The following is a 576716-nucleotide window of genomic DNA, read 5'->3' as shown; positions in this document are numbered from 1 at the left end:
AGGCAGACAGAGGTTAAATGACTTGCTCAGAGTCATACAGCCATTAAGTATCTGATATCAGATTTGAATTCAGGTCTTCCTGACTCCAGGCCCATGGTACTATCTCACTGTTTTACCTGGTTGCCCTAGGTACAATATCAAAGGCCAATTGTAATTTGGCAGATGATCTTGCCACCATAGAAATGACAGATCTGTGTATATGTAGACACAACTTGATTTCATGGAAAGAGAATTTAGATTGAAAGGACCCAAATTCAAGTCCCATTCTACCTATGTGATTTTGAGCAAGCCGTTTAACATCTCTTGGCCTCAGTTTTCTCATTCGTAAAATTATGGGAGGGGACTATAGTCTTCATAGTTTTAAGATCTATGACCTTGTATGTAACTATGGATGGGTGGGTGTTGGGGACAAGGGAGGAGGGGTCAACTAATCTAGAAGAAAGATAATATTCTTTTGAGGGACCAGATTGTTGGCAACAAAGCCACCATGAACCTTCTCAAAAATGTGTTAAAGGTAGGAATTGATCCCAAATCAAATGGAATGCTTAGGACTTGAGCATTAAGATTTGTTGGAACTAACTAAGACAGTACATGGATTTTTAAATGAAGTTAGTTCGTCTTGATTCATACATAATTCTAGACTTGGGGAAAAAAAAGCCTAGGATCATGTGGTCAGACTAGGAAAAAAAATTAGTCAGGGAATCGCAGTTTGACTAGACTCTTTAGGCTTAGGAGAGGTGTGTCATGTATCTATACAGATAAATGTGTGTTTTATTAGATCCAAACTAGATATTGAAAGAACTGAATCTGCTCACTCTAGACTGGATCACAACCTCCCTTTGTCTACCTAGTATAATACTGTTAAGGGTTAAAATTCTAGCTAAACTGTTTAAAATATCTAATGAGTGGTCGCCAATAAATTATAAGCTTTAGCAAGAGTTAGGCTTTTAAGCATTTATTAAGGAGAATAAGAATTTGGTAAAGAGAGAGAGAAAGGCCTAGATTCCTATCTATTAAAGGGAGAGCACATTTCTAGCTCCGCTCTCCACCAGAGTCCAAAGGAAAGAGCGTGAGACTGAGCGCCAGTCTCTTCCTTCCTCCTCCCACTAGCCCGCGTCAGGAAGTGACGCCAAAGAAAAGACTCCTGGTCTTGCCCTCAAAGACCTTCGCTTCATGGGCAGAATTCTTCTACAGTTAGTATCCAGCAGGTGGCGTTATTCCAATCGTTACAGTCCCCCCTGTTGTTCCTCAAGAAACAAAATGTTTCCTTGACGGAACAGTAAAAAGAATATAATAACTATTGCTAACTAATAATATGTGAACAACAATATAGAAAAGGAAGAGAGGAAAGTTTTGTCCAGAGGGGCGATTTTTTTTGTCCTCATGAACCGACGCTTTGACATTAGTCTTGCAAAGGGAGGGCCTCTGCAGAGAATACATGTTACAGATGGTGTATATTATAACAGAAAGAGAAAAAAAACAACAAAAACAACAAATCAAAACTGTTCATTTAAAGTCTCTGAAAATCTTTTCTCAGATGTCCTCTAGGTGTAGTCGTGGAATGGAAGTCTTTTCAGGGGTTGATGTGTGGATGCTGGTAATCAGCCAGGAAATTTCCTACAAAATTGAGCTTAACACAACTTTAAAATAGCTTTGTCAGTAATCAAATCAAACAATGAAAGTTCTCAGAAACATATATAAGGGAATTCAGAATCTTGGTTGTTACACATGAAACATATAATAAAACAAAAATTGAAACATTCTTTAAAATTATAATATTACTATAGTCCCCCCTTATGGAGGGTAATTGAGAAGACAATTGCTGCAATATTAATTAATAAAAATAATTTTTATCTTTGTTTCATCACTTTTTGCATCATCTGCCTAATTATCCTCATGCCATTATGAGAAATTAGAAAATCTAATATAATTGGTAACAGGTGTCAAGGCCAAATTCAACACTGTATTATGAAATCAAAACCATCTTGCAATTTTTTCAAAATTAGATAAATGAATAGAAGAAAATACACATGGAACAATAAAAGACAGTGAAATTCAAACTAAGGAAATCTAAGTGAACATGAACTTAAAGAGTATTATAAAATATAAACTTGATCACATGACTAAAAAGCTTTTACAAATATTCTCCTTGTTTTAAAAACTAAGTATAAGACACAATCTCAAAAGCATGAAAATCTCTATGAAAATAAACCCATACCATTAATTTCAAAATGTATATATAATAGCATAGAAATCCTATGTAACCTCTGAACTGATACTATTACTCTGAGCGAATTCAGAACACTTTTGATTCCGGTATCTAAAATCCCCAATACTCATATCAATACCTTGCTGCTTACTTCTACATTTCTGTAAAATATGTACCCTTCCATGGCAAAAGAAGCGGAGTCTTGAACTATGGTGATGATTGTCATTCTTATTCAGCTTAAGTTTTTCTTCTTTAACCCCTCTATATTGTCTGTCAGTCTTTTCACCATACAAATGCTTTATAAGATTACTAATTAAAGACAAAAGCAGGTTAGCAAAATTATGAACAAAACAAGCATATCTGGAATTTAAAGGGCTTTCTAAGGTTGTCTCAGAAGCACAGCCAGGCTGGGAAAGGGCTGAGCCTGAAGCTGCAAATGTAGTTAGAGAAAGTTGAGCATGCGCATCAGTTCTCTGGACTTCCCAGGCCTGGGAAGCAATGGGCTTGGCCATGGGAGGAGTAGAGGGTGGGGTCTGGGGAGGAGGGGAGGGACCAGCACAATTTGAATCCGACTTGATTTTGAACTCAGGCCTGGATTCCTCTTCCCCCACTTTGCCTCCAGGTGCTAGGGGATTAAAAGCTTCTAGAGGGTGGGTCATTGCCTCCAGGCATGCAAAATTAAAGCAACAATTACTGTTAGAACAGGGAAAAGCTGTGGGAATCTCTTCAGGTTTCTCTGAAAAAGCATGGTTGGGAGAGGGAGAGATATTTCTTTGTGTGAGTAAGTTGCTGGCTCTTTTAACAAAAATAAAAAGAAAAATAGAAAATCCACAAAAACAAAGCATTAACATGATCTTATCTCCCATTTGTCTGGTTAAACAGACTAAAATCAAAAATAGGGTAATTAGGGAGTTTAAAAGGTCCATTTGAAAAAATTTAAAGGAAAACACAGCCAGTGCACCAGTACTTAGCAGTTTAAAGGGTAGGGGAAATTTCTTACCCAACCAGAAGATCAGAAGACTGAGGTTTAGCTTTCCTCTTCGTGGTCAGCCATCTGTTAAGGCTAAAATTCTAGCTAAACTGTTTAAAATATCTAATGAGTGGTCGCCAATAAATTATAAGCTTTAGCAAGAGTTAGGCTTTTAAGCATTTATTAAGGAGAATAAGAATTTGGTAAAGAGAGAGAGAAAGGCCTAGATTCCTATCTATTAAAGGGAGAGCACATTTCTAGCTCCGCTCTCCACCAGAGTCCAAAGGAAAGAGCGTGAGACTGAGCGCCAGTCTCTTCCTTCCTCCTCCCACTAGCCCGCGTCAGGAAGTGACGCCAAAGAAAAGACTCCTGGTCTTGCCCTCAAAGACCTTCGCTTCATGGGCAGAATTCTTCTACAGTTAGTATCCAGCAGGTGGCGTTATTCCAATCGTTACAATACTCATAGCCCACCAATGTCTATGGGACATCTAGAATTTGTAAGATGCATGGATTGAGCTGGTTTCCTCAAATTCATCTCCTTATATATGTGACTTCACTTCCCTGCCCAAGAACAAATCAAAGAACAGGGGATGGGTGTGCGTTGGAGAACATACACATATGGTACCCTTTTTGTATGATCAAGTGTTTGGTTAATGCCTTAGATGCCATTACTTAATAAAAGTTGTAGTCAATTTAAAGTGAATGCATCTGTGTCTCTGTTCCTTAAAATTAGCTTAAGGTCAAGTCCAAAATGATCAGGTGGTAGATCTCATGAAAAGTATTTGTCTTTGGTGACTTTTATGTGATTGGATTTTCAGGGCATTAGTGGACTTGTGGAAGGCTCAGTGAACACAATCACATCAATTGTACTCCTTCGATTTTAATTTTTTTTTATTTACTGAAATTTTATCCCACTCATGTCCTACCACAACAGAGCATTAATGTTAATAGCTAGCAAGCTCGAGTATGGCTAACTAGGCTAGAAAGGGTTTCGCTCTAAGATTGGCAATATATCTGTTGTTCAAGAATCTGTCAATTTGAAGAAGCCCATCACCAGAAGTATTGCATTTTTATGGCCACAGCAGCTCACAAAGACAGACTAAAGTGTCATTGTTGATGGTGGGAGTATCAATTCCAAAGAAATCATAGACCTTTGAAGTATTTTACTGTAATATAGTGTATAGGTTCAGGGTGTTTATTATGGGGAAGAGATCTCAGATCTCTTAACTTGGGGACTTGGGGAACAATCTGAGAACTGTTACTGACATACCCTTAAAGCATAATGACCCAAGAGAATAAGGGGTGAAGTGTATGCAAGCAACCCAACATCTGGAAGAAAAGTGAAAAATGTCATCAATCATCTGGATGTTTTCAAACATCTGGAGGCTTGGCTTCAATGTAGATACAGCTTGAATAAAGTTAGTGTAGGATTTAAAAAAGGAGGGAAGAAAACCAAACCCTGTCTATTGGATAATTTCCTACATTCCACTCTCACTTCCAACAAGGTCACCATGTTTTGGTACCTGCATATTTATTAAAATAAAGTCTTTGGAGTAGCTCAAAAATTTGGCTGGGGATAATTCTTAGCATAGCAAATAATGAGAATCAAGAGAACTAGGGATTCAAGGGTTCATTGATAAAACAGAAAGCAGCCTTACAAAAAATCCTTTGGCTAACAAATTCTAATTGGCCCTGCAATTTACATGAACTCTAGCTGTAGTCACCAATGCTTCCTTGTGAGAGAATGGGAAAGTTGAACACTCACAGCTTACTCAGGGTCTAGATTCTCTAGTTTCTCATACTGTCTTTGCTCTATCTTTATTTTTATCTTTTTCTGGCTTTCAAATTATTTGGATATTGATTTCATAATTTTATCCAGCCTTTGGGAATGCAGTGGTTCTCCTTGCTATTTTGCGGAAGTATGGGATATCCCTTTTCCTCTGACTTCACTAGTGTTGGTTATTATTATTATTATTATTATTATTATTATTATTATTATTATTATTTTGGTGAGGCAGTGAGGGTTAAGTGACTTGCCCAGGGTCACACAGCTAGTAAGTGTCAAGTGTCTGAGGCTGGATTTGAACTCAGGTTCTCCTGAATCCAGGGCTGGTACTCTATCCACCATGCCACCTAGCTGCCCCCTGGTTATTTTTTAAGGACTCTAAGGGAAAACAGGTCAAGTGCAGAGTTATAGAAATAAAGAACACAGAATTCTTAGGTCTGTTGGCAGACCATAGGGTGATATCTAGGCATTGAAGTCTTTACCCATCAGGCAGAGTTAGGGACATTTCATACTGATGGATCTGCCTGCTTCATGCTGGCCATTAAAGTAGGAGGAATGATCTTTCAGAGTTTTTGTTTCCCAATACAGGAAGCAATAATCTACTTAACATTGGAACACACTATCCCTGGCTGATGACCATAAAGTCAGCAACTCAGTCACACTCGACCTTCCTATAACCAGCCAGGTCCCAGCATTTGCCCATTTAGCTGCCAGCCTCTGCCTTTGACCATCATGCAGCATTATGAACTTTCCATGTCCTATCATTTCCATCTCTTACTCAAGGAATCATAATAAAAAAAACTATACCACTGCTCCTTCAAGGCATGACAACATGCTACCTTATTTATCTCTCCACTCAGAAACTGTCATTAGAATAGCTGACCACTCTTCTGTCTGAAGCTTCCTTTCCTGGTCATTATTCCTCAGTCTACCATATCTGTCCAAATCAGTCTTATCTGTCTCATGTCCCTGTTCTAGTCTACCTGACCACTGTATACTGTGGAACCACTATTCTACTATTAACAAACTACTCTTAATATTAGAAATCTTCTTGTGCTCTTTCTATTTTATTATAATCATTGGCTTCCCTGAGTTTCATAACAACTCTTGAAAATACTGTATCATTCATCCCCACTTCTCCTTCTCCTCCGTCTCCTTCTCCTTCTCCTTCTCCTTCTCCTTCTCCTTCTCCTTCTCCTTCTCCTCCGTCTCCGTCTCCTTCTCCTTCTCCTTCTCCTTCTCCTTCTCCTCCTCCTTCTCCTTCTCCTTCTCCTTCTCCTCCTCCTTCTCCTTCTCCTTCTCCTTCTCCTTCTCCTTCTCCTTCTCCTTCTCCTTCTCCTTCTCCTTCTCCTTCTCCTTCTCCTTCTCCTTCTCCTTCTCCTTCTCCTTCTCCTTCTCCTTCTCCTTCTCCTTCTCCTTCTCCTTCTCCTTCTCCTTCTCCTTCTCCTTCTCCTTCTCCTTCTCCTTCTCCTTCTCCTTCTCCTTCTCCTTCTCCTTCTCCTTCTCCTTCTCCTTCTCCTTCTCCTTCTCCTTCTCCTTCTCCTTCTCCTTCTCCTTCTCCTTCTCCTTCTTCTTCTTCTTCTTCTTCTTCTTCTTCTCCTCCTCCTCCTCCTCCTTCTTCCTCTCTCTCTCTCTCTCTCTCTCTCTCTCTCTCTCTCTCTCTCTCTCTCTCTCTCACACACACACACACACACACACACACACACACACACACAGCCAGAAGGGGGACTAGTGTATGTTTCTTGTTCCTCACTAATGTTTCCTGACTTTGCCCCTATCACTATCACTCAGCAACTTCTCCTGTGAGGCTCACTCCATTCAAATATGTCAATCTATTCATATCTTTTCTGAAGGAGTATCTGGAGTCTTCTCCACTCCAACCTCCCACCCCCATTCTTGGAAACTTGTATTTTCATGATGATGCCCCTTCAGATATGTTCCCTTCTCAGTTCAAATTTCTCAGTCTTCATTACTCATACCTTCACACCACTCCAGCCCCACACAGAAATGGCCATAAACCATTGATCTCATCATTACCCACAAGTGTTCACTTCCACGATCAAGAACTCTGAAATTCCTCTGATCATAAAGTCTTTTCCTTCTATCTCTCCCTGTGTCTAACCTCTTGTAAATCGATTCTCCATCTTCTCTGTAACCTTTAGTCACTCAACAAGCCATCACCTCTGTCCTTGCCTTATTCATTTAAAATCTTGACCCTACTGGTAATAGTTAAACTTTTTTTTTTTTTGCCATCCTCTGCCCTTTAATCACTAGCCACCTTTATCACCATGCATACATTTCTAAACCTGGAGTGGGGATTATATCCACTATCTGCCTTCTTTTCTCCTACTTCCATGCTACTGAACACCTGAAAAAGAAGTCACACAGTTGTGGGACCACTATTTGTTTATTTTGTATTTTTTCAGCTGGGCCCTCACTCCTGCAAGGCAAGCCTTTTAGTCTGATGATCTAGTCTATGATCTGCAGCATCTACTACAAAACCTTTCTCTTCAAGTCACCTGGATCTTTCCTTTTTCTCATAAGATATGTAGTCTTACATCTACAGCAAGCTCCTTCTTTTCTTCAGTTCTACACTTCAGATACCTTATCATCATTCCCTACTCTACTCTTCAAAACTTTGATGAAAGTGATTTTTCTTCTTGTTAGTGCTAACCAATATACTTGTGCCCTTGATCTCATCCCTTCTTGCCTCCTCTGAAAGCTTCCCTCTTTAACTACCTCCCTCTCCCCTTTATTTTTCTTCCTTCCTTCCTCCCTCCCTCCCTCTCTCTCCTTCCTTCCTTCCTTCCTTCCTTCCTTCCTTCCTTCCTTCCTTCCTTCCTTCCTTCCTTTCTTTCTTTCTTTCTTTCTTTCTTTCTTTCTTTCTTTCTTTCTTTCTTTCTTTCTTTCTTTCGCGGCAATGACAGTTAAGTGGCTTGCCCAGGGTCACAGAGCTAGTAAGTGTCAAGTGTCTGAGACCGGATTTGAACTCAAGTCCTCCTGAATCCAGGGCCAGTGCTTTATCCACTGCACCATCTAGCTGCCTCCCCACCTTTACTTTTCAATCTCTCCTTTATCTACTTGCTCCTTCACTACTGCTTATAAATATGCCCAAATTTCTACCAATCTTAAAAAATTAAATTGATCCAACCATTCTCTAAAGCTATCATGCTATATAGCTCTCCTTCACACTATCAAACATACAAAAAACAATCTACTTTCATCACCTCTATTTTCCTCTCACACTTCTTAACCCTTTGTGAACTGGTTACAGAGCTCATCATTTAACTGTTTAACTGAAATTGTCCTTCCAAAGTCATTAGTGGTCTCTTAATTCCCAAATCCAATAAATACTTCTTCTTCTTCATCTGTTTGGAGCTCTCAATAGTATTTAACATTGTTGATTATGCCCTTCTTCTAGACACCTTATCCTGATTTCTCTTGGTTCTCTTTCTGCCTGTCTGGAAGCTTTTTCTCAGTCTTCTTTGCTGTACCATTACTATATCTCAGTTCTTGTGCTTTCCTAAGGCTTTGCCTCAAGTTCCTTTTTGTTCTCTCGGATATCATCAGCTACTTTATGGCTCCTTCAACTATCATCTCTATGCAGATTATAAACTCAACATGTTTAAAAGAGGACTCCTTTTCTTTACCCTCTTCTACATATTCCCATCTTCCAAATTTCTCTATTTATTTCGAGAGAAAGGCCATTCTTTTAGTCATTCATGTTTGCAATCTTGCAATCAGTCTTAACATTTTACTTGCCTATATCCCTGATATCTAGAAAGTTGCCAAGTCTTATTGTTTCTATTTCAACATTAACTCTCACATTCACCTTCTTCTCTCTGTTCACAGGGCTACCACATTAGTTCAAGTTATTATCACCTCTCACCCAGACTATTAATTCTTCAATGGTCTCCCTACCTCCAGTCTGTCTCATCTTTAGTCCTTCACAGTTGCCAAAATGTTATTCTTAAAGCAAAGGTTTGACTTTTTACTCTTCTTTTCAGAAAGCCCCAGAGGTTCCCACCTACTTCTTGTATAAAATACACATACCTTTGACTATTAAAGCCTTTGACAATCTTCCTTCAGTCTAACTTTCTGAGATGATTATTATTCTCTTTCAAACATTCTTTAACCTAGTCATGCTAGTCTACTTGCTGTTGCATGTACACAACATTCCATTTCATGTCTTTGTCCCTTTGTACAAACTCTCTGTAAGCCCTGTAATTAACTCCTTCTTCAACTTTACCTCATAGGATCCCTAGCTTCTTTCAAAGCTCAGCCCAAGCATCCCTTCTTCCAGAAAACTTATCTGGATCCCCTCAGGTTTAAATGTCTTCCCACTGGAAATTACTTTTTATCTACCTTGTCTACATTTTATATTTACTTTTTCTGTATATGTTTTATTTCTGTGTACATGTTTTCCAATAGAATGTAAGCTTATTGAGTGCAGACTTTTTATTGTTTTTGTATCTCAGCACTAATGCCTGACATATAGTTAGCACTACATGCTTGTTGAGTGAATGAGTGAGGCAAGGGAAGTCAAAATGAGAGAGATGGACTGAGAAAACTGAGGAATTGTCAAAGGTCCACAGGTCAAAGTGAGAAAAGAGTAGGTTTGGTGTATGAGACAGTGGTAGGGGTGGAATGACAGGAGGTCACCATCAGAGATAAATATACATTTAAGGTAAATATTAAGAGTCTTTGAATATATGCTGATAGCTTTGTAGATTCTAAGATTACAATTCTAATATGATATATAATGATATAATATAATAGCATGATATAATGGATATAAACACAGGAAGCCTGGATTCAAATCAAGCTTCTACACTTGAGATCTTGAATAATAAATTAAATTCACCGATGCTCAATTTCCTCATCTAAGAAAAGGGGGTGAAAATAAATGATTTCTAAAGTCCCCTTTGACTCAAAAACCTATGATCCTATAAACTAAAACCTAGACAGATTGGGTTGGATAGATTTAACTTTTTATTTCCTTACCATATCCCTATCTGGTGATAAAAGAGAGTGGCCATTAGGTCAAGCTACTCAAATGAATATTGGTCTAAGATAGATTTGGGTTTTTATAACTTTCAGGTCATTTATATTCTCCAGTTGTCGTAGTCCTCATGGCTTCAGGAGTAAGGAAGACACTTCCTTATATGTTTTTACAGATTCCTCCCCTGGATGTCTGGCTATTCTTTCCCCTTCCTCTGTCCTCCCTCATGGAGATTTCTATGGCTCTGAATCTTTGAAAGTACTTTTTTGCTCCTGGCTCATTGCTTTTTCAATAGCTCATTGTTAGAGTTGTTTCTATACTTTGGGGGAAGGTATATTTATATTTAGCAATTTGGCCTGGTGTTCATAGCAGTCATTAGGACTTGATGATGGCTTTCTCTGAAGACTGCCATTACATTAGCTCTCAGGTGTAGAGTCTCTGTCACTTGCTACTTTAATTCTATTTTGGGGTTACTCAGTAAGTTTTTTATTTCTGTTTGAGCTCTTGTTCTGCCCTTTCTTCCAGCTTCTTAACTCTTTTGTAGAGCAGAAATGGCTGATAGGTCCTGAACCCAGTGAATGAATGAGCCTTTTCTATCTCCAGTTGATGATTCTACCTGCTTACTCAGATTTCTTTTGATGACTCATCTTTCTGGTGCCCCTTAACTTCTGGAAGAATCACTTTTTTCATTACACATATGAAGCAGCAAAATTTCCTTTTACTTCAATACTTCAGCCAGATTCACACATTACACAATAAAAACAGATGTAGTTTCAAAGTAATGGCAGAGCTGTTTACTTACAATCTCTTGAACACACTCATAGCCTTTCTCACTTCCCTTTACTTACTATTTAGCATATCAAGAGCCTTGAGCAAATACTATTAGATTCAAGACATAGATTCCCAAGAAAATAAAAGGCAGATGTCATCTAGTTTCTTTTAGATTCATTGTCTATTTCTCAAAAGGCCAATGGACTAATACATTGGTTCTCAAAGTGTGGTCTAGGGACCCTCCTACCCAGTCCTTTTTAGGGGACAGTGAGGTTAAAACTTTTTCCCATAATAATACTAAGGCTAAGAGTATTTCTAGCATGGCAAAAATTTGACAGATAAGATGTACATACCAAAAGCTCTTTGAGAAGTCCTCAGTGGGATTTCAGAGCTTAAAGGGTCTTGAGACTAAAAGGTTTGGGAACTGCTGGTCTAAAGTTCATGTTATGATCAGTGCCCTTTCCTGTGGGGAGGAGAAGTATCTGGTCTTGGTTAATAGGTACAATTACATTGCCAGAGGCAAAGGCAGTTGGGTGATGCAGTGGATAGACCTGGAGTCAGGAAGACTCATCTTCCTGAGTTCAAATCTGGCCTCAGATACTTACTAGGTGTGTGACCCTGGGGGAGTAACTATATCCTGTTTGCCTCAGTTTCCTCATCTGTAAAATGAGCTGGAGAAGGAAATGGCAAACCACTCCATGATCGTTGCAACAAAAACCACAAAATGGGGTCCTGAACATTTGGATATGACTGAACAACAACAACAACAAAAGTCAAAGGCAAGGTTGGGGTTGCAGAGTTGCAGAAGGAGGAGGAGGAGATACACGTGGGTGTGGGTCTGTGTAGACTTGCTCCTCACTGCTCATTTGCCCTAATGAGAAGCAGTTTAAATGAGAGCCTATTGCTATACAGACACATTGTGTTAGTGTTTCCTAGGGGCAGCTTGGTGGTACAGTGTATAGAGTACTGGTGCTGATGTCAGGAAGACTTATCTCCCTGAGTTCAAATCTGGCCTCAGATACTTACTACCTGTGTGGCCTTGGCCAAGTCACCTAACCCTATTTGCCTCAGTTTCTTCATCTGTAAAATTAGCTGGAGAAGGAAATGGTGAACCACTTTAGTATCTCTGCCAAGAAAACCCCAAGTGGGGTCATAAAAAGTTGGATATGACTGAAAAGACTGAACAACAACAACAAAGTGTTTCTCAACTCCTTGAACCTCTAATATCTGTATTTTTGCCTAGAAAGGACTGTTGGAGGGCTGCATCACCATGAGTTAGGCAAGCTAGCTGCTGTAATAGCATGCTGGATTTGGAGTCAGGAATGACTAAGTTCAAATCTGGCCTCAGACACTTAGTAGCTGTGTAATCCTGGGTAAGTCATTTAACTTTTCTCTGCCTTATTTTCCTCATTTATAAAACAGGGCTATCATATTTAATTCACAGGGCTATATAATAGAGATGAAAGTGATTTCTAAACTTGAGTTATTAGATGTAAAGCAATGTTATTAAGTCAGTAGACATTTCAGGGAGAAGGATACAACTTGCTTCATTAGTCCAGTGATTATTTGCTTTGTTTCAATGGAAGATTTTCCTTTGAAAACTGATTTTCCTCATTGACCTAGCCTTTTCATTGTAAACTCACGAGCAGACTCTTAGACACATACACGTTCATACACGTATACACACTCAAACGTAATTAAATGGCAGAGGACTTTTGTCTGATCCTTTAGCTACTTTGGACAAAATCATAACTTCATCATTGCTGAAAATGAACAACTTTGTCCTTACCAGGAAACATCAGTTTTATTCTATAAATTCTCTTAAACATCATAACCAGTCAAAATAGATTACACTTGAGAAGGTCATACATGTTCCCCCAGGATAGACTATCAAATTCCATGATATTTAAGATATATTGCTTTATAGAAGGTGGGCCATACCTATTCCAGCTCTAGAAGGTAAAGTATGATTAATATTTTGAGATGTCTTTCCTGGCCATTTAAAACAAGGAGGACTTGAATTTGGCTTCTTTGTGAGTTCACTGCACTTTTTGTATGATTTGGGTTTGGCAAAAACCAAAGCATTTTTTTGTGAATTGCTTTTCCTATTAAGTGTTCAAAAATCCCTTTATTTTTGAAGGAAAATTTAATCCATATGTTTGGAATTTGTTTACATTAAAATCATCTTTAAAAAGATTTCATGGCCCGGAAGGTTTTTTTGTTCTGTTTTATAAATCTATTTCATAAAATCGGGGAAGTTGGGTATTGCCAAAAAATGAAAACAAATTTATGAATGTTCAAAATGATGTCTTGGTTTCTCATGGGCTTGACCTTAGAAAAGTATGGTCATCCTTTAAAGTACTTTCTTTCTTTCATTAAATAGTCTTTCCTTTTTGCCGAAGACTGATCCCTACAGGTTTGTCTATACCTACAAACCAGTTTGACTCAATTAAGTTTTTTAAAATTGTTGTTTGTTTAAAAAAAGATATTAATCCTATGTGATGCAAAATAATAGTATATTTGCTTTTTAGCTTTGGGGTTTTGGAAACACACACAGTTATTTAATGGTCTAGGAGGACCTGAAAGAGTTGAAAGACCTCCCTAGATACCACAGGGTAATGTTGAACACAGGGATAATTAGAGCCCTTCTGTGATAATCAATAGTTATGATGGTGATGTATTTATCTTTCACTAACCTTGTGAAATGGTCATTTAAAAGTATCTTGGCTTACAGTTATTCAATCCAAGTACACAGCTCTATTTGGTCTTCTTTACTGAGGGATTATGAAAAATAGTTTGGAGAAATTTGGCTTGGAAACCTGAAATACAGGGACTTGCTTTCCATATTCTTTACTACTTCTCTCTGTATCTCTCCTCTTCTTGGGGTTCTTGGTTTGAGTGCCAGACGATTATCTCAAAGAGAAGCCAAATATTCTGGAATTTGAACTCCCCAACATTAATCAGATTCACAAAAAATAGGATATAAGTCTTATGAAAATGAAAGATTTCCAATAGAGCACACACTTTCAGACCTTGAGCCATTGGTAGTGTATATATATATATATATATGTGTGTGTGTGTATATATGCATACATGTATGTATATATACGTATATATGCATACATGTATGTATATATAAAATAAACAAATATATGTATATATCATATACATAAAAATATATATTTGTCATATATATATATAAATAAAATACATGCAGGTTACATTGCTATGGCACATGGTTCAAATGGATTCTTTTTACTATGGGCCACTGGGATGGGTGTTTTTGTCTCAATGTGTCTTTAATTCTTCTTTCCTTAAATTAAAATACTGTGGCAATTTGCGGTCACTTGTTGCTGTTCCTCACCTCAAGAGGCAGTTTTTACTGTGGCCCACAATGAGTTTGAAGGGTTGAGCCATACTGGAAAATGTGGTTGGAAACTCTAAGCAAGGAGCCACAAGGATTATCATGGAGAACATCTATAGACAATATTATTACAGTTGATGTTTATAGAGCACTTTAAGGTTTGCAAAGAGTGTGTGTGTGTGTGTGTGTGTGTGTGTGTGTGTGTGTGTGTGTGTGTGTGTAAAATCATCATAACCTTAAGAAACAGGTGTGATTACTATCCTTATTTTAAAAGAGAAAACAGAAGCTCAGAAACATTAAGCAACTTGCCCAAGGCCACACAGTTAAACTAATGTAGGTTCAAGCTACAGTGTTACTGACACCAAGTCCAACACACTCTTCAAATTTTAATATCCTGTTACTATGATTGGCTCCGTTTATGCCTGAGTGGCAATATAATAACCTCTAAGGTATATGGGGTTCCTTCCTTTCAACTTTAGAGAGTTTACTTCAGGTGAAAAGTGGTAAGTTCATTCACAATGGTGCCGAACCCCCAATTAGGAAAATACGAGGCAGCTAAATGGCACTGTGGGTAGAGAACTGGACTACAGGTCATGAAGACTTGAGTTCAAATTCTGCCTCAGACACTTAGTAGCTATGTGAACCTGGTTAAGTCACTTAACCTCTTTCACCTTCAATTCGTAAAATACAGATAATAATAAATACCTACCTCCTATAGAGTGCTGGGGCTGACATCAGGAACACTCATCTTCCTGAGTCCAATTATGGCATCAGACACTAGTTGTGTGAACCTGGCCAAGTCACTTAATCCCCTTTGCCTCGGTTTCCTCATCTATAAGATGAGCAAGAGAAGGAAATGGCAAACAACTCTAGTATCTTTGCCAAGAAAATCCCAAATGGGTTCATGAAGAGTTGTACATGACTGAAAATGATTGAACTTCCTAGAGTTGTTTTGAGGATCAAATGATGTGATATATGAAAATCCTTTAAGTGCTATGTACATGCTATCATTATTATTATGTCATGTTTCCTTCCCATAATACCACATGTCCTAATCTCCAATTCCTAAAAAAATTAATGCTTCCCCTTTCCCATTTCTTGTTAATTAGTCATTTTTCAGTTACATGTGACTCTTCATGACTCTTTGGGGGTTTTCTTGGCAGAGATACTGAAGTGGTTTGCCAATTCCTTCTCTAGTTCATTTTACAGATGAGAAAACTGAGGTAAACGGGGTTTAAGTGACTTGCCCAGGGTCACACAGCTATTGTCTGAGGTTGGATTTGGACTCAGGAAGATGAGTCTTCCTGACTTCAGGCCTGGCATTTGTATCAACTGTGGCACCTAGTGGCCTGTCACATAGTAGGTGTTTAATCAATGTTTATTGACTGCCCTTTCCAATCCTTGCTTTTTTATAATAAGAGTCCATCATTTTGTGAAACTTTTCAAAATACTTTGCTTATAACAATGGTGTATGTATAGTCTAGCTAATTTTTGCAAAGCTTTTGATATTTCTTACCATTTTTGTGAAAAAGAGATATTGATTAGACAATAATACAATAAAACAGATTCCAAACTGACTGGATGACTGGATTTAAAGAATAGTTAATGGTTCAATGTAAACATGGCAAGAGGCCTCCAGTAGAGAACCTATTGTTTGTACTTGGCTCTGTGTTGTTTAAGATTTTTATTAATGCCTTGGATAAAGGTAGAAATAGTAGGCTCATCAAATTTGTAGATGACACAAAGTGGGGACAGGTTGCTAACACATGGAGCTAGGATCCAAAGGATTCTTGTTGGGCTAGAACATTAGATAGAATCTAGTAATTCAAAAGGGATAGATGCCAAGTCTTGTGCTTGAGTACAAAAAAATTTGACTCTACAAGTACAACATGTGAGATCTATGGATAGATAGCAGTTGTTTTGAAAAAGATCTAGGGATCTTAGTGAGCTTCTGGTTCAATACAAATCATCAGTATCATATGACAGTGAAAAAATCTTGAGCAGTATTAAGCATGGCAGAGTTTCCAGGAATAGGGAAGTGATATTACCACTATCCCCTGCCCTCATCATTTCTCTGCTACATTCAGTTCTGGGAACCATGGTTCAAGAAGGGCATTTATAAGCTAGAGTGTCTCTAGCTGGTTTTCTAAAGGGCAACCAGGATGCTAAAGGGTCTAGAGTTTATATCATGAGGATTAATTGAAGGAACTGTGCTTATTTGTCCCAAGGAGGGAAAAACACTAGGGGAGGAGATGGGGATGTGATAGCTGTCTTTGAATGTTTGAAGGGCTATCATGTCAAGGAGGGATTAAACTTGTTCTCTTTGGCCTTAGAGGGCAAAACCAGGAATAACAAAGAATCTGCAAAGAAGTAAAATTAGGCTTGATGCCAGGCAGTATTTCCTAATCGTTGTTCAAGTATGGCTGACTTTTCATGACCCTATTTGGGGTCTTCTTGGCCATGATATTGGAGTGGTTTGCCATTTCTTTCTCCTGCTCATTTTACAGATGAGGAAATTGAGACAAACAGGGTGAAGTGACTTGTCCAGGGTCACACATCTTGTAAGTTTCTGAGGTTAGATTTGAATTCAGGTCTTTCTGACTCCAGACCCTGTGTTCTATCCACTACCTCACCTAGCTATCCATTCCTAACCATTAGAACAATCCAAAAGTGATTTCACTTGCCTTGAAAGCGGTGGGTTCCCCTTTTGAATGGAGGTTTTCAGGCAAAGGGTAGGTAACAACTTATAGTGGAAATTCCTTTCCTATACTATTTGGACAAGGTGGCCACTGATGTATCTTTCAACTTTCAAATCGTGCTTGTATATACCCTGTGGGCAACTAGGTGGCACAGTGGATAGAGTGACAGGTCAGGAGTCAGGAAGAGCTGAGTTCAAATACAGCCTCAGACACTTCTTAGCTATGTGACTCAGGGCAAATCATTTAATCCTGTTTTCTTCAGTTTCCTCATTGATAAAATGAGCTGGAGAAAGAAATGGCAAACCACTCCACTATCTTTGCCAAGAAAATCCCAGAAGGGTTCACAAAGAGGCAGACATGACTGAAAGTGGCTGAACAACAATGTACCCTGTAAGGTAGCCAGTGTAAATATCCTTGTACCCAACTAACAAATGAAGAATAAAGACTCAGAGAGGTTGTGACTTGCTGATAATTGAAAGAGCCAGGTCTTAAGGGAAGGTCTTTTGAATCCTATAAAAGCCCTCCAGATAATGCTGCCTCATATTTACTTCCTCCTGCCTTCAGACATTCGAAGTGTTTCTGCCTAGCCTCTAATGATCTTTGCATAAATGAAATATAATAACACCAGTGTTTTAAGATTTGCAAAGCACTTTACAAATAGCTTATTTTATGGGAGGTAGCTATTATTATTATTATCCTTACTTTACATATAAGAATACTGAGGCAAATAGAAGTTAAATGACTTGACCAGGGTTATAAAAATACTAAGTGACTGAAGCAGAATTTGAACTTGGGGCTTCCTGAATCTAGATCCTAACATCTATTCACTGTTAGAAGCCATCAAGCTTCCTTCCACCTAGTATGTAATAATTACTGCTAATAACAATAGCAAACATTTATACAGTATTTACTATGTATTAGACACTGAGCCAAGTGCTTTACAATTATTGTTTCATTTGATTGTCACAACCACCCTGGGAGATAGGTGCTATTATGACCCCCAATTTACATTTGGGGAAATTGAGGCTGAGAGTTTAAGTGACTTGTCCAGGGTCATACAGCTACTAAGTATCTGAAGCTGAATTTGAATTCAGGTCTTCCTGACTCCAGTGGAAGGAGATATATCTGTATATGTATATACAGATATATACATACACACCTATATAATAAGTATGTATGCATATGCAATTGTTAAATATGTTATATTAAATACATATGTGTATATACACATATTTATATACAACATTTTATGTATACGTGTGTTGTATACACACACATATACATGAAATCTACACAGATATGTATGTGTATATAATTGTTCCCATCAGTGGGAAGGTACCAGGCCAGAAGATGGGAGAAATTAGCTCTGGGTCTACCTTAGCCAGTAACTAGTTGTGTGATTTAGTAAAAAGTCAATTTCTAGCCTCAGCTTCTCTCAGTTTTTTCATCTGTCTAATTAGAAGGCAGGAGCAGATGCTCCTTCCAGTGCAAAAATTTAATATATCTATATCCCTTCATTATTTTTCCAACTCATTCATGCATTATGAAACCTCTTTTTCCATCTCCTTATAAAATGGAATGGAAAGTCCTGTCCAAAACTAAATTCAGATTTGCCCTCTGAAAATTAACAGGGTTAGATGAGATGCTTCCTAACATCTCTTCCAACCCCCTCCAGTTAATGATTCTATTTCCCTCATTTGTTTTTCCTACTCACTCAAACATTATTGCTGCCCTTTTGAGATGCGATGAAATGCTGGGGCCAAAATTGGATACATTCTTGGCTGCCAACCTACAGCAGAAATCTCTTTCATTCTTCCTCTACACTGTTTGTTATTCTTTGATGCAAAGTGTTTAGAAAAGCTAATATTAGCCTACCCAGTCTATCAGGAGGCTTTGCTTTCCTGGAGTGACAGGCTAATTTCCTCCTTTTCTCTCCTTACCCTTGCACCCTGCTAACTACCGTGGGAACAACAGGATAGACATCAAGCATCCTGAAAGGATTTTCCTATTTCTTCCTTAAAGTAAAAAACAGCCCTATAAGCTGACTAATACAGAAGAAATCAAACTATTTAAATTTGGAGGACAGTTTCCTCCCAGGGAATACAAGCCATAGGAAGAAAGTCAAAGATTTACTTAAGAATCTTGGATAAAGTTCTGATACCTAAGATAAATATGTATACAAATTTTATTTATTGTCTTATATATAAAACAATATGAAAAATAATTTTCAAAAGAAATTTAAACCATCAATAACCATAAGGAAGAATCTTCCAAAGTACTACTAATAATAGAAGCACAAATTACTTCATACCCATCAACTGTCAAAGATGACAGTAAATGCTGGAGTGTCGGTGGAAAGGTAGGCATGTTAATTTACTGGTGATAGAGCCACAAAATGGTCTGATCATTGTATCAAATTATTTGGAATTATATATTTTTTTAAAAAAACTCACTAAAAGCAGCATACCCTTTGACACAGCAAAACCCCCACTAGATATTTATCCCAAGGAAAGGGGAAGAGAAGGGAACAAGTATTAAGTACTTACTACATTCCAGGCACTGTGCTAAGTGCTTTTCAAATATTATCTCATTTGATCCTCACGTCAAGCTTTGGAGGTAGGTGCTATCATTATCACCATTTTACACTTAAGGAATTTGAGGCAGACAAAAGTTAAATGACTTTCCCAGGGTCACATAGGTAGTAAGCTGGATTTGAACTCAGGTCTTTCTGACCTTAGTTCTATTGCTCTATCCAGTGTGCTACAGTGTATCAAAGGTGGTAAAAAGACAGGGAAAAGTCCCATTAACTCAAAAAATATTTATAGCAACTCTTTTTGTAGTGTCAAAAAACTAGGAGGAGATTACATTTTTCCCATAAGGGAAAGGCAATAAATATGATTGTGTCATAAAAATAATGACAAATATGAAGAACAGAGTAACTGGGGAAGACATTGATGAACCACTGCAAGGCAAAGTACACAGAACCAGGAGAACAATTTGACTGATGATCACAGTAATGTGAAGTGGAATAATATTAGACCTCTGATCCATGTGTGTTTTTTAAAATAATTACTATTGCTATATCAGTTTTGCATAAGCATATTTTAATTTATTAATATTGTATACCAGTAAAGAATTGACTATGTGTCTCCTTAACTTCTCATGATCTCAGGTTGTGTAGTAGAGAAAGCAGGGAGCTTCAGCATGGCAAGTTAGCACAAGTAGGAGGAAAACCCCAAAAGACCTAGGCTGTCTCACAGAGAGACAGCACTGTGGTCTCAAGTAGACCCAAGAAAGTTCAGAAGACCCAACAAGCCAGAGAGCCAGGAGCCAAGAAAACTCCAGGACTCTTCCCAGGATTTTTATCCTCTTTAGATAGAGGTGGGCAATTATACACTGATCAAAGCTAATTGGTTACCATCATTCAATTCCATTGGTTGACATGATTTGAAGGCGGTCCACATTAAAATGAACTCTACAACTGACATGGGGGTGGGGGGTGGAGGGGAACTCAAGTTGCTTAAAGCAAAGTCCTTTATTTAGGTATGGTTTGATTCCATCAGTCCTTCTCTAAGCTAGACAAAAGAGTCTATCTCCATTTCTTTTGTTCCCTTGGGTTTCTCTGGGAAGATATCAGAAGTCTCTGAAAAGAGAAAACTTCTGAAAGAACTGAACATTTTGGAGTAGGGGAGGGATGGGGGGGGAGGTGGGGGGCACTGAGAAACTGATCCCTAGATCCCCCAAGAAATCCATTATTAGCAATTATTTTGTAATCATGCCTTTCAATAACTTTATAGTAAAATCTTGTTCTCTCGTTCTCTCGCTCTCCCCCCACTTCCTCCCCTCTCTAGAGAATGGATAGACTATAAATGTTGACAAAAGAACTTCAAGAATTACTCTGTCTTCTACTCCTCCTCTTCTTCTTCCTCCTCATTATTATACTTCTAAGACACCCCTTCTCTGGTAAGAGGAAGTCTAAAGGTCTTGCCATCTGTCCCCTGGAGTCATGATAGCAAATCTTTTCCAACCTGGCTAATTTGTTGATTTGTTTCACTTTATATATTATAAGGGAGGGTTCCAATTACGAACATGTTGAGAAGGCTAGTGATACAAAACGGGAACATAACAAAATATTTTTAAAACGTTTGCTTCTTATAGTTTTAACTTTTCTTTTCTTTTCTTTAACTTTTAAAAGATACTGACATAAGTACCTTTTTAGAGTTTTTTCTTTGGTAGAGATTTTAGATTTTAGGAGGTTGGTTTTTTATTTTTTTGGACGTTTTTGTGATTTGCTTAATTTGGGGGGGATTTTTGGAGTTTATCATCTTTTTTCATTTAAATCATGAAAAAAAGTATTTTCTAACAAGTAGGTTTGTAATCTTTGTCATTGACATATATGTGTTCATGCAAAGAATGAAAAACAAAACAAAACCCCCCAAACATCGAAACTCTTAAGGTTGCCAGAAAGTTGCTAGAGGAGCATGATGGGGGAATTATCACTGTCAAAGTTCTGGCTTTGGGTGTCACGGGATCCAGGGCTCCTTGGTTTCATTATGAATTTCCCTAGACTAACATTTGGAAATGCCAGCTCTGCATTATGGCTGACTCAGACATTTTCTTGAGCATTTTTCAACACCAAGCTGATGAGGAAATATCTTCTGAGCTACATAAACACTTCCCCTTGGTCAGGAAGAATGAGACAGGCAAAATCATCCACTCTACACAACCCTGTTATTTGTGAGCAGAGAACCAAGATGGTGTTTCACATTCCGGATGACAAAGTGATGGGGGAGGAGTGGGGATGGAGAATAATTACTTAAGTGGAATCATATCTGGGATGCTCCCTCATCACTGAGGTCCACATACTTATGCAACATGTTTGCAAAATGTCCCGAGAGATACCACATCTTCTAAAATAGCTTGATTGTTAAAGAAAACATCCTGGTAAGGAAATGTCTTCTACTGATGCAGGTTGGCACCTTCTCTGAAACTGCTAGTTTTAAAGAGTAGCCAAGAGCATTGAGAGATCAAGTGGCTTGTACTGAGTCACATGGCCAATATTTATCATAGGTGGGACTTGAACCCAGATAATCCTGCTTTCCTGACTAACTTTCCATCTGTTGTGTCATGTTACCGCTATTGAAATGCAGTTATTTGGGGGCAGCTAGGTGGTGCAGTAGATAAAGCACCAGCCCTGGATTCAGGAGGACCTGAGTTCAAATTCGGTCTCAGACACTTGACACTAGCTGTGTGACCCTGGGCAAGTCACTTAACCCTCATTGCCACCCCCCACCCCCCAAAGTTGAGAATAGACAAGACCCTAGGTGAGTCACAACCCTCATTGCCCCGCAATAAAAGGCTGTTATCCTCCTTCCCCTCTCCCTACCTCTCTCCCTTTGCCTTTGCCCTTTTCCCCCTCCTTTTTCTCCCATTTCTCCTCTTCTTCCTCCTCCTTCCCATCCTCCTCCTGCCCCTCCTTGTCTTCCTCATCCTCTCCCTTCCTTTCCTCCGTCTCCCATCCTCCTCTTCTAAAACTGAATGAGTGCTTAATATACCTATTATTTGGGAGAAGGGGAAGGTCTTTTCATTAGCAAAAAACCCTAGTCTATTAGATGCCTTAGCAGACATTCTAGAAGGAATAGTGAACCTGCTGTATATGGGAATAATCTCTATGTGGCAGCAAAGTTTCCAGAGTGGGAGAGGAATGAAAGGAGGTAAAGGAGGAATAGAGCTATTCTCAAAGGAGGTCAAATAGAGGAAGGATGGGACCTATTCTACTTGGCCCCATAAACTAGAACTAGAAGCAATAAGTGAAGTTTCTTCAAAGGTAGATTCATTATCTGTTTAAGCTAAAACACATAATAATTACAATTGCTCCAAAGTGGAATGGGCTGGCCTGGCAGAGAGTGTGTTTCTCATCATGGGCATCTTCAGCTGGACTTTGGATGATCACTTGTCATTTATTATGTACATAGAGGGAATTCATTTTTTAAAAAATATTTTATTTTCCTCCAATTATATGTTGAAACAATTTAAAACATTTTTTTCCCTAAAGTTTTGAGTTAAAATTTTCTATCCCTCCCACCGTCTTTCCACCTCCTTCCAGGGAGGTAAGCAATCCAATTTGGTTATACATGGAATTCTTTTTTTTTTTTTTTTTGCATGGGGCAATGAGGTTTAAGTGACTTGTCCAGGGTCACACAGCTAGTAAGTGTCAAGTGTCTGAGGCTGGATTTGAACTCAGGTCCTCCTGAATCCAGGGCTGGTGCTTTATCCACTGTGCCACCTGGCTGCTCCTTGGAATTCTTTTTTGAAAAGAGAATGGACTAGGTGACCCCTGCACATCTCTAATTATATTTTGACTGGAGATGGCCTGCTTGTCTATGTAATCCACTAGCTATAGAATTCTTAGGGGCCTTCTAGATCATACCCCATTTAAAAAATTTGAGGAAACTAAGGTAGAAATAAGGTGAAGTTGGTTGCCCATGTTCAAATGGGGAGCAAGAATCAGAGTCAGGTTTTGAACCCAGGACCTCTGACTCTGCATCCAGAATTCTTCTTATTAAACCTTCAGCAACTTTTACTTTGGTTTTCCAAGGTAGAAAAAAGTTAGTACCCTGTCTCCTCTTGTCTGTGCCAACATATTGAGCTGAGTATACTGGTTTTCTTCCCTCTTTGCTCTTTTTACTCTTTATGGTTGTGGTTGAGCTGTTTCAGTTATGTCAGACTCTTTGTGACCCCATCTGGGGTTGTTTTGGCAAAGATAATGGAGTGGTTTGCCATTTCCTCCTCTAACTCATTTGGCAAATGAGGAAACTGTGGGAAACAAGGTTGTGATTTGCCCAGGATCACACAGCTAGTAAGTGTCTGAGGCTGGATTTGAACTCAGGTCTTCCTGACTCCAGGCCTAGAGTTCTATTCACCGCACCACCTAGCTGCCCCCTTTCCACTGCTTCTTTTATTCAAAGTCCATTTCTTTCTTTCATTCAATAGGTGGGAATCTTGATTTGAATGAATTTTCACTATAACCTGCTGTTACTCATATTTGAGTGTTAATGCAATCTAGATCACCATATTAGAGCTATAACCAGCAATTTTTGCACCCAGTGCAAATGGCATTGAATAAATTCCAAAATCACCTTTTAGATAAAAATTCAGTGATGGCAGGGAAGGCGGGACTGATAGGAAGAATTCACATGGACTGTATCTGCAGCAGAGTCTCTCTATCCAGGAGCTTTCTCTGTAGACTAATTATTGCTGATAACTAGGTGCTAGGCTCAGTTGTTCCTATAGTATCGAAGGAAGTGTTTTCATCACTCTTTACATTTCAGTGTTCTGGGGCAAAGCACTTGTCACTCTTGGTGTGTTTCTGCTCTATGAAAATATCCACTCACATGTGCTGGTCATTAGGTTGGAGAACCTGGAAGGACTTTGGTAACAATTCCCAGATTCATATTATTTTTATTTTAACAACAGGATCATATCATCTATACCAAGATGCAATAAATTGCTTAGGCAAAGGGATATTTAAATCAAGGCCTCATGATTATAGATATCAACTCATCAACTAAAAATTAATTAATTAATTAATAAGTTTCCCAATCTGGCCAGGTGAACAATATATGTATATGTGAATACATGTATGTATATATAAACATAAATACATGTATGTGAATGAAATTAAGCACTCATTAAGCACTTACTATATGCCAAACACTGTGCTAAATGCTAGAGATACAAACTGACAGATAAAACAGTCTTTGCTCTCAAGAAGCCCATATCCTAATGGGGTAAGACAACACATGTAGAACTTTTCACTACAAGATGGAAGGAGCTCATAGATATTAATGCCTCTTTAGTGTCATTTCCACTGTCAAAATCATATTTCCTGATGTTGAACCATTTGACAATGCCAAAGTCTTTGATGATGAGAGATTTCGCTTTTGGGTCCACAGGAACAGTGGCCAGGCTATATCTTTTTTTTTTTTTTTTTTAAAGGCAATTGGGATTAAGTGACTTGTCCAGGGTCACACAGCTAGTAAGTGTTAAGTGTCTGAGGCCGCATTTGAACTCAGGTCCTCCTGACTCCAGGGTCGGTTCTCTAACCATTGCGCCACCTAGCTGCCCTGGCCAGGCTATATCTTGACAGGGATTATTTCCCAGAATTATGGTTGCAGGTCTTGGGCTGGAAGCATTGCTATTCTTTTTTTGTTGTTTTGTTTTTGTTGTTTTGTTTTGTGGGGCAATGGGGGTTAAGTGACTTGCCCAAGGTCACACAGCTAGTAAGTGTCAAGTGTCTGAGGCTGGATTTGAACTCAGGTACTCTTGAATCCAGGGCTGGTGCTTTATCCACTGCGCCACCTAGCTGCCCCAGCATTGCTATTCTTAAGGAATGGTAGAGAAAAAATGAGAGGTGAGATGTGGGCAAGTTTGTGGAGAGGCTGATATCCTATTAGGTGTTTCACTGGTCTTCTTCACCCTATCATTGTAAAGGCTCCCTGTGCAGTCATTGCATATTTTCATTGCCTTTAAAACTCAAGTTTTGAGTTGCACTTATGCCCCCAAAGCGTAATGCAATTCCTCTCGCCTGTTAGAGCAAGCCTGCAAGTCAGTGAAGTGGTTTAGAGAGAAAAAAAAGGTGTTAGATAAACTTTGTGCTGGAATGTCTGTAGCTTCTTTGGGCCTTATGAATCTCCTATCCACAAAAAGGAGGAAAGTATTTGTAAAAGTGTTTGTGAATCTACTCCAGGAAGGGCTAAAATAACCTGTCAATGCAAGATGAAGGAATTGGAAAAATGGAAAAACAGCTAAGTTTGTGGGTTTGATGGCAGGCACCCCTGCCCTCTCCCCTGCCAAATGAGCATCCCAACCTCTCCTGCCAGCACAGCTGGCCAGCCTGGGGGCCAGCGCCAACCTAGAGTGGGGACTTACCCTGAGGCGTGTGCTTTTCATCCAGGATCAGTTCAACCACTGAGTCGAAGGGGAGATGAGAGATGGCAGGATTCCCTTTTCACTTTTTTACCTCAGAGTTCTTCTGACGTGGCAGCCCCTGCTCCTCATTGTCCCTTCAGCATGGCCAGTCCTCTCACCTGCATTTTATAGCTTATTTCATGGTTATTGTGTTAGGAAAAGTGCACATTATCAGAATTCATATTTTGTTATGAAGGATTATATGCAGAAAAGTATATTTTTAGTCATCTCCAGTGAAAGATTGCAATTTCATGGGAGCCTAACTTCCCATTCACCATGGGTTCATTGAATCAGTGTTCCCATTGTGCTGTTTTCTAGAGATGTTATAGTCATGAAAGCTGAGGATTGGGGCAGCTAGGTGGTGCAGTGGATAGAGCACTGGCCCTGGATTCAAATCCGGCTTTAGACACTTGATACTTACTAGCTGTGTGACCCTGGGCAAGTCACTTAACCCCAACTGCCTCACCAAAAAAAAAAAAAAAGAAAAAGAAAAAGAAAAGAAACAAAGAAAGAAAGTTGAGGATTGACTGTATGACAGAAATGTTTATTCAGTGAAGAATGACAAACCAGGAAATGGTTAGCACATTGTTTTCAGTCAGCTGACCAAGTGGCTGTGTAGGGATTGATCATTAGGTTATTTTTTTTAGTTGGATCAAAAACAGCTTTGAACCAATAAAAAATGCAGCCCAAGAGAGATTTAAGACACATTTCAGATCTATTAGTGGAGGTGGATTTGACTGGTAAGTAAATTAGGTAATACAAACAAAAGATTGCAGATCTAAAGAAGAGTAAAAGAATTGTTCCAAGTCTTATAACTTTGGCCTTTAAATTATGCATTTGAAGAAGGGGGGAAATATTGATCTTTGGGCTCAGGCCCAATGTCAAACTAATGAGAAACTGTCATGCATTATGCTTTTGAAATTTAATTTAGTAGGGAAGAGAAAATGTTAAATCATTTGTTAAGGTTTAAAGATGGCAAAAATATACATTACCGAGACACATCCTTCCTGTCAACTAGAATCTGGGAAAACACAGGGACAAAAAGCCAAAGCATCAGGAAATTGGGAGCAGAATTGGATCAGATGTGAAAACCACTCCATGTAAAGAAGAAGAAACAATATAAATAAGAAGTGGTTTTCAGAGAATGGATGAAAGTGGGGAAAGGATGAGTGAAAAGAGAAAACGAAGGAGAAAAGGAAGGGAAAAAGGAAGAACCGAGGAAAAGAGAATGAAGAAGCAAAAGAGAGAGGAAAAAGAGGGGGAAAAGGAAGAGAGGAAAAAGACAGAAAGAAAAAGACAAGAGAAAGATCATGGAAATGATAGAAAAATGCCATAATAACCAAAGAGTCTATGATTCATTGGCATAGGAAACTCTTTGACCAGTGAAGATCATAACGTATTTACAATCTAATAGATGAATCTTATAGAGTTATCTGAGACAGAGGTATAACAACTGAAACAACCACCACCATAACAAACCACCACCACCACCAAACTACAACAGCAACAACAACAACAGACCACCACAACCAAACAAAAAACAAGACCACCACCACCACCACCAAACAACAACAGACCACCACCACCAAACAAAAAACAACAGACCACCACCACACAAACAACAACAGACCACCACCACCAAACAAACAACAGACCACCACTACCCCCAAACAACAACAGACCACCACCACCACCACCATCAAACAAACAACAGACCACCACCACCATCACCACCAAACAAACAACAACAGACCACCACCACCACCACCACCACCAAACAACAACAGACCACCACCACCACCAAACAAACAACAGACCACCACCACCACCAAACAACAGACCACCACCACCACCACCAAACAACAACAGACCATCACTACCACCAATCAAACAACAACAGACCACCACCACCACCACCACCAAACAGCAACAACAACAGACCACCACCACCACCACCGAACAAACAGCAACAACAGACCACCACCACCACCAAACAAACAGCAACAACAACAGACCACCACCACCACCACCACCAAACAACAACAGACCACCACCACCACCAAACAAACAACAGACCACCACCACCAAACAACAACAGACCACCACCACCACCACCAAACAACAACAGACCATCACTACCACCAATCAAACAACAACAGACCACCACCACCACCACCAAACAGCAACAACAACAGACCACCACCACCACCACCAAACAAACAGCAACAACAACAGACCACCACCACCACCAAACAAACAGCAACAACAACAGACCACCACCACCACCAAACAAACAGCAACAACAACAGACCACCACCACCACCACCACCACCACCAAACAACAACAGACCATCACCACCACCAAACAACAACAGACCATCACCACCACCAAACAACAACAGACCACCACCACCACCACCAAACAAACAGCAACAACAGACCACCACCACCACCACCAAACAGCAACAACAGACCACCACCACCACCAACAAACAAACAGCAACAACAATAGACCACCACCACCACCAACAAACAAACAGCAACAACAGACCACCACCACCACCAACAAACAAACAAACAGCAACAACAATAGACCACCACCACCACCACCACCAAACAAACAAACAGCAACAACAGACCACCACCACCACCACCACCAAACAAACAAACAGCAACAACAACAGACCACCACCCACCAGCTAACATTTAACACAACACCTTAAAGTTAACAAGGTTCTTTACATGTTAGCCAAAAATTTATTAAGTAGTTGCTATTTGCCAGGCACTGTGTTCAGACTTGGGGATGCAAAAAAAGCCTCTCTCCCCATCCAGCCTCTGATCTTAAGGAGCTCACAGTCTAATGAGGGAGACAACATGAAAATAACCAGGTGGAACCAAGTCATATACAGAATAATTTGGAGATAATCAACAGAGAGAAAGTACTTATATTAAGGAAGACTATGTTATCTCATTTGATCATAATAACAACTCTAGATGGGGCTTATTATTGTCCCTATCTCACAGATGAAGAAACTGAACATGGGAGAGATCAAATGACTTTCCCTGGGTTACACAGCTAGTATTTGTCATTCCAGGTTGTTTTGATTCTAATCCAGGGTTAAAAGGAAAATAAGGGGAAGGAACATGAATGAGCCCTATGGACTTTCCCCTTCTAGGATTATAAGGTACGAAAGTATTTTATTTTAACATTTAAATTGGACCTTGAAGTCCTTTGTTGGAAAAAAAAATCTAATGTAGGCAGGGATTCCATGTGCATTGTTAAAACTCTCAGATGTGACCTTCAAGGATACAATTACATCAGGAAAATGCTTCTTGACTTAGGCTTCTCAAAAATCAAGTGCATTGGTGCCTCTCAAAGTACGCTCATAATATTGGTAACTGTAAGATCGAGTGTGATTTATATGCTCTGAGTTGATTTTATTTCTTATTCATTTTTATGTTTTTTATTGATATTTTCTGTTTGTTGTATAGGATGGATCTTGGGGAGGGGAAAATAGAGGGATACGTAAAATGTAACAAAGTATTTTGTTAATAGAGGGGAACAAAAGTCAGCACAACTAATCTATACATAGAAAACATCTGAAAAATGTGAAATGTGTAACACCTGTGGAGCCCTGTCTCCACAGAGGGTTAGGTTGAGAGTATCTTCTCATATGTCTTCATTTGCCTGCCACTTGATCTTTATCAATTTGTTTCATTAACTTCTGATTTTTTAGTGTAGTGTTCTTTCCATTTACATGTTGATAGTTACTGTATACTGTATTTTATTTTCTTAGCTTTGCTTACTTCACTCTGCATCAATTCATATAGATATTTTCATACTTTGCATTCATCACAAACATCATTTCTCACAACATAGTAGTAGTCAATCACATTAATGTACCACAATTTGTTTAGCCATTCTCCAGTGATGGGCATCTACTTTGTTTCCAATTTTTAGCTTTGAAAAAAAAAGTGCTACTATAAATATTTTGTAGTATATGGGGATTTTTTTCTTATTGATGTTTTTCTTAAAATAAGCTCACTAATAGACTTGAACTCTGGTTCAAAGAGTATAGAAATGTTAGTCACTTTATTTGCATTATTTAAATTGCTTTCCAGATAGTTGTAAAACTGCATAGCTTCACTAAGTGTGTCAGTGTGCTTATTTTCCCACAGCCCCTGCAACATTGCCTGAGTATTTTTTTGGTCATTTTTGACAGTTTTTGAGATGGAACCTCAGAGTTGTTTTGATTTGCATTTCTATTATTAGTGATCTGGAGCATTTTTTCATGTGATTGTACTTTGCCATTCTTTTGAAAAGTTTGTTTTGGGGCAGTTAGGTGGTACAGTGGATAAAGCACTGGCCCTGGATTCAGGAGGACCTGAGTTCAAATTCGACCTCAGACATTTGACGCTTACTAGCTGTGTGACCCTGAGCAAGTTACTTAACCCCAATTGCCTCACAAAATAAAACGAAATGAAACAACATATGATGGTTGAGAAGTTTGTTCATATCCTTTGACCATTTATCTATAGTGGAATGGCTATTAATTTATATATGCCTATATGTATATACATATTATATAAATAACACCTAAACAATGAGTAAGACAAACAGATAATTAATATATAAATATATGAATATTATATGAATTGTTTGTGTATATTGGTTACTAAACCGTTATCAGAGAAATTTGATAGAAAGAGTCCCCCCTGACCCCAATTTGACCACTTTCCTTATCCTGGGTGCATTAATATTGTTTGTGTAGAAGCTTTTAAATTTCTTTCTTTTTTTTTTTCAGTAAATACTCCTTTATTTAAAGTTTTGAGTTCCAAATTGTATCCCTCCTTTTCTCTCTCCCCTCCCCACTCCCTGAGGTGGTAAGCAATCAGATATAGATTATATATGCGCCATTATATAAAACATTGCCATAGTAGTCATTTTGTATAAGAAAACTCGAATAAAAGAAAACAAAGAATGAAAGAAAGTGAAAAGTAGCATGCTTCAGTCAATATCAGTTCTTTCTTTGGAGGTGGATAGTAGGCTTCATCATTAGTCCTTTGGGATTATCTTGGATCATTGTATTGCTGAGGTTAAGTCACTCACGATTCTTCATCAAACTATTGCTGTCACTGTGCACAGCATTCTCCCGGTTCTGCTCATTTAGCTATACATCAGTTCATACAAGTCTTTCCAGGCCTTTCTGAAATCATCCTGCTTGTCATTTCTTATAGCACATTAATCACCATCATATGCCACATCTTGTTTAGCCATTCCCTTATTGATGGACGTTCCTTTGATTTCCAATTCTTAGCCATTACAAAAAGAGTTGCTATAAATCTATTTGTGCAAATATGTCTTTCTTTCTTTTTTGGAATGTCTTTGGGATATAAACCTAGCAGTGGTATTGTTGCATCAAAGGGCACGTACAGTTCTACAGCCCTTTGGGCATAGCTCCAAATTGCTCTCCAGAATGGTTGGATCTTTTCACAACTCCACCAACAGTAGATTAGCATTAGTGTTCCAATTTTTCCCACATCTCCTTCAACATCCAATATTATCCTTTTTTGTTATATTTGCCACTCTGATAGGTGTGAGGTGAAACCTCACAGTTGTTTTAATTTGCATTTCTCTGATCAGTAGTTATCTAGAACATTTTTATATGATTTTAGATGAAGCTTTTAAGTTTCAAATACTCATATAGCTATTAATCTTTTTTAATTGCCTCTATCTAATATTTGGTTAAGAATACATCTCTTGGGGGGGGGCAGCTAGGTGGCACAGTGGATAGAGCACCGGCCCTGGATTCAGGAGGAGCTGAGTTCAAATCCAGCCTCAGACACTTGACACTTACTAGCTGTGTGACCCTGGGCAAGTCACTTAACCCCAATTGCCTCACCAAAAGAAAAAAAAAGAATACATCTCTTGCGGCAGCTAGGTGGTGCAGTGGATAAAACACTGGCCTTGGATTCAGGAGGACCTGAGTTCAAATCCAGCCTCAGACACACTTGACACTTACTAGCTATGTGATCCTGGGAAAGTCACTTACCCCTCATTGCCCTGCAAAAAGCAAACAAAAAAAGATAAAAAAAAAAAGAATACATCTCTTACCTATACCTGTGACAGATATATGATCTATTTCTCTTCTAATATTTTTGAAGTATGATTTTTAATCATGGATAGATTTAAGAATATATTGTGGAGTGTGGTGTAAGGTGTTGGTCTAAGCCTAATTTCTACCAGATTGTTTTCCAGTTTTCTCAGCAGTTTTTAATCAAAAAGGGTTTCCCCCACCTAGGTAATTTATGCTTTCTACTTTATCAAATTCTGTGTTATTGAGTTCTATTGTTTCTGCATCTCCCTTGTCTGGTCTTTTCCATTGATCTGTCTCTCTGTTCTTTAACTAATACCAGGTGGTTTTGAGGACTGCTGCTTTATAATATAGTTTGAGGTCTGCAAGTGCTGTCCCCTTTTAGTCCTTAGCCTTTTCATTATTTCTCTTGATATTCTAGATATTTTCCCCCAAAATGAATTTTGTTATTATTTTATAAAGCTCTGTAAAGTATTTCCTTGGTAATTTGATTGGTATAGCATTAAAAGTATAAATTAATCCTTTGTTAATTTTAAATTCAAAGTTCCATCCAAGCAACACTGATTCCATTAAAATTCTTTTGTATTTTTAGCTCCCATTGAAATGGATCTAAATAGTAAGCTGTTCACTGAGTAACTGTTCCTGAAATGCTTTATTAACTAGACCATTACTCTCGAAATAAAAAATGGCAATTCAAGGAATATATTTGTACTTCCACCATCATTACTCAAATTATCTTGTGTTGTTCAAATGATCATAAACAGAACACCACATGAGCCTAGAGTCAGCAGAGAGAAAGTAAAGCAAGCAACCTGACTGAGAAAGTATATTCTCAAATAGGGAGGTAATCAAGGAGAATGGGAACTGGTCAGTTCTTAGGAAGATATTGATAAGGGATTTACTTCTGGAACTTTTAAAGCACAGGGTTTTTGTTTTGTTTTTGCTTTTTATAAGGTTCTTATCTGGGTCCTGTGGGACCAGAAATTGGGAAGAATGGGCCAGGAGCTTAGAACTGATGTACAGGTGAAGGTTTGGGGACAGAAGCCAATTCATGGTATGTGTGGGTATGTGTGTGTGCATGTGCACACACACACACACACACACACACACGCACAAATTGGGGAATTGGTTTTGAGTTTGCCTTCTTTTTTTAAACAGGTAAATATGTTTAAACAGATATCAAACAGAAACCAGAGAAATCATAAAGATTAGAATATACCAGAAAATACACAAAGTGAACAAACTCTTAGATGGGAGTAGATGAAATATCAGCCAAGGGGGGATTTCCCAAAGTGTCTGGGGAGGTGATCTGGAAATCACGGACATAAGGAGCCAATTTTTCCTATGGGATTTCAGCTTCTATACGCTGAGTCTCTTTAGGAATTTACATTCTAATAGGGGAATATAACATATAAGGGCAAGGGTAGAAAGGGAAACATGACTTCCTAAAGGGCAAATGATTGACATGCCTTTTCCAGGAATGATGATGTTGATTTGATTAAGAACAAGATGGGAAGGAGGAAGCTGGAACTAAGAGTATTTTTGCAAATGTCCTGGACATGGGGTGGGGTCTGGGTCTGGTCAACAAAAGGTGAATGCCCCCAAATCAGAAGTCCAGTGTGGCAGTTTGAGGTCAAAGGTGGAGCCTAGAACTCAGAAGTCTAGCAGCTTGAATATGACATGGGAAGTCGAATTCTTTATTTGATATTTAGGTCCAGGATTAAACTATGAGAAACTTTTCAACCTATAAAATATTCATTCCCTTTTACCTGTTATATTGTCCTCCCTTCCCCACTACTTAGCTCATATATTTCCCCTTTAGTGTTTTATAGTACATCATTTTACAAAATGTTTACAGGGTGATATGGTCTTTGCCTACTACTCTTAGCTTTCTAGGTCAGCTGCCTTACCCGCTACCTGGTCTTGGCTTTCATATCAATTATTTTTTAGTTCCTCTGTCATGTATTTGGCTCGTTAGAAAATATCCAACAGGGTGACGTGCATTTGTGAGAAGCAAGAAGGAAAGTCAGGGGACAGAGGAAACTCTTCAGCATTCTCTCTAGAGGGGGGCTAGGGATTAGGTTGTGGAAGAACAGGACAGCTAGACAAAGTAGTGATGAAAGTCAAGTACGTGATGCTAACCTTCCTAGTTGAGAGTTGGGGAACAGGGTAGGACAAGAAAGTGGTGATGGGGGGAAGGAAAGGGAACAAGCATTTATTAAGTTCTTACTACATACTAGGCCTAGTATGTGCTAAGTGCTTTACAATTGTTATATCACAACAAACCAGTAAGGTGGGTGCTATTATTATCCCCTTTTTACAGGTGAGGGAACAGGTTAAGCGACTTGCCCAGGAACACACAGTAAGTATCTGAGGACAGAATTTTTTTTTTTTTTTTTTAGTGAGGCAATTGGGGTTAAGTGACTTGCCCAGGGTCACACAGCTAGTAAGTGTTAAGTGTCTGAGGCCAGACTTGAACTCAGCTCCTCCTGAATCCAGGGCCGGTGCTCTATCCACTGTACCACCTAGCTGCCCCTTGAGGACAGATTTGAACTTGGGTCTTGCTAACATTGTACCCAGTGCTCTATCCACTGTGCCACTTTGCTGCCTAGTAATGGTTCCCTCACTCCTCTCAGGCCCAGACCATGTGAAACCACAAGTTCTTTAAAAAATTCATCCTAATTCTATTTTGAGTTAGGATATGGAAAATACTCCCTTTATTTTAAATGTTTCTTGTAGGGAAATGGAAACACTAATGCAGTGGGTAGAGTATACTCCCTCAACAGCATGCTTAACTCATCCACATCTTTTCCTGTGCACTTCTTGTCTATGTTCTCTGATGTAAGGCAGTATACTGGTGGAATTGGGGAGACTTGAATAAGCCTCCATCCACACCAGTCTTCTATAACACCAACTTGAATGGTTGCAAGCAAAGATGTTATAGAGATACCTAGAATAGTTTGAATTAACTTATTGCCAAGTGAATTGATCCAGAGTTGCCACTACTAGGCCTATACACCAGAGAGATAAAAAAAAATGAGGCAAAGGAACTATACGTATAACCGTTGACAGGGATTTTTTTTTTTTTTTATAATGGTAAAGACCTAGGGGAAGAAAGGTTCCTATTAGTTGAGAAAGGGCTGAACATAATATGGTGTATGAATATAATGGAATGTTAATGTGCCATAAGAAATGACAAAAGGGATAATTTTGCAGAAACCTTTGAAGACTTGTATGAACTGATGTGCAGTGAAGTGAGAAGAACCAGGAAGATAATTTTATGATAACAACAGTATTATGAACACAACTCTGAAAGACAACCCTTAGTAATGTAATGACCAACTATGATTATGGAAGCAAATAATGAAGCATGAGACCTACCTTCTGACAAAGGGGTGATAGACTCAAGATGCAGAATAAGATGTATTTTGAAACATAAGCAATGGAGATGTTTGTTTTTCTTGACAATACATATGTTATGAGACAGTTTTTTTTTCTATTTTTTTCAGCGATGGCAAGGGATATAGTGGGGATGAGGGAAAGTAGGGGGTATATTGGTATAAGAAAAGATAGAAAAGGAGGTCATCAAAGCATTTTTAAAGGCATAGGAGAGAACAGAAAGAGGGCCAGAAGAAAACAGAAAAGCAGGACAGCTTTGAAGGTTACATGTTGAATTTATTATATACTTAAAAGGAAAAGTAAGCTGCACCTAATAAGACATTCATAGTTCTATTTACAATCCTCTTTTTCTCTTCTGTTTTGTAAGTGGAAATAGTTATTTTACTTAATATTTATTAGGTTCAGAATTTTAGAAAAAATGTAAAGAATTAGATATTTGTATTATTTCCCATCCCCCTCACAAGGTGAGAATGTCCTTTTCCAAAGTATCAGGTTATACTAAGAAACAGGGGGAAAAAATTACAAAAACATTCATTAAGAATTAATTAACTCGGGGCAGCTACGTGGCGCAGTGGATAAAGCACCGGCCCTGGATTCGGGAGTTCCTGAGTTCAAATCCAGCCTCAGACACTTGACACTTACTAGCTGTGTGACCCTGGGCAAGTCACTTAACCCCCATTGCCCTGCAAAAAAAAAAAAAAAGAATTAATTAACTCAGGGCAGCTAGGTGGAGCAGTAGATAGAGCACCAGCCCTGGAGTCAGGAGTACCTGAGTTCAAATCTGGCCTCAGACACTTAACACTTACTAGCTGTGTGATCCTGGGCAAGTCACTTAACCCCAAATGCCTCACCAAAACAAAACAAAATAAAAAAAGAATTAATGAGCTCATTCTGTGTAAGAGCTTGACTTCCCTGAGTTTTTGTTCATTCAGAAATTAGGTTTATCTAGAGTACCATTAAAACATGAACATGGAAGCTACCCAAAATGCCTTATGTGTAAAATGGGGAAATTATTCTTTTTTCTTTCTTTTATTTAAATAAAAATAACATATACTTTTTTTTTCCCAGGGCACTGATGGCTAAGTGACTTGCCCAGTGTCACACAGCTAGTAAGTGTCAAGTGTTTGAGGCTAGATTTGAACTCAGGTCCTCCTGAATCCAGGGCTAGTGCTTTATTCACTGCACCACTTAGCTGCCCCCTAACATATACTTTTTATTTAGTTCACTTATAGAACACTTGATCGAGAGCTTTGTTCAATGGGAAAGATTTCTCTCAGAAGCTAGGTTCCTTCAATATTGAGAAACTACCAAGGGTTCACCAGCACAGGCATTTTTTTTTTTTTTTTGCAGGGCAATGGGGGTTAAGTGACTTGCCCAGGGTCACACAGCTAGTGAGTGTCAAGTGTCTGAGGCTGGATTTGAACTCAGGTACTCCTGAATCCAGGGCCGGTGCTTTATCCACTATACCATCTAGCTGCCCCCAGCACAGGCATTTTTTAAACAAGTCTTGGGGTGGAGACAGTTCTCATGGGAGTAGCAGTTGTACTAGATTATTTTTTAAAATATAGAACATAAAATTTATTTTCATTGTTTTACTTCTCTCATCAGTAGCTGTCCCCCTCATCTCTTACTGAACAAATGGTTGATTTCACAGTACACTAATGTACTTTGTATTCTATAATATTCAGTATTACAGTTATCGGTGTTTATGTATTAGCCCCATCCTATGGTATAATCTTTATGAGGGCAAGGATTATGTCATCTAAATTTCTTTTTTTTAGTAATAAGCATTTTTATTTATAGTTTTGAGTTCTAATTTTTATCGCCCATTCCTCCCTCCCCTCTCCCCTACCTGAGGTAAGCAATCAGAACTAGATTATACATGTATGATTATGCAAGACTTTACCATATTAGTCATTTTGTATAAGAAAACCTGAGTAAAAGAAAAAAATGAAAGAAAGTGAAAAATAGCATGCTTCAGTCTGTGTTCCATCAATATCAGTTTTTTCTTTGGAGGTGGATCGTATATTTCATCAATAGTCCTTTGGGATTGTTTTGGATCATTGTATTTTTGAGAATAGTTGTCATTCACAGTTCTTCATCAAATAATATTGTTGTCTCTGTGTAAAACGTTCTCTTGGTTCTGCTCACTTCACTATATATGAGTTCATGCAAGTCTTTCCAGGCCTTTCTGAAATCATCCTGCTTGTCATTTCTTATAGCACAATAATATTCCATCACCCTCATATACTACAGTTTGTTTAGCCATTCCCCAGTGGATGGGCATTCCTTTGATTTCCAATTCTTAGTCACTACAAAAAGAGGTGCTAGTAATATTTTTTGTACAAATAGGTCTTTTTCTCTTTTGGGGGATGTTTTTGGGATATAAACCTAGCAGTGGTATTGCTGCATCAAAGGGTATGCACAGTTCCATAGCCCTTTCGGCATAGTTCCAAATTGCTCTCCAGAATGGTTGGATCGTTTTTTTTTTTTTTTCAGAATGGTTGGATCTTTTCACAACTCCACCAACAGTGGATTAGTGTCCCAGTTTTCCCACATCCCCTCCAACATCCAATATTTTCCGTTTTTGTTATATTTGCCACTCTGATAGGTGTGAGGTGATACCTCAGAGTTGTTTTAATTTGCATTTCTCTGATCGGTAGTGATCCAGAGCATTTTTTCATATGGTTATAGATAGCTTTGATTTCTTTGTCTGAAAACTGCCTGTTCATGTCCTTTGACCATTTATCAATTGGGGAATGACTTGTATTTTTATAAATTTGACTCAGTTCTCTATATATTTGAGAAATGAGACCTTTATCAGAGATATTTGTTTCAAAAATTGTTTCCCTGTTTTCTGCTTCCCTTGTAATTTTGGTTAAATTAGTTTTTGTTGGTGCAAAGCCTTTTTAATTTTATATTACTGTGTAATTTAAAATTCTAAATGTGGGTTCTAATCTATTCCCCCCAGTTTTGGGGGGAAACTGAGTAAAATCACTGATAAACAAGTTTAGGTTTTTAAGGGTTTATTGAAAGATAGTAAAAGAAAGAGAAAAATTGAGAACAGATTTCTTATAGCCTGGAAATCCTCGCCTTCCTAAACCTCTCACTTCTGAAGTCCTCGGCCACCACACTGAAGTCTCACACCAAAAGAGAAAGAACTCTCTCCCCAGCATCCACTTCTGCCTTCCTGTTCCCCTCTCAGAAATGGGAGGTTCTTCAAGCTGATTGGCTAGTGTCATTCAAATTCATTGGTTCACTGGACCCAAAGGTGGTCTCAATGTAAAGTTCAAAGTTTTTAGCTTTTGAGAACAATACCTTCTTAAGTACCCTCTTAAGTACCAGCCAGACATGCTTATAATCTAGTTAACTGGAAGTAAGCCAGTAAGCCAGTCAGCAGTCAGTCACCTTATCCAATTCAATCAGTTTAAATCAGTCTCCAGGTGGGCTCCTGAGTATCTGTTAAATCTCATCTATCACATTCTATTATCTTGACACATAACCAAAATTATCTACTTTATATATATATATATATATATATATATTTTTTTTTTTAGGCAATGGGGGTTAAGTGACTTGCCCACAGTCACACAGCTAGTAAGTGTCAAGTGTCTGAGGCCGGATTTGAACTCAGGTACTCCTGAATCCAGGGCCGGTGCTTTAACCACTGCGCCATCTAGCTGCCCCTATATTTTGTTTTAATCTCTGTGTCGTCTTTGGTCCTAAATTCTTTCTTTGCCCATAAATCTGACAGATAAATTATTCCATGCTCCCTTAATTTGCTTATGGTATCATCCTTTATGTATAAAACATGTACCCATTTTGACCTTATTTTAGTATACAGTGTGAGATATTGGTCTATATCTGGTTTCTACCATACTGTTTTCCATTTTTTTCCAGCAGTTTTTGTCAAATAATGACTTTTTGTTTCAAAAGCTTTGATCTTTGGGTTTATCATATGCTAGATTACTATAGTCTGTTACTATAGTGCAATTTGTACCTATTCTACTGATCCACCTCTCTATTTCTTAGCCAGTACCAGATTGTTGTGATAATTACCAGTTTATAATACAGTTTGAGATCTGGTACAGCTAGACCACCTTCCTTTGTATTTTTTTCATTGGAGTTTTTGTTTTTCCAGATGAATTTCATTATTATTTTTTCTAGACCTATAAAATATTTTTTTGAAGTGGTGCACTGCTTTATTCTGTCCTAACATTCTTTTTTTTTTTTTTTACATATAAGGTATTTTATTTTTTCCATTACATGTAAAGATAGTCCTCAACTTTTGTTTATACCAGCTTTACAATTTCAGATTTTTCTCCCTCCCTCCCCTCCCTCCCTCCTCCCCTAAACAGCAGGTAATCTGATATGGGTTATATCTATATACATATCTATATATCTAGATATATAGATATAGATATATCTATACACACATATACACATAATAACATTAATCCTATTTCTGCATTAGTCCTGTTATAAGAGAAAAAATCAGAGCAATGATGAAAAACCTCAAAATAGAAAAAAAAAACAGCACCCAAAACAAAAGAAATAGTATGGTTCATTCAGCATCTATACTCCACAGTTCTTTTTTTTTTTTTATAAAATATTTTTGATAGTATGATTGGTACAGCACTAACTAAATAAATCAACTTAGGTAGGATTGCCATTTTTATTATACTGGCTCAGCCTACCCATGAGCAATTAATATTTTTCCAATTGTTTAGATTTGACTTTTGTGTGAAAGACATTTGTGTGAAAAGTGTTTTGTAGTTTTGATCATATAGTTCCTGGGTTTGTCTTGGCAGGTAGACTCTCAAGTATTTTATACTGGTCACAGTTAATTTAAATGGAATTTCTCTTTCTATCTGTTGTTGCTGGACTTTGTTGGTAATAAATAGAAATTCTGATGATTTTTGTGGGCTTATTTTGTGTCCTGCAACTTTGTTAAAATTATTAATAATTTCAAGTAGCTTTTTAGTTGATTCTCTAGGATTTTCTAAGTATAACATCCTATCATCTGCAAAGAGTGATAGTTTTGTTTCCTCATTAGGTATCCTAATTCCTTTAATTTCTTTTTCTTTTCTTATTGCTATAGCTAACATTTCTAGTACAATATTAAATAATAAAGGTGATAATAGGCAACCTTGCTTTACCCCTGATTGTACTGGGAAAGCTTCTAGCTTGTCCTCATTACAGATAATACTTGATGTTTTAGATAAATAGTACTTATCATTTTAAGATAAACTCCTTTTATTCCTATGCCCTTTAGTGTTTTTTAATAGAAATGGGTGCTGGTGGCAGCTAGGTGGCAAAGTAGATAAAGCACAGACCCTGGATTCAGGAGGACCTGAGTTCAAATCTGGCCTTAGATATTTGATACTTACTAGCTGTGTGACCCTGAGCAAGGCACTTAACCCTCATTGCCCTGCAAAAATAAATGGATAAATACATAAATAAAGGAATGGGTGCTGTATTTTTTTTTTGCAGGGCAATGGGGGTTAAGTGACTTGCCCAGGGTCACACAGCTAGTTAAGTGTCAAGTGTCTGAGGCTGGATTTGAACTCAGGTACTCCTGAATCCAAGGCCAGTGCTTTATCCACTGCGCCACCTAGCTGCCCCCTGGTGCTGCATTTTTTTTTAAAAGTCTTTTCTGTATCTATTGAGATAATCATATGATTTCTGTTGGTTTTGTTATCAATATGGTCAATTATGCTGATAGTTTTCCTAATATTGAACTAGCCCTGCATTCCTGGTATAAATCCCACCTGGTTATAGTCTATGATCCTTGTAATGTATTGCTGTAATCTTTTTGTTAGTATTTTATTTAAAAATTTTGCATTCATATTCATTAGGATGATTGGTTTATAATTTTTTTTCTCTGTTTTGGTTCTTTCTGGTTTGGGTATCAGCACCATATTTATCTCATAAAAGGAATTTGGTGGGACCCTTTCACTTATTTTCTCAAATAATTTATGTAGTATTGTGATTAATTGTTCTTTAAATGTTTGGTAGAATTCAATTGTGAATCCATCTGGTCCTGGGGATTTTTTTCTTAGGAAGTTCATTGATGGCTTGTTCAATTTCTTTCTACAATTGGGTTAATTATTTTATTTCTTCTTATGTTAATCTGGGTAATTTATATTTTTGTAGATATTCATCCATTTCATTTAGATTGTCGAATTTATTGACATATAACTGGGCAAAATAATTAGACTAGAAGGTCTCTTTCAAATCTATATCTATGCTCTTAAATCAGAGGAGGTAGGATCTGAACTCAGGTCCTCTTTACCTTCATTCCTTCATTTGAATTCTCTTGGAGACCAAATGGCAATTTTTTCTCTAAATACCCTTTGTCAGTCAATATGGAGGTTGGCTCTCTCAAAACCACCTATACTTTACAGGAGAAGATGTAAAACATTGACTAGAATGCAGTGTTTGTTCTTTTCTTAGGTAGACCACATTCCTAAATTATAGAATTTTAGAACTACAGCTCAGATTTGGCCCAATCCCCTCATTTTATAGGAGAGCAAACTGTCACAGTGGGGAGAAATGACTTGTTCAAGTTCACAAGACTAATTAGTGTAACTATCAGGATTCAAATTCATGTCTTCTGATTCCTAGACCATTGTCATTGCCACCACTTTAGCCTATTATTTATAGTTTTTCTTGGAAATACTCAGCTACAAAATACCATTTCATCATGGGATTGTTTTTTTTTTTTTTCCACCAGTTTTCTTGTGGTGAGGACTTCTGGTCACTAATGCTGAGAGCTAGATTGGAGAAGGTGATCCAATAATAAGTAGTTCAACATTAGTCCAGTCTGTTTTGTAGAACCCTGTAATTTTTTTTAAAGTTACAGAATAGCTGACTTTTTAGTACTATTGTCTGAAAGAATCATAGGCTCTATAAGTGGCTAAATTTTTTCATTTTGTTGAAGCATAGAGTTAAAACTGTAGATTTTAAAAGATGAAAAAATTGAAAATTAAAAAAAAGTCATTTTCTTCAGAGGAGGCATTAAAATGAAGGGATCATGGTTAGTTATAGAGGGATGTTATAGAAGGAATTCCTGTAGGGATTGGACTAGATAATTTCTAAAGTTTCTTCCAGCTATGAGATTCTATGATTCCATATAAAAGTAAATAGCAGAGTGGGATTTGAGCCCAGGACACTTCCTACAAGTCTGATTTGGGGAAAACCATTCTAATAATTATAATTATCCAAAACTATAATGAATTGACTTAAGGAATAAAGTGTTTCCCTTCACTGGAAACCTTCACACAGCAGTTGGAGGACCACTTGTCAGAGATTTTGTGATTAGGATTCATGTTTACATACTTGTTGGACCTCTGAAACCCTTTCTAACTTTGATAGGCCTCTGAAGCCTTTTCTAACTTTGATAATCTACATTTTTGAGTGTCTTTGCTTCCTTCTAAATAACCTCTGAATAACAATATACAAAACCCTGACCCAGGAGAAGGGATATGTGAGTTCCTAGGGGAAGGTGGCACCCAGATTAGTGGGGTGGGGCAGCAGAGATGGACCCAGAGATGAGATAGCATTGCTAGGGTGAAGGAGACTTATCATGGTAAGGGTAATGGTTTGGGCTGGGTTGAATGCATTGGGACATAAAGTAGTTTCAACCACCCAGAACTTCTTCATTGCTTCCCTCAGGAAATAATACTTCTAGAAGTTTGGAAAAGCTGAAAAAAAGAGATGATGGGGCAAGGTATATAAAAACTCAGTGACATGGAAGTTGGTTAGAAGAGTCAGCACAAGCCTGAGACTTCAAAAGTTTTAAACCCATGAAGAACACTGAGAGTAAATAAGGGTATAAAGAAATAACAGGAAAATAAAATTCCAGAATAAATGGGAAGGAAAGAGAAATAATAAAGAGAACAAAATAAATGAAAACTTAGAAAAGTCACAAATAAAACAAGTTGGAGGGCAGGAAAAATGGGTAGGCGTTTTAACATGTAAATTAAGAAGGGAAAGAGAAGAAACAGAGAAGAAATAACTAATTAACCAAAAGAAAGAGGAATCAATAATTTAAATGGAAAGAGTAAGCAAAAAGAATGGATAGAAGTGGGAGAAAGGCTGTGAGACTAGATTAACAGAGAAATTTAGACAAAACTAATCTCTGAGACTTATTTAAAAGGGAAAAGGGATTTTTAAAAAGCAATGTGAAAGAAACAAATGAAGGAAAAGCAAGACTAACATTTATAACTTTAAATGTGAATGGATTAAAGAAAACAAAAACAAAAAATGGCAGCACAGTTAAGAAAACAAAGCCCTACAATTTCTTGCATTCAAGAAATACATCTAAAATGCAGAAGACACAGAGAATCAAACTGAGAGACTGTAATAAAATTTCAAGTGAATCCCAGAAGTAGAAGATCCAAATCATGGTACCAGACAAATATAATAAACCTATAATAACCAATAACAATGATAAACAAAATCGATAAACCTATTGCCAATCTGATGACAAATAAGAGAGAAGAAATTCAGATTAATTAAATAAAAAGAGAACAAGTTGAAATCACAACAGAAAGAAAAGTAATTATAAAATTTTTCTATCCACAGTTACATACCAGCAAAACTGAGAATTCCAAGGAAATAAATGCTCAAATTAATAAGAATACCAAATAGAGATCTTGAACATTCAAATTTAAGAAAATCAAACTAGCTATAAAGTAATTACCAAAGGAAAATGCCTTGGTCCCAACATCATTAATGAATAATCAGAATTTTAAAATAAAGTCCTCTAAAAAGACTAGAATAAAACATTACTATAGCAATATGAATAGCACTTACATCCCAGGGTAATTGTGAAATGAAATAATAATTGGAAAAGTGAATAGCACAATGTGTAGCATATAGTAACTATTAAATAAATGTTAGCTATTATCATTATAAAAATCATTTGCTGTCATCAAGTTTAATTTATACCAAGATGCAAAGATGGTAAAACATTAGGAAAACTATACACTTTTATATATAGATCTTGATATATGATTCATTATATTTATATATATATATATACACGCACATATTTGTTATGGGGAAAATCGATGGTGGTGGGGATCCTTAGGTATTCCTCTGTAAAGAATTATGCCCTCTCAAATCAAAGGAATGCCCATCAATTGGGGAATGGCTAAACAAACTGGTATACGAGGGTGATGGAATATTATTGTGCTATAAGAAATGACAAGCAGGATGACTTCAGAAAGGCTGGAAAGACATGTATGAAATGATGTATAGTGAAGTGAGCAGAACCAAGAAAACATTGTGCACAGAGACAGCAATATTGTTTGATGAACTATGAATGACTTGACTATTCTCTACAATACAGTGATCTAAGACAATCCCAAAGGACTATTGATGAAACATAGTATCCACCTCTAAAGAAAGAACTGATATTGATGAAACAGATTGAAACATGCTTTTTAAAACTTTCTTTCATTTTTTTCTTTTAATCAAAATTTCTTGTACAAAATGACAAATATGGTAATGTTTTACATAATCATACGTGTATAATCTAGTTCTGATTGCTTACCTCAGGGAGGGGAAATGGGAGGGAGGAAAGGAGGGATAAAAATTGGAACCCAAAACTATAAAAAAAAAATTTATTACATTCTTAAAAATAAAAAGAAAGAAAGAAAGAATTACAGCCTCTCACACACAAATCCAATTAGAATAAAATAATCTTTTATTTAGGTGCTAGAGAAAGGAACCAAGAGAGAAGTCAAGGTCTTCTCTCAAGGAGAGATGGTTCGGAGACATGATTCTCTGAGACGACTATCTCCCAAACAGAAGAAAGGCAAAAGCTTTTATGGATGTTAGATGGGGTGATCACCACCTGACAATGGAAAGTTCCCTTTGGGGGTGGCAGAAAGCTTCAGTGAGGTGATGGTCCTGAGCTCTGGTGTTATCTCTGTCCCCTGTCTCTGATCAGGCAGCAGCCATGTCTAATGGGTTTATCTCTCTTACTTCTCAAGGTGTGCCTGTCCTTTGGCTAGTAGGCCAGTTTAAACTTTAATAGCCCCAAATTCCTTTATATGTCCCACCCCCATAACAATATTTATATTATAACAGAAGGACCCCAAACCAAATGATATGTAAAGAGATGCAGAAAAACTCTTTATGTACCTTTCACGCCTAGGACAAGAAAATTTAAATCATAATCAAAGAAAGGATAGAAGTAATCACAAGAAGTAAAATTATTCCTCTTACATGAAAATTTAAAAGGTTTTGTATAAACAAAATTAATGAAACTAGGACATGAAAGAAGCAGTTGACTGAGAAAAATAATTTTTGTATCAAATGTCTCTGATAAGGGTCAAGGTATATATTCAAGTTTTATAATCAGCTTAATGGATAAGACCAGAAGCCATTCCCCAACAGATAAGTGGTTAAAGAACATGAACAAAGTTGCAAAATACACATTGCAGACTATCAATTAAGAACCATATGAAAGAAAGCTCCTATTCACCAATTGTAAGAGAAATGCAAATTAAAATAACCTTGGGGTTTTTCCCCTCAAACACAGCAAATTGACAAAAGAGACAAAAGACTGGAATGATTGTGTTGGAATGATTATAGATAGTCAATGAATGCACTATTGGTGTAGTTGTAAATTGGTCCAACTAGTCTATAAAGCAATTTGGAATTACTCAAAGAAAGTGACTAAAATATTGCTACTCTTTGATCCAGACTATACTGATAGACATATATCCCAAGGAGGTCAATAATAGAAAGGAAGGCTCCAAATACTCCAAAATATTTTTAGTAATACTAAAGAACTAGAAACAAAGTAGATTTCCATCAGTTGGATGGAATGGAATATTACTATCCTGTAAGAAATTATGAATATGAAATGACAATGAGGCATGGAAAGACTTCACCAACTTGTTGTTCAGTCATTTCAGTTGCATATGACTCTTTGTGACTTGATTTGGGGTTTTCTTGGCAAAGATAATGGAATGGTTTGCTATCTCCTTCTCTAGCCCATTTTATAGGTGAGGAAACTGAGGCAAGTACATTAAGTGACTTGCTCAGGGTCACCCTGCTAGTAAGAGTCTGAGGTCAGATTTGAACTCAGGAAGAGGAATCTTCCTGACTCCAGGCCCAGTACTCTATCCACTGTATCCCCTAACTGCCCCAAGATAGGCAGACCAGTCTGAAAACAAAAAGAAAAGGGGGGGGGGAATTGAATTGAAACACAAAACCATCTTTGAGTATTGATATGAAAACCACAAATTTGGTTCACAAATTTTAAGCACCCCTAGGGCAAGGACCCAGTGTCATTTAAGCTTTCTTCTCTCTCAGCTCTAAGCATAATAGTCATTTAAAGTTTGTTGAATGAATGAATGAATAAATAAAAATGGTTCATTGAATCCCTTCAGACATCAATCAAATTTATCACACTGGACCTGAGTTGGGCTAAATCCTGGGACCACGAAAGGAGACTTTTTTAGACTTTCCTCCTCAATCTGAATGTTATGAGTCATTTGGAGTTTTTAGAAAACATTCCTCTCATAATTATAACTTTTGAAGTGAAGCAAACGTTCAAGCGTGACTATTAATGGCGCTCCTGTAAAAAGACAAAAACGACCAGGCCATTTTAGAAAAAAGCTTTTGAATTCTATGCCTCTTTATTTCCAGTGGCAATGCAAAAAATCCACTTGGTAACCACTGCAGAATAAACTCAAAACAAATTATAATCAGACAAGAAAAAGGAAAACTTGAAACAACAGTGGTATTTTTGCAGTTGATGTAGCATAATCATATACATATGGATGCTTTGGATGGAGACTGACGTGTATTTGTATTTGGAGGCAGGAATGAATGGTGACTGTGGAAATTTGGATCTCACTGCTGGTTCCTTCCCCAGCCCTATTGTTGGTTTTTGCTATTCTCTATTTCTGATCCCAGCTCTTAAGAGTGCATCAAGAATTCTCAAATCTCTGTTTCAACTCCAGGCTTGTTTTGGGATTAGATCAAGGCTAGGAATAGTTAAGAAAAAAGAACAGGATTTTGTCAGTTACAATATGCTGGGGCACATGGGAGGGAGAAATCTTGGGATAGGTGAGGTTTTATGACTTCTAAGGTATTTTCTAGCTCTAAATCTATGATCCTAATATCTTATGATTTGTTAGTATGGATGGGGTGATGATAATGGATGAAGGAAGGAAGACAGAGTTAATCAGCACCGTAGTGTTTCAGTTTTCTCTGTCAAGATAAATGATTTTTAGACTGGAGAGAACAGAAGAAAAATAGCTAACAGGGAGTAGATACCCAAGGTAAATATGATAATGTACTACAGCAGAGTTGTCAAACATGGGACCTTTTGGCCTGACCAACAACACTCCTAAGTGGACCTGAACCAGGTTAAAAAGTAATCAGGAGGGGGCAGCTAGGTGGCACAGTGGATAGAGCACCAGACCTGGAGTCAGGAGGACCTGAGTTCAAATCTGACCTCAGACACTTAACACTTACTAGCTGTATGACCCTGGGCAAATCACTTAACCCCAATTGCCTCACTTAAAAAAAAGAAAGTAATCAGGAAACATTTAACAACAACAACAAAATAGAAAAATATGCTAAAACATAGATAATATTTCTCTTTTTTTTAGTGGCTCCTGTTTCCATTAGAGTTTCCATTAGAGCCATAGGACTGGAGATCTCGCTGGAGCAAATATTTTGAATAACATAAGGGTATTTTGGGAATTGTAGCCTATTCCTCAAGCCCTTATTCCCGCTCCTTAGAATGGATATAAGATGGAGCAATTAACATTTGGGTCTTGGGATTGGGGGGATGAGATCTAGGGGTCACCCAACGATTGAGCAAAAGATGGGCTCAGCTGTGAGGCAGCTTGGCCTGAAGAGAAGCAGAAGCCATGACTGGGGAGACAGGATTTTTGTTTTGTTTTGTTTTGGGTTTTTTTGGGTTTTTGGTTTTTTTGCAGGGCAATTGGGGTTAAGTGACATGCCCAAGGTCACACAGCTAGTAAGTGTCAAGTGTCTGAGGCTGGATTTGAACTCAGGAACTCCTGAATCCAGGGCCAGTGCTTTATCCACTGCGCCACCTAGCCGCCCCAAGACACAGGATTTTAAAAGGACAAAGATGGGCAGCTAGGTGGCACAGTGGATAAAGCACCGGCCCTGGATTCAGGAGGACCTGAGTTCAAAACTGGCCTCAGACACTTGACACACTTACTGGCTGTGTGATCCTGGGCAAGTCACTTAACCCTCATTGCCCTGCAAAAAAACAAAAAAACAAAACAAAAAACAAAACCCTCCCAAACCCAAAAAGGACAAAGACTATTCAGTGGAGTGGAAAGCAGCTAAGTTCCCTAGGATAATAGTAAGAGAGTACTTAGGTACTACCGAGGAATTTAAGTCACCAGACACAAATTACCTCCATCTTAGTCATGGAAATAACTGAGAGTTGTTATTTAATACTGAGCAACAGAGAGCTTTGAAAGATCATGAGGAATAGAAGGGATACCACAGGATTAGAGGACAAAAGTGCCAATTTTTAAAAAAAGAAAGACATAGAGTCTGAAAATTATAGGCCCTTGAAATGAGAAACTCTTGGAAAAATCCTTTAATGTATTATTAAAAGGGCCTTACCACCCTCCCAGTCACCCAAACTTGCAACCTAGATATCATCTGCAATGCTTCAGTCTCATCCCCTATATCCAATCTGTTGTCAACTCCTGTTAATTCTGCCTTCAAAATATCTTTCATATGTGTCCTCTTCTCTCCCCAGACACTGCCACTACCCTGGAGCAAACCTTGATCATCCCATGCCTGGAATGTTGTAATAGCCTTGCCTCAAATGTCTCTCTCTACCAGTCCAACTTCTACTTAACTATCAGAATGATCTTCCTAAAGTGCAAATCTTCCCCCTCTCTTCTTTATTCAGTAAACTTCAATGACTCCCTATCACCTCTCAGATCAAATGCAACTCAATAACAAGTCCCCTTCCTACCTTTCCAGTTATTTTACATATTACTCTTTGTACAATTACTTGGAGATGCCATGATATTGGCTTCCTTGCTGTTCTTTCTATAAGACACTCCGTATGAACTGTTCATGTTCTTTGAAAGCTTATCTACTGAGGAATGACTTTTGGTGACAACACTTTTATGTATGTATATGCAAATATATACACAAAAATCTATACACATATATTTGTTCATTGTTTCCATATCTTGTTATGTCAATACAGTTCTTGACTTTTTCCAGGCATATCTTGTCAAGAGACCCTTCAATGTTGTAAAGATTGTATCACCAGGGCAGCTAGGTGGCACAGTGGATACTCCTGGAGTCAGGAATACCTGAGTTCAAATCCGGCCTCAGACACTTAACACTTACTAGCTGTGTGACCCTGGGCAAGTCACTTAACCCCAATTGCCTCACCAAAAAAAAAAAAAGATTGTATCACCTATAGCACAGATTTCCTCAGTGTGTCCTTGGGTTGGTCCGTTAACTTTTCCTGACTTGGTCTTTCTAAGTGCCATTTTTTCTTTGTTTTTCTTTTTTACCCTATAAATAAATCTATTATTTATTTTTAACATTCATTTAAATTTTTTTTAGTTCCTAATTCATTCCCTACCTCCTGCACATATGCCACTCATTGAGAAGGCAAGTAATGTGATATCAATTATACATGTGAAATCACACAAAACATTTCCATATTAGCCATGCTGCAAAAAGAAAAGCAAGAAAAATAAAGAAAGTAAAAAAATTATGATTCAATCTGCACTCAGACTTTATTAGTTCTGGAGGTAGATAGCATATTTCATCATGAGTCCTTTGAGATTGTTTTGAATCATTGTATTGAACAGAGTAGTTAAGTCTTTCACAGTTCATCATCATTACAATTTTGCTGTTACTATGTTCTCCTGGTTCTGCTCACTTCACTTTGTATCAGTTCATATAAATCTTCCCAGGTTTTTCTGAAACCATCCCGCTTGTTATTTCTTATAGCACAGTAGTATTGCATCACAATCACATACAGGGCATCCCCTCAATTTCCAATTCTTTTCCACCACAAAAAGAGCTGCTATAATTTTTTTGGGGGGATATATAGGTCTTTCTCTTTTTTCTTTGATCTTGTTAGGAGGCAGACCTAGTAGTGATATTTTGGGTCAAAGAGTATTAACAGTTTGATATAGCCCTTTAAGCATAATTGCAAATTCTTCTTCGGAATGGTTGATTACAACTCCACCAATTTCAGTGCATTAGTGTCCTAATTTTTCCAAATCCCCTCTAGCATTTGTCTGTTTTTATTGTGTTAGCCAATCTGATTGGTGTAAAGTGGTACCTCAGAGTTACTTTAATTTGCATTTCTCTAATGATTTAGAACACTTTTTTTCATATGGCTATAAGTCATTTTTATTTCTTTTTCTGAAAACTGACTGTTTATATCCTTTGACCACTTATCAACTGGAGAATTGTTTTAATTTTTATAAATTTGACTTAATTTCCTATATATTTGAGAAATGATGCCTTCACCAGAGAAACTTGCTGTTAAAGATTTTTTTCCAGTTTCTTACTTTCTTCTAATCTTGGCTTCATTGGTTTTGTTTGTACAAAACTTTTTAAATTTAATGTAATCAAAATTATCCATTTTACTTCTCATGCTCCTATCTCCTGTTTGGTCGTAAATTCTCCTCTTATTCAAAGATCTGATAGGTAAAAATTTCCTAATTTGCTTACAATATCATCCTTTATGTCTAAATCATGTACCCATTTTGACTATATCTTGGTATAGGTGTGAGACATTAATCTATGCCTAGTTTCTTCCAAACTGCTTTCCAGTTTTCCAGAAATTTTTGTCAAATAGTGAGTTCTTACCCCCAAATCTTAGATCTTTGGGTTTATCAAACATTAGATTACTATGGTCATCTACTCCTGTGTATTGTGTACCTAATCTATTCCAGCGATCCATAACTCTATTTCTTAGTCAGTACCAAAATGATTACTACTTTGCAATATAGTTTAAAATCTGGTACTGCCATTTATTCTTTGTATAACACTTTGGGAATTGAGATGTAAAAGTATAAATGTGGCAATTCCTCTGTCACTGATGATGAAAATAGGTCATTAATAAAAATGTTGGCAAATCTGTTAAATTTTATGCCTGTTTATTTTTCTCTGGAAAGTGTCATCTCTGAATGAATGGAATGGGATTGCCCATTTAGATCTTATGCTGAGCTTTCTTTAGACTTGTTCTCTCATCCTTTACAGTTGCCATTTCCATTTACACACCTTTTTTTTTTTTTTTTTTTTGCATCTGTACCTATCTCTCCACTCATAGCCACTTCCTTCTTTCCTGGACTAAAGCAATAACCTATGAAGAAGAAAAGATCTTCCAAACAAAAGTTACCATTACTTAATCAACAAATATGTATTAAATGACTACTGTGTGTCAGGCTGCATTAGGTACTGATAATACAAATATAAAAGTGAGACAGCCTTTGCTCTTAATTCTTTATAACAGATGCTGGAAAATAAGCTGTAATCTTGTTCAGGAGTCCTTTGCCTATTTATATATATTAAATTTCAGGGACTTCAGGGTCCATCTAGTCAAATTTATAAAAAAAAGAGAAACTAGAATGATGAAGTGCCTTGATTCCATGATATTTAGGGATCAGTAGAAGAAATTGGAAATATTTGAACTGAAGGAGAAGACTGGGGATGAGGGAGGGAGGTGTAAAAGGGGAACACCACCATCCTCAAGTATATGAAGGATTTTCATGTGAGAGAGGGATAGTCTATTAAACTCCAGAAATCAGAACCAAGATCAGTGGGTGGACATCACAAAAAGAAAATTCTAGGCTTGATAACAGGAAGAACAGTTAGAGGTTTCCAAATGAAGAATGGGCTTCCTTGGGACATAGTGACTCTTCCCCCAAACCCAATACAAGATGTCTTTTAAAAAAGGCCAGAAGACCATTTTTCAAACGTTGCAATTGAAGTTCTTCTTCTACTGATCCCTAAATATCATGGAATCAAGGCACTTGGACAGTGCCCAGTTTATCAGTGACTTTCCTAAATTTTTTGTTTGTTTGTTTTGGCTGGGAAATGAGGGTTAAGTGACTTGCCCAGAGTCACACAGCTGGTAAGTGGCAAGTGTCTGAGGCTGGATTTGAACTCAGGTCTTCCTGAATCCAGGGCTGGTGCTTTATCCACTGTGCCACCTAACTGCCACCTATCTAAGTCATTGTTAAAATTTTTTCATAGCACAAAGGCAAGTACAGATTCCTGAGGAACTCTGCTAGGAAACTCCTAAGCAATCGACCAAGGAATATTTAATGATTATTTTTTTAATCCAGTCATTCAATAAATTCCAAATCCATTTAATTGTATTATCATTTAGTCCACATATCTTTCTATCTTTTGGGGCAAGAGTTATGTGATGCTTTGTCAAATGTTTTGCTAAATTATAAGTAAACCATACAACATTCCCCTGATTTATCAGTTTTTATTATGCCAATAATTGAGAGATCTTGCTTTCTCAATTATTCAATTCAATTAAGTAAACATTTATTAAGAGCCTATTATGTGCCACACTAGGCAATTGGGATTACAATAAGTCACTCCCTTGCCCCCTAATATCTTCATTCTCTTTCTGTACAAGATGCTTTATCTTTTTTTCCACCACATATGCAGATTTACCTTCATCTGGCAAAAAACTTCTATTGTCCCCTTAGCTACTCTCCATCTTATTTTTCTCCTTCCTATTACAGTGATGCTTGTAGAATTCCATGATGCATATACCTACCACCTCTATTCCTGAAAACTCAACACATCCCTGTCTTGACTCAACATAATCCTCAATCTGGCTTTTGATTCTTTGTTGCTAAGAGAATGGCTCTTTCAAAAGCCACCAATGACTTTCTTTGGCTCCATGAACACACAAATCATCTAGCCTCCATGTGTCTCCTGGGATGGAAGAGAAGACAAAGAACTCTTTTCTTTCCACCAGCAAGTTTCAAAACTTGCCTGCTGCTGATGCCTATTAATTACTGCCAACCCCTTTCCTCCCCAGATTGGATTCTCTGTTACTCAATTTAGCTATTGATAGAGAAAACAGGTCTCTCCTCCTTTGCCTATCCATTCTTCCTGAAATTAGCATGTTTAATATTGCCACATCCTTTTTGCATTCTTCCATTCCCCCTTAATTCTCTATAGCTTTTGACACTGTTGACTGCCCCCTCCTTAACCTTTCTCTTATTTTCTGGTTTTCTTTTTTAATTTGCTGACCACTTTTTCTGTCTTCTTAGTTGCCCCTTCTTCCTACCTCTCAGTGTTCCCCATGGTTCTTTTCTTCTTTTTCCTTTATCAATTTTATCTAATCATAGCAATTCAGCTACAATCTCTGTCTCAATGACTACCCAATTTATGTATCCAGTTCTTTCTTCTGAGCTCATCTTCAATTATCTGCTGGGCATCCTCATTTAGCTGTCCCAGTGTGTTCAAATTGAGCACAACTAACATTTTTCTTTCTCTCCAAACTGGCTCCCTCTTTTGGTTTCACTATTTTTGCTAATGATTCCATTATTTTTTTGGTCACCTTAAATCTCCAGACTTATCTTATGGTGATTTTTCCTTTTGGCCAAGTTTTATTCATTAAAAATGTTTCATCTCGGGGCAGCTAGATGGCACAGTGGATAGAGCACCGGCCCTGGAGTCAGGAGTACCTGAGTTCAAATCCAGCCTCAGACACTTAATACTTACTAAGTGTGTCACCCTGGGCAAGTCATTTAACCCCAATTGCCTCACTAAAAAAAAAAGTCTCATCTCTAAAACAAAAACAAAATAAAACAAAAGAGGGCAGCTAGGTGGCACAGTGGATAAAGAACTGACCCTGGATTCAGGAGGACCTGAGTTCAAATTCGGCCTCAGACACTTGACACTAGCTGTGTGACCCTGGGCAAGTGACTTAACCCTTATTGCCCCACAAAAAAACCAAAACAAAACAACCTCCCAGCAAAAAACCCCCAAAATATATCATTTCTTTCTTCCTTTTTATTGTGGCTGTTGTACCCCTAGCTCTGGCTCATCATTTCATGCCTTAATTGTGATAATATCTTCCCAAATTTCTAACTTGTGGGTTCCAACTTTTCCTCCTTTGAATACACTGTTTAAAACACCATTCTCATCACTCCCTTCAAACATACACACACACACACACACACACACACACACACACACACCCCACAAACCCCCCCAACAACAATGACAGCAAAATTTAACTCTCGTGGACTTCAGACTTCTAATTCTTGTATTAATAGTCCTTCACGGTATGACCCCAACCTTTCTTTTCCACCTTATTGACCACCAAATGGCAGCTAGGTGGTGCAGTGGATAGAGCACTGGCCCTGAAGTTGGGAGGAACTGAGTTCAAATCTTACCTCAGATACTTACTAGCTGTGTGACCCTAGGCAAGTCACTTAACTCCAATTTCCTTAAACATTTGGGGCCATCTTCATTTGACCCAGTATATAACTTGCCACTGGACCCAGATGGCTCTGGAGGAGAGTGAGTCTGGTAACTTTGCACAACCCTCCCTCACTTAAATCCAGTTCATTGCCAGTCATGACATCACTCCAATGTCATGGTCCTCTTTGAGAATGAAGGACAAACAACAAAACAAAATTGTCTGTCATATTCACTGTCCCCTACATTCTTTGAATTTAACCACCTTGATGCTGGAAGGTGAGAGGGAGGTAGGAGGGAGAGAAAATATATTTTTGTTAATTGAAAAAATAAAATGGTATTTTAAAAAGAGTTGTCGGGGCAGCTAGGTGATGTAGTGGATAAAGCACCGGTCCTGGATTCAGGAGTACCTGAGTTCAAATCCGGCCTCAGACACTTAACACTTACTAGCTGTGTGACCCTGGGCAAGTCATTTAACCCCAATTGCCTTACCGAAAAAAAAAAAAAGAGTTGTCTGTTTATAACTATAATGGGGCTGGGTCAATGAGCGTACTCCTTATCAGCCTGCACCAAGTGCTCAGCAAATGCAAAGCCCACGCTGGACTTTGGATAATATACTTGCATTCTTTACCTGGATCCTATCCCCTACCCATGGGGTGAAGAGAAGTCTTTTTGATTGATTATGGAGTACAACCTGAAGAACATTCAAAGGGTATTAGTTAGGCAGGACTTTGCCCTTGCTTAGTCTTTTCCCTGGCTGGATAATGATATAAGAGGAGTGGGACTGGGCCTTTCCCATCTAAAGCAGATGTGTGGCCCATGAATACAGGTTTCTAATCCTTGCTTCCTTGCCTTCCTTTTTTCCTATTTTAGGTTAAGGAGATTGGGGATAGCTATGATGTTGTGAGCTTCCAAAGGTCAGAATGGCAAGCCATTAGAAGTCCAGGAGTGGAATTTATTGTGAATTTTTGCAGAAGCAGGGAAACAAGGGGCAAATTTCTGAGTACCCTGACTGGCTCAGTCCAGAAATAGCAGAGATGAAGATTCATCAATTTATAGGCCAGACCACATTTGGTATTGAACTCGGTGGGGCAAATGCTGGGTAGAAACTGCATTCAGTTGGAGCTCACTCTCTCCAGGCCTGAGATGGTATAGGAAAGATTATGCCCTCAGATGTTAGGGAGAAATGTTTGTAATTTCTATTCTTGCTCTACATAGTAAATAGCTCTTTATATTTAATTTATATAATTAGAATGACCCCCCCAGTGTAGGGTATATATACATATACATACATACATGCATACATATATATATATATTAAGCGGTCAAATGGAACTGGGACAATAAATGCTGACACCTAACACTGGCTGGTGGTGTCAGAGAGAATAGGGAACATGCCAGAATGGAGGCTCAAGTTGAGAGTTTTAAGGAAAGACACCCCAATTCCATAGAGGAACCCCTAGAATCCTAAAAGGGAGATAGAACTAATCTTGCTTTGAGAGACCAAGTCTAGCATTTCATTTCATGGTAATAAAGTTTCATCAAAGTGCATAGTCTTTATTTTAAAAGCAAAATGTTTTTCACATGTCTAGTCTTCCCCCCACCCCAAGCTTTATAATTGCAGTAAACTTCTTTCAACTAAAAAAAAAAAAGCCAGAAATTTTGAGTTTCACCCATACAATAATATTTGATGTTTCTAATGATGACCCTGAGGCACTAAACAATCCAGACATGCTTTCTGAATCATCAAAGAAAGATGAAATTATTTTCCACATAGTTTTAGTATTAAGTATATTTTATAACATCCTAATTCTTAATGATGGCACATATGGTAACTCTCAGATCAATCTGATATTTGCCTAACCACAGCACCCCACTGTCTGACTCTATGGATAATAGCTTACTGGGCAAACTAAGTCCTTCCCAGGTCCTTTGTAAGGTAGTCTATTATCCCAGTAATTAACACTGTTTGTTGATTACAAACCGAGACAGGGAAATTAGGTGGTTTAACCAAGGTAACAGTGGAAGTCAGTGACAGAGCTGGGAACAGCACCAGAAATGTCCCAGGTTATTCCTTTGATACAATGCCTCATCCAGCCATATAATCATTTTGCACACCGGGAGTGCTTGGAAAACGAGATTGACCAAGGTTGACCCACTAGCACAGCTCCAGATCTCTGAAAGTGGCTGCTGTGATTAATTGTCATGGTAATTGAATGGAAATGACCATATCCACTTCAAATCATAGGCTACAAGGGACATGCCTAAATTATAGTTATAAGGAGGACGATGGTCTTTCAAAATGGTGAATTGAACATTTCTCATTATCATATAATCATATGCAACAACATATGGTTTGCCTTCTTGAAGTAGTGCCATGAAGCCAATAGACATAAGTGATTACACTGCTCATTTTGTCACTAACCTTCCATCCTTCCCTTCCTTTCATTTTTTTTATTTGAAGTGTTACAGTTTTGGTCTGGGTGTGCAGCATATGAAGGCATGTTCTGCATATCCCTGAAAATCATGGCCAAAAAGCCTATTTAAATTTCATTCCAATTGTGTTTTCTTGGGAGAAATTCATTATGAATTTGGATACTTGTTCCTCTCCTTGAGTATCACTGAAAGAGAACCATCGCTAATCTTTGCTATGGGAGATCGCATAGCACAACTTGAGTTTCCGTTACCATGTTTTATAATGGTAGTATTGCAAGAATTTACTGTTGACTTTATACATAGGGACAAAAGCATGCCACTTTATGAAGCTATTAAACACCATGCATTTTCCCACATGGGGGATCAAGCTTATTATATTTCCAAAGACTCCATAGCACAATCATTCATGGTGTGATTCCATTGTGTGAACTCATATGGTTTGTCCATACATTTTATAACCTGAGTCTGTAAGTGTCTTTGCTGCAACTCAGTAATATTGCAAGGGCATTACTGTCAAAGATGACACGCTACTCTATCACCATGGCTTGTTAGGAGAGAATACCTGGTGTAGAAGCAGGGAAGGTTATTATATTTCTTCTTCACAATGGAAGCTTTTAAGGGCTATCAATACCTTTTTTTTTTAATAGCAGAGATTAAAGTTGAAAATGTGACAAGCAAAGAGAAGCCCTATTTTCATTCATAGATTCCCAGGCATTTTGAGCTAAAGAGTAAGTAATAAGCCACTGGATCAAATACCATGGGGGAATTTTTCAGAAATCTTTAATTAGATTCTTATCTCTTCTTTGAGGGGTGAAGCTTCATTTAAAACAAAATTCCTAATGGGAAAATGTGTTTTCACTAAAAAGTAAATACATTTGTTATGGAAATGACAGATTACTGAAGCTTAAGGAGCATTATTTACATTAAAATGATTAAATAATATATATAGATATTCATAAGGCTCTGAAGTATAGGGCTATGCCAATTGGGAGGAGCTGTGGTATTCATTAAGACATCTATTTTGGATAATTCTGTTATTAAAATCAATTGGGTTTTATGATAATGACCAAAACATATTTAGATTTGAAGGTTTATGCTTACAAAAAAAAAGTTCTGTGAGTCTGGATGCATTTATAGTGTGGTTTATTCACTGATATAACTTTAGAAATATGTGCAGCCAACTGTGAGCTATAAATCATTAGGTTCCCAAAGTCCCTTATTTCTTCTTCAGTTTGAATTATTTTCTTGAAGCCTTCCAAGAGGTGGGTGGGTGGGTGGGTGGGTGGGTAGGTATGCCTGCCCTCAGCCCTGGCTGACATAGTTCATTTGGAAACCCAGAATGCCAGAAAGCTTATTTTTGGGAGACTCTGTCAGCCTTTAAATAAATATACAAAACTGGAATATGGGAGCTTGCTCCTAGCTGATAACTGGTTAAGTAAGAATTGAGGAAGACCTCCTGGCCAATGTTGTGGGCAGCTAACCAAGTACTGGAAGATTTCTCTCCCAACTCAAGATAGTTTGCAAAAGAAAAAGTTATTTACCAAACAGTCTCTGAGTCATCATATGTTTCACATTTTGCTTAACAGTTCTCCTGAGAATTAGGCCCACCCCACTTATGGCCTGTAGAAAGAATAGTCACATTTCAGGTCTACTCAACAATTTTGGTCTGGTAATCCTCATGTGCATAAATTTTCCTTGGGAATAGATGTTCACAAATTCCAATGGGAATTCATGGGAGCAGAGGGAATATAAACTGAGGTTATGTTGGCCTTGGGATGGGGAAGGATTGATAGCACATGATAGGTGGATATGACCTTTGTTTGCTCATGTATTCTGACAGGGCACTGACAATCACAAGCTCTGCTGCTGGAAGAAATGGGTTTGGTACTTAGGAAATACAAGAAGTTTTAAGACCAAACTCATGAAGACATAGAACTTTAAAAAGCAAACTGAGTGAGACCTTGACAGATTATCTAAGAGTAATATTATGGCATGACATATTTCCAGCATCTGCCATAAAGGCTAATAGTACTATATAGGGACCCAGGGCTTAATGTAGATTCATATTTTTAACATTTGAGTTTACAGCAGCCCCTAAATGTGAGAAGGCAATATTTTACTTTTGGTTTTCAGTGTGCAGACAGTAAAATTCAAAGCATAAAACTGTGGGAGTTAAGTATTCACAGCAGCTCCACTCAGTACACAAGAATCATTTTGTTAGGTCCAACTGATTGCTTGGCTTACTGTTTTCTGCAAGTCCAGGACCTTCATATTATCCTTGGCTAACTCCAAGTCCACCATATTGTTACTCTACTCACTCACAGTGTCCCACGCTCTTTTGCCTTCCTTCCCCTTCCTTCCTTCCTAATCCTTCCTTTCTGCTTGTTGACCCAGTGTGGCGCTCACATCTAGGTGTTAGTAATAAGTCATTCCGACTGCTTCAGGTTATGAATTGACAGTCAAATTGGGTAATCAGGTATATTTCTGGGTGCCCTAATGGGAGGGAAATAAACCACCTTAAAAAACAAAACAAAACATTTTGGGGGCGAGGAAGGAGTAAGACACAGAAAGGAGGAGGGAGGTGAGGTAAGAGTTCAATCATGGATATGCCTTGTTTTGGTTAATGTTTCCTTTTGAGTTTCTACACTTATTCTGGTTTACTGGAGAAGCAGTATGATATAGTGAATAGGATTTACTTCAAAGACAGACCTGGGTTCAAGACACATCCCTCATACATGTTACTTGTGGATAAATCACTTACATAGCTCCTAGCACAGAGCCTGGCACATAGTAAGTGCTTACTAAATGCTTCTTGGCTTAACTTAATGTCTTAGTGCTATAGGAAACTCTCTAAAGACTATAATTCAGAGGAGATGCTGACCTGCATTGGCAGAGGGAGCTTCCTCATCCAGTACTTCCAAATACCAGTGGAACCACAAGTCCAATCCATACCCCAGCCCTACTTTTTGTATAGGATCTTCACTGTGGTATTATCTCACTGTTGCTGATGGCACCATATATTATTGCTCATTCATTTCCAGCTTGGGTGAGTGCTCAGGTCACATCTTGGTCAAATCTCTAATAGGTCACTTACCCAATCTTCCTTTTTCTGTAGATGACTTAGAACATGGTGTGAGATAACACAATTTTGCCATGTGGGATCTCAGTTAAGTCTTCAAAATGATTTGGAATTGGTTGATATAATAAAAGGAAACACTGCTTTTTCAGATAATTGTTTGAAGTACTATTGAAAGAGTGTTTATTTTAATATTTTACTTAAAAACAAGTTTTTCTTTTATTCTGGTATGGAAGTGACCCTGTGTTTTCTCATGTCAGAGCATAAGTTCTAAGTCCTATCAAGTGGGGAAGTTTTGGAGTCTCTTCCCCAATTAAATTCAGAAAAGCTTATCACCAAAACCTGTTCTCTGCATCTGGGTATACCACTCTTGGAAATGACAAACAAACAAAATGGCCCTCTGTCTTATATGAGTCTTTTTTTTTCTTCTACAACTAAAGTGGTGGCCGTAGAATGGTGAAACAGCATATGGAGAACACTAAGAAATGTGTAGGTCTTAAGATTTTTGTTGGAGGAGCTGAGCCACAGCTGTTCTGACATTTTTTGTGATAAAATAATCTAGAAGCTAGGGGAATTCTTTGGAGAAATGAGTAAAGGAATTGATGGAGCTTGTTTTATCATGCTCCCAATGCAACAAAAAGTATCATTTTATGGAATGGTTAGTCATTGTGACTAGCAATGTACACAATGAATCAGTCAGTAAATAAACATTTATTATGCCCCTACTATGTGACAGGCCCTGTATTAAGCACTGGGAATACAAATGCAGCCCCCCCCAAAAAAAAAAACCACAGTTCCTGCCCTCAAGGAGCTTACAATCTAACAGGAAAAACAATACCCAAAAGGAAGTTGACAAGCAGAGAAGGTAACCAAAAAGAAGGGCATGATGGAAAAATGAGACAAGTCTCACTGTCACAAGGTAAGAAAGGAGATGTTCTAAGTTGAGCTCCCTCCTTAAATGGAGATTTTGGAGTTCATGGCTCTACCCTTGAATTGAAGAGACAGAAGGTGGTGGTGAGGTAGAATACCAAGGCTGATGGAATCTTGCAAAATGAATAGAAGCAAACATATAGTTTTGATCAATTTAATTAATATGCTAACATTAATCATATAAAATGAACAATTAGGGAAATTAGATGAACTTGACAAGATCTTCTCTGAACTAAGCCATAAGGTCAACTATTTAAGTATACAAATGAAGAAACTGAGGCCAAAAGAAGTCGAGTGATTTGCTTTTGACCATACAGGTAATAATGAATAAAGTCAGAATTTGAACTCAGGTCTTTTGACTCCAAATCAGGACTCTATCCTCTACATCTGGCTTATTTGGATGCTCTATTTTAGGAAGGATGTTAACAGTCTGGCACATGTCTAAGAAAGGGTGACCAAGATGAGGAGGGGATTTGAAATCATTCCAGAAGACTGAAGAAAAGAACTGAGGCTGTTTTTCAGAAAGAGGATTTAGGGGGAAACATGATATCTGTTTCCAAGTATTGGAAAGGTAGTCATGCTAAAGATAGAAGAGACTTAAGGTTTTTTGGCCCAGAGGGAAGAACCAAGATTAGTAAGAGAAAGTTGCAAAGAAGTAGAATTCCATTTGTTATAAAGGAAAAAAAAAAACTTTAACATTGGAATTCTTTAAACAGAGGCTGTTTGATCACTTGTTGGGGGATATAAGAGACATAATAGAGAATTAGTTCAGGTATAGTTTGTATGAAATGACAGCTGAGGTCTCTTTCAATTTTCAGATTATTTGATTCTGTATATCTTGGTATTTGGAAACTTTAGTGAGAATGTGGATTCAGAGGAGGATGGAAAAAAAAACTGCTCTGGAAAATATAGTTCAGGATCAAGAAATGATCAAGGAAGACCAAATACTTGTAGACTAATTCAAAAGCCTCATATCTATACATCATTAATACTTTCTTCACTCACTGGGCATCTTACCAATAGCCATCTTGTCCAGAACAGAAAATAAGACCTGGAGCATCTAATCTTTTTATTCTCAGAACTCTCATCCTGGGAAATGATTGCCGATTGCTCAAGTCACCCAGTACATCTCAGACCAACTCCTGCCATGACTCACCTAACACTCTGGCCATCACACTAGCGGTTCTGTTTCCATGAACTTCAGTCTCATATCAAAAATGGCATATTGGTCAATTTAAACTAGACATCCCAGAGAAATGTTCAATTCAGTGTTGTTGTTGTTCATCCTTGATTCTCTAAGAGGACCAATGACATTATAAGGGTGATGTCTTGACTTGGCATGAATTGGATTTAAGTGAAGAAGTGCTGTGCAAAGTTGTTAGCCTCCAAAAATGGAGTTCATTATTATCCCCCTAAGCCCTGTTCTCTTTCAAACTTCCCTATTTCTGCTGAAGGTGAACCATGCTTCTATTTTTCCTGGTTTCTACTCTCAGCATTATCCTGGACTCTTTGCTCAGGCACCCATGCCCTTCCCTTCACTCATATAGTTACCACCTGAGTTCAGGCTTCCACCCTCTCACAACCTCCTCCTAACTGATTTCCCTGTCTTAACTCTCTCATCACTCAAGTCTATCCTACATATTCCTTAAGTAAGGATCTCTCCTATTCAATGGATTTGAGTGGCTTCCTTTTGCCTTGAGGACAAAAGATAAACTCCTCTGTTTAGATTTTAAAATCCTACACAATTTAGCTACAACTTATCTTTTCAGCCTCACTGGATATTATTTCCCCAATACAGCAAAATTGGTCTTGCTCTGTTCCTCACCTGTGGCATTCCATTTATATTTCCCAGTCTTTGAAATGGTCACCTCCTTATTCTGAGAATGAACTCTCATACTATCTCTCTCTTCCTTTAAGATGAAACTTAGGCCCAATCTTTCACATGAAGCCTTTCTTCATGCCAACTGCTAGCATTTTTCCTCACAAATTACTTTGTATATATTTTTTATTAACTTTATGTTTATGCTACATATTTTCATATAGAAAACAGAAAATGCAAGTCCATTGTGAATATTTATTGTTTCATTCTTTATATTTGTATCTCCAGTGATTAGCACAGGGCCTGATGAATAGCCGGCATATAATAAAACTTGTTATTCTCGAGTCATTTTCAGTCCTGTCTGATTCTTCATCACTCCATTTTGGGTTTTCTTTGGCAAAGATACTTGGAATAATTTGCCATTTCCTTCTCTGGTTCATTTTCCATATGAGGAAACTGAGGCAAACAGGGTTAAATGATTGGCTCAGGGCCACACAGCTAAAGGTCTCTGAGGCCAGATTTGAACTCAGGAAGATGAGTCTTCCTGAGTCCAGGCCTAGCATTCTATTCACTGTGCCACCTAGTTGCCCCACTATAAATGCTTAATGATTGATTATTGTTTGGTTGGAATGGACAGGGATCTCAATAGAAAGACAAACATGGGTAGATTTTGATCTCCTTAAAGAGAAGAGCCAGATTGATGAGATCACATGTCCATTTGAGTATTTAAATATGTTGACTTTCAATGATATTTTCGGTGTTCTCAAATCATCCCTTTAAAGGGTCCCAGAATCTTCTCATTCTCTCTTTTCTCTCATTCGTTATGGTATTTCAAAGATCATCGAATCATAATTTAGAGCTAGAGAGGCCCCATACATATAACTGACAATAGCTCAACAATCACATCAACAAATTTTCAGTTCCCTAAGATTAATTTTTCCAGGCTTAGTAATTTGAACTCATTGAAAATGGCAAACTGGGCAGCTAGGTGGCGCAGTGGATAGAGCATCGGCCCTGGATTCAGGAGTTCCTGAGTTCAAATCCTGCCTCGGACACTTGACACTTATTGGCTGTGTGACCCTGGGCAAGTCACTTAACCCCCCATTGCCCTGCAAAAAAAAAAAAAAGAAAAAGAAAATGGCAAACTAATCTCTCATCATCTCTTCAATTTATCAGGGGTGTTCTGGTAAATATTTAACAACTAACTCTCTGGGTGGAAAATGTATGCATAACGTCCTAAGTTTAATTTGTCATTAAAATTTTCTCTACCATTTAAGTCTAGAATTCAACAAAAGAATAAATCACAGCCTATTATGTAATTTATGCTGATTTCTTTTTTTAAGTTGATTTCTTAGGTGAAAATGTTCACACAGAAAATTTGACAATTAAACTCTAGTGAGCCTGTACAACTGCCTAGCACACCCCTGATTTAAATTTCCTGTTAATTATTTTTATTTTCTGCTAAGTTCAGAGGATGGTCTCCTTTGGCAAGGATAACAAACCACAATAGAAACATACTAAGATTTCAAAAGTTCTGCTTTCTATTGTTGTTGTATGTTGTCCCAATTGTGTCTGACTTTTTGTGACCCCCATTTGGGGTTTTCTTAGTAAATATACTGGACTGGTTTGCCGCTTCCTTCTCCAGATCATTTTATAGGTAAGGAAACTGAGGCAAACAGGATTAAGTGACTTGCCCAGGGTTACACAGCTAGTAAGCATCTGAGACCAGATTTGAACTCATGAAGAGGAGTCTTCCTGACTTCAGTTCTGGCAATCTATCCAATGTGCCACCTACCTGCCCTAAATATTGTTGTTCAGTCATGTCTGATTCTTCATGACCCTACAGACTATTTGTTGTCTAGCCTATTTGCCCTGTGTGCCCTAAACTGCATTTCTAACCTTTAAAAAAAATCATCTTCCTGTTCCTAATAACAAAATCTCTTTTGTTGTCCCTACAATTCATCTTCAGTTTTACTTTATTCTAGGTTCTTAATAGGATCAGGCTATTCTTTGGTATTCATCTTCAGTTTGTGATTCATCCTTGCTCCTACATAAGGATCTACTTCTTTACTTAAAAATAGGGATTGAGACTGAACTGGTAATTTCATTTATATAGAGAACTCTCAGGTGAGGAAACCCCATATCATTGTAGGTCAACACCATCTCTGCATCTTAGGACCTTGGAGAGTTGCCTAAAGCATTGAGAGAATGAGAGACTTAACCATAGTTACTTGCCACCATGTGTCAGTGACAAAACTTGAACTCAGGTCTTCTTGCCTCCAAGACCTGCTCTCCATCTGACTCCAGGCCCAGTGCTCTATCCACTGAGCCATCTAGCTGCCCAGATGCCTGGGTGCCCATCCCCTACAACATCCTGATTATTGGTTAATATTGTTGTTCTGTGCCAGGCCTGATTTAGGCTGGTTAGGTTTAAGACTGAAAAAAATAAATAAAGCATTTGTAGACCATCTAACAACATACAAAAGCAAATTTACCTAGCAATAAAATCATGGACAGGATATTCAGTAAGGCTATAGCACTGAGACATTTGATGTGGCTTCTCTGTCCCTGCATCTGCCTTGATGGCCTGCTTTGTTAGAAACATGCACCAAGTATTACCAAGAGCACTTCCTATCTCCTTGTACACTGGTTTTTGTATTTAGGGTACCATAAAGTTATTCCAGTAGTTCAAGCCTTCCATCACTTGGAAGAATTAGGTCTTGAATATGGTTTCCAAAACTTTTAAAGAAATACTACGCTAGCCCACATGGGGATAGATAGGGCTCCTAGTACAATTTTGAAAACTAAATGAATAGACAGAATTATTTCATTTTCTACTGAGATTTTTTAAGAATACATTTATTTTATGTGTATTTGTAATGTCTCTCACCCCAGTTGAATAACAACAACCTTCCCACCCCCAATCACAACAAAACCTTCATCATAAACATCACAGTTCAAGAAAATTAATTTCTACTTTTGCCATTGCAAAAAATATATGATTCTCACTGAATTTTCTATTGTTTTGTGTTAGGATCCTAGCCTCCAGTATAGGTAGCAGAGGCAAATGGCTTAACATGGTAGTTAGAATATGGCCTCTATTGTTGGCATGTTCACATTTATTCAAGTCACTTAACTTCTTTGTATCTATAGAAGGGACTCATAGGATCTGAACTGGAAGTGTGGAGCCTAGAGAACAGATAAAATCTGTTAGAAGAAAAAATATATACATATATGTATATATAATATTATATAAAAAGAAGGAACAGAATCATCATTTTAAATTAAAAGTAAGGAAAGGACCTCTGAAAAACATTATGGCAGTCATCACAACTTACTCTCTAGGTTCAATAGTGGTCTCTATATACTTAATTAAGAAATAGGATCTGGGAAATATTCAATACTACTGAAAACTAGGGAGATTTTTCATGGGGATAAAAATTTAAATTTTACTGAAAATATATGGGCATTCTTTTTGCAAGTCACCTGGAGAAATTGTTATCCATAATTAACCATATGAATGGACATATTTGCTCATATGCTCATCAAAGAGGTCAGTAGAAATAAGGGAAGGCAATGGAGTGTGTAGTAATTAGGGGAAAACAAACCTGGAAACTATTCAATAATGGGCCAAACATGAGAAATCTATGATTTCCTAAGCAAGGGGAACCTTTGTATGCCATAATTATTGATGACTTAATAGAGAAATCCTAGAGGGTAACCTGAGGCACACAGATTGTGACTTATCTGTAGTCATCCAGCTGTGTTAGTGGTAACATACAAATCCAAGTCTTTCTGAGTTAAAGCCCAGCACTCTGTCTGCTATACTACATAGCATCAATGGGCAAAATACATTTAAAAATGGGCAGAATTATTCATAGAAATAATACAAAACTTCTTAAATAATGTATATGTATAGCTTCATATATGCATGTGCATATATATGTCACTACAAGCATGCAAAAATATGGATGCATATATAAACACATGCAGATTTGTGCTCTATAAGTAGAATTCTTGATCCTAGACCTATGTGGCAATGAAAAGAAACATTTGGGAATAGAACAAACTAATACACAAAGGGGGCTTAATAGTCACTTTAAAATCTATTTTTATTGTAATCGCTTATTCTGATATCACATTCATTTTCAAATATATCTCTTTGTTTCTCTAGACTCTGAGGTATTAATAGTAACAAACATTTTTAAGAAGTGGAAAAAATGAAGTTTAATAAAACTGTTTCTGAGGATATATGTGATGATTTTACACACAGAGTCACCAACTTCTGGGAGAGATCAAGAGATGGAGAGATCAAGAGATTGAGAGATCGAGATTGAGATCTTCAACTTTTGGTCTAAGGCAAACTTGTTCATTATAATGATAGAGCATTCACTCAGATTTTTTTGTTATTATTTATTTATATTTATTATTTTTTATTTATATTGTTACAGTTATAGATATAGATATATAGTTTTCCTCATTTTCTTTACTCTGTATCAATTCATGTCTTCCCAAGCTTCTACCTCACATTGGTTGTTTTTATAAGATTCAGTAGTACTTTTTATTTATTTGTTGGGCATTTAAGTGGTACAGTGAATAGAGTGTTGGATCTGGAGTCATCTTTGTGAATTCAAATCTGGCCTCAGACCCTAACTATCTATATGACCCTAGATAAGTCACTTAACCCTTTCTGACTCAGTTTCCTCATCTGTAAAACAAGCTGGAGAAGGAAATGGCAAAGCACACCAGGATCTTCACCAAGAAAACCCCAAACAGGGTCATAATAACTTGGAAGTGGCTGAACAATAATAATATTTCATTACAATCATGGACCAAAATTTATTCAGCCTTTCCCCATTTGATGGACACCTGCTTTGTTCCTAGTTCTTTGTTACCACAAAAAGTGATACTATGAATAGTGTGGTACATATGAGGCTTTTCTTTTTGGGACGTCCTTAAGGGTATAAGATTAGCAGTGGCATTCATGAGCCCAAGGCTGTGGCCATTTTAGTTACTTCTTTAGACCAATTCAATTGCTTCCCAGAATGGTTGGACCAAATCCCAACAGCACTGACAATGACAGAAATCTTTTGCCCTATGCCCAGCAGCCATTCAATCAATTTTTACTGTTGTTGAGGAGGATAATGATGATGGAAAACCTAATGTTGAGGCCTGTTCTTAGGACCTGGGGAGCAGAGACTGGGTGTGGAAGGATTAGGACCACAGTAGTCCTCGACTTGTCACATTACTCATCTTTCACATGCTGACAGTTGACAGGAATTTTATTCACCATTATGGAAAATTCGTTGAAAGCTTGAGACTTGTCAGTCAGGAGGTGTAAAAATCTAGGATATCAAACTGCTCCTGACTAGTTGAATGAGGTTTTCATGCTTTCCTTGGGTTTACAAACAGTTTAGGCTCAGAAACCTGCCTAGACAATGTTTTCTCATTCTTCTTGCCTCTTGTTAAGACTTTCTTTCCTATTCCCACTGTGCTCACAAATAGTTTAGGCTTAAAACCTTGCTCTAGGCAATGTGGCAGACAAAACAGAAGTAAAATATTGTAAATATGTCTTCCTAAGGTCCCTCTTGTTGTTGTTCAGTCATTTCAGTCATGTTTGATTCTAGGGACCCCTTTCTGTGGGGTTTTCTTGACAAAGATGCTGGAGTGGTTGGCCATTTCCTTCTCCAGCTCATTTGGCATATGAGGAAACTGAGGCAAACAAGGTTAAGTGACTTGTGCAGGGTCACACAGCTAGTAAGTGTCTGAGACTGAATTTGGACTCAGGTCCTCCTGAATCCAGGGCCAGTGCTTTACCCACCATGCCACCTAACTTCCTGGACTAATCTCTTAATCGTCAGACCTAATGGACTTTTCTTAATCTTCATCCTTGACCTCTCTACAGCATTTGAGACTATCGACAAGCCTTTCCTAGACTCTCTTTCCTCTCCGGGCTTTTGTGACATTGATCTCTTGGGTTCCCTTCTTACCTATCAGACAACTCCTTTCCCTGCTTAAAGTGTTTCCCTATGCCAATCCATCCTCCACACAAAGTGATTTTCCTAAAGCATCTGCTAAATAAATTCTGGTAGCCCTGTGTCCCTTTAGTATTAAATGTAAATCCTGCTGTTTGGAATTTTAAATTGTTCACAACCACATCCTATCCTTTCTGTACAGTCTTATTGTGCAGCATCCCCCTCCTTGCCCTTCCTCATATGCAACCCTCCCTCCCTGCCCCTATGTTTTGGCTTCCCTAGGCCCTTTAAAGGCTTGGTTCAGGTGCCACTTTCTCCATCAAACAGGCAGTTAGGTGGTGGAGTGAATTTAGTGCCAGGTCTGCAGTCAGGAAGACCTGAGTTCAAATTGAGCCTCAGACACTTATTAGCTGTGTGACCCTGGGCAAGTCACTTAACACTATGAGCACAATGGGAATGGGAAAGAAAATTTTATCCAAAGGAAAGAATGAGAGAACACTGCATAAGCAGATTTCTGAGCTTTGAACTCTTTGTAAGTCCAAAGAACTCTAAAGCTTTATTCAGTTAGGAACAATTCAGAATCCTAGGTTTTTACTCCCCTTGACCTGCATTTGCCTCAGTTTCCTCAATTTTAATATGAGGATAATAATAGCACCTACCTTGAAAGGTTTCTGTAAGGATCCAATGAGATGATATTTGTAAAGTGCTTCATTTGGTGTATAGTAGATGCTGTATTAATACTTATTCCCTTTCCTTTTCCCTCTCCTCAGACCTTCCCTAGTCCTCCTAGCTTCCTGTGCCCCTATTCAAAGTTATCTGATTTCTCCATTCTTTTTGTGTATTATGTTGGCATGTTTATAAATATTGAAAAGAATCTCCTTGAAGCCAAGATCTATTTTGATTTTTGCATCCCCATGATATGGTACATTGTTTGTTCCAATGCAGAACTTTCATAAAGGCTTATTGATTGACTAATTGATCTCATCAGTTAAGTGATTTCTAAAAGATCATTTCTTTGTTTTTTTTTTCAAGTGAGGCAATTGGGGTTAAGTGACTTGCCTAAGGTCACACAGCTAGTAAGTCTTAAGTGTCTAAGGCCAAATTTGAACTCAGGTCCTCCTGACTGCAGGGCCGGTGCTCTATCCACTGCACCACCTAGCTGCCCCTGAAAGATAATTTCTTTTTTTTTTTTTAAGTGAGGCAATTGGGGTTAAGTGACTTGCCCAGGGTCACACAGGTAGTAAGTGTTAAGTGTCTAAGGCAGGATTTGAACTCAGGTACTCCTGACTCCAGGGCTGGTGCTCTATCCACTGTGGAAAGATAATTTCTTAATGATGAAGTTGAATCATCTCAGTTTGGCAATATTTTGGTCTGTTCCCCAGGGCAGGGCCTTGAGCCTAAACCATTTATGAGCACAGTAGGAACAGGGAAGAAAAAGTCTTATCAGAAGGCAAGAAGAATGAGAAAACATTGTCTAAGTGGGTTTCCGAGCCTAAACTATTTGTAAGCCCAAAGAGCTCTAAAGTCTTGTTCAACTTGTCAGAAACAATTGGGAATCTTGGGTTCCTCTTGACTGACAAGTCTCAAGCTCTCAGTGAGACTGTCAACTGTCAACATATGAACGATGAGCAAGGTGATAGTCTGAGGACCAAAGTCCTTGATTCGTGGTCTTAACCCTTCCACACCCAGTCTCTGCTCCCCAGGCCCTAAGGGCAGGCCTCAGCATTAGGCTTTCCATCATCATTATCCCCATCAACAATAATAAAAAAGTGCTGAGCGGCTCCTGGGCACAGAACAAAAGATTTATATAAGATGAAGGAAATGGGAGTCTACAGAGTCATCTTCAGGGTCCTAACCTTGAACTGGAATTCTTGAAGGCTTTGCCAGAGGAGTTTAAGCAAGCTAGAAAGACTTGGGGAGGGGGTGTATTTCTGTCATTAGCAGACTAGCTTACTAATTTCACCTACTTAGTTATAGGTGATTTTTTTAGCCATGACTAATAATAATAATAACAATAATAAGTACACACATAGATACAGAAATATATACAAAGCATTACGAAAATGCTAGTAGCTCTCCATATAAAAATTATATATATAAATTTTACACACACACACACACACACACACACACACACACACACACACTGCTCAAAAGTCCAAGAACTCTAAAGCCTCATTCAACTAGTCAGAAACAGTTTGGAATCCTAAGTTTTTACTCATCTTAACCTATATTTGCCTCAGTTTCCTCAATTGTTATATATATGTGTGTGTGTGTGTGTGTGTGTGTGTATAGATATAGATATAGATAGATAGTGAGAGAGAGAGAGAGGCTAGCATTTACATAGTGTTCTCTCTATGTGTATATTATATACACATACATACATTTTTTTCCCCTCAAAGCACTTAAATTGTGATGGGTGAGTCTGACCCAAGCTAATACACTACCACCCCACCCCACCCAGTTTGGCAAGGTTTGATGCTGGAATAAAACAAGGCACTTGTAAGTCATTCAAGTTAATAAAAGGAGATTTATTTCCACATAATATAGAAAGGACATTCAATGAGGATACTCCCAACACTTATCTTAGGTAGCCCTGACATTTCCCCCACTCCCAAATGAAAATGACTAGTCATCAGGCCAGGGTGTGGTGACTCACTCGGTTTTGGGACATCCACCAAGTCTGAATAATTAATAATTCTCCTTCTCCTCCTCCTCCCCCTCCTCCTCCTCCTTCTCCTCATCTAGTATTTGTACATTTATATAGTGTCTACTATGTACCAGGCACTGTGCAAGGCACTTTACAATTATCATCTCATTTAATTGTCACAAGAACACTAGTGAGGTAGTACTATTGTTATTCCCATTTTACAGATGAGAAAACTGAGGCAAACAGAGGCTTTTAAGTGACTTGTTCAAGGTCACACAGTCTGTACCTGAGGATGGATTTGAATTCTGGTCTTCCTGATTCAGGCTCAGCTACACCACCTAGCAGCCCCAGACTCCACCTCTTTAATTCTTTTAAGTGACTGGTGAGTAACATCAATGAAGCCAGAAGCTATCAGGAAGCTTCTTCAAAAAAAGTGCAGTTTGAGCCCTGGGGAGAGCTTTGTTACTTTCAGGGGAAAATAACCCACAAATAAAACCAAAATCAAAACTAGGTCAATGACAATAAATATTCTCTTATTTTATCTCATTTGAGTAGCTACACTGAGGAAATCCTAGAGTTCTAAAATATTTAGGGATGTGTGTATGTAGGATGATGTGCTTAAGAAAGGATAAAAATGAGAATTTAGAAAATAAAGAGGCAATAAAGAGGTGAAAGGAGCTATTTAGCTGGCACAGTCCACAGAGGGCTGTACTTGTCAGGAAGAAACTGAGTTCAAATGGGACTTTAGTTACTTACTAGCTGTGTGACCTTGGGTAAGTAACTTAACCTCTCGGCCTCTGATTCCTGATTTGTAAAACAGAAATAATAATAGCACCTACTTCCCAAGGTTGCAAGATTCAAATGAGATAATCTACATAAAGTGCTTTGCAAACCTTAAGAGCTATATAGGTATTAATTGTTACTGTTGTTATAATTCTTTCAAAACCCCATGGGTAAGATTTGAAGTTAGAGTGTGTAAAACTTGTGCTAGGGATATCCTTGGTATAAAAGTCCCATTTGAAAGGGATATTCACACTGCTTTTGGCTCAAGCTTCCACAAAGAAAAGGCAGCTAGGTGGCACAATGGGTAGAGTGCTGAGTCTGAAGTCAGGAAGACTCATTTTCCTGAGTTCAATTCTGGCTTCAGACACTTACTAGCTGTGTGACCCTGGACAAGTCACTCCTGTTTGCCTAAGGTTCCTTATCTACAAAATGAGCTGGAGAAGGAAATGGTAAATTATTCCAGCAACTTTGCCAAGAAAACTCCAAATAGGGTCAAGAAGAGTCAGACATGACTGTAACAACTCAATAAAAAAATCCACCAAGGAAATGTGGGAAAATCTCTGTATGGCACCAGGTACCCTGCTTGCCAGAGCAGTAACTATAAGGAAAAGAATGCTTTATTAAGATGGAAGGTATAGGGGCAGCTAGGTGGCATAGTGGATAGAACACCAGCCCTGGAGTCAGGAGGACCTGAGTTCAAATCTGACCTCAGACACTTAACACTTACTAGCTGTGTGACCCTGGGCAAGTCACTTAACCCCAATTGCCTCACCAAAAAAAATTTTAAAAAAAGATGGAAGGTATAATGAAAGAATATAGCACACTCAAGTCAGAAAACACATATTTCCTCAAGTCCATCTCACTTAGTGGTACTCTAAGGCCCAATATCATCTCTTTACTGCTCTCTGTGGCTTTTCGTAAAGATGTGGCATCTTCCTACTCTTTCTCTGCTATCCCTTATCAGGATGGAACCACTTACTAATGAGTGAAGCATGGAGCCCCTGATCCTTGCTTTCATATTGATTCCTTCTTAGAAAAATTCTGAACTGCCTTCCATGTTCACCCAAATAGGTCAGGTTTGGCCCCATCCCCATCATTGCCACTGAGCAACTCAGGATCCAGAATAAACAATGGGGTGGACGGGGGGATGAGAAAGAGAGAGAGAGGAGACAGAGAGAGACAAACACAGAGACAGAGATTGAGATTGATTATGGAGGTAGACTGGAAAAAACCTGGAAACTGATTTAGGGGATGAGGGAAAGTAAAAAAATAAATGAAGGATAAACCCAAGGTTGCAAACCTGGGTGCCTGGAAGGATAATGATATATTTGATGGAAATAGAAAGTTAGGAAGAGTGGTACATATTTTGATGAGGTGGGGGTGGGGGGAGACAGAATAATGAATTCAACTTTGTACATGTTGAGTTTTAGATGAGATGTGGGAGCTCCAGGTGGAAATGTCTACCAGGCAATCATTGAAGTAAGTGGGACTGGAATTCAGAAGAGGTGTGAGTTAGGTAAATTTGAGAGTCATCTCCTTGGAAGTGATCATTGAACCTATAAACCAAGAGAGAGAGGGTAGAGAGAAGGAAGAGGACCCAGAATAGAGCCTGAGGGCACATCCACACATGGGGGAAGGACATGGATAATGATCTGAAGTGGTCTTATACCCAGAAGGACAATCAGGAGAGAGCAGTGTCAATAAAACGCATTGTAGTATGGTAAATATCAACGCTATAACCCACATAAAAATTCTTTGGAGGATCCTTAATAATTGCTAGATGGAGAGTGGATAGAATGCTGAGCCTGTCGTCTGAATATAGAAAGAGATTATATAAAAAGGGTGTGTGTGGGAGGGGTGATCCACAGCATCAAAAGCTTCAGAGAGGTTAAGAGGCTTGATGATTGCAGGCGGAAAATACACCATTATATCTGACATCTAAGAGATCATTCACAACACTGGAGAGAAGTTTTAGGGGAAATCAGAAACCAGACTAAAAGAGAGTTGAGAAATTAGCATGCCAAGAAGTTGACAGAATGAGTGTTGACAGGTTTTTCTAGTAGTTTGACTGTGAAAGAGAAGTGAGAAATAAGATAATTATTTCAAGGGATAGTACAGTTAAATGAATTAATAATAATGATAATAACTATTATTATTTTATGGATGGGGGTATCTGAGCATATTTGTAGGTAGCGGACAAGGAGCTACTGAATAATGAGAGTTTGAAGATGAGAGAAGAAGGTTGATCTTGTCAGCTACTTACCATGCTGGTCTTCCTTTCTCCCTTTGGTTCCCTGACATTGGGAGGTGAACTTTTGCCTTGTCTTGCTGAGAATCAGGCTTCCAGGCCACTTTCTGACTATCTCTACATTATACCACCATCCTGCTCCTCAAAACTCCGCTTTCCAGCTCCTCTTTACATTTAAACTCCTTTCAGGGGCAACAACTGTTTTTCTTGGTTATTTTCTTATTTTCAGTGCTTAGCAGAATGTTGTACAATTAGAACACTCTCTCTCTCTCTCTCTCTCTCTCTCTCTCTCTCTCTCTGCCATCCTTCTTTCTCTTTCACCCTCCCATTCCCTCTTTATCTAACAATCTATCTATATAATATATTAAGGGCGGAGCAGTGGATAGAATGCTGGTCCTGAATTCAGGAAGACCCATCTTACTGAGTTCAAATCTGACCTCAGACATTTACTAGATGTGTGACCTTGGGAAAATCACTTAACTCTGTTTGCCTCAGTTCCTCATCTGTAAAAAATGAGCTGGAGAAGGAAATGACACCCTCCTCCTATATCTTTGTCAAATAAACCCCAAAATGGGGTCATGAAGAGTTGGATACCACCGAAACAACTGAACAAGAAGAATATGATATATGAAAAAACCCTCCTTTTTAGATTAATCAAAAATATTAAGAAAAAATATTTCTCTGATCTATAATTCTTTCCAGACTTTCCTCCTTTTCTTTGAGTTCTATCTTTGTTTAGGAACTATATAAAGGGTCAAGGAAGGTAATCAAGGGCTGGGGAAAAATGAATTAAGGGTCATAGCCAACTCGAGAATAAGAAATACTTACTAGTGTCTTCTCCCATCTGCTAAAGGGATTAGAGTAATGACTTTTCTAAGGGCAGTACCCTCAATCTCTATCTCTTGATTTGTTACCAGCTGAGGGGAGGGGTTAAAGAAGGATGAAATTGTTTTAGGAGACAGATTCTTCCGGCATTAGGGAAAGATGAAGTGACTTGCGCTAATAGAGTAGAATATTAACTCAAAATTATGTTTTATCCTCTTGTGACATTTTCCTTAATCATGAGCCCTTTGTTACTTTTAAAATGCCTTGTGTCTTGTGTTAAGAGATAAGGTCAAAATATTGAGGGCACTCTATTGGTTTCTTTCAAGTTGATCTCTCTATTGACATCTCTCAAGTCGATCAATGCTTGAATATGGATTATGATAATAATGATATTATTATTGATGATAATAAAAATTAGTTTCTGGAAGAGGACCTATGTCTAAAACACATCTAAAACACTTTTTCTTTCCCTCCCTCTCCCCTCTCTCTCCCTCCTTCTCTAACTTCTATCTGTATAATATATGAAGGGAAGCTATGTGGGGCAGTAGATAGAGCACCATCCCTGTAGTCAGGAGGACCTGAGATCAAATCCAGCCTCAGACACTTGACACTTACTAGCTGTGTGACTCTGGGCAAGTCACCTAGCCCCAATTGCCTTCCCCCTGAACACAAAACCAAACTCAGAATATTTAGGACCTGGGCCTAAAATCCAGAGTATAATATTAATATTTTATTTTCAATATTATGTAAGGGGCAAGTTTCTAGGAGAGATTGATGAAGATGGGATCAAGGGTACAATTAGTAGGACCTAGTGAGAATCCGGCTCATCTCTTTTTTCTGATTCTGGAGCAAAGCATAAGAGAATGGGTTCAATTGTTGAGGGGACCTGAGAAGTTGTTGACGTTCACATCAAGTCCTGGCATTTCTAGCAAGTGGCTGCTGTATATACCTAATCTTGAACCCTAGGTCATATGGGTACCTTTAAATCTAACCCTTGCATTAAAAAAAATGCTAAAATGATGTTAAAGTGAGTATTAGGTGTCTTTTCTGCCCATGTCTTTGTTATATACCAGGTAATTCCCTAGTTTAAACATCCTACATATATATACCCATATTTTTAGCATCCTGTCTGAAAATCTAGACACCCATACCTAAGGAAGCAAGAGCAGTTCTGTGTTCATTCAGTAGGAACCTAATCCCAGGTCCTTTCATGGAATTATATTCATGAATCCTAGACCATTTCATGCTGGAAGGGACCTTAGAGATTGCACAATCTTACCCTCTGTTTTACAGATGGGGAAATTAAGTCTTCGAGAGATTAAGTGCATTGCCTAAAACCACACAACACTCCTGTGGTTTCATTGTAGATCATGCATGTAAACAATAGAGAAAGCAAAAAATGAAAATGAAAAAATGTGAGTCCAACAATGCAGCATGGTGGAGAACCCTTGTCTTATGTAGACATGATCAAAGTCTATTTTTGCAAACACCACACTGATCTTCCTCCCCTCCCCCCATTTTCAGAAGTTGAATTAAGCACAAAAGGCCCCTTGTTTTTGATGAAAGGAGCAGTGAACATTTTGTTTAACCAATAGAAAAGCATTATGCTTTGCTTGACCTGCAATAAACATGATCTGACTAAAAATTCCTAATTTCTAAAAATAAATCATCACATAGCCCTTTTCTGAGGTTTGTTCTCACTGATATTTAAAACTGAGGCCCTAAAAATAATCAAGCAGCACAAAAGACCATCTCTTTGCCCAATGACTTCTCTACCAACAAAATTCCATAGCATGAACTCACTAATGAAGGAACATTTGTATTACGCTATTGGAGCATGAATCTCACACAATAAAAACTCAAATGAGTTTTAAAAAAAGTTTTACTGGTGTATTATTTTTACATTACAAAGATTTCTAGATTACTCCTGCTTTGTGAGAGGTCTCTTGTAACAGAATAAACAATTAAGTAAAGCTAAGAATACAGTAACCTTAGGAGCATGTGACATTATACATCTGTAGTTATGCCCCCTCACCTCTCTATTAAAAAAAAAGTAATATGTTTATTTTTTCTCCCTCCCAGCTCCTATCACATTGAATTTAAAAAAGAGAAAAGAAAAATCAAATTCCTTGTAATAGATTTTCATTGTTGTTGTTCAGTCATTTCAGTTGTGTCTGACTCTTTATGACCCCATTTGGGCTTTTCTTGGCAAAGATACTGAAGGGGTTTGCCATTTCCTTCTCTAGCTCATTTTGCAGGTGAGGAAACCAATGTAAACAGGGTTAAGTGACTTGCCTAAGTCATACAGCTAGTAAGTTTCTGAGGTCAGATTTGAACTGCGGTCTTTCTTGTCTTTCTGACTCTAGACGACTGTGCTACCTAGCTGTCCCCTTGTAACAGATATGTATGGTCAAACAAAACATGTCTGTATGTATATATATATATATGTGTGTGTGTGTGTGTGTGTGTGTATGTATATATATACACATATGTGCAGATGTATGCATGCATGCATGCATGTGTGTGTGTGTGCATGTCTCATTTTGCCCTATAAATCTATCCCCTCTTTGTCAGGAGATGGATAGGATCCACTTCCTCTATAGGTCCTTTGGAATAATGGGTGGGCCTCGTATTGATCACAGTTCTTAAGGTTTTCCAAGTTGTTTCTCTTAGCCGTGTTGCTGATAATGTATGTTTTCCTGGTTGTGATTATTTTCATTCTTCATCAGTCTTCAAAATTGTTTCCTTTTTATAATATTGTTATGGTATAAATTGTTCTTTCCGTCTGCTTGCTTCACTCTATATCAGTTCCTATGAATCTTTTCATGTCTCTTTAAAATAATCTATTTCTTCATTTCTTATAGTTCAATAGTATTTCCCAGTAGAATGTAAACTTTTTGAGAGTAGGGAATGTTCCATTTTTTTTTGTATACTCACTGCCTAGCACAGTGCTGTGCACATCCTAGACTTGGTGGTAAGAGACTAATTGTGGGGTTCAAATCCTGACTGTTGCTTACTATCTGTTTGAGGTTGAGTAAGTCTTTTAATCTCTCTGAGCATCAAGTTGCTCATTTATTAAATGAGAGGTCTTGACTGGATGATCTTCTTAGGTCCTTGTTGAGTTGTTTCAGTCATGTCTGACTCTTCCTGACCCCTTGGGGGCGTATTCTTGGCAAAGACACTGGAGTGGTTTGCCATTTCCTTCACCAGCTCATTTTATAGATGAAAAAACTAAGGCTAACAGGATTCAGTGACTTGCCCAGAGTCACACAGCTAGTGCCTGAGGCTGGATTTTTTTTCCATAAAAGTATTTTATTATTTTCCAGTTACATGAAGAGATAGTTTGCAACATTTGTTTTTTATAAGATTTCTAGTTTCAAATTTTTCTCCCTTCCTCCCCTCCCTCCCCCCTCCCCAAAACAGCAAGCAATTCGATATAGGTTATATATGTACATTCACATTAAACATATTTCTGCATTAGTCATGCTGCGCAAGAAGAATCAGAGCAAAAAGGAAAAACAAAAAAAAAATAGAGATAGTATGGTTCAATCTGCATCTAGAGTCCATAGTTCTTTTTCTTTCTTTTTCTGGATTTGGAGAGCATTTTCTATCACGGGTCCTTTGAAACTACCTTGGACCATTGTATTGCTGAGAAGAGTCAAGTCTATTACAGTTGATCAACACACAATGTTGTTGATACTGTGTACAGTGTTTTCCTGGTTCTACTCATCTCACTCAGCATCAGTTAATGTAAGTACTTCCAGGTTTCTGAGACTGGATTTTAATTCAGGTATTCCTGACTCCAAGCCCAATGCTCTATTCCTCTGAGCCACTTAACTATCCCTCTAAGGTCCTTACCAGGTCTAAATCTAGCCTGAAGCCAAACCAAAATATCGATTTGCTGAACTGCAATGCTGAAAGTGAAGTAGAATGTAAAAATGTATTGAATTTGGCAACTAAAGACCTGGGTTCAAGTTCTCTTTCTCCTACTCACTGTCCAATACATGATACTAGACAACTCATAACATCTCTCAACTTTAGTTAACTCATCTATAAAACAGGGACAACAATATTTACACTAAATACTTCAGAGAATTGTAGGAAGGGGAGCAATTCCCAAACTTTAAAGTAAGTGTGAGTTATTAATATTATTCTGCCCCAAGGACATAAAATGAAAGAAAGTCTTACAAACTAAAAATACAACTGATCTGGAGATCAGTTCTTTTATCCAGTCTTCTCAAGAAATATTGCTTTGTGTCCATGGGGAAATCCCAAAGAATTGAGGGATGAAAGAGAAATGAATGAGCAGGGTGTACTGGGATGTCTCTCTTCTTGAGGATTCCTGGGGTATGACTAAGACAGTATTTAATTTTTTCACTTGGCATCCTGACAGATTTCTGCCACCTTTGTCGACAATGTCTTGACAAATGCTTTATGCTAAGTTCTTGCAACCCAGTTAGCAAGCCCAGAGCAGACTCATAACACTCACCTTGTTATCCTCTGTTGCTTTAAAATGATATTTGTCACAGTGGATAGAGCACTGGCCCTGGAGTAAGGAGTACCTGAGTTCAAATCCAGCCTCAGACACTTAACACTTACTAGCTGTGTGATCCTGGGCAAGTCACTTAACCCCAATTGCCTCAATAAAAAAAAACCAAAAAAACAAAACAAAACAAAACAAAATTATATTTGTTAAGTGTTTGGTGCTGTGTAATTTAAGATTCTCCACAATGCCTCTGAGGCATTTTCCTCATGGTGGAGCTTTCCCGCAGCAAGTCTCCAGTAGGTGGCATCATTCCAATCATTACAGTGCCAAAGACAGTAATGGGCATGAGGAGAAGAGTATCATTTTCTGTTATACTATATTGCATAGCCTGTGATGTTATTTATTTTTTTGTACTCCATAAAACAGAAGGTCATGGTATAATTAAGTATTAATTATTATCCACATGCTTTATCTTTAGACCAGTTCCCTATTATTGATCCCTTGGGTGGTATTTTGAATAGAGTGCTAGACTTGGAATCAAGAAGACCTGAGATCACATGCTGCATCAATCACTTAGTAGCTATGTAACCAGGTACAAATCACTTAACCTTTCTCAGTCTCAGTTTCTTTTTCTGTAAAATGCAACTGCTAATGGTACCTACATCACAGGGTAGTTTGAGGATCAAATAAAATAATTTATATAAAATGTTCTGCAAACCCTAAACTTGAGAAGATTAAAGTGATTTGGTAACATTTTTTTTTATTGATCCTATGTACAATTATTTGGTTTTTGTTCTGTAACTGCCTAAGTCATGGTTCTTTGTCTCTGAACTTAGTTTAGAAATTTAGCTGACTTGTAGTGAGTTAAGTTTAGAAATCCAGTTCTCCTGCTAATCACTATTCTATTCATGCCTCAAGGAAATCTGCTATCCTCGGGAAATGCTGGTGGACAACAGGGACTCTGGTATAGTATTTTTCTTTTTTGGGGGGGTGGAGTGGGGAAATGAGGGTTAAGTGACTTTCCCAGGGTCACACAGCTAGTATGTGTCAAGTGTCTGAGGTCGGATTTGAACTCAGATCCTCCTGAATCCAGGGCCAGTGGGTGCTTTATCCACTGCGCCATCTAGCTGCCCCCTGGTCTAGTTTTTTTATACCACTAAGCTACCTTTCAAAGATGTCTGGTTTGCTAGCCAAAGAAGTATAGTCTACTATCTCTAACCTTGCAAAGTGGACTCAAGCAATGAATATTTCTTAGTCACAGGAGGAAAGAAGGAAGTTTTTGCTAGCCCCTCATTCCCAACTTCCAACCAATCATATTATTCCCCATGCCTCAAGCTATGTAACCAATCATTTTGTCCTACCCCCATATTTCCCCCAAAGATGCTACCAACCCTATGACTAATTCTATTCTTTCCTCACCTATCCTGCTCTGGTTTTTATTCTAATCTTATAAAAAGGGACTTTGTCTCCTCTTGAGGTATTTGGCTAAACTGAGGCAGCTATCAACCTGTTTAATTGACAGGTTCTCACCCTGATAATAAACTATTATCTGGTTCAGAGAGAATGTGCCTTGGTCTAACTTTTGTTGAATTTTACCACAAACTGATATATAAAGGCTATAATTACTATTACTTTTATTATTGATTATATAAGACAAAAGGCAGGTGAAAGAAAAATTAATTTTACAGCTAGACTTTGTGTTTACCTTTATAAGATGATTAGTAATCAATATGACTTTTTTCTCCAACTGAAAGTTTGGGGGGGGGTTTTGAGTTGAGGAGCAGCAGAGATGTACTCTTTTAAAATATATAACCTGGACTTTTTTTTTCCTGTTTACTTGACCTTTTCCTGTTAGTTTGAATTAGTGAGTTATTTTCATATTTGATTGGAATTTTTGATGAACATTCTCTAAGAAGTAAATTAGATTACATTGAAGAAAAATTTCCTATTTGAGACAAAAAAGACAAAAAAGCTAAAAAAATAGAAAAAGTTTTTTTTGAAAGATAGACCTTAATAATTGATTGACAACTATTCTATGATATTAGAAAAATGTTATATGAAGCCAACTTGTTTTTTATCAAAAAATTATTTTATTATTTTCTAGTTACATGTAGAGTTAGTTTTCAACATTTGTTTTTATAAGATTTCTAGTTTCGGGGGCAACTAGGTGGCACAGTGGATAAAGCACCCATCCTGGATTCAGGAGGACCTGAGTTCAAATCTGGCCTCAGACACTTGACACTTACTAGCTGTGTGGCCTTGGGCAAGTCACTTAACCCTCATTGCCCTAAAAAAAAAAGATTTCTAGTTTCAAATTTTTCTCCCTCCCTGTCCTCCCCCCTCCCCAAGACAGCAAGCAATCTGATATAAGTTATATGAGTACAATCACATTAAACATATTTCTGCATTAGTCATGCTTTGAAAGAAGAATCAGAACAAAAATGAAAAACCTCAGACAAGAAAAACAACAACAAAAAAATACAAACAGTATGGTTCAATCTGCATCTAGATTCCACAGTTCTTTTTTTCTGGATGTGGAGAGCATTTTCCATCATGAGTCCTTTAGAATTATCTTGTACTATTGTATTGCTGAGAAGAGTCAAGTCTATCACAGTTGATCAACACATAATGTTGATACTGTGTACGATATTTTCCTGGTTCTACTCATCTCAGTCAGCATCAGTTCATGTAAGTCCTTCCAGGTTTCTCTGAAATCCACCTGTTCATCATTTCTTACAGCACAACAGTATTCCATTACATTCATATACCACAACTTGTTCAGACATTCCCTCAATTTCCTTCTGACTGCCCCCTTCCCCACCCTTCTTTCACTTCTTCCTCCTTATCCCCTTTCCCTCTTACTTTCCTGCAGGGTTAGATAGATTATTCCACCAATTTGAGTGTGTATGTTATTCCCTCCTTGAGTCAACTCTGATGAGATTAAGGTCTTTGAGCCAATTCTGATGAGTGTAAGGCTCATGCACTGCCTCTCTCCTCTCCCATCTCTCCCCCCACTCCATAAGCCCTTTCCTGTTTCTTTCATAGGGGATTTCACCCCATTCTACCTCTCCCCTTTCCCTTCCCCCAGTGCATTCCTCTCACCCCTTAATTTTACCCTAAAGATGTCATCATGGGGCAGCTAGTTGACACAGTGGACAAAGCACCCACCCTGGACCCAGAAGGACCCCAGCACAAATCTGGCCTCAGACACAAGACACTCACCCACTGCACAGCCCTAAGCATGTCACCCAACTCCAGTCACCCCACAATAAAAGATAAACAAAAAATAATGTTTTACAGATATCATCCCTTCATAATAAATTCCCACCTGTGTCCTCTGTCAAGATTTATTCCTATCATCTGACCTAATACTGAGAAAGTTCTTATGAGTTAGATATATCGTCTTCCCATGAAGGAATGTAAACAGTTTAACCTTTTAACATCCCTCTTAATTTCTTTTTCCTGTTTACCTTTTTATGCTTCTCCAGGGTCTCAAATTTTAAAGTCAAATTTTCTATTCAGGTCTTTTCATCATGAATACCTGAAAGTCCTCTTTTTCAATGGTCTCATTTTCCCCCTGAAAAATTATACTCAGTTTTGCTAGATAGGTGATTCTTGGTTGTATTCCCAAATCGTTTGCCCTCTGGAATATCATATTCCATGCCCTCTGATCCTTTAACAGAGAAGCTGCTAGATCTTGTGCTATCCTGACTATGGCTCCATAATACTTGAATTGTTTCTTTTTGGCTGCTTGCAATATTTTCTCCTTGACCTGGGAGCTATGGTATTTGGCTATAATATTCCTGGAAGTTTTCCTTTTGGTATCTCTTTCAGGAGGTGATTAGTGGATTCTTTCAATTTCTATTTTATCTTCTGCTTCTAGAATATCAGGGCAATTTCCCCTGACTATCTCTTGGAAGATGATTTCTAAGCTCTTATTTTGATCATGGCTTTCAGGTAGTCCAATAACTTTCAAATTAACTCTCCTGGACCTATTTTCCAGGTCAGCAGTTTTTCCAAGGAGAAATTTTACATTGCCCTCTGTTTTTTTATTCATTTGGATTTCCTTTATTGTGTCTTGATTTCTCATAAAGTCATTAGCTTCTATTTGCTCAATTCTAATTTTTAAGCAATGATTTTTTAAAGAGAGATTTTGTATCTCCTTTTCCATTTGGCCAATTTGGCTTTTCAAGCTGTTGACTTTTTTTTCTTTACCCTCCTGCATAACTCTCATTTCTCTTTCCATTTTTCCTCTACCTCTTCCTTTATATTCAAAGTCTTTTTTGAGTGCCTCTATGGTCTGACACCAATTCATATTTTTCTTGGAAGCTTTGGAAGTAGGGGCCCTGACATTGCTATCCTCTTCTGAGGGTTCTCATCTTTCTCTGTCTGCTCATCTTGCCTGTCTTTTACTTGACTTTTAACTTCTTCTTAATGTGGGGCACTGTTTCCAGGCTGCACTGTCCCAAGTTTCAGGGGGTACCAGGTGGTACAATTTAAGGATGGGCAGATACTCACCTGGTCTTTGCCCTGGTCTGTAAATAACCCCAGGCCAACTTGCTAATTAACCAGGTAGCAAAACTGTGTTCTGTGGTTGTTAGTTCTGATGAGCCTGTGTCCCTCTCCCACCTGGGCCACCACTACTCAAGCCTACTTCCTGGTTTCCAGCAGGGGTGAAACACCCAAATTCTCCCTCAGCACCAGCAGAGACCCCTGTAATATCACCCCTGCCAAGGGCTTGGCCTCCTCACCAGACTGTGAGCTTAGTTCCAGAAGATGCTGGTGCTGCAGTTGATTCAGAGGCTCCAGGGAGTCTCTTTCTCTGGTGAGGACTGCCTGGGACTGGATCTGTGTCAGCATGGCCACGGGATTGGGCTCCACTCCCTCCCTGGCACAGTGGTCCCCTCCTGCCACCCTTCTAAGCTATCTTTGGCTGGCAAATGATCTCAGCCCATTCTTTTGTGGGTTCTGCTGCTCTAGGAATTATCTTATGGCATTATTTGGAGATTTTTTGGAGCGATTGTATTGTGAGTTCCAAGAGCTTACTGACTTTCCTCTGCCATCCCCAACTTGTTTTTTTTTAAAGTATTTTACTATATATATTTTTGCTACTATTTATATAAAAACACTAAATACTTTAATATGGTATCATAGAGGGACAGGGGGAGAGAGAGAGAGAGAGAGAGAGTGTGTGTGTGTGTGTGTGTGTGTGTGTGTGTGTGTGTGTGTGCGCTGGTTCAAATCAGGGTCATACCTAGTGTGTGGGCCTCTAGACAAATATTTTTTTGTGGGGCTTGATTAAAATGTATTCATGAGGGGCAGCTAGGTGGCGAAGTGGATAGAGCACTGGCCCTGGATTCAGGAGGACCTGAGTTCAAATCTGGCCTCAGACCCATGACAGTTACTAGCTGTGTGACCCTGGGCAAGTCACTTAACCCCAATTGCCTCACCAAAAAAAACCAAAAACAAACAAACAAACAAAAAAATGTATTCATGGACCCTGGTGATGTATGCATTTATCAATGAACATTTGGAGTAATTAACTTAAAATATTCACTTTTTTATAAGAAGTATTGTGATTTAAAACACTGGACTGTACAGAATCAAAATGGCTGTCAAAATTTGAATGACTATTGTAGATCATGTGACTGCTTGAATACCAATTCTGAATACTGAATCAATCCTCCCACCCATCTTCCTGGCTATTCACAACCTTATTACTCAGATATTCCAGGAAAACTGTTTATATTGTGATGACTTAGCTATGACTTCATTTAAAAAAAATTTAACTCAATGAGTATCAGATGCCAGGAAGTTAGAATACATCTATCAGTCCACTATAACTCTCCAATAATGCACATTCCAAGAAAAATGGAAAGTATTTCCCTTTTTGCAATGGTATATTTCAAAGAATAGATCACAGTGAATAAAAATTTTATTGTAAATTGGAACCTTCTTTCAGTACATTTTGTATAGGGGGAAAAAAAAAGTCCTTTCAAGAAAGGCCCTGATAATGATATTCTTTTTTTAATAATAATTTTTGTTGCATTTCACATGAAAGCTTAAGATATTTTAAATATTATTTGTCGTTTAAGCAATTCAAATAAACCAGAACATGGAATATTGGTATTGTCTTTACATTTCATAGTACTCTGCTTTCAAAACCTCAGATACAATTAATATCATAGTGCATCCTTCTCAAAGGATGATGGAAGGACTGGAGGAAGGTAGAGAATTTGGAACTCAAAATTGTTTTAAAAAGTTATAAATAAATTTATTTTAAAAATAAAGAAATTTCAAAAGAAACCTCAGATACAATAACGCTCCTCTTTGTATAAAACATGGATGAAAATTAAAATTTAACATAATGAACTAAATTGGAACTAACTTTGAGTGATTTTTTTTAATATTAAAATTACACAACATTTTTTGAACTGTTGTTTAAGACAAATATAAACACTACAAAATGAAAATATTTGGGTCTCTACCAAACTCTCCATCCTCAAATATAGCATTACATAATAGGAGATACCATACTACACAATATAAGCTAGCCAGTGTTCTCACTTTGAGAACCATCATCCCCCTTCTTAAATAACAATTAAAAATTTTAAGTTTATTATAGTTATAGTAATAACATTAATGATTATATGATTTTAAAAAAACAAATTTGAATAAATTGTAGCTTAATTTGCAAACTATTAAGAAGTTAGGTAAAGGGCAGTTAGGTGGTACAGTGGAGAGGGCTGGACCTGAAATTAGGGTGATTTGAGTTCAAATTCAGATTTAGATAATAGCTGTGTGACCCTGGACAAGTCACTTAGTCTTTGCTTCTGTTTCCTCAGTTTTAAAACTCAGATCATGACAGCACCTATCTCTTAGGGTTGTTGTGCAGATCCAATGAGAAAATATTTGTAAAGCAATTAGCATAGTGCCTTTTACATAGAAGCCACTTAATAAATGACTATTCCCTTCCCTCCCCACAAAGCACCCAAGGTTTTTAGGCAGTTATTGTAGGACATATTAGAAATTCTAAGAAACAAATACAGGGCATCAGAAACAGCTAACTGCTCAGAATATAGAAATTATGCTACTAATATCAATATTTAAAGATAAAAATAGTGCAACCAAAAGGATTTTTGTACCATTAATAAATAAAATTTTCAAATATGACATTATTTACTTCTCTTTTATCATGGTTTTTGGTGTCTATTTTTGAGTGTTTCATAATGTAAGACAGTAGTTCAGTAGTACATGAATATATTTAAGTAAACTCCTATTTTAAAAATCTATTTAAAATGTTTATTTTTATTTGTATTTGCTTTTTTGTGTGGGGGGGCAGGGCAATGAGGGTTAAGTGACTTGCCCAGGGTCACACAGCTAGTAAGTGTCAAGTGTCTGACGCCGGATTTGAATTCAGGTCCTCTGAATCGAGGGCCGGTGCTTTATCCACTGTGCCACATAGCTGCCCCCTGTATTTGTATTTGTATTTTTTTTTTTTACTGATAGAAAAACATTGGCAAACACTGGCCTAAGGCACTGAGATTTCAAGTGACTTTTTTATGGTCTTGCAGCTACTATGTGTCAGGGATTGGCCTGCCCTAAACCAAATTACTTTTTTGTGGCTCCTTACAATGAGTTGAAATCTGCCTCCTTGCAGAATATCCCTACTACTTCTAGTTTTCCCATTGCCCCCCAACCTCAAAGTAACAGAGAGTGAAAAAGTCCTGACTCCAAATTTCAGAGGATGAGTGATTTCTAAAGCTTCTAAAGTGCTCTGTAAATGCTTGCTATTTCTATTATTCTTTTGCCCTTACTATATACTTATTCCCATTCTATGGTGTTTGGGCGTGGGAGATAGTTGTAGCAGAAGCATGAGATTGATAGGCTACTTCTGCCCTTACACACCTCACCTTGCTGTTGGAGAGATCCATAGAGATTTTTTGGCTGAGATGGTTTTCTCCAACATGCAGAGGGCTTTGAGAATCCAGAAGAAGGTTACTTTCCATAGCATCCTGGACCAGGGAATGAGGACTCTGGAGATAGCAGGACAAATGATGCTGAGGCAGTCAGTGGACCCTGTCCCCAGTGCTTGGTTCCTTGTCTAGCTGGATGCTAAGGTCTGGTCCAACTTAAGGTTACAGGGCAGCATGAAAGATTCATCTCTCTCCTTCCCATTCCTTCTTCAAGTTCGGTGGCTGCAAAAGGTGGCAAATTAAACTTAGACATTCCCCAAAGGCTCATCACGATGGAATTTAGAGTGGAGACCCACCATTGCAGAGCCGAGTTTGCTTCGTGTATAGACTTGGCAACCAGCAGCCTCACATCCAAATCCTGAACATTTCTGTGTCCCCACCCTTGGAGATCCTGTGTACCACATAATCCAGGATAAATGGTGGACTTAATTTCGGTATATTCAGATGTTTCCATGTCCCATACAAATAAGGAAAGTTTTATTTTGTTGTGCAGGTCATTCATAATTATTTTGTTTTATTCTGCATAATTTATTCTCATCTTAATTCTTTGTGCCTATGATGCATTGTTGTTATTCAGTCATATCTGACTCTTCATGACTCCATTTGGAGTTTTCTTTTTTGTGTGTGTGTGAGAGACAATTGGGGTTAAGTGACTTGCCCAGGGTCACACAGCTAGTAATTGTTAAGTGTCTGAGGCTGGATTTGAACTCAGGTCCTCCTGAATCCAGGGCCAGTGCTCTATCCACTGTGCCACCTAGCTGCCCCTGGAGTTTTCTTGACAAAGATACTGGAGTGGTTTGCCATTTCCTTCTCCATCTTATTTTACCAGTGAGAAAACTGAGGCAAACAGAGTTAAGGGACTTGCCCAGGGTCGCACAGCTAGTATGTGCCTGAGGCTACATTTGAACTCAGATCTTACTAACTACAGGCCTGGTGCTCTATGCACTGTGCCACTATCCATCCCCTGTGATGCATGGAGTGCTCCAAGGGATAAGGCCCATTGGAGTACAGGGCCCAGGGCAAGGGTTCTGCTTGCCTAGGTTTGAGGAAAGTATTGGTTCAATTCCTTCTTCTCACATTTACTATGACCCAGTATAAGTCAGTGCCCTAGACAATTCCAGGTATTTATCTGCATTGGTAGAGAGAATTTCCTTACTGGGAGTCCCCTACACCAATGAAATCATAGGTACAGTCAGAGAAATCATCTTATATGCTAAAATATTTAATAAAATGAAAACACATGAAAAAAACAGATAATGAAAATTATCCAAATAATTGTGTAAAATGTAATTCAGATGAAATAATTCAGATGATGTTGCTAATCTAGCTATTTCTCATAGACAAGCTAGAATAACCTAATTTCAGCACAATGCCAGAACTCATGTTATTACTAGTTTAGACATATGCCCCCCCACGCCCATGGCTCTTTTGCAGAAGAAAACTACTTTGTTCTACTTGGTCCCACAAGACAGGACTAGAAGAAAGGGCAGGATACTTCTGAGAGGAAAATTTAACCTCTGTGATAGAAAAACAAAGTTTTCCAGTAGTGAAATAGGCTACTCTGAGAAGCAGCAAATTCGATTTTATTGGAAGTCTTCTAGTGTAGGCTGGATGACTGCATGTCAGGGATATTTTAGTGTAGAGGGTATCCTGTTTGGGTACTGGTTGGACTACTTTTGAGCTTCCTTCCAACTCTGCGGTTCTGTGAAATATTGTCTAAATACAGTTTATATTTCAAGGAGTCATAAAATTCTAAAGCTAGACTGAACCTTGGGGATTATTTAGTTTAAGTCTCTCATTTTAGGGAGCTCAGAGAGGTAAAATGTGACCGCAGTCACACAGCTAGTAATGGCAGAAGTGGGGCTGAAACTTGTGTATTCTGAATCTTAGCCCATGATCCTTTGTTCTCATGTCCCTTGGTGTTCTTGAAATATTCAGGGAAAGTTGTGCTTTATTCTCTCTACCATTCGCTTGAAGTCATACCTCCTTCAGCACTGGGATAACTTAATATAGAGAGAAGAGAAGAGGGCCCAAGATAGGTTCTTAAAGAATATCAGCATGTAGAGAGGAGAGGGAAAATAATTCCTTTTCTTTCCTTTGAGCAATTCACAAACCACAAACTGCAAATTTTGAATTTATAATTTGTATGTTTTGTCCAGATCTCACTTTTCCCATGGACAGAAGTTAAAACCATGTTCCTTTTGTGAATAGTGAACCCTATGTTTCCTTCCCCTCTTATTTCCTACTTAAATTCAAAGTAAATAGTATGAAATCAATATTTCAAAGCCATAAGTAGTGTAGATGTTCAACAGTGTTTGCTAAACTTCATTAAATTGATATCTTTAAGAAGATCAGAGTTGAATCATTATCTAAATACAAATGAAAAACACAGTTATTGTGACATATTAACAGAGTACCTGGTAGAAATAAAAGAATGGGCAAGATTTCAATAGGTAGAAATTGAGTGGGGGAGGAATTTGAAACCTAGAGAATAGGAAGACCCCCCCACACACACACACACACAAATTCACAAAGGTGAGAAGGTTTGGAAAATCAGGAGGAGAAAAAAGTTTGAAGAGCAATATGAATTTAGCTTCAAGTACAATAGGTATGGAATTTGAGATCAGGGCAGTATATTCTGATCCCAATACCTGGCAGGAAGGTATTTAAAAATGTATGTCTCACACTCAAGGGAGAGGTATACTGTTTGTCCTTTGTTTTCAAAGAGGACCAATGACATCATATTGTGATGTCTTCACTTAAAGCAAATTGAATTTACGTGAGGCAGAGTCAGCCTCATTCTCAGAGTCATCCAAGTTCAGTGGCAAAACCAAAGTCTGGATGACCGGCAATGGCCTGGGATGCACTGGATCACCTTGGCACCTTCTATGTCTGAATAAGCTCTAAGCACTTGAGCTGCCTTCATGGCTGTTAGGACAGATTGTTCTTATCAGTCCATTCTGCCAGGGAAAGTCTTCAATGTGCTTAGAGTAGCCATACCCCTAATTCATCAACAGGTCTGAGGCCTGTTGGTTACCTCCAATCTGTTTTAGTTCATCCGCTGAGACGGTTTTACTTAGGTGTAGCTGCAGCACATGCTATAGTTTCTTGGAATCACAGGTAAAAGCTGGGAGACTGGTTAGGCACCAAAGGTGGATGAGCAGCATTGTAAAGGGCTCAGCAAGCCCTCACATCTGTGGTAAATCATCCAGGCAGATCATGTAGAAAGAAGAGGAAAAAGATTGACAAAATAAGCAGTATGTAAATATAGAATAGCGCAGCTAACTGGTGCAATGGATAGAGCACCTTGGAGTCTGGAGGACCTGAGTTCAAAGTTGGCCTCAGACACTAGCTGTGTGACCCTGCACAAGTCACTTAACCCTGTTTGTCTCACTTTACTCACCTGTAAAATGAACTGGAGAAAGATATGGCAAACCACTCCAGTATCTTTGCCAAGAAAACCCTAAATGGGGTCATGAAGAGTTAGATTTGACAAATGGACAAAAAACATATAGAATATTAGTGAAGACAGTGAAGAGTCATAACCAGCAATTTATACAATTGTGGTAGCAAAAAGTTTGATAAGGGAAGATTGCCTGAACCTCAGACCCTCAAACCAGTGTTTGTTTTTGTTTAGGAAACAGTAAAGCACTTAGGGAAGCATCATTGATTCAGGCCAAGCAAATACCCTTTCCTTCTGCAAACCACTCCTCATAGGTGATGGGAGGGAGATCAGCTGGGCTCAAGGTGGCTCTTTCTGCCATCTGTTGTGCTGTGTGTGTTGGGAACCATTGGTATCCTTCACTTGGGAGAATCTATTCACATGAGTTGACACTGTTATTTTCAGTACCCACTCCTGATTCCTTTGATTTTTCTTTTTGCAAGAAAGGGTGTGCCCCTTACCTTTTTCACAAGGTACACCCACCCACTGTCAGTGAGAAGAAGGAGAAATGGGTACCTTTAGTCATAAATACATACATCAAGAGGTTTCTAAAGGAAAAGACCAGTGGGTTAAGAGGGATATTCAACCTTCTCTCCATTGCCACACCTTGAGTTTTCCTTTCTTTCCAACCCTTTCCCACACAAACAGTAATATAGAACCCCAGATCTCAGCCTCACCAACTTCCCCTCGTAGACACAATGAAAGTAAATGAATGAATGAATGAATGAATGAAAAAGCATTTATTAATTGCTTGCTATTTGCCAAACACTGTACTAAAAGCTAGAGATTAAGGATGATGATGGTTAATAGCATTTATGTAGTGTTGTAAAATTTGTAAAGCAATTTACATATATTATCTCTTTTGGTCCTTACAACAACTCTCCAAGTTAGTTGTCATTATTGTCATTTTACAGATATGGAAACTGAGATAAAAGTCAAATGATTTGTCCAGGGTCATAGCTAATGTCTGAAGAAGGATTAAAACCCAAGTCCTGCTGATTTCAAGTCTAGCTTTGTATCTACTATGTTCCCTTTCTTGCTCAAATACAGGTACATGTGAAGAAGAGTCCCTGCCTTCAAGGAGCTTACATTCTTTAAAAAAAAGAGAGAGACAATACAGCAGCACATATAGAGAAATAATGTACTGGGAAAGGTGTTTTGGTTTGGGTGTCAGTTCCTTGACCCTTGTTTCTGTCTGATACAGATCTCATGACAATGTCTGCTGTGGGCAGGGTTCCGTGATGGTTGGATGGGGAAGTATTTGGATCAGTTACTCAGTCAATGAGTAGTTATTAAGTTTATACCAAGTACTAGGGGCTTTAAGAGGTGCTCAGGGACTGTTCATCCAGCTTTGGCTCCATGCACATTGGCCCCATCCCAGTAAAACCCCTCTTTAGCAGGCTAAACCAGGTTGAGGGTAACCTACAGGCCTCAAAACTGTTGATGAATTGAAGGGATATCTACCCCAAACATATGAAGACTTCCCTCAGCAGAATGAGCAGATGAAAACAGTTTGTTTTGAAGGCCATAAATTTGGTTGCAGTGGAGTTCTTAGAACTTGGTGAGACCTCAAAAACACCAAGGCCATCCACTGCATTCCAGCCATCACCAGTTGTCTTTACTTTTGTCCTGGCACTGGACTTTGGTGAATTGGAAAAGAATTGTGCAACTCTGACTCACTTAAACTCAATTGACCCATGTGTCAATACCTGACCAGTGAGGTCATTGGTCCTCTTGGGAGGACAACTACCACCACCACCACCACAAACAACAACAACAACATGCTAGATACTATACTAAATGCTGAGGATGGGTGATCAAAGACTAAGAAAGGCCTCAAAAAAAAAAGACCTCCTGGGGCAGCTAGGTGATACAGTAGATAAAGCACTGGCCTTGGATTCAGGAGGAACTGAGTTCAAATCCATCCTCAGACACTTGACACTTACTAGCTGTGTGATCCTGCGCAAGTCACTTAACCCTCATTGCCCCCAAAAGAAAAAAGAAAAAAAAGGCCTCCTATAGAAGATGGGATTTGATATGAGTCTTGAGGGAAGCTGGGAAATGTAGGAGGTAGAGGTGAGGATGCCTGTTAAGCTTTGTTGTTTCTATTCCTTTGAGATAAAGAACAAGTATGATACCAATGGGACACTTCCCTGTTATCCAGTAAAGTGAGAGTATTTTCTAAATTACCTAATAAGAAGTGAGGAATGAGGAACTGGAATATAGGGAACTTAACCCTAATGGTACCATTCCAGCAAGAGGGAGAACAGGGTTAATGTCTCTGAATTTATTACCTTTGGCATACTTGCATCCTGAGAGCTGGGACTGTACTGATCAAACTAGTTTTCACAAGTAGACATACAGAGTAAGATTTGCAAAATGCTTTATTTACATCATATCATCTGACCCTCACAAAAATCCTGGGATTACAATAATGATTATCATGTCCATTTTACAGATGAGCCTATAGCAATACAGAGAGAGAGAGAGAGAGAGAGAGAGAGAGAGAGAGAGAGAGAGAGAGAGAGAGAGAGAGAGAGAGAGGAGAGAGAGAGATCTCAATCCATCCTTCCCAAAAGGAGAGGTACCTCTAATCTTAGAGGAGGGAGGGGAGAAAGAAGCTTTGTGGTGTTTTGGTCAGCCCACATCTGGTATCCCACCCACATCCATGGGCACACTTCTTCACTAAACATCCAGTATGTTGGGTAGCATTGGTCTGTGACACTCATGATCTCCAGGAGGCAACAATAATAATCGAGTGGATCAATCTAGTGTGATATCATTTAGTTATATCCAAAATCTGGGAGATGACCTAGTGCCTCCCAGAAAGCTTCTAATTAAAATACCCAAAAGAAAGATATTATCATAGTTTTAGGACTAAGCTATCAACTTGGTGGTGATAATTAATTGGAATCTCTTTTGTTTTTCCTCTCGTATCTTTTATCATTTCTCCAATGATAACATTTTACAAAATATTTCCATGTCATCTTTGAATCTAAGATGTTATGAGAGCTGAAGGGGAAAACTAGGCTATTGGCATGAAACAGTTAATTTTCATATTGCACCATAAATTATTCCTTGCTCCAGATTGCCTGTGGTATCTATGTAGAATGATTAACGTCAAGATGATAAAATGATGCAGTCACATGAATTTGATTCCAGCTGTTCCAGCCTTTGATATGATTTGTGAATGACACTTGTATTTTTCACTGGTGATTAGTTAATTCTGGGAAGGATGACCAGGTGATAGCTGGCTGAGATTCTAAAGAAAGACAGGACCAGAAAATGGTTCAAGAAAATATCATTTCAACATTGGCCGCAAATTCACTAAGCATTTGTCAGTAAAATGGTCCTGGAGTTCAGGGTTGTGACCTATAGCTTGAACACTCTCATAGGCTAGCTGATTATAAGGCAATTACAGAATCACTGGCTCTGGCATTCTAGGTTTTTGTTTATGAAATGCATTTCTCTTTGACTGAACTCAGATGATTGCTAAAAAAAAAAAGTACCATTCTTCAGAGGAATTTTCAGAATAGCCTATTTTGATCTAGTACGTTATAGAGATACCTACAAACTTCCAGGCATTGGAGATGACTAGATTTATCTATCAGAATGGTTTAGGTTGGCACACTCTCTCTTAAGGAAGCTTTATGAATAGTCTGTCCTTTCCTCTGTAGCTTATATAAGTGGGGCCTCCTTTAAATATAGGTAGTCTTTGTAGAGTAGGCGTTGTTTTAGTCGTGTCTGACTCTTCATGACCGCACTTGGGAGTTTTCTTGGCAAAGATATCAAAGTGGTCTGTCACTTTCTTCTCCAGCTCATTTTACAGACAAGGAAACTAAGACAAACAGGCTTAAGTGACTTGCCCAGGGTCACACAGTTAGTAAGTGTCTGAGGCCAGATTTGAACTCAGGAAGATGAGTCTTCCTGACTCCAGGCCTGGGAGTCTATCCACTGTGTCACCTAGCTGCCCTTAGAGGAGTGATTAGGTCAGTTTATAATCTCTATTTAGCACTCTGTGTAGTACTGGTCAGAGCTAGAAACAGCAGACAGATCATCTGGGTTCAAATCTACCTATATGACCTTGAGAGAAGTCATCTCTCTGGGACTGTTTCTTCATCTGTAAAATGAGAGTGTTGTATATATCCTAAGACCTCTTTGACGTCCTAATACTTGATCCTGTGATCTTCAAGTTCCTTTCAAAATTAAAACCAGGTGATTTCCATTTTTTGTTTTTTTTGGTGGTGGGTGGTAGTACCTCTTTTGTCAGTTGGGTGAAGCCTATGAACCCCTTCTCATAATACAGCATTTAAATGCATAAAACAAAATGCAGAAGGTCACAAATGAAACCAATTACACTAAAATATAATTATCTAAATACATATTTTTTTAAAAGTCAGTTTACAGATCCCAGGTTGGGGAGTCTTTCCTCACACCCTCTTATTCCTATGTACAAGTCACTCTCTGACACCATGGCACTGAACTCAAGGGTCCATTTTTTGAACTACCTTGTAGTTGAGAAAAAGTCCTTTCATGATATCACATGAATAAAAATACTCTTCAGAAAGTCTCCAAGGTGATTTACCGGAGACTCCAATGTCCTGTGAGGATAATGATGACGGTGATGATGGGAATCCAAGTGTAATAAGCCAATCTAACAAAAAGTTCAATTATTTTTAAAAATTGGATTTCTAGTTTGGGTGAAGTTTTCCTCTGATAAAGTGGAATATGCCAAATTAAGTTTCTTTGGAAAAACTTGATTAGAGTGTCAAAGTAAACAATGCATGATATTTAAATCACAAAAGGGGAATTACAGTAAATTCTTATTCATCTGAAATGCAGGGGACCATAAAAAAAAGTCTTGGAATCAACCAGGATCAAATTATTTGATATTTTTTTTATTAAAGAACAATAGCACCAGGGAAATAGCAGTTGCTTTGAATTACATGCTATTTTGAATAAAGCAATATTGGATTAACAAGGCTTTACCATATTTCAGATGTTTTTCTATGACTTGTTTTGGACATTTATATCTCCATGTGCTTACCAGGTTCTCCGGACATAAGGTCTTGGAGATAGGAATTTGTTTTATACAAGGTCAGACCACATTGTGGAGCAAAAATGACAATAGTAATGACACAGCCCAGCGTCCCAAGGCCAAGGTGGAAATAGCCCAGGAACAATGAAGCAGAAGAAAGCACTTTTTGAGCTCAAAAGCTCAGTGATCAGCAAAGGCACTTGGCTTCAGTGCTTCATTCCCCCCTTTGTCCCACAAAATAGGAAGCCCTGAAGTCTCTGCTTGTGTGATGGGGCAAAGGGAGGATGTTGGCTTCGGACTGGTTACTGGGATGTCTCACAATCGTGAAGCTGAGCAGTTCAGCTCCAGGGCAAGAGTTCTGAATGCCGTATTTCCCCTTAATTGCCAAGCACAGAACATTCATAAAACACCTGGAATGGAAAAACAAATCCATTTTATAGGAATTGAAATGAACAATTCCCTTTCCGTACATGAAAGGAAATGGAAGAGTTTGTGGTTTTTTGATGAATCCTTCTGAATTAGGGCTATAGGTTTTATTTTGTAGCAGACTGGTGCCATGAAGCCTACATTATTCAGAATGACAAGGTTATGAATATTCACCCAAACTGTCACTCTAATTGGCTGAAAGCTCGTTAGGGCTTTATAAGCAATCAATATAGATTTAACCTGGTGCTTAATTCCTATATAGATCTGGCTTCCTTGATGAACTCAAGCAATTGGAGTACTTAGCCTGAATTAATTTTTTGAGTCCCACCTTACCCATTATACCCGGGGGAGAGGGAAAGGGAGGGGGTATAAAACTTTCTCTAGAAATTTTAATTTTGATTAAATAAGGATAAACTGGACTTGAAAGAATTGGTAGGAAAGAATTAAAACCGGTAATTCTAGTTTCAGGTCAGTTTCTTTTCCCAGAGGAAATATTGATATAAAGTTTATGTAGCAGGTTAATGTGTGGGATAACCTTGCCTTGTTGGCACACTTCCTAAAATAAGATTGTTAAGTATACTTCAAAAAATGTGTAGCACTCCTCATTAACAGAGGTTAAATCTTTAGATCTTAAATCAGAAGGTACAGTCAGGATGATTCATGCAGAAACATATTACAGAAATGAAATATTTTAGTGGCTGAATGATTCATAGAGTCCATGGTGAAAATATTCACTAGACATATGGCTACCTTGAAGAACAGAGAATGGACTTGTGAAGAGGGATTGAAGATTTCAATGAAAGGAACTTCCTAAAATTAGAAACATGCTTTCCCCAAAGTCTGGAATATAGGAAAGGTACTCCTTTGACTAAGAGCATGTTGATCTGAAGGGGAAAAAAGATCCTCTTACCTTGAAGTTGCTCTCATCCCTCCAATTTCAAGAACCTATTGGTATCTTGGGTAGAACATTGGAATAGGTGTCAAAAGACTTAGAATCTGGGGACAGCTAGGTGGCACAGTGGATGAAGCACTGGCCTTGGATTCAGGAGTACCTGAGTTCAAATCTGGCCTCAGGCACTTGATACTTACTAGCTGTATGACCCTGGGCAAGTCACTTAATCCCCATTGCCCTGCAAAAAATAACTAAATAAATAAAATAGAAGACTTAGAAGCTTGACTCTCAGCTCTTCCATTTAGTACCTGTGTAACTCAATTTAGTCATGTTATCTCTTGAAACTCATTTTACACATCTGTAAAATGAAGAAATGTGACAAGATCTAATTGGTTCCTTCCCGTTCTATTGTTTATGATCATATGATACTTTGCTGTTTGAAATTCTTTGTTTATTTTTTCTATGTAGTCTCTTTGAATGTTGAACTGATGGGAAGATGTGTTGTCTGAAATTAAGATATTCTATAACTGGCTGTGATTTCCTTTCCTTTTGGGGACCCTATCCTCTAGACCATCTAAAGAGATATTTTATTCCTGATTCCATCCTGCTACCAGTTAGAGCTATTATAGAGTCCAAATGGATGCCTAAATTCTAGCCTGTAGGGGGGCAGAATGGGGACCAACTGGGAGCACTTAACTAAATGTACAAACTTAATGAGCCCTTCTTATAAATCTGAGAGACTAGAGGGCATATACGTGGGCCAACAATGGTGCTAGATATGGAAAGTCACTTTGTGCTTTACTGAAAAGATGAATAAAATGGAATGATCAGCATTGCAGTTTTTACCACCAGGCTACCCAACAAAATATACAGAATGATCACCTTTACCCTTTGTTAATTACAATCTAAACAGTAGTCAAGTGGCTAGAAGGACTCATTTCCTGAGATGATGGTCCTGTTTAGGAAGTCATGATGCCTGGACATCATGGAATAGTGGAAATGAGTTCAAAACAAACAAATTGGCTTTGAGAGTCAGCTTTGTCACAAACAATCTGTGTGACCCTGGACAAGTCACTTAGCCCTTCTGAGTATCAATTTCCTCATTTGTAAGTTGAGGATTACTATCTATATATATAAACTATGTTTCTCACAGATTTTTTTTGTGAGAATCAAATGATGTAATATATATATATGTGTATGTATTATATATGTATATATTTTATAGAGATATGACATCCATATATAATATATATCATCTATGATGTATGTGTGTCATGTATTTTATATGTCTATATAAATATAAATATGAATCTATCCATATTATAAAAGTGCTTTGTATAGAGATGTATAATCTCCCCAGGCTTCAATTTCTTCACTAGACATATGTCTACTTGAGGACAAATTGATTTCCTCTTTTATGAAAGGGCATAATAATACTTGTAATTTCTCACCAGGATGTTGTGGGCCAAAAGTTTTGTAAACCTCAAAGTGCTGTAGAAATATGTTATGTTTATTCTAAATGCCAAGTACTCATTGGTTGCTATCATTAAATCCTAGAGTTGGAAGGGATCTCAGATATCATTTAGATCAGGGGTTCTTAACCTAGGGTCCACAAACCTGTTTTAAAAAAAATATTTTGAGAACTGTATTTCACTGTAATTAGTTTCCTTTTTAATGCTATGCATTTATTTTATTCATTTAAAATATTATTCTGAGGATCGTAGGCTTTGCTAGGCTGCCAAAGGGGGGGCATGCCATCAAAAGGTTAAGCACCCCTAATCTAAACCAATCCTTTCATTCTACAAATGAGGAAATTGACACTCAGGCAAAATGACTTGTCCAGGGTCACATGGCACATGAATGATAGAGCTGGGGCTCAAGGCAAATTTGTTTGTTTTTGTTTTTGTTTTTTTTAGTGAGGCAGTTGGGGTTAAGTGACTTGCCCAGGGTCACACAGCTAGTAAGTGTTAAGTGTCTGAGGCCGGATTTGAACTCAGGTACTCCTGACTCCAGGGCCGGTGCTCTATCCACTGTGCCACCTAGCTGCCCCAAATTTGTTTGTTTTTAATTCTTTTTCTGCTCTTCCATGCTGTCTGTTCATCATGCCTTCCTAAATTCTTGCAGGTGATAAGTATTAGAGATGGTATTTGAATTCAGGTCTTCTGACTTGAGAGCCAGTGTTCTTACTGCTGTATTGCTGTATTTATCATAACATTTTCAAGGTTGGGTTAGGGATGTGGCCATTAATTCTCTGATTCCAGAGAAGTAACATGATAGAAAGTGCAATGACTGGATACAGTGTCCCAGCTTCAAGATCCCATTTACAAGATGTGAGTACAAATATTTACTGTGCTGAAAGACTTCCCACAGATGATCTGTACTCCAAAAATATTGCTAGAATCCAAGAAAGCTCTGTTAACTTTCCCTCAAAGAACAGCATTGTAAATCCAATCTATTTTTGAAGTAAAATTTAAACCGTCCAAAAAAATCTGTACCAAAAAGAACCCCTTTATCTGCACGTAATATATTCATGGACTCATACATAGCTCTTCAATATTTGCTTATTTGCAGTTTCCAGGACCAGTGAGAATATGGAGGAGTTTTTTCTTCATGCATTCATTCCTCAAGCTTTCCAGATCTTCTTGATAACAACCTCCCATGTAGAAACAGAAATTCCCAGAACACTGACCTCTGTAAGTAGGACAGTCTCGGTATTGTATACTTGGAGAACCCCACTGGTGGCTCCGTATCTGGGAGCAGAATTCAGAAAAGGGAATGAGTTTCTGAAGGTCCCAGCATAAACTTATAGAGCAGACAGAACAATATTGTATAAAATGCTCAGAGGGATTGAAGGTGGGTAGATAGGTGTTCAATTCACAGAAGCAATAACTAATATTAATTCTGAGCTTGAGGCATTTCAGGAGATGTAGAAAGAGAAAAGGGGTTGTTTTCCAAGGAAAAATATGAAATAAGGGAAAAGGTAGCACTTAGACCTGCCCGCTGAGGAGATTCAATTTAATAAGCTCTCATTAAGCATCTACAATATGTAAGATACTTTCTTGTTCTCTAAAGAATGGATTTCCTTTGGGGTTTCACTTCACAGGAGCAATTTTCCATAAATGAAAAAAGATGGAAATAGTCAATGTGAAAGGGCTATGGAAAGACAGGCAGTGAGTGATACATTGTTGGAAATGTAAATTATCTGATGATGCTGGAAAGCAATTTTGAGTTATTCAAAGAATGTGAATAAAATGTCAATAGCCTTTGACCACTGATGCTATTTTTAGCTACATACCTTAAAGAGGACAATGATAAGAAAAAAGAAAAGTTGTATAAACATCACAATATTTTGGGGTTACACTTTTTCTAGTGGCAAGGAACTAGAACAGAGTTGATGCTCATCAATTTTTGAATGGCTAAATAAATTGTGGTACTTGAATGTAATACATATTACTAAGTAATGTTGAATATGAGAAATATAGAGAACTATGGGAGAACATATGAAATGATGCAAAGTGAGATAAACATAGGAAAACAACATATGCAGACATTACATTAATGTAAATGCAAAGAACAAGAACAAAGAAATGGAAACTGGATGCTATTAAGTGACAATAACCTAGCTTGGCTCCAAAGAAGAAATATGAGACCACCTCCCTCTCTCCATTGGTGAGGGGCACAGAGGTGGGAACCATGGGTGTGGAATACTGGACATAATGTTTGGCTTGGTTGATGCATTGGATGCATTTACTTAACTCTGCCCCCCCCTAAAATTCTTGGTTATAAGGGAGCAGAAAGGAGAAGGATATACACAAAGGTGGTATAAAAACAAAAAATCGATAAAAATACAAAAATATAGAGTGGAATTGCTGGCTCTTAACTTGGCCCCAAAACAAAATATCAAACTATATTTGGTATGGAAATTCCTCTAAAAATCTTGTCATTTCATCTGATAAGGGAAACGAAGCCCAACTATGAGTTAGTAAATAAGTCCTGAAGAACATTGTATACTTTTGGGGACATCATCAGGCACATGAGATACATTAGGGCAACCATGTAGTGCAGTGGATAGAGTGCTAGACCTGGAGTCAGGAAGACTCATCTTCCTGAGTTCAAATCCGGCCTCATCTGTAAAATAAACTGGAGAAGAAAGTGGCAAACCACTCCAGTATCTTTGCCAAGAAAACCCCAAATGGTGTTACAAAGAGTCAGACATGACTGAAAAATAACTGAACAAACATCAGGATTAAGCCACTTAATCAGGGCCATAAATCCAGTAAGGGACAGAAGTGGGTTTTTAACTCAGCTCTACCTGACTCCAAGCCCAGTGTTCTAATCTACTAGACCAAACTGCCTCTGTATATTTGCTGCAACATACCAAAGTCAATTTGAAGATGAAACTCTTCCCTCCCATAAAAATTAGTCAACAAAGTGAATAATGACTTCCTTGATTTGACCCAAATCACCAAGGCACGATAATATACAGTTACTTAATTTCCTTCCCAAGCCTTAAGGTGTCATGTTTTCCAACTCTCTGACCCAAGCACCTCATTAAAGAGCAATGTCTTTGGTAAAGGTTTCTGCAAACAAGAATGTGGCTGTTAGTCTTTTCCATGGATGCTTTTCAGTAGGTACCCAGAAACAGAATGGATGGGAATTGTTCACATTTGTGTTCCGGATGTTGTAGTAAGTTGTGCTGATTTGATTCTAGCCTATGGTGTCCCCAAGGATTTCCTGATTTCAATGGGAAAAAACCTCAGGAAGAATAAAATCTCTTTGAAAGGCTGCCTCTCGGGGCATCTGCAGCAGCTCTGGGAAGCTTTTCAGATGAACAATTGGAGTGACTCTGACGTTTGCCCATAAAGGTTTCACTTAGTCCAAATTCCTCCCTGAGAAGAACATCAAACCAATAGAACCACTCTGTCTTTTCCACTGGGGTTTTCGTGTCTGCATGAATGGCCTTACGCCATCTGCTAAGACAATCGTCCTCCTTGAATCCACTCAGGAAATGCTAGTGTGGTCCAAACAAGTCAGCCAAGAAGAGTCCTTTTAAAAGATAAATTTTTTAAACACCTGTGACTGGACTGAAATCTAGCTCCCGAGTAAATATACAGACTTAAAAAAATTTTTTTGGCAGTGAGTCCAGATTCATGACTTAATATGATTTGCCTGTCTGGAAGCATCAAGGGTTCAGGCTCTGTGGGCTGGTTGACCCCATTGAACCCTGAGGTTGGGAGTTCACCTCCTAGTACTCCTGGTTTCAGTCAATCAGTTTAAGATTTCAAACATATCCAAAACAGCGAACTTCTCTGTTTCAGGATGTCTTGAATGTGGATGCTGGAATGTGGCAAAGTATCAAGTGGGAACCAGCAACAGATGCAGTTATTTGGACAACCTCTTCTCCTCTCCTTGCTCTTATCTTTCCCCAAGGGATCCAGAAGGGTCAGAAGTCTCTTATTGGCCTCATCATTCCAAGCTGTCGGCTCAACGTTTGTTCTTTGTCTCTCTCCTGTGGTCTCTGTCCTCTGGCCCGAACCTTGGGGAGATTCCAGAATATGTCTCATAATTCACCCAAGAATCTTCATCACCATCATCATCACCATTAACTCATATACCACATGCCTTCTGAAACTTTATCAGAGGTGTGACCCTGTCACTGCCCTGCTCTAAAATGTTCAGTGGCTCCATATTTCCTGAAAGATAAAATACAATAGGGCTCTAATTTGTCTTTCCAACCTCCTTTCATACTCCTCCTCTTTACTTGTCTTATAATCGGGCCATAGTTCTTCACTCTCCCTACCACCTCTGTGTATTTGTTTAGGACAACTCCCATGTCTGGAATCCATTCTATCTAGATCTTAACCTATTTAAATCTTTTCCCTCCTTCATTGTTAATTTCAGACATCATGTCTTCCATGAAAATTTCTCTGATCTTTCCAGATAGAAGTAATGTTTTCCTCCTTGATATATGTATGTGTATGTGTACATGCATATACACATAAATGTATGTATATGAACTCTCTATAAATATACACACATACTTTATGTGTGCATACATATACACACATGTGCATACTTTATCTGAATGATTATTTGTCCCTGTCACATTGTACTTTGTATCACCTTTAATTTTATACATTTCTCTTTTTTTTTTTCTGGAGGGCAATGAGGGTTAAGTGACTTGCCCAGGGTCACACAGCTAGTAACTGTCAAGTGTCTGAGGCTAGATTTGAACTCAGGTACTCCTGAATCCAAGGCCAGTGCTTTATCCACTGTGCCACCTAGCTGCCCCCAATTTTATACATTTCTCATTGGCCCTATTCCACTGGAAGCTCTCTGGGGATAGAGACTGAGTTGTTTTTTATGTTTGCTTTCCTAACACCCAGCAGAGTATACAGACATAATTAGAGGTAGAATAGAAGTCATCAGATATTTAATGGATTCTATAAAAAAAATTCAGCACAGTTGACACCATCTGAATTGACCTTGCCAGCTCATAGGAGCCAATTTAAAATTTTCCATTGTGAGCTAAGTGGCTCAGGGGATGAGTGTTGGGCCTGGAGTCAGGAAAACTCATCTTTGTGAGTTTAAATCTGGCCTCAGACACTTCATAGCCGTGTGACCCTGGGCAAGTCACTTAACCCTGTTTGCCTCAGTTTTCTCATCTGTAAAAGAAGCTGGTGAAGGAAATGGCAAACCACTCCAGTATCTTTGCCAAGAAAACCCCAAATGGGGTAACTAAGAGCCAGACACAAATAAAACGACTGAATGACAACACAATCTGAGAGTTTAGCAGAGTGCCTAGCATTTTAGCAAATGTCTGATAAATTCCTTTAAATTCATTTTTTAGCTGTACAAGAGTTAAAAGTTAAGTTTAGCTTAACAAGAGTTAAGTAACAGAGGTGGTATTTGAATTCAAGTCCACTGACAGAGAGAGAAGGAGAGAGGGGGGAAGGGAGAGATAGGGGGAGAGGGAAAGAGTGGCTCTTGCAGCTTGGGAAGCATGCACATGTTCCATCTACACATGTTCCTTGGCTTCATGTATTCTCTGTGTATGTGTCCTTCCATATGTGTATGCTGATCACATGTCCTATGTATGTTTACCATTTTCATTGATATTTTACATATTTGTGGGAGAGTGTTCTCCAGGTTTATGAATGGGGTCTGTAGAATGTTCTACTGCTTTTTCTTTCTATGGTATTAAATTAATTTGCTTTGTACTAATTCCCCCTGGCAATCTCTCTATCTTCTGTCCTTTTCCTGAAAGGAGAGAAATACCATCTCATTAGCTCCATCTCGACTCCAGTCTTCTAAGATATCCAATGCCCCAAGAGGACTCCACCCTGAGGCCAAACTCCTATGGATGTTTATAGGCTACCTGAATTCGTTTCTCACCAATTAACGGATTCTTGTCTCTCCTCAACTACCATCATTCAATAATTCTTCTACTTTAGGTAAACTCAGTCCATATCTACCAGTCAATCAAAATCTCTAGCTATTATCTACTGACTTCTAGATATTTCCCTAGTTCCTTCAATGAATTCATTGCCTGAGTCACAATCTTTCTCTCCTTTCCCCAGTACTAGGGGGCTTCATCATGTATAGTGACATTCTCTCAAATACTCTAACCTTCCCAGTTGCTCAGTCTACTCATTTCTCATGATCTACCCTTTACCCAACTTCCGTTACACAGAGATGGGCACACCCTTGTTCTTGTCATCACTCATAATTGTCCCATGTTTAGAAACACTGGAATCCCATTATTTAATCACAGTCTTTTGTCACAGACTTACAACTCCATTGTGACCTCCAGTCCCTCCATCCCTTAGCTCTTTCCCAGGCCATCACCACCACATTAGCTACATATTCTTTTCTCTTCCCTATCTTTTCCCCTGGTGAACCTCAGCTTTACACTTTCCCTTTCTCTTGAGTCTCTTTGCTGCCTTATCCTATAGCTGAACTTGCCTTGCAAAGTCTCAGTCTTGGATCACTCTTATCACCCATTGCTTTTGCTTCGGTTTACATGCTAATGAATGAAATTGTAGAAATTCATGAAACTGCTAATTGGGTCCATTACAAATTTAAGTTACATGATCTTAACTGGTCCCTCATTGGGACAATGCAATCCTTTGACACCTCCCCAATTAACTCATTATCCCTCATGCCATAGTGGCTTTTCCAACCTTTTCATCCTTCCTCAAACCTCCCATAGCTCTCCCTCCTCTCACTGTCTTAGCTAAGAGCCTTGCCTCATATTTCATTGAAAAGATTGAAGCCATTCTCAGAGAGCTACCTTCTCTCCCGTCCTCCTCATCTCACATTGTTCAGATGTCTTCTGCCACTCTCTTCTACTTCACTCAATTTCACATGAAGAGTTGACCCTTATCCTTGCTAAGGCAAACCTACATTTATAAGAGATCCTGTTCTGTCTTGTCTTCTCCAGCAGATTGCCTGCTCCTCCCTACTCTCAGTAATTTTCAGTCTTTCCCTCTCTATCAGCTGCTTTCCTCTTGTCTACAATTATACCTATGCATCCCTCAGACTCGAAAACATTTCACTTGATCCATCTATTCCTGCTAGTTATTGTCCCCTATCTTTCCTCCCTTTTGTAACTATATTCTTTGAAAAAAGCCCTCCACAATCAGTGCCTCCAATTCTATTCCTCTTATGTTCATCTCTCTCCTGTTTTGTCTGGCTCTTGGTCTCATCTTTCAACTGAAAATGTTCTCTCCAAAGTTGTCAGTGATCTTTAAAAGGTAGATAGGTAGGGGCAGCTAGGTGGCTCAGTGGATAAAGCACCAGCCTTGGATTCAGGAGTACCTGAGTTCAAATCTGGCCTCAGACACTTGACACTTACTAGCTGTGTGACCCATAGCCCTGCAAAAAAAAAAAAAGAGGTAGATGGGTGGCACAGTGGATAAAATGCTGGGCCCAGAATCAGGAAGACTTGAATTCAAATCCAAACTGATACTTACTGGTTGTGTGACCCTGGGCAAGTCACTTAACCCCTGTCTACCTCAGCTTCCTCAATTGCAAAATTGAAATGATAAAAGCACCTACCTCCAAGGGTTATTGTGAAGATAAAATGATATAATAATATATCAAGTGCTTAGCATAGTGCCTGGTACATAGTAGGTTCTTTTTTTTTTTTTGTGAGGCAATTGGGTTTAAGTGACTTGCCCAGGATTACACAGCTAGTAAGTGTTAAGTGTCTGAGGCAGGATTTGAACTCAGGTCTTCCTGACTCCAGGGCTGGTGCTCTATCCACTGCGCCACCTAGCTGCCCCCATAGGTTCTTAATAAACGCCGATTGTCTGATTTCTGAACACATTGTTAGGGGTTTTGTAAATTATGGCTTTGAATGTATGAAGAACCACAGAGTATTTTGAACCTGGGCATTTGAGGGTTAAAATCCTGGGGGTTTGAGTCCTTTAAAAAATGCCTCTTAAAAAGATGCACACTGGGGGCAGCTAGGTGGTGTAGTGAATAGAGCACCTGTCCTGGAGTCAGGAGTACCTGAGTTCAAATCCAGCCTCAGACACTTAATGCTTACCAGCTGTGTGACCCTGGGCAAGTCACTTAACCCCAATTGCCTCACTAAAATATATATATATATATATATATATATATATATATATATATATATATATATATATATATGCACACTGCATGGATATCCCAATCAGGGCCTAAGTGGATGTAGGTTGGATCAAATGGAGCAAGTCTAAAAATAGGAATCTAAGCTGACCTTCAGGGTTGGGTGAATTTCAGGGGTCTGAATGTAGGAACGAGCAGTTGGTTATACTAGATCTGAGCACTGGAAGGACATGAACCCACAGCAGAAAGACTGACATGACACAAAGTACATTGGTTAAGGTTCAAACCTAGTCCAAGATCCATGCGTCTAAAAGAGAGTAGGTGTTTGTCAGAAATTTAAATATCAGGCACTGAATAGGGGGACCAGGCATTGAGGCAGCTGGCATCATTTAAGAACTTATCTGGAAAGTAGATATTTGGTATTCCAGTCAAAGAGAGATCAGGAATCAGAACAGAAAATCTGATCAGTTAGAAACTGGGCTATAGAGCACAGACATAGCAGAGAAAGGGGGTACTGGAGTCAGAGTGAGAATTCATGGAGCCCATGAGAAATGGACATAGGGATCTTTATGCTCTCCCCCAAACCCAGCTCCCATATCAGTCTAAGACAAGGCTGAACCTGCAATTGGGAATTTCTCACCCTATAAGCCACCTGAGGGTAGGAACTGTTTCATCTTTTATGTTTATATCCCCTAGCACTTAGTATAATGTCTAGCACATAGTAATAAGTGACACTTGATTGACTGAATGAATGAATGGCAAAGACCCAGTTTTGGCAATAGGAGGAATTCAGGGTTGGCCAGATAGGTAAGCCATTATATCAGATACTTGACAGAACATGTAAATATTACGGTGCAATTGTCACCTTTGTTGTATTATCTGAAGCGAATAAAAATATTGGATATGAAGGAAATTGATTAATTGCAAGATATAAGATGAGATGAGAAGGTCTGTGCGTGGAGCAATGGGTTTAAGCTTCAATTCTAACAGTAGAGTTGTATCCTTTAATATTAGGAGTCATTTTGGGTTTGTAAGTCTTACAAAGTAATCCATTAAGTTAAGTCAGTGAATAAATGGTAGTTATTGGTAGCTAAGTGGCTCAGAAAATGGAGTGCTGGGCCTGGAATCAGTAATACCTGAATTCAAATCCAACTTCAGACACATGCTAGCTGTATGACCTTGGGCAAGTCACTTAACTTCTGTTTCCTAATCCACTGGAGAAGGAAATGGAAAGCCACTCTAGTATCTATGCCAAGAAAACTCCATATGAGGTAGTGAAGATACAACTAAACAGATGAATAAACCATTTCTTTAAGGATCCTGCCTAGATGCTCTTCTTGGTGAAATAGATCTCAGCTGATCATTATGAGCTGTAACAAAGCATTCCTCACTTGGTGACCAAGCCTCTGATGGTGAGCTTCCCTGATCTGGTTCCCTGGATTGGTTCTTATAAAGCAGACTAGGCTACCAGACCCATGCTTGTACCCTATTGTTGTCATAGCCTCTGAGATTTCATCCTGCTCTCAGAGCCTTCAGGAACCTAGCTCTGCCTTCACAATGGGTGAGGTGGAGCTTCAGAGCAAGACTCAAGTGGAGAGATGGGAATTTGTGATTTTATTTCCTGCCTTTGAGAAAGATAAAGAGAGAAACAGAGACAGAGAGACAGACAGAGACAGAAGCACACAAAGAGGAGGAAGAAAGAGATGGAGAGAGAGAAGGCACATAAGCAGCTGGAAGTTCAGTGGAAAAGGGAGCCAGACTTAGAGTCAGGAGGATCTGAGTTTGAAATGTGCCTCAAGACAGTAGCTGTGCAAACTTGGGAAATCCATTTAACCTCTCTCAGCCTCAGTTTCTTCATCTGTAAAACAGGGATAATATTAGTACCTACCTCACAGGGTTGTTTTGAAGACAAAACAAGATAACATATATAAAGCACTTTGGAGAAAAAAAAACCCTTAAAATGCTAGATAAATGCTATCTATCTATTTTGTTATTGCATATTGTAAAGACAGGGAGGAGCAAGAGAGAAGAATGAGAGACTGGCAGAAGAGGGAGAGAGAAGGGGAAAGGGGGAGAGACAGAGAGACAGACAAGAGAGAGAAACAGAAACAGTGACAAAGCAAGAAAGAGAAAGACAGACACAGACACACATAGAATTCCCAACTATATAAAAGTCAGAAATAGATGTAGAAAATAAAAATAGATATGGCAGTCTTCACTGCCATCTGATTCTCATTGGGTTGGCCAACATAACCTGCTGTTATTTGCTCACAGGAACCAATCTGTATTATACTGGCTGGGTCTAAGTCGAAGCATTGTTGGGGGCACCATGGGGTTCTTTCTTAAAGATTTTACAGTCATTCAGGAAGCACTAAGAGTCTTTGCTTGCCTGAGAGGAATGTGGTATCTTTTTTTGGGGAAAAAAAGCAAAAATAAAACAAGATCAGAAAGTACAAAATATAACAAAAAGTAGCTTGCCCCGTTGAAAGGTGTTGGTATTACAAAAATGAAAATCTAACAAATGGAAAAATAAATCACAAGGTCATGAACTTGGGTGCTCTAGCACACATATGGGAACCCTAGGTACATTTCACAGCAAGGAAGAATAAGTAGTAGATTTATTGACTCTGCATTGGTGTGTATTTCTAATCTCGAACTAATAATTTTTTGCTTTCTTGCTTGCTTTAATGGGGATGTTAGTACATGTGTAATATGATTATCCTGGCCCTGGTGCCTCAGGGCTGAGCCTGTAACATTTTCTTTCTTTCTTTCTTTTTTTTTGCGGTGCAATGAGGGTTAAGTGATTTGCCCAGGGTCACACAGCTAGTGTCAAGTGTCTGAGACTGGATTTTAATTCAGGTCCTCCTGAATCCAAGGCCAGTGCATTATACACTGTGCCACCTAGCTGCCCCTTGAGCCTGTAACATTTTGAACCCCCAGAGTTCTCTGGTACTTCAAAGAGTTCGGAGTCTCTTCTCTGCTGATAGCTGGAGCTCCCACTGATTACTGTCCCCCTTTGTCCTTTCATCATCACAATTTTGAGGGATCTGTGACTGTCATCTCAGTTCCATTTAACCATTTAATAAGTCAAGTCAATAAGCATTTATTCGATTTTCATCTGTGCTTTTCCAGTGTGGTTGAAGGGAGGGGAGCTTTCAATCTTGCCCAGGAACAAGGACAATTGATATCATCAAATTAGCTTTTACAAAGGGATGTTTATGTCAAAGATAAGACAAGGAGAAACACAAACATTTTCTGCAAAACCTAGGGGATAGGATTTCCCCTCTGCTGCTTCTGTGAGGGGGAATGTGGGAATTAGGCTCAGTTCCTACATAGCATTATTCTGAGCAAGTTCATGTCCAAAGAGTGGGCTTCTGTGCTTTTCAGTGTACATCTTCTGGACTAGCTGCAACTAGCCTAAATTCCTGGATCGTCCAATTCCAATTGCTCACTTCCTAGGCTAGAACAGAGGGCCCACTCCTTGTAACTATAATAGGCAAGGACAAAGTAAAAGGCCCAAGCCCCAGGCCTATTTCTTGGGACCACATGGCAGAAGGGAAGGCAGGGACAGAAGGAGGCAATCCTTGTGGTCCTTCCCTCTTATCACAGGGTCTCACTGGCCATGGTTGAAGGAATCTCTTGTTCTTAGACTTGCATGAAGGAAAAAACTCCAAAGGTGCTCAGACAACTCTGGCTACACAGCCAATGGAAAAAGACTGCACCCAACCATGTATCTGGTAGACCTGTGTAGAATGTCTATTCATTCACCAGTTTTCCAGTCTCCCAGAGGCAGGTTCCCTTAGCATCTTTCACATGGTTCATACCTTTTTGGGTGGTCTATGTATGCACCACAACCTAATTACAGATGAAAATTTTTCATGAGCTTGATTACCTGGAATGAGATGCAGCACTTAGCCCAGTTCCTTGTACACAGTAAGCATTTAATAAATGGATGTAAACTGACTGTCTTACATCTACTTCCCTTGCCCTTTTCAGGTAATTTGCCCATGTATTAACTTTCTGATCCTATCTCTGTCTTTGTCTCCCTCTCTACAATCTCTTTTTTTTCTCACCTGACTCATTCCTACTGCCTATATACATGTTTAACAAATCTTCACTTAGCCCTGCCATCCCTTCAAGGAATCTATCCCTTCTGTATCTCTTCTCTGTTTTATGGTCAGACTTCTAGAAAAGGGCTTGTACACCCCTCACCTCCTTACAATTTGACTGGGACATCAAATGCTAAATTCAGTGGTCTTTTCTCAGTTAATATTCCCTTTGAGAGCTCAGCAGATTTAAACACTGGTGGCTCTCTTTCTCCTGGATGCCCTTTCTTCCTTGTCTGGGTTATTTCTCCCAGGGCAGGAATGGTTTCATTTTTGTCTTTTTATTTCCAGCACCTAACACAATGCTTGGCAAATAGTTGACACTTAATAAATAAACTTGGTGGTTGGTTGATAGGGTGATACTGTTCTTGTCTAGTTCTCTTCCAGTATGACTATATTCTTGTTTCTTTTGCTGGATCATAATTCATCTCCTGGACCTGAAACTCAGGTGTTCCTAAAAGGTGGGTCCTTGGCTCTCTGCTCCTTCTTTTTCTGTGTCATTGGTCTCATAGGTTCCCATGGGTTTAATCATGAAGATGACTATCCTATTTATTCATCCAAATCCAATTTCTTGAATTCCAGTCTAGTGTCACTGACTACTAACCTCAAAACCAGTTTGTCTAAAACAGACATATTCCTTCCATAAATCCTTGCCTCCTCCTCACTTCCCTCCCAATCACCCATATTCTCATTCTTGGAGGAATCCTTCACTCTTCCCTTTCCACATACCTTAGCCCATTAATTGACAATCTTTCTTTCTTTCTTTCTTTCTTTCTTTCTTCCTTTCTTCCTTTCTTCCTTTCTTCCTTCCTTTCTTCCTTCCTTTCTTCCTTTCTTCCTTTCTTCCTTTCTTCCCTTTCTTCCCTTTCTTCCCTTTCTTCCCTTTCTTCCCTTTCTTCCCTTTCTTCCCTTTCTTCCCTTTCTTCCCTTTCTTCCCTTTCTTTCTTTCCACAGGACAGTGAGGGTTAAGTGACTCACCCAGGGTCACACAGCTAGTGTCAAGTGTCTGAGGCCGGATTTGAACTCAGGTTCTCCTGAATCCAGGGCCGGTGCTTTATCCACTGTGCTACCTAGCCGCCCCCTTGACAATCACTTCCAATTTTATTACACATCTCTCACATCTACTTCTATTTTATTTATTTATTCACTTATCTATATGTCTGTCTATCTGTTTGCTTGCTTGTTTTTGCAGAGCATTAAGGGTTAAGTGACTTGCCCAGGGTCACACAGCTAGTAAGTGTCAAGTGTCTGAGGTCAGATTTGAACACGGGTCCTACTGAATCCAGGGCTGGTGCTTTATCCACTGTGCCACCTAGTTGCCCTCTACCTCCATTCTTTTAAAAAAGTTTTGAGGGGGCGGCTAGGTGGCACAGTGGATAAAGCACCGGCCCTGGATTCAGGAGTACCCGAGTTCAAATCCGGCTTCAGACACTTGACACTTAACTAGCTGTGTGACCCTGGGCAAGTCACTTAACCCCCATTGCCCCGCGCAAAAAAAAAAAAAAAGTTTTGACTGTTTTTTACATCACCATAGTTACCCCCAGTATCCTTCCCCTTCCAAGAGAGTCATCTACATAACAAAAAGTGTTTTAAGACGAAAGAAAAAGAGGAAAATGAGCAAAACTGGTCAATAAATTCAAAAAGTCTAAAGATGTATGCAATGTGCAATACTTGGTGACATCTCACCTTACGGAAGGAGTGGGTTTGGAGTATCTTTGGAGTATATTTCTTCTTTCAAGCCATGCCTGTTCTTTATAATTATGAAACATCTACTTTTATATATCTTTAGATCTCTAGATATAGGAATATAGATATATTCATATGTAGCCATAAATATGTATATCATTTACATATCCATCTATCCATAGATCTCTGTCTGTGTCTGTCTTCTCTCTCATGCCAAACCTGTATTACAGGAATTTGATACAAATATTCCGCCCCCCCCGCCCCATTCAACCAAATTTCCTTATTTTTATCCTAGGTGCATTAATGTTGTCTATGCAGAAGCTTTTCTGTTTCAAGTAATAAATTTTTATCTTTTGTAATTACTTCAATGTCTTATTTGGTCAAGAACATATTGATTGCCCATATCTATGAGAGGCATGTGATCTATTTCTCTTTCATTCTTAATAGTAAAGTCATGTTTCCATTTAGAATATATTTTGGAATATAGTGTAAGATATTGGTCTAAGCCTCATTTCTGCTAGACTGCTTTCCAGTTTTCCCAGCAGTTTTTTTTTCAAATAGGAAGTTTTCCCCTAGATAACTTATGTTTTCCACTTTATCAAGCAGTGAACTATTGAGTTCTATTGTTTCTGAATCTCCTTTGTCTGATATAGTCTATTGATCTAACTTTCTATTCTTTAAAAAAATGCCAAATAATTTTTGGTAACTTCTGCTTTATAATATAGTTTGAGGTCTGGAAGTACTACTCTTCCCCCTTTGTCCTTATTTCTTTTCATAATTTCTTTTGTTATTCTAGATCTTTTGAATTACAATTGAATTTTGTTATTTTCTCAAGCTCTGTAAAGTATCCCATTGGGAATTTTGATTGGTACAAACATTAAAACTGTAAGTTAATTTTTATAGTATTGTTATTTTTATCATACTGGTATAGTCTAACTGTAAGCACTAAATATTCCTTCAGCTATTTTGGTTGTATTTTTATTCTTTAAGGAGTGTTTTGTAATTGAATCAATACAAGTCTTCTGTTCACTTTAAAATATCTCTAGATATTTTATTCATTTTGAAGTTAACTGAAATTTCGCTTTCTATTACTGCTTCTTGTGTTTTCTTATTATATAGAAATGCTAATTTTTTTATTTTTATTTTTATTTTTTTAGTGAGGCAATTGGGGTTAAGTGACTTGCCCAGGGTCATATAGCTAGTAAGTAAGTGTTAAGTGTGAGGTCGGATTTGAACTCAGTTACTCCTGACTCCAGGGCCGGTGCTCTATCCACTGCGCCACCTAGCTGCCCAATGCTGTTAATTTTTGAAATTTTTGTTTTCGTTTTTGTTTGTTTGTAGCTTATAACTTTGCTGAAGCTATTGTCTCCAATTAGTTTCTTTGCTGATTCCCTGGGTTTTTTTCAAGTAAACTACCATATAATCAGCAATCAGGGATAGCTTTATATCTTACTCTTTTGTGTGTGTGTGTGTATATATTTGCTGTCCCATATAGAAGACACCATAAATCTTTGAACTTTAGTTTCTCCAGAAAATTGTTGAATTCCATATATTCTCCTTTATTTATCTTTCTGTTAGGCTTATCCAAAAACTGTTAGAGCCTCCTGAAGTCTCCTGCCACTATTGCCACACTTGTAGCTCAGATAATGTTTCTTTTATGAATTTAGATGCTAATGCATTTGGAGTGTATAAGTATTACTGATGTTGGTTTGTTGTTCATGGTTCCTTTTAGCAGAATATAGTTTTCTTGTTTATACATTTTTACTTTTTGAATGTTTTTGCTTTGTCTGATAGCATGATGGATATTCCTTTTCTTATTCATTTGATGCATAGTAATTTTTTGCATATTCTTAATTTTATTTTTGTGTATGTCTTTCTTTTTAAAAAAAATAAGTTTCTGGTAAGTAACAGATTGTGATGTTTTGTCATCTTATTGAATCTATTACTCCTTTTCATTTTATTGAATTGTTTAATCCATTCACATTAACATTATGGGTTAGGTTTATATATTACTGCATTTGTTACTAATTTTTTAATCCAAATTGGTATTTTCTCCTTCCATTAGAACCTATTCCCACTGGCTCACTTACTACTCTCAGTTCCAACTCTTTGTTACCCCTTTACCTGACTTTGAAGTTTGTTTCTTTGTATTTCTTACTATTATCTAGTTATTTAATTCTTCTCTCAGTAAAGTAGTAAGTAGTCTTTCTTCTCTTCAACTTGTTTTTTATTTCATTTTTACTCCTTTTTTTCTTAAAATAATTCCTTTCTTTCATTCTCTTCATTGTTTATTTTTCTTCTCTATCCTAGACTTTTATTCTTTGATTCATGATTATTATACTTATTTACTCCTTCTTTATTCCTTGTATTCCTCATGGCATTAAAACTTTTGAGGTACCTACTTGGGATTCTCCCTTCTAAATATTTTGTTATTGTTTCATAGATCTAGTCACTTTTTTCCCTCTGCTGTGCCTCGCTCTTAAAAATACCAGTTCCTGCAAGTGATAAGGAAGATATAGCCCCATGATGGGAATTTTCCTATGTCCCTAATTATGCAGTTCATTACTGACCTTTACCCTCTCTTTATTTGTTTATTTTCCATTTGTCTCAAAATCTCTTCCTGACTCCAAGTCCTCTTGTTCTTTTGGGTGTCAGTTGGCTCTAGGAACTTGGATTCCCTTTCTCCTCAGGCAGGATGAGTGATCTCTCTAAACACAAATGTCCATTATAGGATCTACCATCTTCCTTTATGGAACATCTCTATTCTCCATTAGGAACATATATCAATGGTACTCCTTTTCCCTATGAAGCAAGATTTTCCCTTTTCTTTCCTCCTTTTCCAACCCTTCCTTTTGCCTCTTTGCCCATTCTCCTATAGGCTTTCCTTTCCTAAGAGACTATAGGAGTTATTTTCCCTTTGATGTTAGCCTTTGATTTCATTAGAGTACCTCATATATTACCTTCTTTTTCCCCCTCCCCTCCTTCTTTTAATTGTGCTTTTTCTGTAATTTAGTTAAAACAAACAAAACAAAATACTGATTCATATTTAGATAAGGTATTGTGAGCATTGTACAGTTCAGGTCTGTTTCACCACCATCACTTCAATTTGGGTTATACTTTCACCCTTGCCTCCTTGTGAACATTTAGAAAGAAATCTCTTAATCATTTCTCTCTTCTTATTTTTTATTCTTGTTGTCCTTGGTTGCTCAATTTGCTTACATTTCTTATTTCTATTGTCTGGGATGTTTCAGAAATAATCTCTTCTATTTAAGTCTTCTTAGGAATGTTTTGAACACCTTTCTAACTTTATGTCCTTTTCCCATTTATGATTAGGCTCGGATTTGCGGAGTAGGACACCCTGAGCTGCATATTGAGTTCTATTTAAATACTCTTCGGAATACATTCTCACCTACATTTTCTAGTGAGTACAGAATAGTCTTGTATTCAAATTTCCTTTCCTTTATATTTGAAGGTCTTTATCTTTCTTGCTTTCAGAATTTCTTGTTTCTCAGTAGAACTGTTAAACTACTATCTGTCTTAGAGTTAGAAGGCTAGGGTTTATTCTGTAGATGATCTATAAATTTTTACATTTGGAACTTTGTTTTCTGTGTTCCAATGTTCTGGGCAGTTTTCTTGCATTATTTCTTGCATTGTACAATACAGACTTTTCAACTTGTCTTGTTCTTCTGAGAGACTCTAAACCCTAAGTTGTCTCTATGTAGCCTGTTTTCAGTATCAATATTTTTCTTTTATACCATTCAGGAACATCATAGTGTGATATAATGATCACCCCAGTATGATCATAGGGTCCTCTGCCTTATCAGGTGTTGATTAATTTTTCTTTCATTGCTTATGTATAAAAGTCTCAACATTTTTATGTGATCTGGAAGCCATGTTTTCTCCTGCTAGTAATATCTTCCCTGCTTGTACTCGAGATCTTTAAGTTTTCTTCCCACTGAGATCTCTGGTAATTCTAGTCTTTATTCATTCCCCATACTATAGTTCACTTTATGACTCTCTCCCCTTTGATGGCAATTTCCCTGGGAGCTTAGTCTCAAAGCATCTCAGCCTCCTGCCTCTTTGGACAATTCATGGTCTCTGTCCAAGGGACTCCTAGGGGATAGAACTGGCCCTAGCTGGTTGATAGGTACCTTCCCTCAGACATAGTGGAGTATTACTCAGACTCACTTTTCCCCCTATCCTGCTCATTTCCCATCATGGGTCCTACTTTCATTCCCTCTGTTCTTCCGTTCTTTGGCCTAGCAGCAAAGAGTGTTTCCATGCTGCTATCTGAGATTGATCAAATTTCTGGAATTTGAAGTTTTAATCTTTGAAGGACTGGGAGGAAGGGGTGGAGGTGGTGGACCAGTTCAGGTGTAGAGTTGATTTCTTTTGTGAAGATGTGGATTGGCTTCTGCAGTCTTGCTGCCAGAAGCATGGTAGCAGTAGAGGAAGGGGGGCCAAATGATGCATTCACCTTCTTTTCTGTTAATTAATCCAGTTTTCATCATATTTTTGTTCTTGGTGTCCTAGATTATATAGAAAGCTGAAATTGTATTATCTCTGGCACATAATTTCTATTTTTGAAGAGGTTTAATAGTCATGAGGATCAAAGAAAACATCTAATCCTCCATCTTGTTGCTCACATAATCCAAAAAACCCACTCTCTTTCTAAATATACTACTACTGTTCTAGCTCATGCACCCATTAGATTTTGTCTATACTATTAGGGTAGCTGCCTCATTTGTCTCCCTGCTTCCAATCTCTCCCCTTTACCATTTGTCTTCCATACAGGTGCCAGAATAGTCTTTCGATTACCATACCATTTTCTTCTCAGAAAAACTTCAGTCACTTCCTATTGCTTGCAGAACAAAATAATAACTCTTCAAGCCTGGCATCGAAGACCTTCCATCATCTGGTTTCACCTTATTTTTCTAGTCTTATTTCACATTAGTTCCTTTTATGCATTCTACGTTCTTACTAAAAATTAGACTATTAACAGCCCTCAGAACTCTTGAAGATCTGCAATCCACCTTCATGCATTCTTATGTTTGTCTCCATGACTACACTTCATTCCCTTTTCAGCTCTGCCTCAGTGTCAAATCTTTACTTACCTTTAGTGCTAAGCGCAAGAGCTCTGAAGCCTCTCCTTATGCTTCCTTCCAGTGAGCTCTCTCTCTCTCTCTCTCTCTCTCTCTCTCTCTCTCTCTCTCTCTCTCTTTTCTATATACCTCCTATTAGTTGTACATACGTTATATTTTCCCAGTAGAATTAAGCTTCTTGAGGACTTAGAATATTGGGGGGGGGGAGGTGTGCAAGTGTATGTGTGTATGTTTGTCTAGCACTTAGTGTTGTACCTTGGACAAAATAGGCAAATTAACATTAATGACAAACATCAATACATATTTGTTGAACTGAAGGTTCATAATAAAGTAGGAAGGAAATGTCATCTCATGAAAAATAGGTTGATGAGACAATGCTGAAAGTTTGAGGGGAAAGTTTGGAATAGCTGCTACGGGAACTGATGGAAGTAGAAGAGGGTTACCTTCAATGGAGGGTCTAGAAATATCGTGAATTTGTAGTGGACCTAAACTCCATAAGCAGGTTACCCCCTTCAATGACATTCAGCAGTAAATGATAAGGCACAAAGAAAATGGATGCTGGTGGTGACTCAATGCTGAGGATTAGCAGTATTTTAATAGCAGAAGGACAAGGAGGGGAGAAATTTGAAAGTATATGACCAGAGAAAAGTGAGTCCACAAAAGGGGTGATTGGGAGAACAAAAAGAGATGAAAGAATGTGAGGATGACAGTTATATTTAGCAAGGGTAGAGCAGATAGAGAGATGGAAGGATGGAAGAGATTATGATTATAGAAAAGAATTTAAGAGTTCAAGATTATATGATCTCTGAGGAATGATCACCCTTGTGGGTGGCTGAGGTAGAATGAAGTTTGGGTATATGATGAGAAAGAAATATTTCTGAATATTGAAGTCTGCAAATATGAGAGTATATATTGAAGTAGATAGAAAGTCCATTTTATGGCACTGAAATAAAAAAAATAGCACCGATGAAACATTTTTAAAAAATCCACAGAGGATGGGCAGCTAGGTGGCACAGTGGATAGAGTACCAGCCCTGGATTCAGGAGGACCTGAGTTCAAATCTGACCTTGGACACTTAAGAATTACTAGCTGTATGACCCTGGGCAAGTCACTTGACCCCAAATGCCTCACCAAAAAAAAAAATCCATAGAGGAAAACAAAAGTGTTCATAAGGAGACAAGTTTTGTTGCTATCTTGTTAAATTATACATACATCCTGCACACTGTGTCTGTATGTAACAGATTTTCCCTAGCTCCATTCTTGGTATATGTCTGTCCGTTGTCCTTTCTTATATATATGCATACTCACATATTTTTACTTCTTAAAAAATCAAATTGTACATAATAGTTCACAATTTCTTATTCAAGCTTCCTATTCTTTGTTGTATATTTAAATGTTAGTGTTTGGTTGATGAAAATAAGTTCAGAAAAAATAATTCCAAGAAAGAAGTGAAATGGGTGCATGATGACAAAAAGAATTTGGAAAGAGTAGTTCTACAATAATAGATTTGTTTGTTTTTTCTTTGTTTTTGTAGGGCAATGAGGGTTAAGTCACTTGCCCAGGGTCACACAGCTAGTTAAGTGTCAAGTGTCTGAGGCTGGATTTGAACTCAGGTCCTCCTGAATCCAAGGCCAGTGCTTTATCCACTGTGCCACCTAGCTACCCCCTATAACAATAGATTTAGATCTAGAAGGGGTTTTGGCAGCCTCAAAGGGAAAGTGAAACTCACAGAGGTTTTGATTTATCTAAGGTCATACTACAAAGGTAAGTAAGCATTAGAGGTGAGATTTAAATCCAGGACCTCTGTCTCCAAAATCAGTGTCCTTTCCACTATACCTGCTTCATAACTCAGGGAGTCATAAATTTTTAGTTGCTTAAAATAACCAAAAAAATTAACTTGGTCCATTAGATAACTATAAATAGAAATAGTTTGAAATAATAATTTTCATACCCTTCAGACAACCTATAGAGCTAGCAGGAGAGAATGTCTGATGACTAATCAAAATTAACATTTAGGGGCAGCTAGGTGGCTAAGTGGATAGAGCACCGGCCCTGGAGTCAGGAGGACCTGAGTTCAAATCTGACCTCAGACACTTAATACTTACTAACTGTGTGACCCTGGGCAAGTCACTTAACCCCAATTGCCTCACAAAAAAAGAGAAAAAAAATTTAACATTTATAATATTAAACTTTAGTGAACTGAACCCTTCTATTAACAGAAAAAGTTATGGGATATATTGAAAACAAAAATCTATCATTTATGTTGCTTATGTGAAATAGATTTATTCCCCAAAGATAGAGATAGACTAAAGGTGATGTTGGTTTAAAATACATTACGCATTGGCAAGTTTACAAAAAACAGGAGGGGGGGGGCAGCTAGGTGACTCAGTGGATAAAGCACTGGCTTTGGAGTCAGGAGGACCTGAGTTCAAATCCAGCCTCAGACACTTGACACTAGCTGTGTGACCTTGGGCAAGTCACTTAACCCTCATTGCCCCACAAAAATTTTAAAAATTAAAAACAAACAAACAAAAAAACCCAGGAGGGGCCATAGGAATATCAGATAATGATGAATTCAAGTTAGAAATCATCAAAAGGGCATGCCCTTTGATGGGTTGGGATATATAAAAAGACTGTGGTGTGTGTGGTACTAAAGTTAAAAAGAACATCAATAAAAATATTTGTGTGGCAAGGATAATTTATGTGTCTGATCTCCTGGGATTGTTCCTCCTTTTCTTTCTCAGCGTATATCAAAGAAGGAGAGTCTTCTGGGAAATAGTAACAGAGGGAAGGTCTGGAGAGGGTATGCATTATGCAAATAGGGCCCACATTCTTGTGATCTTAGTTTGAGATCTGCTTCAGTCACTGGCAGAAGGCAGGAAGTCAAGGATACCTTTAAATTTAATCCCTAGGCGGGGGTCTGATACACTGGGAGTAGACTTTTATACTAAGGTACCTTCCATCTCAAAATCCTTTGGTACCTCACTTTGGATGGCTAATTCAGTCCTTTGACTTCAAAGTGAGTCCATTAATGCTCATCATGATTAAGTCACACTGGTCTTCAGTTCTGGTGATTTGTGAAAAACATTTGGTCCAAAGTACTTCTCAGACAATCAGCAGGTCCTATCGGTGTGGGTGGAACATATTTGGAGAGGTAGTTAGGTGGTCCTGGAACGGGAATCAGGAACACCTGAGTCCAAATTCTGCCTTAGACACTAGCTTTGTAACCCCCTGGGCAAGTCACTTAACCATTACCTGCCTCAGTTTTCTCATCTATAAAATGGTGATAAGAAAAGTACCTACCTCCCATTGTTGTGGAGATAAAATGAGATTTTTTTAAAGCTCTTTGCAAACCTTAAGGTGTTATATACATATATATTTATTTTTATTATTGTTATCACCATTGTTATTATTTTACTGGTCAAGCAATGATTGGATCCAACATTACCAGAACAAGTTACTTGTTCAAACCTAAACAGTGCTGGAAAACTATAGCTCTCTGTGTTATTATTATCCTCCAGAGATGTCACTTGTGATTTTTTGCTCCTGGGGCAAGTGGTAAAGGAGGCTGTTCTGGACTGTGGCACCAGAAGGAAGAATAACTCTGGACACCTTGGGGTGTCTGCCCTCCTAATAGAAGCCACGTCTGGGCAAAGGGTGATGGTGGTGTGTGGTGTGCAGACTGCCCCAGAGAAGGCTGTTACATTCACCGTGGAGAATAAGGAGGGAAGCTCAAGATGGTATTGATTGTACCCTCTAAATTTCCTAGCCACCATAGGTAAGGAGGTGAGGTCCAGGTCAAGGTTGCAGCTACAGGAGAGCCATAGACAATGGAAAAGCCTGAATGTAGGAGTGATAACTTCCTCCTGTCCCACCCCTCCCCAGATGTTACCATTAGCAAGCTCTAAATTTTAAGCCCTGGTGTTCTATTTAAAGCTCTTCTGTTCTTCAGATAAATAATAATTAATATAAATAATAATAAACAATAACTAACATTTATATAGTGCTTCCTATGTGACAGGCACTGTGATAAGCACTTTACAATTATCTTAGTTGATCCTCAGCACTGGGCCTGGATTTAGGAAGACTCATCTTCATGAGTTCAAATCTGGCCTCAGTCACTTACTAGCTTTGTGACCCTGGGGAAGTCACTTAATCCTGTTTGCCTCAGTTTCCTCATCTGTAAAATGAGTTGGAGAAAGAAATGGCAAACCATATCAGTGTCTTTGCTAAGAAAACCCCAAATAGGGTCACAAAGAGTCAGACCCAACTGGAAAAACAACTGAACAACAATACTGGTTAAGGTCTTAAAGCTAAGAAAAAGTAGTTGATATTTGAAGAAATTAATTTTCTCCCCACTTTTATGTGAAAGGTATGACATAACAAAGTTCTCATTTCCAAAAGCAGAGAGAACTTATTTCAATCCTCTCTCATAACTACAGGATCATAGAATCTAGAGCAGGCAGGGACTTGAAGAAATTACTTAGTCAATCATTTTAGAGATGAGCCCAGGGAAGGGAAATGACTTGCCCAAGATCGTGTAGCTGGGGTTTGTATTTGATCCCCCTAATTCCACATTCAATGTTCCCATCATGTTGTATTCACACAGGTTTTGTTTTCTATGGTTGAGTTTTATTCTTTAAAGTAGTTTTAAAATAAATAGGAGCCACAGGAACAGAGTTTTTTAAGTGATGCTTTTATTGCATTGAATGAAGTCTTGTAAAATAAACCGACCTTGGTTTAAAAAAAAAAAAGACCATGTAAAATAACAACTTTTCTCTTCTGTCATTGCCCTCATATCTAATTGGTACAATAACAAATTGTAAGGGAAAGGCCAAATACTGAAATTTCCAACAACAAATTCATACTCATGTGCACACATATGCATTGTGTGTTTATACATGCACACATGTAGACACGTACATATATACACCAAAAACTTATTGGATTAAATGCTCATTTAAGCAATGTGTCTTATTGACTATGAAGTTCAAATAGCAACACCATGATGAGACTTTTGTAGATACCTTGTCTTTTTCTCTTTTCCAGCAGAACTCATTGTCAATACTTGTAGTTGATGTCTCTCTTTGAGGTGACATGACTTTTGTTTTTTTCTAAAGGGGCCAAAATAAAATAGAAATCACCATCAGGTTTTCATTTGAAACCAACTGGATTCCTTTGTATTGTACCGCCAGCCTCTTTCACCTGTCCTAGTTTCATTTCCCTATACATCCAACCAGGTAGAAGATTACCATGGGGTAAAAAGCATGTTGCAGTCCTTCCCTCTGCTTCATTCATGGTATACTTGGTCCTGGACCTGCTTTCCTTTATCCCACATCTCTTCACTTGCATTATTTCCCTGTGATTCAAAGACTATTCCAGCTGTGGTTCAACAAAAATAGAATGTCTCTGATCCAGTCATCTCAACAAAGCACACTGGTCTATACTGCAGCATCTGTTTATATGATATACTTTCTTTTGACCTTCTAAAAAAAATTCATATGGAATTTTTTCTATATTATTAGAGTCATTAAAAGAAACACTGTAGCAATAGAGTATAGACATATTTTTTTCTTTAAATATGTCAACTCTGGAATCATTGCTGACTGGTATTTATTGGCCACAAGGTTGCCATGATGGAAACATTGGTGTTTCAACAACCAGCTTATATTCAACCTCTCTTGCCCATTAAAAAATAGCCAGAATGTACTTAAAACTGCTTAAGTGGAGATTTGTACAGGATTTTTTTAATGTCGTAAAAACAACTATATGTGTGGAAGCATCATTATTCTTTAGAATTGGCATTATAAGGCAAACCGGAAAGCTTATCAGTACCAGTATACTGAGTATTAAAAAACCCAGAAGCTGAGCTGGAGGCCCATTTATTTTGAGCCTTTTGGTGAACAAAGTGCATTAAAATATCCTTTAATATTGAATTCCCAAAGCAACATTAAAATTACTGAGGCAACCTTTCAATTTATTCAGTGAAAGAAAATTCACATTGTTTATTATGGGAAAAAAAACCCTTATCTTTAATTTCTTCAGAAAACAGTCCTCTAAAAGTATTTTTTCCATTATCTAGTAAAATAATCCTTTAGGTATAAATCTCATAGTAAATATATAGAACCTTATTTGTTAAGAAAAGGAGGGGAGAGTGTGTACCAGTAACAGAAACAGAACATGATGAGATGACAAAGTCCTGTGTGCCTGATTCAAAAACAAACATTCAAATGGGCTTCTTGTCTACATGAAGCAAATACAGCTAGCTGGTTTTGGTTCAGGAAAATAACTGGTTGATTCAGTGGGGAAAAAAAGAAACTGTTCAAACCTGAATTTCTTCGTCATGTCTGGAGAAATGATTACCCTGGTATCTGGGGTAGACACAACATGCATCTTAGGGACAGAAGCAATTTAAAGATGTCAACTCCCTTTTCTTTCCCCAGAGCAGGACTGAATCTAAATGGTGCTAGAGTGTTGGATCTCTCTCCTATTGTAAAGGAACTTAAGAGAAGATTCAGTGACTCATTGCAGAGTGTCAAGAACAAACAATAATGATGGGTTGGTCATTTCACACAATGTATATGAGGAACAAGCTTAATTTCTTTCTTTCCAAACTACATAACAGCTCCATAGCATAATGAGAGCCTTTAGTTTTTATTTTAGTTTTAAGGGAGGGGTGGTCATAAAGCCCACTTCCAACATATCTTGGGGTATGTGTTAGAATGGATAGTACCTTATATAACCATCATCATCATCATTGTCATTTCCTAATGTATCCTTTGGGTATACTTCACTGTACATGATGCTTCCAGTCTGCATTATGTACTCATGTATTGCAAAAGTAAAAAGCTGTCCAAATTGCTATTTCCATTTGCTACAGAATGTGTTCATTTTCTTTTCCCCAGAGACTAAGAAAGCACTATAGGTGGGAGACTATAAAACGTGAGGAAAATGTTTTATGAGCCCATGGTAAGCCATTAAAACTCAAGATGAGATAGATTTCATTGCAATATTTATAGAAAATGAAAATCCAATTCTTGATCTAACTCAAATTACTCCTGATTTTAAGTAACTGGTATGATTTAGAGACTGCTTTTCTAGGCCTAATACAATCTGTTTAGCCAGAATTCCCAAGAAAGAAAAAAAAAGTCAACGGTGAAATTCCTTTTGGGAGAAATTATAGGTGGGAAGGTGATGGCAAGTTTGAGGAGTTTCAAAAACTATTGCTTCCACCTGGATGCAAATCGTTTGACAGTTAAACACGACAAATTGAGACACTAAGAATTAGCCATATAATTCCATCATCACCACTGCTCTGGCCTTCTAGTAACTATTTTTTTTTTTACTTCACAGTAATAATATTGCAATTCCCCCCCCCTTAGAAATGGAAATGTGCTGCCCATTTAAAAACTATAGCAAGAAGGACCTCCATCTTCTTTCTTCTTCTTACCTTGGCTCTAGAGTATTTTTATTTTTATTCACACATTCTTATAGGCAGTATTGAGATGACAGGACCTTGCATGGGGTGAGTATGTATTTTTATAGAGCAAGAAGGTGGATAAAAACTTACAAAATATTTTTTGAGCCCATACACTGTGATGAAATAAGTGTAAAAAGCTGGTAAATGGGCCTCTTAATGTGCAAAACCAAATAATTCCTAAGAGTTGTAATCCAGATCATGTTTCTTTTATAAATAATCTATAAATCTTCCCGTAAATACAAAAAATGTTCCAAGAAATTATTAAAGCCATTTCCTGCACTTTAATACAAAACACACAGTTAAAGGAGAGGGAGACTCTCATTTCCAGCCCCGTCTCAGCCAATTTATGGACGCTTTTTACGGCACACAGTTGAAGAGTCTTAGTCAAGTTCTTATGGACTGCACGTTGGCCGTTAGTCCTCTGAATGTTCTGCATCATTTCTGGTCCATCCAAGTTTCAAAAATCAAGGCAGCTGCTCAAGGCAGTCCAAGTGATCTGGGATGGGAAGGCCTGTTATAATTGTCAAACATTTATTCCACACAGTGAAGGTAGGACACACCGGCTGTGCAAATGTAATGTCAAATGTATAAAGGTGAAGGGAGTTCAAAGCATCATAAAAGGCGATGGAACCATTATCATAGTCTAGCAAAATGCCCACACGCCGGAGGTGGGGTGCTGGTTCAATGGGAATTTCCTTGCTATTGTGTCTCACCACCCAATTATTGTTACAGCGGCAGAGCACCCAAGAAGCAGAATTCTTTCCAATCCACTCATGCTTTGGAGCCGACTTGTAAGCAAGACCAATTGCATACCTGCAGAAACAAAAATGTAAGTTAAGGGTACACTCTGGGTCTTGGGAACAAAGGCTAACCTATAATCTGCCCAGTTCAGAGACTTGTAGAAGTGACTTGTTCATAAGCTTAAATTAAATTAAAATCTATCAAGGTATTTATTTAGCTGATAATTTCATATTTTCATCTATTTCCAACCATCTGATAAGAAACAGATCATCGGAACATTCAGAATCTTGTTTTCAAGTCACATATCACATCAGGTTAAAAAAAAATTGGGTGTGCTGTTATTATCCTTTATTCCTCCCCTCCCCACCAAAAAGAAGTGGTAAGAATCAAGCCTTTTCTTTATTAAAGAAAGTATCAAAGCACAGCCTAGACAATAATCATACTTCCTAATTGCTTTAAAAACATTCTTGATTTTTTCATGATTTTTTCCCTCCCACTCCTTTCTTAAATATCCTGAATCCTTAATTTATTTTTTTCCTCTGGGATATATGTCCATAATTCTTATGACCTTCTGTAGAACTGAGACGAAGAGAAACCCATTACTTTGATTCAGAGCTTCTAGTGAATATACTAGATGATGATCATGGCAGAAGCAAGGTCATTTGCAAAATGGCTGCTGGGACCTTCTCAAGCAGAGGTAAGCTTGATTGAGAGGATAACAAAAAGGGTTTCCAAGATGTGACTATTTCTAAAGTTTAAATTAAAAAAAAAACTATGGAAAACCCAGCACTTTTAATTAATAGCTATTTATAATTTACTAATTGCTCATAAAATTAACAAAACACTAAAATTCTAACAAAAACAATGTTCACTAAGGAAAGAGATATGAAAAAAATCTCTGATAAATTATCTCTGCACTGGTTGTATTTCCAGTTTGAAGGTAGTTCATCATTTACAAATAATGAAGACACTACATTTGGTTTTTAACATACCCAATTACACATACATACATATGTGCACAGATAGATGCAGTATGACAGAGTTATGGAAAGACACAGACAAAAACTGCACAGGATGAGAAGGGTTACAGCTTGCATTGGTGGTAGAAGTATGCACAGACATATCTATCTTACCTAGAATGTATACATATATTTGCTTAATCAATAAACATTTTCTAAGTGCTCCTGAATATCTGAATGAACGTTTGCTACACTTTAATGTTTTATTAAAAATACATTCACCCTTAAGATTTCACTGAATCCTCAATTCAGTCCTAAGGTTGAGGTACCAGTCCCAGGTTTTACTGATGCTATTATACAAATGGGAAAAGTTAGGCACCTAATGCTTCACAGAGTGAGTCAGAGCTGAAACTAGACTTCCCGATGTTCCAACCTGCTGATCTTTCCATGAAACCACCCTCCAAGTTCATTAGCACCACTCCATAAAACACCCAACAACCATTAACGCCAGTTAGCTTTTGTAACAAAATAACTAAGTTTATAGTCCATTAACCAAAGGAATGGAGTATTATTAAATTATCATTAATCTTGAAAACTATGAACATATTTCCACAATGCTTCCAAGGCAGAGGAAGAATGCTAACGATCCATTAAGGTATGCTCTGAAACACTAAGAAGTCAAAAAGTCCCCAAGTTATGTTTCTCAGAGCAATGCTAACATGCCCCATTGCACATATCATAAAATTACATGTGTATTTACAAGCTTAAGTAGCACTACTCGGGAAGATATAGGTGCCATTCCCCAATCTACATTCCAAGCAAGGTATCCACACTTATTTGATTCTAGTGGTAGGCTCCTTCTTCTCTCCTCCTTTAGCTACCTCTAACTAACTCCAAAGGGTAAAGTTTCAGAAATTAAAGCAAATCAGGTCTTTTAAAATGGCAAACATAGGGGATTATGTTAAATTTTAGTAGGATTTTTTCCTGCATATATTATTATTTTTTTTTACATCTGGTGGATATTTCAAGGGCAACTGAGGAAAGTTTGTGGTACTGAAGTGACTCTGATTGGTAAGATTCTCCTAACTACTAATAAATTGAAATGTGATCATAAATGATTATTAGTGAAGCTTGAGTGACTTAGATATCAGATTCCATCCTAGAACAGGGAAGCATATTCATGAGGCATATTTAATTCTCTCTTTTTTTTTTTTGCATCTGCCATTAATCCTATTTTATGCTCTTATTGTAATTATTATGATCGTTTTATGCTCTTATTATGTTTGGAAAAATGAGTGGCAGACTACCACATAGCCCAGTGATGCAAAAGGACTCTCTTTTGCAACCTCAGGTGCAATGTTGGGAATGAGAATGTTCCAAACAATTGAAAGGTAAGGAGTAACTCCCTGCCAGGTATTACAACCATTATTTGGGAGTGTGGGAATCAAATTCAAGGAAAGATGATACTTCAACTCACATTCTCATTTTAAAGCCAGGTGCTTCTATGGCTTAGACACTGTACGAGGACCTTGGATATGTTTTATTACTTTCCTGCACTCGACCCAATTGCTTTACAGGGAAAGACATGGTTTGCAGGTAATATGAATATGTGTGTGTACATGTGTATACACACACATATATTCATACAATATATACACAGATGATGTTACTCAAATACTATTAATAGGACACTTACTTTTGATGTTTTTTCCTTCCCACCAGTGGTGATGGATTTGGGCTAAGTATAGCCACTCACTATAGATATGTGTTGTTTTGAAGATAATTATAACATCCTTTTCCTTAGTTCCTTTTGTGACCAATGGTCACAAGACAGATGGAGATTGTTAGGCCGACAGCCTGTGGTTATGTGACAGGGTGTTTTTGTTCTTTTTCTGTGCAAAGCTGACTGATAGGGATCGAATCTATGACCTTGACAAAAGAATAGGCAACCATGTCCTAGATATCTTAGACAGTTTTGTGCCTGAGGGCAGGTAGTTGACTCAGATAATCTTTCAATGCCCCTTGCTGCTTTCTGAGTAGCACCTTCCTGTAATTAACTGAGGAAAGTGGCCTGGAATAGTATCAATAAGCATATAAAGACACAGACGCTTCTCAAGATTAATGCAGAAAAGTCCCCTTTTTAGTATGAAAGAGAATTCTGCAAGTTGTGTCTGGGCAGAGGAATATAGACTGTGAAATTCCCATGGATTTATGATCTCACTGATGTAGGTACTCCCTCCTGTGCTGACTGAAACCTATCCATGCTTGTCTACCAATAAATCCTTCCACTAAGTGTCTGTATGTGGGCGGGGGGGGGGGGGGGAGACAGGGGCGGGGAAGATGGCGTCCTCATATTCTTTTTTTAAAAATTTATTAATTTAAAAAAAATTTATCATTACATTTTAAGTACTAAACTCTTTTCCTCCCCACCCTGCACTAGAGAAGGGCATCATTTCATACACAAACATTTCTGTAATGTGTGTATATATACACACATATTTATGTAAAAAATTATGAATACTTCTATTTTTCAGGTTTTTTTTTCTTTGAAGGAAGATAGCTTCTTTTTTTTTCTTTGAAGGAAGATAGTGCTGTTACTGTATACAACGTTCACTTGGCTCTGCTCATTTCCCTCTTCATTATTTGAAGCAAATCTTTCCATGTTTTTCTAAAATCTACCAGCTCATCATTTCTTACAGCACAGTAGTATTCCATCACAATCATATACCATAACTTGTTTAGCCATTCCCCAATTGATGGGGATCCCCTCAAATTCCAGTTCTTTGCCACCACAAAGAGAGCTGCTATAAATATTTTAGAATATATAGATTCTTCTCCTTTTTTTCCCTGATCACCTTGGGAAACAGACCTAATTGTGGCAATCAAGGGTCAAAGAGACTACACAGTTTTTATAACTCTTTGGTCATAATTCCAGATTGCTCTCCAAACACAGTTCCACCAACAGTGTGTCAGCGTCTCAATTTTTCCACATTCTCTCCAACATTTGTCATTTCCCTCTTCTATCATTTTTGCCACTCTGATAGGTGTGAGATGATATTTCAAAGTTGTTTTAATTTGCATTTCTCTAATCAATAATGATTTAGAATATTTTTTCATGACTATATTCTCTTTGTATCATGTAGATAACAGAAAAAGCAAGATGGACAGAGTACAACTCATAAAGCATAACCATTATTCTGTTTCTATTTTTTAAGTTCTTATTCATATTGTTAAAGACATATTTAGTCATTATGGAAATACCATTATAAGAAGATGAATTTTTTTTTTAGCCTTGGTGAAGTTATCTATTAAAATACAGATGCAAGAGTCTTCTTTGGTAACTACAGTGCAATTTAAACATGAGGCTTACCATGTACTTCCACTTATGACTACTTCCCAGTAATGGCGCCCGCTATCAATGAACACATTGCCTGCTACGCCATAGCTCCCTTGGCTGGTGAAGCGCTCAGGTGTGTGACTCTTTTTTGATGATGTTTCATCACGTTCTACTGTCAAGTTGTCATGGGACACCTTCAGTTTTCGGTGGGCAGATTTGGGGTCCAATTTAAATGGCTGGCCTGGGGAAAGATTTGTAGAACAAAGAAAAAGAAAAAAATTCTGTTTATTTTGAATAGATCAATCATATCATCTAAGAATTAGACCAGTTAACCTATTCCTAATCATATCTCATATGCTCTTTCCTTCAGTTCATTTTGCATAATACAAAGCATTAAAATTAAGGATTTTTTGTCATTCACTGGTTAAGTTATATATTAATCATTCATTGTAAAAACTCAGAAAATCAAGTCATGGGGCATACTTTTTTTTTTTAAGTGAGGCAATTAGGGTTAAGTAAGGGTCACACAGCTAGTTAAGTGTTAAGTGTCTGAGGCCAGATTTGAACTCAGGTACTCCTGACTCCAGGGCCCTATCTGCTGCCCCATGGGGCATGCTTCTAAAAGCTGTGAGTGTGGAGTTGGGATTCCCAAGATGGAGGGAAATTCCTATGGTAAGAGGGTTGGGGCAGAAGAATGGCAAGAAAGAGGAGGTGATGCTAGAGGAAATATCCTAAGGTGGACAGACAACGAGATGTTTATGGTATTGCAAAGCATTCTTAGCAGCATCGAATATGTCACAGAATTTCCAGTGAGTTCACTGAGCAGGAGAATGACAAGGTAAGATCTGCACTTTACAAATATAACTTTTACAAATGACATTAAATTGTTAGGGATCAGGTATGCTGGAAGATTTGAGCAACTAACAATCTGGGGGAAAAGGTACATGAGACACTTTTAAATTTAATCTGCATTATTGAGATTTTCCCAATCCTGTTTTTTTTTTTTTGCAGGGCAATGAGGGTTAAGTGACTTGCCCAGGGTCACACAGCTAGTTAGTGTCAAGAGTCTGAGGCTGGATTTGAACTCAGGTCCTCCTGAATCCAGAGCCAGTGCTTTATCCACTGCGCCACCTAGCTGCCCCCCCCCAATACTTTCTTAAATCTAAACAATCAACAAAATAACAAATCTTGTCCTGTTCTGTAGTTAACCAATTCATGCGGTGTAAATGTTCCAACCAAAAAATTAACAACTAGCTCTGGGTAGAAGTTTTAAGCAGGTTCCAGCACACCCATACTAAAAATTCTGTTCAATGCAATAGCCAAACATTATTCCAGAGAATTCAGGATGAAACATTCTAGCCATTTCTCGATGGCTAATCAGTGCAGACTGAGACATATATATTTTACACATGACCAATGCAGAAATGTTTTTCCTTCATATAATATAAAAATAGAATTCACTTTAAAGAAATTCTCTTAATAGCCAACATTTCTGAAATTTCATCATAGTATCCCATGAGGGACACTTGAAATGAAGTCCTTTCTGACCAGCAATAGAATGACTCTTTCTGTAGATCTACATTAAGAGAGGAAGATCATATTCACCATTGATAACCTCCTTTTTAAAAAGTTTGCTAATTTCAGAATATTGGCTGCATATATATAATAATAGTAGGATCCAAACTGATAAGCAAATACAGTAATATTATTGTAGGCTTTAATTTTATACACACACATACATATGCATGTATGTATGCTGTCATTAATTTAATTTTCCATGGATGAAGTATTAACACAATGATCTTAGGACAGCCATAAACCTGCATTATTTTAGCCCCAAAAGTAGAATAAATGCTCTTCTAGTCTGGGTTTTCCTCCTCCAGGCTTTAATTATGTCTGCCCATTTTATTATCCATATTTACATTTAAATGAGTTGGGCATTATTAAAAACCTCCCTGGGCAGAGGCACAATTGAAAATTTTCAATAAGTCCTCTTGTTGATTCCATCTCTTATGATAGCTATTATTATTATTATTATGACAACTCAATATTACCTTGGAAGATTGCCTGAACTGTAGAACAACATTAGGTATAAGGCAGTTAAGTACAGGAAATGAGTTACAACTCCGTCCAAAATAATACAGTGTAAAAACATTGCAGAGACTGTTGCTATTGGCAGGTATCTTCTCCTTTGGTAGGGCTCACAGACAATAACCATGGTCAACAAAGCTATGGCAATATATATGGCTGTCTTTTTTAAACCTGATGAGACTCAGGGAGCCCAGTAATGTACTCATTCACACCCAAGACAATATAGCCACCACTGGGCTACAACTACAACACTACCACCTGCAGAAGTCTTTTCTTTTAAATTCCCTTTCCATGTCTAGGAAAAGCTTCCAAACATTTGGGAACACTGACAACTTGGTGAAACACCAAGTCTTGACACAGAGAGAAACTCTCAGGGATATTGTGAACTTAAGCATGGTGTTTAAATTATGGTGTGCTCGAGCTGGTTACGCTACACTGGAAAAAACAAGTCAGAGAATTTTGTAAAAATGGCCACCAAAAAAAAAAAAAACTGTTGTGAAAAGCGACACTCGGGTAAGTTTTAAGAAACCTTCCCGGTCTTCTAGTCTGACTCTTTCATTTTCTGATTGAGGAAAGTGAGGGCCAGATCATGCGGATGGGAAGTTAGAGTCAGGATTTAAACCCAAGTCCTGAAATCCCAAATCCCACCTTCTGTTATTTCATAAGAAAATAAATACCATTTGGATGAAAATACTAGGCTATTTTCCATTATGTTCATCTATCAGGCTACTCACAGAAACAAGTACTTGAAAATAGGTCTATCACTTCTTTCTGAGGTAGTTTATTCCATTTGGAACACATTTTGAGGTTTTTTCCCTCCAATTTAGTTCAGTTCTGTCTCTCCCATTTCTATTAATTATCTCTGTTGGATGAGATAACCTCTCAGGTCATTTCTAGCTCTATATCCATGTATGTTCCTGTCCTTTGAAGTCATGTTGAATTAAGTGGGGGTTTGTGTGTGTGTGTGTGTGTGTGTGTGTGTGCGTGCTTTTTAAAATTCTCTTTCTCCTTAGGCAGGTTGGTGGCCCTCAGCTTCCAGACTTCTTAGTGCCAGAGTTAATGGGCTTTAGCCTTAATAAAGCTCAGAACTCCTGAATTCAAGGAACGCATTATCTTAGCCTCCCCCAGTATCAGGGATTACAGGTGTGGACCACTGGGCCCAGCTAAGCTCTCTTTCACACGGCATGGTCCACAGCTGTCTTGACATCTAACTGTTCTCATTTAGAATTGTTACAATTTTCAATACTCTTGAAAACAGAGTAGACCATTCAAATTTTATCTCTGACACATAGTGGCTGTGTGACCCTGTATCACCATCAGTTGCCAAAAGAAAGTTGTTAATATGTAATGATTGGGGGAGTTTTGAAATAACAGGTCTTTTTAAAAAATATATAGGTAGTATAATAAATCAAGTTAATGTATTTAGTAAGTGCCTATTTGCAAAGCACCTAAGATCTACAAAGAAGGCAAGTCATTACCAAATATGATCCTACTTGTACTCAGAGACATGTTTCTAGCTGTCTGTACATGCCAGTTTTCAAATGAAATTGACAATTAATCATCAACCAATTAAAATAGGTTTGTTAAAAGAACAACCCAATGAGTTTAATATTTTGTCTCTTCTGGGCTAGGTTTGTTTCCCTGTTTGCTAGCCTTACTTGCTTCTAATTGGAACTGACAGGTGAGGCAGTGCAGGTCCTGTTTTGCCATTGCTTTAAAAACGAATATGAGAGTTATATGAATAATAATATTTTTATTCAACAAAGAAGAATGTTTTATCTACCTGTGCAACAGTCCATAGAACATTATATCTGAAAGAATAATTGCCTATCCCAAGGCCATTTCTTCTTGAATCCCCCCAGAAGACGAGAAGAATGAGAAAAAATATTTAGAGAAATAGAGGGATTTATGATAGAGCTTTAGAATCAGGTCATTTAAATCAGAAATTATTGGAAGATTATCCTTTAAGATCCTAGATTCATTGATTAATTCAGATTATGTAATGAAGTGGTAGAAACTATTCAGTGTTATTACTTAGCTACACAAATTTAACATCTCAGATATTTGGAATTGGCTAGACATATACCAGAAGCTGACAAGTCCCAGCGTTTCAATTTGGATAAAGAACTTCAGGGTGAAGAAACACCCTCTACCAGAGTAGGGTTGGCACTTTTTCTACAACTTTTAGTGTTAGAGAGCTGCCTAGATCTCTAAGAAGTTAAGTGACTTGCCCAAGATCACGCAGCTATTGTGTATTAAAGGTGGGACTGATACCCCACGCTGGTATTCTATCATTACAGACAGAACTGTTGCCCACAACCACTTAGATGTAACACTGATTGATCCATATAAAACAAGGTTTCTAATAGACATCTGTGTACTATATGCTGTTTCTTTCAATGTCCATGGAATGAAAAGCTTTCAAAATATAGAGACATAGCAGAAAAAATTAAAATTATGTGGGAACATCACAAGGTGTTGTAAGGGCTAAAATTCTAGCTAGTCTGTCTAAAATATCTAATGAGTGGTCGCCAATAAATTATAAGCTTTAGGAAGAGTTATACTTTTAAGCACTTATTAAGGAGAATAAAAATTTGGTAAAGAGAGAGAGAAAGGCCTAGATTCATCTATCTATTAAAGGGAGAGCGCATTTCTAGCTGCCTTCTTCGCCAGAATCCTCAGGAAAGAGAGTGAGCCAGCTCGCCAGCCTCCCCCTTCCTCCTCCCACAAGCCAACGTCACTTCCTGATGCCAAAGAAAAGATGCATGGTCCTGCCCTCAGAGGCCCTCTCCTCATGTTGGAGCATTCCTATAGTAAGTTTCCAGCAAGTGGCGTCATTCCAATCGTTTCAGTGTTCTGTCTACTGTTGTAGTTGTTTTCCAGATGATTCTTGTGAGTCTATAGAAGATGCAATTATCTTCTAATGCTTATATTTAATTACAAAAAAAGCCACTGTACTTGTATAATAGTCTGCAGGACATTAACTATTCAAAAATAAAAGTAGAATAATCATTTACCTTCCAATTATTTCTCTCTGAACTCCCAACCAGATTAAATTAGTGAAAATGAGATAGCATTTTTATGACTGTTAATAATACCACCACTGAATATCTGCATAACATTTTATAGCTTCCAAAGCACTTCTCTATACCTTAATCTTGGCAGCTAGATGGCACAGAATACTAGGCCTGGAATCAGGAAGATTCCTCTTCCTGAGTCCAAATCTGATCTCACACATTTACTAGCTGTGCAACCCAGGGCAAATCACTTAATCCTATTTGCCTCAGTTGCCTCATCTGTTAAAAAAAAAAAAGAGCTGGTTGGGGCCAGCTAGGTGGTATAGTGGATAAAGCACTGGCCCTAGATTCAGGAGGACCTGAGTTCAAATCCAACCTTAGACACTTGATACTTGCTAGCTGTGTGACCCTGGGCAAGCCATTTAACCCTCATTGCCCTGTGCAAAAAGAGCTGGAGAAAGAAATAGCAAACTACTCCAGTATCTTTGCTAAGAAAAACCCAAATAGGGTCATGAAGAGTCAGACATAAACTGAAAAAACAACCACCCAACAATATGCCTTAATCTCATTTAATCTTCCAAACAACCTTGTAAGAAAGGCAATGCAATCTGGTACATAGAATGCTAACTTTTGAATTGAAAAAGACCGAGCTCAAGTCCTAATTTTCATACATACTGACTATATCACCACAAGCAAGTCACTTAATAATCTAAATTCCCCCTGGCTATAAGTTACAGACTAGCATTCACAGGGGTGAGGATTTACACAATGAGAGCTCCCTACTCTGATAAATTCACAAGTCTAGAACAAAACAAAAAAATCCTTACATAGTAGGGAGAATATCCCTCCCCCCACCCTCCACCCCCATTTTAAGGATGATGAAATGGAGAGGCTTAGAGAGGTTAAACCACTTGATCAGGGTCACACAGCTAGTAAGTTTCAGAACCAGGATTTGAACCCCAGCCCTTTTGATATTCCAAATCCCTCTAAAATACCATAGTGCCTCTCTGCATAAAAGCTAAGAAACAGAGAGGAAGAAAAAGAAAAAGAAACTTTGGTGGGGTGTGGGGGAGTGAAGGAGGGGTGAACAAAAAACAAATACAAAACTATCCCGGGGGGAAAAATGTCTAGGACCTGGACAGGTGAAAGAATTTGGATAGATATCTGAGATAAAAAAGGGGGGCTCAAGGGATCATTAACTTGATATTCTGCTTTGAATCACTTGCCTTTCAAATGTCAAGCATCACAGAGACTCTGGAAAGGAAGGGAAGAAGGGGCACCGACAGCAGAAAGGAGAGAGGGTGGGAGAAGGATACAGGGCTGGGTTTCATGTCACTCACTGTTTGTCTTCAGTTTGCCCGGCTCACTGTTCCGACTGCCAGCCTGATTAATAGCTTTGACGATGAAGATGTACTTGGTGCCGCTCTGGAGCCCATGAACTGTGTAGTGGTTTTGTTTGATGTTGGGCACAATCATCCAGCTGTCGGCGGAGTTACACAAACCTGCAATTTCAACCAAACACGTTTTGTCGTGACTTTTTTTTCCCTTTCTTTCTTTCCAAAGGCTGCACTTTAGAACTCAAGGAGCAGCCTTCAAGAGCTGCGCAATTTGAAGTAATTGAAAGGTAACTATTTGTAAGATATTGCTTTTCTTGTTGTCGTTAACTCCTCTAAGAAACATAGTCAATATATAAATGCTTCTCCAGCGCCCTTTTTAAAAAGGAATTTTACCTGCTTCCTTCTGACCAAAATAACCATTCAGATTTTAAAGCCTTATCCCACCCTCTGTCTTACTCTACCTAAGAGCTGAAAATATACAAAATCCACTTAAAATTTTTCTTGTTTATTAAGCATAAATCTGGGGCAGCTAGGCGGTGCAGTAGATAGAGTTCTGGGCCTAGAGTCAGCAAGACTCCTCTACCTGAGTTCAAATACAGCTTCAGACACTTACTAGCAGGATGACCCTGGGCAAGTCACCTAACCCTTTCAATTTCCTCATCTGTTAAATGAGTTGCAGAAGGAAATAGCAAACCACTCCAAGAGCTTTGCAAATAAAACCCCAAATGGGGTCACAAAGAGTTGGATACGACTGAACAACAAGCTTAAATCTGTGTCACATCCAGTAGGTACTGAATAAATATTTGATTTGCTTCTTTTCTAAGTTTCATGTTCTAGGGGAAATTTTTTTGTCTGTCTTAAAAGATTTCATTATATGATTAAAAACTTCAGTTAGTATTGCCAGGAACAGCAGAGAGAACTCCTGCAATCCAATTCCACAAATATTTATCGAGCAGTCTCTTATGTGAATAGAGTGGAGAATATTTTTTTTAAAAAAGCGACAGTCCTCTGCCTTTCTACTGAACACCCTATCATCCTTGTAGGTCAAATGTTATTAACACCTTTTGTGTCATGGACCTCTTTAGTAGTCTGGTAAAGTCTCTGGATCCCTCCTCAGAATAATGTTTTTAAATGCATAAAATATACATAGGAAAACAAAAGAAATCAGTTATCACAATATTATAGCAACAAGTTTATGGACTCCTGGGCCCTGACCCTTTGAGTCTGGGACTTCAGAGACAGGGAAAAGAAGAAACCAGTAATGGGGAAAAGCAGAGATTGTGTTCATTAACAGAGGCAAATTACCTGATAAGACACCATAATTGTGTTAAGTTAGTTTAGCAATGATAGCAGCAAGAGGAAACTCAAGACCCAGGCTTGATCTTTGAAAAGTGTCAATAAACAGTGAGCTTTTGACTAGGGGTATCTTTCCATCTCTTGGCCTCAGGTATGGCAGGGTTCTGCAGGAAGTAGGCTAGGAGGCAGGCAAATTTATGATCATGGGAGTATGGGCAAGCCTGTCTCTTTGTACTTTTAAAAGCTGGCGGATGCTGAAAACAGTTCTTCAGTGGCAAGGGCCTGCCTTCTCCCTTCTCCCATCTGTCACCACTCCAACAAAATCTTCCTTTTATCCCTGGTGACTGCTCTGTCAGTAGGTTTCCTGAGGCTGCTCAATTTCCTCCATCAATTGGAATTTGAGGTCTGAGCCTTTCCCTTTTTTGAGCTATATAGGCATACATACCTCCCTGGAACTTCTTTTTCATAGAAAGCATTCCCACCTCCTCTCAAAAGAGTCTGCAAGTGCCCTTCACTGAACTTGGGATTCCACAAGTTGTTTCTTTTGTTGGTAAAGCATATGTACTTAAGGGTGAAAACTACTTCTTTCTATAAAAGTATACTTAGTCTAAGTTAAAAAGGAATGAACCTTGGAATAATCAGTCAAGTCAGAAAAATAAGGTACAGGTGAGATGTATCTCTAATGATGGGGACATTCTGGTCATTTTCTCATAGTTTAAGATAGTGATTTATTTTTCCCCACCAGCACGTAAGCACAGGGCTTGGTACAAAAAAAGCATTTAGTAAATGTATTTTCATTCATTCATTCAGTGTAGGCAACTTTTCCATCTGCCCTATTTCTAAATCCTAACTCTGCAAGATTTCATATACAGGGTGAGAATAACCCATTGTACATTACTTCAATAGACTACTATAATGCAATTGAGCTGGACAGTTATGAGAAGACAAAGAAATCTGAAAACACCTTTTTAAAATCATGCAAAAAAAACCTCCAACAAAACAATAGATTGAATTACACATTAACCAGTCATATAAAGAAAAAGTGAATGAGAATGAGGATAGACCCTAAAAAGGACTTAGAGAGAGGAACTCAAAAGGTATTAGTAAATTGTATACATGCATTTAAATGAACTAATTTACATGAAAATAGTTACTAAGCAAGTATAGCATATATTGACGTTTAATAGCAAGTTTTTAATAAAATATTTAATTTCTTAAAAGTTATGGTAAATGCTTAATATCCCACTGCCTGGTCTGTATCATGATCTGAAGGTACAGAAGACAAAGGAAGGAAACAGCCAAAGAGGCAGGTTTTTTTCCTTCTCTTCTTTCCATGTCTCTTGTCTATGAAAGCCTACTGAGCAAGCCCCTTCTTGAAAAACCTGGCTGAACCTCCATAAAATGGTTAGCAAACCAGAGCAATTCCCCCACCCCTTACTTATCAAACTCAATCTACCTCCTCCCTGAATGTGAATGGAATGAACTCAATTCTCTGGAGTCCCTGAGATTTGTGAACTCTATGGCTAATTTTACTTCTGTCCTTCAAAGATTTGCTATTTTATTGGTATAGTCCCATGGATGATCAGCCTCTCCAAGCATCCAACCACCACTCGTTGGTCCTCGAATGACAGCTCCATAGTTAATTGCCAGGCTAATATTGGAAACCATTCCAGTTCAGTAGGACTGTTCCTTTAGCATAGCCTTGGAAAGTCTGGTTTCATTTCCATACCACCCTGAGGCATCAAAGAAGGCTATTAGTAGAGGCAAAAATCTAACTATTAAATTTAAATCTCACCAAAGAGGGAAAATTTTAACCTCTGAACCATGGGCCCTCAATGGTATTTAATTCCTTTTGGAATTTAATAAGCACACAGCAACAATGTTAATGCAGAAATTCTAGCAAAGCATTTCCATTGTCCAGGATCAGATCACCAAAATGCACTGTTGTTATTCAGCAAGAGCTAGGTAATCATAATCATGATGACAATAATAACAAAATAGAGTAAAGACAATGAGAGAATAAAACGAGACTCTTACCTGCTATTCTGTTTTTACAATTTTACTGTTTAGTTTCATGTGTGGAAATAAAACAGCTAATGCGGTCTAGGCAAGTGAATGTAAAAATGTTTCAATAAATTTTATATCACTGAGCAACCCCAAAGCTCAGGTTTAATTTAGTGGTGGGAATGCTTTCAGGGACATTATAACACAGATGTCTGAAATTGCTTCAGACTGAAACTTGGCATACAATCCAAGGTCTTAGCCCAACAATGATTTAATTTTTTTTAATCTTTTCAAAAATAAAAAAGGGAGGTAGGCTGTCCTCATTACTTAGAAAAGTTCACTAAATTTTCAGAAAATGTTAAAACAGCAGAAAGGTTTATGGAAGGGCAAAAATGGGCTGGGTAAATTTATATTTGGATAATGTGCTTTAATCCCCACTAGTAACTCTTGATGTTTAGATTCAACTCTACAATATGATTGTCAAGATAGTAAGTGAATGGAAGGAAAGATACATTTCCCATTCTTTCTTTTGAAATTCAGAGTAAGTGGAAGAAAAAAACATGGAGAGTATTATTATTATTATTGTGCTTTTCTTGACACTGGGCCAGAAGTATTTAACATCCTGTATCTGGTACCTCGTTTCTCTAGCTTCTTCCTAAATTTCCAAACTCAGATATCCCACTGTGTAGTGTCAAGAAGGAAGGTTAAGTTTTACATCTTATTTCTAAGAAAATACTCACAAATCCTTTCCAAAGATGGTAACTTTTCTTTTCTCCAAACCAATTTGTAGAACCAAATGATCTTCCAACATTCAAATTTTCTAATATAACCCAGTGTTGAAGAACATTGATGGAACTTACAAGATAATTAGTTCATAATGAAACTTAATTGCCTTTTTTCAATCGTACATTTTTCTGTCTCCAAGCATATAAGAGCAGGAGGAAAGGAACATTTTTCTCAATACTATAGCTCATTACAAGATTTTAATTACATTTGGGATTTCAGACCCTTGTATTCAAGCCAGTCTTCTTGCTATAAAACATTATATGACATAGCCAATGTGGAAACCCCTTGGAGAAGCTGTAAACCAACCGCTATCCTCCTTTCCCCTCTTTGTAAAGATGTGATAAATTTGCACATTTCTTCTTCTTCTCTAAAAATAACATTATGTTTAATGACCTTTCATGAACTTCTTTTAATTACATGGATTAAATACAGATTACAATGATATGAAGACCTAATGATGATTTTACCTTTTGATTTTTATGTTTTTAGTCAAGGATGAAACCATTAGAAATAAGCCGTGTTTAATATCTCATGCTTTTAAAAAGGCAATCCACATAATTTTTAAAATATTGAAATATTTAATAATAAGTACAGATTTATAATAATAAATTATATTTTGTCATTGCTTGTTGTTTAGTTGATTAGTTGTGTCTGACTCTTCATTAACCTATTTTGGGGTTTCTTTGGCAGAGATACTGGAGTGGTCTGCCATTTCCTTCTCCAGTTCATTTTACACATGAGGAAACTGAGGCAAAAAGGGTTATGTGATTTTTCCCAGGGTCACACAGCTAGTAAGTGTGAGGTAGGATTTTAACCTCAGCCTTTCCAGTCTCCAAGTATAAGACTATCCTCTGCACCACCTGAGTGTCTCCATAATAGTGTAACGATTGGAATGACGCCACCTGCTGGAGACACTGTAGAAAAGCTCCGCCATGAGGTGAAGGTCTTTGAGGGCAAGACCAGGAGTCTTTTCTTTGGCATCAGGAAGTGACCTTTGCTTGTGGGAGGAAGAAGGGGGAGCCTGGTGCTCTGACTCATTCTCTTTCCTGTGGACTCTGGTGGAGAGCGGAGCTAGGAATGTGCTCTCCCTTTAATAGATAGATGAAAGTAGGCCTTTCTCTCTCTCTTTACCAAATTCTTATTCTCCTTAATAAATGCTTAAAAGTCTAACTCTTGCTAAAGCTTATAATTTATTGGCGACCACTCATTAGATATTTTAGACAGACTAGCTAGAATTTTAGCTTTAACAATAGGAAAGGGCATAGCTGGAACTGAACTCAGACCTTCTAATAACAAATCGAGGTCTCATGTTTGTTTTATGATGCTATGTTGCTTCTCCCTTACAAAAATAACAAAAGACAAAAAACCCTAAGTTCTTTGGTGGAGATAACTATTTTCCTCATTTGTCATTTTGGTTGAATTGAATGTAAACAATGACTAATAGGTTATTCAGTGGGACACAACTGGTCCACTAGTACATATATCTTGGACAGATCTTGCATGTCATCCAACAAACTGGGCCAAGAATTGAATAGAAGGAGAAAGATGACCTCAGTTGCCCTTGGGAAATTCTGCAATGCTTTTCATTGACTTTGGGGTTTCTCACCCAAGTCTATTTTTTTTTTTAAATGAGAATTTTCTTCTTCACACAATAACGTAGTCACCAAGGAATCACAATTGTTATTCACACAAAGGGCAATGAAGAAGTGCAGCATGGACATAGATAGGCTGTAATATATTTTCAACAACTAAGTGAGTGAAAGGTTGTGTTAAATGATCATCTAAGAGCTGTATTATAGGAAAAGGAGGTGGGTTAGCCATGTAGTAGAAACTAGGCAAGAAGGATACAGACAGTAATTATGCTGTACTGGTACCTACACACTACCAACAGATTTTATGGAAGGCCTCTGACATGCTGAATAGATATCCTGTGAAAGATTTACAGGGCAATACAGAAGACAGTAGCCCAGGATAAGAGGATAGGAGAGGGAGGTGACATGCACCATTGAAGGCTGTTCCCACATTGATGAGATCATGGTTTAAATTAAAGTAATGAAATATATGATGAAACAGACTAAAGGATCTAGAAGGCCCATTCCAGCTGAGCCATCCCATGAAATTTGGGACCTGGAGACAGGAAGACATCTTCCTGAGTTCAAACCCGACCTTGGACACTTACTAGCTGTGTGTGACCCTGAGCAAGTCACTTAACCCTATTTGCCTTAGTTTCCTCATCTGTCAAATAAGCTAGAGAAGGAAATGGCAAACCACTCCAGTATCTTTACCAAGGAAACCCCAAACAGGGTCACAAAGAGTTGGACATGACTGAAAACGGAATAACAAAACCTTTCATCAAAAAAGAACCCAAACTCTACTTCTTTTAATCAAAAGAATTAATGAACCTTAATGTTGCCTGTTATTTTAAGAGACAAAATTGCTAATGACCTTTTCTGTAATTGCGTTAGCTTTTAATTTTAGTGCATTCTTTGAATGTTGTACTTGGAAACGTCAGGACTTGACTACATTGTGTTGGCTGAATTAAGAGACTAGAAAAAAAGAGCGCTAAGAACCCTGAATGTGTTCCCAAGTTAGGTCAGCACCTGCATTACTATTTTACATCAGCCTTGGGAGGACCAGTCTGTTTAGCACCTGTGCAGTAAATGAGGCAGACCTGGAATGTAATGCCAGTTACTTGCATAAAGTCCTGTCTGGCAACAGGTGCTGTGCATCAAACATTAGGCAGATAACTTTCCTGAAATCATCTAATGTAAATCTGGGAGTTCCCAGGCACTTAACTGCTTTACTGCACAATATTTACATATTTTATGCATTTATGCATTTAAATCATTTATGAATTAGCCAGGTGGAAAATCATTTTATCTGGAGAGACTAATTTCATGCAGTAGATCCTGAAATACAGCTTATTTTAGCATGAGGTTAGGATTTGGTATTGGTTTCATGTCAATTGATTCATAGTGAGATAATATTGCTTAACCAAAGCTCTATGAAAAAAAAAAAAGAAAAAGAAAAAAAAAAGCTCTATGAGCATTGGAAGATCCAAGGGGGGCAGCTAGGTGGCTCAGTGGATAAAGAACTGGCCCTGGATTCAAGAGACCCTGAGTTCAAATCTGGCCTCAGACACTTGACACTTACTAGCTGTGTGACCCTAGGCAAGTCACTTAACCCTCATTGCCCCACAAAAAAAGAAAGAGAAAGAAAGAGAGAAAGAGAGAGAGAAAGAGAGAGAGAAAGAGAGAGAGAAAGAGAGAGAGAAAGAAAGAAAGAGAGAGAAAGAAAGAAAGAGAGAGAAAGAAAGAAAGAGAGAAAGAGAGAGAGAAAGAGAGAGAAAAAGAAAGAGAGAAAGAAAGAGAGAGAGAAAGAAAGAGAGAGAGAGAAAGAGAGAAAGAAAGAGAGAGAGAGAAAGAGAGAAAGAAAGAGAGAGAGAGAAAGAGAGAGAAAGAGAGAGAGAGAGAAAGAAAGAGAGAGAAAGAGAGAAAGAGAGAGAAAGAAAGAAAGAAAGAAAGAAAGAAAGAAAGAAAGAAAGAAAGAAAGAAAGAGGAAGAAAGAAAGAAAGAAGAATAAGAAGATGATTCAAGAAACTTTTTTAGGACCAAGGAAAAACAACTTCAGGGAAATGTATATGAGACTAGCATATTTCTCAAATAACAATTCTGTCATTCCCTTCTCTCCTTTACATAACAAATGGCAAGCAAGGCAGCTAGGTGGCAAAGTGGATAGAATATTGAACTTGGTATCAGGGACTCTCTCCTTTCTGAGTTCAAATCTGGTCTCAGACACTTACTAGCTGTGTGACCTTTTGTAAGTCCCTTAAACCCTTTTGCCTCAGTTCCTCATCTGTAAAATGAGCTGAAGAAGGAAGTGGCAAACAATTCCAATATCTTTGCCAACAAAACCTTCAAAATGGAGACACAAAGAGTTAGAAATGAGTGAATAAGAACAACAAATATGGGGAACACTGTATGGCTTACAAAGTGATTTCACATGTATAGTGAAAAGGCCAAATTTCAGATTTGCTGGCTGGGTGACCATAGGCAAGAAGCTATTTCCTCTCTCTGAGCCTCAATTGGGTCACTTGTAAAGCGGGAATAATAACACCTGGCCTACCTACCTAAAGGCCAAGTGTTATTATCCCCCATTTATGGGTGCGCATATGGAAGGACTTCATAAATTGTAAAGTAAGATACTATTACTTACTATACCTACATCTAACAACCTGAGGTGGGTGGACAGGGACAAGGTTTGTGATCTTTACAGATGAATGAATTGGGGTTGAGAAATTATACTGGCAGCCATTCATTAAGTTGAACCTCTTCCAAATTACATACTCCAGCTACAGGGCATAGTCACTAAAGGATTTTGGTCCTTTTAATCTTTTGTAGGTCAGTGAAGAATTTTGATTACTATACTCTTTGAGGGTGAATCAGGCTTGCATTTTTGAACCTATAAAATCTTCTATCTCCCCGCACGAACTTCTTCATGCCTCCTATCATCTTCTGAAATAAACCTTTTTTGAGTAACTTACTCTCTTATACAGCTTACTATCTACAAGTAGTATCCATCCCACAACACTGAGGCTATTATTTCTAGGATTAACTTTTAATATGGAAGTCCTTATTAGCTTGCCTTGGCTCGGTCTTATGTTCCTGTGCGCTCTTTGGCTGAACACCTGTACCATCATTGGCCCCTTTAGAATGCATACTTCCAGTCTGAGATGTTGTAGGTTAGCTTTGTTTTTTATTACACATGGATAGCTCTTCTATATACACAGATTCTTAACAGGGTGTGATGCCAGTGATCACACCATCTCTGATACTGCCATTGATCTGTGACCTCAGATCAAAACCAATTTACACTCTCTCATCCTGAGTCAAATCAAGTCAAGAAGCACTTATTAAATACCTACTATGTTCGAGGTGCTAGGGATACAAACAAAAGGCAAAAGACAATACATGTTCTCAAGGAATTTCCATTCTAATATGGAATTCTTGTCAGTCCCTTCTCATAAATCCTTCACATAGCTGGGACCCACCCAATATACTACAGCCCCTTTTCTGGCACATTTGACATTATCTGAGAACAAATACAACACAAATGTTGGCTTTTGTTTCAAAGAAATGCTTGGGCTTATTAGATATATGATGCAGAGGCCAGGAATGAGTATTGAGGGTGAAAAAAGTACATAGAGGTATGTGGATTGGCCATAGCTCAAAAGGTTCTAACCAACTTCCTTCTGTATAGAGTTGATGCAGACCAAAGGGGAAAGAAAGATGGAAAAGATCTTTGTGTTTTTCTTTGTTTTTTCTTTTGTGTTTTTCTCTTTAGAAGGGATATATTTTATACCTTGCACTCCTTGAAGAGATTATTCTACTTCTTTAGCACTATAATAATTTAAGGAGTTATTTTACATATATATATATATATATACACACACACACTATATATTACATAGCACAATATACATTATGTATGTATATACATTATGCATGTGTACACACATATATACATTATATATGCATATATACGCAATGTACATGTACACACAATATCTATTACCGAGGCTGCATGTAGGAAAAATAAAATCTACCTTTTCCCAAATGGATTTCAAAAAACTGAAAACCACAACTCAGATTTCTGCTAATTGTGAAATTGTTTTTTTTTCTCCAAGTAATATACTTTTGTAACTGTAAAAATAGAATGAGACACTTTGATTCTGATATTCTAGGTGCTAATTAAATGTCTGAGTCAGCTAAAAAGCAGTAATTGAAAAATTTCATAATTACTATAAAATTACCATAAAAATGTGGCTAAGAAGGAAAAATGTAACATTAAATTATCTAAATATTAATAATTGAGCATTGATAGCATCCTCTTTTGAGCAGCTAGGTGGCACAGTGGATAAAGCACAGGTTCTGGAGTCAGGAAGACCTGAGTTCAAATTTGACCTCAGATACTAACTAGCTGTGTGACCCGTGGCAAGTCACTTAACCCTGTTTGCTTGTTTCCTCATCTGTAAAATGAGCAGGAGAAGGAATTGGCAAACCATTCCAGTATCTTAGCCAAGAAAACCTCAAATAGGGTCATAGAGTTAAATATGACTGCAACCACTGAACAACATCATCTTTTTAAAAAATAGGCTTATTTTTATTTAAAGCTAGCTATGTGTGTATACATGAAAAATATGTGTATATATATATATATTTATGTATATTTGTGTGTGAATTCCCCCTTATTCCCCTATCCTTTTTCCTCACATATATCTATATCTATGTATGTATGTATTGTGTTAAGATAATGGAGTTTGGTAGATGCCCAGGATCTGACTTGATTGATTTAGTGGTGTTTGAATTGGGTGTGAATGAGGAACGACTAAGTACCCACTTAAAGGAGTGTTCTCAAGGGGCTATGGACAGCTGCATCGGCAGGAGACCACTCTCAGCCAATCAACTTGAAGAGCCTCCCATTTCTGGTAGGGGGACAAGAAGTAGGAAGGGGACTCTGGCTGACGGTTTACTTCCTCTTGGGTTGGAGACATCATTTTGGTGTCAGGACTTCAAGTGGGTGATTAAGAAGGCTAGGATTTCCATGCTATAAGGAATCTGATCTCAATCTTTCTATCTCTTTACTATCTTATATCTTTTAATAAACCCTTAAAGCCTAAACTCTTGGTGAATTTATCAATGATTTTAGCCAGTTTCCCCCAAAAACTGGGGCGACAGATTAGAAACTGCATTTAGAATTTTAAAATACACAGTATGTATCCATCAATATATATGAGAAAAAGGATAGGGGAATAAGGGTGGTTATTTACTAGGGCCATCAAATGACCCTGACTTAGGCTGATTCTTGTCATGAAGAAAATCTCTAAAAGCCATACACTTTACCCCCGTGTTATTTTTCCTGAACTTGCCTTGTGTGGTCACTTCCTCCTTCACATTGGCACTCATAGCTTCTGAGATCTTTCAGTTGTCATCTCAACACAGATAATTCTCGGATCTCTATATGCAACACTAGTTTTTCAAATGAACTCTAGTTTTATGTCACCAACTGCCTATTAGAACTTTTGAACTGTCTGACCCCTAGTTCTTCTCAAATTTAACAGGTCCTAAACAGAACTCATTACTTTTCTCCAAAACCCCTACTTTCTTCCCAACTTGTATATTACTATCGAGGGTACCTTTATCCTTCGGATCACCCACATTCGAAACACTGGTATGATGCCTGACTTCTCCTTCTTGCTCAATCCAATCAGTTACCAAATCTTGTTTTTTCTATCTCCACAACATCTCTCACATACATCCCTTTTCCTCTACTCACATAGCTACCATTATAATTCAGGTTGCCATTGTTTCTTGTCTGGAATAGTTTTCTAATTGGATTTTCTTTCTCAAGTTTCTCCCAAACCCAAAGTGATTTTCGTAAAACACAGTTGTAACCATGTTGGCCTCTACTCAATAAACTCCAATGCCTCTTTGTTACCTCTCCGATCAAATATAAACTCGTTTGGCATTTAAAGCTCTTTACAACTTGGCACCTCCTTATCTTTCCAGTCTTTTATCACATTACTCCCCGTCATGAACTTTACAATCCAGCTATACTAATCGACTTATTTCTTTTCACATTTTGATGCCTTTGTCCTCATTGTCCATCATGCTTATAATTCTCTCCCTTCTAAACTCTTAAGTCTTAGAATCTCTGGTGTCCTTTAAGAAGATTCAGCTCAAATGATAAGTTTTATAAGCAACCTTTCTTGTCTCCCAGTTTCTAGTGCCTTCTCCCCTAAGGCTACCTTCCACCTACTCTAGGATTTTCTCATCTGTATGTTGTCACCCCCACTAGAAGGTGGTCAGAGATTGTTTTTGTTTTTCTTTTTATCCTCTGCATTCAACACAGTGCCTGACATATATAGTAAGCCCTTAATATATGCTTGTTGATTGGTTGATTAATTTGCCAAAAGTAAAAACAAATCAGAAGTAATAACTAATGTGCTTATGAAGACATTAAAAAAAAGAATAAACTTTTTTCTTCACTATATTTTCATAAACACCCAACAAGAAAAAAAAATATTCAGAAAATATTATCTGTCTTCTTTCCCCAAGAGTTAGTGGAAATCCTTTCCTGAAATGTTACCTGGGCCCTCCTAATGATGAGTTTTCATGGTCTCTTCATAGTTCTCCTTACTTTCTCCAAAACATATTGGCCACACCTTCCTTACTAAAATGCCTTACTACTTTTTAATTCCATGATTGTGCACTTTCTTAACTCTCCTGCCTTTCAGACTGATCCTTCTCTGTCTGACTTTTTGGATTCCCCTTCCTTTTCTCCTTTCTGTTAGGTGAAAATATTTCAGAGACAGCTAGGTGGCACAGTGGATAAAGCACCGGCCCTGGATTCAGGAGGACCTGAGTTCAAATCTGGCCTCAGACACTTGACTAGCTGTGTGACCCTAGGCAAGTCACTTAACCCTCACTGCCCCATGCAAAAAAGAAAAAAAGAAAGAAAGAAAGAAAGAAAGAAAGAAAAGAAAATACTTTCCAAGCACAGTTCTTTGACTTTTTCCTCCATATGTTCTTACTCAGCAGTCTTGTCCAATCTCATAGCATAAACTATCACTTTTATGTCTTTAGCCCCCAAATTATAAAACAAACACAATACTGCAGTTCTAATGAATGTTCGATATCACCAGCTGAATGTCAAAGCCCCAAATTAAACAAACTCTCATCCTTCCAATCCTATTCCATTTCTTGATTTTTCTATTTTCCCCCTATATTGGCACAAATATTTTCTCAGGTTCCCAAGTTGAATTTTATCCTTGATTCCTTCTTTTTCCTTAGCCAAAGGGTCAATCAGGCTCCAAGGCCTGATGATTTTATGACCACAATATTTCTTGAATATTTCTACAGTATTTCTACTCTATTAGATCAGGCACTCATAATTTCTGGCTTGGACTATTAAAGCAGCTTCCCAAATAATCTCCCTTGTTTCAAGTTTGTCCCTTTTCAATATACCCTACACAGAACATCCAGATTTCCCTGTTCAAAAAACTTGAGTGATTTCCCACTTCCTATCAAATAAAGTCCCGATTCCTCAGGGCTAGCTTTTATGTCTTTATCATACCACTGGTTGCTATTATCCCCATTTTCAGTCTTAGTTCATATTACTGCCCAACTAGATTATTCACTGTTCTCTGGGTGCTCCACCTTTTCCTATCCCCACACTTTTGTTAATATGCCTTTTACTGGACTGTCTTCTCCCAATTTTGTTCCGAAAATCCTTCTCATTCTTCAAGGCCAACAAGTACCACCACCTCATTCATCAAGTCATCCCTGATGCCCTTGCTGTAATCTCTCCCTCTTCTAAACTCCCTTAGTCTTTTAAAAAATAACACCAGCTCGGGCAGCTAGGTGGTGCAGTGGATAGAGCACTGGCCCTGGAGTCAGGAGTTCCTGAGTTCAAATCTGGCCTCAGACATTTAACACTTACTAGCTGTGTGACCCTGGGCAAGTCACTTAACCCCAATTGCCTCACTAAAAAAATAAATAAATAAATAACACCAGCTAATATTTATATAGCATTTTGAAGTTTGCAGAAAGCTTTACAAATATGATCTCATTTTGTCCTTATAACCATGGATGGTGTTATCTCCATTTTATAGATAAGAATGCTGAGGAAGAGGCTAAATAGCTTGCCAGGGTCTTCCCTTACTCCATGTCTAGTACTCTATTCACTGTGCCATTTAGCTGTCTCCATATTTTATTCCACATGTATTATGATTTGCATACTATAACATAGAAAAACATACATTTTTATGTATATACCTTGAGGGGCTATATAAATGTGAATTATTATCATTATTAATTATTTCTACTGCTGCATGAACTGACACTGGTCAACTCCATAACTATTTTTTTTACTGGATTATAAAATTTTTACTTTTCTTTACTACACTATAAACTTTTTGAGGATAAAGATTGTGTTTTATTCAGTGTCTTATTCCATTTGGTACTTGGCATAGTACTTTACACATAAAAGGCGCTTAATAAATATTTATTAAAAGAATGCACAAAGCTACTGTCCAGTAAATAACAAATAAACTCAAGATTAATCTGAGTGAGTTTTGTCAAAAGAATTTAGAGAAACAGAATATAACCTCCATTCATCCTTTTCTCGCGCTGCAAGCGTGAGGTCTTCCAATTTAGATCAAAGGATCAGGTAAGAAAAAATGAAAATGATTTTAATTTCTGCATATATAGATTCTCTTTTGAGATAATCTGATAGATAACCCCTCTGCCACACTGAAAATCAACTTAGCCTGAATTTCCCACAAGGTGATTTTTCATCATACTTTAATGCAAATAGGCAGGCTTAAAATTTATGGACAAATTATATCCCAAGAATCCATTTGTAAGTCAGTTTCAATAATAGGAAGACATTTTCCCACAGAAGTCAAGCCTATGTAACTCATCTAAAATTTGGTGGAATTGTAGTTCTGAATAATAATAGTCCAAGCTCAAAGATAAAGGTTACAGGGCCTATAGTGGAGAAGAAGAATAGGAAATGGAGAATGAAAGCTCCCTGAAGGCAGGGATTATTGCAGTTTTGGTTTTATATCCCCAGTGCCCAGTACTTGGCACATGATAGGCATTTGATAAATACCTGTTAAATGGATGAAGAGAAAGAGGAAGAAAAGAAAGTTGGCATTAAGTTGTAGAAAAGAAGAAAGAGTATCCTTTTCATCTAGAAGGATGTTTTAAAGTTGGCAGTTTCTTCCACCTTCTAAATGCCCCTCCCTTTGGGACCTCAGTGACTTCATGTTCTAAACACCCACTGCAGCACCCTATGCATCCTTTCCCTCTTTTCTTAAAGTAGAAGGTTCTGAGGTTATCAACTTCCTTTCTCTCTCCCATCCATCCTAATCAAAATTCTCATTCTTTCACAGCAGCTGACTTCTTTAAATTGTTAAGATGAAAGCAACCAGACTTAATTAAATTATACAAAAAGCTGAATAACTACATACCTAGAGGAATTTGCATTTGTTAAAGAGGAGACTCGTTAATGACTCTAATTGGGGAAATACTTTTAGGCAGGAAACAGTATTCCCTAACCCAAAGTACACCAATAAATATCTAAATTCTTGTTCTCAGCAGTCTCAAAGCCAGAGGCTCAAGGGATGATGAATACATTCCAGAGGATGGAAGGAATCAGAGGGTGGGGTGACTGTATTTTTGTTTTTAAAATTTTAGAAGTTTTAAGATAAGAAAACCTTTGGTTTTATGGATCAGCAAAAATTAGTTAGGGATTCAACTTGTGTCAGCTCATGGACCAGTGGAAATAACAACGACAATTCACACTCATAGTTCCTCAAAGCTTGTGCATTTTATCTACTTTGTTCTTCACAACAATCTTTTGAGGTAGGTGCCATAATCAACCCTATGACACATTGCTCAGCACAGTACTTGGTACATAGTGAGAGCTTAATAAATATTTGTTGACGTAAAGCTCAAAGAAATTAAGTGATTTACCCAAGGTCATAAAGAACATAAGTGTATGGGGCAGGATTTGAACCCAGGTTTTTTTGTTTTTGTTTTGTTTTGTTTTTTGCAAGGCAGTGAGGGTTAAGTCACTTGCCCAGGGTCACATAGCTAGTAAGGGTCATGTGTCTGAGTCCAGATTTTAACTCAGGTCCTCCTGAATCCAGGGCTGGTGCTCTATCCACTGCGCCACCTAGCTGTCCCTGAACCCAGGTTTTCTTGACTCCAAGCCTAGAGCTCTATCTCCATACTCCAGGAAAGAAGCAGTAAATTTGAGTAACTTGAGGTGAGTCCTTCTTCATTATTCCTCCTTCATGATTTCACTCCTCTATTATATTCATTCCTCTATAACTCTTGCTGTTGAGTTGTTTAAGTAGAGTCTGACTCTCCACAATTCTATTTGGGGTTTTCTTGGCAAAGATACTGGAGGGCTTTTGCCATTTCTTTCTCCAGCTCATTTTATAGATGAGTAAACTGAGGCAAACAGAGTTAAAATGATAAAAAGCCAGGTCAAGTGGCTAGTGTCTGAGGCCAGATTTGAACTCAAGAAGAGGTCTTCCGGACTATACGCCCAGTGTTTTATCCACTGTGCCACCTTAGAACTCACTGGTTCTTAAAAGTTCAAGACCTTCTATCTACTCCCCCTATACCTGCCTTTCAATAGTTCCTTTGGCAGGAGCAGCCAGGTCTCCTGTGCAAAAATGGATGTGACCTTGAGGAGTAGATAAAAGGGTACATATGTTTATGCTTACTATATAGGAGTTGGGGATTTTCTGGACTCCTTTTTGAGTTCATCATGAAACATGTTTCTTTCCCAAGCATCAGAACTACTTTTTTTTTTTTTTTGGCAGGGCAATGAGGGTTAAGTGACTTGCTCAGAGTTAAGTGTCAACTGTCTGAGGCTGAATTTGAACTCGGGTCCTCCTGAATCCAGGGCTGGGGCTTTATCCACTGTGCCACCTACCTGCCCCCTCTGAACTACTCTCTATTTTTTCCCATTTATGCCTTTGGCTTTGGTTTTGCATTCAAGGAAAAATGTATACAATGAAATATAATGCAAGTTTATTCAAAGCAAAACTCATCTGAAATAACCACCACTCACTGGCCTGACAGGATACTCTACAATTTAATAAAATTCTGCCACCATCCCTTTTTAGCCATATCATCTACAATTCTTCTCTTCTAGCCAGAATAAACCATTTACCATCCTCCAGACAGTTACAGAGCTTTGTTGCTGCCATGTCTGGCCTCACTCTATGCTCAAAACCTCCAATGCCATCTCTCTCTCTTGAATTCCTACCTATCTTTTTAAAAGCCCATCTAAAATACCAGGACCTCCAGGACATGTTTACTGTCCGGTCCATTGGTGGCATCATTACCTGTGGACATCACACAGAATTTTGTTTGCATTTATCTGGAGCACTTATCTTATTTTGAATTATTTTTACATCTCTATTTATAGGTCATGCCCCATTCTAGATCAGGGGGTTCTTAATCTGGGGCACATGAATTAAAATATTTTCTTAACTAGATTTCCAAATGATTTGTTTTCCTTTTAAACTCATGTATATATACCTTCTTTAATTAATTTTAAAATATCCTGAGAAAGAGTCCATAGGTTTCAACATCCTCATAAGGGGTTCCATGATACAGAAATGTCAAGAATCCCTTTTCTAGACTATAAACTTGATAAGGACAAAGACAGTGTCATACCTACATTTTCTATTTCACCAAAGCCTTCAAAAATATCTTCTGACTTAATCTGAATTCCACTGGAATATCTGAATTCAATTAGTCCCTCCGAGCACTAAAATAATGACTTTAGGATCTATAATATCATCAGTAGGGAATTCTTCATGAGGAAATCCCTCTATTATTATCACAACATATTCTTCAACTTGTAGTCTTAGAGAATTTTTGAAGGCACTGAGTTTAAGTTTAAATGTTTTGCCCAGAGTAACACAGCTAGCATGTGTTCAAAGCAGGACACTGAACTACTTGGTCTGCCTGAATCGAAGGGCTGCTCTCTGTATATACCACCATACGAATTGGCCTCTTGTCAATGGCATTGTTCAGTTGTTTCAATTGTGTCTGACTCCAAGACCCCACTTGGGGTTTTCTTGGCAAAGATACTGGAGTGGTTTTCCATTTCCTTCTCCAGCTCATTTTACAGATGAGGAAACTGAGGCAAACAGGGTTAAGTGACTTGCCCAGAGTCACACAGCTAGTAAGTATCTGAGGCCAGATTTGAACTTGTGAAGCGAATCTTCTTGATTACAAGCTCAGTGCTCTATTGTACCACCTAGCTGTTCCAATTGGCATTAGATTCCATCAAATAATAGTCCTAGCCACTAAACTTTAAAATGATTTGTAGCCTCATGAATTCTCAGTGCAGGATAGTGAATTGTTCCCTTTGGTGTTTCTCTAAGGCATTCCCTATGGTTTAAAACACTTCCTTCAGAGCAGGGTCAACTACCCACACACTTCTGGTGTACATCACAACAAGCAGGATTCTTTTTGTTTGTTTTTTGGCAGGGCAATGGGGATTAAGTGACTTGCCCAAGGTCACACAGCTAGTAAGTGTCAAGTGTCTGAGGCTGGATATAAACTCAGGTCCTCCTGAATCCAGGGCTGGTGCTTATCCACTGCACCACCTAGCCTCCCCAGGATTCTTTTTGAATGTAGTAACTGGAGTACTGGAGGTTTCTTTGGCTACCAAATCTATGAAATCAATCAGAAGGTGGCCTAGAGTGTTTTTAGACAAGAAAGGTAAAAGTAAGTATCATAAATACTACATTTACCTTTTCTCCTTCTTGAGTTTCATTTATCATTAGAGTCAAGCACAGAAGGCCTCCTGATTAAGTTAAGAAATGAGCCAGATTGGCAGTACTTACTAACAACATTAGCTTGTCCAGTAAAGATAGTATACTGAAGCTCATATGAAACCACACTAAATTCATCATCAGAGGTCCAGTGCACAGTGATGGTGTCGTAGGAGGCTGTACAGAGCTCTTCTCTAATTGTTGGAGAGTTAGGAGCTGTTAAGAAGTAAGAATAAGAGATGATTAGTTAATTGATTCACTTGAGACCAGAATACCAGATCAGAATGGAGGTTTTACAATAAAGATCAGTACTCTATAAACATCTACCTCTACCAATACCATTGCAACTGAGATCAGGAGATTTTCATCAAGGGTGAACATAGGGATCTTTTTTCTCTGCTCTTTACAGGCTGCTTGGGGAAGGCCAGACATACTCTTAATTAGCTAGATCAGTTTTCCATTCCATTAGGAAGAGGAAGGTGAGCTACTAGAGTTTTCTTGGCATGTAAAGGGAAAAATCCAGAATTAAGTACAGAAATACCATGACTATGTTTGTGTGAGATTTGGTGGAAAATGTTTGAACAATATAGAATATAGATTTCTTGAAGATAGTTATCTTGCTCTCTCCTCCAGAGTCATCAGAGTCCAGTGGCAAGACAAAGGTCAAGATGACTGGCCAAGGCCCAGGATGCAGTGGGTGACCTTGGGCCTTTTAAAATTAAGGTCTTTTCCAGGTTCCAGTTTGTCAACAATCATGCACATTCAATGACTATGGGCTAAGTAACAGTTAAGACAAAATATGGCCCAATTTACCATCCCAAAGATATCAGTCTGGGAGGAGAAAGCTCTCAGAACTTCTGACCAGAACAGAAAAAAAATCACATCAATAGCTAAACGATGAGCCACAGAGGTTTGGGTTGGGAGCTAATACTGACTATTCAAGGAAAATCTTTAAACAGGCTGTGTTCCATGTCTGGAATGCTCTATCTTATCTCAGCTTCATGGATTTCTTGGCTTCTTTGAAAGCTCTGCTCAAAACTTACTTTCTCCAAGAGGCCTTTCTTAGTCTTCATAATACTAATTCATCTCCCTTCAGTTTACCTTCCATCTACTTGGTATATTTCTTTTTTTTTTCTTTTTTTTTTTTTAGTGAGGCAATTGGGGTTAAGTGACTTGCCCAGGGTCACACAGCTAGTAAGTGTTAAGTGTCTGAGGCCGGATTTGAACTCAGGTACTCCTGACTCCAGGGCTGGTGCTCTATCCACTGCGCCACCTAGCTGCCCCTTACTTGGTATATTTCTTATGTGACATACTCTCTCCCACATTAGAGTATAAGCTCCTTGATGTTAACAACTGTTTTTGTTGTTGTTGCTGGGTTTTGTTTTCATTTTTGTTTTCTTGTTTTCCTTTGTATCTCTAGCATGGTGCCTTAGCAAACATTTAGGTGCTTAATAAATGCTTGTTGGCTGACTGAGTTCTTCAGGTAGAGGGTCATACTAAGCACTTAGCACACAGTAGATGCTTAATAAAGGTTTCCAGGATGACTGACTTCTTAAGGTGTACAGAGTTGGACTATGGGGCCTCTGAGGTCTCTTCCGACTCATATGCTATGTAATTCCATGTGTAAGAAAAAGGAGGCATTTGAAATGGATTTCTTCAAAATGCTGCAGGGAAGAAAACTCTTTAATTCCCACTGGTGTTTCTTCAACAAAGACTTTTCATCTCAACTGATACTCATGGCTAGTTTCATGGGCAAGAAAATAAGAACCAATGAAGGACATTTTTCATTAACAGTAGTGTTTTTGAAACTTGTCCATATCAGTTATGAATTTAAGTAAATATATGCACAACTTCAGAAGGGGAATAATAAATCCCAAAGGTTAGAACGTTTTTTCTGTAACATTTATCTGACCTAAGGCATTTCTTTGCTCTAGATTAGGGGTTGTTAACTTGGGGTTCAAGAACTTGTTTTTTAAAAAAATATTTTGATAACTATTTGAATATAACTGCTTTCTTTTGTAATTCTATGTATTTTCTTTTATACATTTAAAAATATTTGGAGAAAGAATCTATAGACTTCACCAGACTCCCAAAGGTATCCATAACAACAACAACAACAAAAGATTAAGATAAATACAGGTTAGATTTAAGACTGGACTTGATAAGTACTTTAAAAAATGGGTATAGCTTTAGGAAAAGGCTAATGATGTCTAGTCACCTCAGGGCTCTTTGTACAGTTCTGCTAGAGGCCAAAATGCTTATGAGAATTTTACAATAAATAAGGTACAAGGAATGATACTTGGATACCCAAGTTTGAAGTGCAAAATCCACAAAGTTCTCTCAAGTATGATTTTAATTTATGCATTAGGTGACAGATACAAATTCAAAATTCATCACAGTGAGATACTGTATATTTGACTATAAATCAAGGAATCCACTGAAGAAGTGCATTCCAAGGTACAAGAGCCAGGTGCAACATGGAATTTGTTAATTATTTTCTCGGTCTCTGTAGGTATGGGGCCAGAATTATCTATATTCATTTCCTGACATTAATCATCTATACTGATTTCCTAACATTAATTCTACCCTCACTTTAAATCATTCATTGACTCATTCTTATATCAACAATTAAAGACATTTTCTCCATTACAAAAATATATACAAATGCATAAATGTATTTATAGATGCATTTATATCTATATATGTATAATTCAATGCAATGAAACATCATCTGCAAAATAGAGTACCATGTGACACATGGCAACAGCAACAACCAGGGAAGAAATGTCACCTTTCTGGTTTATTAACTTGATATGTCACTTTGAGGCAAGTCACATGTTAATATAATAGCTTTCCCTTTCAGAAAAAGGCATGCTTGCTGGCATTAGATGTTACAACCTTTCTCTCATCACAGGATTTGGTGAGGAAAGCACTTTGTAAACTGTCAAGCACTATGTGCAAATATAAGTTCTTATTCTTATTTGATTGGAAAATATTCAGTGGTTGTTGTTTTGAAAAGATGTTAGATATTTCACATTTAATAAGATAAGTATCATGAAGCCAATTTCAATGTATAATGATGTAGTACTAGAGAAACCATCTTGGCCTCTCTTGCTAATAGGACACACGGAACAGTAGCAAACATTGCATAAACACTTCATTTCCGGCTCACACATGTCTGATAAACTGTTTGGACTTGGCAGCTTTAGGCCAACGTTGTGTGTTGCAAGGAAGGTCTATGTTATGTCTAGAAATAAACCAAATGTCCTTCTGGAATTAATGGTTAACAAGGTGTAATTGATGGGGAAAGAGCTCTTTAATAGGTATCCAGATGTGGACATCAGTACGGGATAAACACCAATCATGCTGAATGGAAACATGGCTTTGGGAACATTGATCTCAGATAGACACATCAAACACATGTTAAGCCAGGAGGATAATCTGTGGTTACAGTGACCATATTTTCAACCCCAAATTGAAATACATAATCTAACAAAGAAAATTCTTTATGCTAGGCCCAGGTAATAATGTACTCTCCTTGCAATAGCACTGAGCCAACATATATTTTCTTTTTCTTTCTTTCTTTCTTTTTTTTTGCGGGGCAATGAGGGTTAAGTGACTTGCCCAGGGTCACACAGCTAGTAAGTATCAAGGGTCTGAGGCTGGCTTTGAACTCAGGTCCTCCTGAATCCAGGGCTGGTGCTTTATCTACTACACTACCTAGCTGCCCTGCCAGCACATACTGTTGCTGTACACATCGTGAGGGGGCTTGTGCAACTATTGGGAAATAAACTAATGTTATTTTCCATATTTAACAATTTTTATTATTTCACAAAAGATATTAGAGTTAAACCCTAATATAGTATAGAAATGGTATTAAGTTGCTGTAGGAAGGAAAAAAGAAAAACACCAACTCTGGTTTGGGCTGCAATTGGGAGGGATGCAGGCATCATGTTTAGGATCCCTGCTCCAGATATTTCCAGACTATCTCTTATCTATCCACGCTTCCCCCATCCTCTATTTGTGAAATTTATTTTTTGTATTCAAGTGCAAGTCTTGACATTTGTCTTTAGCAGATTTCATCTTAGATTCATTCCAATGTCAAGATCCTTTTGGATTCCCATTGTCACCCAGAAAAGTAACTAGCCCAGACAGCTTTGTGTCACCTGCAAATATGAAAAACATATCACTTCTGCCTTAATCTAAGTTACTGAAAATATTATACAGCATAGGGCCAAGCTAAGAACCTCAGGGTCCTAGCAGTGGAGATTTTTCTGCCTTGTTGACAGGAATCATTAAATAAGCATCCAACTAGTTCTGAAACTAACTGCATTATCACCTTATCCGTGTCTCTTCATCTTCTCTGTAAGAATAATATAAGACCCTTTATAAAAGCTCTGCTAAAATCAAGGGAAACTATATACACAACATTTCCCCTCTCTACCTGTTTGGCAATGCTATTGAAAAAGGAGATGATATTAGTATGGTGTGACTTGTTTTCTCCTTGGAGTCACTTTTGACTCTTCCTTATTCCCCATTTCCCACATCCATTTGCTTGCCAAGCCTTGTCAATTGAACAGGCACAATATCTTTTGTATCTGTTTTCTCCTTGCCACTTCACTCTACCACCATTCTATTTCAAGGCTTGATTAACTCAAACCTGGATTATTTTAAAATAATTCATCCTTTCCCCAAGTTTTCCATCCTTTTCACAACTGATTTTCCAAATAAACAGTCCAGACCATATCCCCTCTTCTCAAAAAGATTCAATGTCTCCCTCTTGCATATGAGATAAAATAGACATTCTTGAGGCTGATGGTAAAAGCTCCCTACAATCTAGCTCCAACTTGTTTTTTCCAATCTCACTTTAACTGAAGTAAGCAATGAGATGAATATAAAGCCTTATACTTCAGTTTAAAACAAAAATAAAGGAGGGACATTTAGCCTGGAGAAGAAATGACTTAAGGGGATGTGATGGTGTTCTTCAGATACTGGACTGGCTGAAAGACGTATGAGATAATTAACCTCATTCTGCATGACTCTGGAAGCAGATTTTTGGCTCAACTGTAAAGGACAAAACTTCCTAAAAATTAGAACTGATCAAAAAGGGGACGAACTTCTTTTAGGGGTTAGTTGAATTGACTGTTTACTGGAGATTTTCAAATGGAGGCTAGATGACCATTTCTTGAACATACTGTAGATAGGAGTCATGATTTGAGCAGAGGTCCACTAGATTGAGGTCCTGGTCAATATTTATGACTTATGATTCTATTTTACCATTTTTCTTCTTGGACTCAAATCCATGAAAAAGAATCCCCAGCCCCTTGGATCTCCCTTTCCCACCTTTTGTAGATATGTGTGTGTAGGGGGGAGGGAGTGGTTTCCACAAGGACTTAAAGTTTCTACACTTACTTCATTCTCTGCCTGTTGCCATCCTTCCTTTCCTTCAAGGCCTACAACAGTTGCTATCTTCTCTCTGAAAGCTGAAAATGATCTCTTCTGTCTTGAACTTTTTGTAGCTGTCTGACTTAGGCATCTATCACATTCTACTTTCCATAAAAGTTTAATAACCCATGTCATGTCCTCCCACTTGATTGTAAGCTCCTTAAGAATAGGGGTGATCTTTTTCATCTTTATATAGCTAAGGCCTAGCCATTTCTTGTACACTGTAGGTATCTAATAAATGTTTGTTGACTTGAAACACAGCAGCATGGTACAGTGGAAACAGTAATGGCTTTGAAGTCAAGGAACCTGGGTTGAAGTTCTGCCTTTCACTGCCTCTCTCTGTATGGCCTTAGACAAGTCATTTGTTAAATAATGGTGTTCATCTGAAATGTTTTCCAACTCTAATTCGGTGAAGTGAAGCAAATGCTTTTCTATACCCCTGTGAACTTGTTCATAGCAAAAAAGTGGATCTTTTCTAAAAGGAATTTGTTAGCAAAACAACAGATTGAAAATCCTACTGGTAAATGTCCCTAAGTTACGGTGTTTAGGTGTTTAGAAATGGAGAAGAAGCATTTTGTGTGATCAAAAATAACGCTTGGTATAAAAGCAAGTAAACAAACATTTGTTGAGGGCCTACTATCTACTAGGCACTGAGCTAAGCACTTTACAAAAATCTTGTTTAATCTCCACAACAACCAATCCCTGAAGGCAGGTGTATTAATATTCCCATTTTACAGTTGAAGAAACTGGAGTAGATAGAGGTTAAAGTATTTTGTCCAAGGTTACATGACTAGCTAGTAAATATCTGAGGCCATATTGAGCTCAGGTCTTCTTGACTCTAGGTCCAATGCTCTCTAACTACTGAGTCACCTACCTGCCTCATACAAATCTCAATTAATCCAAATGTGATTTCTACTAAATTTACCAAAACTCCTCACACGAAGCTTTGAAGCAAGGTGATATCTCTGATCCATCAGAATTGTACTTTCCATATGACTAAATGTAGCTGACCTTAATACTTCATAAAAGTGATCTGACTAGCATATCAAGATTTTTAAAATTTCCTTATTGTTTTTGGTTGGGGATAGGGGCAGTGAGTATATGAGATGAGAACTCCCTCTACTTAATATTGAAGTGTATTCTTTTTCCCCAACCTGCTTCCTTGGGGGGAAATATTCATGCATATCATGGCTAGAGGAAGTTTGAATTTTCTTTCTAATCTGAAGGTCTACTAGATTATTTGGGGAGAAAAAGAAACCAAAGAGTAGAGATGCAGCCCTATGCAGAGTGAGATTTTAAAAAAAAATCTAATACCTGTAAGGTAATCCAGACATTCTAGTAATTTCTTCTCTCTGGAAAAATCTAATGCGAAGGTATCAAAAGTATCATTGAGGTTAATTTCAGGAATTAGAACTTGGGAGGATGCCGTTGCCATGGAGACCCTAGGATAAAAGGAAAAGTTTTAAGAAACTTACAGATAGCTTTCACATTCATCCCTTAGAACACACACACTCTCTCTGTCGGACAGACACACAAAAATACACATGATATGGAAAATGTATCTTAATATTTTAGAAATCTGTATTAATATATTTACTCCCTCAGAATGTTATATAATGCTTTTATCCTTTAACTTGAAATAAAAGTTCAAGCATTCAATTTCTCCCCTCCCCCTTTTTCCTCTTCGAGAGAAAGGAATTGAATTTTCTTCCCCATTTCCCCCCTCCCCATCTCCCTTTTACTGCTAAATAGCAAAGTTTCCTTTGGAAGCTAAAGAATATTCATATTTTATGCCGCTCTGTATTTAACAGCTTGGCACTGTCAAATGCAGCCCTAGTAAGAAGCTTATTGCTCCAGGCATTCTTTCACACATCTGTCTGAAAAACTGTTGGATTCAGTCTCCAGAAGTTCCCTACTTCAAAAGAAATTTATCAAAATGTGAAATGCATAAAGGACAGAATAAGGATTTTTAAAAGCTCCCAGATATTGCTCTAATTTAACCAATCACTTGCCTGGCTGTAAAAAGTGAATATTTTCTGAATATTTTTTAAAAATAATTATTATTCATTTCACTTCTTTCAGCATGGGATTCTTTTTCATTTGCTCACTGCATAAACCATGGGATATATACATGAGCTTTCTCATAAATTCTCCTGATAGATGCACATTTTTTCCTATGCATTGAGACTCCACTGATTCAATTCCTTGTGAACAGACTGCAATACAAACTATTTTTATAAATCGGCCTATTTGGGTATACTGCAGAGATGTGCTGGGATCAGTCATTGCTAGTATTGTTTTACCAAGTATAGTGCCAAGCACTGGGGATGCAGAGAGAAAAATGAGACAAGTCCCTGCTTTGGAGGAGACAGTCTAATCTGAATAAATACACTGGAATGTTTTATTAATACACAACGCTGGCTGCACCAAACATATTAGCGGTTTCCTTGAGGAAAGGACCACGACACATTGGATGTTCTGTACTTCTCAAACTCTGTTGTACTTGTCTTTTACAATTCAAGATGTGGGTTTTAATAATTAAATGATAATTTATTAGGCCTGCATTGGGAATTTCAGCTCTGGAAGAGATTTCAGATCGCTTAGTTCAAACCAGTGGTTTTACAGATGAGGAAATTGAGTTAGGCAAATGAGTTAAGTGACTTGCCAAAAGTCACCCAGGTAGTTAGAGAAGTAGGGCAGGAAGGAACTGAGGCAAATAGAGTTAGGAAAGTGAAGTGGTCTCTTTAATATCACAAGCCACTAAATTATTTTTTTGGTCAGTTGTGTCTTGACTTTTCGTGACCCCATTTGGGGTTTTCTTGGCAAAGATACTGGAGAGATTTGCCATTTCCTGCTCCAGTTCATTTTACAGATGAGGAAACTGAGGCAAACAAGGTGGAGTGACTTGCCCGGAGTTACACACCCAGTAAGTGCCTGAGGCTGGATTTGAACTCAGGAAGATGAGTCTTCCTAATTTCAGGCTTGGCACTCTGTACACTATGGCGCCACCTAGCTGCCCCTAGTAAATAGTAGAGCAAGGATTTGAATCTGGGGACCAGCTCTTTCAACTAAACCCTCCTGCTACTCTTGTACTAGATGAGCTGACATTCTATGCTTTTATTCACAACAGGAGGTTGCATTTTATTATCTCCATATCAAGACATTGAAATTCAACAAATGCCTGCTGCCTGACCTCTAACCGGAAAAAAAATAAATAAATAAAGTGGAAAAATCAGACTTTATGAAGATGTGTAGCATAGATCAGGACAGAAATCTTACTGGACCCTTTGATCTATTTAAGGAGATTTAAAAAGGAAAAATACTACTTCTTTTGCATTCATCATATATAAAGGGAACATTTTGCCAGAATAATATGAGATTCACAGTATAACCTCCAACCCACCATTTTTGGCCAGCAAGGCACACACGGATGTGGCACACAGCAAGCCAGAATACTTGACTGCCCCTCCCAACCACTTCTGAAAGCAGATCAGCTTACTCAAGACCTGTTTGTCCATGTTACTCTTAACTCATTTTCTCTGTGTCTCTTTGGCTCTGTCTCTGTAGCAGCCATGGGACAGTCATAAAAATGAGTGAACTCAGTTCTATGAATCTTCCAATCAGAAAAATACTTGCTTTCTGATAAGAGATTTGTAGCTCTTAAGGAGGATGGATCATAAAAAGGGAAAAGTTCCTAAGGTTTAGGATAGGAAACTCATCCAAAAGATATCTGAGTTTTACCCCTGCTTTTAACACCTACTCATTGTTTAAATGTAGGAAAGATGCCTATCTCTGGCTAGGATTTCAAATCCTCTCTTGGAGTGACAAGCTTAGGAAATGCTGCCAAAGTCAACCTTTCAGGGGATATTTTTATTTCCTGCATCCTCATTGCCTATTCCTTTTCCTTTCATATAACTTGTCAAAATCCATCAAACCTTTTACTACTACCTAGCTTTCAAAATTTTATTCCTTGTTATTTTTCCTTTATGTCAAATATTTCCTAATATCTTGGAACATCTAAAGACACATTTTTCCTCTCCATATTTAAGATTGTGCAGCAAACTGATCCTTAGAACAACAATGGTAGATTTTTAAGGCTTTCCAGGCAGTTAAATCTTCCCACTTCTATCTAAAATAATAGAATTTTAGAGTTGGGAAGGGCCTGAGAGATTATCTAGTTATTTACAGGAGTTCTTAATGTGGGATCTGTCAACTTGTTTTTCTAAAAAATATTTTGGTAACTTTATTTCGATATAATTGATTTCCTTTGTAATCTTATGTATTTATTTTAAGCACTTGAGAATATTCTGAGAGAGGGTCCACAATGCAAAAACATTAAGAATTATTGGTCTAATTCAATCCCAGAATTCCTCACATTGTGTTCTACAGCAGTGATGTCAAATGCAAATAGAAAGAGATCCCTAAGGCTACAATGTTTAATTAGAAAACCACAAATTACCATTATCTATGTTGAATTGTATTTTTAAAAAAAATTTATTAAGCATTTCCCAATTGCATTTTAATCTGGCTAGGAGTTTTGGCAGCTTTGAGTCTGACACTTCTCTTTTTTTTTTTTTTTTGAGGCAATTGGGGTTAAGTGACTTGCCCAGGGTCACACAGCTAGTAAGTGTTAAGGTCAGATTTGAACTCAGGTACTCCTGAATCCAGGGCCAGTGTTCTATCCACTGTGCCACCTAGCTGTCCCTCTGACACTTCTCTTTTACAGAACCCAGGGGTACCAGAAAGAAAAAAATAGTTTAACAGTGAACAGATACAAAACCTCCCCAAACCAAACCCATTTACTTTGTTCTTAGTGTCAGCTGCACTATGTGTTTTAAGCACTTGAGAATGGCTGATGATCATTTAACAAAAGCTGACATATTGTTAGTTTAGAATCAATCACCTATTGATGTGCCCAATAATAATGTATGGCATATAATTGACAGGCATCCATTTGTTTTAGCAAAGAAGATGTGAACGAATAACTTTCTGTTTATATTTTTAATTTTATGTTTTTATTATAAATATGTTTTGAACTAATTCCCAATTTGGCCAACTCAGCAAAATAAAAATATAAAGAGACAAGAATGCAGAAGTGTTAGTCTGAAAATGAAAACAAAAAATCCACAAACCAAACTTGATTACTAAATACCAAATGCAAAAGAACTGCAAATTTGATACTAGCCATGCACAATTTCAAGTGAAAATGTGGTGAACTATCATAATAACCCCAAATACTGGGTTAAGTAGGGGGGGGGAATGAAAATTATTGTGAGGCATCTTACAAGATTATGAATCATTCACCATAATATACTTATCGAAAGCGAACAATTGAACCCCCCTCATTAAATTTTTTCCAATGGGGTTATTTTCAGGAATATCACTGATCTGAAAATATAAGATTTTAAAGAAACAGCTGAATGCTATGCAGTCTGTATTTCAGTACTTACAGTGCTGGTGAAGTTATTGCCCAGTGGGATACTCGCCCCATGCTGGGGAAGCTCTACATGTTGGGAATTCTGAATCAAATTCTGCCCATCTGTAACATTTACCCAATTGACCTGGTTTTGCCGTCTGAGAACCACAAAGGCTAAATTTACATTTTTTCCCCACATGACAATCACTCAATTATTTGAAAATAGCTATTTGGTTTCCCTAGGTTGTTTCTTTTCCAAACTAAATATAATCAATTTCTTCAACCAGTCATCATACAATATGGTTTTGAGTCTCCTCTGGACACATTCTAGCTTGTTAATGTCTCTATTCAAATGTGCTTATAAGTGATTAAAATACTCCAGCACAGATGATAGGACAGCCTGATTTCCTTGTTCCGGACACCACAGTATTATTATTTAGAACAGAATAAGCTGTTTTGGTAATTCCACTTTTATTTCATCATGTCTTTGTAGTCACTAAAACCTTGAAATGGCCTAGCTTGGGATCAACTGAAATTTGGTAAACTGTTCCTTGATCATATGAACTATTTTGTAGTTATCTCTTCCTACACCATGCAGGGTGCACTGTGATTTTTTTTTAGATGTCTAAAAGTTTAATTAAAATAAATTACTAAGCAGATTGATGTTCTCCTCCAAGTTATTGATAAAAAACTTTTTTTTATAGCAAAATGGAAAACCTTACCACATATATGGCAAAGTGGAAAGAAGACTGGCTCCAAACAGAGAACCTGGATTCAAATCCTACCTTCTAGAAAACCTGCCTCCCTCTTGACCTCAGTTTCCTTATTTGTAAAATTCAGATGTTGCTTCAGTTGACCTCTAAAGTTTCTTCCAGCTCTGTATCTAAGATTCTATAAAAAGACTAAGCATAGAGACCTGAAAGATGTCACTGAAGATCTACTTCAATATTAATCCATCAATTATCAGTTTTTGAGTATAGAGAAAATAGAAGACTTATGAATTCATATGATTGTGCTATTATCCAACCCAGTTTTTTTTCATCTTGCTCACCAGAATATTGTGTGATACTCTCTCAAATGCTTCCCTGAAATCCAAATGCATTATGTCTATAGCATTCCTTGGTTAATAAATTTCTGGAAATATCAAATAGTAGATAGCTATGAAATTATTTGTAATTAACTCGTGAATACCTTTGGAACAGATAGAAATAAAGTTATTTTATTGTGATAACTGTGATCAAAGGAGTCAATTTTTCATTTTTATTCTATTTGTGTCACAGACTTACCAGTGGTAACTTATTTGACCAGTTCAAGATAGTTCAGGTTTTTTGGTGGTTGTTTTTTTGTCTCCCAGAATTTGTAAAATTCTACTACCTGCCAAAAGGTTAAACCATAAATTTGAATAGACTTCTTTTTTCTGTTTTTTTTAAATGTCTAATAAAACAGAAGATATTGAGAAGAACAAATTCTGTAATATTTGCCAAAAAGAAAATAAGGTTAATCTGACGTGTTTTATTTTTAGGGAATCTACGGTGGTTCCTGGCAATTGCCATTTCAACTTTTTTTTTTTTAAGGGGACTAAGGGAGTCGCTACTTATTACAGTATAAGAACACAGACCATCTATTTAATCATTCGTTTTGCTAGGGATTTTGTTAGGGTAGTTCCCAAAAGATCACTAATCTATAGTTTTGGAAACCTACCTCCTTCCACCTTTTTGAAAAGCAGGACATCTGACCATCTCCTTTGATTCAGAATCTATTCTCCATTGCTAAAAATTAGATCATACATGCAAATTCTTTCATTGCCTTAGAACTCAACTTTTCTGGGTTCAGCCATCTGAATTCATTTAAAACAGCTAGAAAGTCACACCATCTCCTCCCTATATTGGATTGTAGAAAACTAGGAAGTTATTACAAGAATTCAGGTGAGATATAATGAGGATCTGACCTAGGGTAGCAGAGAGAAAGAGACATATAAGGGAGATGTTATGAAACTACAAATGGCAAGATTTGGCCACTGACTGGCTATGATAGGTGAGACTGAGGAATCAAATAACTCATGATCCCCCCCAGCTGAAAGGGATATCTCCCTCCTCAAATTGTCCCCCATCAGTATACGATCTCTCCTTTGCTTTTATCACACTCTCCTTTGTATCATACATGTCTGAATATATGTTATCCCTCTCCCTTTAGAGTAAAATCTCTTTGAGGGGAGATGGTGACTTTCTCAAGACTGACTATGACATTTTTCAACTCTATACCATCTATCCACTAACATGGGGCCTTCCCTGGAGTAAGCACTTTATAACAACATTTGATGAATTTAATTTGTCGAATAGCAATACATATATGTGTACACACACGTAGCTATAGGTATACGTGTGTACATACATATATGTACATATATGGAGAGAGAGAGCGCAAGAATGAGAGCGCAACAGTTTGCAATGCCAAAAACACTTTTTGGGGTGTTCACAGGTATGTAATGTCTGCACGCCTGAAACCTTTTCCTTGGGCTGCCAAGTATGTGCCAAGTGATGAAGAAAAAGCTCTTAAAGTGCCCATATGGAGAAACTCAAGACAGAGATTAAATGAGAGGAGAGAGACAGAAAGATAAGGCAGGGAGGGGGGCCCAAGAGCCATATGGAGACATAGAGAAAGGTAGATTAGAAAGAAACCCGGGAGCCAAAAGAAATGCTGCAAAAGAGAATCAGATAAACAGCTCCTGGAAAAATAAGAGCCAGAAAGATGGACAGAAAGAGACAGAAAAAGGGTTTTAGAAAAAGAGACACAGACTCATCAGCTTTTTATAAGCTTGATATTACAGGGGGTTCGGGGGTGTGAGTCTCCAGTACACACACATCTGTGAAGGATGCCTGCCTAGTAACAGAATGAAAGTTTTCTGTCCATATCTGGTAAAACAACAACTAAAACAACAACAACGATGGTCAAATGGAAGACAGGCCTTTCTCTAGACATGCAGGGGATGTTTTCACTGTCCTGCAGATGTACATTTTTCTATTTGTATTCCTTCTTCCTACCCCAACTGCACGGAGACTTGTTCTTGTAGGACAGCTGTCTTCCCTTCTTTTAGACAAAATAAGTTGCACATAGAATAGTACATCTTTCTTTTTCTTTTGGGGGGTGGTAGTGGTGGTGGGGAGATTGCTAAAAAAAACGAAGGCCATAATATTCACTGAATAAGGGTGTTTTGCAATTTATAGCTGGAAAAGTACTCAGAGATCTCAGTTTGAAATGCATGACGTAAGTGTAAACTAGTCCTATTTGAGTTTACTGTGTAGGATCCCTATTGGAGTAGTTTCCAGTTTTGAACTTTAAGATGGATATAGTAAAATTGGAGAAAGTCCAGAGGAGAGCAATGAAAATGATTAAATGTTTGGGAAAATAGGACCCCTGAGGAAAAGAATTGGACTTATTTAAACTGGAGAAGAGCAAGCCTCAAAAACATGAAGTGGAAGAGAACCAGCTATTGTCCATATTCTTTGGAAATGGACTAAGAGCAAATGTGCTTAATTAAGAGCAGGAGGAATGTGGTTAGATATAAAGAAGAACTTTTTTTTTCTTTTGGTCAATGAAGAATCTCTCATAGCTCTGTCTCTTGAGATAGCAGTGAAAAATTCAATGTGCTTATGATCCTTTAAAAAATCCTAAGTTGGCAAGTTAGACAAATAGTTTTCTAGAATTAGGTGAACTCGGTCAGGCCTCCCAATTCTCTGATTTGATGATGTCTTTGGGAAAAAAAAAATGTGTCTCAGGGATCCTGTAAGGCTAAATCAAAGGCTCATACCAGCATTGATAGTGAGGTCATTGACATACCACAAGAGTTTCAGCCTCATTATGGAGGGAGGGTATTTAAAAAAAAAAAAAAGGTTAAGTTATGGACCTTTGTGTTTCATTTAGGGCCAGCTCTAATCTATACCTCTTCAATCAATAATAACACAAATTATATTCAACAGAGATGGCAACAGCTGGTGTGTGTGTGTGTGTGTGTGTGTGTGTGTGAGTGAGAAAGTGAGAAAGTGAGAAAGTGAGAGAGAGTGAGAGAGAGAGAGAGAGAGAATGAGAATTGAGAATGAATGAGAATAAGAATGAGGCACCAAATGGGAAATAAAATTCTCCTCCCTACTTCCTCTTATTTTTGGTGTTTGAATCTTTTTTTTTTTTTTTGGTGAGGCAACTGGTGTTAAGGGACTTGCCCAGGGTCACACAGCTAGTAAGTGTCAAGTGTCTGAGGCCAGATTTGAACTCAGGTCCTCCTGAATCCAGGGCCAGTGCTTTATCCACTGCACCACCTAGCTGCCCCTTGAATCTTTTTTTTTTTTTTTAATGTGAATAAGATTGGCTCTGAAGTTCAGAATCAAGGATGTTTTCTTCCATCACAAGATTTTTCTAACATGGTTTTATTAAAGATTTCAACCTCGGTGACTCTAGTCCCAGAAACTGAGCACCTCGTGACTATTACTGAAAGGCCTTTGACATTTCAAAGCAAAACATCTACAGCATTGAACAAAGCCATTCCAAACCTCTCTTCTCCCCAGTACCCAGCACTTGAATCTAAACAAAAGCCAAAGATAGGGCATCAAGAACTCATTGACTGCCCTGATAGAGAACTGCCACTTGTATGTGTGGCCTGGGAGTTTCCCAGATGTCTGGCCATCTTTTTTTTTTTTTTTTTTACCTTTCAGTGATATTTTTAGCTGTCTGTAAGAATCGGGCATGATCATTCTCCTTCAGGGACTGTTCAGCCTGGGAGATGAGTGATGTAGAGCGTTCAATGCACTGTTTGCAGTTTGCAATCTGCTGGGCGAGTTTTCGAAGTCTCACCACCTTGAATAGAGAGGAGGGAGAGAGAATTAAAATCACAACTGCGCACTCCACCTGGCTACACACCCCCTTTTATTTTCCCGGATAGAGCGCAGCTAATCTGTTGGGTAAGGAAACTCTTAATTTTGTATCGTTTCCCTGATATTAAAAAAAGATGTGGCCCATTCGCAAATAAGAAAGGGTTCCAGGCTTCTTTAGCTTTCCATCAAGTCACTTGGTGACCTCTGTGCAATCACTTGTAAGTTGTCACAACCTATGTTTTTTCAGCTGAGCTATGAAGATAACACATCTTTGTTAGGTGTGATTTAAAAGTTAAAAGGAAAAAAAAATTTCAAAAAGCTCTTTGAGATACTGAGGTGAAAGTTACTAGACAAGCATTAAGTATTATTATTTCCTCTCAAATATGTAAAGTCCGTGTGTTAATTAACAAAATGGGAGGGTTTCTTTCCACTGATTAATTTTTTCCAAGCTGAGAACATTAGACAGAGCCAAAACAAGCACAGCTGGCCCATTTCCCCTCACTCAGGACGTCATTTCCTGGCACTTTGTGCTTTCGTGATAACTGAGGACTATTTTGATAAGCATTTCCCTGCAATGATGAAAATGTACATTTGTTTCACAACCTTAGTGCCATATTCCTACCTTTTATTCCTTGGAAATGACCCCAGACTATTCTTGGCAAAAGTAATTTCTTCAATCCAAGATAAAACCAAGGCAGCAGCACACTTGACTTTAACCTTTGGTGTTTAAACTATCCAGGGAGGTGACTTTTTTTTTTTTTAACTGACTAAAACCTGCATTAAAAATAGACAACTAATTGGCACTGACATATGCTTAGGACCCAGATCTACATACTAGAGGTCTTGGCAGGTCTAGAGATAATATTGTAGTGGAAAATAGGACTGGGTAAGAGAATATGGAGGAGGCTACTTAATCTGTCTTCCAAAAAATACTGGCTCAGGCCTCTTCCAAAATTCCTCTAACCTCTACAAATTCGTCCTCACTCTTCTATTTCTAATAGAAGAAAAAAATTGAGAAGGAAAACTATAACTAAGTCTTGGAGGAACATCAAGCCCTGGTTATGTATTATAGCAAATAAGGAAATGAATGCTCAGTGGATAAGAAAAGACAACATTTTGGTTCAAAGATTAAAAAAAAAATCCTTAAAATGAGGACTCTGCTAATGTATTGATAGATTTTTCTGTCTGCAGATAGGATGAGTGCTGAGTACAAGGGTGGACATAAAATAGATGCTCAAAAATATTTGCTGAAGTGACTAGAGTTTAGCTTCTATCACCACCTAGAGCTCAGGATAGAGGCCCATCTTAGGCATCCTAATGTTGATTATTTTGAACCCTTTTTTTCATCCTTATAAGAGAGGCTGCCATTTTCTTCAACCAATGAAATGAATAAATTGTTTGAAATTCCTGATAGTCAGAATGGATAATGTTTCCTTACACTAGAGTGAAAGATGCTCAGAAATCTATTAAGAGACATTAGTTGATGAGAGATTTGATTCGCCATAACTTTTCCAGGAAAAATGGGCAAAACTTGAAAGGCCAGGATACACCATTATCGAGATAATTTTGTGTCAATCTCTCTTTCTTCTTACAAACAACAATGTCTTTCATTAATGACATTGGGCAGGCTGTGATTAAGGCATGCACATATTCTATGTTGGACTTCCTTAAAAACACATGATTATATATCTTCCATCATATCAGTGAGAGTTATGATGCCTCAGGGAGAAGAGAGACCCAAATCTTGGACAAGTTGAAGTGAGCAAAATTTAGACGCTGTTCCTGAAATATTATAGGATTGCTCTTTAGAGAGCAATTGGGGGACATATTCTTAAAATGCAGAAGCAGTATGTCAGAATGCTGCCCTCAAGGGTACGATTTTTCCTAGTCAGATCATGGATATTTTGCAAATAGCTCTCTTTCATTAGACAACCAAAAAGTGTATATTTACATAGCACACATACACATATTATATGTGTGTGTGTATGTATGTATATATACATACAATATACATACGTATGTATGTACACACATGCATATTTACATATACACATAAGCATATGTGACTTCTTTGCTATTAGAACAATTTCATTTTATAACCTTAGGTCACATTAGTAAAATGGTATATATGTCTATATACCATGAACTATTATTACTCACTTTTTTTTCCTTCAGGAGACTGAAAATTTCACAACCTCTTAAAATCTCTCTATGACTATCATAGAAACATTTTATTCACTACAGTTGATTTCTTTCTTTTTTTTTTTTTTTGTGAGGCAACTGGGGTTAAGTGACTTGCCCGGGGTCACACAGCTAGTAAGTGTTAAGTGTCTGAGGCCCGATTTGAACTCAGGTACTCCTGACTCCAGGGCCGGTGCTCTATCTACTGCACCACCTAGCTGCCCCAGAATTGATTTCTAATATGAAATTGAGCACATTTCTGATGTGGCCTGAATTTGGGGTCAAATTGATCATGAGTCATCCCAAAAGAATTACAAGACTTAGTGACTCAGTTTCCCAAGTTTTATTACAATACTGTGGGTGACCATGGGGAGAGAACTAGAATAGCGGAAAGGTGTCTCTCAAATAAGGAAAAGAAAGACAGTTATATTTATAGTATGTATAAATTGATTATCAGTCTCATTATAATAATCTCTACCTTTGGGAGGTACAAGGGAGGGCCTGTCCTACTCATTATAATATTCTCCACCTTGGGGAGGTACAGGGGAGGGCTTATCGTAATTTGGAGTCCCTGGAGTCCTAAACCAACCCCCAAGGTGGGCACCTTTTTCAGTGGAGATGTGTTTTGGGGGTTTATACTACATAAGGTGAATCTGGGGACAAATTTGGCCTTTTTTGCACATGTTTCTTTCTGGTTCACATGCATCTTCATTTTTCTTTAATTCTAGTCTAAGTTTTTATAGCCTGTCAATTTTATCATTGTTATATTCTTAGGCCTTCACAGCCTAGCTCCCTCTGTTCCTGTTATGGGTACTGATTACTACGGGTAAGAGAACCTAGCCTCCTGATTTGTAAGTTATCCATCAACTGGAGTCTGACTCCCTTTTGGAGCTAATATCTGAATTAGAGCTTGGATCTTTGGTTTTTCTGTTAACCCCTTTTTGCCTCCTACATCAATTTCCATTGCAATCTCTATTTACTAGCTTAAAATACTTGATATCTATTTTTTGTTTGGTTGGTGTTTTTGTTTGTTTTGGGGGGGTTTTTTGTGGGGCAATGGGGGTTAAGTGACTTGCCCAGTGTCACACAGCTAGTAAGTGTCAAGTGTCTGAGGCCGGATTTGAACTCAGGTACTCCTGAATCCAGGGCCAGTACTTTGTCCACTGCACCATCTAGCCGCCCCTATATCTATTTTTAAAGTCCATCCCAACTCTCATATGTGTGCTATAGGAAACACTTCATGCTAGCCATCTTCAAATGTCAGTAAATCCTCCCAATATAAGCAAATATTTCAGTGGGTGATGTAGCATACGGAAATGATGTTTCCCTAAGGCTTTGGATAAGCCCAAACATTTTTGCTCAGACTATCTCAACAGCACTGAATTTTCAAGACTCAGTGTATTCTAAAACAAGTTAAAGCAAGGGACTATTTCTATAGTTGAGATCTTACTCATTTAAGCACAAATTTTATAGCAGCCTGGAAATTAAAAGTAGGTTACTCAGAATCTGGATTTCTCCATCAACTTCTGATTTAGCTTTGTGCATGCTGACACAAATGAATTAAACTGGTTTCCAAGGAGTATATGACTGGTCCTCTCTCAATTTCTCTAAGCCAATGACATCCACTCTAGGAATGCATATTAAATTAAATCTCAGTATTTGCAAAGAGGGTTTAAGCACATCACCTCCTACTTATCTGATATCTTTTGAATTGGGATCTCAAAGATGTGGTTTGTTATAAAGCAGCCTAGCTAGTAGCTATTAGAGCTGGGCCTAGGCAAAACTGCTGTAGATAAAATTTAATTCCACTTCTTTAGTTCCAATCAACAAACCACATGCCAGAAACTGTGCTAGCCATTGAGGACTCAAAGACACATGAAAGTCCTGACCTCCTGGAGCTTATATTCTAATGTGGAGATTCCAAACCAGGAAAGTGAAGAGGGAGTGCATTCCAGACACAAGGGCCACTCACATAAAGACCCTGAATATCATATACATCTTCCACAGGTTGGCTTATCTCCATGCTCACCCCACCTGGTGCACTCTTTCTAAGTGCTCGATCCTGTCTCCTGCCCCAATACCTCCACATTTGCCTTCCTTGTGCCCCTTTAAAAAGCAACTGGGACCGATATCCCATATACAAACTCGTCACAAGAGGATGAAGCATTGTAGGTTTATGCACAGCCTAACAAACTGACAGTTATTGATACTGTAATTCTGAACTCTTGCCAAGACAAATTTTCCTTGGTTTCCAACCATTCCATTTCAGACCAGCAATTTGTTCTTTCTTCAGCTCCTTTAACTAGTTATCCTTTTGACTGTCCTGATCTGTTAGGATATTGATGACTATGCATTGAGCTGTCCCTATTGGGATAACTCCCATTCCTGGCTATTGTTATCAGATCATTTCCTCCTTTAGTACCCAATGGTGCCAGGTGGTCAAGGGCCATTCAGCCTTTGCCAGGCTTCCCAGAGATGAATGGGGGAACATCACTGCTGAAAGGGACCTAAAAGATCATCTAGTCCAATTCTCTTGTTTACAAATCAGGTAACTAAAAACAAAACAAAAAAGATAAGGGGGTGGCTAGGTGGCACAGTGGATAAAGCACCGGCCCTGGATTCAGGAGTACCTGAGTTCAAATCCGGCCTCAGACACTTGACACTTACTAGCTGTGTGACCCTGGACAAGTCACTTAACCCCCATTGCCCTGCAAAAAAAAAAAAAAACCCAAAACAAAACAAAACGAATCAGGTAACTGAGGCACAGAGGTTTTAAGAAATTCTTAAGACCATAACTGCCAACAATCTCATACTCCATTCAACAAAATTCAACAAAATTCATACTCCATCCAAGTATCTTTAATTGGTACTCAATGCTACCCATACATAGCTTGTCATTACAATGCTCCATTCTTTCCTTCTTTAAATTCCCATATGTATTTTGAGTCTTGTCTAAACTGTGCTCTTTGGTTCTCAAAAGTTAACAATTACATAAGAAAAAGTAAACTAATCCTTGTGAATGGGAGAAGCCTATAGAGGAGATTGCCCAGGACTTTCCTTTCTTTCCAGGTAATAAATTCAATGACCTTATAGAAACAATGTTTTGAGTTTTTTTAGGTCATTCTTCCTGCTACATTCAACATGGATATTTATATTTTTTGGCCATTTGGACAAAACAATGGAAACTTTTCTTTTTTTCTCAAAAGAATAAATATAATGAATGGTAGGAAATTCAGACTAGTAAAGAGGAGACTGTGACATCATGGGGGACCTATGGAGGGGTTAGTTTGGAGCTCCCTTCAATTCAGTTAGTCAAGAGAGATCTGCCTACATTGCCTATGCATAGGAATTGATATGTTACTTATTATCTTTAGCCACATGTAAAGGGTTACAGTGTTTTAGACAGTTTGAAAAATTTAAGGCACCGACGAGTTGCTATTTAGTACATGGATGATGGAAGAAAAAACAATTTTGGCAATGATTCAATACTGAAACTCAAAGTTATTATGGAGATGACATTTCGGAGGCACCCTTGTTTTGTTTGCACTAAAGTGATGTCCTAGATCTGACAACTTGTGTATGGAAAAAGTAACTTCTAAAGATGGTACAGTCAGCCATTGGCAATAGAGTAATTTCCAGTTGGTGATAGTATCTTGACAGCTTCATGAATTATTTAATCTACTAGTAACTTTTTAGGCCATTCTTCTTCTTCCTGCCACATTTAACCTGCAGACATATTTTTAGGTTATATAGATAAGATAATATGAAACAAAGGACAAAACTAAAGTGTTCTTTTAGTTAAAAGAGAAAAATTGGAAATAATTACTTTCTGATCTGTGATCTCCTTGTATCTCTCACAATGTATAACAAAAGACAGTAGATACTAAAAAAAAAAAAATTGGTGGCTTAAATAAATTTATTTAATCCAGAACACTTTGACACTTCAGAGCATTTGTCATCTAATCAATGGTGATACTCCTTTTGCTAACTTAGCATGTGATTCATCAAATCCCTCTAATTTTGATAAGAAGCATTTATTAAGCCTCTACTATTTGCCAGTTTCATGAAAATCTTTTCTATGGTACTTCAGATTGATGGTGTATGATAGAAAAGGATTTTTTAAAATATTATGATCAAAACTTTAAAAGATTTCTTGGTTAATTGCTTTGACTTAATTATAAATTTTAATGGAATGGTTTTGTTTTGGTTTTGAACATTAAATGCTTTGCTAAGATATCACAGAGATGTAATTTACTTTTTCTTTTTAAACTGTCCAATAGAAAAAGAAACATAACTTCTAAATACCTTGGAATAATGATAAAAAGAAGAGAGTGAAAATTTCCAATTTGATCAGAAGATTCTACATTGAATTTGGGACAATAAGCAATGGCTAGAGTTCATTTAGGGTAACATTCATTTAGGATTACTGTTTTTTGTCAATAGCTTCTCTAATGAAACTTTTTTTTTTGGAGGGGTTGGGGTTCAGAGGATGGGAGAGGGAGGGTATTTATCCAGAGGAAATATTCAACAAGAGAAATCTTACCTTCCCTTCTTTTATTTTGGTTCCAATAATTTGGCGTCTCTGTTGGATGATTTCAATGAGCAAGTCACATTCCTCCATCAGTTTGGTTTCTTGTCGTGATGCGTTGACCTAGAGAATGAGTCACAATGGTCAGTGCACATCTGGACTTTTATTTTCAGTCATTGTTTACTTTAGCTCTGTGCAATATGTTTCTGGTGGCAGAACATACATCTGAAAAACTTTTTAAACTTTAGCTTTCCTTCTTATAGTTTCTAGCTTTGGGGAATTTTGGTTTTCTCTTGGCTTTCCTATCTTTAAAAGTGTCTGAAATTTGAAGCTAATAGAAGTAAGGAGCTAATCTGAAGATTTCATGTGTGAATATCCTTTGGGCAAATTTCCTCACATCATTCCAAAGAAATGTTTTTAATTCTAAAGTTCAGTCTCATAAATAAGAATTCAAGTTTGGGGTTCGGAGGCAAGGTTGCATTACCATAAATGTCATTAACACCTTTTTTATATACAAACCTTAATTACTCTGACTTTCTGCCTTACAAAACAATCTAGTATCATCATGAAAGAGCTGGCCTTGAAGCCAGGAAGACCTGAACATTCAAGTCTCTCCTTTAACACATGTTGGTTGTGTTCCTCTGGGCAAGTCACTTTAACTCTCAATGCTCTAGACAGTTCTCTAAGACTCTTAAGTTGCGGAGACAACATCTACCCACCTACTGATTTTAGCCAAAGGAGTTTCCTCACCAGGAAGATTTTATAACAATAAAATGATAGGTCCCTAACTCTATTGCAAATAGATCTTGTGATGGCTGAATTTTAAATCTTCTAAGTATGTTATTAAAAAAGACATGATACATTTTCAAATGTACAAAGTTCCAGAAAGAAATCACATCATTCTAGTAAAAAAGGGGGAGGGTTCTCTATTAAAGTTTTGATTTATACTTTTAAAAGTTTTTTTAAATTAATCTAGTTTTTATTGATGTCTTTTGTTTTGATGTCATATTGATTTCTGAATATATCTCCCCTTCTCCTACCAATGAACTATCTCTTAGGACAGAGATTTAAAAGAAAGATAACAAGAAAGCAGTTCAGGAAACCTAACCAATATCAGCCATAATAGTTGACAATTATTATGTTATGTTATGTTATGTTATGTTATGTTATGTTATGTTATGTGCATGGGTCAAATTCAGTATGGGGAGAGATAATTGGCTGGCTTGCCATAATATTGGGGTTCAGGAAATAATGAGAGAACTCTAGGTCTAGAGTTTCCTCTCTTTCAAACTGTCGTTTTTTTAAAAGTTATTTCACTAAGACTGATAAGAAAGGAAATTAACAGCCTCTTTTCCACAAACAAATGAGGTTTTATTAATGGGAACAAATATACAACACAAGTGAAGTTAATAGAGCCAGGGACAATAAGAAAGGGAATAAGGGAAGGGAAAGATATGACCCACTTCCCAGATGATTAGAATCTAAATTTCTAGGGTAACAAGGCTCCCAGGTACCTTGAATAAGCTCTGCTTCCTCAGCTACAAAAACTGACTCAAACCCTAAACTTGCTTCCAGCTCAGCTGGCCTGAAGAGCCAGCCTTGCTTCAACAACACAAACTCACCACCACCTGGAATCTGTATTTCCAAGGAGAATCAGCTCTTCAGTCCCTCCTGGTTCAGTGCGAAGGTCCATTTCTCCCTCTCTCCTCCTCTCTCTCTCTCCCTTCCTTCCTGCCTGCCTCTCCCACTGGAAGGGAGGTTCTTAGCCCTGCTGAGTCTCCAATTAGTTCAACAAACTTCCTGGGCCGTCCCCATTATAATTTGGCCAGGCCCATGTGAGCATGGGGGAACTCCTAGGTGGGGGTTAAATACTTTAGTTGGATACTTTGACTCAATAAATGTTCTTTGTGTTATACAGTCCCACCTAGTACAACACAAATCTGATCAGAGTTCCTTTTGTTTGTTCTATAAGCTCTTCAAGTACACACCCATCTTCTCTTTGGCTTTTCAAGATTACATCTTTTCAGTCTAACCAGAATGAAGCAAAGATGGGGTCATAGAAACCCTAAATCACAATTCCTTACATATGTTATGTTATGTTATATTATAATCATACAGTTATTTGTCTTATTCTACAGCCATAGTTCCCTATTGGGAGAGGATGTGGACATGAGGAGGTACAATTTCTCAACTAGCCTTTACTTTGTTTTTTTGTTTTTTGGGTTTTTTTTAAGTGAGGCAATTGGGGTTAAGTGACTTGCCCAGGGTCACACAGCTAGTAAGTGTTAAGTGTCTAAGGCCAGATTTGAACTCAGGTACTCCTGACTCCAGGGCTGGTGCTCTATCCACTGCACCACCTAGCTGCCCCTAGCCTTTACTTTGAATGCTTTCTTTAGCTTTTTTATCTAAGAGAATGCATGCGAACAGTTACCAGGTTGGGAGAAGCACTTAGAACATACTGTTTTCTTTCATGCAAAGATAGTTTTAATATTTTCCCTCACAATTAACAAGACAGAAAACACAGCTGTGAGAGATGGAGATAACAGTCCTAAATCATAATATCTTGGCTCAATCCCTGTATGAGTTTTCTTCCATCAGCACTGACCTCAAAACAATGAAGAATTATTGTAACCTTGGCAATTCTGGTGCATCTCTGGGAGAGGACATGGCCCAGCAATCAAATTTTGATGTAGGGTGTTGCATTTAAGCTAGAATGACTTTGTTTTCTAAAAATGAAGTAAAAGTAGACATAGGAAGAGAATATTTCAACTGCTGTTAAATTAAACTCTGGTGGAGCAGCTAGATTGCACAGTGGATAAAGCACCAGCCCTGGATTCAGGAGGACCTGAGTTCAAATCCAGCCTTAGACACTTGACACTTAATAGCTGTGTGACCCTGGGCAAGTAATCCTCATTGTCCCACAAAAAAAAAAAAATAAATAAAATTAAACTAAACTCTGGAATCTTTAGAATACCTTCTCACTCCTGTCAGGAAACAGGACTGATAGAAAGTAGGAAGGGAGGTTGCCCTGAGGAGAGGACTTGAAGATGCATCATTATCACTGAGAAGAAGCTGGCCATCACCACTGTACCCAGATGATCTGTACTCCATCAATCATGTGGCATGTTGGCTTATGGTAAAACATGAATGAAAGAAGGCATTCAATGGAATCATGGGAACATGTATAGAAGGTTGAGGTCAACTTCACTTAGCATTACTCCTACCTTTCAATAATTCATTTCAACAAATATTTATTAAATGCCTCCTGTGTGCAAGATGAGAAGCAGTTGAGTGTGTTTTTAAAGTTAATTGCTATTGCATCAGTTTTGGCAATGAGCATATTTTACTAATATATATATACACACACACACACTACACAATACATATGTAACATAGATACATTACACATATACACATATTACACACATATGTATGTGTGTATGTATATTTGTAGGTGTGTGTAGACACACACACACACACACACACACACACACACACACACACACACACCCATAAAGGATTGATCATGAGTTTCCCTAGCTTCTCATGGTCTCAGGCCAGAGAAAGCAGGAGAGAGCTTCAACATACATGGCTGTTAGCACAAGCAGGAGAAAAGCCCCCCAAAACTCATGATCTCAAGGAGAGTTCAGAAGATTTACAAAACCTATGCTGGAGAGAGTGAGATCGAGAGAGAGAGAGAGAGAGAGAGAGAGAGAGAGAGAGAGAGAGAGAGAGAGAGAAGGAACTCTTGGCCTTTTCTAAGAATTTTATCTTTTGTCTAGCTCAGTGAAGGACTGATGGGATCAAGCCACACCTAGATAAAGTACTTCACCTTTGCCTTTCAGCCAGGTTCTTTTACATTCTTCTCTATCCACTGAGCCATCTGGCAGCCATTTTTTTCTAGATCATCTAAAGGTGGAAAGGATACTAAAGAGCCTGAAGACTTGGATTTGTAATGTTGGGAAAATCCTTATTCCCACATTTTTGAGCTTCAATTTCTTCTTTGTAAAATGAAAGGGATATTTGGACATGGCCAACTTAGGGATGTGTTTCGCCTGAGTATATGTCTTTGTTAACAAGGGTCATGTTTTCTTTCTTTCTCCCACCCACAGAATGGAGAAGAGGGAGGTGATGAGGAAAGGGAAAAAATGTTTGTCAATTGATAAATAAATAAAATTTAATTAAAAAATTTAATGAAATGATTAACTAGAAAATATTTGGATCTCTTCTGGTTCTGAATATTATGATGCTCAACAAAACACTTTTTACATATGAAAATGGCTTTTCCTCTTGTAATCAATATAAATTCCACACAGTAAAAGCCCGGGTCTTCATCTTGATAATAGGATACTGTAGTAATATGGACCAGCTCTAGGTGATCTTAAATTCCAAGGTCCTCAAGATGTAGGTTATTGTGCAATTAAGTCAAAATGTCCATTTAAGTTGTATCACTGGGCCCAGTATGATTTGAATATTGGATATTCATTTACAGGATTTTTTGAGAAAAATTTTTTGGGGGCTAAGGGTGTTGTGTAGAAGAGTGAACTTATGATTTCAATGTTTTACAGAGTTTCCCAGTGAGGAAACCCCCTCCGTCTATTTTTTTTTTTTCAGATAACTGGGTCTCTTATAGCTTTAGAGATACTCAGGGTACTGAGAGTTTAAATGACTTGCCCAAGAGCCAATATTGCCCAAAGCCAATATTTATTAGTGGTTGGACTTAAACCTAGGTCTTCTTAGCTTGCCTAATAGGCAGACTCTTTAATCACTAGACCATGCTGCCCCTTTGGTTGGGGCTACTTTTATCAAAAGTTGCTCATGAGTTATAATGCAATACCAAATAAATTTTCAGAAATACAATATCCTAGATTTTCTCATAATGTAGGATTTATCCCAGAATTTGAAATATGATCTCTCCTAAAAAGAATGTAGGTTCCCTGAGGGCAGAGATTATTTCAGTCTTTTCTTTGTAATTGTTGCACTAGAGCTCTTTCCTCAGCATTCTGAACACAGGCTAGCAGCAGCATGACCCACAGTGGTACCAACACTCAGATATCCTCAATGAACATCTCTTCTCTTCTCTGAATGGCCTTACCTTATTATGGATAAGAAAACCTTTTCTTAACTGACAGATGGAGTGTGAGTGTTTTGTTTTGTTCTAATCTCAGACCTAGGCTAACAACCCATTCTGAGCCACGTCTGATCTACTTTAGGTTCTTAATAAATATTTGTTAAACTAACTCTAGTCAACAAATAGTGTTCATGGGATTGAAGACCCAGAACCGAGATGGACTAGAGTGCTCAGTCATCTGGCCCAGCGTCTTCTTTTTACTGGGGTTCAGATGCATTAAATGAATTGGGTCTCACAGCCTGTATGTCAGGATTATGACTTGGAATCCAATGAATATAATGCTTTGCTTTTCTGTAAAAACAGAAAAGTTGACTCACTTTGGGTTCTTTTGTATAAACCTTTACAGCTCCAATATATTTTATATTAAAAAGTGGTATATCATTATTTGAAAGTTATTCTAATAATGTTACTAAGATTATTGTACAACAGAGAATTTCCCTACTGTTGCTCTACTATTATTGCCCATTTAACATTTTATGGAGAACTCACACAAGGCAAGAGCTCACACGGAGGTCAGAAGTGATACAAGGAAACTTTCGAGGTCTCTAAGAAGAGCTTTGGAATCAATTGTGAGACATGGGAGACAGTGGCACAGGACTGCCTAGTAGGGTATGCCCGCATCAAAGAAGGTGCTGTGTTCTATGAGCAAAACAGAATTACAGTAGCTCAAAAGAAATGTGAGATGTGCAAATTTAGAGACTTTACCTAATAGGAACAAAGGTTCCTATGGACTCTTTGTGCCTGACCTATGGTAGAGCCTTTTGAGCTCCTATTGGTCTGATAAATAACAGTTGTAAACACTGTACCTTGACCCTGACATAATAATATCATTTTGGTCCTCTTTGAGAAGGAAGGATAACAACCATAGTCTTTACAGATTCAATTATTTGAATATTATCCACATATAAAACACTATTTCAAATTACTGAATGGCAATTGATTTTTCCATAGATACAAATGTCTTTACAATCAGTCATATTGATTGGTTGTGATTTCTGAGCATTGTTTTTTTATTCAGAAATCTGTTAAGATAATAGAAATATTTGGAGGAGGTAGATAGAGTATGGTAGGTACAGCACCCTAAACTTCCTATCTCCATCACACTCATACAAGTTAGGCTACTTTTTCCTTTAATGATATTAGAATTGTCTTTGAGATATGATTGATTCATAGGAATAAGATTTTGACCATTAATCTAGCATTCTGGTCACTTGGGTACAAAACAAGAAGGACAAGAGAAGTTGGGTCCATTCCCTAAGTCTTCAGACTCTTGGCCATTAGCATAAACAAGACTGGGAATATGTGTTTAGCTGAAACAATTTTTGTTGGTGCTACTGTTGTTTTTTTCTGGATGTACACTTTTTCCCCCTACCCTGAAACCCTTTCCTCTTCTATTGCTGAATAAACCTCCTTTTGATTAATATCTCTTTTCATACCTAAATTATCAGAAGACTAGCATGAGTCAGGAACAGCTCATTGCAACCAACTTGAAGTATCAGGAACCTCAGCTTAGCCTTTCAGTTTCATATATGTCATTCCTATCTATATTTCAAGCTTGGGCTATATAACTGTAAGGGAGATAAGAAGAACTTTGCACCCACTGCAGCCTCGGGGCCCCCTTAGGAATCTGTCTATAAGTGGGGTCCCTACAAGTCAGGTCTTGACTTTTTTTACTACTATAAGAAGTTAAATTTACACTAATGTCTCTAAGATAAAAATCAGGAAGTGGGGATTACCCAGTCTTCAGCGCCACATCTCCTTGCAGTTGTCAATGTCATTAAAAGGCCCTCAAGGCAGGGGCAGCTAGGTGGCCCTGTGGATAAAGCACCGACCATGGATTCAGAAGGACCTGAGTTCAAATCTGACCTCAGACACTTAACACTTAGTAGCTGTGTGACCCTGGGCAAGTCACTTAACCCTCGTTGCCCCGCAAAAAAACCCCAAAAAACAAAAAGCAAAAAACCAAAAGTCCCTCAAGGCCCAGATCCATAGAATCACAGATTTAATACTGGAATGGACCTAAATCTCATCCTTCTATTTTATAGATGAGAAAACTGGAACTCCCAAAGGGTGACTTGTTTAATATCATAGAGACAGTAAGTGCAAGGCTGGCACATGAACCCAGATGTTGTTGCTACAAAGCCAGGCGACTAGGTAGCACAGTGGATAGAGCACTGGGCCTGGAGTCAAGAAGAGCCAAGTGCAAATCCAGCTTCAGATACTGATTAGCTGTGTGATCCTGGGGAAGTCACTTAACCTTTTTGCCTTAGTTTCACCAAATGTAATATGGTGATAAAAACAGCACCTATTTCCCAAGGTTGTTGTGAGGATCAAATGAAATAATATGTGTAAGGCACTTAGCACAGTGTCTGGGGCATAATAAATGCTATATAAATTGATTGCTAGTTGTTATTATGATTATTATTCTTTCACTGTACCATTCTCTCTTTTTAATCTAAGCCACTTTTGACTCTTCTCTATCCTTGGTGACTTTTATATAAGTTAGATAAACATATCACTTTAATCCTCAACTTAACACTTTAAAAAGTTGCTTCCTTGCATTCCTTCCTGCAAACTGTTTTGTATCTGTTTAATAACTCTCTGGCAGCTAGATGGTGCAGCCTACTAAAATGACTCAACAACAACAATACAAATCTTTAGTCATCTTTTTTTTTTTTTTTTTAAGTAAGGCAATTGGGGTTAAGTGACTTGCTCAGGGTCACACAGCTAGTAAGTGTTAAGTGTCTGAGGTCGGATTGGAACTCAGGTCCTACTGAATCCAGGGCCAGTGCTCTACCCACTGCGCCACCTAGCTTCCCCCTAGTCATCTCTTTTTAAAAAGTAAATATCCACATTAAATTCATACCAAGAACCATTGTTGTCTCATTTTATATCAGGTTGTAAATTTTTGATTCTGCGTTTCAAGAGCCCTCAAAAGATGACCCCACACTAACTCAGCAGTTTGTCTTCCCTGGCTATCTGCAACCTCTGTTTCAGAAGAATAGCACTATTGATCCAGCTCTGAAACAACTGATCAATGACTTGTTGTTGTTGTTCAGTCACTTTCAGGTGTGGCTGAATCTCTGTGACCCCATTTGGGGTTTTCTTGGCAAAGATACTGGAGCGGTTTGCCATTTCCTTCTCCACCTCATGTGACAGATGAGGAAACTGAGGCAAACAGGGTTAAGTAACTTGCCTAGGGTCACATAGAGAGCAAGTGGTTGGGACCAGACTCGAACTCACACAAAAATGAGTTTTCCTGACTCCAGGCCCAGCACTTTATCCATTTTGCCATGTTGTTGCCACAATCAAGGACTTATTGGGTGCTTATTGTGTCTAAGACTACTGAGTATTATAGGAAGATGACGAAAGTATTGTATAAGCATAATCCCAATAAATCTCTTTTCTACACTCACCAATCTACCAGCTGACCATATTCCTTTGTTCCTTTAAAGTTTGATCACAAAGGTGAAAGATGGATGTCAGAAAATGAAGAGAATGAATGACGATTTCTCACCTTACCTGTTTGACCTTGAAAGCCCCATCCCTTAGGTCTGGCTCAGCACTAGGCTTACAAATTAAAATTGGGGCTGGTTTAGGCAGATCTGTCTTGCTTGGTCTTGGTAGTCCTCCCTTGTAACATTATTTAACATGATGAGAAACCAATCCAATCAACAGTCTCTGTGGCTGAATTACTCAGACTTCCTGAACTTTGCACACTGATGGGTTTTCAGCTCTTCGTGAAGACTGGGAGAGATTTAGTCTCTCATATTAATCAGTGGGAATATTAATGGTTCAGTTAATTTCTCCAGAATATTTGGTCCATAGTCCCTACTGAAAAGCCCACCTGTGGCCAAAGATTATGACTGCTCACTAAGGCAGCTCAATGGTGTTATAGTATTTTGAACATAAGGTGGGTTTGCAAGAGCAGTTTATTTTCTCCTTGTCACATGAGTTATAAACATTAAAAGGATTTAATTACACATGCACATAAAAGAGGACTATACATCTGTGAAATGTTCTCTCTCAGTCTGTAAACTGTTCCTATGGTATTATTTCTAAAAACGTGCTCTCTTAATTTGACTTGTCTTCAACTCTGCAACAGGATATTCAGTCTGTAGCGTAAACATGATCATATTTCAGGCATACGAAGGTGTCAAGCATTGAGAAATATTTTCTGAAAAAAAATGTAGACAAATACTAGTGGGAAAATATGTAATGCTACCTCCTACACATGCAACTTAATTGAATATATATTTTTAGAGTGCAGCCATCTTCCCATTTGAAGGCCCTCTGTAATGAAATTTCACTATATCAGCAGGGTCAAACTCTATTTCTTTACTGGACATTGTTGTTATCATTCAGTCAATTCAGTTGTGTCCAATTCTCCATGACACCCATTTTGGGATTTTCTTGGCAAAGATACTGGAATGATGTGCCATTTCCTTCTCTAGCTCATTTTAGAAATGAGGAAACTGAGGCAAACAGGGTTAAGTGACTTGCCCAGGGTCACATGGCTAGTAAGTTTCTGAGGCTGAATTTGAACTCACAAAGATGAATCTTCCTGATTCCAATCCCAGTGCTCCATCCACTGAGCCACCATGCTGCCACAAGTGGGGACTGACTTCATGCAAACTTAGTAATTGTATTTTTAGGAATCTATTGGGAAACAGGACTGTCAGAAAAGGAGATCAATCATCTCAATGGGAAGCTTGCTAGGTGGCACTGTGAATAGATGCTAGGCTTGGAGTTAGGAAAACCTGAGTTCAAATCTGTCCCCAGAGATTCATTTTCTGTGTGACCCTGGGCAAGTCACTTAACCTCCGTTTCCTCAACTGTAAAATGGGAATAATAATAATACCTACCTACCTACCTACATCAAAGGGCTGTTGTGAGGATCAAAGAACATGATATTTGTAAATGCACTTAGCACAGTGCTTGAAATAGAGCACTGTGCTTTCCTTCATTTTTCCCCTTTCCTCCCTTTCTTCTCTGCCTCCTCCCTCCCTGCCTTCTTCCCTTCCTTTCCTTTCTCCTTCCCTCCCTTCTTTTCTTCCTCCCTCCTTGCAAGTAAAGCCTCAATGCTTCCTTGCTTCCCTGCCCTCAGCTGATGCTTGAAATTCCCCCATCAGATCCCAGTCCCTTGAGTCTATAGTTTTGATCTATTAGAAAGTCTAAATCTCTCTGGGAAGGGCAACACTTTAAGCTATTATCTACCAATGAAGCTGGAGGCATGGAAAATAGATTTCAACTTCAACATCAATAGCTTTGCTCAAGACATGACATATTTGGAAGCAGTAATCAGGGGTTCTTAGCCAGGGCTCTGTGATACTGTATGTGTGTGTGTGTGTGTGTGTGTGTGTATGTATGTGTATATGTGCACGTGTGTACATGCACTTATATATATATAGATATACACATATAAACAAACATGATGTGATTATACACATACATAGATATATACATATGAACACAATATATGTATATGTGTGTATATGTATAACTATTTCAATATAATTGGCTTCCTTTGTCATCTTAAACATGTATTCAATTATATTGAAAATATCAAAAAATATATACATATACATTTTTCATTTAAAAAACATGAACAGTCCACAGGATTCACTAGACTGTCTTGGGGTACCCCGCCCCCCCCGGCCTTGGTTAATATTCCTGTAGTGCATGATCTATCTCTGAATGAAGCCCTCTACCACTCTTAATTTCAAGAGGGGTCTAAGAAAGGGTAGGGCTCTCACTGAAGTGAAACCATCATACCTTTCTGTTCCTTGGTCCCACAGCGGCACACTAGACTGAGAGCTGGAGCCTGTGGATTCATAGACTGGCTGTGTCACTAACTGCCTGCTTGGTCTTGGATAAACAACTTCACGTCTTTGGGTGCCAAAGTCTTTATCTGCACCCGAGGGGACTGGTGGTCAGAGGGAGCGCTCCAAGGCCATCCATCAGGTGTAACCCCTTCACTTTACAGTAGTGAATTAGCTCAAGGTAACCCATGGACGGAGTCAGCGGCAGAAGCAGGAAGCTGATTGAGATGCTCTGATTCCAAGTCCTGTTTTTTTGTTTTTGTTTTTGTTTCCCCCTCTACTCCAAGGTGCTCACGCATGTTTAAAAGAGTCAGATTCTGACCCTAGGTCCTTTGATTGCACATTCCTCACTCTCTTCCATGTTGTCTCTCGTCATCAGCAGAAGCGATAACAAGTATTAACAATGACTAAAACTACAATACATGGCTTTGTTAAGTTATTGTTGGAAGAGGGTAAGAAACCCATACTTCGCTGGCTGTGTGTTTTTTTTTTTTTGAGAGTTTCACCATATGTAGTAGCTATGTTGCTTTATTATAGTGGAATGTTACTTTATTTCTGCTCTGTGGTATCTCAGAACAACCACCAGAAATCTCATGAAAAAGCCTTCCAAATTTCAAAGACTGAAGTGATTAGGTTACAAAAGGCTATAAAAATGGCTAAGGACATTTGTGTTAGATGGCAACCAGAGGTGAGTGAATTACTTAGAAGTAATAAACACCCTCCGGCCGTACATTAGGCAATTCAAAGTAAATAGCCACTTTTAAATGTCTCTGTGGGTTAAAAATGAAACAAAACAAAAAAACTTTAAACAGATTTATTTCCAAAGTGTATTACATTATACTAGTCCACCATGAAGATTTTCATGAATAATTTTTAGCAAAAAAGTGACCTTATTTTTTTTCCACTGCCTCCCTGGCCCCCTGACACTGAATAACTTGTTATATCAATGGCGTCTCTTGAATATGTCTCCTTTTATTACTGCTGCCACCTCACTCTAGTTTGGGCTCTCATTATCTCTTACAGGACCTATTATAATCGATTTCTTTTTCTACAATTACTACCCAACCATTTTCCTAATGCACAGCTCTGATCAACTTAGTTAAACTCAGCAAACTTTTATTAAGGGCCTACTACATGCACAGTGGATTAAAGTGTGGGGCCTGGAGTCAGAAAGATTCTTCCTGAATTCAAATCTGGCCTCAGATACTTACTAGCTATGTGACCCTGGGCAAGTCACTTGATCTTGTTTGCCTCAGTTTCCTTATCTGTAAAATGAGCTGGAGAAGGAAATGGCAAACCACTCCAGTATCTCTGCCAAGAAAATCCCAAAATGGGGTCAGGAAGAATTAGAGATGACTAATCGACTAAACAAGCAACAACAACAAAACTAATTATTATAAATACTCCAGTATCTCTGCCAAGAAAACTCCAAATGGGGTCACGACTGAAGTGATTGAATAATCCTAACAATAGCCCATGCTGGGCACTGGACTAAGTGATTAAATTCAAGAAAAGGCAAAAACAGTACCTGCCCTCAAGGAACTTACAATCTTCTGGGAGAGACAACATGCAAAAAAAATACCTTACATGCTAAGATATATTCGGGGTAAATTGGAAGTAATCTTAGAGCAAAAGTAAAAAGCACTGAGAAAGAATGAAGAATGAAAACTTGAACTGATACTTGAAGGAAACCAGGCAGTGGAGACAAGGAAGGAGAACACTGCAAACGTGAGGATAGCCAGTGAAAATTCAGAGTCAGGGGGGCACCTAGGTGGCGCAGTGGATAAAGCACTGGCCCTGGATTCAGGAGGACCTGAGTTCAAATCCCACCTCAGACACTTAACACTTACTAGCTGTGTGACCTTGGGCAAGTCACTTAACCCTCATCCTCCCCCCCCCCCAAAAAAAAAAAAGAAAAGAAAGAAAAAAAAAAAGAAAATTCAGAGTCAGGGATGGAGTATCTTCTGAGAAGAGCCTCAAGAAAGGCCTTGGCACTGAATCACAGACTACATAAAGGGGAATAAATTATAAGAAGACTGGAACAGAAGGGGCCAGGTTGTGAAGGGCTTTAAAAGCCAAACAGGATTTTATTGGTGATCCTGAAAGTAATTGGGAATTACTAGAATTCATTGAATGGTAGGGTGATATGGTTACACCATGTTTTAGGAAGATCACTTTGGGGGCTGAGAAGAGGATGGAATGGAGATGTTGAAGGCCAATCTACACTTCACTTCTCATTGTTCCTTGTGTACATTTGAGCTCTACTTTTGGCCTTCTTTTTGATCCTATTGTCCCGGTTCTCCTGACAGCTCCTCTCAAATGGTATAGAGGCTAGAGAGCTCATTCTAAAGTGAGAAAACTTCGGTTCAAATCTTGTCTGTCCTACTTCCTACTTATTTGACCTTGGAGGCAAGGCATTTAACTTTGGTCCTCAGTTTCCTCATCTATGAAATGAAAGGATTGGTTTAGTTCAGGGGTTATTAAGCTTTCTTTTTGTCATGGATACCACTGGTGGTCTGGTGAAACCTATGGATCCCCTCTCAAAATAATGTTTTTAAATGCATTAAATAAAATACATAGGCTTACAAAAGAACAATCACCATCATCATCACCACCACCAATTATTGTAATTGAAGCCATATTTAGACCCCAGGCCTGTGGTTCGGTCTTTCTTTTTTTTTTTTTTTTTTTGTGTTTGAAACATTCTTTCACTTAAGAGCCTTGGGTCTAATCTCCAAAGTGTCTTCTAACTCTAAATCCTATGGTATCTAGATTTTATGAACCCAGTAGTCTGCCAGTTCTCACTTCAGATCTTTTTTTTTTCCCCCTGTGCTTATTGAATTTGTGAAATTGGTCTTCTGCTACTTTCTACTTTGAATTGTTTCCCTAGCATATTCTCTCCGACATTTTTAGAACCACAGTGGAGTGAAACTCTCTCTTTAGCATCCTCTCCTACCATCGAATGCCAACAGTAAAACCTTTGGGCCGTGAGCTCCATGACATGCTATGACCAAATCATTCTTCTCTTCAAAAAACTCCTGTGACTCTCATCTACCTACTAAATTTAATTCAAATTTTTGAATACTATAGTTAATACTATAATATTAACCCAACTTTCTGGATTTATTTCCTACTATTATATACAGCCTATGGTTCCATCCAAATTTGAATAATGGAATATTTGATATCTCCTTAACATACCCCATGCTTTCCTGTCTCAGTGTCTTTGTTTATTTTATTCTTCTGCTTGCTATACTCTCCCCTGCTCACAAGTACCCAGGCATAGAACCGTCATGGAAAGTTCTAGAAATAGGGGCATCTTGGCATCACTCAACCAAGAAGCACTTATCTAATACTTACTACATGCCAGGCACTATAAAATGTGCTGGGTATACTGAGATAGGCAAAAGCAGTCCAACGAGGGACACAACATGTATATAAATACATCATGTCTACAAAGTAGATGGAAGGTAAGCCTAGAAAAGCAAGAATCACTATTGACAACACACACAACAGGGAAGGCTGACCAATTACAGAACTTTCAGGCCCAATTTAATCCTGGCAGTCTGTGGAGAAATATCTTAGAACAGATTCTTTTAAAGGAAGGTTACTAAAACATGATACGTCAAGCACCCCATTGAGAGACTGGAAAAGCAATAAATAATTGCTAGCAATCAACAACTTGAATTTCAGTTTGAAATTGATGGTACACTTTCTGTATTGCTTTTAATTTTCCCATATAGAAATGCATGACATCATCCCTGCTTCTGTATGAATTACTTTAACTCTTGGCTCTTTGGAAGTTTGATTTTTTTTTCCCCAGGAGAAAAATTGTCTGAGTTCAGTCTCATGGTTTTTCAGCTTAACGCCATAGAACCTATCTTTCTCTGCTTCCATGACAAAAAAAAAAAAAAAAAAAAAAGATAAACTCCATTCCAAAGTGTCAAAATAAAGAGATAAGTAGGTGCCACATAATTAATTCAGAAAAACAATAAACTCTTCCCTTCCTTTCTCTCATTAACTTCATAGTTTAGGAAACAAATGCTGTAAGCCCTTCCTTCTGGGCCAGGACTCAATGAGGGGGAAAAAACCCCAGCACTCATCAATTAATCTGTCATTGGTACTCATTCTCCACTGGGCCTTTTCCAATAAGTTTCCCCAAAATTCAGACTTTCCATTAAGTGCTTAACCTCTCCTTCTTCCTCTACGAACTGAGCAAACAGACCCCTAACTTTGTCTTTAGAGAAATAAAATAAATGATGAGTATTATTTGGGAGGGGGGAATGGGGAAATGGTATTTGAGCAGGGGAAGGGACTCAGACTTCTAGTCGGGAGGGGAAGTATCTATCAAATACTATTATATTAGTCACTTTCAATTATGTCACTTCCTGTTTAATCACATTCCATTATTCTTGTTGTTATTATTATTATTTTGCTGCAATTCCTAACGACATGAAATACTGGAAAAAAAATGAAACTGGGCCCCTCTCTGGGCTTGGGTTACTTGGGTACAGATGAAATCTACTCCCCTGCAAAGCTTCAGGGGATGAATCTGATCCCTGCCCATGGAATTTAAAAAGGGTTGATTATAACAATGAAAATGCTGGAAATTTTAATAAACCATCAAAATGTTAGATTTTGTTCTGTAATCATGAAGCATCCACAGATGATGCCTACTGAATATCCTGAAATGTCACCACTGCAGAGCATTTACATACAAGGGCAGATTGAATTGAAGGTTTGGTTTTGTTCAGTTATAAAAAACATAAGAGAAGGCTGGAGGCCAGGGGGAAGAATCTGTCCCTGTGGTGAGCTACTTTGTTAAGGGCAAGATCAGATGTGGGATAAATGAGCATGGGAAGGCCTTTCTTATGGTGAAGTGTTGATTTTCAAGGCTACCACCACATTTCTGGTTTGGTTGATGGGCTCCACTGGAGAGCAGAACAGAAGCTGGTTTTACCCTCATCCTAGTTTCCCTATAGCTCTATAACCTGAAGACTAATTATGAGGCCAAATGGGATTTGTATTTGGCAGGCATTTTGATCCTGACCTTGGTCATGCATGATTTCAGGGCCAAAAGCTACATACAGGTGTTCATCTGTAACTTACCATGAAGTCAACAGGAGCTATATCTGAGTAATAGTGAGCAAAATTTTGTTTGGAAGAATGATAAATGAAATCCAGTTACTTGGACAACAAACAAAATTTGTAATTTTTTTTCCTTCTTGAAATACTCTTGATTTTCCATCACCTCAGCTTGGTTTCAATGTTGCCTTAAGTCTTAGACTAAGACTTAAGTCATAAACTAAGCACTGTTGCAATGTAGAAAGTATTTTTTTTAATTCTGAAGTTGATACTACCCAAAAGAGTTCACATATGTTTTATTCTAGATTGCTTGAAATTCCAGCTCTAACGAGGCCAGGAAAACTCACAATTTCCATACCAAACTGGTACACTACCTTCCCTTCTCTACACTTCTTACCTGCCGGTTACAGAAAGGGAAGGAGCTCAGAATCAGAAAAAGAAGGCACCACGCCAGGTAATGAAAACATTGCCAGCATTAGTGTGATTGCCAAGAACAAAGCCTTTTTATTGTTTAATAGAACCCTTAAGGGAATACCCCATCAGCATACTTCTAATTTTTCCTAGACCACAAACAAGAAGAATTCTCTAAGCCTATTTCATGGAAAACAGAAGGGAAAAATACTTTATTTTATAAAAACCAAAAGCAGTCTTTTGTTTAAGTAGCCAAAGTCTGATTAAATATTAGCATTTTGATTTTTCTAAATATTAGCATTTTGATTTTTCTTTTTATATGGAAAATCTTTTTTTTGGAGAGCCTCCACCTAGCTACCCCTTTCTACTTATACTGGAGATAGTTGGGTCAAAGAAATTTCAGAAATTCTATAGACATTTTAACTTTGATACCATTATTTTACGAGAACAGCAGAGAGGGATTATTTTATATCAAAAAATGATCTTAATCTCATTTGAGTTACATTCTTGGTTTCATCTCTTGCAGCAGGCTGTCCCTCCAAGACCTTCTTTCCATCTATCCCCCCTTATGCATTCATTTGCAGAACTGAGTAGGACACAGCAGACACAGCACTGATCTGGTTTTCTTTTTTTCCTTTTTAAAAATTCCAAACTTAACCTCCAAGAAAGTGAGCATTTCCATCTACATTGCAGAGTGGGAGATGATTATACATGTGATGGTGGAACTCTACTAGGCTGAACTTTTTTTCTTCTTTAATATATTATAAATTCAACATGTAACTTTAAAACTCATCCTGCTCATTTACAATTCCTTCTGTTTTCTTCTCATTCGCATTCCCAAATTCTTTATTTCCTTCCCAATGGGAAAAAATCATATAACAAATATGCATAGTCAAGAAAAACAAAGTCCCACATTAGCCATATCCAAACATGTATGTTTCATTCTGCATCCTCAGTCCATTACCTTTCTGCCAAGGGGTGGGGAGCATGTTTCATCATTTGTTCTCTGGAATCCTGGTTGGACCAATCATTATTATACTCACCAGAATTCTTAAGCCCTTCAAATTTGTTTTTCTTTTCAATGTTGCTATTATATAAATTGTTTTTTACCTTTTGTGTTGGTTCTAAAAAGCCTTCCCACGTGTATCAGAAACCATATTTTCCATCATTTCTTTTTTTTTTTTTTTTTACAGGGCAATGAGAGTTAAGTGACTTGCCCAGGGTCACACAGCTAGTAAGTGTCAAGTGTCCGAGGCTGGATTTGAACTTAGGTACTCCTGACTCCAGGGCTGGTACTTTATCCACTGCACCACCTAGCTGCCCCCTCCATCATTTCTTAAAGTACAGTAGTACTCTATTATAGGGCATCTACGTGACACAGTGACTACTGGACTTGGAATCAAAAAGACATCCTCATGAATTCAAATCTGGTCACAGACACTTACTAGCTGTGTGATCCTGGGCAAGGCACTTAACCTCATTTACCTCAGTTTCCTCATCTGTTAAATGAGCTGGATAAGAAAATAGCAAACCACTTTGGTATCTTTGCCAAGAAAACAATGCTTGTCGACTGACTGACATCCTTCATAATGCCAAAATAATCTTTTTTATCTATGTACACTTATATAATTTTTTTGGTGGGGGGTTCAGACACTAAACGGATTCTTATCTCCTGTGTGTAATAAAATAAATTACATTCATCTCTTAATCCTAAAGCAGCTCTGATATCCACATGTCCCCAGCATACCACAGCTTGGCACATTCAAGAATGAACAACTGGTTGTCTCAGGATTCTGAATCAGAGTAACTGATTCAGGAACTGTCACTCTTAGAAGTCTGGGCAGAATCAACTCAGCAACAAGCTGCCCACATGAAATGGCAGAGCCTTAGGGAGAGCATGTCATGCTTACACGAATTATCAACTCCGTCAGCCCCTATAGTTCTGTTTCTTTTTAACCTTTGTTCAAAGGATGTCCAAGTAGCAATATTTAAAGCAGTATATGAGAATGGAATGAAGGCTGAATTAGGAGTTAGAGGACCAGGGTTTCAAACCAGGGCCTCTTCCTCATTGCTTCTGGGACCCTGGACAGAAAAAGCAACTTCAGATCTGAGGCCTCAGTTTCCCCTTCTGTAAAATGGGGGGATAGGACTAGATGATTCTTTCCAAATTAAGATTCAATGATCCTATACTACCACTTCTGGTCTGGAGATAGCAGCTCAAGGATGATTTGTGAATTCCTGAACATTTCTTCTTCTTCTTCTTGTTGGTCTGTCATTCTTGAAGGGGACCATGACAGATATCATGACTTACAGTGAATTGGATTTAAGTGAGGGAGGGCTGTGGGAGGCTCCTTTAGAGCCACCTGGGTCCAGAGGCAAGATATACATCAGGACAACCGGAAATGGCCCTGGATGTTTTAAGGCAACTGGGGTTAAGTGACTTGCCAGGGTCATACAGCTAGGAAGTGTCTGAGGTGAGAATTGAGCTCAGGTCCTCATGACTCCAGGGCTAGTGGTTTATCTACTGCCCCACCTAGGTGCCCTTCCTGAACATTATTACTAGAGCAGAAGAAAAGATCCCTACAAAGCTACCAACTATAGCATAGATGGATAAGCGGACATCTACCGTGCTCTGCTTTTTTAACCACTAAGGGTTATCTTTTTCCTTCATGAAAGGCACCTGAGGAAAACATTCCTCTCCCTCTACTTCACCAGGCTGCAGGAAAGAGAAATGTTCTCACTCCCACATAAAGTGAAGGAAGACTTTCCTCCATGCATTTATGACAATCCAATCTTGCCCTTTAAGTCATATCTTTTTATAGATGTGCTTCAGTTCTATCATAATGAACATACTTTTAATAGGCTAATAAAGGCCTATCATAAATTTCCAGTCCAGAAAGTTACAAAGTTGGACTGTAAAAAAAAAAATCTGTAAATACATTGCATCTCAGTGAAAACTTTTAACATTCAATTGTAGCCTCAGGCTTTTTTTTTTCTAAAGAGGAATTTTAAAACCTCACTTTTTCTGTTACAAATAACTGTTACTACAATTGAGCTTTTGTTAAGGGAAATTACATTGGTATGACATAATTAGCCTGATAGAGAAGACCAAATTTGTTAACAAAAACCCTGAATTTTTTCATGGGATATTTAGCTCTTAGAAATTTGAACTTGACCAAAGCAACTTTAGTCCTAGAGTTCAATTTCTACTTCCCATATTTCAAATTACAGAGATATAGAAAATGTGGCAGCTTCATTGTTTTACAGAAAACAATCATTTTATTAACACTCATGAAAAATATATAAATGTAGCAAGGGCTATCCTAGGGAGTTGTGTGTGGGGAATGGTCAGGGGCTCACATACACATGACTTTTTACCAAAGTACATGCATGATCAGCAGCTCCCTGTTGTTCCCTTGATCCTGTGATGGTGGAGGGTGAGAGGGGTGTGTTGAAGGGGATTGTTAACTGAGCCAGGAAGAGCCACCCACTCTGTGGTCTATAAGGAGTCAGGAGAGATGGTTCCTGATCTTTATTAAAAGAGCCACAACCAACTCCATCTCCCCCTTGGACTTCTGTGAGGAGGGAAAGGGATTTTTCTTCCCCGTCACAAACTTTGGTGGCAACATGCAAATGGAAGTAATGCTTATACTGGACCCTAAGTCCTTGGCTGCCTCTTAGGTTTTGTGTTTCTTCCTCATAGCAGAGGTCACCAAATAAGTGATCCTAAGAGATTGATGTTTCCAGCCTCGTTAGTTACCTGGTGATTATGAGAGGGCTAGAGTCCTTGAATTGGATGTGAGTTGAGTAGTGTCAGCTACTTCTTGAAACTACATACCCTTCATGGAAAAAAAGATAAACACAGACAGGAGGCTCAGCTATGCCATGGTTGGCCCAAAAGAGCTGGACTTTTAGTTTCTGTCTAAGGGGCAGCTGAGTGGATAGGGCACCAGCCCCAAGTTCAAATCCAGCCTCACACACTTACTAGCCATGTGACATTGATAATGAAGTTGATGCATGCATTGCCAGAGCTAGCTCAGCATTTGGAAGACTCCGAAGGAAGGTGTAGGAGAGAAGAGGTATGAGACTGACTACCAAACTGAAGGTCTACAGAGCCGTTGTACTGACCTCGTTGTTGTATGCCTGTGAAATCTGGATAGTTTACCAGTGCCATGCCAGGAAACAGAATCACTTCCATTTGAATTGCCTTAGGAAGATTCTGAAGATCAGCTGGCAGCATAAGATACCAGACACTGAGGTCCTCTCTCAAGCTAAACTGCCAAGCATTCAAACTCTACTGCAAAGAGTGCAGCTCCAATGAGCTGACCACATTGGTTGAAAGCCAAATGTATGTTTGCCTAAAAGACTACTTTATGGAGAACTCACAGAAGGCAAGCACTCACATGGTGATCAGAAATAGTAATATAAGGACATTCTCAAGGTCTCTCTTAAGAACTTTGGAATTGATTGAATGACATGGGAGATACTGGCACAGGACCGCCCAGTGTATGCCCGCATCAGAAAAGGTGCCATGCTGTATGAGCAAAGTAGAATCGAAATAGCTCAAAAGAAGTATGAAACGTGCAAATTTAAAGACTCTAACCCAAATATTCACATGGATTATTTGTACCCGACCTGTGCTAGAGCAGTCCGAGTTTGTATTGTTCTGATCAGTATTGATCTGATCAGTCAGACACATTGTAACTTAGGACAACAACCAATGACCTTGGGCAAGTCACTTAACCCTGATTGCCTCCAAAAGGAAAAAAAGAAAAAGGAAAAAAGGTTTCTGCTTAGACAGTACAGACTGAGGTAAAAGAATGTTTTAGAATTCAAGTATAAACAGGAAAGTCATAAGAACTGGCTGTTTTCCTCTCACTATTCTTGTATAAATTATTCTCTTGGTTCTGGTTATTTAACTCTGCTTCTGTTCATATGCCTTCTCAGGTTTCTCTGCAGCCATCTTTTTCATAATTTCTTACAGGGAATTATTTTCTATTACATTGACATGCGATAATTTCTCTTACTCCTCTTCCAGCCAGGCCTTACTTCAAGTTTCCCATTTCACTATGCTTTACTATTCGTTTTGGAATTTTTCATTAACTAGATTAAAAAGGAATGTGAGCCATGACATGCCTGAAGAACCTACCTTGGAGGCACGTGTATACTATCAAGTTCCAATCTAAGCCATATGGCATCATGATTCCTAATACACCCTTGGACTTCATCATCCATTCCACCTGAACTAGAAAGATAAGTAAATGATGAAGGATTTGGATCAAGCTAAATAGAAATTTTGGAAGCTGGAGACTTTTAGAGTCTTGGGCTGATGCAACATCAGTTAATTATGCTTTGTATTCATGTGAAGTCCTTATTCCTCACACCCATCCTCTGTGAAGATGACCCAGCCAGTGAATCATCAGAGTCTCACTCTTTAGAAAAGGGCACAAAATCTCATGGACCACAGTAAAGAATCTGTATCACAAAATCCTGCATCATTAACAGCTGAAATTATTTACTGGAGGATGAGAACAAAAATAATTTGTGGGCATAATTATCATCACAAAATTTAGCAAACTAGAGAGTCAATTGGATAGAAGCTAGATAGAGACAGCTGGGTGACTCATCAAAAACAGTGCTGGGCCTGAAGTCGGGAAGATCAGAGTTAAAATTTGTCCTCAGACATTCATAAATACTAGAGCTTGTATTGGGAATATGACCTTGATTACAATGGGCTCATGAACTGGCTGGTTTCTGAACATAGGCTTATCTGCTTAACATCATTCCCTTCCTCCCTCCCCATGATACCTTCAACCAAAGCCTTTTACTGGAAGGGCAGTGGCCCGCATGGTTTTAGATTGCCAGCCTTGTTTAATGAGAGCAGGATCTGATTCTAATTATATCTTGAGAGCATTCTCCCATGGAGTCAAATTGGTTGAGAATCAGATGCTTAGATGAGCGTGCCAACAGATTATGACTGTTGACATTCACGTCTGCCCCCCAGCGTGGTAGAGTAAATCTAAAATCAGACACCTGTTCTCCAGACATGGCTAGAGTACTTTGTGTATGAATGTTGGTCCTTTAGCAAGAATAGTCTTATTGCCAGAGGCTCCATTAAACTCAAATCTCTGGTGTTATGAAAAATGCAGGAAAAAAAATGAAAAGTAAATGCTGCTTCCTTCTAACCCAATTATTTTTTCTTATTTTAAAATTTACAGCTGAGTGCTTCAAGAACTTGCTAGAATTACTTTAAAAATCCTTTATAGGCTTTCATTTGCTTGCCAAGATGGTTTTCTTAAGTTCTTAACAAGCTACTGTAACATCCGATTTATCTGTCTCCATTTACAGAGCCCATCATATGACACATTAGTCTAAGCACAGATCTCATTAAATGCCACTTAATTTACCCACAAGAGGCCTTTCAGACTCTGTACCAGCTAGTGCTGAAAAATTTCAGAGAAACACAGTAAGAAAGCAAATGTTCTATTAAAAAAATAAGAGACAATCAGGGTTTGTAAACCCAGTTGAGAGAAAAAAAATGAGTAAAAAACAAAAATGTGTTTGCAAAGAAAACAAACTGTGATCTCATAGCAGTTAAGATTTAGTCAAAGAAGTCAGTGGCAGTTATATTTTCTTGAAGAAGCTTGGACAAGGATGTTCAAGGTAGAGATTATCATGTGAAACTGAAACTAGACAAGGACAGTAGAGCTTCTTTGGCCTTTATTTGAAATTGGTATGGGAAACGGTGGTACTTTCTCTCTTGCTCAGCATCCCACAATGAATTCAAGACTTTGCCAACCAGTGGTGCAGATGTAAATGTTCAATGCCATGTTGGGGCTTGTATGCAAAGACTTGATCCTCAGACTCTCAGAAAAAAGGTCCCAAAGACAATAAAATTCCAATTTCAGCTGTGAGTCTAAATATTTGCCAAGCTGTTCATTCCAGGAGAAAAATAACATGCCCTTTATAATTATTAGGAAACATTTTAAATAGGTCCTATGTTGCCTATCTGGACCGAACGAACACAATTAAGCCCTGCTCCACATTTTCCTCACTCCTCAAAGTTTGTCCTCAATTCCTAATTTGACTCAATCCATCCTCATTTTTTTAAAAATAAGAGATATATCTACTGTAAATCTTTTTTATTACTGAAAAAAATCCTATGAGAGTGATGGAGGAGGCAAAAAGGGGTTAACAGATAAATTGAGGCTTGAGTCCTTATTAATAGTACCTAAAAGGGTTAACAGAGAAACTAAGGTTTGTGTTCTTACAGTAACCAAGAAGGTTTGTCCCTATCAACTCTCACCATCAACAGAGACAGTGACCAGGGACCATTAACCATTAATAGCCATTAATATTCCTAGATGACAGGACACCTAGAAACTAGATTTTAAATAAAGAGATATCAAAAACACAGAGACCCTCTGGGTCTGACAAGTTTAAGCATATCTTTATGAACATGCACAGAAAGGACCATGTATTCTTAGGTTCACCTTATAATGCATAAACCCCCAAAACACACCTCCAAGGAAAAAGGTACCCACCTTGGGGGTTGTCTTAGGACCCCAGGAAGTCCAAATTAGAATAAGACCTCCCATGAACCTCCTTAAGGAGGAGATTAAGATAATGAGGAGATAACCTACCTTTTCTCACTATAAACATAACCATTTTCCTCTCCCTATTCGAGACACCTTTGCTCCTTGGTGTCTCCTTGTGCCCTCACAGTATCTTAATAAAATTTGGGAAACTGAGTCAGAGTCTTGTAATTCTTTGGGATGCCCCACAATCAATTTGACCAATTAAATCCCCCCCCCTCCACATCAAGAGGATTTCAAATTTATTAGATTTTAGAAACTTGTTTACCAAACTTCACAAAGAATCTATTAGGTCTCTTCTCAAATAGTTTCTGCTCATTGCCTCTAAAACCTACATAGTCTCCTGTTCTTAAAATGAATCTGTTGGTCTCTGAGAAGATTTAGAGTTTATGGTCAGAAAGTCATTTCATTTCCATCCTTTTCAAAACTATCCATTCAAAAATCAGTAGTATTGTTGTTGTTGGTTTTTTACTAAGAGGGAGAGAGAGGGAGGGAGGGAGGGAGAGGGAGAGGGAGAGGGAGAGGGAGAGGGAGAGGGAGAGGGAGAGGGAGAGGGAAGTAAAGAAGCAAAGAAAACACAAAACACCAACTTCTTGCATTATAAATAAAAGCCTTGCAAATGTATATAGTAGGGGTGTGGATGCTGGGAGTGGCATTTCCTCATCTGGAAGGATTTGTTTTCAGTGATTTGATTTATTGTCATTAGGAGGTTTCCCCACCCTTTCTAAGGATACAGGTTCCAGCTGGCATAAGATTTATTTTCCTGAGGACTGGCAATACCCACCGAAAGGCTGACTGCTGAGAAGACAGGGGGAACATCAAGCTCATTCTGGTGTCTTAGCACTGTGAACAATTTGTGTGAACCTTGGAAAGGCAACTGCATTGTACAATGGAGTCAATACTTGTCCTTAACACACACAGATAGTGATGCTGACCCTCCTTCAGTGGAACATGTGACTTGGCTTAGTTTTCTAAAAGTAGTTATGGTTTCTTCACTGAGAATGTTCTTCCTTGTGCATTAAGCTGTGCTAAGCATCACTAACCACAGTGCTTACCACAAAGCAGGCACTTAATAAATGTTTACTGACTATTTATTCTTGTCTGGTCCTTCTTAATAGCAAACTTATGAAGCAGCTAAGTTAATGGTCATTGTATAGAATGAATCTAAATAATATGGGAATTTAGCCCTCATTAGTACCATTCTTTAGTCAACTAAGATTCCTGGTCTCAAACTTACTTCATTCAATTAAATTTCAAAGACAGTTATATACCTACTATAAGCATGAATGAAATAAGCCTATAAAATTAGTTTGGAATCACATTTATGGAGAAACATTCATAGCCAGTCAAGAACATTTATTGAGTAACCATTGCTTTCAAATGTACTTTATCCAAAAAGAAAGAAGATTCTCCAGAATAATAAAGACATATAACCAGGTCAAAGCCTAGGATATATATGTGGTGTTATCAATGAAAAGGCAATGGTGGGACAGTAGGAAGAGAACCAGATTTGGAGTCAGAGAATTTGAATTCAAATCCAGGCTCTTCTTACTTTTGTGTGTACTTGGGCAAAACAATGAACTTTCCTGGGTCTCGGTTTTTTTTTCATCTGAAAAAATGAAGAAGTTGATTGAGGCAGCCTCTGAGATTTATTCTAGCTCTAAGTCTGTGGTTCCACTATGAGAACTGTGTCTGCCAAAGAACACTGCAATCTAGGTATGAAGGAATTCCCCAAGGAAGAAAGAAGGTAAGTGACTTGCCCAGAGTAGCACAGCTAATCAGTGTCAGATTTGGGATTTGAACCACCCAGTTCTTCTTGTCTCAGAGACCAACCAGCACTCGATTCATTCCATAGCACTGTCTTTTAACAAGGCTCCAAAGGTAACAAAATTATAGGGAGACAGCACTGATGTCCTCATCAGTGTTTTCTACTTTCTCAATTTATTGTGCATAATTCTAATAACAATATCTAGCATTTACAAATATATAGAATTTTAAGATAAATATAACATTTAAATATAAGTATGTAGCAACATCCTAACCACTATACCACCTAGCTCAATGCAATTTCCTAAATATGGATTTACTCACACATCTATATGAACACCCTTCTTCCCAAAGAATGTAGGAAGATAGCATTTAAAAACAAAACCCAACTCATAGCAGAAATGGCATTCTTTACTACTTGTCTGGCACAAATTGTTGTTCATGCTTCATGATAGTCTATTTGCAAGGGTGCCCTAATCTAAGCTTCTTTTACAAAGTTATAAATACATAGAGCGAAGTAAAATGTAACCTCTTGAATGAAAGCCCCTTATAAATTTCTTGAATGAAACCTTCGCTTACAGTTGGAAATTACTAATCTTAATAAGAACACTATTTTATATCAACATTAAGAGGAATGGCACTATGTAAATTCAAACAATGCTAATAACGAATCAACAGCAAGTCAGTCAATCTGAAATCACTGAAGACAATAATGAAAACCAGAGGTTGATGCTTTGGTAACTAGGTTGGCTTTACTTGAATGTAAAAAAGCACTAAAGCTATAAAACATTTGCAAGACTCCTCTATATAACTCAGGTAATTTTAACTGAGAAGACATAACTCTTTGTTATTGTCTCAAATATAAAATGCCATCACATCATAAAAACAGAAATATAGGACAGTTGTATCATTCAATTTTCCCCATTCTTTCATTCCTTTAAGACACATTCGCCCTTTTCAACATAAATGAAAACATTATGGATAGTTTCATTATTATTTACATTGTAGCCTAATCAGCAGTACTCAACCTTTTCTTCAGAGACTTGCAATTGGCAAACTCTGCTATGGAAAGTTGGACTAAGGGAAAGTATGAGCACCACAATCTGTTACTGCTCTAGATGCTGCAATAATTTGTTTCCTTCTTTACATCATCAAAGAGTTGGTTTTCATTTGATTATTAGGACAATACTTGGACTAAAGGAAGGAAGTGGATTGGCCCTCTAGCTCATCTTTCAAGTCTTTACACCCGCCTCCTTCCTCTCTTGTTTTTCATTTCCTTTTCTCTTTCTCTCTTTATCCTCACCCTCCTTTTTTCCCTCTACACTCTCACTGTGCTCTCTGCTGCCAAAAGGTCCAATTGATAAATGAGAAGGAGACTATTAGTCAAATGGGTGGGAGGAACCTTTCCGATTCTTTTATTTCCACTGTTAACCCAAGATACAAAAGCAGGAAAGGTAATAAATGAGAAAAGTGCCCTGCTGTCATTTCTTCACATGGTTTGATCAGTAATAGATTTGAAGCTGGAAAGGACATTGAAGGTCACTTAGCATAATTCCCTCATTTTACAAGGGCCCAGAGGAGTTAAGTGACTTGTTTAAGGTCACACAATGGCAAAGATGAAATTTCAACCCAGGTCCTTTGAATCCAAATCTGGATTTTTCCTCTTCACTTTTACTATTTCTAGAATTTGTGATTTCATCATGTGAATACTCCTTCCACCAATTTAGAAGAATAGACACGGCACAGAAGAATTCTTTGGATGGTGGGCAACATTCTAGTAAAGAGCGTCTCCAAATTTAATTAGTTTGGTTAACAGATGAAAGGATTACTGTTTATTCCTAGATCCATTCATAGATTTACTTTAGCTCTGATGTGCTAGAGATGACTTTTCACTGGTAGGGTCTTTAAGAGCCCTGGATTGTTTCTACACCATGATGAAACATCAGAATAGAATTCTAGTGGAATGTGCCTCAAAAAACTGCTAAAGCCCTTCCTTCCCAAACTACCTTGAAATATATATGTATGTATATATGAATAATATAGGAATTCTATAATATTATAATACATATATGTAAATGTGTACATACATGTGTTTATTATAGATATGCTGTTTCCTCCATTAGAATATAAACTACTGAAGTCAATTACTATTTCACGTATGCCTTTGCATTCCTGGTACTTCGAAAGATGCCTGGCATATAGCAAGTACTTAATGAATGAACATCGCTTAATGAACTCTAAATGGAAAATTATCAATAAAGAATTGGAAATAGTAGCAACAAAGGCAGCTAGATGGCACAGTACATAGCACACTACTTAAAGGTAGTGAGATTTAAGTTCGAACCCTGTGTCAGACACTAGTTGTGTGACCCACCCGTGTCTCAGCCTCAGTTTTCCTCATCTGTGAAATGGGGATAATAATAGCACCTACCTCCTAAGGTTGTCGTGAGGCTCAAATGAGATACTAATTATAAACCACTTAGACCGGTGCCTGGCACAAAGCAAGCACTGTGTAAATGTTAGCTATTATTATTACTCATCTTAATAGGAATATCATCATGATCAACATCATTATCCTGTCTCACAGGGTATTTGTGAAGGTCAAATGAGACAATTATACATAAAATGCTTTGTAACCTTTAAAGAGCTATATTAGATGTTAGCTATTCATTTTATTTTGTTTTGTTTTTTTTTAGTGAGGCAATTGGGGTTAAGTGACTTGCCCAGAGTCACACAGCTAGTAAGTGTTAAGTGTCTGAGGCCGGATTTGAACTCAGGTCCTCCTGACTCCAGGGCTGGTGCTCCATCCACTGCGCCACCTAGCTGCCCCTTAGCTATTCATTTTAACTGAAAAGTTAAATGAAATTATTTTTCTTTTGAAAATGCTATTTTTTTCCCCTTCCAAATATCATGTGGAAAAACCTGGAACACCACCACCACCACCACCACTGCTACCGCTACTGCTACCAACAACAACGACGACTTTTCACATAGCATTTAGAGATCTGCAAAATTTTTCAATTACCTCATTTGATCTTCATAATAAGCAACTGGGAGGTTACAAAGATAGTGTCTGAGACTGGATTTGAATTCAGGTCATCCTGATTCTAGACCCAGTGCTCTACCCACTGCACCACCTAACTGCCTTTAGGGACCCTTTTATAGGGGCTTTATGGTGAATTCAGGATGCAGCATTTGGCAGCACAGGTAAGTCACAGGGACAAAATGAACATTTAGTCCTCAGATCAATTTGGAAAGAAGGGTACTTAAAAATCTTCAGGATGAGGCACAATCTCTCTATCCTCTATGAAGACCCCTCTACCTGGATCCAGATTACACTACTCTGTTATAGTATATACTAAATGGCAAAATTAGCAATTAATTACATCATGTATGGTAAAGAGCTGGCCTTGGTCAGGAAGGTCTGAGTTCAAATCTTACTTATGACAGACACATAATGGGTACATGTTCATAGACAAGTCCCTTTATTCCTCAGTGCCCTAGTCAACTTTAAAAGTTGAGGAGAATGTACTGATCTGAATTGGTAGAGAAAGTTCCTGCCCCTCCACCTCCCCCCATCTCATATAATATAGCAATGTAGAGGGGCATCATGGTAGTGTTGTAATCCCCTATAACATTTCACACAGTTTAGGAATCCCCTTCAAGCATGTTGTAAGGCAGTGGTGTCAAATTAAAATACAAGTTGGAGGTCATTAAACCAAACAGGGGGATCCCTGTTAGTGCATATTATAACGATTATGATGATAAAATAGTTGAAATTTACATAGCGCTTACTGGACATGACTGAAATGACTGAATAATAACAAAATGTGCCAGGCACTGTGCTATACAAATAATATTTCACCTGATCCTAACAACCCTGTGAGGTTAGATGCTATTATTATCTCAATTGAGGAAACTGAGGCAGGCAGAGGTTAAATGACTCACCAAGGGTTACACAGCTAGTAAATGGCTGAAACCAAATTTGAGTATAGATCTTTCTAAGTCCAGACTCAAAGAGACTACTGCACTAAATCTATCCACTGCCCCATGTAGTATAGAAAAACCATATATTATCCTTATCTATGTTTTGTTGTTGTTTTTATCGTTTCAGTCATGTCCAACTTTTCATGACCCCATTTGGGGTTTTCTTGGCAGAGATACTGGAATGGTTTGCTATTTCCTTTTCCAGCTCATTTGACAGATGAAGAAACTGAGGCAAACAGGGTTGTGACTTGCCCAGGGTCATACAATTAGTAAGTGATTGAGGTCAGATTTGAACTCAGGGAGATGAGTCCTCTTGACTCTAATCCTGGCAACTCTATCCATTGCACTCCCTGGCTGCCCCATCTGTATGTTTTTCTATTTTTATTTATTTTTAACACATTTCCCAATCATGTTTTAATCTGGTTCCAGCTGTACTTGTGGACTGTATTTGACACTTGTTTGTAAGCTCCCCTCTTACACTGGGGTTAAGAGTTCAAACTAGAAAGGACAGAAAGAATCCTTCTAACTGTAAAAGTCTATGATTTTGAGGTTGATTAAAATGGCTCAGGGGAAAGCTGTCACTGGGAGAATGACAATCCCTGAAGGAATTTTTACAGCATTATTATTACCTAGAGTAATTGGAAAAGTCTTGGATTTGGAGTTAGAAGACCCAGGTGCTGATCCTGGCTCTTCCAGTTTCCTCCTTATGTGACCTGGGCCAGGTGGTTAACCTCTCTGCACCTCACTTATCTATTTTTTTCATAATGAAGGAGCTGGACTAAGTTGACTTGTAAGGTCCTCTCCAAATTTCAAAGTAAGATCCCAGTTCGTAAATCCTTTGAACACTGCTCAGATTGTTCTTCCTAAGTATGGTATTTAAAACCTGGGTCTTTGTACATGCAGTGTAGACCCTGATTGATTAGGTTAGAAACATTTTTTAAAAATTGGGGTAGATCCACTTACCTCAACATGCTGACAAGTTTGAATGAGTTTAGCCAAAAGTGTTTCCAGTTCAGTATTCCTCTTAATAAGGTTGGTGAGGTTACTCTCCAAGTTTTGCTGTTTGGATACAAAACAAAAAAGGAAGAGGGTGAGAAGAAGAAATCTTTACCGGTCTGTATCATAAGAGCTTGGTGTACACCGCAAATGCCAAACCCACAGTCAACTGGTATCTGAGTTTTCTTCTTAAAAAACCAACATGGAGTTTATGCACAGTTGCACAGTGTTAAAAAGGTCACAGTGCACATGCTTGAATGCTTTCAGAAGGTTGTATTTTAATGAACGTCTTGGAAATGTGAGAATGTGATACTTAGGTTTTTCCTTTCCCCCTTTTATTGTGTGACTCTCTGAGGAAGATATAATTGAGCATCTATTTATAAGTTACTTTCTAGGTCATGAACTAGAAAGAAAGAGGGTTAGCTGATTTATATATAACCTCTCCTAAATTGGAACTGTTAATAAAATATCCAAATAGCATATTAGATGCAACTGTTGATTTGGGGATTTGGATATAACTGCTGAGGTTAGCTAAAAGAAGTTAGGTTAAAACTTCCCAGCATTACAGTGCTTAGAAATTTCCCTATTGGACATTCCTTACTTGGAGTCATGGCATGTCTAATTGAATATGCTAATGAGCTTTCTGCTTTTTTTTTTTTATACCACTGCCAGATTAATTTTCCCTCAATACAGCTTTCATTATGTCAATCCTTTGCTTAATAAAACCACAATGGCTCCTTTTTCCTATATAGCATCAAGTGTATGCTCTGCCTGTATTTGGGGCCCACAAACTTTGCCTATTAAAATCCTACCTATTTGGTGAGGCCCAATTCAAACATCTCCTTATCTTGTGGACCATTCCCTTATTCTCCTAGTTGAAAGTATTTTTCCTTTGTCTTCCCACAACATTTTTGACCTTTTCTTGCTTCGAATTATTTCCTAATGTATAATGCATCAGAATTCTTTAGTCCCTTCTGATAAGTTCCCACCAAGATCCTTTGTCTACCCATTCTCATTTATTTTTCCTCATATATATATATTCCATTCTTAATGCTACATTTCTTTTTTTAATTAAAAAAAATTTTAATACTACTTTTCTTAAATTCACAATGTGTCTAGTACTGTGCTAGACAGTTAGTGTTCAATAAATACCTATAGATTCCTATAAATCAAATATACTGCTATTATATTACCAAGAAGTAATATAATTCATATAAAATCATTAAAGAAGGTATAAATTTAACTATTTTAAATATTTGTTATACTAAAACATAAACGTTTAAATTTCAGGCTCTGAAACTTAGGCAAACTTCCAGTCTTGAATTAAAGTGAATTCTAGAAAACCAAGAACACTAGCACTTGTCCTTTCTTTAAATATCAGTTTTAAGCTAAAGCCATTTCTTCTTGGCCAGAGGAAATAGAGAGAGGAGAATCACCCTACAACCATTAGCTAGTATTTCTTTACTGTAATTATACTCAGGGGATACTCAAACTTTAATTTGGAGATTAGCTGCCAATCTACAGGGGAAGTCTTCTCTTCTAGCTTCCCATCACAATGTTCATCCGTTACAGGGAAGCCATGGATACTTGGTGACTGGTAGAAGTCTTAATCTTTCTGGGTCTAAGTTTCCTTATCTGCAGAAAGAGGGGGTTTGACCACATGACCTTCAAGGTTCCTTCCAGCTCTAAATCTATGATCCTACAAAACCACTGCATACACAGAGCCAAAATTCTTTTTAAGATAAAATTTTTGAAAATTGTATAAATTTACTTAAATATAAAAAGAAGAAGAAAAAAAAAATCCTCAAACAATCTCAGGTGTTATGATGTTTCTTAATTGTATCATATTTATTCTTTTATTTTTATTTTTATTTTTTTAGTGAAGCAATTGGGGTTAAGTGACTTGCCCAGGGTCACACAGCTAGTAAGTGTTAAGTGTCTGATGCCGAATTGGAACTCAGGTACTCCTGACTTCAGGGCCGGTGCTCTATCCACTGTGACACCTAGCTGCCCCGTATTTATTCTTAATTAGCCCACATTTACCTATAATTCCTATTAAAATGACTGTAGGATGTCACTTTCTAAAATAGCAACAGCATCTGTTAAAATGCATATGCAATCTAACTCTAGAGAGAGGACTGATAAACTGAGTGCAGATTGAAACATGCTTTTTTCACTTTTTAATTTTTCTTGTTTATTTTGGGGTGTTTTATTTTGCAACAAGGCTAAAAGAGAAATGTGTTTTGCATGATTTCAAATGTATAATGAATATCATATTAACTTGTCTTCTCAAGGGGTGAGGAACAGGCAGAAGGAAGGGAGTGAATTTGAAACTCAATTTAAAAAAATAAATGTTAAAAATGTTTTATAGGCAACTGATAAAAATTAAATTATATAATTAAATATTCATAAATGTAAATTCATGTGAATATATTTGATATTATATTAATAACAATTACAAATATGAAAACATGAAATTTTATATATAGGCATAGGGGGAAAACCCTTGATCTAAAGAAACTTATTTGGTATTTTAATTGTTCCTTAATTCAGATATGAAACTTATAGAAACCCAAAATGTTTTGTTTCTCCATTAACTTTCTTGCATGAATATTAGAGCATCGTTATACCATTTCCTAGAACATAGTTCAAAAGCGAATTCACTCTAAGCAGACAATGCTGGAAACGGACATTTCTAGAAAACACTGAAGGAAAAAAGCTAGAATGTTTATTGAGCTATCCAAACTTTGGGAGGGTGGATGTCTTACGTGTGCATTATCTAAAGCTGGTAGGTAAAAGTTGCCTCACTAAATAGAATCTAACACTTTGACTTTACAAACAGCTGTTGGTGGTTTGTTGTTTTTTTCCCCAATACACACTATGAAGAAAATCTGCTTTCAATCAGCCAATATGTACAACTAAAGCCTGTGGTTAAAAAAAACACAAACCTATCTTGATCCTTTGGGGTTACATAAAGTCAAATGGTACAAACGTTATCCAAGTCGGAGGAGAAAGCTGTAGCGGTTCCAAGGTACAATAAAGGGAAATAAGATTGGCAGAGAGACCCATTGTCCTAGTTGTACCAAAGGGCCTGACAAGGCACAATTAGAATATCCCAAGACTGTGAAGGTGAGAGAGAGATTCTAGTTCTTTAGTTCCAAACTATACATTAATGAACTTTGGCTGTTTGTAAATTTGTGGTAGCTTGCTTGGCTCCAATGGTACTGCTAACCTCCCGTGCGGCATTCAACAGCTCATATAATTTCTTTGTCTCAGTTGCCTTGAATAAAAATGGGAGGAAGAACACTTCTTTTGGCCTCACGAAGGTGTCATGTGAATAAGTAGATATATGTATCCACTTCGCTTTGGAGGTCTAAAAACTTCTATACAGTGGAAAGAATAATTACTTAGTTTCCTGTTCCCAAGTCAGAAACTTTAATATTCTACTGTCATAATCAATCATCAGAACAAGAAAAAAACCCAACCAATTCTATAAACTGTTTTCACTGGTTTCCAAATTCATTCTTCTTCGTTTTGAAATAAGTCCTTAATTTTAAAAAAATTAAGCATCAATAAAACAGTCTACTTTTTTTTTTAAGTTACTTGGGGAAAAAATGAAGATAAACCAAAAGGTTTTTTCTCTTCATCATTTGGTGGGATAATGAGCTTCTGGGACACTTCTAGGAGACTTCTCCTGTGGGAAGCCCATGTTGGAAATGATGTATAAAAATGAAGTCTTCTGTTGCTACCTGTCCATGACTAGTCACAGACAGTCCTAAAACCTTTCAGCAGACCAAGCACAGCATGCTTGAGTTGGATTCCACAAAAGAGAGGCCACATGGGCTGCTCGTCTTTCCTGGAGGCAGCAATAGAATAGCAAACCTCAAATTATGTCCAGAATGCCTGGACTGCCCATGTTTTAGCCTTTTTCATTCAGCTTGAAAACTTAGCCAACCTAAGACATTTGAGTCTGTGGGACAAAACTACACTGGTTTCATATCCATCCACAACCTAACCTAATGGAGTATTTGACTCACAGGATTCCTCAATTTGGTTTTGTAAGAACTCATTTTCATTGCCCCAAGATACATTACTCAGGGTTCAATTTGAGCCACATGGTCAGGCATTGGATTCAAATATGGATCCATATTTTGTGTTTAAGATCTTGTAAATCTTTTCAGTTGTGATTATGACACCCATCATTTTTTTTTTTTGGTGAGGCAATTGGTGATAACTGACTTGCCCAGGGTCACACAGCCAGCAAGTGTCAAGTGTCTGAGGGAAGATCTGAACTCAGGTCCTCCTGAATCCAGGGCCAGTGCTCCATCCAATGCACCACCTAGCTGCCCCAACACCCAACATTTTTGAAAATTTCGTTTTGTTACCTATCTCCTTACTCACTGATGAAACCTCATGCTCCCTAACAGCTAATTATTTACTTTCCCTAAAATTTGTTCTGTTTGACTCAGTTCCTCTCATTTGCTTTTACTACATTCTACCCCATCAATTGGTCAATATTTCAATAATAAATGTGTAAGTTATTCTAATTTAGTTAACAACTGATCAACAGACATTTACTAAACACTTCCTACATGACAGGTACTGTGTTAGTCAGTCAATAAACATTTATTAACCTTAATAAATGTTTGTTGAATTGAATAGAAAAAGCTCCTACTATGTACCAGGACTTGTGTTAATTGCTGGGAATACAAAGGCAAAAGACAGTTTCTACTCCCAAGGACCCCACGATCTAATGGTGGAGACAACATGCAAATAACTATGTACAATAAACTTTATCCAGCATAAATAAAAAATAATCATTAGAGGAATTGGGAAAGGCTTCCTATAGAAGGTGGGATTTTTGTTGAGACTTGAGAGAAGCCAGGGAGGTCAGAAGTCAGAGATGAGAAGGGAGAGCCAGGAAAAATAGTCTGAAGCCAAGAGGAGGAATTCCTTGTTCATGGAATAGCAAGGAGGCCAGTGTTGCTAGATCCCAAAGTACATGGTAGGCTGTATGCTATAAGAAGGCTTGAAGAGGGAGGGGAGGGCAAGGTTATGAAGGGATTTGAATATCAGAGGATTTTATGTAGGGAAGAGAGGTGAGCCCGATGTCTCCTAAGGGGACCACATATGGCAGGGCTGTTGTTGTGTAGCGTGAAGGGAGGCAGAATAGGCATCTTTAGCCACTTCTCCCCCCACTCTGCTCCAAGGGAGATTTTAATTCCTTCTGCTCTGCAAGGTTGGAAGCACATCTATCTGCTCCCTTAAATATTGTTCCTAGGGGATATGATTGGTTTGGAGTTAACTTCTGATCACTTTGTTTTTATTGGAGGAAGGGAGACCCCAAGTTCTATATCCAAGCCTGGACCCCTTGGTGGAAACACCAAATACTAGTTCCACAAATGAACACATATAGTGAGTACCTATTTTTCCAAATAATAACAAAATAGAAATCAGAGAAGATATACATAGGAGAATATATACCAGAAAATACACAATGAAAAGGCTAGCCCACTGGGATCAGGATAAGTCAATTCAACCAAGAAGTACTGTCTTTGATCTCACCCAAGGGGAAACTTCCTAAAGTCTCTAGTGTAGTGACATAGGAATAACAATATGATAGAAAACTGTCAGCTCCATTTATGTTTTCCCAGAGTCTTTTACTTCAGCATCCTAAAGTGGGTTTGGCCTCTTCCATCTTCTCTCTTGAAGCTGGAAGCCAAAAATACCTGAAGTGACTCAACTCAAAGCTTCATGAGTCAAAAAAGGTGACAGAGGCTCGAAGAGTCTTGAAAGGGCACTGGTGGGGGCAGCTAGGTGGCACAGTAGATAAAGCACTGGCCCTGGACTCAGGAGGACCCGAGTTCAAATGTGTCCTCAGACACTTTACACTTACTGGCTGTGTGGCTCTGGGCAAGTCACTTAACCGTCATTCCCCCACAAAAAAAAAAAAAAAAAAGAAAAAAGAAAGGGTACTGGCCAAGAATTAAAGCTTTCTTGACTCTTACCAATTACATCTGCGTCTCACATAGGGCAGGGCATTCATCTCCATAAATAAGGTGAGAGTTCCATACCAATGGAACAAAGGCTACATTTATATTTGATCCTGAAGGTGATAGGGAGCCACAAGTTTATTGAGTAAGATGGTGACACAATCAGACCTGAGCATTAAGAAAATCAGTTTGACAGCTAATTGGAGAATGAAGTAGGGAGAGACTTTTGGCAGGCAGACTAACCAGAAGTCTAATGCAATAGTCTGGGTATAAAGTGATAAGGGTGGTAGCAGTATCAGAAAAGAGAAAGGGGAGTATTCAAGAGAGGTTAGGAAGGTAAAATCAGCAGACTTTGGCAATAGATTGAATAAAATGTTGTAAAGGGGAGACAGAGGGAAGGATTGAAGAAAACATCTGGGTGGTAAGCCTAGAGGATGGGGAAGACAGTAATAGGGTGCTAAAGGTTAAGTGTGTGTGTGTGTGTGTGTGTGTGTGTGTGTGTGTATATATATATATATATATATATATATATATATATGAAGAGAGAGGGGCGGGGAGGGAGGCGTGCAAAAACCTCCATCTCTGCCCTCAAAAAACTTACTTTCTTATGAAGGAGACAACATGAAAATCAGTATATTTATACAAGATATACATGGTGTGGATGGAAGGCAATCTCAGGGGAAGGATGGAGAAGGGATTAGAGAGGGGAGGAACCTCCTCCTACAGAGAATGAGATTTAAGCTTAGTCTTGAAGGACACTAAGAGAAGCAGGATAGAATTGAGGACAGAGAATTCTTCTGGAGCTATGCTTTAAGTCTATAAAAAAAAAAAGTACACCCTATATATCTATAGATTGTCACAACTGGGAGAAACATTACAGTTCATCTAATCCATATGAATAAATTATTCTTTGATTTTTTTCCTCTTAGTTTGGGGATTTTTGAATAAGAAAAGTAAAACTCGATCCTAAAAAAAGAGACGAGATTTCTCATTCAGAGCTTAATTTGCTAAATATTTGTAGATTATTAATCATGATACATAGAAAATTACCAAAATGAGGGCTTCCATTATCCCTTTTGAAAAATTGAGTTAAAATAATTGGCTGCCAGTTTGGGGGTGGGCGGAAGGGAATCAATAGCTAAAGAACAGGAGAGAATTGACTTAAAAGGATAGTTTGGCATATCTAAGAAATCGTCAGTCAGCAAGTTTTTATTGATTTCCTACTTTATGTCTAGATCTGTGTTAACCAATCATTTGACCTATGAAAATGTTTATTAGGGGGGCGGTGAGGTGGCGCAGTGGATAAAGCACCAGCCCTGGATTCAGGAGTTCCTGAGTTCAAATCCGGCCTCAGACACTTAATACTTACTAGCTGTGTGACCCTGGGCAAGTCACTTAACCCCATTGCCCCGTTTTAAAAAAAAGTTTATTAGGATAATTCTATTTCAGGAGATTTATCTTGTAAACATTCCTTTATTGGTTCCAACGAAATCATTGTGAATTCTACACAAAGTACGGTCATACCACTCCTCTGTTTCCAGGACATTTTGTTACAATAGGGTAAAAACTACCCAAGAAGGGTGATTGATTAGTAAGAGAGGCAGAGAGTTCTGAGAAAGTTTGAAATGTCTTCAAGGTAAACAAAAAATGGGATTTTTAGACCCTTGCCTACTCTAAGGACTAACATTTAAGACCCATTGATCAACTACGAGATTATTGGAAAAGTATTTTTTGACTGATCATAAAAATTAAGAGTTTCTGCAAAAATAAGAAAGAGTTGGTAGCAATTATCATTGTCAGTTCTATTAACCTCCTACCAAGAAGTTCATGTTACTGCTAGTTGCTTAACAAACATGAGAGGAATGCTGGGGAAATCTTCCTCTCCCTGAAAGAGTATTTTGTAGAGCTTTTTTCCCCCTTTTCTTTCAGAAACAAGGTATGGCTTATGGCATTATTCAGTTAGTTCAGTCATTTTGTTTCTATCATGTCTGATTCTTTGTGACTCCATCTGGGGTTTTCTTGACAAGGAGACTGGAATGGTTTGCCATAGCCTTCTCCAGCTCATTTGACAAATGAAGAAACTGAGGTAAATAGGGTTAAATGACTTGCACAAGATCACATAGCTAATAAGTGTCTGGGGTCAGACTTGAATTCAGGAAGATGAATCTTCCTGACTCCAGGACTGGCACTCTATTCACTTCACCACCTAGTACTTGTAAACAGCAAAAAATGCAACCAAGAGCAGTTAGTGTTTGTTGAGCAAAAGGTAGAGATCTAAGTTACATTTGAAAACCCAAACTAATCCTGTGCATAAAGTATTATCCTTCCATGATCATACATTAATATTTTATGATTTATTTTCTTCTCTGACTTCTAACTTGAGCTTTATAAAGAACAAGAAGAGAACTCAGGGGCCATCTACCCTAAACTGCCTTATTTTATAGATGAAGAAACTGAGTCCCAGAGAAGTGACAAGGTCCCACAGGTAGTAAGTAGTATGGGGAAATGGCTGAGATGGGTTCTCGATTCGAAATCAATTGCTCTTTCTAATGCGCCACACTGCTTTCCTTTATGAATTTTCCCACTAATCCATGTGGAGCCCACTTCATCCTTCATTGTCCTAAGTCACCTTATGGAAGAATTAATCAGGCTGATGATTACGGAAATATCTCTGAGTTCATTCTCAATGCAGTCTCTGCAGTGTGTCTGAGAGCATCATCCGAGGAAGGTAAATCCAAGCTAACAGATGCGTGTTGTGTTTCCCTATCACGCTGATACACGATCAAATAGTAAGTTAAGCAGACAAATACCCCTAATTTTAGCCTTCTGAGACCTGTGCTTTAGAGTCAGGTTGCAGGGAATTAATGACTTGTCACTGAGCACTACTATTAAAATGTATGCCTGAAACAGGAGATTTCAGTAATTCCTTTTGGACTTGCCCAGGTCTTAAAGAATGTTTGCTCTTATTCCTAAGTCTGTGCTAGAGTGTGTCTTTAATGTAGAACATTAGGGTCTGGATGCCATTCAAACTAAACACAGATCTGGTTTGTTTCATTCCCTAATATTCAGGGAGACATTCAGGAACTGCGTTCATACTCCTGACACCCAACACCGCAGTGCTAAAGTGAGACCAGGATATGAACACATTTAATGCTATGACCCATATATTTTCTTCTGAGAAAATTTAATCATTCTTCTTAATAAGAAAACACACCCTTATTAACACGTACCACCTGCATAAAAGGTGAAATTCTTTATATGTAACTAAACTCTTCAGATGTCTAATTATGTCTGTGACGTACAAGGCGATCTTCGGTTTCAACTCGCAACAGACCACAACTATGTGTGATTTATATCAGTCTTATTTTTCCTAATGTCTCTTTGTCTGCTTGTGATAGTTACTGAATCCAAATAGCCTGGCATGACATACCTTTGAGGGAACTCAAAGGTTCTCCAAAAAAAAAAAACCCTAATAAAAATAAAATCTACATACAAATTTAAGTCTAGTGTTCCATGAAGTACAATTTATGAGAGTTTGATATGTGATCCTATATTTACCTTGTCAAGTTTTATTTGACCATTCTGTTAACACAATGGAATCTGCCTCTCTTATTTATAAACCCGTCATCAACTGAGGTTGAGTTTTACTTTTAAATGAATAATATAAGGAAATAGTATGATATTTTCATATTTAATAATCATCCTTAATACTTTCTAAAAAGTGAGATGAATAGATTCTTACTCTAGTATAGCCATAACTTTAGTTAATTTAGGGTCTGATATTCATATTATAGACAGGCATGTGTATATATTTTTTCTTATTATGTTATTAACCTGAGAGCCTAGTTATATGTATGTTCGTGATATAACTATTTCATTCAAAAATGCAGCACATCAATATTTAATGAGAAGTGTCTAGCTCACCAGAGACCTTTAAACATCTCACAAAGGAAAGAATGGTAGAATTATTAGTTGGAATACCTGTTTGAATCTGAAATCTTCAACTTACTAGCTATGTGATATCAGGTAAGCCACTTTCACATTGTGAGTTTCAGTTTCCTCAACTGTAAATCTCAGAGGGGAGAGATTTGAATCCAAATCCTCTGACTCATAAGCAAAGGGGTTCTTTCTATGATGATCATGAGGATCTTAGAACCTTGCTTGAAAGTTCGTGATTGAAGAAGAACTTTAGACAAACAGGTTGAAACTTGTTCTTCTGGAATCTATAATCAAGGAATTGCAGTTTATAAACAATTACATATTTGAGATTGAGTTATGGAAAATTTTAAAAGGCACTCTTTTTTTGCAAAGTTAATAATGCATATTACTTCTTTTCCCCTTAACAGCAAATTATGACATTTGAAGGCATTTTTATACCCACTAGAGAGGCAGATTAGAATACTGCACAGAGAGTCAGCCTTACAGATGGGAAAAACTGGGTTCAAATCCTTCTGATATATATTAGGAGTGAAATTCTGGGCAAATCATTTAACCTCAAAGTTTCCAAAACAACTCTCTAAGAGGAAGTTACAGTGAAAGTGCCAACCAGCATTGGCAGAGAGATTGTTTCTATCCTCTGGAAGCTCCCTGTACCACTGAAATCACAGGTCCAGTCTCTATTCCTATGCCTTGACACACCTTAATTGGTAAAATAACTTCTCAATTGTAATCTCTTAATGTATATTATACTATGGTATAAACGTGAGAAAATGGGATAAGGAAAGGTGAACTTTTGTGGATTTGTAAATACCATCAACAGTTTAATTTATACAAACCATTTATGTGTGTATTTGTCAAATAATCACCTTTTCTGGAAAATAATTTTTAGCATCAATGATAAATATCAATTGCATTAGGACTATTTCTAAATTACAAGGCTAAAAACAAACTGGATACCTTTTTTTTTTTTTAAGTGAGGCAATTGGGGGTTAAGTGACTTGCCCAGGATCACACAGCTAGTAAGTGTTAAGTGTCTGAGGCTGGATTTGAACTCAGGTACTCCTGACTCCAGGGCCGGTGCTCTATCCGCTGTGCCACCTAGCTGCCCCCCAAACTGGATACTTTTATTTAAAAAAGACATCCACTAAAGTTTCATGCTGGTAGCAGGGAAGCCACCCATGATTTCAATGGCATACAGAATTTCTAGATTAGATGTTGCCATTTGCCAATGGAGGTCAGCACCTTCTGAGCAAATTACTTAGAGATCTGCAGAAAGTATTGAGTATTTAAGTGGCTTGCCCAGAAGGACTTGAAGTCAAGTCTTCCATGGATTATACAGATTATATAGAAGGTACTTGTCTTCTATATATTCCCATATAGAAGACAAAGTTGGTCTCTTCACTAGCTCAACCATGATTCCTGAAAATAACATTTAGTAAAAATGTAGCCTAGTGCACATGTCCCAAAACATTTAATTTTCCATGTCATTGAAGAAGTATGGCCCAGGGGTCTAAATACACTCAGAAATTAGCAATTATTCATTGTTGTATCTTGCATGCGCTCATATCGCTTTTGGCATTTGCTGAATGTCACTGGAAAGTCATATTACTTTCCTGGGTCTAATTGTCCTTAATTCTAAAACAAACACCAGAAGTGTTTAAAGTAGCAAGTAATTAATATCAATAAAGTCTTGTGAGCTTTATGGCTATCATAAACATTGCACATATAGACCACTTCCAGGATTTATTTCCTCTGGTCATAAATTGAATCATTTCTATCTTATTCTTTCCTAGTTCCTTAGCAGATGATTGTACTTCAATTGCCTAATATACCAGTGGGCTTATTAAAGGGTAGATTCTTAAAATTGTCCATAATTTGTTCAAATACACCCTTCCATGGGGTTCTGTGATGAATACCAAATTAGTTTTTTATACTGAATGTAATTCAGGAATATGCAGAAATGATTTTTTTATTCAACAGATGTACATATGGGTGTAAATGGATATTTAATAAAGTAGATGTATTTTACTTCTAGATAATGCATACTAGAATGTAGCATGAAGAGCTCAGCAGTTGTAATGGTGCAAGCCTGGGACCTTAAGATGAAAGCTTTAAGATGTTTTGAGTCTCAATACATCAACTGACTAGCTATTTGTCTTTGGCCAACTCATTTCAATGCTTTCAGTGTTCTGTTCCAAAACGAAAACCTTCTATATAACTTCTGATCTGCTTTTATTATTTTACATTTCCCCAGCACTTTTCTAAATCAAATGAAATATATTTTTACAGACAGCTAGGTTGAGCACCAGATAGAAGGCCATGCCTTGAGTCAGGAAGGCCCAAGTTCAAATTCTACCTCAGATACTTACTGTGTGATCCTGGATAAATCACTTAACCTCTACCTCACTTTCCCAAACTGTCAAATGGGGATAATAATAGCACCTACTTCCCAGGGCGGTATGATGCTCTAATGAGATAATATTTGTAAAGTGCTGGCAAGCTAGTTGTTTTTATCATTGCCATTTTTTCTTACCTTCTCTATAAGGATTATGTGTTTTTCTTTAACCCCCCCCAAAACAGATTTTAGAAGAAAACATTTCAAATTTGCTGAAAAAACATTACTATAATAATTCTTATGATAAACTGTGCTTGAATTTTAAGCGTAATGCTGTTAAACCTCCAAATATGCCAGGAAGGGACTGCCTTTCCTAAAATGTACATCATGATATACAAAAACTGCACAAGGAATTTTATAGCCAAGAAAAGTTGAATCATTTTGGTCAGAAAATAGGCTTAGAAATAGTTGTTCTGGGGGCAGCTAGGTGGTACAATGGATAAAGCACTGATCCTGGATTCAGGAGGACCTGAGTTCAAATCCGATCTCAGACACTTGACACTTATTAGCTATGTGACCCTAGGCAAGTCACTTAGCCTTCATTTCTCTGCAAAAAAGAAAAAAGAAAAAGAAAAAAGAAAAAAGAAAAGAAAAGAAAAAAAAAGAAAAAGAGGGGCAGCTAGATGGCACAGTGGATAAGCACTGGCCCTGGATTCAGGAGTACCTGAGTTCAAATCCAGCCTCAGACACTACCTGTGTGACCCTGGGCAAGTCACTTAACTCCAATTGCCTCACCAAAATAAAAATAAAATAACACATCTCCTTAAAAAAAAAAAGAAAAAGAAAAAAAAAGAAAAGAAATAGTTGCTCTGACCATTCTGAAAATAATTTGAAACTCTGCCCTCCAAACTGTTAATTTAACGCATACCCTTTGACATCGTTATACAACTACTAGCTCTAAACCCCAAAGAGATTCAAAGAAGAGGAAAAGGACCCATATGTATGAAAAATTATATTAGCTCCTTTTACAATGCTAAAAATTGGAGGGGGCGGCTAGGTGGAACACTGGCCCTGGATTCAGGAGTACCTGAGTTCAAATCCGGCCTCAGACACTTGACACTTACTAGTTGTGTGACCTTGGGCAAGTCACTTAACCCCCCCATTGCCCCGCAAAACAAAAAAATTGGAAACTGAGGAATGGGCAAACAAGTTATGGTACATGAATGTGACATGATATTATTGTGCTGGAAGAAATGATGAAGAGGACAGTTTCAGAGAAATCTAGGAAGTGTCATAGGAACTGATGCAGAGTTAAGCAAGCCGAACTAGAACAATTTGTACTCTAGTGTAAAGACAAATAACTCTGAATGCCTTAAGAACCCTGATCAACAGAATGATGAAACACAATTCTAGATAAATCATGATGAAATGTTACCCACCTCCTGATAGAGAAGTGATGGACTCAGAGTACAGATTGACACACACATATATACACTTATGACATGGCCAATGTGAGAGTTGGTTTTCCTTGACTATATATTTTTGTAAGAGGGGATTTGTTTTTCTTGCTTTTGCAATGGATCAGAGGAGGGGAAAGGAGAGAAAGTGGGTTTTCACTTGAAAAAAATTTAGATAAAGAAAAGTTTGATGGTAAAAGAAAAAAATCATAGAAGAGAGCAAAAAGATATTCAAAAGGATACAAACACTAGTAAAGGAATATTAGAACTACTATGCTGAATTTAATAAATATTTTTTAAAACAGTTGTATGTAATTTACAAGTGTCTGTGTTCTTTGTATAATGAACTGGCAATATTTGTCAAGCTTACAATAATGAAAAAGGAAAGGCATGTTAAAAAAATGTTATGAACCACCTGAGAAAGAAAGCTGGATCTTTGAGAAAAAAGAAGGAAAGAAAAAAAGAGAGGAGGAAAGAAGGAAGAATGAAGGAAAGAAATATAGGAGAAAAGAAAGAACAGAAGAAAAGAAGGAAAGAAAGTGAAAAAGAAAGAAGAAAGGAGAAAAGGAAAGTGGAAAGAAAGAAGAAAAGAAAGAAAGAAGGCATCTTAAATATGTCAAGAATGTACACAAGGATTGCTATGTAAAGGGATCCTACATCTGGGACAGCCAGATAGTCCAGTTGGAATCAACAGAAGAATGCGGCCACTTTTCACTAGTGGTGGAACGACCAAACACCCACAATGAACATTTTGTTATCAATTATTAGAAGGTGGAAATCTTGCCTATATTTTTAAATTTATTAGCATGTAGCTGAATTTCATATTTTTTGTTTCTTTAAAGCCTGCAGCAATCACTTTAGCCTTTTTAAATAAAAAACTTGGAATTGCAGCCCCAAAATGAATATATTTGAGTATGCACAGTGACATATTATAGTTACATTAGGGGAATTCTGTTAACTGGTAAAATCTGTTTTCATGTCTGGCCACTGACTGTTATATATAATATGAAAACATCTAATTTGCTCCATTTGTGGGTGTTTTTCATATTTAGATTTTAGAATTATATTTTTTTTCTGGAGGAAAAAGTAGCATTCTTGTAATATACATTCCAAATATAGGATTAAATCCGAAATCATGCTTTAGTATCAATTCAAGTGAATTTGTCATAGGAAATCCTAGTAACCTTATGAAAACAATATTTCAGTAGGAAAATATTAAGAGATTTAGTGGGGCTTTGCAAATTCATGTTTAGGATAGATATCTTATTAAATGATTTAAACCCTTCCCAAGGCATTTTTGTGAAATTTAAGGTAATTCCAATTTGTAAATTTCCAATAAAATTGTCTTTTCACCAAGAATTTAAGGAAATTTTATACAGATAAAGGCTCTTAATTCACTGATACAAATACATTATTTTCTCATGATATATAATTTTTTAACCAAAACTTCAGAAAATAATTTAAGAATGGAGATTTTTTTTAAGAAGTTTCATTGTTTAATAAACATTTTTCACTAGTCTAGAAAACTGGTGTAGCCTAAAAGACAGAAAACCCACATTTGCTAAGTGGGAAGTCAATGTGCTAAAATGAAATTCCTTCTGTCCTTGTTCAGGGCTTATTTTGTATTTCTCATTTTCTTGGATTTGTTGGCCTCTTGCCTATGAATAACAGGGAATTCTTAAGGGTGATTTAGTTTTCAATACTTCATTACAACTCCCTGATTCACTGTCACAATAAAATTGCCTATAATTTGTTTACTTACACTTAAGTGAACAGGGTATGGTCTATTTAAAAGGTAAATGTATTCTGGAAATGAATTAACACTTTCATGTCCCTAAAATATAATTTATTACACCAATAACATATTTTACTAATAAATGAAAGAATAATTCTGCCTCTAAAATCTCAGCTGATTACTCCCAACACAGTACTTCAATATTGTTTAAAGTAAGAGAGTAACTCTAGGCCTTTACTAACAGGCAGACATAGCCCCTATTTAATCCTTTCTTTGAAAGGCAGTATATAAGTGCTAGTATAGGAATCAGGTTAATAACTGTGATGATGATGACCTTTGTCGCTACTCAGTCATATCTGACTCTCTGTGACCCCATATGGGGTTTTCATGCCAAAGATGTTGGAGTGGTTTGCCATTTCCTTCTCCAGCTTATTTTACAGATGAGAAACTGAGGCAAACAGGGTTAAGTGACTTGCCCAGGGTCACACACCCAGTAAGTGTCTGAGACAGGATTTAAATTGAGGTCCTCCTGACTGTGGGGCTGGTGCTCTATTCACTGTGTCACATAGATGTCTTATGCTTCACAATTATATAGTGATTTAAAAATTTCAAAGCACTCCATAACTGTGAAGTGCTATTGTTACCCTCATTTTACAGATGAGAAACTGAGGCCCAGAAAGAATAAGGGATTCGTTCAGGGACTCACACAGCTGGTAATTGTCTGAGGCAGACTCTAAATTAGGTCTTTCTGACTCTAAGACCAGCACACTGTGCTATGATGTGGCACAACAGTGATTAAACAAATCAGAACTTCTCTGACTCTCAGTTTCTAATTTTGTAAAACAAGTTTAGTAACACAGCATCTAGTTCCCTAGTTGTTGTGAGGCAAGTGCTGTTTTAAACCTGAAAGTATAACAGAAATGTGAGTGGTTCTTTTCCCGAACTGATACAAACTGATAGTTTGTTGGGTAGTTGGAAAACCTTTGCTTTCTGTCTTTTAGATTACATACACCAGTTTTCTAAGCTTGAATGTAGAAGAAATTGTAATATGAAAATTTCATTGATTAAACAAATCAATCTACTTTTTTAATTTATTTTTTTTAGCATATAGGTTGCCAAAAAGATTTTTTGACGTCTTAGGCAAACAGACAAAAAATATTGACATGAAAATATATTTGTACTGATGGATCACTTTGAGCATAATGGGCACATAATGGTTGTTAGATTGAATTGAATTATAAGCATGATTTGCAGCAAACTCATTTTAGATTTCGGGCAGATGCAAGCTGTTACAAAATTAATTTTGATGTACCAAAACAGTTGTAGTTGTAGGGAAAAAAATTAAAGGGGATATATATATATATATATATATATATATATATATATAGAGAGAGAGAGAGAGAGAGAGAGAGAGAGAGAGAGAGAAGTTGTTCCTTCTATCCCATATTTCTTGCTTTTTTTTCCTCAGCTGATTCTATTCAAGAAGAATTTATTCAGCACCTACTAGGTACATGCTAGGCATTGGGATACAATTATTAAAAGCAAAACCATCTCACCCTTAAGGAGCAAATAGTCTACTTCTGTACATGTGTGCCCACACAAATACACATATGGTGACACTTGCAGTTTTATCCATATAAGGATTTTTGTCAAGGAACTTCCTCTACCAGTGTACGTTGGCACCTTCTCTGCAACTTATCACCTGAGAGAGTTGCTTGAGTTACTGGGAAGTTATGTGATTTGCCCAAGGTCAGCAGGGCACCTACTCGAAACAAAACCTTGCTGAATTCCAGGCCAGCTCTTAATCCACTATCCAACACTGAAACTATGCAAAATATATTGAGATGAATGCAAAGTAGCCCATATTTTTCCCCTCTTGAATTCCGATCATTCCCACATTTCTTCCTTGTTTTTAGCCATTTGAGACAGTGAGGCTGAAGTGAGCATCTTCAATACACATAGACAGATATCTTGGCTAGTTAAGAGTTGATTTAAAAAATATATATAAGAGAACTCAGATGTTTAGATTGTGCCAAAGAAAAGGGAGTTTAGGCTTGGTGAAATTACCTCAGTGTGTTCCCAATCTTCCATAAATGTTGCTTAAAATTTTTTTTTTAAGTGGTGTTGAAAGGGAGGGAGGGAGGGCAGTTAGCCAGAAGACAATGAAGACTCATCTGTTTGTGATGAGTAAATATGAATGCATTCTTCCCCATTTGGTTAAAGTGACTGTATTGCTTTTAAATTCCTCTTGACAAAAATATGCAAAGCCAAAGGAAACAAATTAAACTTTGCTCTAGGTGTTTTATCATCAACATCGTCATTGTTATCATCGTCATTTATGCTATTTAATAAGATGAAATGTCAAAGTAACTTTCTATTTCCTTGGTGGGTCAGAACATTTAGTCATAAGCTACCACTGGGACTCAGTGGTTATATTATGACATCAGAAGGAAAGCTCAATAATTAATTGGAGATGACAAAACAAACAGAGACAGTATTTGCCTTCTGCTAACCTTTGTTTTTCTTATACACACTACTTTTCTTTAAATAAACTCTGTCACATAATGTAGCTAGTGAATACTTGTAAAGTTACATGTTTCGTATTATAATTAAAGGCAGATTTTTTGCACTGAATAACTGTCTGCAAGTTTGATTTTTCTTTTTAAGCCAAAAGGACATTTTCGTTCCATCTTAGCATGTTAAGAAACTGAACTACAGTAACAAAAACAAAGCAATGACTGACAACTATCCAGGAATAGTTGATTCTGAATGCCAGGGAGGCAGCTGATCAAACATGACAAAAAAAAAGAAAAAGAATTTTGTCATAACTCCCTTTAGAAAATCTTCTCAGCCAATACCACTGAGAGATTTTTCATAAATATTCATAAATAAATGGCTTTTGCATCAAACTTTCTCTTTTTGTTATACAGTCCTATCCGATTCTCTGTGACCCTATTTTTGGCTTTTCTTGGCAAAGATACTGGAGTGGTTTTCCATTTCTTTCTCCAGCTCATTTTTACAGATGAGGAACTGAGGCCAACAGGGTTAAGTGACTTACCCAGGATCCCATCGATAGTAAGTGTCTGAGGCTAGATTTGAACTCAGGAAGATGATGTCTTCTTCATTATAAGCCTGATGGTCTATCCACTGCACTAACTAGCTGCCCTAGATTTTCACTTTATATGCAAACTATTAATAAAGGCTCTAATGATGAGCCTTAGTAGTGTACATTGTACTGTTACAATCAAAGTGCATCTTCTGGCACACACAGGTAATTTGTTTCCATATACAAAGCCCACGAGCATCTCTTCTCTCTCTATACTCTTCCCATCACTGCAGTAACATTGTCTTTAACTATCACTTCTAAACTTATGACTCAAATCTACATTTCCAGTCAAGACCTCTCACTCAAGCTCAAGTCCCATTATCTCCAATTTTCTATAGGAGCTTTCTCCTTGGACATCTCCCAATCACCTCAAATGCAATTATGTCACAAACATTATCCTCTTCCCCTGAACTGCTCCCAACTTCTCTATCTCTGTCAGTGAAACCAAACAGTTTCCCAATCACCTGGGCTCAAAAACTCAGAGGTATCTCTGATTTTTCCCTCTCTATGTCTTAAATCCAATAATCAAATCTCATTAATTCTACCTCTGAAACATTTCTAGTATCCACCTTCTTTCTATTACCATCATACCACAAGGGATCCTTAAGTAGTTTTCCTCCTTGAACTCATTCTATACCTAGCTACAAGAATAATCTAACATGGTGATTTTGTGTTATTATTATTATTATTATTATTATTATTATTACTTTTTTCTAAACAACAACAAACCTCCAATTACACTCCATATTTGCAACATAAAGTTCAAAATTTTCAGGCAAAAGTCAAAGTCCTCCACAATTTGGTCTTACACCAACTTCTTTATAACTCCCTAAAATAAACCCCAGTTCAGCTCCTCTATTCTTTTTTTTGGGGGGGGGGGGCAGGGCAATAAGGGTTAAGTGACTTGCCCAGGGTCACACAGCTAGTAAGTGCCAAGTGTCTGAGGCCACATTTGAACTCAGGTCCTCCTGAATCCAGGGCCAGTGCTTTATCCACTGCGCCACCTAGCTGCCCCCTCTTCTTTGTTTCTTACTTCGCAAGTGGCATAACTCTGAACATAAGAAACATTGCATATGTTGAATGAAAGAACATACAGATAATATAGCATGTCCCAATATTCTTAGTGCAGTTCTAAGCTATTACAGCTTAAACTGTACTGCAACAGTACAGGGTTTTATTGATATAAAAGATAATAGACTAAGTTGAAAGTTGGTCCTATTTGAGAGCCAGATGATAACTGATGCATAAAGAGGTGGAAAATTATTTGAGCTACAAAATCAAGGTTTATTACATTACATAAATGACTTGATTAAATTATAGTTTTAGAGGTGGCCATCTGCCCAAGTAGACATATACCACAGAATGGTCTATGCAATAAATCTTAGACTGCAGGTGTTGACAGATAAAAGATGATTTATTGAATTTTAGAGCCCGGGACTGTGAAGAATTAGACATTCTCTCCTGGTGCGATATTGTTTTACTTTAACGAAAGCAATTTATTAAAGAACGGCGCTATTAAAATAATAGTAAGCATTTTCAATACAGCTTTCTTTCTGCATATTAAAAATAACAGAGGAATGAAATCACTAGGTCATCAGGGTTGCTGGCTCTATATCAGACAAATGGTTCAGTGATAGACTTATTGTAAAACACTTGCCTTAGCCTTTGAGTATTAGAGAATTTACTCCAACTGTGACTTCCAAAATTGCTTCAATTATTGTCCTAACTCTGCGGTTTCACAATTTTATCTGATTTCAGGTGGGGGTAGGGAGGCAGTCCATTACCAAGTGCTTATGTGTCTATATTTATATTTAATGATAACCAAAGAGAGATCAGAGCCACCTGGTAATCATCTTTGTTCCAAAGATCCACTGTGATTTTAGTGGAATTCATTGTGAAAGGGCATTTTGAGTTCCACACTTTAAATAATTCACCAAGTATCAACAATATCATTTGTTGCTATGATCACTTTTCAAATCACCAACAAACCAGCAAACAAAGGGCAAAACATTAAAGAAAAAAGCTGCTTTCAAAAATGACTAGTGATTTTATTATGGGGGGGGAGCTCTTCAAAATCTAGAATACAAAGGCACTGAATTTTTAAACGCTGAGTTCCAATCTCACCTCTGTAGCATCTGATCATTATAACCTTAAGAAAAGTTATTTAATCTTCCTGGGTCTCAGTTTACTCATCTGTAACAAGGAGGGGAGTTACAGTTCATAAATGACTGCCCAAGTCCCTTTTGGTTCTAATAGGTTGTGGTTCTTTAGAAGAACTTTGAAGTGCTTTCACACAGAGTAATATGATTGAGGATAAAAGCCTTCTATAAAGAAACAAATTGTGCTGTGATTGAATGAGGCACCTGAGTGATGCCTGACTCAGAAATGACAATTTTGAGTTCCCTATGGCATGCTTAATAAAAAGCACTGTCTTTTTTTTTTCTTTCAAAAGATGGAATGGCATTTTTTGAGCAATTTAACACACCTATTCTTGATATTTATAGTTCCAAAGCCCTGCCTAAACACTGAGGGTATTTGGGTGTGGAAGGACACGATCCTGGGAAAAATTTACTCTGTATTTGGAGAATTAACAGTAAGTACACTAGAGGCTAAGGTCCCATAGGGCCTGAATCACTCTTGAGACCAGTGAGTACGTGAATTCCTGGTTCCTCTGGGAATTCTGATTTGCTTGCAGGGACACTGGAGGGTGTTGGTTTAGAAGCCTTCTTAGGCTGATCGGCAGGCTATTAGGAGCGGATCAGGAGTTTCCTTGTCAGCCTAGCTGTCCTGAAGATCTCGGGGGCTAGTTCTGCCTTCAGTGTTACACCTGGACCCTGACCTGATCAAATAAAGCACCTGTAGGCTGGATGTTGCTTACTAACAGAAGGCTGTCAGCCAGCTCTTCCTTTCTTACAATTAGGTATATTCCTGTTAGATCTGGCAGGGATTTGAAGGTTCATTTGACAACTGAGAATCAAAGTCTTCAGGTTAGGGTGGAGCTCTGGTATATTTATTCTCACGTTGTAGAGAATATGTGGTTGTATTTCTGGGGTACCTGGCAGTCTTTCAGGAACTTTTTTTTTTTGGTTGAGGCAATTGGGGTTAAGTGACTTGCCCAAGGTCACACAGCTAGTTGTGTCAAGTGTCTGAAGCTGGATTTGAACTCAGATCCTCCTGAATTCAGGGCCAGTGCTCTATCCACTGTGCCACCTAGCTGCCCCCCTTTCAGGAACTCTTAAGGGCCCAGTGTTCTCAATGGATTCTTACCCTCCTAACCAAGACACTCCCATTTCCTACCAAAATTCAATAGGCCTACACAAACCTTTTTTCTACACCATAGTGTTTCTATCCTGCATATACATGAGAAAGAATTGACGTGATGAATATAACTTCTACTTCTTTCTCTGTACTCACCTTTAAACCCACCAGGACCATATAGGAGTGTACACCAAAAAACCCCACCCCAGTAACTTATTTTGGACACCAGGGTTATTCATACTATAATTCATATTGTACTACAGTAATGCTTCATTTGTCATAAGGTATCTTGTACTTGGAAGCTACTGCATATCATATCATTTCATTTTCTACTGCTATCTGAGAATGATACATACATACATATATACGCATACATACATGTGTGTGTATACACACACATTAATGTCTTCTGATGCAGACTGCATGAGGCATCTTGCAGAGGTGTGTTGGATGGAACCAGCTTGTACTAAGCTTTTGAGAATCGATTGTTAAAAGTTTAGTGTGAGCATTTACACCTCAGAAATCAGCAAATGCCACAAATAGGGCATTGTTTTGTCAATTGTCTAGACTTAAGAAATTGTTAACAAAGCAGATAAAATTTAAAAGTACACCATGTGTATACATTTGTTTTCTAGAGAGCTGGTTGCTAAACATTTATCAGCACACCCCTGTATATTTGCTATCATAAAAGATGTTGCAATCGATAGATTTACACATAAATTGTGAATCAAATATATGGCTGGTTTAAACTCACTAATAATTGACACTCATAGAACTTCAAGAAAAATTGGTGTGAGAATATAATAAGGCTTTAACAATCTGGAGTCCAGGGTCCACTGAACCTACCCTTAGATGCCTCAAACGTCCTATTTTAGCAGAGTATCTGACTCAGTAATATCACCTAAATTCATGAGCATGCAGCTGTAGTTTAAACCCTATTTAAGGCTATTTTCTAACAAAGTGATAGGGAAATTGCAAATGCAAGTTCAATCTTCAATTTATCAAAATGCTGAGCATTTTCTTGCTGCAAACATTTATAATCAGTGAAGAAAGGGATAGCAGAGTACCCAGGGGGCCTTTGGGGAGAAGCGCTCCTTTCCAAAGAGTTTGGAGACAATCTGTTGCTAGGTGTTTGCAAAGGAATTTCTGGGCCTAATCAGAATCCATAGGACTCTGTGTCCATTTTCAAGCAACCATCTCAGCATATAAAAAGGTCAAATCTTCAGCAACATTTTATTCCCTTTAGTGGACTAACACAGGCATACTACTGTTTTTTGTTATTTTTTGGAGGTGGGGGGAAAGAGGGAAGGGAGCAGTACACAATGGAAATTGGCAAAAGCAGAGGCCAGGCAGTTAAAATGGCCAAACTTCTGGACCACATCAGTTAAGTCCTTCAGAGATTTTTTTTTTACCTAAATAAAACATCATGAATGAACAGCTGTAGGGTGTCTGAAAAATAACCTAAGGTATGCACATTACAATGATGAACAAGCTTCCTGATCTTTTCAAACACAGTGATAATTCCACACCAAGCACGTGTATGCTATCTTTGGCAAACTGATGGTTTTCTTGTAGGTTCATAACAAGATAAGAAACAGGTTCTAATATACTAAGATCTACAAGATTCCTGCAGGCACTCTCTGTTGTTCAAATAACTATCTGGGATTTTAAGAGCCTTTTGTAGTTAATTATCAACCACCATCTGTGACTAGATATGGTTTCAGAGGAAATTAAATGATAGAACAATATAACACTGCAAAATTAATATGACAATAAGAATAATGAGAGGAAAGAACTAGAAGCCTAGGATGGGAGGACCCAGCAATTTGCTGCTCTGTTGTCTGAGCACATCCCTGTGAAGCTGTTTCCCCACAGGATGAAGAAAGTTGTGTTGAAAAAATAGATGATACAAATGCTTAAGTTGTACAGTTTTAGGCTTCAGCTGTGGCTGAGATGATTCAGGATCCATTCCATCTCAAACTAATAACAGCTTGCAGAGATTCAAACCAGTTCACACTAGAATGCAACATCAGATGTTTTTTTGTGTTTTTTAAAATTTTTTGAGGGGAGGGCAGGGAAGAGAGGAGGGTTCTTTTACACTTGAAAAACTTATTTGATTCTCAGTTCCAGTTTTAGAATAGAACATTTCCACCAACCTTCCAAATGGAGGTTTTGGTTCCACTGTTACAGTTTAAACTTGAAAGTACAATATAAATGTATTATTGTTACACTCAGCAAATTTATAGTAATTACTCTGCAATCAATGTACCAAAAGGACAAACAGAAGACCAGACAGTGGAAAAATTTGTCTATATGAGCACAATCATGCAGGTGATTATTTGTCTGTGTTTTTATCAGCCTTATAAGCCGAAAAAAATTGTTGCTGGATAATCCAAAACACAGTCTGGAGTATTTGACTTTGAAATTTATTTTTATACCTTTCCTTTTAAGAGTCAGGGTTGAGGGTGCAATTTAGCCACTGAACTAAAGAAACACAACCAGAGATCCAATAAAAAGATCCTTCCGGTCTCCAGCTGTGTAAAGGATCATGGGGGGGACAAACCACCCAAATCACAGAGTCATGTAATCACACAGTTGTGGTGGAACTCAGTTATTATTGAATCCAAAGCTACCTCTAAAAAAATCTCTTTTCTACATCTCTCTTCTACAACACACTTGACAAGTGACGATCCAGTCCCAAATAATTATTTTTAAAATATGTAAGAATGATAAACTTGCAAAGATATGATCATTCTTTTTGGAAAGAATGCAGAAATCCCTATAAGAAGAGATAGTAAGAAGTATTTCATTAAAAAAAATAGACAATATAAAATGCCAAAACAAACTCAGGAACTACATGAACATAATTATAAAAGATATTTTAAACAAATAAATTAGGATTTAAATAACGGGAGTGGGATGAATCAATAAAATAATGACAACTCTACCTAAACAAATCTACGTGTTCAGTGTCATACCAATTAATCTCCCAAAGATTATTTTATTGAGCTAGAAACAAATAATAAGATTCATTTAGAAGCACAAAAAGTCAAGAATATCAAAGGAATTAATGAAAAAATGTAAAGGAAGGAGGTCTAGCAGTCCCAGATCTTAAAATGTACTATTAGGTGATTATCAAAATGAAAGATAATTTCAGAGGGAAAGCATTAAGATTAAGGAAGACTGGGAAAGCCTTCTTAAAGAAGGTGGGACATTAGCTGGAACTTGAAGGAGAGCTAGGAAGTAGACACAAAATAGTAAAGCATTCCAGGCATGGGGAACATCCAAAGGAATTTCCCCGGTGTTGGAATATGGGTTGTCTTGTGCAAGGAGGTCAGTGTAACCGGATTGCAGAGTACGTATACGAGAGGTGAGAGGTGTTGTAAGTTATAATAAAGACTGGGAGTATAGAAAGAGGCCAGGTTATGGGCAGCATTAAAAGTCAAACAGAAGATTTTATATTTGATAATACTGGAGGTAGTAAGGGGCCAATGGAGTTGATCAAATAGGCAGGTGATATGGTCAGATCTGTACTTTAGGAAGATCAATTTGACAACTGAATGGAGTATGGACCCAAGCCAGGAGTGACCAAACTGCAGGATATTCCAATAGTCTATATGTGTGTATACATACACACACACACACACACACACACACACACACACACATATTTGTATCTAATGGTAGCCATCTCTAGGATGGGGGGGAGTGTTAAAAAAGGGGGGAAAACAGATTCAGCAAACTAGGCCATTTTTTGCCTCAATTCTCACCTAGCCTTTAAGTACTGAATGGGCATTGCCTCAGACAAACAGACCTGGGAAAAAACTTAGCTTAAAAAATCCAAGGTCTCCCAGTGCATCTGGGGCCATTGCCAGAAGTCCTCACCTATGTCCTGCCACTGGACCCAGATGGCTCTGGAGGAGAGACTAAGGCTGGTGACTTTACACAGCTGTGCCTCAGTTAAATCCAATTCACTTGCAAGTCAAGAAATCTCCTTCCTGATGTCATCCATCCTCTTTGAGAAGGAAGGATGAAAAAAAAAAAGAGAGAGAGAGAAGGAAGGATCAACAACAACAACAACAGCAACGACCTCCTCTGGACACTCTCCAGAATGTTGTTAAACTAGATATTTTTTTTAATAAATAAAAGTATTTTATTATTTTCCAGTTACATATAAGGATAGTTTTCAACATTTGTTTTAATAGGATTTTTTATTCCAAATTTTTCTCCCACCCTTCCTTCCCTCTCTCCTCCCCAAGACGGAAAACAATCTGGTATAGGTTCTATATGTGCAATAACATTCAACATATTTCTGCATTAGTCATATTGAGAAAGAAGAATCAGAGATCGAGAGGAAAAACCTCAAAAAAGAAGGGAAAAAACAGCCCAAAAGTAGAAACAGTATGGTTCAATCTGCATTCATAATCCACGTTTTTTTTTTTCTGGATGTTGAGAACATTTATCATCATGAATTCTTTGGAATTGTTTTGGATCTTTGCACTGCTGAGAAGAGCCAACTCTATCCCCATTGTTCATCACACAATGTTGCTGTTACTGTGTACAGTGTTCTCCTGGTTCTGCTCATCTCACTCAGCATCAGCATGTAAGTCCTTCCAGGTTTTTCTGAACCTCCTCCTGCTCATTGTTTCTTACAGCACAATAGAATTCCATTACATTCATATACCACAACTTATTTAGCCATTCCCCAACTGATGCAAATTCCTTCCATTTCCAATTCTTTGCCACCACAAAGAGAGAGGCTATAAATATTTTTTACATGTGGGTCCTTTTCCCTCTTCTATGATCTCTTTGGGATACAGATCTAGCAGTGGTAACACTGGGTCAAAGGGTATGCACAGCTTTATAGCCCTTTGGACACAGTTCCAAATTGCTCTCCAGAATGGTTGGATCTTTTCACAACTCCACCAACAATGCATTAGTGTTTCAATTTTTCCACAGCTTCTCCAACATTTATTATTTTCCCTTTTTTGTCATATTAGCCAATCCGATAAGTGTGAGGTAGTACCTCACAGTTGTTTTAATTTGCATTTCTCTGATCAATAGTGAGTTAGAGCATTTTTTTCATAGCTTTGGTTTCTTCATCAGAACTGAACATAGTCCCCCCAGAAGAGGTCTAATAAGGGTGGGGTACAGTTGGACTATCACCTCCCCATTTTCTCAAAGCTGTGTGTCTTAATACAGCTGACTGTTGAATTAGCTTTTGATCATTACATCACACTGCCAATTCATACTCAATTTCTACTTTCCTAACCTCTGGAGGATTTTTCAGAACAAATGCTGTCTAACTATGCCCTCCCAATCTCCTACTTGTAAAGTTGAATTTTTATACCCAATTTTAAAATACTTTAAATATATCCATTTCATTTTGTTGGATTTGCTTCCATGCTTCAGCCTATCAATATCTTTTTTGGGTACTATGAGCTAGCGTGTTGTCTAATTCTAGCATTGTGTCATCTACGGATCTGATGAGCAGGCCATTTACACCTTTTATCACAGATAGCATGTTCATCAGGGAAGAGCAATTAGCTTCTACCTATGGCCTGGTATAAAAATTGGGATCAATTTTTACAGTAGAACATAGATAAAAATGGGTTTTAGTTTATCTACCAAATGCTGTCAACTTCACACATGGGGCATGTGTACGTAGGTGGTGGTCCTGCCAGCCAAACTGATTTTCATTTTGCACTTTCAGGAAGAAGCCTTGTACAATTTACTTGTAAGTTCTTACCATACTGATGAATCTCTGAAATCAAGTATGGACTTTGTGAGAGAAGGGCTGACAGATAAATAAGATCAGATGATGAATGTTATTGCTCTCCAATAAAAGCAAAATCTCTTTAATTGACATTTTAAATGTTCTGCTGTCAAATACAGCAAGCAAATTCTGTTATTTGTAGTTCCTATTTGATTGACTGTGTTGTTGGTGTCACACACAAGTGTGTGTGTGTGTGTGTGTATATATATATATATACATATATATATACATATATATATACATATATATATATATATATATATATATATGGCAAGAGAAACAGAGACAGAGACTTAATATTTTTCTCTATTGAATTTCCTCTTACTAGATTCAGTCCAATGTTTAAACTGGGCAAGATCAATAAATATTATATACAGGTATATTATATATTCAAGTATACATAATGAATATATGTATGCATGCATACTGGTTTTACATAATTTAAAGTGTATGCCTTTCTGTAAAGACTTTATTGAGAAAAACATGAAAATAATAAAACCTAAATCGTCTCACAATAATAAAAAAAGATGGTGAACGAGGAGGTTAGGGTTTGGTTTTTTTTTTTGGTGGGTGGGACATTGCCCCTGTTGTTCAGTGAATGAACTTTTGCTCTGATGCAGAGAAATTCCTAAAGGTAACAAGTTAATCCCTGATCCCAGCTGTCTAGCTATGATGCCACTTCTGTGAAAGTGGCCCCTTTTGTACCAGCTGCATACTTGAAAACAGGAGACAAACTCCAGTTCTTCATCCTTTGCCAAGTCTCTAGACATACAAGGGCTTATGTTTTCACTCAGTACATCTACTCATTCCTCTCTCTGCCAAACAAGAAAGTTGCAACAGTTTTCAGGTTGCAAAATTAAAAGGGAGGAAAATGACATATGGAAACCATGTTCAAAATGGGATGTTTGCCTGAGGGTGATACGATGACTCTCAGGATGAAGGGGGAAAAAGCAACACCTAAGAAAATGCTGTTCTGTACAGTGACATGCCCTCAATACCTGGTAACAAGGTTTAGTGTATAAACATGTTTCTGTTTATGATAGAAAAAAATAAGAAAATGAGAATCACTACTAAGTTGGTTCTACTAGGGCACTCATATATTATATATGGTTATATGTAATGTTTCGCGCCAAGAATAGGCATCTTATACAATCCATTGTTTAATCTGTGCTCTCTCAACTATCTGTGTCTATTCAGAAATAGGCAGTATAAGTATTCCCTAGGAAAACTATGCAATAAATGGAGATATCTGTTTGATGAAAGAAACATTCCCTAAAATGAATTCTCCCTTATGCATGTTTGAGACATCAGGAGACAGAAGGACCAGGCTTTTATACATAGCAGAGGTTATTTAGTTGGAAAATCTTTTGGGGTATTTTAAGGCAAACAGTCTTTATTATTTTTATGCCAAAGTCATGTCTTAGAAACAATAAAACAGAGGGGGATTGTCTTTTAAAATTGAAAAATGAAACAGCAACCCTGATCCCAAGTATCTTTTTAAATGTCATTATCAAACTCTCTTTAAGCTCTTTTCTCTTAGAAAAGGTTTACAAGAAAAATGGGGAAATGCCACTATTTTCTCTATAGTATTCCCTATCCATATATTCTTTATTGCAAAGGCATGAAATTGACTCGCTAGGTTTTTTTACTTACTAGTCTTAACAATTCAGATAATTATCAGCTAAATATTCAGTTGCTTATCTTTATATCTCCTCCTCCTTAAAAGAGATGCCTGGTATTTCAACATAACACTCATCCTCAAGCATATATCTTGGATAACATTTTGTGAAATGCTTAAGGCTGTACAACTTTCATCAGTTCAAGAAAGAACTGACTATTCCCTAAGACAAGGGGATCAGAGGTTTATGTAAAGCAACTATGGAATTTTACTAAGTCAAAGACAAGGGTGTAACCATTGGGACACTTGCCATAGTTGCACAGTTGGAGGGTATACGTCCATGATACTTGTGTCATATCTTCCATAGCTTTCAACACTACTCAGTCTGATGCTAAATTAAGGGGTTAGACCAGATTATGCTAGGAAGGCACTGGGGGGTATTTTAGAAATGGAGTTTACTCTTAGGCGGTGAAATAGCTGGTGCAAAACAATGCTCCTTCTATTTTTTATTAGCTGGGAATAGACAACCAAGCTAGATCATCATTATTATGCTAACATTTGTTTTGGGATCTAAGGTTTGCAAAGCATTTTTGATACATTATCTCACTTGATCCCCAAATGTGGTACTAAAGCCATTATTCCTATTTGATGAGTTAGAAAATGGGGACTCAGAGAAATTAAGTGACTTGACCAAGGTCACGATGAGTACCATGATAAGTGTCAGAGCCAGGATTTGAACCTAGCTCTTCTTCACTCTTAAATCTAGTCCTGTAGTCCCTTATACCACATTACTTCTCCATAAGCAATAGAAGACTCAGTGTGTAGACAATGCAGCTTGGTGCAATTAAAGTAAACTATGCTAATTATAACATGCACAAGAGTTATGGCCTTCCATCTTATATTTGGAATGGACTTAAGAGTTCATACAATTGGGGGCAGCTAGGTGGCACAGTGGATAAAGCACCAGCCTTGAATTCAGGAGGACCTGAGTTCAAATCTGACCTCAGATACTTGACACTTACTAGCTGCGTGACCCTGGGCAAGTCAGGTAACCCTCATTGCTCTGGAAAGGAAGGAAGGAAGGAAGGAAGGAAGAGAGAGAGAGAGAGAGAGAGAGAGAGAGAGAGAGAAAGAAAGGAAGAAAGAAAGAAAGAAAAGAGAGTTCATATAATGAACCCCCTGTCTAATGTATTGATCCCAATAGGTGTCATGCAGCCTCTGCTTGGTGACTTCCATTAAAGGATAAAGCCATTGCTCCTCAAGGCAGTTAATTTCATTTTAGACAGTTCTAATTTTACACAATTCTTTATGTTGAGCTGAGTGATCAGCTTCTCTATAACTCTACTTGTGTGTATTAATTTTACTCTTTAAAGCCACACTGAATGTCTAATCCCTCTTCTATATGAATAACCCTATAAATATTTGAATACCACTATCCTGACTGCCCTGAACCCACCCCAGTATGTTGTCTTTTAGGCTAAATATGTCCAGTTCTTGATTACTTCTTTCCTTGCTATTAGATATCACCTTTCCTTGCCAGTCAAGAGGTTCTCAAATCCCCATTTTGCCATACAAAAGAATTGACTCTCCCTCCCTTCTTAATGCCAACCTCAAACTTAATGGGTTTTTATGCATATCTGTATTACCAACCAATAGTAAGAAATTCTCATAAATTGCTGTAGTTGATATTACTTTTGTACAGTTAAAGCAAAGGTTTAGTTTTACCTCTTTATTAGTTCTGTTATATTTGTACACCAGGGCAGATAGGTTGCACAGTGGATAAAACACAGGTCAGGAAGGCTCATCGTCCTAAGTAAAAATCTGGCCTCACACACTTACCAGCTGTGTGATCCTGGGCAAGTCACTTTACCCTGTTTGCCTCGGTTTCTTCATCTGTCAAATGAGCTGGAGAAGGAAATGGCAAACCAGTCCAGTATCTTTGCCAAGAAAACCCCAAACAGAGTCATGAAGAGTCAGACACAACTGAAACAACTGAACAACAAATTACTGTTCTATCATACAGTTGGAGCTAAAGGGACCTTGGAAACCATCAAGTACACCCTTTTCATGTATGATTTCTTGAGATATAGCTCTTAAAACATAGGCTTTTAGAAAAGCCCTCTGTGTGTTTTAAATGGAGCTACTTGACCAGATTTTTAAACACAATTGCTCTAGCTTTCATTGAATGGTCAATAATGGGTCCCAACCTCATTGTTTCTTAGAATCAGTCTAAATAGCAATTTTTTTTTCTGTTCTGGCCAGGAACTCTGAGGGTCTTCCCCTCTCGGATTGATATCTTTATGATGATAGATTGGTCCATCAGTTGTTCCGATTCTTAACTTGCCTTTAGTTATTGACTGGTCTTGGCCTCAGATAAACTGAGACTTGGGCAAGACCTAAGTTTAGAAAGGCCAACATCACCCACTGCATCATGGGCTTTGGCCTATCATCTTGACTTCTGTCTTGCCACTAGACTCTGATGACTCTGCAGAAGAGAATGAGGCTGGTGACTTTGCACAGCTCTGCCTCACTTAAATCAAATTCACTTGCAAGTCAAGACATCTCCTTTGTGATGTCATTGGTCCTCTTTAAGAAAGGACAAACAACCATGAAGGGGTCCATTTTACAGATGAGAAAACTGAGATCCTGAGGTTAAGTGACTTGTCCAAGGTTATATCGCTAGTAAGTAACAGAGGTGAAACTGAACCTATTCCCTGTGGCTCCTAATGCAGCAGACTTTACTCTTGATAGTGTTGAAAGCTTTCTGATCCCATATATAGTTCTATCAACACTGTGAATGAGCACACATGTGCCTGTGCATACTTAAACTCATTGAAAAATGGGCCCGTAGGACTTTTGTCTACTAACGGTATTCCTTCTCCCTCTTGCCTGTGCTTCCTTTTCATTCCTTACCCTTCCTCCTGCTCTATGGCCTCCAACTGGAAAAGGTCCTTGAATGGCACATCTACTTGTTTCCTGATCCCCACTGAGCAAGGTCTCCATGGGTACCAAATGGCTCCAGCCAAAAATTGAGGTCGTGATGCTTTAGATGGCTAGATGAGTGTTATCACCACACTGAGTGGGGAAGAGCAGTGAGAAGAGAGCACAGCCCTGATCAGTGTCCATTGAAGGGTTGGAATGAATCAAACGAATAATAATGACAAATACCTACAGAGCGCTTTACAGAAGACTTTTAGGTTTGCAGTGGATTTCTGTTGGTGTTAGGGTCAAGCACCAAATAACCCTGTGAGGTAGACTTCAATACCTGGAGCTATGGATGAGAGAATTTATAGTCCTGAGATAAACACCTTAATATCCTCTTCTACTTTCTAGCTCCAAATGTATATAATATATATGCACATATAGATATAATACAATACAATACAATATAATGTCATGGCCTTAATGAAGATAGTAGATGGGAGGGGCAAGAAAAGAGTAAGATCATGAATAGTATCAGGTAATTTTTTTTTAATTTTTTTTAAACGGGGCAATGGGGTTAAGTGACTTGCCCAGGGTCACACAGCTAGTAAGTGTCAAGTGTCTGAGGCCGGATTTGAACTCAGGAACTCCTGAATCCAGGGCTGGTGCTTTATCCACTGCACCACCTAGCCACCCCAGCATCAGGTAATTTTAAGAGGCAGGGAAAAAAAACTAGCATTTTTTTTTCTTAATAAAGGTAGCCATTTCTGAATTCTACTCTCTGCTTACTTTCCTTTGCCATTTGAATTGCTTCTATTCCCCCCTCTTCCCTCCCCTTCCCTGCCAACCCTCTTGTTCAGTGCAGATCTTGAAGGTGCAAAACACATTCCAAAGCAAATTCAGAGAGAAAGAGAGCTTTCTCCTTCATTGTCCAATTCAAACAAAAAAAAATTAAAATTGCCTTCTCTGCTAGTGTATTAAGGACACGATTGTAAGGTGATGATATTTAAACTGAGTGTTTTCTTCATGAACTTTCCCAGAATAAATTTTTTCCCAGTCCCTAGGCATTCTGTACCAAAAGCTCTCCTTTCTCTAAGACTTAGGTTGGACCCTACCTCCTCATACTCACAGAAACACAGAATCTGAGTTGGGAAGGAATCTCCAAGGGCATATTGTATAACCCCCACACAAAGGAGTCCACACTAGAACTTTTGGGACAAGTGGTTGTCCAGCCTCTGCTTAAAGACCTCCCCATAGGAAGGGGAACTCCCCCCCCCACACACACACAGACTTCTCAAAGCAGTTCATTCTACTTTGGGATAGTTCAAATTGTTTGAAAGGTTCCCATTATATTATGGGAATATTTGCCTCTTTGCTACTTCCTTCTATTGCTCCTGGTTCTTCCCTCTCTGAAGGTCCTGCCCTGTTCACTCTTCATTTGTGAGTGCTGGGCTGGCAGGACTTGGTCCTCACAGCAGGATTCTGCCACACAAAAATGAAAGCATTTGCCACGCAACAGTCTGATAGAGTAGGTAAGGAAAATATTCCTCATTTTACAGGTGAGAACATTAAACTTTGGAGAGATGAAATTACTTATCTAATGCCCATTCTTACAAATGTTTCAGCTGTGTGTCAAATAGCAGACATTTCAGCTTCTAGCTTTACAATGACCTAAGTAAGCACAAGGAAGAAGACACAAATCAACAGATCTAGACCACGATGCATTAAGCAGGAACTTGTGAATAGAAGAATAATGTAAATCAGGTAACACAATTCTCATTCTAGTAAGGTGGTTGTTAATGTTATATATTTTCTCCCACTCTGTATCACTTTATAACTAACATTAATGTAGTTGTGTTCTTTTCACATACCCTATATCCTCCTAGCCCCATATATTGGATTGAAACACTTCCTTCTTGACTTTGCTGCCAGATCCCTGAATCAGAGGAAATATCAGAGAACTATTGTTAGCACATAAGTTATTCAGATTTCATCTGTGACTAGTCTGGGGACATTTTATGCTAAGGAATGTAGCATTGTCCTTCTAGCTGTGTTAAGCTTTCTTTTCTTTTCTTTTTTTGAAGACATAGCAACAATAAAGACAGGTTCTTTTTTGAATGGTATACTTCATCATTTGAAGGATTTTTTTGAGGGGGGGAATAACCAGTTAGAAAGTACCTACTACACGCCAGGCACTGTGTATCTTAACAATTATCTTCTATGATCACTTATATAGTTGGTAGGAAAATACCCAATATATCCAAGATTAGATGAATTAAAGGCAAATGACAATATATACAATACACATACATGTGTTTTTTATATTATATGTATATAATTTTAATTTAATTTAATTTTTAACCAGAGAGACAGGGTGGTGTAGTAGTCAGTCTCAAAGTAAGGAAATTCTGGATTCAACACCTGCCTCTGACACATACTATCTGTGTGATCCTGGGTAAGTCATTTAACTTTTCAGTGTTCTAGGAAACTTTCTAAGATAATATGTTGCAGAGAAAATGCTGACCTACATTGGTAGAGATAATTTTCTTACCTGGAAGTTTCATGTGTGTTATGGAATTAAGACTATTAAAGTTTAACTGGCCAGCTAAACTAAAGGACGTGGGTCTGGGGTAATTCTCCTTGAGAAGCAAGGGAGATAAGTGGCACCTGCTAGGGACTGAGATAACTCCGGACCACCACCCTTCATTCCAGTCTCCCCCAGCCCTCAGGGAGATAATCCTATTAGTCCTGGCTGCTGCCTGAGTGGAGCCAAGGGCACAGAGACAGCTCCAACAACCGCCCCTCACCCGACTTCTCCCCCCCCCCCACAATAAGGAATATCCCACTCTCAGGTGATCGCCCCCCATCTACCATTTATAAAAGCTATCGCCTTTCTACTGTTCGGGGAGATAAGTATCTCAGAGAATGTCTCTCTGAACCTTCTCCCTTTGAGAGAAGTTTGACTGACACTCACTCTCAAGCGCTTTTGCTCTTGCTCTCTCTCACTTACTCTCTCTAGCTCTCTCACACTCTCTCTCTTTTCCTTCCTTCCGTCCTCCCTCCATAAAAGACAAGTGGTTTCTATTTTCAGTCTCTTGTGTTCATCACATTTGCCAAGTAAGCTGTAGATCATATTATTTTTATTTCAATAGGGCAATGATTTTAAAAAATAGGGCAATGATTATTCAAGAATAGAGAAGACTTTTAAAGTTGAAGGGTTTTCAGATATTCCAGAAGAACAGGTACAAGTCTAGAAAAATTTGAATAGGGTAGTATTTATCTGAGATAGGAAATTCAGTCAGGATAGGAAAGAAGCAGACCTGATGACTTCCTAACTTTCTAGGAAAATTGTGTTTTATGTTTTTAAGAGGTCTTACCAATGAAAAATTATTATGATAGTTGATACTTTTTATAATCCTTTAAGGTCTACAATAACAGTATCAAACTCAAATAAAAATGGGGACCACTAAACTATACTTAAGGGATCCTGTGGGTCATAAATTGATTTGAAAAATTACATGTTAATATTATCAATGTTCTAATGCATTTTTATATTGATTAAATATTTTCCCAATCGCTTTTCCCAATGTTCCCAATTACATTTAATTTGATTTAGGCTGCCCTTGGGAGTGTTGCCATTCACATTGGCTAAGGGCTGTATTTGACATGTTTGGTCTGCAAATGGCTCCACACTTATCTAATTGGATCCTTACAATAACCTCATGAAGTAGGAACTACTGGTATTAGTTTTATTCCCACTTTGGCAGATAAGGATAGTTGAGATTCTGAAGTCTCAATATGCCATGGATGGTTACAAAGTAAATAAAACTAAGGTAAAAACTGACAGAATTGAAGAACTCCGAAATCAGTGCTAAACTGCCAATAAGATTTGCTTAATATTGATCTCCAGAAGCTTTCTGAAATCTTGCCACTGATAGGAATTTTCAAAGTGTTACTATGGACACTCTGAGTCAAAAGGAACAAACAAACTATATCATTTGAGATTGATGATTTATTATCTTCCTTGGGTGGAGAGACACTGAAGTCTCTACTTCCTTTAAACAAAAAAGTCTTCTTTCAGTGAGATGAATTAAAGCAGAATTTTTCCAATTTGATTTCCTATTTTCTGTGATTTCTTCAGTAGGTAAATTCTCACAAAACACTGAATTTGGGTTGTTTCCTATTGATCAGAACAGAGTTGGGACATAATTACTATTATTTAAAATTATGAATGCTCATAATTCATTGAACACTAAAGAACTAGGCTGTATAACATATTATATTGCAATATACTATATTGTATATGTAAAATGCTATAATAATATATTATGCAACACTATGTGTGTGTTTGTGTGCACGTGTGTGTGTATGTGTATGTGCGAGAACATGTGCGTATTACTACTATATGGCACAGTGGATTGAATGTTGAGTCTGGAGTAAGGAAGACTCATCTTCCTGAGTTCAAATCTGACCTCAGATACTTACTGTGTGATCCTGGGCAAGTTACTTAACCCTATTGCCTTGGTTTCCTCATCTGTAGAATGAGCTGGGAAGGAAATGACAATCACTCACTACAGCATCTTTGCCCAGAAAACTCCAGATAGGGTCATGAAGAGTTGGACACAACTGAAAAGTGAATACACATCAACTGTTTGTATGCATGCATGCATACACACACACACACACACACGTAGATACATATACTACATCGTATAATAGATTTGCCATCTAATTTACCACTGTACCCTAAAGCCCAAAGGACTTTGCCATTTGAGTTGCAGCTGAAATCCCTTTTATGTGTTGCCCCTCATAGGAGCACTTAATCTGAAGTCCATGAACTTTTTAATTTTGATAACTATTGAAATATAATTGTATTTTTGGTAATCTTATGGATTTCATGCATTTAAAATATTATTCTCTAGGATCAGGGGCTGTCTTGTTTTTCTATTTGTATCCGTAGAACTTAGCACAGTACTTGGCACATGGTAAGGGCTTAATCAATGCTTTTTTTGCCGTTTTTTATTTCATTTCATAGTCGGAGTACTGGATTTGGAGATATTCCTAGTTTCTAGTTCCAGCTCAAATACTTATTACCATTTGAACCTTATGCAAAAACATTTCACCACTCTGATACTCAATTTCTTTTTCTATAAAATGAGGAGGATTTGGACTAGAAGATGAATTGATCCCTAAGGTCCCTTTCAGAGCTAACATTTATGATTCTTTAGAATCCCTACTTAGAGAAAAAGTCGTGGACTTCTCATTTTCTGAAACAGGAGAGAACACCTGGTATGTAGTCCCTAAAAATGATCTTAAAAAACACTAGGAAAACTGTGGGATCCCAGTATGCTCAGAGCAGCTAAATAATATTCTGAATGTTGAGAATGTTTGAATTCAAGATTTTTAAATGAACATTTAGAAACAGGAAAATTATGCTGAAGCAGCCAAAGTTCTACATGTGCAGGGCCTATGCCACTACTTTGAATGATGGGAGGTGATTTTTACATAGACACAACTTGAGGTTTTGGAAGCTTTTGGATTATTTCCAGAGCTACTAGCAGACTACTGCTCAATTTAAAAAAAAAAACACAGGCAAAAACACAAAAACCCCTTAACATTGCAGATCTCAGAACAGATTTATGTTTGCAAAGCTACACAAAAAAGTGACATATAATCAATGACTGACCTATAAAAAGAAACCTTCATTTCTCTCTGTACTTCACTTTTAGCAAAAACACTTCTGGGTCAAGCTAGGTTGGCACTTACATGACTGGAAAGTCGATCATAAGGTCAACAAGGTTTATTGTAATCCTAACTCAAATTGGGATTCAAGTAAGCAATGACTAGCAAAATATAAATACGATGACCATGTTGGGGGTAAATTATGGAGTTACAATGTTTATCATAATTTTTACTTAAAGTTTTAAATATCATTAAGGAAACCATCCGTTAATAAGGTAATGCATCTCCTAGAAAAAAGCTATTAGAAAGTCTATTTGAATATACGATATGAACAATGTGGTATGTTGGGAAAAGTATTGTACTGGTAATCGGGAACCTGATTTCAAATAACTTTGATGCTTCCTACCTATGTAAAATCAGACCAGTCACTTTCCTCTCTGAAACTCAGTTTCTCTTTGTAAAATGAGGGAGTTTAACTAAATGATCTATAAAGTCTCTTCTAACAAACTCCTATGAACCTATAAGGTCATCAGGAATAGAGGTCTTCAAAATTTTTGACTATGTGTCCCTATTAAAAAATTGGGCAAGAATCCACAATAGCTACATATTTATTCATAAATTATGTGCAGGTACTATAAAATTCATCAATATGGATTGTAAAACACAAAAAATTAAAAGGGATGAAATAAAGATGATATGATATTATATCATTAATTCACTAATTCACTGTTGTTGGAACTGTGAACTAATCCAACTATTTTGGAGAGGAATCTGGAATTAAATCCAGAGAATTATTAAATTGCCTATACTCTTTGACCCAGCAATACCATTAAGTAGGTCTATTTTATTTTCTTTCTTTTTTGGGGGGGAGGGGAAGGTGAGGCAATTGGGGTTAAATGACTTGCCCAGGGTCACACAGCTAGTAAGTGTTACGTGTCTGAGGCCAGATTTCAACTCAGGTCCTCCTGACTCCAGGGCCGGTGTTCTATCCACCGCACTACCCCAAATAGGTCTATTTTCAGTGATGATTAGGGAAGAAGGAAAAGACCCTATATGTTCTCAAATATTTATAGTAGCTCTCTTTGTGGTGGCAAAGAACTAGAAACTGTGGAGATGCCTGCCAAATGAAAAAATGACTGAACAAGGTCTAGTATATGATTGTGATGGAATACTACTCTGCTATAAGAAATTATGACCTCAATGATCTTAGAATAACATGGATAGACTTGCACAAAATAATGAAGTGAAATGAGCAGAATCAAGAGAATGTTGTATACAGTAACGGCAATATTGTTGTAAGAACAACTTCAAGCAAATAAGTCATTTTGACTATTATAAATACTCAAATTAACTACAAAAGACCCATGAAGGAAGACACTATATCCATATATGTGTGTGTGTGTGTGTGTGTATGTGTGTGTGTGTGTGTATACACATATATAAACATATATACACACACATTTGTGTATAATGATAGCCATCTCTAGGCAGGAGGAAGAAGGAAGGGAAAAAAAAGAAATGTACATTATAATTTTACTATATATTTAAAAGTACATAATATATTTTCAGTTTTATGTTCAATCATTTAAAAAAATTCTACTATGTAGAATGCTTATATTTTGTAAATTGAAGATACAATGATGATATAATATTGACTCAAGTTGATAAAATTGCCACTGAAATTTATTGAGTAGAAAAGTGACAAGGTAAGATCTGCACTTTAGGAAAATCATTTGGCAACTATGTCAAAGATGGATAGGAATAGGAGCGGGAGATGAGGCAGAAACTGAGGCTCCAAAAGAAGAAATGGATTACCCAAAGGATATTCTAGCAAACAACATAGCCAAGGTTTGAGTCTTGATCTTCTGGTATCAAATCTAGTTCTTTATAAGGAAATTGAAAAAGACAGTAAATATGGACTTAGCACTCATGATATAAAAACTTGGTTATTACATTTACAGTAAATAATTCAGTGATCTGTGTTTCCTTTATTCTTGTCTACATCTTCCCATAATTCCTCTACAGAGATCAATCCAATGCCCCAGAGAACTTTCTAGTTGTTTTTTGTTTGTTTGTTTGTTTTTAACATTCTCTGGACACCAGTAAAATCCTCTGGGCACCCATTTCTATTACTGCTTTTGGAACACTGATTCCCTGGACGTCTTTCATTCTCTTTATTAGGAACAAACCATCTCCAGAAATTTCACCAGTTTACAAGCTACATGAATAGTTTCATTGCTCTTTTGATTATATGATTAAATTATATAATTTGAAACCTATACGGCATCACTAGAAGCTTACTATCACTAAAGAGATGGGATTTTGTGTCAGGCAGGAGTTTAGAATTGTTTAAGGCTATGCACAATGTAACAAATGCAGCCCAGTCTGCTTTCTTCTTTGTATTATTTTAAACTCCACCTCATTGTCTAATCATATCATCTAACCAAGATGTGCATACTGATTGATTAAATCAATGGGCTACCCAAAGACCTGAACAATAGGCATTTCTTATCCATTTGATATTCCCTATGTAGATTTTTAGGCTGGTGGTTGTGGAACTAACTCAGAGGCTTGGGTGGGTTTATGGAGGCCTGATCAGTCAGCACAATGTCATCTACAAACAGGAACATCTGGAGTATTTCACCTTCATTAGGAAATACCTCTTCCATTTGGACTCAGTTCAGGACATTGTCCATGCCAGTAGCTAATATCTTTGGTGAGACTACATTTTCCTGTTTTATTTCTTACTGCATATTAGTAACCAGTGGATCACTGAACATAATTATTTCTGTAGTGGCATCTATCAAATAATTCTATATAATTAAGGAATAGGGATGGGTGATACCTTGTTAGGGGCAAGCCTTAAAGATTGTATTTTTCTAAGGAGTCAAATACATTTTTTTTTCATATGGCTAGAGATGGCCTGTGTTTCTTCCCTTGAGAAATACATGTTCATTTATCAATTGGGTAAGTGGTTCATATTCCTATAAATTTGAATCTGATGTTTATATACCTTGGAAATGAGATCTTTATTAGAGAAACTTGTTGCAAAGATTTTTCCCCCTCAGTTAACTGTTTCCTTTTTAATCTTAGTTTTATTGGATGTGTTTGCACAAAACTTTAAAATTTAATATAATCAAAATTATCTATTTTATCTTCTGTCATCTTCCTTATCTCTTATTTGATCATGAGTTATTTTATATTCATAGATTTCATAGGTATTTTTACTATAATTTTGACTGATCATTTGGTATCTTTCCATCTTTTAGATATCTGGAAAATTCATCTCTTAATGGTGTCAAATATGTATCACTTTTAGCATGAATTTCATAGTCTAGTAGTCCTTCCCATATTTAGCTTCTTTAGAGTTAATTCTGCTTCCCCATATAACACCTCAGGGACAGTTTGTTCTAGAAATATTGACACATAAATTCTATATTCCATCTATTTGTTGTCATTTCTCTTTTGTTTATAAATGCTACTTGGAGAATCAGAGATGATCAAGTGTTTCCCGGACCACTATTTCAAGAATGTTCAGGCACCAGGTTTCATTTCACTCTCTTTTCTCCAGTCATCTCTTCATCACTCCCTCTGCTTCTTCTTGTGTAATCGTTCCATTTCCTTTGCTCTCCTCCAAATTCCACAAGCATGAACCACTATCAGATCAGCTCTAACTGGTCTTGGGATGACAGTGAATCACTATGTAGGTTTTCAAGACACCATCTTCTTCTGGTTCTCCTACTTATCTGACTACTTCTTCTCAAGATACTCTTCCATATAACCATAGCCTCTAACCCCAGGTGTCCCACAGGGTTCTGTTCTGGGCTTTCTTTTTTTCCCCTCTCTATACTACTTCACTTGGTGATCCCATCGATTTAATTACCGTATCTATGGTTATGATTCTCAAATCTACCTATCCTGCCCTATTTCCAATTGAACTAGATGTCCAGTAGACACCTAAACTCAACATGTCCAAAATTGAACTTACTATCTTTCCCCTTAAACTCTCCGTCCTTACCTGTCTCAAGAGGGCAACATCATCCTCCCAGTCCCTCAGCCTCACAATGTAGATGTCATCCTCAGCTCCTCACTGTCTCTCACACTCCATCCCCCATACAATCTGTTGCCAATGCCTCTCAATTTTACCCTTCCAATATCTTTCAAATATGGCTCCTTCTCTCCTTTGACACTGCTACTATTTTTGGTTTAGGTCCTCATTACCTCACACCTGTACTACTGCAATATACTGCTAGGGAGTCAGACTACTCAAATTTCTCTCCACTCCAACCTGTTTTCCATTCAGTCACCAAAATGATTTTCCTAAAGCACAGGTCCAACCAGGTCACACACAAACTCACTCTCCCCATGAAATCCCCCATGGCTCCCTATCACCACCAGGATGAAATCCAAAACCCTCCATTTGACATTTAAAGGCTCTCTTACCTTTCCTGTCTTCTTATACCTTATTTCCCACCATGTACTCTTTGATCCAATGACAATGGTCTCCTGGCTGTTCCATGAAGAAGACACTCCCTCTCTTGCCTCTGGGCATTTTATCTGGCTGTGTCCCATGCCTGGAATGCTCTCTGATCCAATGACAATGGTCTCCTGGCTGTTCCATGAAGAAGACACTCCCTCTCTTGCCTCTGGGCATTTTATCTGGCTGTGTCCCATGCCTGGAATGCTCTCTGCCTACTGGTTCCCTTTAAGTCTCAACCAAAATTCCATCTTCTATGGGAAGCCTTTTCACACCCCTCCTAATTCTGTAGTGCCTTTCCCTTTCCTAATGATTTCTTATTTATCCACTATACATCTTGTTCTCTCCTCTATTAGATTTTGAGCTCCTTGAGGGCAAGTACTGTCTTTTTGTTTCCATTTGAATCCCCTGAACTTAGCATATGCCTAACACATAGTAGGAGCTTAATTAATGATTACTGATTGACTGACTAGGATATGGTTTGTCAATCTACTCCTGTTTGTTTCCTCTTTCCCAGTCCACCTTCTCTCTGGTAACTTTCCTAGACCAAAATGCCCCAACCTGGCCACCATCCCCCCTCTGCCATTAGAATGTAAGCTCTTGGAGGGCAGAAATCACCTTTGCTTTTGTATTTTTTCTCCAGCACATATTTCAGTGCTTAGCACATAGTAAGTTCTTAATAATTTTTATCCATTTATTAATTATCAAGTTTATTTGGTTTTCACACCATGCATTCACTAAACTTTCCTGCCTAATTGTTCTCTTCTTAGGCAATTTGCTTCATGGTCTTCCACCATCATCCTCTGTAACATTTTGCAAATTATATTTGAAGTGAGTATTACATTATCTGCCCTTTCTCTCCATTTGACAAAGAGATTGTTTACTGACTAAGATAACTTCTGGGCTCTTCTGAACTTTTCAATGGCTAGAGCTTCTTACCTTAATTAAACTTTTGTGGGAAATACTCATAACCAGAATCAAAGTCTCTGTCTCTCTCCATTTGACTGTGTACTGAGAGGGGCAGCTAGGTGACACAGTAGATAGAGCACCAGCCATGGAGTCAGGAGTACCCGAGTTCAAATCCGACCTCAGATGCTTGACACTTACTAGCTGTGTGACCCTGGGCAAGTCACTTAACCCCAATTGCCTCACCAAAAAAAAAAACCCAAAAAACAAAAAAACAAAAATAAAAGCTAAACTGGTATTTGTATGTGGTCTAAAAATTTCATTAATCTTAGCATCCTCTCCCGATTTTTCTGCCACTGCTGCTGTAGACAAAGGGCACCATATGAACTGAGGGTTGTCTTTTGTTTTTTATTGCTTTATTAAGGTGCCATAGCCAAAGGATTAGGTCCTTGGGCAGTAAGAAATAGCTTAGGACCTGAACTGTACTTGGTCTTTCTCATTTGCTAAGGCCTGGCAGAGTTTTCTCACAGCCTTAGAGAAACCAGGCTCACATCCATGCCTTACCAAGGGCAGATTTTTGTGGTGGCATAACTAGTAAGATTTTTTTTAAGATAGGGAACAAAAAAGAACAAATCTTTTTTAGGAATCTAGCAGATGCGAAATTTAAAACTCCTAGAGGGCAATTCCAAAAATCTCAAATATTATTTTAACTAGAGAAAATGATGACTTAAGATGCTGAAATGAAAAGGATATTAGCAATGATGAATCCAAACCTCACACCAGAAATCAATTTAGGCAACTATCAAATGGTTTGATATTGCCTTGACATAAATGGGGATTTTGTTGAGGCAAACCATACTTGACTTTAAATTTACTTTTTGGCTCTGTTTAGATGGGAGAGGCTGCGAAGTAGATAACTTTAAATCAAGCCACAATTTTCATTTTGTTTGTCCTGGGGCTTTCATTGACTAAGAGGCAAAGTAGGAGTACGTTAACATATATATCATATATATAAATGTATATAATAAATATGTGTGTGTATGTATTTATTTATACATATATGCATATTTTATATATATATGTATACATATATATATATATATCAGGGTTCTTTTTACACCTAATTTTTTTTTAAAGGCAGAATGTGAACAATTTTTCCTTTTTTCCCCATTCATGCTATGAATGTTTAATAAACACCTATTTACATATATGCCACATATCAAAATATTTCATAGCAAACAGGAAGAAACAGATTTTCTCCTTTTTCCTGAAAAAAAAAGTTAGGATAATTTCCTGGTATGACAGTATAAGGACAACTTTAAAAAGAAGAAAAAACTGGTACTACTTTAGGATGGCAAAAAACGTGCTATTAAATAGTGGGATGGTTTTGGTGGTGTTTTGTATCTTTGATGTTTGCTAATATTGAGACTCAATTAATTAAATCATAGAATCATAGAATCACAAAATCTCAGGGCTGAAAAGGGTGTCAAAATTCATCTAATCCAATGAATATCTGAGCAGAAACCCTTATGGCATCCTTAACAAATAAATAGGTGGTGCAGCAAATAGAGCCCTGACCTTGGAATCAGAAAGACTCATCTTCCTGAGTTCAAATCTGGCCTCATACTTACTAGCTGTGTGACCCTGGGCAAGTCACTTAACCCTGTTTGCCTCAGTTCCTTGTGTATAAAATGAACTGGACTAGGAAGTGGCAAACCATTCCAATATCCTTGCCAAAAAAACCTCAAATGGGGTCACAAAGAGTCAGATATGACTGATACGACTAAGTAACAACAACAAAATCCCTTTAAGACCTCTAGTCATAAGGTACTCCATAACTGTATGATTGAAAGTGAAATTTTAAATCATAAGTTATGTTACATTTTGTAATATGGCGAATCAACTAGATTGTTAAAAAGCCATCTTATTTTGGTTAATTTACTTTAAAGATAAATTTCCCTCAACTCTGTCCCAAATTTTCTTTGCTTTCATATATCTCAAAAGCCTTTCAACAGTTCTTGGTTATCTTTCTTTCTTTACTGAATGATTTCTTCCCAACTGATTTCCTTCCTCTTCTTTGTTTTAAGTAGGCCTCACAATGAAAGAAGATTACCCTATCTTAGTGGGTAAGGGAGTAAAAATATCCTCCAGAGTTTGGGTTATTTCTTCCTCATCTCCATAGATCTGTTGTCCTGCTTGTATTTTTAATAGTTTTTAATAATGTCAATGGATCAACTATGGTCTAGCTAATGGCATATACAATATTCTAAACCCAAGCTCCCCTCCTTCTGGGAATAAGAGAAAGAGATAATTTTAAATTTCTGTCCAGGGTCAGGCTTCTTGGTTATTTTAATGACACAGCATTATTTCTTTCTAATTTTTTGTTCTTTCCATGCATTTATGACAGCCTACTCCCTTTGAGAAAAAGCAAAATTAGGGCCAAAATTGATACTGAAACAGTTTGGTGTTTGCCATTGAGTTGGAATCATATACTTAACATTGAATAATGTACTTAACTTGGAATTAGGTACCATGATGTTGTGATTTGTGTGTTTATACCACCATCGCACAACGTGGCTAAGTTTCCATGATCTTCAAAACGTAGAAGAATCACACTCACTTAAATAAGTGGCATAGCCAAACTATTTCAAATGATTTTTAATTCATTTAACAGTTATACATTACCTATTAGGTTCAAAACACCATATCAGACATTAAATATCCTTTACATTGACTACAGGCTTTTAACCAAAGGAATTAAATAATGATCCTTTAGAAATGAATAGTGAAAATTCTGTTAACAGCTTAAGCTCAGTCACCTTACTGATCAAGGACATTACTGAATGGTCTGCCTGAACAATAGGATTTTCCTAGAGTGTGCATCTAACAACTTCTTTGCAGAGATTAGTAGTTTGCCAGAGTGGGCATGATACAGGCTATTTCCGAGCCTGGATATTTACCTGACCTACTGCTCCTCCTCAGGAAGGAAATGGATTTCTCTAAGGAAAGCACATGACAACCGATTAATAGCCTAGTATGTGAACGGTAGTCTTTTCACGAGATCACTCTAAAGGAATGCAAAGCAAGCCTGCCACTGTTTTTCCTTTCTGAGAGGGGCATTTTGGTTTGTTTTCAGTTTAAATATAAGAAATTCTGTAGACTTGTCATTTATTAAAAAAAATTAAAACAAGTTCTGACTAATCTTAAACTTTTAAAAAATCACTCATGGTTTAGTACTGGATCTTTTTCATTAAGACTTCTATGAGAGTAAAATAAACAAACAAAACTCAACTACTCATAAGAGTCTGCCATGGTGAAGTATAGAGAAAGAGGATCTCAGACCCAGGAAGAGCTGGCCAGGTTCAAGTACTGTCTTTGATGTACACCGGCTACATGACTCTAGGCAAGTCACTTATCCCCTCAATATTCTAAATCAGGATTTCTTAAACTTTTTCTATTCTTGACCCCTTTTTGCCCAAGAAATTTTTATGCAACCCTGGGTATATAAGTATGCAAAAAAGGTATATATAACCTTTTGCTGTTGCCAAATTTTTCACACCCCCCCCCATTCAGTTTCCCGACAACATATGGGATGGTGACCCACAGTTTATGAAGCTTTGTTCTAAGCAACTCTCCAAGACTGTAAGTTGCAGAGTAAGTGCCAACCCACATTGGTACACAGAGTCTTCTCATCCAGGATTTCCTCACATTGATAACATTAGGGTTAGGTCCCTTTCTTTGATCCCACTATCCTCTAAGGTTTTCATGGCTAGGAGGTAGGCCTTAATCATCCTTGGATCCACTGACAGACCTCAAGACATTCAAGTTTCTGCCTAAAATAAACGTTCACTAAGTGAAGTCACCAAAATAGAACCTGAATAAAAAGAACAAAGTCCTATCTGGTGCCAACATAAACATCAATACTCTTTTTTTCCCTCTAGATTGTTTTTCAACAAAGTAACAAAGAAAATTGATCTGAAACAAATCAATTGAGCGCAGTTTTCAGGCAGACATGAGGGTGGAGATAAGTGATAATAACAGCTGCTACCTTCATTCTGTTCAGCTGAAAGGGAAGATGATTATAAAGCGGGAATCCCTGAACCATTGAAAAGAACTAGAAAATGCCTTCCTACATGTGCTCCACATTAATATTTCCACCCTCCTTCAGATCCACTATCTGATATTGCCTGTTATTATTTACCCCTTTTTTTTCTTCTTATTGAGTTGTGTCCAGTTCTTCATGCCCCCTTTTGAGGTTTTCCTGGCAAAGATACTAGAGAGGTTTGCCATTTTCTTCTCCAGCTCCTTTGACAGATGGGGAAAGTGAGGCAAATAGGGTTAAGTGACTTGTCCAGGGTCACAGAGCTAGTAAGTGTCTGAAACTGTATTTGAATTCATTAAGATGTGTCTTCCTGATTCCAAGGCCAGTTCTCTATCCACTGCACCACCGAAGTAATTTTTCTATTTACTACCCCAGGGATAGTAAAGTCAGATTTATAGCAAAACATCCCAAACTACAAATGCATAAATGGTGCATATTACCTATCATTTATTCACCCACATTTGTCTCGTCTATCTAGATACCTTTGAATGGGGCAGTCTATTTTATAAGTTAAAATGTCAACTTCTGTCACAAGGACTATTTCCTGTGCACAGTGGGAACTTAATAAAGCTTACTGGTGTTGATCATATTACATAAACTCAGGACATATTTCTTTCAAAATTTTCTTCTAAAAAGCCGTCACACTGACATTCAAAACTTGGCTCGATATTTTCATTATCTTCCAGCAAATCTCATCATTAATTTTTTCTTGAGTTGTCCTCTCTATCCTACCCCAAGTCAGAAAGAATAAAAGAAAACATTCCAGAAAAGTAAGAACATTCATATCACTGGAGACTAAGGCAAGGATTCTTAACCTTTTTTGGTCACGGACTTCTTTCACATTCTGGTGAAGCCTTAAGGATCTCTTCTCAGAAAAGGGTTTTTAAATGCACAAAATATAATATAAAGAATTACAAAAAACCCACCTCAAATTTTGTTGAAATTGTTATTTAAAAAAAAAAATTACAGGGGGTGGCTAGGTGGCGAAGTGGATAAAGCACCGGCCCTGGATTCAGGAGTACCTGAGTTCAAATCCGGCCTCAGACACTTGACACTTACTAGCTGTGTGACCCTGGGCAAGTCACTTAACCCCCATGGCCCCACAAAATTTTTTTTTTTTAAATTACAGAGCCCAGGTTAAGAGCACTTGATCTAAGGTAATTTTCCTTATCTTTTCCAGCAGGACAAATCAAGCATTCAACCTCCGAATCATTCTGGACAAAGCTAATACTTGAATTACCACTAACCACTCCATTATAACACATGGATGCCCATACACAATGTTTCCTAAGTCAATTCATAATATTGTAGCCCTAGTCCCAGAATGTAATCATAAAGGAAAAGGCATGCTTTTCAAAAGGATAGATCAATTTTAAGAAGATGCCATTTGCAAATAACAGTCAAGTCAGATGGGTACTTAATTCACTCTCAAAAACAAGTTGGTTACTTAGCCACATCAACTCTTTCAGGACAGATATATCTTTGGAAAATTCTTAGTCTGTTGGGAGAAAGACTCATAAATCTTTCCAAGGAACAGCTAACTTACCACCTAGATGACAAAGGTTTGCCCATTATATCTTCTATTCTACATACCCTAAAAGGCATCAAAATGTAAATATTACCAGAACTCAAGTTTTACTCTCTAAACTGTCAAACTATCAAACAACATTTGTTAAGCAACTACAATGTACCTGGCCTTGGACCAGATCCTGTGGATAAAAAGTGAAAAAGTGTTTCCCCCTCTTTCAGGACTCTAGGTACTCCACCCCCTCCTTTGAAATTATGTTATATGATCTTTGTCTGTATTTTGTACTTATTGGGATGTGAATTACTTCCCCTCAGGAGAACTTAAACTAGAGGAAAGGGACAATTTTATATTTGTTTTTCTATTCTTAGAAACTAGTTCGGTGCCTAGTATATAGTAGGTGTCTAATAAATATGTCTAATATTGGAACGGAGAGCTTTGGCTCTAATAAGTCAGTTCCTATTTACAGAACATTTTAATCAGCAACTCTCTGAGGCAGGTAGTGCAAATATGATCATTTCTACGTTTTAGATGAAGAAACTGAAACCCAGAAAAGTTCAGTGGCTTGTCAAGGTCAGTTAGCTAGTGAATGGAAGGTTTCCTGACTCCAAATTCAGGGCTTTTTCCACTGCACAAACTAAAAGCTAGGAATATAATTAGCTAATCCAATTCTAGTGAATTTTCAACAGTGTCATTTTGTAGACAGACAATGAATTTATTTTCTTGGCATATCCACAGTACCAAAATATCACTTGAATGAACAGAATAAGGCATTCCTTTGAAATTTATTCATTTTGAATAGTTACTTAAATAGAAATAATTAAACCATTATTCAGGCTATTTCAGGAAAAGTAATCACGACAGAAATTAATTGATATGTGTTGGTTTTCAATCGCAATTTCTTTAGTCTAAATTGGGATTTTATTTTTCTGCCATTTTAATCTTTTATGATAATTTTGGATATTTGTATATTTGTAAATATATTAATTGTACATTTGTAAATATATAATTGTAAATTGTATATTTGTAAATATATAATTTATAACTCTTACAATAATTTTATTATACTATCTTTTATTTAACATGCTATAACTTGTTTAATACTACCTCTTCCTCAGCACACAGGTTATGTTGCAAAAACACTGTAAAACTTAGTCTCAAGTTTCTTAGAGTTGGAAAGGGCTTTTCAGTGTAAGCAAATTCCTACTCCTTACCCAACCACTCTTAACTCTCCCTCACATTACCTTTACAATAACTCCTTTGACAAATGGTCTTCCAGCTTCTGCTCGCAAACATCCAATACTAACACGTGAGGGAGTTCAATCCATTTTTTAACATGTCTAAACGGTCAAAAAGTTCTTCTTTACACTGCACTGAAATCTTTCTTCCTAGAATTTCCAGTCACACATTATATGTCTGCCCTATGGTGCCACAGAAAATAAGCCCAAACCTACTTTTACATGGCAACTCTTTAAATATTGAAGTTATCAGGTTGAGCGCACGTGCTCACACGCACACGTTAAGCCTATTCTTCATTAGTCTAAACATGCATCCTTTCTTCCATTGGGCCTGTGCCTCAAGTGACGTTGTTTTCAATTCTTCTTGCTATCCTGGTTGGGCTCCTCTAGATACACTCTAGCATCTGAGCAAAATTTCGAAAGACCCAATCATTCGCCCATGACATTGTACCTCTATGTTTCCAACAGTCATGTACACTCGAGAAGTCAGTAGATACTAACTCGAAATGACTACATATTTTTGTAGGTAAGATTTCTATTAATACAATGATTGGATTAAATGGCCTTCAAAGTTCCTCCTAGTTAGGGAAGGATGTTCATTTAAACATTTACTTTGATAAGGAGAAACCCGACAGAGGAATTCTAGAGACCTCACCTAGGACATAATGTTAAGTTTCCTTTATAGATACAAATCCCTACACAAGATAGCCGCAGTAAGGCTGGGAATGAGAAGTAGGAGTAGATGTATGTACCTAAGGAAATAATAGGGCTGAATTCCCTCAATTACTTACCTCATGAGTAAGTGAATGACCAATAAATCTAGATTGTGGTTCCAGGAGGCATTAAGGAACTCATTTGTCAGATACTCTTTAATTTTTTTTTTTTTTGTGAAGCAATTGGGGTCAAGTGACTTGCCCAGGGTCACACAGCTAGTAAGTGTCAAGTGTCTGAGGCTGGATTTGAACTCAGGTCCTCCTGACTCCAGGGCTGGTGTTCTATCCACTGTGCCACCTAGCTGCCCCTATCAGATACTCTTTGGAAGTTTCCTCCAGGCTATCACTGAGTACTATGGAAATTGGATTGGATTGGGAGTTGGGGGACCTGGGTTCTAGTTTCAGCTGCCTGATCAATGTCAAATCATTTAGCCATCTCTGGGCCTTAATTTCCAGATAAATAAAATGAAGAGGCTGAATAAGTTGCACAATAGGTTCCACTTTTCTTTTGTCTATGGGGGCTGAACAAGATATTCTATCAGCAGCTCAAAGCTGCTTGTCTAATTGGAGCTAAATACCTTGTTGCTCCTTGGACATTTTCTTCCTAGATATGTTCCTTTACTACTCACAGATATGTAGTAGCCTTATGGATAATGGGATTTCTTGCCTGGTTTAACTCCTTTCTATTCCTATCACCTTCCTTTACATTTCCAAAGGCATTCAGTAATGTACATGCATGAATAACATTAAATTTTTCTTCTCCATTCACCTCACGAAAATTCACTTGTAATTATTATTTCCAATTAGAATATATAATAGAAAGAAGGATTCTTCTAGGAAGCTGCTGGTCCATCTTTTCCATCCAATTTATGAACTTGTATTTTTGTATAAGATGGCATGGATGATAATCATGGTAATCAACACCAATGAAGGAATTCCAGTGATTTAATCAATAGAATATAACCCTTTTGAAATCCTATCCTTTCAAAGAATCTTTCACCTGAAACACCCAATAACCTTAACAGAAATGTTGGTCATTTTGTCTCACCTCTATGCTATCTGGCTATGTCAAGATCCAACCTTCTAAAATACACTTAATATTTCTAACTTCTGTCATTGCAATTTGATTACACGACTTCTCACTCTTCATCCCCACCAAATGGTAAACTCTGTAGGGACAAAGACTTCATAGTGTTTCCCTTTTTATATACCCAAGGACCCAGCACTTTGTTACAGTAAGCTCTGATTAAATATTTGATGAATTAAACTAAAACACATTCTCTCTTTGGATGCCTTTGTCCTAATTGAGACAGTGAGTGCTCTCCTGCCTATACCATCCCTGTATTGTAAAGATGACAATCATCCTTAGAAGAACAACATTTTTCCCCTTTAAAACTATAAATCTGGTATCTTAGCATGCATTACTCAAACCTAAGTGTACAAGACTTAGCGTTATACAACGCATTAAAACAAGAGATTTCATATTGGGCAACTAGTCCAAGTAGATAAGATACAGGATATGGGATAGACACTTTTTTTTTTAGAAATTATATCAAATAATTGATAATTATAATTATCATAGAAGTATGCTACATGCACGTGAATCCCTTACAATCAATGTTCATAACCAGGGCAACCAAATAATTATCTGCAGCTTAAATTGTAACTAAATTTAAAGTCTAGCTTGATGTTGAAGGTCAGAGAAATACCTCACTCTGGAATTCATAATACTGAAATTTCTTTGTTATCTGGGACACAAGCTATCTAGCCCTCACTGTACTTTTCCTCCTGGTGTGGCAGATATTAAGGTTTCTTAACCTCCAAATGAATGGAAAAAGGAAATGTCCGTGTTTGAATATGCTCTACTTAGTCAGCATAGCATTTGGCAGAAGAATTTCTATCTTAATAGGCTTATAACTGTTTTCATGAAACGTAAATTAAAATTTCTCCTTACTTTGGTATTCTGTGGTTGCTTTCCAATGCAATATTCTCAGAAAGCATTACGTTCGTTGAAATAATTTTATGCCAAGCAGAATGAAAAGAGATTTTCTTTGCAAGGATTCTACACGTCTGCTTTTAGTGTATGTGTATGAGTATATGATTTCTCTTTGACATACAGAAAAGGATTCACAATGTAAAAATCACGTTCCTTTTTGTTCCAATGGTATACTAATGTCCTGAAACATGCCTCTTGAAGATAAGTTATAACAAGAAAAAAGAATATTCTCCTAACATAACAAGATTTAATTAATGGATTCATTTTCCTCTTCATATTTGCTTAACTGTTGTAATACCAGAGGGAGGGATACATGCCCAGAGAAACTATATATGTCCCCAAGGATCCAAGTGAATGAAAAAGAAGTTCACCTTTTTATTTCTACAAGCAGTATCTCTCTTCTTTCTGTCCTTTTATTGTGCCCACCCCCTCTTCCCAAAATGACTTGCCTGTGTATTGTTAGGTGCTAAAGCATGAATACCAGATGTGTGGTATATTCTTGTTTTATTGGATCAAAGTGAGGATCCTTTAAAATTCATTTTTAGTTATCTATGCATATGGTTTGTTCCTTCTAAAGCATGCAACATCTTCCTCTTACATATTATGTGAATGCGACTATGTGGTAACTGTTGTGTTTTGTAGAAAATTTTCATATGCTAGTTATATTAAAGATCTTTTAATAAACCAAAAGGAAAAAACACATACTTATGCTGCTGTCTGACTTATTCCAGTGTTACAGCTTTGAAAGTGTTGGCTTTTTTTTTTTAGGGTAAGGGGGTAGTGTCTCACATTGGCTGGTAATGTGTATACTTACATTTATGAAACAAAATAATGGATAGAAACAAAATAATTGATCCTTATTGTTAATTTTCAGCTTCTGTGGTTTGACTATAGCTACTGCTAAATTCACTGTTTTGATAAAACTCGTGTACCAGAACTTTCAGTTGAAGGAGTTTCATTTCCATCTCTTAAAGAAGTAGATCACAATGGTAATTTCTGTCTTGTGGCTAATAAAGGAGAAGAAATAATTTAAATAATTAACAGCAGTGACTCCCAGGGGCTAAGTATCAAATCCAAAGGTGGCTCAATGAAAGTATGTTCACAATTTTAAAATGAAAAGACATTGTCATGTCATCGAACTAGTAGATTTTTTTTTTTGGAAAACATGAAAATACAGTTTAGTATACCATGACTTAACATATTTATACTTTAGAACCTCACTAATTCTAACCCTGCATACCACCACTCCAGGGGGAATCTGGGGAGACTTTGTTAGGAAAAAAATTTTAAAAAAACAACAACAACCAATAGTTTTAGTTGTCTGAGGTTGTTTTTTACAAAGCAATGTTAATTAAAAGAATCCTATAGGATTTGCAGTTGTATGACCTGTTATTAAGACCAAAATATCTCCTAAGTTCCACCTCCATTCACTACTCTAAATAACAGTTACTCTCTATTTTCCTATACCTATTAGTAAAGTCCTTAATATTTATTTTCCACCAAGTAGTCAGAATTCACTGATGATTTTCCGTCTTTAGATTCTTCAGGTGTAGCACTTTACACAGGTGAAGCTCTTGATCTTTGTGGCATCTTGGATGAAGGGATTGACTCCATCATACATAAAGTTCCCTTCAGTTAAGTCAAGAATTAAAGAGTTTGGTGTGTTTCATTTAATCCTATTATCAAGAAATAAATTACTTAGGACCCATAAACATAACTACCCTTTACTGCCAAAGAAAAGCTTTGTAGCAGCCAAGTTAGAAGGGAAGATTTTTCTCAGAGTCATAATATATAATACAATCAGGTGATTTATCTTGTTTGATCAACACCACAGTATGTGTTTTTCCTGAGAGGAAGAGCTTCAATGTATATTTACTTAAAGCTTTTAATATGTGGTTCCTTTTCTTTTAATTGATGCTTTCCTATCTAAAATTAGCCAGTGAAGATCGAGGGTTTTTTTAATCTTCATAAAATATCTCGGTTGTAATAGTACTTTAAAATAATCATACCCACATTCCCTTGGAAGACAAACAGACCTCAGGGATCCTTGTTTGGTCTTTCTACTCAAATGTACTCTATTCCAATTTGAGGACTTACAGTCTAGGTATGGAGTTAGAGTTTTAGGTAAAGTCAACCAATGATGAACCTAGAGCTCAAATATTTTCTGACTTATTACATGATCAAACTAAGATCTAACCTCAAGCTACCTGGGCAAAGAAACTCAAGAAACCTAGTTTTAAGGAATATAACCAACTGAACATAGGAGATGTTCCATAATCTTTAAAATGCTGCGGTTTTTTTTTTCTCCTGAAATGACATGACTTTTCACTCCTAGGTGTGCAGTAAGGATAGAAAGATTTTTCCCTGAATGAAGTAAATGTCCCAAGGCTAGATTTCTATCTCTTTATCTATATCTACATTAAAAAACAACAAAAAAAAACAAAAATGATTGATACTTATCCAAATTTCAAGAGATCACATACACATTCATGAACATGGAAAATAACAAGCAATAGTCTACTTCCTACAAGATCTATTCTTGTGTAACATTTAGAAAGTGCCAAAAACATGCTAATCCCAATCAGATAACACAGGTGGGGACAAAACCTTCACCTGCCTGCCAACGAAATAAGGAGTAAAGGGTTTTGTTCCCATGACATTTTCTGGCTTACAACGGATGGCACTAACCTTCAACTTGTCATAGCGCTCACTCAAAGCAGCCACCTGATGATCTCGATGTCGCCCAACCAGCTTACATAAGGCACAGATTAGCTGGTCATCTGTCACACAGTACATATTCACCTTCTCATCCTCATGTTCCAAGCACATCAGTCCTCTAATGTGAGAGTCTGGAATTGGCTCAATGAGACGGTGGCCTGTGAAGGGCTTCTTATTCGGGTGAGTGGCTTTCAGGCACTCCTCACAGTAGGACACTTCACAAGTGACACAGGTTTTCACAGCATCCTGGGCAGGGTCCTGGTCACAGAATTGACAGAGAACTTTCTCGCTGGAGGTCATGGTGTTGCTATCAAAGGCCCGCTCTCGGCGGGTCTCGCTGGGAGAATTGGGCCCACTCACAGAAGCCTTCTGAAACCTGTCGATAATGTTTTGCAGGGTGACGTTCCGCTTGAGTCCCTCTAGACCTCTCTGGCTGAGGGTGATGACATAACGGCAAGTAGGGCACTGGAAAGCGGTGATGGATTCCACAGATTCGTTGGTGGCGCAGTGGGAGACGAGGATGCGATGTGCACAGTTGAAACAGAGGCTATGGGCGCAGGGCAGCAGTAGAGGGTCTTCAAACAGCTCCAGACAGATAGGGCAGGTCAGTTCCGACTCCAATGTTTCCATCTTCAAGCAAAGCTTTCCTGTGTCGTCAGCGAAATCCAGGGAAGCTGATCAGCTATCTGGAAAACACGATGTAAATTTCGATTAGGCAAGAGAAAGCACGAGGGGTCAGTCACGAGGGTTGGGGGTTGTCAACTTTTGCTGCCTCTCACAATACTTCCAAATCACCCTGTTATAGAACCGCCTGAAGTTCTGATTTAGCAGACACAGTCTCCGACTGATTTTGCTTCTCTTCCTGTTTGGTGAAAGGAAAATTAAAAACACCTAACTTAATGATGGTATCTCTCTATGACACTCCCCCTCCTCATAAGCCAATGATTTCTTAATAATTTGCATTTTTAAATGGTAAAGCCCATTTAGATGAGCAATTAAAGCTCATAAAAGGGTTGTAAGAGGATATCTTAACCTGGGGTCCATGAACTTTTCTAGAAAAAAGACATTATTAACTGTAGTTCAATATAATTGGTTTCCTTTGTAATCCTACATATTTTATTTTATGCACTTTAAAACATTCCTCTGGGGGGCAGCTAGGTGGCTCAGTGGATAGAGCACCGGCCCTGGATTCAGGAGTACCTGAGTTCAAATCCAGCCTCAGACACTTGACACTTACTAGCTGTGTGACCCTGGGCAAGTCACTTAACCCCAATTGCCTCACTAAAAACAAAACAAAACAAAACAAAACCCAAAAACATTCCTCTGAAGAAGGGGTCCACAGGTTTTACCAGACTGCCTCAAGAATCTATTCATGACACAAACTAGGTTAAGAACCCTTTGAGTACCTTAAGAGTACCACCTTTATGTGGATAAAGCACTGGCCCTGGATTCAGGAGGACTCAAGTTCAAAATCTGGACTCATTCACTTGACACTAGTTGTGTGACCCTGGCCAAGTCACTTAACCCTCATTGCCCCCCTCCCAAAAAAAAAGAGTACAACCTTTTAATACTTTGGTTCAAATTCAGAAGAATTGGAGAAATGAACCAATCTACTTACTACTGATAGTTTCAGAACTCTTTATGTTTATGGTATATCATCCATGAATATTCATGTTAGCACATATATGTTTTGTGGGTTTTTCCACATATATGTTTTAATGATATTTTATTCAACAGTGCAGCACAGGTGCTGAATTAAATGGAAAGGTAGATATTTTCCTTAATGTACACAGACGTAAAAATCAGTACATACACACATACATCAGACAGTGATTGAAGCTATAGCTGGCAAGGCCAACTTTGGAAATATTTGACCTAAATAAACTACATCAAGTTTCAGAATGATCATTGGGAAAGCAGACATATTTTTCATGGTTTGTTCCTCCTGTCCCCCAACCCTCACAGGTAGAAGTTGAAAAGGTGATCAGTCAAAACCTTGTTGTTTTTTGTTGTTATTGTTGTTGGTTTTTTTTTTAAACTGGCCTTAGCTGGCCAGGAAACTTGGCATTCAAAGGCTCTGTGATTTGAAGATAGGAGGCAAGCCGCTGTGCATATGTGAAAGTACCCACCTTCCCCCATAACCAAAACGACACTTGATTCCTTCCTGTCTGTGCGAATTACAAGAAGTAATTGCTGAGGGCAAGTTGCCCTGCCTAAAGCTCTCCTTTCCTAAAGCTCTCCCATCAAGAACTCGTCATTGTCATGAGCCGACAGGCCAGTGGAGCAGAAGCAAAGGACTCAGCCTCACACTCACAGGGCTGTACTTCTTCCACACTACAATCATCTCCAGCTCAAGACAGCTTCAGATGCCACAGCTGCACAGTCCATTCACTGTAAAGTCGTTGTTAGGTTGTGTGAACCCTTGCTGCCACCCCCACCCCCCCTTTTCCCCACCACTCACCCCCGTGTAAAAAAAAAAAAAAAAGGAGGGGGGAAAAATCCACACACCAATCTTGGTTCATTAAGGGTGAAGAGAGCCTTATGCTCATTAGCAAGCTTGGGAACCAGATCTCTTTAAACCTCTCTGTTGCACTACAATTAACGGGGGCTGCAGTAACAGTGACAGGAATGTTATGTACAGCCCACTGCAGTCTGTAAGAGAATAGTACAGTTCACCAAATGGACACCAGGTTCAAATCACCCGCTATGGTTTATTCAGGCTGGCTTTGTGGGAAGGCCAGCAAAACTTCTGATCCAAAGCTATGTTTAGCAATTTGGACAATATGCCTTTTTGTATTCCCCCCATCCATTTATTTGCAAAATTAGCAATTTCTCCAAGGCAGTGACCCATTCTCAAATAGCAACACATGGAATTAGCCATATGGTGCTCGTGTTTAAAAAAATTAGGGCTCATCCTGCCATGTACTAAAAACTATACCTGGTCACCAAATATGTCAACCATGTGCTGTGATTGTTAAAAATGAAAAGCAACTGGTGGCATATAAACCCAATCTTTTATTTTATATCAATTATAATATTACAATGAAAAAAATGACGGGAGCAGAACTGCTGAAAGATGAAAAGAGTAGAAACTCTTTTTCTACTCTGTTCTATTAGAAACATTTTTCAGTCAAATCTCTTGTTAAAAACTATAACATCTCGGGTCCCACCCCCACCACTTAGGATACAAAAGTAAAGACTTTAAAACAGGGGAAGAAGATGAAGTTTTAAATTAAGTATGGGAAGAGAATGCCAGTCAGAAGGGATCGCAGAGAGCATCTTTTCCAATCCATTTGGAAGAGGGTTATGTTGACAACATTCCTGAGAAGTGGACATCCAGACTTTGCTTGGAGACCTGCTGAAAGGCACCCAATTATGGAAAGCTTTTGAGATTAGGTAGTTTTAATCAGGGGGGTCTTTAATCTGTGTATGAGAGGGGGGGGGGAATGGAGGGAGGGAGGGAGGGAGAGGGAAGGAGGAGAAAAGGGGGGAGAAAAGGAGGGAGAGTGGGGAAGAAAAAAGGGGGGAGTGGGGGAGAAAAAAGGGGGGAGTGGGGGAGAAATAAGGGGGGGAGTGGGGGAGAAAAAAAGGGGGGGAGTGGGGGAGAAAAGGGGGGGAAGAGTGGGGGAGAACAGGGGAAAGAGGGTATAGAGGGTGTTTATTCTACTTTAGAGATATTTGTGGGACAGCTAAGTGGTATAGTTGATAGAGTGTTGGACCTGAAGTCAGGAAGTCTCATTTTACTGAGTTTAAATCTGGCCTCAGACACTTTCTAACTGTATGACCCTGGGCAAGTCACATAATCATGTTTGATTCCATTTCCTTATCTGTCAAATGAGTTGGAGAAGGAAATGGCAAACCACTCCAGTATTTTTGCCAAGAAAACCCCAAATGGAGTCACAGAAAGTTGGACATGACTGAAAAATGAATAAAGAGATATTTGTACGTTCATAAACAATAACCTACATTTATATACTACTCTAACATTTTCAAGTCACTGTGCTAAGTAGATAGAGATAATTCCTCCCATTTTACCCATAAAGCAACAGAGGCTCAAAGAGGTTATTTTTTCCCCTCAGGATCAGACAGAATTCTGCTAGATTACAATGCCTTTCTCCCCTGTATTTCCAGTAGAAACAAATGGAAAACACTTGTTTTCAAAAAGTCTAATCCAAGTTAAAAGTATTAATATCTGGTATGAGATATAATTTCTAATTAGAAAGGAGTAGGTAGTAGAGATGCTTTCATTGTCAACTTTGTAAGTGCAAGTCAAGGAAAAATGACAGGAATATCGCTTTATGATGTCAAGATGTCTGAAAAGTGAAAAAATCAGCCAACTACCCAAATGTTTGAATTGTACCCTGCACATAGTAGGTGTTCCTTGAATTTTAAAAATCTGCATGTTGCCAAACCCTTAAATATTTGGAACTAATGTTGGTTGATTTTTTAAAATACATCATCTACATTTTCTCACTGAATTCTAACATCAGGAAGAATTTTGCTGATTGCTCACTAATACAACCCTGGCTGGCCTCTGTGGAAGCACAGAAAATATTACAAATTATCACTATTTGTATTCAGTATATTTTAGCTACTTGAATTTTCTAACTATTAATTTTAAAATAATTTTAAAATTCAGGGATCTACAAAACACAATTTTATGGTTTTCTCTGCTTATGAAACTATTAGGCAGCAAAACTTTAAGAAGCCAATCCCTAAACATTTCCATATACAAAAATGTTTTTCCTTAAGAAACAAAACTCATGTAATAGGGTAGTTTTTTCCTCTTTTTATTTTAAACTCTGGGAAGTTATTTTCTATGCTTCCAAGAGGAAAATAGGATTCTCAGTCCTCACTACAATGGGAGGAAATTACACCTGCATCTCATTGTCAGGAAGTTTTCTACTTCACATTTTTATGAATGGGCGCAAAGCTCTTAAGGTTAATTTATGTGCCCTGTTCTTCATTTTTAACGAGGTTTCAAGAAATCATAACACTACACACCAAATCAGTAATATGGAAGAGCTCACAGATTTTTCTGCTTTAGCACACTTAGTCATGTTTCTGTACACTTGATAAATACACAGGGATGTCTAGGGGTGTTAAAAAGAATGAAGGTCTGGGAAGTCAGAGAAGTCTGTCTTCTTTAATTTTTTTTCTACCCCAGCACTTAACATGGTGCTTGGTAGTTACATGGTAAGTGCTTAAGAAATGCTTAATTCATTCACCCATAAACTGTGTGCCCCTGGGCAAGTGATTTTACTTCTCTGGGCTTCAGTTCCTTCATCTATAAAAGGGGTGGGGGAGTGAACAAAGTGTTCACTAAAGCTGTTAGCAGCAATAACATTCTATGATTTTATAAAAAGAGATGCATCCATGGGCATAAGCTAAGGGGACAATACCTGTCTGAGATTTCCTCTTGTTTCTTAAGTATAGGGTTCATTCGTTTATTCATGAATTTACTAAAAAACTTAGTATCAAGGATTATGATCAGACCCTTTATCAGAGAATAGAAAGTGGAGAATAGTTTCTGACCACAGGAAAACAGGAATTACAATATAATTGGTTACAAATAATATCATTATATGAAATAACATATAGACAAATGTATTTTAGTAATATACAGACTGAAAAGAAGAAACAAACATCACTCAAAGATCATATTTCAGTACCTAGCAAAATGTCTTAAATATATCAGGTACTCAATAAATCTTATAATGGAAAGCTTAAGCTAGGCAATGGTATGAGGAAAAGTTGGATATATTGGTGAAGGGCTTTAAATTGCAACCTGGAGAGTTTGGGTTTGATGTGATTAAGAAATAAGGAGACATTGTAGGTCCTTGTGCAGAGTGACATGGTGAAGCCATGTGTTAGAAAGATTATTTTCATATTGGTAGGCCAGTTTACTTCCACTATCATTCCAGATTCCCTTAGACAACCACTCTCTCTCTAGCTTAGCTCCAAGACAGGTGATGAGAGTAATTCACTTTCTATAGAAACAGTTTTATGAGTTAATACAATTACATTGGTAATTATAATGATAGAAGTTAATGCTCTTATGTAATGATTGTATTGAGTTTGAGTTTTGATAAGAGGAAATTAGTTAATACTAATGGTTCTTTCCAATTTTATTATATTCGGTAATCCCACAGGTTATGCAAATTTCATTAACTTCATTTTAATGAGACTTCTTAAGAGATACTGTTTATATACAATGCTACACTGCACTATATTGTGTTGTGTTATGCTATAAGATATCCTATATTTTTAACATAGGGACCACAGATCCCCAAGGGGTCCATAGATATACTTCAGTCAGGTCTTTAAATTTGATGAGAAAAAATAACATCTTCCTTTTCACTAAACTTTGTAGTCCTTTGTATTTTACTTTATTCACTTAAAAACATTATTCTTGAGGAATATTATTCACTGGACTGCCAAAGTGGTCCTTGACATCAAAAAGGTGAAGAACCTCTGCTTTAAGTAGAGGGGTTTTTTCTTTTTTTCTTTTGGTGGTGGTGGTTGTTGTTTTATACAGAGAGGAGACACAAAGACCACAAAGTGATTTTAAATGCAATTTTCCCAAAGAATTAAACACAAACTTTTGGTTGAGGTCTGTATTCTCTTGGCCATCCAGACCTTCCACCCCATTTTTTCCATGCTCCCACTTAAACATCCTCATGAGGCAGAAGTGATTTGTTTCATAGATAAATAAATTTTGTCAAAATAAACCAGCAGGGGCAGCTAGGTGGCGCAGTGGATAGAGCACCGGCCCTGGAGTCAGGAGGACCTGAGTTCAAATCCATCCTCAGACACTTAACACTTACTAGCTGTGTGACCCTGGGCAAGTCACTTAATCCCAAATGCCTCACTAAAAAATAAAAAATAAAAATAAAAAAAATAAACCAGCAAAAAAAAAATACTGAGTGATGCTGCTGACAGGAGATCTTGGCAAACTGAGATTCTGTTGCTTTGACTAAGAGAATAGGAGCAAAGACTTAAGAGTCTATCTAGTCCAACAACCCCATTGTACAAATGAAGAAACTGAGGCCCAGAGAATTTAAATGATTTATCCAAGGTCAAACAGGTGACAGGATTAGGATGAGATCCCAAATCCCCCGACTTCAGAACCAGAACTCTTTACCTTGTCCTCAAACAAAGGCAAAACAGCTACTCATTTCTAAGGGGAAAAAATGGATATGAAGGGACTTTCAATACCATATATTGAGTATCTGCTGGATACAGAGCACTATATATTGAACTACTTACTCTCCTAAGTTAAATTGCTTGGAAAGGGAACATAACCAACCTCTTGACATATAAAGTATGATACATTTTTTAAAAATCCTCCTGACAGAACATTTGAAAAATGGCTTGAAACGCTGACAAACTGAGACACAACTCTTCTATAACACATCTAACTTTCATCCCAAGATAGTTCTATTCATAAGGAGGTGAAAAGTGCTAAAGAGACATGAAAATGAAAAGGAGCATGCTGTAAGATTATTTGTAATTGGTACTGTCAACTAGGATCCAACATGAGGTAATGTTTGGCCTAATATTGAATTTTTTAAAAGTAGAACAATAGCATTCAAAGAATCTCTGGCCCCACCCCCAAGCATCATTTAATCCACTTGTTTGCCTCCAGGGAAAAGTGTGCCTAAACTGTTCCAGATAAATGGTATCCATCTTCTTCATAGGACAAGTCTACCTGACTGAAATAGGGTTAGGGTCTCTGCCAATGGTTTCCATTAGTGGAGGGAAATATCAGGTGAGGAAACCCTCTTGATCAAACTAGGTCAGCACCTTGGGGGGGGGGGGAGACAGAGACAGAGACAGAGACAGAGACCTAGATTACCAAGACATTTTAACTTGTCCAGACTCCCACAAACAGAAGGTGTGAAGAGTTGAGACTTGCATCAAAATCATCATGAGCGCATCTGGCTCTTTAGCCACTATGCAGCGATTCCTCTTACTCTGTGTTGCCAATACAAGCTGGAATTCAAATATTTCAGTAAAAACAAGAATTTAGGAAGACAGTTTGCTTCAACCACTCAGTTTATTTAAGACAGCTAAACTGGCAGCCTTGGGTGGGCTCTGTTCTCAGTTCTACTTACAACCTCGGGGAAGTCACCCCACTTCTCTATGCTTCAGTTTCCTCAAATGGAAAACGGGAGGGTTGCACTAGATCTTTCAGATTTACCCTTCCATAGACAGTCTGATCTCCTTGGAAGGAAGTCTGCCTCAGCAGTTCATTCTAAAATTTTTGCAGTTACTTTTATTCCTCCCCTCACATCTATGCTGGGTACATGTCTTTATGGCCCTTTATGGCCCTGGAAAGAGATAAGCCAGAAGAATTAATTAGAAAGGCCTTCATAGTGTAGTTGAAAGCAGCTCTAGCTTCAGCCATAAACTAGCTGTGCTCAGTACCCAACACATAGCAGACATTGAAATATTTATAGAATAGTGACCTTAAGTCAAGTTGTTTCACCTAAGTCACTTTCCTCACCTGTAAAATGAGTAGGTTGAATCAGATAGTCTTTTTAGGGGTTGTGTCTTGCTCTAAAAAGCTAGGATTAGAGGGATTGATCCCAATAATTCATCAGGCCCAGTGCAGAGGTCCATGAAACATTTTACTGCTAATAATTTCAGTTAATTAGCTGAAATAGTGGCTGAGCTTTGACTTCCTGGGATCAAATGTAACCTATCAATACAGTCATCCAAGTTACAGAACTATTGCCTTCCCCTATCTCCCAGTTATGTGCTCTGTCATTTTTACCCATCCACAATTTTATTTTTCTTAATGGCTACTAATAACTCACATTGACATACTGACATCTAACAACATGTTTTCCTCATAACCACCTTAGAAGGCAGATAATGCAGGAATTATTTTACAGTTGGGCAAACTGAGGGTCAGAAGTTAATTGACTCGTCTACGGTCATACAAGCCATGTTAGAACTGGTCTTCTAACTCTAGTGTCCTTTCAACTATACTACCATTAGTTATTTTGCCCTGGCCCAAACTTTAGATATCATAGTGAAATTGATCTATATAGCAGGTGTTGTAGAAAAGGCATTGGATTTGCTCAGAAGACCTGAGCAAATCATATAACTTCTCAGGGCCTTACTTTCCTTTCTATAAAATGGGAATTAAAAACACTTATGTAGTATTAATGAGAAGCTCAAAATGAGATAATGCCTGAATTGTGTTTTGTTACTGTAAAATGCTAAGTAAATATAAGTGATTATCATTAGTAAGGATAATTATCAGCTGTATTAAAAATGTCTATGGCTAATCCTGGGAAGACTTCCCCCCAACTATCCAGATTACACCTAAGCATCCTGCTTCTACTTTTTAGCCACCATATGCTTCAAAAAAATGGGGAAAAGGAGTATTAATTAGCTCCAGCAAAATATAACTAAAGACACAAAAAGACATCCCAAACAAGTAAGTTATCAAGTCAAATATTAAGAGTTTTTTTTCTTTAAAGGAAAATACTTTAAAAACTTTCATAAATTTTATCAGAAATATTATTCTTTTGGTACCTCCTCTATCTCTACCAATGTAAATGAGAAACTGTTTATGATCAAAAATCCCTTAATAGAAGGATCATATTTGCTACCAGGGGAATGATACATTTTAAAGTTAATCCAAATGTTATGCAATTAGATTGGATTTGCTAGATTAGCTACTAGTTTGTACTATTCATGCTACTGTACTCTTTGTTGGGATGGATAACAGTGTTAATTTACTAATAAAATAAGTATTGCTGTTTCAATTTCCTGTGGTGTGACTGTGCATATTAGAGAAATTGTGGTTGAAGTATTCTCCACCCTCTTACCATTCCTTAATCCATAATCTTTGGAACTCCCCTCCCATCCTGGTTTAACAAAAACTCATCTTTCAGGAACTAGAAAAAGCTCTTGACCTCCTTCTCTCTCTCTCTCTCTCTCTCTCTCTCTCTCTCTCTCTCTCTGGCTGGCTGGCAGGGAAGGGGCTTAGAAAGCTGTGAGCTAGCTATTTACAGTCAAGGTCTAAGACACGAGATGGCATGCACTTATTATGTCTCACCTCAAAAAGGCATATGTGACTCTCCCTTGCATTCAAGGTGGGAAAAAAGTGTAACAGACAGAAATTCAATTACACACACACACACACACACACACACACACACCAAAACTTGAAGTTGCCTCTATTATGAAATTTCTACAGACTTATTTTTTTTTTGAAAATATAAACCATAACACAAACATTGAGCATCTGCATAGTCTACTGTGGTACAGTGTTTAGCCTTGGGTTAAACCACAGACTGAACAATACCTAAAACACCCCTTTAAAGGGTATTCTGATGAATAAGGGGACAGATAAGTCAGTAAATGTTGAACAGAAGAGGAAAGTGGAAAGGAAGATCAATTTGCTTGAGTTTAATGAAACTAATTTAGGCAGAGACTGATGCCACAGGCAAGTTTATTTTCCAGTTTAAATCAGACAATAATCAAAAAAGTAAATAACATGTTTCTTAAAAAAAAATAGAAGAAATAATTTACTCTAGAAATTAAGAAAGGGATTAAAAAAACATGAAATAAGTAGGCCATTCTATCTATGGCTCAACTTCAATATTTAATAACTCATTACAATATAAACTATGAAATCATTATCAACTCAATTTAAGTTTTGGCAGATGGCTGAGAAGTATTTTTCAGAAAATTTCAACAATGCATCTAAAGTTTAGGGATTCATTTTCATAGGTGGTAATTCAAACTAACAAATAGAATGATCAGAAGCTAAAGAGTGCTAATGTCCCAAGATTCAAAGAATGCATTAGAGAAGAAGCACTGGGGGTGGTGGTGGTGGTGGTGGCCAGACTTGGAGTCAGGAGAACATTGGTTCAAGCCCCAGTTGAACACATAATGATTGTGTGACTCCAGCCAAGCCAAGGAACCTTTTAGCCCTTCAGGCAATAAGGAGGGTAAATCTATAGCCAACATTAAGGGAAGATGCAACCAGTATTGGTAGATGGGATTTTGCTCAACAAGCTTTTCCTACACTAATAAAAGCACAGTCCAGGGACGTACATAAGATAATTAGGTAATAATTATCTTGTATGACCTGTCACTTAATTTGCAGTCTGAGTACTGCTTAGGTTGAAATTTTAGACTGCACAATTCAAAATGTAAGTTAATAAATTTAAAGACACGCAGACATCTAATTTCATAGAATTCACATTTGGCGAAGATGTGCAAATTGAAAGTAACAGATTGTACGATTCTTTTTTTTTTACCACCTCAAACACATTGTGCATAAAATATTTGCCCTTTAATAATGACTTCAGCATGCCATTATAAAGCATCACATACCTGCTAACTATGTAATTTGAATTATCAACAAATACAGATTTAATATAAAAACATTTTGAAAGTAAAGATGATGTATTGGGAGGTCACAAGCACAATTTTATCATTTAAGAAAAAACAAGTAAGGTCACATATTGTAGGGTTGGGGGTTTTTTGTACTGAAGCATAAGGTTCTAAAATGATTAAAAAGAATCTAACCCTTTTGGGTTCATTTTACTGACTTTTAGGACAGGTAAAAATTATACATCTGAAAATGTAAAAAAAAATGCAACATAATTTCCTTGAGAAACAACTCCATTGTACTAGATCTGCCAAATAATGAAGGAAACTTGTTATAATAGCCTTCAGAAAGACAATCTGTTGCATTACAAGACTGAGCAAAACAACAGAACATTTTAAAATGCTGTCTTCTTTAGGTATTTTACTTTCAACATTTAAAGACTTACAGAAATACCAACTCAAATACGCACCGATGGATTTCGACCTGGTTCTTTTTGATGAAACATTGCTGTAGAGAGACCACGGAGACCCACTCAAAAGATACTGACAGGCCAAAGGCACCAGATGGTAGTAGCGCCTGTGATCCCAGTAATCCCGGGGCAGCCCTGTGTCTGTAACTGTGAGACAGTCAACACTGAAACACAACAGGAAAATCTGCCCTACAATTCCAGGAAAGCCAGCTCCACCTAATCACCTCCGCCAGAGTTTAAGAATTAAAAATCCCTCAGCATTCCCATTGCCTTTTCCACTGACCCCTGCTGTGGATTATCTCCTTTCTCTCTCAACCTTCAACCAAAACTTGAGTAGGGGAAAGAAAAGGCATGGGTCAGGAACTTTGGCAGAGCATCCCTATGACTTATCTGGCAATGATGACTGGTAAGGGGGACTTTGAACTCTGCTACCGGGTGCTTGAAGGAACAGGAGCTCAGCCTGCTGTGTAATTAAGCTGGAGCTGAGTAATGAACAAGAGAGTCCCTATGCCTGTAACAGGAGACTGACCTGAGCTGACAAAACCTGCTCCCTAAGGTGAACAAGGGAACACTTTCCCTGCTTGCTGATTAGGGGTCATTCCGGGCAAATGAAAGTGAATGCTACTTGAGATATGCTATGCTTTGCTTTGGTTGCTGCTTTGGGGATATTCTCATATTCTCTCATATTCTCTCATATTCTCTCTCTCTCTCTCTCTCTCTCTCACACACACACACACACACACACACACACACACACTTTCTCTAAAGTTCATCTCTGAATCAAACACTGCCTTAGATTCATTTAAAGACCTCAACAGCTGGACTGTCAGCTTTATAGGAGAGAACTGTTTACCTAATAAAGATAATAAAACAGTGAGTTGACCCCTTCCCCTCCCACCCCCAGCAACTCCCTTTCCAAAATTCAGGGTCAAATTCTGAATCACCTTCTGGACCATATTTTTAAAATACATAAATACCAAATATCAAATAGGGAGAAAAGTGCTGGTAAACCCAAAATTGAAATTTAAGAGTGAGAAGAAAGAGAAAAGAAATAACCTTTAAGAAAAAAATTTCCAAGAGGAAATGAATGCTGAAGCAAATTTATGAAATATAGAGATCTGGTGCAAACTACAGTGTTGTTTTTTTTTTTTTAAAGGATGTGGGTTATCTCTATGCAAGACAAGAAATTGCAACCAATCTAATCATCAGGAAAGTGTTTTAAAAGAAAGCTTAGCATAAACCTGAGTGATTCAGTGTAGGCACCAGACATTTGGACTCCAACAAAGGTGTTAAAAAAAAATTCTTGTTAAAGTGGAAACAGCAGGAAAGAATTGCTTCCTTGTGTTCTCCGGATTTCGTGTTGCAATGCCTTCTTTCATGCCATTGCAACACTGCCCAGTGAAACACACTTCAGATGTTTGGACATCAAGATGAAAACATACATTTCCTTGGCTCGATGGCCTACAAGTGAGTTTGTATTTCATCCTTTTAGCAACAAACAAACGGAGTGATTAATTTCCCATATGTAAAACTTATTTGAAAAAAAAAAAGTGGGACTCAAAAGAGGTATACATCAACATGTAGTAATTATGAAGTACCTTTCATCAAGGGATCTCAAAGCATTATTTTTGTTATGAACCATTTAAATTGCCAATGTGTCTACTGGGAATTCCAGACTAAGTGGATCTGCATTTTGGCATTGCAACAGGAAAACTAGACTGGAAACATGCCACCATGAAATAAAAACATTACCCCATCACCAATTTGAATGTATAGTTGTTGTTCAGCTGTTTCAGTCATGTCCAACTCTGTGACCCCATTTAGGGTTTTCTTGATACAGATACTGGAATGGTTTGCCATTTCTTTTTCCGGCTCATTTTACAGATGAGTAAACCGAGATAAGCAAGGGTAAGTGACTTGCCCAGGGTCATACAGCTAAGTGTCTGAGGCCAGATGTGAACTCAAAGATAAATATTCCTGACTCCAGGCCCAGTACTCTATCCTGACTGCCCATATGAGTGTGTAAACATTTTATCAAACACATTTCAGGCTATCATAATCTGGTAGCTCATATATACTAATTAATAATTTTGGGAGAACCACAAATACTCCTCACCCCAATACTTATATAACTTATTTGAGGAATAAAGCTTCAGTCCAGTCTTAACAAAGGCTACAATGATATAGACATGGATATATTTACCATCAAAAATATTGCCATTAATTGAAACTCCAGTAATTGAGATTGGCAACATTCCTCCATTTCTTCAAATGAGGATAACAATAGCATCTACCTCACAGAACTATTGTGAGGATTAAATGAGATAATATTTGTAGAACACTTAACACACTTGCTGGTACATAGTAGGTTCTTAATAAATGTTTGTTCCCATTCCTTCCCTTTCCTTCCTCCATTGCCATCAACATTAGCAGACAATGACAATCACACCTGATTTGGCTGACAAGAGAACTGTAAAATGGGAGTGGAATAGATTGTATTAGATGATCTGTTCCAGTTATAAACCTATGGGTCTATACAGATTCCTGCAAAGTCATTCATGGGCTTGAAAGTGTTAGTTAGCACTGTATTCTCCCGAGCTTCCCAAACCATTTCCATCACTGAATAAGTTTTCCTCCAAGAGACAGAGTCTCATGACTGAAACATGACTTTTCTTTATCAATATCAAGATATCCTGATGTTATGTGATACTATTCATTCTCATCTTACATTGCTGTTCTGACAAAACAGAAATTCTTCTATTTCCACTTCCTTTTTAATAGCATGAAAAGGAAGAGTCCTTGTGAAAGTAGCATTCTTTAAATACTTGATAAATTTTATCTGGAAATTAGCAACATATAAGAGATTCATACCCACTGACCTAAAAACATATAGCCATGCCTTTGGTGAGCTAGAATCTCAACATCCCAGAAGACGACTTAGTGTACCTAGAATTTCTTCCTGGTATAGGTTACTAAATAAGACTCTAGAAGCCAGATAAAGTACACAGGTGGCTTCCAAAACTGTTGGGCTCTTTTCTCTTTCTATTCCCTCCATTGTACACTGGGAGACTTTGGCTCAATAAAAGCCAATGATGATAAAAGTGGTATATTTTGCTGATGTATTAGGGAGTCTAACAAGACCTCAACTCAGCACCAAAATGCATAGGATTCTTTTGACTCGCCACAGTAACAATTTCACTCCATGGTGCATGACTCCATAACACAAATAGATTGTGAAACACACCATCCAATATTATATTTCTCTCAAAGGAAAACAGTTTCATTCTTAACTTCAAAGCCAGCCACCAACTCCCCTAACTTACAATACACACAGACTACTTCTGATCATGAAAAAATGGAAAAAAAAAAAGTAACCCCTTCCCCCAACTCTTGGTTAACTATTATAAAGGGCATGCTTTTAAAATTCCTCTGTGATCATTGGAGCTGTGCACTCAGTGACTGAAGTTTTCCTTTTTTTTTTTTTTTTTTTTTAGTCCCCAGAAAGAGGAGTCATTCTTTTGTTCTAAATTGTTATTGTAAAGCATCAAATTCTGGTTTGGCCACATGAAAGAAAAGAATGATGGGAACATTGGTAGCAGAAAGGATGCCAGAACTTACATAGGAAAACAGGATATGGAGAATAGCATTGTAAATGTGCATCTGCACAGAAAAAAAAAAGGGTCATGGTGCTTCTCTGGAGATATTCAGGAAGAAGTATTTGTATCTAAGTAAGTCATGATAGTCTAATATAGCCCACAGTTTTCTAGCCAGTAACAAATATATAAGTTGGGGGTAGTAATATTATTACATTATGCTTATCTGAAAAAAACAGCAATTTATGTAAAAATAATTATACAAATTAAATCAAGATTATACTAAATTACTCTAATTTCAGTCTGAGATACTAAGAAACTCCCTTACTTCCTTTGTTTTCATTACTAGACAAAATAGGATTTTGTATATAATTAAACATTTAGCAAACCTAGAACAATTTAATTCTTGAATTATTTGGGGTTTTTTAAAATTTTTATTTTTGTGAGGCAACTGGGGTTAAGTGACTTGCCTAGGGTCACACAGCTAGTAAGTATTAAGTGTCTGAGGCCAGATTTGAACTCAGGTCCTCCTGACTCCAGGGCTGATGCTCTATCCACTGTGCCACCTAGCTGCCCCTGAATTATTTGTTTTTAATGAGAACTGCCTTTCCATTTATAGTTGCTCACTTCAACTTGCTTTTTAAAAAATATAGAAATACCAAGAACTGTCAAATGAATAATGTGATCGATTTGTAATCTACTTTGCACAACCAATGGGATCCAACTAATGCTAATAGAGACTGGCTTTATCAAGCGCTATCCAGTTATCAGTATACACACACACATATGGGGTGTATATAAATATTTGTGTATATATGTAGATGTATATTTATGAATATACAGATGCTTATCATACAATTAGTATGATGTTTTATATGGCATTATTTGAAATGCCTAGTTCTGCTTATAGCAAATATAGCACCCACTTAAGTTGAAAAAAATTGAAATTCTGAGTTTTCTGTTCTAATATTATATTGTTTCTTTCAACTTACTCATTCACTCAAATACCACATCTTTGTCACATCTCTCCTTAGACATACTTCATCTCTCTTCTCCCTTGATGATTTGTCATCTCAATTTCAGTTTTCTACTTAGCATAGATCTCCACACTTTTCCAGTGTTTCATTATGGGAGACATAACCCTGAATTCTCAAAGTATATTCTAACAGAATACAATTTCCAGCAGGTCTGGTCCTACCACGATACAAATGTTATGAATGTGTTCTCGGCGATGGACTCTACACATGTTATTGGAGGATTGGTCTATTTAAGGTTGGAAAAGTTTATAACAGGAGTTTCCCATAAGGTGTTTAATTGTTTTCATCCCCAATAACTCATGAAAACCATCCACTGATGTGTAGAAAGATTATCATCTGCTTTACAAGTAGCTGGGTAGCAGAGTTGAATAGAGAGTTGTGCCTGGAGTCAGGAAGACTTAAGTTTAAATTTGGCCTCAAACACTTACCTAAGCAAGTCACTTCACCCTTGCCTCAGTTTCCTCAACTGTAAAGTGGGAATAATAATAGCATCTACTTCCCAGGACTGTTGTGAGGATGAAATGAGATATTTGGGAAGTACTTAGCGCAGTTCCTTTTAAACACAGTGCTTTTAAAAAGCCTTTCTTCTTTTTCCCACGTGGAGGCAATCACAAACCCTTGAAGCATTAAAATACAGATTCTCTACTTCCTCCTTTTCTCAACTCATCATGATTATTTTTATTGTCTACCTCTCTTCAGAAGACCCCTGTTAATTCAACATTACTTCCATCTTCTCACATGTGATCCTATTCTATAGAATTCTGAGGCCCTGAATGCCTGTATGAAAAAGACTTCTGCTGGCTGCTTTTCCAAAAGAGGTAATAAAACGAGCGTAACATGTTATTTCCTTCATCATTACCACAGATACATAATTTATTAAAATGGTAGACTGGTGGGAATAACCACTCAAGTTTCTGAAGCTTCCTTCAAGCTAAAATTGCACTCCATATAGGAAGGTTTCCCCCCACTCTTCCTTGATCCTAGTGTCTTCCCTTTGTTGAAAAACTCTAATCTATCCTGTTATGCTTATGCATAACTGTTTTCATGTCGTCTCCCCCATCAGACTGTGAGCTCTTTGAGAGCAAGGACTGTCCTTTGCTTTTTTTTTTTTTGTATCCTCAGCACTTAGCACAATGCCTAGTACATAGTAGGTGCTTAATAAATCCTGATGGGGGAGACAACATGAAAATAGTATCCTCTCTCTACAACCAACCAAATAAACAGCATCTCCTTGGAGCTACTTCACTGGTGTCAACAATTTAAGTATTCCCACATCCAGTCTAAATATGGAATATAGATTCAACTGAGTGATCATCTTACCATTTATTGCTTTTAAGGACTAACCTCCATTAGAAGTTCTCTACATACTCCCATTCTACTTTCCTTAATGGACTGTTTTATTCTACAATAGTGTTTTTGGAATTCAACTTGGTAAAACTGAAAGCCTTCATCTTTGGCTTCATTAAAAAAAAAAAAAACAAGCAGAAGCTTGGAATGCATTTTTATAGTTCAGCCTAAGACTTTGTTACAAGTTTAATGCTTAAACAAGGAAAGTACCTTCTGTAAAATGGCAAGACAACATTTTAAATAGCATTAAAATACAACTTATTATGTCCACTGTCAAGAAAAAATATGATAGATTATTGGAGAACAGTGTGTTCTTTACTTAGATTGGGATTATTTTAGCTATGAAAATTGAGAGAGGGACAGTAAATACACTTAGAGAGAAGGAAGAGAGGAGGAAAGGGGGAGAAGGGGAGGAGGAGGGAGAGGGGGAGAAAGAGGGAAAAGGGGAAGGAAAAGGAGAGAGGGGAAAAGGGGGAGAGAGAGAGGTAGGGGGAGAGAGATGGGGAGGAGGAGGGAGAAGGGGAGAGGGGGAGAGAGAGGGAGAATACTTAAAGTTTCCTGACTTACTATTTGATCCTAAGATGTTAACCAAGAATTTAAAATAATCACTTTTACATGTTAGGGTTAAAGGGAGAAGCATGAAGGAAATTAATATAGACATTAGAACAGTCACAGAACTAGTTTAGAAAATCAGACCCACCTGGCTTCCATCCACCTGGCTCTCCCTCCACTGGAAGTAGAAATCTCAGGAAGGAAATTAGAGGAAGTGGAGCTACAGAGTATAGAGGGGATTTGGGGAGGGGAAGGCTGGGGTTCAAGTTACAATAAAGTGAATCCACTTCTCAGGGTTTGGGGAGAAGGAAGACCTATTAAAAACTGAAGTCTCCAGTGCCTCCCAAATCTTGCCACTGATGTTTGGAAACCTTATTTGCAAAAGAATGAAAACACAAAATGTTGAATATAGCTGGTTGGAGTCAAGTATAGTAGAAAGATCATTGGATTTGGAATATATAATGTTTGTATGCACACATATGAGTCTAATGAATATTCATATATGTAAATGAATACTTGTTAGAATTTCTACATCAAAGATACAGTTTCTTGCCAATTGTCATATTTGTTTATGAGCCAAAATTTCACCAAAGTAAAGCAGTGCAAATCTTATTCTTTTGTAGTTGATAAACATACAAGTCTGTTTCAAAGAACTGTGTACATATGTGTGTTTGGACCCAGTACATCACAACCTCCAGTATCATGCAGTCTGCTTCCATCCCAAGGTCAAAATCTTCCAGGCTTACAAGACTGTCTTTTTCTTCCAGAGAATTCAGAGAAGCAGATTCAGAATGTCTGGTTGTTGATGTTCATAGCTTAAAGGAACTGATGACTTTCCGTGATCAAAATCCTGATTACTATCATGACAACGAAAAGATAAAATGTCTGTATGAAGTGCCCCAGAAAAAGTAGATTTTAGAACTGAAAGTTCTGATGGAGAGAGGGAAGCAGAATATATTTAGTTCTAATATTTAAATGTTTAATGCTGGAAATGGTTGAATGCTGGGGCCAGCAAGTTCATCTTTTATCCAAGATGATTTAAAATGGGGTTATATTTACTTTGCTAATGAATAGTAAAAAACTCTCAGGATATCTGAAAGTAAGCAAACTGGAAGGCACAAACAACATACATCTAAACTAACCAATAGTTTTTGTTGTTACTTGGTTTTTTTTTCTTTTTAGTTTGTCTAGATTACTGGTACCCTATCAAAGAATGGTTTTATCAGCACATAAACTGGTTTGGAATAAATTGAGAGTATTTTAGGCTTTGGATACTGAGGGTAAGAGTTAATAAAAAAGGCTCAAACCAGATTTTGTGGAATGCCTGCCTAAAATGTCCACTTCAGTTAAAAAATTCTTTGAAAGCATTCCTTGTTACAACAACAAAAAACCTCCCATGAACTAGTCCTAATATTTAGTTTCACAAACTTGGTCTTTCCTTAGAACGTGGCTAGTGGTACAGCACACTCCAGAGGAATGAGGAGATGGATGTGGAATTAGGGCCGGGATAGTGGGGCATTTACAGAGACAAGCTTTGTTCTTTGACACAGCCTGCTAAAGTCCCCCCCCCTCTTTGAAAATCAAGTGCTAAAACATCACCCATCCAAATACAAACCCTCCCTTTTTCTCTGTCCCCCACCCTGGCATATCAACATCCAGAAGTAATTCTCTGGTTGGGTGATTTTTAATCATTATCCTGACTGGCAGCCCCAAGGATTAAACTATGGTCCTTTTGAGCAGTAGCTTTATACACATTAGCCCCCTGGGGTGCTGAACTCTAAAACCTCTTTCTTTCTCTAGTTCTAGCCCATATCTTGCAAAGCCCTAGCTAGTCACTGTAGTATAGGGCTTTTCTTCCATGCTTGGTTACCAGAAGAAAAAAAAAAGATCCTAAACCTCCAAACCCTACAACAATGGAATTAAGTATTGCAATGCATTTCAGACAGTATTCAGACAAATGGCCAGGCTCGAAGCTTTTTTCTTGTATTTGAGATTTCCCTATCATGAAAGCTTCACATTCTCATCCTATGAGCTTGGCAATGGCATGAGTGATAATTTGGCTGAATGAAAACAGAATGAGTTTTCTGTAACTCACTTCAAAACTGCTGAATGGAAATCAAGGGCAGCATCTTCTTAATCAAGCACAATTTCCTGCCTAGGGATTGCATAAATATAATATGCCATCTGGCCCCATTCTGCTGCTTTGGGATTTTCTTGCTTTGCTGGTATCTTGAGTAAAAACACTATAATTTCACTAGCAAATTATTTTTATCACACTGCTTATTTCCTTCCCTGTGATTCTCTGACAAACTGCATAGAAAGCTTTGTTCAATGTTTAAAGATGAAAACACTCCCCCTACCTTTTCTTTTAAACATCATCATGGAAAGCCAAAACATTTAACATATGTTTTCCTCCCCTGCGTAATACTGAGTGACTCTCGGTTTTGTTGAAAGGGACTGATGGCATTGGACAGAACTAAGCTTATTGTAAGGGGACAACTGGGCTTCTTCATGCATCTCTGCCAAAGCACTCTCTCCAATAAGACTAAAAACAGTGCTTATTTAGGTCTGTGGTATTGTCATCATAGGCCGATAGACAGTGTAGTATGGTGTGTTGTTTTTTTTAAAGTACTAGCAAAGAAGTAAAGTCAATATTGAAATCCATTTCTCTTTTAACCAGTGAAGGTACAATGGTAGAGCTTCAACAAACTAGAATGCCCAGAGAATAAAGAGTGTTGGTTAATTTAATTTTCTGGTTAATGGAGCATTCCAAGAAACCCTTTGTGAATCACCCTTTGTCAACACCATTTCCAAAATGTTCAAGTCTATTTTCCTGCATTAAGTAACATATACTCTCTATTATCTAAGAGTTCAGGAACTGGTAGTTTCTCAGAGTTAATATATATGAAGATTAATTTTTGCTTTTAGGGAAATCATGAAATATCCTGAAATGTTTTGAATTTAATTACAAAAATAGGGTGTGCAAATTTCCGATTAAGGGTTATGTTTAGTAGAAGACAAAAAACGACCCAAAGATTGTCTTACTCGATACCCACTTCCTCTATGGTAATATCTAATCACTTCAAAAGGCTCCGAATTCAAATTTTACTTTAAAAAGTGTTTACTCCAATACTCCATTGGAGTGGTGATCTCATCAGTGTGGGCACTGCTTCCAACAATGTAGATCATAATCCATTTATGCCTTCCCCTCCTCTGTGATGCTTGTCCATATGTTCCTATAAATTGGGTAATAGGGCTGCCATCCAGTATAATGAGGACCTTCCTCCAGTTCTTCTGACATTGCATAGAGCAAATGGGAATTTTGTTGATCATCCTTTGCTTTTGCCCAATTCCCCCCTTGTTATGCTTTTCTGGGGTGACATCATTTATACTATTTTCTTGAGTGGTTCCATATTTGTAATATGCTAGAAACCTGTTCATATCCACCACTGGCCTTTCCATTTCCTTTCGAATGATCCTTGACTTCAATCCTTTGAAGACTGTGGTATTTCATGATTCATAACTAAACAATATCAACAGAAGAATATAGGTGTAAAAACACAGCCTTTTGTTTTGTTTTGTTTTTGGAAAAGTCTGTGGCCATTAAAAGTAGAGCACAATTTCACAAAGGCAGTGTTGACTTCTCATCTTATTAAGTTGTGGGTCTAGCTTAATTACTATTTGCAAAATGTGTCGAATTTTTCAAGATATCTTTATAGTTTATCAATAAGCTATAATAAGATGAATTTGATACATGGAAATGTCACCAAGAAAGACTTCACATTACTACAATGTTTTTTGAAGAATATTAGAAGTTCAAGGCCCACCTACATTCTCACTTTTTCCATAATGCTTTTTTGACAACTTTTGCACATGGTGATAGCTTCTTAATTTCCAAGAGTATTTTTTTTTTTTTGCGGGGCAATGGGGATTAAGCGACTTGCCCAGGGTCACACAGCTAGTAAGTGTCAAGTGGCTGAGGCTGGATTTGAACTCAGATCCTCCTGAATCCAAGGCCAGTGCTTTATCCACTGTGCCACCTAGCTGTCCCTGTCTTCCCAATTATGTTGTAATTTATTTAGAATCTTAGAATGAGAAGGGAAATTAGATGCATTTGTCTCCTACCCAATGCAAGAATCCCTGCTAGAATTTCCTTGATTTGGAGGATAGAGATCCATTATGTATTCTTTTTGTATTCACTAAAGCAAAGCTTCTTAAACTGTGGGTCATGACCCCATATGGGGTCCTGTAACTGAATGTGTGAAAAATTTAACAACAGTAAAAGGCTATGTATACCTGTTTTGTTTTTGTTTTTGTTTTTGTTTTGTTTTGTGAGGCAATTGGGGTTAAATGACTTGCCCAGGGTCACACAGCCAGTAAGTGTTAAGTGTCTGAGGCCGGATTTGAACTCAGGTACTCCTGACTCCAGGGCCAGTGCTCTATCCACTGTGCCATCTAGCTGTCCCTATATGTACCTGTTTTATATACATACGTACCCAGGGCTGTGCAAAATTTCTCAGGTGGAAAAAGTTTAAGAAGCCCTGTTCTAACGTGTCTAACAGTGCTGGACACATATTAAACATCATATTATATATACTTGTTGAATTCAGTAGAATGAAACTAAAATGATTCAAAGAGTAGCATTTTTCAAACTAATTGTCCATGAAATAATTCTGGCCTTGAAATATATTGACATAACCCATAAATGCTGGTATGGGGAAAGGGGAAGATATTCTGAGGGTTTAAAGGAGAAATATAAGTCTCTTCATACTGAAACATCACAATATGTAATAAATATTCTGAAACATAATTTCATAGTTAATATTTTGGAAAAATATTTGAAGCAGAAAAATTCACTCAGAGATTCCCCAATACTAATCACCTCCAACAGCAGGGTTCTACAGAACAGAGTTAGATAAACTTCATCTTAGGCCATAAATCATGGAACAGGAAACCTGGAACGGGTCTTTGAGGTCATCTAATACAAATGACTAGTTTTAAAGATAAGAAAAATGAAGGGGGAAATAGGTGATTTGTCCAGTCATAGAATGAATCAATGAGTTAGCAGAACCAAAACTAAACTCAAGTTTTCTAACAGGCTCCAGACAACATATAGACCATATATATCGAGAGCTCTTGATAACATAAGTAATGATGCCACGTTTGGTACCGTCATTGATTTGTCTATGTACATTGGAAAATGTACCAGTATTAGAGATACAAAAGAAAATAAAAAAATACAGCCTCTGCACTCAGGGAGGTCACATTCTAATGAGAGACAACATTCCGATAATTGTACCTACATGATATATACAGTGAAGAGGGATGAAAGGTAAGAGGGAAGGCTTTGACAGTTTGAGGGGAGGGGAGGAGGGACAGACTAGGAAAGGCCTTCTGTACAAGGTGAGGGTTAAACCAAGGGGTGGAAGTGAGGAAAGAGAGAGAGCGCATTATAGGAATGGAGGAAACCCAGTTAAAGGGGCATGGCCTTGGAAGATGGAATTGCCTTGAGTGAGGAACAGCAAGAAGGCTGCTACCACTGGATCACAGAGTATGTATTGGAGAGGAAAGTGTAATAAGATTGGAAAGGTAGGAGAGGCCAGATTGTAAAGAGCTTTAAATGTTCAACATATGTTTTTATAGTTGATACCAGAGGTAATAGGGAGTTACTGGAGTTTGATGAGCAAAGCTAACTAGATTTGCACTTTAGGATCTACAATTTAAGGAGGTAATTTTGGCAACTGAGTGGAGAATAGACTGAAATGGCAGGGTGGTGTGTGCGTGTGTGCATGTGTGTGTGCGTGTGTGTGTGTGTGTGAGAGAGAGAGAGAGAGAGAGAGAGAAATGCTGAACAGGGAATACCAATTAGCAAATTTAGGACCTTATGTCCTTTTGTTTGTTTGTGGGGCAATGAGGGTTAAGTGACTTGCCCAGGGTCACACAGCTAATAAGTGTCAAGTGTCTGAGGCCAGATTTGAACTCAGGTCCTCCTGAATCAAGGGCCAGTGCTTTATCCACTGTGCCACCTAGCTGCCAATGGACCTTGTATCCTTTTAATATTTTTATTGCCAAAGTAAAATACTTCATCATTTTAAGTGGTATGTTATGCATTAAGTAAGGCTACTAGTGGACAGTAGTAAATTAATATATGCTTAAACTTTTCATCACAATACTTGACCTTCTTGGCCAGCCAACCAGTCAATTAACACTCACGTGCTTGTAATCTGTGCATGAGTAAGACAATGACATAAATTCAAAAGGGACCTGATTCATTCATTTGGTCATTATTTCCTTTTGTAGTGAGGAGTTACTGCTATGTCTTCAGGTGGGATAGGCTGAGGAAATATTCAGCTGCATAATTTGAAGTGTTGAATTTTCGTGGCTTGAAAAAACGATCACAATAGTATTGGCGATTTCTGGGATTTTATAAGGAGATCTTGATATATCTAGAGCTACTAGTTGATACATGGAACGACATATAGAAAGCTTACTTTGATAACTTAGTTTTGTATATGCTTCATCTGAAAGGAATCTGGAAAAAACCTTGCTTTATGGTAGAAAAGAAAACTTTTTTCCTGTTTCATTTTTTGCTCTGGTTCTATTTCAACTAACTTTTTTTTTAAATACCAAAAGAAATAGAAAAATGGTAAAGCACTGACCATAAGTCATTTCTTCATCAGAAGTTGTTGGGAAATTTTACAGGCTATAATATTCTCCTTTCTCCCCTAGGATAACTGACATCTGGATAGTATTGACAGGGTGAGTGTTTTAAATGAGAGGGGGAAAAAACTTTCTTAAAAAAAAAAAAGACAACTCTGTTGCATTGGCTCACTTCCATCAACTTGGTCACTGGTATCCCCTAAAGCACTATTTTAAAAAAGACCTCGTTTGTCATCAGTCCTTTCTGCTTAAATGAACAAGTCAAATGACTTGTGATCCACCCAGTTAGTGGTCACAGCAGAACAAATATTCACCCATAATTGATGTTTGCTTTAATAAATGTAAATATTTTAAAACATATAGCATTCCTAAGAACCCATTTCATGTTAATGAAACATTAAGATTAATTTTTTTCTACCTACTTGATGGGAGCCTATACACACATATGCACACACAGTCCTCTATGTGTATGTCTGGTGTTTGGCTAGGAAAGAATACATCACAAAGTGGCTACAAAATGTCAGATTTAAGAAGTCATTAAAAGCGTAACTGTAATTACCTATTAAGTAGCTTACTTAAAAGATGTCAATAAAGTGGTTCCTTGATTTTCTAATTCACGAAGTGCTTGAGTGACTACTATGTGCCAACACAGTGTTAGAGATACAAAGGCCAAATCAAATAAACAAGAAACTATCAAGAAACCTACATTTTACTTGGGTGAGACAAAGTTTAAAGAGTAAGTAAATATAAACCTGGGAGGGCGGAGGGTATTGAGGAAAGGGCATCATCAACTGGGAGGAAAAGATGGCAGAATCATGAAAGGTTTTGTGTCATACTGAGCTGAGTTTTAAAGGGAGCTAGAAATGCCAAGAGCTGAAGGTATGTAAGGAGAGCTTTCAAGACTCAGTACAAAGGAAAGATAGAGACAGGAGATGAAGAGAAAATGAAATATTGTGAACAGTTAGGACTCAGACTGAAGGACATTAAGTGTCCAAGAAGAGACATTTCTTTCTGAAGGAAGAGAATCATTGAACCTAAAAAAATAAAAATTAAATAAAGATTTTGTTGTAAAGGAAAAGAAACTCCCCTTTCTTTTTTTTTCTTTTTTTTCTTTTTCTTTTTTTTTTTTGGAGATAGTGAGTCTCATCTTTTGGATAATTATTAGGGATCAAACATTGTAGTGAACTGTAGGACCACTAAGGACTGAAGGAGAAGCTTTGGATGTTCCATAGTAGTCCTCGTTTGTTTGACTACACCTGAATAACTGAGGCTTCATCAATATGAATCCTGATCATATATGATAAAAATAAAATTAAACAAGAATGAAGAGCCAATTTGCACTTGAGAGTAAAAACAACTATCATTTAAAACTCATTCATTCCTTCAACCCTTCAGCAAATGTCATCTCCCCTAATTAATATTTGAGCTCCTTGATAGCAGGGACTGTCTTGCTTTTCTATTTGTGGCCTCTGCGTTTAATAAATGATTTTCCATTTCATTCTTTCATTTGTCCAATAATTTACCAAATATTTATTTGAGCTTCTCCTATCAAAAGGCACTGTGGGATATACAAAGAACAAGATAAAGATGTTCCCTTGTGAACCTTAGTAAATGAGCAATTTTCCTTGTTCTTAACTGCAGAAGCACTGTAATAGTCCTTAATAAAGATCTCTAAAGTTATAGATCTCCAAAGGGATCTAGGAGTTACTTGACTATGTGGAAATCTTCTGTTTCACAATTGAAGAAACTATGATCAAATATGTACTTTATGTATATATGGTATGTACAAATGTATGATCATATGTGTAGTGCTTTGCTTGATATAAATGCTAGCTAACCCCCGCTCCCCGCACTAAACAAACAAACAAAACCTAGTAGAGCTCAAGGAGAAGAGGAAATGGACTAATATTTTTTATCCTTTTGATTAGAATATCTTTCTTCCATTTCCACATTTTTGTCTCCCCCCCCACCCCCACCACATACACACTCACACACACACAGTCTAAGGAGAGGCTAATGCCCATGGTTTTTGGCATGGGGATTGGGGGTGGGATTAGCACAATCTCAAAATCAACTGAGAAGGGACTAGAAAGTAGGTTTTAGAAAGTTCCTTTAGGGATAGGTTTGTTCCTTGAACTCTAGTCCCTGCAACCTGCTGCCCTCTAGTGGAGTGGGGATCCACTGTAGATGACTTCCCAAAATAAGAGTTGTGGTTTTCACCATCTAAATGTGTGACCTTAGGTGTGCCATTTCCTCTTTCTGACCCCTTGCATCCTCTGTAAAATGGTAGGGTTAAACTAGATGTGGGGTTTCTACACCGTGTGTGTGTGTGTGTGTGTGTGTGTGTGTGTGTGTGTGTGTGTGTGTTTTGAATCCCATTTGGCTGTCTGTGAAGCCTATGAACACCTTAGAATAATGTTTTTAAATTAATAAAATTATATATATATATGTACATACATATACACACATATATACATAGACATATACACAGATATATGTGTGTATACAATTATATTATACATAATTATAAAGGAAACCAATTATAATGGAATATGGTTACTGACATGTTTTTTAAAGTTCTCAGAACCTCTGTCCTAGATGATCTGACATTCTAGTTTTTGTTCCTCTGTAACCCGAGAGGTCAGTAAGTTTAGTGCCCTATCCATATCCTCTTCACCACACTTGATCAAGTTTATCTTCTTTGACCATAGCTTTCACAATTTTCCTTTGTCTAGCGATTACGATCACTCTCCAAATAAAGACTCCATCTACATCTTCTGTTTAACCAGGGTGAAAAGTTCCTATTCAGATAATGTCCTTTTTGCATCATTGCTTCTCAAAGCTTATCATCAATTCCTTTGCTAATGTTCTTGCTGAATGCTGGTTAAATGCTGTTTTGTAATGGATAGAACTTTGGATTGGAGTCAGGAAAGAGTTGAGTTCAAAACCTGACTCCAACATTGGGCCAAGTCATTTAATCTCTCTAAGCCTTGGTGGCTTCCTTTGTACAATGGGAATAATAACAATATCTTGACTAGATGCCTCTCAAGGTAATTAGAAGAAAAATACTTTGTAAATAAGACTGTTGTAAAAATGCATTGCTATTATGAATAAGACTTTAACCAGTAGAACCTTTTTCTTTCCTCAATGCTTGAGTTTTGCAAAAAAAGAACATTAGAATACTGAAAAACTTATGAGAATGTAAGTAATAATTTGATGTCAAAAGAAGTTGCTTAGAAATAATGATGGCTCATAATAAGCAAAGAAGTTGTATAGAAGGTGACAGTCTTCATTGAAAGAAAATTTCTGCATCTGAAGATTTTCTATACCAATGAAATCACAGGTCTAATTCCTATCCAGTCCCTATCACATTTATATAAACACTTTAAGGTTTATAAAACCATTTCTCATAACATCTCTATGACAACAGCTACTGTAAAATATCATCTCCATTTTAAAGATGAGGAAATTAAGGTTAAGAGAGGTGCCCATGGTCACACAACTAAGAAGAAATGGGGATAAGACTCAAATCCAAGTATGACTGTGGATTCATCTTTCCAAGTCTTGTTACACAGTAAGTTCCTAAAAAATGTTAGACCTCTGGGACTATTGACAGAAAGAGCTAGGCTACTAGGTTCTAGACTCCTATGGGGTAAACACTTTCTTATCTTCATTGTGCCCTTTTTCCACCCTGTTGCTGCTGCTGTTGTTCTACCCTCCAATCTAGAATTCCCAAGACCAGAGGACCTAGGTCACTTGGCTAAGGAAGGTCATTTATTTTAATCTTTATCTCTCTCCATCTCTATCCTGATCTTTGCACAGAGTAAAAAGATTGCACCTTCTCCTCCCTCTATTTCTTGCTCAGAGAACTCTAATCAACCTGGGAAAAGCCCATCAATGGACTGTTCTATTGTTCCATCCATTATTCCTCTGACTTCCCAGATCAAGATAAGTTTTCTCGGGGCAGCTAGGTGGCGCAGTGGATAGAGCACCGGCCCTGGAGTCAGGAGTACCTGAGTTCAAATCCAGCCTCAGACACTTAACACTTACTAGCTGTGTGACCCTGGGCAAGTCACTTAACCCCAATTGCTTCACTAAAAAAAAAAAAAAAAAAGATAAGTTTTCTCAGGCCACTATTCATTCTCCAGTATGTGTTCTCTTTCCCATTAGGATATAAACGCCTTGAGGCAGGGATTGTCTCACTTTTATAGTTGTACCCCCAGCACTGAGCACAGGCTTGACACATAGTAAGCACTTAATGTTTCTCATTCACTGTTGATTACATACATATGTCAGATAGAGAGATATCTATATATAAAATCTATAACCATGGATCTTTACCAAAGCCTACTGATGACAAAGTTCTGAGTTAACAGTAGACAAGATGTTTTAGAATTTACTTTAAGAATAAAAGGGGGGCAGCTAGGTGGCGCAGTGGATAGAGCACCAGCCCTGGAGTCAGGAGGACCTGAGTTCAAATCTGGCCTCAGACATTTGACACTTAACTAGCTGTGTGAACCTGGGCAAATCACTTAACCCCAATTGCCTCGCTCAAAATAAAAAAATAAAAAACAAACAAAACAAACTAAAAGAATAAAAGGGGGGGCAGCTAGGTGGCACAGTGGATAAAGCACCAGCCTTGGATTCAGGGAGACCTGAGTTCAAATCTGGCTTCAGACACTTGACACTAGCTGTGTGACCTTGGGCAAGTCACTTAACTCTCATTGCCCCAAGGAAAGAAAAAAAAGAATTAAAAAAGTCACTTTTCAGAACCTGGAAAGAATGTTAATAGTTACAGAACATGTCAAAAGTCGTTTAAATATGCTAGATGATTGTAGACATCATTTTCTTTCTTTCTTTTTAAACATCATCTGCATTTGATAATGCATACTGCTGATGAACTGGACACCTCAAACAAACAATTTGTCTGAGCTTCTGCTGCTGCTGCTGCTTCTTTTTTTTTTATTTGTGGATGTTTTCTAAAGCAGACAGAAAAGCATAGAAAAAACACAGAAGCTACTTGAGGGCAGGAACTTTTTCATTTTTGTCTTTGAATCCAAAATGCTTAGCACTTTTATCCCCTCTGTTTCTCTGTGGGTGATGTTCCGCATGCCAACCCTTTTAACTTGCTATTATTCAGTTTGTACTGTATTATTATTATTATTATTTACTTGTTGAACATAAGATCCTAGATTTAGAGATGGAAGGGACCTTAGAGGTCATTTAGTCCAGGGCTTCTTTCTTTTTCTTTTTTTTTTTTTTAGTGAGGCAATTGGGGTTAAGTGACTTGCTCACAGCTAGTAAGTATTAAGTGTCTGAAGTTGGATTTGAACTCAGGTACTCCTGAATCCAGGGCCAGTGCTCTATCCACTGCGCCATCTAGCTGCTCCCAGGGCTTCTTTCTTAAACTTTTTGCACTTGCAATGCCTTTCATGCAACCCCAGGTATATAAGTATATAAAATAGGTGTACATAATGTTTTAATGTTGCTAAATTTTTCACGACCTCCACATTCAGTTACACAACCCGATATGGAGTTGCCACACACAGTTTAAGAAGCTTTGATCTATTCCAACTCCTTTGTTTATAGTATGACATGGCACTCTATGGGCAGCTAGGTGGTACATAAGATAGTGTACTGGGCCTAGAGCCAGAAAGACTTCTCTTCCCGAGTTCAAATCCAGCTTCAGACTATGTGACCCTAGGCAAGTCACTTAACCCTCTTTGCCTCAGTTTCCTCTTCTGTCAAATGAGCTGGAGAAGGAAATGGCAAACCACTCCAGTATCTTTGCCAAGAAAACCCCAAAAGGGGTCACAAACAGTTGGACACAATTGAAAATGACTAAACGATAAAACATGACACTATAAAAAAAGAATTCTGGCATATAATACTTAATAAATGCTTGTTGAATGAATGCTAGAGGTAGAAGGGACTTTATAGATCATCTAGTTTGACTCCACATCACACAAAGAAGGAAATTGGGAAGCAAGGATTTTCAGCCCAAGGTCATTCCTCCTTAGGGACTCTAATTTTAAAATGAAATCTTGTCATCTCAGCATTTGATTTACCACAATTCATCTTAATTTGCCAACCTGATGTGCATATTTTAAAATTTCTGAAGAAAAGTGTACATTACAAAGGATTCTACAGCAGAGCATAAGGGTGTAGGGGCAAAGGGGCTGGCTGACCTGTATTTTCCTACACTGACATTTTGTTCATTTAAAAATAAACCAAAAACCTAATGATGGTAAATGCTAAAGCATTTCAGAGATTTTTCTTCCCCTCCCTCAGAACTCAAGCACTTATGGCTCATTAAACAAGAAACATTTCCACTTTTCTTGTGGTTGAGCCATGTACAAGCCATTCTGTTCATAAAACTATTCCTTCATGGATCATAACACCAATCTCTTTGACTTACAGATTTAAAATTCCAAATTGCCAAAGAGATTCTCGATTTCAACACATTTCCATTAAAATAAATACCACTCTGGCCACTCATTAGTCAAATTAAATATCTTTCTGAAGCCATATTTAATGTAAATGAAAACTATATAGGTATTATAGAACACACACATATATACCTGTGTGCATATTTGTATATTTAGTATATATATGAATATACATATAGATTATATCTATTTCCCATTATGAACCATTTAACTATTAAATCTCAACAGATGAGAGCAATTCAGGACTCCCATGACTTTAGAAATCACAGACTTTGCAGTCTTTTGAAGGACAAAATTCAGGAATTCCAATAGTTTCTCTAAATCCAGATTTTACCCCCCCCCAAAAAAAGAAGTAGAATTCTTGTGCTCTAAATACTCTTTATAAAGGGTACTTAGTTTATGTAATTGACTGTAAAGTTGAGTGCAGGCAAGATAGTCTTTAAAACCCATGAAAAAAATTCTACTCTGTCCACAATGGTGTATTTGTCTTAAGAGTATAATTTACTTCACCAGCCATCCTCACAACATCCCATGTGATGAGGTTAAGGATCTTTATGTAAGCCATTTAACTAACAGGAACATAGTAAGAGAGTGGTGGAAAGACATGCCTGCAGACTCGTTTTGGAAGGACTTACCCATTAACCCACTGAAGATCTCACTCCATAAAATGGTATTATTATTGGGCAGCCAGGGTTTAAACCAAGAATAATCTCAAATTCCTCTTTGACTTCAGAATGTGACTTGCATATCCTGTAGGAAGCCTTCTGTGATTGAACTCACTTGCCTCTCTTTGAGTGATTCTTCACTTAGGACCTTTTTACCTTGATGCTATTCAGTTTGGACGACATTAATTTGCAGTTGTTGATCACAGGTTTAGAGCTGTAAGAGATCCTAGAGGTCCTTTAGTCCAACCCCCTTGTTACCCTATAAAATTGAATTTTGTGTTCTATTGATGGCTGAGTTTCCTGTCTCCAAGAAGATTATAAAAAATATTGTTTCAGTTACAGAGCACCTTTATGAATGTAAATAACCTTATCTGATCTTCACAACAATATACTTGGTATGTTGGGACCTACAAGCATCATTATTCTCCTTTTACAGATGAGATAACCGAGATTCTAAGATTTAGTATATTGTAATTGAAAAAGCCTTGAACGTGGAATCAGGTGAGGCCCTGAGTTCAAATCCTGATTCTAATATTTACTGGCTACGTGATCCTGGACAAGTTAGTTGACTACTTTGAACATCAGTTTCTTCATCTGTGAGATGGGGGAAATAGAGCCATCACTCAGTTCATAGGAAAGGAATTTACAAACCTTAAAGCAATGTATAAGCATTAGTTATTTTTTATGATGTGACTAAGTTCCTTATGGACATGAATTTTGTTGATAGTCCATTGTATATTATGTGCATAAATATGTGTGTATATATATATATGTGACACATACATAGTATATATGTGTACATACACACACACACACACACACACATATAGAGAGAAAAGAGAAAGAGATTACTCAAGCAATAATGAAGAGACTTCTGTATTAAGTATAAGTGAAGAACTCAATACAGGTAACAAGGCAGCATTTTTTTTTTCACTGAAGACATTGATATATAAATATACCAATTATAAATATCTTCAGAGATTTAAGAGTTAGAACTCTAAATTGACTTTAATCTAAAGAAAGGGATGGTTTCTATACTTCGGCTCCATTAAAAATACAAAACAAAGAAATAAACACCACCAACAAAACCAATCCACAAAACCAGCTTTTCATGGACAAACTTGTCTCTACTAAGGCTGATCTCTACTAGGCTTCCCAGTTAGGTAGCACAGTGGATAGAGTGCTTTACTAGCTAGCTGTGAGCCTGGGCAAGTTATTCCACCCTGTTTGCCTCAGTTTCCTCATCTGTCAAATGAACTGGAGAATGAAATGGCAAACCCCTTCAGCATCTTTGCCAAGAAAACCCCAAATGGAGTCTTGAAAAGTTGGACATGACTGAAAGGATTGAACAACAACAAAAACTATGACTTCCGTGTTTTTAGTCTAGCTTCCTGTCCCCTGACCCCCACTAACTTGTTTCATCTAACCTGAGCTGATTCTCCCTTATCATAACACTGTCAAGCTGACATATCTGGTACTTGAAAAAAAGACAATTGTTGGACTCATCCTCATCTATAAAAAATAACTTTGCCCTCTATTAAAAAATTTAAAATCCCATGAAATAGGGTTTCCTGATTCTTAGAACTAAATGAAAATTACAAGCATAATTACTTACAAGCTAAACACATAAATATTCTTGATTTCCAAAGCAAGTTCCAAATGTCTCCACTTACTACCTTTTTTTATTATTTCTTCCTTTATTGTCACAAAAAATATTCCTCTGCTGAAGCCATACTGATTATTGTTGCACAAATCAACCAACCTTACCAGGAGATACAGATAACACTGACTCTAAACAATATCAAACAAGGACAAAGTGAACAATTCTGTCAATCATCAATCTCCAGCAAAAAGGATTTAGAATTCCAATTCATTAAGTAATTATTGGAGGCTTTCTAAAACCCAGTTGGACAAATATCTTTATCTAGTCTTACTTGGATTCAGAAATTGAATGGTAACTCTGTCTCTAAATTCTGTCATTCACATATAGAAAGTAACCAAGATCAATGTGCCTCAGGGAAGCCAATTAGAATTGAACACCGACTGTGGGGAAAGAATTTGGGGCTCACAATGACATAATGCTTCTAACCAAAAGATCAAATTTGTAACCTATGCATCAAATCAAATCTTTCTTCAGTCCATCCTCCTCACAGTTGCTGTTAAAGCGATCTTCCCAAGTATGATATTTCTCCCCTCCAGTGGTTGCCTCTTGCCTCTAGTATCATAAACCAAAACAACAACAAACAACAAACAACAAACAACAACAACAACACCTGTCCTGATTGACTTTGGGGAGAGGGGGCAATCAGGGTTAAATGACTTGCCCAGGGTCACACCGCTAGTAAGTGTCAAGTGTCTGAGGCTGGCTTTGAACTCAGGTCTTCCTGAATCCAGGGCCACTGTGACACCCAGCTGCCCCTATTCTGATTGACTTTTAAAACTCTTCACAATTCTTCACAAAATCAAATTCTAGATTACTATCACAAGCTTACAGAATAGCATTGCTCTTTATGTACTTTTACATGAACCAACTCAAACCTACTTGCTGTTTTTCAAACACAACATTCCATGAAATTCCATCTTTTATCTCTTTGCTTCTGCAAACTGTAACCCCTTGGTTGGAATTCACTCTCTCCTCACCTCTGCCTCTTAGAATTCCAATCCCTAAAAAGTTCAGTTCAAGCTCCTTTTTCTACACGAGGCCTTTCCTCATCCCCCACTGAAATTACTCAGTGTAGATACTGTATTTATTTAAATGTATACAAGTCCATTTCTCTGAGAAACTGTAAACTCCTTGAAGGCAGGGCCATTTTGCCTTTGTCACTGTAGCCTCTGAATTTAGCACAGTGCTTGGTACATACTATATACACTTAATAAATTTTTACCTTTTGGGCAACTAGCTAAGTAGTGCTCAGGAAAACTCATCATCTTCCTGAGTTCAAATCCCACCTCAGATTCTTACTAGTTGTGTAACCCTGGGCAAATCATTTAACCCTGTTTGTCTCAGTTCTTCATCTGTAAAATGAACTGGAGCAGGAAATGTCAAACCACTCCAGTATCTTTGCCAAGAAAATCCCAAATGTGGTCATGAAGAGTCAGACATGACTGAATGACTAAACAACAAATTGAACATAGTTTATAATGATAAATAATCATTTCTTGAATTCAATGATTAACCTGGAAACTGATTTTTGCTATGTTTCGCAGTCAAATGCTTTTATTTTTTTACTATTTTATTGCTTTTAACCTTAGTTATATTTAGATCAAAGACAAACTTTATACTTATTAGAATTTTCAGAATAATAAGCTCATAATGACAAATGGTTATTATTTCATCTAGATCTTTACCAGTAAATACATAAATCTATTTTGTCATTAGAATTACACTTCTTAAGAAAGTCTGTTTTTCAAATTTTAAGTTAAAATGCAGTATTAAGTTGCAGGGAAACATACATAAGCACACACACATACCTCTACCTTGAAATTAATTTAGAAAATCTCAGTAATTTTAATTGCAGTAGTACTATATTACCTCGGGCTGCAACTACATTTTATATGTAAAAGAAATCTGAACTAGTTTCTGTTTCTTGAAATTAAATTTTCTTCTTTAGTTAAAAGCCTCAAAAATATCCTAACAGATATGGAATGTATTTAATAAGTCTTCCTTCAGTTGTCATTATAAAACAGCCCGTCCTTAAGGGCAGAGGGGGCATGAAGACAATAGGCAGGCACTATTGTCTATATTCTCAGTACCTAGCACTTTGACTGGTACAAAGTAAATACTCAATAATTTATTGACTAATTGAGCACACACACACACACACACACTATAAAAAGTTGATTTGTTTGCCATATTTTCAAGTCCCCTTCATATCCGTCATACAAAAAGTAAAGAACTATCTTAAAAGAACTAAACAAGGAACAGCTATCAGTCATTGCTACGATCATTACTCTTGTTCCATCATTTTCTAATTATTTGATCCAATGTCAAATTTTTTTCAGGCAATATTAAAAATCAGAAGAGCTGTGTTTTATGGTTAGCTTTTGCAGAAACTTGTTACATGACTCTAGAAAAGAATTAGCATTTTCTCCCTCAGATCCACTTCATCTTAAAAAGAAGAGTCACAATACCACCAAATGTTCTCAAGGCTATTTATTTGTTAGAGACTGGAGGATGTATGGAATACCCTCTGGGAGAATATTATGCAACTGTAACTCATACTGCTCCCTAAAGGAAGATATTAATAATAATTAACAATAGCAGTAATAATAATAATAACAACAACAGTAATAGTAGCTATCATTTATATAACACTGACAGTAGATGGAGAGTGGGCCTTGAAATGAGCCAGACCTGAAATCAAGCCTCACTTCTGACACATAATAGCTGTGTGATCCTGGGGGAAATTACTTATCAGGGCTCTAGTTGCAGAGAAAGCTGCAACTTGTATCAGTAGATAGGGTTTCCTTCACTTTGGGGATCCTTGGACCAATGAAATCAGAGATTCAGTCCCATCCCTATCTCTATCTTATTTACAAAATACTTTAAGGTTGGCAAAAGTGCTTTACACACGTTATCTCATTTGATCCTCACGTAACCCTATGAAGTAGGTCCTATTATTGCCCCCTATGTTAAAGATGGGGAAACAGAATCACACAGAATTTAAGTGATTTGCTTGGGGTCACAAGGGTAGTGTCTGAGCATCATTGAAATTAAGATCTTCCCAATTCTAGTACTCTCTCCACTATGACATCTAGCAAAAAGGTAACATAGTCTAAGTAGAGTAATTGTGTTCACTTCATACATTCTTTTTTTTTTTTTTCTAATTAATGCTTCACATTGCTTGCTTTTGACATTGTGGTTTTTCTCTGTTTCACAGTGGTGGGAATGTTTCTAGCTTAGCAAATTATATGAAGAAGCTCTCAATACCAGGCCTATAATACCCTCAGGGCACAGAACTCTTCATGACACATCTTTTATTAGAATTAGTGCTACCTCTGGGGCATCTTGTAAATCTATATTGCAAAGTAAGGAATGTTCTCTTGTTTGGTTGGCTTAACATTCCCAAGAGCTTAGAAATACAGCTTTATGGCAGAAACAGAACATGGATGATATTGAATTTATGACAAATTCCATTAAAGGCCTAGGCACACTTTGCCAACATGTTTCATTTCTAAAATGTACAAGAGGATGAAAATAACTGGAAAAGCAGTGAATATAACAAAAGTGATTATCCTACAAGTGTAATTTAAGTCATGTAATTGTTGTAGATCATTTAATTTTATGGGACCCAGATAAATCACTCTAATCTCTCTGTAAAAATTATAGATTGCCAGAAAAGATATGATTATATTCCAAATTAAAATATAAATTTCAATTTTTCTCCATTGTTCAACACATGAATTGAATATCTAGGTGTGGGGGCAGCTAGATGGCGCAGTGGATAGAGCACTGGCCCTGGAGTCAGGAGTACCCGAGTTCAAATCCGGCCTTGGACACTTGACACTTACTAGCTGTGTGACCCTGGGCAAGTCACTTAACCCCAATTGCCTCACTAAAAAAACAAAAAAACAAAAAAAGAATATCTAGGTGTGGAGCTCTGTTAGACACTGTGGGAAGGAGACATTATCCTTGTCCTGGAAGAAAAGGAGAATTCTGCCAATTATAGACTGTTAAGCTTGATAGAAATTCTTGGAACAAGAGGAGAACAAATTATTAAACATTCTGTAAATAGGCGGCCTCATGAATTGTTCTCAGCAGACCTAAGGTAACTCATGCAAAGCAACCTCATTTCCTTGTTGGCAGGGTTGCTTAACTGGTGGATTTGGGGAATGACATAGGCATAGTATGACTGAATTTCAGTAAGACATTTGACTGCTTTGTGATGTCTGTGGAGGAGAGATGGGAGCTGGAACGATTTCATGGTTAGGTGGATTTGAATTGTCTGAATGACTACACTCAAGAGTTATTTGTTAGCACAGAAAGGAAGTAGAGTAGCACAATGGTGGGTGTGGGAATGGGGTAGCTTCGATCAACAGTCCCAAAGACTATGTCAATCTCTCATGCGGTGGGTAGCCATCACAGGTATGTCATGGGTGAAGCAAAATTCATATTCATGTTGCTGATATCTGGAAACCAGACCACACTGCCTATGCAGAACCTTATATTAATTGAGAAAAAAATGAGAAAGGAGACAGGTAAGACTGTCTCAGCAGCAAGGAAGCACAGTTGGGAGAGGAGAGAGGTGGGTACTGATGCTCCAGGCTGTTTTTCTACTTGTATTTTGGATGTTTTTTCTTGTGGTAGAAGTGCTCCCCTGGGAGATTCCTATGCCAGGGCACGTTCCCAAGCTCTCCAAGGTCTTTGTCAGAGAGATTGTAAGCACAAAAGTATTTGGGCTTTGACGATCCTGACTTGCTATCACTATCTTCACAGTTCTTACTGTGCCATTCCCTCTTCCTTAGAGGGTGTATCTATTCTTTTTTATTAAAATTGGGTCATTCGAACAATCTAGATGTAGGTCTCCAGTGGAATGCTTTGGGCCTCTGTCTTTGTGAATACTCAAATGAAGACATAAGTAACATCCTTATCAAATTTCCTGAGATGATAAAGTCTAAATCTAAGAAAGTGAAATACATGGCTAGACAACAGTTCACAAAGAGAGCAGGTCATCACAGAAATACAGGGTGTCCCCCCCAAAAAATTCTTTGCTTAAAACTACACTAAGATTTTTTGAGTGGTGCTTACTGAAAAAGCTGATGTAAACAGACAGCATTAACAGACTTATGGTGTTCAGAATGACCAATTTTGCTCTAGTCACACCATATATGGAATGATATGTCCAGTTTGACCTATGTTTTATTTACGAGTGACATTAACATATCCAGAGAACAGAAACCAGCATACTGCTGGGGCTTAATTTCATGTCATATGAGAGCTAATTAAAAGGAGTTTAGCTTGGAAAAGAAGGAAACATGGTAGCTTAAAAGGTTGTAATATTGTAAGTGGAAATAGCCATGTTCTGCTTTGTTCTAGAGGCCAGAATTCGGGCTAACAATAGTACTAATAATAACTGACATTTATTCAGAGCTTTACAGTTTACAAAGTACCAAAGCATAATACATTATTTCGTCATGGTCTTATCCCAATCCTAGGAAATAGTTGCCACGGGTTTCATTATCTCCATTTTATAGAAAAGGAGAGCTGTGGTTCAGAGAGGGTAAGCAACTGGTCCATGATCATGCAGCTATTAAATGTCAAAGATAGAATTTCAATTCAGACTTTCTTGATTCCAAGTCTAGCACTCAATTCATTATACTACACTGCCTCCCAAATTGGTTTTTAAAAAAGTTACATCAAGTTAAGTAAGCTTGAAGCGGGAGGATATTTTGTGAATAATGTAGTACAATCTTTTTTTTTATTACATTCCAATGGGCCTTGGTTTTCTCATCAGTAAAATGAAGGGGGTTGAACTAGATGACCTCAGAGGCCCTTTTCTGGTCTAAACACATGATCCTATAAAAACATCAGTGCAAAAATATATGGAAATAATAAAGGAATAATAAATCTGAATTCAGATTTTCTGACTCTAAAGCCTTCCCTCTATCGTACACTGTTCACCCTAGTTTTAGTAAGGCAAGGAAGGACCACTAAAGGACCACATTTAGGAAAACCTCCAGCCTATGGTTAGAATTAATCATCGTTACCCAAAGATTGCTTCAGATTTCCTTCTCTATGATTCAGCTACATTTGACTAAACCCTTCCCTAATGTAAAGAAAGGAAAACACATTTTGATAAATAGAACCTAGAATGGCTTTTCAGATCTTCAATGGCAGCAATGGCCCTAGATCAAGGCAAAGATAGCTGCCTTTGAAGAGTATACTTTAGATTGTTTTGTTAGTAAATAGGGGCCCCTCTTCCATAGACAAGATCAGGTCAATTGGATTAGTGTAGCTTCTTGGAGGTCAGAAATAAATATACAAAACTTTTAAGATGACACTGAAAGGGAAAAGGATGCTAAATAGTTCAGCCACAAGGATGATGTAACTAACACTGACACCATTTCCAAGCAGAAAAACAAAAGTAGGTCAAATCACATTGACCCAACATAATAAGTATTTTGCTTCCAGAGTTTTACAATGTAGACTGAGTCCGAAGGCATTAATGTCCTCTGTTATCCATGTACACTGCTGTCATATAGTGTTGGTGTCATCATTTTGTGCTAATTTGGCCAACACAACATAGCTTATATTTGAATTGTTTAGCTCTCACATCTGAATGGGGGGAGAGGCAGTGCAGGAAAGTAGGAAGGAAAAAGAGAGGGTTTTAATAGTGAGACAGAGGATTAAGTAATTAATAATCATGATTTATTTTAAAGGGCCTTCTGTTCAGTCTTTATCTGCCTGAAAGGTCACATTCTCCCAGTTATTGTGTGCTATCTATTCTCTCTTATATGGGGCACTGAAAAGAGTTCTAGGTAAGAGATCTAGACAAGCACTTCCTCTAACCAGTTGTTACCTTAGACTATTTACCTTCAGTTTCCTCATCAGTAAAAAGAAAAATAAATTGAACTAGATAGTATCTAAAAGCCTCTCTCATTCCGATAGTACAATTCTAAGAAGTCTAGTCTAATCACTGTTAATTGGACATATTAAATAACTGAAATGAAAGCATTGTTTTAACAATTTTGTACCTTCACTAGAAGATCACAAAATCATTTATGAAACACATGATGGGCCAAGCACTGTGGTAAGTTTTGGGAATACAAATATGAAAGCAAAGACATATCTCTCTTCTGCCAATTCTACCACACAGTCTGGTTGTAAAGATTGTTTCACTGATTGTTGAAATAATTAGGATACTTATCCATTTCAGGAATATTTAAATCAGATAATGGAATATGAATTGAATCACTGAAATAACTAAAAATTTCCAAGTTGGAAGCCTAAAAAAAATTGTAAGTATTTATGGATTGATCCATGCTAGTTTTTCCTTGATCTCAATTTTAAGTATATCACTATATAGTTACATATTTACTTTTATGTATTTATATATGTTGTTTCTCCTGATAGAATCAGATTGAAGTCAGAGTTGCACAAAAGTTGTCAGCCTTACTCCCTCTTCCTGAGTCATTGAAGTGTACTAGCAAGACAATAGTCAAGAAAACTGGAACTGGGTCCAGGGTAGAGCGGATGATCTGGCCTCTTCAATGTCTAAAGAAGGTCTAAGGGCTCCACAGCACTTGTTTCAGCCACCTTCACGGCCATTGGAACAAATTTCTCTTACCCAGCTATTCCATCCTGAAAAGTCTCACATGCATGGGGTAGACATCTACCTAACTCATCAACAGGTCTGAGGCCTGTTGATTACCCTCAACCTGGTTTAGCCCATCTGCCAGAACAGATTACTGGAATGGGGTGTGGCTACCGTGCACCCTACAATTTCTTGGAGCCACAGTTGAGAGATGATTGCCAGGTAGACACCAAAGGTGGATGAGCAGCCCTGAAAAGGGCTCAGCAAATCTTCACACTAAAGGTACTAGTCCTCCTGAACACCTCATACTACTAGGTATAGGTATACCTATGTCAAGATAATGGAATGTGATAGATGAGATTTGGCAGATACTCAGGAGCCCACCTGAGTGGATTACTGGCTGATTCGACTGGATTAGTAGTTGACTAGATTCCAAGCACATCTGGCTGGTACTTGAGAGTACTTAAGAAAGCATAGTTCTCAGAATCTAAAAAAACTTTTGAACTTCTGGCCCAGTCAACCAATCAGCTTGAAGAACCTCCCATTTCTGGGAGGGGACTGGAAGGAGGTAGGAGAGCCAGCACAGAGAGTGCTGGCACTTTTTGGCTCCTGACTTCACTGTAGTGGCGGTGCGGAGACTCCTGAGGACTTCACAGGAAAATTGAGGAAAGATAGGATTGCCAAGGCTGTAGGAATTCTGTTCTCCATCTTTCTCTTTCTATCTTTCAATAAACCCTTAAAAACTAAACTCGTTTTATCAGTGATTTTTGTCAGTTCCCCCAAAACTGGGGGAACAGATTAGAACCCACATTTAGAATTTTAAATTACACACCTAGAAAACAGCAGACACTTAATAAATGCTTCCTGACTGGCTTATGAGCACATACTATTATCTGGAATACCTCATTGTGCTCAACTATAGTATGAGACAATAACTGAACCTTTCATTTGATGATATTTAAAGTTTGTTGTTCAGTCATTTCCAATTCTTCGTGACCTATTTTGAATTTTCTTGGAAAGGTACTGAAGTGGTTTACCATTTCCTTCTCCAGCTCATTTGACATATGAGGAAAACTAAGGCAAACAGTGTTAAGAGACTTGCCTAGGGTCACACAGGTAAGAAGTGTCTAAGGTCACATTTGAACTTAGGTCTCCCTGATGCCAGGACCCAATGCTCTATCCGCTGTGCCACCTACTTGCCCATTTTAAAGTTTACAAAGCATTTTCATGTATTATATATCATTGGATACAGTACTTTGTATTAGTACAGTCTCACCAAATGAAATTTATGACACATGCTTGTCAGTACATATTTGGAGAAGATGAGTACTTCAACGAGTAACCTAGTCCAACCCTCTCTTTTATATATCAGGAAACTGAGCTCAAGGAAGGTAACTTGCCCATAGTCACACAAGTAGTAACTGTCAGAGTTGGGATTTGAACCCAGGTGATATGGGACTCCAAGTTCAAGGCACTTTCTTAATTCACCCCACATCCATCCAGTTATGATAATCGCAAATAAACTGTATTTTTTTTTTGTGGATTAAATTTTCTCATCTTTTTTTAAAAGAATTTTTACAATAGGTATTAATATCCTCTGTTATCCCTCAATAGTGCTGTCATACATTGGTGTCTGATTGTCATGTGTTAACTGGACCACAGCAAATACTGTTATACCATGACCTCTTCATCCCTGCTGTTGAATTGCTGAAATGGATAAATGATAGATTATGCATTTCTTTGGGAATGAGTAGAATGAAGCAGTAGAAATTCATGATTTAAAGGACTTTTATCCAATTTTCCTTTACTGGACTTTTTTGATTTCTTGGAAGATCAAAGAGGCAGAATCTAGTGACAGCTTTTACTCCTCTATTGCTCCATCTGGTACCACAGGACCCAGTTAGTCAATCAGTGACACCCCCCCCCCCAAACTAATGGAGCTCTAACACACAATTCATCTTGAAATGCATAAAAATTGTAGTGCTGTTGCCACAAAATCTTAACATGCATTATACAAATGCTACTAAACCCATGGAACATTAGACAGAGTTTTTTTAAATGTCAACTCTATGTCCACAACTACCTATAACTTTCTAAGTGGCCTTGGGCAAGGTATTTATACTCTGTATCTCTGTTAGTTACTAGCCTATCATGAACTACAATGAATCAATTCAATACTCTTAATACCTTAAAGTAAACCACTAGCCTACATGTCAAGACGTCAGAGGAATTTGGGTAGGTCTCTTGAGGCTCAGGCTGTGAGCCAAATAAGAATTCCTAACAGAACCTTTCTTCACTCTCTTTTTCTCTTCTTTTGGAGGTGGAAGGAGGTGGGGGTGGGGGGTGGAGAAAGGCAATGCTTGAGAAAATATCTAAGAATATCAACATCTTTCTTAAATGGTGTTGCCCAGTTTGGTCATTTTTCAGTCATGTCTGACTCTTCGTGACCTCATTTGGGGTTTCTTGGCAAACACACTGGAGTGTTTTGCCATTTCCTTCTCTAGCCCATTTTACAGATGAGGAAAATGAGGCAAACAGGGTTGAATGACTTGTCCAGGGTCATAGAGCTGGTAAGTTTCTGAGGCCCAGTTTGAACCCAGGAAGATGAGTCTTCTTAGCTCCAGGCCTTCTGTTCTACCCACTGCACCACATAGGTGCCTCTGTGTGTGCTCAGAAATGAACACCAATCTCCAGATAAGATCTAATGTGGGCAAAGGATAACAGTACTATCACCACCCTAATACTGAAAGCTATACCCCCCTCCCCCCTTTTAATGTAACTCAAGATCACACGGCTTTTAAAGGGTTATTTTTCATTGCTGATGCATATGGAGCTTGGAGTCAACTAAAATCCCTAGAGGTTTTTTCAGATCATTTTATGTCTAACCATGCCTCCCCCATCTCAATTTGTGCAGTTGAATTTCTGGACCCAGGTTGTAAGACTTTACATTTATCCCTATTGAATTCCACTTTATAAATTTACCCTAATACTCTACCCTGTCAAAACCTTTGGGATCCTAATCATCATCTACTGTTTTAGCTATTCTTCCTAGTTTGGTAAACACCCCTTATGCAAGTCAATGGCATACATGTTAAATGACATAGGGCTAATCTCTGGAGTATTCCACTACAGACCATGTTGACACTGAACCAGTAACTACTTTTAGAATTTAGGATACAACCAGTTGTGGTTGTCTTATCACCTAATCTATCTTTCTCCATCTTCTCCATCAGAAAAATAGGAAAACACTTTATTACAAACTTTGCTAAAATGTACATCAACTATATCCACAACAGTCCATCTACTAATTAGTCATTTGTCAAAGAAGGAAATGAGGTCAGTCTGGTATGACCTGTTCTTGATGAAGTCACGCTGGCTATTTGTAATCACTGATTCATCTCTTTCATGATCCGTTTTAGAATTTTCCTATAAATGAAAGACAAGTTCACTAGCCCAAAGTTTGCATTTGTTCTTTTTTTCTTTTTTGAAAATTGGAAAAAACATTTGCCCTTCCCCAATATTGTCATTCCCTCTTCCATTTTCAAGACCTTTTGGACATTCCTAGAAATGTCTCAGCAATCACATCTCCTATCTCTTTCCATACAAGTAGCAGAGCTTGAATTCATCAAAATAACCTCTTACTAACTCTTTACTTATCTTGTTTATAAGTTTCATGCTAATTATTTTTGTCCAGTTATCTTCCATGTAAAAGTCATTCTCTTTTATGGAGAAAATTGAAAGAAAATAATTCAAAATGGCTCTGCCTTCTCTCTGTTGTTAGTATAAATCACCCAAGCAACCCTAAGCAAAGGTCTTGTCCTTTTTTGGACATCTTTTCTCATGATTTGTGTTTTAAAAAAAACCCAACATCTTTTTATTATTCTTAGCTTTTTCTTCAAGTCTCAAGTTATTCTGAACTTTAGATACCATGGAGAGTAGGTACAATGAAGGGAGAAAGTTTATAGCCAGAATTTATGTGACACAAAATTCAAGGGAAAAAAAGGCATTTAAAAAATAGGTTCATATTTCTATAAACAATTGTACAAAATGTTGAGCAACAAGCAAATGAGCTAGGGATCCTAATGCGAGGGGGTATCATTGTGACTTGGTGGAATTAGAATGAGTCATTGCCCAATACAGAAATATGCAAAGAAAATGAATAGGTGCTTCTCAGAAAAAGTGCAAGCTATCAATGACCATATGAAAAAATACTTCAAAATAATAAGATTAATACAAATTAATACAAGTCTGAGGTTCTATCTCATGTTAATCAGATTGGCAACTATGACAAAAATGGGAAGGATAGGAACACTGATGCATTGCTGGTGGGGCTATGAATAAATATACCCATTCAGAGCTATTGTCTACACATGAATTTCATCCCCATCCCAAAACCTCATCGCGTCTCAAGAATTTTGAGGAAAGATACATATTCTGAAAAGTAGAAAATGTGCTAATATATTGTGGGCATGAATAATGGCAGCTAGGTTGTTCAGTAGATAACACATAGGACTTGGAATGCAGAAGGACTTTTATTCCAGCCTCAGGCATTTATTAGCTGTGTCACTCTAAAAAAAAGTCAATTGACCTCTGTGGGCCCCATTTTCCTCATTTATAAAATGGGAATAATAATAACACCTACTTCCCAGTGTTGCTGTGAGGATAAAGTGAGATAATTTTAAAATGCTATTAAATGCAAACTCTCATTTTCATCACCATCATTATTATTCTTATTACTGTGAATTTGGTCTAACCTTTTAGAGAGCAATTTGTAAGTACATCCTAAAAGGTCACTAAACTGTGAGTACCTAGTGACCCAGTAATACCACTACAATGCAATTCATCCCAAAGAGGTCACAGGAACTGGAGAAGAAGAAATGCATACAAAAATACTTATAGCAGCACTGTCTGTTGGTTGTATCAAAGAACTTGGAGACAAGGTGGCTACCCATAAATCAGGAATGAACAAAGTATGGTGTAAGAGACTATTATCATGTCATAAGCAATGAAGAAAGGGCATGGATCAGAGAAAACTGGGAAGACTCATGTGAACCTGATATATAGGATGAATAATTTTTTTAAAAAAAACCCAGAAGCACAATAAGATCGCAAAAGAAAATAACTTTTAACAACTTAAAAACTCTGATCAATGTGAAGACAAATCATCATTCCAGAAGACTGATGATGAATCATGATTTCCCCACTTTTGACAGAGATGATGGACTAATAGGGTAAAACATAGACTTCAGATCCTGCCAATATGTGGATTTGTTTCATTTGCTTATTTTATTTTATTAGTGAGGGGGGGAGGGAGAAATGACAGTCATGCCCCCAAAAAGTACCCAAGGAAAGCATTTCAATGGAACATTTAAAAAAAAACACAAAGAAAAGAGCAGAAAGAAGTTCAGAAGGAGATAGAGACTGGCAGGGCAGTACTGGATTACCACGTTAAATGTAAGATATATTTTAAACACAGCTGTATGTAGTGGATTCCATTTCAAAGTACTATCTTCATTTTTTGGTCTTCTTTGTACATGGGAATGTTTACATTTGTTATCAGATGAGATAACATATGTATGGTACTTTGTAAACCTTAAAGGACTATATAAAGTTGATTTTTTATGTTATATCTGTCTAGTTCATTGATTTTTTTAAAAAAGCTTATGGTTTCAGAGAACTGTAAGCTCAATAAGTAGTCAACAATGAAACATAGCAGCCAAGAAATCTAAACAGCTTAATCCTTAGGCTGCATTAAGAGAGGGAGAGGGTCCAGAATTAGGGAAGTGGGAAGTGATCAGACAATTGTATTCCTCTCAGTTCAGCACCCATCAGTAGTTTGAGGTTGAGTTCTAGCCACCGGATATTAGGTAAGACATTTAAGCTGACAGCATGGCAGAGGACAGCAACCAGGATGGTGAAGAGTTCAGGGTCATGCATAGGAGGAATTTACCATTCTTAGCCTGGGGGGGGGAGATTAGGGTGAGATGATAGCTGTCATTAAGGATCTGAAGGGCTGACACATGAAAGAGAAAAGACTTGTCCTACTTGATCCACAACAGCAGCAACTAGGAATAGTAGATGAGGCTGTGTAAGGGTCAAATTTAGGTTTGATGTCAAGAGAGCTTTCCTGACAATTAAAGCTACTCAAAATGGGTGAATGAGCTGCCATGAAAGGTAGTTTTTTCTCTGGTGATTTTTCAGTAAAGGAAGGTAATTACTTGCTGGTCGTGTTAGGAAGGGAAATCTTTTTCAGCTGTAGATTAGATTAGATGGTTGCTGAGGTCCCATCAAGCTAAGATTTGATGACTCTGTGACTGCATAAATAGTATGCAACTCTAGATTTCAGAGCAACAAGGTCAAAGACTGTGTGTCCTTCAGATTGAACAGTCACCCACACTGAGTAATTTAATTATTTAATGGTGACAATAACATCTTAAATTCTCAGACGAGATTTTTTGACAAAAGGATATCTTCTACTTGTGGTTAAGGTGGGAAAAATATATAGTTTACAAAACTGCTCTCAAATTTATTGTGAGTCAGTAAAAACTCTCATCACTATGATTATGTATTTATTATATTTGATGCAAATGACTATAATAAAAGTTTTGAAGTCCACAAACCTCAACTTTACTAAATTTTAAAATAGTACTTCACAACTTGTACAATTAATGAACTTTTAAAACTTCTGAAGTTGGGTAAACTTCCCAAAAGTTTATTTCCTTATGTAACCATCAATTTCAATTCTGTCCAACATTTATTAATAGTTTCACTTATTAAGGGCCTTTCTCTATAATGGGCTCTGTACATGACTAGGGTTACAAAGACAAAAATGGCACTAGTGCCTGGCATCATGGAACTTACATTTTTACTGCGAAGTCTCATATCATATTACCTCTTCTCTGTTTTTATTCTTCTTATCCTTTTCTTTGATAGACTAAAGCAGAACAATTCTTCTAAGCAATCACCACAATTCAGTATCCTTGACGTCCCAGAATCTCCTTGACCATTTATCCTAACCCTACCCCTCAACCTTTGTAGGTTCCTTAACCCTCTCTGACCTCCAGCAGGCCATTACCTTCATGAAATTGTATCAGGGCAGCATACTGTTTCTTCTGAGGGAGATAGTTAGCAGGAGGGAAGGGAGAGAAGGGAATTTGCAGGTCTGAAAGGTGTTTCCAACACTTTGCTGCTCTTCTGACTTCTAAGAGATCTCAGAACTGACTGGTTCACAAAATAAGAGCAAGAAAAGGAGTTCTAGACCTAAATCTCTGAGAAAATTTCTAGGTGAAATAATACTCTTGGCAGGGAAACAGAGAGAAGGGATACACTTCCCCAAGTCATACATTAGAATTTGGTTGATTCTGCTGCACCCCCTTCTTCCTAATCTAGATCAAACTTGATATCCCATTCCCAGAACTAACTTCATTTCATAATGGCTTTACTTCAAGGTTAAAGTATGTGTGATTAACTGCTCTAACAGAAAGCAAATCAACCTAAGTCTGTCGGTCTTCTCACCATTCAAGTGGAGTCCTGTGCTTGGCATTTCATTTCATCATCTAAACTTCAAGCCTGACCTCTATAGGTAGGTAAGTGAAATACATGTCTGCCAATCAATCAGTCTTGGATTTTGTTTTTTAGCTTTTAAAATTGCAGCAAGAAAAACTTGAGAAAAAGAAAAAGGGAATAAAAGAATACCCCATTTACTTTTTTAAAAAGTCAATCAAGTTTAGCTTCAAAATGATTTCTGAAATTCAAATTTCTCAATGCATTTTTACCGCCATATTTTAAAAATCAAACAAATTCAATCATTTTAGCTACCTGTTCTTTTATGTTTTAGACAATGTAAAATTATTGGATTAATTGTGTTGTTTAAAACACGCGCATCTAAAGTATCCTGATTGGTGCCACCTTTCTCTAATCATAACCAACTATTCTAACAAACTACCCTTTGTCCATTAACTGAGTCCCCTCTGTTCTCACAAACCTACAGCACAGGTTGCCATAGTTACCCTGCATGTCTATTTACCACACAAGTGATCAAAGCAAGCAGACAACACACATATACACGTATTCCCCAAACTTGTCAGACTGTCTCCTAGAAATATCCAGCTACTAATTAACTTTATTCACAGCTTATGGCCTCCATATACTAAAAACATAACATAATGCACACAGTAAGATATGCCCCACAAAGACCATCTCAAAAAATATTTTAAGGAAGGAAAAAAATGACAAAAAAGGATCTCTAAGCTTTTGGGGGAAGGAGGCTTGTGACTGTAATATATCCAGAAACAGTGAAGGCAAGGAAGAAATTAAGAAGTTAAAAGTATGCTAAAGAAGTTGGAATATACAAACCATGTGCAGAAACTTTAACATCTGCATCTAAAGAGTCTGTTTTTCAAATGCATATCTAAAATTCCAGTTGCTTAGTTTTCTTTGTATAAAATAGCATAAAAGTTGTATGATCTCATGTCTCTAACAAATGAGCACAGAAATAATCCTTTGGGTTTTAAGACTTTACCTTCAACTCAAGTCCTATCAAATAATTCCATCTCCAATTGCACCTCTTTAAACCATGAGATTTGCTTATAGGCACTTATTTCAGATAAGGCTGGATCTGCTTTAATCCCTTAGAACAGCCTTTGGGAGCCTAAGTCTAGGAAGGTAGCTTAGCTCTGGTGGCTACAGCAGACTTGGACATTCCTGATCTTGCTACTAACTCCCTGTATATCTTTGTACTTAACCTCACTGTTCCTCTCTCACCATTTGTCCAGCGGGATCATATTTGCCACCTACCTCTCTTAGGGATGTGCTAGTGAATAAATAGATCATGTTTGTAAAGCACTTTCTAATCCTCAGAGGAAAGATTAATACAAAGACTTTCATTATTAAACCAGATGCCCGTGGCATGTTAATACCAATGCAAAGAATGCAAAACAGGCTAATCACACTGAGCCACAGCTTCCTTAATAATAGCAGGATCGCCTTCCCTGGGAGAATTTAGAAGGTGCTTAAATTTTGAATGGGCCCCTTTTGGTCTCTTCAGATTTTTTAAGGCAACTTAATATATCTATTTGCTGAGACAAAGTTGGAAGTCTCTGTCTTTAAAACAGAATTTTCTTCGGAAGTTAAGCCCACCAACTCTGACCAGTTCTGTCTGAAAATATTTTTAGCTTGTGGAAGGGCACATTTGTTCCCATCTTTGGGGACAAAGGATATTTCACTGTTAGGGGAACATCCCTAGAGTTACAAGGCTGCCAAATGCCAAACCTGTTGTTTTTGGCCAAGGTTTCTGAACAGGTGGTTGTTGCTAAGTATTTGCCTGGGAAACTGAGCATTTTATTCTCGGGAAAGTTTCAGTCAGGTTTTCTATTTCTAATCAGAATAGAAATTTGCCTGATCATAGTTGGAAATCACTTCTTGATAAAGAAACATCAGACTTAACACTTTCTTTGGGTTGATCTAGGCAGAGCCCATAGAAACTTTAAGGAATGGTGCCTCCTACTCGTTCCATGTCCTGCCACACTGGCAGAGAGAGCCCAACACCATTTGAATCTTATCATTTTGACAGGCAGCTTCTATTTCTGCTGGCAATTTCTAGTCTGCTATTGAGGATAGTCTACTGCAGCAGTCTATTCTGAGCCCACACACTATTGTTCAGCATTTGTTCAGCCTCTGGGGACAGATCATTCATCAGCATGATATTGAATTTCATTGCTAAGCTGATGACACACAGACCTGTTGATAGTTAACCCTGCAAATCCAGCTAGTGCTGAGGGCCTGTGATGACAAATCGACTGGTGAACCCAATAGGACATGCCTGGTCTTCATGATCATTTTCCTTTGGAGAAATTAAAATAACAGTTTAGGATTAATGCATGGCAATAACTCTGTATCATCTCAGTTTCCAAGTACTTGGATTCTGCTGCAGCCTGTCCTCTCAACATTGAGTACAGGAGATTTCCAAGGCTCAGGAATCTTAGTGTTTCTTGCGAACTCTCATGTCCACCCTGCCCATTTTACTTCTTTTTTCCACTTACCAAATATTCAGTGGTTACAAAAGGGAACTACCTACCTTTTGACTTAACTCTGAAAAGTCAGAAGGCCTGACTGCATGGGCTCCTCTAATTGGGTAGCTAGGAAGATTAAAAAGGTATGCAGAGCATATCCTACTTAGAAAACTGCCCCAACCTTTGGATGGATGGTTTGGACATTTGGACTCAAACACAGAGGTCACCAGTCACCCAGGAGAAGTAGATGGGAGATAGTATTGTGAAGAGTGACAAGATCATACAACATGAGAGGGACAGGTGGCAGCCCCACAGAATCAAATAACTTTTTCTTTCTTGCTAAGAACTTAAATTTTTTTTTTCTCAATATCCCTTTATGTTGAGCCTTCTTTCCCTATTAAATTCTGACTATCCTACATAAAAATAAATTTCTAGTTTCAAGACAATATATCTCCACCCAGAAATGTCTCAGAACCACCCACTTAGAACATATGTCACTTTCTAGACTCACATGTGTTTTCCTTTACTCAATCTAAACTTATCAAGAGCCCATTTATTTTACACTACACTTTTTTAATATGAAAGAAGCAAATGACCAGACTGTAAGTACTGATACTATAATTCAACTGGAGACCTGCCTTCCTTGACTTACCTCCTTATGGTTTTTGAAAAATGAAGTTTAAGCATCTATGATACAGTCAAAACAAACAAAGCCATGCACTTAACGTCGAATTGTTTCAGCAAAATGAAACTTCCAATCAGAAAAAGAGAAAAGGTGACAAGCTCTTCTGGTTTCACTGCAGGTGCAAACTTTGCTCCACTCAACTATATTCTGGGTTGCCAAATCCTATTTTCAAAATTCTATGTCTAATGCAAAGAACTACTGCTATCTTTGCTCTTCCTTAAACAAAGTATTATCTCAAGATCGCAATTGATTTTCAAAACTTTCATAAGTCTGAATTTTAAATTATATGCCTTGGGGGCTTTGTACTAGCACAGCCTGCTTTTAAACAGCAAAGCTGTAAAGTCCTGGGTTGATAAAGTATTTTGTCAGTGCCCCACAGCTACGGGAAGAAGCTGTTGCTTCAGGAGGCTAGAATGCCAAGTATTTTTTTAAAAATGATCCTAAAGATGATCTCTGCTCAGGAAGTCAGGAAGCTAAAAACATAATTTATAAACTACATTAAAAGACAATTTTTTAAAAAAAGTTAGACATTCACTTATGTTTTCCACAAACTGGTTTATATTGTGTCCACCTTTGAAATGCTTAAAATGCTGCAAATGGTTTCATGCAATTCTTTCCCCCCCCCCCCATATTCAATTTTCTTTATTCTAAACCTGAAACTTCAGATGCGGTCAAGACACCCTCCTTACAATCAACATCAATTGCAAGAAACTGGAATTGATTTACATGTTTTACTGCAACGTTCTATGTCCTTACAAAGTCTAGTAAGCATAGCAACATCAAGGGAAAAAAAAGCAACAAAACGAGCCTGGGATAAGGAGGGTGGGGTGAATCTCCTCAACCTTTTCTTATTAAGCTACAGTTTAAAAAAAAAAAGTCAACTCCCCGTTCCCCAGGAGAACTATAAATTCCAGAAATAAAGGTGACAGTTCTACCAAGCTCCCCAAAGCAAACTGCCCTGGTGCTCCAAAGCAGCTCTCTCGACTTTCCTGCGCCCTAAGCATTCATCCCCCCAACATGTACCTTACCTGCCTCATGTTTAGAATCCCATCATCCATCCAACACGGAACCGTCAGCATTTAAACTCACAGTGAAAGCTCAGAGTCGTAAAATAGCAGCAAAATCCATGAAAGGTTTCTGAGGCGAACAAGCAAGTAAGTTTTCTCCTTTTATTTTTTAAAAAACCTTTTTTTTCTTTTCCTTTCTTTCCTTTTTTTTTTTTTTTTGCTACCGGAACTCTCCGTAAGACAATGTCAAGTTTCTCAACCTTTTTCTCCTAGCCTATTAAAAGTCAGGCATAGGGAGGCAACCGACCGCCTGGCTCTTATTTCAAATCATGGCTCGGATATGTAGTAGTTGGCTGAATTAGGCCATGAAATAGCTTCACCAATCAGAAGGAAGGGGAGGGAAGTAGAACACATAAAGGCTGCCTACATGAGGATTAGGAAAGCTTTCAAGGATTTAAAAGACTGAAAGCAGCTGGAAACTGTGTCTAAGGCTACAAAGGGGGAAGTCAATTTGTGGCATAAGAGATGATTTCCACTCTTATCTAATTGCTCAGGGTCTGCTCAAAGTTTAACTGGACACAGAGAGTAAAATCTCTGAATCTTAAATGGTCACCATAAAAAAAAAACATAAGTATTTTAGAAGGTGTGAAATTATTTTTAAGGGAAAGATTTCATCACTCAGGACATTAATTTTTTAAAGGGAGATCCTGTTTTGAACTAACTTTTCTTCCAATGCCATAAGGGAGGAAATCAGATTGTTACCCATAACACTTTAAACAAAACAAGTAGTAGAAGAGAGAAGAAAGTAATCTACTTAATTTCCATATAGATTAACTGTAAATCTACTTGAATGAAATCCAAAGGAAAATGCAAACAGATCTGTTGAAATGCAGCAAAACTAGGATTAGGAAATTTGTTTTACTCCAGAGGAATATATCTATTTAATCTAGGTAACTATCTACATCTATGTTTATTTGGACTTCTTAGACATTCTAAATGTGTGTGTGTGTGTGTGTGTGTGTGTGTGTGTAAAATTCATGCAAAAATTCAAGGAAAAATATTTTTGCCTCTCCTACATCTACCCAATAAACAGATGTTTCATTTATACATTTATATGTTTTTTGTACATACATTACATATTTCATTTATACTTCATTTATACACTCACATGAGTCTTTTGGCTTTCTAAACTCGAGCCTGTAGCAGAGAGAAGAACCCCCTTTTTGTCTAGGACAACCCAGAACACAGTTTTTAAGTGTGTAAGATAAAATACATGGGATTGCAAAGGAAAACAAATATTTTGAAATACTATTATCACAATATTTTAAAAATCAAGTTCCCAGACCCCCAGGTTAAGAACTACTGGCCCTAGGGTCAGAAAAGGATAATCGTCCAGTCACATACTATTTAACAATCACTTGAGAGTTTTGATTTTCCTCAACCTGTAGCTAATACCATGCTAATTGAAAGTGACCTTTTGATTTCAGAAAACAAAAAATCTATGAGGAAGAGAAATTTTTTAAGGAGCCCACAATTTTTACTGATTTCTGTAACAACAGCAGCCACAATTAACAGTAAAATAATCCTCATTCAGAAAAATAATTTTTAAAATATAAATTTTTCATTCATCCAGGAAATAAAAATCAACATCTTATAAATCATCCTTTATAGGTATGTTTCACTGTCTACGTTATGCCTCCCCAGGAAAGAAAACTGAGCAATTTGACATCTTGTACTATAAGCTTTTGCAGCAGAGGCCACCAATTAGCTTTAGGGCCACCCAAACTCCATCTCCTAACCCTGACTCCCTGGCTCAGCAATAACTCCAGGAAGGACTTGATCTACTGGGCAAAGGGACCTATTCTAAAGATGACTGTCACCGAGTGTCCCCGAGTATGTGGTTGAATGTAACTGATGAAACAGCGTAAGACAGCTCCTAAGCACATAACTAGCCTAGTTGGGTTCCCACTCTGTTGTAATTTTCTTCCACCATGATTTTGTGTTGTCCTAAAGCACAGGAATGTGCACCCTTCTTTCTATAGCCTCCTTCTCTAGTAGTTCCCATCTTCAACCCTTTTACCCCTGTAAAGTATATACTCATCTATGGTAGAAAAAACTCTTCACAGTGATTCAGATAATATGATGGTAATAACGATTCAGCTCCTTTAATAGCAATTAAAAGGATAGTATTGTTGTTGAGTTGTTTCAGTAGTGTCTGACTCTTTGACTCCATTAGGGATTTTCTTGGCTAAGATACTGGAATAGTTTGCCATTTCCTTCTCCAGCTCATTTTACAGATGAGTAACTGAGGCAAATGGGATTAAGTGACTTGCCCAGGATCACACAGCTAGTAATAAGTGTCTGAAACTGGATTTGAACTCAGGTATTCCTGATTTCAAAGCTGGCCCTCTATCCACTCTACCACCTATCTGCCCACAAGGACAGTATAAAGAACCTAAATCTATCAAACTCTTAGCTTAGCACCAGGGAATTAAGCAAAGAAACAAAACAACAGCAAAATCAGAGCATCTGAACTGCATTTTTTTTAAAGCTCCCAATATAGAGTTAAAACACAAACTTAGTGCAGCTTGAGTTACAAAAACACAATCTCACTTTCTTCAACTAATTTGGAACTAGTTTAAAACATTAGTCTCTCATTTCTGTAGCTCCCTTTCAAACACAGGTTCCCCTTTTAATCATAAGCCTTCAAATCATAGGAACATAGACTTAGAGCTGGGGAGGCCAAAAACCATCTAGTCCACCACACTTACTTTACAGATGAGGAAACTGAGGTCTTGAGACATCAAGTGACTTGTCTAAAGTCACACGGGTAATAAGCATCAAAGATTTTATCTTGATTTGAAACAAGGTCCTCAGATTCCCAGGGCAGTGTTCAGTACACCATGGTAATTTACCATGTTATTACCAACCCCACATCCACTGTTTTTTGTTTGTGTTTTCCTCCTCTTGGCCATTCAGGTCCTTGAGTTGGGGCGCAGTTCTATTTCCTTAGTTTCTAGTTAAAATTGCTTTATTGGCAGCAGCCATCGGAACACTTGACCAGCTTGACTTAACAAGAATACTTGACTCAGCGGAAAAGGATAGAAATTTAGGGTAGAAATTCCTTGATTAGCCTTATCTCAGCACTAACTTCATTCTCTGGGGCTAAGCTTACAGTTTGACCAATTTAGGTTCCTATGTACTATCCTTGCTTTTAATGTTTGTTTTTGTTTTAGTAGACAGATCATACAGCCTTTTTTATAGTCCATCCTGGATTCTTCTCCTTTCTTCTAAAACCCATAGCTTAGCTATTCATCTTAAAATCCAACATCTTGCATTACCAGACCCAATCTGGATCACATGTAGCTCATGTTTACCAGGAATATTAGTATATTAAACTCACACATCTTTCCCTGGGGATGGTTTCAGTGTTATTATTTCCCTTACTTTTTGCATCTGTAGTACTCCATTATAGTCACCTCACATCTCTGAGCCTCAGTTTATATTGGTAAAGTGAGGATCATGATATTGACAACTGCCTTACTCATAGAGTTGTCATTGGGGAAAGTGCTTTGTAAATATTACAGTGGGTTATATGCATGTAGGTATGATTTCATAACATTTGTCCCACTCATTTCACTTTAATTAAATTAACTCAACAAATTATACTCAAACCTAGACTTGTCCTCTTTTGACCATCCTACATATCCAATCAGTGGCCATATCTTTTCATTTCTTTCTCTAGAACAGTGATTCTCAGACCTTGTTCTCTTTACAATCTTAAAAATTTTGAGGATGCTCAAAGAGCCTTTGTTTATATGGTTTGGTATTTACTGACATTTACCATATTAGAAATGAAAATATATTGGCATTATTTTGAAAATAGGTTTTTGACCTTGAAGACATCCTTAGAGGGTCTTAGGAACTCCCAGGTAGCCCCCAAACCACACTTTGAGAAATCATTGCTCTAGAACAGAAGTATCAAAACACACCAGTGGACATTATGACCCCCTGGCCAATGGACCACATAGCACTCCTTGATTATTATATCAACATGAAGTTTTCTAGGCCAATAGGTACCGATAGCATTCTTACATATGTGAGTTTGACACTACTGTTCTGGTTATCCTCACATTACATTTTCCTTTTTTACTACTCACACAGGCCACCACCCTAGTACATGTGCTCATTACCCTCTCACCTGGTTTATTGCAATAGTCTTCTAACTGAACCCCTGTGTCAAGTGTCATCCCCTTTCAAATCTATCCTTCACACAGCTGTCAGTGATTTTCCTAAAGCAATGGCACGACCATGTAACCTCCTACTCAGTAAACTACAATGGTTCTTTATTACCTCTAGGATCAAATATAAACTCTGGCACTTAAGTCCTTAAAACCTGGCACCTCCTATCTTTCCAATCTTTTAACACACAGTCTACTAGCCTACTGGCTGTTCCTCATACACGAATGCTCTATCCCTTTTCTCTTCCCTTTACAATGACTGAGCCCCATGCCTGGAGTGCTATGCCTCCTAACTTGACACTAGCTGTGTGACCCTGGGCAAGTCAGTTGGCTCTCATTGGGGGGGGGGGGGTCGGCGCCTCGAAATGTGGCTTTTAGCCTTTTGTAGCCATGAGTACATTTTCTACTTACATAATCTTTCAAAAATTATTGACATATAGAGAGATTTCTTTTTTCTTGTCCCTACAGGCAGAACTTGTTCATTTGTCCTTCATTCTCCAAGAGGACCATGACATCAGGGTGATATCATGACTTGCACTGAATTGGATTTAAGTTAGGGAGGGGCTGTGCAAGTTCACCAACCTCACTTTCCACCTCCAGAGCCATCTGGGTTCAGTGCAAGATCAAATATCAGAATGACTGGAGATGGCCCTGCATATTTTTAAGGCAATGGGGTTAAGTGACTTGCCCAGGATCACACAGTTAGTAAGTTTCTGAGATGAGATTTGAAGTCAGATCCTCCCAACTTCAGGGTCAGTGCTTTATCCACTGTGCCACCTAGCTGGCCCAGGGCAGAACTAGAATAGGTAGAAGATATGGAGAAGTAGATTTTAAGTTTGAGGTAAAGGAAAAAACAAAACAAAAGAAACGAAACTGTCTCAACAATTATCTCTGTCTGAAAAAAAGGTATGGGTCTGCCTTAGGAAGTAGTGAATTCCCCTTCATTGGAGATCTTTCATAAAAGGGATTCTTATTTACATACAGATTAGGCCATGGCTCTCTGAGATCTCTTTAGACTCTGAGATGACTGTAATAGAAATAATTTTCTACTGCTCAGGGCAGAGAAATTAGGCAGAATATTATCAATTAATCAGTACTTCAAAAGATAAAGAATTTCACTAAATCGGGCACTTGTTTCACTGATATAAGTCCTAATCCTTTCTAATCATAATTTATAATATCCATAAGTTTCTGTGACCCCCCCAAAAAAAAAATTTTTAAAAAAGAAAAGCACAATTGGATGGCTAAGTTATGGTGATATGCTTCTCTATAGTTAACTAGCCTGATCATGAGGCAGCTGATGTATGGTCCATTACTAGGTCCATAGTGTAAACCTATCCAACTTGATAAGACCTTTCTGGGTCTGTTATCCTGCAAAAATTTCAGGAAAGTCACCATTAATGAGCATCATAATAGGGATTTGTAGTTGAGGGAGTGGAATATAAAAATGATGACAATTGAGGAGAAATATTATCTCGAATTTATGGTAACACTTTATAGTTTACATAGCAGTTTTATCATAAGCTCAAGATAGAAATAGGACAAATAATATTATCCCCATTTTACAGAGGAGGAGATTAAGTTGAGAAAAGTGAAATTATTTTCTGAGATGACATAGCTATTAACCTTGGAGTTAGATTAGAGTAAGCCCGTATTCTATTTTTTTTTTTTGGCAGGGGCATATAAGGTTAAGTGACTTGCCCAGGTCACACAGCTAGTGTCAGTTCTGGAGGCCAGATTTGAACACAGGTCCTCTTGAATCCAGGGCCCAATGCTTTATCCACTACTACCACTCTAGCTGCCCCAAGCCCTTTATTCTAACGCAAAATCCAATCTTCTTTTTACTATACCAAGTTACAGGAGACAATTAAAGAAGGATGGTTTCTGTCTAGGGATAAATAAGTATTATATATCAAAATTTCATATCTACAACTCTCATTTTATTAAGAAAAATGAAATAAAACAAGCTTCCACTTGCTACCATAACAAAATATATTTAGAGGGAAGTTGTCCTTAAATAAACAGGGTTCTTTAATTCATTGCATCAAAGAACAATACTCTCCTCTTCCTTTTTTTCTCATGTCATTTGGAATTTAAAATATACCTAACTTCAAATTTTTCATGCTTTTCACTTGGCATGACTTTTTTTCACTACAGAATGTTCTAAGTAATTACTGACTATGACATAATGTGTTGTTTATAGATAAAATATTTTAATGGTCTCTAGATCTTTTCAGTGATCATTTAATGATGATCAATCATACTCATCTAATTTCCTAACAACCTTATACTTATAACTGTTTCCCCCTGTTACAGTGTCATCTCCTTGAAAATAGGAAATATTTTTTTGTCTCTGTATTTGTATTGCTAGTGACTGACATAGTTCCTGCACATAGGCACTTATCAAAGATTTCTTAATTGATTGATCGATTGATTAATAGATAAAGTGTATTCAAATAGGAATAAGGAGATTTACATTCTAGTCCCACTTCTTTCACTGATCTTCCCACAAGTCTTTTTACCCTTGAGACTTAAATTCTTCTGTAAAGTAAGTTAGCTAGAAGGTGGAACTCTATAAATCCTTTCTAGTGTAACATTATCTATACTCCTTCATTATCTTTTTTAAAACTATTGTTTCTATTAACCATATTCTTATTCAAATATAGAGGGTGACCCAATAGTTTTAGCGCTGTTTCAGGGTATTATAGGTTAAAATTGCACTAGATTTTTGGAACACCCTTTGTTAGAATTGAAAAAAATATGAATGATCACCTGATTGTTTACTGTCAGCCTTGTCTACAGTTGTCATCTGAAACTTCTGTCTCATTTCATTCTTTCATGAATGAAATGCTGATTCATTAGCTATTCTGTACTAAACAGTGCAGTGTGATGGAAGAGCCACTGGGGAGGGAGGGAAGAAAAACCAGGTCTAATTACTTCCTCTGTTATATATCTACTGTGTATCCTTGAGCAAGTTAATAAATCCTCATATTAGCTTTCAAGGATTTATTTCTTAAGTTATAGACAGGCTGCTATATGCTCTGGTGGAGGTAATTTCCCATACTAATGAAATCATAGATCATCAGTGCATGGGCAAACCACATGAGCAATTCATGGTCTCAATCTTAAATTAGATTCCGTTAGATTGTCTTTTGCGTGTGTGTGTGTGTGTGTGTGTGTGTGTGGTGTGAGGCAATTAGGGTTAAGTGACTTGCCCAGGGTCACACAGCTAGTTTGTGTCAAGGGTTTGAAGCTGGACTTGAACTCAGGTCCTCCTGAATCCAGGGCTGGTGCTCTATCCACTGTGCCACCTAACTGCCCCTAGGTTGTCATTCATGATCAGATACTGGATATAAAAGTTTTGATATTCAGAATGGCCAAAGAGTATAAAATGCCAAAATAAAGGCAATAATAATGCTACTAAATTCCTTTTGCTACCAAAAATATTTTCTTGATATCTAAACCTGGGAGAGGCAATTAAGAAAAAAAATTGTAAATCAATATGAATGTAAAAAACTTTAATAACAAATTAATAACAAGTATAACAATACTACATATGATCACCAGATAGTATGTATAATGCAATATTGGCTCACTATCGGGAAAGCTATAAACATGAAAGACTATATTTATAATGAAACCCATCAAAATCACATAATTATATCAACAGATTCAGAAAAATCTTTTGAAAAATACAATTTGCATTTGATAAAACTATAATACATATGAATAAATGGACCTTTCCTCAATATAGTAAATAATATCTATCTAAAATCAAGAGTCAGCATTATATGAAATGTCAATAAACTAGAAGCCTCAGGGTAAAGCAAGGGTGTCCAATAACACAAGCCCTTATTTAATAACAGTGCTAGAGAGAGCAGCTGGGTGGAACAGTGGATAAAGCACTGGCCCTGGATTCAGGAGGACCTGAGTTCAAATCTGATCTCAGACACTTGACACCTACTAGCTGTGTGACCCTGGGCAAGTTACTTAACCTTCATCGTCCCACCAAAAAAATAAAAGAAAATAAAAAAGAAAAAAAATAATCATGCTAGAAATTCTGGCTACAACAAAAAGACAAGAAAAAGAAATCGAAAGAATAAGCACAGGCAAAGACAATATAGAATTTCCTTTTTGTTGATGATACAATATACATAGAGGACCTAGAGAGTCAATTGAAAAATTAATTGAAACAATTAATAACTTCAGCAAACAAGCAAAACATAAAGTCACAAAAATCCTCAGTCTCCCAAGACGTAACCAACACCCAGCAAGAGGAGATAGAAAGAGAAAATTCATTCATAATAACTAAAATATAGCATATAAAATATTAATACTTCTATCAACCCAAACAACTATAGGAACGATATGAATACAACTGTATTCTATATAGAAAAATAAGAAAATCAGACCTAAATAAGTAGATACATATTAATTGCTCATGGTTTGACTGTGCCAATACAATTTTTAAAAAAGATGATACTACCAAAATTAATTTATTTAATATCATGCCAAACTACCAACAGATTACTTTATCAGAGTAGAAAAAGTAATTTTAAAAATCATGGGGGGAAAATATTAAGAATTTCAAGGGAAATCACAGAACAGCTGAGAAGGAAGAGGTCCTAGCAGTGCCAAATCTTAAACTGTACTAAAAAGCAGTAATCATCAAATCTAACTGATATCAGTTAAAAAATAAAGCAGTCCTTCAATGGAACATATTAGGTATAACACAAGTTATGATTGTTTGGTATGATGATATCTATTTTTAAAATGTTTTAAGATATTCATGATCAGTGTTACTTCAAATACATTCTTCCAACTGAGTTTTGATTTCAAGTTTGTAGTCAGTTTTTTGACATGTATAACCATAGCTTTCTCCTTGATAGTTTTATGTCCATTGAGTCTTAGAGGAAACCAAGATATTTTTAAGTCCTGCCTTAGTTTGTTGGTTCAATTTGACATCGTGATTTGATCTTAAAGTCTTCAAACTTCCCTTGACATACATCTAAAAAATTGTAAAGTTATACTCTTCTTCCTCATTTTTTATTATTATTAACATTAGCATTAGTAAGCTATAATATTGGTAGTATATCAAAGAAATACATAAACAGGAGACACTCAGATATTTTAAAGTCTATTATTTATCTATAAGTAAAGTAAATGTGAATTAGTGAGCATCTAGTCAAATGTGCCAGCAATGGGGAGGTAGGGGAGGGAACAAATGGAAAGAATAGGAAGGGACCATGGTAAGAGAGCCAGAATAAAGACAGGAATAAGAGAATTGTTTACCTGAACATTTTGAACCAGAAGGCTTGATTTATTCATTTACTTATACAACAAAAATAATGTAGGTGTTAATTGCCTTAAGTGTTTTGCAACTGAACTTTGACTTCAGAATGGCTGTTAATTTCTTTCTTTTTTTTTTTTTGTGAGGCAATTGGGGTTAAGTGACTTGCCCAGGGTCACACAGCTAGCGTTAAGTGTCTGAGCCCAGATTTGAACTCAGGTCCTTCTGAATCCAGGGCCAGTGCTCTATCCACTGCACCACCTAGCTGCCCCCGGCTGTTAATTTCTTGACATACACAGCCATTGTTTGTTCCATAATAGTTTATGCTAATGTCACCATATTTTTACACTTGACAGTATCTGCATTTCTTCTCACCTACCTTCCTCCCCAAGAAGAGGACAGATGTAATGGACAAACCTAATCTAGACTTTTTTTTGATATAATGTTCTTCAGAATCTTCATGGCGACTTACAGCAGTTAATCAACAACCTTCATTAGTCATAAAATTCTTCCTACACTCCACTAACCCTTATAGGATGGTCTAGACACCAGCATCCTTATAATTCAGGTTTAATGTTGAGATGTAATGAGGCACTTGTAGAAAACGGTTAACAGTTAACTTAGTCCTAACATAACAAGGATATGTAACAAGGATTGTTAAGAAAGACTTTGCTTCTATTGATGTAGTTCTACCACTTGCCTTCATATGTAAACATATCTGTTCAGCTGAGCAGAATGTGGGAACTTGCAGGGTCTTCTGGCATCTACCAAACTTGAAGGGCACCCAATCCATGTAAGTGTAATTTTTTATGCCCCTAGGTGACCAGGAAGCTACACCAACACTGCCTGAGGTCACCAGGAGGCTGTTTCAAAGGAGGTACAACTTGGGCCTTGCCCAGAACAGTATTGACTTTCTTCCCTTTTAGGGAAAATCTAGCCTAACCCTTGTTTGGGGGTAGGGAGAGGTAGAGATTAGTCTACTAACAACACATTAAGTGTGATGAGAAAATGATTAGACAGCATTCTTCTTCTGTCCTCCACTTTCATTATCCCATATCTTCTCATCTCAGTAAAAGTTCCTCAATTCTTTCATCTTTCTTCATAGGTCCCACTTTTCCAGTTTATTCATTGTTCACTTAACTTTCATTACTATCTTCTGCATTCTCTTTTCCTATCCTTATGCATAAACAAACTGACCACTTAACACCCCTTAATACACATGATGTTTTTAAATGAACAAACCAGATCTTTAAATTGACCTTGATAGGGAACACACACACACACACACACACACACACACACACACACACACACACACACACACACACCCGCAGACATGAAATGCTTTGAATTGGGTCATATATATATATATATATATATATATATATATATATATATATATATATATATATATATATATATATATATATATATATATATATATATATATATATATATGTATGTATAAATAAGGGGAAAAAAGAGTTGTAGTGGTAAGTGTATAATCACATGGATGAAATGAAGTGAATAGAAATTTTAATTTAAAAAATGTTTAGAACAAGATCTGACTTCAGTGTTTTCAGTGCAAAATGGCAGATGATTTAACTTTCAGATTGGCCTTTCAGAAACACTCATGTAAAAGGCCTGGAAAAATGGTTTCTTTTTGCTACTGAGGCCAACTTTCTCCCATGATAATAAATATGATATCTAAACTCAAGATGGTAATGAGACTTAACAATATTTTAAAACATTAGTACAACTCCTTTCTACTCGTTGCAGAAATATTAGGGATCAAGATAATTTCTTTCCCCACCTATCAAAGGAAAGAGTCTGTCTTCATTTCTGGTAACTGGCTAATAAGTAGTTATGAGTCTTTCCTGTTCCAAGCTATATAATTTGAGCAACAATTTATGAAAATGTACATGTATTGAGTTAGCTGTAAATGGGCTTTCCAACATAATTTCCTTAGTGCAATAAAAATATATTAAATTATCATATGAAAAAAATCACAAAGTTTAAAGTCAGGGCATTCAGATCTCCCTACCATAATTTCTAGAGATGTCTAAATGTCTGAGAAGCTCCAGACAGATGTGATTTTGTTCAATTCCTCTTTTGACTCCTTAATTTGAAAAGGGATTATATTGGTTTGGCTACATTTATTTATTTAATATGTATAGTTTAAGTTATTAGAGGCAAATTAACACGATAGACCAGAGCTAAGAAGACCTGGTTCTAAGTCTTACCTCTTATACATAAGGCATCGGTAAGTCATAATTTCATGGACAAGTCACTTAAATTCTGGTTACTCTAAGCATTTCTCTAAAAGGTGCCATCCTTCATTGATGGATGGAGCTACCTCATTTTCAAATCCTCAATTTCTTTTGAACTACAGATCCAGAACCTATCCCTATCTTTATCACTTAAATTGTTAAATCTATTCAACACTGAACCAAAAATTGTAGCCCTTATTCTGCTACTAACTACTTCTGTAACCTTAGGCCAATTATCTCTATGGGCCTTAGTTATCTCTCATGCAGAATGATAGAGTTGACCTTTAAAGTACCTTCCAATAAACAGCCTTAATTGTTCTTAAATGATACTAAATGTTTCTCTAAATTTGGGACATACTGAGAAAGTAATTTTTTTAATAGGAAATTGCAGATGGATGGGGTTTTACATACGTGAATGAAGAAGTCATAACTTAACTTGTGCAGAATACAAATTCCTTGTGGTCACTGAATTTCTTTTTTGTCCTTGTATTCCCTAATGTCTGGCATAGTGCTTAGCACATAGTAGATACTTAATATTTTTTTACACATTTAATCCTTCTAACTATAGAACTGGTTTGTGCTGAGCTAGTAACAATTCTCTCTAGAGCTTCCCCTTCACTTTATATTCTTGCCACTAAGCAGATTTTTCTCTGGTCAGAGATAAAATAGTTCCTTCAATGAATACCAAATAACTTTGACTTAATTAGTGTCAAATATTTCCATCTGAAATTACTAGATAGTCAATCCTTTTCTCAATCTAGCTGTGAGGGATATCTCCTAGCTCAAATTTGTCACAAAATACTACTTGAACTTATCCTTTGCATTTCCTACATTCTTCATTGTGCTTTGCAGTAGTTGTTTGTACTAGACTATAAGTCCAGGGCATAGATATTGTTTTATTTCATCTTTGTCTCCCAGGTGCTTACATAACACATACTATCAGTATGGCCTTTGATTTCATATGTATTGTTTGTTTGTTTTTTAATTAGAATAAGCTACTTAGTTCAATAATGTTTGACATTAGAGAAAATGTAAAAGATTCAAGGGACAGCTGGTTGGCACAGTAGATAGACTACCAGACCTGGAGTAAAGAAGACTTATCTTCCTGAGTTAAAATCTGGTCTCGAACACTTACTAGCACTGTGACCCTGGGCAAGTCACTTAACCCCATTTGCCTCCTTTTCCTCATATATAAAATTAGCTGGAGAAGAAAATGGCAAACCACTCCAGTATCTTTGCTAAGAAAACCCCAAATGAGGTTACAAAGAGTCGGACATGACTGAACAATAACAACAAAAGTTTCAAGTCTCATTTATTGACCAATTCATTATAATGCTGAGGGAGGGATTTTTCTCTTTGGGGAATTAACTCTGGTACTTCACTTTCCTTAGCTGTGTATTGGGGCATAATTGTGTCCTTCCTTCACAGAATCTCACATCCATCCTATTATCAAATCTCTACTTATTTTTACCAACACTATTACAATAATTTTCTAATTTGTTTTCTAGCTTCTTAGTCTCTTCCCTCTTTAGTCCATCCCCCACACATATGCCAAATTACTATTTCTAAAACACAAATCTTACCATATTATTCTCTTGCCTTCAGTTTGATTGTCAATAAAATACATATTTCTCAGGTTGGCATTTAAAGCCCTATAACAATATGGATCCCATCTACCATCCCACATTTATACTATTCCCTTTCCATGTCCTATTTCCAGCCAAACTGGCTTACTCCTTGTTATCCGTAATCAGAATTCTATTTCCCAACTTGGTGACTTTTGCACAGGCTGCACATTCCTTCCTCATCTTTGCCTCTTAAAATTCCTATCTTCTTTCAAGTTTCAGCTCAGGTACCCTCTCTCTGCCTTTTCTGCTCCCCTAATGTTAAAGCTTTCTTCCTCCTCAAATTATCCTATGTTTACTTATCTGTGCATATATCGTAGGAGCTTAATAAATATTTGTTGAATTAAATTGCTCTCTGCCACCCTGATGAAATGATATGATTAAGATTTTGCAAAGAATATAAGAACAAAGCAACAAATATTTTAGTTTCAAAGTGCTACAATGTACATGAAACATTTAAGGAAGAAAAACCCTCATGTAAGCATGCAAGTGCTTGTTTCTTATTGTCAATATGATATTTAATACTTTAGAATATTTATTCAGTTCAAGATATGGAACACAGGAAAGAGCATCAAATTGTGCTTGAAAGTAATTTCAGTGTATGAAATGCACTCTGATATCTTAGTGTACTTGGCAGTCTTTGCCCTTCTATCCAAACCATGGAGGTTTCTCCTTAACTTTTAAAGTGTTTTCAGATGTCACTTTTATTAGCCACTGTACCTTATTTCTTCCAATTACAACTGCATTATTTGGGCTTACTAGTCTCCAAAACAACTAGTCTCCAAAACAAGTTATTTTTTTCTTTTAAAATTTTATTTAGCTCACATTTCCAGATGTGTTTTCTCCATTGGGTACCTTCCTCTTTATTAAACAGTACTAGTAATAAAAGATAACATATTCCCAAGAGGTTCTGGCTGACCAATTGCTTTTCAATTTTTAAAGCTCAATATTGCTGACCAATCACTTTTCAGTTTTTTAAAGCTCAATATTTTAAAGCTCAAGTCTGATGACCTGAGTTCTAATCCAATACACCCCCCCAACATACACACACACACACACACACACACACACAAACTAGCTGTATGACCTTGAGCAAGGAACATTCAACCTCTCTGGGGTTAATCATCCAATAGAATTAGAGAGTTGAAGTAAAAAATCTCTAAGATTCTTTCTAGCTCTGTGGCTCTGGGAATCTTGAAAAAATTTTAAAGTGCAAACGTATGCACATACACATACACACATGTGGCATATTTATCATAAAACCACAAAACATGATACTAATATTTCTAATGTGGTGACTAAGGCAACCTTGAAATCAAACATTTATCCTTTGAGAAATAGCTTTCTTTCTCTGCTCTCCCATCATCTTCATCACTCCCTCCCCTTCATCCCCAATTTAATTATCCCTCTGTTGGACTGAAAGCATCATGCTATGCACAGGCTTGGTGGAAGTGGGAACGATGCCTGGCTGTGTTTACTTCCTTATCAGAATAGTGTGGGAAGCTGAGACTTGTAAGAATCACAGTTTTTAGCCCAGCAATCTAAACCCTTCTTAATGCTATCTCAGTTAGCTACGAGGAAGTGTGTTCTCAAAAGAACTTCCACAGTTAATTCCCCACAAAGACCCTTCTTTGTCACCACACTAATATTGGCCAGTCACTTCACAGACTTTTTTTCAGTGTCTTGGAGGCAGCATAAACCTAAGATGACTATGCCTTCCTATTAACACATGGCTGAACATACTCATCTCATCACTTTCACAATGGAAGGAATGTGGTCCTCTGGATCTTATCCCATAATCCTCATGGTGGCAAACACTCTCATGAAATGACAACAAAGGCACATTGACATCCCTGGGCATTTTGCCGACTTAAAAAAATATAGGATGGTGTTCATGATGGAATGCTGAATGAAAAGACTGCCTTAAACATGATGGGCATACTCTGGGCAGGGAAGAGAAAAGTGTTTCTAGTTAATCCACATGTCATGAAGTTCTGAGGCCCAAAGCTACTGGATGTTACTTTAATAAATCACACACACACACACACACACACACACACACACACACATACTTTTAAACACCAAAGAAAGAAGAAAAAGTATTTTATTTGAAGGACATGTAGAAGTTATAAAAGTTTGCAGGAGTACTTCCATTCCTTTGTTATTAGTATCAACAATACCTAACATTTATATAGTGCAGACTATGTGCCAAGTACAGCGTTAAATGCTTTACAAACATTATCTTATTTGATCCTCACAACAACCCTGGGAGATAGGCACTATTATCACCCCCATTTTACAGTTGAAGAAACTACACCAGAGGTTAAAATGACTGGCTCCAGATCACACAATTAGTAAGCGTGAGGTGGGATTTGAACTCAGGTCTTCCTGACTCCAGGCCCAGTGCTCTTTCTACAATGCTTCTAGCTGCCTAATGAAAGTATAATATGATCCCAAATCAATAATAGTTGTTAATGATGCTTTTATTTTGGCCTTTTACTTTAAGAAGATTCAGGTAACTATTTCCCTTGATAAAGAGGTTGCTATGGATACTGTATATGTGTGTATGTGTGTTTTAATTGAATGCTGGTATTTTAAATCCTGTGTGAATTGAGTGAAGCATGCCTGGCCCAAGGGCTAGAGTAATTTAAGAACCTATTTTCAAATGCTAACAATTTTATCTTAATAAAAATATGCTGTGTGTTTTATATGTAGGTGCCACTTCAAGAATGGCTGGTAACTATGTGGGAGTTGCTTAAGAAAAAAGCAGGCAAGATGAATATCACATTATCCACCCTGAGTACGGTTTAATCACTGAATGCCTGGCTTCACTGTACTGGAATTTTTCTTTTCTCAGCATGTTTAATAATGAGTCCTGGAATGTATTTACAAGGCAACAGCTCTACTCCACACAAAAGACCTCAACATGGGCCCTGAGGCTGGTAATGCTAACACAAGTCCTGCGCTGGGATTCACAGGGGCCACCAGTGTTATCCCACATTGCTGACCCAACTATTTTTCTTTCTTTCTTTCTTTTTTGGCCCATGGACTCGAAGGTAATATTTAGGAAGTCTCTTGTCAGGCATGCAAATTGAGAGAAAAATATGCCTGCCACATTAAATCCTGACAGTTTAATAAGGTATTACTCATGGGTAAATGCTTTCACCACACTCCTCTTCGTCAGGGCAAGTTTGGAGGCGTTACCCTACAGTAAAGAGGTCTAGTAAATCCATTGGTATTTTTCCCTTGTCAATCAGTTCAGTGGTGTAGAGGCATTTAGAAATGTTGATTTCATATTTACCAGGACTTCTGTCAATGGCTACTTTTATTATTCTGCCTAAAAAAAATTCGACATCATTGACTTGGGGACAGACATAAGTGCTAATTTGGAGGATATTAATCTCCATTTACGCCATTTATGATTGGGATAAAATGTTTAAAAAATGAAGTGATTTTGAAAGTAGCCCCACTTTCTGGATGCAATTATGTCAGTCATTTAACAGTCTCATGAAGTTGGTGGGTTTTTTATGGCATCTCTATAAAAAAAATTCAGATCTGAGAAAAGCTTCTATTTCCTATATTATCTTTCCTGTCTTTAAAAACAAACAATAAAAACTGACATTTATATAGTGTTTTGTGGCCTGCAAATATTGGGTTCAGTTCTAACCTATGACACCCAGTATGGGTGTCACCTAATATCACCTAATTCCAAGAACCAGACTCTCCCCACTATACCAAATAGGTGGCCCAGTGCATTGGAAATCAGCAAGATCTGGGTTCAAAATCTGCCTCAGATACTTACTTAGATGTGTGATCCTGGGTAAGTCATTTAAGTCTCAATTTACTTACTTCTAAAATGGGGGCAATGGTAGGAGCTATCTCACAGAGTTGTGAGGATCAAATGAAATAACATAAGTAAAATGCTTTGCAAACCTCAAAGTGGTAGCTAGGATTATTACTATCATACCATGCTGCCTCTCCTTTGTATTTTTATAATTCTAGTAGATACTACTCTATAAACTATAAGAAGCTAATATATTAAACAGATATGGCCAACTTAATAGTAAATGTGAACTTCACTTACATATTTTTTCACTGAGGCATGGGTATATTTCCAGGCCACAAGCTGGGCAATAACTTATTAACATCTTTGATGCCTTCTGTAAAAACTATTAATATGATATTTTTCAGAGCAAAAAAGAATTACAACTCACTATATGAAATTAATCATAAGTATAGAATTACACTGCGTGGAGCTGTGCCTAGAATAAGAATTCACAAACTATTGTTTTTTGATAGACTGTTAACTGTGTCTATAATGATCATACTTTCTTTCATTAGCTTTCTCTTAATGGCATTTTTTAAAAAAGGTATTTTTCATCATTAATTAACTACAATTTGAATCCATGTCTCTGACCAAGTTGAAACAGTGTGGGATAAAATACATTTCAAGATTCCATTAAAATTTTTTTTTAATTTTTGCAGGGCAATGAGGGTTAAGTGACTTGCCCAGGGTCACACAGCTAGTTAAGTGTCAAGTGTCTGAGGCTGGATTGAACTCGGGTACTCCTGAATCCAAGGCCAGTGCTTTATCCACTATGCCACCTAGCTGCCCCTAAGATTCCATTAAATTTTTATCCCTTTGACTTGACTGTATATAATTCTTAACATGAGTCTCCATTTGGTTTTTGCCAGGGGTGATGAAGGTAAGAGAAAATAGTGAAAAAGGGGAGGGGGGGAAGGTGAAATGGGATAAATCTATTAAAAATATAATAAATCAGGGGCAGCTGGGTGGCACAGTGGATAAAGTACCAGCCCTGGATTCAGGAGGACCTGAGTTCAAATCTGGTCTCAGACACTTGATACTTATTAGCTGTGTGACCTTGAGCAAGTCACTTAACCTTCATTGCCCTGCCCCCCTCAAAAAAAAAGGAAAGAAAAAAGAATATATATATATATATATAAATCAAAATCCTACCCTACCATAGTTGTAAGACTAAAAAAAACCTTTTCTATAGGAAATAATAGAGAATAAATAGGGAAAGATTTAACAAAATTATTTGGAATACATATAAACAGAAAGCAAAATTATTAAAAATCCATAGTAAATACCAATATTGAAAGATAAATTACTTATGGGTAACTTTCCTCTGCCACATTTGCTCAATTCCCTTTTACTTAAAAGAAATAGAAGGAGATTAAGAGTTTAAAATAAAGAGGAGGGGAAAACAGTCATCTGGCTTCTTTTCCTCCTCCAACAGTTCCTCTGCAGCTATAATTAATCATCTGCTCCAAACAGCAGACCACCAGGGAACTGCATTAGTAAGTGAAATACTCAAAGAAATGGAAGTAGAACTGGTCTTTACTCTTTTCACCACTGGGATTTTGGTCCTGAGTGAAATGAATTTGGTGGTCTCATAGCAGCCTCTGGTGGCTATGTGTCAAAATCTCAAGATATCAATGTCCACATTTCTATTCCTTTTTCCCCTTCCCCCAACTTGAGCTCCTCAAATCCCAATGAAAGTTCTTATTAGAGAAACTTCATGCATTTACTGAAAACAGGCCTGATAGGAATATGGAATTAATTTATCATTCTCAAGGTCAATTATAGACATACTTGGATTTGATGGTGACATGCTGGACAATTTATACAGTCTTCCACTTCACTTGCTGATAAATTAAGGAGTTCTACAATCAAATTTTCCCAATTTCAAGGCACAGTAAATAAAACATTCTATTCTAATTTTTTGACATGATTTTAATCTAGAGCTTTTAACTTATTGTTCATCAGAAGATGGACATCTACTGAAATTCTCAAATTATTTTCACAGAATCATGGCACTTCTGAGCTGATAAAGCCTTTGGAGATCATCTCATCCAGGGGTTTACAGTATTAACTTTGTTGTGTCACAGACCCCTTGTACCCCTTGTCAAAATACCGTTTTCAAAAGCTTAAAATGAAATGTAACATTACAAAGGAAAGTAATTAATTGTATTATAATACAATCATCACAATATGTTTTTACAAATAATGGATTTTACAAATGGATCCAATTGAAGGACCTCAGATCTAATCCAAGTCCCTCATTTTACATGTGAGGAAACTGAGATCCAGGAAGTTGTGTCCTAAACAAGATCATTAGCTCTGGGACTCTCTTTAAGCTGCAAATTTCCATTCACAAATCTAGAAAAATTGCTATTTGTTAAGTTGTTGTTTAACTGAATTTTGGGAACAAGATTTTCTTGTTATAATCAGTTTCCCCAGTTGTAAATCAACCACTTTTGAAAGTACCCCTTTCAAATTGCTCTGGGAGGAAATCGATAGAACTAAGTACCTTCTATGGTTTCCATTTCAGTCTCTTGATTATTAGAATTTTCTAAGATGATATTAAAGGATTCATTCTACTGGGTCAGATGATAAGGTAGACCCTCTGTCTGTGACTGAGTTGGTATTGAAGTCACCTCTGATTCTATTCAGTGGTCAGGTCATGACTTTATTGCTTTTAGCCAAAGGCTGTTGCAAAACTCTTAGAGCAAAGGAAAAGTACAATATGCTTTTCAGAAAGGCTATAAGGAAGTTTTTCAAACATAACAGAATCAAAGTAAGATTCTAAGGATACTAATATAACCAGGGGTTGTCAGCACTTGCTTGCCTGCTTTGGCTTACTTAGGGTTTTGGTGATTTGAAGATGACAAGTCCCTAGATGCTTCCTGTGTGACTCAGAACCAGAGGAGTCAAGACCTTCAAATTAACAAAGCCCTTCCATTATTGGCAGCTGGGCAGGAAGAGTTAAAAAGAGAGTAAGCAGCCAGCCTCTTGGCCATTTTCTTTCTTAGATGCCCTGTGTGGTAAAGAGCTTTCCAGTAAGGGGTCGGGCGAGGGGCTGCCCTTCTCCCTGTTCCAGGAGAAATATTGGCAAACTGGCAAGCACATAGAAGCTAAAAACAAATACCCTGAATAACTGAGCTTGCACCTAGATTTGGGTTGCTTCTTCTGTCTTTGGTCTTTCTTGATTAGAGATGACCAAAAATCATTCTCAAGATGGATGTGTCTAGGGTTGGTAGAGAAGTTTCAAAGTGGCTTTTATGAAGGAAATCATCAGACCAAAATGTCACCAGGTTAAATGAATAGAGAATAGTTTTTGATAAGAATACTTGCAGTGAGGGGCAATATTAGGAGTAACTGGCATGCCCTTAAAATCTGGTTTTTTTCTCTCACAGGACAAAGGCTAGTTCTACTTGTTAAGTGGCAGAATGATCATAAACATAGTTTACTATTCACACAGTCCAACAGGACCACAGATTGACTAAAAGTTACAACAGGGATGGTCTATACATGTAGGCAAACCCCAATAGGAGGGAAAATACAAAAGGCAAAACCAGGGAAAGAAATACTTTAATGCATCAAAGACCTGTGATTTAATTCATCAGTGTGGGCCAATTCTTTGGGATGATGTTTCCATAAGTGGGGACATTTCTGCTATGCATGAAGATTAAAACCCACTTTGACACAGTAGTTGTCACTGGAGAGTTACTATAGATAAAGAATATATTACCCTGAAGCCAATGTAGCCAGACTGGACTTTGGGCAGCAGATACACAGTCCATTAGGCTCATATGTGAAAACTTTCTAGTTGGATAAAATCTACAGGAACTTTGCATAGCTGCCATAGCCTTTGAAGACACAGGGTCACATCCACAATATGAGGAGACATTAGAATAGAGGAAAGGGGAAGAAAGCACTTGAAAATGAAGAGAAACCAGGAAGTAGTAACAAAGTACACTTTGGGAAATAAGTAAGTGGTTCATTTTATGTGTTTATTTCATTTGGCCAAGAATACACACACACACACACACACACACACACACACAGAGAGAGAGAGAGAGAGAGAGAGAGAGAGAGAGAGAGAGAGAGAGAGAGAGAGAGAGAGCGCTGTACACTGAAAGACAAAAGGAACAACTATGTAAAGGAAATTTAGTCAGACCTAGAATTTGACCGCTTGAGTCACACACAGTATGACACTTTTTTTTTTAAGTGAGGCAATTGGGGTTAAGTGATTTGCCCAGGGTTACACAGCTAGTAAGTGTTAAGTGTCTGAGGCCGTATTTGAACTCAGGTGCTCCTGACTCCAGGGCCGATGCTCTATCCACTGCATCACCTAGCTGCCCCAACACTCTTTTTTTTTTTAATTCCCAATAGAAAGCAAGCACCTTAAGACAGGGGTTCTTTCACTTTTTTCCTTGTATCTACATTGGCTCACAAATACTAGGCAGTTTAAAAAATGCCTGTTGATTGACTCTCTTGCCAACAGTCCAGCAGTATGCTAATAAATGTTTAACAATTGGCTATTCTGAAAAGCTGGACATACTGTAAAGTTTATTCTACATTACTGACATTTTTCCATCAGTTTCTTAAGTCTAGATAATCAAGAGAACAGTAAATGAAGCCCTGACTTGTAATGTTTGCCAATTTCCAAGATGTAAATGGTCACACTGAAAATTAAACCATTGTCTCATCCCTTTAACAGTCCCCCTTGGATTCTCCTTGCTGTAAGTCCCTATGATGGTCCTCATAACCATCACTTGGTGGCTCACCACCACTAAGTTCGATTAGTCATGTCCTGACTTTTAAGGGGGTAGGTAAGGTGGCTATAAGGTACCAGAAGGCAGGGTAAGGTACTGACGGCTACCAAAAAAAAAAAAAAAAGATCATAATTCTATCATAACTCAGTCCTTACCATAAGGATCCACTTTGTTGTCTCTAGGTTTGTTTTAACTCCCTAGAAGGAAACCAGGCAATGTTTTGGCATCTGGATACCAGGTTATTTTTGGTTATTTTTAGCAAGATCAAACTCTATCCCCATGAAGACAGGATACTGTACAGAATTAACAAGGGTGAATTGCTACTGCATTGTCCTTCCCACAAAGGAAAAAAAATCAATCGGTGAGTATTTCTTCAGTTACTACTATGTAGCAGGAAATCTTCTGGGGGCTTGTAATACAAAAGGAAAAATGAAACAGTTCTTGCCCACATGGTACAAACACTCTACTGAAAGAGACAACATCAGCATAAACATGTTCAGAATAAAGGCAAAACATGTTTCCAGAGAGGGAACTAATAGGGGAAGCAGGAATGTCTGCATGGAGAAAGTGTCATAAGCATAGTTTTGAATGAAATAGGATATTCTAAGCATATTCCAGGTAAGAGGGACATATAATGGAAAGGCATGGAGAGAGGAGGTCAAGCATGAGGAAGGGGACCAGCTTGGTTGGACCACAAGAGTGTGGGAAACTGAATAAGGTATAACAGATTTGAAAAGGCAGGTTGAGACAAAGTAGTAAAGGGCTTCAAAAACTAAATACTTATATTTTGTCCTCAAGACAATAGGGAGCCGTTGGAGTTTATTGAGTAGAGGAGTGATGTGGTCAGATCTGACTTTAGGAAACTTACTTTAGCAGTTGCTATTTTTATAGCTAGAAATTTGTTGTTGGTAAGTCTTTTTCTGGCTCTTCATAACCGAATTTGGGGTCTTCTTGGCAAACATACTAGAGCAATTTGCCATTTCCTTTTCCAACTCTTTTTGTAGATGAGAAACTGGGGGAAATGGGGTTAAGTGACTTGTCCAGGGTCTCATATATCTAGTACGTGTCTGAGGCTGAATTTGAACTCAGGAAGAGGAGAGGTCCTGACTCCAGACCCAGCACTTTATCTATCACACCACCTAATTGCCCATTAAATTATATCAATATAATAAATATAGCTATATTCATATTAATTATATTACAGTAATAGAATTATAATTTTTGTTGTTGTTGAATAGATAATAGATGAAACTGAGATACAAAGAGGTAATGTGATTTGTCTAATGTCACAAAGCTGGTGGTGTGTGGTACAAATCAGATAGGAACAGAAGTGTTATGACTAGTTCAATGCTCTTCCACTGCCAGTGGTAGCTAGGTAGCACAGTGAATAGGGTGACTGGTGTGGAATCAGGAAGGTCTCTGTTCAAATTTGACCTTAGACACTTACTTACTGTGTGACCCTGGACATGATGCTTAACCTATTTGCCTCATTTTCTTCATCTGCAAAACAGGGATGATAATAGTACTTAAATTCTAGGGATTTTTGTGAGAATCAAATGAGATAATAATAGCAAAGTAATTAGTCCAGTGCCTAGCATATAGTAAGCACTATATGGATTTAGGGTTTTTTTTTAACCACATCTGCATTTTTGCTATTTAATTAGGTTATCTTCTTAAAGTTCTATAGAAGGGAAGCTATGTTTAGCCTCCTGAACATACTCTCCATCTAGAATCAAATAGGACAGCAGGGAGAATATTAAACTTCATCAAAAGATCATTAAGAATGTCCAACATCTGAATTATAGAGTGTGATATCACAGAATGAGCAGGGGACATGGGCCACAATTTTAAATAGCATTACTACTTATAACCTGTGTGACCTTGACTAAAACACCCAGCCACTAATTCTTCATCTAGAAAGTGAGGATGATTTGTAAGGTCCTTTCCAGCTTAAAATCTCAGGATTGTATGACAAGTAGAGAATGCAGCATTTGAAAGGTTGAGATGAATATATGTTAAAAAAAATCAATAACACATAACTCTGGAGCCAACTGCTAATAAACTGAAAATGAAGGCTAGGAAACATATACTAATTACAGTACTGAGGAGAAATACATATGCTGTAATTTTTTTAGTTATAGGCTTAAGAATTCACAAGATTTTGCATGTCCCATTCCGAGAACAATTCTGTCCCTTTGTACCAGTAACCAACTTCCTTACTATGGAAGCCTCCCTATCAGAGCTATATAATTTCATATCACCGAATAGCAGAACACCATACATCAAGCATAAAGATGATCAAAACCACCAAGAATGATTCTCCCAAATCTCTTCATTCTAAGACTAAAGATTTCTATTAGCCAGGTTTTCATTATTCTTTTCATCTTGTAAAATCCCAGCATGAATGTCATCTTTATATTAGGAGGAGGTATTGAACATACTTTAACAAAATACCTCAACAATCTTCAGCTTTAGGCTGCTGTTAGCTTGGTTATAATTTTTCTGTACTCATATCTGGCAGAAAAATACTAGGAACTGTTTTAAGGCCAGGAATGAACCCTTCATTTCCAGTGCAATCTCCACCCTCATCCCTGGGAAGAATTATACTCCTGGAACTCTATTCTTTTAGACCAAAAAAATCTTCTAATCCTATCCAAACTGGATTCCCAAACTTTTACCTCATCCTCCTAACCTACCCCATGAGGATAACCCAGGCATTAGGGGGCTGTTTTCATCCTGCTAACTGTAAATCAGAAGATGGCTCCCTTAGGATAAAACAATCTGCCACTTGTAATCCTTCCATTGAGACAGGAGAGGAGGTAACCCTTGGTACAACTCATTTATCCAGGAAAATATAGCAATTTCTCTTCAACCATAGCTGGGTTCCTATCTCACACATTGGTATTTCTGCCTTGGTATTTCATCACCTCTGCCTGTATTGAATTTGTTTTCTAAGGCCTTCCATTTGGCTTTCCTTTATGCCCTGCCAATACTTTGAACCTCAAAGAGATTTCTGCTCTGTCTTCTTGACACATTAACAAACCACCACACTCTAATTCCTGCCCTGGACCATTTTAGTTTGATCAGTTTGATACTAATTTTCCTTCTCAGTTGCCCCATTCCATCCAACTTCTCTCTTGTTCCATCATGCTCTCACATCCACTGTCAGACCACTTACCCCTGTCAAATGTTTTATAAACGATACTGTATCAATGCCACCCACTAGACAAATTTTGCCTTGTTGGCATGCCCTCCCCCAAATAAGGCAGATTGTTACTATGGGCTCTGTTCTTGTAGCCATAGTAAGTGGGGTGATAGCCAAGCACAGATTTTTACAAGCACATGTCCAATCTGAATAGGAGAAAACTGATCTACAATGTCTAATTGTTAATTTCACTTTAATGCACTAAAAAGATTACAGGAATTATCCCATAGTATCCCATATTATTATTTATGCCTCAAACTTTTAAAGTTATAAACATGAACCCAAATGAGTTTGCTAAGATGTTTGATAAATTATGTATAAGATCAGAAACAAGGTGATAACATGAATCTCACAATAAAAATTTAAATGAAGTAGATGATTTGTGGGTAGAAAAGCTGCATGAAACTCCCACTCCATATCAGGAATATTACATATTCCTAACATATTAGGAATGTTACAGATTTTGCTCACAATTCCAGCTGATATCACAAGAACTGTCATGTTTCAGAGATCTTAAATATGTTCAATCCTTTTTTTTTCTCATGTGCTTAAGTCATAACTCAAGCAAGAGACATTAAAAAAAGAGCAGTAAAGAGAATGTCTTCTGGCTGCAGGCACATGTATACAGTTACACAGAAATCAGATTTGTGAAATAGCAGGCAGTTAGCTTGTCCACAGTAAGCAGGAACTCTTAGGGTGAGGGAAATGCAAAAATAAGCAACTGATAATTACTCCTATGCAAATGAACTTGCCCACAAGGCAAGTATCTAAGAAAAAATTAGGTCAGACCTAAAATAAATCAGGCTAAAATAAAATAGGTCAAACCCTTAAAAAAATCAATACCTTGGCTCCCTGAGAAGAGATACAATACTTAAATTCAAGTAATTCAATATGAATTTTAAAGAGCTACCTTTGTGCAAAGTACCGATATAGTCACTGGATATACAAGAAGTCTAGAAAATGCCTATAAAAGAATACTACAAAGGCATAAGTACACAAGAGGTCTGGTGTATGAAATTAAAGCTAGAATGTAGCTATTAAGTAAATAACCTTTATGTGCTCAGACCTCATCTCTAAGACCTGAAAAATTGAGGTCTATACCCCTCAAGGACTTGTAGCCTAAAAGGGAAATAAGAGTAACATGTGGATAACTTGTAATTCATAAAATAATATGGTAAGATTCCAAGAGACATACAAAGTGCTTTGATAGAACTAAGGAGAAAGAGATTTCTTCTGGCTGTGAGAACTTGAAAGGGCTTCAAGGAAGAGATGGCACCTGACAGATGGGACAAATTTGAGATTTGGTGATTTCCCATCAGGATTTTCAGTGGCATCCTTTCTGTTTCTGTTCCTGTAATTTTTATTAGTTTATGGCTAGATAAAATGAAGGGGAAATGACAGCAAGGTCTTTCATTTGACTTTAAGAAATCTACCTTTGGTTTTCATTGGAATAAGATGCAAGCCTGTTAATTTTACATACCATCTCATCTACAAAGTCTCCTTTTACCAGGATCTACTAGACTCATTAGCTTATTTCTGATCTCTATATTAATTAATTGATCAATAAGTATAGTCTGCTAGGTGCTGGGGATCAAAGTACAAAGAACAAAAACAATTCCTTTGTGTAAGGGACTTACATTCTGATAAGGAACATAACACATACCTATAAAAATATATACAGCCCAAATAAAAGGTTAATAAATACAAAGTAATTAAATATAAAATATTTTGGGGAGGGAGTGAATGAGAAATAGGGGCAATTAGGAAAGACAATGCAGAAGATGGTACTTGCACTGCATATTAAAGGAAAAAAGGAAGTTTCAGTCTCTTAATACTATTAACAAAGAAATACCATAAAGAAAATGTCCATGAACATTAATTAAAATATATAAACAAACTCTGTCTTTCCCAAAGAACTATAATTACCATAATAACTACTAATCTGAATCACAGATTAAGAGTAGGAAATGACATTTAAATATGTGTAAAAGATTTTGCAACTTTAGATAGGTGAAAAATAATGTATTCATGCACCTGAATTTTTGCTTCTTTTTCTGTTTGCATGAAGCAGGTCTTAAAGGCATGATAATTATTTTGGAAAAGAAAAGTCATAGTGTAGTTTGCTGTTTGAGGTGCTATTATGTTGTCATGCCAGATAAAGCCATTTAAACCCACATTTTACATACAATATACATATATGTATGCATAAATACATATATTTACATCTATATATAGATAGATACAGGTGTACACATGAAGGAATTTTTTTAAATGAAACTAAACCTTTAAGAATTAGAACCCTTGAATGCAATGGATATTTGTTATTTAAGATGTTATAAGATGGGGGGGGCAGCTAGATGGAACAGTGAATAAAGCACCAGTCCTGGATTCAGGAGGACCTGAGTTCAAATCTGATCCCAGACACTTGACACTTACAAGCTGTGTGACCCTGGGCAAGTCATTTAACCTTTATTGCCCTGCTCTCCCAAAATGTTATAAGATGAAAAGTGAAATATTGAGAAAAAATATTAGAAGGGTATAATTTTATTGTGAGTATTGCAAAAACATTTGGCATGTAATTTATTGGAAAAATTGTGAAATGTCTTTTAATATTCAGTGATAATTTATCACCAAATTTTAGCTGCTTAATAAATGACCCTATATAATCCATATGCCTTCTCAGTATATAATGATATACTTACTATTGAAAATATCCTTTCATGGATACCATGAAAATAAATGTCCTGGGTTTTGCACTTTTCTTTTACTCTCTCTAAACTCTTTCCATTGTCACTTATTCATTGCTTTATAGCTTCAATTAATATCTCATCTATATCTCCAGCCCTGACCTTTCTCCTAAGTTCCAGTTATGCATATCAACTCTATACAGGATAGCTCTAACCGTATGATCCCCTGGCATATCAAATTCGGAATCTTCAAATCTTTCTTTACAAACTAGGTGCTTCCTGTCAAGTCACTATTTCTGTCAATGGTACTACCATTTACAGTTTCTTCCTTGATGCCTACAAATACACTCAGCACCTCATCATCCTTAAAAAAAAACCCCAAACCCCTCATCTTTGAGCCAACCATTCATACTAGCTATCACCCCCCAATTCTTCTCTGTTGATAAACTCTTTTGAGAAAGTGGTTTGCAAATGGTGCCTCTATTTCACCTTTTAATCTCTTCTTAACTCTTTGGAGTCTGAATTCTAACATCTTCATACTACTGAAACTTCTCTCTCCAAAATTACCTATTTCTTTGGAGGATGTTGTTTCTGTTTTTCTTTTCTAAAAGAAGCTGAGAGGGAGGGAAAAAATGCTTGACAATTGAAGAAAATAAAATTTCATTAAAAAAATCCAAAAGAGATCATAAAAGGGCCCACATGTACAAAAATATTTATAGCTGCTCTTTTTGTGGTGGCAAGGAATTGGAAATTGAGGGGTTACCCACCAATTGCAAAATGGCTAAACAAATTATGGTATACGAATATAATGGAATTACTGTTGTGCTGTAAGAAATGATGAGCAGGAAGATTTCAGAGAATCCTGGAAGGACTTGCATGAACTGATGATGAGTGACATGAACAGAACCAGGAAAACATTGTATACAGTATCATCAACATTATGTGTTGATCAACTGTGAAAGACTTGATTCTTCTCAGCAATACAATAGTACAAGATAGTTCCAAAGGACTCATGATGGAAAATGCTCTCCAAATCCAGAAAAAAAAAGAGAACTGTGGAATATGGATGCAGATTGAAACATACTATTTGTTTTGGTTTTGGTGCTGTTGTTTTTCTTCTTTGAGGTCTTTCTTTTTTACTTTGAGTCTTCTCTCATAACATGACTAATACAGAAATATGTTTAATGTGATTGTACATATATAACCTATATAAGATTACTTGCTGTCTTGGGAAGGGGGGAGGGAGAGGAGGGAGGGAAAAAAATTTGAAACTAGAAATCTTATAAAAACAAATGTTGAAAACTATCTCTAGGGGCAGCTAGGTGGTGCAGTGGATAGAGCACCAGCCCTGGATTCAGGAGGACCTGAGTTAAAATCTAGCCTCAGACACTTGACACTAGCTGTGTGACCCTGGGCAAGTCACTTAACCCCAATTGCCTCACCAAAAAAAAAAAATTTTAAAAAAAAAGAAAAGAAAAGAAAACTATCTCTACATGTAACTGGAAAATAATAAAATACTTTTATAATTGAAAAAAATTCGGGGCAGCTGGGTGGCACAGTGGATGGAGCGCCGGCCCTGGAGTCAGGAGTACCTGGGTTCAGATCCGGCCTCAGACACTTGGCACTTGCTGGCTGTGTGACCCTGGGCAAATCACTTGACCTCGGTTGCCTCACTAAAAAAAAAAAAAAAAAAGAAAGAAAAAGAAAAAAAATTCAAGGCGCAGCTAGGTGGCACAGTGGATAAAGCACCGGCCCTGGATTCAGGAGGACCTGAGTTCAAATCCGGCTTCAGACACTTGACACTTACTAGCAGTGTGACCCTGGGCAAATCACTTAACCCTCACTGCCCCCACAAAAAAAAGCAAAAGGAAAAAAATTCAAATACTACCTTCTTCCTGGGACCATTCCCAGTCCTTCCTAGCTGATAATCCCTTCCCTTTGAGATTGCATTCCATTTATATTTTATGTATCTTGTATGTCCCTTAGATATTTATGTATTTTCTTGAATAGAATATGCCCTCTCTGAGAGCATATATAATGTTTTTGCCTTTCTTTATAGTCCCAGTACTTAGCTTAGTGTCTGTCACATAATAAATGTTTAATAAATGCTTATTAACAAACTGGCTTATGTTATCTTTGAATTCCCTTTCCCTCACCTATAATATCTAGTCAATTATCAGGCTTTATTGATTAAGTGAAGCAGTTAGTTGGCTCAATGGATAGAGTGTTGGGCCTAAGAGTCAAGAATACCTGAGTTCAAATCCAGCCTCAGACACTCACTAGCTATGTGACCTTGGGCAAGTAACTTAACCTCTGTTTGACTTAAGCCACTAGAGAAGGAAATGGCAAATCACTCCTGTATCTTTGCCAAGAAAATCCCATGGACAGTATTGGCGTGTTATGGTTCATGGGATTATAAAGTCACTATGATTGAAGGACTGAACAACAACAAAAATTAATTTCTTATTTATTTATTGGCAGGGCAATAAGGGTTAAGTGACTTGCCCAAAGTTACACAGCTAGTAAGTGTCAAGTATCTGAAGCCAGATTTGAACTCAGCTCCTCCTGAATCCAGGGCCAGTGCTTTATCCACTGTGCTACCTAGCTGCCCCCAACAAAAATTAATTTCACAGTCTCTTTCTCTCTATTCCCACTACCACCAATATAGTATAGATATTCATTTCTACCCATCTGTGCTGTCGCACTAACATTATAATGTATCTTAGAGCTTCTATTCCACCTACATTCATGAATGTCAACATGCCACTGCTCTGCTCAAAAATTTTCTGTGGCTCCCTACTGCCTGTTGAGTAAAATTCTATGTTATTATTTAATATTCAAAGCCTTCTACAACCTAGCACTACCATATCTCTCTAGTTTTACCTTATATAATTCCTCTCCATTAATCAAAATATTCTGTTCTCTATCTCTGAATATAACCTGGCCCCTTTCTACCTTTCCAGTTGGCTTACATTGTATTCCAACTCCATATATTTCACATGCCAATGACACTGGCCTCTTTGCTTCTTGTTGCAAAAGACACTCCTATCTCCCTAATCCCTGCATTTTCACTGTTTGTCCCCACTCCAGGAATTCTCTCCCACTTTGCCTTTACTTCCTCTTTTTCCTGACTTCCTTCAAAGTCAGCTTAGTAAGTCATGTAATAGTTAGTCTTGATACTTGTTGACAAGGATTTCCACATAGTAAGTACTTAATTCAAATTCACTGAATTAAATTGAAGGTTGTTTTTTTCAAAGAGCTAAAACATCTAGAAACCAAAGTTGTTCATATAAAGCAATATACTTGCAGCAATATCTTTCTTTAGTCTTTTGGTCTTGCCTATTTTCTGACCTCTAGGTCAATCAAATCTAGGTCAAATCAATCTAGGTCAATCAAACCCTTCTATGGTAGCACATTATCTCCTGGAGATAATGTGGTTAGCACAGGGTAATTTTAATGAGCAAAATCAATGAAACACACTTCAAAGAAAGCATCTGCTCTTAAGTACTCTCTTAATTTCTTTCTTTTTTAAGTCACAGGGCAAAAAGGTTTATTTTGAAATACATTTCATGAAAAAGCAAAATGGTTGATTTAAAAAAACCCTAGAAATTAAAGCCTTTAAATATTTTACAGGGAAATGAGAGTGAGAGTGAGAGAGAGAGACAGGCAGACAGAGAAACAGAAAAAAACACAGAGACAGAGAGCAGAAGAGAATCTGAAAACTAAACTCCAATGTTTCAACAGAAAAAAATATTATGCTCGATGAGTTCTATGCTGTGTGTCCAAAGTTGAAGATACTTAAGCAAGATCATTTTTATCTGGCATGTCTTAAAAGGCTTTGCATCAGAAAAAATACAAAAGAAAAATGAAAACTTTTTTAAATCTAAAATATTTTTTAAGCCACAACTGCCAGGCCCCATGAAAATTCTAATAGAACAATTAGAAAATGCTGCCAGTTTATTCATGGGAATTTCCTTTTGCTTCATTTTACTAAATTTCTTATTGAAGTGGAAGAAAATATGCATCCTTCCTTTATCTTTGTATCTGGTCAGAGCCTAGAAATAAGTTAGCCTGAAATGACTTTAAAAAAAATTGGTGCTATTTCCCCATATTTATTCTTCTAATATGGGAAGAAAAATGTTGTTTCACTTGATGTTGATATTCAGTGCATCATTGAACAATTCCCCTTAGTTGTATAACTGAAGATGTGGTCTGTGGACAACTTAAATATTGTCATTCATTTTTCTAACATTTATATAGTACTGTGATGTTTACAGATGACTTGCTCAAAATAACTCCATGAAGTAGGTAGTACACTACAAAATTCATACAGAAGGTATTCCTATGGGAGGCAACCCAATTTTAAAGACAAACAGGGGTCTATTTCTAAGATATTTTAAAGAAAAGATTCTGAAAGAATAAGAAACATTATGGGCATCACTCTCGCTCCAAAAAGATGACTAGGAAGACCTCTGTAACCTACTTTTTCACCTCTACAAAATCTGTTAGATGGGTGTGTGTGTGTATTCTATATAAGTATATATGTATGTATATACGCATACACACATATCTATATATAAACATATATACATGTATATACACATATATAGAATGTCCTTAGTGCAAGGTAGAAGAGTTGAGCTTGAATTGTAGAGAACTGCATTTGAATTACACTTATTAATTGAGTAATTATGTGCAGGTCACTTACCCATACAGAATCTCAGCATATTCACTTGTAAAATAGAGATGATATTGGACTTTTTTCCTTTGAAAAATCCTGAGCCAGATTTATCAACAAAGTGGTGTATTTTTGTGTTTGTTTGTTTTTGCCATGTTCCCCTATGTTCACATCTGCATTGAAGTCGCTGAGTATCAAGGAATATAGTTTGGAAGATCTTATCAGGTTCTTCAAAGAACTTCTCTCTCATCCTTAGCAACAGATGTAATAAATAAGACATAATTATCCAAATTATGTTCTATTCATCTATATTTTGATTGCTGCAAAGGGAGATGACCAAGCACCCTTTTAAATGATTGTTCTTGTTGACTTGGCCTCTTACACACCTCTCTGAAGAGAACCTATGAGCTGTCATTGCATTTAACTGTAATTTATTTGTCTTTTGGTTTCATTTGCAGCAAAAATATCAAAACAGATATAATTAATTTCTTTTAGTAGTGTATCAACCCACTGGTCATTGAACAAATATATTTCTATCTCTATATATCTATATCTATCTGTCTCTATCTCTATATATCTATATCTATCTATCTCTATCTCTATATATAGGCAGGGCAATGAGGGTTAATTGACTTGCCCAAGGTCACACAGCTAGTAAATGTCAAGTGTCTGAGGTCAGATTTGAACTCAGGTCCTCCTAAATCTAGGGTCAGTGCTTTATACACAGCAGCACCTAGCATTCCCCCCCCTCCCCCCCCCCCCCCGCCCCAATCATATGTTAAGGGTACTAGCAATTAAATCAGTGTGCTAGAAAATCCATGTCCATGTTACAATGAGGTATTAAGATTGGACTTCTGTGGGGAATAGTTACTGTTGTAGGCCTCCAACAGTCGAGGACGACCATGGATCAGTGCCTTGAAGAGCCACAGACCACAGTGTGGCTGTGCAGTCCGATGTGGGAGCCGCAGCTCCTGAGTGACTTATAACTGGTAACTGCCGCATCCCGTGTTGTATCTACCCCATGAGGAGTAGCCGGAGTGTCCTCTCCAGGGCGCTGGCCTGGGCGGATCAATTGGAAAACAAGCTGTTGCCCATGTAGCAGGTTTTCCCTCTCCAAGACACTGGTGGATCCAAAGGAGAGGCAGAGCCAATACAGTTTGGTACCAGTGCCACCGCAGGAGTTGCCAGAGGGATGTGATGTCCAACATCCAACTGTGTAAGGGACACTCCGACACCTTATTTTTCTTTGGGGTTAACTCCCGAAGCCTTTCCCATATATGGGTATAGCCGCAAGGCAGAGGAGGTTTAAAATCAGGGTTCCTTCCCCTAGGCGGGTTGCCTGCCAAGGCTAACGAGCCCCACCTGTCGGAAGAGACTGGTTTTAAGGCGCCAGTGACTCGCCTTCACCCCTTCTCCTGTTAGTGGAAACAGTTCCGCCATGAGAAGGCCAGGAGTTGGGCTTCAGTTGTCAGAGGCTATTTGAGACGTACACTACTGGAGCATTTTATAGAGAGTGGGAGCTTATCCCCACTCCCACCCCGGCATGACAAACCTTTGGAATAGTTACCGTATACTGTAATATATGATATATTCTCTGAAATGCTTTGGGCCTTCTAAGTCAAAATGAGATATGAAGGAAATTTTCAGAGATCTGCAGCCAATGCAGTCCAACAGTGATGCATGTAAGGCTGTTGATGAAACTGGTACATTGCAAGTAGTAAATCACAGTAGACTATAAGCTTTTTGAGGAAAGGGGCAGTTTCATTTTTATCACTGTATTTTCAGTGCCTATCTCAATGCTCAAATAATTCATATTGGATCTTTAATGAATCACAAGTAAATGCAGAAATGCCAAAACAGGATTTATAATCATGTTGCTAGAGGAATTTTAAACTAATAGATAGATTCCCCCTCCCCAAATAGATATATAGTCATTGCAAATGTAGCAAACAGAAGGAAAAACTTCAATCTGGGGTCCAGATGTCCCCAAATAGGCATCCTTCCCTCCTTTGCCTATTTGTTTACAGACATTACTTCTAAGAATTCCCTTTTCTGGAAACAAAATGAAAAGGTCCTTCTCTTTTTAATTCTCTTCACACATTTTAACTCAATTTTATGCCTAGCCTGAATTTCAGTGTAGATTGAGCAAGTTTCTGTGTTGTTTTTTCCCATAGCCTCAGTTTGTTTGGTAGTGCTAAGGCAAGAGATGTTAAGATGTTCCAAACAAACAAGGGGAAAAAAATGAGTTGCTCTGTCCTTCCATTTCAAAGATAACTTTAAAGAAAATAAGTTTCTTTGTGCTATCTGTAAGGATAGGACAGATGACTGCAAAAGAACAAATTGTTGGTGTATTTAAAAAACACACAGAAACAACTGCTAGCTGCTTTGCTTGGGGTGAAGATGATTTTGCTCTAGAATCCATTCCAGTAGCTGTTTTATAGAGAGATTCCCCACTAGGGCCCTTTTTGTAGCTGACTCAATGAAAGGAGACTTCTTTTTGTACACCTTCTTATGGCCATATCTCTGTGTGGCACTCTGATATAGATTCCTCCAACAGCCACGTTATGAATAAATTTCATTCTGACCTGATACTAGAAATTGTTTTGTTAGGCCATGTACTTTTGCTGTGACACTTGGGAACTAATAAAAACAGATGATATTGTTGAGAAAGAAAAAAAAAAACATTGTTCATATAAAGTTATTGTTGTTCAGTCATGAACCAATTTGAGGTTTTCTTGGCAAAGATATTGAGGCAGTTTGGCATTTCCTTCTCCAGCTCATTTTACAGATGAGGAAACTGAGACAAACAGGGTTAAGTGAATTGTCCAGGGTCACAGAGTCAGCAAGTGTCTGAAGCAGGATTTGAACTTAATCCTCCTAACACCAGGCCTGGCACTCTACTCACTTCACCATCTAGCTACCTTTCATATAAAGTAGATAATTAAATTTCTGAGAGAAAAAAAGAGATAAAATAATGAATGTTTTCAATTGAACAGTTCATATTATAAGATGGAATTACAGAAGAATTTTATCACCTTTCAAACTCATGCTTCGGAGAAGTCATATTCTAATAATATGTTCAAGTGAGATAATGTCTGCAAAGTACTTTACAAACTTAAAAATACAATATAAATTATAATTTGATTATTAATTAAAAGTGGTACATGCACAAAATGTGATAATGGGCTTTGATATTTTTTTTTCCCCTTTTTAGTGAGGCAATTGGGGTTAAGTGACTTGCCCAGGGTCACACAGCTAGTAAGTGTTATGTGTCTGAGGCTGGATTTGAACTCAGGTACTCCTGACTCCAAGGCCGGTGCTCTATCCACTGCCCCACCTAGCTGCCCCCTGGGCTTTGATATTTTAATAAGTATACCACACAATTTAGAGTTAGGAGAGACTTTACAGATCATCTAACATGATTCCCCCATTTTGTAGATGAGGAAAACAAAGCCCAGAGAGGATTAATGATTTGTCAAAGTCATACAACTAGAAAGTAGTAGAGCTAGGGCTCGAGCATTTCTATGCATTAGTGCTTTCTTCCTCACAGTAGTCATCCTAGAAAGCTATCTACTTATATGAACAATATCACCATTGTTCAAATTATTCTTGGCACACTTCTTTGGATTGGCTTTCAAAGCACATTCTTTTTAATATTTTCAGTAGTGGCAAATCTTCATCTTTTGAGGGTGGATTTGAGTTTTGCACACAACCCAAAATTATTACAAGCTAAATCTGGCAAATAAAGTGTTTGACTAGGCTAGCAAGTATCCTTCTAAATTCCTTTATAAGATAGGCTATGTCTCTCTCTTTCTTTTTAAAAAATTTTTGCTTTATACTACACCATATCTAGGACACAATTCATTCAATATATACTTGCTTAAAAGAAATAATTTTTAAGAAATTAGATGTGGCTATAAAGAATTAGATCAATTTGTAGTTCATAAAACAATGACACAAGAATGTTCTAAAAAATAACCTGAACAAAGGCAGCATTCTCATCATATATAGGTGAGTATTTTCATAGACAAACTCATTTGGATGGAGAAATTCTGGTGTTAGGGTTTTTTTTTTTAACTTCACAGTCCCATGTAGTCAGAACATATAGACCACAATATGGCAGTTGAAATATTTTTTTTAAACAAAGGCTCGTATTCTTCCTTCCTTCCTTCCTTTCTTTCTTTCTTTCTTTCTTTCTTTCTTTCTTTCTTTCTTTCTTTCTTTCTTTCTTTCTTTCTTTCTTTCTTTCTTTCTTTCTTTCTTTCTTTCTTTTTTAGTGAGGCAATTAGGGTTAAGTGACTTGCCCAGGGTCACACAGCTATTAAGTGTTAAGTGTCTGAGGCCGGATTTGAACTCAGGTACTCCTGACTCCAGGGCCGGTGCTCTATCCACTGTGCCACCTAGCTGCCCCGGCAGTTGAAATATTAATGCTGCAAGTAGTCTAGACCTGTGGACCACCTAGTAGACCCCTATATGATACTTTGAGAACTGTAGTTCTAAATTACAGTGGAAAGAATAATAATGTGGTTTTGTGATGATGCCACAATCTTAAAAACACAGTTCTTTGCCTGACAAATATTAGGTACTTAAATATTTGCTGGTTGTTTGTCCTTCGTTTTCCAAGAGGATCATGACATTGGGGTCATGCCATGACTTGCAGGGCTGTACAAGGTCACCAATCTCACCCTCTTCTCCTGAGCCATCAGGGTCTAGAGGCAAGATATACATTAGGACGACTGGAGATGGTCCCTGATGTTTAAAGCAATTGGGGTTAAGTGACTTGCCCAGGGTCACACAGCTAGTAAGTATCTGAGGTAAGACTTCAAGTCAGGTTCTCCTGACTCCAGGGCCAGTTTGCTATACACTGCACCACCTAGATGCCTAGTTTGAGATACTTCAAAAATATATGGTTTTCTCAGGGTATATACTCCTTTCTACATTTTAGCAGGTGATGAGCTAAATTACTATAGTCAATATTGCCTTCTCTTGACAGCCAGCTTTTGCTGGATTTGTACTTGAAGTCTTTCTAGCTTCCTAAGACTTGACATACTCTTTCAGTACAGTTTCAAAAACCCAGGATCACTTCTACATCACAATGAGACTTTTATGGAATTGTTGACTTTCTGGGAAAGAACATTTGACTTGGAATCAAGATCTGGCTTCGAGTCCTAGCTTTGATATTTTTCTGGCTATGTAATCATAAGCAAGGTCCTTAAACTATTAGAATATATGTATATATATATATTATTTTGTGTTAAGTTATTAAGCAATGACTCATATCCCCTTACTAGAATATGAGCTCTATGAAGTTAGCAACCAATGTTGTATTTTCTCCAGCACTTAGCACCGGGCTAAATATTGCGTACAGCAAGTACTTAATAAATATTTGTAGAATTAAACTAAAATAAGTTTTCTGATCTTTCTGATCTTCAGTTTATTCATTTGTGAGATGGGAATAATAATATTTCCAATACCTACCTCACAGGACTCCAATGAAAACATTCCAGAGACTGAAAAATGCTATACATAAAAATGAATTATTGTTATTACTATACCATAGCTCAGAGAACTTTTACCATACGTTCATGCATTAAAGTAAAACAAAGCTAAAGAAATAAGGGAAACTTCTAGGTTTTTTCCAACTATTTTCTAAAAACTTGCTGGTTCTGGAGTCTTTCCATCATCCAATCGTCTTTTAATAGCCTCCAGCTACATCAGCTATCACCTGAAGCTGGTGTTCCCACTGATTGGTTATTTTTTTTGTTGTTGTTGTTTGTTTTTTTAAAGCTGGACTTTGAAACAAGTTTTAAAGTTTTAGTGCCTGGATGTAATTAGGAAAGCTTTAAGAGTTTTTCTTTGCTAAGTCTGTTTGATGTGAGGAGATAGAAGCAAATCCTCACTGGCAAAGTCACATTACTCAGTGGATAGAGCACTGGGCCAGATGTTTGGAGATTTTGATTTTAATCACAGATGTACTGGTAATTCACTAACTTGTCTTGAGAAAGTCATTTAACTGTTCAGTGTCTTAGTGTCCTCGGCCATATCAGAGAAATTATATTTGTCACTATATTATATTTTTAAGTGTTTTGATACCTTTGGTTGGAAGACTCCTTCTTATAAAAATAATTACTCTTTCATTTTGGAGTGTTCAGTGAGCACTAAATTGATCTTAATTTTTAGGAAAGTTTATATTAAGGATTTAACTTTTAAAATATTATTTTTAATCAATAAATCTAGAAGAATTTATTTCAGCTACTGTATTAAAATGGGAATTTAAGAGGCGAAAGATCCTAATAATTGGTTTAAAAATCCAAACTTTAAGTTTATAGAAATAGAAATGTGATTTCAGAAGTTATCCCTCTCAATAGCATAACATATGTGAAATTTGAGAGGTATAAGATTAGATGTCACTCACAAAATTATATAAGTTCTTAGTGTACAAAAGTAGGCAAAAATATGCCAAATAAAACAAATAATGCTAAGTATCACTCTTATCATCTTCAATAAAAATTATACTTATTTTATATTACATGAATGCATTTTTGCAGAAGGAAGATATCAGTTCATTCTTCTCTTCCTATTCTCTTTCAGAACAGCCTGAGAATCAGACCAGGACAAAAAACCACCACTACAAAGATATTCCTTCATAAAGAAATTATATTTGTAGGGGAAAGAGTTCATTAACAAACAAGAGATAGGTTTGTGGGAAGTGAAGTGGATAATTTTGATTGCATAAAATTAAAACATTTTTGCACAAACAAAAATGAGTGCAAGATTAGCAAACAAGCAGGACACTGGAAAACATTTTTGCAGCAAGTTTCTTGGATAAAGATCTAATTTCTCAAATATATAGGAAATTGAGCCAAATTCATAAAAATAAGAGCCACTCCCCAATTGATAGATCATCAAAGGATATGAACAGGCAGTTTTCAGAGGAAGAAATCAAAGTTATCAATCATTAATGAAAATGTTCTAAATTACTAATAATTAGAAAAATGCAAATTAAAATAACTGAAGAACCATTCCACATGCATCAGATTGACTAAGATGACAGAAAATTAAGATCAATGCTGGAAGGGATGTGGGAAAATAAGTATACTAACCCACTGTTGGTAGAGCTGTGAACTAGTCCAACCATCTAGAAAGCAATATGAAACTATGCCCTAAAAGCTATAAAACTGTGTCCTTTAACTGACCAATACTATTAATAGGCCCCATATCTCAAGGATTAAAAAAGGAAAAGTACCCATATGTATAAAACTACTTAAAGTACTTCTTTATGTGGGGCAAAAATTGGAAACTGAGGGGATGCCTCTCAATTAGGGCATGGCTGAAAAAGTTATAGTATATGAATGTCATGGAATACTATTATAATATAAGAAATAATGAAGGAGATGACTTATATGAATTGATGCAAAATCAGGAGAACATTTTATACAGTAACAGCAATATTGTAAGGATAATCAATTGTGAAAGACCTGGTAACTAATCAATAGAGTGGTCTACCACAAATCCAAAGGATTCATAAAGAAAAATGCAATCCACCTCTAGATAGAGAACTGATGGCCTCCTCAGCATGCAGATTGAAGCATATTTCTTTTTCTTTCTTTTCCTTCCTTCCTTCCTTTCTTTCCCCCTTCCCTCCCTCCCTCCTTCTCCCTCTCTCTCTCTCTCTCTCTCTCTCTCTCTCTCTCTCTCTGAATATGGGTAATGAAATAAGTTCTGAATGACTTCTCATGTGTAATGAATATTGTATTTCTTGTCTTCTCCATGGGTAGGGAGGGGGAAAGCATTTGAAAATAAAACACACAAAAAAGGTTATGTTTGAAACCTTTTAGCTGTTTAGTTCAACAAGGTCTTCTGTTAACTAAATTCTTTCTGCACAAAATTGTACTTTCCCTATCACTGATAGAATCTTCCAGTCTACCTGCCAACTTTTCATTTCTCTGCTTTCTAACATTTGAAAGAAAAGGAAAGGAAAGGAAATTAAGGAGAAGGGAAATGTGAAGGGAAGGAGAAGGAAACTAGAAAAGGAAGAATATATTCTACTAGTCAGCATGGTATAGTGGAAGGGGCATTGGATTTTGCATTAGGGAGCATTGGGTTCAAATTCTACCCCAGACTCTTATTAGCTTTATGACCCTGGGCATAGCTCTAGAGCAGAGGTGTTAAACATACTACCAGAGGGCCTCGAGAGGCCTAAAAATATCCTGAGTGCAACCCAAACCAAATTAAATTTATTTGGGAAATGTTTAACAATTTTAAAAAATGCAACTAAACATAGATAATGTTAATTTGTGGTTGTATAAGGCAGTACACAGCCAACAGGGATCTATTTCTATTTGATTCTGACATTGCTGCTCTAAAGTTCCTTCTAGATCTAAGTCTATGATCTTATGAACTTATTCTAAGGGGAAATATGTACCCTATACCATTTTCCCTAAACTTTCATCTTTCTCTAGTTTATTGTTACCATGACACAGGACTATTCTCTGCCCCTGTGCCCTCTTTTTTGCTGTGTCTTTAAAACCATTATTCTGTTGTAATAAAACAATTTGGAGCATCCTTGAATATTTTTCCTCAAATAACTCCTTTCACTTCCATAAGTGAACTGGAACTTAATTTTCCTCAGAAGGCAGCATAAAACTGGAAACCCTCTTTAATAGAACCTGCTCCTCTCACATCTATTTGTGAAGCCAGAAGGAATCAGTTTACCTCAGTTCCCTCAAGACTACTTTTCTGTGGCTATCACTCAACAACCACTTCTTTCCCTGGTTTGAATCCTGACTTTGTCACTTACTACCTGTGGAAAGTCACTTATCTCCTCTAGGTCTGTTTTCTCATCTGTAAAATTAAGAAGTCAGTCTAAACAATCTCTAAGCACTCTTCCAGCTCTGAATCCTATGATATTTGGCCATTGAGATCCCTCTCAAATATGAAATTCTATTAATTACCTTTCTTCCTCTCTGAAAAATGGCTGAATATTTGCCCATCCTTCTTTCCTGTTTTAGAGGAAGTTATTTTCTTCCTCCTTCCCAAAGCTAATTCTAGTTTTATCTTTAATTCCACCCCCTCTCAACTCCTCTAGTTCTTCTTATTACTAGTCTTTCTTGTCTTATTAGCATTTATCCATTGGATATGAACCCTCAAACTACAAAGATCTGTAGGTCCCTCTTAGCCTAAAAATCCTTTTTCTTTAGCTCTTCTTCCCCTTGAGTTACCTACCATACCATCTTGCTTCTTTAAACTTATTAACTACTAGTATAAAAAAGTCTATAATCACTACTTTTATCCATTCCCTTTCTCACTGACCATTCACATTGTAATCTGACTTCTATCCCAATAATATACTGAATGTTCACTTTCAACTCTCTCTTATAAGCTCCAAATATTGTCACAGCTTTTTTTTTCAGCCCTCATGCTTCTTCACCTTTCCATAGCATCTCATACTATATGTCACTACTCTCTTTGTGATACTCTTAATTCTCTTGAATTCCATTACCATGCTTTCTCCTAGTTTTCCTCCTACCTCTCTAATATCTCTTTCTGTTTTGTTCATTGGTTCCTCTTCTTTTTTCCATCTGTGTGATATTGGGCAAGTCACTTAATTTCTTTGGCTTTTAAAATGGGCATTTTTGTTATACAGACTCTCTAAGGTACTTTCCAGTTCTAAATCTAAGAACCTAAGAAATTATTCACATGACTTACCAAAGTACTAAATCTCTCCAGATGCAGAATAATAGAATATTACCTTTCTACACAAAGTGAAAAAATAGGAAGATAAGATTCTGATGAATACAATTACAAATTACCTCCTATGGTATTCCAGATCAAAGGGATGTTTCATACCCAGATGAATGAGAGGCTGAAGTTGTCATGAACAGAAATCAGGAATTCAGGGAAAGATGGGAGACACATCTTCACAAAGATGGCAGTTGTAGCTATGGGAGCAGATGGGATCACCAAAATAGAGAATATAAAAGAGAATATAGAGGACAGATTTTTGAAAACCTGTAAATGCAGGGAATCTAAATATGTTTCTGTGCATATGTGTGTTTGAGTATGTGGAGAGAGGGAGAGAGAAAAGGAAAAGGAGAGGGCGTGGGGGAAGGAATAAAGGAGGAAAAGGGAGGCAGAGAGGGAGAGGAGAGAAATAGAAAGGAAGGAGAGGGGGCAGGAGAGAAGAAGTGGGTAAGGGGAAAAGAAGAGGGTAAGAGGGAGATGGGGGAAAGAGGAAAAGAACTCAGAAATCCATGCGAGTGTGCTAGAGAGAAAAAAAGAGAAAAGCAGCCTACTTCTTCCTCAAATGATCTTTGGCTCCCAACTCTACTTTTAGTCTTGCAATTGGGGCTTCTGACTCACATATTTTCCTTTGAAAACTGTACTACTTGGGGGTGATGCAGTGGATAAAGCACCAGCCATTGATTCAGGAGTACCTGAGTTCAAATCTGGCCTCATACACTTGACACTTACTGTGTGACCCTGGGCAAGTCACTTAACCCCCATTACCCTGCAAAAAACAAACAAAAAAACCAACCCCCCCCCCCAAAGAAAACTCTACTACTAAATTGTGAATTCTGCAAGCTTTTCACAGTGTTCTTCACACTGGTCGGTGCATAATAAATGTTTGGAGAGTAGAGTTGAATTAGAAAGACTCTATAAGCATTTATTTATATTGCCTGATTAAGCTATACTTCAAGATCCTTCAGTACCTTCAAAACCCCAATTGAATTAGTCAATGTACTTTCTGCACTGATGCAGATCACAACTTCTCCATCCCTCAGCAAACATTCTTCTTGAATGGTTGCCCCAGGCAAAAATTATGATGTGGTGGCCAGCCTTCAGGGAATGACCTTTCTTCTGCACTATGCAATAACCATGTTGTAAAGAAATTCTACTACAATTTAATTTTTCATAAAATGAGACTACTAGATCATTTTTTACATAATTTTTTAAGAGAATGTAGTAATTTGCTCCGATATATTGTTCTCTAACAAAGGAACAATGTGTAGTTTTATAAGTTGTCCAGGAGTAATCAACTATGTCCAACTATTTAGACACAAATGAGGTGTCCTTTTTCTTTTGTATTAGAGTTTAAATAAGTTATCCCTGTGGAAGGGCTGTCGTCAATTGGCTTCAGACTCCGTTGACTTCTTTGCAAGCCAGATTTGCGCCTGAAACTCTGGACGTCCTTGTGTGTGGTCCAGAAAGCCGAGAGCTCTTAGGTGTGAATATGAATGAAACATCAAACATGTTTTAACCCCTATCTTTTTAGACAAGCACCAAGAAACCAAGAAATCTTTGCCAAGCCTTTAGGCTGACTCTCTCTCTCTCTCTCTCTCTCTCTCTCTCTCTCTCTCTCTCTCTCTCTTTTTTTTTTTAATTGGCACCTAATAAATCCATGACATATTTTTTTCAAAGAACGAGGGAGAAGCCCCAGTGGTCCTGGATAGCAATCTCTCTATGAGGAAAACAGATTTCAATATCCAAAAACTAATGTGCACATCTAACCAAGCCTCCCTTGCTTAGAACCAGAATTGTAGTTATTGCTTTGTTAAGGTTTCTGAGATATTCCAAGTATGAAAGGTAGGGTAGGAAATCAAGTCCTCTCTCCTACTTAACACAAGGTGTCTTAGAACTGCTGGAAAATTGGTCTTGGCACAACCTGCTAAAATTCCCCCATTGTTCGTGTAGTGGCCCCCAAATCCTTTGCATTCAAAAGACAGCTCTTAACTGTGAAAAGCCCCTAAAATTACAGAACATAAAAAATAATTATTATGTCTTTTGCCCAATTCAACCCCCAAAAGAAAACATTTTCAGCCTTTAGAAGACATCAAATACTAGGAACACCACCAACTCTGGAGGACATGCTTTATGCTCATAATAGCCAACTTAATTTCAATAATGCATACATTATTTGGAGCCAGAGGCTTTTATGGTGAAAGTAACGTGCCTGCTGTGTTAGAAAGATCATTTAGAGTGTGGCAGAGTAAGTGAGAAAAACAAGCAGGGACCCCTATGAACAGACTACACTAAAGCTTCTCCAGTGGGAATTTTACTCAGAAGACCTTTTCTCTTTTGACTTCTACCCAGCCCTGGCTAAATTAATTTGCTTTCACTGGACTGAAATAAGGGAATTACAAAGCCTAATTCAAAATCTCCCATGTGCTTTCATGTACTTTCAAAGCCTACTTTGAGAACATTTCATATTACTTTCCCACAGAGTATTAACTTACATGCCAAAATTTAATACACCTGGGGCTCAAAATTACCTATATGTTTGTTCCCCTTTTGCTTGAGTGGACAAAAGTGCACCTGACATTTTAACAACTACACCACTAAAGGCAAAAAAAACAAATGCAGCAGAACAAATGATCTCTTGATTCCAATGATACTGATGTCAGATGCTCATAGGTGTGTAAATAATTAATTGTTTTCTCAATAGCAAGTCCAGTTTTATTATTCATTGCTCAGTGACCCCTGGAGTCTGCTCTTCCATGAGATATGGAAACATTTAGGATTTCATATTGCTAGCTCATAACTAATTTATAGCCTATCATTGAGTCAGGTGCACAGCTTCAGGATCCAATTTATCACCACAGGCAGTTCCCGCTTTAAGGGGTAGGTGCTTCACAGAAATAAATGAGAAAAGACATAAAGGGTGGGGACAGTAATCCACACAAGCCCATTTGGTGTATGTATCTTTCAAGTACACAAACACATTAAACTAAACTGAGTTCATCCCACTGGACTAGAAACCTATAAAGTTCTCTAATGATCTCCTATAGGAAAAAACCCAACTATACCATATATCTCATTAAAAAAATATGTTGTCACTATTAGCAATCATCAAAATGCTTTATAAGTTTCTGCCTTTTGAATGTTCTACTTCAATAAATTTTTACCATTTCTATATACCATTATATGAAATTTGAAATTATACATACTGGCAACTGCAGAGACAGAGACACAAAGAGAGAGACAGAAAGAGACAGACAGAAGGACAGATAGAAACAGAGAGGCAGGGAGAAAGAGAGATAAACACGACAGAGAGAGAGACAGAGACAGACAGAAAGATAGAGACAGAGACAGAGATAGACAGAGACAGAGAAACACACAGAGACAGAGACAGAGAAAATGAATATCTTTCTCAGCCTGGAAACATCATCTTGCCAGAAATGTAACTTGAAAGAAGAAGCAAATCTTATGGATTAATAAAGGCTTTAGGAGGAAACTGACTGAAGCAATCAGTAATAAGCACAATATTAATTTCCTTTTAATTTACTAAAATTAATTTGATTGTATGCACATGCCGATACATGATCTCAAGAAGTGAAAAATATATACACTGAGGGAACCAGTTTCAAAGAAGAAGTGTTTTGAGGTAGTGAAACATGCCCAAAGGGGATGCTATTCTTTAAAGTAAAATTGTATTTTTAGAATTGATAGGCTCAAGGTCTCAAATTCAATGGTCTTTTAGAACTGCATCTCTAGTCCAATTCTTCTTTGGGTCCCCAGGCCCACTCCAGATTATTTTTCTCTACAAAGTTTCCCGAGCCATATTTCTCACAAGCATGTGGTAAAAGCATATACCAAACCAAATTTTGGTTCCTTAATTTGCAAAACAAACAAAATTTTGAGTAACTACTAGTAGAATGATAGAAATCTCTGATCACATCCATTAGGGTTCATCCCTATTTCTCAAGGAGAGCATAGAACATGTGCCACATTCTGCTACAGTTGCTATGGTGAAATGTCTTGTTTTATTGACTATAGGAACACATTGTTGGGTTAAAGTCATGTAAATGACCAGAACACAAAGGAAATTGGCCCAGCCCAGTCTCGGCTTATTCCTCACAATGTTAGTTGTTTTTTTCTTTCCCTTGACATATGCCATTTATGCAGCATGGGAAGTTATTGCTTTCTTAGGCCCTTGCCTCTATATTCTGTGAACTGTTCTTGGGAGGCCCTTACATGAGTAAGCACCATGTCCCAGAATAATTTTCCCCATAAATAAGAATAATGAATGGTGAAATATTTCTCTTAAGGGGAAGAAGGTTCATATAGGAAATTATATTTATTTTTCATTTTCCAGCCTATATAAATCATTTATCAAGCTAAGTTAAGGAAAAAGTCTTACTTTTATCATTTTTTCATCTGATTCAGGAATTTCTTTGTAGAGGCTTTTTTGTTTCATACTTCAAATGAATCTATGGTTTATATATATATATATATATACATATATATACATATATACATCTATAATATGAGTACATCTATAATATCAACATGTATAATATAATGTTTTGTTTTGTTTATAAGACTGTCATAACCTCAATTTAATCATAGATCATTCACAATTTTCTTGGAAATCAAATATGTTAACTTTTAGTGCAATAAATCTGAATGATTATTCTTTATTTGAAAACAAAACATCTTTTTAAAAAGTACAATCTATTTTGTATCAAAATATATTAATTCCATGGAAACTAATGAGCTAAAACAGAATATTTTCAAGTGTATAACATTCTTAGTAAAAAACCAATTTCTTAGGTAGCTAATCATGCTCAGATAATATAAAACTTCTGCCTAAAATTATATTAATTGCAAAGAAACATCTATAGTTGTGTATCTTTGCATGTTTAAATTTCTATAATGGTACTGTAAGAGTTGGTAAAAACAAATCTTGTCATAGATGACCTTGGACAATTTATTTCACTTGTTTCTCAATTTCCTCATCTTGAAAATGAAGTGATCTGACTCAATGATTCCTGAAGTATTTTCCAGTTATGTGATTCTGTCATAATTCTGATAGCAATTTGAATCTTCTGTTTTGGAATTTAAGTGAGACCAAGTTTAAAAAAGTCATTCTCATCTTCATTACATAGCATTTTAAATTCTCATTTTGACATGGATCAAATAGAGAAATGTGTCCCTTTACATCTCTTACGTAGTAAAAGATAATACTTTGCTAAATATTAGCCTCAGAGACAAGGAGAAGTAAGGTTTTGCACACTGGGCCAATTATATTTTCCACTAAAAATTCTTTTTACTAAATATTTTCACTTCCATTTAGAAAAGGCTCTTTGAAAGACCTTTGGATAACTGGTCCATATGACTTTATTGTATGAGTTCTTAGTTTAGCAATTATTAATACAACATTTGTGATCCATTTAAAACTATCACTATAATTAGATTGATTCTTTTTTCCCAGTGGTGACAGGATCCTAAGATGCCCTGAATAAAATAAATGCCTAGAATAAATACTCATTCATTCTTATTTTGGTGTGATATTTCATACCCAATGTATGCCCTTGTGGTTGGTTCTTTTAAAAATAATAAATAAGATTTTATGTTTTTCTACCATTCTTAATATTGAGATATCACATAACATCTCATCCTGTCTTTGCTACAATTCTGCAAGACAGGGAGGAAAAGGTATCATAATTTGCAAAAGTAAAACAGGGGGAAAGGACAGACTTAGATATATTAAATAATTATCTCAACTTTACAAGTCAATGGCACAATCTGGGAATACAATCTATGTTTCAAATCTTAGCCCAAGGTCAATTTCACTGGACCATTTAAAATTTTTTTTAATTTATTTTTTTCCACTAGACCATTTTGAAAGACAGGGACTATATATAAATTGTTCTAACACCTCCAACAGTCCAAGGTTATGAGAAATTATAATTTATATTATTGAATGCATGACAATATTTGATCATCCTCTATCTACAAAATCACCACGGTGAAATCTCATGAAGGATCTAGTAATTCTTGTCTTTTGTATGTTGGAATTTTTCCCCTTTGTCTTAGAGGTAATGGCTTTGAAAACTGTATCATCAATTTATCCATATAGTCATTGGATCATAAAAACACAATTATTCCTGAAAATAAATATTTTTTAGAGATTCATATCCCCTAGTGGGGTCATGACTGGTCCTTTCTCCATGCTTTCTGCCCTATACTTCTGGATCTAGTCAGGTGGGAGAGAAAAGGCAGGTAGAAAAGTGAATGATAACTAAATTGAGAGTTACATGGAAAATGGAGATGTTGGGAATATTGTCAATAAATAACACAATCATTCTAAATATGCTTCAGGAGGAAAAAAAAGAATGCTTTCCAATACATCTTGAAAGTTATAATTGGTTATAGAGGAAAACAGATATCAGGTGCAGCTGCTCTGCCAAGAGCAATCAACAAAGGGAAAGATACCAGTTGAAGAGAGATGGAGATTCTTTAGGTAACAATCACTTGGTTTCTGTTGTCTTCGGCAAAACAATTAAAACTGTGTGTCCATAGAAACTGCAAGGGCTAGTCATCAGTTTCATCTACAGGCTCCTTCCCTGATATCTGCAACCATGCTCAAGTCTCTCTGATCCTCAAAAAACCCTCACTTGATCCTAGTTATCATCTTATATAGGGAAGATAGTTGGTTCAGTGGATAGAGTGCCAAGCCTGGAGTCAGGAAGACATCTCCTTGAGTTTAGACACTTACTAGCTGTGTTACCCTGGTCAAGTCACTTAACCCTGTTTGCCTTAGTTTCCTCATGTATAAGAATGAGCTGGAGAAGGAAATGGAAAACCACTCCAGTTATCTTTGCTGAGAAAACCCCAAATGAGGTCAGAGAAATTCAGTCATAACTAAAATGACTGAACAACAACAAATAATCTTAACATTTTTCCTCCTTTTCATAGCTAAACTCTTTGAGAAAGCTATCTAATACTGATTAGATTATTATCATCATCATCATTATCATTATTAAATTATAAGGCACTGATTAGTGCCTCTTCTTCCCCGCCTTGAAAACCCTTTGCCATCTGGCTTCCAACCTCATTTTTCCACTGAAACTACCCTCTCCAAAGTTAATTTAAGTTAATTGCCAAATTTAATGGCATTTTCTCATCTTGATCCTCCTTGATCACTAGGTAGTATTCTACATTGTTCATCACCTTCCCCTCTGAATATTCTCTCTTCTAGATTTTCATGACCCTGCACTCCTCTCTGTTCAGCTGCTTCTCATTCTGCTTCACTACCTGTGTCTCTTAGTTTTCTTTGCTTCCTTCAAGTTGTTCAGTCACTCCATGGACCATAGAATGCCAGGCACTTCTATCTTCCACTTTCTCAGCTCAAATGCCACTTTCTGTGGGATGCCCTTCCTAGTCTCTTCCCAGTTGCTAATCTCAGATTCTCTTCATCTACTTTTTATATAACTTGTCCATGCTTAAAGATTTATAATGTTTGCTGCTTCTTCATTTGTATTGAACCCCCAAGTCTCTGTCTACGACTACTTTATCACTTTGCTCTATACTATTTGATGATCTCATTGGCTCCCATGGGTTTAATGATCACAACTATGTAGATGATTCACAGATTTGCACATCCTAACCTAATCTTTCTCCTGAGCTATTTTTATAAATGTCCTACTCACTCTTGGAATCTGGAATGGTATCCCTCATAGGCATCTCTAATTCAACATATCCAAAATAGAACTCATTTCCCCCCCAAAAAAACTCCTCCCTTAAAAACTTCCTTGTTACTATTGAGAACGCCACTGAATCACACATGACCACAACCTCAGGGTCATCGTTGACTCTTCATGTTGCACTCACCCTATCCACTCTAATATGTTGTCAAATCTGGTCATTTCTATTTTCACAATATTTCCTGTATATATACAACCACAACCCTACTTCAGGATCTCATCACCTTTCATCTGGGCTATTGCAATAACCATCTGATCTGCCTCAATTTCTCTTCCACCATTCATGCATCTTCCATTCTTCTGCCATGGTGATTTCTCTAAAGTCTCTGTCTAGCCACATCACTCCTGTCACTCAAGGGGTTCCAATGACTGCATACCTCTAGCATCACATAGAAAGTCTTCTGTGCAGCATTTCACATTCTTTATAATAGACCCCCTTCCTGATTTTATAACCATTTTAAACCTGATTTCCATGCACACTGATTCAGTTACAGTGGCCTATGTGCAGACCCTTAAAAACAATACCCTTTCTCATATTTTCATGTCTTTGCTCCAGTTATCCTCCATGTCTGATTGCTCTACCCCCTCCCCTCCACCTCTGCTTCATAGTTTCCTTGGCTTCTGTCAAAGTTCAGCTCAGATCTCACCTCCTGCAGAAGGTCTTATTTACTTCCTATTTCTAAGCTGTTAATGCTTTATCCTTTCAGGCCACCTTTATGTATCATCTACTCTTTAGGTATCTTATATATACATAGTTGTTTATATATCATAATAAATATTATCACATATAGTATATATTTTTATATAGTTATTATATATTATATATCATCTTTACTATTAGAACATGAGCTCTTTGAGAATATTTTTGTTCATTTTTAATTTTTGCTTCCTTCTGTTTTCCTAGCATTTAGCTCAGTTCCTGGTGCATAGTAAGTGCTCAAAACTGCTTTTTGACTGATTAAGGAGCTCTTGAATGTTCTACCTAAAGGACGTGCAACTACAAAGGGGCACTCTTAACTGATTTACATAAAACTATCAGGTTTTGAAGATTCCTGTCATTTTACAAAGTGACATACTAGGACTCAAAAGTGATTGGGGTGGGGGGGGGGGGAACGGCACAGCTAGGTGGTGCAATGGATAAAGCACTGGCCCAGATTCAGGAGTACTTGAGTTCAAATCTGGCTTCAGACACTTGACACTTACCAGCTGTGTGACCCTGGGCAAGTTACTTAACCCTCATTGCCCGGCAAAAACAAAAGTGATTGGTGGCATTAAAGATACAGTAGCATATTTCAAAGTTTAAAGTACTGTGTGTATATATGAGGAACCCTGCCAATAATGTGTAGGAAACTAAAGGGAGTAGAGATTAGCTTTTTCTCTCAATTTTTTTTGGGGGGAGGAAGGTGCTTAGACCTATGATTGATAGATGTTGGGTACTTCTGATAACAAAATTCCATTTTAGCGAGTTTCTTGGAGCACTACACAGCCAGTATGTATCTAGAAGTAGGATTCCCTCCTCAGAGTTTCTGGCCAGAACAAAAACAACTGTTAATTACATTCACTTTTTGCCTCAATTCTTACCTAGTCTTAATAACTGAATGGGTATTGCCTCAGATAAACTGAGACCTGGGAAAGACCTTAGCTTCCAAAGTTCAAGGTCTCCCACTGCATCTGGGGTCATCTCTAGTTATCCTGATCTATGTTTTGCCACTGGACTCCAATGACTCTGGAGGAGAGAGTGAGGCTAATGACTTTGCACAATTCTGCTTTACTTAAATGAATAAACTTGCAAGTCACTCTCCTGATGCTATTAGTCCTCTTCAAGAACAAAGGATGAACAACAACAAACATGAGAAGTAGGATCCAACTGAGTTCTTCCTGAGTATGAAGCCATGTCCTTATATTCTACACCAAAAATGTCAAGCACGAAGTCTGCCAACAGCATCCTGCCCCAGTGCTCAAAACCAGACTAAAATGCAATTGGGACAGTTTAGCAAGATAAATTAAAATGCAATAAAACAAAGATATCTTTAGATTTTAAAACTAAGTCAATACATGGCCTGCAGGGATGCTTATGTATAGATTAGTGGTTCCTGTTTTTGAGTTGGACATTAATGCTCTTCACCACAATGATTCTCATTTTCAAACATTGGCACTTTTAAATAATTACTTTTGAGTGACAGAGGGAGATGTCCTCTAAGAGAGCATAGAACATTGCTGGGATTTATTGCCTTTTCAGCTAATTCCACCAACCTCCTCTTCATTGGTTGAGTTTGACCTTACCATCTTCATTCCTCTTCCATCCTCATCACCAACCCCAACCTACATCTAAAACAGAGACAACAAAAATCATCTCTCTGGAATCCTGGTAATTCTTGCCTTTGGCTGATGTGATGAGACATTAGGTGACAATGCAAGGCACAAGGAAAAACCTGTTTGTTATCCATTTGAGGGACCGTGCCAACCCCTACCAATTATATTTCTTTTGTACTATTCGGCCTTCATATATTTTATTCTAGTAGGTTAGCTGGGGAAGTGACTTGTATGATGGTAGCTAGAAGTTCTAAAGTAAGCAGAATAGTAGAGAAGATGGGATGGGGGACAAGAGAGAAACAAAAAGAAATAAGGAAGAGGAGAAAAGTCTGGATTAGATAGAAGGAAACAGAGAAGATGTGTAGGTGAGAAAGAAATAGGAGAAGAAAATGGTTGAAGCATGAAGAAAAAGAGAGAAAAAATAATTTAGAAGATGAGGTCAGAGGGTCTCTCTGAGTAGGATTTAAACAAGGGAACTTGTGATGCTCCTTAGTTCTAATACTGCTTAAGAAATAAAAGGGGAGGGGCAGCCAGGTGTCGCCGTGGATAAAGCACCAGCCCTGGATTCAGGGGGACCTGAGTTCAAATCTGGCCTCAGACACTTGACACTTACTAGCTGTTTGACCCTGGGCAAGTCATTTAACCCTCATTGCCCTGCAGAAAGAAAGAAAGAAAGAAAGAAAGAAAGAAAGAAAGAAAGAAAGAAAGAAAGAAAGAAAGAAAGAAAGGAAGGAAGGAAGGAAGGAAGGAAGGAAGGAAGGAAGGAAGGAAGGAAGGAAGGAAGGAAGGAAGGAAGGAAGGAAGGAAAGAAGGAAGGAAGGAAGGAAGGAAGAAAAAGAAAGAAAGGAAGAAAGAAAGAAAAGGGGACTGGATATGTAAGCTCTCTGAATGACTTATCTTTTGTCTTAGAAGTGGAAGATTTTGAAACAGGAAGTAAAACAGATTTCAAGAAGTCATTAACAAGTATTTATTAAGCACCTACTATGTGTGCTAAGCCACCGTGAATCCAAAGAAAGGAAAACAAAACACCGCCCCCAAAAAAGTTCAGAATAATAAGATGAGGCAATGTGTAAACAACTATGTACAAACCAGATTTTATATAGAAGCATACCTCAGAGATATTTCAGGTTTGGTTCCAGACCAGTGCAATAAAGTGAGTCACATGAATCTTTTGGTTTCCTAGTGCATATAAAAGTTGTGTTTATACTATACTGAAGTCTATTAAGTGAGCAATGGTATTATGTCTAAAAAAAGAACATACTTTAATCTGAAAATACTTCATTGCTAAAAAATGCTAACTATCATCTGAGCTTTCAGGGAATCATAATTTTTTTTGCCGGGCCTTGATGTTGATGGCTGCTGACTGATCACTGTGGTGGTTGTTGAAAGTTGGGGTGGCTGTGTCAATTTCTTAAAATAAGACAACAATGAAGTTTGCCACATTGATTGACTCTTCCTTTCACTTGAACACTTAGAGGGCATTGTAGGGTTATTAATGGGCCTAATTTCAATATTATTGGGTCTCAGGGAATAGAGAGGCCCAAGGCAAGGGAGAGGAGAGGAACAGGAATGGTCAGTCAGTGTATTAGTCAGAACACACACACACACACAATCTTTATTAAGTTTGCCAGCTTATATGGATGAGATTCAGAGTGCCCCAAAACAATTACAATAGTAACATCAAAGATCACTGATCACAAATCATCATAACAGATATAATAATAATAATAAAGTTTGAAGTATTGGAAGAATTACTAAATTGTGTGAGGGAGAGATGATGTGAGCACAGGCTGTTGGAAAAATAGCACTGATAGAATACAGGGTTGCTACTGGTAAAAAACCAAAATATCTGTTAAGCACAGTAAAATAAGGTATGCCTGTCTGTATGTATGTGCATACACATATATGTATGTATACATACATATACAATTTTTCATATATCATAAACAATATGTTATAATATATAATAATTGTGTTATTTAGAGAAATTGAAGGCAATTAGGTTCAGCATGCTCAGGATTGGAATTATTGGTATAAGATAATAGGGTGATGATGATGAGCATTTTATATAGTAAGTACTATGTGTAAGGCACAATGCTAAGCATTTATTGAAAATATTATCTCATGGGATCCTCACAAGAACCTTGGGAGGTAAGTTCTATTCCCATTTTACAGGAAACTGAGATAAACAGAGGTTGAGTGACTTACCCAAGGTCACACGTGTAATAAGTATCTGAAGCTGAAATTGAACACAGGTCTTCCAATCTCCAGGTCCAGTGCTCTATCCAATGTATTAGTATTCTTATCTGTTACTGGACTCATGCTATATCTTTAAAAGCTATTAGGCTGGGGGCAGCTAGGTGATATAGTAGATAAAGCACCAGCCCTGGATTCAGGAAGGCCTGAGTTCAAATCTGGCCTCAGATATTTGACACTTACTAGCTGTGTGACCCTGGGCAAGTCACTTAACCCTCATTGCCCCGAAAAGGAAATATATAAATATAAATATATATATATATATGTGTGTGTGTGTATATATATATATTCAGTCCTTCCCTTCTTCTCTCTTACATCCTCTGCCTCCAGAACACATTTGGCACTGTACAATGTGAAACTCATTTAGATTTATACAATTCTTAGCCAGAGGTACACTATGAACAAATGTAGAAAGGCATAAAGAATCAGATTTTTTAAAGCCTGGGTCTCCCAATCTCACCCAGTCCTAAAGTGCAGTGGTCCCTCACAGGCTAGATCCTCATACTGATTGGTGCGGAAGCTTTAACTGGACCCATTGTTTTTAACCTAGGCATGTTTGGCCCTTCTTAGGGTGCCTGATGGCCCTCAGCTCCAGGGGGGTTCACAATAGTGGGCTTGGACTTATTCTGGACCCTCAGTCATCCTGAACCTTAGTGAAGGTCAGAGCTCCCTAATTCAAGTGATCCACTAGCCCCAGGTGCCACAGCAGTAAGGACTATACTAATCCCAGCACACCCTTCTGTCTTAAGAGAGATAGCATGCTGGGACTTGCCAACTGGGTATCACCGCCTCTTCTCTCTCTGGGAAGCTTCCATGCAGTCCCAGGTCTTGGTTTGAAGGGTAATTATCAATGGAATGTCATAAGATCAGAATGCTTTAATGTATTAGCGAGGAAGTTACTTATAGGTCTTAAATTCAGTCCTCTTCACCCTACTTTTGTCAAGTTAACCAGAGACAACCTTACTAGTAATAATAATAATAATAATAATAATAATAATAATAATAATAATAATAATAACCCTCAAATAGCCTTGACTATATACCTTTATTTCCTAATGATTGGGACTAAGGAAAACCACATAGCTGAAAGATTAGTGCCTCAAAATTGGGCTCAGCTGTATCTGTCTCTGTATTAATTAGAAAAGAAAAGGGAGGATTTGGAATGAAAAGGCAAGCTTGAAAATGATAGTAACTGACATTTATATGGACTTGAAGTTTTGGACTCCCTCTCTGGGACACCAGGAAAGGTGACTACAGTACTTCTATAGCTTTTGAAAGAGTTGAACTGAGAGAATGTTCAAGATAGTAAACCACTCTTAGATGTTAACTTGCTAAGATTTCCCAGGGATGTGGTATCCAATCATCAGAAGCTTGTTTGTAGATGACTTAAAAAACAACTAATTTTTATTGCTATCTTTTGTTTCTGCATAACCTATGTTCTCCAATGCATTTCTCCCCTCTCCCCTTTCCCGAGAACCATCCCTTATAATATGTCCTTAACTTTTTGCAGAGAGGTCTAGAGTTTGGGAGGAGACATTTAAGTTAGAATGTAACCTCCTTTTGTTTATAAGATCAAAGTAAGTAGAAATTGTTTCATTATTTACATTTCCTTACCCCAAATCCCCCAATGAGATACTTGATATTAAAGGGGGATGAGGGATTGAGGACCTTAATTTTTTTTTCTAAAAATATATTATGAATGTGGGAACAGTTAACATACAGATTATAAATTTGGTACAAAGTAGCAAACAATATATTAGCTATATTCAGACTTACAGGGTATAATGACTTGTTTTTCAGGAAAAATAAAGACATTGGCCAAAGGAAATGCAAGGCCAAATGGCCTTTGCAGAATTGTTCAATCAGGTGACAAAATCTAAAAGTCTGGTGATGGGGGCAGATATTCTAAACTGACACATATAAGGAGGCAGGCAGCTGTGAAAACCAAAGAGACAGGGAGAACAGGATAAGATGTTGAGAGCAATCGTATCTAACAGAACAAGGAAAGAAAAAGAGAACAAGAATAAAAGAGTTAGAAGTTTTAAATCAGGAACCAACTTCATGGCAAAAGCAAGTTGCTTCATGACAAGGCATATCTACATATGTCTTCCTTTTGATAAAGGATTGGAGTAGGCCATTCAAGCTTATCTTTGTATTTTAAGGAAATCACTCAGCTGAAATCCAGGGACCAGATAAATAATCAATGCAACCAAAGCAAAGAACATCCTTCTGGGCTTGGGCAAAGTTTTGTTTTTAGTGAGGAAATGCCTTGGCACGGTGAACTAATTTATAACTTATTCCAACACAACCACATCCTTTCATATCAGTACTCCAAACAAGAGTGCTAAGTAGAAGAAGAAACTTCCAAGTTTCCTCTCTTGGCTCCAGCTATTTATGAGTCTGGAAGCCGAAGAATTCACTTCAAGTTTTCTTGAAGTTACTAACCCTTGAGGCCGACTATGGATGGCCTCACAGAGACTTGTCTCCTGGTGGGGGAGAATGAGTAATCCAAAGTACCCGATCTGACACTTTGACATCCACTTTGAATGGAAGCTACTGAAAAACAATTCAGATACCTTTAGCAAGTACAGAAATAAGTTGGACTATAGCCAACTTGCTACTCTACTGGGAGTATGTGTTATTCATGATCATGGCTCATTCATCTGCATACCAGCACCTCAGATTCAAGGCCCTTCCTGTAGGTTTAACTATAAAGCTCCCCTTCTCAAATATGACCACCGTAATTCAGGTGAGTCTGTTGTAGTAGAGTTTACTTATGCTTGCGCTTTGGAGAAGCTGGTCATTGACTAATGAACTACTTACACCACAAATGGACAGAATATTTCAGTAAAGCACATTTTGACATATTAAGTTAAATTTCCTTAAGATATGACTCCATTCCCATCCAAAACCCATATTTAACTTTTGTATCTGTCCTAGGTTTACCAACCTATTTACTACTCAATTAGAAGCTTAATTGATTAGTCACCACGATGGCAGACATCATTAATCCACCAAATGAGAGAGTTGAAAAGGTGCCTTATCAATTTGACAACGATATAAACAACTAATAGCAAATTTGGGACTAGTGAAATAGATCACTGGAGGGAGTGGTCTACAGTGAATTGTGATTATTTTGTTCCATGGAATTCTATTAGTCAAGGTAGTATTTAGGAATTCTGTCAAAGGAAGTATGGATATAATGGAAAGATCTAATTTTCTCCTTTACTGCCTACTCTATCCTGTCACAACATTAATGTTAGCAACATTAGACTAATAGCAAAAGGATAACATAACTTTATGTTGATTTTCAACCCTTTGGGATGTAAAATCACCAATAATTCATAATTTGTCATATGGTCAAATCAGCAGGAGGGTACAGTTTTAGGAGCACTGGTCCCAGATTCAAATCCTTGCTTTGCTATTTACTAGGGGCATCAAGGTGGCACCATAGTGCACAGAGTGCCTAGCCTGTAATTAGGAAGACTCATCTTCCTGAGTTCAAATCTGGCCTCAGACACTTACTGGGTGTGTGATCCTGGGCAAGTCACTTAACCCTATTTACCTCATTTTCCTCTTCTGTAAAAATGAGCTGGAGAAGGAAATAGCAAACTACTCCTGTATCTTTGCTAAGAAAGCCCCAAATTCGTTCACCAAGAGTCAAACACAACTGAAACAATTGAACAAGAAATAACATATTTTCATTACATGAAGTTGAAAAGGTACTTTACAAACAAAATGAATACATCTAAGATGATAAATGGTTAAATGGGGGGAACTTTGTATCAAATTTTTCAGTTAAAGATTTGGTATCCAAGATGTATAGACAACATAGAATACAGACATACACTTACATACATATACACAAACATATATTATATATATATATATATATATATATATATATAGCCTAATATGTAATAGATACACATGTATAGTGTTAAGGGCTAAAATTCTAGCTATTCTGTCTAAAATCTCTAATGAGTGGCCGTCAATAAATTATAAGCTTTAGCAAGAGTTAGACTTTTAAGCATTTATTAAGGAGAATAAGAATTTGGTAAAGAGAGAGAAAGGCCTACATTCATCTATCTATTAAAGGGAGCACATTTCTAGCTCCACTCTCCACCAGAGTCCCCAGGAAAAGAGCCCCAGTCAAAGCACCCAGCTCTTCCTTCTTCCTCCCACTAGCCAACGTCACTTCCTGACGCCAAAGAAAAGACACATGTTCTTGCCCTCAAAGACCTTCCTTTCATGGCGGAACTTTTCTACAGTAAGTCTCCAGCAGGTGGCATTATTCCAATCGTTACAGTAGCCTAATATATTTTAGATATAATATTTATGTAATATAATAGATATATGTGTGTTATACTTATTTGGAGTTGTATATATACATATGTGTATATATTTATAGTTACACACATATATATCAGATATCTTATACATGTATGTGATGTGTCTGGTGATGTCTCTTTATGTGTATATCTATTTCTCTATAAATATCTCCAAAAGTCTTTCTCTAATAGATATGTGGTCAAAGGAATAAGCACATTTCAAAAGAAGAATTACAACATCTGACCATATGTAAGAATGTCTCAAATCATTAATAAGAAATGCAAAGCAAAACAACTGAGATTTTATCTTATGCCCAACAAATTGCAAAGACAGCAAAAGATGGATATAGTCAATACGGAATATTGGGAATTTAAGTACACTACTATATTGTCAGTGGAGCTCTGATTTAGCACAACCATTTTGGAAAGCAATTTGGAATAATGCAAATAAACTGTCTTAAAGATATATACCTTGACCCAGAGATTCCACTAGTAGGTATGTACTCTAAGGAAATAAATGATCAGAAGAAAGTCTACATAAACCAAAATATTAATGGCAACATTTTTTATAGTAGCAAAGAACTGGACACAAAGTAAATACTCATCAATCAGGGAATATCTCAACAAACTGTGGTACATGAATGTAATGAATATTACTCTGCTGTAAAAAATGACAAATATGATGAATACAAAGAAGCATGGAAAGATTTATATGAACTGATGCAGGGAAGTCAGCAAAGACCAAAAAAAAAAAACCCCACAAGATACATAGAGTCAATGATTTGAATGGAATGAATAACAACCACAAAACAATTGATAGTAAATATTGTAAAATGACAACGAGCTACATGGTCTCAAAGAAGACATATGAATAGACATCTTCTTTGGAAAGATGAGAGATGCACAGATTGACATTAAGTTTGTTTTCAGTTTTCTTCAATTTCTCAGTTTTGCTGATTTTTCTCCCTTTTCCCTTTTTTTCTTTAAAAATATTATTAGTAACATGGGACAACCCCTTGGGATGTAAAAAGATAATTTAAAATTATATTAATATGCTTATTGACTGACTGATAGCTTCAATACTTAAAGTTTCTATGATTATTGCAGTCTCTTGGTAGATGGCCTTTGGGAGTTGCCGTGGTCAAAAAAACATCCTGATTCATTCTCTCTCTCTCTCTCTCAACTTAGGTATACTTGTCCTACATGAAAGAAGTCACATAGTCTAACTTCAGCATGTATTTAAAGCCATTCCAGGTTGGAAGAACCTGTCAAACTTATATTTCAATAACCCAATGTCATCCCCAGACTATGATAAGGTAGTAGAGTAAATCTTTTATAAATTCATTTACATAAATCATGGCCTAATGTCATGGATGATGCTTGGCTTGGTTTTGTATTTACAGATGATTGTGACCTTAGCAGCAGTTGCTACAGCCTTGAAAATTAAAATCCAGAGTTGGTGTCTTTCATAGACAGAGAAGTATTAAGAAATACATCATGGTAAAAATGAGTTGTATCATGACAAGGAGTGACTGCTTATACCTTCCTTTGAGCAAAAATTTGGAGGATGACGACAATGCCTATCTTCACATCTAGAAGCACCCCAAACCAGGACTAAATGTAGTCAAGTAACTGAAGCAAATTAAGCACTTAATACTTGAGTGAAGGTTTTGACTGAGGGAACCTAAATCTATGCTTTTTGCTATAGGATGGTATACATGAAAATAAATCAAACTCCATAAATATTTGGCAGAAAAGAGCTAGGTAGGTGTAATTGGAGTGAGTTACCTAAGAATAATACAGATAGAAAGCTAAAAGACCAAACTGTGACTTAAATAGGCATGCAACATTGTAGAACTGGGAAGAAATCCTACAATTATGCTCAGCACTGTTGAAACCATTACTAGAGTATTGAATATAGTCCTTAACTTCACAATTAGAAAGGGATGTAGAAAACTTGGAAAAAGTTCAGAGAAAAGCCACAAAGAAGATTAAAGGGTTTGAGAAAGAGCTCAGAGGAGAGACTGAGGGAATTGGAATTATTCAATTCGAAGAAGAGAAGGTTAAGGGGTAATTTAATAATATTCTTCAACTATATGGATAGCTTTTGCATAGGGGGTGGTGACCACCTGTTCTCCATTTCCACCCAGGACAAAAAGAGAGGAAACAGGCTTAAACAGCAACAAGGGGGATTTAGGTTAGGTATAAGGAATTTCCTGACTGTGAGAGTTGGTAAATAATAGACCAAGACCCCAAGGGAGGATATGGAATATCCCCGATCCAAAGTTCTTTAAATATAGACATTTCTCACATATCTGAGATGTCCTAAACATGATTTTGCCTAAAGGTGGGGGAAGAGCCTAGATTTACCATTCTATAACACACTCCTGACTTTGCTTTAATTTAGATGTATTTTCATCCCTTACTGCCTCAGTTTTTTATCTTTCCAGAAATGAACATATTCTGCCAAAAAGACTCTCATGAGACAGTCCTACTCTAGGTATGCCATTCTTAAATTCAGACATTTTAAAACAGGTTTTTACATTAAAGAAATGTCAAGTTTTGTCTGGGAAAAGAAAATTGCTTTTTTAAAAAACTTGTATTTTGTTTAGAGTAGGTGAACCACAGTTCTAGAGGAAAATGATGGAGGGGACAAGAGAGACGGGGCTGTGGATAGACGGAGAGTACATACAGCATGCTGGGATTAAGGCTAATTAAGATGTTGACTGAATTTATGCTAATCATGTTCCACCAGACTCTGCAGGATTAGTATGTAAATTGGTAAACTCTGTTCTAAAATTGCCCTACCAGCTGAGGTCTAATTACTGACTAGACATAACAAATAATAATGGGATTTGTATTTTAGGATGTTTAATTATGGAAATAAATGTCTGGAAAAAATACTAGTTGTATTGCAAAAGAAATTAATTCATAATGTTTTACTAGAGGTTTAGTGAAATTTTGCACCTTTCATGTCTTGCAGAAGCATTTTAACAGATAAGGGGGAAAAATCCTTCAGAAAACTAGCATTCATGAGGGGACCAGAATGACAGTGTTTAAGTGTTTAAAGTGATTCTCCCCAAGCTCCTTAAAACTGGATTGTTTAGTTGCTGATAAGCAGTATGTTATTGAGCTTTCAGCTCCATGTAGGACTGTTAACATCATCAGTGGGAATTTTTCTTGTTCACTAACTACAACAATAAAAAATACAGAGGACTTAACTAATGTGGAGACAATATTAAAAGGGGGAACACTAGCAAGCACTAAGTTAACTGAAACGTGTATACTGACGTGTATGAAATTCCTTTTACATTTCTTTTGCTATGCTCTTATAAAATTAAAATAATTACTATATAAATCAAGAAATGATTAAGTCGGCTCTGGAGTAATAGAACACATAGTCTCTGGACTCAGAATAACCAAAGAAAAAAAAGACCCTTCTAAAATCTACTCTTAGAAAGATCATCTATGGAATCATGCTTACATAATTTAGTGATCCAGCATTTCTAAAAGCTGCCTACAGATGGCCATAAACAGAGTTTTTATTAACTATTTGCTCAGTCCATGTCTCATATCATTTTAAGGGCTCTGGGGCAATCATTAAATCTTTATTAAATTTTACAACATAAACATAAATTATTCATATCATTCTAATGCATAGTAATATCTCACTGCCCTCTTGTCCACATTCATCAAACCAAATTACATTCTGCAGATCAGGTTCACTTCAATTTAGGAATAATTCGAAAGAGAAAAATCATGCCCACTTAAAACAACTATGACAAAATTCTCCCTATATTTACTGAAAGGATTTATATTCTATGTTATGGCTAAAGAATCTTTTTTTAAATTGGTGACTAAAGGTAAGCCCCTGATTATTGTTTATTAAAGAGATAACAAATCTATGCTTTCAAAAATGTGGAATCATAATCCTATTCTATCACATCGGGAGGTAATGTCATGACTTGCACTGAGTAGGATTTAAGTGAAGGAAGGCTGTGCAAAGTCACCAGCCTTATTCTCTCCTTCAGAGCCATCCGGGTCCAGTAGCAAGATATACATAGGACAATTGGAGATGGCCTTGGATGTCTGAGGCAATCAGGGTTAAGTGACTTGCCCAGAGTCACACAGCTAGTTAGTATCAAGTGTCTGAGGCTGCATTTGAACTCAGGTCCTCCTAACTCCAGGGCCAGTACTCTAACTACTGTGCCACCTAGCTGCCCCATGAAGAGTCTGACACAACTGAACAACTGAACAACCACAGATTAATAAACTGCAACTTTCACCTGTACTACAGTATAGAATTCTACTCCCTCTTTCATGTAGATACATTAAGTTGACATTTATGAAAATTCTCATATAGGAAACATCACTGATAAAAATATTTTTTTTACATATTTCAGTTATCAAATACCCAGACGCACCTGTCAGCAATTAGATATTATTCACTACTTACTTCACTTCTAAGGTTTAGTGGTGACCCAGAAGTTGATGAACAGAAGATGCGCTCAGAAACTCTTGAGCTATAATTCCAGTTTTGCCCCTTACTGTGATATTTTGGAAAAGTTGGTGTAGACCAAAAGCATTTCACAATGTTTTGCAAAGCATTCTTCAAATACTGTTTCAACCTGCAAGCTCCATGGAGGAAGGGACCAATACCTTGTCTATCTTCTACATCACTTCCAGGGTCCAACACAGCACTCTGGACATAATGAGTGCTTATTAAAGGTTTGTTAAATCAAAAGCAAACCCACCAAGGAGAATTTAACTAGCAAAGTAGGTTGTAAATCTAATATTTTTGGAACGTATGCTTTGATGCCCAAAGACTTCAAATTACAAAATTTGCAGAGGTTTACTCTTTGAACTGCTAGTCTCCAAAAGCTTACATTTCCATAGTCAAAACAGAGATAATCTCCTTTGTAAAGGGAGATACACATACATACAAATATACATATACACACAGATTTCAGATTATATAGAATATACTATTTATATATACACAATCTATATTCTATAGTCTATAATATATGGTATATTAATGATAACATTAGAATATGTATACAGCATATATAATAGTATATAGTATATATTAGATTTGCCGTATATAATTATAATATAGAATACAAGTCAATGTAAATATATAATTATAATATAGAATATACATTAATGTTAAATAATATATAGTGTGTCTAATATTGCATATATGCAATATTTTACATATATCGTATATATACTATATCTGGTGCAATAGATCTTATTATTATATACACTATGCTATATATGCAATATATCATATAAATACATTTCTAGTAATAGAATATGTGTATCTACATATACATTCATACATATCTATATCTATACTTATACCTCTATCCTCATAGAACTGAATTACTTGCATCTAATTGTCCTGATCTTGTGTTTAGCTTTAGCTACAAAAGCACAATCAGTCTCTCTCTCTTTTGCTGTAGGTGGTGTTCTAAATTAATAAATATCTTCAAGCAAATGAATAGCTGCCAGTGGAAGAAGGATTAAGCTTGTTCATTTTAGTTCCTGGGGGTAGAACTAAGAAAGTTGCAAAGAGACAAATTAGGCCTGACTCAAAAACATCTTCCTAACAATTAGAGTTATCTCAAAGAAGAATGGGTTGCCTTGAGAATCACCAGTGATCCTCAGCATGTAGGAGCTGTCCAAGTATCTAGCGTGTTGCAGAAGGGCTTCCCTTTCAGGTGGGAGCTGGACCAGAGGCCTCTGAGGTCATAGAGTGATCACAAATTTGAAGTTTAGGGATCACACCTAATCCAAGACCCTCATTTTACAGATGGGGAAACCAAGGCCCAGAAAGGCCACACAAGAAGTAAGCAGCAGAACCATGATCCTAACCCATCTTCTCTTATTCCAGATCCAGCTCTCTTCCCATTACACTACCTTCCAAGGTTGTTCAAAATCTGTGATTTGGCTGGCTGGGGTGGCACATTCCCAGTATTCCTGTTGTTGGGGAAGCTGAGACTGGTGGGTTACTTTAGTTTGGGAGTCCTAAACTGGAGGAGGGCTCAAGCTGGTGTGATATCAAGAGTAAGTCTGGCACCAACATGATGAGACCACTGGTGTTGGAATGCCTAAGATGGGACAAACCAGCGCAGAATAGGAAAAAATGGAGCAAGTTAAAACTTCCATGCTAATCAATATTGGGGTCTGCCCAATGGCTGCTGGACTGTTAGCTTGGGTAAGATGGGGAGACCTAGATTTAAACAAACAAAAAACATGGTTCATTTTCTTACTGAGTGCTATAAATTCAAATGGGCGGCCAGGTGGCACAGTGGATGGAGTACTGGGCCTAGAGTCAGGAAGATTCATCTTCCTGAGTTCAAATCTGGCCTCAGACACTTACTGGCTGTGTGATCCTGGGCAAATCATTTATCATTTTGGCCTCAGTTTCCTTCTCTGTAAAATGAGCTGGAGAAGGAAATGGCAAATCACTTCAGTATTTTTGCCAAGAAAACTTCAAATAGAGTCACACAGAGTTGTATGCAATAAACAACAACATACATTAAATGATCACATTACATTAAACAACATACATTAAATGATCACATGGAACAGTAATAATTTAGTTAATTCTGGAACCAGAATGTGGGTCTGAATCCCAACTTTCCTACTTATTGCTAATATGAATTGAGTAACTTCTCCTCTGTGGACCTCAATTTATTGAATCTACAAAGTGAGAGAATTGGGTTATAATGGTCTAGTTTGAAATTCAAATAAAAATATAAGCTACTAAAACATACAAAAGGACCTATGCACTTATTTTTAAATGTTTTATCCATGTTTTATTGTATTTTTATTTAATTTCTTAAATGTTACCCAATTACATTTTAATCTGGTTCCAACCACATGCATAAGTGCTGTGAGTTACACATTTGTCACATGGGCCCTTCCAGATATAAATCTGTGGTGCTAGTGCTGAAGAGCTCCCTGTTGTCAGAAAGGTGGAATCCTCTGCTATGTTGCTTAAACTGTTAGACCTCATCACTGTGTTTCATATTTTGCTTAAAGTTTAAATATTAAATTTCTTTCCTTCATTATAAGAGGAACTCATTTGGTAAGGAGGAGAAGTATATCCACAAATGACAATGATTAAAAAAAAGATCATGATAAAACTATTTCTCCTCTCCCCAAATTAAGAAAAGAACTTCAAATGAACCATCAGCTACACCTTCATAGTTTTGAAAAGGTGATTTAGGTGATTAAAACTTCCATGCTAATCAATATTGGGGTCTGCCCAATGGCTGCTGGACTGTTAGCTTGGGTAAGATGGGGAGACCTAGATTTAAACAAACAAAAAACATGGTGGACTAGATGATCTCCTAGGTCCCTTCTTCTTAGTTTCCTAAATGGTAAAATGAGTGTTAGACCACATGGCCTCTGCTAGCTATGGTTTGAAAATCTTATGAATTATAGCATACCTCCAACTGAGCAATTTATCCTTGGTAAATATTTCATTACTTAATAGTTGTAATTTTTCTTGAAGGCCAGTGGCACACACTTTATAATTCCATTTTATTACTAGCCTAAGTTCTACTCAACATTACATATGAATTAAGCAATGTAAAACAATCTCCATAAACTCATTTATACATATATATGTATAAGGTGTCAAGCATATAGATACATTTACACACATACACAAAAACAGAATGCAAATATATACATATTTATACACATGCATATATATATATTAAGCACAAATATAAATTTCTTTCTTGGGGTGAATTTTCTGAAGTATACAAACAATACTTGGGAGCCATTTGTGGGCACCCCAAACTTACTTATAAATAGACATTCCTAATCAAAAAGAGACAATAATCCAATAACCCAAATAATTTACTTTAAATTATATAAAGTAGTTTTTTGTTATAGTTTAGTTGTTTTTCAGTCATGTATGACACTCATTGACCCCATTTGGGGTTTTCTTGGCAAAGATACTGCAATGGTTTCTCATTTCCTTCTTCAGCTCATTTTACAGATGAAGAAACTGAGGCAAACAGGGTTAAGTGAGTTGCCCAGGATAACACAGCTAGTGAGTGTCTGAGAGGCCAGATTTGAACTCAGGGAGATGAGTCTTCCTGACTCCAGGTCTGACACTCTTATCCACTGCACCACATAGCTGCCTTGTGGTTTTTGTACTTATTTTTAAATATGGATATCAGGTGTGCCAAATTTTTAATTCAAATAGACTATTGAGTTCTAACTATTGAACCACCACACATTCACCCATCTGTTCAGCTAGTCTTCAGATCTTTATTCGACTCTAATAATAATAATGTCATATTTCCTAACCCCCTGCTACACTTCACATCATTAAAACATCTAAATTCTCTATATATTCAGGGTCCACTGAGCAAAGGAAGGTAGGGAAAAGAATAAATTAAGGTTAAGGCAGAAGGAGAAGAAGGAGCCAGTCCTTCAAGTTTATAAATCTTTATGAAGTAAGGACTTTTGGTAGTAAAAACTAAGCTGATAGAAAAATTGGTTTCAGAAGGGCTGATGGGAAATACTAGACTGCCCAACTTCTTCAATCTATGCAAAAGATTTTGTCTAATTTTTCCTTTCACTTATAATGGTTTAACATTTTGTCTAGTTTTGCATTTGCAAATCTCATCTTTTAAAATGGAATGGGAGGAGGATATGTGCCTCTTCCTTTTTCTTCTGTATCCCCTACAGCGTGTGTTATAAACAGTACCTTGTAATTGTTTAATATCTACATCTTGACTTGACCACACCAACTAAACCAGATCAAACTCTTTGGATCACCCTTTTCTTGAGACGTAGTGATTTTCCACTGACAATAAAAGATCTACTCACAAATTATCTAGAGTTAATGATAGTATAAATGTGCCTGACTCACAATTCTGAATACTTTTCTGGAAGTCAAGAGACCTGGGTTGTACCTCCTACTCTATCTCTGTGTGACCTAGATCAAGTCACCTTTTTTCTCTGCCCTCAGTATCCTCATCTGTCAAATGAAGGTGGACTAGATGATCTCCTAGGTCCCTTCTTCTCTATGATTCTATTTTTTTTGTTTTGTTTTGTTTTTTGTGAGGCAATTGGGGTTAAGTGACTTGCCCAGGGTCACACAGTAAGTATCAAATGTCTAAGGGCTGATTTGAACTCAGGTCCTCCTGACTTCAGGGCCGGTTCTCTATCCACTGCGTCACCTAGCTGCCCCCTATGATTCAATGATAAAGCTATCCCCTCAGAGACACATGTTCTAACATTTAAGATGTGACAGTCTGCCAAGACTTATTGAACTGGATGACTACTTCTCACTTCTGATGAATCACACAGTCACAAATGATGCTTCCAGAAGGATTGCTGAAGATGACAGTTTTGGACAAGGAATTGAAGACTTTAGGGGCATAGGTGATATTTTCATCAGCCCTGTCTATCAAAGGCAAATGCTTCAGAAAGTAGGTTTGAGAAAAATATAGCTGGTGCTTGTAACAAGTTTGACCCTTGGGAATGTACTTCCATTTTGTCTTTAAAGAGCTGAGGAACTATGAGTACATATCAATCAATTTATCAATCCACAAATATTCATTAAGCACCTACTATGAGCCAAACACTATGCTAGATTCTGGGAATACAAGAAAAAAGAATAAAGCAACCCCCACTTGCAATGAGTTTACATTCTAATAGAGGAGACAAGTACATATAAAAATAGATAGCACAATTATAAAGTGAACAAGTACATATTTAACAATAGTTAAAAAATTTTAAAACTGTTTGAAAGGGAGGGAACAAGCAGTTGAGGGTTTGAGGGAGATCAGAAAAGGCTTCATTCATAAGATGGTGGCTGAACTATATCTTAAAGGAAGAAAGGGAAGTATAGTTATGATGGGAGTGCATTCTCAGCATGCAGATATGAGATGAGTGATGAACAAAGAGAAGGCCAATTTGGCTGGATCAGAGACTGAGGAAAGGGAATAAAGTCCACTGAATCTAAAAAGGTAGGTTAGGGCCAGCTGAAGACTTTAAGTTTTATATTTTATTCTGGAGCCATTGCAAAACCACTGGAGTTGATTAAATAGCACAGTCACATGGTCAGATCTACCCTGGAGGAAAATTACTTTGATAGTAGTGTATAGAATAAAGAAAACTTATGAGAGACTTGAGTTAGGGGCACCAAATAGAAGTTTTTATAGAGAAGAAGTAATGAAGGTTTAAAATAATGTGGTAGCTGTGTAAATGGAGAGAAGGGGTCAGGTGTGAGAGATGTTGGACTTGGCTGATTTTGCTGACCTTTATTTTTTCCCCTCCTCTTTTGTTCTATTACAAGGGATGGCTAACTGGACCAGGAAAAGGGGAAGGACTAAGACAGAACTAAGGTTATATGAAGACAAAAAGATCAATAATATTTTACAATAAATTATATTTATATAAAGGATAGAGTATGAGAATGGGTTTAGAATGTCTAGAATACAGTTTAACATATACAAATGACAGATTTCTTGTCAGAAATGAAGTGAACATAACAAAGGCAAGTAAGAATGTATTTACCTGGACTCTTGAAAAACTTAAAGTGGGGGTCAAAACTAAAAAGGAGAAAGAAGGGAGAAAACTGCCTATATATGTACAGGTAAATGTCCAATAAGCAGTATACCACAGGGGAGATAAAGTGTACAAAGAATAGCAATAGGGATTCCCATAAGTTCAATGGAGAAAAAAATCCAAGGAAATAGCCATTGATAAAAACAAATGTCTATCTATAAATGGACTAAACAAAATTAGAGATCCTAATTGAAGGAGGGAAATTTGACCTAGATTTAGTGGGGTGAGGGCCAAGACTAGAATATGGCTCAACAAGATTATACCTTTTTATTTTATTTATTTATTTTTTGTTGTTGTTTTTTCTTTTTTTTGGTGAGGCGATTGGGGTTAAGTGACTTGCCTAAGGTCACACAGCTAGTAAGTGTTAAGTGTCTGAGGCCAGATTTGAACTCAGGTCCTCCTGACTTCAGGGCCAGTGCTCTATCCACTGTGCCACCTAGCTGCCCCAAGATTATACCTTTTTAAAAAAGAAACAGGGGAGGTGAAAAGGATTGGTGACATAACAATGTATAAGAAGATGATAGACTTGTGAAAAAAATCCAGGAATTACATACAGTATGGAAGCATGATTGAAGATTAATGCAGACATAGAAAAACATTATCACCAGAGCATACTATATAGACTTCTTTGACAGAAAGAATAGATGTGGGATTTGGCAGACATCTTAAGTCTGGTAGAGATATGACTTAGTGATTAGGGGATTTTAGTTATCAATACATCTGCTATAAATCTCTATCAAAAGCAGAGCAGCTTAGAATTTCTTGATTTGCTAATGAATAAATGATAAATGATTATTTCATCCATTTAAAAGATGCAGGAAGGAACAATCAATCTTGAATCTGATTATCACTGACAAAAAGGAACTTATGTTTGAAATGATGGGAATCATGGAAGTCATTACTCCATCTTAGAATTATGTTCCATGAATATGGTGCTCTATCTCCTGACTTCAGGCATATTCACTGGCTGTTGCCCATGCCTGAATTACTCTCCAACTCTGCTTCCTGGCTTCGCTAGATTCCTTCATGTACCAGCTAAATCTCACCTTCTACAAGAAGCCTTTCCCATTCCTTCTTAATTCTAGAGCCTCACTTTTGCTTATGGTCTCCAATGTATCCTGTATTTAGCTTGTTTGTCCATAGCTGTTTACAGTTGTCTCCCCCAGTTAGATTGTGAGATCACTGAGAGCAGGGACTGTCTTTTGCCACTTTTTTGTCATAGCAGGGGAGATGAGAAACTCTCAAAATTGAAATTCTGAAAACACCAAGAGAAATAGTTCTAATAAGAAGTAAAGAGGAAGAAAGAGATAGATGGATATGTACAGGAAACAAATCAAATAAAAAAGATTCAAAAGCAAACAGACAAAAGATGTAAGCAAGGACAGGTAACAGGATGAAGGTAAAGACATGGCATATTCCTGTAATGATAGTATCAGGAATGCCAGAGCTCATAATGAGCTGAGGCTGATGAGAGAATGCTAAATATTATAAGAAGTAGAGATTTGGGACCAAATTGAGAGAAAGGACTGACAAAGAGATAGGACTGCTACTCATGGTGGATGAAATGATAACTGCTAACCAACCAAGTAAAGGGGAAACTGCTCAACTCTTATTTTCTTTGCCAAGTAAAATGATCTGTAGACTAGAAAAGACAAAACAAAAATTGACTAATTGGGAGTTACATATCCTGGCATATGTTCAGATTGGGGAGGGGTCTCTACATGATGTGGCACAAACCAATAGGAACTACCCACCAAAAGTATATAGGTTTTTTATTCATTCATTCATGTATTTATTTATGTATGTATTTATTTATTTATATTAGGCATGCTCAAAATTGCCAAGTCCTTTATAAGATCATAGATTTAGAGCTGAATGGGACTTCAGAAGGCATCCGGTCATGTTACAGATGAGAATGTGAGACCTCCAGAGATTAACTGACTTGCCCAGGGTGTCTTAGCTAGTGTCAAAGGTGAGATTTGAACCAAGGATTCTGGTCTCAAATTCCATTGCTCTATTTCATGTGCCTCTTACATTTATAAATTGAAGTTTATTCAAGAAATATATGTATTCCACTAAAGCCCTACTGTAATACATTACTTACTGTAATACTGGCCTAAAGGTGACTTTGGGTCCTCAAAGGCTAAATGAAAGTGGCCCAGGGTGTTGCAAATCCTACTAAATTCCTATCCTCCAATCCTACCAACTTTAGAGCTCTAAAGACTGTAAGTCTGTATCATCTGAGGACTAGCTTTAGTAAGTTTGGAGTAGTCCATGACCAGAATGTAGGTTACCAGGTGATGAATCGTTGACAATAGCAACTCATGAAGACCAAGTCAACAGAGGTAATACCTATGCTCATGGAAACTTGGAATACTATTGTCATTCATTCATTCATTCATTTATTCATCCAAAAGTTATTAAGGACCTACTATGTGCCAAACACTGTACTCAATACTAGAGATACACAGAAAAGCGAAAGATAGTCTCTGGCCTCCAGGAGCTCACAATCTAATGGGGAAAGATAATACCAAAAAAGAAGCTAAAAAAGAGGTGGGGAAGGGAGGAGAAAAGAGTATGATGAAGACCTGAAAAGAAGTGGGAAATGATGATATAGCTGTTCTAGGAACCCTTTTTAAATGCAAGATCTGGGAGGATCTCTCAAATGTCTACCTTCTGATCAGTCCAATCAGAGGGAGGTGTCCCAGGGTCAGGGAGTATTGAAAAGGTGTCAGTTTCAGAGCTGATGTAATCTTTTTTGTTTTGTTTTGTTTTTTGTTTTTTGGTGGGGCAATGGGGGTTAAGTGACTTGCCCAGGGTCACACAGCTACTAAGTTTCAAGAGTCTGAGGGCAGATTTGAACTCAGGTCCTCCTGAATCCAGGGCTGGTGCTTTAGCCACTGCGCCACCTAGCTGCTTCCGAGCTGATGTAATCTTGCAGAAGAATGAGTTACTGAAGACAATGATGAAGTCCAGGAGATCAGTAGGGATGTTAAGTATGAATCTACTATACTTAGTTATGCATAAAGATAATGTAAATAAAGCAATATGAGAACACTCATTAATCTGTAGAAATTATGATGTAGAACTGGAAGGAACCTTAGAGATTTTCTAGCCCAGGGGATGGCAAACTATGGCCTAGGGGCCAAATTGTGAATGGCCTACAAGCTTTAAAAGATCTTTTTGTACATTTTAAAATAAAGTTTTATTATACTTAAAATGTTTAAAAATTTTTTTTTAGTTTACAGGCCCTACAAAAACAGGCAAGTCAGATTTGGCTGATTTCTGATCTAGTCCAAACTGGTTATTGTACAGAGGAAGAAACTGAGGCCTAGAATATGAAATGAATTGCCAAGGTGACATTTAAGTGGCAAAGCCAGGAGGTGAACCCACCTTCTAGGTATAATTACGAATCCTGTGCTATTTTCCCTAGATAATTTCAAAAAGTAATATATAATAATAATAATTTACATGAATCATCAAAAAAGTGAAACATTTCTCTACTTTGTTGTCAGTCAATATTTATTAAGTTCTTATTATGTGCCAGACACCATACCTATATATGATAAGCACAAAGCATATTAAAATATTTTTGACTAATGTTTTTATTATATTAATTCACAAGTAACCAAATTTTTGAATTATTTCATGCCATGTAGAGTAAGTAAAACATTAATCTATTTGGAATACAATGAGATTACCAATTAAATCAGTTAAAGCATAAGGAGACAATAATGTATTAAAACTTTTATCTATAATTCAGGAAAATTAGCATCTTTTTTCTATTGACTGAAAACTAATTTGGAATTTAGTAATGTGATTGAGCTACAATGCTAAGGAGGTTTCTTTTGCTAGATACACAGGGTGACAGACAGCTCTACCCCCACTTTTATTTCCTCATTTAACACTATGAAAAACTGTACTGATCTTCTTACAAAAGAGTGGTGATAAATACTTATATATCTTTGTATATCAGTAGAAAAAATATTTTAAAGGTCTTTATTTTCAAGACTCACTTCCAAGAAAATATATCCTATGGAGACAATCTTTCTAATCTAAGTAAGAAGCCCCATGGTATAGTGAAACATTCCAAGAAAGATATGAAAATAACCCATGTGTTTTCCTTCACAGTATATAGATAAATCAATAAACAACTGTTAACCCCCAGTGGGGAGTCTAGAATTAGCTGTCAGTTTCTAGCAAACAAACAAATCTTAAAGGCAAAGGACACAAACTTTCAACCATTTGGTTGAATTAGCAGTTTGGGGGTTGATAAAAGGAGTCAGAACTGGCTTCAAGTTGAAAATGAATTGATTTACTGGCTCCTAGAATATCTAAGGGAAAAACAGTATATTGCTTTAAGAAAAGATATATGCCTTTCCCAGTCACCTAGTATCAGATTCATACAAGAAACATCATTGAAGTAGATTTGCATTTTAAAATAAAACTTGCTAAAAAAAATGCCTACAAAAATGTTGATATCCCTGCAATGTTCATCTTCAGATTTAACTAGAAAACCCCACAGGACCAATTCTAATATTAGTAAATAGAACACCATGGAAATGAATGCCAGTCATTTCAGATGATCAGAGCAGATGGATACACATATTCAGCAGGGGTGCTAACAATTTTAATATTTGAATTTTGTTAGTTCAAAAATTGTAAACAAAAAAAAATTGTAAAGCACTGTCTCTATGCTTTGGTCAGTGTATAGCTTACAATTTTGCCTTTAAGAGTAGCACTAGCATAAAGAGAGGATAAATAAATCTTGAAACAAAACTTCGGAGGAATATAAAACAATACTCACTGAACACTGCTACCCCCCCCCCCAAAAAAGGTTATCAACTAGTCATTTTATTCTCCACTAGGAAAAGATAAGCTTCTGTCAATCACTTATCTCCTCCCCCTCCCCTATAGCCCACCAAACCAAATTATGAGTTTTTCTGCAATTTAATTGAGGGATGGTTTGCCCCAAACTGAGTTCATGTAGTTCTAACAATCCAGTCTGAAGTTTTTCATGTTGCGATGAAAGGAAATAAAAGATTGCAGACAAATACCAAAGTTACTCTTCTAAAAATAACAAGACATTAGGGAGGAAAAGGTTAGACAATCATTTTCCAAATAAGGTTAAATCCACTTTCTTGAAAACATCTAAGGAGACACACACATACCTGTACTTTCTGATTCTAGGGCAGCCTCCTCATTTCTTCCCTCCAATTATTACCGACAGCCTGGTGTCAGATACAAAACCTGGAATTCTTTACAGCTAGATCAGATTTCAGTTTTTCAACCAGTTCAATCAGTCTCTTTCATTTATTTCCTACTTTCTCAGAATTACCCTTGGGTCTATTGGCTAGCTAGCAATGGTTTGCTGAAGCAGAGCTAGTTATAAAGCAGGTGAAAAGTGTGATGATAAAGAGAAATTCTCAAAGGAAATTCACCCTGGAAATTTTCCAGGGAAGCAAGAACTATACCCCCTCCCCTAGTCATCAGTGTCCCCTTCCCCCAAAACACTCATAAAAGAACTAAATGTTGGATTAAACACTTTATCTTTAAGCCAAATCCAAGCTTGGATAGATCTAGCTTGGTGTGTAAGTGTATGTATATTTTTATTTAAATCCAAAAGTGAGGTTTAAATCAACTTTGAGATAAGCAAAGCGCAAAGTTTTGTTGTTCTCTCTCTCTCTCTCTCTCTCTCTCTCTCTCTCTCTCTCTCTCTCTCTCTCTCTCTCTCTCTCTCTCTCTCTCTCTCTCTCTCTCTCTCTCTTTCTCTCTCTCTCTCTCTCTCTCTCTCTCTCTCTCCAGAAAGCAGTCCTTTCTACTGTAAACAGAGCTTCTCTCACAAACTAAGCAGCTTCACAAAGGAGGGACAAAGCAGGGTGTCGCCAGAATCATTAAGCAACTACCCTTCCTCCAGACACAATCACTCCAATAAAGCAATTACAGTAACATCATAGAGCGTTAGAACAGAAAAAATATAATAATGACCTTACCAGCTTCTCCTACAGTATGTAGATGAAAAGAAAACAAAACCCTCCCAGCTGCTTTATCACACGCAACTGGGTCTGTTAGAATGAATTGACTGAGGAAAGTATGAAAGGCTGAAGGCTTTTGTGCCCCTGTTTAGTTTCTCCTCAGCAATCTCTCCCTTGATTTTTTTTTTTCTCACAAAGCCACTCTCCTGTTCCCTAATCCCCTCGAAAGAAAAAACTGCACACACCAATTGACTTCGGCAGAAACGCTTCTCCTGGGAGGTGGAGTGGGGAAGGGGGATGGGGATGGGGATGGGAGTGGAGAGAGGGAGAGATTCCGCTGGCATTCGACCACAGCACTATGCTAATCCCTCAGAGAGAGCATCCAAACAAACTCTTCTGTACGACTCAGGCCACTGGAACCTTGAGCACAAAGCCCTGTATAATTAGTGCTTTCTCCTAAGGAATTGCGAAGCAGATATACTCATTTCCATTCTCTTCTGGCTACTAATTTCCGATGATAAACACAACAGCAGGGAAAAAAAAACCCTTAAAACTTCTGAGCAGTTTCTTCCTGTGTAATTTACAGAATTGGGTCATTTAAAAGAAGTCGTTTAAAAATGAGCCTGTAGCTGATAAATATTATCCAACACTTTTTCAACGAGCTGCTATTTCATAGACATCTGTTTGTGTTTTACTTTGTCTAAGACCTAAAAATAAATTATAAAAAAAAATGCCAGGAAAAGCAAAGCAAGCAAACTCCCCCTCCCCCAACTCCAAAGAACCTGAAAATCACTCTCATTCAATTATTCCTTAACATTTTTAGAACATCAGGTAAAGGAAATTAATTTATAAAGTTGTGAAGATATGAACTTTTTTTCACAATTAAAGTGTATCTGTTCAACATTGTATAGGACCAAAACTTGCATTTCTGAAAAAAAAATACATGGATCTTATAATTCCAAATATATTTGACAAATTTAATTTAATGTTATTTTTATCTACATTGATAATGTAATTAGCCTGAAACTGATAACTGATTTATCCCTAGTATTTAAAAAGACCTGCCTTTTCTACTATCTCATTTAAAAAAAACAAAAACAAAAACAACCCAGAAGTGAATAAATCAAAGAGACAAAAGCAGATGGCCCAGTTCTACATTTGGAAAGATAGCTATTAGCCTTGTAGTAATTATTTGAAAGAAGGCTTCTATGTGTGTTCCTCTCTTCAGCTGTATGCCATTTGGGCCTTTTAAACAGAATGAATCAACATCAAACCACCAGCTTTACACACATCCTAACACTTAAGAATGCCAAACTCAAGGCATGTCACTTTATTCCTCAGTGACCCTGCACAGAAATCTGAGGTAACTGTTTGATGGATGAGCATCCCAAGAGACAATGCAAATTGTGACATCACAGTTCTGTCTGTCCACCTCCTCCCAGCCTCCCCCCCACCCCCGCCCAATCTAATTATTGCTTCTCTTTGGCCAAAAGAAAACAACCTTTGATGGGCCACAAAGCTTTCTCCCATGGTGCAAATTAACTGAGTGTATATAGTTAAAGCTACAGTTTACATTTACTATGTTATCTTCAATTTTTTTTTCCTTTTCTCTTGTTGAGGGAGTGTGGAAGCAGAAGGGTGTTACACAGTAAAGGGATGACAGGAAAAAAATAACAATCAACATTCTAGAGGATTTTTCTAAGTCTCACCAAAATAGCAATGTTAACTAAGACACTTGATTTTTGCTGTTTTTTTCCATAATCATTAATTGCCTGAACTGTATGGCCCTAGTACATTTTTCTTTTATATAATTTGAGAATTTTACAATGAAACCATCTACAAATTGTTATAAAGACTTTAAAAGTTTCTTGATAATAATGTTAAATTATAATTTAGTTGTTCTATGTAGACAAAGGAGATTCATCAAATGTCATCATTTTTCCTCATTGTTGTTGGTTAGTCATTTAGTTGTGTCTGACTTATCATGACCCCTTGGTCCACACTGTCCCTGGGATTTTCTTAGCAAAGATACTTGAATAGTTTGTTATTTCCTTTTCCGGAGGATTTAGGCAAACATAGGTTAAGTGACTTGCTCAGGGTTACACAGCTACTAAGTGTCTGAAGCCTCCTTTGAACTCAGGTCTTCCTGACTCCATGCAGCTAAGTGATATGGGGCTGTTTGGGGATTTTAAATCTGACCTCAGACATTTACTATAGCTGTGTGACCCTGGGCAAGTCATTAAGCTTGTTTGTCTCAGTTCCTCATCTGTAAAACAAGCTGGAGAAGGAAATGGCGAACCACTCCAGTATCTTTGCCAAGAAAACCCCAAACAGCAATGAAGAGTCAGACATTACTGAAATGATTCAATGACAGCTTCCTAACTCTAGGTCCAATGCTCTCCACAAAACATTTTTTTCTGCACCGAATTCTAAAGAATTAGTAGTCCTTTAGTTACTTTGAACAATTCACTTTACTGTAGGCCTCACTAGTTACCTACATAAATATATCTGTTTTAGGAACTAAACAGATTCTAATCTTTTAGTTGTGATGACTCAAAAAACATGCTGGGATTCTAGGGAGGAAAAAAAGCATATAAAAAGAAAAGCTATTGTGTTCTTTATTTATAACAGAGAGGCAATTCAGAGAAGAGCTGATTTGGGAGCCTGGAAGACCCTGGTTCAAGTTCTGCCTCTGACACATAGTAACCATGTTATACTGGATGAATCACAACCTTTCAGTGTTCTAGGCTATTCTCTAAGACTGCAGTTACAGAAAAGATGCTGGCCTGCATAGATAGATGTTTCCTGCATTCAGGAGTTCTCTATCCCCATGCAATCACAGGTCCAGTTTGGATCTCTATTCAGGAGGACTGCTATCAATACTACCAATTGAAACCTACATGTGACTTTTATATTTAGCTTTATCAAGTCAAGTCAAATTAACAAGCCCTTATTAAGCATGTGAAGAACAAAGTACGCATAATATGTGTGTATTTTTAAAAAACAAATCTGCCTCAACAAAGGGAACTTGATAATCATCAAAGGTCACACAGATGAAAGATAATCTCAAAGTGGAAGGAACTAGCAGCTGGTGGGTGGGATTGGGTGGAAGAGAGAACACCAGAAAAGGCCTCCTGTAGAAGAAGATGGGATTTGAGGTGCCTGGAAGAAAATCAAGAGAGAATGGTCAAGCACCTTGAAAAGCCAGTACAAAGGTAGAAACAGAAAATGGAGTGTCATGTGTAACGATTGGAATGACGCCACCTGCTGGAGACTTACTGTAGAAGAGTTCCACCCATGAAGTGAAGGTCTTTGAGGGCAAGACCAGGAGTCTTTTCTTTGGTGTCAGGAAGTGACGCGGGCTAGTGGGAGGAGGAAGGAAGAGACTGGCGCTCAGTCTCGCGCTTTTTCCTCTGGACTCTGGTGGAGAGCGGAGCTAGAAATGTGCTCTCCCTTTAATAGATAGGAATCTAGGCCTTTCTCTCTCTTTACCAAATTCTTATTCTCCTTAATAAATGCTTAAAAGTCTAACTCTTGCTAAAGCTTATGATTTATTGGCGACCACTCATTAGATATTTTAGAAAGTTTAGCTAGAATTTTAACCCTTAACACATGTTTGAGTAGCACCAAATAGGTTAGCTCATAGGGAACATCATATTAATGAAAGCATCTTGAAATTAATGAAAAACATTATGGAAACAGTGAGACAAACAACCAGATATATAATATACTCATTAGGGAATACCAGATACTGGATGGAGAAAATGATCAAATGTAACTGAACCTAGACAGCTGGAAAGTTCACCCACAACAAATATTGATTAGTTACACATGAATAATTCAATAAAACTACAAAGAGTTGTCATAAATAGTGATTTGTATAGTAATATATTTGAACAAAGTTGTGCAGTGAGGTAGATGAGACATAAATTCCTTTTTTTCTACTTAGGGAGCGGGGGAATATTGGTTTACATGTATTATTGTATGGACTAATAATTCAAATTCAATTAAATTCATTCAGATTCCATTCAACAAACACTTACTAAACGCTGTCTTGATAAAAAGCACTTTGCTAGGTACTCAAGATACAAAATTGAAAAACAGCACATCTACCCTCAAGGGATTGACAAAATAATAACAAGATGAAATTTATATATAGGTTCCTCAAATGCAAGTTATAAAATGATTAGGGGCAGAGAAGAGATCAGACAGATTAGGCAGAGAGATTCCAGGAGGGGCTATTCATTTCTAGCTGAGGGCAATTAGAGAAGATCTCATGGAGGAAGTGGTACCTGAGTTGGGTCTTGAAGGAAGATAGTCAATGGGAAGAGATAAAGGGGATTCCAGGCATGGGAAGAGCTTCACAAGAGCACAGAAGTGGGAGAGGGCAGGATGAGATCAGGGAGCAGAAGTTGTCCAGTTGAAAGATACATTCAGGTCAGATCATGGACCAGGGCCTTGAATACCAGGATAAGGAATAATTATTATAATATCAACTTGTATTTACAAAGCACTTTAAGGTTTACAAAATGTGCTCCTCATACTCAGCCTTTGAAATACTTGATGAAGTATTATTTCCATTTTACAAATTAGGTAGTTAAATGACCTGCCTTCCATCACAGATCCAGCAAGTAGTAAAGGTGGCGGGCAATGGGAAACCGCTGAAGATTTTTTGAGCAGGGGAGCTGGCATGGTCCTGTCAGAATTAGACATTAGGGAGATTAATTTAGCAGCTGAGTGAAAGATGAGTTGGAGCAGCCATTGACGGTTTATTACAGTAGATGAGTAGTAAGGGCAGTAAAGGCTGAGGAATGTAGGAGATAGAAGTGGGAAACAGTGTGGAGGGTGCTTAAAAAAAACCAAACCTTGAAAAGTGACTCAATATGTCAAGCTCCTTAGTTTGGTATCTAGCATCCTTCACAATTTAGCTCCAACCTATCCTCCAGATTGATTTCACATTACTATCCCTCATGCACTTTGTATGTTGGCCAAATTGACCTACTCCCTGTTCCCCATAAGCACCATTACAAATCCCCATGCTGAGACTGCTTTTCCTCTCACCTCCTGCTGCTGAAATCTGTAGTGCTTTCAAGATTCTGATTAAATGCCATCCCCTGCATGAGGCTTTTCTTGATGATCCCCAATTATCCACAAAAATTTGCTTTGTATTTACATACATTTTGTATACCATTATATGGGGACATGTTGTTTCCTCCAAGAAGAGTGTAAGATTCTTGAAGGCAGGTGTTATTTCATTTTTGTCTTTGTGATACATACTGTCTTTATTTTGTCTTTATGACACATAGTAGATACTAATAAATGCTTAATGAATTGAATTCATTACTCTAGAGACAAGGAGAGAGGGGAGAGTCAAGAATGATTGGGGAAATGGTGGTAGCATCAGGAAAAAATGTGAGAAGAAAGAGGTGGGTTTTAAAGGAAAGAGTAAGTTTATTTGACATTCTTTTTTTTTTCTTTTTTTCAGGGCAATGAGGGTTAAGTGACTTGGCCCAGGTTCACACAGCTGTGTCTGAGGCTGGATTTGAACTAAGATCCTCCTGAATCCAGGGCGGGTGCTTTATCTACTACACCACCTAGCTGCCCTCAAGCAAGTTTATTTGAGACATTTTGAGTTTGAGGTGCTGGTGGGACATTCAGGTTGTAAGACATCCCAGCACATTTCCTATTCAGGCAATGTATTAGTGATCAAGAGAAAAGCCTGAGTTGGAGGTGAAATTATCTCATAGGATGATAAGTCATAAGAGTTGAAGAGATTTGCTAAAGATGAAGGTGCAGAGAGAGATTATAGGGATAAGGAGACCTGAAGGAAAATCCACACTTCTAGAAAGGAAAAGGGAGACAAACTAATGAAAGATCAGTTGAAGAGGTAGGAAGGGAACCAGTAGAAATCAATGTCAAGGATGCCAAAGATAGAACAAGTACCAAGGTGGAAGTGTTCAATTCTGTCAATGTCTTAAGGAGGGTAAGGAAATAAAGTCTGAGAAAAGGCCATTCCATTAGTCAATTGAGAGGTTATGAGTAACCTCTGAGCAATCTCAGCAAAGGACCTTGGCAGTCTCTCCCTATGTCCTTTCTGCTTTCACTTGAAGGTTGTGGTTTGTTGTTGTTGTTTGTTTGTTTGGAGCAGAGAGGCAGGAGAGGAGAAAGAGACCACTATTGTCTGGTAAAGTTACTCTGTCTTTTTGAAAATGTGGATTTTTTTTCAGAATTCTTCATATCAAGTTGAATTTGTATTATGATAATTTAAGAACTGTCTATATGGAAAAAGGAGCAAAAGGGGAGTGACATTGATGGAGTTAAACTAGAGAAGTAATACTAGAAATGAGCATAACTGACAAGGCTACCTTTTTTCTTTTTCTTTTTTTTCTTTTTTTGCAGGGCAATGAGGGCCAAGTGACTTGCCCAGGGTCACACAGCTAGTGTCAAGTGTCTAAGGCCAGATCTTGAACTCAGGTCTTTCTGAATCTAGGGCTACTGCTTTATCAACTGTGCCACCCAGCTGCCCAAGGCTACCTTTGTTCAAATGGAGGGTCTTGAGAGTCAAATCACCAATCACATGAGGAGGCTGCAGAGGTGAAGGAGTGGCCATTGTGGGAAGGATACCAGGGAGAAAAGGTCAAGGAGCCATGGGCTGAGCTGTGCTTGAATTTAGAAGTTATATAGTCTGATCCTCTTCTTTTACAAATGAGAAAATGGAAGCTTAATGATTTATTCAGAGCAAAATAGCTACTTAGCGATAGAACCAGAAACAGAAACCAGGTCTCTTTACTCCCAGTTCTGACACAATTTATATGACCTTCAGTTTCATTCATCTAATCTAAGACTGTTGTTACTTTAACTTGTTTTTAGTGTTTTACTGATGCTTTTATTTTTACATTGCTGTCACTTCCAAATATTCCTCTCCAATAATGAAAAGAAATAAAATTAAACAAAATAGACTGAGACTCCCTACCGTTCGTGTCTCATTCCACACTTGCAGTCCACCACTTCTCGGATGAGAAGGGAGAGATGTGTTTCACCTTGAGTCCTCTCTTCTTCCGAAAACCTTTAGCATTATTTTGCTTTGCGGTCATTTTGTATCTTATTCTCTTGGTCCTGCTTCCTTAACTCTTCATCAATTCCTAGTTTCTCTAAATTCCTCATCTTTGTTGTTCCTTGTTGTACAATGATACCCCCATACATTCACGTTATTTATAGCAAGAAATATCAGCATTTTTCATATGTGCATTGATCCCAATTTCCTTTTACATCTACTGGCTGTGCTTTTAATAAGACACCTAAACGATTAGTCTAGAGTTTTAAAACATATATTGAGTTTAAGTGGTCCTAATTCTGTTCTGTCTCTGAAACACTAAACTCATATTAATAGCATGGGATAATACCTTGTCATTGATTATTGGAAGGGTCTACGAAAACTTTTCTTTTAATGTAGAAAACTCTAAAGGTTAATTGGAATATTTCCCAGAAAACTAATTTTTTTAAACTGTTGATGGTTGATAAGATCTCAAGGCTGAGCTGAGGCATCTGTAAGTTTTAAATGATAGGCATATTAAATAGATAGTCTTGCTATTAACATTTATATTGTCAAATAAGTCTGTATGTAAGGAAAGGGAACTATCTCCTTGAAAGGAAAAAGATTAGGCAATTAAGTGATATAGTGGAGAGAGTCAGAAAGATCTGAGTTCAAATCCTGTATCATGTGACTCTGGGCAAGTCATTTAAAATCTCTCAGCCACAGTCTTCATTTGCATATTGATGATAATAATAGCCCCTACCTTACATGGTTGCTGTGAGAAGCAATTGAAATTAGATTTGTAAAGCATATTGCTAACCTTAAAGGACAATTTAAATCTTAGCTATTATTATTTTCCCAAAAGTTATTATAGATAAACAAGACATACACACATAATCAAACTTCTATGAACTTAGTTAATCAATCAACAAGTATTTATTAAATGCATATAGACCAGTGAGGTGGTACAGTGAATAGAGTGCTGAGTCAGGAAGACTCATCTTCCTGAGTTCAAATCTGGCCTCAAATACTGACTAGCTGCTGTGTGACCCTTGGCAAGTTATTTCATCCTGTTTGCCTCAGTTTGGTGTTTGGTTGCATTTCAATTGTATCTAACTTTTTGTGAACCTGCTTGGGGTTGTCTTGGCAAAGATACTGGAGTGGTTTTGCCATTTCCTTCTCCAGCTCATTTTACAAATGAGGAACTGAAGAAAACAGGGTTAAGTGACTTGCCCAGCGTCATACAACTACTAAACATCTGAGGTCAGATTTGAACTCAAGGAGCTGTTTTCCTGACTTCAGGCCTGGCACTCTATTCACTGAGCAACCTAGCTGCCCTTGCCTCAGTTTACTCATCTATAAAATGAGCTGGAGAAGGAAATGGCAAAACCACTCCAGTATCTTTGCTAAGACAACTCGAAATAGGGTCACAAAGAGTCCAACACAACTGAACAACAATGTATGCTGAACACTATATTAGGCACTGGGGAATACAAAAACACAAGAGAAAGTCCTTCCCCTCAAGGAACTCATGTTCTATCAGGGGAGACAACATGTATATATATATATATAAGTAGATACATAATCTATTTAAAATACATAGATATATTTAAAACACACACAAATACAGAATTGGTGGAACATTAACATTTGGGAAGATCAGGAAAGGCTAATTCTCTGACAATCTGGTTAAATGAAAAAATTTTTTTAAAATAGCATAAATCGGGGCAGCTAGGTGGCACAGTGTATAGAGCATCGGCCCTGGATTCAGGAGGACCTGAGTTCAAATCTGACCTCAGACACTTAACACTTACTAGCTGTATGACCCTGGGCAAGTCACTTACCCCCAATTGCCTCACCAAAGGAAAAAAGTAGCATAAATCATTTACCAGCTCTGTCACCTTGAAGCAGTCATTTCCCTTTTGGAAGCTGTTTGCTCATTTGTGAAAAGGGGATCATCATACTTGTATTAACTACTTTGTGGGTTTATTGTGAAAGCACAACGCAGATATGAATTTATCATTTTATCCTATCTTCCATTCAATATACTATCTTCAATAATGCTACCATTGTTATCCGATCTTTTTTTTAAGATTTAAAAATGTCTCTAGAAAATGCCTTCACTTACAGCAAATCCTTCAGGATCACTGCATAGCAGAGATAATGGAAGAGATTTGTAGATGTAAACATAGAAATAGAAAAGGAAAGAGCAGCAGAAATGGTATTCATGGCCTTCCATGTCTATAAAGCGACTCCAAAAGTATGTGTAATAAACAAAGGAAGAACATTGTGTGGTGAAGGGTCAATGGGAACAGTTTCAAACTTCTGGTAATTAGCTGAAGACTGATTATACAAACCATTCCAATTAATAAAAAATGCAAAGGGCTAACACTAAAATTATGGAGATCATTTGGGTAATTGTAAAAAGGATGACACTGTTTCTACCCTGTCTCATAAAACTGGTTGAACAAAAAACAGCTTTGAATAAACTTTGGCAAGCTTAGCTATTCAGCTCTGATTATTTCCCCCTTACTTGTTCACAATTAAATACTCTATTATCCTTATCCTACAGCCCTTATCTAAAAGCTTGATTTGCATAGCACTGGCTCCTTTGGATTAGCAAAAAAAGAACAAGAAAAGGTCATCCCTCTAATAACCTTGCATTTTTTTAAAGTAGCTGTAAGCATATGCCATTATCACATTTCTGTCATCAAAAAGTTGTATTTTGAATGTTTCTAACAATCTTTTAAAAATACATAGGTGTTTTTTTAAATAAGATCTTTTATATAAAACACACATTTTTCTTGTAGCTGATTAGATTCTAAAATATGTTTCATATCTCTCTGCCTTACACAGCTATTTTAGGATGAGGAAAACAATAACCCTTATTTTTTATTTCAATGTTATGTTTTCATTATTAATTAGTTCATTAATAATTACTATTCGCTCAAAGATCCAATATATTTGAAGGTATAGGAGTATAAGATCACAGATCCAGAGTAGGAAAAGACCTCAGAAGCTGCCTAGAGGAGGTTAGGTGGCAAAGTGAATGGATGGGCTTGGAATAAGGAAAACTCCAGTTAAAATCTAGTCTCATACACCTATCAGCTGTGTGACCCTGGTCAAATCACTTAACTAATAATGGAGTCCAACCTCCATTAGGAACATTTTCTGCCTCAGTTTCCTCACCTGTAAAATGGGGATAATAATAGTACATCCCTCCTCAGGTTGTTGTGAAGATCACATAAGGTAATCTTTGCAAAAGTACTTAATCAGAACCTGGCACACGGTAAGTTCTTAATAAATGCATGTTCCCTTCTCTATCTAGTGCATCCCTTCATTTTACAGATGGGAAAATTTGAGGCATGGGGTGGTTAAATGACTTACTCAAAGTTCCCAAACTAGTCAACATGAGAAGTGAGCTTAACCCAGATCCTTTGACTCAAGTCAATGGGGTTGTCTTGGCAAAGATACTGCAGTGGTTTTGCCATTTCCTTCTCCAGCTCATTTTACAAATGAGGAACTGAAGCAAACAGGGTTAAGTGACTTGCCCAGTGTCATACAACTGTACTAAAGTAACAAAAATTAGCTTATATAAATATATTACAATTATATTATAAATTATATTAAATTTAAAATTAAATATATATTAAATTATAAATATATTAAAATGCTTATCCTCCCAACAACCTGGATTAAAACTTGCTAATTTTTACTGAATGGACTTTAAAATGAAAGTGGAAGGAGACAGAGAAAGCTGATTGACTAAACCAGATGTCATAGAGAGCAGCAGCTGTCATCCAAAAAGAATTAGAAATGGACATGCCCAGTATATCCTGTGCACAAGATGCAATGAAAGAAAAGAAAGGATGGAATAGTGTTCCTCATTTAAGAAATCTATATGGCAATACACAAAGAAATAGCAAAAAACAAAATAAAAGTGAACTAGAGAGGGGGCAGGTAAGGTGGCACAGTGGATAAAACACTGGCTCTGGATTCAGAAGGACCTGCATTCAAATCTCACCGAAGACACTTGACACTCACTGGCTGTGTGACCCTGGGCAAGTTGCTTAACCCTCATTGACCCGAAAACAAACAAACAAACAAACAAAAAACCCAAAAAACAAAAAAGTGAACTAGAGATCTTAATTCAAGGAGGTAAATGGGATGTCATAAATATCAGTGAGCTATGGTGGAATGTGAGTCATGAGATGGACCCAGGAGTAGAAGTATTAGCTCATCCAAATGGAAAAATGGGATGGAAGGAGTGGTGGAATACTATTCTGGATCAAGAAGTTCTATGTGTAGAAATCCAGGAACCTGTTTATTGGTGTAGTACTGGTTGGAAATCAGGCATGATTAAAAAATGGTTGAAAGATATTACTCATTTGAATTGATGGAATTATCTATATGGTTACAACCTATGTCACTGTGTTTTTAGATAATTAGATGTGCTTTGTTAGTTTGTGTTCGGAGCTTGCACGATGAGGTGTGTCTATAGCCAGTAGTAGTGAAATGGGCATGATTCCTTACATACATTTGGTGGATTATTCTTTAATCTAATCACAGTTTGGGGGTTGGCAATCTCTTTGATTTCCATACACAGACAAATCACCTAGTAACTGTATAGATTTTCCAAGTAGTTTCTCATAACTGCTGAACTGCACCCTGTGATGGATTCATTTGTTTTTGAAAATATTTCTAATGTACCATTCAGTAAGTTATGAAATTCTCCCTCCAGACAAGAAAGCAGTCAGACAAACTGAGATTAAAGTTGAATTATGAAGTGGTCATTCACTGTATCAGCTCTCATGACAAGTTTACATTCTGATGTGGTGAAACTCCATCTCCCTCAATTATCAAAAAGAAATGTGGAAATTAAATATTCTCATGAACACATACACCACTGACTTGGTATTTTTCCCCCTTGAATTAAAAAATGTAAACCATTTAAAAATGATAGTCTGTTTTACTTTTTCAACAGCTGATAGTTTAATGGGTCATTTACATTTGCAGTATATGTTGTGACAAGCATGTGAATGTGTATATATGTATTTACATGGAACTCTGGACCTAGTCTAAAATGGAATTTTCATAGGTTGGGAATGTTAATGATGGGATTTAGAAGAGGTGCAAGGATACCAAGTTCATAGTGCTAGATCTAGGCCCTTTACTGATGCTCCTACAACCAACCAAAGTAACCACAGGAAGAACAGTCCGACATAGAGTAGATCACTGCCAGTGGTTACAACTTCAGACCAAATGGCTATCTGGGAAATACTTTGGATCATGTGCGAGTACAGTAGGCACTAACCCTAATAGAAAGAAGGAATCTATTTACCTAACCTTAGATTATGTTGAGCAGATTGTTTGGTCTCATAAAACTTGGAGGATGCTGGTAAATGTTTAACAACCAGCTCTCCTTTTTTAAAAAAAAGTACCAATGACATACTTTAAAATTTAATCTCTGATATTGATATTTTCTCCACAACTTTCTTAAGCAAACAGCCAAAAACAATCAATTGAGCCAGGATTTATAGCTTTTGTCAATTTCTGAGATATAACTGAAAATTTAACAATCAGCTCTCAAAAGATGGCTTAAGTTGGCTCCAGTACATCCCTGTTTAAAAAAAAAAAACCTGAAAATTCAGAGAAAAGGGGCAAACTTAGCTTAGAAAATTCAAAAATCACATATTCTTACTAGATTGAATTTCTTTTGGGATATGCAAGGTAGTGAATTTAGAGAATCAGGTAAAAATATCCTTCCCTTAAAGGTTTATGTAGAGGACAGTACAATTTCGAATAACAAGAATATTGAGTTGTTTTGATACAAGATCACAGTATATACTAATGTTTACTTCATATACGTGATGACTTAATAAAAGTGTTAATGCTTTAACAGTTCATTAATTGTGGCCATGTAAGAAGCTTGATATTCACTAAATTTTCTAAGCAGTATACTTTAGTTTTACAACGAATAAAATGAGTTTTTGAATCCTTGGACAACAATGTTAATACAAGCAAGTCCTTGTATGTAAAAGGTCAGATATTAGCCAATCCGGTGCCACTGTGTCTATGATAGTGGTTCTTTGAGACCCAGAGATTGGAAAACGTTCCTTTAAGCCATATTTTCCCTCCTTTTCCAGGTGGTCAACTGCTGTCTATATGTCTTTATGGCTCCAAGAGTGGAGTCCCGGGGGCAGCTAGGTGGTGCAGTGGATAAAGCACTGGCCCTAGATTCAGGAGGACCTGAGTTCAAATCTAGTCTCAGACACTTGACACTTACTAGCTGTGTGACCCTGGGCAAATCACTTAATCCCAATTGCCTCACCAAACACAAAACAAACAAACAAACAAACAAACAAAAAGAGTGTAGTCCCCTTTTTGGTGAGTGCTGGATTGGAAAGCTCACTGGATTTGGAATCCCAGGGTCTGAGTTCAAATTTGAACTTGACCACTCACAATGTGTCCGACCTTAGACAAATCTCTTAAACTTCTCTGGTTCTCATTTTTCTCAACTGTAAAATGAGCAATCTGTGTTGGATGACTTCTAAAGTATCTTTTAGTTCTAAAGATATGATTCTATGGGGAATACAGTTTAGTCAAATAAATTTTTGTGGACTATCCCAGGAATCTAGCCACTATTTATAATGTGGTTTCCAGGGCAAAATGTATTCTTGAATTCCAAACTACCTTTCCAATTAAGCTTTTGGAACAGAGTTGTATTGTACATTTTGCATGGTTTTTCAATCAATATGCATTTATTAATCACTGACAATGTGCCCTGCAACATGCTAGGAAGTGGTGATACACAGACAAAAGCAAAACAGTCCATAATCTCAAGGAGCTTACATCTTAATAATAATTATCATGATAAAAACAAAAAACTCCAAACAAATCCTACTTTTATTTATTATGAAACCTGGTAAGTGTTCACTGAAGAACTATTTCCCCTGTGCTATCCTGAAGAACTATTTCTCTCTTTTTTCTTTTTCTTTTTCTTTTTCTTTTTTTTTTGCAGGGCAATGAGGGTTAAGTGACTTGCCCAGGGTCACACAGCTAGTGAGTGTCAAGTGTCTGAGGTAGGATTGAACTCAGGTCCTCCTGAATCCAGGGCTGATGCTTTATCTACTTCAACACCTAGCTGCCCCTGAAGAACTACTGTGCTACAGGGAAGGAAAATGTGTGTGTGTGTGTGTGTGTGTGTGTGTGTGTGTGTGTGTGTGTGTGTGTGTGTGTACACTATTTCAAATCATTCCCTCAGGTACTTTACCTACTACTACATCAAAAAGTTAGGTTTGGAAGGGGCATATCATCTGGTCAGTGCTTGGAACACCAGTTCACTCATTCAGTTATTTGGCCACCTTCTATCTGTTCTTCTTAAACAGTTCATGTGGAAGATAACCAGAGAAAAGACATGTTCCTTGCTCCAGGAATTTAAAGTTTAGTTGAGGAAATAAGACTAACACATATAAAAAAACAATGACTAAATAAATAAATAAATAAAATTTTTAAATGGCAGACATATATATACATACACATATCATATATGTACATATATACATATATGTATATTTATACTAAAATATCACACACACATAGAGCCAAATTATAGCTTTTCCTTCATTCCTTCAATAAACAATTCTCCATTTTGCTCTCAGTGATAATCCTATAGCACAGGTCTATCCATGGCATGCCCTTCCTATCCCCTCAAGGATAAAATAGAAACTCTCTTGTTTGTCTATTAAAGATCTCCAGGAGCTGATTCCAGCTTACCCCTACAAATAGACCTATGACATGTTCCTCCCCTTCATACATTCTCTGTTTCAATCAAATGGCCTACTCATATATGACATTGTATCACCCATCTCTGGCCCTTTGCACAGGTGGTCTCCCCCATTCCTGAACCGCATTCTTTCCTTGTCTCTGGCTTGTACAATTCCTGGTTCCCTTCTAAGTTGCATTCAAGTATCACCATCTCCTCCATGAGTACACCCCAGAAATCATTTTGTATTTACTTCATATATATTTTGCTCTTACTTATATGTGTACATGTTGTTTTCATTGATAGATTATAAGCTTCTTGAGGGCCAGGATTTTTCCTATTTCTGTCTTTGTACTCTCAGAACTTAGTGCAGTGCCTAGCATGTCATAGGCAATTCATAAAATTGTTTAGCCTGATTGAAGTAGATTGTGCACTGTTAAAATTAGATAACACTGGTACAGATTATGAAAATTCTTAAAGCCTATGAAGAGGAGTTGAAACTTGGAGTAATAGGTAAGTGGGTTCTTAAGTAGGGAGAGAGACTTTGAAAAGACCCATTATTTAAGACTTGTGGCATTATGCAAGATGGGGAGAGATGTTCAGAGGGAATTCAGCTCAGAGGTATTTTGGTAGTTCAGGCATGAGGTGAAGAGTCTAGACTGAAAAAATGGAAATAAGAGGAATGGATAGATATGAAAGACATTTCAGAGAAAGAATTGATGAGTTTTACTGTATGTAAATAATATGTGTAAGTATATATATATATAACATACTGAATGTAGAAGTTGGAGAGTCAAAGATAACTAAATTCTTAAACTCAAGTGAGTATGGTAATAGCAGCACACTTGTTATTCCTAAAAGCCGATGAAATGTAAATATACAGATGACTTTATAAAGGAAATACACCATATACCTGTTAAAACTACCACCTATCTATGAGTAAGAATGAGAAGCAGAGCATGCTACAGTACAGACAGAAGAATCCTGAGTTTGAATTTCACCTTGGCTACTTACTGCCTCTATAACTTTAGGCAAGTAACAACTTTTCTGGGCCTCAGTTTCCTCATGTATTAAAAAAGGTGTGTGTGTGGGGGGGGGGTAGGTTAGATAAGCTTTAAGTTACCTTAGCTCTAATCACAGAGAAGGAAATGTCAAACCATTCCAGTATCTTTGCCAAGAGAACCCAAATGGGGTCACAAAGACTCGTACACGACTGAAAGACTAAACAACAAAAGCTCTAATCATATAAGCCTCCCATAGGATAGTGCTTTGTACCTAAACAAAAGAGGAAACAGAAGGTTGAATAATAGCTAAATCCTGTGTATTAATCAAATGCTGAAAAACTTTGCTACCATTTAATACATGGAATGGAATATAGGCAGAATATTAAGCAGGGAGAAAGGATTCATACTACCTCACAGGCAGAAGGAAAAGTAAACATTCATTCCAAAGCAGTCTCTGTTGATGCAGGCAAAGGTTACAGCAACAAGGCTGTTTTCCAACAAAGTGTGAATCCCATTAGTGCTAAAGTGTTATCACATCTTTACACACTAGCCGGAGCCAATTTAGGACCTGACTTCAATCTACCTCTTGAGGTTGGTAGCTATGATGTATGGAAACATGCCAAAATGGTGAAGCCATTAAAAAAGAAGTCTCCATACAAGAAAGCCATGTTTAAAATCATAGCTTTGGGGGAAGATTTTGGGTTGATGCAAGCTTAACTATGTTCAAACAAGGAGTACTTCAGAGTCCAAAGGAAGAACTCTGTATCTTTCTTCCAGTGCCCTGCTCTCACCCTCTCCCCATGCTCAGGATAAATGAATGATACCACTTTGGGGAACTTTGAGTTGGAGGGAAAGTCCTTTGAAAAATTTTGCAAGGGAGCCTCAAATTTAAACATTTCCCCCTTTAAAATAAATTGCATGTAGCTACAAATATAAAACACATGGAAACTCTCAATGTCCTAATCTCATGACTGGTACCCAGGTGATCTACTATCTTTAATTTTTTAGTCAAATAGAAGTTGATTACACTTTTCAACTGTTCATCTTAATGTTATCCTTAATCAAAACATTTGTATTTTTCTTTTTACGTATCAATATCTGCCAATTCTTTCTCTGATGCTAGAGTTGGTCATTAACTAGGACCAAATTGAGTAATAAAATAAGGTTATATATTCTCATAAGCAGAATTTCAAATGTACTGATATATAAGAGGATATGCCTATGTCAGCACCATGGGTATGGTGATGATCATGTAGGGTTTCAATTGATAGTTGGTAAGGTCAGCCAAATGCAGAAATGCATTTGCTGTCAATTTTATTAACAGCATAAAACTAGAGGACTTCCAATTGTTAAGTTTAGATTTATGAATTAAATGTGTATCCTGAAGGTGTATGACGATTGCCCTGTTATGCATTGAACGTAAATAGCATTTGTATCCTGAGGTAAAAACAATCTGATTCCCAGCCTCCCAAAGCAGCACCAGCTTGCCAAGAATGAGGAAATAAAAAAAAAAATCCACTGGTGATAGCATTCAGTTGCTCATGTTTGAATTAAGACGACTGTGGTTTAGAAATTTCCCTTATTTTAATTACTGCAAGTAAACTATTTTGCCAACTCTCTTTGGGCAGCTCAATTTACATCCTAGCTGTCTGGATTTAAAATGAAGTTGTCAAGAGTTCCAGGTTGAAATTGTTTTTATGGCAAGAGTGTTTATTGTAATATGTCTCCAAAATCATGAAGAGACAGTTTGGAAAAATGATAATGTCTTCTAACAGAACATGGTGAAAAAAATGCCATTAATGAACCCAAAGAAGATCTAAATGACAAATTCTGCATCCTCAAATTTGCTGGAAGAAGCTGACAGGGTACCAGAGATGCCTCTGGATGTATGTGGTTGTCAAAGGATATAAGCAATTTCAATAAGTACAATATGTACTATGGTTTTAGGGCTCAACACCTGGACTAACACATTTTTCATTAAAGTCCTCCCTTAAATGTTTATATAACTACCAGGAGAGTTTGTTGATACTTAACAAAAATTCGATTTGACAGCTTGCCCTTTCCTGCAATTAAAAAACAATAAAATTTAGAACTTTATATACATTTCAGCCCAAAATACACTGCTGCAGCTGTATTCCTGGATCATGTGTAGAGTGCCTATTCCAGAATGTTAGCAATAAAAATCGTTCCCTGTCTAAATTATCTAGACATCAATAGGTTTAACCTTTGAGAAATGTCACGAATCTTTTCTGAAATGGCACCCTTTGCAATAGTCATGCAACCAAATGTCTTTTCCCAATAACTAGCATCACAATAAACTGTCTGCAGCAGATACCACTATTCTCTACTCTCTTCCCACACCCCACCTCCCATCCCCTCCCCATTTTCTAGCTAACCCATTTTAGCTTTTAATGATGCAATGCTTACTGCCATAGAACCGGACAGGGAAGAAAACAAAAAACAAAAAATCCAGTCTGTTGGTTATCTATCCACCCTGACTATAGCAGATTAAAAAAAAAAAACAAACTACTGGAAATTGGTAGAGTGGGATAGACTGTGAAGGCAGACACACTAACAGGAGCAAAGAGATAATAAAAAGACAGAGGGTGGAGGTAGAAAAAAATTCTTTTAAAGGAGACACAAAATGACAAAAACTTATTATGGGGACATTTTGTCAAGGGGTAAGTATGCTTGTATGCCTCAGTATTATCCTTTTGCTCCTGTTAGTATGTCTGCCTTCATAGTCTCTCTCACCATACCAATTTTTAATAGTTTCTTTTGGATTTGCATTATAAAAGGGCAAACTAAAGCTTTGAGAAGCCAATGACATCATAAAAGAAGTACCATATGCTAATAATAATGACTCTGGGCCATGAGAGTTAAAAAAGTTTAAGTCTTGTTTCATGTACTGAAACAGTTAAAAACAGTTTAAAATGATACGTATAATATTCCTTAGACTTTAGACTTCTATCAAAAAAGACTCAGACATAAGAAGCTTAGACTCTTATAAGTTAACTGGAAAAAATGTGTGGAACTATGATTCTCTGACAATTCTAGAAAAACAAGGCTTTGGGGTAGATGATTGCATACTGCATGCCTTACTATTGTGGGTAGTAGGTGTTTGAGTTAGACACACACAGGCACATAAACACACATAGACCCTAAGAGCTTGGAAGATGGAAGAAGTTAAAAGTATGTAGAAAACACTTTTCTCTTTTCCTTTCTAGGCTAACAGTGTCTTTTCCCTTGTTAACTCACAATAGAAAGACAAAAAACTGTTTCAAATTCCTTTTTTGTAGACTTGGAATGTAATTTGGGGCAATACATCATTACAGTCATATTTAAATTCGACAATAACAGCAACGAAAAGAACCTGGAATTCTCTTGGAATGTTGTCACTAATGCTAATAAAATGACCACATATCACTTTTCCAGCAATGAAGAGAAATAAATGAATTGACTCGTTCAAAAGGAAATAATGCTTTGCATAAAGTGCTTTAATATGCAATGACTGATATTGTTTACCCAAATCATTCCTTCATTGTGTGGTCCTCTATTTCCAGAGTGTTATACAGTAGCCCTTTTACCTTTCCATGGAGTTTTTACAGGCATTTAGGTATCAACTTCATTTATGATGTCATTAACTGCTCAAAGCTTTAGTCTGACTTTTTATAATGCAAATCCAAATCTAATGAGAGCCCAGGGAGCCTTGAAGTGCTACTGAGTCCAGTTGCTGGTGCTGAGACACCAAGGAGCATGACAACATTCAAAATGGCCTCCCACCAGCTGCGTCCCCGATCCATTCACTGGGAATTTATGAGCCTCCAGACTATTTTAAATGTTGTTTTTTTTTTTTTTTTGCTTTCTGAAATCAGCAGTGCTATGCTGCATTAAGTGGCTTCTGGTTTGGCATTCTGGTTATCAATAAAAGTTTTAAAGGCATATGCCACTTGTGATATCAGTGTACATTATAGCAAGAAGGAAAAGAGTGTAGAAATTTCAATATAATGCTTAGAACTAAGTAAAAAAAAAATCCAGTACAAACAAATCTTGAGGTCATTCCTCCCTCCCTTGAAGGTCAGAATGTTATTTTGTTTGTTATTAGGCACACATACAACTCTACCAGGAATGATGACTCAGGCTTCACACCTTACCTGTTTGTGTTTGGATAAGAGCCATGCTTACCCACTGAATTTTGCTTGAAATCTCAGGATGAAGTAGAGATAAACACTTAACAATTACTACATCTTTCAGCTGAGAATAGCTAAAAGATGTCTGCCAACCAGCTACACCTTCAACTCAAACAAGCTCTGATGGCAACAAACAGCAGTATGATGCCCAACTGCATCGTTGAGCCCTTCAACAAGGAGACAGACCTCTAATAAAGAACCTTGATCTTTAAGAGACACACAAGTTAGATGATTGATAGAAAGCTTCTTCACACCTAGCTGTGTAAAGACTAGGCACTTTTCTGTGTTGGATATTGTTCAGTGAGAACCCAGTTCTGGAAGTATGGGCATTGGATTCTGTTGTCAACTCTTAGAGACTGGTAGGTTTCTTACAGAAACAATTTATCATAACTACTTCTTTCCTGCAGGAGGGTTAGTTGGGTTCCGCAGTGTATATTGAAGATAAATGATGCATATTTGCCTAAGCAGACACTAAATAAAAGATATGTTCTTCAGTTATACAAAGATTACAAAACCAACTAGATCCTGGTTTAGAAAGTGACTCCTTGGGTACAGACACACCCCATAAGAGCTTTATAACATAGACAGCCAGCCCCCATTCTCCACAAATTCAGGTTTAATAATGTTGGAATATAGTTCTAATGAGAATTGTGATTAGTCAATACTTGCATCTAGTTCATGCACCTTGGGTCACAAGAGAGCTCTACCTAATCAACCTGTGTCCAGATTTACCTATGATGATACAGGTAAAACTAGAGACATAATTATATATTTAACCAGATGCTAACGTTGTCTAATGTGGGGCAGACCTTGCAGGTAATCACATTAGTTTATTGATACATGTTCATTGCTGCATGCTCTAAGTTAGACAGAGGCAGCTAGGTAGTAAAGTAGATAGAGTGCTGGGCCTGGAAAAAGAAATACCTAAATTCAAATCCAGCCTCAGATACTGACTGGCTATGTGACTCTGGGCAAGCCACTTAACTTCCCCTTGCCTTAATACAGTGGAGAAGGAAATGGCAAACCACTCCAGTATCTTTGCCAAGAAAACCCCATGAATGACATTGGTGTGCTACAATCCATGGGGTCAAGAATAGTCAGACATGACTGAACAAGAACAAAAACAAGTGGGGCAGCTAGGTGGCACAGTAGATAGAACACCGGCCCTGGATTACGAAGGACCTGAGTTCAAATTTGGCCTCAGACCCTTGACACTTAGTAGCTGCGTGACCCTGAGCAAGTCACTTAACCCCAACTGCCTCACCAAAAAAAAAAAAAAAAAAAGAACAAAAACAAGTATGTTAGGCTATTGCCTTATTATTTTCTGTTATGTCTACAGGATAATGTGCATCTTCCTTTATTTGAAAATGTTATATTATTGTTTTATTGATATTATATTTTAGAATGATAAAATAATTATCTAGCACTTTAGTGCTAAATAATACAAATAATAATATAACTCGTTGTGTGTCTAATACTATTTATTCAGTGTCTGCAAACTTTAAAGTTTATATAAATGCTAGGTATAACAACCACCATAATAATACATCATATTGACTATTAATAATATTAATAACTATTCGTATAGTTATAATAACAGCCATAATAAATTATATTAACTATCAATACTATTAACATTAATAACTATTATTATAGCTAGCATTTATATATGTATAACACTTAAAGTTTGCAAAATCACTTTGCAAATATTCTCATTTTATCCTCACAATAAACCTGAGAAGAAGCTGCTATCATTTTTTCCATTTTACAGAAAAGGAAACTGAGGCATGCAGCAATTAAGTGGCTTACCCAGAGGCAAACAGCTTACTTACATTACAGTAAGTAATCTGTATCTGAGGCAGGATTTGAACTCAAGTCTTCCTGACTCCATCCTCCTGTTACATCATCTGGTTGCTTCTACTATATATTATTGTTTACTGTTGGGCTTATATTTGCTGGTTTTTATGAATATGTTTGGACTCCTGATATATACCTGTGTGTAATTTAGACATATAGTCATTGGGGTACCTTGACAAGCAATGCTGTATGTTATACTATGTCTATTGCATTTACTGTTGATCTATTTTTTTTTTTTTACATTAATGGCACTCTGAGATGATTACTTGGGACACATGGTGATTATTTGTTTGACCCTGACTTTGAAGGGGAATGAAAGGTAGAAAAAAAGCCAAGCAAGCAAGAGATAGAAAAGCAAGTAGGGAGGAACAAAGACTGGGACTTGACCGTGGATGGGAAAATGGTGGAAGCTGATGGATTTTACACACGCATATACATATACACATACACATACACACGTGCATAAATGTACATACATACACATGCATATGCAAACATATGTGTGTTTATATGTGTGTGTTGAATGCAAACATTGGAGGTTGAATTGAGAATCATCAGTAATTATGCTCCCCAATGACAGAGAAAAGCCCTGAAGAGTCTGGGACCGAATCCCAGAAGTAGACACTAACCATGCAAGATACAGGAATGGGACTACAATAATACTGTCTTTCCTTTATTATCCTCTCTGTGGTTTCCTGGGGATACAAAAACGCTCCCACTGGTTATCCAGCCAATCCCAGCACTGTTCCTGATTCCCTAATGGAAAACTGGATGGATGCTGTTTCTCAAATGAGGGGCTAGAGTGAACACCCCCACCCTTATTAGTTTAAGCTCAATGTTGGGACAAAATGAGGCACAAATGACTGATTGCATAGTTAAGAAAAGGAGATTTGCTTAGCCTTGATATAGTAAGGATGAGCAACAAAGATACAGTAGCACTTAACTGCAATAAATGTGCCCTGACCCTCCCCTCCATATGGAAATGAGACTATTCAACAAGGCAGCTTGTTCTGATTTAAATAGACTTCCCACATCTAAGTCTGAGGGGGACTGACCCCATGTGGAGGACCTTATATGCTCCTAGGTGATCAGGAAGCCATAGCAACAGAGCCAGAGGCCACCAGGAAGTTGCATCAGGCACAGCTTGATGCTGCCTCTCCCCACCCCCAACCTCCATCCACTCCCCCCCCACACATGTCAATCAAGTTCCAGCTTTGTCACCTTCAAGGGAAAAAAATTTAGCTCAACTCATGGAGGGAAGAAGGGAAAGAACCTGTAGTAGATATTGGTACCATTATATTGCTTCTCATTCTCCCTCCCCGCACCCCTCCTTGTGGCTGCAGACTGTGGCAGCTTTTAAACTACAGATGTGAAAAAGTTACTACTTTAAGCATTTTCTTCTAACATGTGCATCCATGTGGACATTTGAATTTGATCTAATACAGCTTACTTGTATGTTAACAGTGATAGTGTGAACTGAGGGAGGAGAAAAGCCTAGGAGAGAAATAGACTTAAAGTATCGGGGTTCATCTCTATTCCGTCCAAATCTGAACAAGATTTCTGGCAGGTGAATCGAGGAGCTAAGCATTAAGAGAGAGGAGACTTTGTCTGGGGAGAAAGAGGACAAGCCTAGGGAGCAGATACTCTAGCACACGTGAACCCAATAGCCACAGGAGGTGGCTGCCTGTTCTTTCCTTTGCCCTGAAAGTCCATGCTAGGCTTAAAGGAAAGACCATCTTTCTAAATTGGGGAGACTTTTTTTTTTTTTGCAGGGCAATGAGGGTTAAGTGACTTGCCCAGGGTCACACAGATAGTAAGTGTCAAGTGTCTGAGGCCGGATTTGAACTCAGGTCCTTCTGAATCCAGGGCCAGTGTTTTATCCACTGCACCACCTAGCTGCTCCTAAATTGGGGAGACTTTTAAGCAAGCCCAGAGTACAAATAAATAAATAAATAAATAAATAAATAAATAAATAAATAAATAAATAAATAAATAAATAAATAAATAAATAAATAAATAAATAAATAAATAAATAAATAAATAAATAAATAAATAAATAAATAAATAAATAAATAAATAAATAAATAAATAAAAGAGTAAGTACCAAAAAAAAAAAGAGTAATAGGAACAAATTGTATGTTCCCAGAGTACAAAAAACCAAAAGTGCAAAAAAAAAAAAAGTGATAGGAACAAATTGTATGGGCATGTGGCTCCATAGAAGGCTGTTCCCGCCTGCTCACCATCACCATCTGGTGGTCATATAAATATAATTGGTTATATCTTGATAGGCATGAAATAGATACAGGCATACCTTGGAGATATTGCTGGTTAGGTTCCAGACCACTGCAATAAAGCAAATATCACAATAAAGTGGGTCACATGAATATTTTGGCTTCCCAGTACATTCAAAAGTAATGTTTACCCCTATCCTGTAGTCTATTAAGTTGTGGTATTACATCTAAAAACAATGTATGTGTCTTTATTTAAAAAATACTTTATTGCTAAAAAAAAAATGCTGTAATCTGAGCCTGCAGTGAATCAAAGTCTTTTTTGCTGGTGGAGGGTCTTGCCTTGATTTTGATGGCTACTGGGGGCAGCTAGGTGGCGCAGCGGATAAAGCACAGGCCCTGGAGTCAGAAGGACCTGAGTTCAAATCCAGCCTCAGACACTTGACACTTAGTAGCTGTGTGACCCTGGGCAAGTCACTTAACCCTCACTGCCCTGCAAATAGTAATAATAATTTAAAAAAATAAATAGATATTGATGGCTACTGACTGATCAGGTTGATGGGTGCTGAAGGTGGCTATGGCAATTTCTTAAAATAAGATGACAATGAATTTTGCTGTATCTATTGCTTCTTACTTTCACTTGAGCACTTAGGGAACATTGTAGGGTTATTAATTGGTCTAATTTCCATATTGCTGTGTCCTATGGAATATAGAGAGATACAGGGGAATGGCAGGTTGGCATCTATCGATTAAGTTCATTGTCTTATATGGTTGTGGTTCATGGTGCCTCAAAACAGTCAGAATAGTAAGATCAAAGATCACAGATCACAGATCACAAAAACAGATTATAATATTAATGGAAAAGTTTGAAATATTGTGAGAATTACCAATATATGACAGAGATATAATGTGAACACAAACTGTAGGCAAAATAGTGCCCATACATACAGGGTTCCCATAAACCTTCAATTTGTAAAAAGCACAATATCTGCAAAGTACAACAAAATGAAGTATAATAAAATGAGGTATGCCTGTAGGGGAATGAAGAAAGATTATTTCTGACAGGAAACAATAATTGAGGAGGTCACATTGAATGAAATTTAGATGGAAGGGTGGATTTTCATATTGAGGGGAGTGGAATTCCAGGTTGAGGAAATACTGTGAACAACAGTGGAGGTGGGAAACTGGAGAACACTCAAGAGAGGTTAAGTAGTCTAATTTAGAATAGAAAGATCATGAAGAAGAATAGTAAGAGACGGTACTAGAAAGATTACAGGGGATCAGGTTATAGATGACATTGAATGTTAGACCAAGGAATAGGGACTTAATTCTACAAGTGATAGAGAGCCTTGGAAGGTTTTTGAGTAGGGATATTGAATGGTCAAAGAGATGTTTTAATAAAGTAAATCTAACTGCAAGAATATGAGGAAGAAGACAAGAGACACGTCTGAAAGACAGAGACCAGCATGAAAACTCTTAAAATAGTCCAGGGGAGAGGTAATGATGTCATAGTTCATGATAGTGTGATTGGAAAATCAACCAGCCGTGGAATTTTAGGTATGGTTATTAATAGATACATATTTCAAGCAATGTAAAATTTTAAATGAAGGGATTTCAAACAATGCATTTTTTTAATCTATGGAAGGCATGACAGTATATCAAGACTACTATAATTTATTAAATAGTGAAGATTGTACTTTGTAGGGTAAAGTTCATATATCATAGTAACACTAATATTTTAATATTAGTGTTAATTATTTCAATATATGAATTATTAAAAGTAAGTTACAAGATCATTATGCTGATAACTTCAAAAATGAAAGCAGGGAGGGGGCTGTCTCCACTTTGTGAAGTTATTTAGCATTTAATATTCCCTTTGGGAAATCAACAGGGATCTTAGGAATTATTTATATACTCCAAGCCAAGTGTGGTTTAAATAAAGGCAGTTCATTGCCATAGGTTTGTGATTTTTTTCTCCAATGTGATGACCTACCTATTGAATAAAGGGAAATAATAATAAATCAACTGACAGAAATATGGTTTCTGCAAATTATCTGGCCATTTTACTTACACATATTAGTTCTGTTTTGTTTTTTTACTTTTTCTAAAAAACCAGATCCAGATGGATATTGGTTTCTACTATGTCATTCAAATTACATGGCTTAGTATTTGAGTACAGCAAGGTAAAATACTAACATTTAAAAGTTCTTTCAGATATATGCTTTGAGAATTTTAATTTTATCTTGAAGTGAATTGTGTAGATGGGTAGTCCAAACATTAATAAATATTTAATATATAATCTTTTTAGAAAACCTAAAGAACTCAAAAATTAATCGATTAGCTAAAATATCTGAAAGCATGAAAAGGATTCTTGGTTTTAAGAAGCCAAAGGAAACTACGCATAATTCAAATGAACTCAAGCCTCCTCATGTTTAATATACCTGTCCTTGTATTTTAGGGCCAGGTAAGGTTGGGTAACAGTAAGATCAAAAGGAATATCAAGAAAAGCTAGGGTTTCCAAACAGTACTGATATTTGTTTTATTGTATCCTGCAGGATCTAAACTGAATGAATAGCCAAGCATTAAGGTCAGAATAAAGAGAAAACAAATGGCACTTATTCCTGGGAGGTAGCTGCAAGAACTCTACAGAAAGGAAAAAGTCTGTAGAAAGCACTTTCACTCCAGGGCAAACTCTACGTAATTTTTAATACTGCCTGCACATCTCCCCCGGTTTCTTTGTCTTCTTAGAAAGGTATATCTCATTTCAAGTCAATTAAATACTTCAAATTTAAAGGTGGAAAGGATCTTTGAGGTTTTATAGTCCAGAGATGTTAAACACACAGCCTACAACACTACGGAGTAAGTGCTGAACCAGATAAAAATGAAGCAAAATAAATAAAAATGCAATAGAACATGGATAATGTTAATATGTGCTTTTCTGAGTCAATGTGTGCCAGTGGGCATCCTATGTAGAGTTTAATGATCTCATTTCTATTTGATTTTGATACCTCTGGTATTCTGTTGCTATTACTTTCAGATAAATTAAGACTCAGGACAAGATGCCCCAAAGTGGCAAAGGTAAGTGACAAAACCAGGATTCATACACGGGTCATCTGAATCCAAGTCCATTTTCCCCCCTACATCATGAAAATCACCTTGCATAAAGCACAATTGGCATCATGTAGATGCAGCCCCTATCAGAGTTCTGGGTCCTTTAGCCCAACACCGGTTTTGGAGTAATTTTCAGGCTTACTTTAAAAATGGATGTATCCTTGAAGGAAACTAGTTACCTGGATATTTTTAAAGAGTGAAGAAAAGTATCAGAACAGAAAATGTCCTTGCCTATTAGGAAATTCTGAGCAGTGACCTAACTCCATCACTAAAAATAAATTCAAAATACTATATGTGATCACTTACTCCACATATAACCATTTGACATTTACTTAACATCAAAGTGTGTAGAAATCTCTCCAATCTCTGCTTTGTCTTCAGTTTCCACATTTTTTACTTGACTTGTTTGTTCAAGGTCATAGTTCTAATGTAAGAGGTTAAAGCTTTTTGTTGTTGTTCAGTAGTTTTCAGTCATGTCCAACTCTTCATGACACCATTTGGAGTTTTCTTGGCAAAGATACTGGAGTGGTTTGCATTTCCTTTTATAGTTCATTTTACAGATGAGGAAACTGAGGTACACAGGGCTAAGTGATGAGCCCAGGGTCACACAGCTAGTAAGTAAGTGTCTGAGGCCAGGCCAGATTTGAACTCAGGTCCTCCTGAATCCAGGGCTGGTGCTCTATCCACTTCACCACCCAGCTGCCCAACAAGGGTAGTTATAATAGGGCTAGGAACTTCCTCAATGCCCAATATTATTATGGGCTGTTTTTATTTGATATGTAGGAAGTCTGATACTGGATGGATGCTCTTGGCAATCTAAGATTTTCCAGTGACAAGAAAGAAGGTGATGGATAGTTTATTGAAGGACTGGCAGGAAGGCAGCCAATGACCTTGTGTCAGTAATGGACTTTCAGTAGCTACTGGGTCTAGTGATTTTGGTACTGTTGGTTTAGAAGATCCTAATGATGTCTGATATTCATTATTCTCTCCCAAAAGAAACACATTGCTTATTTTATTTCCCATTAACATTTGTTGGCTTGAAAATTGTATAAAAAGCTATACAAATTTTATGAAGTGATTAAAACTATATGTATTTACAAATCTTTAAAAACAAGCACCGCCCTCCTGTCCTATTACTATACACAATGACTATTAGCCATCCTGAATTATATCCTGAAAACCAAAACAGTTTCTGTATTAACAAATGATATAGCTAGTCAATAAATGCTTGCACAGTTGTTAAGAATTCCTTAGATGATCTCCTGAGATCAGTTTATCGAATGAACTCTTCACATTTTGTATTTCGAAATCATAATCAGACAAGACACCTAATTTATAAACTTTAGACTGTATCACCATAAAAGGTGAGGGGAAGGGAATGAAAGGGACAAGTGATGTACTTCTTCTGACTGCATTTATTCTTCTATATAGCTTTAAAGCAGATACAAATAGATCCAGAACATGGTGGCTGCCTAGGATCATTGAGTTAAGACAAACAGTGTTGTGTAGGTCATCTAGCTTAAGCCCCTTATGGGGAAACTAGGATCCATAGAGGGTTAAGGTTTGTCCTAGGAGAGGTAGGATTCTAACCCAAACCCAACATCTTTCTACTACTCCATATGGGATCATTGCCAACATTCGTCTGCATTTGTGGAATAGTACTGTGACAGTGGAAAATATGCTAGATTTAGGGAGAAAGGATCTACAGCACAAATCCCCACTCTAACACTTAATACCTGTGTAACGTTGAACAAGTTACTTAGCTATTGTAGACCTCGGTTTCCTTATTTATTAAGATGAAGAGACTGGATTAGTTGCCTCTAAGGTTCCCTACAGCTCTAAATCTCTGATCCTATGACCCTTTCCATTTCTTTATTCATGTATTCATTCATTCATCAGGTACTTGCAGAAGACCTATTATACACAAGGTAATTGGTGAATAAACATAATCATGAGATGTGGTCCCGCATTTGAGAAGTCAATTCTTTCATTTTCCTTTTATTTCTTTCTTCTCAACTCTGTTCCTCTATGCTCCCTGAGACCAAAAAGAGGGATGTAGGGTGAACCAATGCACTTTATTTCCCTTTTCTATTTCTTCTCAAGCTCTATTTTTTATTAGTAGACTGAGTAGGGTTTTTTTTTTGTTTGTTCTTTTTTGTTTTTTTGTTTTTTTTGTGGGGCAATGGGGGTTAAGTGACTTGCCCAGGGTCACACAGCTAGTAAGTGTCAAGTGTCTGAGGCCTGGTTTGAACTCAGGTACTCCTGAATCCAGGGCCAGTGCTTTATCCACTGCGCCACCTAGCCGCCCCCTGAGTAGTTTTAATGAAGACTGACTGAATCAACCAGGATTTTTTGTTGTTGTCCAGCAATGCGATGATCTAGTACTGAGGCTTTCCAGTGTGTGTGTGTGTGTGTGTGTGTGTGTGTGTGTTGTTTAGTAGTTGTTTGTTTTTTTTCCAGTTTTTTAATTGTGACCCTATTTGGGGTTTTCTTGGCAGAGATACTGGAGTGGTTTGCCATTTCCTTTTCCAGCTCATTTTATAGATGAGGAAACTGAGGCAAATAGGGTTAAGTGACTTGCCCAGGGTAGAGAGAGAATCAATCTCTCAATATTTCTCTCCTCTCTCTCTCTCTCTCTCTCTCTCTCTCTCTCTCTCTCTCTCTCTCTCTCTCTCTCTCTCTCTCTCTCTCCCTCTCTCTCTCTCTCTCTCTCAGAAAGTCTCTAAATAGTTTTTCAGTTAGAAAAAGGAATTTCAAAATTCACCCTAGACACAGAGCTATCTGAGAAGCTTCCAAAGGGATTCTTTTAAGATACTATGTTTAGATTTTTAGTATGGTTCCAAAAGTCAAACTTAGCACTATAATTATAAGCTAATAAAACACATAAAGATTTAAGAGTTATTTGCAGACATATTGATTCCATATAAAACATTTAAGAATCTGGGCATCTTACTTATTCCTCAGTCATGTAGCTTAGAGACAACTACATTTTGTTTGGACTGGCTCCCATCTCTTTTCCTTTATTTCCCTTCTTGGAAAGAATAGAAAAAGTATGTAAATTAAAATAATCAGGATGACTGGCTGAACTTTAAAGATGGGAGAGATTTGTATATTAAGTGGCCAAATGGCCAAGTACTAAAAGCCAGTCAGTAAACATTTATTAAGTTCCTAAGTAAGCCATGATTAGGGTTGAAGTTTTTGGTGAATTTCAATGAAATTTGTGTGAACTAATGCATTTTCAATTACTACAGTAGAAGGGAGGTTGAAATGTAAATACTCATCTCAGGACATCACTTGCAGAGGAAACAAGAAACTTTAAAAGGACATAAAACTGTATACAGAGTGTTGCGAGATTCGATTAAAGCTTAAAACCATGCTAAGACTTTTGGGACACCATGTATTACATAAAGTAATGAATTTCTTTGCTTCTATAAAAACCAAGTTACATAAAACAGGCCTTTTCCCAGGGTCTGAATATTTACAAAATTCCTTTTTAAGTATTATGGTTGAGAAAATGTTATACTCAGACACTTGATGATAAAACTGTATATTCGTCTCAAGAAAGGTTGAGAAACCCATGCTGTAATGCTGGAGAAAATTGTTTTAAAGAAATTTTTAGACAGCTTTAACATTCATTCAAAGTTATTGAGCACCTACCTTGCACAAAGCAAGGTACTCAATGCTAATGGGGGTACAAAAAAATGAAGAAGTTACTTGCCTTCAGGGAGAAACTAGGTGGCACAATCGATAGTGTTGAGCCTGGAGTCCAAAAGACCTGAGTTCAAATTTGTCCTCAGACATTTACTAGCTGTATGACCTTAGCCAAGTCACTTAACCCTGTTTGCCTCAGTTTCCTCATCTGTAAAATGAGCTGGAGAAGGAAATGCAAACCACTCCAGTCTCTTTGCCAAGAAAACCCCAAACTGGATCATAAAAAGTTGAATACAACTTAAATGACTGAACAACAAGAACAAATGCTTCCTTTGTTCTTTGGATTTCATTCCTTTTTCTATTTTTCCCCTTAGCCATGGAAATTATTTTAGAAACCATCTAGTTCATTCTATCATTCTATTTTTATTTTTATTGTAATTTTATTATAAGTTTATTAAGCATCCAAAAACATCAATAAAATAAACAAAGAAAAATTAGGAACAAAATCCAGCAAAGGTGATAAACTACCAGTTTAGGTTCCCTTTCTTAACCTTCTGTCCCTGCCTCTTCACTACTGGGTCATAAACCCACAAAAGTAGTTATGAACTTCACTCTCAATCAGTCAACAAGCATTTATTGAGCACCTACTATATACCAGGAAGGATGGATCTAAATACAAAGAATAAAAGAATCTTACTTTCAAAGGAATGATATTCCAGCTCTGTCTCCTGCCATAGTGCAGGGATCAAAACTTCTTATCCAAGTGTTCATATAATATAGATTTGTGGATGATAGAAGAAGTCAGAGCAAGTTGGTGATAGATCATAGAATCATAGATTTTAAATTAGAAAGGAACAATGAGCTCCATGCTTTCCACTTTACAGATGAGGAAATTGAGGCTGAGAGAAGATATATAACTTGTGTTCTATTTGAAAGAGAATGTCTGAGGCCAGATTTCAGCTAAATTTTTTTTTGGAGTCCAAGCCTAACACTCCATGCACAACTCTGTCTAGATTCAGCTTTCTACAAGTCTCTAGGTGTTTATAGAATAAGAATCTTAGTAGTGGGCTAAAACAGCTGGTGGGTGCTATTACTGAGAGCATTTCAGCCAAATAAATCCAATCTTCTACAAAGCCTGAAGAGGGAAAGAGTCCCAGAAAATAATTTTATTTTTCACTCAATAAAGTTGACTGGGGTGAGAGGAAGGATGAATAGAATATGAGGTGTCTCTAATGGAAGCTCAGAGCTTGAAAACTGTCCCCCAATATGCAGCTTACAAAATTCCCTTAACCTCAAGTATATAAATCAAAAAGTCTGCTTTGGCATACTTGTCTTGGAATCTTGCCTCCAATAAATGCTGTTTAAACTTAGAGTCCATTAGTAAGATGGCACGTAAATCTCTCAAAAGTAAGTGTTACCATTCCTTCTGCATTCTATGCCAGGGCAAGATGGAGAAAACTACACTAGATATCTTTTAAGGGGAAATGCAGGCCTTTCTGAGAGTGATATAGCAGCTGTAAGAACAACCTTGCATACTACATCAGAATCCACCCCAAGTTTTTTTTTCCTTCCTGTCTTAATCTCATGTTTACATTTACATGCCATAAGAAATGGGCTTACAAAGAGGCTAGGAGAAGGAAAAGCAATCACTTTCAAATTTCAGGGTCGCATGAATTTTATTGTCCCCCAAAGTCAACTTCTTACAGAATACTCTAAATTTTAAGATCATAAGATCATTGATTTGGAACAGAAATGGGCTGTTGAAGCTACCTTGTCCCATGCCTTCCTTTTACAAATGAGAATGAGGCCCACAGCTTAAATCAATACGTTGAGTAAACAGACATTTATTAAGGACTTACTATGGGAGAGGTACAGTGTTAGGTATTGGGGAAGAGGTATCCAACATGAGGCCTCAGAGTCAAATATGACCTCACCCATCACACTTCTGAGTGAGGCCTGAACCAGATTAAAATATACTTTGGAATTATTTAATAAAATAGATAATAAAACATAGATAATGTTACATTTTTTGTTGTTGTTGTTTTTGTTTTTTTTTTTTGCGGGGCAATAGGGGTTAAGTGACTTGCCCAGGGTCACACAGCTAGTAAGCGTCAAGTGTCTGAGGCCGGATTTGAACTCAGGTACTCCTGAATCCAGGGCCAGTGCTTTATCCACTGCGCCACCTAGCCACTCCCTGATAATGTTACATTTTAAACCTAAGTCAACATGTAGCCAACAGGGATCCTTATTCATGGGTTTGTTGTTTGGTCGTTTTCAGTCACGTCCAGCTCATCGTGACCCTATTTAGGGTTTTCTTGGCAAAGACACTGGAGTGGTTGGCCATTTCCTTCTCCAGCTCATTTTACAGATGAAGAAAATGATTCGAACAGGGTTAAGTGGTTTGCTCAGGGTCATACAGCTAGTGAGTGTCTAAGTTCAGATTTGAACTCAGGAAGATGAGTCTTCCTGACTCCAAGCCCAGCACTCTATCCACTGTACTCAGCTGCCCTATATATGGGTTAATGGTTCCTAATTCTATTTATGTTTGATACCACTGCCCTATGGATATAAAGAAGGCAAAAACTGCCCTCAATGAGTTCACAAATGTGATAAAATAATGGGACTTGGCAGACGTCCAGGGGTCCCATCTGATTGATTTAGTATTGCTTGAATTGGGTGAGAATGAGAAACTAAGTACCTACTTAAGGATGATTGGATGGGGACCACACCTGTCTGGCCCTGAGTGACAGACATGTCGGTATACTACTGAAGTCAGCAAGAGACCACTCTCAAACAATCAGCTTGAAGGACCTCCCCTTTGGGGGAGGGAGAGAGGAATGAAGAAGTGGATGCTCTCTCAGAGAAGAACTTTTTTTGGTGAGGAGGAGGCACTTGGCGAGAGAGGGAGAATAGGAGTCCCCCTTGTTGTTCGGGACATTGATTTGGTAGTGAGAGATTTCACATGGGCTGCTAGGAAAGGAAATTGATTTCTTTCTCTCTGGCTATACCAAATTAGATCTAAGCTAAGATTTCCATGCTATAAGGAATCTGTTTTCAATCTCTCTTTCTTCATTAACTTATAATATATGTTTTAATAAATCTTTAAAAGCCTAAACTCTTTCTGAATTTTTCAATGACTTTAGCCAGCATCCCCCCCAACCCAAGACTAGGGGTGGGAAACTAAGTACCTACTTAAGGATGATTGGATGGGGACCACACCTGTCTGGCCCTGAGTGACAGACATGTCGGTATACTACTGAAGTCAGCAAGAGACCACTCTCAAACAATCAGCTTGAAGGACCTCCCCTTTGGGGGAGGGAGAGAGGAATGAAGAAGTGGATGCTCTCTCAGAGAAGAACTTTTTTTGGTGAGGAGGAGGCACTTGGCGAGAGAGGGAGAATAGGAGTCCCCCTTGTTGTTCGGGACATTGATTTGGTAGTGAGAGATTTCACATGGGCTGCTAGGAAAGGAAATTGATTTCTTTCTCTCTGGCTATACCAAATTAGATCTAAGCTAAGATTTCCATGCTATAAGGAATCTGTTTTCAATCTCTCTTTCTTCATTAACTTATAATATATGTTTTAATAAATCTTTAAAAGCCTAAACTCTTTCTGAATTTTTCAATGACTTTAGCCAGCATCCCCCCCAACCCAAGACTAGGGGTGGGAGGCAGATTAGGACCCACAATTTGGATTTTAAACAACACACAACCTATTAGGGGGAGATATCAGGCAAACAACTAATGCCTTGCCTTAAGTCATATGGTTTCAGACAGTGGTAGAACTGGGATTGGGAACCTGTGTTCTCTGATTCCAAATATAACACTTTCCCCAATGCAATGCAAATTCTTTCTTAGCTTCTCCATAGAAGGCATCTTTCCTTTTCACTGTAATAAAATGTTTCTAATAAAACATTTTTTTAATGTTTTAAATGGGGAGAAGGGAAAAAAGCTTACATTGTGTTGGTCCTTGGGAAACCAAACACTGAAATGCCTTTATATGTCCATTAGCATGTCATTAGGTTGGGCCTCTGCCCTGTCTGTAAATATATATGCCTGGTGAGGAGAAGTGCCTCCTTGGTGGCAGAGAGTGAAAAGAAGTTCAGGGCTCAAATTGCGTGGGAGAGGGCAGAAAGGATTTCTATTCTAAAACTGTCCTTAGGACACATGGCCATTATGACTTGGAAATCTATAAAGCTGTCATAGCCTCAATGGTAAAATTTAGGATTGTTCCCCCTTGCCACTGTAACCTAAAGATTTCCCTTAAATGCAAGTTATTTGTGCTATAGCGGCTATAGAAAATTTCAAACCAGCACACCTCTTTTACATTCGGGACAGACCAATTCATAGAAAATACAAAGAGGGAGCATTGATATGGTCCATATTAGCATTGTTCCTAATTTCCAGCCTAATGGCTGTGCTTAGGGGATTGATATTCATAAAGATAAAACAAATGTTTCAAAAATATGTCAGTGTCCAGATCAGGAAATATCACACAATGCAATGAAAACCAAAGAAAATGAAAGCTTGCTATCACATAAAAGAAGATTCCATATTTGCTGATATGATAATGCCCTAGAAAATGATCATCAAACTGTAGAAAAACAGAAGGGTAATTACCAAAAGCAACTTGGTAAGAATATGGGGAAAGTGAAAGCTTTGATTATTCTTTAAATTGTACTACAGTGATAGCAATTGCAAAAATTATTATTTATGCTAATTTTCACTCTAAACAAGATGCTAAATGCATTGACCCTTTTATACTGAAACATAAGTACAAAACTATTTTCGAATGGTTGAATTGACATACATTCAAAATTTTATTTTGTTTTGTTTTATAGTCTATATAACTATTTGTGGGTAACCTATCAGAGGTCACAGAAAAGAATGGTACAATTAAAAATAAAAGGAGATAGGTTCCAATTTGCACAGTTAGAGAAAACCCCCATACCAATGAGAACAAAAATTCAATAAAGTATTTATCCAATGTTGATATATTTTAATTGTTTTCTTATATTTATTTTTATTTGCAAGTATTTTTTGCCCCAAATCAATATAGCAATTCTATTACAATTAATATGGAATAGTATTTTTACTAATGGTTCAAATGGTTCAATTACTTTGTAATTAACCAACAAGTACTTAATGAGTTCTTTTCAACGGGTAAACAAATTTCCTTTCACACAAAATAGGATATGACATATAAAGCATAGGGAGGAAAGTCATTCTCCATTAATACTGGATACTGACAAAACTAAGAGCATATGAAATCTAACCAAAGGCCTGCAGCTTCTGGGATATAATAAGCAAATTAGTCATTTTCACAGGATATAGATTTGCCTGAAATTGTCCAACGATAATAGCTCACATTTATGAAGTATTTCTTATGTGCTAAGTGCTTTACAATTCATATATCATTTGACCTTCACAATACCTGTAGGAGATAGGTGTCATTATCATCACCATTTTACAGAGGAGGAAACTGAGGCTTGCCTGAGGTCATACAGTAAGTACGTGTTTGAGGTTGGATTTGAACTCAGTTTCTCCTAACTCCAGGCCCAGCACTCCATTCACAGTACCACCTAATTGCCCTAATTCATTGAGTCCTTTAATTAGCTCTGGTTAGTTTAGTTATTTTGTGGATTGTCTATGGTTATATTTTATTTCTAACCAGCTTCTCTTTATAACCCGCTGGATTTGGAGATAATGTTTTAACTCAAATCTTGGTTCTGCCACTATATAACCCTTCCTGCATGACCTTGGTCAAATGTAAAGTGCCTGGCCCTCTGTTTCCTCAATAAGATGGTTGGATTTATCTAAATTGATCCTGAAGTTCCTTTCCAATGAAACATTTCCTCTGGGCCCTCGCAGCTTACACTGAACCAGCAATTTGGATCACCACAGGATAATAACTACTTCTCCCTCAGGGTTATAAATGTTTTGAGGTTTCTGAAAGTTCTTTCTTTGTGGAGACCTCATGAGTTCCCCCTTTGGTGTGCATGGCTCTGTTGTGCCATACAAAACAAAGTCTTGTTTTGAGGCTACCCTTCCCTGGTACATCTAGTCTGTCCTGCTCTTCTGGGGTCACAGCTACACTACCAATGGGAAACCCACTTCTGACCTCTCAATCTATGTTCAGATGGTCATTCTGTGTTGGCTGTGGGTGGGGTAGGGAAGAGACCAACCCTAGCAAGTACTTTTCTCTCAAAGTTCTGGCTACAGCTGTTTCACTCTTGTGATGACCTGATATTTCAATGGCAGATTCCAAACTAGCTTGCCTTTTAATCAAGCTCCACAGGGTAATACTGATCACAAAGCATTTCTTGGATGGTATCATCTATTTTCATTCAATTCAAACCTACTTTATACTTCTGATTGATTCAATAGGTTGTCTAAGAAGTATTTACTCCTAGTTTCAATCTTTGATTAAGTAACTCAAAGAAGCATTCTCACTTAATACAGGCATCAGGGCTCAGACTATCTTATTAGTTGCATTAATTAGGGTCAACACCAAGATTTAAATCTTATGAGACCCTAGGCATTTCTCTATACTATTAAGGTTTGTGCATAGGATAATATTAAAATATATTTCCATTTCCTAAGAAAAACACACTTAAGAAGGAAAAATGCTGGTACCCCTTCAAAAATATCCTATACAGTAATTGCAATTTTAATCCTGATTCCTGTTCTATGGGTAATTATCTATATTATCCTGAACAAATCATTTAACCTTTCTGTTTCTTCACCTGAAGAACAAGGAGACTGGTCTCTAAGGTCCCTTTCAGATTTAAATCTATAATCCTATGAATATGATATAATAAACTGTTATATCTTAGTTTAGCATAATTAATGTTTGTCCATTTTCAAATCTAAGAAAAATGAGTTTTTACCATTCCATCTGGAATCACACTCAAGTCAAAGTAGAAAGAAAAACACTGTTTTACAAAGCTGAGAATTTTTAAAATTCATTTTCAAAGGTTTAGATAGGTACCCCTTGAGACTATAGACCTTGGAAAAAACACCTGAAAATGACCCCAATTTGCTAAATGCTTTCTCTCTTCTTGCATATCTTCAGGAATGGTGTCTTGACATATCAACTTGGTATATATTGAAGGTGTGTGTGTGGGGGGGGTTTCCTTTTGGGGGGGATTAGAAGACAACTTGAGACTGGACGGATTGACAATGCCCTCTACTGACTAGAGGAAGACATGACTCACTTAATGGTCTACTGCTCCTACTAATGCTTTTAGTTTAAGGGGGAACAGACAACTTTGGGGGAACTGACAATGCTGATAGATGTTGGAAAAAAGTGGTTGGAAACCCCAAACCACATAATATAAACTTGATTTTGGAGTTTACAGTGAAATATGAAAACATCTGTGTTTCAAAACCTAAAAATCCAAAAAACTATAAACCCTTCATCAAACATGGATATAACTATTTTCTCCCTTTTTGGAGACAAACAAATTTCTAGCTGCTGGATTTCTCTGTTTAGGTTGTGATTTTCAACTGTTGTGTCCCATAAACAGTCTTTCAAGTGCTTATGACATTACTCTTAAGTGACCAGAATCTGATGTGATGGAGACTTATTTTTTGCCTCTAGGATCTCATTATTGAAAATTGTTAGGGAGACACAAAAGAAAAATAAAAGAAAATGAAATTATTTACATATATAAACTTTATTTTATGTCATATATATGCATGTAGTAACATTTTTTAAAAACTTGTAAAAGAAGAAAATTTCTTTTCTATCATGATAAAAATAAAATAATCTTATTTTGAAAGAACGTAATTTTAAAAATTGCTTTTAAAGCTTAGTACAAAAACAAAGCAAATGGCTTAAAAGTTTTCCTTTCCTCTTTATTTAGCTTCAAGGTAATTAAGATCAGGGTCATCCAAACTAAAACATTATTAGCAAAACTCCAAAGAGGTCTACCATCCTAAGAAAACAATTTTTATTAGACAAAAATAGTGATTAAATTATTCCAACTCTTATCCAGTCATCCTATTGTGCATGCCTTAAGGAAGTCAAAGACAGAAGGAGAGACCTAATATTTAGAATTTTTTAATTTAGCATCAACTTTTGTCCAAACAAAAAAAAAATTGGAAAGGAAGTAATTGCCCATTGATTGATTGAGGAATGGTTAAACAAACTGTATGAATTGAATGTAATAGAATATGAATATGGAGTAAGGAATTCAAAGAAATACAGGAAAATTTTAATGAACTAATACAGAGGGAAAGAAGAGAACAAAAGGACTCATGTACAATGACTTTTGTTGTTGTTGTTCAGTCATTTCCAGTCATGTCCAACGCTTTGAGATGTCCATTTGGGGTTTTCTTGGCAAGGACACTGGAGTGGTTTGCCATTTCCTTCTCCAGCTCATTTAACAGACAAGAAACTGAGGCAAATAGAGCTGAGTGACTTTATAAGTGTCTGAGGCCAGATTTGAACTCAGGAAGATGAGTCTTTCCAAGCCTAGTGCTCTACCTGCCCATACTTTTATCCAAAAGAAAGCCTCAAGGTAGCTAATTTCTTGGAAACCAATGTTGGTTCTAGGGAGAAAAAAATTAATAAAACACATCTTTCCCACAGGAGAGAGGCAGGGACTTCTACTGTAGAGCAGAATGCTACACACATTTTTCAGACATATTCTAGCAGGTGTTTTTGCTTAACTTTGTTGTTGTTGTTACAATAAGCGTTCGTTTCTGGAATTCCTGTGTTGGAGTAGGATGGGATTGAGTGGGTGGATTATACCTAGAAATGACTGGCATGTAAAAATAATACATTAATAAAACATATCAAAAATTATTCCAGGCCCATCTGTGTGAATTCCCTCAGCATTCCTTTTCTGTCTGTCTCAAAAATTTTTTTTTTATCATCCATCATCCATTCTTTCTCCTCTCCTCTGTTTTGCTTAAGATGAAGAGATTATCAAGGCAACTTACATCTTTGCTTTTGATCCCATCTCTTTCAGTCTTTCCTGGATGCTGTTCACCAAGTATTGATTTCACCTCTCCCATTTTATATCTTTCCCTATTGGCTCCTTCCTCTTTCCTTACTATATTATTCGTAAGCATAAAGGTAGTGCACATTCTTATAATTGGTACATTTGCCTAAACAACATGATTGGCAATATGGGCATACTTCAATGATAGTTATCCCTTCTGCATTGAGACTTTCTCCATTGTGGTTTTGATACATTGCAGGTCAGCATAAGAAATTAAATGGGAATTTTTGGTGAGTTTTGCAGAAGCCGCAGACAACACACGAAGACCAGCAAACCACACAGAAAAAGTTTAGAAACTCAGAGATGCATAAAATAAATGTATAGTATTACACAATGTCACCATATTTATCTTTTAATATCATATGTATACATACACACAATTTCTTTTTCAAAGTCAAAATAAGTCAAAAGTTAAAGCTTGTAAAAAGAACTGAAAGCCAGAAGATGACACACAAAGGCTAGTATTTTTACTTAACATTGAACTACATATAGCCTATGACCAAATACTTAACCCAAATTTTACAGTTAGGTACTTTAAATACCCCCATAAAAGAGAAAGGAAAAAAATCAGACTTCTTCTTTGGTATGTAAGGAGAGCCAAAAAATTTTACAGGGGTTTTCCAGATTGCAGGGGTGCCATGATCCTAACCCTTGCAATGTGGAAGGGATAACTGTATTAAAAGATCTATGATTTAGTAGGTGCAGGTCCTCCCTGCATTAATATAAATTGCAGCAGCATCCTCCCCCAACATGTTTTCATAAATGACCTCTATGTGTCCCTGTGGCTGAACGAGTATTACTTCTCCATGTCCCTCCTGGTGCTTAGCCTCTCTGAATTTAGCTTAGCTAGATAGAGAATTAAAGATTTAGACCTGGAAAGGGACCTTAGAGGCCCTTAGATCCAATTCCTTTACAGATCAAGAAACTGAGGCCCATGATGTTTCAGTGACTTCCCCAGGGTTACAGAGCTAGTAAATGAACCCAGGGTCTTCATGACTCCAAATCCAATGCCTTATCTAGCAGTGCGTGCTGCCTCCTACTACCCAGATGATAAATACAGTTATCCCTTCTACATCACAGGGGTTAGGGGCATGAAACCCCAAGATCTGGAAAATCCTTGGGCCCTCCCTTTGTACTAGAGAAGGAATCTGAATTGTTATGGTATAAAAAGATAAAATATCTTAATATCATACAATGCTATAGATATATTTTCTACATTTCTGACTTTCTGAACTTTTTCTGTGTCATCTGCTGGCTCTGTGTGTTATCTGTGGCGTCCACAAAACTCCATGAAAATTCCCACTTAATTTCTTATGCCGACCTGCTATATATCAAACCATGATGGGAAAAGTTGCAATGTGGAAGGGATAACTATATAGTCCTTTGACAGTTTGTAGTCAAAGCCTTTTAAACTGATAAGCTAGTGCCCACCTGGTGTAGCCTTTGATGAATCAATGTCACCTTCACTCTCCATAGAGGCATCAGAATAGGTCTACGACTGAGGTGCCTACTTAGATATAGACTATTCATAACTTTACTTAGAGTAGCATCTCAAATATGTCACTACTTAAGGATTTCTTATCATTGAATGATGAGACATCAAGAAACAATTTCATTCAGGAAATTTCAAGAGAATAATATTTCATCTTCAAGTTCAATATGAGAGCTACCTTAAACATGTATAACTTAACAGACAGCAAGAATGTCTCCTTCAGGGATAGAGGTAAAGAGAAAGGATCTAAATATTAAATGCTGATGGACAGTCTGGAAGGAAGGAAGCTACCAGACTGATTCTGGAAATGATCATCACTGAATCCTCTTCACCAAAGAGATAAGTGAAAGTGACTGGTTTAAATAAAAATGCCAAGTTCAGTAAAAGAACACTTGTAGATTGAAGAGATGAATTCAAAATGGCCTTCTCTGTAGGACAAAAATAAACTTTGATTTGTTTTGCTTTTAAATTCAAGTCATCTCTACATCACAAGACCCACAGCCTCCTTCTTATCTCCAGGATCAAATATGAAATCTTCTTTTTGACACTGAAAGCCTTGGTCCCTTCCTACCTCTCCAGTCTTTTTACACTTTACTCCCCTCTATGTATTCTGCTTTACTCAGTTTGCTCAACTGTAAAATGGAGAGAATTCTACTTCACAGAGTTTTTATGAGGATAAAATGAGATAATTTTATTTAATTGTGCTTTGATAAATGTAAAACACGATGTTAAAAAAAATAGCCGGGGAAGCTAAGTGGCACAGTGGAAAAAGCACCAGCCTTGAATTCAGGAGGACCTAGGTTCAAATCTGACCGCATACACTTGACACTTACTAGCTGTCTGTCCCTGGACAAGTAACTTAACCCTCATTGTCTCGCAAAAACAAAACCAAAAGCAACAAAAAAAAATTAGCTGAAACTATAAATAAAAATGTTTATTACATTAAAAACAATACCTGGGGGCAGCTAGGTGGTGCAGTGGATAGAGCACCGACCCTGGAGTCAGGAGGACCTGAGTTCAAATCCAGCCTCAGGCACTTAACACTTCCTAGCTGTGTGACCCTGGGCAAGTCACTTAACCCCAATTGCCTCACTAAAAAACAAAAAACAAACAAAAAAACAATACCCAGCATTTATACAGCACTTAATGTTTGCAAAATTATTATCATTGTAAATATATCTGAATCTCCTTTTTATTTTTTTCCTCTCATTCACCTTCCTTAAAAAAAACATCCCCCCCCAAAAAAGAATAGCTTTTACCATCATAGGGAAAATACTGTGTTTCCTTTTCCCCCCCTTCTTTATTTTTTCTTTTAATGCTTTTAAATTTCTTTTAGGAAAAACATTTTCCTTTTATCCATATGTACTTCTAGAACAGTGTTGTTTAAATCATATTATATATAAATCTGTAGAATAGGGATTATGCCTATTTTATAATCAATAGGATCTTACAATACAATTCCAGCTCAGAAATTTAGTAGCTTTGGAATCCTAGGAAAATCACTTTAACACTCTGAGCCACAGATTCCTAAAAATGGGGATGGTAATACCTGTATTAGCTACCTTATGGTATGATGTCTGGAAAGTTCTTTTGTGCTACTTATTAAAAATATTAGATGAGGCAGGCAGTTAAAACACTAGACTTGGACTTAAGAAGACTCAAATTTGAATCCTCCCTTCAGAAACTAACTAGCTGTGTGACTTTGGTCAAGTCAGTTAACCTCCCAGCCTCAATTTCTTTATCTGAAAAGTAGGTATCATGAGAGCACGCACCTCATAAAAGTTATTATGAAGATCCAGTGAAGTACTTCACAAACATATAGTACTGGGGCAGCTAGGTGGCACAGTGGATAGAGCACCGGCCCTGGAGTCCTGGAAGACCTGAGTTCAAATCCGGCCTCAGACACTTAACACTTACTAGCTGTGTGACCCTGGGAAAGTCACTTAACCCCAATTGCCTCACTAAAACAAAAACAAAAACAAAACCATATAGTACTGTATAAACATGAGTTCCTGATGTTGATGGTGATATCTAGATCAACATTTGGACATGCTGTGGACAATAATGATGAAGTAGGGAAACTCATAAATTTGTGCTGTTTGCAGTAAGGTTAGGCAGCTTTAATCAGTTAGCTAACATGGCTGTGTCAGAATTTCCAGCTTTTTTTTTTTTAATGAAGCAATTGGGATTAAGTTACTTGCCCAGGGTCACACAGCTAGTAAGTGTCAAGTGTCTGAGTGTTTGAACTCAAGTCCTCCTGACTCCAGGGTTGGTGCTTTATCCACTGTGCCACCTAGTTGCCCCTCATATATTCTTTAATGTCTATATTTTCAGAGGAAAAATCGTCAAACTATGCCAATTAAAAAGTCAAAAGGAAACTATTTTTTTTCTTTGGGTGGGGCAATGAAGGTCAAGTGACTTGCCCAGGTTCACACAGCTGGTAAGTGTCAAGTGTCTGAGGCTGGATTTGAACTCAGGTCCTCCTGAGTCCAGAGTCAGTGCTTTATCCACTGCGCCACCTAGCTGCCCCCAACGAAACTACTTCTTAAAGGAAATTTGAACCGTTTTCTAGGAAAGCCTGGCACCTTCTAAATAAAATGTTAACCATTCCCAACCCACATAAAGTAGCACAGTAGTTAATCTTTGAATTTTTTCACTACTCTTTCTCTGGTTTTTTCTCTTTAGGAATGTTTCAGATATAGTTAGTATTTATAGAATCTCACTGGAGGAAGAAGGAATGTAGGACATATTTTTTAAAGATTTGTTTTTGTTTTGATTATTTGGAGCACTTGGTGGTTTTACTGTTTCATTTAGTCAGGTTTTACATTTTAAGCAATGGTTCCTCGCAAAATATGTTCCTCTCTACAAAAAAAAAAAAAAAGAATATGATCATTTGGGGAATGATGTCTAAATTTTGGCTCTACCTCTTTTGTTTTATATCCTAAAATTCCAAATCCTCCATATTTCACTTCCATACCTCACTCCCCTCCTCTCTATTTCTACTGCAAGTAGCCTAATCAAGGTTCTCATCACTACCCATCTATGATCGTGCAATAATCTCCTAACAAGTCTTCCCATTCTTTCTCTTCTCCAATTCATCCATTTTATTGCTGCCAAAATAAATTTTCTCATACACATACCTGGTCAAGTCATTCCTCTGCTCAAAAACCTTTAGTGACTTCCTATTGTCAACCAGAAAAGTTCAATTCAATTAAACAAATGTAAACTAAGTTCCTACTACCTGCAAGACATTGTGTCTGGTATTCAAGGCCCTAGACAATCTATGACCCTGTCACCTTTCTACTCTTACCTCACATTTCTGACTTCCATACAATCTCTCTTGTCTAATACTTTCCTTCCCCAGTGTTTACTCTTATCTTGCTCTCCTTTTATTTTTTATTTGTTCACTCTCTACCCATTTTTTCCTTTTTTCCTTTATTAAATTTTAAAATTTTCTTTCTCTACCCATTTTTAAGGCCAATTTAAATGTCAACTCTTCTATGAAGCTTTCCCTGAATCCTCTAGCTCCCCATTAATAACTACTCTCCCCATTAAATCTCACATAGCACTTTTAAAAATAACTATCTAGGGGGAGGCTAGGTGGCACAGTGGATAAAGCACCAGCCCTGGATTCAGGAGTTCCTGAGTTCAAATCCAGCCTTAGACACTTGACACTTACTGGCTGTGACCCTGGGCGGGTCACTTAACCCCCATTCCCCCGCAAAACAAACAAACAAACAAAAAATAACTCTCTAACTGCACTTAGCATGTAAAATTGTATGTCATGGTTATTTGTATTAGTACAGTTATCCCTTCCACATTGTGACTTTCCCCATAGCAGTTTTTTTTTGTGTGTGTGTGTGTTTTTTTTAAGTGAGGCAATTGAGGTTAAGTGACTTGCCCAGGGTCACACAGCTAGTAAGTGTTAAGTGTCTGAGGCCGGATTTGAACTCAGATACTCCTGACTCCAGGGCCGGTGCTCCATCCACTGCGCCACCTAGCTGCACCCCACCATAGCAGTTTTGATATATCGTGGGTTGGCATAAGAAATTAAATGAGAATTTGAGAATTTGGAGGGAGTTTTGAAGAAGCTGCAGATGACACACAAAGGCCAGCAGACAACACAGAGCCTATGACCAAATACTTAACCCAAATTTTACAATAAAGTATTGTAAACACCTCGTAAAAGAAAAAGAAAAAAGTCGGACTTTTTCTCTGGCATGAAAGAAGGACTGAAAAAATTTACACAGATTTTCCAGATCATGGGGGGGAAGGGGCTTTGCACCCCAAGCCCCCACAATGTGGAAGGGATAAATATATCTTATCTCACTACTAGATTGTTAGTTTCATAAAGACAGAATCTATGTCTTATATACATTTCCCTTTTACTTCCAGTTCCTGGTACAGCATCATATGCACTATTTATGCTTAATAAATATTGAGTAAATTAAGGCCTATTTTTTAAAAGATCAAAAATGAATCCACACAGGCTTTAGTCTCATTCACATCTCTTGATTTCATGAATTACATTCCTGTGGCTTATCAATTTACTGATCTGGTTAGCTCCATTGGGTTATAGAATCAGGATATGAGGCCAAGGGCACAGGTGGGATTTCTGCACAGAAACTCTATCCCCTGGTTGTAGATTTACAAAAGACACTGGACAATGGAGTCTGGGCAGTTCAGTATGCTCAACACCATTATGGATAAACAATCTGAAAACCTCCCACTGAAGTTGGATCATGAGCATTATCTTTATACATAGAGGACAGGACTTCTGGTTTTCTTCCCAATGATGATATCATTGACATTGTCCCAGTTATATGTCAACAGCAGACTGGACCTTTTCATGGGTTCTTTCCAGATAAAGAAACTCCAATTACCAATGGAAAACAGCACCTTCTCTGCAACTTATAGTCTTAGAGAACTACAGAGAGCATTAAAAGTTTAAATGACCTACCCAGGGACAACAATAACTACGTGTCAGAGGTGGGATTGAATCTAGCTTTTGGAATAGATCTCTATCCATTGTACCAAGTGAAACCAGTTATTTAACTATGGTGATTTTTAAATATTTGGGGACCTACAATACATTTCTCTCAACTGCCCAATAAATCACATAACTTACCTCCAAGTGAACAATTTACTTAAAAGGGAATCATATAATAAGAAACAATATTAAAAGCCTAACTGTATTTTCTAAGATTTGACAGCAAAATCAATCAGTATTTAAAGTTCCTTGGCACAAAAACAATTATCTTTATATGAAAAGAGGCTCTGAAGACCAAATAGGAGAGAAAGGGATTTTTTGGATGTTGTCTATATTCGGTGAGTTTCATTTGAAAATAATGCTCATCAATGAACAGAACCAGGAAAACATTGTACACAGAAACAGCAATACTGTACAATGTTTCAATGTGAATGACTTAGCTATTTCCATCAATACAAAGATCTAAGATGATTCTGAAGGATGTGTGATGAAAAAATGTTATTCACATCCAGAGAAAGAACTGAAAGAATGTGAATGTAGATCGAAACATACTGTTATTTTCCTTTATTTTTCTTGCTTTTTTGTCTGTTTTCGTTTGCAACATGGCTAATATAGAAACATGTTTTGATGACTGCACATGTACAATCTATATTGAATTGCTTGCCTTCTCAACAAAAGGGTCAGGAAGGGAGGGAGAGAATTTGAAACAAATTAAAAAAAACAAATGTAAACAACTGTTTGGAAAAATAAAAGATTTAAAAGAAAAAATAAAAGAATGCTCATCATTTAATTAATGAGGAGGTTATATTAGGTAACCTCTACTGACCCTTCCTTTCACAGTCTATAAATTTCTGACACATATGGGTTATTACACCAACGTGACCATGTGTATTATTTAGGGTCAAGATACCTAGTGAAAGAGTCTCTTAAATGGAAAAAAAGAAACTGAAAAACAGACTATGAAGGTCTTGAAGAAAATGAAGTGTTTTGAGAGTATTTTATTAGCCTCATCTCATTCTAATACGCTTTCCCAATAATTAATTTGGGACTGAAATGGCAAATATCTTGGTTTGTCCCTCAGCCCAGTACGACTTGGTTCTCTGTACTAATTTAGTGAGCCTGGCTTATTCCTCCAACTACAATGAGAAAGGACCTACTTTAATATACTAAAGAGATTCCTTGAGAGGAAGAAGGGGAAAACGGTGTAAGCCAAAGTGACTTTACACACACACACATACATACATGCAAACATACATGGAGAGAGGGAGAGAGAGAAAGTCCCATTACTCTTTTTGCAATTTAAAGTCAAGGACAAAGATGAATAAGCAGCATATGACATTTTATATTTTTAGTAGAAGAGAGAATCCAGTATTCTCTTCTCAGGATACAGTATTCATGCATGAAAGATAAAATAACAGTCCTGTAAAGATGCTTCTGACTAGAAATCATATTTTGGTGAATTGAATATTTTTTTCTGGTAGGGTTAATATAGGGGGAAAATGCTTAAGAGGCAACTGATTCTAGGTTTGGATGGTATAAGAAAGGCTTGGCCCAAAATAGAAATGTTTCACCCTTCCCCTAATTCCCTATCTTAAAATTATGGTGGCATCACATGCTTAGAACTTCATTATGCCAGTGCCCACAATGACTGAACCTTGGGACTCTGGCAATGTGCTGACCTACATTTCTAAAGGCCAAATTGTGGCTCAGAAGCTACAGGAAGCCCTGAATTGTTGACTAAGCTCTGCTTGATAATTTGTGGCTATATATGATCTAGTACAGAAGGTAGCAGAGATCCAGATTCTTTGCCTGACAAGCCTGACCAAGTAGTGGAAATGGGCAGGAGGACAACTGGCGAACATGAATGATGTATGCTTTCTCAATCCCTTTGGAATTGACAAAAACATAGGTGAAAAATAAAAGCTTTGTTTACAAAATTTGGATGGGGGGTAGCAATTTGGAAATATGTCGCTTTCATTTCAATCTTTATTATTAGAAAACGCTGCCCTTTCAACTAAGAGAGGCTCATTTATATCAAACCAGAGAAACATGGACAAACCACATTAAGTGAAAATGTGTTGATTCTGCTCATTCGTATGCAATTTTGCAATTTGAGAGTGGAGACAACTATTTTTGGCTTACCCAAAGGCTTTCTTCAATAAAATAAAAGAAGCAAGGAAACAAATATTCTTTTTATTCTTTTAGTGAGGCAATTGGGGTTGAGTGACTTGCCCAAGGTCACACGGCTAGTAAGTGTCAAGTGTCTGAGGCCGCATTTGAACTCAGGTCCTCCTGACTCCAGGGTCGGTGCTCTTTCCATTGCACCACCTAGGTGCCCCGAAACAAATATTCTTAAGTGCCTACTCTGTGTCAGGAGCTGTGCTAAGTGCTTGAAACATTTTATTTCTTTTGATTCTCACCAACATCCCTGGGAAGCAGGTTCTATTTATTATCCTCAAAGTACAGTTGAGGTCAATAGAGGTTAAATGACTGGTACAGGGTCACACACATAGGACTGGATTTGAATTCAATATTTGAGTGTTTTGTGAACTGAATACATATCCACCACCAAATATATGCAGATATTTTATTTTGAGGATGCAAGTCCAGTTTGAGTACAAGTGTGTTTTACACAGTAGGAACTTAATGTTTACTGACTTACTGATTGACTGATTGAACAAAGAAGAGAATTTTATATTCTTGAACTCTTATCTCCAAATCACATTCAAACCATCTAATATAAAGAAACAGGGTAACTGGTATTGAAAACCAACACTCTGGACAACTTTGAACATGTCGTAGCATTGACATTTTTTCTAATAAAACAAATAATTTTGGTTATGTGATATTTTGACATTCATAGAATTATAGAATTAGAAGAATGGCATAGTGAATAGGACTCTCAGTTTGGAGTCAAAAAGACCTGTGCTCAAAATCCTGTCTTCAGATACTAATTTGCTATGTGAAGCTCTGGGCAAATCACTTTATAATTGTAAATTTTATCATTGTAAATTAAGTTTTAGAACCAAATTTGCAATTGTAAATTATAAATTTTATAATTTTACAATTTATAACTCAAGCTCAGGCTCAGCTTTCTCATTTGTTTGTTTGTTTGTTTGTTTGTTTTTTTTGCAGGGCAATGGGGGTTAAGTGACTTGCCCAGGGTCACACAGCTAGTAAGTGTCAAGTGTCTGAGGCTGGATTTGAACTCAGGTCCTCCTGACTCCAGGGCTGGTGCTCTATCCACTGCGCCACCTAGCTGCCCCCCAGCTTTCTCATTTGCAAAACAAAGGAGTTGGATTCAATGGTCACTTGGGGCTCCTCCAGGTCTAAACCTATGGTCTTATCCTGAGTTCAAATCTGGCCTTAGAAATGTCATAGTTGTGTGAGCAAGTCTCTCTCTCTCTCTCTCTCTCTCTCTCTCTCTCTCTGCCTCAGCTTTCTCAAGTATAAAATGTAGATAGTAAAAGCACCTACCTTCCAGTGTTGTTGTGAAAAATCAAATGAGATAATATTGGCAAGAGTACTTAGCACAGTGCCTGGGACATAGTAGGTGCTATATAAATGCTTATTCCTTTCCCTTTCCCTAAGACCTAGTCTAATTCCATCCTTTATCTTGAAGAGGAAGAGACAAAAATCCATGTAATCAGGGTGTCTGTAGATATAGATGAAGTGCTGACCATGCACCAGGCACTGTGTTATCCCCACAATCTAATGAGGGGACAAGATACAAACAAATAACAATATATATCAAGAATAAATTGGAGGGGCAACTAGGTGGCGCAGTGGATAGAGCACCGGCCCTGAAGTCAGGAGTACCTGAGTTCAAATCCGAGATGAAGTACCTCGCGGTATCCCTGAATAACAGAATATGTGGGGGTAGAGGGGTGTAAAATATAAAAAAACTGAAAATGTAAAAGGGATCCAGGCTGTAAAGGGCTTTGAACAGCAAAGTATCTAGCTGAGCACATACACGCCAAATCAAAGCTAATGTTTTTCAACTACGTCAACCTTATTTGGGACATCATGGTGACACAGTGGATAGAGCACTGGCCCTGGAGTCAGGAAGACCTGTTATGTGACCCTGGGCAAATCACTTAACCCCAATTACCTTTTAAAAAAATCCGGGGCCATCTCTAGTCATCCTGATATATATCTTGCCATTGGACCCAGATGGCTCTCTCTGGAGGAGAGAGTAAGATTGATGACCTTGCATAGTCCTTTACTTAAATCCAATTCAGCCCAAGTCCTGATGTCACCCCAATGTCACAGTCCCCTTCAAGAATGAAGGACAAACAACAACGCCATCCTTATTTATGGTCATCCTAATCACAGAACAGGATGAATGCCTCTCCTGAGCTCCCCATCATGGGAGAGATAATCTAGTTAACATTGGAATGGGTCCTGGAACAAAGTCAAACTATTTGACGATTGGTAGGTTAGCACCACCAATCCTTCTATAAGTACTCAGGTTCTAGGACTTGTCACTAACTCCTGTATTGACCATCAGGAAGAACTGATCATCTATCCTACCACAATAACCTTCCACAAACATCCTCCTTTCTAACTTTTGCATAATGGTTGATACTCACTTCAATTGCCTGATAATCACATTGATTACCATTGTTTCTGAAAAAGGTGACATTCTACTGCCTTGTGGCTCTGCTCAGAATCCCTAGGATTCTGAAATGTAGGCTTCCCAGGCCAAGATCCGTTCCCTGATCGCCAATCCCTAGTTGCTCACATTGCATCCTTTTAGAAGTCTCCCCTACTATTTTTCTTTATGCCTTCTGAAAATTGTATTCTTTTATTAATATGTTGGCTTTCATATTAGACCTATGTCCTCCTTATGGAAATTACTTTGTATATATTTTGTATTTAATTTTCCACATATTTTGGTTTCTTTTCCAATATAATATAAACTCCCTGAAAGTAGAGACTTTAAAAAAATTTCTATCCCCAGCACTTAACACAGTGCTTGGCACATGGATAAATAATCCAAAAACTTGCTCCCATTGAAACTGGGTTGGAGACATTATCTTCATACACAGGTGTTAGGACCTACTCTGCTCCCCCATTATATAATTGACATACATATATTAACAGTTGAGAGAACATTTATGAGTTAAAAATGTTTTTAATCCATAATGAAAGAGACTGGATCTGTGATTTAATTGATATAGAGAATTCCTAGATAAGGAAACTCTATTAATAAATGTTTGTTGAAGTGAATTAAACGGATTTTCCTATTTTTTATTCATTTTCTTATAGAAATTATTATTCAAGGCTAGTAAATGGCTGTATTATTCTAAAGAATGCTTTCATTTAATTTTAATTCTTGAATATTTCAAGGACCAGTGATTTCATCAATGAGGAGAGTCCTGCAGAAACACAAGTTCCTACCATGCCATCAATCATTGGTCGGGTGCTTAGTTTATACCAGACATTCTGCTAAGCTCTGCATTTACCATTATGCTTTGTGATAGTGTTTGTGAATTTCCTTGGCTCTCCCCCCAAAAAAATTTAGTACAAAATTCTTTAAATTTTATTTATTACATACATGCTTTGGGAATATAGTAAATATGAGCAACTTTTCTAATCCTAGAGCCATCCACACCCCTTCCAAAAAAAACCAAACCAAAACCTAAAAACCAGCCCACCATGAGTTCAGTCCAATCATATATCTCTCAGACCAGACTGCAAGCAAAGGCCATCATGGGTTTATGTGTAGTGGGGAATTTGGTTTCTCTCTCTACATGAATTAGAATGTAATCCTACATGAATGACTGAGAGAGTGGTCTCCACTAAGCAGCTATGTTGCTGGAAGGGCTGAATTGACCTGCAAATTACTTTAGTTTCTACTACATAAATACCTTCTTTTCAAACTGTGTTTCTTTCAGGAAAAAACAAACCTCTATACACTGCTTAGGCTGAAATTATATTTTAATGAATTCTTTCAGTGAGAGCATCCCCCCCCCCAAAAAAAAGAATAAAAAGAATATAACTTTTAAACATTGATCATGAATGAGAAACTTATTTGGAGAAATCTGGCCAATACTTATTCCTTATGGAGTTTAATTCAAGTGAATATTTTCTAGTTCCTTTAAAAAATGAATTCACTTTTAATATTTGAAGCACTAAAAAAAAGAAGAAGACTGGCATTAATTAAAATAACCCCAGGCGATTCACTCTGCAGGGTCTTTACTCTGTCTTTGGGTCTGGAAAGGCAAAGAGCTAACCATTTCTTTCAGCACAGCAAGGGCAAAGCTAAGGAAGTCTCCTTGCTGTCTCTTCTTATGTCATGAGGGATGAATAGACAACATGTTGCCCATAATTCAACAATAACTGGCTTATTATTCTTTAATGCTTCAGTTTATTAATGTAACCACTGTGTCATTCCTTCCATACCCATGTAATTAAATTACCTTAGAGAAATTTGATATGAAGCACTCGCATAGCACAAAAGGATAGAATTTCTAAAGCCCCCTTTGTGGTACTTTAATGAGTGGGTGGTACAGACATTCTCATCATCCATTTCTACTGACTGTCCTCATCTCTGCTCTCCTACACTCTCAATGCTCTCTGGGTATGCTTCCAGATGCAACCCCAGAAATATATCAAGTAAAGGGCCACATCATTCTCTCTAGTTTGCTCTTAAAAATCATAGGCAAAAATTCTAACTCCATTTACAATTTTAAAATTCAGGGTTTTATTTTATTATTATAGACAAAAAAAAACACAAAACAAAACAAAACAAAAAAAACCTAGACCTGTGATTTCACTGGTTTAGAGAACTCCTAATAAGGGAAACTCCCTCTACCAATGCGAATTGGCACAGTCTCTTCAGTTTAGAGTCTTAATTGCCTATAGAATGAGTGATCACTTACACAGGGTCATACAGTCAATATTTGTAAGAGGTGGGACCAGACCTGGGGTCTTTCTGACTCTGAGGTCAGTTTTCTTTCTACTATCCCAAGCTGCCTCTCAAAATTCAGTTAGCTATTGAATAGTAATCTTTATCTTATTCATGACTATAAAAATACAAATCTAAATATTAAATAAAGATAAAAATAAGAAATAGAATTAAATAAATAGAATTTTAAAGGAAGAAAAAGAGAAAGAAAAAGAAAGAAAGAAAGAAAGAAAGAAAGAAAGAAAGAAAGAAAGAAAGAAAGAAAGAAAGAAAGAAAGAAAGAAAGAAAGATTCCATGACTAGGTCCATTACAGTTTGTGATTTATTCTTTAAGAAAAGAGAAAAAATAATTATTTTACAATACCATGATTAGGCAACTATGATAAAGTTCCCCTAATCAAAGTTAAAAAATAAAATTTGTCATTAATAAAATAATTACCTCTTTAAGTTACTAGATAGTTTAAGCCATTTGTTTCACGATCTACAAGAAGTTTCTGACACAGAATGAATGGTAGACATTAGCACCCTTTCTCAAATGCCATACAAAAACAAATTTAAATACATAAACCAAAAGAATTCTTACTGTATGCTTTTTCTTACTTCCAGAAAGAAGCTTGAGGTTTTAAACTTCTTTTCCAGAATAAGATAAAAATGTATGTCCATTTTACATTTAGTCAAGCTTGACAAAAGCAGTCTAATACACCTCAATATATGTTATATGCATGATTGCATCAGGACAATTTCACCCCCCCCCCAGTATATCCTATGGGAATATAATACATATATTAGCATACATTTGTTTTAGTTCTTAAGACTGAAATTTGAGGTCTTGTCTCAAAAAATGAAGCATTTTGCTATACAGGAAAACTTCAAATTATATCAATGGTGAAAAAGAAGACCAAAAAATAATTTCTTTGAGCTTTTTATTCAGATATTTGTTAGAAAGAATTGCAAATGGCTAAAAGTCAGGATAATTGGACTTCATGTAGAAGAATTATTACTTCGTCACTGATGTGTCCTAAGATATGTTCCAGAAAGCAATTAATTATATGTTCTACAATAGGAAATTCCTATTCTAGAGAATCTAAAATCTGTGGTTCTATCACAAAATGTTTAAAGAAAGCCTTTGCATAGCATGGGTAAGAAAAGCCTATCACAATTTCTCTTGCACATAATTCTTATCCTTTTCTGACTCTCAAATGACCAATGATGGACTTATCTTGGCAGCTATTCAATACTGAAAATATAGATTTGAAGATCCAAATCGTCATAATAATTTATTCCACTAAAATAAATAAAAGCTGTAAATCACTGTAAACCAAATTTATTCACAGCCTCTTTAATTTTGATGCCTATATTGTTCACTTGTTTACCATGATTTCAAAATCTGAAAGGTATGTTTTGGAAGATGGATTAAAAGACCACTTACATTTTTTCCAGTTCTACAATTATTCATTAAGCCCCATCTGTCTGCTCCCTTTTTCTCATTCTAAGCAAGAATTAAACCAAAAATAAACATTTCTCTGGGGAAAATAGAAATTAAGTAGACCCAGCAATTATAATTGGGAGGAGGGGGCAGGACAAATAATATAACCACATTTGTGATAGTGTTTGTGAAATCTATTCAAAAATAGATTAAAAAAACAAACAAAAATTCTACCCTCTTCCTTTTCTCTTCTCCTTCCCTTTTGTCTCTTCCTTTTTCTCCTTTCCTTTCCTTTCCTTTCCAGATTTATAGCCCTTTTAATTAAGATGCCTACATTACCAATATGTAATGAAAACCATTTATTTCTAGCACACTATAACTTCACAGTACATTGATAGGATATTTAAATTCAAAGACAGAATACATCTCAGCAAAACAGTATGGTTGAAACAAACATTTGGATTATATTTATTTTTTTAAATTCCAGCTGATTTTTTCTCATTTTAATTTTGTATATTTCTTAGATTCTTAAATTCTCTGTTCTTCCTCTGGCTATAGTGCTAGAGACAGCTGCATCTTCCCATAGCAAAAGCTTCTTAGTGACTGCCTCCTTATTCAGGAATCAACATAGCAGACTCATGGGTCAACAGCTAACAATGAAGACTTCTGTTTTGGATTCCACACCTCCAAGCCCCTTTCCAGATTCCATCAAATACAATAGGGATTTTGAAATCCAAACCCTCCAAACACTGGAGCCAGTGTCCCATAATTACAATGCATCCCTGCCATGAACCTTTTCCCTGTGCTTTTCTGGACTGAGTTAGTGGGAATTTGTAGACCATTACCCAAGATTAGAGGACTTATGCTGAATTCTATCCATAGGTGGTCACCAAGTTGAAGGCTTACTTACTTATTACTTGTTTCTCCTTATGTTCTAATTCAAAACAAAAGAAGGATTACAACTGAAAGTATATTGCTAAGATATAACATAACTTGCAGGAAGATAGGGGTTAGAACCGGTAGACACCTTGGAGTGTATTCTGCATCACCACATAATGAATTAAAATATTTTTTTAACTTTATGTGATAATTTTATGACATAGGATAATTTTTATGCAATGAATCACCTATTTGCTAATTAGAATATCTCATAAGAGTTAAGGCAGCTAGGTGCTATATTGGTGAGAGTTCTCGTTAAGAAGACTTGAGTTCAAATCTTGCCTTGTTGTGTGACCCTGGGTGAATCATGAACCCTCTGCACTGCCTCATTTCTTAATCTGTAAAATGGGGATGCATGTAAAATTTACAAACTCCAGATAATTAAGTGATACAGTGGATAGATTAAAATCAGCTTTACAGATTCAATTGAGTTCCTTGTAAAGTATTTTTAAAGAGAACCATGCAAATGAATAAAAGCTGATAGTATAAAAATAATCTGCTTGCCCAATTCTTACTCATGTAGTAAGATGCAGAGTTGGGATTCAAATCTAGGGCCTCTGACACCAAAGTCAATACTCTTTCATTTTACTCCATAGGACTGTAAGCTTCTTGAGGGCAGGTACTGTCTTTTGCCTCTTTTGGTATCCCCAACACTTCTACCACCTTGGCCCCCATCTCCCGTCAGACTCCAATGGAGATAGCCCAGTATCTAGAACACAAGAATACTGGGAATAGCAGTGTCCCCCAAACCACTAGACCTGCTTCCAACCCAGCCCCTATAGTCAACTCTTTTGTTTTTTGGGCAGGGCAATGGGGGTTAAGTGACTTGCCCAGGGTCACACAGCTAGTAAGTGTTAAGTGTCTGAGGCCAGATTTGAACTCAGGTGCTCCTGACTCCAGGGCCAGTGCTCTATCCACTGCGCCACCTAGCTGCACTCCTATAGTCAACTCTTTTTTTTGTTTGTTTGTTTTGTTTTGTTTTTTTGAGAGGCAATTAGGGGTTAAGTGACTTGCCCAGGGTCACACAGCCAGTAAGTATTAAGTATCTGAGGCCGGCTTTGAACTCAGGTACTCCTGAATCCAGGGCCAGTGCTCTATCTATCCACTGCGCCACCTAGCTGCCCTCCTATAGTCAACACTTAAGGAAGAAATTAGGGAAAGGGGCTCACTTTCCTTACCACATGTTAACAACTGCTGACCAACCATCACCTATAGGTAAAAAGTAACAGGAACCCTCAGATCCCTGATCTCCCTTCCACCTCAGCCCTCACAGCCATCTGGAAAGCAATTCCTATGGAGAAGAGCTAGCCATTCCCACTAACTACCAACCATCCCTCAAAGGGAAGGCAAGCTAGCTGAAGCAGAAAGATACCCTGAGGGAGCTAGAGGAAGAAGATAAAGCTGGAGTGGCATCAATCAATTAATTAGCATTTATTACATGCCTGCCATATACCAGGGACTGAGCTAAGCACTGGGGAAACCAAAAAATTCAAAAGACAGTTCCTACCCTCAAGAAGCTTAGAATCTAATGGAGTTAAATGAAAGAGTATTGATTTTGGAGTCAGAAGTCCTGGATTTCAATTCCAAATTAGCATCTTACTACTTGTGCAAGAATTAGGCAGGTAGTTTAACTTCTCTGTGCCTCAGTTTCCTATTCTCTAAAAGAAGGGCAGGGGAACATCTAGATGACCTCTACCATCTCTTTCATTTCTAAATTCTTGGTACCATGACTCTTAAGTCTAGTACTTTATGCAATTGTACTACATCCCCTCCTTAGGTATTAAATATTGCAATATTAAACATACTGCAAATATTAAAAGAAATTTGGAGACAAGGACAATTGCAAGTGGACCACTATTAACATCAGGAGTCCATTTGAAGTCATACACTACACTAAATATTCTACATTCTGGATCCTGTACTCAAAATTAGGTATGTCTGATATATAGACAAAGAAATATCACAAAAATCTGCCAATGGAGTCTCTAAAGTTCCACTTTATAAGCATAAAGAAAATATTTTTAAAAGCAGAAAAAGAAAAGAAGAAAATGAAGGGAAGGGAGAAAAGTCAGTGGAAAGACAGAAAGAGAAAAAGAAGGAAGGGGAAAACCTCAGAGTAGAAGAGAGAAGCCATGGGTAGAGGAAGAGATGGGGAAAGGATTAGCAAGAAAGAGATGAAAGGGAGAAGGAAAAGGTGGGGGGAATACATATAGGCATTGATTTGGAAGGAACTAGGAAAGATAACAGTGAACTCATAAGAGAGTTATATACCAGCATCTGAACTATAAGCCCCAGCTTGCTGCACTGGACAGATCACATTTACATAACCCAGCTGTTCTATCCTCCTTGGATGTAAAGCATCCTTTCATTATCAGCCTTGCTCCTCTCTAGGAAATGTAAATCTTGAAGACAGGCTTGTTGAGATGCAGAGCTCAGGATGATATGAATCTGTAACACTAATTAACAGGCAGGCAGGCTGAATCTCATAAAAATATAGATATTTTGATAAGGCAAATTGCTGCTCTGGCATTTTTTACTGATTTGATAAAGTGCAAGAGGGAGTATGTTGTTCTGCATTTTTTTCAGAAACCAAGTTTCCTAAAAAACAAAACTAGAATAAATATTTTGGGGAATACTTTCATTCAATTTTTAAAAAGACGAATCTAGAAGTCAGAACTATGTAGCAAAACAACTACAATTAATTCCTATTTCTTTTTAGGGTTTAATAAGTTATATCATTGAAGCTAGGTGGAATAGTGAGTAAGAGGAAGTCAGGAAGATGAATTAAAATTTGGTCTTAGCGGGGCAGCTAGGTGGCACAGTGGATAAAGCACTGGCCCTGGATTCAGGAGGACCTGAGTTCAAATCTGAAACTCAGACACTTGATGCTAGCTGTGTGACCCTGGGCAAGTCACTTAACCCTAATTGCCCTGCAAAAACCAAAACCAAAAAAAAAAAACAAAACTGGTCTTAGACATTTACTATCTGTGTGATTCTAGGCAAATCACTTAATCTCTAGCATCTTCAGTTTCCTCATCTGTAAAACAAGGACAGTAGTAGTAGCACATACCTCTTAGTGTTGTTGTGAGTATCAAATGAGATAAAGTATATACAGAGCTTTACAAACCATAGAGCACCACATAAATACTAAATGCGACACAAATCTTACCTTTCCAGATAGATTTTGGGAAACAGAGAATGGTATAGATATGGATACAAGAGCCAGACTGACATTAAAGTAAATCAAAGTGAGTAAAGCTGATTGTTGGGGTATAGGCTTACTTTTTTTTTTTTTTTTTTTTGCTAACTCGGTTTATGTAAAGTTTCAGGTTTATTGTGGATTTTTGTCCCTGTTTTAAAAGAAATAATTTATTCCACCATTTTATTCAAACTCATCTGTAGATGTTGGTTCCTAATACTGAGATTCATCCTCATGGTTTAACAATTTATTGCAGAATGCAGATAATAGTTTGACTTTTGACCTCAGTGTAGTTTTGGTAAGTGTGCTTTAATTTTCACATCACTCGTTGATTTATACAATATTTTGGTAGGGAGAGGAGACTGCAGCTTCTTTCAAATATTTACAGAACTGTCATGTAGAAGATGGAGTAGATCTGCTCTGTGTTGCTCTAGAGGGTAAAAGTAAGACAAATAGATCATTGGTCGATTTCAACTTGCCATAAGAAAGAAGTTTATATAACAGGAGCCTGCTTTGTGTGATAAGGAGATAGATAGTCACTGGAAGAATTCAGAGAATAGATGACCACATGACAGAGATGTTTTTTAAGGAGATTAATTTACTGAGCAAGTGATTAGTTTACATGGTTTCTAAGGAATTTCCTGATTCTAAAAGTTTATTACTCTGTGTTCAGTTCTGTCCCTGACCTTCCCTTGGCAAAGACCTATTTCAGTAGTTCTGACCATATCAAGGGACTGTTCCTTTCACATGTCAAATTAGATAAAATATTGAATACCATAGTACTTTTGGAGAAGCAAATGGCAAACCATTCCAGTATCTCTGCCATGAAAATCCCCAAATGGTGTCATGAATAGTCAGACATGACTGAAACGATTCAACAACAACAAAACACTACTTTATGAACAATTGGGTTTTTTTTGTTTTGTTTTGTTTTGTTGGGCAATGAGGGTTAAGTGACTTGCCCAGGGTCATACAGCCAGTAAATGTCAAGTGTCTGAGGTTGGATTTGAACTCAGTTCTCCTGACTCCAGGGCCAGCACTTTGTCCACTGTGCCACCTAGCTGCCCAATGAACAATTGTTTTTACCATGTGTAGGTTGTTAGCATAGAAGAATAAGAAAGGGAACTAGTCAGAAGATCTGAATTAAAGTCCTGTTCTTTGAAAATCTACACATCATATCCAAGCTATAGTTTTCTCATATGTAAAATAGAAACAATAATGCCTACAGTGCCTATCTTACAGGGTTGTTATGAGGAAACACTATAAAACTAGAACTATTATTATTAAAATGATGAAAACTCAAGCTAAGTACTTAGGACTTATATAGAATCCCTTCATAGAGAACATCAAAAATTATAAAGTTAAAGAACCAATCAGATTAAAACCCTCATAACATGTAAATGTGGGGGATAAAAAAGTCAATTTATAAACTAATTTTGGTAAAAATGTGGTGACATATTAGGAAAATGGTGAGCACAATTTATCATATTAAAAGCAAAAGTGCTTCATACCAAATGATTAACTTAATAGATGCAGAAAAAGCCTTTGACAAAATACATCATTCATATAAGAAATTCTAGAAGGCATTGGTATAGAGGGACCATTTTAATATGATAAAAATGTAGACTTAAAACCAGAATTTTACCATTTAAAAACTAACATTATTTTCAACAGTAAAAAACCTATAACTTGGGGCAGCTAGGTGGCGCAGTGGATAAAGCACCGGCCCTGGATTCAGGAGTACCTGAGTTCAAATCCGGCCTCAGACACTTGACACTTACTAGCTGTGTGACCCTGGGCAAGTCACTTAACCCCAATTGCCCCGCAAAAAAAAAAAAAACAAAAAACCAAAACAACAAAAAAAACAAACCTATAACTTTCTCAATAAGTACAAGTATGAAGTAAGAATGCCACCTTTCTCCATTTTTTGATACAGTCCTAGAAGTACTAGTGATAGCAATAAGACAAGAGAAATAAATAAAAGGCATAAACATAGGCAAAGTTGAGATTAAATTATCCTTATATATTTATGGCATGAGTTTACTTAGAATGTTTCATTGAATCAACCAAGAAACTGATTAAGACAAATCAGTAAAAGAGTAGTTTTAAAAAAAAAAAACCCAAATCCCTCCCCCAATTAATAGTATTTTTATGTAACAATAACAAAATCCAGGAAAAAGTAGAAGCACCATTCAACATAGCTAAAGAAGAATCTATAAAACCTCTAGGACTCAAACTACCGGGTCAGGCTTAAAACACTCTACAGAAATAATTAATAATTAGAGGGATATTCACTGCCTATGCATGCACAGGCTGTGTCAATTTAATTAAAATTAGAATACTACTTAAAATGATTGTCAGATTTAGTTATACCAATAAAACTAGGAAATGTTTTTAGAGCTAAACAAAATAATAATAAAGATCATTTGAATGTCTAGAATGCGAAAATCTAGAATCTCAAAAGTAGGAATGGAGGCATATCCAAGCCTGAAATTATAGTATGAAAGAGTTTCATTATCATAACTATTTGATATTGGCTTTAAAAAATCAGAAAATCAGCTATGTGGAAGAGACTTCTAAGAAATAATAAAATAAAATTGGACTCAATAATGCAATGTTTGATAAACCTGAGAATATTAATTATTTAGCAAAGAATACATGTTTGGCAGAAATTAGTTTTAATTAGTTTTAAACCCCATACCACAATATGCTAAGCATGATATATAATCTGAATGTTAAATGTCATACCATTTATAGCTATGGTTAGAAGAAGAGTTTTTGACTAAATAAGGGATAGAGTCCATCACAAAAGACAAAATAGATCATTTAAGTACATGAAATTAAAAAAAAAAGAAATTGGCATTAGCAAAACCAATGAAAGACAAGAAAGGAAACTTTTATGCCAAAAACCAAAATCCTTGCATCAAATATCTCAGATAAGGGTCTGCAATCATAGCAGAAACAAATACACACAAATATATAAGACTAAGAGTCATTCTTAATGGATAAATGAGCATAAATATTAATAAACAATTTTTTGTAAATTTTTCAAAATTCTAAACAAACACAATATGAGAAAAGGAAAAAACCACATTGACATGTACATAGCAGAAAAAAGGAGAGGATTAAACATAAAACAATAAATTTCCATTTCAAGAAAACCTGTATAATAAATACTATACATTGTTTTCAAATCTGCCCAGCTTTTCTTTGCTTACTTTTTGGTTTTCTTTTGTTCTTTGCTGTGTACTTTTTACTTTATTATTTTCCCCTTCTCCCCACCCCAAAGAAGGCTGCAACTGAGCATGGATATATCTAGATCTAGATCTAGATCTCCATATATATATATATATATATATATATATATATATATATGTATACACACATACACATATATACACATGATAACTACAATTGCCTGGGGCTGACTGTCTTTGTCAATTCCAGTCTCTTGATGGACTTATGGACCTCCCCCACCTTCCCCCAAGCAACTTATCCCCTCCCAGTGTTTCCCTACCTTACTCCCTGGACTTTATGATTATTACATAAAAGAGTCCATCTACATTAAGTAATTTCTATTTAGAGTTAGTAGCATTGTCTATACTAAACTTAGGATCAGTTCTATTGTTTCTTTTGTTAAATGTTCATTTGTATTAAGTAGTTGTACCAGACTCTTGGAGCAATCTTTTGGTTCCTTTTTTGTTCTGTTACCCCATAAAAACCCTGTCCTCTGTTCCCATCTTTGGGTATTCCTAGCTTCTGAGCTTTGCGATATCATGAGCTATAGTTCCTCTGCCCCAATTAAAAACCTTATTTCTCCTATATTGATTGTTTCCTTAATTTCCAAGTTAACACACATATATACTACACATATATGTAAGATCTAACTATGCTTATTCCACTTATCATCTGTTTCTCTAAAGATGGACAGCATTTTCTCTCAAAAGGCCAAGTCTTTCCATGTCTTTCCAAGTCAACAAGCTCATCATTTACACCACAACAACATTCTAATCCAATCACATCCTATGTGACAGATTGTCTATGAAAGTCCCCACCACCCAGTTTTCTGAATTCCCTCTACTCCTGCCTATATAGGTTTTATTTACAGAAGAAAAATTTAATTTAAAATAATTGAAATGATCCATTTTATACTTCAAGAATGCTCTCATCTCATAACATAATTTAAAGTCTGCTACTGCTAAAACTTTTTCTTTACATTTTTCCCCCCTGGTTTCTTTTAAGTTCCTGGCCTTTTGTTCTTCCAAATGAACTTCGTTTTTACTTTTTCTAACTCACAAAAATATTTTTTAATAATTTAATTGGAATGACATTGTAGTTTCTATTTTGATTAGATCTATTTTAATTTTAGCTTTGAGATCATGATTACTATCCCTGCTTTCTTTACATAATAAATTCATCATACTACTTCCCTTTATTATATCTTTGTTCATATCTCTCATTTTTATAATGTTTCCTGAAAACAAAATATTGTTCAATACAAATTTTTATTCTGCCATTTCCATTTTATGGGTAAATTCATCCCATTCACATTCTAAGCTACTTGTGTATTTTCCTCCTTCCTATTTTTCTTCACTATCTTTCTTACCCTATTTACCCTATCCTTCCTCACTCCTCTGCTTTACTTTTTTTTTAAATTTCTCTCTTTTTTTTAAATAATTTTTTTTTATTTTATTGGCGAGGCAATTGAAGGTTAAGTGACTTGCCCAAGGTCACACAGTTAGTTAAGTGTCAAATGTCTGAGGTCAGATTTGAACTCAGGTCCTCCTGAATCCAGGGCCAGTGCTCTATCCACTGCACCACCTAGCTGCTCCTCTCTGCTTTACTTCTAATTACTACCTTGCCTTCCTATTCCTTATTCTATCTACCCCTCTAAGACTCCCTCTGTTATCCTCTCCTGGCTCCCTATCCCCCCCCCACCGCCTTTTAAATATTCTTTAATATTTTTTTTTTCAGGGCAATGAGGGTTAAGTGACTTGCTCAGGGTCACACAGCTAGTGAGTGTCAAGTGTCTGAGGTCAGATTTGAACTCAGGTCCTCCTGAGTCCAGGGCCAGTGCTTTATCCACTGCATCACCTAGCTGCCCCCTTCCTATTTCCTTTTAATCCATTCCTGATAAGAGTTAAGTTCTGTGACTACTTGCCCCCTACCCCCCAGCTTCTTCTGTATCGTTTCCCTCATTTATATGAGATAATTATTCCTTTTAATCTCTCCCTACAGAGTTTTGTTTTTTTTTTTTTTTTAGAATCGTACCATCATACTCAGGTCAGTCAGGGCTTTTCTATCAAACTACCTAAATAGTCACAAAAGTACTGCTAATATTTTCATATACAGGGAATAAACATTTTGTCCTTATTGAATTCCTTATAATTGGTCTTTAATATTTACCTTATATTTCTCCTGGATTTTATATGTTGAATTTTCCCTTAAGTTCTAGATTTTTCATCACAAACCGTGAAAGTTTTTTCAACTAATTGAATGTCCATTTTTTTCATTCATGATTACACTTAATTTTGCTGGGTAAATTACCCTTGGTTGTAACCCCAGTTCTTTTGCTCTATAGAATATAGTATTCTAAGACCTAAAGTCATTCAATGTCGGAGCTGCTACGTCCTCTGTAATTCTTATTGTAGCTCCATGATATTTAAATTGGTTTTTTCTTGTTGTTTCCCATATTTTCTCTTTAACCTGGGAGCTTTGAAACTTGGCTATGATATTACTACAGGTTTTTTTCTCCTGGGATCCCTCTCAGGTGGTGATTAGTGGATTTTTTTCTATTTCTGCTTTTCCTTCTTGTTCTAGAACTTCAGGGCAATTTTCCTTGATAATTTCTTATAATGTTATATGAAGAGTCTTCTTTTTATCATAATTTTCAGGTGGTCCGATTATTCTTATAGTATTTCTCCTCGATCTGTTCTGCAGATCAGTTGTTTTTTCTGATGAGATGTTTCACTTTCTCTTCTATTCTTTTTTCATTCTTCTGGTTTTGTTTTATGATTTCTTGTAGTCTTAGAACATCATTATCTTCCCCTTGCTGAATTAATTCTAATTTTCAAGGAATTATTTTCTTCCTTAAGTTTTTGGTTCTCTCTTTCAAGTTGGTTGGCTTTCCTTTCATAATTTTTTAAAAATGTTCTTGGATTGCTCTTATTTTTTTCCTGATTTTTCCTTCATTCTCTCTTATTTGGGTTTTAAAGTCCCTTTTAAGGTCTTCCAAAAATTCCTTTTTGTCCTTGGGACCATTTGAGATTTCTCATCGAAAAAGGAGTGGCTTTTTTTAGCTGCATTATCTTCCTTTTAATATGAGCCCAGATCTCTATCCCCATAGTAAGTATCTATGGTTGGATTCTTTCTCCTTGAATTGTGCATTTTTGGGGGGGGGGGGTTGAAGCAATTATTATCTGAAATCTGTCTTTGGGTCCAACCTTGGGCTCTCTTCTTCACTCTTAAGCCATGGCTAGGCCCCCACCCATGATGTCCTGCAAATGATCTTGCTCCCTGCAGTCCCTGTGGTGGCTGCCAACTCTAGCTTGTCTTCTCTGCACTGGAACTGAAAGCAGGAACTCTTCTCTCCTTCAGGTGCCCACACCCCACAGGTCCTCACCTCTCACTACAGAACTCACCACCCGTGTTCTAGCTCCTTCTCCCTACAGCCACAACATGGGAAATGTCTGGTAAACAGAGCTGTGTTTAGCATCCTTCAATGGTGGAAGGTCTTTTAATCTGTTCAATAGTCAGTCCCTCACACAGACTGTAAGATGAAAGTTTCTAAGGCTGAGGCAGCCTCTCCACCCAGTTGCCTCCAGGGCTTGTAGTTTGTTGATTCTGCAGATTCAGAGGTGTTTGCACTTAGGGCAAACTCAGGCTTCACAGAGGCCCCTGGATTTAGGTCTTGCCCGGGGGTTTTCTCACATTGTCCTAGGAGGACATTTGCTTTACCCTGTGTTTATTTCTGCTGCTCTGAGGTGATGTTCTGCCTTTTTTTTTTTTTTTTTTGTGGAAGAAATTTGGAGAGCTGAACATTTTCTGACCTACTCTGCCATCTTCCCAGAATCTTCAATAAACAAATTTTAAAAGAATTTCTGACTAACAACCATAAAAGAAATTGTACTAAAGCACTAATAATAAGAGAAATGAAAAGTGAAACAAATTTGAGTTTTCACATCATTAAAAAAAAGGTAAAGATGACAAAAGATGAGAATAGTCAGCATTGGAGGGGCAGAGAAGTGACAGAAACGCTAATAAACTGTTGGTAGAGTGATGAATTGTTCCAACCATTTGGGAAGACAACTTGAAATTATTCTTAAAAAGTGACTCAAATGACCCTTTGACCTATACCTGCTAGGAAGAGCAAAAAGGTCAAAGAAAGGTCCCTTATACAACAAAATATACGTAATCTAAACTTTTTGTGGTAGCAAAGACTTGTAAACAAAGTAAATGCTCTCTGATTAGAAAATGACCAAAAACATGTGGTACGCGTATGTAATAGAATATTATTGCACAGTGAAAAATGATAAATAAAAACAAATTCAGAGAAACAGAAGACTTACATGAACTGATAAACAGTGAAATTAAGCACAACCAAGAAGACAATGTAACCAAATGACTACTACAATGTAAATAAAAAGGACAAAAAATTGAAACTGAATGCTGTGTAATTATAAAAACTAAGTTCAAAATGGAAGAGGTCATGATGAAATGTAACTGTCTCCCTTACTTGAAGAGATGGGGAACTATGGACACATTCTGTATGCTGTTGAGCATAGGTGATGATATTGGATGACCTATTTTTCTTTCTCTTTTAAAAAAATTGTTACAAAGGATGGCTTATTATTTAGGGGAGGGATATATTAAAATTAAAGTGTCATAAAAACAGAATACATCAATAAGAACAGAAAAAATTGAAAAATCCAGATTATAACCTATTATAACATGATTGAACAAATTAAATATAAGACAAAGTAATAGGAATAGTTGTGGAAAACATTCAGTGGAAGAGTGAAGACAATGAATGAAGAGGCTTAGAAAAAAAAATGGAGCCAACAGAAAGGTAGCCATGGAGATCTCTGAAAAACAAAACAAAATACATTCATCTATCAAACACATGGGAAATTGAAAGAAGTTGAATATGTGTGTCTTCTTCCTAGATTGCAAACTTGAAGTTACAACATCTTGGAATCTATGAAAGGAAGAGCATATGAACTACCCAGAGGGTATAACTGAGAAGCCTCAAAATAACATCTGTTTTGAATACCTCAACTTTCAATAAATACATGACCTCCTCTAAGGATGGGTTCAGCCCTATGAAGACAATAAATTGTGTCCCACAAAACATTTCTATGAATGCCCAGATGTACTGAGCCTGAGGATTTTTAAAAGACCTTTTCTGGGCTCTAGGATATAAAAATAGCACACAGGAAGAGAGAAATGAAAGGGAATATCAAATAACAAAGGTGTTATTTTTCATACATTTATATCAACAACAATAAAAATAATAAAAGGGAATGTTGACAGCAAAGAGTAAATTCTTAGTGATGAATTTTCTCACCCTATGCATCCAAGAGTGTTTATATTGCTCTTTTCTTAGGATTTACTTAGGCATCATTTAATAGAGTACATGTTTTAAGAAATTTAATCACTTATGAGCACTATATAATGGGATTTCTGTCTGAGGAATTGTAAAGAAGAACTGTTTCCTGGTTTCCTTCCTTTGTACAATACTTCAGCAGGTTAGTGTTACATGTTTGAGTCATTATCAAATTTGTGGATGACCCAAACTTAGAAGAGATAATTTCTACACTGGATAACAGAATCAGGATCTAAACATACCTTGACAAGATAAAATGATGGACCGACAAAAACAATATGAAGTTTAATAGGGAAAATACAAAGTCAATTGGCTCCAAAAACTACTTCCCACATACAAGATGGGGTAGACATGACCAGAAAGTAATTCATATGAAAAAAAAATAATAAAAGCATTTTAAGAGACTCCAAGTTCAATATGAGGGAGCAGTGTTATGTGATAGCCAGGGGCACTAATAAAATCTTAGTTGGTATTTACAGAAATATAGTATTCAAATGCAAAGGAAGTAGTAGTCTTGCTTGACTTTACCCTGGTCAGAAAAAAGCTGAATTATTATGCCCAGTTCTTGATGCCACACTTACCTGAAGCAATTTGGTAGGATACATGGTTGCTTTCCTTGAATATTTGAGTGGAAAAAGATAAGACATATTCTGCTTAGCCCTGAATGGCAGAACTCAGATCAACATCTGGAAGCTACAGAGGCAGATTTCAGCTCAACATAAGGAAAAACTTAAAGCTGCCACACAAAGGAACTAGCTGCCTACCCTACTCTAGAGGTCTCATTAAAATTCAAGAAGATGCTGAGTGACCACTAGTCAGGAATACTGATTCAGGATTTGGTGAAGGATGGACTACATCTCTTCTGATTCCTTCCAACTCTGAGGTCCAATAAATTGGGGTTTCCAAATATATCATATAGGGCCATTTACTCTTCAAGGATACTTTCAGAGCAAACAAAGAGAAGCTGCCTTAAGTATTTCTGGGAAATGGGTTCAAACAATAAGAAAATAAACATTTTCTGGGACCTAGTGCACATTATAAGGTTATTGTGGTCATGTAAATAGGCTGTGTACCCCTGTGCTTTGTAAACTATAATTGGTACTTGGAAGTCATAAAATCCCTGGAACCCAGGACATAATCTTAGGCAATTAGGCTTGGGGAATAGGGAATGAGAATAGTGATAAGGAATAAGAATCATTCTGATAGGGAATAATAAGAAGAGGCATTCAGTAACAGAGCTATTTGATTGGGGGAAGGAGGAGAATGGAGTGCATGGATAGGAATGGGCAGTAAATTTAAAGCTAGGTGTTCCAACAGGAACAAGGTCAAAGTAAGGATAGATTCTGGAAATGTTTTAGAGGTGGTGATAGACTTGTACTCCAGGGACTGGTGTGAGGAAAGAAAGTTAAGATCAAGGGATATGGCCTTAGGCTTGAAGGCAAACTCTGAATTAATATAAGTGATAACAGTGAGACATGGGTCACGAGACTTGTTTTTGAAAACATTTATTTTCTTTGCAGGGGGAATGGGGGAAGGGAAGAATTTTAGTCTTCAATCCATTCACTGCCCTGTACAGCCATTAATAGCTTGGTGGAGAAAGGTGGTCACTGCAAGTCAGTCCATTTAAAGGAGATAATTGCCTGAATTGTGCTGAGCCCACATTAGGAGCTCGATAAATTCTCGTTGACGGATTGATTGAAAGGTCAATGCCACCGTTACTCTCACAAATGAAAAAATACACCAAAGGAAAAGTCTGCATGCATGCATTACGTGAAGTCATGCCTACAGGAGGAAAAAAGAGAAGGGAATTTAAGAAGGCTGGATAAGAATGAATGCGGGTAAAATGATGATGTGTAAGCAGAGAAGGCATTTAAAACTTCAGTGCCTCCTGGAAACAGAGCCAATGGAAGAGGAGGGAATGCGACTTAGCCTCAGTGTCCAATATGATACAGTTCAGAAGGGATAGCCAGGACATCAGGGAAGAGAAAATCAAATTGTTTCTTGAGAGTTTCACAGATAACAGGGGAGATGGGTTCAGATTCAAGCTCTTAGATTTATGAACTATGGGATTATGGACCAGTCTCCCATTTAAGATAAGTAAAGTACTTTGTAAACTTTACAGTGCTATAGAGATACCAGTTATCATTGCTATAATTATCTTTTGCTGATACCAATCAACAGAGCCAACTCTAGCTAAAAATACTAATTGGACAAAATTTGTCTCTTCTGCTAAGCATCCTTTGGTGCTGCTCCCACAACATTCAAGGAGTTAGTAAGTGTCATTCTCTATTTCTTTCCACTTAATTAAGCTTATTCTTAGCAAAGGATCTAAAAGTCAACTACATTAACATTGATGACAGCTTAAATTGTTATACCTCCTAGGGTTACTTGCATTCTAGTTCTCAAACACCAATCTCCCCCTGGCCCAGATCCAATCCCACATTTCTACCTGTCTCCTGGACATGTTCCCTTGCATTCCATCCACTAAACATTTATTAGGCATCTACTATGTGTCAGGCATTTTGGATGTATGGTAGACCCAGTCAGAATTTTTGCATGATTTTCTCTACCTTCATTTGGCAGCATATGTGTATGAAAGAAGGTAGGTGAAGGGGGCAGCTAGGTGGCACAGTGGATAGAGCACCGGCCCTGGAGTCAGGAGGACCTGAGTTCAAATCTGGCCTCAGACACTTAACATTCACTAGCTGTGTGACCCTGAGCAAGTCACTTAACCCCAATTGCCTCACTTAAAAAAAAAAAAAAAGAAGGTAGGTGAACAGTGAGCATGATCTGAGGCTGAGGCTCAGCACGGTGCGATGGGTGAAATGATAAATGGATTCAAGAGAGGAGGAGAGCATAGTGTTGAATTGGTTTACTCAGGGGTCAAGATGGGGAAAAGAAGAGTGGGGCTTTGTACAGAGGAGATGGACAGGTTAAGGAATTAGAGGTAATGGATAAGGACAGAAAGTAGGATTTTGGAAGAGAAGGCAGAGGAAGAAATGAAAAGTCAATGGATTATGATCAGATAAAGAGATTTCAGAATTCTTGAATATAGAGGTGGCACATTTTTGGTTGATGGCAAGATTAAGAGTTTGATCATCTTTTTTTGTGGCTGAGGTGAGATGGAAGAGCAGTCCACAGGAAGTAAGTAGGTTGAGGAACAGAGTGGTTAAGGTGTTTAAAGGATATGTTGAACCCCTCTCTGCACCCCGGTATGAGGGCAGGAGGTAAGGAAGAGAGATATTTTTGAGCCATGTACTGAACCCATTGAAGAAGGAAGGTGAATGACCTAGAGGTCTACAGATAACAGCTACCACAATTTTGATTGGGTTCCCTTTTCCCACACCAGCACCTCCATCTTCACATGATCCAAACCTAACTGATTATATTCCCCTCCCTTCTCCTCCCCCAAACATGGCAGAGTTTCTGGTTCAGAACAGACATTTAATAAATGCCTGGTGATTGACTGGCTACTTCTTCTAATTTTACCAGTCACTACTGATGTGATCATTCTCCTTGACATTCAGATTTGAAACTTTGGAGTCTGACCAGCCGTATAGCGCAGCAGGAATTTGGCTGATGGGGTAGAGATGACCTTGGGAAGGGAAAGTGAGTTCTACTATAGCAGTAAAGGGGGAAAGGTAGGAATCCTAGGAATAAGAAGGAAGAAAAGGGTGTTATCAAGACAGCCAGGCTGGATTGCCTGTTCCTATGTAAGGATGAAAAGTTGAATACTAGAGCACTAGATCTGGGACCAGAAATTGGCTCAGCATACCAGCTCTGTTGCTTATAGGGTCTGGGGTAAGTTATTTCACCTCTCACTCTCCCAATCTAGAGACAGCTAAGTGGTACAATGGAAAGACTATGGGACCTGGGGTCTGGAAGACCTGAGTTCAAATCCAGCCTCAGATACATACTAGTTGTGTGATCCTGGGCAAGTCACTTAACCTCTGCCTGTCCTCATCTGTGAGGATAATGATAGCATCTACCTTACAGAGTTGTGAGGACCAAATAAGATATTTGTAAAAAGTGCTTAGCTCAGTGCCTGGCACACAGCAGGCGCTTGGTAAATAACTTCCCCTTTCCTTAATTAAATGTAAACTTTTTGTTGGCAGGAACTATTTTCCATTGTATCTTTATAGGTACCAGCCCAACAAAATCAGTAGAGTTTTAAAAATTTTTATTTATTTATTTTGGTGAGGCAGTTGGGGTTAAGTGACTTGCCAAGGGTCACACAGCTAGTGTCAAGTGTGAGGCCAGATTTGAACTCAGGTCCTCCTGAATCCAGGGCCAGTGCTCTATCCACTGTGCCACTTAGCTGCCCCCAGAGTTTTTGCTATTGTATATTTGTTGTTGTTTTTCAGCTGTTTCAGTCATGTCCAACTCTTCATGACCCCCACTTGGGATTTTCTTGGCAAAGATCCTGGAGTAATTTGCTATTTCCTTCTCCAGCTTATTTTACAGATGAGGAAACTGAGGCAAACAGGGTTAAGTGACTTGCCCAGGGTGATGCACCTAGTGTCTGAGGCTGCATTTGAACTCAGGTCTTCCTAACTCCAGACTCTATCCACTGTGCCACCTATTTGCAAATCAGTAGGTTAATAAGCATTTATTAAGTACCTCCTATATGCCAGGAACTATGCTAAGTACTGGGGATGCCAAGAAAGACAAAAGACATCCTTGTTCCCAAAGAATTCACAGTTTTAATAGGAAAGAGTATAAAAACAATTATGTGCAAACAAAATGCCTACAAGGTAAATTGGAGATAGATAATTAACAAAGGGAAGAGACTAGCATTAAAGGGAATCAGGAAAGGCTAATAAAAGGGGCTTCATAGGTGCTTTTGGTTGATTTGAATAAAATCTGTAGATTTTTCCCAACTTTAAGATTCTATATTTCCCAAGTATAAGGCTTGCCTATTTTACTATTGGTGGGTTTTCAGTGTAGTAACAGAAATATAGAAGGTGATAGTTTCTAGTTTGACTCTCTAGAAGGTAAAGTTTTTCATAAATATTTTCTTAAAGTTCTGCCAATCCACACTTGCTGGAGAGGAAAGCAAAATGAAAATTGCTGGTGGGCAGAGACTTTTGTTTTTGTCTTTTTTTGTCAGTGGCTTGCATGTGGTAAAGTACTTAAATTGAAATGAATTGATTGAGGACGTGTCATTTAATTTTATTTTTTTAATTAAAAATTATTTCAAAATTAACAAACACCAAATAAAATAGGCCTTTCTGCATTTAGTAAAACAGAAAAAGAGGCTCATCCACGCCACTGTCAATTCCTATTATATACAACTTGCTTTTCTTTGTAAATATATACATCTGGTCTTCCTTCTGTCCTCTTCTCAGCATTTTTTTTTTTTGAGAAGATGCCTCGATGTGGGTCAGGTCATTTTTTTTTGTTTGTTTTGTTTTGTTTGTTTTAATAAAGGAACTTTTAGAAAGAGAATTGTTTGTAGCTCAGGTGTCCCCATTTACATCTAAAGGTCTCAGTTGTTGGAGCACACCTAGTTACAGACAGTAACTATTCCTTATGTTAGCTCTAAGTTGTCAAATGAACTAAAACCAAGTGTGCTTGAATTTTGTGCTTTGGATGAGCCTGTAGGGGACACTTAGACAAATGGGATCGATTTGACTCTGGCAGTCCACTTATTCCAATGGGCTTCCTCTAAACAGTGCACAGGCTTTGCATTTTGCTAAATTCTGTTACTTTGTATTAAAAGCTTATTAGAAACAAATCTTCCTTGCATTCTGACATATACAATTACAATCATCTGTTCTGGATAACAGACTCTGTCTAGACATAAGAATACCACTGTGGCTAAGAAGGAACATGATTCATTACAGCAGCTCAGTTCCGATGCATGGGGACTATGTTTCTATATCCTTTATTGGGAAGCACTGTTTAATGAACTATTTCCCAGCTCTACATATGTGGTGAGGCTGTAGCAAATAAATAGATAGTAAGGGTGACAGAAGTTAAAACAAAGGGCTTAAATGATTGGAGGGGGTGGTCAAGGATGATGCGTGAGCCAACAGAAAACAGAATTATTAGGGCTGCAAAATCACAAACAAACAAGCCAACTCAAATTAATCTAAATTAAAGCCAAGATTCCAAAGTCCCTGACACAATGAAGTCTAGCCTTTGTTTTATGTTCCTGGCTTCTACTAACAGTGCTGGGGGGAGGGGCATTATTCATCCGTGTATATGGAACAGGAAGAGGTAGTCTGCTGCCTATGAGAAATTAGCCCTTCTCTCAAACAGAACCAAACTGAGCGCAAGCCATATGAAAGCTCGCATGCAAAAACAGACTCTTAGTTAATAAAACTTAGGAGAAATGAAAAATTAAAGCTTCATCATTTGAAATTCTTAGCTTAAAAGTCATGTTTCACTATGATCCACGAGTTAAAAGGCAGCCAAATGGTAAATTTGCCAACCTCCCACAATAAAATCTCTATTTAAATTTATTACTTGTATGTCCATTTAGATATGCTATGAATCTAACAGGTTTTAGAAAACCATTGCCAATAGCTGGGAAAATAATATGTAAATACTATATACACATATGTAATATATATAAACATATATATGTGTGTTTTTTAAACCAGTGATCATCATTTTGAGAGACTGCAAATGCAATCATTGTCAATTTTCTGCTTTTCACTGCTTGGAAATTTGAGAAGGCAGGGGGTTCAGTTCTCAGAGTATTTACCCCCCAGGATGGAGAAGAAAAACTCAAATGAAAAACCAGGGAGGAAAGTGTGTGTAGTCGTTGCTAAGAGACATGCAACTGAACACATGCTGTCACATAATGATGGCCATAGGTGGTGTTCAACTGTGAGAAAATTTGCAATGATATCTCTGCTACCAACACAGCGTGTGTCCTTCTGTGAGTAAAATGGGATGGGGGATAGTCTTGTAGAAGTAAAAGAGTTAAAAAAAAGGCATAAAAAGGGAAAGTCAAAGCATGCTGTCCTTCATATATCAGGGCAATGCTCCAGACCCAAGTTCTTTTTTTCATGAACAGGTATGAATGATGAGTTAGCTATATCACTAATATTTCTGGTCATCTTTTGTGAACAATAGCTTTGCAAGATGGCTGATTGTAGGTCAGGGTCATGATCCTTATGGGGTCATGTAACTGAATGTAGATTTTGCAAAAAATTTGGCAACAGTAAAAGGTTTTATATACCTGTTTTATATACCTATACAACTGGGGTCATGGAAAAATGTCTTGGGCAAAAAGGGGTTACAAATGGAAAAAGTTTAAGAATCCCTGGGTTAAGGGAATTAGTCACTTGACAGGGCTTTGGGGACTTAACTTGTGAACCAGAAGAACTGGGTTCTAGTGTATCTCTGTCACTTTACTAGGTTAATCAGAGGTTGTTGCAGGGGGTCTGTGAACTTGGTGGTGCAGTAGATAGAGTGCTGGGTCTGGAGCCAGGAGGACTCATCTTCTAAAGTTCAAATCTGGCCTCAAACACTAACTAACTGTATGATCCTGGGCAAGTCACTTAACCCTGTTTGCCTTAGTTTTCTCATTTGTAAAATGAACTGGTGAGGGGAAAGCTGGGTGGCACAGTGGAAAAAACATCGGCCCTGGATTCAGGAGGACCTGAGTTCAAATCCGACCTCAGACACTTGACACTTACTAGCTGTGTGACCCTGGGCAAGTCACTTAAACCTCATTGCCCTGCAAAAAAAAAAAAAATCCCAAATGGGGTCCCGAAGAGTCGAACACGACTGAAACAACTAAATAGCAACAGCATTTGCACTGACCTTTTTTTATCTTTGTAATTCTAACGCTTTTTAATTTTTGTATTAAAACTATTATTCTAATAAGGGGTCTGTAAGATTCACCAGACTGTCAGAGAGGTCCTTAAAAGTTAAGAACCCACGGACAAGTTGAGGATTCCCTTCTACCTGAAACATTCTATGAGTCTGTGTGCTGAGTGAATTCAAGAAAATCTCATCCCATTTGTCACTATTTTTTTATCAGTAAAGTGGGGATAAAAAAATACCCAATAGGTTTTCTATGAGGAATAAATGAGATAACAAATGGAAAATACTCTGTAAACTGTAAGGAGTTATGACAATGTCATAGCCCTACACACACACACACACACACACACACACACACACACACACACACACACACACACACACTAACTCTCTCTAAGTACCAAAATCAATAGTCTCACTCTTGAAAAGGACATGTCAATCAATTTTCCTGTACTCTACTCATTGTTCCTGTGACTCTCCTGACCAAAACATTCCTCCCTAGCCACCATTCTTCTTTATGTGGTGTTTCTCCCTATTACAAATAAACTCCTTGGGCTAAGGGATGTCTTACTTTGAGCATTTGTATAAACAGTGCTAGGTACAATGCCTGGCACATAGTAAACACTTAATGCTTTTTCACTCATTCATTTTCTTTGCTTCCCTTCCCCCCCCTTAAGTCAAATGTTCTTCCCAGCTTGAGCCAGTACTTTATCAGAGATAATGAGACCAGCTTTGGTGGCTAAAGAGCCAGCCTTAAAATCAAGACATCCTGCCTTCAAGTTCTAACTCTGACCCAAACCTTCCATGTGACCCTGAGCAAGTCACTTAATTTCTCTGTGCCTCCATGGATCTAACACCACACACCCAAAATTAGTTGCTGGTCTATATTAGTAGAGGTGTCTTTATGGAAGAAATGACAGAAACTTTACAGATCTGTCTTGTCACTCAGCTGTGTCAAGGACAAACCATATTTCTGCACTTCATTAAGATAATCTGCTTCTGTAGAATATGATTCATTCATTTCTTCCAACTCCAAATTTTTGCAATGTAACTCCAGTCCCAAAGCCTGTTTGGAATTAGATGCTCTCCTTATTGGTGGAGATCAATGTCTGTAGCAGGGTGGAGTTGTAAAGGGCTGATTAGAGAGTGAATGGTTCAGTCTTGCTAGTTTTAAAGCCAAAGGCAGCCAATCAAAGGAGGTTACCACCACCCTTGTGATTGGGAACTAGGAGGCCTTCATTTTGGGCAATCTGGACATGCTTGAAACACCACTCAAGGGCACTTTCATTAGTTGAATTGGGCATTCTTAGTGCATAGAAAGTTACATGCAAAGAGAGGGAGAGAGGGAGGGGGAGGGAGGGAGGGAGGGAGAGAGAGAGAGAGAGAATCGAGATCTTTTGATTTAAAAAAAAATCTTCATGCATTTGAGATCTACATACATCTCTAATACCAACTTCTTATAGCATCTTCACCCTGTTTGAATATAGAACTAAAAACGCCCCCACCTCCATCCCCCATCCTACAGGTGAAAAGGGAGGAAATTTTGACTTTGTTGGACACTCATTAACTCACACAGTCCACCGGGATCCACTGAATGAGCTGGAAATGATCATATTAAATGGTTGCCCAGTGGCCCAAAGGTTTAGGAGCTTATACATTCTCTCTGCTCCAGGGACTAATATATTTCTTATGACAACTAGCAAGAGTTTCTCCCACCCAGATGGTTCTTCCTCATTTGTTACCCCTGGGGAAGCTCTCAAAGACGTTCTATTGTTTGCTTTTGGCCCAGGACCATCCAGCAAGCTGTCAGGATGCTATTACACAGACATAACACGGGGAGGTGGCTCTTATAATTCTCAAATCAAAAAACACATTGAACTACATAGAATTTCTCCATTGGTCCTCATATAGATGAGACACTAAAATTGCCTTTGATTTATTGTGTGCATTTCAAGAAGTTTGAAAAATAAGAAATCATTAAATCAAAGATAAGCTAAATGATACAGAGTATTTAAATATTTATAAAAGGCCTCTAAGTTCTTCAAGAAAAGGTTCTAGAGACCATAGTTATACTTTTTTCTAGAGCATTTAAGCATAAATGACTTTCTTTTTTTATGAGAAGATTATAGTTCAGGAAAATTATCAGCCCAGTTACTTGGTCATAATTCATTATCACTGAGTGAAAAGCGAAATATCTAATAATTATATGCCAAAGAAATAATGGTGAGATCAATATAAATGAACATTAATGACGCTAAAACCAATTTTCAAATGGCCATAAATACATACTTAAAGTCATAGAATGTCAGACAGAGCTAGAAAGGTCCCCAAAGATATAGCCCATTGTGCTCATTTTACAAATGATGACACTGAAGGACCGAGAGGGTAACTTTTTTTGCCCACAATTATAAACTAGTTAGTGATATGGCTGGGGATAGAATTTAGGCTGCCAGCACACTGATCTTGCCATCACATAAAGCTCAATAACTCAGTGGAGGGGGCAGCTAGGTGGTGCAGTGAATCAGCACCAGCCCTGGAATCAGGAGGACCTGAGTTCAAATCTGGACTCAGACACTTGACACTCGCTAGCTGTGTGACCCTGGGCAAGTCACTTAACCCTCATTGTCCCGCAAAAAAAAAAAAAAATTCACAGTACCATGGCACAGTGCCTATATTGTCTACTATAGAGTGAGGACAACCTGGGTTTGGGTTCCACCTCAGGATTCATTGTCTATGTATCATCCTCAGTATATATAACATCCTTATATGGCAGGCAGGGTAATAAATATGAGGTGTTCCAAAATCTTGGTGCAGTTTTAAGATATAAAGCTTAATTTAAGCTAATAAAGCTTCAAACTGCACTAAGACTGTGGGGACAACTGGCATTTGCTATATAGACCTAATTCCTTGTAAATTCTTAGCAATGGAAAAAAGTTAGGAATCCACAGAGAATGTTATTCAGGTGATCTCAATGTGTTCTAATTTTAATCAGCACCCCTCAAAGTATGCTGAAATAATAAGACATAGCACTCCATGGAGAGTCATAGGGAAGGGAAGGGAATAAGCTCTTATTAAGCACCTTACTATGTGCTAAGCTTTTAAAAAATATTATCTCATTTGATCTTCAAAGAAACCCCTAGTTTTGTGGTTGTTGCTGTTGCTCATGTGGCTGTTGCTGCTGTCATTCCCATTTTACAATTGAGGCAGACAGGAAGTTAATGACTTGCCCCAGGATACACACCAGGAAGTGTCTGAGGTCAAATTTGAACTTATGTCTTCCTTGCTCAGACATTGAAGACATCAAGGTCATCCATGGCATCCACGGCATCTTGACTTTTATCTTCTCTCCTAGACTCAGGAAGAAAGAATGAGGCTGATGACTGTGTAACTCTGCCTTACTTTGATCCAGTCAGGAGGCAGTTAGGTGGTTCAGTGGATAGAATGCTAGGCCTGGAGTCAGGAAGACCTGAGTTCAAATCCAGCCTCATATTCTTACTAGCTATGTGATCTTGGTCAAGTCACTTAACCGCTGTCTTCCTCAGTTTTCTAATCTGTACAATGGGGGAAAGAATAGTATCTACCTTCCAGGGGTGTTGTAAGAATAAAATAATACTTCTAAAGTGCTTTATAAAGAACTATATAATGGCGGGCTATTATTTATTAATGATGATGATATTATAGTTGCAACATATAGTATAAAATAATTCAAGGGCAAGGTTTGGTTTATCAAGAGATTCAGAAATATCTTCCTATCCTGATCACTAGTAGAGTTGCAATTGGGCATCTAGGTTGCACAGTGGATAGAGTGTTAGGCCTGGAGTCAAGAAGATTCCTCTTCCTGAGTTCAAATTGGCCTCAGACACTTACCAACTGTGTGACCCTGGTCAAGTCACTTAACCTTGTTTACCTCAGTTTCCTCATCTGTAAAATGATCTGGAGAAGGAAACGACACTCTAGTATCTTTGCCAAAAAACCCAAATGGGGTGATAAAAAATCAGACACAACTGAAAACTGATGAGCATCAGCAACAACCATAAAAAAAGGGTTACAATGGTCAAAAAAACCCTTGCATTATATCTATATCGATATCGATATCGATATCGATATCGATATCTATATCTATATCTATATCGGACCCAAGGATGATCCTATCTGCCCACATTATTTATGAATAGATATTTGAATATTTCTTGAGAGGAAAGTCAACTTGTTTAAAAAGTGGTCTGTCTTCCATCCCTATCATCCTCCTCAAAATTTTTTTTTCTTCTCATCCTATTTCTGCAAAAGCACAGACATAACCATGAAGTGCAAGAGATAGATACAGGAGTGTTATGCATGAGGAACTAGTTTTCCTGGGCTGCAGAATGCGTGCAGGGTGGGTATCATGCAATAATTGGAAAGATAGATTGGGGTCAGCTTGTGATAAGCTTTCAATGAGCTTGAATTTGATCATAGAGGTTCTAGGGAGACCCTGGAGATCTCAGAGTAGGGGAGGGACACTATCAAGCCTGAACTTTAAGAAAACCACTCTGGTAATTTTTTTGTTCGTTTTTTTTGGGGAGGGTGGGTTTTAAATGGACTGCACTGGGTAAAGACTTGAGTCAGTGAAACTCGTTAGGATGTGCAATAATCTAGGCAAGGGGAGGGAAGGGGAACAGGCATTTATTTGGCACCTACTGTGTTCCAGGTACTGTGCTAAGTGCTTTACAGATATTGCTTCTATTTGATCCTTGCAACAACCCTGGGAGATATGCTGGGATTATCCCCATTTCACAGTTGAGAAAACTGAGGCAGACAGAGGTTAAATGACTGACCTAGTATCACAAAGCTAGTAAGTGCCTGAAGGAAGATTTAAACTCAGGTTTTCCTGACTCCGGGCCCAGTGCTTTATCTATTGGCCATAAGTTTCTTCCAGTGATGAGAGTATGAACTAGGGTGGTTGCTGTGTGGATAAAAAGAAGAGACATATGTGAGAAATGTAGTGGAAAGAGAATTGACAAGATTTAGCAGCTGATTGGATTTGTGGATTGAGTGAGAATCAAGATGACCCCCAGGCTGTGAACCTGGTTGCCAGGAAGGAAGGCGATATTCCACAGAAATATCATGCTTTGATCCCTCTCTGTCTCCTGTCATTGTCTTGTTCTTTTCTATCTTTATGCATTTTCTCATATTGTCCTGAGTGTCTGGAATTAATTTTCCCCAACACCCATTTCCATCTGTTGAAATCTCTCCCTTACTTCAAGGTCTAACTCAGGTATCACCTCATCCATGACACTTTCTGACATCTTGACCTCACTAGCCCCAGATGAAAGGGTTCTCTATCCTCAAATATCACCTAGTAATAATACTTCCTGGGCTGAACCTCTCCTCTGCACTTATCATATGTAGTCTCTTTTTATAGGTAGACCCCCACAAATATCTTAGCTACTTATGATCATGTTTTCTTCCCATCCCCATTCCAATTAGATTTTAAGCTCTTTGAGGACAGTCTGTTACCTTTCTCTTTCAGAAGTCTATAAAATAGTACTTTGAATATAGCGGACACTCATAAATATTGTGAATTGTATTAAATTAGGTTGAATGAGGAGTATGTACGCTTTGCATAATAGTGACCCAGGTACCTGTCTGTGTACATAATACTTTGTAATTGAATTTAGACAATATTGTAAAGCATGTTAGTATAATTTATTTTCATCTCTCTTTTCAGTGCCTATTAGCTCCTTTGAGAATAGTTCTCCATCAGTGCCAAGGCATTCAATGACTTTATACTGCCCCTAGTGGCCAGAGATCCAGGGTGTGTCAACCAAATGTGCCCTCCTTAGGAGTGACTGTCCTATCCTCCAGAACTTTCCCTCTAGACAGGCAACAGACATTTATTTGTTAAGCACTTACTATGTGTCAGGCACTGTATTCAGTGATAAAGATACAAATAAAGGCAAAAAAACCCCAAGAACAAAAACAGCCAGTCTCTGTCCATAAGGGGCTTACCTTCTAATAGGAGAGACAGCATGTAAATAAATAGATCTAATAAGAGATACAGAATAGAAATAAATAGACCTCCAAAATACACACACACACACGTGTGCATGTGTGAGTGTGTGTGTGTGTGTGTGTGTGTGTGTGTGTGTGTGTGTGTGTGGAGAGAGCAAGAGACCTCTAAGCTATACATATATATATATATATATATATATATATATATATATACATATATATATGAAGAAAGTTAAATATATATTTATTTATATAAATACATCTATTTTATTTATATCTTTATAAATATATGTACCTTTTTTCATATATATAACAAATGCATTATATTGTCTTATGTTATTATATATAAAATTATATATAAATATTATCTTATATGAAATTATATTATTATATAGTAATTTGTATATAAAATATAAAAATATATTTACCTTTCTTTATATTTTATATATTATATATATATACATACATTTGAAGAAAGGTAACTTTAGAGGTAACCATATACACATATACATGCATATACATATACACCTACATATATACATACATGCAAACATACATATCTATATATATAGAATGGTAACCCTTTCTCCTATATATTCTTTGGGTCAAATAAATTCAAAATTCTCTAGTAATTGGCAAATAGTAGACAACTAATAAACACTTATTGCTTTCTTGATTGCTATTTCACCCAGATAAAATGTTTAACAGCACACCCCTACTTATAAATCTGCTAACGCTGCCCTTCTACCAAACAAAATCCTACCACTCACCGACAGGGGCAAGTCACTTAACCTCTAGGGACCTCAGCTCTGTCATTTGTAATATGGAGATAACAATACCTGAGCAAAATGCTTTCTAAACCTTAACATGCATCACAAACTGTGATTATTATTATCATTTCAATCTCTGTCTCACAACCCATTACAAGTTTTGCTTTTTCTACAGCGTTTCAGGACCAGTGTATCTCTCTTCAATTTCTTGCTTCTCTGACCCCTGAGAGTACTTAATTTCATACTGGTTTATATTATTCTCTCATCATTTTATGTGGGCTCCTCATGTCCCCAGCTAGACTAGAAATTCTTTGAAGTTAAAGACTATGCCTTCTGTATAAGAAGAGGCCTTGTCTGTTGCTGAGTACATAGAGTGTGCTTACATACTTAACGAGTCATAGATTGGTATCTACTCCTCCCATAATTAAGGCCAGTCCTAACTAGAATCATTTAGGATATCCCATATGTCTAAATATTCAAAAGAGGGTGAGGAGAGAGGATCAGCAGGCCAGGGTTCCAAATTAGAAAAAGCAAACCCAGACCAAATATTTCCCAGACCTTTTGTTCAACACATTGCAGATCTATTTACATGGAGGTGTCAATGGATGGAACAGGAGCATAGACATGAGCTGGTCCAACCCTCTCATTTTATTTAAGAGGAAACTGATGATCAGAGTGGATTCCTGATATGAATTGTTTGTATCTATGCCACTGACCTCAAAGAGGTTGGTTGTGGAACTAGTGGTAAAAATCTAAAATATAGCTATATACTAATCTTTCCTTTTGTGACTTCAGGGAGTACAAGGCCATATGGATGACAGTAAAGTAGAGCTGACTGTCTGATTTCAGGAGCAGGATATTTTCTGGTTTGTCTGGAAAGTCTCCTATTTTCTTAGTAAGCAGATTATTGATTATAAACTATAATGATTCCTTTGGAGCCATTGTGGTCAACCATGTTAATCTAGCTGCCATCAATACATGCTATGTTCATATGCCAAAAGTCTGTATGAAGTTTCCACTGGAAAAAAATAGTAGCAAATTCTAGTCTCAATACACATATAAAATTCCAGATTTCATTAATCGTTATTAAATATATGCCCTGAGGAAGGATAAAGTCCATAAGCATGAATGGAAAGGGAACTGAATTTACAAATAAGTTAACTCTCTCTTTAAGGGACTTTCCTTAGAAATTATTTTTTAAATTTAAACTTTTCTAAGAATAACATTCAAAATATTCCATGACAAACATTACAGTTTGGAGATATACAACAGCTTTTAAAATGTTTTCTAAAATCTCCATAAGTGGAAATTTAAAAAACCCAAGTCCATTTATAGAGTTCAAAAAGAGTTCAAGGTATTTGAGGGGACACAGTTCAAAAATTACAAGCATCATTTTTCTGTGACAGCTTTAAGAAAAAACCCTGCATTTACAGACAACTGCTATGTGTACAACAGTATATGAAAAAACTGACATTGAAAGAAATTCCAAAAAGTTTATTAACCTCCCTTTAATACCTCTAATTACCAGAGTGAAGAAAAGAGTCTATTTAAGTAATGTTGAACATGCAAAATCCTTTGAGGTTTAGAGAATTAAACCACATTACTCAAACAATCTATTCTTAATAGTGACTGTCTATACTCCAAGTAAGAAATTAAAATTCCTGTTAGGCATGTTATAGGTCTCTGTAGTTTCTGTGCCACAGGCCAATCTTTGATTAACCACTCACGGGACAGAGTCAGCATGGAAAGCTGGGTGAAAAATCCCAAGGTCAACACCTACTTGAAGAAGAGATTGGGAAGTTTCTCCAGGGTTGAGATATGAGAACTGAAGGTATCTTTCATTTGAAAGGGCAAATAATAATTGTAAAGAGAAATAAACATATGTATGTATGTATAAACATATACACTCATACATACAGATGTACATACAGGTGCACACACACATACATGTCTGTCTGTCTCTGTGTTTGTCTGTCTGTCTCTCTCTCCCTAACCGCATAAGAAAGGGCTGAGTTCACTGAAGGTGGTATTGGATAAATCCAAATTTTCATATGGCTAATAAGATCCCTGACACATAACTTACACTGAATTGACATCTTCCAAAAGAAGAGACTAGAGAATGTTTTTAGTTTCTTTAATTGTAATTATCTGAGCTGTCAAGTGCTTAAATGAATAGAACTCTCTCTGTAGCAGAACTCAGATCAAATTTTCACTTTTCTCACAAAACAGGCAAATTTCAATAGAATAAAAATGCTTTTGCAAATATTTTTAACCTAAAAAAGTTGCCAAGACAACAAAGATTTTTCTATTTGACTTTTCTTCAAGAGAAATCCTAAAATGGAGAGCTTTTTCTTTCTTTTCTTTTTGTCTTTGTTTTTTTAAACAAATACTTTTCTGGAAAAAAAATGATAAAGCTGAGATAAATAAAAAATCTCTATTCCTCTATTATCTCGTATTCCTTTTTCTTGGCAAGAGATGCATAGCACATAGCAGATGTGATTAGTTCTGACCTGTGGGGATAGAAGGCTATTTTCTATTGAGAACATCTAATCTCCACAATCAGTGTAAGTTCCCAGGGAATGTTTCCCCCAGAAAATTCACATCATCACAATGAAAAGTCTCATTATTCAAAAATGGTAATCACTCATATGCAGAGTGTACACAACTTGTAACTTGTTATTTTTCCTTTCTTGCTAAGCATCCCAATTAAAGAGATTGCCAAGAATGGTTTTGATTTTAGTCTGAATATATATGTGTATATATACACATACATATATACATACATGTACATATATTTCTTAATTATGTGATTGTTCCCAGGCATCCGTTTATATCAAAAGTACAATGCAATAAATTCTTGCATGAAATGTATGTAATTCACCCCAAAGTTGTGTTTATGTAAGTGCAAGAGCAAATATATATTCCTATAACAATGTTTAGCCAGTTTTAATGAGGAATGCCATTGCGGTTCCTGGGGAATGATGAGCCAAACAAAGGTGCTTCTTAAAATTAGTCAAGGCAATGAAATTCAAAACCTGATGTCCATTAAGCTACATAACTGTAATAAGAATTCAAAGAGTAACTTAGATGCAAGGGAACCCCATGTCCAACACTGAAATAGTAATACAAAGTTGAAAAGAAAATGGACATTCAATCCTATTTTCAGAAGACTATTTGGTGAGGGTAGAGATTTAAAAACCATTACAATTAAAGAGGTTCCTGAAGGAATATATATTAAAATGGTTTTCATTAAACTTAAAAATAAATGAATCCTAAAAAAAAATAACAACAATATGGCAAATATATAGTTATGCGATTGCAGGAAAAGCCCTTCTATCTATGAAATTTCCTATGGACCATGAGAAAAGAACAGTTTGTTTCTGCTCCATGCCAAAGGGGTTTTTTTTGTTGTTGTTGTTGTTAATGGCATGCTATAACCAGGCTTAGAATGAATTTCTTACTAAATGCTGTCATGAATTCTTATCAAGAGAATAAAAGCTCAGGTGGCAGACAAGGAATTCCAGATGAGCTAATAAATGATGAGGGAACAGAGTTCAGATGTAAAGAATGTTAGCAATTTACCAGCAGATGGGACCTGAAGCATGTTGTGAATGTCTCTCTTCATTATTGCAGGAGAAGACATAGTTTCAAAAATGTGATTATGGTAAAGATTGCCTAATAGTAAAGAGACGCAAGGACAAGAACCTAGATGGAATAATTGATGACAAAGAAAAATGGCCTGTTTTCATTTTCTATCATGATTCCTACAACTAAACTTGATTCTGTGCTCTTGTCCTTATCTCTCTCTGACTCTTTTCATAGTAGAGTTACATGTCCCTGTATCAAAAATAATCACATTGATAATATAATCATGATGTTAATTATAAATATTGAATATCAGTAATAAAATTAGTTTACCATTCTGTTGAACTAGCCTGAATTTGTAGTAGTTTTACATTAGCATAAAATTTATTCTTTTGTGTTTTTATATCCCATTCATTCCCCTTTTAAACTCAAGAATTTCAATAATTTTAGATGTTATCATTCTAATTCCAGTAACTACCTTTAGAAAATATATGGAAATTAGGAAATAAATTATATATGTACATATACATATATGCATAATAATAGTAGTGCTTTTAGGTTTACAAACACTCTTTATATATATTGTTTCATTTTATCCTCACAATGACCCTGGGAGGTAGATGATATTATTATTCCCCATTTTATAGATGAGGAAACTGAGGCAGACAGAATTTAAGTGACTTGGCTAGGATCACACAGTTAGTAAGTGTCTGAGACAGGATTTGAATCCAGTCCAGTATTCTATCCACTATACCACCTAGGTGCTGGATGGCAATTCATAAGTATAAGGCATAGATCTGCTTTAAATATGTATGTGTATGTACATGTTTATATATGTACACCTCTTCATATCTATATCTACACATAGATAGTTATATACAAGTGTATATATATACAGAGAGAGAGGTGGGGAGAGATAGAGAGGGAGAGAGGGAGAGAGGAATGGGAAAGAGGGTCATAGAGGGACATAGTGGATAGAGTAGAATCAGTTGCCTCTACTGGAATCAGGAATTTAGATTTAAAATCCCATTTTAGATATGTACTAGCCTTTTGACCTTGGGAAAGTCAATTAACCTCTCTGTGTCTCAAATTTTTCATTGGAAAAATACGTGGGTTGGACTCAATGACCTCTAAGTCTTTACTAACCCCAAAACTACGATCATATGTGTAAAGTACTTTGTAAACTTTCTTAAAGTTCTATGTAAATATTAACCATTATTCTTATATGCATGTAAATATCTTCTCATACACTTGTGTAAACATGTGAGAGGGTATCTAAAACATAGAGTTCAATATTTTCCTGTAACTTGAGGCATATTTAAAAAAAGAAAGAAAACAAGACTGTTCTTTGTATTTGTGCAAATAAATCTGTTAATTCAATTTCATCAACTTATTTGGCCATGTACAGAATATAGCAGTCTAGATCAAAAAAGCAAAAGGAAGGAGACAATATGTATTCAAAACAAAGTAGTGCAGGTCCATAGCAACTGTGTGTATTTAATTTCATTCAGTTCTTAAAACAACTCTGCCTGGCAAAGGTTAAGTGAAATGCCCAAAGGCATACTGCTAGTTAAGTGTTTAAAGTGGAATTTGAACTCAGTTCTTCCTGATTCTTATAGAACAGATTCTGATCTATATAGGTAGAAGGAATTTCCTTACTAGCAGTTCACTTCATAGGAAAAATCAAGTCTGGTTCAGATATACACATGTATATATGTATAGGCATATATATGCATATAGGCATATATACATATAAGCCTACAAATATATATGTATTTTATCTATGTAGCCTCAATAGAAGCCTGTTATGTGCTTGTTGTTATTATTGTTCAGTTGTTTTCATTCATGCCTGACTCTTTGTGACCCCATTTGAAGTTCTCCAACACATTTTACAGATGAAGAAACTGAGGTCACCCAGCTAGTAAGTGTCTGAGGCTGGATTTGAATCCAGGTCTTCCTGACTGCAGAAGCGGTGCTTCATCCACTGAACCACCTACCTGACCTGCAGGTTATAAATACGATACATAAATGTACCTATACAGTTATTTTTATGATTATATATGAATAGTACATTTAGTGTTCCTATCTTTTTATTACTTATGACTAGGTACTTCATTATAAAAGTGAATTTGAATATGTTTAGACTTACTCATGCCATTTGGTAGTGTGTCTGGAGTTCTATAAGGACTCAATGAAAATAGTAAAAAAAAAAAGTATATAAACTCTGACATCAGTAATATTTTGGAAAGCATTGCAAAGTAAATTGTTCCATACCAAGGACCATAAAAAACAATTTTATTTTACAAGGTAAAAGAAAGGGTATTTCTTAAAAGAGGTGTCCCAATACAAAAAAAAAATAAAGTTCTTTAATCATAAATTTGTTTTTTATAGTTCTAGAAGTGTATCATGCTCTTGCAACTAAAATGTTATTAGGACTATTTAAAATATTTCTGAAGCTGAAAAATGAATAATTTGTCATCAAAATTTTATATTTGAATTCTTACTTTTATGTATAAAGGAAATATTAATTCATCAACAATTTTCAGTTTCAGATTTTTGTTTTGGCGGGGCAATGGGGATTAAGTGACTTGCCCAGGGTCACACAGCTAGTAAGTGTCAAGTGTCTGAGGCTGGATTTGAACTCAGGTCCTCCTGACTCCAGGGCCAGTGCTCTATCCACTGTGCTACCTAGCTGCCCCTTCAGATATCTTTTTAATAAAATAGAATGTATTTGAAAAATGTGTATATTTATATAGAAACATGTCTTATTGAAGCCATTTGCCGAGAGTGCTCTCTTCCCCCCTTCTCATCTTATATCCATCTGTCAGCCAGTATCTATCTAACCTCTGAAGAAGAGGTTGCCAAGTTAAAGTCCTTGAATTTACTCTTCCATCTTTTCTAGCAGATTGCTCCCACCATCATCCTCATCCTTATTCTAATCTTCAAATTCTTCCTCTCTACTGGCTCCTCTATTCCTTACAAACATGTCTATGTCTTCTCAACCCCTTCCCCAAACACCTCTCAAATAATCTTGTCATTCCCACTATCGTCTTATAATTGGTGTTGTTCTTTTAACTTACATTGTTGTAGTCATTTTGTATTTAGTTTTCTTGGTTCTGGTTATTTGACTTTGCATCAGTGTGTATAAACCTCTCCACGCTTCTCTGTACCCATCATATTTATCATTTCTTACATTATTGTAGTGATATTAGATCACATTCATATGCCACAATTAATTTAGCCACTCTAAACCTGATAAACATCTACTTTGTTTCCTATTCTTTGCTATGATAAATAGCACATCTATAAATATTTTGGCATAAATAACAACAAGGCTATTGATGAAAAGGAAGGAAGGGCCTATCCATACAGGTTCTTTCTTCTCATTGATGGTCTTGTTGTTAATGCCTGGCAGAGGAATCCCTGGGTTAAAGGGTATAGATATTTTAGCCACTTTATTGTGAAATTCCAAATGGCTTTCTAAAATAGTTGTACTAATTCACAGATCCTGCAACAATGCATTCAGAATTCCTGTCTTTCCATATCCCCTATCAATGAACTCTTACTCACTAAACCTAATGTCCTTTTTCTCAGTTCTTATTCTTCTTGACTTCTCTGTAGCATTTGACATTATGGATTATGTTCTTTTATTGGATGATCCCACACTTCTGGGTTTTCATACCATTGTTCTCTCTCTCTCTCTCTCTCTCTCTCTCTCTCTCTTTCTGACAACTCTTTATCAGTGTCCTTTTCTGGATCATCATTCTTTTCCTCCCACCTAACTATGAGTACCCCACCACCACCATCTCTATGCTCTGTTCTGGATCTTCTTTTCTCTTTCTCTATACTATCTCCCTTTATCAGTATCCATGGTTTCAGGTATCATCTCTATACAGATGATTCCCAGATCCTTAAATAGATCCCTAGTCTCTTTTCTGATTTTCAGTATCATATCTCCAACTACCTACTTGACATTTGGAACATAGTCATCTCAACTCAACATAAACAGAACTCATCTCTCCTCCACAATCCTTCTCTTCTTCCAAACTTTCCCATTACTGTTGAGGATACCATTAGACTACCAGTTGCTTAATTTCACAATCTTTTATGTGCTCCTCAACTCCTCACACTCATACTACATTTCTATCTGATCAGTTGTCAAATCTTGTCATTTCTACCTTTACTTCATTTCTCATATAGGTTGTCTTTTTTCCACTCAATCAATGGGACTTTATTAAGTGCTTACTATGTGCCAGACGAATGCTAGGAATACCAAAAAATAAAAAACAAATCCAAAAAACCCCCTAAAAATCATGCCCTCAAGAAACTTACATTCTAATGGGAGAGACAACATTCAAAAAGTGCATACAAAATATATGAAATGTAAAGGAGATAATATTTGGGGGCAGCTAGTTGGCATAGTGGATAAAGCACCAGCCTTGAATTCAGGAGGACCTGAGTTCAAATCCAGCCTCAGACACTTGACACTTACTAGCTGTGTGACTCTGGGAAAATCACTTAACCCTCATTGCCAAGAGAGAGAGGGAGAGAGAGAGAGAGAGAGAGAGAGAGAGAGAGAGAGAGAGAGAGAGAGAGAGAGAGAGAGAGAGAGAGAATGAGAATATTTGTTAAGCAGTACCTGGAACATAGAGTAGGTACCATATAAATTCTTATTCCCTTCCCCTTCCTTAAATGTAAGGTTATTCCAAAGGTACTAAAACTCCAGCGTCCAGGAAAGGCTTTCTCCAGAATGTGCCATTTGGGTTGGGTCTTGATTAAAGCCAGGAAAGTTTAGAGGCAGAAGTGAGGAGGCAGAGTCTTCAGGAACTAGCTAAAGTTAGGGAGACTGGAAAAGGAGTGTCATGTTAGAACAACATGGGGTATGGCAGAATAAGAGGATCAAAGAGTGTGCAAAGAGAAGAAAAGTAAGAAGGGACCATGTTATGAAGAGCTTTAAATGCCATTAAAATTTATTATTGACAAATCCAATTCAAATCAACTTGATCTAACTCTCATTTACCTCATTATTCTCCTATAACTTTTGCCCTTAAATCACCCCTTTTTCCCCTTAATATGAAACACCATGTCACAAGAGTGGTACCCATGAGATACCTAGAATGGTAAATGCTGTTGAACAACCACAGTGTATTGGCATGACAAGAATGTGAAACTAAAACATGGAGCCAATGTTCTAGTCTTGGTTCTGGAACTGAATCTGTTTCTTCTTCTGTAAAAGAAAAATATTGGGATAAATTATCTCTAAGATTCATTTCAGTTTTATAATCCTATGATAATATTAGGAACCTAGTCACGTTTGGCATTATATTGGGTATCATTGCCAAATTCTGATGTATTAGAGAGTAGGTGATGTATAGCCATTACTGTAGCTCAGGCATCCATTGCCTCTCACCTGGACTCCTGAAATAACTTTCTAATTGGTCTCCTTTTCTCAATTCAGCCCCCAGTTCAATCCATTCTCCACACAACTGCTAAGGTGATTTTCTTAAAACACAGATCTGACCATGTCACCTCTCTGCTCAATAAAATCCAGTGGCTCCCTATTACTTCCAGAACCAAATATAAAGTCCCCTGTTTGGCATTTAGTTTGTCAGGTTGACCCCTTCCTACCATTCTAGGCTTTTCATACTTACTCCTCTCTATGATCTAGCAACAAATCCTACATTCTGTTCCTTACACAAGCACTCCATCGTCCAAGTCCTACCTGTGCCCTGGCTCTTCTCCATGCCTAGGACGCTATCCTTATTTCCACATCTTGATAGCCATGACTTGTTTTAAGTTCTTTAAAGTTTTAGTTCAAATCCCACCTTTTTTTTTTTTTTTTTTGGCGGGGCAATGAGGGTTAAGTGACTTGCCCAGGATCACACGGCTAGTAAGTGTCAAGTGTCTGAGGCTGGATTTGAACTCAGGTCCTACTGAATCCCAGGCCAGTGCTTTATCCACTGCACCACCTAGCTGCTCCTCAAATCCCACCTTTTCTAATCACCCAACCCCAGCCATTTGAGAGTGCCCTTCTAAAGTTATTTTCCTTCTACCCTGAGTATATCATATATGAACCTTTTGAGTTACAATGGCCCTTCCATAAAACTTTCTAAGGGCAGGGACTGCTTTCTTTTTGCATGTTGTTTGTTTTCTTTGTGCTCTTTAGCACTGTGTCTGGCACATAGTAAGCACTTAATTTTGTAAACTGATAGACAATTATAAATTTTTTAAAAACGTCTTCTACTGAAGTGAAGCTATCAACAGCAGTAAATTCCTTTAGAAGCAGGCAATCTATCTTGTAACTTCAGTGCTTATTCAGAGAAGCATATTATTCAACATGCACAAGAAAGAAAGGAAAACTCAAGGTCAGGTTTGTAGATCATTCAGAATGTTATTTATTAATTGCTGGTAATGATTCCAAACCCTATTTATACACAAAGATGAGTATGTTTGCCATGTTCTCTTAAACCCATACTATATCTCACACTAGAGGCCAATTCATCATGTCAGAGACAAGAGACATTATTTCACCTGTTATACAATGGAATATTCAATGCTGAGTTCAAGTTAAAGATTCCTTGTATCATACATCCTCAAGACCACTGGTAAAGAACTTTGTAAAGCCTCTAAATAATCTTTTCCCTTGTCCCTTAAAAAAAAAGGAGGCCTCACTCCAAACTAGTACTTGTACAGTGCTACCAAGCACCAGATGTAATTATGACAGATTTAAAGTCTTGTTCCTCGTGCCTTAGGGAAAGCTGTAAAGATTTGAAGAATGCAAAACACAAATTATATCTATATAATAAGCAGATGAAGTGAACTGTTTAAAATCCATACACAGTTCATTAACTTTGCACTGGCAGTCAAATGATTACAGATGTTCTAAAAATGTAACCTTTCTCTGATTTTGAATCTAAAGCATATCCAGGAAAATAGTCATTTCTCTCTCAGCAGCTCACAGATAGAAAATTGCCCATTTCCAGGGCAACATGACACTTAAATGTGTATTATCCTAATTATGCACTAAGGTGTGGCTGAAGCCATGAGATTTCTTAATTATACCTTTGGGGTATGTGACAATATCTTCAAGTCTAATATTGCTCTGTTTTTTTAAACGTACCCTTAGGTGCTATTGTTTCATTTTCTATAACAATACGACTTATCTTAGGATGAGATAATGTAATGTTCTACAAAGTCATGTCTGCCAAAACGGTTATATGATGTTTATACTTCATGTGGGTGCTGATGGGAGAAGTCTTCATTTTTTCCAGAACTTTTTTTGTCCTGAAGTGTGAAGGAAATGGAAATATGATCACCCAGATTTCCAAAAACTGCTTTCTTAAATGAGGATGTGAGATAGAAAATGCCAATGGAAACTGATGCCATCTTTTGAACATGAATCGGATCACATCGATAATGTGCCAGGCAGTTAAATATTTCAGTTTACATAATTGGAGAGTTCACTGGTTCTTTCTCCCCTTTCCTTCCCCCTATGGTAATGATTTCAAGACTAATGGCAACACTCTAAACAAAAGTATGAACCTCAGTTTCCTCTTCCATAAAATGAAATTTCATACTGAAATTACTTACTTCACAGAACTGTTGCAGGAAGGTGCTTTATAAGCCATAAAGTGATATATAAATAGGAGCTGTTATTTTCTTTAAATTACTTTCCTATAATGTGCTCTCATTGCTCATCTTGTGACTCCCCTGTAATTCCTTTGATTTTCCTACTCCATTCTCCTTGGCCTCCTCTGCTCTGGGCTCTTCATTCCAACTTCTCCCTCGCCTTTTTCTTTTCCTCATTTGTGATTTCTTTCACAATGCCTTCTATTTATAGTACAGCCTCTATTCCATTAGGCTGAGGACTTCTTTTTCAAACATTCTCGCCCATCCATTCCTTTCATGTGAGCGTTCCAATTTTGGTTCTTCTCTTAGGGGACAACTCAGCACCTAAGTCCTTTAAGAAAAGGAGTGATTACATGGCTTGTCAAACAAAAACTAAATCCTAATAAAAATTCATACTGATTGCCTGAAGCACAAGGGAAAAGAGAGTCAGAGGGCACTTTTTTTTTTTTTTTTTGCTAGGGACACTTTGTTATACACTATTTAGAATCTTAGCTATTGGTCTTGAAAAGAGCTGTCCCCGAGCTATTTGACCTGTGCTTGGGGTCATGCATTGGCTCATGCCTGCTGACTCTTCACTGGTTACTCGTAAACCACCCCACACACATTCATCCCTCGTAAACCCAAACACATTATCATTGTGAGAAGAGCTTGTCTCTGAAAATCTGTTTTGCAAGTTGAACTGACTGAAGGACAATGATAATTTGTTCCTTGATTATATCAATCAAGAAATGCCCAGCACAGAGAAACAATGACAAGATCCTTAAACAGAAAAGGACAAGGGATGGGTTTCCATTCAGATGAAAATGCAATGACATTCTGTTTTGTGAAAGTGCTATTCTACTACCTCTGTGTTGGTTACTCCTCCTCTCCACTCCATTTGTAGCAGAACCTGACTTTTCAGCACATGCCAAAGAATGAATGACACAGTCAATACCCACTGAAGACATTGTAAGATATTTTAATTTCTCTTCATCCCACCAAAGGCATTATAAGGTATTATGTCTTCATTGTGCCTACAATTACAAGGAGAATGAAAATATAACATTCCATTTACAATGTCCTTGTGAGATTTTTAATAACTTCATGCTAACTCTGATAGCTTAGACCATGAAACAAATAAGCCAGGGGGTAGAGGGAATCATTGTGAAGTATACCAAACACACTGTCTTATTTTGGGGAAGTATAAATGTGAAATTGTATTTGCTTTGTCAAAAAATGACCAAAAAAAATAATTCATTTTAATACTCTTTCCAGAACAGTCTGAATCACAATAAGTTCTTGGTTTCAGTTAATCACCTAGAAGGTTATTGAATTTTCTTGCCCACTTTTCCATCAGGGTTAAAAATCAATCTACTCCAGCCATTGATCAATACCTCCTGCTTTGAATGCAAGTGTCTCCACATCATCATCACTTTTATTCCTAATAATGTCTCTATAAGTACTGGGGAACAGCAGGAAGTCATTATCTCATCACAGCACTAGGCTAGGCCATTATCTCTCATATAGTACTGCTGAAAACAGTGAGATGATTTTTTAATACAAAAATAAATTAATGCTTTCAAGTGAATTGCTATAAGTTTCATTTTGGCATTTCCTTTTCCCAATTATGTAGTCTCTATATTCTACTAGTTTGCAAAGGCAGCATGGGTAAGTGGAAAGAGTAATGGACTTGAAGTTGGGAAAATTTGGTTCAAATTCTGGCCAAGCTACTTATTAACTGGGAGCCTGTACCTTAGTTGTACAATGATTCTGAACCTCAGTTTCCCCATCTACAAAATAGGGGGAAGAATACTTGCATTATTTGCTTCATAGGGTTGTGTGAAAGATGCTTTGTAACATTAGAATGCCACAGAAATACAAGTTGCCATTTTTATACACTGAATATTAAGGTATCCTTATGTATGCTGCTTTTGTAAAAGCTTAATAACTTCATCAAGGAAGGTGTCAAGACAACAGACAATCATAATAGTATATTCTCTAATTGGGCACACTGTAGCTACTCTGGAATACATTCGCTGAGGAACACAATTCAGTATGAAGTAGTTTCATCTTGTCACCCATCCATGGGGGGATGATTTACTGAGGTACCACAATGAGCTTATTATATGAGAGTCTTGCCATGTCCCTGAGCATGGAAGCTGAAGATGGATAGTATTACAATGAGGCTTCAGTGTATAGCTCTGCTGATAACTACGTCCTTTCTTAATTAGATAAGAAAAGGCTAATTTTAATTGAAGCTCTTCCATCATCTAAGTAAGTCGTTCTTTCTGTCATTCCAGGAATGTCTTTTCTACATCCTCATCATTGTCTCCTATTTTCACTTTCACAAAACTCCCTTTCCCCCACTTTCCCCTAGATCACCTGAGCACTTCTAACAACCAAAAAGCAAAACAAAGCAAAAAAAAAAGCCGTTATACTTTTATTGTGCAAACAAAAAAAATAATACTTTAACAAAATTTTTAATGTTTTGTTAAGCTAATCAGGCAGTTCTTTCATTATAAAAGCAAGTAGCACTAACTTATAGAATTATAGAATATTGGAGCTGGAAAGGGCCTTAAAATCAAGTACACCTTGCTTCATAGTCCTCATAACAATAACAACAATGGTAATAAATAATAATTAACAAAAATAGTATTTATATAGTACTTTAAAGCTTGCAAAGCTCTTCACAAATCTTATTTCATTTGATCCTTACAACAACCCTTCCTTCAGGTTCAGCACTTTATCCACTGCAAACTGACTGTGAATTTTCTCTACCTCTCCTCCACTTTGGGCCCTCCCAAATAAGTAATGTACAAGAGACCATATGATGCCACCTGCTTCCAGGCCTTTACACTTTGGACACTAAACAGTAACCAGGAACATTTTTTTTTCTTTTCCTTTTACTGATGGAAATGCAGAAGTAATTATGGACTGAAAAGTTCCAGGGTGCCATATTTGCCTGTAGTACAGGCCATGTGAGGTATAAACCATAACACAAACAGACTGATCAGGTTAGCACAGAGCTACTTGTACTCAAGGTCACATATGTTTCACTATTTCATGAATATAATGTATACAACCTGTAACGATTGGAATAACGCCACCTGCTGGAGACTTACTGTAGAAGAGTTCCACCCATGAAGTGAAGGTCTTTGAGGGCAAGACCAGGAGTCTTTTCTTTGGCGTCAGGAAGTGACGCGGCTAGTGGGAGGAGGAAGGAAGAGACTGGTGCTCGGTCTCACGCTCTTTCCTTGGGACTCTGGCGGAGAGGGGAGCTAGAAATGTGCTCTCCATTTAATAGATAGGAATCTAGGCCTTTCTCTCTCTCTTTACCAAATTCTTATTCTCCTTAATAAATGCTTAAAAGTCTAACTCTTGCTAAAGCTTATAATTTATTGGCGACCACTCATTAGATATTTTAGACAGACTAGCTAGAATTTTAGCCCTTAACAAACCCATAGGGCAGTACCCTTTGAACTTGACTTTGAATACCAAGGTACTTTCAAGATAGTAAGTGGTTCCCATGTGCTTTCTTACCTATAAGAAACCAGGGTTATAATCTAAAGGTTTTAACTACATGGTCCAATGCTTTAAAAAAATAACACAGGGAGAGAATGGAATTCCACGGGGCAAACCCTATGGATGGGTTTGCACAGATCTACTTTGATTTTCAACTCACCTTGATTTTTTAAATTGTAGAGTCAGTACGGGGTAATGGAAAAGGCACTGGACAAGGAATGCAAAGACCCGAGTTCTAGTACTACCCCTACCTATGACAGGCTATGTGACCTCAGGCAACTTTTCAGAGTAACTTTTCCCTTATCTGCAAAACATGATTAAAAACACGTGCCCTGCCTACTTCACAGGGTTGTTGTGTCCAATTATATGGTGTTATGTGAGAGCTCTTTGAAAATACTAATGTATACAAATGTCGGGCTTACTTCATAGAAATAAATTAGTTCTTTATGTTTGTATGAAATAGGGGACCAGTGAGCAGGCATCAGAATACTAGGAAGATGAAATACTCCATGTGGAAGAGACTGGGGAGCCTGCTGCTGGAGAGGTAGGATGATGAGTAATAGAAATGCCTTGGAGAGATTTGGAGCATGAATAGAAATTCTGTAGTGGGTTCTGTTCAGCTGGGTAGCCAGAATGGAGAGTCATTCAAAAGATACTGGTTATCTTGGGCTTGTCCTTTTGGTCTAACTACCTCCTTCCCAACTGTTTCCTAGTGAGATAATAGAGACAATGCTATAAGGGGAAGGGCCTTGAGCCTTTGACATCCGGACAATCTGTGGTCTTTGGATATGAGCCACGGTTCTTTGCCTCAATGCTTATTCTTTCATTTTAGGTGAAGAATATTGGAGATGGCTTAGGCTTTGTAAACTTTGAAACATCAGGAAAACAAATGGCCAAGATGTCTGAGAGTATAATCCATCCTGGTCTCAGCAGCTGGCCAGTCCAGTATCAATGACTCCAAGCAATGAGGTACAACTTTTGGGACCCAGTCCAATGGTAGCTGAAATGCTGTTTTATACAGAGGCTGTGCTGCATTTGGATGTGAACTTGATAGGACCAATGCTGTGTAGAAACTGATAAATCTGAACCCATTTTCCTCAGAGACCTAAGTGGTATAGGAGATGGTAGGGGGAAAATTTTATGCTTCTATTCTGGCTCTATCTTCAAAGAAAATATCTCTTTGTATAATTTAATTGATATTAATTGGATAAATGGAACTAAAGCAATAACATTGGAGTTTAACAATGGGGAGCAGGCAACATGGTGGCTTGAGCTAAGAGCATTAAATAAGAGACACTCCAACTCCTCAGGGATACTTTTGAAGCTCTAAGAAGGTGATATAGCTATCTTTGCTCTGGGAGAGTGAGCCAGGAACATTCACTACAAATTATTTTAGAGCGTTAGTATTTGTAATAATTTTTAATCTTCTCCACTCCTTTTTGATGGTTATCATGTTGCATGTTCTTTTTCCAAATTTGAAACCACAAAAATATTCATGGAAATATTATTTCAAATATTTTCATATGGAATTGCCATTTGGCTACTAAGTGATCTCAAAGCCAATTGTGAAGACTTAGCCATGGCATCATTTTTATTTGGGTCTTGTCATGATAATAGAATCTCATACAGTCAGTAATTAAGTGTGTCACTACCCTGGTTTGCAAATCAGTATAGTGTATAAGAAAAATATTGTGGAAAAAGCATACACATTAGCTAGTTTCACACTAACACAGCTGCTTTGAGATGCTAGGGCAGCATCTGTGAAGAGGCTAAATTTGGTCCACAGATGTCGTGAGGACCTCCATGAGAGCATTATACATGCTGCAAAGTTAAACATCTAAAATGAATATTTCCAAATTTCCATTATTGTTTATGAAGATGAGCACGAGGAATCCTGTGATGTGACCTTTATTCCACCAAGTGTTTGAATCTGCCCTTAATTTCAAAGTCATCATGTTTTGAGAAAAAGCTACTAGCATTTTTACATATTCCCTTTCTTGAGACTCAGACTCAAATGTTTTTTTCTTTACAAATAAATAATTTTATATGAATCATGATAGATTACACTGCAGTATTTCCTTTCATCCTTGAACTCATCTGTAATTCCCATTTATGGAGGCTGGATTTGTTCAGAGTACTAGCTAATTGAACCAGAGCTATTATATGGATTTTTCAAATCATCCTTTATTATTAATGCACGTACAACTAAATCTCAGATTCATTAGTGAAACTCAGCTGTTACTAAAATCCTTCTGTTTCAGTCAGTGATCAGGTGTGAAAATGTCAGGTTTTTTAAAACTCACTTTTAACTACCAAATAGACAATTTGATTTTCCCCAATCATAGAAGTCAAATAACTGTTGAGAGGACAAAGGGAAAAAGCTGTGACTGATTTCTAGTGTTCAGAAAGCACACTGTCCAGTGTGCTTTGATTAGGCTGTTTAACAAAGAACAGAAAATCAATCTTTTTCTCTGGATGGTAGGGGGTAGTCTCAACCCAGTTGATGTTCTATAATGTTTGGGTCCCCCTGCAGTCTCCTTTAAAGCTATATGACATAGACTTGGCACAGAGTCACAACTGGCCTCTTCAATAATTTCATCAGCATCACTTATGAAGCAGAATGCAAAGGGAAGATGGGATCAGTCAAAAAAAGACATCAGAAGCCACAATGAAGCCACATTTGCCATAGCACAGCTCAGGGGGCAGACATGTGTGGAAGATGAATGACAGGAAGATACTGCCACAGCTGCTTATGGATGAGTTGAGATGAGGCAGCTATAAATAGAGTTGTTAGAGAAACACTCAGAATACCCTAAAGTGGAGGCACACTCTATGAACGCATCTATAGAATGGTGGGCACTAGGCACAGCCTATTTCCAGGAGAGGCATTCCCCAATCAGAAAGGCTATAATGCACTCTGAACATAAGCTATCAGGTTGGAAGGATACAAAGTAGCTCCACAAACATCAACCAAAGCTCCGATTCTGATGATCTGTGCACAATAAACATACGAGTTGGAAGCTAGGTCACATGGGATAGTGAGTCAAGTCCTGGACTTAAATTCAGGGGATTTGGATGTGAATCCCAATTCAGACACACACATTGGCTAGACAATCATTGGCAAGTCACCTAATTTTCAGCTTCAGTTTCCCCATCTGTAGAATAGGGATAAAGAATGTTGCGCTGCTTTCCTTACAGAGTTACTAGAAGGGAAGCACTGCATAGCATGAATTACTGTCACTGGAAGGGGTCCCAGTTTAGAATTTTGCCATCTTATTCCTGTTCTTTCTCTAGGAACCTAACCTTCATTTCCCTTCTCACTATTGGGGGCCGCTATGTGGTACAGTGGATAAAGCACTGGCCCTGGATTCAGGAAGACCTGAGTTCAAATCTGGCCTCAGACACTTGATACTTACTAGCTGTGTGACCCTGGGCAAGTCACTTAACCCTCATTGCCTCACAAAAAAGTTCCCTCCCTTCTAACTATAGAAGTCTAAGAAGAGGATTTTGTGGCTCCTTTGTTACTAGAAAGGATTGGTCAGTAATCACCAACCTAATGCCAAACATATCTATGTTCTCCATCAATTTTCTCATAAGATTATAGAATTGGAAAGTTAGAATAGACCTTAGGGATAATTTATCCCAACCTCTTCATTTTACTGAGGAGCAGAAATGACAAGTAGCTTGCCCAGAGTCCCATAGAGGCAAGACTTGACATAAGTAGTTTGATTCTTAGTTCCATATTCTTGCTATAAGATCACACTGCAGTTGGTCACTGTCCAGTGTTTACCTCTCTAGGTATCTCAGGGGTACCCCTCCTATGACACTAGAGCATGGTGTTTCATAAAAGAGGGAAGGGGGCAACTGTGAAGAACAAAGAGGTGAATACAAGAGCTAGAGCTGATCAAGTCAATGGGATTCAGATTTGCCAATATAATTTTCTGACATAAATTGGGGAGGGGGAATTGATCTTTGAAATTGCCAATTCTATATAAATGAACATATGCATCAATATTCCTATTCTTCAACTTTATGGTACGAAGGAAGGAGGGAGACTGCAACAAATGGAATGAGGCAACTTGAACGTCAAAGAAATTGAAAGTCAACCAGCAAATTTAAGGAGAGGGACAGTTAGAGCAAGAAGTATGGATGTGGCGTATGGACAGGTTTGATTACTGTTTGTGCAAAAATTAGATTTTGCTATCAGTCATAGCTGCCTATTAATGTTATTGACAGTAATCATTTCTCTTCTTGCTTCAGATGACTGGTTCATATGACCTCCACCAACTTACATGAGACTCATTGCCCTCATCAATAAGATGAGAGAGATCATTTGGACTGGACAAACTCAGTTTCTTCTATCTCTAGATCCTATAATCCTATGCAATACAGGAAGTTGATACATGGAGACTACGGGATTTAACAAAACAAAACTTTCCTCCTGAAAGAGCTGCTTCCTTTGGAAAATCCTTGAAAGAGTATCTTAATTTATCAGTAAAATGAATAGCACCATCTACTGGCTCCATGAGGTGTTTTCTAGCCATACAAATCAAACAATGGTAAGGGAAAAACAGGCTAGACAAAAACATCCCATCCATTATTTTCCAAAGGGTTGTCTGATCATATGTCCACTGAAATCAACAAGAGGCACAGCTCAGCAGATAGAAATTATAGATTTTAATTCAAAACTGTCCTGTTTTTGTTGGCCCAAAGCCTTCCTCCTCCACCTCATACCCTTGGTTAAATCAAATGAACAGAACATACCTGAGATTGTCTTGATCATTTACATGCATATTTCATGGATGTATCAGAGCAAACAAAACTTTCATTAACAAGCTCTGCCAATTAGACTTGTTTTGCCTTTTTTATTCCTCTTCCTTTTAGTTAAGAAACAAATATAAGCCAAAGAACCAGTGAAAATACAGTTTTGAATCTTTTCTTGGCCAAATCTAATTGAATTACTCTTGCAGCAAAAAGCTTGCCATTTGCTACTGGCTATTGTCACCATGTTTCAATTTGTTATGGTGCCAACATAACATTTCCTCCTCACTTTATAACATCCATTTTTATGTCAATCCTTTAATTAATATGATTTGAATGAGCCTTTGAGTTCATGTGCATCTTTCATATCAGGTATCCATCATGGCTAAATTAGATTTTTAAGAAAAACTACTATTAGATGCCAAAGACATATAACCAAATGGAATGAAATACAGGCTTTTTTCCCTGTGTTTCTTTCCTTTCTTTTTCTTGTTGGTATATGTAACAAAATAAAATTAAGGAAACCACTGAATTAACTGAGGTACACCACTTCCAATAAACTCAAATGTCATTACTATGGTAACCAGTCAGCTAGAGCCTCCTAATATCCCCTTCAGTCATGGGAAACTCTTCCACATGCAATTTTGCTCTGCTTAGATTTGTGTTTGCTACCCTTGCTAATGTATTAATGTGGTGTATTAACAGCAGCACATTTCTGAGTATGAGAGAATTTCAGTTTGATTTAGCTCATGGAAAATTCAAGGACTTTAAAAATACATTTAACTTTCTACCAAACACTAATTAACCTCTAAGGATTCATATACACACACCCTATTTTTCTGAGATCCTACACTATTGAATAAGTTATACTGGGAGATATCTTTGCTCATTATTTTCAAGGAATCAGGAGGAAGAAAAGTTTAGAGAGAAGTTGTGTGGAATATGAATGTAATGGATATTGTGAGGATGTTTTCAGTTGTGAAAACGTAATCTAGGTCTTTTGTTCATTCACTGGAAGGAACCTGATAGAATAGTCTGTATATCCTTTGACTTAAACTGTTTAAAACAGATTGTTTCCTGATCTAGTCTTGAAGAAATCAAGATAGAAAAATTTTCACTCTCTATTCCTTACAATAAGCAATATTCCAACACTGTAGTTCTTTACTGAGGGGCTGCTTCTATAGCTAAACTCCATACCCAATTCCTATACATTTCCTGTTCTCTAGATAGAAAATAGGTCACTAGCATTTTTTCATGTTATGAAATTTGTTTTTAAAAAAACAAATTTATTATTGAAATAATAAACATTTTATGTATAATTTTGGGTTCCAATTTTTATCCCTCTTTTTCTCCCTCCCCCCACCCTTTCCTGAGGCAGCAAATATGGGTTATACATGTATGATTATGTAAAACATCACCATACTTGTCATTTTGTACAAAAAAACTTGATTAAAAGAAAAAATGAAAGTGAAAAACAGCATGCTTCAGTCTATTCCATCAATATCAGTTCTTTCTTTGGAGGTGGATAGTATGTTTCATCAAGAGTCCTTTGGGATTATCTTGGATCATTGTATTGTTGTGAATAGTCGAGTCATTCACAGTTCTTCATCAAACAATATTCCTCTCTGTGTACATTGTTCTCTTGGTTCTGCTCACTTCACCATTAATCATTTCATACATGTCTTTCCAGGCCTTTCTGAAGTCATCCTGTTTGTCACTTCTTATAGCACAATAATACTCCATCACCATCATATACCACAGTTTGTTTAGCCATTCCTCAATTGATGGGCATTCCTTTGATTTCCAATTCTTAGCTACCACAGAAAGATCTGCTATAAATATTTTTGTACAAATAGATCTTTTTCTCTTTTGGGGGATATCTTTGGAATATAACCCTAGCAGTGGCATTACTAGCATCTTTCTTAAGATAACCTTTGCACTTTTCACAAGTCTGGGTTCAAACTCTCCCAGCTGGTTTTCAAGAATTTCTATAATCTGTCATAACAAAGCATTTAGGTAGCAAAATGTATAGAACAGAAGGTTTCAAGTCAGGAAGACTTGAGTTAAAACCTGCAACCAACTACTGAACAAGTCACTGGACCTCTCTCTGCCTAAATTTCTTTATTTGTTAAATAGGGATGATAACAAAACCCATTTTCTAGGGTTGTTAACATTCAAATGATATATAAAAAGTACTTTGCATACCTTAAAGTGCCATATAACTGCTTGTTATATACTGATAATAACAACAATTATTACATTCTGTCTTACTTGCCCTATCCAACCTTATTTCCCACAATTCCATAAAAACACTATCCATCCTAGTCATGAAAATCTATTCAATGTATGTGGAACAGATTGTTCATTAATGACCAGCTCTTCACGATTCTGTATGGGGTTTTCATGGCGAATATAGTGGAGTGGTTTGCCATTTCCTTCTCCAGTGGATTAAGGCAAACAGAGGTTAAGTGATTTGCCCAGGATCACATAGCTTATGAGTGTCTAGGGTCAGATTTGAACTTAGATCTTCCTGACTCCAGGCTCTATCTACTGAGCCACCTAGCTCCCTCCTATGTACCCTACCAATATTCATTACTTTCTCTGTGCCTTTGTTAATGGTAATCATCCAATCCTTCTCTCTAATTCAACTAAATTCTTAAAATATTTATTCAGTGCCAACTATGTTCAATCACCCAATCAACGAACATTTAATATTTACTAAAAGGCACGCATAGGTACAAGGGGTATAAAGAGAAAAATATACCTAGCCCTATCCTAAAGGAGTTTACATTCTATCAGGAAAGACAAGTACAAATATGATAAGTACATATCTCACACACACACACACACACACACACACACACACACACTTACTTTCCTGGAGTCAGGAAGACCTCAGTTTATATCTGGCTTCAGATATTTAGTAGCTTTATGGTCCTTTACAAGTCATTTAACCTAATTAAATATTCTATCTATGCTCCAGCTAAATGAACCTTCTTTTATTAATTGTTGAATGATCTACTAGTGCTTCATTTCATTTCAAGATTGAAACTGAAGGAATGAAAACCAAGTAATTCTACCACTAAAACCAAGTAATTCTAAGGAAAGAGTTTTTATGCCTTGGGAGATTAGGAAAAGCCTCATTTAGCAGGTGGCACCTGTGCCATTCTGGGATGGGATGTAGGAATTCTATAAGGCACAGGTAAAACTAATGTATTCCAGGCAAAGCGGTAGAGGGAAAAGATCGAATGTCATGTATAAGGCATAGCCAGCAGGTCAGTCTGACTTAAGGGAGTATGGGAAAGGGGGTAACATAAATTAAGACTGAAACAATTACAGACTCAATTCTGAAGGGTTTTTAAGTGGCAAGCTGAGGATTTCATATTTTATCTTAGAGGTAATAGGGGACCATTGAAGGTTTTTGAGTATTGTCAGAGGTATATTTTAGGAATATTACAAGAATATTCTCCATTCTTTCTCCCCTCCACACATCTTATACTCATTTAGGGTCAAGCTCAAGTGGTACTTTCTCTGTAATTAGTTCCCAAACTATCTTGATCCGTAAGGATTTCTTTCTTTTAGTACTTACAGTCTCTACCACTTAGAACTTAATTTTTACTCTGTATTGTTATCTAATAAAAATAATTTATATTATTATAGCCTTTAAGTTGTTTAGTACATTGTCTCATTTTAGTTTCACAACAACCCTGCGAGGTGTCCGATGTTATTATTTCAGTTTTACAAATACAAAAAGTTTCAGAGTTTAAGTCTCAAACATAACATTACAAGCCAAATCTCTCAAATTCAGTATCCCTTTTACTACACCATAGCTGCCTCTTGTAAGACATTTTAGGCATTAATTTGGTTTACTCTGACTACACTGTGAAGTTTTTCATGCCAGTGACCAAGATTACTACTTTCTTGATTCACCTGTAGAACCTAACACAATGTTGCCTTTGTAGTAGGTATGCAGCCCAACAATCTACAAGGATTAAGAAATAGATGCTGAATTAAATTGTCTCTAAATAATTCAATTTCTTAGTCAGAGCCCAACCCTTTAAAATGAACAATTTTCTCCCTTTGAACCTCACGTGATTACTTTAAGAATTTAGTACATTTAAATACAGGAAAGGAATGCTCTCCCCAAGGGTGTTTTAGTGAAAATGAAAGCACATCAAAATGTTCATATATTATGTATCATGAGTTATTTTAAAACCCCAAAATATACACATTGGACAATTTCTGGTAAAATTCTTCATCTTCCTGAGGAGTAATTGACAACATAAATAGCATCTTTATTAAATATGATTGCTATAGGCTTGCTATTTACACTGGAATCAACTCTCAGTTATTTATACCAACAGTGGCATAAATTATACAACACAACATCTAATTTTTTTTTTAAATCACACATCTGACTTTGGAATTTGTACTTATCCTCATGTTGAATATGGATGAGCCTGCTATTTGGAGAATACCTAAAACTTCTAAACAAAGTAATAAAGTCATACCATGAACATGAATTGAAAAGCATGGAACAGGTGTGAAGGTGTACTGGCTTTTGGGGAAAAATGTATGCATGACATACTTTTATATATAATCTACATTATTACATTTTTCTTACATTTCAATAATCATCAAAACGTTAAATCAAATTTGTAGCATTTGCTTATTTCCAAGGTGTAAATGTTCACACTGAAAACTTAACAAGAAGACTCCAGAATACTTCTGGGCAGGTGTCATCAGTCTCCTTTCCTTGAAACTCTTCTCTACTTCTTAGATGTAGAGCAACACCTCCTCATTGACACAACAGTTTTCTGTTTTTACTGCCACCACCTGAGGGCATGTGACTCTTTTTGTGGGAATGTAACCTTATTCATAAACCATAAAGCCATCCTTGTCTCCTGTGAACTTCCCTGTAGCAAGTTGTTGCCCCCACCCCCATACACACACGGGGGGGGGGGGAAGAGAGAGAGACACACACACACAGAGACACAGAGATAGAGACAGACAGAGACAAAGAGAGACAGAAGAAACAGAGAAGAGACAAAGAGAGACAGAGAGACACAGAGAGAAGAGAAAGAGAAAGAGTGAAAGAGAGTGAAAAAGAAAGTGAAAGAGTAAGAGTGAAAGAGAGAGACAGAATGAGAGTGAAAGAGAGAGAAAAGAGAAACGTCTCGGGTTCATCTCGAGACACTCTTGTTGCAGGAATGAGACTTCACAAGAAGAGTAATTCTATATAAGTTAATAACTACAGGTATATAGAAGTGAAGAGATTTGGCTGGCAGGGAGAAAAGGACAATTTGGAACCTGTAACTTAACTGGTGTAGGCAGAGGTAATTCTATCAATGCAGATCTGCACCTGATTTGGATTTTAATCCTAGAAAATTGCCCTAAGTAATTTACCCAGGGACCTGAATCCATGTCTTTCTGCTGTTTAGCTCAGTGCTCTAGTCACTGTACCAAGCTGCCTCTGAGTTTAAGAGTCCTACTTAAAGACTCTTCAATTCTTAATATCTCCCAGTATAGTCAGTTGGCCATTCACTTCCTTTCTCTCACTCCTGGGAGGGATACGTGTTCATTTTATTTCACTGCTCTCTCTTTCCAGCCCAGCTTTAGCCCCTTGGCCACTAAAGGAAGCAATAGGGCTCACGTGCTGTTTTGCTGGTCTAGTTTTCTTCGTCGTTCTAGAGAATGACTACTCATCCCTATCACTAGCTGTACTCTCCCTCCCTCCCAACTGACTTTTTTGAGCTCTTCTGGTCTCCATTGTCATCCAATTCCTCCAGGTACTGCCAGAGGCATCTTTTTCTCATCAATGACCTATTAGGGGGGATCTAGAATTATCAGTGTATACAAGGTGTCCCAAAAGTCTTAGTGCAGGTTCAGCTGCGTCTGACTCTTCATGATCCCAATTGGGATTTTCTTGGCAAAGATACTAGAGTAGTTTTGCTGTTTTCTTCTCCAGCTCATTTTACAGATGAAGGAACTGAGGCAAACAGGGTTAAGTGATTCAACCAGGACCACATAGCTAGGAAGTGTCTGAGGCTGGATTTGAACTTGGATCTTCCTGACTGTCAGGCCCAGTGCACTATCCACTGCGACAGCTAGCTGCCCAGGGCAGTTTTAAGAGCCCTCATTCTCAGGCATCTGTCATCAGCAACTTTTCACTTAATAATGATACTTCACCACTCCCTCCCCATCTCACACTCCCCACTCCCCTGCCACCACTTCCCACCCTCAGTTCACACCTTCCCGGGGCTTCAGTGAGGTAAGATCAGGTCTCCTTGACTTAATATGTCCCTTGCTGGGCATCAGGTAGCCTTTAGGAGGAAAACCCAATGAACTTTATCACCTACTCTGTTCAACTATGTCAATAAGAACTTGGGGGATTTTTTTTAAACAGGTTATATTAATTGCAGACTGACGAACTTCTAAGGGGTTACATTTCAAAAGTTCTCTTGTAAATGGGCTTTTTGGAACATGGATCAAATTTTTCCATCTAAACAATGTAATAACTGTGGGGGTCAATTCCCAGACTGTCCCACAAATGACTATTTAACCCATGACATAGTGGAAATGCTGGAAGGAATATTGCTATAAAATAACAAGAAGGGCATTTAAAATAAATATACCAGGATTTCCTCCTCCAAGTGAATGCTGCCTTCAGGGCTGTCCCCTTAACAGGCAATGTACACAATTGCCAATGGGGTTGTCATTTGCCAAAACAGTTTTGAGACTGTTCTTTGGGGCCTTGCCTTCAGGATTAATCTGTCAGACGAACAAGAAAAGCAGGCTCTTGTCTTGTATCTCCTGAACAACAAAGGAAAAAATGCAGTATGCAGTATGCGATACTTCTGGGCTATCGGTGATTAGAAAAAGCAGAAAAAAACACTAAATGAGAAATAATTCTTAAATGTATCTTCATTGCTGATACTTAAAGAAGAATAAGCTCAGACAGATTTGGAATCAGGGCTATTGGGTAGGAATCAGAGGAAAACACACTTTCAGTTAAATGAAGTAGCTGTGTCCCAGTTGATCTTCTCCATACCTTCCTCTCCCCAATACAAACTATCTTCTCCAACAGTGAGTGCTTCACGGTGGTTGTCTCCCTTCCCTCATTAGTAGTATTCAAGGGCCTTATTCCCCCACTCACAGAATTGTCCTTGGTTCTAAAAATTGCTTATTGTAAACCTGCCTCTAAGGTCCAACTTTATTTGTCTTTGGATAAAATATATGAAGTTTCTAATTTAAGATTTGATTTATTTTTTCCCAGCACTGTTGAAAAACTTTCTGAATACCTTCAAAGGTTTTTGGAAATTGAGGACATGAGGGCTTTTTTTTTTTAACACCATAGAAACACACCTCAAAATAAATTGGTTTTGGGTTGTTGTTTTTTTTGGATGCAGACTACTCTTATACTTGGACTGCTAGGAGGCCCACTGAATAGAGTGCCAGGCCTGGATTCAAGAAGACTCCTCTTCTTTAGTTCAAATCTAGCCTACTAGCTGTATGATCCTGAGCAAGTCACTTAACCCCATTTTCCTCAGTTCCTCATCTGTGAAATGGGCTGGAGAAGGAAACCATTCCAATATCTTTGCTGAGAAAACCCCAAATGGGATAATGAAGAGTCTGACAACTGAAAAATGACTCAACAACAACACTCTTATACTTGAATTAAATAATATATGAGGTCCCTTAAAGCTCAAAATCTTCATTCTGTGATTCCCAAAATTCTTATGGATGTTAATGATATTTTATGGAGGATGACGTTACCCACTAATTCAAGAAAGGTCAAAAGAGTGACCATGACGGAAATAGACTTTTTGAATCACAGAATCTCATAGTTGAAAGGGATTTTAGAAATCATTTCTCCCCAATTAACTGAATATGAGTTGGAAGAAAGGAAGAAAGGGGACCTCCAACTCTGCCATTTTCTATCTGTATGACCTTAGACAAGTCACCTACTCTCTCTGGGCCTTCATTTCCTCAATTGTAGAATGAGGGGATTGGACTAAATGATCTTTAAGATCTGTTTTAATTCTGAAATATATGTCCCTATGATTCTACACAATGTGAGAATATACCTGAAGATAAATTGAGTTGTGATAAATGAAAAAAAAAGTATATGTGTAGTGCAGGGATTTACAAATAATTGATACTTGATATTTGTTCAACTGAATAGACTAAAAAGGGGGAAGCATGGCTTATGCTTAAGGCATGAGAGGGAATAACAGAGAGATTGGTTAAGCGATTGTTTCTGATGGCCCTTTTCACTAGCCACCTGTTGGTCCTTAACTGCCTGATTGATATCTGAGGAGACAAGTGGGAAGAGTTAAGAGTAGATTCACTTTGGTGTGGATGGACTTTAGGGTGGGTGGGGAGCGGAAGAAATTTTGACATTCATTAGTCAGATGTTCATAACTTGGAGGCAGAGGAGTTCATATATATATAAAATTTTTATTTACAAAGCTTCTTTAAAAATAGCATTCTGAAGATCTTAGTGACATGTTAACATCAAGTCCTCCCCATCCAAAAAAATGGGTGACATATCCACATCTCCAAATTTTTGTTTGTTTTTAGATTATGAAGCTTATACTATAGAGCAAAAGTGGGGTCTCTGGCCTCATCATCCCCATAGAAAGCACTATAGACATTTTGTAGGAAGGTAATGAAACCTAAAGTATGTGTTAGCATGTACTGTATGGCAATAAGATGTTACTAGTGAAAAATGATGTGTTCACACTTCCAAGTTTAATAGATTTTTGCCCCATGATAACCACAAAATGTATCTTGAACCTTAGAACAAACACCACCATTCTCTCATTCACCCTGGGTGACATCCCTGACTCCTCTCTCTTCCCCTCCCTCTCTCCTTCCCTCTCCTTCTCCCCTTCCCCCCTTTTCTCCCCCTTCCCCCTCCCTTCCCCCACTCATTCTCTTTCTTCCCCTATAGCTATTTTATTGGCAAATCCTGTTGTTTCTACTTCAGTAACATGTGTCCTATAAATTCTCTTCTCTCCTTTGACACTGCCACCACTTTGACTAGGAACCATCACCTCCATCTGGATTATTTCAGTAGCCTTCTCCTTGGTCTCCCTGACTCAAGTCTCTCCACACTCAATCCATCCTCTATTCAGCTGTCATTGGCTAGCCTGAAGCGCAAGTTTATCCATTCCACCTTCCTCTTCCGTGAACTCCAGCTGCTTTCTATAACCTCCAAGATCAAATATGAAATCCTCTGTTTGGCATTCAAAGCCTCTCATAACCCACTCCCCTCCCACCTTTCCAGTCTTCTCACATTTTACTCCCTGTTCCCCCTCCACACATTCTGCAATTCAGTGACACTGGTTTCCTTGGACACTCATTGTGTGCATTTTCACTGTATCCCTTATGCCTGGAATTCTCTCCCTCCTCATCTGTCTCCTGACTTCCCTGACTTCCCAGCTAAACTCACACCTTCTAGAAGAAGCTATTTCCGATTCCTCTTAACCCTAATTGTTATCTGCAATTTATCCTCTATGTACCTTATTTATACATAGTTGTTTGTGTATTATTTCCCCCAATAGACTGTAACATCCTTGAAAGTAGGGACTGTTTTTGTCCTTTTTTGTATTCTTGATGCTTGGCACTGTGCCTGGAATGCAGTAGGTACTTAATAAATGCTTGTTGACTGAATGCCTGCCTACTCTGTGCTAATGAGAATAACAGCTTTTGCATTCAAGGCAGCAATATTCTCTTAGGGGAAGGGGGAGAGGATGGCAAGAACATGTCGATGTGAGCAAATACAAAACATATGCCCAATATATACAAGGCAAATTTGGAAGAATAAAGAAAGCCCCTTCCAATTCTGACATTCTAAGTTGAAAACTATAACCTTATGGTATGCTTCCTCTCCTAAATGGCATGGGAGTTTGTCCTTCATTCTCAAAGAGAACCATGACATCAGGGTGATAGCATGACTTACAATGACTTGGATTTAAGTGAGGTTGAGCTGTGCAGGGTCACTAACTCTACTCTCTTCTCAAGAGTATCTGGGTCCAGTGGCAAAATATATATATATATCAGGATGGCTGGAGATGGCCCTGGATGTTTTAAGGTAATTGGGATTAAGTGACTTACCCAGAGTCACACAGTTAGTGTCTGAGATCCTATTCGAACTCAGATCTGCCAACTTCAGGGCCAGTGCTCTATCCACTGTGCCACCTAGCTGCCCAAATGGGGTGCAGTACATCTTGGGCAATGGGAGGGTCAATAGAGGGAGCTCCTCACCTTATGGATACCGTAGGGATGGGTCATAGATCCCTTCCAAGCTTAGCCCTCCCCAGGAGAAAATGTTTTCTCTGCCTGGTAAGTAGGCTACCCATTTTCCCTTGTGTAAATGAGGCAGAACCATTGGCCAGAGAGAAAAACCCTAAGAATAAATTCTTTCTTGGGTAGAAGGGATCCACAGCATGTTTATCCAACTTCACTGGTTACCTCTAATCTGCTACCTTCCTCACTAGAGCCATAGTGTAGACTCAGGGTCCACATTGGGCCAGGAACCAAGATATGTCAGATGCCTTCTTTCCTATCCTCTTGTCTCCAGAAAAGCTCCCTAACCCAGTTAGTTGGATGTCCAAATCCATACTAATATCTCCAAGATAACCCTTTTTCAGACTTGCTGGGAGGCTTGAGTTAGTCCTGGTATTGTCCCTAATTTCCTCTGTAACTTCGGGCAGGTGTGTAAACCCATTTGTTCCTCTTTTCTCACATATAAAGTGAGGAGCCTATACTACATAATCTTTAAGGTGGGTGGCAGTTTTGATATTCTGACAATCCTTGTCTACCCAACCATTTTCTTCAGGAAGTTACCCAATACTCTTCAGTCATACAGTAAAACTCCCTCTCTACTCTGCTCCATACAGCTTTCTTTCAGCACTATTCTAGGCACCAAGAGTTAAGAAATTAAACATGAAAACACCCTAGGTAGAGATGTAAAGTAGAATTTTAGCAAGTGAATTGTAAGTATTAACAATTACATGAGCTAAAACAGACAGTCCAGGAGTTAACAGGGTGTGGTGGGGTTAGTTAATTAAGAAAGGATGTAAAGGTTCCGAAAGACTAACTTCCTAGTGCTTTCTTCCTGCTGAATATACAAGAGGGTGTGTCTAGGGCTATGAAGAGACAGAGGAATTAATTATCTCTTCACAATCTTATCATGACTCAGTATAGTCAGACAGGGCAAAAAGTCTGATGTCTCAAAAGCTACACCTACACCTGCAATGAAAGGGAAGGTGACCTAATAGGCACTAAGATGTGCCTAAATATAATACATAGTATATACATATGATTAACTATTAGCACTAAGGAAAATCCCCAGGAGTCCCTACTAACTCAAAAACACTTGAAAATCAACTGCCTCATGATTTTCTCAAATCCTTATTTGTTCTAAGGGATAGTTTTTAGTTTTTATTTATTTTGGGGGGGTGGGTATAATCTTAGAAAAAGACTTTGGATCTCGGGACAAAAGGCATTAGTAAGAGAAATGACTCCATGGGAAGTGCTATGATGCTATTTATGCTGTTGATGGAGGAGTTCTTGTTCAGTCATTTTTTTTTAGTAGTATCCAACTTTTTGTGACCCAACTTGGGATTTTCTTGGCAAAGATACTGGAGTGGTTTGCCATTCCTTCACCATATCATTTTACAGAGAAGGAAACTGAGGCAAACCAGATCAAGTGACTTGCCCAGGGTCACATAGCTAGTAAGTGTCAAGTATCTGAGGCTGAATTTGAACTCAGGTCCTCCTAAATACAGGGCTGGTGCTTTATCCACTGTGCCACCTAGCTGCCCCACTAGTACCTTTCTGAGGTCAGATTTGAAGATGAGTCTTCCTGACTTCAGACCTCAATTTCTATCCACTGTGTCACCTAGCTACCCTTACTAGTGGAGGGAAAAATCTAATGGCTTCCATTGTTCTTGCTACCTAGCAGAGTAGATAGGGAGTTGACCTCAATGGCAGCATGATTTGGGATCAAGTTTCACCTCTGACACATATTCTTTGTGTGACCCTGGACAAATTATTTAACCTTTTAGTCTTCAGCAGAAAGGGTTCTAACATGCATTGGCAGAAGGAGTTTTATCATCCATGAGTTCCCTATAACAATGAAATCACAGGTCCAGTACCTATTCCAACTCAGTACAAAATTCTCTCCCCACGCCCCCACTCCCCAACCTATTTGTTGAAGGAGTATAAATGCTATCGCCAATTCTCTAAATTTTGGCATCCTAGGGAAAATTCAAAGTTGCCCCCCTCTTGTTGTAGTCTTACCAAGGTTACACAGGATTAAATAGCATAGCTAAAAGAAAAACCCAGCCATATCCAAGCACAGTGCCCTTTCCATTATACTACACCATACCAAATTTTTAGTTACCCACTTAAATTATTGTGGACCCCCACCCCACCCCACCCCAAGCTAGCATAACCTCCAAGGCATTCAAGCATTTCCCCAGTGGCCTACAGGATATACAAAACATTTTTTTTTCTTTTCTAAGAAAGAGATGAGAGCAAAGTCATTGGAAACTCTTATCCCCGTGGCCTGGCATTACAGAAATGTGATCCTCCTTCCTGGTGGCAATTGCCTGGCCCGAGTCAGACAATTATTTTGCAGATGCCACTCTTCTCAAATATCGCTGCCTCTGAGAAAGAAGGCTTGCAACCAACAGAAGTATTTTTCAATCTTGCAAAAATACACATTAAAAAACCCCCTACATTTGGGGAAAGGATTGAATGGGGAAAGAATATCTGTATTCTCGTTATAGTCATCTGAGGACATACAACAGAACCCCCAAATTGCCTCATTTTAGTGTCCTGTTGCTAATTCACTAATGCCTAAATGTTTAGATTTTGCCCTGTGTATGCCTCAATTTTTTCCATCTGTTAAAAAAAGAAAGGGAAAAGTTACTGTTGAGAAGGTTGCCAGGGAAATTAATTGGAAAAAATGTTCGGATGAAATGGAATTTGCCAAAATTAGGCACAGTACTTCCTTTTCTCAGTGCTGTGAGCAGGAAGTAAGGCTAAGTAGCATTGCCCTTACCACAGGTTAGCCTTTATGTAGGTTGGTTTTACTTGTGAACGTAACTAGATGATCAACAGGAGGGCAGTTATTAAATTACAATTTTTGCTGACTCCAAAGGTAAACAAAAAGTACTTAATAAGGTTCTGTTGGTCTGCTTTCACTGTGGTCTAAAGCAGGGGTTCTTATCCTTTCTGTCATGGTTCCTTTTGGCAATCCAGTGGGGCCTATAGACCCTTTCTCAGAATATTTTTAAATAAATAAAATAAAAGATATAGGATTAATCAATAAATAAATAAACATCTATTAAGTGCCTACTATGTTCCAGACATTGTGCTAAGCACTCCGGATACAAAAAGAAGCAAAAGACAGTCCCTGCCTTCAAGGAGCTTACAATCTACTGAAGGAGACAACCTGTAAACAAATATACACAAAACAAGCTATATAAAGGATTAACAGGAACTAATTAACCAAGGGAAGGCACTGGGGTTAAGAGGGATTGGAGAGGAGGCAGCTAGGTGGCAGCTAGGTGACACAGTGGATAAAGCACCAGCCCCAGATTCAGGAGGACCTGAGTTCAGATCTGGCCTCAGACACCTGACACTTACTTAACCCTCATTGCCCCGCCTCTTCACCCCCCTCCCCCCAAAAAAGAGGGACTAGAGAAGGCTTCCTAGAGAAGGTGGGATTTAAAGGAAGTCAAGGAGGTCAGTAGTCAGAATAGAGGAGGGAGAGTGTTCCAGGCATAGGGAACAGCCCATGAAAAATGCCTGGAGCCAAGAGGGAGTGTCCTATTCATGGTACAGCCAAGAGGCCAATGTTACTAGATCAAGGAGTATGAGTCAGGGAATAAGATGTAAGAAGACTGGAAAAGTAGGAAGAATTTAAGTTATGAAGGCTTTTGAATGCCAAAAAGAGCATTTTGTATTTGCTCCTATAGGCAATAAGAAGTCAATGGAGTTTGTTGAGCAGGAAAGTGATGTGATTGGGTCTACACCTTAGAAAAATCACTTTAAATGGCTAAATGAAGGTTACATAGACTTGAGGAAGGCAGGCAAACCCACCTACAGGCTACTGAAATAATCAAGGTAGGAGATGATGAGGGCCTGCACCTGAGGGGGGGCAGGATCAGAAGAGGAAAGGGGGTGTGTTACAGATATTGCAAAGGTAAAATTGACAGGCCTTGGCAACAGTTTGGATATCGGGAGAGGGGGTAAAAGACAGTGGGGACTCATGAGTCAGTAAACAGAGAGAAATTGAAAATAAGAGTGGGAATGACAGAAGGGGCAATCTGTTGAAGGAGAAGGGATGGAATGAGGTTATTTGATCAAGTAGAGGGGTTAACTTTGGTAAGGAATAAGCCTTCTTCATCTTGTGACACAGGAGTGAAGGAGAAGGTGACAAGGCATTTGAGTCATAGAAGATGAAGAGGGGAGAAGAGGGAGTTCACAGTAAATGGCCTCATTTTTTTCTGGAAAATTTGAGGGCAAGTTCTCAGTTGAGAGAGTGGGAGGAAGGAGAGCCATGGGAGGTTTGAAAAGGGGTGAAAAGGTTTGGAAGAGTTGCCATGGAGAATGGGATAGTGAGTTTATAATTACAAAGGAACCTTTTATAGTGAAATGCAGTTATCAAAATACTTTAAAAAAAAATTCATGAACTCCAGGTTAAGAAATTCTGATCACCATTATCTGTTTCTCTTGGGAAGGTGATCTTGAACATAAAAGAGACCAAGAAATTTAGTAAGTTTCCCAAGCTCGCATGGCACTCCAAAAATTTGCTCTCTCTGCTAACCTAATTCTGTATTGTATTTACAAAGTACAATTTCCAGTATGTACTGATTTTAGGGAGTGTGGCATAGCAATTAGAAGGTTGACCTTTAAGTCATGAAGACCTGGGCTCAAGATCTGCCTCAATTTACTCAACCTCTCAGGGCCCCAGGAAACTCAGAACAGTTGCTGTTCTGTATGAGTAGAAGGAATTTCATATGTCTTTCTTCTTCTTCCTCCTCCTCTCCCCCTTCTCCCCCTCCTCTGGTCTTCTTCATTTTCTTATCCTACTATTTTATTAATATAGGGAATTTTTGGTGAGGAAATTCCTGCTATCAATGCAAGTCAACACCTGCTCTGCAAATCTGTGATTATCTCCAATTTATTCTCTATAAAACTTGCTTGTACAAACTTGTTTACATATTGTCTTTCTCTATTAATCACAAGTCCTTTTTTGGGTCTTTCTTTGTATCCTTAGCACTTAGCACAGCACCTGGCATATTCTGGGCACTTAATAAATGTTTGTTGCCGTTATTTGCAACTTGAAGTCTTATAGAGGGGCTTGGGTCGCTAAAAGATGACATGAACTGGCTGAAGTCACAAAGAATATGCCAGAGGTAGAATTTTGAATTCTTGACTCTTAAGCCAATTCTCTATCCACTGTCACATAGGTTTTTCTGTATGCATGGACAGACATGCATATGTAATTTAATAAATGGAAACTCATTTTCTCAATTCTAAAACATTTATAAATTACCTTTCTATGATTTGTTTTTCAACCACTTGTCCTTCTGCTATCTCTAAAACAAGTGAAAAAAAATCACTCATATATGTGTGTGTGTGTGTGTGTGTGTATGTATAAATCTTAAACCCGATTTAAAGGATGGATAGGATAGGGAATGGACCTGTGATTCCATAGGTACTACTATGCAACATAGGAAACTCCTCCCACCAGAGAAGTTCAGAACTTTCCCCTGAAATGTAGGGTCTTGGAGAATTGCCTAGTACACTGAGAGGTAAATTAGTTGCCACAGTTGGGTTTTGAACACAGGTCATCTTGTGTCTAAGATCAACCCTCTATTCAATTCCTCTTAAAAGATAGAGAAAAGCACATGTGTATAATATGTTATATAGTATGCAGACAATGATGTGTATATATCTATTAAAATTAATATGGGATGCTGGAAAGCAAAGCCATTCGAATCAAAAGTTTTATCTGATTATTAGCATTTGAAAGACATCACATGGACATATATCATGGAGTTTGAAAAGGAAAAAAAAAGTGAACCCTAGGGTCAAACACTGCCCCAGTATCAAAATATTTTGCTATAAAAATAAACATTGCAATGGCCTCATCATTCATTTAGCAGCAGGAGACCATTATTCTTTGGCAATCCTCTAACTCCATCAGAATTGTCCCTTAATTAGAGTAATGATTAAAAACAGATTGGGTTTATCTTTTCTTTAGTTGTTAAACTCCTGTTGGCAGGGCTGTATTCTTAGTTACAGCAAAGCTTCCATTCTGTTTTCATAACTCAATGAAAGAACTTTGACCTCTGAACAGACATTTTGCTAAAACAGGAGAAGTTTACGGTTACAAAGAGGAGACAAGAATATAGAAGATCATTCATCTTTATTTCTGATAATTACACCTAACACTTTTGGTTTTTACAAACTAGTAAAACTGAAATATAAGAAATTAAGGACATCAAACCAAGCATTAATGTCATTGAGAATTAAATCTACTCCTCAGCACATACGCTAACCTTCATTAGGATTTTATAGGGATCACACACCCACATTGACTCACCAATACAGCATAAGTACTGGCCTTATAACACCTTCACACCAAACTAAAGAGGAAACTCAGGTTTCTTTCTATCAGGCAAGTGGAGCATCCTATTAGGTTTAAGAATCTGAATGTCAGTGATAGTTTTCTATGTGTTTTTCACCACAGAACATTTCAAATGGACATCAGTGCCAACACTGCTTGTATTTGACATTTGAAGAAAGATGTTTTGTTGGTACTATTGGAATATAGTAAAGGTACGCACAAGTTTCAACAGGTAGCAAACACCCAACACATACAGTACATATTTAATGTGCTTCTCCTTTAACACATGAAAATGTGAGTTGGAAAATGTCAGTTGCTCGGCAATAATACTCTGACTACACAATTCAGCATGGTAATTGGCTCATAAAACAGACTCAAGAAAAGACCATTATCTAAATAATCAACTGTCAGAAAATAAATGTAATTGTTTCTTCTCTGGACAAAGGATCCTTTCCAAAATGTTTTCTGTACAAAGGGTTAGTCATTAAAGATGTTCTTTAAACAAAGATTTAGAAACTGAGGCCACTGGTTACCAGTTGATTAGTATCTCTGACCTAGGAAAGTTTTTCTTTAGAGAAGATTGCTAGTTCAGCTTGTCTTCAGATGTCCAGCAAGTGGGTAACTCCTGTGATTCTAAAAAGTTCATTTAAAGCAAATAGTATAAGAGAATTGCATGCTTTATGCAGCTTTAAAGGTATCTTTAATGATCCTGTCAGTGATCCCTTCTAGAATTTGCAGAATATCCAGTTTGATGGCATCCTCTGAAGTCTCTGGAGCCCTAAGCTTGAACTATAATTATTCTATCTCTCCTTATTAGGATTTGCCACAACTTAAAATAATCCAACTGAGGGAAAGAATGAGGAAGTAGAAGAGACATAGGACTAGGAATCCTATAGCAATTTTTCCTTTCTCTAAAACTTAAGGAAATTTAGAGTAGAAAAGTAGGGGGAAATTATAATACAAATTAGAAACACTCCTTGGAAGAAGGGAGTATAAAATGGTCTACATCTGCCTAAAATAGGGGTTCTTATGATAGAGTGCCGGGACCCCGTCTATAAATAGATTTCAAAGAGATAGTGAATTTAGATGGGGGGAAATGACATCTTTATTTCTGCTAACTTCTAACTGAAATTCAACTTTTCTTTCAATTATGATTTAAAAAACAAAACTTATTTTTAGAAGGAGTCCATTAGCTTCACCAGACTGCCAAAGGGGTCCATTATGCAAAACCAGAGAAGAAACCTTGGCCTAAAAGAAATGCTTCAAATTTTTCACCTGCTTGGGGGATTTTTGAAAAACAAAATCAGGAATTTCTTGAAATCAGACTAACAGTCATGGATTAATTATCCACTATGAAGTTATTGTTTAGTTGTTTCAAATTCTTGGTGATCCCCTTGGGGATTTTCTTGGCAAAGATACTGGAGTGGCTTGCCATTTTCTCCTCCAGATTATTTTGTAGGATTAAGTGACCTGCCCAAAGTCACACAGCTAGATCTGAGGGTGAATTTGAACTCAGGTCTCCCTGACTCCAGGCCTGCCACTCCACTCCACCACTTAGCTACCATATAGGAAGTTATTATCAAGGGTAATTCCTTAGAAAGTCAGTTTAGTTGAGCACCCTTTTAGTTAATCTATCAACAACAAAGATTAATAATTTTAATACAATCCCCTGGATTTTTCATCATAACCCTGCTTCCACTCCAGCCTGTAGTAGTTTTCTTGAGGGACAGCCTTGTGAACTGCATTATGTGGATATAGACATATGCAACTCTTGGTTTGCTGAGAGAATGTTGTGTATGGTATAGTTTGCCTGGGCTTCAGATGGTTGGAGATAGGCTTGAAGAAAGGACCTTAAGGGAAAGGTGGTCAGGGGAAGAAAGTGTGAACTTTTGAAAGGCTGCTGGAGAAGCAGGACTCCATTATGACCCCTGACTTCAAGCTCTTGAAACCCTTGGGATAATAATATCCTTAGTGAGATCATTCTATCTTTCTTTAAGTTGAGCTTTTAAAAAATCTTATTCCCAGCTGAGAAATTTACTTAGTCCTGTATGTGTCATAGTATATTCTAATCTCTGCAACTTCTCCAGTATTTGATGCTTTATTTAATAAGAGGTTTGCTAACTGTTTGTGATAGTCTTTTGTGTAACTAGCACTTAAGGGAAGGGGCTAAACTGGCACAAGTAAGCTGTAGGCTACCCTTGTCACTTAGAGAGAGCCACAAATACTGTGCTCCTAACACTAGAGATGTTTAAGTGGTGACATATATCCCTAGCCCAATACCCTTCTTGGTGTTAGGAGAGATTACCTGACCTTGGCAGTCCTGGATCCCGCCTGATGAAATAAGAGTTCTTTGGAAACAAGTTATAAGTGAAAATTAATTTCAGTTTGGATTGGAAAAGGTACAATGCTTTGGCTAGTCTAAAAAATGTCCTTTGCACCTTTTAGATTTAAAAGATGGAAAGAATATTGCAAAAGTTCCATGAACAAACACAAAACCTAAATCTGCTAGGGTAACTTTTCAGACTCAGATAAAAGGGTACATTTTGTACTGGCAGGAAAAGACAGCAATGATATAATTTCACAGTCAAAATTATAAGTCTCTGGACATTGTTTAACCCAAAGTGAAACAATCATATAAAGCTCTACACAAAGCTCCTGGGAAGCTTATAGTTGTGAGTCCAGGAAGGTTTTTAAGTACTTTATGCAGTGTCAAGGATGTTTTTATGTATTGTAATGTATTTCTGTATCATCATCAAGTTAATAGTTATGTACACAAGGTAAAATTCTTTCTCTAAACCAAATTATTATGCTTTTTCATTTTTTTTAAAAATCCTTTTTCTCTTGAACTCTACCTATCAACCTTTGCTCAAACCAGTTTTTTTTTTCTGTGAGCTCATTTATCATTTACCCAATTTTCCAAATGAATTGATCCATGCATAAAGAAGTAATTACAAATCACAAATCACTCTGATTAGTCAAGTCCCAACTTCCAATCTTCAGCGTCATTAGACCATACAGCCTTTTAAAGCGACAATTCAAACTCTAAAATGTTTGAAGAAATCTTTTGTATTTTTCCACAGGATAAAGTAGATAAAGCAGTCACATTTTTCAATTTTTTCAAGCTAAAGAAAAAACTTTTGAAATATTTTAAAAAGATATTCCAGGCCTTAGAACCAAACTTATATCATACATTACTATTTAATGAATGCATTAAGTTCTAGCATACTCCATTCATTGCTTCTGATATGAATTAATCTATCCACTAAAATATTTTTTCTATTCTTTGCATGTATAGAATATTTTGTGCTTTGTTTTTTATTCTTCTTTTCCCACTAAACATGATCATAATATTGACTGGTTTTCCACTTACTAAAATATAAAGAAGGCTCTCATTTCAATCATCATGTTACCTAAACTTGCCATTAATACATTTTAGTTTAATTGATAGTTTGAATATTTAATCAGCACATATACACATATAACCATTTATGTATTCATACATATATAGATATGTGCATGTATCTTGGCAACACTTCATTTGGAATAATATGGTTAAAATTAGTTTAATTTCTCATTTTCTGAAATATACTGACAGCCATAACACCTAAAACTATAATAAATCAAACCATTCTTACAAGGTACACTAGGGTACTATAAGGAAATATAGGATAATTCGATCAAAGATTTTAAAATGAAAGACATCTTAGAAATCATGTGATATAAACCTCTCATTTTACAGATTCTTGGAGTCATAAAGATTCATCTTTCTGAGTTCCAATCTAGTCTCAGACAATTGCTGTATGAGTAAGACACTAGCCGTTTGACCCTGGGCAAGTCTTTTTTTTTTTTTTTTTTGGTGGGGCAATGAGGGTTAAGTGACTTGCCCAAGGTCACACAGCTATTAAGTGCCAAGTGTCTGAGGCCGAATTTGAACTCAGGTCCTCCTGAATCCAGGGCCGGTGCTTTATCCACTTGCCGCTGGGCAAGTCTTTTAACCCTATTTGCCTTGGTTCCTTATCTGTAAAATGAGCTGGAGAAGGAAATGACAAACCACTCAAATATCTTTGCCAAGAAAACCCCAAGTGAGGTCAAGAAGAGTCAGACATGACTGAAACAACTGAACAACAACAGATACATATTTCAACTCTAATTAAATGATTTAAGAAACATCCTTCCCTGATGTTTCATCATGAAAGGAAGATACCCTTGAGTTCTAATACAGTGAAAATTCTGTCAGATTCTTACATGATAGAAAGGCTTTGAATGATAGTGGCAGACTGTATTCACTGTCTGAGCACTGATCTCGATATGGAAATCATTTTGAATCTGTGTTCAGGCAGCCCAATGACATAATAAGACAGACCAAAATCCATACCAAATTAGAAAAATGAATAAAAATGAAAAGAAAAAGAGAAAGGACATGTAATTTAAAAGAATCTAAAATTATCTATTTAAACAACTTATTGAAGCAAAAAAAATCAAAAAGGAGAAATATTTGGCGCCGACATGGATATTATTTTCTATATAAATTTAACTAATTTAAAACAATTACCACAATATGGAGTCCAGAAGAGCCCAGAAACCTCAGCCAACAAATACATGATATCCTCCTCCTGCTTCTTTCCTTCTCTATTAATATAAAGGCTACCACCAGATTCCCACCTAGGAGTCATCTTCAATTCCTCCCATTCTCATCGACTATACTGAATCTGTTGCCAAGATTCACGGATTCTACCATTTGCGACACCTTTAAAGATGCCTTCTTCTCTCTTTTGACATTGCGACCACCCTAGTACAGCCCTTCATCACCTCATGAATGGATTATTAAAAAAACTTTCTGCTTGGTCTCCATACTTCGTGTCCGTCCCCACTCAAGTCCATTTGCCATCCAACTATAAAATTGATCTTCCTAAAACACAAGTGTGACTATGTTGTCTTCCCCTATTCATTAAACTCCAGGGGTTTCTATGCTTGAATATAAAATGCTTTTGCATTTATTATTTATATAACTTGGTCCTTTCCTACCTCTCCACTATTTTTATAATTTACTCCCTCCCACGTATCTACAATCTAGCAACATTGATTAACTAACTTTGCTTTGCATAGGACATTCCATCTTTGGCTTCTATGTATTTTCCCTGACTGTTTTCCACTCCTGAAATTCTCTCTCTCATCTTCTCTGCCTCCTGGATTTGCTGGCTCCCTTCAATTCTCAAATAAAATTTTACTTTCTGCAAGAAGCTCTTCAACATCTCCTTTATTGCTAGCATGCTAGTACCTTCCTTCTGAGAATGCCTCCGAGTTATTTTATTTGCATATTGTTTGTAGATCATTGTTCATATGCTTCCTCCCCCATGAGATCGTGGGCTACTTGAGGATTCCTAGGAACTGTTTGCTTTCCATTCTATCCCTATCACTTTTTACAGTGACTGCCAGATAGTAAGCTCTTGACAAATGCTTTTTGACTTGACTTTACTGTTGCTGGCATTACTATACCCTTCAGAGAGCAGAAGCTGGAGAAACTAAGCTATTCACCTTTGGAACTTTGGACAGTATGGCCATGCTGAATTGATTGATGAAGGTTTACTATATATAGCTGGATCCCCAACCATGCTCCATCCTAGTCATCTTCTCACATGCAATTGTATGTGTACTCTCCTTCTAATCAAGTTCACTGTATCTTGCTCTGAAAAAAAGTAATTAAATCAGCACCATCATCCTTTCTTTTGGAAAGGGCATGTCAATAACATGTCCTATGTCTCCAACCATTATACCTGGAATATCCCAGACCAAAACACCCTTCCATAGGTCCCATTCTCCTATATGTGTTGTATCTCCCATTAGAATGAAAGTTCCTGCAACTCCATAAGAAGGGAAATGTTTTTTTAAGAAAAGAAATATTTGTCAATTATTCAATCAGTCAAGGAATTATGAAGCCCTTACCATGTACCCTGTGTTGTGCTAAGCATTGTGGGTACAAAGAAAGATCACAACACTGTCCTTGGCCTGAAGGTGCTTCTAATAGAGAGACAACATGCAAACAAATATGTACATATGAGATGTGTACAGTGTACATGGCAGGTAATCACAAAAGGAAGACCCTATAGTAGGGAGGTGGGGAGGGTATCAAGAAAGACGTCTTTTAGATTAGTATTTGGTCTTGAAGAATACCAAGGTAGCAAGAAGTTGGAGGTGAGGAGGGATAACAATTTAGATCCATCTTCCAGAAGTCACCAAATTGCTCATATATAAGACGTGAAACATGCTACTGTTCTGACAGAGATTCTGACAAGATTCAGAACAAGACGAATGTTTGGGGGCATGGCCAATGTAGGGATCTGTTTTGCTTGACTATTCATATTTGCTCCAAGGAGTTTCCTTATCTTTTCCATTTTTTAAGAAGGAGTGGGAGGCAGGAAGTGGGAGGGAAAGAAAAATAAATTCTTGTTCCTTGAAGAAAAAGTAAAATAAAATAAAGGTTACATTAAAAAAATAATAAAGAACAATGAACTTGGAGACTTGACAGACCTGGGCCACCTCCCATACTTACTCATTGTGTGAACTTGTATAAACCTCTCATTTGATGTCTATGAGTCTCAGTTTCCTCATCTATTAAATGGGGGTAAAATATGCCTAGTTCTTACCTCACAAGATTGTTGTGAGAGTCAAATAAGATAATATGCAAAATACCTTTTCCAAACCAAAAAGTTTAATAGAAATGCCAACCATCATTTTCTATAATACCAGAAGGATTATACTGGTTGATAGATGGTAGGATACTGAAACATAATTTGTTACCAAAAAGATTTCCAAAAACTAATAGCAGCTGTCATAGCAGTAGGATAGAATCAGAACAGACAAAAATAGAAATAGAAATTCTAGCCAACAGGCCTTATATTCTGTTATTTGAAAAAACAATCACTGCCGTGGAATTTATTTACAGAACCATCCTACTTGATATAAATAGTATTATAATCTATTAAAACAATAAAGATATTCAGAGCCAGAAAAAAGTGAAAGCTCATATCCATATAGCTACTTTACAATTTATAGAAAAGAATTTTTCTCACAAAAACCCTGTAAAGTCATCAGGGTAAGAATTATTATCCCCATTTTATGGATGAGAAAACGGACGATCAGAGAAACCAAGTGACTTGTCACTAGTAAGTGTCAGAGGTAGAACCTGAATTCAGCTCTCCTGACTCTGATTCCTGGGAAAGATTTGCTGCTTTGGGCAGATGGCATAATATCAACATGTGACAAAAAGAAATCAGATTTTGCTCCTCTGACAGAGATAAGAATTCCTGTTTTGTTTTTGTTGCTTCTCTTGGGAAGAATTTTTGTCAACCTAGAAAGAGCAGAACAAAATGAAGAGTGAATTAAAACCCAAGATAAGCAAGGAGATAGTAAGAGAGGATCTTGTTTCTCTAAATGACTTCAAATTTCCCAACCCAGACAAACTACAGTCATGCCCAATTTAATGATGTTAATTGGTTCTACAAAAAGCACATTAAGCAAAACAGCATGATAGGGGTGAGGGTGGGGGTTAGTTCCACAAGGAACATATTTTCAATGGAAGAACAACATTGTGGCCAGTCCCTGCAATGTTAAGTGGGATTTCATCATCATATGTTAGTGAGTTCTTATGAAGTTATGTTGTCTAGGGTAATGTTTACATGGGATCTACCTTTATACTCTGAGCTACTGCTAGAATATGGGGACTAACGACTGGCACACAGTGTGCTTAATAAATGTTTATTGAATGTTTAAGTCTAGAGCTGCTTTCAGTGTTTATAGAATTGCTGTGAGGAACAAGAAAGGCACCAAGGCACTGGGGATAAGCAAATGTTATACTAATTTCTGATAAGAACAAAAAAAATGCCTTGTGAAAATTTCGACTGGAGATATTGATGCCAATCTCTGGGATAATGGGACTTAAATGCCCCCCAAAATGTAGTTCCCTACACCACCAAGGTGGTTACCTAAATGAGCAGCAGACTGCTCAGCTCCTGTGTACCTATATCAGGAAAACACTTAAGTTGCCAGCAAACTAAGTAATGATCGAGTAATCCAATGAGAATCTATAGTAAGCAACTTCTTCCACCCAGAATTACATGATAGGTCATCCTGAAACCCAAAGGACAGCAAAAAAGGGGACTGCCAGCCAAGCCAATGACATCTGTAGGCATGTCCCCATGTGCCAAGGTGGGCCAAGGACAGAATACCCTGCAAAGAGGATTGAACACACACACACACACACACACACACACAAAGTGTTTAGCATAGAAATACATCAAACTTAAGGGCAAAAAAGTGGTGGTAGGAAGAGAGCAAGGCTTAAGAGGGAGGATAATATAGGGGAGGGACTAGCTGTAAGATCAATTAATTTCCAGATCCTGAAGCAAGAAGAAGAGAAGAGGAAAGGAGAGGACAGGACAGGACAGGACAAGACAGGAGAGCAGGGGAGAGCAGGGGAGAGGAGAGGAGAGGAGAGGAGAGAAGGGAGGAAAGGAGAGGAGAGGAGAAACTTTGAAACAGTTCAATATTCTTCATAATTCAATGATCAACCATGTGGCCAAAATATCTCTGTTGAAGCATGTTACCCCTCTCCACGCAAAGAAGTAATGGTCACAAGGTATAGAAAAAAAGACGTATTTTTGGCCATGGCCTTAATGTGGATTTATTTTGCCTGTTTCACTTTGCTTATTTGTTTCAAGAGTTTTTCTTCTTTCTCTCAATTAAGTGGGAGTTGGAGGGAGGGGTATTAACAAGAGCAATGTACCCTAAAAACAGGGCCATTGAAAAAAATAAACTGAAGGGAAGAGGGGAAAGTCCAGAAGGAAGCACATATATCCAGGAGAATTTAGAAAGTAGATGCATATAATGGATTATCGTACTATTAAGGGAGTATCTAATGATATGCTATTATCACAATATCAGTTTAATATAAATATAAATAATACCAGTTTAAATATAAAATAAACATTTTAAATACAAAGATAACATTATATAAACATATAAATAAGTATATACATATAAAATAAATATAAAAAGCTAATGGTATGAAATAGAGATGAAGAGCTTCATAGAGAATCCTCTTTTTATGTTCTGCTACTTGTAGGGAACTACATTTTGGGGGGCATTTAAGTTCAGAATAAAAATTATCATTAAAGAAAAAAGAAAAAGCAACAAAATCATAGTGTCATAGATTCTGAGACGGAAGAGAACTTAAAGATCATACCCCCCAAGTTCCCCATTTTACAGAAAAGCCTTAGGGAGACTGCTGGGTGATGTGTGAGAGAGAGTTCAGGGCCTAGAGCCAGGAAGACTGGAATTCAGAACCCTTCATTAAATACTTACTAGTTATACAACTCTGGGCAAGTCAGTTAACTAACTCCTGCCTCAGTTTCCTCTTCTGTAAAATGATGTTAATAATAGAAACCCTTCGAACAGTGTCCGGTACTTTGTAAGTATTTAATAAATCCTTCTGACATTGAGGATATGGTGTTGGATGTGGAATTAAGAAGACCTAACTTTAAATCTCACCTCCAGCACTAGTTATTTGAATCTGAGACTGTCACTTTAACTGCTCAGAACCTGTGAGCCTGTTTTCTGAGGTGTAAAATGAAGGAAGTTGGACTCGATGTTTTTAAGTTTCTTTCTAGTTCTAAATCTATGATGTTAGAACTTTGTATTTACTAATTTTTCTAGTGTAGCACTCTACTTATAATGTGCTAGAAGAGGAAGCTAAGCTATTTGACAAGTTTCTCTTGATTTCTTTTTGAACCTGATGAACAGCTTTGGATGATACGATGTTATAGTTAGGTGCAATCCTTGTTAGCTGAGTGATCAGATACAGAAAGGCCACATGCCTTCAAAGCTGTATTAATAGATTGATGTTAACCTGATTGGAGGAGGAGAGGAGTTGGGGAGTTCTGTTCTTAGCTTTTTCCTGTTAAACATTTTTTTTAATCAATGACCTGGCTAAAGATATAGAAGGTATGTTTAATCAAAATTTTGCAAAATAATTCTTTTGGATGACAGAATCAGGATTCCAAAAGATCTGGAAAGGTTGGGAAAAGAGAGTGAAATGTAATAAGATTAAATGGGGTAGAGATAAATGTGAAGTCCAACATTCAGGTTTAAGAAATTAGGTGCAACATACAAGATGGAGGAGACACAGCTTAAGAATAATTTATGAGAAAAGTTCTTAAGGGGGTTAGTTCATCATGAGTTCCTAAGAGTTGTATTGTAGGCAAGACCCACGTAGATGAGATCACAAATCCCTGGGAGTATTAAAAGCTCAGTATGTATTAGCAGTGTGATGTGGATGCCAAAAAATCTAATGTGATTTCTGGCTGACTTAATAGAGGTAGAGAGTAACTCTTTAACAAGAGATGTAATAGTTTCAATGTACTAAGAAGTGCTGAAATAATGATTTTCTCAGGTTGCTTTTTCAAATTCCCTTCATCCATTTGCTGGGTAGATGAGTTAGCAAGGTATCATGGCTAGCAGGCCAGTCTTAGAGTTAGGAAGCCCTGGATTCAAGTTCTGTCCTTGACACATAGGTTAGTAGGTGGCACAGTGAATAGATCACCAAGCCTGGAGTTAGAAAGACTCATCTTTGTGAGTTCAAATCTGGCCTCGGACATTTACTAGCTTGGTGACCCTGGGCAAGTCACTTAACTCTGTCTGCCTCAGTTTCCTCATCTGTCAAATGAGCTGGAGTAGGAAATGGCAAACCTCTCTAATATCTTCACCAAGAGAACCCCAAATGGGGTCATGAAGAGTCAGACATGCCTCAAAGGACTGAAGAACAACAAGCACAACAGGTGCCCTTGATGGGCAAGTCAGTTAATCTCTCAGTGTACCAGCCAACTTTTTAAGAATTTCCTGTTCACAGAATTGTTCAAGCACAGTCTAGGGGGCCATTTGTCAGGGATGTAGTAGAGGGAATCTGCAAGCAGGAAGGACAGTAAAGGGGATTTTTATACCCGGGGACAGCTGGGCAAGGTGACCACTTACAATCTTTTCCAATATCCAAATGTCTTGATTATAAGCAATCAACTCTGATAGAAAAGCTAAAGGAAATTTATAAACTGAAAAAAAAATTTTTAAGTCATCTTGGCAACTAGAGTTCTCCTTACATGCAACTTATATATACTTCATGACTATGTGCTACTCTTGACTTTCTGGAGGGAAGGATGCCAACTACAGTCTCTTATGGCAGCTGGCTCTTGAAAGCAGCTGGAAGGGCTGTGTGGTAGGGACGTGCCAATGAAAATATGCCACACTTCTATCTTTAGCACATGTGCCATAGAGCATGGGGCTTAGATTCTTAGGACTGGGTCTTTGGGGATTTATTTGCTTGTTTCTTTACAAACTGGAATCAACGATAAAGATCATTTATTTAGTCCAACTCTCCTCCCTTCTCTCTCTTTTTTAATTTTACAAATAAGGTAACTGAGGCTCAGAAAGGGAAATGACATATCAGTAGTTTCCAACTGTTAAGCATCACAGTATTTCAGCCAAAAGCTCCTAACTCTAAACATAGACTGTTTGCAATTCAGAAGACCTGGGTTTGAATCTTGGCATTTCTACTGTCAACTAGTTTTGATGATACTGGCCAAGAGACTATGTCTTTAAGCTACATTTTCCTTAGACTATATGGTCTTTAAAGCCCCATCCGATCCTTATGTTCTAAAAGCTAATGACTCCATGAGACTATTACCCCTATTCTATCAAGGAGTTCCATTTTTTAATGGATTCTATACCCGCATCATTGAGTATTAAAGAATCTACTCTAATTGAGCAGCAGTAGATCACATCAGGTTAGCTGTGGTGTTAGGTAGCCCTACATGTGTCTCTGACCTATAGTAGCTGAATGACTATGGGGAAGACCTTTAATCCTTCAGAATCCCTCAGACAACTCTATTAACAGTGGGACTTTCAGAGGAGTTCATGATCTGCAGTGGTAGAAGGAGTTTCCATACCAGAAATTTCCCTAAGATGATGACAGGTCTGGACAAAAGAACCATCAGTGGGTATTATAATAAACTCGCTGAAGTTGAAGTTGGATATATTTCCAGACCATAGCACCTAGTCAGTTAATCAGTCAATAAACATTTATTAAGTACCTATTTTGTGCCAAGCATTGTGATAAAGGCCAGGAATACAAGGAAAGGCAAAAGACAATGCTTGATAAAGGCTTATTGGTTGCTATATTAAATGAACTAAAACCCTCAAGCCTTTTTTAAAAAATCAACTTCTATTAAGTTATAACTTGTTACAATTGATTTTTTAAGCCTGAAGGCTGGACTTTACACTTATCTCTTCTAAATTTCACCTTATTACATTTGACTCATCTTACTAGTTTGTTAAGGTCTCTTGGATCTCTAGCTTCATTAGGTTAGATAAAGTATTGGTCCTTAAGAATGATGGATATATGCAAGGCTCTGAAAATATCTGCCCCATGACACAGTGTATGTACGTTATGTAAGGCCCCAAAAGTTCAAGCTAGATAATGAAAAATAATAATATAATTGGAGATAGCCTTTTTTACAGTGATATCTTGTTTTATTTTTAAAGGCATATTTTCCACTCAAAGATATGGAATATAGCCTGACATAACACTGAGAATGGAGACTGTATCTTTGTGGCTTCTGCATCTTGTCTAAACCAGTTCAAGGATTAAAAAGTCTGAATTCCATATCTCCCAAAGTCTTGGCTCTGATTGGAGTTAACCCATAAATGTGAGTTTTAAACAAATTTATACTTCAGAGGACCAGACCAAATCCCACAGTTGAATGGGTCTCCACCCCAACCCCCTACTCCCAAGTTTCAGGGCTGAGACAAGTTTCAGCCTGAAGTAAGTTTTTATTGCCTCCTCATAAACTCTTGAATAATAGGGTTTACAACGTAAGTGCTAATGCAGCCATAATTATATTGGTGCGAACACATTGTCATAGCTCTATGGCATATGTATATATAAACATCTAAGAGAAACCAGCTGCTCCCAAGGCAAGAGCTACACCCCATAGCAACCATGGAGCTAGTCCACACTTCTCAGTAACTTGAACTCTCCTGACTGTAAGTTACACACCCTATAAATCACCTCAGAAGATGACAGATTGTACCACTCATCTCTGTAAAGAACTCCACTCCATAGCCAAACCACAGGTTTTCATAAACACCACAAAGATGACAGGGATGCTCCCCCTAATGATTATGGCTGCCATTGTTTTTCTGTTGGAATTAATCCAGGTTAAAAAAAAAATGTTGCCTATGTGTTTGTTTTGTTTTTGGTGGGGGTGGACCTTAACAATATGGTGAACTTCCGGTCTGAAAATTCCATCAAAAATTTCTCTGCAACTGTCTATAACTTAAAAAACAAATTTTGGCAGGGCAATGAGGGTTAAGTGACTTGCCCAGGGTCACACAGCTAGTAAGTGTCAAGTGTCTGAGGTCAAATTTGAACTCGGGTCCCCCTGAATCCAGGACTGGTGGTTTATCCACTGCGCCATCTAGCTGCCCTCCGTCTATAACTTTTGGTCTTAAAGTAGTTGTCTAGGACCTGATGCATGAATATGTGTCAGAAGCAGGACTTTATGCTACTCCAAAGATAGCCAGCTATCTACTATAGCATTGTGTCTCTCTTGCCCATGATTGTTTTCCCACTGTGGACCTCTGATTCCATGAATGCAGAAAACTCCCTTTACTAATGCAGATCAACAAATGTTCTGCAACTGATAGTGCTTTATTTTTATTTTAATTTTCAGTTCCAAATTCTCTCCTCTCTCAACCCCTCCCCCACTCATTGCAAAGGCAAGAAATATGATATCCCATTATAGATATGAAGTCATGAAAAACATATTTCTACATTTGTAACATTAGTCAGGTTGCAAAAAAAAGAAAATGAAAAGAAATGATTCAATCTGCATTCAGAGTTTATCAGTTCTCTCTCTGGAGGTGGATAGCATTTTTCATCCTGAGTCCTTTGGAATTGTTATAGATTATTTTATTGATTGGAGTCGTTAAGTCTTTCTCATTTCATCATAGTTACAATACTGCCATTACTTTGTACATTGTTCTCTTGGTTCTGTGCACTTCACTTTGCATCAGCTCATATAAGCCTTCCCAGGTTTTTCTGAAACTGTTCCCCTCATCATTTCTTTTAGCATGATGGTATTTCATCACAATCATGTAACACAACTTGTGAACATCCTCTCAATTTCCAATTCTTTGCTATCACAAAACTGCTTACAGAGTCACCCAAGTCACCAAGAGGCTAAATAACTTGCCTGGCTTCACGTAACCTGTATGTGTCAAAGGCAGGTCTTGAACTCAGGTCCTCTTGATGATGTCAGCTTGCTAGCTACTCTACCATATTGTTTCTCTGCACAGAAAATAGATGGGGGGTAGGGTGAGAAACAAAGAAACCTAAGCAAATTGTGATTTTAGTACTTCCTAGGTTTTTTCCTCCTTTCTTTTTGAAGAGTTCATCCAAAATGGTACTCTTTCCCTTTCCTTTCCCCAACCACCTCTCTCTGTCTCTTCGTTCTCTCTGTCTCTCTCTGTCTCTCTCTGTTTCTCTGTCTCTCTCTCTGTCTCTGTCTCTGTCTCTGTCTCTGTCTCTGTCTCTGTCTCTCTCTCTCTCTCTCTCTCTCTCTCTCTCCCTCTCTCTCTCTCTCACACACACACACACACATACACACACACACACACACACACATGCGTGCTAGAACCCAAATCCAAACTCATGGTCATGAAATCCTGTGGAAAAAGGAAAATTGAGAGCTATTGCTAATTCCTTTACCCTTTATAAAATCTGCCAATACATTCCTTTTCCTGTATACCATCATTTTACATGATTCTTTTCAACATTTCCTGAAAAACACTACAAAAGCTGTCTTTTCTATGGAAGTTTCTTTCACAACCAAGAATAATTCCTAGGCATTAATTATTATACTAATAGAAAATCTTTAAAAGCCCCTTCAATAATTTAAATAACTAGCTCCTCCCACCTCCCTTTACACCAAATCCCCAGCCCCCTCCCCCCACAATGAATCTGTTCTTTTTCTTCTCCCCTAAAATTCTAAAACTTGGTTTTCAATCAGGCATTCAGAAACCAGAACATTTAACCATGGAGAGACCTTTCCAGAGAGTTAGATGGGAAGTGTTTTGAATTAAAAATCAATGAAAAAAACATCATTTATCTTTGTCTTTCCCTAAAATAGGTTGCCTGCTTTAATGACATTATTTCTAGATGCAATGCTGAAAGAACAGACCCATGCACGGCACATCTGTCTTCTAAGATTTTAGTGCTTTGAAGAATGCTATTAAATCAGCAAACAATCTATAAAGCCCCCTAAAGAAAATGCTTTCCAACTGCCCTTTTCCATTGTCTTGGTTTTAATCCTAAAGCAAATACTTCAAATCTGAATCTGCTTCACTATAGAAGTCCTTATCAGTTTAACCCTTGAGTTATACAAGCCCACATGGTTGCCTGGTTGCTCACTTCCTCCCTCACTCCTTGGAATGCAGCTATTCATTCACTAAATGGGCCAGATAGGTGGGAAGGAGGCTCATGAGAAAGAAATCTAGGGCAAGATTAGATTCATCATCTCATATAAAGTTGCCATGGATTTGGGAAAGCTCCCTTCTGGGAGATCCTCTGGGTACAGAACTGGCTGACTCAAATCCAATCACTTATCTTTCATGGGCCTCAGTTTCTTCAATTATAACATAAAAGATATGGACTAGATGTCTTTTGTGGACCCTTCTGACTCTAAATCAACAATCCTGGGGGGTTTCTGTAAAGTCAGTCAGGCACACAGGTTAAGGTATCATTTTTTAAAAAATTATTGATGTATTTTATTTCTTTGTTTTGTTTTTTGTTTTTTTGGTGAGGCAATTGGGGTTAAGTGACTTGCCCAGGGTCACACAGCTAGTAAGTATCAAGTGTCTGAGGCCAAATTTGAACTCAGGTCCTCCTGAATCCAGGGCCAGTGATTTATCCACTGCACCACCTAGTTGTCCCAGGATATCATTTTTAACAGAAATCCTGTCTTTACAATTCTATCAGCATGTATACTGGCCACCATAGGCAATGGTAGAATCAGAGTGGCATAATGGATGGAGAGTCAGGAAGTCACAGTCAGGAAAACCTGAACTCAAGGCCCATATGTAATATACATACTGATTGTACAACCATGGCAGAGGTGGGCCCAAACCAACTGGGAACGTCTTGTGAAATTTTCAGTGTAAGCATTTATACTTTGAAAATAGGCAAAATCAGGGCCTGAGTTAACGGTTCTGTTGGTTGTCAGACTTTAGGAAGTAGTGTAGAAAATATTAATGCAAATTAGAATTTAAAATGTGTCCTATATATATTTTTTTCTAGCAGGGGAAAACTAGTAGTTTAAACACTTACTAGCACACTACTGATCCCTGGGCAAGTTGCTCCCCTCTCAAGGTCCCAGGCAACTCTCTTAAGAATTGATATTGCAAAAATGTATGCATAGGTAGAGATAAGGAGTTCCTTATACAAATCAAATCACACGTCCAGACTAACACTAATACCAAGAGACAGTATAAGAGTGTGATATATTTGTATATATTTTTGTTTTTCTTCATGGATTTACTATATGGTATTTTATGGTTATTGGTTACAAACCATAGGTACAACTACCAGATGTATTACCAATATTCCAATAACTCAGTGAACTCATCAGTGTGTATCCTGCTGCCATATGTGTAAATTTCAAGCATCTATGTCTGCCATCTTTACAACTCTTGTGCCTGACTTCAATATGTTTACCCAGAGGTTCACCCAAAGTTGTAATGTTTGTTGCCAAAAAGTGAAAGTAAAATAGAAAAAGCTGCCTAATACAGAAAGAGGCACATAGATTAAAATGATATTTTGTTCCTCTGATGGCCTGATGACTGGCTTCTAACAAACTCTAAATTTGTATCTGGGAAAAGTAAAAACCCAGTCCAGTTTATGATTTATTTCCATCCTCTAGGGGTGGCCTGAGACTTATGACCTAATCACCAGCTTTCCTTTCTTAAAAATAAAATAGAAGACCAGACCAAATTAAGAGTAATCAGCTGGAGAGAATATAAGTCATCACAAATGGAAAACAGAACTCTGAGCACAAAAGTCATCTATAAATAAACTATGGTGCCCACTGGCTGGTTTAACAAATGGCTAGGATGGTAGAAGTGTAAACTTAGGGCTCCTGACTGAAAATTTCACAAGGGCCTTCTTTAGCCTTCTGTTAAATTGCAAAATAAACCCTATTTCTTTCTGTTGTCCTTTTATTTCAAGCAGCTGCTGGAGCCATATTTGCTCCATGGGTAGAATAAACAATTCCCAAAATTCTGAAAATAATTTATAATTTAAATAATAAGTATCTTGTGGCACTGGCTAAAGAACCTAATAAATATGTGTCATCTTCAGGGGAGGGGACCATAGCTTTTATGCCTGGTTAATTAAGCAATTAACCATAATCATGCACCATTTACGGAAATGAGTGCCAGCTTCACCATATTTCATTGTTAGAAGGGACTTCAGAGCTCCCCTAGTCCAATCCATATTGAATTCTAATTCATAAATGTATATGTATATGTGTATTGTATATGTATGTATAAGTGTATGCATGTATGTGTATTGTGTGTGTGTGTGTGTATATATATATATACATATATATATATATATACATATATATAATTCTGATTCTATATTATCACTGAGAAGTGGTAGTATGGAATATACTAGAGGTAATACATGGTACAGTGGTTAGAGAGCTGGGCCTGGAGTCAAGAAAACTTGAATTCAAATCTGAACTCAGATACATACTAGCTGTGTAGCACTAGGGAAGTCACTTAACTTTCATTTGCTGAAGTTTCCTATTGTAAAATGGAGGAAATAGTAGCACCTACCTCCCAGGGTGGTTGTAAGGATCAAATGAGATGATATTTGCAATGTACCTGGCACACAGTAGGCACCATAAAAATGTTTACTCCCTTCCCCTACCACACAGCAGAAATTGTTGGGAAGATCTTCATGGCATTGCACCCAAATCTACTACTCTCAAACTCAATCAATAAATAAACATTTATTAAGTGCCTACTATGTGCTAGGCTCTTAGTTCTGCCCTCAGGTCCCATTCAAGAACGTCTTATTCCTCTTTCAGATCCTTGAAGACAGCTACCTTATTCCCTCAGAATCTTCTCTTTGCCTGGCTTAATAGCCTCAGTTTTTTCAACATTGATTACAATGGAAAGCTTTATGGCCATGATATCAAACTCAGATAGAAATGGATCCCTGTAGGCCACAAGTTAACATTATCCATGTTGTATTATACTTTTACTTTTTTGTCATTCATTCATTTGTTCATTCATTCATTTATATTTTGTTTTATTTATTATATTTAATTATAAATGTTATCTATTTATATATATATTTTTTTGTTAAACATTTCCCAAACAGTTTTTCATCAGGTTAGTTGGGGCCAGGCACTGGGAGTTTAACACCTCTCTTCTAGCACCCTTTAGTTGGTCAATCAAAAAACATTTATTATTCACCCATATGTACCAGGCACCAACCCACACTAAGCTCTGGGTACACAAAGAAAGGCAAAAGATATCCTGGTTCTCAAAGAGCTCACAGGCTATCCAGAGAGACAACATGCAAACAAAATATATACTTTTTAATATGTGATATACATTTATGTATATATTTTATACATATATTTATATGTGTGTATATTTTGTATTTATAATCACATATATGTATTGTTAGGGGCTAAAATTTTAGCTAGTCTCTCTAAAATATCTAATGAGTGGTCGCCAATAAATTATAAGCTTTAGCGAGAGTTAGACTTTTAAGCATTTTTTAAGGAGAATAAGAATTTGGTAAAGAGAGAGAAAGGCCTAGATTCCTCTATCTATTAAAGGGAGAGAGCATTCCTAGCTCTGCTCTCCACCAGAGTCCACACGAAAGAGAGTGAGTCAGAGCGCCAGGCTCCCCCTTCTTCCTCCCACAAGCAAACATCACTTACTGACACCAAAGAAAAGACCCATGGTCTTGCCCTCAGAGACCTTCTCCTCATGGTGGAGCTTTCCTATAGTAAGTCTCCAGCAGGTGGCGTCATTCCAATCATTACAGTATGTATACACAAAATATATACAGATTATCCAATTTAAGTATAAATTGACTATAAAAACAAAGAGAAGGCACTAGCATTAAGGGGGATCACTTGTATAAGACGGGATGTTGGCTGGGACTTAATGGAAGTCAGGAGACAGAGATGAGGAGAGTGGGGCATTCCAGACATGGCAAAGAGCCAGTTAAAATGTCTGGTATCTAGAGATGTGCTTTTCTTGAGGGATAGCAAGGAGGCCAGTGTAGGGAGTAAGGTGTAAGAAGATTATTCTAGTTTGCTACTATCCTTACTAAATCATGGTGCACCCGAACTGACCACAATGTGGTTTGACCAAGGCAGACTACAGAAGGACTCTTATTACCTCCTTTATTTAGGACACTATGCCTCTCAGTTAGGCCTAACTAAGATCATGTTCATGCTTCTTGCTATGATGTCACACCGGTGATTCATAAGTTTTCAGTACACTAAAACCTCCAGATGGCCTTTGCACAAACTATGGTCTTGTCACACCTCTGCTGTCCTGTTTTAAGTGTTTTAAGGAATGCTAACTCTGCATATGTAAGATGAAATATTCCCTTCAAACTGCTATAGAGCAGTGGGGTAGGGTCGCTTAGCAATCTTTATGTCACATTATTCTTCCATCATCTAATCTTCTGGGTGTTGTCAGATATTGGATGGACTGTAGATAGTGGCATTCCTCTGAAAGAATACCAATAAAAACTGAAGAGTAGGGTTTATGGGAAAGGGTTCTGCCAATATAGCTCCTAATTTGGGCTTGCTCAAGTTTCTATACATAGACTCACTGCAGTTATCATGGGTTGATATTGTGAGAAAATAATGGGATTCTATGAGACCCAGAGGACCCAGCTGAAGGCCTAACCCAGAGAGCCTTGCCTGACCTTTCTTAAGGCCAGTCCAGAGTCAGGAGAATTTCCAAGGAAAAGTAGAATGACCTTGCTGACTACCTACAGGAAGCTAACTCACTAAAAACCATAAATACCTGAAAGCTTTTCTCCTCAGAGGGTCTGCCCTCTGTACTTTGACATCAGCACCTACTGCTCATGGACCACCCTCAAGTCCAATGAACCAATAGATTTGAATGATGCTAGCCAATTAGCTTTAAGGAGTGTGTAAGGGCCGCCTCTGCTCCTGACCACAGGAAGCCTCAGCTCAGACTCCCTCTCTTGGCTTGGAATGCTCAAGGAGGCAGGGCACAGATGATTCTCTCCCCTCTATCCTATATAGGTCTTCTGATATTTCTGAGCAATGTGCTTTCTCTTTCTCTCTCTTTACTAATATTTAATATGCTTTAATAAATGCTTAATGCCCCAAACAGGTGCAGTAGCCTCTAATTTCTAAGTATCTACATATTAAAACCTCAGTTCATTTTCCCTAAAACTTGGGACAGTAATAGGGCGATCCCATATAATTTTAATTGCCACAATATGATGGATATATAAGAGCCCACATTGCTTAAATAGCAGGAATGAAAACAAGATTGGATACACAGAATATCAGAGTTGGAAGGGATTTTGTGAATTCCACATTCAGTTAAGGTATATCAAGTGCTTCCTGTGTACCTAGCTGCAGTGTTAAAGCACAAAGAGAGATACAGTTTTGATAATCTTGAGAGAAATGATTATTAATAACCAATAATTTGGGGGGATCCAGATTTCTCCCCTTCTTCTAAAGCCCTGATTTTTAAAAGTTCACTCTCTTAAAGGGCATTGCTGATGAGATTGGATTAACTTTCTTGTTCAAGATCCCTCCCTGATTTGGGTGGAGCAGATGTTTCTTGGAATAGATGTCCAAAAGCTGGGGGTGGTCTGGGTATAAAGATAATTCTCTCTGTCTAAGGGAGAAATGATGCTACTCTCAGCCCCTCATTTTAACATAGCCCACTTCCATTGTGTTAATCAATTAGAGTTGATTGTTACTCCATTCCAAAAGAACATATAAGCCATGAGCCTGCCACCATGATAGTCTTTGGCCTAAGAGAGATGGACAAATGACCATCCTGTTATTAACAGCATGCTGGCTTTATGAATAAAATGATTAAATTATCCAGAAACTATGTTTGAAACTTTTTTAATCATCAAAATATCTTATGAGATTTATTTGTTGTTGTTGAGTTGTGTCCGAATCTTCATGGCCATATAGACCCAACTGTCCATGGGGTTTTCTTGGCAAAGACACCAGAGTGGTTTGCCATTTTCTTCTCCAGTGGATTAAGGCAAATAGAGGTTAGGTGACTTGTCCAGGCTCACACAACTAGTAAGTGTCTACAGCCAGATTTAAACTTGGTGTTTCTGATTCCAGGCTCAGTGCTCTATCCACTGAGCTACCTAATTGCCTATGAGACTTATACTCTAATTGAAACCCTTTGTTTTAAACATGGGACAACTGAATGAGAATCACAGGGATGAAAAGAAATAATGTTTGCATTGCTAGGACACAGATGATGGAATTGAAATGAGATACATGAAAGAATCCTTACATCATTTTTTCCATACCTTGGTGCCAATGTAGAAGTATATTCTATAGAACACTAGACCTTTGAGGGAATCATGAGTCAGTAAGTATAAAATGCATCATGCTTCTAAGATAAAAGGTGTGGTACAAGGAGAGATAATAATTGTGGGCTAATCCCACGATGAGATAACCAATATGCAAAACTACAAACTTGCAAGGTATTTTACCCTACATAAAACCCAGCACTGAGGTCCATTATAATCCTGTTCCTTTATAAAACTGCTCTGTTTCCCCATTCTTTTTGTTGTCCAATCATTTCAGTCATGTCTGATTCTTTCTTCATGATCCCATTTGAGGTTTTCTTGACAAAGATACTAGACTTCTTGCTCTTTCCTTCTCGAGCTCATTTGACAGAAGAGAAAACTGAAGCAAGCAGGGGTTTAGTGACTTCACTAGGATCACACAGTATCTAAGGTTAAATTTGAACTCAGTTCTTCCTGACTCCAGGCCCAATGGTGAGAGAAAGAAATGGCAAACCACTCCAGTCTCTCTGGAAAATAAATAAATGAATGAATGAATAGAGAGATAGATAGATAGATAAATAAATAAATAAATAAATAAATAAATAAATAAATAAGGGATGCAGAGTCAGATAGGACTGAAATGTCTTAACAACTTTCTGACTCCAGGTTCAGCTTATTATGGTTAAGGACTCATTTGGGCAAAGTTATAACTACAGGGTAGGCCAGAAATCACAAAGGGGTTTCATTATTTAACAATTCCTTTATTTTTTATTTTTTATTTACAACACCATAGCATCATATACAGTATATATAGATATATATATACATACACTCACATATATATGCATATATGTGTATGTATATATGTACACACATATATTTATATATATATATATATATGAAATGAATTTACAGATTTCACACTATTTCTTTTCATCCCTGTGATTCTCATTCAGTTGTCCCATGTTTAAAATAAAGGGTTTTAATTACAATTAAGTCTCATAGGCAACTAGGTGGCTCAGTGCATACAGCAGTGGGCCTGGAGTCAGAAAGATCAAGTTTAAATCTTGTAAATGACAAAAAATAAAGAAAAAGTCATTTTCAAAAAGTTAATAAAACTGTGACTTTTGGCCCACTCTATAATTCTATTTTAGTTACTCCTTAAAACAGGGGCAGCTAGGAGAGAGCACTGGACTTGAAGTTAGGAGGACCTAAATTCAAATCTCACCTCAGATACTTACTAGCTGTGTTACCCTGGGCAAGTCAGTTAACCTCAATTGCCTTAAAAACACCCAGGGCCTTCTCCAGGCATCCTGATATATATCTTGCCACTAGACCCAGATGGCTCTAAAGGAGAGAGGGAGGTTGGTGATCTTGCACAGCCCTCCCTCACTTAAATCCAATTCGCAGCAAGTCATGACATCACCCTGATGTCATGGTCTTCTTCGAGAACAAAAGACAAACAACAACTCCTTAAAGCAGAAGTTCCACAACCTCTTCTCCCCCAACATTTCAGCTAAGTTTAAAACACAATTTAATTACAAATCACTATTCAAAACATTAAAAAAATTGCTTTACTTACAATATGTTAGGGGTCTTTTATCATAGTTAATATTTAAAATGGACTTTTAAGTTTGCAAAGCACTTTACACCCATTTTCTCATTTGATCGTCACAACAACCTTGTGTGGTAAGTACTGTCATCCTATTGTACAGATGAGAAAACTGAGGCCCAGGGAGGTTAAGATCAGGGTCACCTAGCAAGTAAGCATCAGAGGCTGGATTCGAACCCAGTTCTTCCTGACTACAAGTCTAGCATCCTTTCCACTATAACACACTGCCTTTCAAAAACAACAACAACAACAACAAAACTATACCACTATCACCTTACTTTTGAGAAAATATTTCTTGATCTTATATTTTGCCTTCACTTTACATTTGTCTTCTAAAATGTTTTCCCAGGTAAGGAATAGGGGACTCCTAAATATCTTCTCACAAAAAAGTCAGGACTTCAAGAGTCAAGCAAGAGAGAATCAATGTTACTATAGCCCAAGACAGGGAGGCTTAGAGAGAGATAATAAAGTTTGCCTCCCAGTCTTGAACTAAAGGAAATGTTAGAGCATAAATAACATTATTCTACCTCCAGAGTGGAAAAAAACATCCTTTTATCTTCCCTGTAGTATGAATAGACTCTGACTTTCCAAGTTCATTCTAGGACAGGGTTTCTTAATCTGGGTTCTACGAATGTATTTTAAAAACTATTTTGATAGCCATATTTCAATATAATTTTCTGTAATTCTTTGTATTTTATGCATTTAAAAGCATTATCTGTGAAGGGGCCCTTGGACTTCAAAGGATTGGCAAAGGGGTTCAAGATGAAAATAAACAAATGAATGAATAAATACACAAACAAAAAAATAAATAAGCAAATGGGTGGCCAGATGACCCAATGGCTGAATAAATAAATAAACAAATAAACAAACAAAAAATCCCCCAGATAAATAAATAAATCTGAATAGAGAAATAAATAGTTAGATAAATAAAACTAAATAAAGGAGTTAATAAATTACTGAATGAATGAATTAATAAATAGATCAATAAATAAATGGATAGACAGATAACTAAATAAATAAATGGTTAGATAAACTAATTAGTTAATAGATAGACAAATAAATAGATAAATTAATTAAGAAATAAATGGATAAATTAATAAGAATAAATGGATGGATGAATAAACAAATGAATAAGCAGATGGGATAGATAGATGATAGATAGATAGATAGATAGATAGATAGATAGATAGATAGATAGATAGATAGATAGATAGATAGATAGATGATAGATAGATGATAGATAGATAGACAGTTGAACAAATGATTAAGAACCCCTACTACAGGGAAATGCCAAGTCTGGGATGTGCTGCTGTCCATTCCTAGCTTAACCAGAGGTCAGAAGAAATGGTAATAGTTAATGTTCTTGGTTCTGGTCCATTCACAGAAGCTCTAGCAGAGTAAACAGATCTCCCCAATTGCTGGTTATTGAGTCTGGTGGAGCTTATAATAATTGGCTCAGCATGTGGAGGTCAGTCCCAATGGCATTTGGAACTTATTTACTAGCTGTGAGTTCTTTTCAATGTGACATGAGGTGTTGTTTGTGGGCTTTCAGGGTGTTCTCTGATGAAGTTTCTCTTCAGTGGCTTGGCTTAGCAATTTGCCTTTAACAGTTTAATAAATCAATAAATCAACAAGGATTTTATTAAACCCTTACACTATGCTGGGCATTGGGGGTGCAAATACAAGGAATGAAACAATCTGAACCTTTAAGAAGCTTCCATTCTAATGAGTATTTAAGTCCATATAAAAATGTTGTTGCTATTGTCCTTCATTTTTGTCATATACAGCTCTCTGTGACCCCATTTGGAATTTTCTTGGCAAAGATACTAGAGTAGTTAGTATCTTTGCCAAGAAAACCCCAAATGGGATCACAAAGAGTCAGATACAACTGAACATATAAAAATATGTATAACATATATATTATGTGTGTCTGCATATATGTATATGTTTAGAACAGTCAAACACAAGACAATTTGGGAAGGAAGAGCACTAGCATTTGGGGGAGACTAGGAAAGATGGTGCCTGAGCTATAGTCTAAAGAAAGGGACTATATCAGGTGAAGATAAGGAGGGAGGGCAGCCCAGGAATGGGCAATATTCAAGGGACAGAGACAGGAGATAGAGTGCCATGAGGAAGAAACACAGAGAAGTCATGAAAATCTATTTCCTTTAAATAACTAACCTTAGTTTGCTTGCTTTGTGAATGCAGTTTCATAATATAGGCAGTTCACTGCCCCAAGTACCTAAAATTGCTACCTAAAGAAATTACTCCCTTTCCTACTTCCTTATACTTCTATGGTACTTTAAGAATTCTTAATCTCATTAATCTCAGAGGACATCTGATTCAAACCCCTCATTTTGCAGTTGAGAAAACTGAGGCCCAGAGAAGTTGAGTGACTTACCCCTGATCACACAGATAAAGGTCAGAGGTGAGATGTGAACACAGGTGCTCTGACCTGAGTTCCAATACTCTTTCCATCCTACCATGACAGCTCCCTACAAAGCACTTTCCTAATGAAAAGCCTGTGACATTTCTCTATGTTGACGTATATGAGATATTTCTATCTGCTCCCATTAGCTTTTATTTGGTCAAGATCTCCATAAAGCAATGGTTGTGTCACTTTCACACTTGGATCCTTCATTTAGTTCATATCCATCACTGTATTTTTTTTTCCTTCACAAACCTAATCTTTGGCTTTCCCCTTCTGAATATGTGAGTATGTTAGTGCCAAATGAGAACACTGATTGTCTACACGTGCCAAGTGCACACTGTGTGACCCTTTGTCAGGCTCACTTTCCAACATTTTAATTGAATGTGACATTTGGGAATGAATGGAATTTTTTGACTTTTTAAAATGTTGAATCTCAACCCAATTATTTTCTCCTTATAAATTTAACCTGTATTATTTTTTCACACTTCATGGTGTGAAAAATATCTCTCAATATTCTATTATTAGCCACTGTGTTAGTAACACTTTATTCAGGTCGACAGATAACAGTGACAACTTTACTAGGGCATTTCCTTTCTATCAAAAGCTTTGTTACTAATATTATATATTATATAGAGAAATACTGGGACTATATTTTTCTTTAAGCATCTCTAACACTCTCTTTTTTTCCTCAAGAGTCTAGACAGTCATTGACAAATACTGAGAGCAAATAAGATGGCCATATATTATAGATAATATAGAGAATGTATAAAAGATCTAGAATTATGGAATTCTTGCATCAGAAGGGAAATTAAAGATCCAGTCAACATACAATTGAATACATGTCTTGTTCAGAACACAGAATGACCAGAAATTACTACTTAATAATATGCATTGAAAACAAGTCAAAGATTCCAGTACCATTAGATGCTTAGCTTAGGATGAGCTGGAACTAGCATGAATAGATAGGCTTCCTATCTCTTCCTAATCATGTGAATATGGTTGGAGCCAGTTATAAAACTGTTGAAGACAAAAAATCATAAAAAGAGATTATAGGGCTGGAAAGGATTTATAGGATCAAGGGCCAGGAAATTCTTTAAAGATCCTCTTGTCCAACATTCTTTTATTTAAAATATATATTTAAACCCCCCCCCATTGCATGTTAAATGTTTTTAACATTTTAAAAAAAGTTTTGAGTTTGAAATTCTATCCCTCACTCTCTTCCTCCCCTTCCCTCTCCCTGAGATGGTAAGCAATCTGATATAGGTTATACATGTGCAATCATGTAAAATATTTCCATATTAGTAATTTTGTACAAGAAGACTTGGTTTTTTTAAAAAAAAGAATGAAAATGAAAAATAGCATTTTTTAAAATATGAGAAACTGAGGCCCAAAGAGAGGAAGAAATTTGCTCAAGATAAGACAGATCCTGTGAAGAAGAACCAGGATTCTAATGAAGACCTTCTGACTATGAATAAAGTGCTTTTTTCCATTATGGCATTCTATTACTAAGTCTTTTAGCTCATCCCCATGCCTAAAGAAATAACCATGAATAAAAATGTATACTATTTTTTTAAAAAACTGCCAAGGAGGGCTTCTTTTACGCATTCTTTTAGGAAAACACCACTGAAATTTTTGAAAGTCTGTAAATGGGACAAGAAAAAATTCATGTTCACATTAACCACAAACCTAGTACTAACATCTATATTGATGGAAGCTAATCGAAAGGAATTTATTTGATGCTTAATAGTACATGAAATAAACAAATTTTGTCCTAAAGTTTTCTTCTGTTACCTTATTATGATATAGTTGCCAGAAAGTTGTTATAACATCATGAAATCTGGAAGATTTTACCCCCCTACAAAAGATTTGAGTTGTACCTAATAATGAATATTGAGCCCATTTTCTAAGGGGAAGAAATGTTGGTGATTTTTAAAAAAATAAGTGATATCAATTAAATTATGCAAAAACAAATATAATTAAATTAAAATTTTTTGAAGTATTGATTTTGTACATGGCTGTGGACCAGACATTATAAAAAGTAGGATTATATGAATTTTAGACTTAGGCTTTTAGGAATCATCTAGTTTAAGATGAAGAAACTGAACCCCAATAGCATTGATCTCTTTTTTCCAGGGAGCTAATAAGCCTGCTTCAAGTTTTCTGGAGGTTATGGTCTAGAGAAGCTCTTTCAAATAGACTCGTTTGTGAATGTTGGAATTTCCAGTAATGGAAGATAACGTAGTACACCACATACTTAACATATGTTAAAACAAAAAAGAAGTAGGCTAACCAGTTGCCATCTGAGATCTGATGATCCTGCTTAGAATCCAAGTCCCACAAAACTGACAAGGTCAGGCACAGCTAAAATGGAAAACAAACCACTGTACAAACATATGAATTAAGTTAATAAATGCCCAACTCTGTACTAACAGAGAAAAATAAATGCTGTGCTAAATGATAGAAATCTTGAAGATCATTTGATTAGAGAAGCTGGAGTCGAGGGGAATTCCAGACAAAACTCAACATCCAAACCAAAAGGCAGTCCATTGTCTGATCTCCCAGAGAACCATGGGAGAGTCATACTTTGGGTATGTCTGTTTTCCCACATGATCCAGGACCAGTCTTCCAGATTAGAAAGTTTTCATTTCTTTAAACTATTTTATTTATTTATTTGTTTGTTTTTTTGTTTTGGGGGGTAAGTAGACCATCAAGGATCAAACTAAAACTAAACAAAAATCCTGGTCATTACTCAGTGCTAAAAATATTACCCTAATTCTTTGGTCCTCACAAATATAGTCAAAGCTAAATAGATTGTTTGCTTTTTAAAAAACCTTCCTTGTTTTTACTTTTCTGTCCATTAACTGCTTTCTTTTGTTTTGTTTTGCATAGATATGGATTCCTAGGTGTAAGTATTGCAATATATTGTATGATTTGAATATTTCCATATTCACCAAAAGATTAGAAACTAGATTTTATTAAGTACAGAGATTTAGTTTTTACTTGCCACTACCATCTTTGACTATGTACCTTTTAATCAATTAGTATTATAATTCTTATTTATGCTATTAAAATTACTAAGGTCTGACATGCAAAGTTAAAGGACCTATGCTTTTTAAAAAATTATATTTATTAGCATCAATATGTTACTTTTATAGTTATGGACCATGTAGCAGTTTAATTTCATTTTAGAAAATCTAATACAATAGACTAGATCCCTAGCCTGAAAAATCTCTGGGGAGATAATAAAGTCAACAGGATTTTAGTCCCCTTTCCTTCAGGCCTTATCTACTTGTCTTCTATGTGTGCAATGCTCTCAGCTCCTCTTTCAGCCTTCTCCTATTTTTACAACAATCTTTGAAAGGAAGAATAACATAATAAGTAGAAAAAACTATATGTAAGAATGTCACATAACTCAATAGCTAGCACTTCAGATAATCAAAATATTAGCCACCACTTAATAGCACTTTAAACAATCAAAATAATAATAATAATATCTTTATGCATATGTGTGTATATATATGCATACATATATACATATACTTCCATGTATATTATGCATATAGTTTTAAGGTTTATGAATCTCTTTTCAAATATTGCCTCACTTTATCCTCACAACAATCTTGTGAGGTAGGTGCCATCATTATCCCTATTTAACAGATGAGGATTTAGAGGCTGAGAGATTTTAAATAGTTTACCTAGGGTCCTCTGTCTAGTAACTCAGGCCTTTCAGATTCCAGCCTTCTAGCCCCTCCCTTACCTAGTTGCCTCTGCTTTAAACCTGTTATGCTATTAGGTTACACAATGCAAAAGTGACCAAGAACTACAAACGCCTACAACTCATTTCTACTAAATTGCCTTTTTAGCAACTCTAACAATAAATACAAAAATATATTTTATCCACACGCACATTTATTTACATATATAAAAATATACACACACATTTGAAATCTGGGAGATTTTACCCCACTATAAAGGATACGCACACACATATATGTATATACATATAGAAAGGATACATATATGTATATACACATATATGTATATGTACATACATGTATATATACATATATGTATATGTACGTATGTGTGTATATATACACACATATGTATCCATTCTATATATATGTATATGTCTATGTGTGTATATACACATACATATATCCATTTCCATATCTACACCCACGTCCACATCTATACGTATGTGTTTATATTCCATATAGATTTTGACCTGATACAGATGTAGAGAACCAATTTTTGAGGGGGGGGGGAGAAATACAAAAGGTTTCGTGGCCCATTTTGCAAATGTCATTTTTCAGGGCATGAAATGGAATACTAACATGCTAAAAGAGAAAATGTAGCTTCCCAAAACAAAGAACATGCTCCTATGTCATATGTAAATTAATTTCTCTGAAAATGTACCTTTTAGCAAATGATATGCTTGTTTAAACAGACTTAATTCTGTACATTTCATACTCAGAGAGACATTGACTGATAACATGTATGTGCAGAGAAGGGTAGGCAGTATGGTAAAAGATCTGGAAATAGTCATATGAGGAATAAAGGAATGAACTAGGAACTCTGGCTTTAGACTCATTTCTTTTTCCTTCTTTACTGACATCTTGCCACCCATGGGAGCCCTTCACTCTTTCCTCATTGGTAACTTCTTTCATTTTAGGAAAACTTTCTGCCATGCTTCACCTTAGGAGGGGATATTAGGGCTCTTGTGAAATATCTGAGGGACTGGACTTCAAGTAGAAGAGGGAAGAGTTGTTTGTGGCTACCAAGGGCAGAAGTGGAATTCAACAGAGAAGCTAAAAGGAGTTAAAAGGAGACAGAACTCTCTGGTGGTAAATTTTCCATCCTTGGAGTTATTCAAGTTGGGGTTGGATGCCTATTTGTCAATGGCATTATGGAAGAGCCTTCAACACCACAATTTCCCACCCTGAAGTACAAGTACCCCTGGGGTAGAGTGTGTGTGTGGGGGAAAGCATGTGAAAGGAATACAGGGAATATTTAGTAAATCTGTGGTGGTGGTGGTTGTTCAGTCGTTTTAGTTGTGTCCTATTCTGCGACCCCATTTGGGGGTTTCTTGGCGAAGATATTGGAGTGGTTTTGCTATATCTTTCTCCAGCTCATTTTATAGATGAGGAAACTGAAGCAAACAGGGTTAAGTGATTTGCCCAGAGTTACATAGCTAGTAAATATCTGAGACTGGATTTGAACTCAGGTCTTCCTGATTCTGAGGCTGGTGCTCTATCCACTATGCCTCTCCACCTACCTGCTCTTACAGCCAAAAGTTGGAGTTGGAAAAGAGTGAGTCTACCAACACAAATGTGGGAACCATACAAGAGGGAGTATCTAGATTTCTGCTAACCTAGACACCTCCTACTTTCTGCTGTTTTCAGTATCAATGTGGGTATTCTCCCCAATATTCCAAATCATAATCAATCTATGCCTTCTCAACCCACACAACTCTTGTCCATATCCAACCAGAAGCTCTCCAAAGAGGATATCAGCTAAGTTTCTGGGGAACTTCTTCAAGTTCTGGCATTGTGTGGGTCCCATTGGAAGATATGATCTGTCCATTATTTACCCTAACTAATGCTGCATTACTAGGCTATCCTTGAACCAATTAAGCTGAGGAAATTCACTGAAGAATACAGTAAAGAGCTAAAGAGACCTGAGAGGCAATCTATCCTGACCCTCTCGAGTTATAGCTGAAGAAACTGAGTCCTACAGAGATTAAGCAACTTGTTGAAAATCATAGAGATTTCTAAGTATCAGAGGCAAAATTTGAACGCAGGTCCTCTCATTCCCTAGTTAATGGTTTGTTTTTTCTTTTTCTTTCTTTTTTTTTTTTGTTTTGTTTCTACTGTACCATATTTTTTTTTATCTGAGTTGGTGATGTAAATTGTAAGAAATCCCAGGAAAATACAACTTTTTGAAAACTGTATTGGTGTCCACTTTATAGAGTTTGATTTTTAAAAGCTATTTTAATGAATGAGTTATAAAATCAGGGGAATAGAGCCCTACCCACCACTCAAGTTCTTTGCCCTCCTGTTCAGCCTGATAAAGGAAGCCTAAGGTGGTGTCTTGGCATATAACAGGGAACCTATAACTATTTGTTTAATTGAGTAGAGTTTTTCTTTCAATTGTCATTTCCATCCCCTCTTCAGCCTGTGTTTTTTTTTCCAACAGGGGATAGAATGCAACACTTAACTCTTCAGTTCAGCCTATCCCGTTCTGTCACTTTGACTTGGCCTCTGAGAAGAGGGTGTCTACAGCTTTTCTGAGACCAGGATCATCTAATGCTGAGAATTAATCACAAGTCAATATACTTCAAAGTTAATGTTCCATGATGATGAATGGGGAAAAGTTCATCTCCCTTAGTGCCTCCTCTTCAGGTTGAAATGATTTTAACATGAAGGTTGTCTTTATAACCTGAAGGCCCGGAAACATTTTAAAATCTGAATTGGCCTAGTCCTGGAGACTACAGCAGAGTCCACAGGGATAACTTCAATCTGCAGGTTTTTCCCCCAGCAGCGAAGATATATTTCATCCTATAATTGAAAAATAGATTTGATTTCTATCCCATTGTGCTATACCCTCCCCTCAGGTCTCTAAGCTGAGAGCTCTATGAGGGGGAAGGGAATGGGGAAAGCTGTTCTAATTCTGTTGTAAGAGAACCAAAGGGATACTTGTAGCTCGATACTGAGAGATTTTCAAAATGTATGCCAATGACCATTTTTAGATATGTAACAGAGTTAACATAAGGGGATGAGGGACTGGGGAAACCTAGACAAAAATATAGCACCAAAGATCTCCTTGTATGGTAAGTTCATAATTCATTGAGCAAATGCCTCCTTATTAAAAAAAAATACCTCCATTTCTGATCCCAGAAGGCAACTCTCCATTGAACAGATTGCCTAGGCTTACCATGAAAAACAAATGGGGACAAAATTAGTCATAAAATGAAGAGCAATACTTTCCCTACAAAACAATCCATGTTTCCGTTTAATTATATAATTCTCATGTGTTTATCTTAAATAATATAAACAGAATTTAACCTAAGTTAAATCCATAGCCGAAGTTAACATCGCTATTTCATATTCTTATGTGTACTGATACCTCCTAGATGTGTTAGCTGTGCCCCTTAGGTTTGTTGAGAGTGAGTGGGGTATAATGGGTGGCATGCTGGACAAGGAATCAGGAAAACCTGGGTTTGAGGTCAAATCCTACCTTGTTGTGTGAGCTTCAATTTCCTTATTCATAAAACAAGAGTGATGATCCCTCTAACACATTTTCACAGGGATCTAGTGAAGCTTAAATGAAAGTGTGTATGTACAGCTCTATATGATTTTGTCAGTTGTTGTTAGGTTGAGTGCCATCTATAAAGCTTCATGTGTTGAAAGCATGGCAACCAAATCGCAGTCTCAGTTTTCTCATCTGCAAAATGGGGGAAATCATAGGCCCTACCTACCTCCAAGGGTTGTTGTGAGGATTAAATGAGATATTTGTAAAGCACTTAGCACAGCATCTGGCACATACTAAGTAGTATATAAATGTTAGCTATTAGTTATTACTTTAATTATTAATGTACTAGTAAGTATTAGTAATAGTGACCAATACTTTTTTCACGTTTGTTTTGTATATGCAAAGGAGGCCTTTAAGAGAAAAACTTAAATAATTCTCCATTGTACCATCAGATTTTAGAGCTGAGAGGTCCTTTAGAGATGCTCTTGAACAATCCTCTTATTTAACAGACAAGGAAACAAAGTCCCAGGAAGTTTAAATGATGTGCTCAAGGTCACACAGCTAATTAGCTGCAGATCCAGGACTACAAATTGGGTCAACTGATTTGACTCAGTGTACTTTCTACAATATCATTTAGTACTATAATTAAGCTTCCTATGCCAAAAGATAGGTTGCTTCTCATTATGAAGAACATTTGATTTAAATATATCAGCTCCAAGAGACAGTGACATCTTTAAAGTATTTCCTCTCTTCACTGATTCTTATTTCACTCCTACATTCAAAGTTTGCCCCTCCATTGTGGCACGTGACAAGTGACAACTGCTGAGGCTTAAGTCAAGGGCAAAGCATTATACTCCCTAAGTTGGAAAGGAATGCAGAGACTATCTAGTCCAATTCCCTCATTTTACAGATGGAAATGAGCTCAGGGGGTTAAGGTCACATTGTTGACTAGAAGTAGAATTTGAACACAACTCTTTACCTCTGAAATCAGTGTTACTTCCACTGTTTCATGCCACCACCCTTTTATGGACAATTAACATTTTGAAAAACCAGTGATGCATTCCTCAGACACTTACTACCTGTGTGACCCTGGGCAGGTCATTTAACCTCTGCCTTAAGCCACTGGAGAAACAAACCACTCCAGAAACTTTGCCAAGAAAATTATGGACCATGGATAGCATGGTAAATGGCATGAAGAAGTGTTGAACATGACTAAAAGACTGCACAACTTCAAGGCTGGGGTTATTAAATCCTTTAAAGCTCTATAATCAAAACCAACACTTTCCATCTAGTGTCTAGGGTTTAAGTAATTGCATAGTTAATAAGTTGAAATCTACTAAAGTAGTTTGACTGAAACTAACCGTGAATAGACTATCCAAATGAAAGTTTTCTCCAACCCTTGGCTAATAACTCCCAGCTTCCCCCCACCCTTCAACTGGCTGAAATTCTGAAACACTATAAAGTTCATCTTTTCACTTTTTCTTTCGAGACTGGAAAGTTTCCCACATTGATTATACTGTATTGGAGGATATATGAATCTTAAATCATAGCAGAGTTGGAAACAATTTGGCAAGAGAAATATAAGACAAAACTGTAAGGTAAGTACAAAAATTTTATCAGCTGCCAAAACATTTATCAGTCGTTCTTCTCTTCCAATTCCATTGTCATCACAAAGCAGATTGTAATATACACACAACCAGCACCTTTTACAACTTGTCTCCAATAATTTTTTTTTCAAGCCTGGGCTTAAATGGGTAAATTCAAAGCATGTAACTGAGTATGCAGGAGACATATTTAAGTGAGTCATTAGATTGGTACTTGCTGGGGGAAACTGTCTTTTGCCTCTTTTTATATCTCCAGTGCTAGCATAGTTCCAGGCACATTGTAGGTACATAATAAATGTTGATTGATTTATTTGATTAGAAGCAGCATTGATTTAGGAGGGGCAGCATGGTGTCATGGAAAGGGAAATGTATTGGGAGTCAAAGGACCTGGAGAACTCTGATTCTGCCATCTTATACCTGTATGACATTGGGTAAGTCATTTACATACTCAATTTCCTCATCTATAAAATGAACTAGAAGATATTTAAGTTTCCCCTTAACTCTAAACTCTATTTCTACAAAATAAGATTAAAGAATGAATATGCACTTCTGCTTTTTGTCCATTCATTCACCTCCAAATTACTTTGCTGTAGAATGTCCAGTGTGGATTCTAGTTTTGCATAAATAAATCATATGTCTGTAATATATCACATATTTGCATATGAATATATGATTTTTGTATAGATCAGTATATGTATATACATACATATGTACACATGCTTATTCTCTATTGAAATTTGAAGAAAACAGTAAAAGTACCTTTTTGTCTATAGGGTCAATCTTTATAAGCAATGAAAGATAAATATTGTGACATTATATTCATCTACAAATGGACCTTGAGCATTTGCTTAGAGGCTCAAGAAGGGGAACATATCTACTTACTGATCATTGACCTAAGAATCCAAATTCTATCTAGGAGAAAATCATCCTTTTCAACCAAAGAACATAGCTCTGGGAAAAATAATATGGATGGCTAAGGCATGAAAGTGACACATGTTTAGCCAGCTAGATCAAGAGAAACAATTTCAACAATCAGTTCCAGGACAAGCATCATAACCAGATTGTCTTGCTACATAAATAGCCTATGCCCATCCAGCAAGGGAGTGAGTACCATGTATTCTGTCTTCTAATTGCATGATTGCACTGCCTCTCTCATCATTTTATTAGCTGAAGAGTAATTAAATCACACGTAAAAGAAAAGCTTCCAACTGAATACCCTTGAATAAACTGGATAAACTAAAGACAGATTACTCTCATTGGTATAACTTAGGATATAAGAGATGTGATTTCCTAATTTCTAGAAATCCCCACTCTAGGAAGAGAAAAGTCTAAGCTAGGGATTCTTAACCTTTTTTACTGACTCTTTTGTCAGTCTGGTGAAGCATAAGAATGGTATTTAGAATGAATGATATTTTTCAGTGAATAAAATAAAATACATAAGATTCTAAAGGAAACCAATTATGGTGAATTTATCTATCTATCCATCCATTCATCCATTCATCTGTCCATCCGTCTGTCCCTCTGTCTGTCTTTCTGTTTTTCTGTCTATCATCAATCTATCTTTATCTATTATATATTTATCTATGTGTCTGTCTGCCTGTCTGACTATTCATATGCCTGTCTGTCTATCTTTCTATCATCTATCTATTTATGTCTATCTACCTATCTGTCCATCGATCTGTCTATTCATCTATCTGTCTATCTATCTGTCTGTCTGTTTCTCTGTCTGTCTATATGTCTGACTGTCTGACCATCTATATAAGTTCACAGAACCCTGGCTTTTCTTAGTGTTCTCTGAGGTAGACCTAGGAGGCAGAACGGTGGCATAGATAGTATGCTAGAGTTGTAGTCAGAAACACCTGAAATGAGGTCCCATCTCAGATCCTGGTTAGCTGTATAACCCTTGGAATCTCTAAGCCTCAATTTGTTCATCTGTAAAATGAAGATATAATAGCATCTATCTCAAGCAATAAGAATTTATTAAGCACCTATTTATATGCCCGTCTCTGGTACTAAAAACATTTGTAGTGTTGTTGTGAAACTCAAACGTGATAATACATATAAAGTACTTTGCAAATCTAAAAACACTATTTAAATATGAATGATTATCATCCTTAGCATTGCAGAAGGACACATGTTTTCTCATCCTCCTTTCTTAAAAGGATGGGTGGAAAACAGGCCGGGCAATTTTACTCAAACATCTAAGAGGTAGAAAAAGTGGAAGCTCATGCTGCAGGCACATAAACTCTCAGAAATAAGTTCATGTGAAGAGTTTTTTTTTTTAATCGATTGCAGTGTACAGATGAAAAATTATGTCAGCCAGTCTATATGCATTTATTAAGCACCTACTACATACCAGGTACGATGCTAAGTACCGGTACCACATATTTTACTACTACAAGCAAAGTCTTTATGACTATTTTCTTCCTGGAATGTTGATGTGGTATTTTCCCATCTAAAATAGATGCAGGCACTCCTTGCTTTGCATATTGCATTGAATGTTAGTGCCATATTTGCATATTTATAGGCAAGGCACTGGATTGATTACTAAAACTTTTTTCCTTTTTTTTTTTTTTGCATCTGTCTTGAGCACAGTATATTTCTAAAATTACTGACATGTTTCTGATCTAGGAGAAATCCAAAACCAGGCTTGGTTAAAATGTTATATTCCAAACAAATTTTAGCTTTGGATTTAACTTGTTCAAGCATTTTAGAGGGAATTTGTCTCTAGGCAAAAATCTTAAAACCTGGTTTTGAGCCGACATATGGAGCAACAGTTGTCTATAATTACTGAATCTTCTAGTAGCATGGTTCAATTTCTATTTTGAAAAATATTGGCAGCATAGTTTAGTAGACACAGAGCCAACCACAAAGCTAGCAAATGCTCAAGTCTTATTTCTGAAGTATGACCTTGAACAAGTCATTTTAGGTCTCTGTTTTCTAGGCAATTTTCTGAGACAGTAAGTTGCAAAGAAGGTGACAACCAGCATTGGTAGAAGTTTTCTTATCTTAAGGATTCCTATATCAATTAAATCACAGGTTCATTTTTTTAAAATGCAGAGCTCGTGACTAGAAAGAAAGGGGGAAAAAACCTTTTGCCATAAAAGGGGCAGCTAGGTGGCACAGTACATATAGTGCTGGGCCTGGAATCAGGAGGACTTAGCTTCCTGAGTTCAAATGTGTACTGAGATACTTACTAGCTGTGTGACCCTGGGCAAGTCACTCTATCCTGCTTGCCTCAGTTTCCTCATCTGTAAAATGAGCTGGATAAGGAAATGGCAAACCACTCCAGTATCTTTGCCAAGAAAACCCCAAACGGGGTCACAAAGAGTCAGATACTGCCATAAAACAACTAAACAATGAAAAGAACAACAGAAAAAGAAACTTAAACCTGTAACGTTATAACAACCAAATCTGGCCCCAAAGAAGAGATATGAAAATGAATCTACTTCTTTTTTATGGTAGCAGGGACAATGGGTGGGAAACATTGTACATACTGTTGAACTTATTGGATGTGTTGGTTAGTCATAGTCAATAACTCATGAACTACTTTTTCCACCCTTTCTTTTGTACTCCTTATTATGAAAAATGGCTCTTTGAATGGGGAGAGGAGAATTTAATACATATTAGGAAATAAAAGTAATATAATAACAAAAATATCAATAATAGATTTTAATACATAAAAATAAAAATGTGATAAGCCTATACTACTCCTTTGCCTTTCTAATAACACCATGGTAGGACAGTATTTGTTTTACATAGACTGACAAGGCTGGCTTCCTTTTGAGGAGGGCAACGATGCTGACCTCAAGATTTGGTTGGTAGAGAGGAAAAAAGCTTGAACCCTTGGCCAGATTCTTTATCATTTGAGGCATTGAGAAGTAAATCTAGTAGGAGCTGGGGTACCAGAAGTTTAGTGGAATTCCCGTCACCCTGTGGGAAGTCTTTTGGATCCAGTACTGCTGTTGTAATGAATGTAGAGGCAGAAAGGAATTGCTTTTATTTTTTAAATTAATTATAAATCATTCCTTGTAGACATTTTATCATAAATAAAGTAATTTTATTGCATTTTATGCTTCACAAATGTTTCAATATGTTCTGAACTTGTCGATTGATGCCAAATATTCTTGACCAAGCTTAGCTCAATTTAGTGATGTAGGCTTAGGACTGGAATGCAATGAAATGCTTATTGCCCATAAAATGCAATAAAATGACTCTACTTATAATAAAACATTTAAAAGGATGCTTTTTATGATTACCAAAATATAGATGCAGCTCCCCTATGCTTCCACATTTACCATGGCAGTAATGCATTATCTGAAAGACGTTCAACAGGACAGTGGAAATTCAACTAAACCTCCCCTTTGTTTAGGTTTTTTCATGTTCTGGGTGATAAAGAAGCTATTCTATTGGTATAATCCATAACCATTTAGACCAATCAAATTCCAAGGATGGCATCCCTGTCTCCTTAGAGGGAAACCAACCAAACCTATGAAAACCAAGTACAAGTGATACCACAATTTCCAATTGGGAGAAAGAAAAAGGAAAGCATGTTGATTATTTTTTCCTACATTGTTTAAGCAAAGACCATTCTTTGGTTTGTTGTTGCCATTTTTGTAAACGGTTTTTTAAAGTATCACCTAAAGAATCTTGTTATCATTAAAAAGTAAGGCTTGGGGCAGCTAGGTGGCAGCGCAGTGGATAAAGCACTGGCCCTGGATTCAGGAGGACCTGAGTTCAAATCCAGCCTCAGACACTTGACACTTACTAGCTGTGTGACCCTGGGCAAGTCACTTAACCCTCATTGTGCCACAAAAAAAACCTAAAAACAAAAACAAACAAAAAAAAAGTAAGGCTTGCCAATAATGGGTTACTGCTATTTTCTTTGTTTAATCAAATCAAAATGATTCTCACTGTCATTTAGTTCCACTGAAAAGGACATGTGCAAGGGGGTGGCTAGGTGGCGCAGTGGATAAAGCACCGGCCCTGGATTCAGGAGTACCTGAGTTCAAATCCGGCCTCAGACACTTGACACTTATTAGCTGTGTGACCCTGAGCAAGTCACTTAACCCCCATTGCCCTGCCAAAAAAAAAAAGGACGTGTGCAAAAACTATATAACCACAGGATTTCCCAGTGGTACTACCTGGTGGAGAATATGAAAACTTTAAATGATAGCCTTTAGTGGAACTTAAAGTCTAATACTAGTATACAAAACATTACACAGACAACTATAATGCTTTTTAAAAAATGCTTAAGGTGGAAGGGGCAAGCAAAGAGCTTTGTGGGATGTAAGCGGGGGGGCATTACTAATTGGTTGGAATTAGGGAAGGCTCTCCAGAGAAGGAGGTATTTGAGTCAGGGAGGGGACTGGCACAGAATAATCACAAAAAATATTTGTTGATTGATTAAAGGATAGCTGGGAATTTAATAAGTAGAGAAGGGGGGGATGCCATTTTAGGAATAGAGAACAGCATGAGCAAAGGAATAGTGTCAGGAAAATAGATAAAACAGATGCAGATAGACCAATCTGAAATTTGGCAATTAAAACATTTTTTTAAACCAAAGGTATTAAGATAAGATTGAGAGACACAAAAGCAGCAAGCTCTGAAAAATCACTGTTATACCTGGTTATATACAGACATGTCAACCTTCTTATTTATAACACAATTGTCACCAGTGAAAATACTCAGAAAAAAACACACTCTGCCAGAACAGTTGTTGTTTGTCCTTTGTCCTCAAAAAAGACCATGACAGATGTCATGACTTGCAATGAACTGGATTTAAGAGAGGAAGGGCTATGCAAAGTCACCAGCCTCACTCTCTCCTCTGGAGACATCTGGGCCCAGTGGCAAGATACAAAATCAGGATGACTGGAGAGAAACATCATATAAATAGAGGACCAATTATTTAATATTCAATAATTTGATAAATAATGACCAATTTATTGAAAAACCAAGAATTTTTTGATTGTCAGTCTATTTCAGTGATTTATGTTATAAAGAAACAAAACATCTTAAATAACACATGTGCAATAAAAGCAAGCAGATGTTTTTCGTCTAACCACTGCATTAATGGAGGGGGTATGGCACTGTATCAAAGGCAAAATACAACATATTCAGAATTGCCCACTAGTTTTAAATACAGCTACATAACTTTGAGTCAACAAATGATAGAATATCCTGAACCACTTTGTGACATATTTCCATGCTTCAGGTAAGAATTAATAATTAACTTCTAACCCTTGATAATCAAATGTGTTAAATGAAATGGGACTCAAAATGTATGAATGGCTTTGTAAGAATATCCTCCCCCAAATGGTAAAAACAATCTTTGGGTTACTGAATTAAAAACACAAGTTATTATAAGCAAAATTATAGCAAAATTAAGTGAGCAGGACAAAACCCTTGGGAGCCTGGATTTGCAGTTTCAGGTCTAGTTTTAAAAATTGGGCAGTGACCAAACCAAGTGGGAAGAAACCATATTAGAGCTTAATGGTGGAAAAGGATTCTATGATTGTATCACCCCATTCCTACCAGTGCTTCAAAGTGTTTTACAAATATTAAGCCAGATACTGGTGGATAAACTTATTACTCCTGGGTATATGAAAGGCACTTTGAGGGAAGGGAGGGGTATCTATCCTGTATGCATAAACTCTTTCAGACTGCTGGATTATCACTTGTCACACGAGACCATCATTTGCCAAATTAGGGGCATCCAACATGGTGAGGTTTGCTGCTCCATATTCTTGAGCACTTAGCTCAAGTGAAGAGTACATAGCATAGAAACTCATATTCCAGCCACTATGCTTACAGCATTGGTAGGAGAAGTCATGGATGGTTACAGATGTTTAAAAAAGAAATAATAGCAACAATGTTTTACAGAAAGAGAAAATAACCAATGACTGCAAAAAAAAAAAAAAAACCCAAACCAAGTCTTTATTAAAGAGTATTCACGGGGCAGCTAGGTGGCGCAGTGGATAGAGCACCGGCCCTGGAGTCAGGAGTACCTGAGTTCAAATCCGGCCTCAGACACTTAACACTGACTAGCTGTGTGACCCTGGGCAAGTCACTTAACCCCAATTGCCTCACTAAAAAAAAAAAAAAAGAGTATTCACACCGTATCATTGATCCATCAGAGAATTCAATGAGTAGTAATTTCCCAGGCATAAGAATCCTGCTGATCATCTCTTCTCATTTGTGCTAATACTGTAGTGGCTATTCTTTTTTTCTTTCCTACTTATTTATCCATTGTTTCTTCAAAACACCTGAACACTTATTTCTTCCCTCCTAGCCAACACAATCCTAAATCTTGTTTGCTGCTTAGTTATATGACCTGCCCCTTAACTTAACTTTATTTGTATTTGAATTTACTCCCTTTATAATCCTTTCTTTTGTACTATTTGTCCCTTCCCTCATATTTCCCAATAGGTTCTACTTAGTGTCCAAGGAACAAAATGGAAGAGGACAGACGCAACAAACATTTGTGGAATACTCTGCCAAACAATTTCAAGTGACTGGTTTTAATTCAGTTCAACAAATAGTTATCATACATTAAATTAAATTTATTTAACAAAGAAAAACCCTTTTTGCCCTTTTCCCTCATCTTTCTTTCTTTGTCTTTCTCTTATCTTCTTGGCTCTTTTTTCCTCCTTCCTAGATTTATTTTCATTTAATTTCTGAAGGCTGGTACTTCAATGGTGTCAGTGAAGGTGGTACTTCAATAATCCAAACTTTCCCTTTCCACATGAAGATCAGGAACCTGAGAAGTACTTTTCCCTTCTGCCCCTACCTCCACCATTAAATTAGAGCCAACATGTATTACCACCAAGATAAACAGGTGTTGCAGAGTTTTAAAGTAAAACATATTTTGAACTAAAAAAAATCTATCAGCACAAAATCCAATGTTGACAAAACACATAATACACAATTGTTTGGTCTTTGATGTTTAAATTAAAGTAAGAGGTCAAGTGAGAACCACTGCTAACAATAATAATATTGATATAGTACATAAGGCTTGCAAAGTACTTTATATACAATATTGTTTTGTTACTTACACTAATATCAATGCAGCTGTGGATATATACAAAGTGCTAAATTTGAAACAATGTGGGAAATAGGTCAATTAAAAGACATTTGAATGAAAGGGATAAGAATGTGATCTAATGCAAAGCCTTTTAAAATCAATAATACATATGTATGTGATTTATCCAAACTACTGATCAGGCAAAAACATAAATTTCATGATTAAAAGCTTACTGATATCAGCAGAGAAAAAATATACATGTATATTTACACACATTTTCCACAGAAAGAATACAGACATACTACCACATACACATAAGCTTTCCCCACAGAAAACAGGCAACTCGCTCATCTTTAAATGTGAATCCAGGATAAAACTCATATGGTGATGAGTGCTACTGAATTATAGCCTGGAATAAATACAAAAACAAATCCAAAGGACAAGTACATGTAAGGCAGATGATTTCAAGGATAACACAGAGCAGATTTTATGAACTAATTTACAACCCCCCATCTGCTGGCAAAGACCTTCCTTACACTTCATTTTCAGTCTTTTGGGAGGAGAAGAAAGTACTCCAGAAGGCCCGATAGCACTCAAGGTTCACATCTTTATCGTGGTAAGGGCTGTGTGTGTGTGTGTGTGTGTGTGTGTGTGTGTGTGTGTGTGCATGCGCACGCACGCCTAGAAGCAGAAATTCTCACCCTTTATTTATTCATTGAAATGTTTGATGTATTTTCTCTTTGTCAGAATGTTCACCCTTCCATTTAAGATGGTTGGATAGAGGGCCAATGGCTTGGATGCAAGACTGTTCAGAGCATGGTAATCCCAATGACATCAAAGGGAAGGAACTCCAGTACTAGAGATCTGCTCAGAAAGCCTAAGCTAGTGAATGTACTGTTGATTTCCCTACTCTAAGTAAGGCACTTCAAGCCACCTGGACTCTACCAGATTATTTTAATTATCTCAAAGCTATTGGCAGATGTTTTATCATCCAGTGGCATTATGCTCATGGTCACAGGAAAGGCATTTTCTGGCTCAACACTGACTTGCTCCTCCTACCTTCCTTTGCATTGTACCTCTTCCAGCACATGCTCTTAGAACAGCCAGCACTGCGATGTTTCCATGGAAGATTGCATTGTTCCTGAGATTTGAAGATTGAGATTGCAGGCTCTCATTGGCCTTGCTCTAGCTTTGAACTGGGAAACTTCATCGCCAAGAGAATCTTTATGAAGTGATAATGGCAGCTGCTCTGGTAAATAACCATTCAGATTTGACTATGCATTTTAAAAAATCTCCCCTCTCTTTTCTGGTTCCATTTTTGAGGCAAATGGAATTCAAGTAGGAAAGCTTTGTTTGCAAGGTTTTGTGTGCTTTAAGTGGAGGAGGAGGTCAATTGAAAAGTAACCTTTCAAAAGTATGCCAGACATTTCCATTCCAAATGACAACTGCTTTTTGCTTTACTAATTTATACCATTTAGGCAGCTCACATCTTGAGATGGAGTATGGTTAATGGATAAAAAGCCAGCCTCAGCCTAGGTTCAAGGCTTGCCTCTGACAGTATATCACTTAACCTCTCGATGTCCCAAGAAGTCAAGATTCAAATTTGTAAAACACGTGCCCATCTCCTTTGGCAGGAGTTTCCTTGCTGAGTGTTCCTTACACCAATGAAATCACAGATCTAGAACCAATTCCACCTCCCCGTAAACAAACACAAAAGTCACTTCACCCTCTCTTGCAATATCAAATGTAACCTCATATATGCAGGCAGATTGAGGAACCAGCAAAATTTGGATATAAAATAGCACAATCGCTAAAGTCAGGAAGAGTCCCAGTATTCTTTTCCCAACATCTTTTCCCAACAATAGTACAACATCTATAATATAAGCTTACCCAAAGGACATAGAGCTAAGTGATGGCTTAGACCAATCCAATCTGCTTCTTTGACATATAAGGAAACTGGAACCTAGAGCGATTAAATGATGTTTATGTGATCACACAGAGTAAATTAAAACCCAAGTTTTAATACTATAAGGACTTCATTCTTTTCACTACACCATACTAACCATCTCTTTAGTCCCTCTTCTGTGAGATGTAGGGTATAAGAATGCTTATTGTACTGAATGGGGTTGAGGTGGGATGGGAATAGATATGTGAGTATATGGGAGGAAGGAATTCAAAACAATCTTGCTATGCAACTTGCCCCATAAACAGATATTCCAATTTTCCAATGGATCTATGATCTCATCAAAGTGAGTTTTCCCTCCAACAATGCATCCATTCATGCTGTACAAATCTTATCAATGTCTGCCCATAAATTTGCCTCAGAGGTCTGGAGCTCATCTCATATTCTCTCAATATTGTTGGGAATACTAGCACTGGACCCAGTCTGTCAAGTGGTTTGTCTTTGTATCTAGCTTCTTTTTTATTTTTTTCAATCCACAGAAACAGAGATACAAGAGACAAATAAGGTTATATGGAAGTACACATGAAAGTGTAAACACACACCTTTATATAATTTTATATGTGTGTATAGAGGCATATATACACATATGCACTCATATGTAATACACATATAAACAAGTATGTACATATATGTACTTTATGATCAGTGTATACAGAAAAAGACATACTGAACATAATACATTGAGATTGGTTGCTTTGAAGAGGCCTACAGAGATAGTAACACTACTTTATGGACAGACTATAGACATTGGGCATGGCTGTGGGTGTGAGTATAGACAGGGATCATTTTACAAATACTCTACAAACTGTACTTGGATTTATACAATTCAGGGAAATCTCCAAGAGATGCTACTAACTGAATTCATAGGATTTAGCCGCACCCTTTCTAACACCTGTTGGTTTCTAAAGGTTTTTTTTTTTTACCCTCTCACTCTTGCTTACAGCTGTGCATCCATTAATGACTTTTTTTTTCAATTAGGTATGTTCTTTGTGGGAAGAAAGGAATTTACTTAGGTCACTTAAGGGCAATGTGATGACACATGCTGTATACACACTACCCCTACAAAGAGATAACATAATGACAATGTCAAACTTTTAACAAAACCCTGCCGGGAGTGTGAAATTAATAGGACATGCTCATCTATTACTGCAAGTTCTCTGGTTACATTTTCAAAAAGGCCCTGTTCTAAGTGCTAAGATGTCTCAGTAGAGAAATGAATGTATCCAATGTCTGCTTTCTAGAATCCCTTAATCCTTATTACACGGAGTGAGGTAGGATGGAACAGGAGAAATTCATAACCACTGAACAATTTAGCTTTGGAGGGGGTGGGGAGATAGGGATATATATGTAAAACATATGTACATATATAAGCATACATATATATACATACACAAATGTGTATATATATATGCACATATATACACACAGAGATATAAAGATTGTGGCTTCCACCCCCCCCCAAGATCCCATGACAGATGGTGACTGAGAAATACTATTCTCCAGCAAGAGTACCCCTGTACATAATTGCAAAAACAATACAATTTGCTTTTGGTAATCCATCTTTTCCCATTTCAGAATCCCTGCCTCCTTACTCCAGGCACTATCCTATATCCCATTCTCTTAATTAACAGACTTGATTGGAGAATAATCTTTGCTAAGTTGCTAACTATTAAGGATTTAATATGTTACCCTTTTCAGGGATATGTGTATCTTTTTTATATAGTAATAGCCCTTTTATTACACATCTTTGTTTAGAATCTGTGCAGCTTTTTTTTGTGAGACAATGGGGGTTAAGTGACTTGCCCAGGGTCACACAGCTAGTAACTGTCAAGTGTCTGAGGCTGGATTTGAACTCAGGTCCTCCTGAATCCAGGGCCAGTGTTTTATCCACTGTACCACCTAGCTGCCCTGATATATGTATCTTAATAAGAAGATCCTGAAGACCTAAGTTTTTAGAATTTCAAGAATTTCTAATATTAGAATTTCAGTCACCATGACAGGTCATGGGAGAGTTGCCACCATCAACTATAATTTATAACTAGGACAGTCTTTAAGTATGGTTATTGTTGAAAAATTAATTGCCTTGTGGCTACCCTGGTGATAAACTTCTCCAACATTACCTGGATTGGTCCACAGACAACCTCCAACCTATACTCAGAGCCATTCCAGCTGTCTAGTACCTTCCAGAGTTTATGTTTCACTGATAAAGCCTTTAAGAGCCCAAGGTCTCTTCCACTCCGTGATAGGGAGTCAATGTTATACATAAAGCATAGGGAGTTAGGGTGAAACAAAGAGTAGCAATAGGTAGAGTAGATAAGTCTGAGTCTGCTAAGGAAACCTCAAGACCACTTCTTCCTCAGAAAGCATCATGTCCAAGAAAGAGAGAGACATAGTTGGGATATTTTCTAATAGAGGCATGTGGCAATAGATAGAGCACTGAATTGGGGGTCAGGAAAACCTAAATTTAACTCTTACCTCAAATACATATTAGCAGTGTGACCTGGGCAAATAATTTAGCCTCTCTGAGCCTCAGTTTCCTCCTCTGTAAAACGGGGGTTAACAGTAAATACCTTCTAGGATTGTTGTGAGGATAGGGGATGATGTATGTAAAGTGCTTTGCAAACCTTATAGGCTATATACATTAAAGCTAATTTTATTATCATTAAATACATTTATTGTCCCATAGTCAGTATGTGCCAGAGGCTGGCTGAAGTTACTATTGGTGGATCTCTTCCATACCTCATTCACTTTTATGTTCCTCCTTCTACACCATTTCTTTATTCAAACTTCTCTCATCTTTCTGCCCTGCCAACCTACTGACTTCTTCTATTATGAGACTATTTGAAAGCTGTCCATTGTTTAAAAGAATGTAAAGATTTTTTTTTAATTGTCTCTATGATAGAAAGGCATGGCAACAACCAGATAAGTATTATTTTTGTTTGTTTGTTTGTTTTTTAATTTGCTACTTTCCACATCTAGACACTTTTTTTAAAAAGAGGGAAATCTTGACATGACATTGTGAATGATGCCTATACAGGCTATTTAGAAGTGAATGTACCATTGAAGGATAAACCCAATGGTTACTTTTTGTTTCCTAACATTGGGGTCAACAGAGGAGATGGAGTGCACATCTCTATCTGTTGTTTAAGTGTGTGTGTGTGTGTGTGTGTGTGTGTGTGTGTTGTTTTGTTCTAAGGTACTAAATGGATGAGTCAGCAGAGGCCAAAATAACAAAAGAATTTTATTCTCTTGAGTAAAAAATAATTTTAGCTTAAGTAGCTGAAGCCTTGCTCACAGGGCAACACCTATAAATAATGGAGTGTTTTGGAACTCTGGCACTTGGATAAAAATTCCAATTCAGTCATGTGTTAAGATTTAAGACTGTCAAATGGAAGAGACTCTGCTTAATTTCAGTTGAGACAAGTGAAGATGAGCCTCTAAGCATGCATTTCCATGTACTGCATCCCTGCAGTGCCAATCTACTGAGTCACACTTTTACTTAGATTCTTTTAGCACATCCTTTGAAATATTGATATCAGCATTCTTTCATTGCTACTCTCATAATTTTCTTATTGTATAAAGGAAATATACACACACACACACACACACATATATATATATATATATATATATATATATACATATATATATATATATATATATATATATATATATATATATATATATACCTTTTTTGGGAGTCAAATCTTTCGAATGAACTTTTAACTTAACTAAGTTTCTCTGAAAAACTCATTCACTGAAGGTTTCTAATATGTGATTGCAAGCAATTAATTAAAAAATGGAAATGTACTTTTACATTTAACTAGGAGGCATTGTCTTCATTGCATAAATTCTATCATCTCATCACCTAACCTTTCTTGAAATATAAATATATTTTAAATTGGTTCTGCCAGTGCCCTAGATACTTGAAGAATCCTACTGGAGCAAACCAGTTATTAATTCTCTGTCCCTGATTCTAAGCCTTAAACATACAACTATAGATTAATGGCAGCTGCTCACGTCCTTTTTATTGGAACGTGTATTTGAGCTTGCACCTTAATCAGTTCCAACTGTAAGAGCCATTAATAAGAATTGCTTTGTTTGGGCATTTTTCTGAAAATTTAGATTCTTTGTATGTTGCAATAGTAATCATTGTTATGTAGATTCCTCTGATAAGTAATGTGAGGATACATATTTGTTACAAAAGTGTTTTTTTTTTCCCTGTGCAGGGGACACTTGGAGGGAGGTAAAATAAATGCTTGTTAATGGAGAAAAAAGATAAAATTGAATTAAAAAATGAATTCCCTTCTTCAAAAGCTGCCTTCTATTTAGGCAAATGAAATTCTGGCCACATATGCGAAGTTTCTTCATATAGGCACAACCCCTTCAGTGAGAGTTCTGCTGATGATCCCTAGCACTAAAAAGTGCTACTATTTCTCAGACAGGAGACATCCTAAGATTTCTCAGCTCCGGGAATCTACCAGTTATCTAGAAGGATGGTTTCTTAGATGTCCACCAGTGGAATATCTTCACATCACCCTCAGCACCTAGCACAGTGTCTTGAATTCAATAAACCAGTTGTGAATCAATGATTTAAATGGGGTATCTGGGAAAGGGCAAAGAAAGTCAACAGACAGGTATGCCATCCAGGAAGAGAAATCAAGAAGCTAAGAAGAAGAGAAGATAGAGAAAGGGAAACCCCCTAAATGGTGGCAGCACCTTTCAGTCACAAAAGAGAAACGAGGAAAGATGCTGAGAAACAGCATAAAATGGTTTCTCCAAAAATAAAACCACATGACACAGCATGGTACAATGGAAAGTATGCTGGTTTTGGAGTCAGAGGACCGTGTTTAATTTCTAGTTTTGCCACTTACCAGCTATATGACCTTGGGCAAGTTAACCTCTCTGGGCCTTAGATTCTTGTAAAGAAAAAAATACGCATGTGTACACACATACACACACACACGTGTATATATCTATATATGCACACACACATATATCTGTGTGTATATATAGATTGATGATAGATGGATGAATGGATGATGGATGGATAGATGGATGGACTAAATGATCTTAAAGGTAATTTCCAGCTCTAAATCTCTTAGGGTGCGAGATACCTGGGGTTAGTTGGTTTGGTTTGGAATTTGTTATTTCTACATATTCATTTTACTTAAAGTTGATATTCAGAAACTTGGGAAAAATCTATCCCCCCTAGATGGTCAAGGAGAACAGCATCAATTTCTTGCTCGTAAACACTCTGGTCACAATGTAGCAAAGGTAGGGTTTTTTTGTTTTGTTTTGTTTTATTTATTTTATTTCTTAAAAGAAAGTTGTCAGCGGAAGTTCACTGGCAGTAGGAATGTGATTTACTTATACTGTACAATATCTAAGTCCTTGTGAACAATACATGTCAATTTGATGTCTGGTAGCCATGTGATTTTCTCATTAAGACTGTCCATATGAGAAGATAGATTTCCTTGATATCTAGAAGAAGCACAGCTGAGTGGTTCTTTAAATTGTTAGAGAAAGGGGTTATACTGGGGATACTAGACATTAGGAAGGGCTATCAACTTGTGATTAAACATCAGAATAAACATGCCATGATCTACTTCCCAAGAGATCTTTAAGAACAAATATCTTCCCCCAGCCGTCAGCCCCCAAATCTGGAATGACTTACTTTCAGCCTTACATAGAAATATGGGAATGGACTAGTTGACCTTCTAAAATTCTAGCCATTCCTATGACTATATGAAAGACAAGAATAACATCTTCCTTGAAATGAACCCCAAATCACAAGTTAACACACTGCGCCAGAATCTTCAAATTTCTAAACTAGACTTTGGGTAAAAATGAAGCTATTTAATGGTGATAACCTGTGCTCAAGTCATTTGAAAAAAATGGTACCCATGTGGCCTGAAAGGGTTAATGTAGTCTCCAAAGAGAGTTAGCTTTCATTCACCCAGGGAGTAGGTTGGGCACTAGAATAATCCAATTCACTGCTAATGAACTCCCCTGGGGCACCTCTTGTTGAGGGTAGCATTCATTTTTGTCTCAGTAGCAGATCTCCATTTAGAGACAGAAACTCAGCAATGCTGTGGTACAGTCATCTCTCAATCAATCACCTTCAAGAAAGCAACACACAATGGCAGGCATGATTGAAAATAAATCCAAAAACCATTTGGATTTTGGCACAATGATCTCCAAATTGTTTTCTTTAGGCCAATAATAAAAATAGTGTGCAATTGGTAGGCTGAGAGTGTAGTGTATGGGGAGGTAGAAGGTAAGGTAGATGAGAGTTATCTGGTTGGCAGGGAAAAGTCAGCCTGGGCTTAAACATCTGCTGTGGATAAACCAACATATGGATCATCCACATGCAGATGATCAAGAGGTGACTCTATATTTTAAATAGCACACTGTGTTTCCTGTGTTGCCGATTTCTATTGAAATCAATGCAATATCAAGACTGCTCAGTTTTCTTAGCAACTTTGGAAGCTGAAGAGTTTCAAAAAGTTTTAATTGGTCTTTCTTTTATGCTGACACCCAATTAAGCCTCTACAGCAATAATATAATAGGTCCACTGTATGCATAACTTCTCCAGATTAGATTTGGTTATTTTTAAATTTAAAAAAATTAAATAAAGTCAATGCATTTAGAGCTGTAGGATCTCAAAGTAGAAAGGACCACAGGAGGAAATTCAGTTCAAATTCCAACCCCAGGCAGCAGTTAAAAAACTTTACAACATACTTGACAGGTTGTCATCTGGTCCCTGCTACAATACTTAGGAGTTGCCAATGGCCACTACCCTCTATTAAATCAATATTTTACCTACAAGATGCATTCTGACTTAGCAATTCAATTGCCTGGGGTGGGAGGGGGATATGCTTTCTTACTCCACTTTATTTTAGAGGAAGCTTACCTTTATTTAAATGAAGCTGAGAGAGGAAAAAAAATCAAGGTTTTAGAAATATGAAATTAGGTCATTGTGCCACTTGTTATAACGAGTAATACAATCGTGTTCCCCAAGCTCTCCAGATTAAAGCAGCTGTACGTGCTGGATAACTACAATGCTTCTTTGAGGGATGAACAGTCAAAGCAATCATACAATTATCACAGGTAATTCATTTAAGGAAACCACCTCTCCATGAAAAACAAAAACAAATACTCTGCAACTGATTCAGAATAACTTTTTGACAATCATTTTCAACTGAAATGGCCAGTACCTTTACACAAAGTTTTACCTGTGACCCAGAGTAAAACTTGATTAGCTTTCTTCCAGCTGTTGCATCTTACAACTGGTCCCAAAGTAGAACCAACTTCTCTAAGTCTGCCTGTTACATGCTTTTACATTTCCTTGTTTAATTACATTCAGATTGCGATCTTGTATACATTTAGAAGAGAGCAAAGAGTAGGGCTTACCCCCTCAAGTTAACTAATCAAATACAAAGCCAAAGGGCATAAAACTTTTCTCCATCTTTCTGTGTATACAAAAGGGGCATACTGTACTTGTCAAAGAATCAGAGAAAGTTCCTTTACATTCAACAGAACAAAGAGCCCAGCTTAGCTTTTTCTCTAAGTGTCTCCGAAGGTGTCCTTTGTTGCATTGGCTGGATGGGAGAATTTTGCTCTTCAGAGAAGCAGAATTAAATGAATGAAAAATAATACTTTGGGCTCTTATTTTTTTTCTGGAAGAAAATGACAAATTACAGTCTGCCAAATATTATGCTGCCTGTGGTTTTAAGAACTCAAACTTCACATCTGCTCTTACCTCCTTAGGGATTCAGGCATTTACTCAAAGCATCCTAAGACTCTTCTGCACTGTTTAGTTTGCATCCAAGATAAGAAAGTTTGTTCGTTTCTAAGGCCAGATCGTTTCAGATTAGAAATAAACTTTCTACAATGTCTGAGGAGCGGAAAGGATTGTCTGTGGACACTTGGGGTGCATAAAGGAGCAAAGAGCTGTCTCAAGGTATTTCCAAAGTATATAAGTTAGGCAGGAATGAGCAGCTGTTTAAGGAACAGAGATTAGCAGTACCACTCAGAGTTTCTTCCCCTACACAAGCGGTTTAACAGTGTCACTTTCAAAAGGCAAGGAATTCTTTCTTTAAAAAAAAAAGTAATCCACAACTTACCTGCTTCTCCATTTTTCTTGTCCTTTGTTTCTTCTCCCCCCCCTTAAGTTTGATCTAAAAAACCAGGCGGATAGTTCCTCGAAGCAGCCTGCTTTGGGAGAATGCTCCTGGGCTGTTTTTCTCAGGATCAGCTGAATTGCAGTCAGTTTGAGATTCAGGAAGCTGTGCTCTGTCCAGCCTACCAAGCACTCCCACTCTCCAGGGTGTGTGCTTACATGTCTCTCTGTCAGCTTAAAAATCCGCCAAACTGATTTCAGTCTAACAGGTTTCCTTATATAGGTAAACATGAATTGCATTCCTGGTGAAAGAAGCTAGCTGGGGATCCTTTTAACCTGGTTAACTCTCCACATGCCAGAACGGCTTATGAGAAATCATTCTTGTCTACAAAGCACCGAGGAAGAGTACAAAAGGATTAACTCACTTTAATAAAAATCATCTTTATGCTAGGAAACTAGGGCGGGAGGCAAGCCACTTCAATAAGTGGCTAACTTGTACTTTTACATTAAGTGGCTTTCCAAAACTGCTATTAGGCAGTCAAAGGATTTTTTTTTTTAAGGGAAAAAGCTGTGGGACATCATTCTTCATGCCTGTGTTCTTTGTTTTAAAAAGTTTCTCAGAAAATCCTTTTCAAAGGAAGCACACACAATACTAGATGCATGAATGTACGTCAAAGATTTTGAGTTACTTTTTCTTGCATAGAAGATAATAAAGATTATCAAAATTCTCCATTTACTTAGCATTGTTTTTTTTTCCAAGACATATTCAGCATAAAAGAAATATTTTTAGTGCAGTCTCATGATTTTGGGATTTTAAGGTCTCAATTGTGTTTCCTGGAAGTTCTATAATTCCCATTCAATATTGACAAGAGGAAGAATATTTATCATAATACCTATACCTATAGTTCTGAAGTCCTAATACAGAAGAATTATTTGATAACTTTGAAGGGAATATCCAAGTCTTAAAGTCTTTAAAGACTTTACCAAAGTAAGAATGAATTTTATCAAAAGTACCTTTGGTAGACCTGAATCTGATTTTGAAACAGATATATTTTAGCTCACCTAAGCTGATTGTTCATCATTAAACATTCATCCTAAGCCCAGTCTACTACCTAGTTACAGGAATAGTTCTTTGTAATTATAACCAACTCTGGTAAATGGCCAAGGAAAATCTAAACATCAAGGAACTCCTCTATATTAATGCCAATTACTTTCCCACATATTCTATGTGACAATAGTGGCCCACCATATATATATATATATATATATGTATATATATGTATATGAATTTTTAAATGAGTGATTTTTCTTTATTTCATTCATAATAGTTACCAATGTTGCTGCTCATCAGTGACATCAATGACCTACATTTATAATCTATTTCCTTAGCTTGCTTCTAGGACTCTGGTCAGTGGGACTGTTAGGAAAGAGGTCGACAGGGGAATGTTATTGATGGTTTCATATTAATTGCCATGTCCAAATCTATTTTTAAATTACAAACTAACCCAATAAGCATAATTTTTTTCTAAATGAAAAATGAACACTTTAAAATTGGATAAGGATTTTAACTCTGTTGAGCCACCTATGGGGTAAATACAGTGAAAATGATTACCCCCATTTACATGAGGAAACTTGCTACATGAGGAAAATTATTACCCCTATTTTACATTTTAGATGAGGAAACAGACTCAGAGAGACTTGCCTAGATTCATAGAAAGGGTAGCAGGTAGCATTCAAACTCAGGCCTTCATGATTCTAGGTCTAGCTTTCATGTTTGTCCTCTTGAAGTCAAAAGCAAATCAGAATCTAAGAGCAAGAAAAACATCAAAAATGTTAGTTTCCAACATTAGTTAGTCTTACTGTAAACTTTTTTTTTTTGCACGGCAATGGGGGTTAAGTGACTTGCCCAGGGTCACACAGCTAGTAAGTGTCAAGTGTCTGAGGCTGGATTTGAACTCAGGTACGCCTGAATCCAGGGCTGGTGCTTTATTCAGTGTGCCACCTAGCCGCCCCTGTTAACTTTTTTTAAAAATCATATTAATCAACAACAACAACAAAAAAAACACCTGTTAAGCACCTCCTATGTGCAAGACAATGTGCTTAAAGCTACACAAAGCAAAAAGATTAAGTAGTGTCTGCTGCACAAGGAATTTATGTTTTATCAAGGTAGAAAAAAGATACACACATACTTTGTATAAATGTATATATGCACGTATATGTGTGTACAAACACACATATGTAAAATAAATACAAGGTAGCATTATGAGGAACCAGCTGGGAATCAGGGAAGACTTTATGCACACTGGTTACCTTTCATAAAGCCTTTTCAAATGACCACCTTTAAATGATTCCAGAAATAACAGAAAGTGAAAAAATAGAAAACATAAGAGCAAGTGTATGGTTGCCCAATATAAGCTCTGGTTATAAAATATTATGAAAAATGCTTTCAAAATATTACTCATATTTTCCTATCCAAAGTACAGACAAACCCATTGCACCAAGTGAAGACTCATCTTGACTCTCTCACTGCAAGAAATTATAGCGGCTTCTACTCTGGACTGCCGGAAAAATAGCTTTTAAGAATTCTTCCCTACTTCTGATTCTGAAGCCTTTATGTGAAAGTAATTCCCACTGAAGTCAGTTTTGTTTGTGCAAGAACTTTAGACTTTATTAACATGTTGATGCAAGACAAAAGAATTCCTTTTTTTCCTCCAGTAAAGGCTAAACCTTCGAATATCTTAAGCTTACCTCCAAATTTGTGCCTGCATTTCTAAGCGCACAGTAATTTCACTTGTAAACACAAAAATATTGTAAGCTACCTTAATTCGGGAGGGGGTGTGTGGAATGAGTAAAATGGATCTTTCAAAATGAATTGCTGCAAAGAATGTATTTGATAGTGAAAAGTTTTGGCTTATGTGTTGGAGGAGGTGACATCATCAGAGCACAAATGGGCTAAGCATATGCTGAGATTCATGGGATCATGGAATTGTGTATTCTAAGTGCTGATAGTCAAGACAAGTCAATAGGTTAACAAGCATTTATTAAGTGCTTACTATGTGCCAGGCACTGTGCCAAGTGGAGGGAATACAAATACAAGCGGAACAAAAGACAGTCCCTAACCTCATTTCTAATGGAGGAAGAAAATATTTAAAAGGAAACTGAAAAGGAAGCGAGGATAGAGAAGGCATCTGCATGGGGTAAGGGGAGGGAAGTAAAGACATCAGTGATCTTCTAGACAAAAATGAGAAAACCTAGACCCAAATCAGTATAGGAATCTAGGGATAGATCTGGCTCCAGTACTATGATTTTCTGACCCCAAGTTTAATGTGCTTTGATTATGCCATTTCTGAATAATGTTTCTAGAAGAAAATTGGCAAACACAGCAATGTAAATGAAATATAAGCATGTTATGAGATGAGGGGGAAAAAATCTCTTGCTCTTTCAGAAGTTGGATTTTAGTTTTATTAAATCTTAGGAGAATGGATAGGGCACTGGCCTTAGTCAGGAAATCCTGTGTTCATTTCTCACCTCTGATACATATTGACTGTAGGACCCTGGGCAGGTCACTCAATGGCTCAGTACCCTCAGGCAACTCTAAGTCTCTAAGTTGCAGAAGAAGGTCCCTTTAGTAGTGGTTTCCAAATTGTTGTTGACTGTACATCTCATTAGTTTAAAAAAAAATTAAGCATGCATCCTCAGATATGTAGTCATTTGCGTATAAATTATTGTTGTTGTTGTTCAGTTGTTTTTGAGCGGTGTCCAATTCTTTGGGACCCCATTTGGGTTTTTCTTGGCAAAAAATGGAGTGGCTTGCTTTTTCCTTTTCCTTCTCCATCTCATTTTACAGATGAAGAAACTGAGACAAAAAGTGTAAGTGACTTCTCTGGGGGGTCACACAACTTCGGAAGATGTCTGAGGCCAGATTTGAACTTAGGAAGATGAGACTTCTGACTCCAGGCCTGGAACTCTATGCACTGTGCACCTAGCTGTCCATATAAATTATATATATTCATTATTGTATTAATATATCATATCCATTATAAAATATACCAAATGAGAAATTCTCTAAAAATAAGTGGTGAATTAAATAATATTATAAAATATTTTAATTTTGTTTAATAATATTAAAAAGAGTTTGCTCTGAAAACGAATGTGAGAAGCAAAATGACGGAATGTGCTGCATTATTTTTGAAAAATCACTATGTTTGACTTGGGGGATAAAGCAGAATTACAGATAATAATGGTAATTATCTAGTTAATTTGATCAATATACCTTGCCAAGGAAGAAACTTCTTCCTTCCTTCTTTCTTTTCTTTCTTCTCTTCTTTTCCATCCTCTCTTCCTCCCTTTTTCTTCTCTGTCTCTCTCTGTCTCTCCCTCAGTCTCTCCCTTCCTTTCTTTTTCCCTCCCTCCCTTCCGTCCTTGATACCCTCTGTTGAAAGTTATACAATATAACCATCATATATTGGATCATGACAATAGATGAATATAACATGGAACTTTTCAGCAGGACTTCTATTTTTCTTTGTGTAGATAGACATACATCATGCACAAAACAAAAACATTAGGTAAAAATTGATTGCACCTGGTTTCCACTCAGCAGAAGTTTTCGATATGAGTCCAGTGCTTTTTCTTTATATGGTTCAGCTTAATGGATAGTGTCATGTCTTAATTTCTATTGATTTTGATATTGTAATTGTGTCTTTGAGTGAGTGGAAGCAATAGCAAGAAGATCAGTTTGGCTGGGTTGTATAGTAATACATAATAAGGCTAGAAAGGTAAATGAGGCAAAGTTGTAAAGGGCTTTAAATGCCAAACAAAAGAGTTGTTTTTTAATCCTAGAATCATTAGGGAATGAATGGAGTTCATTGAGTAGGCGGATGATAGTTCCAGATCTCTATTTTGTTCCCTGAGGGGAGGATGGATTGAAGATGGAATTGAAATGAGGAAGGGAGATCAATTAAGAGGCTGGTATAATAGTTCAGGCAAGAGTTGATGAGGATCTGAACTAAGGTGTGGGCATGCCAGGAAGAGGAGAATAGAATACAAGAGATATTGCAGAGATAGAAACGACAAGATTTGTCAACTACTTAGATATGTGGGATGAGTGAAAATAGAGATGAGAATGACAATAAGGATATGAATATTTTTAAAGTAAGATATGAAGGATCTGCCATTTCTGGGAGAAACTTGAGTTCTGCTAGTACCTTTGACACTGTCCAAACAAAGAAGTTTGGAAGAAAGGCAGATTATGTGTGTGTATGTGTGTGTGGGGGGTGTATCTGTATCTGTGATACAGATCACAACCCATCCATACGTGCTCAACCTGTGTGACTCACTATGTCTCACTCAAAAATAAAAGGAGTGTTGGGGCTCTTACTATTCACTTCCCCAGAGCTCAGAGAAAACTCCCTGCCACAGTCCTGTGGTCTACTGGGGGTCATGGAACAGGTGTTCTAGGGTAGAGCATAGGGATTTTCCCAGTGGAGCCTGTAGGGGATGGGAATTAGGTTGTAACTTCCCTAAGAGGTCCATCCCCAGTGCAGAAGAGGAGACACTGGGAATTTGCAATCCCATAAGTGGGAGAGATTGAAATGGGGGAGTATTTGAGTGAATGTGCTTCCAAACAGTAGTGCTGGTTGTATCAAAGACATGCTCTATGATTGGCAATAACATGGAGAGCAATAAGAAACTAATCTCCTCAGCCTTTGATGAGATGATCACATGCTCATGAAGATCATGTTGTGAGTCTCACCTTGACGATCACTTCCTTTCACTAATGAGATCACAGGTCTGCTCTGTCTAGTTCACTCTAATAGTTCAGGTACCCCCAAGGACCTAAGGCACTCTCAGGCATAGACAGAATAATAATGATTTGAGATACTCCATAAGGCCCTACTTCCTTAAAATATTTTCCCCACTAGCCTTCCACAAATAACTAGAATTCCTGTAATTACACTAGAATGAAAGTTTATCTCCAGATTGACTCTCCTAAAATACCTATTGAATATGTATCTTCTACCATGCCCCAGAAAGAAATAAGAAAAAAGGAAAGCATGGGGGTAAGGTAGATTTCTTGTGCCAAGTTATAAAATAATGATTGATTGAATATGATTTTTATTTTTACTTTTTTGGTATGAATCCATGCAGCTTGGGCAATTTCATATAGCTTAAATATACTTCATTAAAATAACCGGCTAATGTAGTAGCAAGACTGAAGCAAGACTGCAAAAGATGAACAACAGAAAGATTAAAAACCAAACACAGTTTGCCCATCAGAAAACACATCCTCATCTTAGTGCCTTACAGCATTAGAGTTTCTGTTCAACCAAGGGAAAGGCAACCTGATATTCTCAGGACTCCAGACTCTTGGAGTGATGGTCTCTCACTTTATTCTATACATAGAATTGATGCCGTAAAAGCATAATTTCTGCTTTAGAACTACCCCATATCGAGCCATTTATCAAGTTACTTATCTCCTAATTAGAGGCAATGGAAAGAAGAGCTGGGTTCTAGGCCATTTCTCACTCTTATTAGTTGTATGATCCCTTTGAATCTCATTTTCCTCATTCATAAAATGAAGAAAATCATCTCTGCCTAGCCTACATCACAGCATTGTTGAATGTATCAAATAGGATTATGGGGGCAGCTGGGTGGCACAGTGGATAAGTTCCGGCCCTGGATTCAGGAGGACCTGAGTTCAAATCTGGCCTCAGACACTTGACACTAACTAGCTGTGTGACCCTGGGCAAGTCACCTAACCCTCACTGCCCAGCAAAAAAAAAAGAAAAAAAAATGGAATTATGGATGTATTTTGCAAACCATAAAACATAATGCTTAGGAATAATCCATGGTGATTGCAGACAGAGGAAACAATGTAGCATAGGCAAACCAAGTCAAGACACACCTACCCAATATTAAAGAGGAAAATTTCCAGTGTCCTTTTTATAGCATAGAATATATTGTGTTTTAAGGACATTTGTGATTCTATCCCAATTCATATGCTCACCAACATGTTTGGAAAATATGATTTGACTGAATCATAACAGTTACACAAACTTGAAAGCCTGTCCTCCAACATTATCTGTGGTTTAATTTGGGGCCAGCTTTGGTGAAAATAATGACATTTGACAAGGATGTCCCAAGGTAAATACTCTTTAATTTTCTTCAGTGTTTTGGATGATCAAATGAGATTTTCTGCTGATACTGAATTGGAGAGTTAGCACGTTGGAGGACAGCTTAGAAGGAAAAGTGATCTTGACAAGATGAAAAAATTATAAGAAAAAAGACAAGTGTACTTGTACGGGATTAAAATCCAGGCAAACAGCAGAGAAAAACAAAAACAAAAAAGCATGTTTGGCGATGGCAATGTACTGTAAGATGATTATGAGTGAGCAGTTTAGGACTATTCTTTTAAAAGTTCATTGGGAATATATTCACAATGACAATAACTGGAGGGTATACTTTATCAGAGTATTATATTTAATTTGAGGCTCTACACATTTTTCAATCAAAGAGAGGCTAAAGCACACTCAGAAAAGAGGCTAGAAAAAGGTTAAGTAACTTAACTCTAAGATAAGAGAGTTTGATGCATTAGAACCTTTGTCCCATTATGAGAGGTTATAGAAATACAATTTCATGATAGAGCTGACCATTGCAATTTTAAAAATAGTTATTAATGCATTCATTGGATTTTAGAGACAGAAAAAATAGAGCAAAGTTTTATTTACATATATATGTGTGTGTGTGTGTATATATATATATATATATATATATATATATATATATATAGAGAGAGAGAGAGAGAGAGAGAGAGAGAGTGGGGGAGAATGGAGATAATAATGATTAAAACTAAGCTAATAAAAAAATTTCAAGGCAATTTAATCCTCTACATTTATACCACACTTTTAACTTTATCATACTGCTTTTATCTCTCTGATCTTACTTTATCTACACAATAACTCAATAAAATTAGGAAAGTATTATAAACCCCAAATAACATGTGAGGGAACTGAGGCTTAGAAAATTTCAGAAGTGACCTATCCAAGGTAACATGGTTAGTGTCAGACCCAGTTATTTTGAGTTGAGGAAGCAGAATATTGGGAATTGGCCTTGCCATTGAAAGATTTGCATTCATTACTTACTCTACTACTTACTATTTCTGCAAGACCTTGGACAAATCACTTTGCTGAACCTACTTCATAGAGTTGCTAGGACAATCCTAGGGCGTCAGGGCCATTAGACTTGTACTTAGGAGGTCTATGTGGGAATTCTACCTCTTTCCTATTCAGTTTGGAAGAAAAAGCACTAACATCTACTCATGGCCCTAATAATCTCTTACATGGTCTTGAGCAAATTACTTTCCTAAGGGTTCAGTTTGCTCATCTTTAAATGAGGGGACTGGGTGAGGTAATCTTAGGTTATAGGATGTAGAGGTGAGCCTAAGGGATCAACTAGTCTAACAGAAAGCAAAAACCAAGAGAAGTGAAATGAAGCTTAGGGTCACATGGTGAGTTTTTCCAGTTAAAACACAAAGACACATTTTCTGACAGTAAATCTACTGTCTTTCCATCATATTATACTCCCTCAGCTGAAATATTCAACAACAAGCATTTGTTAAGCCCTTACTTTGTGCCAGATGCTGTATTAAGTGCTAGGAATATAAATACAAGTCGAAAGAAAAATAGCCCCTGCCTTCAAAAAGCTTCTATTCTTACAGGGGAAGGTAACACATAAAAAGAAGGTGAGAAAAGGGGACAGGGGAGGGTTGTGGGGAAGGTAGTGTGAAACAAAGATGGAGAATGTTAGGAGTGCAGCCTCAGAGGAATGAAGACATGGTTGACTTGGATGTTTCCTCCTCAATGGAGATTTTGGCAGCAGCCAGCCAATCACAGCCCCCAAAGGGGCAAAGAAAATTCTAGTGTGAGCTTCCATCATGAGTTTCTGGGGCATGGTAGAAGATACATATTCAATGGGTATTTTAGGAGAGTCAATTTGGAGATAAACTTTCATTCTAGTGTAATTACAGGAATTTTAGTTATTCGTGGAAGGCTAGTGGAGAAAATATTTTAAGGAAGTGGGGCCTTATGGAGTATCTCAAATCATTATTATTCTGTTTATGCCTGAGAGTGCCTTAGGTCCTTAGGGTACCTGAACTATTAGAGTGAACTAGAGAGGGCAGCTAGGCAGTGCAGTGGATAAAGCATAGGCCCTGGATTCAGGAGGACCTGAGTTCAAATCTGGACTCAGACACTTGACACTTACTAGCTGTGTGACCCTGGACAAGTCACTAACCCTCATTACCCTGTAATAATAGTAATAGCAATAATAATTATTATTATTTTTTAAAAATAGAGTGAACTAGACCCTTTTCTTAAAATAGAGTGGCATTTCAGATGAAAGTCTGGGGACTGACCCAGCTCTCATTAAACTACTCAACACTGGACCCAGATGTCTAATCTGGGATAGCTCCACAGCAGACAAGGATCCTGCCTTTTATACTGGAAAGAGCACTGGCACTCTATTCAATGGATCTGAATTCAAATCTTGCCTCTAGGCTTGGCAAGTGCTTGCTTGAGGTTCCTAAAGACCAAAGGTCTATATAAGAATCCATTTCAATTTAACCACATGTATTATTGATTCTTTTTGTGTGTGAGGCAATTGGGGTTAAGTGACTTTCCCAGGGTCACACAGCTAGTAAGTATTAAGCGTCTGAGGCCGGATTTGAACTTAGGTCCTCCTGACTCCAGGGCTGGTGCTCTATCCACTGTGCCACCTAGCTGCCCCTAACCACATGTATTAAAAACTGACTATAGCCAAAGTCCCTACATCCCATTGTGAGCTCTTGTTTATGAGCTAACTTCACAATAAGAATGGGAGCCCCTTGAGTTCAGGGACCATGTTTGTGCATTTCCTTATATTCCCAGCATTTAGCCCAGAGCCTTACACATACTAAACACTTAATAAATGGTTGTTGACTGACTAAGGGTTGTATTGGGGAGTTTTCAGGAAGCATAAGAGATAGTATCCTTCGCTAGAAAAGTTTACAATCTACTTGAGAAGATACAGATAATCATCTAATAAGAACACAAGTTAGCATGAGATTAAAAGAAAAAAAACCTGAATACTACAGAGAGTAAAGGCTCAAGGAAGTGAGAAGATAGGTAGGTAGGTAATGGGAGAAGGCTTAATGGAAGAGGTAAGATCCAAGCTGGGCTCTAAAATATAAGAAAAACAAGAGCAGCACCTGACCAACCTGGAAATCAATTAGCATAGACATATATTAACCTCATAGATCTACCACTTCACACCTTTGCTTCTCATCAGGGTTATATGGATTGCAATTGTTTCTATAACTTGGTACTATTGAATTCTTTATACTTCTTTTGTTTCTCCTCCAATCTCTTAATAAAGTGGTAGCTAGTTGGCACAGTAGGTAGAGTGTTGAAAGATCTGAATTCATATCCTGACTCAGATATTTATTTAGTTGTGTGACCCTGAGAAAGTCACTTAACATCTCTTAGTTTCTCCATCCATAAAATGTAGGTAATAATAATACTTCTTGTTGCTCAGTTCTGTCAGTCATGTCCTACTCTTCATGACCCTACTTGGGGAATGGTTTGCCATTTCTTCCTCATTTTACAAAGGAGGAAACTGAGGCAAACAAGGTTAAGTGACTTGTGCAGGGTCACAATGTTGAAGGCCAGATTTGAACTCAGTTCTTCCTGACTCCAGGCCAGGTACTCTTTCTACTGCACCATCTAGCTGCCCCTTTGGCATTCTTATAAGGATCAAATTAGGTACCAAATGTAAATTGTTTTGTCAACTGTACATAAATGTTAGCTATTATTATCTCCTCAAAAGCAGATGGGAGAGAGAGGGAGGGAAGGAGGGAGGGAGGGAGAGAGAGAGAGAGAGAGAGAGAGAGAGAGAGAGAGAGAGAGAGAGAGAGAGAGAGAGAAATTCATAAGTTGGATTTGAAGGAAATGAAAGAGACTACAAGGAGCAGACGAACAGGAACAACTTTTAAAAGAGATGATCTGAAAGTAATTGTAGTTTTGCATGTGGTAGCTTAGGAATGTTTTTGGGAAAGAACCTTCTTTGAATGAAAATAAAGTAAGGAAAGTTTATATTGGGTATGAAGAAAATCTTGACAGTAGTTTGAGGAACTGGCTGAAGAAATCGGTTGCCAAGAGAGGACCCAGAGGCCTAAATCAGTGGAAACACTCACAAAAGAGATTAGATAACTAAAATCAAGAAAATACTGGAGGAGATAAGTGTGCTAAGCCTAGAGTGTTTACTGGATGACCTATGAGCTCCCTCCAGCTTTAGCATTTATATAACACAAAGCAATGAATCACAAGCAACATCTGCATGTAATTGTATTTCTGTTCCAATAATAAAATGTTTCAACGTCTATGTTATTTACCAAAGTAGTTATCATAAAGGGCCAAGTACAGAAAAACTGGGAAACAAAAGCTTATCAGAAGAAACCTTTCTTTTTCAACCTCGTAGCTAAGACTTTAGGCATTCAGTTTGCCGAGATGGAGCAGTCCATCTCAGGAATTTATTTCCAGGAACTACTGGGTCACTGATGTTCATGCTGGTATTTGGGGTTCATTTCAAAAGCCCTTCTTACTTTTTTTGATTTTCTTATTACTAAGAAAATATTATTATCTGCATTCTAATCCTATCTCTAATATACAGACTCCCTGCGTGATTGTATGACAAGTTATTTAAACTGTACGGGCCTCAGTTTATTAACTGGTAATACAAGGGAGTTGGACTGCATGGCCCTTGACATTCTTTCCAGTCCTACACCTATGATCCCATAGGAGGAGTCGCGGGAGAGGATCCTATAGAAGACCTGTAAGGAAAGTTGGCCCTAGAGGGGCACTCTGTTCACTCCTCTTGGAAATGACTCTGACCTGTATTTTCATGCTTTTGACCCAATTACCAGCTGCCTTTGAGACAAGGAGGTTTACACCTTCTTTTACTCAGGAATGTTTGCTTTAAAAACAGAAGACTAGAATTACAGAGTTTGCAGAAAAGTACAGGGATTTTGTCCTTTTATTGCCTGCAAAATGCCAGGACAGTTTAAAATTATTAGCAGCCAATGTAAAAGAGAAAAGGAAATAAAAGAAACTTTTATTCCCTCAGAAACAGGCCTAGTCCCCTCACCTTTCCATAGTGCCATATAAGTTTTCTGTATGCTTTGGCACCAAAAAAGCAGAGGTTTTTCTCCCCTCCTCCTCTAAAAGCTAAGAATTTTTTTTTTTGTCCTTTTAAACTTAGTTTTGCGGGAATTCGTTTTCTCTGAAATGGAGAGAGTTGAACTTTAAAACAATTCCTTTTATTTTGCATAGAGCAATTGCTTCTGTCACCAGGCTTAAAATTTACTACTTCAGTAAAGCAAGAGAAGTATTTAAGCCACATAGTAATGTGTATTTAAATAAAGACATACCACCTAAAAAAGCCTGTTTCCTTCCATTTGGCAAAGCAGGTGTCTAAGTATGACGTCTTTCTAAATGAAATTGCATGTAATTATGTGGGGGGGAAAGTCCTTGAATGGCAATGAAAAGGAAAAGAACAACTCAACAACAAAAATCTCAAAACTCACCTACCTGTTTCCCAACTTTATTCATGGTCTGTGTTTCCAGTTTTCATCTTTCTTCTCTACTAATAGCAAAAGTCATGGATGGCTGTTTAATCGATTAATCAATTAACAATCATTTTTTTTGTTTTCTTGCAGGGCAATGAGGGTTAAGTGACTTGCCCAGGGTCACACAGCTAGTAAGTGTCAAGTGTCTGAGGCCAGATCTGATCTCAGGTCCTCCTGAATCCAGGGTCTGTGCTCTATCCACCGTGCCACCTAGCTGCCCTCAACAATCATTTATTGAATGTTTGTATCAGATACTGGTCAAAGTACTGAGACTATATAAAGGAAGAGAA

General features: G+C 37.3%; 1 protein-coding gene across 3 annotated transcripts; it reads right to left on the bottom strand.

Annotated features, from left to right (window-relative positions):
• Nucleotides 1–122918: 122918 nt before the first annotated feature.
• On the bottom strand, nt 122919–563849 carry MID1 (midline 1). Of its 3 annotated transcripts, none has more exons than XM_043998250.1 (10): nt 563770–563849; nt 264334–265049; nt 208835–208930; nt 178089–178196; nt 171199–171347; nt 162398–162525; nt 155711–155854; nt 137185–137346; nt 130770–130977; nt 122919–126512 (listed from the first exon to the last, which is right to left on the bottom strand). In XM_043998250.1, exons 2-10 carry the CDS (start codon nt 264991–264993, stop codon nt 126164–126166), a joined length of 2004 nt encoding a protein of 667 aa, XP_043854185.1. In that variant the 5' UTR covers nt 264994–265049; nt 563770–563849; the 3' UTR covers nt 122919–126163. The 3 variants fall into 3 exon arrangements, with proteins under 3 accessions (XP_043854185.1, XP_043854184.1, XP_043854183.1); XM_043998249.1 differs by lacking the exon at nt 563770–563849 and adding an exon at nt 317472–317763; XM_043998248.1 differs by lacking the exon at nt 563770–563849 and adding an exon at nt 276192–276320.
• Nucleotides 563850–576716: the final 12867 nt, after the last annotated feature.

This window comes from Dromiciops gliroides, chromosome 3, assembly GCF_019393635.1.
Source record: "Dromiciops gliroides isolate mDroGli1 chromosome 3, mDroGli1.pri, whole genome shotgun sequence".
NCBI lineage: Eukaryota > Metazoa > Chordata > Mammalia > Microbiotheria > Microbiotheriidae > Dromiciops > Dromiciops gliroides.
The sequence above is the reverse complement of the archived record's forward strand: the minus strand, read 5'-3'. Positions and strand labels throughout refer to the sequence as shown.

Excerpts from the sequence above, each read along its gene's own strand:
- MID1 (XM_043998250.1), bottom strand. The coding sequence starts at position 264,993 with ATGGAAACATTGGAGTCGGAACTGACCTGCCCTATCTGTCTGGAGCTG. Across the intron at positions 208,931-264,333 it reads AGCGCTATGACAAGTTGAAG|CAAAACTTGGAGAGTAACCT; the intron begins GTTAGTGCCATC and ends GTATCCAAACAG. Across the intron at positions 155,855-162,397 it reads ATGTCTGGATTACCTTACAG|CTCCTAACTCTCCAACAATT; the intron begins GTATTAGATTTT and ends ACTTCTTAACAG.